General features: G+C 39.0%; 8 protein-coding genes and 1 non-coding gene across 22 annotated transcripts; 6 read left to right on the top strand and 3 right to left on the bottom strand.

Annotated features, from left to right (window-relative positions):
* The first annotated feature begins 5,375 nt into the window (after nt 1-5,375).
* Nucleotides 5,376-78,689, top strand: CKAP5 (cytoskeleton associated protein 5). The gene is made up of 45 exons (XM_058161783.1): nt 5,376-5,471; nt 9,408-9,673; nt 20,246-20,338; nt 23,353-23,546; nt 24,855-25,061; nt 26,323-26,494; nt 27,202-27,334; nt 27,557-27,660; nt 28,003-28,116; nt 28,672-28,776; nt 29,220-29,309; nt 29,399-29,563; nt 30,043-30,171; nt 31,412-31,594; nt 32,748-32,861; nt 34,087-34,197; nt 34,873-34,965; nt 36,882-37,067; nt 37,173-37,267; nt 37,961-38,018; nt 38,100-38,225; nt 39,071-39,207; nt 42,102-42,276; nt 44,299-44,412; nt 45,217-45,345; nt 46,127-46,321; nt 49,048-49,177; nt 50,461-50,549; nt 52,573-52,698; nt 54,157-54,306; nt 54,677-54,880; nt 56,087-56,222; nt 56,820-57,013; nt 59,126-59,298; nt 60,998-61,171; nt 61,780-61,900; nt 64,237-64,416; nt 65,269-65,456; nt 72,989-73,064; nt 73,411-73,599; nt 73,684-73,821; nt 75,441-75,524; nt 76,624-76,780; nt 77,265-77,419; nt 77,976-78,689. Exons 3-45 carry the CDS (start codon nt 20,282-20,284, stop codon nt 78,219-78,221), a joined length of 6,096 nt encoding a protein of 2,031 aa, XP_058017766.1. The 5' UTR covers nt 5,376-5,471; nt 9,408-9,673; nt 20,246-20,281; the 3' UTR covers nt 78,222-78,689.
* LOC131189400 (small nucleolar RNA SNORD67) lies at nt 61,983-62,095 on the top strand. Its single transcript, XR_009153014.1, has one exon. It is a non-coding gene; the product is annotated as a small nucleolar RNA SNORD67 (small nucleolar RNA).
* Nucleotides 78,690-81,617: 2,928 nt separating the features above from the next.
* Nucleotides 81,618-105,332, bottom strand: F2 (coagulation factor II, thrombin). Its single transcript, XM_058161782.1, has 14 exons — nt 105,200-105,332; nt 102,287-102,450; nt 101,585-101,609; nt 101,171-101,221; nt 99,797-99,902; nt 96,633-96,769; nt 93,375-93,683; nt 92,898-93,011; nt 91,794-91,920; nt 91,282-91,449; nt 88,137-88,310; nt 84,969-85,147; nt 83,303-83,373; nt 81,618-82,571 (listed from the first exon to the last, which is right to left on the bottom strand). The coding sequence occupies exons 1-14, from the start codon at nt 105,273-105,275 to the stop codon at nt 82,428-82,430; spliced, it is 1,845 nt and encodes a 614-aa protein (XP_058017765.1). The 5' UTR covers nt 105,276-105,332; the 3' UTR covers nt 81,618-82,427.
* An 11,602-nt stretch (nt 105,333-116,934) lies between these two features.
* Nucleotides 116,935-133,015, bottom strand: ZNF408 (zinc finger protein 408). Its single transcript, XM_058161774.1, has 5 exons — nt 132,750-133,015; nt 132,403-132,597; nt 126,176-126,237; nt 122,005-122,306; nt 116,935-118,719 (listed from the first exon to the last, which is right to left on the bottom strand). Exons 2-5 carry the CDS (start codon nt 132,580-132,582, stop codon nt 117,623-117,625), a joined length of 1,641 nt encoding a protein of 546 aa, XP_058017757.1. The 5' UTR covers nt 132,583-132,597; nt 132,750-133,015; the 3' UTR covers nt 116,935-117,622.
* On the top strand, nt 132,882-168,267 carry ARHGAP1 (Rho GTPase activating protein 1). Its single transcript, XM_058161775.1, has 13 exons — nt 132,882-133,021; nt 139,749-139,903; nt 141,213-141,305; nt 155,660-155,747; nt 156,430-156,561; nt 156,763-156,849; nt 159,889-159,987; nt 161,298-161,405; nt 161,696-161,772; nt 162,122-162,199; nt 162,345-162,473; nt 162,720-162,823; nt 164,956-168,267. The coding sequence occupies exons 2-13, from the start codon at nt 139,771-139,773 to the stop codon at nt 165,133-165,135; spliced, it is 1,308 nt and encodes a 435-aa protein (XP_058017758.1). The 5' UTR covers nt 132,882-133,021; nt 139,749-139,770; the 3' UTR covers nt 165,136-168,267.
* Nucleotides 168,268-168,960: 693 nt separating this feature from the next.
* On the bottom strand, nt 168,961-202,186 carry ATG13 (autophagy related 13). Of its 7 annotated transcripts, XM_058161766.1 has the most exons (18): nt 201,511-202,185; nt 197,746-197,827; nt 196,936-197,016; nt 196,384-196,503; nt 195,656-195,702; nt 189,682-189,822; nt 189,518-189,558; nt 188,711-188,807; nt 188,336-188,434; nt 187,146-187,236; nt 185,640-185,738; nt 182,124-182,234; nt 180,960-181,099; nt 180,074-180,191; nt 179,741-179,818; nt 179,455-179,571; nt 177,589-177,717; nt 168,961-175,513 (listed from the first exon to the last, which is right to left on the bottom strand). In XM_058161766.1, the coding sequence occupies exons 2-18, from the start codon at nt 197,812-197,814 to the stop codon at nt 175,436-175,438; spliced, it is 1,656 nt and encodes a 551-aa protein (XP_058017749.1). In that variant the 5' UTR covers nt 197,815-197,827; nt 201,511-202,185; the 3' UTR covers nt 168,961-175,435. The 7 variants fall into 7 exon arrangements, with proteins under 7 accessions (XP_058017749.1, XP_058017751.1, XP_058017753.1 ...); XM_058161768.1 differs by lacking the exon at nt 179,741-179,818 and having other exon boundaries at nt 201,511-202,186; XM_058161770.1 differs by lacking the exon at nt 188,336-188,434 and having other exon boundaries at nt 201,511-202,186.
* A 179-nt stretch (nt 202,187-202,365) lies between these two features.
* On the top strand, nt 202,366-207,790 carry HARBI1 (harbinger transposase derived 1). Of its 4 annotated transcripts, none has more exons than XM_058161777.1 (3): nt 202,366-202,800; nt 206,144-206,843; nt 207,087-207,788. In XM_058161777.1, the coding sequence occupies exons 2-3, from the start codon at nt 206,174-206,176 to the stop codon at nt 207,461-207,463; spliced, it is 1,047 nt and encodes a 348-aa protein (XP_058017760.1). In that variant the 5' UTR covers nt 202,366-202,800; nt 206,144-206,173; the 3' UTR covers nt 207,464-207,788. The 4 variants fall into 4 exon arrangements, with proteins under 4 accessions (XP_058017760.1, XP_058017761.1, XP_058017762.1 ...); XM_058161778.1 differs by having other exon boundaries at nt 202,366-202,815; XM_058161779.1 differs by having other exon boundaries at nt 202,375-202,521.
* A 3,191-nt stretch (nt 207,791-210,981) lies between these two features.
* Nucleotides 210,982-372,503, top strand: AMBRA1 (autophagy and beclin 1 regulator 1). 5 transcript variants are annotated; one of them, XM_058161762.1, is made up of 19 exons: nt 210,982-211,310; nt 212,177-212,271; nt 217,344-217,580; nt 218,388-218,446; nt 219,385-219,568; nt 220,098-220,270; nt 221,472-221,538; nt 224,820-226,315; nt 264,274-264,360; nt 276,153-276,335; nt 302,295-302,378; nt 302,484-302,584; nt 322,531-322,641; nt 331,116-331,304; nt 331,681-331,835; nt 348,818-348,957; nt 360,865-360,957; nt 361,761-361,954; nt 370,727-372,503. In XM_058161762.1, exons 3-19 carry the CDS (start codon nt 217,446-217,448, stop codon nt 371,209-371,211), a joined length of 3,936 nt encoding a protein of 1,311 aa, XP_058017745.1. In that variant the 5' UTR covers nt 210,982-211,310; nt 212,177-212,271; nt 217,344-217,445; the 3' UTR covers nt 371,212-372,503. The 5 variants fall into 5 exon arrangements, with proteins under 5 accessions (XP_058017745.1, XP_058017744.1, XP_058017747.1 ...); XM_058161764.1 differs by lacking the exon at nt 212,177-212,271 and having other exon boundaries at nt 210,983-211,310; nt 224,820-224,966; nt 225,237-226,315; XM_058161765.1 differs by lacking the exon at nt 212,177-212,271 and having other exon boundaries at nt 210,985-211,310; nt 224,820-224,966; nt 225,903-226,315.
* A 155,868-nt stretch (nt 372,504-528,371) lies between these two features.
* CHRM4 (cholinergic receptor muscarinic 4) lies at nt 528,372-532,488 on the top strand. Its single transcript, XM_058165310.1, has 2 exons — nt 528,372-528,470; nt 531,035-532,488. Exon 2 carries the CDS (start codon nt 531,076-531,078, stop codon nt 532,486-532,488), a length of 1,413 nt encoding a protein of 470 aa, XP_058021293.1. The 5' UTR covers nt 528,372-528,470; nt 531,035-531,075.
* The last annotated feature ends 8,683 nt before the right edge of the window (nt 532,489-541,171 follow it).

The following is a 541,171-nucleotide window of genomic DNA, read 5'->3' as shown; positions in this document are numbered from 1 at the left end:
ATTTTTGAGCACTCATTTACTATGTAAATAGCATTTTTTCTCCCATATGTTCTGAACTAATGATAGTTAACTTCCCTGCATCCACGTGTAATGGTTTTAATGTTACCTGCTGAAAAATGATGTCATTTTTAGTTACCGTATTGCTATGTTCAATACCTTAGGATACGGGTGTCAAACTAGATCACGTCATGGGCCGAATCATGATGTATCACAACTTTTTTGCCTTTGCAGAGCTGGGGTGGGTGTGGCCTGTGCATGGCTGCCAGTTTGACAGGCCTGTCTTAGGGAATTATGATAATTTAATACTTTAGCTTTCTAAAAATCAATTTGCTGTCCATTTAAACTATGAATTACACCTTAACCAAACCTGCCTCCTAAACAAATAGATTTCAGAAAGTCTCAACTTCTCTGAAGATATAGGCAACTTAGGAGTAATGTGAAGCCAGGGAAATGGGAATTCATTGGTGGAATTAATTTACACATTTGGGATTGAATGTTAAAAGCAGTGGTGGGATTCAGCCAGTTTGCACCACTTCGGGAGAACCGGTTGTTAACTTTCTGAGCAGTTTGGCAAACTGGTTGTTGGAAGAAATCATTAGGGCAGAGAACCGGTTGTTAAATGACTTGAATCCCACTGCTGATTAAAAGTTATGATTTTCTTAATTCAGTGAGGTTGATATTGTCTAGATTATTTTAAGACAAATGTAGCATAAAGATCTTTGCATCTGTCATGCTTATAATATGCTAATAATGCATTTTAAATAGAGTACACTTATCTGTTTTCTACTCCCTATTAACAAACTTGTGAGTTGTGAATGTTTTTACCTTAGATCAGCATGTCTTTATTCTCAATATACCATTTCCCAGAGCCATGTCATAAAATGGAACCAATTCAAAGTTTCCAAGTGTTTTACTGTACATATAAATAAGAAGACTGCTTAATCTAAAACTTGAACTGATTTGTTATAAAAGTCTAGCTGGTAATGAAAATAGGTACCTCATCATTGAACGTTCTCTTAAATTCCTTTTCAGGATTGTAAATTAATTTGTTTTCTTTCAATTTTAATTTTCCTCATAATACTACAGTAGCCCAAACTGAAACTTGCTAGCTTAAAAAAACGCTGATATACATGCTACATTCCTATTAAAACAAGATTGTTAACTTTAAAAGTATTAACTATTAATAAATAAAGAAAACATGTACTTTATATCATACAGGCAAAAGAATAGTGGATGGAACCTAGAGTAGACAAAATAATAGCATTGCTGTGGGATGCATCCTAGAGAACTTCATGGAAAGCACAATGTCTAAAATTAATTTGGTACGGTAGGGCCATAGCCATTTTTCTTGGTGACTTAAGCTTGGACTCCATGCCTTAGAATAATATAGATATTTTTCCTATGGTTTTGACAAGTAAACTTAAAGTATCCACAGGATTAAAAATTTGTATCAATCTTGCACACTGCCAACCTAGCTATTGTGAATTGGCAGGATTTCTTAAATGGTTGATTTGTCACTTCAAAATCCTCCACATGCAAATTTGCATATTGATATCATTAGAGCTCCATAATATAAAACTACTGCTATGTTATATGTTTTCAGCAAATACATGGAATAATAAACAAGCTATCATTCTAAAACCCCACATAAATCCTTTTGTTCTGTAAATATTATTTATTAAAATGTATCTATCCTACTTACGTAGAAAATCCTGACGCACTTTAAAAAATATTAAGTATTAGGAAACCGAATTTAAAAAATCAATTAAAATGAAAACACCAAGGGGGGTAATGACTGGGAAAGAAAGCATTTAAAAGATGTTAAAAGTTGCCTAAAATGTCAGGATTGGGATCCTGGCTACAGAATGGAGTATACTATATATTGTAGTAAGCAACAAAGTCTAGGTAATTTTGTCAGAGCTTAAAAGTAAACGTTTTAAATAAGTACATGCAATCAAATTTTTTTTTAAAAAAAGAATGAGCTACAGGAAACAAAAAAGAGTTACAGGAATCTGGCTGCATGGGATTTCATATTAATCTTTGATTAAAATGTGTTTATAGGTAGTCTTTGACTTACTACTGGTCGCTTAATGACCATTTGACGTTATGATGAACCTCCCCCGTTATTTATGACCTGTTTTCAAAGTTACAATGGCTGCACCTATACTGTCATATGATCGCATTTTGGGTATCTTGCAACCAGCTTATCTTTATGGCTGGTTGCAATGTCCCGCAGTCACATGAGCACAAATTGTGTTGGCTTTTTGCCAGTTTCTGGAGTTTATTTGTATTTCTGGCAAAAAAAGTTCATTGGGGAAAATGGATTCATTTAACAAACAGAGCATTTGGTTAATGAATGTTCACTTAGCAACTCTGGTGTTTACTTAACAACTGCTACAAAAAATATCAAAAGTTAGGTCTGGTCACATGATGCCTCTAGGTACCACCAGTGACTTACGATCTAACTCCAAGCTCAATTATGATTGTAAATTGAGGACTCTCTCTATCTAGTTTTGGCTCAGTCATGTAAAGATAAATCACGTATATCTCCTTAAGTGTCTTAACTGTTAATAATAGCTGAGGCAGAAATTCTATATTTTGTGTCCTGGAAATTAAGTCCCATTAAAAACAGTAGTATCTATGTTTCACTAAACACATGTAAGATTAGGCTACTGTGTCTTGAATTATCCATTAATTCTGGCATTAAGCCTAAATATCAATAAGATAGCTAGATAGATAAATAAAAAAAACTTTATCCCAGAACACAATATTATCTAGGAATTGATACTCTAAATTATAATTTCTTACTATAACATGTTATTTAGAAATTATCTGCATTTTTAAAGTAGGAAACACATACCCTAATGATTCCTAGCATTCCTACAGGATGTTTTGTTGCTGGTTACGAGTTTAGCAATTTCTACCCGGGCAATCTATCAAATTTAAATGGTACTTTATCCTTCTCTGGTTCTGTCGTCAAGTCAGACTTGACTCCTAGTGACCAAATGAAGAAATCAATCCAATTATCTGAGCAGCATTTTTAGAAGTTATTTGTGCTTCCTTTTTCCTAGAGCTGAGAGAAAGTGTTTGGCCCAGTGTGATCCAGCAGGCTTTTGAGCCTAAGGCAGAACTAAAGTGAAGTTTCCATGCTTCTAGTTCAGTACTTTAACTACTGGGCCAAACTGGCTCTCTGCTAGAATCGAAGTGGTTCACACCAGACTCATGTTATTATCATCATATTGCTTAATGTGTTTTGAAGCTTTTTTGCCAACTTCATTTGAACTATTTTCATGCTTGTTAAACTTGGAAACTTCCTATATTTATATTTTTAGAAACTGAAGTCAACATATGTAATAATCTAATGTGAAATCTAAATACTCTAAATGCAAAGGGATGATGTGCTTTATATGTAGCATGAACTTTTGATAGTAGAATGTATATGATCTACATATGCTGAATCTCATCCTTCCCATATCCCTTATCTATTCCCTTATCAATATTTATTATGCCATGAGCATTAACTTCAGAACAGCCTGTTTTTGTTTGTCTCTACCTCCAGATGCATGTAGGAACTGGTGCACTGACTGTTTCAATTTTCACCATGAAAATGCTTGTATAACTATGCCAGCTTTTGATTGTATATGTGTTTTGACTTCTTGATTTCTATAATCCATACCCAGTAGGATAGGGCAAGATACTTTATGGTTTAATTAGAGAAGACAAATAAAAGGAAGGCATAGAATCTGAAATTAAATTAAAATCAAATGTTTTGTTACCTGTTCTGGGCAGATTTTAAAAACCTCCTCTGAATGCCAACTTCTCTGCCAAAACCCAACTCACCAAGAGTAACTCATTAGAGCAGAGGTGTCAAACTTGCATTGTCACAGCATCGTCCCACGACATATCACGACTTTTCCCCCCTTCGCTAAACTGGGTGTGGGCGTGGCCAGCACGTGAGGCATCCGGCCCGTGGGCCGCAAGTTTGACACCCCTGCACTAGAATAAGTAACAGAAAATGGTTTCATGGAGATTTAGTTGTTACTGCATCAAGGCTCCCAAATACTGAATGGAAGGCAATTTTGAATGTACTTGGCAGTTAGTATCCAAAATATTAAAATATTGCAAGTATTAAAAATATAAACAGGTAGATGTCAACTCCTGTATATATTGTTCACCTGACAGCAATATTTTATGTATTACATTTATGCTCCACTACAATCAAGTTCTCTCTCAGTGGTTTACAAAGTAGAAAATATTTAAAATACCCACATAACACAAAGTTTTATAGTACTGAAATAATAAAACAAACAGAAAAGATGGTTGTCAACAAATGAAACCATTCTCTGGAATATCTTTTGTCTTCAACATTTTCTTGAATGTACCTAGGGATGGCCCCAGCTTGATTACACAGAAATTTCAGAATTTCCATTGAAAGCAATGCTTTTCCATAACTTTCCAGTGGTGGGTTAGGATTAATAGATTTTTTTCTTAATAAATTGGGCCAATTGAGATCATAAAGAGTCTTGTAAGCACTCAGGAACTAAACTGAAAAAGGCTTTAGTATGGGCATGGTTTGCTACAGTTTTCCTTCAAAATGTATTATTTCCCAATATGTCCTTATAGCCCTGGAATTTTCTGATAGTCTCCCATCTAAGTATTAAGCAGAGCCATCTCTTCTTAGCTTTTTCAAGGTAAGCCAAGGTCCTCTAGATGTGACCTTCCATAAATATTCAAAAGATTATGTCCTCAAATGAATTACATTTATAGGCCACCCACGTGTAGCAAGAGACTTTGGGCGATATTTGGGTTTCTGGCACTCAATTTATTATTTTAAAAAATATCCGCTCCATTTCAGTTTTTCCGCTGTCTCTAAGTAAACATTCACCACTAAGGAAACAAGCACATCATTCTTTTCACCACACGCCGTCTTTTCAACAACTATACAGGCAGACATTATTTTGCTACCTTAAGTCAAAGCATTATCCCTGTGGAAAGCCTAAGACACCTGTCAGGAACTGCGGAGCAAGAGGGAGGAGGGAGGCACAGCAATCCAGTTTGGGGCTGGCTCTTCTTTGAGCTCGCGTTTGAAGCCGAGAGCCGGCACCTCCTTGCGGCGCCCTCCTTGCTTTCTTTTCCGCCGGGTTGTGCAAATAGAGACCGAGGCTGTTGGCAAGGCCTTGGGCAGGCCGGCCACCACCACAAAGGTTGACGTTTCTGAAGAAGAAGGAAAAAAACCCGACCTGAAAGAGTAGCCGAAGAAAAGCACAAGACGCCGACGCGGCCTCCCACTTCTTGCTGGAAACCGGCCGCAACTGCCAGATTCAAACTAGCCAATACGGTTCCAAGTTGAGGAGGCGGGTATTCTCGGTGGAAACCAATGAGGGCCCGGGATATTGGGAGGTGTGGACATCCTTAGTGATTTCAAACGGTGGCGAGGAGAGGCCTGGAGTTTACCTTTCTCCTTGGCTTCGGTAAGTGTCCCTTTTCTCCGTCAATGACTGTCCGAGTAGCGGGGAAGGCTGGGGCTGCGGAGCAGAGTCACTGGCATGAGGAGGTCACGCTCCATCCTTCTTCTTCACTTGGCCACTTCTCTCGCTCGACAGCGAGGGCGTAAGGCCGCTCCCGTGCTATGGACGCCCCGGGGACCTAAAGGCAGAAGCCGATGTGACAAGCTCTGTGGTTTGCGCCATTTGAAGCCCCACTTCTCTTCTTTACATAGGGTCCCGTGTGACTGGTGAAGCTCTGGCAGGGCTGGCTGAGGGATCTAAGAGGCGTTCAGAGGGACTCTCTAGGCAGTGGGCGTCTCCTCTTTTAATAGGTACTAGAGCGATTTTTTTCATATGCAGAACCACCAACTAGCTCGCTTGATATCCTAGCAACTTATGAACTAGTCCAGGTGGTCCGTGTGGATGAATTGTATAAATGGTGGGCAGGCGTGGTGTGGAGTACAGCTGGTGGCACCGCCTTTTGTCTGGTGGAAGAAAGTGAGAATTTTAGCTTACTGGCTATGAAGCCAGTTACTAATATGACCCGATTATTATCAATGCAGTTTTAACAGATTAACAAAGGACCTTGTAAATCATCTAATCCAATACACACACAAGCAGGAGACCCTGCACCATATCTGACAGATGGCAGTCCAATCTCCAGTTCCCACTGCTTAAAGGAAGAAGCCAACTATGTTAAGTAGATGAAGCCATTACTATTCTTAACATTTTCTAGTAGTTTATTTTGCAGGATGGATGAGTGAATGGCCATCGTTATTCGAAAAAGCACCTGCCATCACTTGCTCATCCGCTCTTTTCCTTGGAAGTAGTAACTACGTTCTCTTATCTTTTGTGGAACAAAAGGCACTGCCTTGGGAACAGCACCACTAAAGGCACAAACATTGAGAATATTTCAGAAGGAATCTGATCCCACCACTGCTAGTCAGATGTTATAAGCTACAATTAATGCCCAGTGGGTATCCTCCCCAAAGATTTGGGGACTTAGCTGCTACCTAAAGTCTTAGGCAATGATTTCTTTCCTTTCTTCAGCTAAAGGAACGCAGCATAAAGCCATACTCCTGCTTGCTCACTTCCTTGTGTGAGTGAATGTCTTTTAGGAGTTGCCACTGTTAGCACTATGAAGAAATGAACAAACTGCTAAGTTTTACCTGAACTACATTTTCATAAGGAGAAAATAAGCACTCTAAACAACTTAGCTTTGTTTCCATACTGAAGAACCCGATATATATATATTGAAAATGTAAGAGTAGGCAATCCCAATTTTATATCATATGCACAATTATCTGCAGAAGAATCTTTTCTTCCTCCCAACCCAAAAAAAAGTTTGTTAATAACTACAGCCACTACCCAAAAGGAGACAGATGAGCATGCAGAAGTTTATTCTTGATCATGGTTACTTCTCATGTGTTGTGATGATGTAGTAATTGAGCAACAGTGGCAGCTGAAAGTAATTGCTACTGATTTTTCACAGCTTCTCAGCTGTCTTCATTTCTTGGCAGTTGTTGAACTTCCTTAGTAGATTCATTTTCTGAGAAGAGGGAGATGGAGATAAGAATGTAATAAAAACAGGGATCAATGGCCAGCAAACCTGGCTCTTTTGTTTGCATAATCCAGAGTTACTTGTAGTACTCGGCAATGTGCAAAAAGAACTTTCCGAGAGATTATCGAAGACTTTTACTATTAGTTTCTCCTTTTGGAATTATGACACCTGTATAGTTACACTACTTTTATCTTACATATATCAAGCCCCTTGTATTAAGTTTCTTTACATTTTGGAAACAATGTATTTTTAAGTATGTATTTTAAACAAATATGTGCTTTATTTCTAAGCAAGGGTTTCAAAAATATTAAAATCTGTTACATCCCAAATGAGTATGAAAAGATATCCTAGCAATCTGGTTTAAATGTTTGATAGTGATGTCTTTAAATCTGAATTATCTAAACACTTCATGAAATTGATATTAACATAACATAACATAATAACAGAGCTGGAAGGGACCTTGGAGATCTTCTAGTCCAACCCCCTGCCCAGGCAGGAAACTCTATACCATTTCAGACAAATGGCTATCCAACATTTTCTTAAAAATTTCCAGTGTTGGAGCATTCACAACTTCTGCAGGCAAGTTGTTGCACTTATTGTTCTAACTGTCAGGAAATTTCTCCTTAGTTCTAAGTTGCTTCTCTCTTTGATTAGTTCCACCCATTGCTTCTTGTTCTACCCTCAGGTGCTTTGGAGAATAGCTTGACTCCCTCTTCTATGTGGCAACCCCTGAGATATTGGAACACTGCTATCATGTCTCCCCTAGTCCTTCTTTTCATTAAACTAGACATACCGAGTTCCTGCAACCGTTCTTCATGTTTTAGCCTCCAGTCCCCTAATCATCTTTGTTGCTCTTCTCTGCACTCTTTCTAGAGTCTCCACATCTTTTTTACATCATGGCGACCAAAACTGAATGCAATATTCCAAGTGTGGCCTTACCAAGGCATTATAAAGTGGTATTAACACTTCACGTAATCTTGATTCTATTCCTCTGTCTATGCAGCCCAGAACTGTTGGCTTTTTTGGCAGCTGCTGCACACTGCTGGCTCATATCTAAATGGTTGTCCACTAGGACTCCAAGATCCCTCTCACAGGTACTACTATTGAGCAAGGTACCACATATTTGGTACCTGTGCATTTTGGGGTTTTTTGGACTAATGTAGAACCTTACTTTTTTCACTGTTGAATTTCATTTTGTTAGATAGCGCCCAATGTTCAAGTCTGTCAAGATCCTTCTTTATCTTGAGCCTATCTTCTGGAGTGTTGGCTATTCCTGCCAGCTTGGTGTCATCTGCAGATTTGATGAGTTCCCCATCTATCCCCTTGTCCAAGTCATTGATGAAGATATTGAAGAGTACTGGGCCTAAAACAGAGCCTTGGGGTACTCCACTGCATACTTCCCTCCATGTTGATATAGTTCCATTGAAGACTACATGTTGAGTGTGGTTGGTCAGCCAGTTACGAATGCATCTGGTGGTGGTGCTGTCTAACCCACATTTTTCTACTTTATCTAGTAGTAGATTATGGTCTACTTTATATATTGCCTCAAAGGACAAACTATTGAAATGTTAAGGCTGCTGAAGCCATTTTTCTTGGTACCTTTTGTCTCTCAATGTTTCCTTCATTATGGTTGCTAAGTGCCCTTTATTCCAGAACTTGGAAAGTCAATAGAACATAATGGATTGCTATTTCAGAACAAGGTGATTCTTAACACTCTGTGTAGAACATGCTATAATGTCAGAATATCTTGCCTCAATGTCTTAATCAAATATTGGTGTACTGAAATAGATTCAGGGACTGCATTATTTCTAATATCAATTTCTCTGTCATAGTAATAACATCTACAAGATTCTTACAGCTTGTTGGTAGGTTACATACCCACATTTAGGGATCACCGAGATCAGGGTTAGCTTTATTATCTGGATCTTGCACTTGATTATTAGATTTCTGAATGTAGATACTATGAGTAGACTTAAGTGCTTATGAATGGACTGCAAGTTAATCCCTAAGAATGTTTCATTTGAATGGGATCATATTTTAAGTGACAGGTTAACATTGCATAAAAGTGCTGAAATAATCCTATGCTTTCAGTGTTGTAAAGACTGGCTTCCTCAGTTTAGCTGTGCTTATGTGCTGAGAAAAATGCAAAAGAGCTTATTTTATACTATTTTAAAAGATGTTCTTTAATTTGATAGTAAATTGTTTATTTTCCTTTTTTTTAATCTTAGCTTTTGTTTTTATTTTTTAAAGTCATAGTTTTTTGATAAATAACAGTTATTAAAAATATAGGGATAAGAATGCTAAAAATGGCAACAGGATGCCAGCTAACACTTATATATATTATGATACATGTATTACAGACCCTGTACAAGAGGAATAAAGCTTGCAACATGATGCTGCTTTCAGCATCAAGATCTTATGGATGCTCATGGCTGTGACTATGTACACATTGCTGGACTAAAAGTGAGGAGACCTGAGTTCTAGTCTACCCTGATCCACAGAATCTTACTGGACAACTTAGGGGCCATTTTGTTGTTTCTCAGTTCAACCAATCTCGTAAGATTCTTGCTGTGTGGAAAAGAAGGAGAGAGCACTGTGTACATCTTATTGAGCTCCTGTATAAAAGGTGGGATATAAATCAAACTTTTGAATTTAATGGAACTTTATGCATAGAATTCTTAGAAGTGAAAATAATAGTCCAGAGAAGCTGTCAGAAGGAAACCAATTGTGTCAAAATTTGTGTTCTTGCTGATTGCACTTGTAGTGAATACTTTGCATTATTTATTTTTATTTTTTTGTCCTCTCTCTATACTGTTTCATAGAATGTTCTTGATGCTGATTTTTTCACCAAATGTGTCAATTTTCCAAATACCTGTAAAAAAGATAGGTATTAATTTGTACCTGTCTCACTCTTTTGCGATTCTTGCTAGAAATTTCTTACAAAAAGCTTTGAAATGTTAAAGAAATAGACTTTTAAGGATCTTGTATTTTCTGCAAATGAATGAATAACTCCTATCCAGATGCTGTATTTGTTACAATATTAATCTTTGGATTAATTTATCCTTAAAAGGATTTTAAAGGGGGAAAGGGTTTACATATGAAAAATTGATTCTTTAGTTCACAAAGCAATACTCTGTTCAATTAAGTGTTTTTTGTAAATATGAAGCAAGATGGCTCTAACTAATTATATGAAATTTGAACAGAGCATTTAGCACTGCATTGGCTTTTTCAGTTGAGCACACAGGTGTATTTTGTTAGAGTTTTAACAGGGCAGGACAATCATTAGAAAATTAGACATTTTTGGGAAATAATTGGTGGCCAAAGTTATATCTCCGTAGGTTTTCTAAGAACAGCCAAGTCCAAATTCAGAAAATCAGGCTCTCCAGACTGGCAGTGAATTTCCAGGCTTTTTTTCAGTATAGAAAAAGATACTATCCACTGAACTGGGTGGGTAGGTTGTTACCTGCCTAAGAAAGTTTCTCTGGGTGTGTCCCCTCCCCCCTCCTCCCGAGTAAGTATCTCTTACTCCGTGGGAGTAGTATCCATCGGGCGTCTTCCCCTTGCACGCTAGTTAAACAAGCCGCGAGACTTCAAACCGACGCGCGCTGCACTTGTTGCATCCCAAACTGGTTTTAGTCCGGCCGAACGGCGCATAGGAACGACTCCCGAGTGATGCAGCCCGAGACCCGGTTCCCTCTTGGGAGAGAGGTCGGCGTTAGCACCACGCGAGACGCTTGAACAATTCAAGACGACTCTTGAAGTCGTTACTTCGCATTTTCCTCTTGGAAGAGGAGCCCCAACAACTCTTGTTTCCCACCGGCCAGGCGAGCAGAGCCGAGGATGCGCCTTACTGTGCGCATGCTCCTTAACTGGGAGGCGGACACCCTTGTCTTTGTTTGTCACATGGGCCGGAGAAGGCCCCGCTCTCAGGTGCGGTGGGAGTCGGAGGCTGGTGTCGCCGGCTGCAATGTACTCCGCCCCGCCTCAGAGGAGGAGGTGCCTGCCTTTTTGCCGGTAGGAGATGCAGTTACCCGCCAGCTCCTTTTAAGCGGGGCTACCGTGGCTGGGTGTAAGGAGAACTGCGGCCTAGCTCAAACTGGGTAAGTCGTCGTTGCCCGGCAATCGGCTCCGGGGCAGGGCGGCGACCGATCGAACAGGGGCCTTAAAGCTCCAGAACCGAGGTTTGCTAGGCTGGGCTGTCGGCAGAAACAATGCCCGGGGAGCGGCCTGCTTGCTACTCGGTGGCGTTTGACTTCGGAGTAAATTAGAGGTGCCAGAGAGCGGGGGTTTTGTGTGTTTTTGTGTAGCAGTAAGGATCGGTGATGCTGAATTTGTCAATGTCGACCGACCGAGCTGCAGCTACTGGGAGATGTGTGGCCTCTTCTGTTGGGGGCGGGAAACGGGAATTACGATTATTCTCCTGGCAAGTCCTAGTCTGTCGCAGGAAAGGGCAGCTCCGGTGGTGTCGCCGACCCAGAGCTGTATATATCTTGTGGGCAAGGGGTGTGATTTTGGATAAGGGGAATTCATAGGCATATAAACAACTGAGAAGACCGGCTAGCTCCTGAGAACAATGAGATGCCTTCTAAGATCATCAGAAATAACAAGAGATGAGAGTTCTAATTGACATTCCTGGCTCAATTGATGTTAGCGCAGGAGTGCTATAAATAAAATGAGGACATGAATCATGAAAGAGAATGGCATTTATACAGGGTATAAATATATTGCTCTTTTGGTTTGTAAAATATTGGATGTGTGCCTTAAAATGTTCTACCGTATATTGTACTTTTGAGAGAAATATTTTGAAAGAGCCTCCGTGAAACAAGCTGTATTACTTGCATTATCAGGGAAATTAGGCAGAATAGAAATAACAGAGTGGCATGAATTTTCAAAGGGCTTGCTCCAAAGAGCATTTGTTTCAAGAATAGGGAAATCTTCACAGCATCTCAGATTTTTCTGAATTGAATTGAAAGACAATGACAGGGCTTACAAATTGTGCTAGGCCATAATATAGTTTGCTTGGTTTAATTTAGTGTATTCCATGAAGCCAATGATGCAATTTTTAGCACATTATAACTTGGGCAATATGCATAAATCCCATTATTAGATGGTGGAAGCAAGTAAGTGATATATAATTGAGTTTATTTTTAAAATTCTGTGTTGTAACTTACATTACACTGTACACCAAATTGTTTTTAAAATCATGGTTTAGTTCATAAGCAAGGTCTGTAGTTAGTTCTTTCATGCTAAGCCATATATTTGTGTTATACTCACAGGGGTTGGATTTGTCTGAGGCTATGTTGCAAGCAAGCAAATATGTAGCATAGTTAATACACACACACACACACACACACACACACACACACACACACACACACAGATATATAATAGCATTACAGATAGTCCTCAACTTAAAACCATTCGTTTAATGACGGTTTAAAGTTGCAACAGCACTAAAATGTGATATGTTTGTTTTTCACCCAAGTGTTGCGACCTTCTGACAAGAAAAGTCAATGGGGAAATTAGATTCATTTAACAACTGTGTTGCTAACTCAACAGTTACAGTGATTTGCTTAACTGTGGTTAGTAACAAATTTTGGGCTTCATTGTTGTCATCAGTCAAGGACTACTTATACATATAGGTATAATAATATAGCATAATATACTGTATCAACTTTAAGAGAATATACTTATTTTTAAGTATAATTTTTATTAAGAAAATATGTTCCATAATAAGTAAGGTCACAACATGAAGTGGTATGCAGAGTAACCCAATATCTGAAGGAGAGGGCTCCTGCACTTTATAAGGGGTATAAAAGAGTTATGGTCAGACGTTGTAACATGTGACCCTGCATCTCCTCAAAAGTATGGGAATTGTGACAAAAACAAGAGAGATTTTGGGCCTATATGACAAATATACCTGTCTTAAGTTATGGTTATATTATTTAGACAGGTAGAAAATTAGAACAAAAATTTATGAACTTCTTTCCTTAAAACTCACCATTATTAATCAAGCAACAAATGAAACACGATTTAATTATTTTTCTAAATTAAAATAGGCACTATTTACATTTTTAAGAAACATATTCGAAATGAAACTGTACAGGTAGTCTCTACTTACGACCATAATGGAGTCAAACATTCCTGTTGCTAAGTGAGACATTGTTAAGTGAGTTTTGCCACATTTTACAGCCTTTCTCGCCACACTTGTTAAATTAAACACTGCTATTGATAAGTTGGTAATATGGCTGTTAAGTGAATCTGGCTTCACCATTGATTTTGCTTGTCAAAAGATTGCACAAGGTAATCACATGATTTTAAGAAACAGCAACGGTCATAAGTATGAACCAACCAATGAACCAATTGCCAAGCATCTGAAGTTTAATCACATAATTATGGGGATGCTACAAAGGTTGTAAATGTGAAAAATGATCATGAGTCACTTTTTTCAGTGCCGTTATAACTCTGAACGGTCATTAAAGGAACTGTTGTAAGTTGAGGACTATCTGTACTTCAATTTATTTCAAATAACCCAATGGTTCTTTCCAAAATCCTGTTCTTGCTTTATGGGGAACAAATTTATTATGCGTGGAGGAACTTGTTTCTGACTATAAACAGTAATGTTGAATAAACCAGAGTACTTACATTATTTGTGAACAGTGTACAAGTCTCAGTTTGTGGCATTGAGCAAAACATTGAGAGGCTGCATCTCCCCAGTTAAAGTCTACTTATCCCATTGGTTTCAGCAGGAAAGAGCGGTCCCAATACTATTTATTAGGGAGTGCCACCTGATGGAGCCCATGAATAGAGCCTTTTTTATTGCAGCACCTGCTCTTTAAGAGCATAATTTTTCCCACTCCTCCAACATTAGATTGGCCCCAATCTTGCTGGCATTTTGTAAGTTCAAGTCATGGGTTTTTTTTTTACTTAGCTTAGGGATCCAGATGCATGGCAGTGCTTGTGCAATAATTGTATTGCGTAGGGTCAGATTATCTGTGGGACTCCCTTTTCTTAACTACAACTACTTGTCCAAATAGATAGGGTGGCAAACTCCTAGTCCCTTCCCTTAAAAATGGTCACCTTATTGGTGTTAGAAAGCGTGCCTTTTCTGTGGCAACTCCCTACCCTATGGAATACAAGTAGTCCTCAACTTACAACAGTTCATTTAGTGATTGTTTGATGTTACAATGGCACTGAAAAAAAATGACGTGATCATTTTTCACATGTACGACGGTTGCAGCATCCCTGTGGTCACATGATCAAAATTCATATACTTGGCAACTGACTCATATTTATGACAGTTGCAGTATCCCAGAGTCATGTGAACATCTTTTGCAATCTTCTGACGAATAAAGTCAATGGGGACGCCAAATTCATTTAACAACTCTGTTACTAATTTAACAACTGCAGTGATTAACTTAACAACTATGGCAAGAAATGTCATAAAATGGGACAAAACTTAGTTAACTTCTTGCTTAGCAACAGAAATTTTGGGCTCAATTGCGGTCATAAGTCGAGAACTTGCCAGTATTGTTCTGGCTGAGGACTCCTATCCTCCTAACCTTTTGAAAAGCACTGAAGACTTGTCTTTTCCCTCAAGCTCTGGGTTAGGATGAGGTGACTGCATGTCAGAAGCTTAATTTGGTACCAGGTTTTAGTTTTAATGTTTGTAGTATTAATAGTTTAATAAGTAATAGTTTAATCCATATTATTTTAATTTGTGATATATTCATTTTATTTTTTAACAAAGCATTTATATAGCTGCCCAGAATTTGGTACAAGATTGGCAGGTAGATAAATGTTTTAAAGAAATAGAATATTTGATTTGTTGGTGGGGATTTATTTTTTACCTTGGCTGACGATTATATATATATATTTTACAGTTATTTTAGTATCCCAAAGATACTTTTTCAAGCGGTAAGTGGACTTCCTTGTTTTTCTTTGAAGATGGTTCACTTCCAAGAAAAACAAGAAAGTCCAGTTGCCTCTTGAAAAAGCACTTTTGGGACAACCAAAAGTTGAGAATCTTCATAGACACTTATTTTAATAGGGTTTCTAATTGTTGTTAGATACCTAGAGTCATGAATTTGACAAGGGTGGGAATATAGATTGAAATAAATCCAAAATCAAGATAATGGGGTTTAATTAACCATAGCCAAGTGCACAAACCCAACTTGTTTGTTTAATGTGATGACACCTAAATGATTTGTACAATGAAGTGGTTAAGGAGCTGGACTTGAACCAATCACCTCTTGATTTAGGTCCCAGCTTGATCATTGGTTATTTAGCTGAGTTTGGGCTAGTCACCCTGTCTCATCCTAATCTAGTTCATATAATTGTTGCTGGATGTATAAAATTAGATGTGTGAGGGTATATCAGGATAATGTGGAACTGAGTATTAAAATATATATATATCAATCTTGTGAAAGTAGGAAGCATGAGAAAAACTTAAAACAATTCTGTGTTGATTTGGGTTAGGAATAAGTTGAGATAGAAACTTCAACAATTTTTTGTTCTAATAAATAACCTTAACCACATTAAAGTACTTTCTGAGATTCCTAGCTGTTCCTATTTCCTGACCCCTTGTCCATTTCAAAAGTTGACGGGGGAAGTCCTTCCATGTATTAGATTTGAACCATCAAATAAAAGTTAGCATATACTGTATATTCATGCTTTGGATCCTAATATAAAGTTTAATGAAAACTGTCCATGTTAATCAGTTCCAGAATTAATTTTAAATATAATTTTATTTAAAACCAATTTGTCTTTTTTAAACAAAGGCTAGAAAAATATCTGTTAGGTTGGATCCAGTCATCTAAATCGCTACCAGTTCTATGATTTATTATTTATATAGCTTTGTTCTACAGTAGTTTTGAGAAATTAAATCCTGCACTGGAGTTAGAGATAAGAAAATCAAGGTCAGTAGTAAGATGCACCATATATTCTAGAGAAAGAACTCTTAAGGAAACCTTAATGTCACTTCTTTTTAGTATATTTGCTGGTAGCCCAGAATGAACACTAAATATTTTTTCTGCATATATATCTGCCCACATAGCAACTGTGAAATAAAAAACGAGCCAAAAATCTGAATGAATGTGTTTAATCTGAGCTGCATTGCATTGAAAGTATTGAGTAAATGCTGGATAGTTGGGGAAACTTCTATTAACAATTATTTTTCTTTCCTGTCATGACAGTGAATATCTGTAAGCCCCACCCATCCATACAGCTTACTCAACCAGAGTAAATATTAATGGGTGAAAGAGATGCAGAGTAGTCACTGGCATAGTCCCAATGTTGCTTAGTCGTAACATAAACCACTTCTAGAGATGTGCAGAAAAATAGCCTGAATTTTGGCCTGAGCATTGAGTGAGAGAGAAAAGAAGCTTCCATTTTCCTAAAAAGCTCTTAGGAAAAACTTGGCCTGGAGAGAAGATAATTTTGTCTTTGTGAGTGTGGGAAAGCGGAGAGAGAGATTAGAGACATTGCCATGTAACTTGGACAGTGGGACATATCATACAGACAGGGAGGAGAGAAGTTATGGAGGTGGGATTCTGGAGATGGACAGTTCCCTCATGAATTGCATATCTGAGGAAATTCTGAAGGTGAACCCAAATTTCTCTGCAAAATGGGGAGGGGGGAAGTTTAAAAAATGCTTTTTTACATTCTTGAAAATATGAAAACCTCTCTCTCTCTCACACACACACACATACACACACACACACACACACACACACACACACCAACAACATCAACAACAGCTCAGGCTGGTAAGGCCTGTTATTAAGAACACAAAGCCTGCAATTACTGCAGGTTCGAGCCCGGCCCAAGGTTGACTCAGCCTTCCATCCTTTATAAGGTAGGTAAAATGAGGACCCAGATTGTTGGGGGGGCAATAAGTTGACTTTGTAAATATATACAAATAGAATGAGACTATTGCCCTATACATTGTAAGCCGCCCTGAGTCTTCGGAGAAGGGCGGGGTATAAATGTAAACAAAACAAAACAACAACAACAACATCAATCCTCAGCTACATAATAAAGTATGGGTATTCATTTCTTAGATTCTGTTCAATTTTATTTGGTGGCAAAAACCAAAAAGTATTAGCAGCATTGGGTCCAGCAGCATTGGGTCTAGCCAGGCTAGAAAGTTTTCGTCTTGCCTTAGAGGTGAGAGCTAGCTGGATGACTTTGGGTTAGTCACTCTTTCTCAGCCCAGTTCATCTCATAGAATTATTGTTGTGGGAAAAATAGAAGGAAGGAGGAAGAAATATTAGCCATGTTTGCTACTTTGAGTTATTTATAAAAATAATAAAGACAGGATAAAAAGAAATCACCCTTTCTGCAGAGAATGAAATATTACAGGTGGGACATGGCGAAGACTGCCTTGGTAAATCCATTTAGATGTGAGGTGTTCTTCCACTCCCTAATTTTTTCCAAAAATAGATTCTGTTTCATTATCAGTGGTTGGTTAATCAAAATATTTTGTTTTGTTGCTTTTCTAACAAATTGGAGAAGAAAGTGACTATTTTGACTTCTGGCAATAAAAGCAATATAGAAACAATTTTATATTGCCGCCTTTGGAATGCTCAGGTTTTTTTCCTTTATTTGTGTAGCCCAGTGTTTCCTACTGGTCTCCTTTCCAAGCAGTAATCAGCTGTCACTCTAATTTTTTGAGACCAGTGAAGTTTAACTGGGTGCTGTCATCTGCTGAGAGACATAATGTTGAATGTTATTAAAATGACAAATAATCCCTTGAGTTGATAGAAACATTTTTGTTGTACAATAATTAATTAGATTATTGGAGCCTGATTAATTTTGTGAATGTGTAAACATGGTGGCAGTGATACAGAATTGAGTATAATAATTGGGAATTTGTGTTTTTCTGTTACTGAATGAATTAGTCAAGGTTCGAATTGGCCAGAGAAAATAGAGGCAAAATGCAAGATGATAGAGGTTCTGGAATTATTGTAAGAGAGTAGTAATGTACTATTTCTTGATTTTTTTTCATTTAATAGTTTAAAATGACTTGGGAAATGTTAAGCTATATAAATTGAATATGTTACCAAGGAATAAAATTATTTGGATATATTTCAGAATATATTCATATATACACTTGTATAGTAAGTGTTGAAGATTTGATGATACCTAAAATAGTAGAAACCTTTAAATAAAGATGACTGCAAGTGGCAAAGTTTAAAATATTACATTTTTTAAACATTTTGTTAATTTGTTGCATTTTAACAGCTTTTATATATTTCACTAAGGCATATACAATGATGTATATTGTCTGTCTATCAAATTAATCATTATGTTGTAGATTACCTAATTAGCCTGAGGAGTGATGTATAGATACATATATCGTTAAATAAATATATTTTTAAAGTAAAGCACAACTATACTAAACCTTAAAATTTAATTTGCAATCCACAATGGTTTTTTTTTAACACAATATATCAAAAAATAAACTCACACGTTGACTTGGCATGATATGTGGATCCAGATAGTGTATATTATATGGTGATATTCCTTGTATGTTAATACAAATTAAAACTAGTTATAGTCATTGGTCAAGTTACGGCCTACAGAAGCAGAATCCATTAAAGTGTAAATAATGTTCAACTTTCTATACTAATTTTATCAATCTATTCCTTTTCCTTTCAATCACCATGCCCCTTCCCATCTGGCATGCCCTCAGGATGTGTATGAGCTTAAATACTTACTATTCCCAATGCTGAGAATTTTGAGAGGTGTTATCAGTGTTTCAGGAGGGTGACAAGATTGCAATGTTTGTTTATTAATTTAAAATATCTTTCAAATTAATTATATAGTAATCAGTAATAAAATTTAACTAATTAAAGATCCTTGGAAGAAATTTAGTTTTTGAGCATGTTCCCATCAAATTGTTTAAAACATTAGGAAGAACACCTTTCTTGAGAAGAGAGGGACATTCGCATGAGTAGTTTTGCTAGTTTAATGAACTGGTTTTTAGGGAAATGTATATATAAACTGCCATCTTGTCTTAGGAGTTGTGAGAACACTCTAGAATGAGCACACTACTTTGATACTGCTTCTTAGTAAATGTAGCAAATGATAGTAATACTTCGTCTCACGTGTAGCTAGATACTTCGGCACCAGAAATGAAAAGGAAGGCATTGCTAAGAGCTGAAACAAAAACTGTTGTCTCCTCAGTCCAGCCACAGCCCCACCTAGAATATATTGTCATGTAGCCTGGTGATTTGGCTTATTGACGTGCTTTTTATAGGCTGCTTCCATGCAGTGTGCAACATTATAATTTTGCTAGCTATATATTTTGAAACTAGGTTTTTCTGTTACACTTTTAGTACTCGTCTGTTTTTCTTCTGTTCTTACCATTACCAAAAATGGACTCTTAAGAAATTTTTTAAATAGAATATATTCAGATTTATATTTCCTGAGCATAGAATTTGGATTTGTATTATAGTCAAAATACCATATTTTTCGGACTATAAAATGCACTTTTTAGTCTCCCAAAAAGGGGTGAAAATATCTGCGTCTTATAGACCAAATTTTGCTGAAGCCCCACCCACCTGCCAGCCATTTTTTTGGCCTCTGCACGCCCTATTTTCAGGCCTTTTTTCAGCTTTTATCAGGCCTTTTTTTTTTTGGTGGGAGGGCATTTTTGAGGGGGTTTTTTGGGCTTGTTTTCAGGGCTTTTTTTCAGCCCATTTTTGAGGCTTTTTCAGCCCATTTTTTCGAAAAAAAAAAAGCCTTGAAAATGGCCCCAAAAAGCCCTCAAAAACATCCCCAAAAAAAGCCTCAAAACATTCCCAAAAAGCCTCAAGAATGGTCCAAAAAAAGCCCTGAAAACAGGCCAAAAAGCCTCAAAAACGGGTTGAAAATAGCCCCCAAAACGGGCCGAAAAAAGCCCTGGAAACAGGTCCAAAAAGTCTAGAAAAGATGCAAAAAAAGGTAGGCCAAAAACTTTTTGTTGTTGTTTTCCTCTTCTAAATTTAAGTGAATCTTATAGTCTGAAAAATATGGTATACAGAATATACGAAGTCATAGTTATAATCATTTGGTGCTGCTGTTAGGTAGCTTCTATTTTTTTAATGTTAAATTTCATTCAGATCCTGTTATCATGTATGTTCATTTCTATTGAGTTCATATGTTTCAGCGTGCCTTTTTAGTTCTCATTGTTGCTGTTTTTGGTATTTCCTAGGGATTACAGTGAAGAACTACAAGTAACTGAAGCATCATGGCAGATGATAGTGAATGGATGAAACTACCCATTGATCAAAAATGTGAACACAAGGTAAGATTATCTTGTTTAAGGAACTGGCATTTCCCTACTTACTGAGTTTTGAGTTTAAGGAAAGGACAAATGTTAGCATATTTTGAAAATACACTATTTTAAAACAAATGCATTTGATCAAATTTGAAAATGTCTCCACAGGAACTGCAGTTAGTCCTTGACTTACAACAGTTTGTTTAGTGACCATTCAAAGTTACAACGGCACTGAAAAAGTGACATATGACCATTTTTCACACGTACAAGCATTGTAGCATCCCCATGGTCACATGATTTACATTCAGGTGCTTGACAACTGGTTTATATTTATGATGGTTGCAGCATCCTGGGATCATGTGATCAGCTTTTGGAACCTTCTGACAAGCAAAGTCAACAGGGAAGTCAGATTCACTTAATTTCACTGTTACTAACTTATCAACTGCAGTGATTCACTTAACAAACGTGGCAATAAAGGACATAAAATGGGGCAAAACTCACTTAACATATTTCTCACTTAGCAAGATAAAAATTTGGGCTCAATTGTGCTTGTAAGTCGAGGACTACCTGCATTTATCTTGGCTACACTGTGACATTTTTTATTTCTAAGAATTTTATAAATTCTTGTTTTTTTGGTTGGGAACAGATCTTCTTATAAATATGCTTTCATCTGAGTTCAATCTAGGGTTTAAGAAAATTGCATTTCTGTCCTGTCACCCAGTAATAGTGAGTGATGATCAGAGCAAATGTTAAATGGTGGTCTGTTTATATTTTAATGTTTATACAAAATAAGACTCCACAGTTCAGCTCTTGCTTCAGAGCAGTTGTCCTTCTCTAAATTTTTCTGGATTCCTCTTTTTGTCCTGTAGCTGATATAATTTGTGTGTCTTCAAAATCATTAATTTATCCAGTTACGGTTCTTTCAGTTCATCTTTTTGCTGTCTGTGCAAGGGTTCCTAAACTTTTTGCCATCACATCTCTCTTTAGTGTGATCATAATGTACACGCTTCTGCTAAAATTCTAAACATGAAAAATTGACACAAATGATCAATTATATAGTGGTACTTTGGAAAAGGTAGATTTATTTTCACATTGTACAACTAAAAGTTTCTTCAGAAAACTTAGGAATTTGGAAAAAGAGAGTTAGAAACTTCTTCCCTTCCTCATGCATACCAGATTTGTTTGGAGTAACATTTGCCTGTTTTAGTTGCTGTAAGAAATAACTGGATTCACATATCATACTAAGCATTGATATAATTTAATTATCATGTTTTGCGAACTGAGTCATTTAATTTGTTACCCATGGCTCATGGGTTCGAAATGTCAGTTGTGAAAATAAACGGTTTTCTAAAAAGTGCTCTAATTTATATGTGAACCTGGATCTGGCTTACTTAATTAATCAGCATGTGGGGAAGAAAAGAAAACAGCAGACAGACCACATACTTGTTCATTGCTTAACAGGGTATGTTTTATAAAACTGAAGCCATTTTCTCAAAACTAATACTTTACTGGCATAATGATTAAAATGATAAATTTAACCAGTCCTAATTTTTTTCTCTAGGAAATTATATATTTTTTTGCAAGCTTCCACAAAGCCCCCAACTCTTTATTTCATTTTTTCACTCTGGTGGTATCTATGTTAGCCAGGCAATCACTGCTTCCTCCAATTCCACATATTCATTTTGGACCAACTTTCAAACCATTACTAAAATATTTTCTCTTTGTGTGAACTTTGCTTTCATTGTACATAATCTTTTTCAACAAATTACTTTACAATGAGGCCATAATGATAGTTTCCTCCATTTCTAAAATTAAAAGTTTATTGGGACTGGCTCCAGTGCTTTTCCCCTGTTTGGGGGATAAAAAAGAAAGGTTGGATATTGTTACATGGTCATGCTGATTGTAACAATAATCCAAGATTTATTCTGTGAGGGCAAAAGTTGCTTGATTTCAGTTTTATAGCGTGCCATTTTTATCTTGGACAATTAACAGAAAACAGATGGCACAAAAGTACAGGAAGGATATCAGTACGGACTCCTAGTTTAAGGGAATCCCATGACTGATTTACCCAATTTTGCAATAAGAGATGTATGAAATTATGTATGTAGATGCTTACTAAAATATATTTGTATCATTTTCTCTTTTTTCTGTGATTTCGTATTCCTTACATATATAATTCCTACAAAACATTTCTTCGTATCTTTACAGAAGTTTAATAATCTAAATTAAATTTTAAAAATTTAAAAGTAAAAATAGTAATTCAAAATAATAAAGAAAACACAAACAAGAAAAAACGTCAAAGGGCAGACTCGATGAACCACTAGATCTTTTTCTGCTATCAGTTTTCCATGTTTCTAAATTGTTGAAATAACTTAAATGGGGAAAAATAGCAACATTAGTAGCATAATGTTTTTATAAGTTTGCTGTAATGATATTTATTTAGGGCATGCCATGTGTTGTTTTTTAAAAAATATTCAAATAGTTTACAAATATCTGACAGTGTTTGTTGGAAAGGAGAACTAGTAAAAAAATTGAGATCCTCAATTTTCCCTCCTCCTCTTTTCTCCACTTTGCTGTATCTGCCCTTATCTCACAGCAATTTGCAACAGAAGTCAACATATGGTGGCAGCACTTTGGAGGCATGACAAGAATGATGTGGAGGTCTGAAGAGGGGGAATAAAACATTGCTAGATTTCTGAAGAAAATCTCAGTTTTCAAGATTGTTAACTTTGTATATGATAGTTCAGATGAGTTAGAAATTTCCTCACTGATTTGTATGACTGTATTGTACTGTAATCAGTCATGACTAAAGCCGTTTCAGAACTCCTCAAATGTGTTCTTGGGACAGCAGATAGTACATCTGATGAATGCTGCAGAATTTTAGTAGGTATTTGGATATCTATGATTTGAATACTTAAGAGGGAGAACTACAGTACCTCAGTATTGGTTGTAATAAAAATATACAGTTGGTCATATAAAAGAATAGGATATAATTCTCTTGGGTCACACAGCGATTTAATTTATTTCCATTTTCTTCCTAGATATGGAAAGCCAGATTAAATGGGTATGAAGAAGCACTGAAGCTGTTTGAGAAAATAGATGATGAAAAGAGCCCTGAATGGTCCAAATACCTTGGACTTATAAAGAAATTTGTGACAGACTCAAATGCAGTAGTTCAGCTAAAAGGATTAGAAGCTGCACTTGCTTATGTTGAAAATGCTCATGTAGCAGGAAAGTAAGTTATTTGTATTTGTACTTTAGAAGAACTCTTGCTCCTACTAATGAGCTTAAGATCCCAAATTATATTTATATTTCAGCTTTGAACAGTTTCAAACATTATAGGAGTTAGAACAATGCTTTGGACAATTTCTTCAGAGCCACGAGGCTAAAATTGTGCAATGAAATCTATACCATAAAACTTTTCGGAACATGCCTACACTACATCGGTCATTTAATCCTCAGTTTGGGTTTTTGAAATGATTTTCTTCAATCAAATAAAAACTGACACCGTCTCCACTGCATGGGTACCAAATGTTGGAGAAGATAATTTATTTTGATAATTAATTGTCTGACTCTTTCAATAATCATATTTCTTTCTAGAACAATTTTAGAATAATTACATAATTACTACACATTGTAATGGCCCTTCACATTATAAAAATATTTTTCACTTAAAACAGTGCATGCATTTGAGCTGCCTGTATAATGTAGCAGTGAAGTGCTCAATATGCATGCTTATGAATCAAGTTTTTGTTTACAATTTTTATTAAAACTTTTAAACTAGAAGATAAAAGTCTACAAACTATTAGAAAGTTAAAAAAAATCAAAGAAAAACAAAAGGTGCAAGAAAGGGGGAAAAGCTAAGAAAAATTGAAAAGGAAAAAAGTATAAAGTGACTTCCAGCATTTGCACAGCAGTTATAAGTACAAATATATTTTGACTGCTCTTTCTCTAAAATTATATCATATTTACTCTTTTTCCATAATCTATCCCATCTAATCATTGAAACCAGAAGTTACAAATTCATTTGTTTTCATTTTTACACAAAAAGTCCATAAGAGGCTTCTAATCAAAAATAAATGTACATAATGTCTTTCCCTTAATCAAAGAAGTTAATTTCTTCATGCCAGCAAAATCTCTCAACTTCAGCAACCATTCCTCCATTTTGGGTAGCATCAAATCTTTTCAATTCTGTGCATACAGTAATCTTGCTGCTGTGATCATATATTGAGATAATTTTCCATGGCTGTTTCTAACTGTTTTATCCATGTGTATGAATGAGGTTATTAATAAGTATCCTTGAATGCAAATAAAAAAAATCTTACATTTCAGGGAAATTTTTCAGATTTCCAGAACTTTTAGGAATATTTCATAAATGCATCAAAAGAAATCTTAACCTCAATAAATTGCAGTAAATATAACAGTATACTGAAGAACCCTTGTGTTTAATGGAATTGACATTATTGCTGTAAGGTGGATGAGAATCAAATTGTTCATTCTGTTTTCAACTAATTCTTATTATTACCTTTCTTCCTTTTTTAAGAACAACAGGTGAGGTGGTATCTGGAGTTGTAAATAAAGTGTTCAATCAGCCTAAAGCTAGAGCAAAGGAACTAGGCATAGATATATGCCTCATGTTTATTGAAATTGAGAAAGGGGAAGTGGTGCAAGAAGAACTGCTTAAAGGCTTGGACAACAAGAACCCCAAGATTATAGTGGCATGCATAGAAACATTAAGAAAAGCACTAAGGTAAGATTTAATGGAAATTTTATTCAGACTTTCTAAGAATAAGGGAATTTATGATTAATTAAATTCTCTTTTGCCGTTTTCCATTTAAATGGTCATTGGAAAAAAGCTACATTATGTAATACTTAGTATGCATACATTGCCCTTTAAGTTCATGTGTTGTTCATGTGTAGTACACAAGTGAATTCAACTGCTGTTGTTATTTGATGCAACTTAACAAAAGACTGAACTCTACAAAGCAAGAAATGAAGAAATGGGAAGGAATCCATTTAAATACTACAATTTAGTCCGTCTTCTGCTTGACCATGTGTTAGCACATAGGCAATCTTGATTTACATTAAAAAGTCAACCAGCATCAGAAATTAAGAGGGCTATAAAAAATTGGTGGAAAAAATCCCGCCAAAGCAGTGGAAAAATCACTTATATAGAAAGTTAAATGCTCAACCGTAGATGGCATAGAAGCCCTAGTTTTCTCTCTGTGTCCTAATACTTTTTATGGATAGAGTATTCCTCAAGCTATGACTATTAAAGGGTGGCACTGAAAGAATGGTATTTATGCTCAATCCCCAAAGATACTGCCATAGTCACGTCAAAATTCAGCTGTTTGGCAGATCACCTGCATTTACCCTCCTGCATTTACCCATACCCCCATCTCTGTCCTTTTGGTTCCTCTGCATAGTAGCACTCCTTGGTGGTGGTAATGCTAAGCTGAAATAGAGGCCTGAGGCCTTCAACAGTCTTAGCCAGCTATCCAGCCCAAAACCAAGGACTGTCATCTCAAGCCCCACGTTACAGACCACCACTCCAGTGGTGTGCCCAAGTGACCTTCACTGGCTTCTTCCAATGACTGACAAAGCATATCCAGCCTGGCTCTACACAAGGCAGTTGCTGGCTTCTAAAACCTCACAAGATTCCCAATGTTCTCAGAATTGTGGGTGATCTTCTCATGATGTTCTGGAAAGCCACAGAAGCTTTCTGAAGCATTATGAGAACAGTGGGCACAGCCTTTTCATGAGGTTTTAGAAGCCCTCAGAAACCTTTTGAAACATTGTAAAAACCGCATGTGATATTTGCAGAACAGTATCAGTGGTCTTTAGATAACGGCCTGGTCACAAAATGTCACCCTTTATGATTGCATTGCTTAGTGACTGAAGCAGTATATAAGTCTAATTGCTACTGCTATAATGTTTAGAACACCTAAATATTTGTCACCAACTGTACATTAAGATAACATAATGTAGCTAATTGCATGTATATATTTCAGTGAATTTGGTTCAAAAATAATCACCCTGAAGCCAATAATCAAAGTGTTGCCAAAACTTTTTGAATCTCGAGAGAAAGCGGTTCGAGATGAAGCCAAACTTCTTGCAATTGAGATTTATCGATGGATTAAGGATGCACTTAGGCCTCCATTACAGAACATAAATTCTCTTCAGGTAAGTTGGGCAAATGTTTGATAATCTTAACAGGAAGTTACCAGAAGAAAATAAATTTTTTTCTGAGATGTTTTAAATAATTGAAAGCTTTGTTTTGGAAGATATTCCTTTTAGATACAATTTTAGTGGAGGAAACTTTATAACATGGGCATGATATCCAAGACCAAAAATAACTGGAATTCTAACAAATCTCATATTGAGTTTTTCAAGAGGCTTGGAAAAAATGGTGATACTTGCACTAAGAGTTAACAGCTGATCATCTAATATCAAGCTTTAAAAGATGGGTTATCTCCTAGAACTTGTGCTAATTATTAAGCAGCAAATGCTTATGTCAGCAAAAAGATTTTGAAGTTACATAATATACTAACGTTCTTCGTAGGCCGCCTTTCAGGTTCATTTATCATTTATAATCAATTGTATTCATGTAATCAATTATTTCCTCCAGCTTGCATGTTACTCTAATCCTAACACTTAAGTGGCTAATAAGCCTATGTGGGGGGGGGGGTAGAAAAATAGTTTAAAAAGCCAATACAGTAACAGCAGTGCCCCTTAACCCATAGCAGTATATATTGGATCAGTGTAGTTTTTATCCTCAAAAACCTTCCTAAAGAGCTATGCTTTTATACCTCTTTGAAAGCAGGGAATAGTCCAAACATCAGGGGTCAAGATTGTGTTTATGCCTCTTTCGGCTATTTTAATTCTTGTAGTTAAAAGAACTGGAAGAAGAATGGGTCAAACTACCATCATCTACTCCTAAGCAGTCCAGATTTCTGCGATCCCAGCAAGAAATGAAAGCAAAGTTTGAGCAACAGCAGGCAGCTGGTGGAGATGCAGATGGAGGTAACATTTGATCCGGAACTTCAACCTTGAGGATGTTATTAAAAAAAGGAAAACTCACCAAAAAGCATAAACTGACAAAGATGTTAGATGCATATCAGTATCTAGACAGTATCATTAATTGCACAAAGTCCTTTTCTGGGAATTTTGATCATATGATTAGTAAAATGTAGTATTGTAGCATTACTGGCTGTTCTTGGCTGTGTCTAATAGCTGTTTCCATAGGAGGTGATGATGGTGATGAGGATGTTCCACAAGTTGATGCTTATGAACTTTTGGAAGCTGTTGAAATTCTCTCCAAACTTCCTAAGGATTTCTATGACAAAATAGTAAGTAGAGACAAAACAATATGTTAATCTTAATCTCTGTAACTTCCCTTTGCATCAATACTGTGTGCATTAAAATATCTACCAAATAATTTCTCTTTTTTGCTACTGAATTTATATGTTGTCATGTCTAAGAGGTATCACTTATTAGGGACAATTGCAGTAGATCAATGTGAAAACACAGTGGTAAATTAAAATACGGTACTTTGTTGTTTCTGAAAGCATGGAAACCATGAAAGCATGTGCGTGAATTTTTCCCTTATACAAATAGGAAATGACACGTGACTAGAATGTATCACTTCCAATAATGCATATATCACATATCTTTAATGGTTTGCCTTGCAGGAGGCCAAAAAATGGCAAGAAAGAAAAGAAGCTCTGGAAGCAGTAGAAGTGCTAGTTAAAAATCCCAGATTGGAAGCTGGAGATTATGCAGACTTGGTGAAAGCTCTTAAGAAGGCAAGATTCTCTGTATTACCCAAATGGACCTCTCAAATCTAAATACAAGGTCTCAGTATTAGTATAGTTATAAGGAGCCTTTAATCTTTTATTGGTAAATATAGAGTGTTTAATTATAATGTTTGCTCACAAATTTAAGTGGATGATGAGCGAGATCTTAATTGCATAGAAATAGAAATAAATATGATTTGAACTCTGTAAGCAGATAGCAAATCAGCTAGCACTAATAAATTGCCCAGAATCTGTGGTTTCAAGCACTTATTATGTAGAATAAAATCCAGAATTTGTGCTCATGAAACACAATTTTCTCCTCTATTTACACACCCTAGGTTTGCATACTCCACCAAATGGAGCCTATTTTGTGAGTGTATAGGAAAGTGGCAGGGGAGAACAACCTCTCTCCTATTTTTTATGTATGTGGGCTGTCAGATTGGAGAGTAACTGTTAGATAGTTTAATATTAATTTAGGTGAATGGCATAAGAAATTATTTTTAATTTGTTTAGAATTCATTTTGAAATTTTACACCATTAGATTGTGATGCTCTTTCTTTACAGGTTGTTGGAAAGGATACTAATGTGATGTTGGTTGCTTTGGCTGCCAAATGCCTTGCTGGACTAGCCACTGGTCTCAGGAAGAAATTTGGACAATACGCTGGTCATGTGAGTATAATGTGCTCAGCATTTGCTTTTGAATTCTCTGTGTGTAAAATTAATTGTGGAATGAGGAATAGACTAGAATTTGGCCACCAGCCTGATACTGATTTCTACTGAATGCGTGTTAAATCTTCCTTTTATCATAGCAAATTTTCTTGTGGATTTTGTTTTATTGAAACAAAAGAATATCCAGGAAGATAGAAAAAAATGTTTCCAGAGATAGTTGTTTGAAATAAGTAAGAGTTTTAAAAACAGCAAACATTTTTCTTTTTAAAAGCTGTTTTAGCTAGATTGTAGTATCAGAGTGTTTCTTGATGTAATGAACTTTTAGTGTGATTCGATTATTTTCTCTGTCCTTTGTATGGGACAGTGATGAAGATTTCTTTGTATTACAACTGACACTGGAGTGGAGGCACAATTTATAACAACAACTTAATAATATTCAATAGGTTGTCCCAACTATTCTGGAGAAGTTCAAAGAAAAAAAGCCTCAGGTCGTGCAAGCCTTGCAAGAAGCAATTGATGCGATCTTTCTTACTGTAAGTGAATTGATACCAATACTCTGAACAAGATTAATAGGCTCTTCTTCAATAGTCAAAAGTGAATCTCTCATGTTCAAATATTTTAGACCACATTACAAAATCTCAGTGAAGATATCTTGGCTGTAATGGATAACAAAAACCCAACTATAAAGCAGCAGACATCTCTCTTCATTGCACGAAGCTTTCGTCACTGCACTCCTTCTACCCTTCCCAAAAGTCTCCTGAAACCATTCTGTGCTGCTCTCCTCAAGGTAAAAAAAATAAATAAAATCATCTGCAGAATTTGCATTTGGAGATAGCTTCTATTGCTGGAAGGTATCCTTTACTAATATGTAAGGTGGGAAGTTCAAAAACATTGACACATATCATGGAAGAACTTTTATCTAGGCAGGACAGAAGTGTTATGAAGAACAAAAGAAAAAGAGTGTTAGCTGCCCAGAGTCACAATTCAGAGGAGAGAAATGGGTGAAAATATGTTTTTACCATATTTCACTTTATAGTAGCAGGGGTCCCCAATCCCTGGGCTGCAGCCCACTACCGGGCTGAAGCCTATTTGGAGCAAGGCTATGCGAGTAAGTTGAGCTGCACACATGTTTCCCTCCTCTACACCCGCCCCCTGCTTGCCCGCCCAGCCCGCCAAGCTACAAAGGTTGGGAACCACTGCTTTGTAGGATACTGTGAATCAAAGCTCCATCAAGCAGAAAACTCAGATTTTGTTTTTTCACCACAGCATATTAATGATTCAGCTCTGGAGGTTAGAGATGCTGCATTTGAAGCCTTGGGTACTGCCCTAAAAGTGGCAGGTGAGAAAGCTGTGAATCCTTTTCTAACGGATGTGGACAAACTCAAACTAGACCGGGTAAGTAACACTATAAATCATCAGTCTATAGTAGGGTTCAAATATGATGTTATTCAAGGAGCCCTGAGAATAAGTCAGAGGGTTAACTATTAATATTTTCAATAGATAATAGGTGAGGCTCTGATTTGCTATGTTTGAACATGGTATGAGTTTTAGGTTCTATAAAATAGTGAAGCCATTTCTATCAGTTAATTGTGAACCTTTCATTATTTAAAGCTTATGTTGTGTTGGGCATATGAAACAAATAGCAGAATTTCTGTCTTGGGAAGGGGCCATGGGCAAATTTGAAACTTGTTTTTTCAAATAAATTATTTTATTTGGAAAATTAAGGTAAAATACAGACACTCCCCCTCCAAAGAAAAAAGAAATTGTACAAAAGCCAAAGATAGATGGGCAAAAGGACAAATACACACCACACACACACACACACACACACACACACACACACACACACACACACAGAGAGAGAGAGAAACATATATTCATTATCCTCTGAATTGAATACTCATAAATATACTGGAAAAATATTAGCTCCCCCTGCCACTTGCGAAGCATGCCCAATATTTATAAACGTCTACCTTTAATTGCAACCAACTTGACCTGTCATCTTCTATATATAAAGGCAAAGAAGTAATATGTTGATTGCAGAATGGCCATTTGAAAAGTTGGCAGCATGCTCCTGTTCCTCTGTAAGGGAGGTCTTTCCATAAATGCAGATGCATTTTAATCACTTTGACTTTGTTCTTTCTCCTAAGCACTTACATCCCTCCCCAGATTGCTTGGTAATGAGCTCCTTCATCTCACAAGCTTACTCTTGCAGTTCTTTTTCTCTTTCCCAGTTGGCAAGCAGCTTAGGTTGCTCCCGTTGGTGCTCTTGTTTTTTTCCTTTCCTCTGAAGAATGCCCTGGGCTCTCCTGAGGCCCACATTCAGGCCACTGATAAGGAAAGAGAGCAGGCAGATGTTGCAGATTAAAACTGTTCTAATTGTCCAGCCTTCAGAATATAAACCGATTTAAATGTTGTGTAAATATAATAAAAGTCAGATCTGAAAAGAGCTTCTTTACATTGTAATTGTACTCCATCTGTACCAGAAATAGAAAAATCCAAATAATTCAGGGGCAATATAGTTCAAGAACTGTAATTTTTGTAGCAATAATTTATGACACTTGTCAAGGACCTAGAATGGTTTAGCAACTGCTAGATTTTAATGCTTTTATGTTAATCTAATTTTGCATTCTAGATTAAAGAGTGTGCTGAAAAAATAGAGTTGGTTGGTGGAGGTAAAGTCAGTGGAGGAGCTGATAGAAAAGAAAACAAAGCTGTTCCTGGCAAGACTCCAGTTCTTTCTGGTGCTGCAGGAGATAAAGATATGAAAGATAACTCAACTAAATCTGGGCCACCGAAAAAGGCTCCCACTACTAAGGTATAAAAACCACACACTCTGAAATATGACAGATCGAATTTGCATATATTTAAATGAGTGCAAACTAATTGCATTTTCAGAAGTGACAAAATAGGGCATTGCATTTGCTTATGAGCTAAATTTACGTGGATATTCTGGAAAAGTCCAATGTTTAAACAAACAGATGTAATGTCAGGATTGCTATGTTTAACTTTCGCATTCAGTATGTATATCTTGTTCCCATGAAACATTACAAAATGAACATTGGGATTAACAGGCTCCTGCACACACGTACACAAATAGCAAATTCAGTAAAGTAAAGTTTAATTAGATTGAAATGTTCCCAAAGAAAATGGCAAAATTCTGGAATAGTAGTTAATATTTAAAAAATAAAAAACAATAAATCAGAGGTGAGACAGACCATTTTTCCTAAAGTAAGTTTCCCATTTTGGGCACCACAACAGGTTCTTTTGCTTAGGTAACTAGTGGCATGGGTAGAAGGGTCTCTGTGTTAAAGTTGTATGAAGACTCCATTTTAGATACTCTTGTTTTAGTCATCCGTGGTTTCAGAAGTTTCTATTGAATGCTATTTGATGTTTTTTTTTCTTGCTGTTGCCATTGCCAGAATTCAAACTAATAAATGATCTTTTCACCATGTTTTTGATTTGGCTGAAATTTTCAAATACTTTTTGAAGACTGATTAAAAAACAATCCAGTTGAACAGTATGTTTTTTCCAACACTTTCTGTAATTAATATGTTTTTGGAAAGTTACAAGTCTATAAGATAGCAAATAGTAAAATCCAACATTGTTCATTAGTGCCAAAACTATAAAATGTGCTATTATCTACATTAAACCCATCTTTAGAAGACAGTATTGTGTAGAATACCTAGATTCTGTAATACGAACAGAAGGCTGTCATATAGTGACCTCCCACTTCCTGTCCCTTGAAAAGATTTTCCTAAAATTCAGGGTAAGTGGGCTATGACTTGAGAAGTCTGAGGAGGAAGGCAGACTTGTTGAACATATATAAGCAGAGCACCTCCCCCCCCCAATCTTTTCTCTGAATTCAGTTGGTGATATTTTATTCCCTTTCCATTTAATTATCCATTTCCAACATCTATTGAATATGTGCTCATTTCAAAAGTTTTTCCCTCTCTTTTTTGCATACATAGGCTGGTGGTCCAGTGAAGAAAGGGAAACCAACTTCAGCTGGAGGAGTAGGAACTACTGGAACAAAAGCCAAAAAAGGAACTGAAGTAAAAGAGATATTTGAGCCAGAACTCTCAGTAAGTGAATTCTGTGCAAATTGGGTATTTTAAAACACTTCAAAAAACAATAATGGTCTTACTCAAAATAGTTGTGATTCAGTTACATGTGCGTGAAATTCAGTGTTTCATTCGGAACAGTTTTATTTCTCTAGTATTTTATGTTACATTAGATTTTGTTCGCTCTTTTAATCTTGTGAGTGTGCTGATAAACTTAGGGGGCATGTTTTCTTTCAGGAATTCAAAATGATTTAAATTGACTTGATAGTAGGAATGTGAACAAACTGGAAAATATTATATTTCAAACTTTGAACAAAACACTGCACCCTGGGAGTTCTGCTACAGTGTTTCAGACTGACCATGGTTCAGCAGAAACAAAACGTAACATTTTGTTGTGAGTTTTGGATGAAACAAAACCCAAGATTCTAAATGATTTTATTGGGGCAAGTAAGGCTGGTAAGCACTGACTGCGCACTCCCTTCTGCCTATAGCTGTTTTCTAAACAGCATATCCCCACAACCTATCCAGACCCAGTTTTTGAGCACCTTTTCTGTCTCCTTCAGCCACTATGACTAAACTGTCCTTGGCTTTTTCAAGCTGTTTCCCATGTTCCAAATCCTTTCAGCCTGAGGCAACCACCTAACGTACCCGAAACACACATGCTTCAGTAACAGCACGGGCTGCAGTAAATTGGCTGATCAATGCACAATATATGGTTCATGCCTAGATCATTTTGCACATCTCTTGTTGGCAAAGAATGACCGGCACATTTGCCAGATGTGGTTCAACTTCTCAAATGTAGTATTTCTAAAACAACGTTCAGCATTTAGATACTTGTCTAATGTAAATGTTAAATTATTGGTCGTCTTTATATTCGTAATGGGAAAAGTGCTACATACTATATAGCAGTTCAGCAGAATCCTTGAAGGAAGTACAGTATCTCAGTTCTGAAGAACATGCCAAGAGTGCTGTAGAATGAAGCCCATTTTTAAATTAAGTGGTATGTGTACATGCCCACTTGGCACAGCTGTCCCATCATTCAAGAGGCTAGTCACATAAGCAGAAAAAGATACATTGGGTCTAATGCACATGTCTATGTGCTCTGAAGTAACATGTGTCTTTGAATCCAGGTTGCTGTGCTGTAGCGAACCTGATATAAGTCAAAATGCCTAATAGCCTGATGAAGTCGTGTTTGGAATGTCCCAGTAGGCTATTAACAGGCGTGCAATTTTTCCTTTGCTAATAGATAGAGATGTGCGAGGAGAAGGCTTCAGCTGTCCTTCCAGAAGTTTGCATACAGCAATTAGATAGTGGCAATTGGAAGGAAAGGCTGGCTTGCATGGAAGAATTTCAAAAGGTAATAATGACAAGTTCTTCTAAAAAGTGTCTCACCCCTAAAAATATTTGTTTATTCCATAGTATAGTAAATTATTTTGGCATTTCACAGAAGCCTTTATTGTCAGACTGTATTTTGTGACTTTTCAGATTATTCCGGGTACTGCAAGTTTGTTAGATCAGATCTGATCCTTTAAAAAAAAATTTAAATACTTTATTTCTATAAAATCTGCACTAGTCAGTTTCCTATAGTGAGGCATTCAACAATAATTGATTCTTACTGTTGAAAAATAAATGGTTCAAACATCCTATCACTTTTACATTTCTTTTCAGAAAATCAGAATAAAGTTTCTAAAAACAAAGTTTGATTGTAATATTTGTAAAATATATTCGTAAAAAAAGAATAATTCTTATATAGTGTGGATTACATTTATGTTTACAATACTTACAATCTTCAGACCCAAACCTAGATAATTTTAAATATACTTTTATCCAGCTTTGAGTTTGAAGACTGCAAAAACTAATGGCTTTTAAAAAAATTCTAATGAAGGGGGGGAAATAATCTTGTTAAGAACTATGGTTTTTACGCATGCTAATCATGAAATGTATCCGAATGAATATAGGTTGATAGAATGCAGTTTGGCAGTATTTATGTTCCTGCATTTCTTAGAGTTTAACACTGTTCTTAATCTTTAAGGCTGTTGAGCTGATGGATAAAAATGAAATGCCTTGCCAGGCTCTAGTAAGAATGTTGGCGAAGAAACCTGGATGGAAAGAGACCAACTTTCAGGTAGAACAATATTAATGTTTAGAGTTAGTTCTAATATCATTAAATTTGCAAAGTTATCTTTGTTTGCAAAGTTACCTTAGAATTGAACCTGGAATTCCTTATGTGTAGGTTTGACCATTTATGTTTGAAAACTTTATGCAAACACCTTAATATTTTTTATTTGCATTCAGCATAATAATAATGTTCATTATGTTATTGTATTTCTTCATTGATAAGTGATATTTCTAATAGCATTACACATCTCATTAAGGTTTAATTAAAATATGGGTACCGTGTTTCTTAGTAAATAAGACTGAGTCTTATTTTCTTTTAGACTTGAATATAAGCACTTGAGCTTATTTTTGAGGCGGTCTTATTTTTTTTGAGGTGCAGCAGGCCAGACTCGGTGAGATGGATGTGCTGTGGACGCACCTTCGCCTCCATTCCGAACCTTCCGCGTTCAAAATGGAGGCTTTTTGGCAAACGGGAGGAAAATGGAGAGGGGGATATTCCTGCCTGCCATCCTTCCCTCAGTTCTGTGCTGAGCTTGAGGAATGGATGACAGGCAGGAAAATCCCCCTCCCCATTTTCCTCCCATTCACCAAAAAGCCTCCCACGAGCCTCCCAAAAAGAGGGAAAAAGCAAAGCAGTTGGCCGCGGAGCTGCTGGCTTCAGGGAAGTGGCCCAACAAGCAGAAGTGCTGCGTCCAGAAAGAGAAGGGCAAAAGCGGTATTTGTAAGGGACCAAGGGACCAGCAGTCTGCAGCCGGACAGTTGCCCTGTGCTGCCACTTGGGCTGGTCATGCCCATTCCCCCTAGGCTTATTTTCGGGGTAGGGGTAATATTAGGCCCACCCCCAAAAAATTAGGGTTGGACTTATTATTGGGGTGGGTCGTGTTTTCGGAGAAACACGGTATTTGGAGCCTTGTTAAACAAGAAAATACAATTAAGATAAAGCATTCAAATATATACATTAAGAAAGATGCTGAGAGCTGTGTCAATATTTACAGTAACTGTATTTAGCCTGCATGTGAAAAACTTCTAAATTCTAATTCAACGGCATTAAGAGCTTTTTAGACCCTAGGCCTTTCGGGATCCTCATTTCAATAATATCTGGATACTAGCTTATTGTCAGGCACAAGCAACCAGAGCAACTCATGAGTGGCCCAAGTAGCTAATTTTATTGTTGATCATCTGTATTACAAGAATGTCACCAGGCTGTCTGCCTTCCCTTGGGAAATGGCAGATATAGGCCTACAGGTTTGATCTCAGATGTTTCCTCCCCCAAACCAACCCTAAACTGGACTGTCTCTTTACTCCATTGGTGGGTTTCAAATTTTTTTACTGCTGGTTCTATGGGTGTGGCTTGGTGGGTGTGGCATGGGAAGGATACTGTAAAATCTCCATTCCCACCCCACTCCAGGTGAAGGTTACTGCAAAAATCCTCATTTCCCCCAATCAGCTGGGACTTGGGAGGCAGAGAATAGATGGGGGTGGGGCCAGTCAGAATTTTTACTACCGATTCTCCGAACTACTCAAAATTTACTACCGGTTTTCCAGAACTGGTCAGAACCTGCTAAAACCCACCTCTGCTTTACTCCCCCTAAAAGGGCCTCCTTTCCTTCAGCCAGTGATTCCGCACAGTTATAAAGGTATTCTCTGAACTTGTATTTTTCAAGGGAAAAGTCATAATGTATGTATTTTGAATGTATGCATAATAAAGTAATAACAAATATATCTAATTTTAGGGCATGCAGCTTAAAAAAACATTTTTTGTCCCGGAAGTTTTGTCTGCCCTAGACATCGTGTCTGTTGTGCCTAGTAGATAATGCAGGCACGCACTAGCCGTATTTGATGAAATGTAGGTCTCAAATCTTACTGTGCAGCAGATAGATCATTGGCTTGAAAATAAAAAATGGCTCCTCTTCTTCTTTGCAGGTGATGCAGATAAAACTTCATATCGTTGCTTTGATTGCTCAAAAGGGAACCTTTTCCAAAACATCTGCACAAATTGTCCTGGATGGCCTTGTGGATAAAATTGGTGATGTGAAATGTGGAAGCAATGCCAAAGAAGCACTAACAGCAATAGCAGAAGCCTGTCAGCTGCCTTGGACTGCTGAGCAGGTGCATATATTGTTTTTCATAGATATAATATGTTCAAAGAAAATTTACTATCACAAGAACTATTGCTCGTTTATATCAGTTGGAAATAGTCTGTTTTCATTCTAGGTTATGTCCATGGCGTTTTCCCAGAAGAATCCAAAGAACCAATCAGAAACTTTAAACTGGCTCTCAAATGCCATTAAAGAGTTTGGGTTTACTGGGTAAGTCTCAAAATTAAGAGTAGCATGCTGCTTACATATATACAAGCTGTTTACTAAATAACTGTGACACACAGAGAATGTCAATAGCAACCATACTAATTCATATTATTTATATATTTTTAGATGAGTTGAATGTATCCATGTGTTTGTTAGAGCAGTTATATGCATGTGCTCTTTCTAACTATTGTACTAGTTTTATACAGTCTCCATTGCCTTGGCTTCTGGATTGCTGAAGTCTGATAACAAATTGCTAGATTCCAGTAGAGATTTTTTAAAAAGGAATATAATATGCTTTTATCATTTTGAATGCACTTCGCACACCTTAAAAATTCAAACCTGCTTTACAGAAATTCCCAACAGATTTTTTAAAAAGGAATAAAATATTATTGTGTCCACTTACACGATGTGAATCAAATTTCCTTCTTTCCCCATGGTCCCTGGAAATACTAAGAAAACACGCAGAGCTGGATGCAAAGTATTCAGATGTCATTTCTTTAAGAAATGCATTTTCTGAGATGTAAGATGCGTCCGATTCTTTTGAGAAGCAGTTCCATCATAGCCAGTACTATTATCTCACATTTAAATTTCATAACCTTTTGACAAAGTGGTTGAGAATAAGTAAGAAGTTGTCATATTTTTCACTGTTCGATAATGTTCTGCTATTTTTGGCTAAACTTTATTGTCTTGTCTTAGATTGAATGTGAAGGCATTTATCAGCAATGTTAAAACAGCTCTTGGAGCTACAAATCCTGTGAGTATTTTTTTCCCTCCAAATCAAATTCTTTCACTGTCTAAATATTAAGCTTAAATAATTCAATTTTCTATTTAATAGGCTGTGAGGACATCTGCCATAACCTTACTAGGCGTCATGCTTCTGTATGTTGGTCCCCCTTTACGAATGTTCTTTGAGGATGAGAAGCCTGCTCTTCTTTCCCAAATAGATGCAGAGTTTGAAAAAGTAAGTTTTCTTTGAAATGCTGAAACATTTACTGTTTGGATGATCAGTTCACCTGGCTTCAGTATCTTTCTTAGTATTGCTAATAACCCAGTGAAATAAATGAACAATCTGCTAAGATAATCTTAGGAGATCGTATTGGCTGATGACTGACTGAAGATGAGTTCTAGTGTTTCAGATGGAAATGTTTGTCAAACTTTTATTAATATGAGTATTAATTCTTCAAGACTACTGTACTGTACAATTCACTGTTTGATTGGTGATAGAAGCTAAGTATTTGGGTAATTACTAAATAAGCAGCAAGTTCAGTGGTGTATCTTATCACAGTGTGTCATGGCCTATACAGGTAGTCCTCGACTTATAACAATTCATTTAGTGACCAAAGTTATAACAGCACTGAAAAAAATGACAACCATTGCAGCATCCCCATAGTCACCTGATCAAAATTCAGATGCTTGGCAACTAGTTCATACTTATGACCATTGCAATATCCTCAGATAATGCGATCAGCTTTTTCAACCTTCTGACAAGCAAAGTAAATGGGGCATCCAGATTTACTTAACAACTCTCTTACTAATTTAAGAATTGTGGTGATTCACTTAACAAACGTGGCAAAAATGGGGCAAAACTCACTTAACAAATTTCTCACTTAGCAACATAAATTTTGGGCTCAATTGTGATCGTAAGTTGAGAAATACCTGTATCTTATCTGATCCTTCCATTTTGAGAATTACTTGCATGATTTTTAATTAGCACCACACAATATTGTACAGTCATACGAATTAAAATTCCAAATGTTCCCTATCAAAATAATGCTTAATGTAATTTGGTAAGTATATGCATTTCAGATGCAAGGACAAACACCACCTGCCGCAACTCGAGGCAGTACAAGGCACAATATTGGCAGTGATGATGGTGAGGAAGGAGAAGAACAGGAGGATTCAGGGAATGATGTCGTGGACCTCTTGCCTAGAGCCGATATCAGGTTTTTATACTTTGTTTCTATTTGGTTTGGTTTTGTGCTACTTTTTTTTGAAATCTGAAGCAGGAATTGATTTCTTTTTTTATTTGAATTTATATCCCGCCCTTCTCCAAAGACTCAGGGCGGCTAACACTGTGATTGATTGGTAGGTTGGTTGGTTGATTGATTGACTGATCGTGAGCTATCAAGTCACTATTGGCTCCTAGCAACTACCTGGGTAGACTTTCTCCATGATAATTTGTCCTTAAGCTGCTATTTTATAGATCTTCCAGTGGTGTGCTCATCACCAATGTAACTGAGCCCATCCATCTTGCTGCTTGGCTTCCTCTTTCCTTTCACCTTTCCTAGCCTTGAAGTCTTCTTCAGAGATCTAGGTCTTTTCTTTTACATACCTGAAGCAGGATAATTTGAGCCTTGGTGGTTCTTCGTGGTAATCGGCATGTTTCTTGACTGCTTGTTCTTTTACTACCATTGCCAATTCTAAAGCTGATTCTATCTAGCCATTTTGGTCTTCTTAAAAATTAAAGTCCCATTTTTCACTATGCTCTTTACTGTTACTACTAGAGCTTGCAGATCCTTTGCGTTTTCAGGTGTCAGGGTAGTGTCATCAACATAGCACATGTTATTGTTGTTTCTTCCATTTAAAACCATGCTCATTTTCTTCCATTCAAGCTTTTCCTAATATTGAAATGAATATTGAATGAATAAGTGGAGAAGACTCCTTTTCCAACTTGGAATCAAATCTGTTTCACCTTTACCTGTACAGTGGCTATCTGTCCTATATATAGGCTTCTCATAAGGATAATGATATGTTCTGGGAAACCCTTTTTTCTGAGACATTCCACAATCAGTGAAACACATGCTCACTTCCTTTCTTTTTGGACTTTCTTATGTATCCAGAGTGCATTAGAATAATGTCTCATGTTCCTCAGCCAGCTTAAACATCTGGTGCCTTTTTTTTTCATGTAGGGTTTATAATCTGTTTTGGGTGATCCTAAGCGTTATTTTGCATGTAAAATCAAGCATATTGTATGATAGTTTGCACATTAAATTAAATCTCCTTTTTTGGTCATTGGAATGTAGCTTGACTTCTTACAATCTGTTGGCCAATGTATCATTCTCCAGATTTGTTTGAATAGTTTGGAAAGAACCATTATTGATTCTTCTTCTGATGTTGCCATAGTTCTGTGGATATTGCATCAGTTCCTACAATCTTCCAACTTGGAATTGAGCAGCAAATTGGTCTAACTTCATCTTCTTGAAAGAGAGGCTCTTATATGTAGGGAATATTTTTGATGGGATCTTGGATTTGAATGCCTACTGCATAATATTTCCGTTTCCCCACTCCATCATCATTTGATTTCTTTTGAATCAGTCCATCTACAGGTAGTCCTCAGATTACAACAGTTCATTTAGTGACCGTTCAAAGTTACAGCGGCATTGAAAAAAGTGTTTTCCGACCATTTTTCACACTTATCACGATTGCAGCATCTGCATGGTCCTGTGATCAAAATTCAGACGCTTGGCAATTGACTCATATTTATGACAGTTGCCATATTCCAGGATCATATTATCCCCTTTTGCGACCTTCTAAGAAGCAGAGTCAATGGGGAAACCAGATTCACTTAACGGTAGTTTGATTAATTTAACAATTGCAGTGATTCCCTTAACAACTATGGTACGAAAGTTTGTAAAATGGAGCAAATTCACTTAACAAAAGAAATGTTGGGCTCAATTGTGGTTGTAAGTTGAGGACTACCTGTACTGGCATTGCTTAGCATATAAATTTTAAATTTCTTAAGCCATACAATCCAGTGAAGCAGCACAGGACTTGCGGGTGGGGACAAAGCAGGAATAAAGGTAAAAGTAAAGGTTCCCCTCGCACATATGTGCTAGTCATTGCTGACTCTAGGGGGCGGTGCTCATCTCCGTTTCAAAGCCGAAGAGCCAGCGCTGTCCGAAAACATCTCCGTGGTCATGTGGCCGGCATGACTCAACGCCAAAGGCGCACGGAACACTGTTACCTTCCCACCAAAGGTGGTCCCTATTTTTTCTACTTGCATTTTTACGTGCTTTCGAAACTGCTAGATTGGCAGAAGCTGGGACAAGTAACGGGAGCTCACCCCGTTACACGGCAGCACTAGGGATTTGAATTGCTGAGCTGCCGACCTTTCAATCGACAAGCTCAACGTCCTAGCCCCTGAGCCACCGCGTCCCTCGGTGGCTCAGGAACTCACTAGCAGGAATACTAGTTGGTAAAATAATGAAATATAATCTGAATATAAAATAATACAATATAAAATAATATTTAGTTTATTTAATAGATTTATATGCCTCCTCCATCGCCCTCCCCATCTTAAACACTAGTCTGGGCCTTTTACAATATATATAAAATAAATTTGCAATTAAAAGGACAATAAAAGCTAAATCCTCTGAAATATAGTATGTTTAAAATTATAGAACATCTTGAAATACCATAAGACGGTAACAAAGCAGAAGCGAAGGCAGAATAGCACAAATTTAGCCAATAAATATATGCTATCTGGTATTAAAAGCTTATCAGTGTCAACTATAAGGAAACGGGGAGAAACCTGTCAGCTGGAGGATTTGTATGAGGATTGCTCTTGCTGCCTAATAAATCACTGACAAACATAGAGCCATGAGAGAGCATCACCACAACATTTTAAAAGGCAGACAGCAACTGTGCTTTATAAATTAGGTATGTTAAGGACAATTTCTCCATGTATAGGTATGTAAATTCTTAATCGTTAATCTATAACATATTTTATAATTTGCATTTTCTGTCTTGACTGTTACCGCTTAAGATGCTTTATCGTTTTCTCCTCCTTGTTTAAAGAAAATGGATGATGAGCTCTTGGGTTTTCTTTTCTTTACAGTGATAAGATCACATCTGAGCTGATATCTAAGATTGGTGATAAAAACTGGAAAATCCGAAAGGAGGGTCTGGATGAGGTAACCAGCATCATCAATGAAGCCAAATTCATACAGCCAAATATAGGTGAACTTGCACCTACCTTGAAGAGTCGTCTCAATGATTCCAATAAAATCCTGGTATGCTTAAAACAAGTAACAAATTTGTTACAGTCAGTCATCTTCCATCCTTTATATTCCAGTTTAATCTGGAATATAAACAGAAACACAATTAAAATGTCACTAGGCATTTCTGCCATTTAATTTATTTTATGTAATAAAACATTTTTACAATTGCTAGCTTGTCTATTGATACATCTCGTTCTCTGGGGAAAATGGTACTGCTGTATTCAATGAACATCAGAGAGGGTACTGTAAAGGAAATGCATTCTCCCATAATATGCAGAAGAACACAGTTGAGCTTTGTTAATCTATTTGTAGCACATACACCAAAGCACAGCTGGGGAGATTGTGTAACTTCCTCTTAATGGTGCTTCTGTTTCTCATGAAAGCCTAGTATAGAGAATCAAAATCTTGTGATTTAAATCAAATCAGAATTTAATTTGAGGTTCTAGGTAAATATTCAAATATGGTTTATATCTTTCCACATCTAATGCAATATAAACTCCTATATGATAGACTTCCTGAGCTCCAGTGAGTATGGCCAGTAGATGTTCTTTGAAAGAAAAGTTAGCGAATTTACATAGCTAGTTGTTTTTAAAATGAGTTTGGAATGTTATTCCAATTTAGTCTTATGAAATTGGCGTCCCTATTTTTCTTGTATTGTCCTAAAATTCTTCTGTATGCATTTAGGCAGCAAAATAACAACTTTTTGGGCTAGAATTATTTCTTAATAATTAGTTTTTATTAGATTATAGCAAGCAGAGAGGCCACAAGAATACCACAGATTTTTTTAATAGGAAAGTTTATGTCCTTGATTGGGAATTTTGGAGGTATTTTAAAACAAATACATAACCTTATGTGAAGTACTGAATCAGTATTTTTTCCTGAATCAGTATTTTTTCCCATAAGCCAAGGTGGTCCTTGACTTACAATCATTTGTTCAAAATTATGACAGTGCTGAACAAAGGGACTTATGCCCTGTACTTGAAATTACAGTTGCTATAGCACTCTGGGGTCATAATTCAGGTGCTTGGCAAACCTCTCGCCCTTAAAACTGACCATGGGGACACTACAACTATCCCTACCTGCCTATCTTTTTCCATTCTGCCCTGCTGGGTCTACTTCCCACCAGACTGGGTTCACACAAGCTTTGGGCTTGCCTCCTGCCCTGATGGGTCCCATATACCCTTGAGCCTCCCCCACCCTGTCATGCCTTGCTCCATTCACCTCTTCCAAAGATTGCCTTTCAAAGAGTGCAGCAGCTGACATGATGCATGGCCTTCCTGCTGGGGCCACCTTGGGCCATTCTGGAGGCAGTCACCATTTGCAATGTCAAATAAAATCGACCCTTCTGAGAAATCATGAGAATGGCAGCCTGAATGGTGCAAGGCAATCTTGGCCAATTTTCTTTGGGAAAAGGATCTTCAGAAGAGATCGAGTGAGGTACAACAGGGAGAGGAGACCCAAGGGTGTGGGTCCCAACCTGGTGGGAAGCTGTGCAAGGGATGCCTCAGGATAGAGAGGCCCTGGGAGACCCACTCCCTGAGGCACCCCAGGCTCTGCTTAACAACCACATAGTCATTTAACAACTGCAAGAGGAAAAGTTGTAATTGTGGTCATTAAGCAAGACAATCATGTAGGTATCTTGTTTAATGAGTGAAATGATGTAGGACCATAGTTTTGAACTTTATTATGGTCATAAGATGAGGACTACCTATCTTCATATGCTAACAACACAGGAAGCCAGAAATTTCAAAAGTTTTGTTCACCTGTTTTGAGCAACTCTTGAATGTAGTGTCTATCGATGTGAATTTACCACATTTCCTCCAAGTTCTATAGTTCGAAGTGCTTGTGGCAGCTTATTATATTTGACTGGGTTAAGGTACAAAGTTGTCTCTGTATTTAAAATCTTGTTCTTCAAGCTACAAAAAAAACTTCAGATGCTGTGAAATGATACTGTTGTGTTGTTTTTTGTTTTTTTTTGAGAAATTGAAAGCTCTCAATCTAGGGACATTTCATGCTCTTTTGTCTTCCACTTAGGTGCAACAAACACTGTCCATCCTTCAGCAACTGGCCACTGCTATGGGCCCAAATATAAAGCAACATGTGAAAAATTTGGGAATTCCTATCATCACAATTCTTGGAGACAGTAAGGTAAGACTGGCATACTATTTTGATGGTACACTTCGAGATTATATTATCCATGATACACATGCAAAGCTCTACATATGTGATCAAAAGATGACAGCTTTAGTTTCTCATTCAGAAAGTTGAATTTGAAGAAAATCAGACACTGGATGGACATCTGGTAGAAATGTGGTGGCTATGTTCTCTTGGAAATCCTGAATTTAAGGACGACTTCAGAAGTCCCTCCCCAGTTCCTTTACTCTGAATGTTTCATCATCAAATATTAGTACACCTTCTGTTAAATTTACTTGTTGCTGTGTGATAAAATAGGCCAAATAAAACTGCTGAAGATGAAAATTGCCGATATGCAATGTTAATATCCTAGCTTCAAAAATTGATTATAAGGTGTAGTATTGTTACATCTTATTGGGGTCTAAGTAGAAAATTGAAGGAAAGCAAATGACTTTCCATTTGAAAATGACAAAATGCAGATAGAATAAATATGGATTCAGATAAGCCACTGAATTTGCATCTGCCCTTCTTATTTCTGTTGTGTAAAGGAAAGTGGTTCGAAAAATCTGTTTCCTGATAGTATGCACCTTCTTGAACTTAATACATGCATTTTTTATGTTGCGTTAAATTGGCAGTAGACGATTATCCTCTCTTTAAGGTGTTAAACTCTTAATTGTTTCACAGTAATGAATATAAATGGTACATAGACAAATACGAGAACCTTATCTGGTTGGCTTTTTCACTTTTCTGGAACATAGATAAGTTGGTGTATTTATGTACGTATATATTATATCTTATTTTCCCTCCTCCCCTTTCCAGAGCAATGTACGGGCAGCATCCTTAGCAACAGTAAATGCCTGGACCGAACAGACAGGCATGAAAGAGTGGTTGGAAGGGGAGGATTTGTCAGAAGAATTCAAGAAAGAGAATCCTTTTCTAAGGCAAGAGGTGAGGATTTTAGTCATGGTTTGCTTTTTCATATTATCTTGGAAGAAGTGTCAGTTCAGTAGAGATGTGCAAAACAATCCGTGCACAATACACTATGATTCAACTCATCTGTTCATAATCCAAAATGTGGCAGCTCTCCTCTGAGTAGAAGTGGTTCTGAGGAGAGCAGAAAAAAACAACGAAGACATTGGTAAGTGGGTGTTTGTGGCTAATTACACCCATTGTGGCAGGTGGTTTTGAATAGATTATTACATGCTAAAAGAGAATCCAAGACTTGAAAGGTGATTACAGTAATGTGTTTTGTTGTTGGAAGAAGTATATTGAATCAGTTTCTGCATCCATTTGCTTAGTTATTGCCCCAATACTATAAGAGAGATAGCATTAAACTTACCAAGAATGTATCAAATCTTCATCTGCAGGTTACTTTCTCCTCATTGTCTCTTTCAAATCTTTCATAAAATTCCTCCCCTAAAAAGTGTTTTATTCTACCAAAAAAAAAAAAAAGGAGGGGGGGAGAGAAGGGAAGCAACATGTTGTTTCTATGTGTTCTCCCTAGTGGCCTGCTATTTGTGATGCCTTGCTAGTCAGCTATTGCTCCCTTCCATTCATTTTCTTCTCCAAATCAATTTTAATAGATTAGTGGATATCTAATTTTTAATACGTCAGTTTAATTGTCTGTTGAACCAAAATGCTCACAGTTTTAATTATTCATATGTAAATTTGTATAATCTTTAACTTAGAATACAGTGTGTTCCTTTCTAATAATCTTTCCTAACTTTAGCTTTTAGGTTGGCTCGCTGACAAGTTGCCCACTCTCCGAGCTGTCCCATCAGACTTAGTTTTATGTGTACCTCACCTGTACGCCTGCCTGGAGGATCGAAATGGAGATGTCCGTAAAAAGGCACAGGATGCTCTTCCATTTTTTATGATGCATCTGGGTTTTGAGAAGATGGCCAAAGCCACTGGCAAATTGAAGGTACAGTAAACACTAATAAATTGACTGATTGTTGTCAGGTTCTTTATATGGGAATTTTATCCTTGTAAGCCACTCAGTCATTGAAATTGAATTGAATGGCCATATAAATTTTCTTAAATAAAAATCAGTTTAAAAATTTCTGAGGAAACAGGGTCAAACTGCTAAGGGGAGTATAAATAGTGGCAAGGACAAATGGTATATAGACATGAAGTAAAAACATGAGTTATTTTCTGGGAAGTTAAGGACTTCCAAATAACTTTAATTATTGGGGTTTTGAAATCTAATCTAGGAAATCTAAAATGTCTGCATATGGGTTTTTATCTATATAAACTTGGCAATTTGAGATGGCCAACTTTTGAGCACTTGGGCTGCAACTCTGGAAGTCTTTAGGACCATTTATTGATGTGGCAGAACTTTGGTAACATGACTTTGAATCATTTTTAAAAGTAGTTCAAATATATTTTTGAAGGTTGGAGAGGTAAAAATGGTATCAAAAATAGCCCTTTTGCCACATAATTCACTGCAGTGTGGTATCAGGATGGTGAGAAGCAACCCGTGGGCCACAGGTTGCCCATTCCTGCTGTAGGTTGCCACCATTCCTTTGCACTGTGCGCTCACAAGCCGGGAACTGTTTACAAAAATTAATTTCTGTTTAAAATGTTGTACAACAGGCCAGAAATGCACTAACAAGGGAAATCAGAGCAGCAAAAAGAAGCTACTCTGAAAAGCTAAAGAATCAGTTTTCAGCAAATGAACCAGCAAACACGTGGAAAACTCTTAAAAATATCACCAGCTATGGCAAACCTCCTTCCCAGGCTGAAGGTAATCAACTACTGGCAGATGACCTGAATGAGTTTTACTGCAGGTTTGAAAGGAAACTACAGCCACCTATCTCCATAACCCCCATCTCAGACACACCAACAACAGCCAAGCCTCCTACAACTGACCCCATTTCATTGGGTTCACAACCCCTAGTGATCACAGAAAAGGAAGTGCAGGACCTATTTCACAGACAAAAGCCAGGAAAAGCTCCAGGCCCAGACAAGATAACTCCTTCTTGCTTAAAAGTCTGTGCTGACCAATTGGCCCCTATCTTCACCCATATCTTCAATAAATCACTAGGGATGTGCTATGTTCCTTCTTGCTTCAAACGCTCTGCCATCATCCCAGTGCCGAAGAAGCCCACCATCAAGGAACTGAATGACTACAGACCAGTTGCTTTAACATCTGTAGTCATGAAAACCTTTGAAAGGCTAGTGCTTTCCTACTTGAAAACCATCACGGATCCGCTGTTAGACCCCTTGCAATTTGCATACCGAGCAAATAGATCAACAGATGATGCTGTTAATATGGCTCTGCACTACATCCTACAACATCTTGAGTCTCCAAAGACCTATGCAAGGGTCCTTTTTGTAGACTTTAGTTCAGCATTCAATACCATCATTCCAGACATTCTTCTAACTAAGCTAAACCAGCTACAGGTACCGGAACAGACTTGTAAGTGGATCACAAGCTTCCTAACAAACAGGAAGCAGCAGGTGAAGCTAAGCAAGATCACATCAAATACCTGTACAATTAGCACAGGGCCCCCCCCAAGGCTGTGTGCTCTCCCCACTTCTCTCTGTATACCAATGACTGCATCTCCAATGATCCATCTGTTAAGCTACTGAAGTTCGCAGATGACACAACAGTGATTGGTCTCATTCGAGACAATGACGAATCCGCATATAGACGAGAGGTCGAACGACTAGCCTTGTGGTGCAACCAAAACAATCTGGAACTGAACACACTCAAAACCGTAGAAATGGTGGTAGACTTTAGGAGAAACCCTTCCATACTTCCACCTCTCACAATACTTGACAACACAGTATCAACAGTAGAAACCTTCAAATTTCTAGGTTCTATCATATTGCAAGATCTCAAATGGACAGCTAACATCAAAAACATCATTAAAAAAGGACAACAAAGAATGTTCTTTCTGCGCCAACTCAGTAAGCTCAAACTGCCCAAGGAGCTGCTGATTCAGTTCTACAGAGGAATTATTGAGTCTGTCATTTGCACCTCTATAACTGTCTGATTTGGTTCTGCAACCCAACAAGAAAAACACAGACTTCAGAGGATAATTAGAACTGCAGAAAAAATAATTACTACCAACCTGCCTTTCATTGAGGACCTGTATACTGCACGAATCAAGAAGGGGGCTGTGAAAATATTTACAGACCCCTTGCATCCTGGACATAAACTGTTTCAACTCCTACCCTCAAAACGACGCTATAGAGCACTGCACACCAGAACAACTAGACACAAGAACAGTTTTTTCCCGAAGGCCATCACTCTGCTAAACAAATAATTCCCTCAACACTATCAGACTATTTACTGAATCTGCACTACCAGTAATCTTCTCATCGTTCCCATCACCAATCTCTTTCCACTTATGACTGTATGACTATAACTTTGTTGCTGGCAATCCTTATGATTTATATTGATATATTGACCATCATTTGTGTTGTAAATCTTGTACCTTGATGAACGTATCTTTTCTTTTATGTACACTGAGAGCATGTGCCCCAAGGCAAATTCGTTGTGTGTCCAATCACACTTGGCCAATAAAAAATTCTATTCTGTTCTAAAGACCTGGAAAGAAAACAAAGTTTGGCTTGTAGTCATTTGATCAAGTGGCTTAAACATAAATACCTAAGCACTCTTTTTTTTTTTTTTTTCTGTAGCCAGCTTCGAAAGATCAAGTCCTGGCCATGCTTGAAAAAGCAAAAGCCAATATGCCTGCCAAACCTGCTCCATCAAGTAAGACATCTAGAGCAGTGGGAGCAGCTCCAGCCAAATCTCAAGCTGCATCAGGTAATCTTTCTACAGTTGTCCTATTTGAGAGAACTACAGACTTCAGAGGATAATTAGAACTGCAGAAAAATAATTGCTACCAACCTGCCTTCCATTGAGGACCTGTATACTGCACGAATCAAGAAGGGGCTGTGAAAATATTTACAGACCCTCGCATCCTGGACATAAACTGTTTCAACTCCTACCCTCAAAACGACGCTATAGAGCACTGCACACCAGAACAACTAGACACAAGAACAGTTTTTCCAAGGCCATCACTCTGCTAAACAAATAATTCCCTCAACACTGTCAGACTGTTTACTGAATCTGCACTACTATTAATCTTCTCATCGTTCCCATCACCAACCTCTTTCCACTTATGACTGTATGACTATAACTTGTTGCTGGCAATCCTTATGATTTATATTGATATATTGACCATCATTTGTGTTGTAAATGTTGTACCTTGATGAACGTATCTTTTCTTTTATGTACACTGAGAGCATGTGCCCCAAGGCAAATTCGTTGTGTGTCCAATCACACTTGGCCAATAAAAAATTCTATTCTGTTCTAAAGACCTGGAAAGAAAACAAAGTTTGGCTTGTAGTCATTTGATCAAGTGGCTTAAACATAAATACCTAAGCACTCTTTTTTTTTTTTCTGTAGCCAGCTTCGAAAGATCAAGTCCTGGCCATGCTTGAAAAAGCAAAAGCCAATATGCCTGCCAAACCTGCTCCATCAAGTAAGACATCTAGAGCAGTGGGAGCAGCTCCAGCCAAATCTCAAGCTGCATCAGGTAATCTTTCTACAGTTGTCCTATTTGAGAGAACTACAGTTTTAAGAAAGATTAAAATCATGAGATACTGCAATCATCCTAAATATAAGTCAGTTGCCAAGCATCTGACTTGATCAGATGATCAAGTCATAAGTGTGAAAAATGGTCGTAAGTCATTTTTTCAATTCCATTGTAATTTCAGTCACTAAATAAACTTTTATTTTGAGTGGCAAGCATGCATGCACGCAGCTCCATTTGCACAAGCATTGGGTGCCTGCCACTCATGAAAATGGAGTTCACACGCTCACCCACTGTGCGTGCAAATGAGATTTGTGCACTCACCAGCCGTTACCATAGCTTGGTTGCAGTCCCCTCAGAGCCCCCTAGTGGGTTGTGGCCCACAGGTTGGAGACCCTTTTAGTTTAAAGTATATCTTGAGAATTATAACATGTTTTGTAAACTGGCAGAAAGTGGATTGGTAGTTTTGATCCCAAGCCTGTATTGTATAAATTATCAAATTATTCCTTAGGTTCCAATGATGATTATTTATCTAGCACAATGGAGACTAAGCCTGATGCCAAAAAAGCCAAAACAGGAGGAAGTGCCCCTAAAACCAAGGTAAATGACAACTGTGGGTCCTGGTTTACTTGGCTTTGCAGTCATTACTAGGTGATTTCTAACTTTGGGATAGCACTAGTCCCAAGAATTCCTGCCCCCATTCATATTCTGGCAGGCATTGCTTCTGAGGCAATGCCTAGCTAGACAGGACCAGTGATTAAATGAGACTTTCCCATAGAAAACAGGCTGGAAGGCTGCTTGAGGGAGAGAAGACATAGGATTACGTCACCTCTGTCAGGCAATGAGTGGCAAGGACCACAAACAGACAAGCAAACCTTCTTTACTTGGCAAAGAAGGATTTGCCAAGGACCTTCTAGGCAAGGATATGCTTGTTTTAAGTTTTGTTTTAATTTGTATATTGTATTGTTTTATAATTTGGCTGTACCAAATCCTTCGGGAGAAGGGCGGTATAAAAAAATAAAATAAAATAAAATAAAATAAGGAGGGAACAGAGAAAGGAAATTGTCTCTCTATCCAGCTGTCTTATCCATCCTGCCTACCTAACACATTTTTGAACTGCCCATCTCCTTCACATTTCTATCATCTAATGATAGAAAATGAAGAACAGGATTTGGACAGCAGTTCTTAGTGGGATGGCTTTCCTGGATAATATCAGCCAGATACAGTATTGCATATCAATCCAGAACTAAAATCAGATAGAACCCTGGTTATGAAAAGTACTACCAGCTATGTGGCAAAATGAAACGACTGCATCACAGCTCTATTTTGCAGCTCATTCTGTTTCATAGAAAAGCTTTATTTAAGAAATTTTTGTTTCATGGTACATTGTAATACATGGTACTATTCATTTTCTTTTTCATTTTTGACTCACTAGAGCAGAGGTGTCAAATTCAATTTCATTGAGGGCCACTTCAGGGTTGTGTTTGACCTTGAGACCGGGATGGGTGCAGCTGGTGTGGGCGTGGCCAGCTCAAAGTCACTCGTGTCAAGGGTGCCTGTGGTGGCTTGAGCGCCCTGCCAGCGAAAGTTGGCTCCAGAGCTCCGTTTTCAGATGCGATGGGCTCCTGCAACCCTCTGCCAGTGAAAATGGAGCTCTGTTTTCACTGGCAGAGGCACTGCAGGCCAGTCTTTCATTGTTTCCAGGGTGGGCCCAGAGGCCGAATCTTAAGCACCCCGGGGGCCGGATCCAGCCTCTGGGCCTTGAGTTTGACACCCCTGCATTAGAGATTTTTGTGTCAATGTATGAAAAAGCTTCATGTTGCAGACCTCGGGTTAATGAAATAATCCTTGTGAAATACTCATGGCAATTGGAGTCTGAGCCTCGTGGTCTTCACTGAGAAGAAATTTGATGGCCTGACTGGTCCGTTCTAACTCAGTCCTTCCTCAGTATAATTTACATGCCAGTGATCTTAGATATGTAATATTTCACATATGGTCAATAAAAAGGTACAGAGTGCTTGTGCTCTATATTCATATTTATGCTGAAGTAAAAAAAAACTTTTAAAAGGTGTTTATGTGGTCAATACTATTAACTATAGAGTGTTTTATGACTTGTTTCAGCATTCTGATGCAAATTCAGGCCTCACCAAAGGCAATAGTAATCTGACAAAGAACAAAGTTATCAAACAGGTAATAAACGGGTACCACATAGAGTGGTTGGTACACTGACCTTTATATACTTGCTGCACTAAACACTGTTATGGCCTTTGTCTTTACTCTGCTAAATAGGTACTTGAGGTCTTCAGTGCACATTCTAACACAAACTTCTGTATAGGTGAAATACTTGGCTTGCATGCTGATGGGATAGATTTGTTTTAAATAAAGGCATTCCTGATGAACGTACCTTGATGAACGTATCTTTTCTTTTATGTACACTGAGAGCATATGCACCAAGACAAATTCCTTGTGTGTCCAATCACACTTGGCCAATAAAAAATTCTATTCTATTCTATTCTGTTGACTTCAATGGGATTAGTCCAGAGGTGCAGTGGAACGCGGTTTAAAATTAGATTATAGGAGGTTGGTTACAGGGAAATGAACTTACTATTGTTTTGTTTCTTAGGGTATACAAGGGAAAAAGGTTCCAAGCAAATCCAACTTGAAAGATGATGATGACAGGTCTGGCCCAGTTTTTATTTTAGTCCCAAATGGAAAAGAACAAAGAATGAAAGATGAGAAAGGATTAAAGGTGAGAGAAATGCTCAATGTCTGATTTCTGGACTGTATTAGACATTAATTCCTATTATAAACCATATTTACTTTAATACTGGAAAGCTCCAGATAAAAATACATGTGGAGATTACTTAGTTACTTATTCACTTAATTGTAGAAATGCATATTCTGCTCTAATGTACTTATCAATGTTATTATCATTGTTATTATTAACAGTTAACAATATTAACAGTTCAGTGGACAAGTATACAGAATTAGAAGTCGTTCTGTCATTCTTTTTTGTTAAGCATGGTCTACAAAATCTGCCAAATTTGTTCTGAGTTACTGTGCTTAAGACAAATGAATTCTTTGGAAAAGTTCAGTGGGGAGGTTCTCATTCAGTAGTAGGGAATGTTTCTACAATAACAAAAAAACATTTTATTGTATTTTTTTAAATGGGAAGTTACTAAAATTTCACCAGCCAGCATGAGTAATTATGGGAGTTGAAATCAACATAAGTTAAAAGTCACTGAGTTTGAGAAATACTGCACAGATGAATAGGCAGAAACAAGCCTCAAGCCACTGACTGCATGTGTATGCACCAAAGCATCTGTGTTATAATATAGTTCTGAGATATTAAAATACAAAGACTCAAGATTAAGTCCACTTCAGCCATGAAAGCTCACCAGGTGAAGTTTGTGAGATAAACACATTTCCAACAAGAGATCTAGTTGATACAAGTTAACTAGAGGCCAAGGTGGAAGCATTAACCCATTTTTTTAAAATAATCTGGACTTGTTCCTATTCAGATACAAGAATAAATTATCCTTTCTTTAAAATAATCAATTGTTTCTGGTATCTACTCACTGGAGAAGAGCCTAATGCTGGGAAAAATTGAGGGCAAAAGAAGAAGGGGATAACAGAGAACGAGGTGGCTGGATGGAGTCACTGAAGCGGTCAGTGTGACCTTAAATGGATTCCAGAGGATGGTAGAGGACAGGAAGGCCTGGAGGAACATTGTCCACGGGGCTGCGATGGGTCAGACACAACTTCACAACTAACAGCAACAACAATCCTCTTCATGACTGTCTCCAAAGTGGGATGGGTAGAAAGTGCTTGCTTGAGGTTTAACCAAACTAGCCCTAGTGAAAGGAGAAAAGTGAAAGTTACAAAGACACAACGCTTTGGTGGTCAAGTAATAATCCATATAGGAAAAAATATTTCTTCTGTAAATATGAATTTCTTTTGTTATTGTAAGAGGACCGATGTTCCTTAAAAATTACCTGTGGCTCAATAAAGCAGTCTTAGCGAATAAGGAAAACAACTATACACATATTTAGTATCTATATAAATGCCACTTACAATTTACAGATTTATTTATTTATTTATTTATTTATTTATTTATTTACAGAATTATTTTAAGTAAAATTTAAGTTACAAGTAGTTTAAGTTACAGATTTAATTTTTAAGAAGACCGTGTTCCCTCTTCCCTCAGGTTTTGAAATGGAATTTTACTACTCCTCGTGATGAATACATTGAGCAATTGAAGACTCAGATGTCTAGCTGTGTTGCCAAGTGGTTACAAGATGAAATGTTTCATGCAGATTTTCAACACCACAATAGAGCACTTAGTGTAATGGTTGAGGTGAGGAGCATTGACTTTTGGCAGTTGATAAAACAATAAGAACACCAGTATAACTTTTCCTAGAGGATGTGACTTTTGGAAATACGCTATTCAATCTAGAGCCCTGAATAATATTCTCATAAGAACAGTGCAATTAGTATTGGCCTCCATCAAGGCACTGAATATGAGCATTTGAAAGAAACTTAAATAGCAGAGTAGCTAATGCAAATAGCAATTATGCATGTACAAAACAATTATCTTTGGTCCCTTTGCTACTAGAAAAGTCATGGCGTAATCATTTAATTGAAATACAATTTCTTGGTTTATTTTATTGAAAAAAAATATTATTTTTTTTGCAAAACTTCACCTTAATTTTTTCCCCCCTTTCAAGCACTTGGAGAGTGAAAAAGATGGAGTTATCAGCTGTTTAGATCTGATTTTGAAGTGGATCACTCTGAGGTTCTTTGACACCAACACAAGTGTTCTGATGAAAACGCTGGAGTATCTTAAGCTGCTGTTTATCATGTTGAACCAAGAAGAATACCACCTCACTGAAAATGAAGCCACTTCTTTCATTCCCTATCTTACCTTGAAGGTATCCGGAATTTAAAAAGCTGCATACTTGGTGTGTCTTGACCTCTTAGAGTAGGTAGAATGGGGGGGGGGGAACCTAGATATTGTTGCTCACAAAATATAACAAAAAGCAAATTGTGAAATTAGAGCTCCCTCTGTGACAGTATTGAGAATAATGATGACTTTAGCAAATAGAACTAGAGGATACTGTATTTGGAGAAGAAAAGAAAAACCCTACTTGGAAAAGAGAAGCAAGAAAACCAGGTTTGAAATATAGTTACTTTTTCAAATAATAGAAATGGAAAACATTGCTCAAAAGTTTTTACTGATGTAAAGGACCCAAAAAATTGCCATCAGTTCTTAGTTTGGCTTCCTCCCCCGGATCCTTCTCATTCTTGAATAAGCATAAGTGATAATATGCTTCAATTGTACAATGCTTGAACTAAGGTTTAGAATAATACTCAATATCATTAAAACTTCATTCAATACATTATACTAGGCAAAATCGGAAAAATAGGGTGCAAGAGAGAGAGATTAAACTTTCATATATTCTATGATTGAGCAGCTTGCAAAAATCAAAAATTACAATAAAATCAATAAAAAGTTTATGTTTTATGAGATCAGCCAATGTGAACTTGTTACCTGTAATTTTAATAAAAAATATGAGAGCAGTTTCAAATAAAATACTTGCGTTCATAATGGTAGTAGAATTTTGTCTATTAGCCAAAAAAAAAATCCATTAGAAATTCTGATCTTTAACAGCTAAATTAATTGTAATACGTGATACACTTGATACAGTGTGTGTGAGAGAGCAACGTTTTTTAACATCGCTGTAAAAATTCACCAAAGAAACGCTGAGCAAATATCTTACAGAATTTTTTCAATTCATTAGAGAACACGTATCTCTTATTCACCACAATGACCCATGAGATTTTGTATTTTTTCTGCTGCTGTACTTGCAAAAATTCTAATTTACAAAACTCTCAGAGCAACTGAGAACAGTAATCCACATCAGGGTAGCATCTTCTTATATGTGATTATGCTTAAGGTTAAATGCACTCACGTTTGCTCCAGTGTATTTGTCACTACCTAAAATTTCAGAGTAAAAATATACAATCTGAAAACTTAGGTGTGCCCGTGATTCCCTAAAAGCCTTGAATGAGAATACTAAGAATATTGATTATGCTTCCAGTTTCTCTAAATTTCCAAATGTTTTCTCTGGTTTTAGGTTGGGGAATCTAAAGATGTTATTCGAAGGGATGTGCGTGCCATTCTGAACAGGATGTGCCTTGTCTATCCAGCCAGCAAAATGTTCACATTTATCATGGATGGGACAAAATCAAAAAACTCAAAACAGCGGGCAGGTGGGACGTGTAGTATAGATCACAATATCTTATTACAGTCATGAAAATAATGGAATGGGCAAATCCCACTTAAAATACTGGTGTGTCAAGTTTTGGCATTGGATGCATGAAATACAGGCAGATGTATTGATATATGCAGGAGTAGATACTTGTTTTCAGCCTAGTAAGGGATTGGAGGTGCACATTCATATATGCCACCACTCTACAAAATTATTTCCAAAGGGAGCAGTATGAGCCTTTTACTTAATAGCCTAGTTGCCATACCCACGAAGACATATTTGTGTCCTTAATTCCCTAAAGTGAGGGTGGCATAGGAAACAATGAGATAGGAAGGAAATGATTTTGAAAAATAGAGTAATAATTATGTTCATGTTATAAAAAATATTTTTAATGCCTGTTCAGGCTACTGACAATAAATGTGAATGATTAAAGGGCAAATGTGGCTATTTCGTACATTGTTGTAGAGTGTGTCCCCAGTTTCATCTTGGGAGACTTTTAATAATAAGAATTTTTACCTTGTCTATAATAACAGTTCACTTTACTAAGAAGTGTGGTTGCCTTTGGGTTTTGTTTATATCTTCTTTTGTTATTCCTTAGAATGCTTGGAAGAGCTGGGATGTCTAATTGAATCATATGGCATGAATGTGTGTCAGCCAACTCCGGGCAAAGCCTTAAAGGAAATTGCAATTCACATTGGTGACAGGGACAACACAGTCAGAAATGCTGCACTTAATACCATTGTTACTGTTTACAATGTGCATGGGGATCAGGTGTTCAAGCTGATTGGAAATGTAAGTAAACAGGAATCAAGGGAAAAAATTTAATCCTTATGGTGTATTGGGCAATTCAGGTTAAGTGGTACAAAGTCACAACAGACCTGCATTATACAACTGACTGACTATATAGATTATCAAGAACAGATAAAAATTGTACTTCACACTATTTAGTTGATGGCTAATGAATCATTCTGATGTCATTCTGAATTGTAAGCTGGTAAATAAATAAGTATTTATTGTTAAATCTGCAATAGCAGTGGAAATTAGTTGAACTTTGTCTACCACAAAGTTTTGACAACTGTCAGTGAAGAATTAGAGGAAGTTGCATTGGTAAAAGAGGAAAAAACCCATTTGCACAGAACTATTATTTATTCATTTCAGTCCAGATTGTGAGAATCAGTGTTTAAAGCGTTAAAGCAACTCTAAACTAAAAGTCACATATTTTGTGCATATCCAGATAAAGTGGGAAGAAAAGCCTGAAGATGTCTGTCAGGGATCAATCATTAAATGCTTATTTAGACCAATAGGTCTCTTAATACAACTTATTTTATATCAACCTGATTCTAAATACAAATGTGACTAATGAACTTAAAACGTAGCTGTTGTCTCTTTACAACAATTTTAAAATATTTATTAGTTGTGTACCAAATTACAAAAATTTAGAGTTAAAAAAGATAAAAAATCTTTCTGAGAGTTTCACCATCCACATTCAAGTAGGAGATCAAGCTGTTTTGAAGTAAAGAAATCAGGTGGTATCAAGTACCACCTACTTCCAAATAGTACCTTACATGGAATTATTTTTCTTACATTTTAGAACCACTGCTTTTGTCAAAATTTCAATTTAATTTTACTTAAATTGTATTATTTAGAGCAGATTTCTGAATTTCTAATCGAAATAGTAAAAAAGGTCAGTCTTACATGATACTTTAGGCTGTAGAGACCCTGCAAAATGAAGAACAGCTGTATTAATGATGATTTTATCTTATTTTTTAAATCTTCAGTGCTTTGAGTTTAAAGATATATTGATAAATCCTACAACTACTTTCCTATTCTCATTTTGAAAATCTAAAATATCGAATTAATGTTATTCAATTTGGATAACATCTCTGCACTTGGATACGAAATCTCATATTCTTGCAAGACGTTAGTTTTGGCAGAAATTGTAAATTAAGTCAAGTGCTGCTTTAGGTCTTACTCTTTCTCAAGTCACTTTCCTAGGTTGGGAATAGGAAAATTATTATTATTATTATTTATTTGATTTTTATACCGCCCTTCTCCCGAAGGACTCAGGGCGGTGTACAGGCAAAAATAAAACAGATAATACAATATACAATTTAAAAAGCAGATTAAAAAACTTATTTTAAAAAAAATGATAGAAGCAACCAGAATTTACCTACATGGCAGTCCTGTGTCAACAAAATGAGTTAATATTTGTGAGAGCGATATTTGTGTGCTCCGTAGTTTCATTCAAACACTGACAAGAACTTGTATTCCACTGGCAAAACTTAATTGTAATCTGCTCTTGCTTAATACAGGCAATGGTAGTCCCCAGAAACTCTCCAAACATCTCTGCTGAAAAATGACAAAGGATTTCCCATTATTTTACAGTGAGAGACAGATAAAAACTGAGTATAAATCCTAAAATAGGCATAGTGTCAGTGTCATCACTTGTATGATTTGAGCCCTCTGATTTCAGCTGTCTCCAAATGTTAGCTCTTGGCCACAAAAGGCTTGCCCATTCCTGTTCTATAGAATTAGGTAATTGACAACTTAGGTAGTAAATTGTCTTGCCTAGTGGTCACAGTACACAGAATCGAGGATAGATGCCCAGCTGCAAAAATGTGGATGCTGGCTTACTGACATATAGTATTGCCTTTAGAGAGAATCTGTGTAACATCATACAGTTGCTGTATCTTCAATCTCTCTCAATTTATTTTTCATATGAGAGAGCTTACACTTTTTACACTATCAGGGAGAGAAATTGATGAATAATAAATAAATGAGAGACTCTGCCTTTGCTTATTTTCATGTTTAGGGCATATAAATTATTTTTTCAGAAATTATGACGCTTTGGAGCATTCCTAGAGGCAAATCTTAAATGACATTAAACTTTTTCTTCTGGTACAGCTTTCTGAGAAGGACATGAGTATGTTGGAGGAACGAATAAAACGGTCGGCTAAGAGACCAAATGCTGCTTCATCAAGGCAGGTTGATGAAAAACCCCAGCGCATTCAAAATGCCAATGCCAGCACAAACATGCTGCGGAAGGGAGCAGCTGAAGACATGTCTTCCAAACTCAAGTATGTTATGTGGAGAAAATGCCATCTGTGTGCAACATTTTCACAGTGTGTGCTAAAACATGCCTTGCTGTTGCCTTGTGTTTGTCTTTTGTTTTTATCATTGCTGCATGCATGAGACACAGATTGCAAAAAAACAAAACAAAACTGCAAAGCAAAATGTTTGAACCTTTCTTCATCTGTTTTGTCATGTCTTGAATGCTTTCTAAATGGTATTGTGCCTTTTTTCACTGCTTCTCCATGGACAGAATTATGTATCGCACTTATAGGATGTAAGTACTAATCACTAAATCCTTGGTAGCAGGGCTCATGCGATTTCTGTTCCCCCCCCCAATCATTAGTTATTAAATAAGCTTTGGAAGAAGTTCCACATATTATTATAAAGCTTCTTAAAACTTAGGGTTCTAGGAAAAACTGATGTAGGGTATGAGAAATAGGGTCAAGTCCCATCTGTTGGGTAAACAAGTTAAGGGAGGTACTTCTACACAAGCAGACATCCTTCAGGTGGCATTGGATACCATCCAATGTGAAATTAAGATCCCCATCTCTGTTTAATACGTAATTCTTGGACCCCTTCCAAGAATGCCTTTTGCTAATGCCGTTGTTCTAAAATCCTCTGCTTAGTAGGAAATCCCTAACAAAATAAGACAAATGGCAAGTCGTAATTGAAGAGTATAAAACTCAGCTGGGAATATTCTGGATTCAGAAACAGTGGTCACTAAGAAAGGCAACCTAACATAATGCCTTCTCCATATATGAATAAAAACTGGATTCATTTGGATAAAACCATACTTTCTTCTTCTCTCTTTAACATTTGTGATGGTACTTATATTTTGCTGCCAGACATAAAGGAAAAAGGGAAACCTAACAAGTTTTTAAAGAGAGTACAGATTTCAAATAGTTAGTGCCATGGCTGATGACCCCTGGCTTTGCTTGGTTAATGCAAAGGCTATAAAAACTACTACAGGAAGTCATTGACCTACAACCATTTGTTTAGTGTCTGTTCAAAGTTACAACAGTACCAAAAAAAGTGACTTACAACCAGTTCTTGCACTTACAACCAAATCTCCACACTCATGTGATCAAAATTTGGGCACTTGGAACCAGCATTGGAACGTTGCAGCATCCCTAGGTCATGTGATCACCATTTGCAGCTTCTGACAAGCAAAATTCAATGGAGGGAAGCTGAATTCACTTAACAACCACACAATTCATTTCATAACTGCTGTGATTTGCCTAACAACTGTGGAAAAATAGGTTGTAAAATTGGGTATGGCAACTGTCTTGCTTAACCAAAGGAGATTCTGGTATCAATTATGGTTGTAAATCAAGGACCACCTGCATGGGTTTTTTAGTTTTGGTGGGGTTTTTTTGTTCCTGTGTTTAAACGTAATCATTAGGGGATAACAAATTTTGTTACGTTGAAATAGCAAGCCATTATTTGTTGTTTTGCTTCATTAAGCCCTCCAAAAACTGAATGGTAATGGGAGTGCCTTCCCAATTTCTTTATGAACTGCAGAGCATGTTGGGAAACCAGGGAGATTCCTTTGACATAAAGTTGGACTCTCTTCAACAAAGTCCCAGATAATATAGAAAAGAATGTTTTCCCTCTAACTTATGAAGTTTTCAGAATGTCACTTCTGTCGGGAAGGCAGCATGCTTCCTGAAATATTAACGAAAATGTGTTGCTTGATTTTTATAGCCAAGCCCGTAACTTGAGTGGCCATTCAGAGGCAATGCATACAGTTCCTCGGGAATTTCAACTGGATTTGGAGGAAATAGAAAATGATAATGGCACAGTGCGATGTGAAATGCCAGCACTTGTTCAGCACAAACTGGATGACATCTTTGAGCCAGTCTTGATTCCTGAACCTAAGTAAGTGTGGGGGAATTTTGTTTGTTTTGACCCAGGATGTGCATATTGTGTTCTCACTAACACATGAAGGTTCTACCCGAGGCCATAAGAGAAAAGGTCAGAGCAAAAAGAAGTCAGTACTAATTGATGTAGCTATAGTTAAATTTAATAGAGCATTCCATTTATAAAATACATTGATTCTCTCATCTGCATATACCAGCCACTGTCTCATACAGGGATAGAGATATATACATACATGTTCCTCTCCTTTCTTCTAGCAGCAGTGCAAAACACACAAAAAATTATCCTACCCACAGAATAGAGATAGGAAAAGGTAGAAGAAAAAAGGAGAGGAACAAAATAGAGATGAGACAAGGAGAAGACTTGACAAGGAAAGAAAAGAATGAAAGAAACCCTATTCAGGTGTTACAGGAAAAATGTTAGAATTCCACAGGCCATCTACTTATTAGCTCTATTTGCAGCCATTTGTACTTCCTACCCATATGCTTGTTTTCAATAGCAGAGTCTGTTTTTCTCAATTACTGTAAATGAAGACTGCAAAATTTGCAAGTGTTATTTTGGAAATAGGGTGGAAAGGATTGTCTTCTAGTAATCTTTCCTCCACCCAGGGTCCGCGCTGTCTCCCCACACTTCGATGACATGCACAGCAATACTGCTTCTACTATCAACTTTGTTATCTCCCAGGTAGCCAGTGGGGATATCAATACTAGTATCCAAGCTCTTGCACAGGTAAGTGGTGTTCTTTGTAGAGGGCGGCAACATAGTGCTCCTAAGGACCATCAGTTACTGTTTAACAGATCAACAAATTATTTGCGAGAGTGATGAGTTGCACATTTGGTGGAGCTGTGTGTCAGGTGACACATGCACCACTCTGAAATATGTCTTGATGACATAACTAAGTGCACAGGGGCCATCTGACTCGCAGTTCTCAAAAGGAACATAAGTGGTTCCTTCCTGGAGTGGACCTCTGGTCTACCTAGTCCAGCATTCTGTTCTCACAGTGGTCAACAACTCCACAAGGAAGCCCTTCTCCCAGCAGATGGTCTATAGAGTTACCAACAAGACTAATAAGTTTTAAACCCCATGACTTCCAGGAATTGATCCAAAACGTTTTGAAGCCAGCCAAACTGGTAGCAAGCACCACAACTTGTAAAGAAAAAAGATCTTATGTTCAAGGGCAAGAACACAGAACATTGTCACCTTCTAGATGATTCCCTGACTTTCATTTTGATGCCAAAAGGCATGCAAGGATACTTTAACTCTTCATATTATCTAATAAGGCAACATTTATTTAACCTTACTGGGTTTTAAATCAAATTCCTGTTCCTCCACTATTTGGATTTCAGTCTACTTAACCTTGAAGCAGAGTTCTCATTTGCCAGCTGAGGCCCCTTTTCTTCCAGGAAGTATTTTTTGGGGGAGGGGGAGGGGGTGGCATGGACTTGGCTTCTGGCTGAATAGAGCAAGCCAGAGGAATGGAATGAGGAGGTTTTTGTGGTGCATTCAGTTTGTTTGTTAAGCATATTTCTATGCTGCCACATCAGAAAAGACTCCTTAAATAACTTTTCATGGATACAATTTTATTTCTCCTATTAAGAAAATTTATTCTAATTTTGAGAGCCAATTTGGCCTAGTAGTTAGGGGACCAGGCTAGAAACCAGGTGACTGTGGGTTACAGTCCCACTTTAGGTGCAAAATCTGACTGGGTGACTTAGGTCAGTTTCTCTCAGCCAAACTCACCTATAGGATTGGTGTGGGAAAAATGGAAGGTGGAAGAAGTATTAGCTATGTTCACTGCTTTGCATTCTTTATAAAAATAATAAAGGTAGGATAAAAAATAAATAATCTGACCGGTTGACTTTGGGTCAGTCTCTCTCATATATATGTATATTTGTAAGTTTTAGAATAAGATTTGATGAGCCTCAGTTTACCAATAGGTTCGAATGGAGGTTTACTGCAGAATAACAATCAATTTTACTTTTGCTGTTTCCAAAAGGAGGGATACTGTTTCTCAGCTATTCCAAACAGCATGGGAAAGTTTATGGAAACAACTTTTTTACTTTATGGAAAAGAAAGGAATACTCAGGGGTGAATTCACATTTTCATCTTGCATTCCCCTAGGGCTGTGATGGTGAACCTGTGCCACACGTGCCAGAGGTGGCACGCAGAGCCCTCTCTGTGGGCACACGCACCATCGCCAGCTGCTCTTCCGGGTTCCAGCACACGCATGCGCCCAGCCATCTGCTCTCTTCCGGGTTCCAGCACACGCATGCACCCGGCCATCTGCTCTCTTCCGGGTTCCAGCACACACATGCACCCAGCCATCTGCTCTCTTCCGGGTTCCAGCACACACATGCACCCGGCCATCTGCTCTCTTCCGGGTTCCAGCACACACATGCGCCCGGCCATCTGCTCTCTTCCGGGTTCCAGCACACGCATGCGCCCGGCCATCTGCTCTCTTCCGGGTTCCAGCACACGCATGCGCCCGGCCATCTGCTCTCTTCTGGGTTCCAGCACATGCATGCGCACTGGAACCTGGAAGAGAGCAGCTGACCGGTGCACATGCGGGGCGTGCTGGCCCAACGTGCATGCATGTGACAGAACCCGGAAGAGCAGCTGGCCACTGCACACATGTGCACCAGCCAGCTGCTCTCTCCCGTGTTCTGGTGCTCCGGCGTACATGCGCTCACTCCAGTTTCGGCACTCAGTGCCAAAAAGGTTAACCATCATTGCCCTAGGGCTAACAATTATTGCAATAGTGGGGGGAAATGAATTCTAAATTTTTGTAGTAATGTGCATATTTGAGACAGGTTCTTTGAAGTGGGAAGGCTGTAGAATTTGTTAAAATAGATAATGCAGGAATAACTAACCTTTGCTGGCACTGCACATCTGATGTTTGGTCTAATATTCTAAGATTGTGAACAAAGTGATGGATTCTTAGAGAATTGAAATAGAATAGTAGAATGGGAAAAGTAATAATTAAGAGGAGAGATTGGTGATAGTGCATGCCAACGTCTTGAATACTCTGCTGCGTGAAGAAACATTATTATTATGTCTGTATACAGATTGATGAGGTTCTAAGACAAGAGGATAAAGCTGAAGCAATGTCTGGCCATATTGACCAGTTCTTAGTAGCTACATTCATGCAGCTCCGACTCATTTATAATACTCATATGGCTGATGAGAAACTGGACAAGGATGAGATTGTCAAGTTGTACAGTTGCATCATCGGAAACATGATTTCAGTAAGAGTTCTTTATTTCCTTTGCCACTGTAAAATGAGGAAAAAAACAATCAAAATTCGGTCAGGTATAATTTATTTATTTATTTTAAATGTAAAATGTATTATTTTATTCTAGAACAGGTATACATTTATCTAAAAAGTAAAGTATACTACACATCAAGCAACCTTAATGCAGAATCTGGTTGCTTGGTACATAGTAGGTCAAGTTGCATGTTTTTACTCATCATCTTTCTGAATTTTGGTCGTTACCAAAAGAAATTCACAAACTTAGTTCCTAGAAGCCTAATTAAAATTTAAAAATGTAATGTTTGTCTACTGTTTGGAAAAAAAGATAGTTTTTATTTAACTAAGTGGGGGCCACGATGTAGTATTTTATTTTGTTCGATATGCTTGGGTTAAATGATCTAGATATTTTATACATTTTAATTTTTGAAGTGCTATTTTCAGGGATGAGTAAATGCAGCTCCCCAAAGATCTTAAGTGCATTTCTTGTAGCCCTGTTCTAATCTGGAGTTTTCAGCTGCAGTGTCAGTCATCTGACATCAACATTCTTTAAAATGTCTTTAAGAGGTGCGGCTTGTGTTTTATTGTTGTGTTGTGATTTGCCACTGAATTTCTTCAGGCTGGCATGTAAAGAATCCCCTTCCCTTCAGTCCTGCACCACAGGTTCTTTCCGCTCATCAACACTTCTAAATATATTTCTGAAAACAAGGCTTAATGAGAAGGCAAGCAAAATGCAACATGGTTTTCCCATAGTGACCAGTCTTAATATTGGGGCTCTGAAGGGGTTCTTAAGGCTCGTAAATTTATTCAGAAGAGAGTATTGTATCTAACACTTAAATTCCTTTGATAGTTATTCCAGATTGAAAGCTTGGCAAGGGAGGCTTCTGCAGGAGTGTTGAAGGATTTGATGCATGGCCTTATTACCTTAATGCTGGATTCAAGAGTTGAAGATCTAGAAGAAGGCCAGCAGGTTATCAGATCTGTCAACCTCTTGGTGGTAAAAGTTCTAGAAAAGTCTGACCAAACCAACATATTGAGGTAAATAACTTGATGATAAGATGAAAAAAGTCTTTTTTATGTATTTATTTATTTTATTTATTTATTATTTATTTATTAATTAGATTTCTAGACCGCCCTTCTCCCGAAGGACTCAGGGCGGTGTACAGCCTTATTAAAACACATAGGTACACAATAAATTTAAAATACATTTAAAATGAAATATTTAACCGGCCAATTTAAAACTAAAAACGGTCAAACGACCGATATAAAACCCTAAACTATAAAATCACCATTAAAAACCCATAACTTAAAAAACTAACCCAGTCCAGCGCAGATAAATAAGTAAGTTTTGAGCTCGCGGCGAAAGGTTCGGAGGTCCGGAAGTTGACGAAGTCCTGGGGGGAGCTCGTTCCAGAGGGCGGGAGCCCCCACAGAGAAGGCCCTTCCCCTGGGTGTCGCCAGACGACACTGTCGCGCCGACGGCACCCTGAGGAGTCCCTCTGTGAGAGCGCACAGGTCGGTGAGAGGTATTCGGTAGCAGCAGGCGGTCCCGTAAGTAACCCGGCCCTATGCCATGGAGCGCTTTAAAGACGTTCACCAACACCTTGAAGCGCACCCGGAAGGCCACAGGTAGCCAGTGCAGCCTGCGCAGGATAGGTGTCACTGGGAGCCACGAGGGCTCCTCTATCACCCGCAGCTGCATTCTGGACCAACTGCAGCCTCCGGATGCCCTTCAAGGGAGCCCCATGTAGAGAGCATTGCAGTAGTCCAGACGAGACGTCACAAGGGCGTGAGTGACTGTGCACAAGGCATCCCGGCCCAGAAAGGCGAACTGGCGCACCAGGCGGACCTGGTGGAAAGCTCTCCTGGAGACGGCCAAATGATCTTCAAAAGACAGCCGTGCATCCAGGAGAACGCCCAAATTACGCACCCTTTCCATCGGGGCCAATGACTCGCCCCGACAGTCAGCCGCGGACTCAGCTGACTGTACCGGGATGCCGGCATCCACAGCCACTCCGCCTTGGAGGGATTGAGCTTGAGCCTGTTTCTCCCCATCCAGACCCGCACGGCTTCCAGACACCGGGACAGCACTGATAGCTTCATTGGGGTGGCCCGTGTGGAAAAGTACAGCTGGGTGTCATCAGCGACAGCTGGTACCTCACACCGAAGCCACTGATGATCTCACCCAGCGGTTTCATAGATGTTGAACAGAAGGGCGAGAGAATCGACCCCGCGGCACCCCACAAGTGAGGCGCCGCGGTCGACCTCTGCCCCCGTCAACACCGTCATGCATCGGTCGGAGAGATAGGAGGAGAACCACCGATAAACGGTGCCTCCCACTCCCAACCCTCCAACCGGCGCAGCAGGATACCATGGTCGATGGTATCAAAAGCCGCTGAGAGGTCTAATAGGACCAGGGCAGAGGAATAACCCCTATCCCTGGCCCTCCAGAGATCATCCACCAACGCGACCAAAGCCGCCTCAGTGCTGTAACCGGTCGGAAGCCGGACTGGAACGGGTCCAGATAGACAGTTTCCTCCAGGTGCAGGGGAAACTGATATGCCACCATATTTCTACAACCTTCGCCGCGAAGGTTGGAGACCGGACGATAATTACCTAAAACAGCCGGGTCCAGGAAGGCTTCTTGAGGAGGGCCTCACCACCGCCTCTTTCAAGGCGGCCGGAAAGACTCCTCCAACAAGGAAGCACTGTAATCCCCTGAGCCAGCCTCGTGTCACCTCCTGAGTGGCCAGCACCAGCCAGGAGGGGCACGGGTCCAGTAAACACGTGGTGGCATTCAATCTACCCAGCAACCTGTCCATGTCCTCGGAGTCACAGGGTCAAACTCATCCCACACAACATCACCAAGACCGCCTCAGATACCCCGCCTGAATCGCCACAATTTTGGTCCAAACCGTCCCGAAGCTGAACGATTTTATCGTATAGATAACCGTTAAACTCCTCAGCACGTCCCTGCAACGGGTCATCCCGCTCCCCCTGGTGGAGGAGGGAACGAGTCACCCGAAACAGGGCGGCTGGGCGGTTATCTGCCGACGCAATGAGGGAGGAGGCGTAGCAACGCCTCGCTTCCCTCAGTGCCACTAGGTAAGTCCTGGTATAGGATCTAACTAGTGTCCGATCAGCCTCTGAACGGCTAGACCTCCATGAACTCTCTAGGCGTCTTCTCCGGTGCTTCATCCCCCTCAGCTCCTCGGAGAACCAATGAGCCGGTTGGGACCTGCGCCGGGTCATAGGCCGCAAAGGCACGACACGGTCTAAGGCCCCCGCCGCGGCCCGTTCCCAGGCTGCAGCTAGTTCCTCTGCCGTGCCGTGAGCCAGACCCTCAGGAAGTGGCCCAAGCTCCGTCCGAAACCTCTCTGGGTCCATCAGGCGCCTGGGACGGTACCACCGTAATGGTTCCGCCTCCCCTGCGGTGTTGGGTAGCGGTCAGAAAGTCCAGGCGAAGAAGAGAGTGATCTGACCATGACAAAGGTTCAGTGACTATTTCCTTTAAGTCCAGATCTCTCAACCACTGACCAGAGACAAAAATCAGGTCCAGTGTGCCTCCCCCGATGTGAGTGGGGCCATCCACTACTTGAGTCAGGTCCAAGGCCGTCATGGAGGCCAGGAACTCCCGAGCTACTGTCGACGACGAGCCGGCAGATGGCAAGTTAAAGTCCCCCATGACTAAAAGTCTGGGGGTCTCCACTGCCACCCCGGCAAGCACCTCCAGGAGCTCGGGCAGGGCAGCTGTCACGCAGCAAGGAGCCAGGTACGCGACCAGCAAGCCCATCTGACATCTATGACCCCACCTCACAAAGAGGGATTCACACCCGCAATCTGAGGTACAGTGGTCTCCTCGGCTCTAGACTCTCTTTAATAGCAACCGCCACCCTCCACCCCTACCCTGGGCCTCGGCTGATGGAATGCACGGAAACCCGTGGGCACATCTCGACCAGGCCCACACCCCCTTCAGTGCCCCACCAGGTCTCCGTAACACCTATAATATCCGTGGCACCCCCCTGTATCAGATCATGTATTAGGGGGGCCTTATTGGCCACGGACCGTCCGTTGCATAACATCAGACGAAGGCCCAGGCTCTGAGGGTCTTGACCATCCGGGAACGGGAGAAGTCAGGATCGGGCACGCGATCGCCTGCAGACATCGAACGCGTGACCCCTATGTCGATACGATCCCCTTCCGCCATATCTGCCCCTCCCACTTACCGTGCAAATAGACTCACCTCACACAAGCCACTGATGATCTCACCCAGCGGTTTCATAGATGTTGAACAGAAGGGCGAGAGAAGCGACCCCCGCGGCCCCCCACAAGTGGGGCCCCGCGGGGTCGCCCTCTGCCCCCCCGTCAACACCGTCTGCGACCGGTCGGAGAGATAGGAGGAGAACCACCGATAAACGGTGCCTCCCACTCCCAACCCTCCAACCGGCGCAGCAGGATACCATGGTCGATGGTATCAAAAGCCGCTGAGAGGTCTAATAGGACCAGGGCAGAGGAATAACCCCTATCCCTGGCCCTCCAGAGATCATCCACCAACGCGACCAAAGCCGCCTCAGTGCTGTAACCGGTCGGAAGCCGGACTGAACGGGTCCAGATAGACAGTTTCCTCCAGGTGCAGGGGAAACTGATATGCCACCATATTTCTACAACCTTCGCCAAGCGAAGGTTGAGACCGGACGATAATTACCTAAAACAGCCGGGTCCAGGAAGGCTTCTTGAGGAGGGCCTCACCACCGCCTCTTTCAAGGCGGCCGGAAAGACTCCTCCAACAAGGAAGCACTCGTAATCCCCTGAGCCAGCCTCGTGTCACCTCCTGAGTGGCCAGCACCAGCCAGGAGGGGCACGGGTCCAGTAAACACGTGGTGGCATTCAATCTACCCAGCAACCTGTCCATGTCCTCTCAGAGGGTCAAACTCATCCCACACAACATCACCAAGACCGCCTCAGATACCCCGCCTGAATCGCCACAATTTTGGTCCAGACCGTCCCTAAGCTGAACGATTTTATCGTATAGATAACCGTTAAACTCCTCAGCACGTCCCCGCAACGGGTCATCCCGCTCCCCCTGGTGAAGGAGGGAGCGGGTCACCCGAAACAGGGCAGCTGGGCGGTTATCTGCCGACGCAATGAGGGAGGAGGCGTAAGAACGCCTCGCTTCCCTCAGTGCCACTAGGTAGGTCCTGGTATAGGATCTAACTAGTGTCCGATCAGCCTCTGAACGGCTGGACCTCCAGGAACTCTCTAGGCGTCTTCTCCGGCGTTTCATCCCCCTCAGCTCCTCGGAGAACCAAGGAGCCGGTTGGGATCTGCGCCGGGTCAGAGGTCGCAAAGGCACGACACGGTCTAAAGCCCCAGCCGCAGCCCGCTCCCAGGCTGCAGCTAGTTCCTCTGCCGTGCCGTGAGCCAGACCTCAGGAAGTGGCCCAAGCTCCGTCCGAAACCTCTCTGGGTCCATCAGGCGCCTGGGACGGTACCACCGTAATGGTTCCGCCTCCCGCGGTGTTGGGTAGCGGTCAGAAAGTCCAGGCGAAGAAGAGAGTGATCTGACCATGACAAAGGTTCAGTGACTATTTCCTTTAAGTCCAGATCTCTCAACCACTGACCAGAGACAAAAATCAGGTCCAGTGTGCCTCCCCCGATGTGAGTGGGGCCATCCACTACTTGAGTCAGGTCCAAGGCCGTCATGGAGGCCAGGAACTCCCGAGCTACCGTCGACGACGAGCCGGCAGATGGCAAGTTAAAGTCCCCCATGACTAAAAGTCTGGGGGTCTCCACTGCCACCCCGGCAAGCACCTCCAGGAGCTCGGGCAGGGCAGCTGTCACGCAGCAAGGAGCCAGGTACGCGACCAGCAAGCCCATCTGACATCTATGACCCCACCTCACAAAGAGGGATTCACACCCGGCAATCTGAGGTACAGTGGTCTTCCTCGGCTCTAGACTCTCTTTAATAGCAACCGCCACCCCTCCACCCCTACCCTGGGCCTCGGCTGATGGAATGCACGGAAACCCGTGGGCACATCACGACCAGGGGCACACCCCCTTCAGTGCCCAACCAGGTCTCCGTAACGCCTATAATATCCGTGGCACCCCCCTGTATCAGATCATGTATTAGGGGGGCCTTATTGGCCACGGACCGTGCGTTGCATAACATCAGACGAAGGCCCAGGCTCTGAGGGTCTTGACCATCCGGGGAACGGGAGAAGTCAGGATCGGGCACGCGATCGCCTGCAGACATCGAACGCGTGACCCCTATGTCGATACGATCCCCCTTCCGCCATATCTGCCCCTCCCACTTACCGTGCAAATAGACTCACCTCACACAAAGGAACACACTCCCCCATAACCTCCGAACCCATTTGATAGTCGCCACGAGCATGCGCTGGAACTGGTTTCCTCCCGACGGGCTACCCCTCATCCGCCCTAACCTCCCACCCCACCCACCCTCCCCCCACCAACCCAAGCCCGTCGATTTCCACCCTCCCCGTAAAAGTCCCATTAAAACTCCCCTTAAAAAATCGGTTAAAACAATTAATTAAAAATCCCCTAAGTCTCCTATTCTTGGCATGCCATCTCTCGGGGTTCCAAAACCCGTCCTCAAGATAGGCCTCGATAACGTAGAGGGCCAGACCCACGAGAGAGGGGAATCTCGTAGGGCAAGAAGGTCCGCCGCTGAAAATGTCCGCATGATGAAAAACACGGCAAGCAGACCCATCCTGGTCGGTCAGGATATCTCCGGGTGGGAAAAGTCGATGGAAATCCATCTCAGTCTCAGTCTCAGTCTCGGGCAGTAGATGAATTAGTAACCGCTTTATACAATCACTCAGCACCGCAACGGCTCACCCCGCCCATCGAATTCGGAAATTGCAGCCCGATTTGGCTGCCGATGGTAACAAACTGAGGCTCGATGATGTTCTATGGACAGTCCAAGGGTGGTCGGGGAGGAAAGGCGAGTCCTCCACCTCACGGACTCCATGGGCTCCATCTCGGCTCCACCTGGGAAACTCCACTGCCAACGCCCGAGCGCCATCTTCATCCACGACCGATGTCAGGGCCGTCAACACCGTCAAGGCCAATGTCAGGGCCAACGCCGCCAACGCCGCGCCACCTAACCAAGCCAGGGCACCGCCGGAACAGAAACGCTCTAGTTGGCCCCCCGACGAGGCCGTCCAGAATCCTCCTTACTCTCCAGGCTGGGGGGCGTTCTCACCCAAAGTGGGGGGGGACCCAAGATCTCCACAGGGTCCCCACCCCCTGGCTCGAGCCGCCAACGCCGCCAACGCCGCCGCCGGCCACCGAACCAGGCCAGGCCACCGCCAGGCCCCCGCCAGGCCAGGCCAGGCCACCGCCAGGCCAGGCCGCCGCCGCCGTCGGAAAGAGGCACCACCGGAGAAAACGCCACCAGAGAACACTCTGGTCACGCTCCCCGAGGCCCCGGCGGGGGACCTAAGATCTCCAAGGGTCCCCCAAGCCGGCCTAAAAGGCCTGCTGCCTGCCGCCGCCGCCGCCAGCCACAACGCCGTCAACGCCGGCATCACTCCTCCGGCTGCCAAGCCGCCGGACCAGGCCGGGACCGGGCGAGGCCGGACCAGGCCGGACCAGGCCGGATCAGGGCGCCGGCGCCGGAAATGGAACGCCGCCGCCGCCGCCGCCGCGATGGGAGACCGCCCCGGGCCGCCCCAAACCCACCTCAACACCCCCGGGCTGAGGAGACACTCATCCACCCGGGCGGGGGGACCCAAGGTCTCAAAAGGGTCCCCCCTCATCCAGAAACGTCCAGGAGGCTCGCCGCCGCATCTCTCAGTCAGCGGCGCGACGCCATCTTGGACATGCGCAAACTAAAGTACAAACTATAGTAGATTGTACTATAAGAGCACTTAACACTAATATTCCAGCATGTGCTTGATGAAATACTTTTATTCCTCATTACAGTTGAATACAGTTGAGCAATGTTTCAAATTCAGTTCAGAAGAGATGGTTTAGAGCAGGGGTGTCAAACTCATGTTGTTATGACAACATCACATGACATGTTGGGACTTTTTTCCCCTTCGCTAAACCGGGCATGGGCGTGGCCAGCATGTGACACATCTGGCCCACGGGCTAGGCGTTTGATAGCCCTGGTTTAGAGCATAAACACTGGTTGTAGCTAATTAAAGCAGCCATATCTGTTCTAATTTTCTAATCTGCAATAACTGTGCAGTCTTAGAAAAAGTCACATATGCTTTTCTTGAGTTACAGATAAGTGTTGTGTTCATATTCTGATGTATTTTGAAAAATTTCCCAAGTAAAATCCCAAGTATTATACCCCTCTGCATGGTACTTGCTGATCCTCTGTGAAAATATGTATGACTCTTGTAGTGGTTATATTTAGATGAAATTTAGGAGATTGTTGCTTACTTTGTGGCAGACTTGCTTTTATGTCAATTGTTATTATATGTATTGTAATTTTACATAATTTGTATTTGAGTTTTAAATGCTAGCCACCCAGAATCACCACGGTGAGATGGGTGGCCATATAAATCAAACAAATAATGTTACTTCACTTAATTCTTCTAGTGCCCTGCTTGTTCTACTCCAGGACAGTCTATTAGCAACTGCTAGTTCTCCCAAGTTCTCAGAACTTGTAATGAAAGTGAGTACCTAGGTTTGTTTTAAAATTTGAAATGGCATAATGATATGTATTGCCAATTATAGACCTAATTTTTTTTCTATTGAAAAAAATTATAATATGAATACAACTTAGTGTGGCATACTGTTATTAATAGGTAATCCTGATAAAAACTAAAGGCTTAAAAATCTCTATTAAGTGTTGGTGTCTTATGTCCAATATAACTGAGCGGACAATCACCATATTTGTTCATGACTATTTATTTTAAACTTTTAAAACATCACGTTTGCTACTGATGACTCTACATTAGGATGTGCTGTTCCATAGGTAACTGATTTTGGTTTGTAAACATTTCTCTCCTGTCTCCAAGTGCTTATGGAGAATGGTAAGACTTCTCCCTGAAACCATCAACAGTATCAATCTGGACCGAATCATGTTGGACATTCACATCTTTATGAAGGTGTTTCCAAAAGAGAAATTAAAGCAGTGTAAAAGTGAATTCCCAATACGGACTCTGAAGACTCTAATTCATACATTATGCAAACTGAAGGGACCCAAGGTAAGACCAAATGGATTTGTTCCTGTGAATAGTTCTCAGGAAAATTTAAAAGATTCTCTCTAAAGTTATAATGTTCCTTTCCAGATTTTAGATCATCTAACAATGATAGACAACAAGAATGAGTCTGAATTGGAGGCTCATCTGTGCAGAATGATGAAACATTCCCTGGACCAAACAGGAAGCAAATCTGATAAAGGCACAGAAAAAGGCGCTTCCCGTATTGTAAGTATATTGTATTTTAAAATAGAAAGAAAACAGCTGTCACCTTAAACCTGGTTAATTTTCTGAGTGCACAGTTAGAATTTTTGTGAATTGTATCATTTTTACTGTATTGAACTTTTAACCTGGATTAGAATGGAATGGAATGGAATGGAATGGAATGGAATGGAATGGAATTCTTTAATGGCCAAGTGTGATTGGACACACAAGGAATTTGTCTTGGTACATACACTCTCGGTATACATAAAAGAAAAAATATATTTGTCAAGAGCATTAACCAGTGGTGGGTTCTAACTGGTGTTATCACCGGTTCGGTTCACGCACGCGCTTTGCATGTGATCGGCTATCTACATAATTGTTGTGACCCAGACTCGAGCAGGTAGCAACAAACACAGTCCTTAATGAAAATAAACTTTATTCAAGCAGCTGGGAATTGACCCATTCCCAGCATCGTGAAACTCAAAAGAAAGCAAAGGCTTCTCACACAAAACAGTCTGTCATTATTTCCAACCTGGTCCAATTTAGATAATTGCCAAAGTCCTTTGCAGATAAGCGTCTCGAGCAGAGAATGGAGTGCTGCCAAGGTCTTCTCAGAGAAACATCCAGAGCAGAGAATGGGACGAGCACAGCTCCAATGTTGTTTTCCGGCAAACTGAGACACCGATGCCGGTCTCCTTTTAAACCTTATGGGAGGGGCCAATTATCTCTTGGCCCTACCCCCAAGGTGACCTCTCTGCTTGAGGTGCTCCTGCCTCTTGGCAGCTCTTCTCATTCAGGCATTAGAGACAGGCTCTCCCAGTTCCTCCTCCTCCTCGCTACTCTCGGCCTCTGGAGGCTCTGGAGTCCGCACCTCACTCTCACTACTCTCAGGCTGTGGAGGCTCTGGAGTCCACACCCCATTTCTCGATGGCCCTGGCCTCGCCTCCGCCTCATCACTGTCCGATTCCGCCACCAGCACCGTAGGCTGCTGACGGACCACAACATTGTCCTTGCCAAGAAAAAAAGAAGCCTTACATGATAAGATGTTCAAGAGAAATGGCTTAAATGTGTTGTGTTTAGGATAGTCACAATTACAAGGTTTATTTCTGGTTCTGGTTGACACTCATAGTTCTCAAAGCAGTACAGATATCAAATTTGTCTCTTGGTGGCTATAATTTGTCTGTAAGTGGCAACATTTGAAGACACACACTTTCCTTTTTTCTCAACTTTGTGCCTTCAGGCCACTATATTTATACATGGCAATTTGAAGCTTGCTTGTACAGTAGTGTGTATAAGAGTATTGATAATATTAGTGAACTCTATCACAGTATTCAGAACTCTGCTACTAGTGAGCCTGAAATCACTGTTTGCTATTGTTAATAAGTTGAGATTAATGCTGTCTGATTTCTTTTCTAGAATAGTGATTTGTTTTCTTTAAATTGGAATATACTGTCTGTTTTTCTCCTCATTGATTTTTGTTAATCCGGCTTACCTGTCATAGTGTTCTCCCTTTGTTTCTAAAGATGTTTCAATTACTTACATTTTGATTCCTCTAGATTTTTTCATTTGTTTTTGTGCATTCTGTAGTTGTTATTTGGATTTTTAATTTGGTTTGTTAATTAATGTCTGAATTCGTTTTATAGGATGAAAAGTCACCAAAGGCCAAAGTAAATGATATTTTGGCAGAGATATTTAAAAAAATTGGTTCTAAAGAAAACACTAAAGAGGTAAGAAGTATGCCTAGAACAAAAAAAAAGTTGTCTTTTTTCTGCACATGAAAGAAAGACATTGTAGCTCAGGATTTGTCCCACTTGATTGATTGGGGTTTGGGCAAAGTTTTCATGTGGGACTTGTAGAATAATAGTCTCAACACTTTTCTCCCCTATCCCCACTGAATACTTCGCCAAGCCATACCCTTTCTCTTGTTGTTGTACCTTATGCCACTGCTGTGTTTGTATTTTAGCACAACATAACCCAGTGTCCATCCTTTTCCCCCCAACCATCCCAGCTCTTTCTTTCCCTTACCTTCTCTTCACTGCTACTGACTTCATTTTTCTTCTAATCTTTTTCAACATGGAATGCCTATACCCAGCCACAAACCACCTAAGTCCACTCTTTCATGCAGGCTATGGTCTGTGCACAGAGCATTTTGCATATCTCTATCAGTTTCACAGCGATTTTTTGTTGGGGTTTTTTTTGGGGGGGGGCAGCTTTGCAGCCTCACGTAAAGATCTGGGCTAGCCTTTAAGAAAGGTTTAGAGCTGAGGTGTCAAATTCAATTTCATTGAGGGCCGCATGTGTTTGACCTTGAGGGGCTGGGATGGGTGTGACCAGGGGGGACATAGCCAGCTCAACGTCACTTGTGTCAGGGGCACTTGTGGCACCCGAGCACTCTGCCAGCGAAAATGGGCTCCCGAGTTCCATTTTCATCTGTGACTGCCTCCTGCAACCCTCTGCCAGTGAAAAGAGAGCTCCGTTTTTACTGGCAGAGGCACTGCAGGCCGGTCCTTCGTTGTTTCCAGGGCGGCCCCATGGGTCACATCTAAGCGCCCCACGGGCCACATCCGGCCCCCTGGTCTTGAGTTTGACACCCCTGGTTTAGAGCCTAACTGTTGAATTTAAACAGAGAATACCTAAATCAACCTTTGACCTTTTAAAGTATCATAAAGTATGAAATCTTAATGACCAAATAATAGGGTGTTCAGCTTGGAGCCATGATATTGAACTGGTGTTAGTATACAACATTCAGAACCTAAATCTTCAGAGCTAATGCTTGTTTTTATATGTACAACTTTTAATAGCTGAGGCATTTTGTTTTTAAAACAGGGTCTGGCAGAGCTGTATGAATATAAAAAGAAATATTCTGATGCAGATATTGAGCCCTTCCTAAAAAACTCCTCACAGTTCTTCCAGAGCTATGTAGAACGAGGTCTCCGGCTGATTGAAATGGAAAGAGAAGGCAAAGGGCGGATTTCTTCCACAGGTAATTTGATATGAACTTGCAGCCATGAGCTCTTGTATGATGAAGCTATCAGATTTGTCCAGGGTCAGCAGAACAGGTAGAAAATTTCATAAGTAATATATCAGCTTTCTTAAAGTACAGGCCGGGTGTGGCATTAAGCAATTGTAGTGGCTATTCCATAATAGTCTCATTATGCAGGTAACATCTACAAATGGTGATGCCGCGAGTTTGACACCCATGGTTTACAAGCTTAAGCTCTCATAAGAATCTGAACTACTAACAGTCAAAGCAAATTGGTGGTAGATAAGAATCAATGGAATTCAAGGTGGGCTGGACTTAGATCTCTTGTGGGCACAAAGGGACTCAATAGTGATGATGCAGTTGATCCCACCTTCAGTGTTAGCCTGGTCATCCCCTATACAAACCTAGGTAACATCCCATTTCAATCTTTTGTTGAAGTTAGAGTTGACTCATTTGTGGCTTGTGATTTTTTTTTATTTTGTAGGAGTTTCTCCACAGATGGAGGTTTCATGTATTCCCACTCCCACCAATGTAGTTTCTTCTGCTATCGGAAATTCAAACGGGGAAGAGGTGGGGCCATCTGTCTATTTGGAAAGATTAAAAATCCTCAGGCAGCGATGTGGCCTTGACAATGCAAAGGTAGTTAAGTAGAACAAGTAGAAAGTTTTTGACTTATTTGTTTTAATTGTTTATCTAGTTTTTAACATTTCATCTAGTTTTAGGACTTGTATGGAGAATAGGTAAATATTTTAGGTCACAGTTATACAGAATTATTGAAAATTCAAAAGGGTTTACCCATCTTTAAGCACCATTGCAAAAAAAAAATCTGAGTTATGCCACAAATCCATATTTCACTCTTTTTGGTTACTGGTGGGTTTTTTTCACTGTATGTCATACGTTTAAAATTATATCAGCATAGATGAAGATAATGAGCAAGGCTACATACCCTATGCTTTAAAAAACATTGCAAGAAAATGTTAATTCTGTTTATGACCTTGGCCATAGTGAAGATAAAGAATAGGGTAAAAGTTTAGCATCCTTTCATTTTAAGTATATATTTTACATTTCTAAAACTTAAGTAAACCTCCTCTTAAGAAGATCAGTTATAGTGGTATTGTTAGAGCCAACCTTCTTGATTTGGTAAAAATATGATACGCACTTTTTGAATACGAGTTTTCAATATCTCTCCCCACAGCAAGAAGACAGAGCATCACTGGCCACCACACTGTCCAAACCATCAGTCCCCACTGTTGCTTCCTCTACAGATATGCTCCATAGTAAGCTTTCCCAGCTCCGCGAATCACGGGAACAATACCAGCACATTGATCTGGACTCCAATCAGACCCATACTGGCATTGGAAGTACCAATTCCTCTTCTGCAGCATCCAATATTGATGACTTGAAAAAAAGACTGGAGAGAATAAAAAGCAGTCGCAAATGAAATTGCGTGAGACGGTTTGGCTATTGCAGAGCTATCCATCTTTAGTTGACTAAATTAGAAGTCTTCATAGTTAAATGGCCTCATGCAGGCCTTATGTATACAAACTGGTTTCTGTGTATAATACAGCAGATCTTGGAGGAGGATCCAAGTCAATGTGGCACAAATCTTTGTATATATTTTGCTTCTTTGTGAGCATTTCTTGACCGTAGAAGAGAGTTCGTGTATTAGTTTTAGTGTACAGAGCTGTAAACAATTCTCCTGCTCAGTCCAATTTCTCAAAACTTGGGTTTTATTTGTTAAGTTGTCTTATCTTAGCTCTCTTAAATCTTAAAGAAACTTTTCGTTGCATTCATTTTTAATTTTGTGAATTACTTCTCCATATAATCCTTGAACTGTTTCTGTATGGATGCATGGCATGAAGCAAGTAATTTAAGTGTCTTTTTGTAAATAAAGTTTGCATTAACTCTCTGTGGGAGCAGCAGTGACTTGGTGGCAAATGTTCATCCATGTTCCTAATTGCTATTGTGACTCCGCATTTTGTTAAGTGAGTGTGTGTTTGAGTCACTATAGTAAATGAACTTTCATTGGGAAAAAAAAGGAGAAGCTGAGATACTAATGTATAAATGTGTTCCAGATGAAGGAAATTTTTAATATTAATAATATTGTGCTTGCAGAAAACTCTTAACCCAAAGCCAGAACATTTTACATCTCAGACAATATCTTCCAAATCTTTTCCTAGAATCTTAATTGAGGACTGGTTTTAAACCTTTTTAAATGTTAGATTTCCTCAAGATAGTGGAAGTATTCTGTACTTAAGATGGGCAAATAATTAGGTTTTTCTTAATGTTACTATAATTGTGGTGAATCCATTTTCTCTTCCTATCCCAGAAGCTGCTAGTAAGTTTGTGTTTAATGTATCACCAGAAATTGTAATAATGACTGAGATATTTGGGACTTTACTTCCAAAATAATTGTGTTTTGAAGTGAATGGATATTGTGACCATTGAAGGTCACGCTATTTGTCAAAATATCCATCCACTTCAGAGCACAATTGTTAGAGAGTTGTGAGAAATTATCTGGCTGACTTGCATCTCTTTTATTCATGATTGCTTCATAAGATCTCTTCCTACAGGTGTCATAACATAGAGTTTCTGTAGTCTCTTTAGCACCTTCCATGTTCCTGCTATGTGTCCCGTATCATACTTCCTAGAGTATCAGTTGCTTTTATGTCTGACATAGATTTCATTTACATCTTTATGCCTGTTAAGCTTTGGCTGATAGCGCTGATGCTATACAGTAGTTCTATATTGCAACCAATCAAGTTTGGTAATAATCTGTAAAATATAATTGGTCACTAGGTGCATATATGATATGTAATCTGGTGGAAAATTGGTGTAATAAGCGTACTTATCCGTAATATGTAGATTTTCCTACTTAGAAGATTATCTATTCTTGCCTTGAAACTTATTCTAATTTGCAATCTTTTCAGCTGAAACTACTTCATAAAGAATTACTTACCTTAGCTAAGAATATTAAAGAATAAATCGGCACCTACCTAGGTGGGTAAAATATGTTTTGTGTTTAAAAACCACAATGCTAGCTTGCTAGCACTATGACGGGCCTTGAAATGGTGCCAAAATATATGTATTTTGCTAACATATACTTTTCTTCTGGTACATTATTTGAAATAGTAACAAATCCTTAATTTTTCAAAAACACACAAGAGTTCACTTATAGAATCTGGAGATAAACATTGAATTATAATATTCAGCAAGAATTAGAAATAATATTTGGAACTGAAGCCTCTGAGTTTAAATCTATTAGCTATGTTGTCTAACAATATACTTTCCTTTTCTCCTTGCAATATGTGGCTTTTATCAGTTCGATAATATCATTTTAATACTGATTTCCAAAATGCCCTATAGCATTTAAACCATATTTAGCTTTAATTTAGAACTAAGGGAAATGTTTCTACAGTACATTTGAATAAATGTTACCTTTTACTATTAATTTCTCTGTACTTCCTGAATCTTGGTGATACAATTTCTCAGTGGAGTAACTATGAATTTTTTTCTAGAAAAGATAGAACTAAATTTTTTGTCAGTGGTTCAGAGGATGACATTTTCTCAGTTACTATATAGAGAACATATTTATTGGTATCAACTTTGTTACTTAATGGATGCTTCTGTAATATATTCAGTTTCCTCTTCTGTCTTTATAGAGCTTCACTTAGTAAGTGGAGAAATGTTTGCTGCTGTATTAAAAGTGACTGACAGCTCTAAAAATAGTGAGATCATTGCATTGTTGCTGCTGTAAGTTTCTCCAAAGAAAAGGAGTTTTGTTCTATTCTGCTCATCTATAATGTGTCCTATTCAATGCAAATTGGGCTATGTGCTTGACCTATTATTCTTGGCTTCCCTTTTTCCTTTTTGGGTTGAGTGAATAGTAGAACTGGCAATATAGAAACATACAAAGAAGCTAACTTTTGCAAAATCATCTATAACTCAACGTAGTGTACAAGTTGTGATGCAAATCTTATGGCTGGTGGCTGGTTCTCACAACTCATTGGCACCAGCATATGAAAGCATTGATAATTCAGCTAATTCCAATGTCCGCATCAAATTCCATCAGATCATTGGGAGAAGAAGTACTACTTGACTGGCTTTGCTTCATTTTACGGGGACCTACAATAAAATTATTTTTTCAGAAGAAATCATGTTATAAAGAATATGCAAAGGCTTTTGGTATGACCTGTTAGTGTTAAATAATGCTAGTTTGAGTTTCTCAGTGAGTTTGGACATATTTTTAATTAAAGAATTTTTGCGTGAACTAGAGAAATTAGAATGCTTTCAAATTAAATTAAACCAAATACCGGGTTGGTGTTTAGTGTATTGAAACAAATACTAAGTATTGTATCACTCTGAATGAAAAAGCATTTAATGATGTTAATTTTTCCTCCCCTGATTTCTTAGGACCTAATTTTTTTCATGATGTCTGTGAAACACATGTTTAGTTTCTATGCATCCAAAAGCATAGCATTAGAAGACTTTGATAGAAATTCTGCCTCTAAAATACTGTAGCTTTTATTAGTTAACTCACGGTTTTTTTCCCATGCGTTTCATTTTTAATATCTGTTGCACTAAACTAACAGAAAAAGAGTATGTGTACAACAGTAGTCCATTAATCAGTAATTAATCAGCATTAATCAGTATAATAATAGATGCAGGAAAATGGGCATGCAAATTGTCATAAATAGTTCCAAGAAAAATTGATGCTCAGATGTTTTCTTTAACCATTTGTTGGGTGAAAAAGCTAATCCAAATGTCTGTCCATTAAGGGTGTTAAGTTTATGTGTTTGCTTTTTTTTTAATACTCCCATTGCATCTATGTTTCATTTTTACCCTTTTCTTTAAACCATTGAGTGTTTGAAGTATCAGAATGTCTGTTAGAGGTTGAAGGGTATGAAGTTACAAATGAAACTGTAAATTAGCCTCTTCCAATGGATACTCCTTGATTGTTCAGGGGAAAATATTTAATTAAATAAATGCTGTTATTGCCAAACTTTAACAAACAAGCATATCTTCTTGTTTCTGGGCTTGTGGGCATGAACCTTGGACAACACTGGTCCAAAGATGCCTTTTCAGTAGCTTGCCCTTTAATGAGGTAGCAACCTCTCTAACAATGGAGTCAATTCTATGACATTTAGGATGAAAGCCGTTGTTGCCTTTCAAGCAGAAGGGATCTCTCAAACACAAAAAGGCTGGTTTTTAATCATTAAATAAAACATGTGGTTGGATGCAAAACCTTTGCCGGTTTGTAATCCCTGCCAGGTTAAAATTCTGCTACATATAATTTCTTTCCCGCAGAACACTTTACTCTCCAAAGAAACAGGAAAGCCAACTTCTTGCAACTTGTATTATTTGCCTTGCAGCTTCCTATATTAAAGGTATACATTTAGGGATGCAGAAATGTTCTGTCAGATTCTAAAGGTGTGCTTTGAGTAATCGTGCATGGATGTCCTTCCATTATCCGGATGATTTGGCTGATAATTCAACAGAAATTGCCTGCAGTTGATACCAGGAAAAAAACCAAGTGTTTTATCTAAAAATCTTTATTCAGGAATGACTCGGGAAGGCTTTTAGTATTGTACGGTTTAATTATTCTATGTCTGTAAACCAAGGTGCAAATGCAAATTTTGATTCCTATTTAACGGCCATGTTTCTCAGTAACCTTTTGCATCCATTTCTTCAGACGGAACATATGGGTATAGAATCCATATCTGCCATCTCGATCACAACCTTCTCCCCAGGAGACAATGCCTACTTGATACCACCGTTCTTCTGTTGGATGCTGGTAGGGAGGAAAGAAGGGTCACAGTATCAAAGAGGGGGATCAGCAAATTACAAATAGTCACTTAAAGAAACATGAACAGAACCAGTAGAAGGATTGTGTAATCTACAAGACTACAAACAAGAAAGAGGTAGTCCATGAATATTTCTGAGTCTAGTTTTTCACCTTATTTGAAAAGGGTTGGGATAGGGAAAATATTCAACAACAGAATAAATTAAGGTTTATGTCAAGACAGGAATTTCAGAATTTGTGTTAGTGAGAAGATTCTCTCTTTTTTTTCAGATTAAGAAGATCCTATAGCCCTGGCTGGTGATTGCTCTTACTAAGATTTCTAAACTGAGATTTGAGGTAGTTGCTTTTAAAAAAGTACTGACATGCTGAGCTTTGCCTTTGACTGTTCTGATCTTGAGCTCAAAGTTAGCACTGCTACAATTCAAGGGCTATATCTGCTGTGTATATATGCTTGATCCACACACTTGCATATGCACACCCAACAGTAATTTGGGGAGGGAGCCACCGTTTCCTCACTTGATTTGTGGCTATCTCTTTCTAAATTTCTGCTTTCCTGCTCTTATTGATATGTTTAATTGACTTGTAATGCTCTTAAAGTGAAGAATATGCAATCCTTTAGGAATATTGTAAAAAAGAAGAAATGAACGGTGGCACTAGCAAGGGAAAGTTGCACCAGCAGTTTGTCCATTTATGTTTTGTAATCACACATAGAAACTTACCTTCATGACAAAAGGGCCCCCACTGTCACCCTCACAAGCATCTCCTCTCTTGCTTTCTTCAGGACTATAACCTAAAAAAAAGCAATTAGTAAAAAGGCTGAACTTTTTTATATTTTTTCTGGGTCCCCTCCCCCATAACTTTTAACGTAGTTCCTGAGCTAATCAGTTTGATATTTATGAAATATTATGACCTGCTTCACTTGCTACAATGGCTTACTTAAAGGGTTCACTCTAGATTACACCCAATACTAATTACTGGTTGTTTTCTGGTTGTGAACACAGGCAATGCCTTTGGTTTGCTGGTTGGTATGCAGAAACTCCATGATTTTGTGAGGTGTTAAGCATGTTTGCTGTCATAAAATGTACAGGCAATCATGGTTTAAATGATCAAGTTATATAAAACAAGATGCTATATTTAATATCAGATCTTCTATTATTTTATTCTCAGGCAAAATTCTACATATTTAGCTAAAACCATTTGGCTAAGACTCTGAAAATGGTTTCTTTCAATTCACCATAATCTTTTGAAGGCTTTATAAAATGATGGGGTAGTGAATCAAAATCATAAAAAGCTCTTCTATAAGGGAGATGGACGGTCTCTAAATATGATAAAATAAAATGCAAATAATATGGCAGAAAATTGGTGATTTGTTTCATGTGAAATGCTCCAGAGATTTTTTTTCTATTATAAACTTCAGCTCATTATGATACAACTCGTTTAAATCAGGAGTGAGTTGTTAGAGAAGCTGCATTTCTGGTTGGATTTAGAAATAAAAAAGCGGATATTGTTTTACCAAAACATGGCTTAAAGCAGGGGTCACCAACCTTTTGGACTTTGGGGACCACCAAATTCATAATTTTAAATCCCACAGACCACTAATACGAATTTTTTAAAAAGATAAATAGTATTTAATGCAATATAAAAAATGCAAATAATTTTTCTGCGGACCACCAAAATTGTCTGGTGAACCACCAGTGGTCCACGGACCACCAGTTGGTGACCACTGGCTTAAAGTAATGGATAAACTTGGCCAATGTATGGCAAAAGGTGATGTGGTATAGTGTCCAAAGAGACTATCTCCTAAATTAGAAACAATTTTTTCACCCTCATTTAAGTTTTGCTTAGGATATATCCAAAGCAGCTTAAGATATGGTTCTATACCAAGGGTGTCAAATTCAATTGCCTTTATGGAGCTGGGCTTGGCGTGTCCTGTGCATGACGCATCTGGCCCATGGACTGCCGTTTGACACCCCTGTTCTACACTGATGTGTGCCATTTCTATAGGTAAGGAAGAAAGATGTGAGAGGTTCTATGTTGTCCAGTGTTGTAATTTGGGAGTCGTAACGGTAGGTGAATTAGATTCTTTTGCCTATCTATCCACTCGATGTCCATTACTGATGTATTTATATTTGGGAAAAGACACTCAAGTTATTCCGTTTGCTCACTGGAGAGCAGAGGAATGGAGGCAGGAGTAGTAACAGGATGAGCGTTTATAATCTTCCCTCATGCAATGAAAATAACTTTCCTTCATCCTATTGGCCGACTGCTATTCCTTGCATGGTGGGCTTTGAAAGCTGTTATTTGTTCAGTACCCAACTGCAAACACACAAAGAATCATGCCTACTGGTACTTCTGCCTCAGCATCAAATACCTAGGAAAACTCACCTGCACAGAACATATTGTCTGTGACTTTAATATTAGTGGATGCTTTACAGATGTCCCGGCTCACAATGGGGAGATTCACCTGCTGCAGCACGCTGGGCAGTTGTCGTGACCCTGCGCCCCAGGTGTCAAACAGATTACCCCAACCAGTAACACGGCCTTTATATCCTGTTAACAATAGGCTATGGAACAAAAGTGGAGTTGATTAAAATATTTTGGTGAACCTAGAGTGAGATAGATTAATATAAATAATGGAGATATAGTGCCTCATTAAAAGAAGGTCATTTATATTTGCCCAACCTGGGCAGTATATTATGATCTTCCTCTTGGTCTCCCCCACCATCTGAATTGTTTGGCAAAGATCAAGTTATGACAGGAAGGACAAAAGTCAACCATCTCACTAAGAACTGGGTGAAGAGATTGCCTGCAGAAATCACAAGAAGAAAAGGGAGGATTCAGTAAAAATAAAACAATTTTAGAGCACACTTAAGTAATTTGCTCATTGCAAATGCAGCTCAAATGTTGAACTCCCCCAGGCAAGTTCTCTTTTGCTCTGAAAATAGGAAAAAAAATTAAGAAAAATGTGAAAATGGAGTTTTTAAAAATTCTTATATTGCACTTCCATCTGCTGCCCTAAAGCCTAACTCCTTCCTCAATATTTCTGACACTATGAATTCCTTCCTCTCTATATTTCTTGGTTCTTTTCTACAGAACAAGTGAGAACTCTCCAGTTTGTTAAGTAGTCCCAGGGAGTTTTTCTCTTGCAAGCTTTTTGTAGCTAAAGACTTTCAGTTAAGATATTTGTGCTCCTTCATTGTGGTGCTTGGATATTCGGCCCTGTCAAAGCTAGATGGTGGGAACTCTGGCATAGCTCAGTCATCAAGCTTTTATATTGGTCAAAAAAGTCAAGATGGTGTCCATGACAATGTACCATTCAGTCTACCATGCTTTTTTATCTTGACCTGCAGATGCTTATGGCAGAGTTCAAATTCATACTGTACCAATGGATAAAGAAGATGGAATCTAGATATCAGAGAATGCTTCAATCCACAAAGTTGTGCAGAGTTAATTACCAAATATGTATGGCATGCTGTAAACATCCTATACAAAATGTCTCTTGGCTTTCCTCCAGTCAACATAATGAGCTAATACAAATCAGAATTAGAAGTCAGATAAAATCAACACAAATCAGATAATTAGAAGTATCACATTGTTTGCCAGTAGTCTAACACATCTAGTGCTGCTAGCAGAACCAATAATCCTTTATCATCTTACCAAGTTGTATTCCAAGGATGTATGAAACCATACTGAAGATTTTGCATTTGACAATGATGACCTTTTTCAGACAAAGGCCAACTAGTAACTCAAACAGATGCAAAAGCTCCTCATTGCTTCTTAAGAATGCTAATACTGATTAACATTTCTTAGCACCGTTCCCTTTCCTTGAAGAAGATCATGGTGCCAAAGGGTTAATACTTCCTACAGAGTTCTATCCTTCTGTCTGACAGAGCAGGGGTCTGCAACCTTGGCAACTTTACAACTTGTGGACTTCCAACTCCCAAAATCCCTCAGCCAATGCATGCTGGCTAAGGCATTCTGGGAATTGAAGTCCACAAGTTGTAAAGTTGCCAAGGTTTGAGACCCCTGCCACAGAGGACTGAAAACTTCTGGATGTTCTCTTAGATCTTGGTCCCAACAATTCTAATCTATGGATGCCTCTTGCTTCATCTTTGGCTTTATTTCTTCCAAGCTAGTGGATGTGAATACTGGGTTTTGGTGTTTATTTTTTCATTTTTGTTACCCTAAAGAAGCAACTCTACAGACTGCTAAAAGTCTCCTTGATGTTTTCTGAGGTTGGTTGTTTTCTTGCAGATCTTTCATTACCCAACTGGGCTAATCTAGATAGCAGTGAAGACATTACCTAGTACCAAGAATGCCACAGTTCAACCCTGAACTACAAAAACTCTCTTCTAGTGAGATGGTTAGGGCCTAGAAATTTTGATTAGTAGTTACGGAAGTGAATTTACTATTATTTACCTGAATATCACATAGTGCTAAGCCCACCCTTATTGCCAATCTTTAAAGAGAAAAAGATAATTGAGCTAGGTTTCTCACATCTTGCCATCAAATATTTTTTACCTTTAGCTTTTTACCATTCCAGAATGGGCTGGGAGCATTCATCTCGTGGACTGAGATTTGAATTTATTGAATGCACCAGATGGTCACTCTGACATCCACTGAATTCCTGTTTCACACTGTAAATTGGCTAGCTTCCCCTGAATTTAACATATTCTTACATAGCTATTACTGCTTCCTTTAATGCATATGATAATGAAGTCTTTACAATTGTGTATCCTCTTGCTTTTAAACACTTCCACACTTTGGCTCTTTATGGTGCACCCATATTTAGTTCAGCCTTTGTTGCATGCTTCCAATCTTTGCATTATCATGCCAGAATCAAAAATAGCTCATTCAGGATCTTACCATTTATGAGCACCACTATGAATATCTTGCAAAAATTAAATGTTCCTTCCCAATAACTGAAGAATAACGCAATCCTTCCTGATTGTGAGTGTGAAAAGATTAGGTGGATAGACTCTGTTGCCTGTACAAAGATCAAAGTGCTGGAAAGTTTGGCAGCAAGACACCAGGGAAAAAACCTCACAGACATTCCAGTATCGATAATTGAGATAAGGAGTAAGAAGGCATATAAATTACAAAAGGAAAGTGAGAGAAAGTGACTTGAGGGGAGAGGGAATTAAATAAATTAAAATTAAGATTTGATTTCTTATGTTTTTATCCTATTGTGTAAATACATAGAAAAACACTGATTTTGTAAATAATGCATATGAATCATAAATCATAGGGCTAGACTTGGGAGGTCTTCTAGTCCAATATATTTACTTGTATCTAATATTAGATCATACAACTGTATCTCATTATAGGTGTATACATCTATACTAATCCATCATTTGTTTAATTACTGGCTGTGTGTGTATCAATTTTCACACACACCCTTTTGCATTGTGCGATTGTGTCACTCATATTTGGCAGTGAAATAGTCGAATTATGCTGCTACAAGTTTTCTTTTCCTAACATTGGCTTGACCTTGCCTTACTTTAAAACTTTTTCAGGGTTTTTTAAAAAAACTACAGAATCTTGTCTCCTTACCTCTGAACAACCTGCTTGGTAGGCAAACATATTGGGTGTATATAATCACTGAAAGGTACAGGCTTCGCTAGACGTAATAGTGCAATGTCCCGATCCAGATTTTCCATCCAGTTATATTTGGGGTGGAAGATGATTTTATCCAGGAAGATAATTTTCTCCTTGCCCTGTTCATATCTGAATAGCCAGAGATGAGAAAATATGCAGTGCTAATGTCAGGACATTTTTAACCTTTCTGTACTCTTTATAGTATGAACATCAAAGAGTAGTTTAATTGAGTTCCTTTTCCCTTGTGTTAGTTCTGCAATATTATGATTACTATTAACTTTATTGAATATCTATCCAGATAGATCACTGTGAGCTTAACAACTAAGGTAAAGTTACAGTTTATTATCATTGAACATTAAATGATGGTAACAGATTCAACTGGTCTTAACAGCTACATCAAAATTGTCAAGCACATTTTTTTCACCAACACAAGGGTTAGAAACCGAGGACAGCCAAAGGGGTACTGTATACTTCCATCACAGTTAATTGTTAACTGATGGTTTCTTAATATAGGACCATTCTCAGTCATTCTCAATAAAAAACATATTGTAAGAAAGGCTCATTTCTTTCATTCTTGCAATATGTAGCATGTAGGGGTTACATATACAACTGTAGGGGTTGGCATCAAAGGAGACTAATAAACCCTGCATCCTGGAACTTCTAATTGCCTGCAGATGTGAACTAAATGGAACTATAAATAAGAAGAGCAGAGTTTAGGAGTCCCAGAATTTCTGGGTGTTGGGTAGCATATAAATTTAATCAATTATTATTATAGTTGATCATGTGGTCAACTAGATGTTTAGGCTGGATTTTTATCTACCAATTGAGTCCTTCCCAAGGACCTGGGTAGCCAGAGACAGATGTTGTTTGATTGTGTTAGTATTGTTGCAGGATGTAAGCTACTTCAAGTAAAGCTCTTTTGAAACAGACTGATGGTGGTTTTATCAATGCTGATGTTGTTCAAGTGGGGCTCTGGATATTTTGGGATTGCACCAGTGGTGGGTTGCTACTGGTTTACATCGGTTCAGGAGGACCGGTAATTTCTGCTAGTTCGGAGAACCGTTAGTAATTGCTGGCTGGCCACGCCCCTGAACCGATTCCGCTCGCTCACCCCCACCCCCTCCACCCAGTCACTCTTCACTTACACTGTGTGAGTCCTCCGCATGCCCAGCTGAACCGCGCATCATCAGAGGGTGTTTTTTTTTAACTTTTAAAAGCATTTTTTCTTCAGCCAAAAAATACTTTTAAAAGTAAAAAAAAAACCCTCTGATGATCGCACGGCTCAGCTGGGATCGTCTGAACTCTTTAAAAGCATTTTTTCTACAAGCTCTTCGGCCGAAGAGGTTGTAGAAAAAATGCTTTTAAAAGTAAAAAAGGAAAGGAAAAAAATTGGCCACACCCACAGAACTGGTAGTAACAAATTTTACATTTCACCCCTATTGGAGACCTCTAACCTAGACCACTTTAGAAGCAAAGTGGTGGGTTTTGCTGGCATTTCAGGAGGAAGGGGAGGGAGGGAGGGAGGGAGGGAGAAAGACAAATAGAAAAAGAGACAAAGAAAGAGAAAGAAGGAAAGAAGGAGGGAGAGAGAAAAGAGAGAAAGAGAAAGAAAGGAAAGAAAGAAAGAGAAAGAGGAAGGGAGAGAGAAAAGAGAGAAAGAAAAAGAAAGGAAGGGAGAGAGAAAGAGAAGGAAAGAGGAAGGAAGGGGGGGAGAGAGAGAGAGAGAAGAGAAAGGAAGGACCACATACCCAGGCACTAGACTTGGCTTCAAAAGACGCTTTGAAACAGGAAAGCAATCTAGGACGGAAGGGACCTTAGAGGCTATATAGTCCAATCCCCTGCTCCAGCAGGAAACCTTACATCGTCTGGATTATTTTGGTGCCTCTAACAGAAAGGAAAATTGCCAGAAAGGAGGAGTTTACTAGGACAAGGCTGCCATGCAGAGGAAGGCAGAGATAGTCCTTGACCTATGACCAGAATTGAGTCCAAAATTTTGGTTGCTAAGCAAGAGCGTTGTTAAGTGAGTTTCACCACATTTTACTCAATCCATGATCTCTCCTGGCTCTAACAGTCATGTGCAAGTTAGGGAAGAACATCTGAAGGTGTGTGTAATGTTCTAAATGTACAGAAGTTATAGTTAAATGTGTGGCGAAAGTGGATTCTGGGTGTGTTTACCAAATGTAGTAAGTGAGGTTGAATGTGTATAGTTTTAGAAGAGCTGTGTGTGTGTGTGTGTGTGTGTATACAGTATATATAGTAGATAATGTAACTTTTTATGTGCCTATACACACTATGCTATGTAATATGTATGTACACATATGGCATATATACATAGGATTAAATAGTATATTTTGGATGTTCAGTAATAGTAAATAAATAGACAGGGAAATTGTATCTCGCTGACACTTTTGAGGCAAGGAGAGGCCAGGCACCCTAATCCTAACTTTTGACGTGAGTGACATCAAGTTGGCCACACCCACCCAGTCACATGACCAAGCCACAACCACCCAGTCACATGACCACCAAGCCACGCCCACCAAATAAGCCCACAGAACCGGTATTAAAAAAAATTAGAACCCACCCCTGGATTGCATCCAAAAATACCTATTACAACTATCACAATTTTTGGTTTCGTTTTCCAGAGTAATTGGTCTTTTGTAATGCTATTATTAAGGTTGGTGGATTGAGGCGTTTCATTCTTGCTGACAAGCCTGCTGCTCTGTCCTTGTGATTTCCATTTCTGCCCCTGTCTCAATAGGACACCACCTCCCAGCTCGAAAAAGGGGATGATAGAAGGCTGTTATGTGGTGGAATGTAGCCTGCATTCCCAGGAGAGAGGGAGTGCATTCCAGAGGAGCAAACTACAGCGAAAATTTGGATAGTTGTGTGGGAGAAAGAGAGTTAAGGTAGCTCCTCCCTAGTAATTCTCATAGTATACAATGGTGCTTTAATTTGGCAAGATTTCTGCCTATGGGTAAAAAAAAATAGAGGAAATTGCTTAGAAGAATCTCAGTGTGACTTTCTTGATTTTTGGAGCCTGACAGCTATCACCTACACTCAGTGTAGAATTTGTTTGGCTCATAACTTTTTAAGCTCTTACCGTATCCTGTTATGTTTGCCAATCCGTACAAGGAGGTCATCGGTTGTGTAATTTTTATCCCAGGGTGGATAGAAAATGCAATGTGCAGCAGTGAGGACCCAGCGATTGCTGATGAGACTAGCACCACATACCAGCTCCTGTGGTTTCTTCTTGAATATCATGACTTGCCTAAGTACAATAAAATCAGAAATGCAGCGGGTGGGAAGGCAACTTTTTCAGGATTGATCATATCATTGAAACACTCTACAGTGTTACACTCTACACTCTACAGAATGGATAGACCACAGTTGACTTGCATGTTATCTTTTCTTTGTATTGCTAGGTAGTTCCTTTTACTGCCCATGGTTCCCAAAGAGGAAAGAGGCAGAAACTAACAAGGTTATATTTCTTTTAGAAGCTGCAGTGGCAACTCATACATCAACTGATACAGTCGGTGACAGTAATCAGGCACCCACAGGAAGGAAAATAAGCAAACTCCCCCCATTCCATCTCATTCCCACAGCCGGACTTACCAAGGAGCACTGCCCACTTCAGCATCTACCCCCTTCACAATTCGGCCTTGCAAATAGGACTCCAGTAGCTCATTCTCCGTGCTGTCAGAGATTTTCTTTTTCTCAAACAGGGGACGGATGCCACAATCTGGAAATATAGCCCCATCCACATGTGATTGACTAGATCACAAGCAGTCCTGTCTTTTATAAGCCAAATTTCTGCTAGGAAGAGATGACAGTGAGCTTCTGGCATAAGAACTTTTCCTGATCAACATGGATGTTGCCTTTATTATGCTCAGAGAAGGTGGAAAACTCCTGCCTTAGGGAAGATTGGTTCTCTCTTCTATCAGCCTCAAACACTATCATGGGTAACAACAAGGTGTTGAGTAATCTGTGGTATCCTGTGCAGTGTCAGTGGATCATTTTGGAAGACAGCACTGGCTGAGAGGACTCTCCTTCAATCAGGGCTACTTTCTATTTGCTGCACTTAATTTATCCCAAAAGTAGCTATTATGAGAGCATTAGCCTCCTTAATTATTATTAGCCCCCTTACTAACTCAGAGTCTACATAACTATGTTGAGAAAGGAAATTTATGCTGGTGCAACCTGAATGAAGCATGCAAAATGTTTGAATATGCCCAAAAGGCGGAGTTAAGGAGAGACAGACTTCAGTACTGACTTCCTATCATTCTTATTTTTCATAGCAAATCAAAGTTATTTCCCAGATTTCTACCCTGCCCACCTCCTATTGGACAATGGGCAGGTACCAATGATAAGACTTTTGAGGAAAAAAGAAAATGCCCATAAACTAGTCACCTGATTACAACTATAGGCTACCTTTTTTGTTTTATATATGTTTTTCTTTTGTATCAAATATTTTAACATTCTTATTTCCCATCGTCATTTAGGCTTGGGGCAGAATTGCAAATATTGTAACAAAGTCCAGTTGAATAATTATTTATAATTATCTCTAAACAAATCTAGACCTTAATATGCCATTCAAAAGTGTAGCCTCTAGGCTGAAAAATATTAAGTATCTCTGTGCTAACCCCATATTAAATGAGGAATTATATTATATTTTTTCTCTAATTTCTCTAATGTTCTTTAATTGATTCCTTTCCTCACCTGCTTCGCCTTCACCAAATGTCTTAGGATCAAAGAAAGTTTCATGTTGCTGGATAGTAGTTCGTCCTCCTATTTGGTCCTCGGCAACATCATCAGCATAATTTAAATTGTCTTCTGAAATGGAAGAGGGACAGGAAAATACAAAGAAGTAATTTATTTAAAAACATTGTGATTTCTCTATCAGTGAACTAGAGCATTCCTGATGACATATCAGGAAGCCCTATGGATTCTTTAGGAGTAGGGGGGAAACAGTCTGCTGCCATGGTAGTTGCTGGGATCCAATAGGTTCCTGGATTTGGTGGCGACTCATGTGAGGACTTTTTGTCTTCAGCAATGCATGTTATACTCAAAGAATTACAATTGGAAAACAATAATTTCACTGTAAAACTTCAAAATTGTCCTCTATTAAAATATCAACATGCCCTCCCGGATACTACATTCCTTCAGTGACCACGGAAATAGAAGTCTGTTCCTCACCACAGTAGTTCAAGTTGCAATAGTTGTAGGTCCTGTTTGGGTGGTCTACGTAGCACCAGACCCCTTCCTCATCATGATCAGGGTTGCGGCAGTAATTCTCCACCAGGGGCACTTCTTTCAGGAAGTTTTTTCTGTCGCTCAAGTGTCTTACTTTTTCTGAAGCCCATGGCAAGCACTGGTCTCCAGACTCTGTGACAGAAAGAGTCCCTGTATAGAGCAACCCTTCCTCAGGTACACATTCCTCCTCCTGTGTTTGCTCTTGCGAATGTGGACGTGTTGGAGAGAGGGGAACTGTTGTCCGGTTCTCACCTAAAAGGAAGAGCAAAATTACCATAAGCGTTGATGAAACAGCAATTCAGAGCTGACAGAAAAACAGTCACAGCATGTTTTCCCTGACATAGACATGCAGGACCTGAAAGTAGTGGTTTTGCTTCATATTACACATGTCGTTCAATTGTTACTTTACACCAAGTATTTATCCAAGTCTGAATTCTGAGGACAAGCTGAAAGAACTTGTGGTGTTCAGTTTGATGAACTTGGGGAAGACATGATAGCTGTGTTCAGGTCCATGGAGAGAAGTTAAAGGGAAGAAGGTCATGATTTGCTCAGGATGCCGGTCAAAAGGTGGTTCTGAATCTCAATGATAAGCCTAAAAATGGCCAACCTATGCTTGTACGATTGTGTGAATTATAGTCTAATTTCATGCAGATTTTTGTTTAATTCCAAAAGTAGTGTGAAAGGAATTAATGGAGACTTCTAGTAGAGTAATTCATCCTAACTGCTATGCAGGAAGGGGTGTATTAAGTTGGGAAAAAAGAATCAGAAAGAGGAAATTGAAGAAAATTGAAAATGTCAGGAAAAAAATGACTTCTGGGGAAGCAACTGTGGACTGAGGAGCTGACAACTGAAGTAATAAGACGAACATGTGAACAGATCAGCTCCTTGGAATTCCTCTCTGGCTCAAGGAAAGGATTCGGATCACCCACAGGTTTGTTCCATACAGTCTGCCAGTAAAGAGATTGTAAAATAACAGTCTCCAGTGGTTTTGAGAGCTCTAGGAGGGGAAATCACCTAAGCCATAGTTCAGCATCTTCAAAACAGACCTTGGCTTCCTCTCTTGACTACTTTAGGAAGTTGCTATTGATTTTCTGAATATTAAGAACCTTCTGAATGGCAAGTTTCAACATGCTGGAAGAGTTTCTTTCTACCCTGGATGAAAAAAGTGTAACTTTAAGGATTTAAAAGAAAAAGTTTAATTTTTGGGAAATAGCAAAATGGACTAGAATGTTGATTTTGGAAAGTTAAAGGCTCAGTTAAAGACTAAGTGGGCTTGAAAGAATATTTTTCTATAAGGTGTTTAAAATTTTTCAGTATAAAAGAATATATGAAAAATTTGACATTAACTGTAAGAAAACTTCCCGTGGCAAAGTTTTGCTGATTAATAAATACACATATGATATATATATCATAAGAGAGAACTTTGAAAGTTGACCAGCAGAAACCAGAAAGAACTAAGGATTTCAATTAAAGGAGAAGAGACCCATTAATTCAATGGAGCAATACTAGTTGACTACAGAAGAAATTATGGTTGTTTCAGGGGTGAAATGCTCCCGGTTCGGACCAGATCGCGCAATCCGGTAGTGATGGGGACGGGTAGTTTGGAGAACTGGTAGCAAGTTCCCCCTCCACCACCCACACCTCACTGTTCCTCTTCACTGTCCCTGAAGTTCTCGGTGGTGATATAGCTGCAAACGCCTTAAATGACTGCCGCGGCACTTCAAAGGGCCGCACTACAGCTGATCAGTGCTGTAGGTGGCTAGTAGACCGGTGCCTCTATTTTTAAAGAAGGTAGACCGGTGCGCGCCCAAGTTTTGTATACTTCATTATTTTTATTATTTATTATTATTGGCCATGCCCATTCAATCACCTGACCACCAAGCCACACCCACCAATTAAGCCACGCCCACAGAACCGGTAGGGAAAAAAATTAGATTTCACCCCTGGGTTGTTTGTACTCAGAAATTATTTACAAGACTGATACTGTAAAAATATATTCAAGAGAGGGTATAGAAGAAAAGATTTTACTGGTTAAAACAAAGACTGAATTGAATATGAATTTATAAATGGATTTTTAAAAAGTGAGATGGAAACAATGCTACAATGGATTTAAGTTTAAAACCAGCTAATATCTTAATAACTAAAGAGGACATACAAATAATAAATTGGAATAATTTCTTTTCAAGAATATTTATTTTTATTTAAATAAAAAAATCTTTTTTTATTTTGGACTTACAAAGATTGTTAAATTATTAAAATTGTTCCAGAAAGAGAAAAAAAAATGATAAGAAATCAGCCAGGGGTGACAGGATTAAGGATCAAGTTTTTAAAAAATAAACAGAAGAAATATAAAATGAACTTATATATATATGGAAATTATATATATGGTAATTTCCTATAGCAATTAACAGAATTTCTTTTTTACCAGAATGAATTGATGAGCCTTTGAAAATCTGTCTACAAACAGGGAGATATTTCTTTTGCTTTATTTCTTAAAGTGAGGTTGGAATAGAAAATGGATAAATATTTATGTTACTATTTCTGTAGCTCTTTATGGACTTTTTCTGATTTCAACCGAACAATTATCTTTTATAATTGATTATTAATAAAGTATGAGATATGAAAAAAGATTTTTTTTTAATTGAGGTATTAGAGAAGGTGTTAAGTTACTGAAATTGTTTTACATTTATCTGGAGGTAGGGGGAAAGTCATTTCTTCTTATTTTTTATTTTCTGTTTTCTATTTCTTTGCACTTCTCTTTCTTTACTTTTTCTGTTTTTCCTAGTTGTATTTATATATATATATTTCCATTTGTAAACTTGAATTTTTTAAAAAAATTGTTGTTGTTTTTTAAAGAAAGTGTCAGGGGAAAAAAGCAAAGGTTAGAAGTTCATCCACTTTTGATTCCAGCCACGTCTAACTTCTTGCTTAGCCTCAGACACTGTTGACATTTGTGTCTCCCTACAATTGACTCTTAAGGTATCATATACACCAACAAAACAAACCTCAACCCTTGTTCAATCCCCATATTATGTAAAGTAATACCTGAGCAGGTCAGCAGAATGTATCTCTGATCTCATGTAGGATGTCTTTTCCTCACCATAGGGAAACTGATTTTAGAGGCTATATTGTGCAAAACTCATATAAATTAAGGCAGAGACCTAATCAGACTTTACCTTTTGTACCAGCACTGAGACTCACCACACACAGGAATAGCACATTCTTCTATTGGTACTCCTGGATTACGGGTGTAGCACCAAGGCCCTTGGGAGTTGTCGTTGGGGTTCCTACAGTAGTTTTCAGTGAGATTGGCACCTGGATGAGTTGTTTCATTGAACCTGAAAACAACCACATTATACAATAAACCCTTCCCAGCGTTGAATTTACAAGAAGGGTGGTATAAACCAGCCAGTGCTTGCAAATCACAAGGATATCAGAGCAAGACTACCGCATATGTGGAAAATATATATCTTTTCCTATGCTCTAATTCAGTCATGGCAAAACATTTGGTCTCTCAGCGTGTCAAAAATTGAGAAAATGCCAAACTTGACTTTGTTGGTGTGTCACCCTCCACACACTCTTGAGTAAAAGAGAAGCAATATAGTCTTGTTTTATTAATTTTTGAATGGCTCTTATCTCCCCCACATCTAGGCTGCCCTGAACAGTGGCCCTCAGCGTCAGCACTGAGGCTGGGCCTGAAGTAGAGGCCCAGGCCTTGACTTCAGCCCTAGCGCCACTGCCGCCACTCAAAAAAGGCCACCTCATGATGTCCACCAAGGCAAAATTGCTCCACCAGAGTCTAGCGCTCCCCGGGATCCACCTCACATCGCTTACATTCAGGTGATGTTCTCTGTCTATTAAAGGCCTTGCGGCCTACCCAAGGCTGCTCCAGATCACAGAAGGCCTTCCTACTGAAGTGGCTTCAGAGAAAGCTCTTCTGTTGCCTCCAAAAGTCATGCAAAAGCACGGCCTGCTTTTTGCACATTCTTTGAAGGCTCCGGAGACCACAGCCCTCTCGCACAACTTCCAAACCATTCTTCTACAGACTCCAAAAATCATGGAAGAATGGTGGGTGGGTGGGTGGGTGCTTTCTTTCTTTTTTTTATAAAAAAGTTTTATTTTAACATTCATATCCAATAACATATTTAGTGTACCATCATATACAATTAATCGGACCTGCCCGGTCACCACCCCCTTCCTTTAACTCTCTTCCCTTCTCTACCTTCTTCAACTTTCCACGACCATCCTCCCCTTCTCTTATCTACATCCTCTCCTCCTTCCTCCCTACTCCTTTCTTCTCCCTCTTCTATCCCTCTTCCTTCCTTTCCTCTTCCTCCTCTTCTCTTTCCTACCTCCTTCTCTCTTCTCCTTCCTTCCTTCCCATCATTCTGAAATGGTAGCCAGGCAGCTCCGATCTTACATTAATTATACATCTTCAATCATCTCTGTACATTAACCATCAATCTACTTTCTACCCTCCTCCCCCCCCCCCCCCCCCCCCTCCACCCACCCCCCCGGGACTTCCCAGAACCGAATACAGGGTATAAAACTAACAGTCGAAAATTAAAATATAACACAAATCATAATCCATAGTCACTCCTTAAAACCTCAACTCCCCTTCCAGAAACAAAGAAAATACATTTCTTCCAATCCATTATATATCAGACCATTCCACTCCTAGAGTTCTCAGAAATTTCTGATTGAGTTGGTGTTTGTTCTTCAATAAAGTACATAGTTTTTAATATCCAACCTTCATCAATCAATACCAAAACAACGTTCCATCTTCCAATATTCACCAAGGATTCTTCTGAAATGTCTTTCTTCCTTAAGCAGTCTCTCAAGAATAGTTCATATTTCCAACTTAATTTCTTAAATTTTACTGTCCAACCTCCAAAGGTAAACAATAATCCATCTTTTCATATCTTTGATATCATTTACATACATCAAATAATATTACAAATATTATTGTTAATCCTATATTATCTCCACAATATATCAATTGTAATAATTAAAATCTTCACTTTACCTTGCTTATATCAAATAACATTATTAAAATTACACCTATAACTTATCCAAAATATATCAGTTATAACAATTAAATTCTAGTTAATCATATAACAACATTACATCCATCTCTCAAATATAATATTTAATCCAAATTCCTAAATTTTACTATCTATCCTCCAAAATTATATTCCATCTTCCTATTCCTTTATACCTCAAATACATCAAATAGTACCCCTAAAATTACACATTTATATCCAAAATAAATCATTTACAAAAATTAACCATAATCATATATAATAGAATTAAACATTCTCCCTCCCCCTATCTTCTGTCTTACACATTTTCCACCTTCTATTCACCATTCAACTTACATCTATCGATAAAGGATTCCCAATCTTTAATACATTAGTGTAGAAATCTCGTGCTTTAAAAACTGTATTGAGAACATACTTTCTTCCTTTATAATTCACTGTTAAGCCAGCTGGAACCTCCCATCTAAAATATATCTGATGTTTCTTCAGCTCATCCACTAAAAAGGCAAATTCTTTTCTCTTTCTTAACATTTTAGGAGGAAGACCACAGCCCTCTCGCACAACTTCCAAACCATTCTTCTACAGACTCCAAAAATCATGGAAGAATGGTGGGTGGGTGAGTGGGTGGGTGGGTGCTTTCAAGAATAGATATTGCTGGGTGTTAGTGAATGCTGGCTTGTCACTTAAAACGTCTGTATCCCTTTTGACACACATGTCATAGATTCATCGTCACTGACCTTAGCTGCACCCTCTCTTAACTGTGGTCTACCTGGTGATTTAAAATCAGTTTCTGCCTCCAACAGATAAATGATCAATCAGTCCTCCAAGTAACCCTGACATCCACCTCCAACACCCTAGATTTAGCAGGGGCAGAGAAGGAGTTGAGGAGTTGAGCAAAATTATCAGCTTTTGCTAGAAAACGGAGGTAAACTTTCTCAGCTTTTGAATGTGTTGAAGAGAGCTGTAGACCACACCTGTCAGCTTGCATCTCTGTGTACAGCCGTCTTTGCTGAAAGGTGTTCAATGTCAGTATGGAAGAAACAACCTCAGAAGCCACTCATTTTTTGCATTTAGAATTATTTTTTCAGGGAAGGAAGGCCGCTTGTTTGGTTTTAGTCACGCAACAAATATATATTTCTTCCAACTGGCTTTCAGTATATTTAAGCTGGGTAGCCATAGTCTTGTTTTATTAATTTTTGAATGGCTCTGAAAACCCTTATTCACCTGAGGTTTTATCATTGTAAGCTAACTTAGCTTCTTTTAGGAATTAAATTCCTTTAGGAATTAAAAGACAGTACAGAACTTTCTAAAGATAAATAAACTTACTGAGGTTTGTGAGGAAATTTGCTGGACCAGAACTGACATTCAGTTCCTGATTTGGTGACTGAAATCTTTCCCCTGTAATTCTGCCCTATTCCTAGGGCACAGGAACCTATCAAGAGTTCAAAGCACAGAATGAATGAAACAGAAATCATAGCATGGAGAATCAACCTGAAGATTTCACGGTATAGGCCTGGATTTGGGGTAACAGAACATACAGGATTGATTGTATTTGTCAAGGTTTATGATTCCTTTTGAGAAGAGGCCAATGAATGTTGTAAATGGCTCCACCAAAACTCATTAGTTTTTAAATAGCTCTTCCGTCAGAAGTTATATGAAAATTCAGTATAGTATTTCTAACAGACTACTGATATAAACAGCTATCAGGTGATGTGGCCATTGATTGAATAATTTATCTTTATAAAAATATATTTATAATATTTAAAATACTGTAATTTAAAGAGTCTTAAGCATTAAAATTACAGTAAAACCAAAGAAATAATCACAATCTTCAGTGATTTTACACCCAGATCTATTTTTTAATTTTTTAAATGCATCACAAAATATGTGCAGGATTCCAATCCCATCACCATCTAATAAAATAAAGGGACCCAGAAGAAGGGTCGTCTCCCTGGTGGCTCCTTCTCTTTGGAACATCATTCCCCCAGAGATTAGAATGGCCCCACTCTAATTCCCTTCTGGAAAGCACTGAAGACCTAGTTCTGCCAGTGGGCCTGGGGAACCCAGAGTGGGATGGAGCCCATTAAATGGCTCTTGTGGTTGGCTGTCGCTGGGGTGAGAGGTATGCGGTGGGAGGTGATTTTATTACATTAATTTATTTGATTTTTTATTAGTTTTACTGTTTTTGAATGTGGTTTTTATATTCTGTAAGCCACCTTGAGTCGCCATAGATGACTAGGCGGCAATATAAATTTAATAAATAAAGAAATAAGAGACAATACTGGATTATTTTTTCCCCTCTTGTTTCGATGCCTTGGGACAACATGAAGGCTTAAAGCCATGCTAGAACTAGTAGCTTAAATATACCATAAATATACAAGGTATTTATTGTAAAATGTCATATAACATATTGGAAATTATCAATATCTTTAATGTACGACTATGAATATGTACGACTAAATTCTTTCCCATGTGTACACAGTTGTATATACTATATATATAGTAAAATCCAACATTCAAAATGTCCCATTGAATTGAATAGGGGTTTCCCATTGAAAAGTCTTGGCTCTTTTTCTTACTGCTCTAACAGTTACTTTTGTCATCAGTTCAGAATTTGCCTCCATTCTCTTGAAGGAAAGGAACTTCCTTGTGTCCACTATCACCAAGAAAGGAATCATGGATCCTCCACAATGTTTTTACCTTTCAAACACTCATCCAGAATTGCTCTCTTTTTCAATACAGTGCTACAAACTGGCAAAAGAAGAAAAATATTTAGTCCAAGGAGACCAGCAGCTCATTTATAAAAGGTGGAATCTAATCAAATCTAATTATCATTGGAAATTATTACCATGCCTAAAAGTATGAATGCCTTTTCTCCACAAATTGCTCCCCCATAATCAAGCCATAGAACTATTTCCCTCAATCTTTCATTCGCCTGATATTTATAATTTTAATTCCCATCTAGCATAGACATGGAAATTGTGAGTTCTGATATATTTATATAGAATACATATATTTGATTGACTTAAGAATAATCAAGAACTTGGAATGAACATTCAACAATAAATTATCTGCAAAATTCTGGTTATCTGATGAGACTCACACAAGACATACCTGAATACTGTGCCCAGAATATATCCTGCAAAATTAAAGTATTGACTTAGAAGACCGACCAGTGATAAATTGATTTAGTAATGTATACTGACATGTTTATTGCAATTTTACAGTAAAAAGGAGATATGACTCAGTCAAAAAAGAAAATGAAACTGAACACAACATCTTGCTGTCAGTAATGCAGTCTATTGCTGTAATATAGTATCATGATCAAGAGAAGCCATTGCTCCTCTCTATAGTACATTGGGTCAATCATACCTGGAACATTGCACCCACTTCTGGCCACTGCATTTTTGGGAAGATTTAGACAAACTAGAATATGGTGAGCAGAGGAAAAAGCAACCCAAATGTTATGGGACCTTGAAAGAAAAACTTGTGAGGAAATGTTGAAAGCAACTGGGTTTAAATTAAAGAAAGTAGATTTTGACTGAATGTCAGGAAATCATTCCTTATGGTAAGAGCTATTCCACAATGAAACAGATCGGCTCAAGTGGTGATAGACTTTCACCCAGTGGATGATCTGTGAGATCCCTTCCAACTCTTACATAATGAATAGCAAATATTTCAGACATAACTCTCATAATTAAAAAGAATAATAATCTTGCTCTACTGTATATAGCAAAGAAAATAATTTAAACGGTAGATGGACTCTAAATATGTGACTAACTAGTTGTAGGAACTAGTACATCAAAAGATACATACTGTTTGGATGTTGGATTCAAAGGTTTCGCGGGCCTCCTCATAGACACAGGTTTCCTCTAGACACTCCCGCTCTAGATTACCTTTAAGTAGCTCTTCCATGAACCCCTTGTTAGCTCGTTGTGTGCGCCTCAGCAATGAAAGAGCTTTCTTTTGCTCAAGAAAAACTAGTAAAAACAAAACATCCAGTCAGCGGACCATAAAGACAAAGATTGATTCTTTTTACATCTGTCTCTTCTCTAGCTAGAATTTCCAGAAGTTAAAATTGATCAACATCTAAAGGGACACCGACTGATCGGCTCCAATTTTTCAAATTATAAAAAATGAAATGCCTGAAAAGCAACCTTCTTCTGGAAGTAGAACTCTCATTAATTAATGTATATCAACTTCTCATTCTGATGCTTTCCAAATGTATTGGAACTATAATTTCCAGAATTTCTGTAGCGCATATAAATTGGGAATTGCAGTAACTGTAGCAATAAAATATCTGGAGGACAGCAGTTGAACTACTATATGATCTGAGCCACAACAGGCAGAAGCAAAGTGCACTCTCCAGAATACTAATTCAGGTAAAATTCCAAATGTTTCAGCCAGGTGAGCTAGATCACACCTACTGGAAGAAAGCAATCTAAAAAATATGTCTTGGAAATAGTGCTGGATTTAGACTTGGTGTGGTCCTAAGATATATGAAGCTTGGAGATAAAGGTAAAGATAAAGGAGTCCCTGTGGATTATAGTCTAGTCATTGCTATATAAAATATAAATATAAAGCTTGGAGGCCCCTTGTTAAAAACTTACACTAGAAGGTCTCACAAAGGTGTGTACTTAAAAAGGATCATGGATCATCTCCCCAAAATTGAAAAACATAAATGCCTTTTAATTATTCAATAGCAAGGTGTTTGAAGTGAAAAATACAAATTATTTTCAAGTGAATGTGTTTACTAGTTACATGTTTATCATTTGGCTGGTTTGATCTGTTTTATAGATTATAATCTCTCTCACAGTTTATAGTGAATATAAAAAGACACATAAAATTCTAAGAGAGAGAAAGAGAGAGAGAGAGAGAAAGAAAGAAAGAAAGAAATTCTGAAACTTTTGAGGCCCTGTGGATTGTGAGGCTCTAAAGTGTAGTTTATGCATAAATCTGGCACTGCCTGGGATATCAAAAAGACCTCCAGCTTCACAACTCTGTGTCTTTTTCTCCCTAGAGCCCCTAAGCATTGATTTAAAATTAAATGCACAGCTTTTTACCAGTCTCACTATCCTTGATCAACATGCAGCACAGAAAATTATGTGAGATTACCTGATAGATTACCATTCTTTAATTCAGCAATTATTTTGCATCTCGCTGTTTTTCTTTTACTATGCTTTCCTATTCTCTTTCAGTTTTTTACTTTGTTGTTTGTTCTTTCCTATCAGTTTTCTTTTTCATTGACTAGTTACAAACAGTTTAGGAAATAGTTTGCAAAGAGGAAGATTTTGCTCATGCTGGAAGTGTTCAAAATTGCTCTCTAAAAGAAATCTCATGGTAGTGTTATTATTTTTAATAACCATAATAAAATATGACTGTATAAAGCAAATCTTTGTGAACTTATGATGGCAGAAACACATTTTCCTCATAATATAAAGTCAAAGTTTAGTCAAAATGTATGTGTTTCCTTTTCTTTTTCTTCTTTTCTTTCTTCCTATCTGTAGAGAAAAAACTTATTTACTTGCCCTCACATCATGACTGCCACCGTGATGGCAAAGTTGGCTGTCTATTTATCTAACCTTTGTAGTTCTCTCCTAATGCAACTTGCTGGGACATTTGTTTTCTCTTTTCCAAATCCAGATATCAAAACCTCCAAATCATCTTCAGGAACAGGCTCTGGAGAATGTTAAGACAAAAATGGCTATCTAAGTAATAAAAAAGGAGGAAAAGGGACAGCCTAGGTAGAAATACTAGAGACACAATGAAGAGGAATTTAAGAACTAAGGAATGTATTACAGCTGAAGCGTGGCAGGCTAAAATCTGTGCTGTTGTCACCTAAAAGCAGTTAGAAAAAGCTTGGACATGATTATCCTCCCTTATATTCAATGGCACATGTCCAGATTAGGCTTTTATTATGCAAAGAGCCACATTACTGCAAAGATTTATGCCAGGGATCTGGGATTTCTTCTTCTTTTGTGTTTTCCCCACCACCTTTCCTGACTTTTTAAGAAACTAAAATCCACTAAGAAAAGAAAGATGGCATATCTGCCTAGAAACACCAATCCACAAACTCCTCAAAGATCAGAGAATGTTTGAATCTTTGATAAAGTATAAAGAAGAGCTTTTCTATCAAGATAAGAAAGAACTGCAATCAGAAAGAACTGATTAAGGGAGCTCCTTTCCTGTCTATATCACAAAACAAACACAGAAAACTGCAAACAGCTTCATCTGATGCGACTCTTGAGTATTCTTAAAATATACACACCCAAATTAAAAAGTAAAAAAAGAACAACTTAGCTAAAAATCTCAAAAATAGCTGTTTTCCTCGCTTTCCTTCGTAAATTTTCCCCAATATTTTTCTGCCCTTCTCTTGGGAGTCGTAGGAAGCACTATGGATTTATTTCCACAGTTGCGGTATCTACTGCCTGCCATAGTCACTGTGCCTGGCATTCTTTAGAAAGGTGTTGCTGCTTCTTATATGATAAAGGATTCCTGGATGCTCGATCTTCTAGCTTTTCTGTCACATATAGGACAATCCCAGAATAAACCCTGAGATTTGCTGTCCTATCTGAGAAACATAGTTATAGCTTCCTCTGTGCTTCCTCTGAAATCTCACTAATGTCTAAACTGCTCATTCTCCAGATCACAGACTGTTTATTTCTAAAAGATTAACCTGGCAAATCTTTTTCAACTTCTCCCTCTTCCTCCCTGTTTTCAATCCCTTACCGCTGTTGCCCAGTGTGAGCTGAAAGAAGGTGGCAAGGAGAAGAGTCCTCAGCATTCTGGTTTTGTTCTGCCCCATCTTGGATGCTTCTAAACACAGAAGAACTGCAAATGAAGTGGATGAAGAAATGTTGCAGCCTAGCCTGGGTTAATGTTGAACCAGAATGAAGAAACAGGAAGCTAGGTCATAATGTGTCAGGGATGATAATGCCAAGGAAGGAATCCCCTCCTGGCTTCTTCTCTCCCTGTCTTCAATGAACTTTTACTTTCTCTAAACTTATTGACACATGCAATCGATAAATAAGAAAGACCCCAGGAACACATTTAGTGGACTCAGGACACCAGATATAAGTGGAGGACTGATCTTGTACTTCATGAAATTAACATGAAGGCTCTTTGAAGCAAAAGACATCTGACTCTCCTGGCTTAAAATAAGGGAATATGAAAAGGCAATGAAAGAACTGTACCATACCTTTAGTACCAACTGTATGAACATAAAAGCCAAAGCCATGTGAAATTTTGATTGATTGGCTGATGGGGGTTCAACCATGGGGGTGAATATGGCACAAATGGAGATTCACCAGATGAATGATATTGTTACACTATTGTCAGAAATTAATGAAAAGTTTTTGGATCAATAGAAAAACTCAGGCTCAGCTTTGCTATCCCTTGAACTTTGCAGACTAGGACTACAGAGCTTTCAGCAAAAAGATGTACTTGAATCCAGGTGGGAAAGTCCATCTCAGATCCTGACCACTGCCACCACCATTTAGCGTCAAGCTCTACCAGCATGGATTCATGCATCATATACTAAACTAGTTCCATTTCCATTGATAAATGCCCAACCCCAATAACAACACAGTTGCTTGAAAATTATCTCTGCAGGGTCCACCAAGCAGACTGGAATTCTAAAGTCACTTCCCGTGTGCATCTCAGAAATATATACACATGTTCCCAGAGGTTCGCTTTCTAGCAATGATTTTTCTTTCACAGCAAATCTGGTATATACATTTAGCACATAGGTGGGGGGAAAGGAGAAAGAGAGAATTTGCCTCAGTATGTGAAGAATCTAATGCTAACTGGGGAAGAAACACAGTTACTTACCTGTAAAATTAACTTTGCCCCCCTGGATTTAGTTCTCTCTCAATATACCTTCAGCTATCATATTTGCAATAACTACAATACCTCTATAGGATCCTTGGTGCTCTCTTGGTTTTGTTGTTTTCTTGCAGACATTTCATTATCAAACTAGATAATATAATCAGTGCCAGTATGGAATTGGATTTTCTCTCATTTTATATACTAGTGCATTGCCGTGTCAGTATTGGTGGAAATAGCCTTGGTGGTTCCTTGATTGGGTTATTGTCTGTTAGCTTATTTGTCTGAGTTGGTAGTTCCTTTATTGGGATATTGTTTGCTCCTTGATGGTCTAATATTAACCTTGGTGTTAATCTCTACTCACAGGGCTGTTGATTGCTAGTGGGGAGGTACTTTAGTCTTTTTGTTTCCTTATGGGCTTCTTGATTGTCTCCTTTGGTATGTACGTGTTTATCTCTATGTGCCTGTTGGTCTGGATAATGTTACATAGATGCCTTATTATCTACCATTTGTTATAGCACTGAAGCACTGCACCCTGTTGCCATACCATTTTAGGAGAACAATTGTCAAACCCAAAGATGGCCATTTTATTTCCCATTGTGTAGAGAAGCTGTTGCTGTAAAGGAACAGTTAGTCAGATACCTGAGGATGTGGCAAACAACTCCAAAACTTCATAGATTTGGTAGAAGGTAAAGGATGGGTTTCCACAGTAAATGGGTAAGAAAGTTTGTTCTTTTAGATACAAGATTTTTATTTTTCTTGTCGTTGGAACATGTATTTTTTATGCATGTGCATATGTATATAGTAATGATCTCTGTTTACTGAATATGAATTGAATATAGTTCTGAGAAGACTATGAAATTTATTCATGAATAAACTAGAACATAGACATTTTAGCATTAAAATGAAACCAAACTGTCCCACGAAGTCTTTTTATGAATTGTTGTATACGTTTAATAATCTGACTTTCAAGAATGTGGGATCTTGTTTATCAACTTCAAGGATTAACAGGAGGTAGAAATTGGTTCATGTATTGATAAGATGAACATTTTAATAAAGGCATATTTGAAGTTTGGCTGAATGTTGAATATACAAAAATCTTAGAAGGCATATCTAAAAAGAGGCAAAGGATGTCTTTTTGCTTGCAAGCTGAGATAAACATTTACTCTGTTACAAATTTGACTTAAGGGTTTATTTCTTTTCTGTTTTGCAGAAAACAGGGTACTTTCCAGGGTAGTCTGCAGTGCATCATATTTCCTGTGATTTCTGATCCAGACCCTGCTTAACTTTCAAGCTTAGATAAATTCAGCCAGGTACTACCAGGTGCAAGAGGTTCTAGATTCTTGTGGCCAAAGCAAAATCATTGAGTGGGACTAGACAGCAGACAGAAAACATGCCATGTCAGGTCATATGACTCCTACTGCCATTAGTGCACTAATAGCCAATGATAGGTAGATAACTCATTGGTTTTGTAATCAGTCAATCAAACAAACTGTTGTAAAAACATTTGCTATTGTGCTAGGATGCCTACTCTGTATGTAAGCATTCCCTTGTCTGCCAATTAGCATATTATCAAAGAGTGTAGAAGAGAACAGAGGTGGTCAGAAAGAAAATATATGGGAAAAAATAATTTAGTCTGGGAAAACAGAAGGTATGAAAAGGCTTAGGATTTTAGGTTTAGGAAGGAAGGAGAAACCCTCACAGGTTTTTCAAGATTCTATTATTACAACTTACAGCAATAAAGTAATCCTAGTATTTCTTGTGAAATTTATTTCCTGATTTTATCTCAAAAGGAATAAAAGGGATTGAGGAGGAATTATAGATTCTTTATACTGTTCTCTTCCATTGCAACCTGGGAAAACTGTTCTGTTAAATTGAAGTAAAATGTATGTATGAAGGAATCTTTGGGTTGACTAAGGGTTGAGATTTAGGCAAACACATTCATGGGTCTTGACTATATCAACTATGTACTGAAAATTATTCCAACAATCCATACAGCACTCCTACCAGACTTATTTTACACACACACACACACACACACACACACACATCCACTTTTCATTGTTAAAAACAATCCCAAAGAGGATGGGTAAAGTTGTTTCAACTCTATTTCTAATTTTGAATAATAATTTATTTTTATTTTATTTATTTATTTATTTGTCAAACACAACAGTATATATAAGTATAAGCATGAAATAATCATACAAACTGGATACAATCAAAGGGAAAATAAGAAAGGAACAGTAGGCACGCTGGAATGGGGTGAGGTCAATAGTAGATGGTCTTTGGTTAAAGCTTTGGGGATTTTGGGAAGAGACCACAGAGTCAGGTAGTACATTCCAGGCATTAACAACTCGTTACTGAAGTCATATTTTCTACAATCAAGATTGGAGCGGTTCATATTCATTATGAATATGAATCATGAATAATTGAATAATTGTATAAATTTATCCTTAAAGCTGCTCAGCAAAGTGACCCTAAAGTGACCCCATTGGTTGTCTGACAATTTAAAGCTCTTTTTTACATGACAAGATCTTATCAGTTTGAATATGTAGTCACCAGGAATTGAGCTTCACTTAGGAGAGTTTTTAATCTTCACTGTAGATGATGAAGTTATTTTTATCTCCCTCTCTGCTGCTTCTAATAGACAAGACTTCATAGCTTTACTAGGAAATAGTGCCGGCACTGCCATTATCTCAACAGATCCAGCCTACCTATTAAAATTAAAGCCTAACCATTGAATTATTTTGGATAAGGAAAAAACTAACAACATTTAATCCATCATTTTGGATAAAGAAATAAAACCTGGGGTCTTTTAGTTCTTTTGAGCTACAACTGCCACAACTTCTTAATATTCTCTGAGTTGGCTGGACTGATGCGATCGTAAGCTTAAAACATTTGGAAGGAACTAACTTTATTTAAAAATTCAGACTCTGAATATTCCAAAGTGATACAAAATATAATTTATTTAAGCTTTTCCTATTCTTATCTGAGACAAAAAATAAATGCTGGCGATGAATTACCAACCCCAGTAGCTTGCTTCTTTCTGTCTGTCTTTTTCACAAATGGGTTAATATCTGTTATCTCTACTGGAGGTTAGCAAATATTAGCATTAGGTCAGCTGGGAACAACTCTTTGGCCACTTGTACAAAGAGCAATTACACAGTCCCCTCCTCTGGTTGAGAACAGGATTTGAGGAGTAGAGAATCAACACTCATTACACAGGAGAGAGGATTGAGAAATTTCCAAGCTAGGACCTGGGTTATGGATTTTATATGACTGCACTGAAGACTGCAAGATTAGATGTATCACTTTAGCAATACTTGGGGGGGACGGGGGAAGCAATCAGACAGATCACATTTCTAACAATGGTAGATTCTTCTGTTGCCTAAATAGTCATGGCTACCTTTTAAGCCCATGATCCTCCTCACCAGGCACAATATATCTTGAACAAGATGGTGTAGATTCATAGGATAATTGGAGAGCACATGGGAGGCCCTTCTATACCTGCCAGCCAGGAAGGAAATTAGCAGCCTTTATACAAATTAACAACTATCAGTGTAGGGAACAAATGAACTTTGAATAGAGAGAGCTTGATTTATACATTGTCCTATACTATAGGAATCCCCTAATGATGGTTCACCCAATACAAGTTTAATAAATTGTTATATCAGGTAAAACATAATTCAGCATCACTCTTCTTACTTTAGGACCATAAATCAAAATAAGTTACAGTATGTAATGGGATAGGAAAAGGCTGACTTTTGGCTGCTGCTTTTAAATGTCAGGTCAGTTTGTAATAAGGCCTCCCTAATTTGAGATTTAAATGTTAATGAGAGGATGGACCTGCATGTATTACTGAGACCTGACTGGGCTTGGAAATGTGGTGGCTGCCCTTTCCGAGATATGCCCACCTGGGTTTGCGGTGTAGCATCAGCCAAGACACCAGAGCAAGAGTTGAGGTGTGGTGATTGTCATCCAGGAATCACTTTTCGTCTTCAGGAGTGCTGCACCACAGGTCACCAGTTGTGAGACTCTGTTCATTAAGTTGGGTTCTAAGGATCAGTTGGGTTTGTTACTGTTGCACCAATCTCCCTCTCTAAGCTTCTTGACTTATCTCTGGGTTGACAGTGGGGTTCCCAAGATTCATGGTCTTGGGGGATTTTAATCTACCTTCTCAGTGAGGTTTGAGGTGGCCCAGAGGTTTATGGCCACCATGATGGCCATGGGCTTATCTTAAATCATCCAGAGCCTGACAAAAGACAGTGGTCACACATCAGATGTGGTGTTACTCTCGCAAAGTGCTGTGATCTGAAATCAGCAATTTTTTTTGTGTTCCCCGTGTCATGGTCACATTATGCCCTGATACCATAGGATTCTGTAGTGCCACCGTCTTCTGCAGCTCCGTTAGATTGGTTAGCCCCCCCTCCCCCCATGACTGATGGAACCTGATGGGTTTCAGAGGGAGCTGGGAGTTGTTATTGCATCCATTTCAAGCCTTTGTTGCCACTTGGAATAAACTAAGGTGGCCAACTTTTTTACAATGAGAAGGAGGACAAAATTAATTGAAGAAAAAAGATAGTAAATAAAAGAAACATTTTATTCATTGCAACAATAATACAGAATACACTATAATATGATAAATGCATAATAAAAAGATTTGTAACAATAACATTTTATATTGTAATTATGCTTACATGCCTATTATTATTTAAATGAGTACTTTTCCATTGAATAAACAAACTTGTAAATAAAATTATACATATTTGGAAATTATTAAATAGATAATGAATTAATAAAACTTGAATTATTGTGCTCACCTGTGTATGATCGAATATTCACTGAGAAAGAAGTGAGTCTAATGAGTGCGTGTGTGCTGTGTTGTGTTTTGGTAAGAAGTAAACAAAGCCACTTGCGTGCAGGGCACTCTTGCATGTGGCACACTCTCTCAAAACAATTCTCCTGTGTGGAGCACATGCGTCTCACAATCGTGTCACTGACCGAGCCTTGGAAAATTGTCATACAAATGCGTCACATCACATGCAATGGATCGGATCGGCATCGATCGAATAGGGAGATTTGCAGATTAGTCTTCAAATATTGAAAAGGAAGACATGTAGGAGGACACTTTTTGAGAGAGGACAGAACTTACAAAAGAAGGACTATCCTCCCTAAAGGAGGAAGATTGGTCACCTTAAATAAATGGGCAGGTGAGGCTTTAAATCAGATTGCACCTATATGATCTCTCCTGTCTCGTGGGTGGATTTGGCATTTTCCATGGCTCATGGTAGATGAAATGACAGAAGAAACATTTCTAGAGAATTGCTGGCATTCTACAAGGGAAAAAGGGGCGTGCATAAGAGCACAAAATGCTTACCGTTCCTGTCCTATTATTCCCTTCATTATATCAAATTAACATAGCTGTTGCATACTTTTACTTATATATATATATATTTCATTCATGATGTGTTGTTTTTATCTATGACAATGTTTGTGTATACTGTTGTGACAAAATAAAATAATAATAAAAAAACTTGACTGGACACAGGTTAGAGCTGCTATTAAGGCCTACCTTGTGGTGGTAAGGATCAGTACTTCTCTTTATTGCTATCCTGTGGCTGTTTCAGGTGACAAGTTGCCTTCTTAGCTAGAGAGGGCTCAGAGGACCCCCTGCACAGGCATGTGAAGAATTTGTTCAACAATGGTTAGACATTTGCTCACATTTGCTGGCCTGGTTGCTAATCCAGAGATGTTTGGAATGGTTTGAACCTGTTGAGCCTGATGAAGTGGACAGAGTCTTTAGGTGAACTCAGGCGAACAAGTGAACTCAGCCACCTGTTCTTTAGATTTTGCCACCCCCACCCCACTCTGGCTTGTTAAAATAGCCCAGAGGTGTTGCATGAATGGATTCTGGCGGTGGTAAATTTTTCAAGTCAGGGAGTTATTTATCACTATCTCTTCATTCGCCTCCTCCTCAAAAAGCCATTGCTGAACCCCACTATGCCCAGTACCCCACTAGATGCCCAGTATCTAACCGGCTTTTTTAGAAAACTGGTTGAGAAGATGGTTTCATAATAGCGTCAGAGAACTCGGGATGAAACAGATTATCTGGATTCTAACTCATAAAAATATGAGATCCAAAGGTTTCTAGTTTATTTGCAGACAATTTCATTTTTTCAGAAACCTGAAGAAACAAGTTCAATTAACTGGACCAAATCTTGACCAAAAGAAAAAAGAAAACTAGAGCAACATGTGATGTTGAAGTTCAAAACTTTAAGAAAAGCAAATTATGTATAGTGTTTAATGAATTTAGGTCAAAACTGAGCAACAACCATAGCTGAAAATCCTTAAAAGTAAACAAGCTCAAGAGACATGGGAAATAAACAAATACCAGTAATCCCCATAAGGAAAATTGGGAAAAAAATCAGTCTGTCCAGATCAGGGCTGTCAAACTCCTGGCCCATGGGCCAGATATGTCACACACTAGCTACGCCCACACCCGGTTTAGTGAAGGGGAAAAAAGTCCTGATACATCATGTGATGCTGCCATGACAACGTGAGTTTAAAACCCCTGGTCTAGATGAACAGTAGGTTCACTGATAGGCTAAGAAAGAAGATGTAAAGAAAAAGTAAGTAGGGGTTAGCGAGGCGTACAAGTTATAGTCCAAGCTTTAGGATGGAGCTGGGATCTAAAACTCAAATAATAAAATGAGATTAGTGAGAATGCAAAATATAATAATGGGGAGTACATCAGAAATGAAAAAAGAATCAAGGCGGCTACTCATTTTTTGCATGGGAAAGTAATAAAAGGATATAGGGAGAGGATGGGATTATTTTACAACTTTGTCTCTCCACTTGATTGAAGAAATGGGAAAGGGGGATAAAATTCAGGACTGAGAAAGTTAGAGTAAGAATCTACTTGCTACCTTAAATGAATTTAAGATTCCAAGGTCAAGGTTAAATCCCACAGTGGTGAAGGAACTGGTTGAAGTAATCTAGAATCTACTATACCACTTAAAGACTCCTGGAGAACAGGAAGAGGTTTGAAGATAGAGAAAGATAAACAGAATTGTATTATTCAAAAAGAGAAAGGAAGACTCAGTAAATGACAAACTAGCTGATTTAACTTCTGTAATTTGGCAAAATACTTAACAGAATGTCTAAAGGCCCTCAGAATTTTTTTTTATTAGAAGCTGGTGTCAACAACATGTCATACAAGTTATACAATTATATCACCTAAAACAGCTCCTTCATACAGCTTGCATTCTTACCAACATTCTCTGTAAAAATTAGAAAGTCTGTAGTAAATCCTAGCAGACCCTTATGTGCAAAGCTGATCAATAACATTATCAATTAAAAAGCAATGATCAGAAATGCCCCCATATCTGTAAGCAAGCACCACTTAGTACTTCAGATCAGCAAATGAATGAGATACCTCAATGTGACTTGTTACTAAGCTCAAAGAGCAAGTTGGATACCAAAGCAAAGAAGGAAGACAGATGTTTTGACTCATGCAAGGAGTCGCTAAATTCACTAAGGTCACTTACAGCTGTGTCAATATTTGTCGCATGCAAAATGTTGGACCAGGTCCTGGAACAGCTAAAAATACAGACCAGCTACTCTACATTGGAGTTCTAAATCTTATTGCCTCAGAGATCCACAACAGTTTATAGCACAGACTTCATGTAATGCTTACAACAGTGGGAAGTCAGTAATTTTCAGAGACAATTTTTAAAAAGATAAAACGTCAGGTATGTGGAGGACGTTTTTGAAAGTGTTTAGTAACAAAGCACCTGCTTAATAGGAAGTAAGCTGATGCTATTGTCCTCTACTACTATTCTACTTTCCCAGAGTGCTTTAACTACATTAGATTACTTCTGTGTTGTTGTATGGTCAGATACACATACTCCTAAAGAACTAGAATACAACCCATGTAAGAATGTCTGCAGGATATACGTGGGCCCTTGAAGCATTATTGGAAATAAAGATTACAACTGACATTTGGACTTTGCTTCCCAGCATACATTTTTTAAATGAAAAGAATCATGTGGTAAGTATATGACAAAATGCCACAGTAACCTGCAACATCATCTGTAAACTGCAACACTGTGATAGCACAGCTAACTAGAAAACAGTTCACCAAATTAAAACAATTTACCATATTCCAGATACCGTATATCCATTAACAAATAAAAACAAATATATTCAACTAGTTTTTTATGAGGAAACCATTGTTAGAAATGGAGGGTTCAGCATCAAGTAAGATAACATGTCAAAGTATCTGCTCTGTGTCAGGTTACTAAGTAGCGCACTTTTGTTAGGCTTTGTTTTTCTTTATAAAATAGGCAACACTGAACTTTCTTATCTATACTTTATTAAAGGTAGAACTGTGGATTTGAAGAGTTGTAAGAAACTAGCTGAATACCCGTGCTCCGCTATGAAACTATGTGAATGGGCTTGATAAATCAACACTTACAGCTTGAAAATTAATGAGTAGTTATGATAGGCCTCTCTCCACCCCTTCTCTCCCTCAGCCTTGCCCCACAGAAGCCTATCCTATCCTATGCCCCCTTTCTCCCTCAGCCTTCCCCACAGAAACATCTCCTATCCTATCCCCTGCTTGCTGCTTTGAAAGTAAAACTGAAACTGAAACACCTCTCCTCTGCTTGTGTTTTGCATTTGGAACAGATTTCTTTTCAGGTGTGGAGGGGGAGTAGAACTTCTTAGCATCAGAGCGTGTTAATAATAATGTAGGAAATTCTAATGCCCTGATGGTCATTTGGAAAAATCCTTTCTTAGTGAGCACCTAGAAGCCAAGAGGAACATATGTGGCAAATTTCAAGTTTGTATGCTTTATGGTTCTGGAGATTTTGTGATGATGCATGAGTGGCATTTCGCTTTTATATATATAGATATGTTTTGTGCACACAATAGCTTTGTTTTGACATATCTATTGTTCAACTGTACCATTTTAGGTAATAACCAAGAGACCAAAATGCTACCTTGCAGAAAAGAATAACTACAAATATTATCCCTATATAAATATTGTAGGAAAATATTTTATATACTGTATAAAATACTGTAGCTTCTTAATATGAATCAAGATAAGTAACGAGCACAACCTGATTCTTAAAAGCAAGGATCATTTAAGAAAGTACAGGAAGAAACAGATCCGGCAACTAAATTGATTACTTTTAATTTTAACCTTGGAAACAAGATTTCTAAGTCATTGAATATGAGTGTTTTTCTAACTGATCTCTGTCTCATAAATATGCTGCAAAACCCAAGTGGAAAGAGATATTTTTTTTTATTTGCCTCTCTGGGCCCAAACAAATATGTTTACCTTATTATTAAATAGACCCTCTGTTTTGTAGTATATAAATTATGTTACAATGTCTATGGAGATTCTCAGTCACCCAGGTCATGGCTGTCCCAAAGGTGCTTTTTCAAGAGGCAATTGGACTTGTTGTCCCTTGTCTGGTTTTTCTTTGAAGATGTTTCGCTTCTCATCCAAAAAGCTTCTTCAGCTTCTGATTGGATGATGGGGAATGGAAGGATTTCATCTGTTACCTCTTGAAAAAGCACCTTTGGGATATAGACTGTAAGGCCTCTATTGCTTACTTGGATTTATTAAATAAAGAAAAAAAACCCCAAATTCTTCTTATGGGGGAGAACGAAGAAAGTTTAGAATATATTGAAATATCAATAGTTAGAGATATTAAGAGTTTCACCACACTGAATAATGAGACTTGGCAAAGACTGTTTTATTAATTTCAATATTTACTTGATCTCAAAAAGAAATATTTTGTCTACATCACAACTACCAGGATATATAATTCTCAGCAAGACTTCGATGATTTAATTTAGCCTGTCCAACATCATATATGACCCTGCAGAAGTTGTATGCCCTTATCAATCACATGATTTAGCTAGTCAATGGACTGATTGCTCTCAGAGCCACATTAAACATTTCATGTGGAGGGATATAACCAAGTTATTCAAACTATTTAACTGAACCACTTGATCAATGCTTGTCTGCATTACCACTGTATTTTTTTTAAGAACTGCAAATAGATACAAACAGTCCTCGCTCAATTTAAACCAATATTGACTGTGCGTAAAAGGTTAGTTAGTGAACATTTTTAATAAATAACTTCTGATCTATTCATTGAGCCTAGTATCCAACTCAATCATAAAGGCTCTTGGCCCTGATATTGATAATTCAGCAAAATTTGAAGTTATATGCAGATAGTCCTCCATTTATGGCTATGGACACAACTTCCAACTATAAAGGGCAGGCTTCATTCTTCTTCTTGTGCTATATCTGTCATTGGACATTGGCAATCATGTTGGCGATCCTATTTTTATCAACAGCCACATGAAAAAGTGCCTGTCAGCGTTCCAGAAAAAGCCATATTAGGCCGGAAGCTTCCGTGCTGCCAGTGCTGCTGAGAGTTGTCCAAACCAGTCCCTTGGATTTTGCAGCCATGATGCTTCATTACAATTGTAAATTGAGGACTAACTGTACCTGCACTTCTCTGGCATTCTGTGCTTTTAAGACATCATGTTGCCCTTTCACAATTATAGAAAAAGCAAATTGTTTGTTGCTTGTTTGTTGTTGCCAGGGTGGGGTGGGGTGGTGGATTATTGTTTTTACTTTTTGTATATTGGATTTTTAATTTTTAGAGTCACTGAAAGTGAACGGGCGGCTGTATCAATTCTCTAAATAAATAAAATACATAAATTCCAGATAATCCAAAATAAACACAATGCTCAGCTTCCCAATTCTACCTCAGTGACTTCTGCCACAGCACTAAAACCAACACCCTCTTGAAGAATAAACATGTTACTGGGAGAAGCCTGCTCCTGCACAATGATGCATCCTCCCTCAGCAATCTCAATGACATCTTTGTGCTGAGTAGAGCGCTCTTGTGCTGCATTGTACTTAGTGTTAGAGACGAGGACTTCTGCTTTCCTGCCAGGCTCTGCCCCATTCAGTGTGTGTACTACCAACACAGCAGACTGCTCTGAAATGGCAGTATCCTTAAGATGTTTAATGTCAGATTTGGATGAATCCTTGACTATATTGTCTTTGTGCTCAAGCTTATGGCACTGAAGTTTCTGAGGGAGGCTGTAGCCTATGCCACAAATGTTACTCTGATGGGGCTTGTCATCATGATGGGCTTTCTGATGACGTCGGAGTTTTGTTGCTAAAGGATAGGATTTGGGACAAAGATGGCAGCGGAAAGGCCTCTCGCCTGTATGTAGGCGTTCATGAGCTCGCAATGTGTGGGGATCACGCAGTGCTTTCCCACATACTGTACACAGTTAAGCCTCACCTGTGTGGGAAATCAGATGACGGAGCAGCTCAGGACACTGTGGGAAGGCATCTCCACAGAAATGGCAGTGGAAAGGACGCTCCCCTGTATGTAACCTAAGATGCCCATGTAGATTGCCTTGCTGACGGAATGATTTGGGACAGTAGGGACAAGTATAAGGGCGTTCCCCTGTGTGCAGGCGCATGTGGTTCCGCAGTGATCCTGGATTGGCCAGGTGCCGTCCACATATCACACACTGGTAGGCAGAAGAAGTAGAGCTTGGCTGTTTAACTTGATGTGTCTTGCAATGGATACGAAGGCAAGGTCGACGGGCAAATGATTTTCCACAATCTGGACAGACATAGGGACGCTGGCCTGTATGCAGTACCTGATGTTCTTGAAGATCACGCTTGGTGCCGTATGTTTTATGACACTGTGAGCAGGGAAAAGGCCGTATCCCACTGTGGCCCAACACATGCGCTCGGAAACTCTCTTCTGAACTATAGCTCTTGCCACATTCTGTGCACAAGAATGGTTTGTGATCAGTGTGCACAAAATGATGTTTTTTCAGGTGGCAAAGCTGAAGGAAGGCTTTCCCACACTCTTTACACCTGTGCCGTCTTTTAGTGCTTGGTTCTGTGCGAGCAGAATCATCAGGCTTGTATCTATGTGACTGTTCCTCTTGTCTAGGATTCTCTTTGGGTGTACTTGGAAGAGATCCATTCGGGATTCTTTCAGCACAAGATTCTTTCCTTAATGGCTCTACATTATCAGTCAAAACGGCACTGATACAAACTGCACTGCATGGTGTTGGGTTTGAACAGGTTTCAGCCAATGTTGCATCTGACTTTATCTCAGCCATCTGCTCTTCCTGAGAATCCTCTTTGCCGTCATCATCCTTGGAAACAGGATGTGTGTTTGAAAGTTTATTATTTCTACACTTTATATTGGTATTCCATTGTTTAGTTTGCAAGGAAGAAGTTCTACTGCTTTTCCTGAGATTGACATCTAATCCAAGAATCTGTTCCATCTGTAGCTTCTTATTCACCATAGAAACACAACGGGCTCTGTCCTTCAACTCTGCAAACTTGGAAATACCAGGAATACCTGAAGAATTGAATCAGGAACTGTTAGCTCTTTTAATAAAACATCAACTAGTTATAGTCACTTTATAGTAAAACTTATTAATTCCATACCTTATCATACTTTAAGCCTTTGGAAATATTTGACAAACTAAAGTAGTAGTCACAAATTGACAAAATAGTTATCAATTGATCAAATTGTAGTTTTGAGAACTACAACAACAAGGGCATTTTATTTGAAATATAAATATCCTATAGTCACTGTTTAGCAATGTCATTGGACATTGACTATTGATAGTTATGACGGTGATGAAGGAGTAACTTTGCAACCAACCTCACATTTACAACCTTTGCAAATCTGTAAAGCAAAGGAAAGCTGAAGTAAAATCATAAATGTAGTTGCAGTTTCACCTAGTGATCACTTCACTTAACACTTGAATTGCCTGTTCCAATTGGGGTAGCTAAAAGAGGATTCCCTGTATTTTAAGGCTTGTACATACTTTGAGTTTCTACATAAAGTATGTTGCAATACGTATACAGATTAGAGAGAGAATAACTCTTCTAAAAGGATTAAAATGATTTAATATTTTCATTTCATTTCATACTAAAACCTTTGGCAGTGATGGCTAACCTTTTTGCCATCGTGTGCCAGGAGCAGGAGAGGGTCGTGCGCACGTGTGCCCACACCCATAATTCTATGGGCCCTGCCACTGCACATATGACCCCCCCACTCTTGGCATGCGATGGCACGGTGGGCCCTGTAGGCCTGTTTTTCTCTCTTCCCCAGGCTCCAGAACCTTTCTAGAAGCTTGGGGAGGGCGAAAATGGCCTTCCCCATCCCCCCGGAGTCCAGAAACGGCCCGTTTGCCAACTTCCGGTGGGACTGGAACAGTGGTGGGATTCAGCCAGTTCGCACCACTTCGGGAGAACCGGTTGTTAACTTTCTGAGCAGTTTGGCAAACTGGTCATTGGAAGAAATCATTAGGGCAGAGAACCGGTTGTTGAATTACTTGAATCCCACCACTGGACTGGAAGGCCTATTTTTTGCTGTTCTCCAGGCTCTGGAGCCCTTCTAGGAGCCTGGGGAGGGTGAAAATGGCTTTCCCAACCTCCCCCAGAAACGGCCCATTTGCCGACTTTCGGTTTCACAGGAAGTTGGCAAACGGGCTGTTTCTGGCCTCCGGGGGAAGGGGAAGGCTGTTTTTGCTCTCCCCAAGCTCCTAGAAAGGCTCTGGAGCCTGATGAGAGAGAAAAATGGGCCTTCTCCACCAGCCCCCAAGGCCCTCCGGAGGCAGGGAACAGCCTGTTTCCCTATTTCCGGTGGGCCCAGAAGGCCCAAAAATCAGCTGGCCGGTGGGAGCATGTGTGCCGGAGATGAGCTCACGTACCACCTGTGGCACGCATGCCATAGGTTTGTCATCATGGACCTATGGGAAAATCTTTGATTAAGAAAATTTTCTAAATATTCATTGAACAATTGCTAGGTTTTGGAACAAAATGCAGCAGCTATAATAATATAAACCACAGGTTTGTAGATTTAAAAAAAAATGTCTTAGTGTTTTTTTGCAAGTGTAGGACCTGCTTTCTTCTGTTCAACCGAGTGTTGATCCATTTGGCTGTGATAAGAATTTACCAACCAGTCTGCCACCTGAGCTTGATATCATGGATTGAGACAGAGGGGCTGGACCAAAGTCACTCGGCCAGCTTTCATGACTAAAAGCAGGACTAGATTTCACATTCTGCTGGTTTCTAGCCTGGTGCCCTAACTACTGGACCAAAGTAGCTTTGCTTTGTAGTATAATTGTACAGTCAGATATTTTACATAATATATTCTACGTTATAGTAAAATACTTCATGAATTATAGCAGCATAATAAATTGCTGCTTATCCAACTGTGTTGGCCAGAATTACTGAATTAAATTCAGTAAGGAAGACTAGCATGACTTCTACTCAGCAGGTCTATCTGCTTAGCAGTCCTAGACAAAGTATAAATATTCTCAGACTCAGTTCCCAATCTCTGAAACTGAGATACTGAATGGAAAAACACTGTGCTTTGAAATTACTAGTGAAAATTAAAGAATAATAACTAGGAAAGCTTATTTGCAAATGATTCTTTTGTGGGCTTCACAAAAGAGTACCATTTGTAAAATAAATAAAAATATAGAAAATGGAGCATTCAGCTTGAAAGGTTTATCAGATTTTCATTTAAATATTTTCAATAATCTTAGTTTGTTCAAAAATATGGGACAACTCAAGAATCTACCTTATAAAATTATATTGAATAGAAAAACAGAGTTGGACGGGACCTTGGAGGTCTTCTAGTCCAATGTTAATATTGGTAACTTACCAACATTATTTACATAGATCAAGGCCATACAACAACTCAAAAGTGGCACTTTTTCAAAACTTCCTGTGAATAGAATGTGATAATGAATTCTTTACTTAAAGATCTCAGATCTTTACTTTAAGATCTTGTTATCAGAAATAAAGTCATTTTTACAGCCAGTTGTCGACTTACAACCAGTTGTTTAGACTCTTTGCAGTCATGACACCCTTGGGAGGACACTTCATGACCCATAAAGCACTTCTGGCTGTTTTAAAATATCATCCTGGCCTAGCCAGGTCACCTGATGCCACTTGAAAACCTGTTTAAGTGCTCTGCAACCATGTAATTGCCGTTTACAACCTCTTCTATAAACTTCTTCAGAAAGTTAATCAGGAAATGGGCAGGGGAATTGTGGAAGGGATGTTGGATTTGAAGTCCATTTCCTCAGCATGGCAAGGCATTTTCCTACCATCCCCACACCCCCCCTCCGTGCAGAACTGGGGTTCACTAGCATATCTGCTCCTTCCATGGGGAAGCCTGAATACTAGCACATTCCAGCATTCTGAACCTTTCAAAATTAAGATTTCCAGAGGTGATGTTCCTTGGTGCCCTTGAGGAACAGGCCAAATCTGGTAAAAATGCTAGCAAATGTAGTTGTTCTCGTAATTGTTCTCCTTCCTGGGGCAGAGAGAGCCTGGACCTCTCGGGTGTGGTAGATGGTCCATATCCTCTCCCTGTGCCATCACATCTGAGAGGCCCATGTCCCCTCCTTGGAGGTCTTTTTAACAACTACAATTGTGGCTGTTGAGCAAAGCAGTCACATGGCATCTCACATAATGATCGCTTTGCTCAATAACCAAGATTTTGGGCCCAACTGTTGTTGTAACAGGAGCATTAACTGTATATTTCATTTCCTATTTGATTTGCCAGAATGATGTATGATACTGCTTTCTAAATTCAAAATTTCTAAACCATGTACAGTACCTGCAGAGGAATCTTGGACAATATACTTTCGCAGCAAAGTTTCCTCTTCTAAATCTCTGGTCTTGGTTGTGGTTATTACTGGCATTTTTTGCAGTGTTTTCTTTTTTGTATCAAGTTCCCCATCTGTGGTATGTGCTAGGATATTATTTTTCAGACAAGTAGGACTGTCTTGTGATTCAGTTAACCAGCATAGCAGTTCTCTGCCCACATCAACTGGACAGCAAACTTTGATGTGCAGTTCCCCGTTGATCCATTCCAACATTACATTGGCTTCATCTTCAACACGGCTTTGCTTCACCAGGCTATAAAACACATAGTGTTAAATATTCATTTTGGTGTAAGATGCAATATCATTCCAGACCACCTCCACCCCCACCCAGAAAAAAAAAACACTTAAGAACACAGCACATTTATTAAATAATACAGTATTTGGAAATGGGCATCCACAGACTTTTTCTGAATTTATTTGAATAGGATTATAGAAAACTCATATGCACTAACTCCTATCCTTAGCACTTTAGCTCAACCCTCTAGGAAGTTTAGGACAGGAGTCTTTTCTTTTTTCTGGTAATATTGCAAAATGAATCTAATTGCGTGTTAATCTAATATATAATATTTTAACTCCCTTCCAGATATTGATGATCCTGTGGATCAATGAAGATCCACAACACTCACAGTTTAGTGAGAAAATCATACTCAAAAACAAATACACATACACATACACTGCACATACATTGACATTTCATTAATAAAAAAAAGTATGGGCTTTGATGTTATTTTGGGGGAGGATAAAGAATGCACTAAGTGAGACAGTGGCAACACGACACCATGCAAACAGAGAAAACTGGCATCTATGTTTTGAGAGTGGAGTAGTTTTCTTGATCGATTAAAGGAAGAATTAGAATAATGCTTTAATGCTGTATTATATTGAAAAGCAGCTTGTGTAGTTTACCAGTTTAAAATTTTAGGGGCAAAGTTGACAGATTTTGATGAAATTACGGTAACTTTTTTTGATTAAATACATTATCTATATTAATTGCTCACTGGAAGCCTCTTACGGACTTTCTGCATAAACGTGAACAAATATAAACGTGATTTATGGTTTTGATGATAGGATAGAATAATTATAGAAAGAAGAGCAATATGATATAGAGAGGGAGAGATTAAAATATATAATTACTGCTATGAAAAATATTATAAGTCAATTTTGATACCTTTTTTCCTATTTTTCAACTTTTTCTTTACTTGCACTTTTTGCTTCTTTTTTTCTTACTTTATAATAGTTTTGTCAAATTTTCTTGTTTAAAAATGTTAATAATTTATATACGTACAAAAAACACATCAGCTGATTTCTTTTGAATGTTCAGTGTAATATCTTTTTCCGTCATTCTTGTAGCCTGCCATTTTTAAATCCATTTTCAATTCAATCTCAATCATTTCAGATATAACTTGTTCCCTTTCTATAACATCTTTTACACACAGTCTATCTATAGAAGTGGATACTCTTAACTTCAGAGTCCACTATTCAAAAATATTCTTCAATATGTCCAATGTTAAAATATTTTGCTTCATTCTGTATTTACAAATCTATACTAAGGATATAGTTCTTCTTTTAATAGTTTTAGAATCTATATATGTTTGAATGCTTGTTATCTATTGTTATCAATATATTAATTGTAATGTTTAAATTTTTTTTAAAAAAGTCACTGGGTTGCTGATTGACCACTTTGCTCTTAATATATTTGGAAATTAAAACAATCAATTTAATACTCATACAAAATTATTAAAATTAAATATTAATATTCCATACAAACATTCACAAGGGAAACTTTTAGTGATAGTATGTGCTTCAAACTCAAGCTAAAGCCTTGGTGGCGCAGGGGTTAGAGTGCAGTACTGCAGGCTACTTCTGCTAACTGCTGGCTGCCTACAATTTGGCAGTTCAAATCTCACCGGCTCAAGGTTGACTCAGCCTTCCATCCTTCTGAGGTGGGTAAAACGAGGACCCAGATTGTTGGGGGCAATATGCTGACTCTGTAAACTTCTTAGAAAGGGCTGTAAAAGCACTATGAAGCAGTATATAAGTCTAAGTGTTATTGTTATTATAGTTGGAAGAAAAAAGGAATGAAATAATGTTTTATTGTGGGTGTAAATATGGAGAACCAGTTTTTAAAAGTTGAAGCTAAATCTCTACATTATTTACCATTATTTGGTTTCAAGTTGCCCATAAGGAGCTTTATTATATATTTACCATTTCTGTCCCAGAACTGGAAAAAGGAACTGAAAGATTACTAACTATATAGATATGGATGTGGAGCTGATGATGGCATACTGAAGTACGCCTAACCTAATCCTTTTCTCAGACATATAAATAGTATTTTAAAATTAGAAAGAATTAATGGCTAAGGAGAAATCTAGTGAATAAATGGAACATAGAAACTGCTCTCAGGAAGCTACAGAAACAATTACAGAAATCATAAAATGTGACCTCCTATACTTGTCTATGTCTTGCATGAAGATTAGAATTTCTCATCTGCCTTTATAGATACTTTTTTTGGTAGACATTGCTACTAAAAGCAAATTTAAGAACTCATTCCTTCCTTCACAACTCCCTACCTGTCTTCCTAATCACTTATGCCAGAGAAGATTCCATTTTTTCCTTTCATTACTGTATTTGCTTTTAAAATTTATCTAGCATGTATCTTAATACATTATTTTCATTTAATGGATTTATTTTCATTATTTCCACTGGATGGTAATCTCTTAAAAGTTTTATCAGCTCATATTTATGTCAACTATTAAAGAATTCTTAGCTGATTAAGAAGTTTTATCAGAATTGTGTATGATTAAAATAATAACTACAAATGTTGCTGCATCTTTACTTTTCATTTCCATGTGCAATTGCCACAGTTTACATTATCTGAAAAGTATTTCATCTTCTAAGTTGCTCGGATAACTTGTAAAATATCTGAGCAATTTATAGAAAAAATACATGGTACCTGACAGATACTTTATGGGAAAATGTTATTTTTAATAAATATATTGTCTACTTAAACATGAGCATACTTTCATCTATCAAATTACAAAGAGGAGCAGTGACTAGCTAAATACAGTTAATTTCTACTAAAACTGATTAATGGTTTAAAAATTATCCAGACTTTCTGATAAACATTATCTCATCAAGTAAACTGGGGATTTAAAGGCTCTAGTAACAAAAGTTGAAGCCATTTAGAATAAGAGGCTTAGTATTTAGCTTTTGCAACACAAGATAATCAGAGCATAGTCAGTCTACACAACCTTGCTGCATTTGTTATAAATCTATTGTAGTCAATTTTATTATCAGGAAAAAGTTCCAAGACAGCAAGACAAAAGAAGAGTTAATCAGCTAATCAGTAATAAAGATGCCAGAAATGAAGAAAATCTCTAGTTGCCATTAAAGCTGAATTTCTACAACATTAATACAATACCTATTTATAATCTTTCATTTATTTATTTATGGTTAAGCTTACCTAAACATATAATTTCTCTCACACTCTTGATTTTTTTTAACCTTTATTAAACATGCACAACAGCCACAGAGGTTCCCCAGCTATTCAAGTTGTAGAGCAATCTTTAGAAAATTCAAAGTTACGTGTAGATAAAGACATTTGACTGAAAGCTGATTCCAGGCACACATAAAGTGATTCTTTTATGTTTAGTTCCAGGCTTCAAATGTGTGAAGTCATCATATGATCATTAATTTGTGTATATCACCACATCAAAGAATTTGTAGTACAGTACTTGACATTAAGATCTGAATGAATCATTTTCAACTTGATTATAAATAAAATAAACATCAACTCCTCTTAAAAAATAAATTAAAAAACAAGTTACATGAATTAATCTTAAAATGTTCACTATTATATGAATTGTTAACAATCTATTACATTGCTATAGATGTGACCTGGGCATTTTATGTCCTGCAGGGCACATCCAGCCAATAGGCTGTTCCTGCCTGGCATTAGTGTTGGTATGGGAGAGACAGTGATAGGAGGAAGCAGAGTGGCAGCTGCCCTCCACAACAGTCCCAGTTTCTCACGTGGCCCCTTGTGAAAATTAATTGTCCACCCTTGCCATAGATGAAAATTTCTGAGAAAAAAAAATTAAATTATCCATATGCTTCTGTTCTCACCTCTTCCAGCTGGATATCCCATTGCAAGCAGATGCCTCTTTCCAACTAGGTAATGGACATGCCTGTAATTGAGAGCAAGGTGTGTGAGGATCTCAAATTTGCAGCCGTTTCTTTGACCCATAGATCAATTCATACAATTAAGCTAACAAACTAAACATATTAAAGTCACCTAGAGTAACCCCCTGACGAGAAAGGCAGCAAATAAATTTAACAAATAAATAAAATAAAATAAAATAAACTTGAGGAATGCAGATTTATGCAGACAGGCTTTTTATTTGCAGCCATGAACACAAATCAAAAGTACCACCTCTCTATCCCAAGCTAATATGTGAACTTTTTAGAAGAAAGGAAGAACCGTTAGCCCTTGACTTACCGTACATACTCGAGTATAAGCCGAGTTTTTCAGCACGTTTTTTGTGCTGAAAAACGTCCCCTCGGCTTATACTCGAGTATATACGGCTTATACTCGAGTATATACGGCTTATACTCGAGTTTTTTTTTTCTTTTTTTCACATTATACCGGACGGCGCAAACTTGGCGGGCTTTTGCATTAGCGCGGGGAAACCCTGCCGGTGCGGTGAGAGGGCGGGGCGGGGGAGCCGCCAGCCTTCTTGGCTGAGGGAGGGAGGGTTTCCCCGACCGGTAGCTGCCTCATTTCCCACCCTCGGCTTATACTCGAGTCCCCAGTTTACCCCCGTTTTTGGGGTAAAATTGGGGACCTCGGCTTATACTCGGATCGGCTTATATTCGAGTATATACGGTACAACAATTTCCACTGACAAGCAAGGCAGTTGTAAAGTGAGTTGCACCCAATTTTGCAGTCTTTTTGCAAAACTTTTTGCCAAAGTTTTTAAATAAATCATCGAAATTGTTAAGTGTATCTGGTTTTCCACATAGATTTTGCTTATCCTAAACCAGTGGGTCAGGTTGCAAATGGTGATCATATGACCCTGGGATGCTTCAACTATCACAAATGCATGCAAGTTGCCAAGAGCCCAAATTGTGACCACAAGTCTGTAGGGATGTTGTCACGGTTGCCAATGCAAGGAGTGGTTATAATTTTTTAAAGTACCATTGTAACTTCAAACAGTGGCTAAATGAATGGTTGTTAAGTCAAGGAATATTTGTACTCATATTGCATTCAAAGTCCTTGCTTCAAATGCAAAAATGGTGCAGTAGAAAATGGCTGCAGGTAATTACGACTCTAATGGAGCCTGCCTATCATGGTCATAAGTTGTGACAGTCATAAAATCATGATCAATCCAACTTTGTCTTACGGCAGTCATTTAGCAAACACCATGGTCATAAAGTGAATCAATCATTTGCTAAACAACTGGAAGTAAATGTCAGTTTTATGTAAAACTGGTTTTGCTGAAAAAACTGGAGGTAAATGTCTGTTTTATGCAAAAACGCAGTCATGTGACTATGGGACTCTGCAAATAGCCATAAATGTGACCTGGTTACTGAGCAGCACCTGACCAGCCAATTTTGAATCTGGGTTTTAAGTACCCTCAAATATCATCATAATTTTGAATAGACCCTAAGTGATCCATTGTAAGTTGAAGACTAACTGTAACTATCCTGCTACAACACAGTTTCATCCATCAATTTTTTCTATGGTTGCGTTTCAACTTTTAAAAGTCAATGATTCAATAATTGATCCTGCACATAGTTATGGTTTGTTAAACAAATCATAATGGTTAGGTTTACAATTAATCCTCATCCTTAAACTATGGTTTATAAATCACCATGGTTGTATTCAAATAACTAAGCTCTCACATTATAGTTTATAATTTGCCATAGTCTGGCCTTCATAACAATTACTGATTAGGGAATGAAACTATTGCAATTCAAATCACGTTTAGCAGAATTTTTCAGAATTGATGAAGTTATTGTTTTCTGTGCCATGGCTGTCTACTTATAAACCAAATCTAAAAAACATTATGGTTTCATGTATTCTGTATATTCACCAACAACTAATAGTTCATTTAACGATAGGAAACTAAACTAAACATTTAGTGAATATTTTTCAGCAATGCCAGCAACCTTTTAGATTAATGTATTTTGGGTACTCAGCTTTTATAACTAGTTTACAACTAAGAGCATTACTGCATTGTTAATCCAGGAAATCTGTTATTTCCATAAACTTTATTAAGTTATCCATAAAGTTATACAGTCCGTGCTGACCGACAATCTGGAATGCCAAGACTTTGTTTAGATGATAGCGCACAGCAAATTATTTAAGGTAATTCACTGTAACATATTTTAAATAATAGCTGGATAGATTAAAACAAAATATGAGTTGTCTTGAATAGTTCTAAAGTAGAACATGTATTAATAATTAATGCATATTCTGTGCTAGATGTAAATGTCATTTTAATATATAGTAGTATATATTGTATAATATATATATTAGGAATGAGGATATAAGAAAAGCATTGCATACATGGAGCAATATTCATAATTATTCCACTGACGTTTTCAATATATTAGATAACAAATGTTAACTTTACTTCAATTGGAAGTAAATAACATTATCTATGTATCTTGAACAGTGTTCAAGATTTCTATAAAAATAGACTATGAAGGAATTAAAGAAGAATGCAAAACCAGAACCAAGATTTCTCATGGGGAGGGAGAATATATGTATGGTATCTCAGTGTGTGATAGAGAAAAATACAGGTAAAATTTGGCCAGCATCTTGTTTCTTAGAATGCCCCCGCCAAGATACCTATAGGAAAATTGCTGATAGAACATGAGGTCATTGGCAATGTCTTGAGGTTCCACCCTAACTATAGCTCTTATCTCTGAATTGTAGACAGTATGTAGCTATTATGACTACTAGTTATTTAGGCTTTCTATTAATTTGTCTAACCTTCAAAAGTAATCTAAGCTACATGTTATTCCAAAGGTGCTTTTCAAAAGGCAACTGGACTTTCTTGGTTTTTCCCTTGAAAATGTTTCACTTTTCATTCAAGAAGCTTCTTCAGTTCTGTCTAAATGGTAGGAAAAGAAAGGATTTATATTCTTCTTGTTGCTAGTTGCGAAGTCGTGTCCGACCCATCGCAACCCCATGGAGAACATTCCTCCAGGCCTTCCTGTCCTCTATCATCCTCTGGAGTCCATTTAAACTCATGCCTACTGCTTCAGTGACTCCATCGAGCCACCTCGTTCTGTGTCGTCCCCTTCTTCTTTTGCCCTCAATCTTTCCCAGCATTAGGCTCTTCTCCAATGAGTCCTTCTTTCTCATTAGGTGGCCAAAGTATTTCAGTTTCATCTTCAGGATCTGGCCTTCTAAAGAGCAGTCAGGGTTGATCTCCTCTAGAACTGACTTGTTTGTTCGCCTTGCAGTCCAAGGGACTCGCAGGAGTCTTCTCCAGCACCAGAGTTCAAAGGCCTCAATTCTTTGGCGCTCAGCCTTTCTTATGGTCCAACCTTCACAGCCATACATTGCAACTGGGAAAACCATAGCTTTGACTATAAACACTTTTGTTGGCAGGGTGATGTCTCTGCTTTTTAGTACGCTGTCTAGATTTGCCATAGCTTTCCTCCCCAGGACCAAGCGTCTTTTTATATATATCTATATATATCTATCTATCTCTATATATATCTATATCTATATCTATATATAATTGTGTGTGTGTGTGTGTGTGTGTGTGTGTGTGTGTGTGTGTGTGTGTGTGTGTAGGTCTTTGGTTATTCAGGTTTTCTCCCGCGTAAAATTGGAAGTGTCTTGGCGACGTTTCGATGAAGTCTCATTCGTCATCTTCAGGCTTCAGCTTCGTGCTTCTGGGAGCAATGTGTGATTGCAGCTGTTTCTTCCTTTTTAACTGCTAGTGGGGGTTTGAACTGATTGGGAGGGAGCTTGGCTGTGCTCTGATTGGATGGGGGTTTTTTTGTGCTCTGATTGGCTGGGGGTGTGTCCCAAAAAGAACCCCCCACTAAAATCCAAGACAGAGAATAAGAAAACGGCACAGCCCTCCTCCCATATATAAAAGGCACCACAGACAGAATCAGCAAGATCCTCCACAAACATAACATCAAGACAGCATTCTGCACAAACCAAAAAATATCCACCATCCTAAGAAACCCCACAGACAAAATTGAGTTAGAAAATCAAGGTGTATATGAAATCCCATGCACCGCCTGCCCCACCACATACATCGGACAAACCAACAGAAGAATAAGTGCACGCATTGAAGAACACAAGAACTCAGTCAAAAAAAGAAACGTCGGCAAGACACTTCCAATTTTACGCGGGAGAAAACCCGAATAACCAAAGACCTACATACAAACACCCGCGAAAACCTCAGAACACACACACACACACATATACATATATATATATACATATATATATATATATATATATACATATATACATTTATATATACATATATATATACAGAGGTGGGTTTCAGCAGGTTCTAACCAGTTCTGGAGAACTGGTAGCAGAAATTTTTAGTAGTTTGGAGAACCGGTAGAAAAAATTCTGACTAGCCCCACCCCCATCTATTCTCTGCCTCCCAATTCTCAGCTGATCCGTAGGAAATGGGGACTTTGCAGTAACCTTCCCCTGGATTGGGAAGGGAATGGATATTTTACAGTATCCTTCCCTGCCACACCCACCAAGCCATGCCACGCCCATCAAGCCACACCCACAAAACCGGTAGTAAAATTTTTTGAAACCCACAACTTCTGCAGGCAAGTCATTCCACTTATTAATTGTTCTGTCAGGAAATTTCTCCTTAGTTCTAAGTTGCTTCTTTCCTTGATCAGTTTCCACCCATTGCTTCTTGTTCTACCCTCAGGTGCTTTGGAGAACAGCCCGACTCCCTCTTCTTTGTGGCAGCCCCTGAGATATTGGAACACAGCTATCACGTCTCCCCTAGTCCTTCTTTTCATTAAACTAGACATACCCAGTTCCTGCAATCGTTCTATATATATATAATCGTTATATGTGTGTGTGTGTGTGTGTGTATGCAGGTTTTGGTATGTTCGGGTCTTTTCCCGTGTAAGATTGGAAGTATTTAGGCAACTTTTTGATGAGATCTCACTCATCATCTTCAAGCTTTGGCTTTGTTCTTATGTGAGCAAAGTTTGGATTTTAACTGCTGCTTCTCTATAAATACTGGTGTGGGGGGGGTGTTTTTTGAATTGCAGGCCTAGCTGTTGCAAGCTGATTGGTTGGCTGTGTTGCTACATATTGATTGGTTAATGGAGTTTTTTGAATAGCTGGCCTAGCTGTTTCAAGCTGACTGGTTGGCTGTGTTGCTAATTGGTTAATGGTGTTGATGTTTATGTGATAAGTAGCATTTTGGGCCCTGGTCTGGTTCCGAGTTCGAGTTCCTATTATGTGTTGATAGTAGTATTTTGTCCTATTATGTGTGGGGAGTAGTATTTTGGGGCCTGGTCTGGTTCCGAATTCGAGGTCTTGTCATGTGTGGATGTTTGTGTGGGAAGTAGCATTTTGGGCTCTGGTCTGGTTCCGAGTTCGAGGTCCTGTCGTGTGTTGGTGTCAATTTTTATAGGTGGGATTCATTTCGTGACTAGTGCTAGTTTCCAGATGTTTAGTAAGCGGGAGGTATTGTCACATTATGGGGGTGTTTCTCTCTCTCTCTCTCTCTCTCTTATGAACATATATATATGTTCTGAAATATTCAAGCCAACATTTTCTCAAATAAAAATCACAACAGAATAGGCTTTCCATTCCTACAAATTTAAACCAGGAAAGAGGAAAGTTGGGAGAGCACACATCCACTGATATGACAAGCTGCATCATCTTTTGCCAAAAGGGATGTTGTTATTACTTACCATTTTATGTATTTATTATTTCCTATTTCTTAGCTACCTATCTCCCAGAGAGGGCTTCTGGGCATTATCATTATATTTTTATGCTGCTTTCTTATTATAAATCAAGGCAGCAAACATGCCTAATAGTCCTGCCCCTATTTTTTTCCCTACAGCAACAAACGTGTGAGGTGAGTTGGACTGAGAGAGTCACCCAGCTGGCTTTCATGCCTAATAGGCGCCCACAATTCCCAATATCTTGGTTTCTAGGCCAGCACTTTCCCCACTATACCAAACTGGGCCTCTAGATTCAGACATTTTTAGACCCAGATTTCCACCTGGTGGACCTATGGGGTCAGCAGGGACAGGGACGACAGCACCCCGACGGGCTTCAGCCTATTTCTACCTGTCGCTCTTGCCCGCTTTCTGAAGCTTACCGACAAGGAAGCGGCCGCCTTCTGTTCTTCGACCTGCGGCCCAAGAAGCAGCGACATTCCCGGCTCCAGAGCGTGCCCCACACACCATACTCCCAGGCCCTTCTCCGAGGACAGCGAAGGTCCCAGGGCCAGTCCACGAGGAAGGTGCCACGCCGGGCAGAACGGACACTTGCCCTGCATATTCAGAAGCTTGACCTGCAAGAAAAGGACGGTCAGCGCAGGAAACTACGGCCCTCACACAATCCCCCCCACATACACACATAAGAAAATCCCTCGCTTAAATCCGGGCCTTTCTCCACGATGACTCTCGCATCCTGTTAGGAAGCGGAACGTCCCACTCCACGAACCTCGGTTTGCCACCCGGGCAAATATTCCTTTCGCACGCCTGACGTTGAGCGCTGGAGGAAAGAAAGGAGTTTCCATGGAAACGGGTTCGTTTTCCGGTTCAGAGTCGGATGTTTGCGAAGGTAGTTTGACAGAGGGGAGCGGCTGTTGGGCAAGCGAGGCGAGCGCTCCGAACGCGCATGTTCAGAGTCGGAAGCGGAGAGCTTTTTTTTTTTTTTTTTTTCCTTCCTACATGAGATCGACCGCGGATTCGAGCGCGCGCCCCTGTTTCGAGGTAATCGGGCGGTGAGGGTGGAATTGCCGGGACGGAGGGAGGGGCTCCTTCTCCGGTGGGAATGTTCTCGCTTCGTCTGAGCGGTCGGATGGGCGCATGTTTTTTGGAGCTCCTTGGCCAAAGTCCAAGGCACGGAGCCTCTGCGTTGAACTTCAGTCTTTCTTTCCCCACCTTGTCACTTCGGCCAGGCATGGGCGTCCCCTCAACTCTTCTTTTGGGCATTTCCTTTCCATTTTAGTGTATGTTATTTTATTCCTCAGCCTTCTGTAAGGGTTTCGTTGAAAACATTTCTCACGTCAACTTCCTTCTCTTAACTTAACTTTACAGTACCGAGCATTGTTTCCCAGGGAACATCCTGCTTTTGTTATTGCAGAATTGTGGTCGTCTTAGCAAGCACAACCTATCATTGGCTTCACCATGTTTTGTTACATAAACCACAACTGGCTGAATTCGATATTGTTTTAACTAAGCCATAATCTGCGATTAATACAGCCACAGAACCTGGATTCACAGGTTATGTAGGCAAAACCAGACACAATGGCTTAGTGTCATGTAACATAATGGCTTAGTGTAATGTGTGATCTGAATGCTAGATTTGTGTTCCCGTGGACTGTTTAGAAAGAGAATTGTGTTAAGTAAGGTACTACTTAGGGAGGAAGAAGTTGCTAAAAGCAAACTAGAGGATTTGTATCATTCTGACTATAGGCAAAATGTTAGTTTGTACTAATCAGCTTGATGTGCTAATAGTGAAAATTGCAGGGCTTTCCCTGACCTGTGACAGAAAGTGGAAATTGTGTGATGCATAGATGGATGTCTTGAAGAAGTAGTCTATATATGGATGTGATTGGACAGAGAGGTTCAGTAAACAAACACAACTGCAGTGTAGTATAGTATAGCAGAATTTGTTTGGAAATTTTGAAGGAGGGTTTCTTTTAAGTGAGTATTCTACCTGACTTATGCTGTATATTCATTTGTATGGCATTGATTGCCTTGAATAACAGTCAAAATAAAGTTCAAGTGTACTGTAGCTGAAATTCTTTCAAGTGTATTGGCTTTGCAGTAAAAAAAAAAGGAAGGCCAGGAATGATTTAGGAATAGTGGTATGCATGCAAGTTACTAATGCAATTTTTTCCAGTTGTTGGATTTGCTGTAGCTTCACCAGAATCAAATCGGCTGAGCTAGTAGAATTGTTCAACACGAATAGAATAGAATGGAAATCCTATTCTATTCTATTAGTGTTGAACAATTCTACTGGCTCAGCTGATTTGATTCTGGTGATGCTACAGCAAATCCAACAACTGGAAAAAATTGCATTAGTAACTTGCATGCTCAGAGAAGTTATGTTCTGGCAGAAAGGTGTGGTATTTTTCAACTATAACCTGATTCAGCAGATTGTGTCATACAGTAAGAGGATCTTGTCTGATTTAAACTGAAAGCTGTGAAGCAGGGGGATCATCCTGGGTTAACTTGCCTTTTTTCCTGCTTGAACTGCACTGTATAGCTAAATGCCTATTTTTCTTTAGTACCTCAACTATTGCTGCAAAATTTCAGTGGATTTTATTATAATGGTAATGCTGGAGTTGCAAAAAATATGTATATAACTTTATTTTATTGCTTTGTTGGGCTTGAATACAGGAAATAAAAACAAATCTGCTTTCTTCATAAGCTAAAGACAGACATTCATGGGCACCAGCAATTCAAGTATAATTTCTTGAGCTTCCATTCCCACATATACATGATTAATGTATAAAAGTACATTAAAGCACATGTATGGGTATAGATTCTCTTAAAACATTGTTTCTCAATCTTAGCAACTTTAAAATAGGGCCTTCAACTCCAAGAATTTTGGGCATTGAAGTCCACTTACCTGAAACCTGCTAATGTTGAGAAACACAGCTTTAAAGTTTGTTAGAGTGCCTACATGAAATTGAAAAGGATTGAAAAGGAATTTAAAATGTTTTGCTAAATGATCAAGCCAATGGTTGCTTTTGATGTTTCATGTCTGCTTTCTTTTTTTAATTGTTCTAGTATTTTTCTTTGTTAAGCTTAGAACAAGTTATGTATTATTGTGTGGCTATTATTCTTTGCCTTAGTGTATAAACAGAATGATTTTGAAGTATAAAAATCGTAAGTTTTAGTGACTTTGTATAATCATTACTTTAGGAAACTTTTGGAAAAAATAGAGAAAGTTTGGGACAGCGAATATCTAAAATTACCTTTTCCTTTCAAAGTTAATTATAACTTCATTTTCTTATAGTCCTCTTTTAAATATGTCTGAAAAGAAAGGTAATGTTTGCTGGAATATATACAGGTGGTCCTCAGTTAACAATCACCCATTCAATTACCATTTGAAGCTATGACAGTGCTAAATGAATGGTGGTTACAACTGGTCTTTGAAGTCCCAACTGCCCAGCAGCCCCTTAGTCACATGATCGCGATCTCATCACTTGCCAATCAACTTGCATTTATCTGCAACATTCTGCAGCCGTGATTGTGATATGTAATTTTTTTTCCTGGCTTTTGAGAAGCAGTGTCAACAGGGAAGTCAGCAAGGAAAGTTGCAAGTTGCTTGTGTAAGTCTCTCCAGAGGATTGTACTAGAAGCCCTCCAAGGTCCCTGTTATTCTGTTATTCTCCCACATGTACTCTTGAACCTGGTTGCACTTGTGCTGTGCCTCCCCAACCACTTGTGCATCCTCATGCACCCTTCTTCATCCAGCAGCTGCCATTTATCTGCCCGCTGACCTGCTTGCAAGCTGCCTTGGGACTTGCAGCTTCCTGCTGGCTTTCCCATTGACTTTGGTTATTGGAAGCTGGCAGGAAGTTGCAAGGTGGTACTGACTTAATGACCCACGTTCCTCAATTATAGCAGGAGGGAATGCAGGGATTGCTGATGCTATGTGATGTGATTACCTGATGGTGCACTTTACAATCCCATTACTTAGCAATGGAAATTGTGGTCCCAACTGCCATTGTTAAGCAAGGATCCTGTATTGTAACCCAAAGACTGCCTATATAGAATAGATGTAGGTAATGTTAAGCTGCTTGGACCATCTCCTATCTTTCTGTGTCAACATTACAAGTGGCAAATATCTTTACTATAAGTATATGTTCCAGCTGATGTTTAAATGTTTAGTATTCTGCAAAGTGTTGTAGGTTGCTTCAGCAAAGCGTAAGTTAAATGATTAATTTCAGTAAAGAATTGAACAATTGATGTTTTACAGATGCTATTTAGGTAACACAGCCACCCATGATTTGATGCTATGAGAAAAAGGCAAATATTTGATTTGCATATTTAGAAACAGAAAACTAGTTTGGTAACTTCCAACTCCTGGTTTCCTCAGGTTTCCCCATGCTCCTCAGAGTTTGTTTTTTTAATGTCGACCAGTAGTTTGTCTTGTAATAATAAGAAATCTCCAGTGGTGTTTAATATTTGAAGAAAAAAATACACCAAATTAGATATGCCTCATCTTGTAAGAGATTAGATTATATTTCGGTCCAATGCTGAATATTGCAAATTGGAAGTGTTTTGTTTAAGCATGGATTAGAAGAGGTTATACTAAGAAGTAATAGGAGTGATATGGCCAGTAACCTCAAATATTTTAATGTATTTGTACTATGTTCATCTTCAAATGGAACAGAAATATAGTTAAAATTTACTAATATTGGGAAAAATCCTATATTTATGCATTAATCTGACTTTCTGCTCAAAGTATGAGCTATGTTCAGTGGAAGGTATTTTTATAATTTATATGAAAATAAATACTAGTTCCCCTCTAATATTTGTGTTGGTCATTTCTTCATTGATGATTTAACAACATATTGAAACACTATCATGGATCAAATACTACTTGCATATACTTATATCACATCTACCATATGCTGTCTATATTTCAGAGAAAACATAGAATATAAATACCACTTATAAACTAAATACCATAGTGGTATGATAATTAATAAATACTGTATTCTGATCACGTTGTATTACTAAGTGAGAAAATTGGACTCATTTACTATAAGCAAATTGGAGATTGTTTTTAAGTTGATACTAGGGATATTGCTTTAATTGGATAAATTTAGATAATTTTGAGAATATGCTGTTGAAGTTGTTTTGAAGAGAATGAGTCACCTCATATGGTGGTTAAGGTTTCCATAGAAACTGAGGATATTGCTAAAGACAGATGGTTGGTTGCAATTTAAGCATGTTTCTAGCATTAGCTATTCATTCAAAAGAGTAAAATGTCCTGCTCTTTGTCCCTTTGGCAGCTCTTCCCATCTTTGAGAGAGGAACAAACCATAGCTGAGGTTAACTTTGCAGATTTGCCAGTCTGCATTAATATTTCCTTCCAATATGTTGTGTTTTGTCAAGCTAGACTTCCTGCAAAATAATTTTATAGACAACTGAAGTGTAAGTGTAATGTAAATATACATTTTGATATGACTAATAATATAATATATAAATATTATATTAGCTATAAAATATGCAGCTAAATTCCCTTCAGTGCCCTCAAGGATTTATTGAAATTATAGCATAATGCTTTAATATGTGGAGATATTTTTTGCTGTTCCCTTTATAGAAGTTATATTAATTTCTAATGTAAGATATAGCCTTGCTTTGATCCATTTTTAAAAATATTTTATTGTGCAGTTGATTATTGCTTGAGTTGATTTTAAGGATTCCCTAACACTTTTAATGAGAGCCAATGTAGTGTAATGGTTAAGTCATCAATCTAGAAGCCAGGGATCGTGAGTTCTAGTTCCACCTTAGGCACAAAGCCAGGTGGGTGCCCTTTGGATAATCACTTTTTCTCAGCCCTAGGAAGGAGACAATGGCAAATCACTTCTAAAAAACTGGGATTACAATTGTAAGTCATGCCATTTATTAAGCAGGTCACCACTTAATTGCACCCATTTTTTTGACTTTTTTGTGATTGTTGTTAAGTGAATCACCAGTCATTAAGCAAATGTGATGGTCTTTAAGTAAATCCATTGCCTGTAATTGGGGTCATACATCATGGTCACATGAACATAGGCCCTTGCAAACAGTGGTAAATGTGTGCTGGTTGCCAAGTGTTCAAAAAGTGATAGGTGTAGGCGAGTGAAAAAAGTGAAAAGTGTAGGCGAGTACTACATGAGAGGTGACAAGTGCTTCCTTGTACAAGAAGGGGCACAAAAAAGGGCCTCTGGTGGCTCAACAGGCTAATACAGCCTGTTATTAACAGCAACTGCCTGCAATATTGCAGGTTCAAGTCCCACCAGGCCCAAGGTTGACTCAGCCTTCCATCCTTTATAAGGTAGGTAAAATGAGGACCCAGATTGTTGGGGGGCAATAAGTTGACTTTGTATATAGTATACAAATGGATGAAGACTATTGCCTGACATAGTGTAAGCTGCCCTGAGTCTTCGGAGAAGGGCGGGATATAAATGCAAATAAACAAAAAACAAAAAAAACCTGAAGCTGGCCATTCCTGGTTCCTATTTCATCAGAAGTTGATTCAGTCTTAGTCTTCTTTGGCACACCTGGTCCCTCACAGCCTAGTGACATCAGGTTTAGATTTCCACTTCTGCTTGGCCTGGACTAGATATTAAAGATGTTTGGATTAGATATTAGATATAAAGATATTTATATCTGCTGCAAATTGATGATACCTAATCCCAAATCAATTGAGAATCTCCACCAATAGTTTCACATAGATGTTAAACAGATGAGAGAGAGGACTTAGCTCTAGGGACCTCATTGCAAAATTGCCATTTTGACCTGCACACTGAAATATAAGTACTTCAGTAAATAATTTGGATCGGCCTATTGCCTTGCCTTTTCCTATCACCTTTGTTATGAGCCTCTGAAGGGAAAGCAAATATATTAGCATAAGAGGTATAACGAAACAAAACGCAATTGCAATCAAAACAGTCTTATCTGTGCTCTCCCCCTCAAGTTAGATATGAATGAAAGGTCTGTTTACTTATTTATTTATTTTATAATTACATTTCTATACCGCACCATCTCCTGAAGGACTCAGGGCGGTTTACAGCCATATTAAAATACACACACCAATACAAATATAAATATAATAAATAACAATATTTAAAAACAATTAAAAGCAAATATTTAATGGCCGAATCACTAAAACGGTCAAAGACCGATTAAAACCTGTTAAAATTTTGCTAAAATATTTGTTAGGCTAGTCCCGCTCGGTGAAATAATAAAGTCTTCGGTTCACGTTTGAAGGCCCGGAGGTTGGGGAGTTGGCGTAACCCCGGAGGTAGCTCGTTCCATAGGGCCAGTGCTGCCCCAGAGAAGGCCCTCCCCCTGGGGGCCGCCAACCTACATTGTTTGGTCGACGGCACCCTGAGGAGGCCCGCTCTGTGAGAGCGCACAGGTCGTTGGGAGGCAATCGGTGGCAGAAGGCGGTCTCGTAAATACCCCTGTCCTAAGCCATGGAGCGCTTTAAAGGTGGTAACCAACACCTTGAATTGTACCCGGAAGGCTACCGGCAGCCAGTGCAGGCCGCGCAGGATGGGTGTTATATGGGAGCAACGCGGTGCTCCCTCTATCACCCGCGCGGCTGCATCTAGTCACATCTAGAATGACATTTAAAGGAGGGCACTTTGCTTATATATACTGTTGTGACAAAATAAATAAATAAAATAAAAAATAAATAAAATGCCAGGGAAAAGTGTGAGATGTTTCTTCGCTGATTTGTGAATTTCTGCTACTTCTTTTTAAGTAATCTTTTGAGCACTTGAAGCATGGAGCAATACCCAGATTTACAAGAGGACCTGAGTCTGGAAGATACTAGTGAGTCTCTCAATCAGCTCAAATTGGCCTCTCTAGATGACAAAAATTGGCCATCAGATGAAGAGCCTGTTTTCCCAAAATCAGGTAAGTGTTTCTGTTAATAAAACAACGGCAGGAGGTGGCAGTCAAATTTTAAGGCAGCGGTCCCCAACCTTTGCAGCTTGGCAGCTGCGGGGGGGGGGGGGGGGAGGAGAACTGGGATGTGCAAGTGGCATGCATGCACATGCTAGTGCAGCTTGACTTGCACGCATGTGCACATGCGCTGGCCTGCTACTTGTACAAGTCAAGCTGTGCACGCCAGCTCGCCACTTCTGCGGCCTGGTTGCAAATAGGCCACAGCCCAGTAGTAGACCACGGCCTGGGGTTTGGGGACCCCTGTTTTAAGGAGTCCATAATCTGAAAATATTGCCTGTCTGTAGCTGGTTAAAGTAGCTCTGTCTTTCTCTTCAAGACCCTAACTTTCCTCTGCAGATTTAGTACAGTCTCAGGAAAAGATTGGCTGTTAGTGATGTCTGGATATTCAGAAGCACTTGTTTGCCTATGAATCCAAAATGTTGTAAAACTCTGTTCTTCAGCATTCAACTTAAATTTCTTTAGCATCTTTAGCTTAATATCCTGACTATAAATTGTAGTAAAGAACTAAGATAGTAATCAGCAAAGAAGAACTGGAATATTACAGGTTGTATATAGCGAAGAAATACCTGATATAGATATCAATGCAGTAGATTAGAGTTGTTCATTTTGGGATTTGTGGCAGAAGATTTTAGGTCTACTATTTTGTTTCATTAATGGTGTCTATATAGTTAAAGCAGATGCATTTATAAATATGTTTAAACAATTAATCTTAGTACATGCACCTGTCTATTTTGAAATACCAAATAAACAAATAAATGTACCCCATTTGCACCCCACCACACCTGAATAAAGGTGCAGGTATACTGGGGGTAAAATCCAGCAGGTTCTGACAAGTTCTGGAGAATCGGTAGTGGAAATTTTGAGCAGTTTGGAGAATTGGCAGCGGAAATTTTGAATAGTTCAGAGAACCAGCAAATACTATCTCTGGCTGGCCCCATAGTGGGGTGGGAATGGAGATTTTGCAATATCCTTCCCCCAGGAGTGTAGAGGGAATGGGGATTTTGCAGTGTCCTTCCCCTGGAGTGTGGTGGGAATAGAGATTTTGCAGTATCCTTTCCCTACCACACCCACCAAGCCACGCCCACAGAACCGGTAGTAAAAAAAATTGGATTTCACCACTGAGGTATACAGAGAAATTAATATAGCCATCCTACTTATAATGCACCTAGACATTTCTCTGTATTTCTGGACCCTTATTTAGTAAGTTTGACTTTATATGATATTTCTCTCTCTGTTTATTTACATATGTACTGTACAGATGATACCAAGAGCTCCCCGGATTCTGCCACACATCTGCGGTGGGATGATCCCTACTATGATATTGCTAGGCACCAGATTGTGGAAGTAGCAGGTACTGTTTTGTTATAGGAGTATAATGCTTTGAAATAAAATAAATAATCTATTTTTAACAGCTGTCAACAGTCAAAATAAAATTCTTTTCTCATAGAAATTTTTAAAGATACCTTCTCTAGGAAATAATTGAAACTTGCAAAGAATGCAAATAATTTTAAATTTTGAAGAACACAGGTTGTGATCCAAAGTCTTTGATAGTGCCTGTATGATTTGTCATAAAAAGCAATGCTCTCTCAGATTGAATTGCTGATTAAATGGCTACATCCATGTGGCTTTCTTGACAAAAATAGAGAATTGGTTTTGAGCCCATTTCCAGGATATTTCTTTAAATTCACATTAAGTTTACAGAGCTTGGATTTTCCAGTGGGCTCCTAGCCTTACAATTACTTTTTGACATTTCTGGATTATGTATCATAACTATATAATATAAATCATTTCCAGCAGAATAGTTATTTGAAAAACTAAAATGAGAAAACAGAACAAAAAAGTTATCAAAATTATTGCAAAAGATAGTTTCCAAATTACTTTGATATATTTTGAACCTTGTAACTTTTTGTAGGATTTTTCCTCCCCCCCCCTTTTTTTTTTTTTTTGAAGAAAGAGAAGTTTTGTCTCATTCATAGTGCAAAGGGATAATAACCTCTTTCTGGAAAAGGCTGCTAGAAAGTAACAGTAAGATGTTATTTGCTTTTAGATAACTTTTTAAAAGAAACACCAGAATATACTGGTGTTCTGAGATGTCAACTAATTTCATACATTTATATAACATTTGACAGACAATTGCCAGATAAAGTGATCTGTTCAGAACCTGCAAATACTCCTAATTTTTTCTGAGCTATAGCAAGCATTTTAATTCTTGGTCTAAATTATTGGGTACCTTGGTCATATGTTTAATTAGTCCATGGAACAACTGAAAGTGGAAAGTCAAACCACTGTTCAAAATCCTGAGTCCATAAACTTGCAAAGAAACAGTTAAGCCCTTTGCTATTTCATTGATAGCTAGGCTGCTGACATTTCTGTTTAGCTGAATTCTAAATTCAGCTATTATCTGAATTCAGCTATTATCTGAATTGGATGCAGACTTAATTGAGAAGGATATGGTATGTTAATGGTTACTGGGAATGATGTTCTGAGACTGGAAGAGTGGACAACTGTTTTTAACTTGTCTTTACGATTAATATTAATCATAGTGCCAAATAGGGTATACACCAGGGATGTCAAACTGGCGGCCCACAGACTGGATGCATTACACACAGATTACACCCACCCCAGCTCCACAAAGGCAAAAAAGACATAATGTGTTGCGATATGTCACATGACATGATAGAGTTTGACACCTGTGGTATACATGATAGCAGATTCTCCTAGTGACTAATTAATAGAAATGAAGAATGGGTGTTGTAGAAAGTAAATGATAAAAAAGGAGGAAATGTCAGCTATATGGATAAATGAAATTGCTGGATAGTTTATGGACACATCTGCTTAGATTTCTTTGACAGCAATAATTGTTTTGAATTTTCAAACTGCAGTTGTGTAGTCTTTTTGTCCATTAGGCACTTTGAATGTATAGGATAATTGAAGGCACATTCCAGTCCTCTACAGCAAAATGCATTTAAATAACTTTTATATATAGTTTTGTAGTGTTGGTTTCTGAGAGATTTTCAGCATGGGAGGCATCTTCTTCTTCTATGCAAATATGATAGAATGCCTTTCTGTTCTCAGGGACTGTAACTAGATATTGAACAATTCATGAAACAAGGTCTCCACTGTTAAATTAATAGATAGGGCTAAACAAAAGATAACTGTGGTATACATTTTGTTCAAATACATAAGAATAGCTCTATTGCTGACTTCCTCAGATTTCTACCATTTGACATACGTTCAGTGAAAACTTCATATGTTCCAGAAATATTATTTATTTTGTGGGAAGTAAATAATTTTAATATATTCTGTGCTGCTAATATGGTTTAATTATTTCTGTGTTCATGTTAATTTTATTTTTCTATGTTATCTGTTTTCCATTGTAAACAGCCTATTGTAGTTCAGAAGAAGGTTCCTTTATTACCTATCTATTTATCTATGGAACAGGTGCAAATCAAGAATAGCTTTAAATAAATACATGTTGTGCATGTAATTTCATTTCTTTGTTTTCTGGTAGTTTATTTATTAAATGTGTATGCGTTTAACCTCCTGTTCACAAGTAAAAAAATATTTCTATTATTACAAATGCCCATTGATTTTTAGCTCTGAATTATGAGAAAAAGAAAAACTGGACTGTATTTCAATTCATTTTTCTTCTGCATTTTCATTTATTGTATGCACAAAAAGCATTTTTCAGATATTTAGAATAGGGCCTTTTAAAAGTATTTTGTATGATATAGAGCTGCAATGTGTAAAAGTAATTTCGTCAAATCAGTTGAAGTGGTCTACTAAAATAAGGCCTAGTTTTTTTGAATCCACAATTTTCTGTCTATATTCATTTCACAAGAAAGCAAATTGTAAGTGCTAAAAAACAAATAACTTGTCCAGTATTATGGATGATAGAGCTGAAATGAAATAGGATTACAGTTATTTATTTGTTTCATTTATATAGCTGCCCATCTCATATATGTGATGCTGGGTGGCTCACAAAGTTGAAATACAAAACAAACAAACAAACAAAAATAAATAAATAAATAAATAAATAAATAACCAAAATAATATAACAAAGACCATTAAGAACAATAAAAATGTTAAAACCATTAAAATAAGTGGCAGTACCATTAAACTTCCTAACAATGTACAGTAGCCATTTAGCAGGCTCCACACCACTGTTACTTAATCTCCAGGTTGTCTATGCCAATCTAAGTTCTGGGGGAATGATCTCTGCTTGGAATAGTTGTGTGATAAGGATTTTGGATTGCTTCTATGTAGCTTCTCTCTGCCAATCTTATAGGGCTCCCGGTTTTCTAAGGAATTTTGAAAGATGATCCATTCCTTGGTGTGTGAATAGGTAACTGACTCAATTGCTGTGGAGATTACTCTAGGAATCTGGTGGGTAAAGTTGCTTGCATTTCTTCTGAATTAGACTCCAACTGGTGAGGCCTTGTTGAAATGACAGACTTGTCTGGAAAGTATTTCATGGTGTGATTTCTGGGAAAATGGACAGAATCTTCACAACGGTTAGTCTGGTCACTTGTTTATTAGATCCTCTTGTTTATTAGATCCTCTTGTTCATAACCTCCCAGCAGATAATGTGTGGATCCATGTGAAGATAAATTCTTCCATGAGATAGGGATGCTTCCATCTGCCTTCAATGTGGTAGTGCATACCTAATCAAGAGGCCACCTCTGGACCCAACAGTTCTCAATAATTTTCATCTAATTAAAGCAAGAATGGTTCTTATACATATGGTCATGCCCAAAAACAAAGAATGACACATGGTAATTCTTCTAAGCTGATTTCTTTATTATTTCCATACCTAAAGACAGAATCATGCTAGATTCTATCTGCTTCTACCATATACTCTGAGAACTATTAAGGAGGGCTTGTCTCTCACACAAAATATCTAAATTGGAATGCACCCAACCCTCCTCAGAATCCACTTGCTCCCTCCCTCCCTCCCTCCCTCCCTCCCTCTTCTATCTATCTATCTATCTATCTATCTATCTATCTATCTATCTATCTATCTATCTATCTATCTATCTATCTATCTATCTATCTTGTTCGTTGCCCATCTTGTGGTTCAAGGCAACTATTCCTACTACACTTCCATCACCCATAAAATATAATTACTTTTAGTCTGATTTTTAAGGGCGCCTAAATGTCTGCAAATATTATAAATTAGTAAATATATATAAAAGTGATGAAGGTCAGAATCCAATAGTACTTTTTATTATTTATTTTTTCTACTTTTTAGATATTTTATCTTTCATTAAGTGTGCTTCAGCTGCATTTTTTCTGTGTCTGTCTGTCTGTCTGTCTGTCTGTCTGTCTGTCTGTCTGTCTGTCTGTCTGTCTGTCTATCTATCTATCTATCTATCTATCTATCTATCTATCTATCTATCTACTGTAATAACAATAAAAATGGAGAGATTCTAATATTAATTAACTTAATAGTTAATATTAAGCCTTCCATCCTTTATAAGGTAGGTAAAATGAGGACCCAGATTGTTGGGGGGGCAATAAGTTGACTTTGTAAAAATATACAAATAGAATGAGACTATTGCCTTATACACTGTAAGCCGCCCTGAGTCTTCGGAGAAGGGCAGGGTATAAATGTAAACAAAAAAATATATATATTAAGTCTTCTAATAATATAATAATAATAACAACAGAGTTGGAAGGGACCTTGGAGGCCTTCTAGTCCAACCCCCTGCCCAGGCAGGAAACCCTACATCATCTCAGACAGATGGTTATCCAACGTTTTCTTAAAAATTTCCAGTGTTGGAGCATTTACAACTTCTGCAGGCAAGTCGTTCCACTTATTAATTGTTCTAACTGTCAGGAAATTTCTCCTTAGTTCTAAGTTGCTTCTCTCCTTGATTAGTTTCCACCCATTGCTTCTTGTTCTACCCTCAGGTGCTTTGGAGAATAGTTTGACTCCCTCTTCTTTGTGGCAACCCCTGAGATATTGGAACACTGCTATCATGTCTCCCCTAGTCCTTCTTTTTATTAAACTAGACATACCTAGTTCCTGCAACCATTCTTCATATGTTTTAGCCTCCAGTCCCCTAATCATCTTTGTTGCTCTTCTCTGCACTCTTTCTAGAGTCTCAGCATCTTTTTTACATTGTGGCGACCAAAACTGAATGCAATATTCCAAGTGTGGCCTTACCAAGGCATTATAAAGTGGCACTAACACTTCACGTGATCTTGATTCTATCCCTCTGTTTATGCAGCCCAGAATTGTGTTGGCTTTTTCAGCAGCCTTTTTTTAAAGTAATTACTTAAGACCAAAACCATTATTGTGTTACAAATATTTTGATATGAATTGTAGTGGTTCTTTTTTAATGTTATACTTAACTTCAGAAAAAACCCAAATAATTTTTATGTTTGTAATAGTGACATTCTATATTGTAATAAATATGGATTCTTTCTTTCTTTCTTTCTTTCTTTCTTTCTTTCTTTCTTTCTTTCTTTCTTTCTTTCTTTCTTTCTTTCTTTCTTTCTTTCTTTCTTTCTTTCTTTCTTTCTTTCTTTCTTTTTTTCTTTCTTTCTTTCTTTCTTTCTCTATTTTCAGTACTTTGAGCTATCTAAATAGTAGAATGCTAATAATATGTAATTATATCATGTAAACATTAGGGTATTAAAAGAATACAATGTATCAAAATTTATAACAATGTAATAAAAGTGGAAAACAATTTTCTTCCAGTCTCCAGTCTCCCCCTTTTGGTAATATTGTTCAGATTACAATTCCTTGAAGAAATAGATTATTGGGAGCATTTCAGTCAGGTTTTAGATTGGAGCATAATATAGAGACAGTATTGATTGTATTTGTTGATAACTTTTGGGGGAGCTGGGTTAGTGGTGCAACCATACTGGTTGTTTTTGATCCCTCAACAACTTTTGATGCAATACATTATGGTATTCCTCACTGGTTGTGGGGTTTGGGAGTGGAAAACCTAATATTGCAGTGGCTGTCTTTTCTCCATGGCCAAAAAGGACTACTTGGGTAGACAATAAGTAAGTAAGTTATATTTTAGTTTCCTGATTAAATTAAGACTGAGCTATATGAATATTTCCAATAGTGGAAAACAGATGGTAGAAGCAAGAGAGAAAGGTCATATTGCCTACAAAAGCTCACCATATCTTTGATAATGGAAATATAAGACAATGTAAACTACTGTGTTTTCCTGAAAAAATGACCTATCCCGAAAGTAAGTCCAGCTTGATTTTTACATGTGCACCCAATATAAGCCCTACCCCCAAATTAAGCCCTAATTAAGACCCTGCCCACCCTGGGGTGCAGGGGTGGGGCGAGGTGCACGGGTAAAAATTAAGCTAGGGTGGGAATGGGGGAGTGCAGCTGCCCTCACACACACCAACACCTGCCTCGCCTTGTAGGCCCACTTCTTCGGCTGTTTGTTGCCACTTGCACAAGTTGCCCCTGGCCTTCGTTTCGCCATCAAAGGCCTTCTGGAAAGCCCTCTGCAAACAAAAAATGAGGTCCGGATTGATGCACATGTCACCCCTGGCCTCTGTTTCGTTATCAGAGCCTTTTGGAAAGCCTTCTGCAGTTGATAACAGAGCTCTGGATCCATCTGGAGTCCCTTTATCGGCTACAGTTGCCTTCAGCAAAGCCCTCTGCAGCTGATAATGGAGATCCAGATTGATCTGGAGCTCGGTTATCGGCTGATGAGGACTTTCCGGAAGGCCTCTAATGGCAGAACAGAGGCTGGGGGTGACGTGCGCATAAATCTGGCCTCGTTTCTCAGGTGCTGAGGGCTTTGTGGAAGGTTCTGACAGTGAAATGGAGGATGAGGGCAACAGGTGCGAGTGGCGGCAAGTGGCCGCAGAAGAAGTGGTCTGGCAGAGAGTTCCTGCTGTTGGTGCCAGGGCAGCAAGGTAAGTCAGTAATTAGAGCCCCCTGAAAAGAAGCCTTAGCCATTTTGTGGGGGGTTGTCAACAGAAAATAAGACCGGGTCTTATTTTCAGGGAAAAAACGGTTCATGCACAGAAATGGCCGTGGTGGCTCAGGCTGTAAGATAGCCCGTTATTAAAACACAGCAGCCTGCAATTACTGCAGGCTCGAATCCCACCAGGCCCAAGGTTGACTCAGCCTTCCATCCTTTATAAGGTAGGTAAAATGAGGACCCAAATTGTTGGGGGGGCAATAAGTTGACTTTGTAAATATACAAATAGAATGAGTCTATTGCCTTACACACTGTAAGCTGCCCTGAGTCTTCGGAGAAGGGTGGGATATAAATGTAAATTAAAAAAAAATTGAACTGCAAACAAAATTTCAGAAGTAATTTGATTAAAGATAAAATGGAGCCCAAATCTAATTGATTATTTGAGTAAACGCAACGTTACTCTCAATGTGGTAAGCACAGTTAATGCTCACAATCACTAATCTTTTTGTATGGAAGAGAGCTCATAATTTGAAGTCTGGATTCTTCAAATGAGATTGGACAAATTTACAGGTACAGCTTAGTTTTAGTAATGCACAAAAGGGGCCTCCAAGATCAGAGGCTGTAAAGCAGGGGTGTCAAATGCATGTCATCATGGCAGTGTCACGTGACATATCGGGACTTTTCCCCCCTTTGCTAAACAGCGTGTGGCCAGTGCATAACATATCTGGCCAGGAGTTTGACAGCCCTGCTCTAAAGGCTGTTATAAAGGCAGTGGTGGGGAAAAAAGTGAATATAACCCAGGTGGTAGCAGAAAATGTGGTACAGAATTCTCTGCTTGGTGATTCTTGGAGAGGATTTCAATCTTTTAATGAGAATCTCTTTGAAGACATAGCTGGTGCTAGCCTTGTCAATTGTACCTAAAACTTAAAAATTTAGAAGCTAGGAATTTATAGATAGCAGAGAGTCACTGAGTGTAACCACCCACAATCTAATCTTGGCTCCAGTTCTCAGGAAGTTCTCAGGAAAAAGCATTCTAGTTTGATGAGCTCACATTCTGCATTTCCATAGAACAACATTACATTGTCTGCAAAGACCATCCTCTGAGATCAGGATTGAGTTGCCAGAGAACAACTAAATGGCAAGTTAGAGATAATTAAGGAGGCGGTCAAAACCAGGAGGTAAATATCAAATATCAGACTCCGATATGACTGAAGATAGTGAATAGTGAAAAAACAGGGAAACTGTAATTCAAATGACACATACTTTTTTCAGCATACACAACAGTATATTTCAGCAATATTTTGACTGCTACAAATCCCTGAATTTTATTGGGATTCGGTTCCCAGGCTCCCCAGCCAATCAGCTCACGCATATCTGGATGACTCTAGGTTGTAGAGCACTACTTTAGGACTTTTTTTTGGCGGTGGGGGTGGGGAGATGTTAGTTTCTTCTTCCAATAATAAGCATGTTTGTTTTTTGTAACTGGCAACTAGTTTCTGCTGTGCAGTGTGTACCAGCTTTCTTGGATATTAATGTGATACTATAATGGGAAATTTGCTCTTCTTGAATAAATGATGGTTATATGAAATTTAAGAAACTGAGACAGCTGCTTATACCTGTATGATGATGCTACCCTGAGTTTCAAAACGTGCAAGAAAAGTGAAAATAATGGTGGAGTCTTTGAGTTATATTGTATGTTTTATCCATAGTATCCCGATTCTTTACTGTTATAAAAGAAACTACCATACTATATAAAATAGACATAGGAATCTCTGGGTTTAAACTTTCGTTTTCAGTTCATGCTTTTTAAATGAATTTCAGTGATTGAAGGAAGTCAGACTTTGTGAGACATTCTGAGAGCATCTTTATGTTTAAATAAGTTTTGTAGTTGAAAAAGTCAGACTTTATTGTGTCTGCCAGAAATATAGTGCTTTTCTAAACATAGAAAGTGCTTTTCTATAGTGCTTTTCTAAACAAGTATAGAAAAAAGCAAAATGCAACAAAAAATATTTGTTTAGATTTTGGAGAGTTTGGAAAATGGTATTATGTCCTAGATTTATCAAGGAAGAACATTCTATTTTTTAAAAAAGAATAGCATCGAGAAACAAAAATACCCAGGAATGTTCTGATACTCTGTATGTCTTTGGGTTTGCATGTAAATTTTTATTCCAACCTTCGTCATCAGTCCAAGGAGTCAGTTTGACTTAAGGGACTTTTGGTATAATGTACCTTTGTTTCTATTCCTCCAGGGCAGGGTGTACTTGATGGGGTCCAGCCAGGTAGGTAAAATGCCTAGTCTTCTTGTCATTGGCATTTAAGATCATGGCACTTTTTAGCATGACTGTGACCTGCCGCTGGGTTATCTCAAGGGAGCCCAAATTCTGTGAAGCTGAGGGCTAAATCCCAGTCCTCAAAATTCACTTGTGTGCCTTATGCCAAGTAGATTGCAGCCATGCTTCTCTTCTAAACTGGGGATACAGCCATTTTGGTTATACTACCTATATATAATCAAGCTATTCAACTAAATGTGGGACTTTGAAATTTCCTAGCAGAGCTCTGCAGTGGACATCATGGTGGGCTTATTTGGGGTATTCTGGTCTCATCTGTTAACTTCTTTTTTCTTGGATGGTGATGGGTACTCTACCCATTAGGAAATAATTAATGTTAACTTTCCCATTCTCAATTTTTTGTGGGGACAGTTTCTTCTGTAATTAATATTTCTTTAATTTACCATTTCTCTTAATTTGAAATTCTGGAAGAAGAGATAGTGCCTCTTCCATGTTTTCTGTGACATCATTAAATGTATCAAAACTGATTCCTGAAATCTAGAAAATGGGCAGGCTTTTTTTAATCTTCTGTGCTTTGGTACTACTTTGAGCACTTTCTTTTAGAACCTCCAACATGAATGCTAATTTTTTCCAAATCTCCTTAAAATCTGTTTATTCCATGGCTTTTCCATTTTTATAATCTTTTCCTGTAAATAGTCATAAGCTTACATTTCTTGAAGATTGTATCTTAAATGTCTATGAATTAAATGTTTATCTTCACTTGTCTATACAGACAGGTTGATTAATATAATTTTGAAATATTGGCAATTACTATTTTAAAATACCTCTTAAAGCAAATTAATTTATGATTTTAAATGTGGAATGCAAGTCACTGTCATGAGGAAGGGCAGAAAAGAAAGCTCTCTGAGCTGTTAAATATTCTGCCTTTTAAAATCCTGTTTTTCCTTAGCCTAACAATTCTCTCATACCTGCATTACTGAGATATAGAAATATACTGGTTTCTCGTTTGCTATTGTTGAGTTTCCTAGTTGCCATTGCTTTACAGGTTTTGGTTTATTAGTTATAGCCAAGTTCATTTCAATATCCTATTTTTAGCATTATTATCTAAACAGTGCATTAAAAGGAGGAAGAGATTCTAGAGAAAGTAAATAATGCTTCTGTAATCATGTAGGTCTTTATTCATGGAAAAAACTAGGATGGCTGGCTTATTAACTAAAGAATTTTTGGAGGAAAAAAGCTCATAGTATACTTAAACAACATTTAAAGTGTTTCACATATTATAAAAAAATCTTTATTTCACATTGGATTCATTTTTAGAATTTCAAATATCCTGGACAATTTTGAAATAACTCATAGCCCTGGAAACATTTGAAGATAGTCTGGGAGGATACTGCAGCTGCATACTGTATATCAGTAACATATTTTCTGAGTGCACCAAAGAGAGTCTGATGTATAATATGACATTTTTATAATTCAGCATTCAAATTAAAATTCAACAATATAGATTCATGTAGAATTAACCAGCTGATTTCATATTTATTAAATATACATGCTTTGGAATAATGGGAATTCAATCATTGTTTATTATTTGTTACACCTTGAATTCAATTATCAATAGAAATATTTCTCCCTGAGTCATCTAAAACATTTATAAATATTAAGGCACATATGATATAATCAGTTGTCGTACTTCATAAATGATAGCTTTTTTAAACAAAACTAAAACCCAATTGTAATTAACCTTGTTGATATTAGACAAGTTGGAAATATTCAAGTTATTAGAAGGTTTTCTCCTTTGCTTTGAAAAGTGTTATATGATATTTTATTAGAGTAACCAGGAAGCTAAGTATAATCATGGTTTACTTTTGAACTGAAGTTGATTTTTCTAATAGTTGGGAATTGAGTTTGCTCTAAAAGTAAAGGTTGAAGATAGAGATCATTGTCTATGAACAGTTTTCAAAGCATCCAGCTATTTCTGTGTTTATTTGTTTCCACTTTAAATTCAAACTCAAAATGTTGAATTAAACTCTAATTATATACACCGCATCCTATTAACACAAATTAGGCAGTAGCCTGATTATCTGGTGCAAAAGTATTCTGTTACCATTCAAGAATGCTGCTATAATGCAGTAGAAGACTATATAATTTCATCTTGCATTTTTTTCATCTTGCAAGTTTTTGTTTTATGCTTCTTACTTGGCAGATTTTGTTAAATTAGTCAGCTAAGGGCTTGATGGTTATAGAATGTTGTACAGTATTTTCTCTTTGTGAGTGGGTACATCAGAAATATTAACCTGTCCATATTTAAAGCCTGTTATCAGTTCTTGTTTCACACTGAATTCACACTGAAACAACTACTTTGTCAAAGTAAAATAATATTGACGCTCTGTCTCTTAAAACAATTATGGTTTAAAACTTAAGAAACGCTGTCATACTAGTGTAGGACTAATCTTTTTTGCAACTTTTTAAAAGGGTTTTTTCTCTTTGACTGTAATATACAGAATACCATCCTGCAGAACAGAGAAGTATATCTGCCTTTGTTGAAATAGATGTAAAAAGAAGAAAAAAATAATAATAAGGGGTTCCACTGTACCATATTACCTGCAAAACAATGTTATCCCAGTAAACTCTTAAAAGCATCTGCAATCTACTCCAGTGCATACATTGGATATATGTACTGTGTCAGGGGTCTCCAACCTTGGCAACTTTTAAGACTTGTGGACTTCAATTCCCAGAATTCCTCAGCCAGCAAAGCAAAGCTGGCTGAGGAATTCTGGGAGTTGACGTCCACAAGTCTTAAAGTTGCCAAGGTTGGAGACCCCTGTATTGTGTCATAGTAATTCAATTTTTGGGGAACTATATGAATGTTTCTTACTGAGGTGCTTTATTTTTGGGCAACCGTGGGATAAGCTGTTGGATGTTGGTCTTGTGACTTGACTGGTAACTGTGTATAATTGTTTCAGATTAGCTCTGCATTGCCGTCCTGGTTTCATGTCTCTCTTAGGTGCCATTTTGTCACAAGTGCCTTCCACCATCATGTGCTTGAATGGCAAATCCTAATGTTTGCACAGTACAAAAGAAAAAGGAAAGAAAAGAAAATCTTAGGAGAGGGATTTCCAAGCTAATAAGGACAAATATACTTAATAGGCATGGAATGATGCCGAACTCTGGGTGGAAGGCATAAAAAAATGGGGAATGAGGAAAATGGCAAATGGAGTGTCTGGAAACATGAACAGTGAGTACTCCAACCTTGTTGCAGGTTCCATTTGTTTCTGCTATTTGCATCAGTCTTTTACATAAGCAGTGTTTTATTTCAAATGAGTCCATATGTAGCTCGTATCTCATTTGATACAATTTCCTTCCCCCCCATCACTTTTACATTTACATCAACTGTCCCTTGCTTGATCATTGATCCTAATATATTGTATATTTAATATGTCGAAAGATGTTCTTGTGAAGGAGTTTGCTTCATTTGAAGCTTTGCAGAATAATGCTGTTTAACCTTGTATTAATTATTTCGGTATTGGTAGAAATAAGATCTAAACACAATTAAGATGATTATAGGCCTTAGTAATATTTGGCATTGTATTTTGGCTTGTATCAGTCACGAGTAAGCTTCATTTGTCACAGGAATATATACAGTAGAAGTTGTAAATACATCTAATTAAAGAAAAAGACAAAATGGTCCTTCCTCATGAATTTGAACTAACAATAAACCGATCAATCAAAATAAAATCTGTATGACAGGAAATTTGTATTTTCTTTAACCATTTATATACTATTATGATGATAGTTAAAATATTAAACAGCAAGAAAATGCATATAATTTCAGCCTCCTATGCAGAAAGGCCCAGCTTTGCTCCCATAGAGGAGAATATAGAATTCCTTTTTCATATGCATATGTTTGTTCAAGAAAATGTGTTTTAGGTAGGGGCAACTTCAAACTTGTGCTTTAATCACATGAGAAGTCAGATTGTCAAATGTAGCTTTTTGGGAAAAAGGTAATTTACGCCAAAGCTCAATATATTTAATGTTCTACTTTTATTATATATTGCAATAGATGTATAATGGCAACTAAGTTCCTAAACAGCAAATTAAACCTTATATGTACAAAATCATATTCATCAGCCTTTCTGTTATTTTCATAAAAAACCCAACTCATCTTCTCATAACCTGGCAAGGTAGTGGAACCTCTGTTTCTGAAGTCTCCTCTTGATAACAGTATTATTTGTTTTCATTGTAGGCTGCTTAAAAGGCTTCTGTTGATGATATAACTTTCATATTAGATGTAATCTGATAGTATGGAAAAAAATGGGGAAAACTTATAATCAGGTACCTCTTGGTCTGTGGAATTCCTTGATTAGGGTATTGTTTTCTGCTTGAACTACCAAGGAGGAAGCCACATATCCCACCAACATGGCAAGTAAGCTACTGTACATAAACAGGGAGCAAACTCCATACTCACCAACACTGATGGTGTCACCTAGAACAGTGGCCCCCTAAACTTTTGGGCACCACCAGTTCCGTGGAGAAAGGTTTTTCCACGGACTGTGTGCTGCCTGCATCCTGGGGATGGAGTTGCGCTAGTTTGTGTTGCCTGATTGCTAGCATGCCACGACCCGGTGCCAGTCTACTGACCGGGGTTAGGAACCCCTGACTTAGATGGGTAATTAAACATCTGCAAGCAAATGACCAAACTTAAAGAGCACCAAGGACTCCACAGTTCAACCCTGAGTTACATAAATCCTCTTTTGGAAACTGTTGGTCTGTCATGTCTAAGACAAATGTTGCCACAGACTTGTTTAGTCATCTGCATGGTTCTGGGCTGTAAAAAAAATGATTATTTTGTATCATATGTGTTATAAGTCAGTAGCAGAAGTCCTTGTGACTCTGCCATCTGCTGGTTCGCTTGTCAGTTGATAGAGCTTGAGGGCAGATAATTATTGCTTATTTTTTGAGTTTGTTTGCTTTGCTTCTTTGTGGTGATTTTCCTTTTTCATACTGAGTACGCAGGAACAAGCAGGTGCTGAGAGATTGGATGCACTGGGGAAAACATACACAGTGAGAATACTCCCCTGTAAATTAATCAGTTACTTTTTTTTCAGACTGTGTTGAAAAGGGTTTTGTTTTTGGTTTATTTCCTTTGCTTTAGAATCACAAATATGTGTCATGATGATGTTGTGGATGTTTCTAAATTGAGTTAAAGAGAGCAAATCCACATTGACGTCTCGTGGCCCAGGGTTGCCATTATCTTTGTCGCTTTAAAAAGAACATCATTCCTCAACCTTTCATTGACAGGACATTTGGTTGGTCTCAAGCATTAGCCATGTCCAAACTGTGTCACTGGTCTTTTTCTGCAAGCAAATGTTATGTGGCAGTTTTTAGTTTGGTGTTGAGTTGAAAATGGCATTGGAATATTTAAGCATGTGACTAAGCTAGCTCCCTTGCTTTTCTATTTAGGGCTCCTTACTTTGTACTTTATGCTGTGACATGTAGCATTTCTGTCCTAGGTGATGATAAGTATGGGCGGAAAGTAATTTTGTTCAGTGCCTGTCGGATGCCTCCTAGCTATCAGCTTGATCATGTGAAGCTGTTAAGGTGAGTATTGCTCTAACCGACTTGCTTAATCTTTGAGTTTCTCCAAATGCTTCTCTCATCCTAGAAGCTTCTTCAGTTCTAACTGACTGGTAGGGAAATGGAAGGATTTATATTCTTTGCAGTCATCTGGTCGTTTTAGGACTCTGAGGGTTAGCCATTAGCTCTCAGAGAAGAATATAAATCCTTCCATTCCCTACCATTCAGTTAGGACTGAAGAAGCTTCTTGGATGAGAAGTGAAATGTTTTCAAAGAAAAACCAAAAAAGTCCAGTTGCCTTATGGAAAAAGCACCTTTGGAAGATTTTTTGAGCAACCGTTAAGGGAAAATTCTGTAAACACTCATAGTTCATTTGTTAGCTATTCCCAGTCACATTTTAGAATCCATATCTGTCTTTATATAAAAAAACTGGATTGTTATTCTGATTAAATACAATAGAACCTCTGGTCATGAACGTTTCTGACCACGACAAAATCTGGGTTTTTAACCAAAAAAATTCACAATCCCCCCCACTCCCGTCAGTTTTCCCTTCCGCGTCATTTTTTTTGTAAGCGCCAAATTTCCAAAATTTGGTTTGGGTCACGACCAAATCAGTTTGCGACCAAAGTTATGGAATAAATTGTGGTCGTGACCAGAGGTTCTACTGTACTGATATAATTACTGACCCTCATTTCTCTTTCTTCAGCTATTTGAAATATACACTGGACCAGTATGTGGAGAGTGACTACACCTTAATATATCTGCATCATGGTCTGACCAGTGAAAACAAACCATCTCTAGGTTGGCTGCGGGATGCCTACCGGGAATTTGATCGCAAGTGAGTGACTGTGGTTTTGGATTTTAAAAAGAGTTAAGATGGTCTGGATAAGGATAAAATAAATAAAAATGACAGTATAATATAGTTTTATAGCTTTCTTGGCTGAGAGATTTAGGTTGATTCTCTGTTTTTCTTAATAGCAAATCAAATTCATTTCAGTTAAAAAATGTTTCAGATAAATCATAATTCTTTGTTTTTCAGATACAAAAAGAACATCAAAGCATTGTTCATTGTGCATCCAACTATGTTTATCAAGACACTGCTGATTCTCTTTAAGCCCTTGATCAGGTATGAAAACATGAAGATGCTTTTTTGGTAATAGTATGGATGTAGTATAAAATGGTTAGGAAGTGAAGCGTAGTTTTTAAAGTGTTTTTTTTAAATTAGGCTTACAATTATAAGTTGAAATTTTAAAAATTATATTGTTTTTGTTTTCCTTCCAGGAAAGAGTTTGAGGATGCATTATTTCCCTAATTTTTTCCTTACAAAAATGGATGAATTGGGTTGAGAAAGCTGTTATATATGGTTTTTATATTTGGTTTAGCAAAGCATTCCATTCGGTTCTCATGATATTTTGATTAGCAATCTGTTAAGTTTAGGCTGGTGAAATAATAGTTGAATAGCCACATACCTGGCTCAAAAATCATACTCAAAAATGATATCAAGTGAAATGCTCCAAGGCTGAGTCTTGGGCTCTCTATTTTATATTATTTTTCGATTTGATCAAAAAGGTGGAGGTAATGCTTATCAGATTTGCAGATGATACAGTAATGGATATGATAGCTAATTCCATAAATAAAATTCAAAACCATCTTGATAGATGGAAAAATAGACTAAGTGTAATAGAATGAAGTTGAACAGAGGCAAATGTAAAGCTCTTCATTTAGGAAACCAAAATTAAATCTAAAGCCATAAGCTGGGAAACTATATGGCTTGGTAATAGTATTTGTAAGATATTCTTGGAACAGCAGGCAATTACAAACCAAACATGAGCCTGCAGTGTAGTTTAACTATAAAAAAACTAATTAAAAAACTCTTCAGTTCCGGGCAATACAACAGGATTCAGAGAAACTACAATAGGAGCAGAGAAGGGTAATAAGACTGATGAATTACATTTTACAAGAAGTGACTGAGAGAACATTTACTCTTGAAAAAATATTATGAGTATGCTAGTACTCTTCAAATAACTTTTTCATAGAAACAGCTCAAAGTCTCTGTGCTCTTGTGCAAAATACAGAAAAATGGGTGAAAATTATGGAAGGCAGATTGTAATTGAATATTGAAAGAAACAATAAAAACACTTAAACAATTATTCTGAGATAGATGTCTTCAAGGCATTTGTTGGGAATGATTTAAATTTGATTCCTGTGTTGAGCAGGAGTTGGATCAAACGGCCGAATAGGTTGTAAAAATGCTTTTAAAAGGTAAAAAAAAAAAATTGCATGCCACAGCTGATCGCCCCCCCAGTGCGCTGTTCTACTTACCGCATGCCTTTTTTTGGCATGCACTGTGCATGCGTACCTTGCATTTGGTGCGTGGTGCGCACTGGGCATATGCATGCGCAGTTAGTGAACTGGTAGTAAACCGGTTCAAATTTCATCTCTGGTTCCAATTCTTCCTTTTACCACCAGTAGGGGTTCCACTTACCTTCGCTACCTGTTTGGAACTGTGAGTGTGCACACGCACATGCTTGCTTCGCTCACACATGGCGCTTCTGTGCATGTGCAGAGCGTCCGTGATGATGTCTGGGCGGGTGACCGGAGCCTACTGCCACTACCGGTTCTCCTAAACCGGGATGACCCAGTAGAAACCACCACTGTTTACCGCAACCCAATAGTTGTGTATCAGAATTTTAAGTTCAATATTTTAACCACCATACTATCTCAGTACAGTGGGGCCAATTCATTCAAGTTATAAGACTTCCATTTCTAGTTGAACAACTGGCACATGATGAAACCCAGAAAAAAGAAGTTTATTTTATTGATTGATTGATTTGATTTGTATGCCATCTAACTTGTCTCAAAGTGACTCTCTTTTGCACGTGTTCAAAAGCCCATCCATTTTATATGTCCAAAAGAACAAAATATTTCAAAACTGGGGCTACATGAATCATTCAGTAGAAATAACTAGGATTGGATTGGATTGGATTTTCCAAGCAATGAAACTGCAGATGAGATGGCATATAACAAGGCTACCTCTCTATGTGTGCATCTCATATACCACAATGATGTAGTTTTACAATAATGTTCCATGTTTGTTCAAAATATTATTGCATTTTCCCCTCTAGAGGAGTATGTAATAAAACAAAAGGAAAAAGGATACCGTATTTCCTATTTTCTACTTATTTTCTTTATAGCATAGTGCAAATATTGCCTGCAGTCCAGTAGTTCAGCACTACGAAAAATAATACTAAAACTCATTGTTATTTAATGATAGTTTCCATAATGCAGCTACTTTATGATTATTGTTTTTGCATATCTTAAACAAATGCCTTTGCCTTATGGGGATCAAAAATGCCTAACTTGTGTTGAGCTGCTACTTGTATTGTTTAATGTTGGAAATCTTCCAGACAGCTGATTGCTGAGGATTTCTTCTCCTGTAATAAAATGATTTATTACAAAAGACTGAAGTTTCTTTTACAAGTAAAATTCTGTAGCACTGCATTTGAAAATTTATTTATTTATTTATTTTATTTATCGTATTTTTATACCGCCCTATCTCCCAAGGGACTCAGGGCGGTTTACAGCCAAGTAAAATATACACATAGATAAATACAAGTTAAAACCACAATTTAAAAAACTTATTAAATACGGCCGAATATTAAAACCCCAATAAAATAATAAAACCTGATTAAAACCAAATTTAAAATTTAAAAATTCTAGTCCAGTCCTGCGCAAATGAACAGATGTGTCTTAAGCTCGCGGCGAAAGGTTCGAAGGTCAGGAAGTTGGCGAAGTCCTGGGGGAAGTTCGTTCCAGAGGGTGGGAGCCCCCACAGAAAAGGCCCTTCCCCTGGGCGCCGCCAGCCGGCACTGCCTGGCTGACGGCACCTTGAGGAGTCCCTCCCTGTGAGAGTGTACGGGTCGGTGGGAGGCAATCGGTGGCAGTAGACGGTCCCGTAAGTATCCCGGCCCAATGATCCATTGAGAAATCTAAACAGGAAGAATTTTAGTAATCTATAAATTGCCAATGATGCAGGGACAACAGGACAATATATCATCCTAACTACCACACAAGAGCATCCTTCTCAATGCCATTTTTGTTCATCTCATCCTTGAGTGTACTGACACTTATTTTTTCATGAACTGGGCTATCAATTGTCTTGCAGCTTTAAGTTTGGACGGAAGATCTTCTATGCGAACTATCTGAGTGACCTTGAGGAGCATGTGAAGTTGGAACAGTTGGGAATCCCAAGCCAGGTGCTAAAGTGAGAACAGATTGCTTATTTCCAGCTTCTGTGGAGGATGCTGTATTAAGAAGGGGAGTCAAGGAAAGGGCCTGTGGTGTTTCATTTCTTTGCACATGATACAGGCAGTCTTTGACTTACAACTGTTTATTTAGTGACCATTTGAAATTACAACGGCACTGAAAAAAGGGACTTATGACTGTTTTTCACACTTACAACTGTTGCAGCATCCCCACGATCACATGATCAAAATTCAGATGCTGGAGAACTGGCATCTATTTATGACAGTTCCAGTGTCCCGGGATCATGGGATCACCTTTTACGACCTTCTGACAAGCAAAGTCATTGAGGAAGCCAGATTTATGTAACAACCGGGTTACAAACTTAACTGCAGTGATTCACTTAACAACTGTGGCAACAACTGTGGCCATAAAATGGGTCAAAACTCACTTAACAACTCTCTTGTTTAGCAGCAGAAATTTTGGGCTCAGTTGTGATCATAAGTCGAGGACTACCTGTACTTTGAACCATTTGGATGCCTACCAGTAAAAGATGGGGAGACGTTTTAATACAGTCTTTGTGTTGGATACTTTCTCCCAGTTATTCAGCTGTTTTATCATTCCTTTACCTTATACTTGAGAACTTACTCTTAACTTTCTTAAGCAGAGATTATTTTAGGTGCCATTTTTAGTATGCTATAGATCTAACCTCATTCCAAATTACCCGTATATACTCGAGTATAAGCCGACCCGAATATAAGCCGAGGTACCTAATTTTACCACAAAAAACTGGGAAAAACTATTGACTCGAGTATAAGCCTAGGGTGGGAAATGAGGCAGCTACTGGTCAATGTAAAAAATAAAGATAGAGCCAAGTAAAATAACATGAATATTTATTTGAACGAAAAACAATAAAAGTGCAAGTGCAAAATGTTCGGCGCTCATTTTTATTATGCAGCGCCCCCTGCTGGACATCTATCAAAAATACAGTATCTTTTAAAAGTACATCGAGACGTAGACTCGAGTATAAGCCGAGGGGGCCGCTTTTCAGCACAAAAAACGTGCTGAAAAACTCGGCTTATACTCGAGTATATACGGTACTTGTTTCTGCTCAGTTGCCTATGACCTTGATGTCCTAGCTTTTATTAGAGGGTTTCACAGTTTCACAGTTAGTTAGTTAATTAGTTAGTTAGTAAACAGATGGTGTAACTGTTATAGAAAGTATATAGTAGGGCATTCTTTCACAAAGTAGTGCATCAATGGATACTAGTTAAATAAGATTTTTTTAGTGTAGGAGAGATTTCATACATACCAATGTTTCTTTCATTGTAGGTATGACGAGTATTTGAGATCACTACAAAAACCTGTCCAGGTGCCTCAGAAAACAACACCACCCCGTCCACCTCTGCCAAATCAGCAGTTTGGTGTTTCTCTCCAACAGTGAGTATTTCCATCTCTTTATTTTAGTTGGTGTACTAGTGATGGCTGCGGTAGTAGTATTATTAATGTTTCCAATCCAATTACTGCTGTAATAGGTTTTCTTCTGCCAGGCTGAGCTACCAAGATCATGGCCAGAGAGATGCTGGATATTAGCTAGTTTCAGGGTCTTTTCTCCACCCCTACATAATATGTGTGTCGTGTGAGTGATTCTTTTAGAAAGGTTGTTGTAAAATTATTTCTAGGTTCTTGCAAATGGAAGATAAACAATTAAGGCTCTCCTCTACCAACAGGCTGAGGGAGAAGAGCTTAGACCGGAATCCTATCCCATTGGTGGTCAGAGAAACCACTGCTTATCTACAAGAGCATGGTAAGAGCAAGGAAGATCCATGTTCAAATTGATCTGCCCCCTCTAGTATTTCCTCCAGGGATGTTTTGCTTTGATGAGCTTAGCTATTTTCAAATGTCTTCGCATTTTTCTAATTTCACACTGAAAAAACAGTGCAATCCCATACATAGCAGTATTGTAGCTGTTTCCATGTAAATATCATGGAAAAAATTTCTCTAAATCCTTTGGAGAACGTGCAGTCTTCTTGCTTCATTGTCCAGTTCTATAATTGGCAGAATAGATGCATTGTTTTTAGGGCTACATAATTTGTATGGCTCATGTCTGTAGTAATACACTTACTCTGAGCTCTTTCCTTTCCTGCCTCTTTCAGCTCTTACCACACAGGGGATTTTCCGGCGATCTGCAAATACACAAACAGTAAGAGAGGTTCAACAGAAATACAACATGGGTAAATGTCTGCTCGAGGTAGTCCCTTCCATTTGTCTTTCTATTCTGTATGGGCTTTAAATTTGTCCTTGGCATGTGGAGCTTTTGCCATATTGCAGGTTATGCTTTGGCTATTGCTCTGAAACACTTTATTTTCTCTTACCCAGGATTGCCTGTGGATTTTGCAACATATGAGGATGTGCATCTTCCTGCTGTAATTCTCAAGACCTTCTTGAGGGATCTGCCTGAGCCTTTGCTCACCTTTGGTCTCTACAGTGATGTTGTCTACTTCTACAGTGAGTGCTTATCAAGATGGCCCTAATCCCATATCAATAATCTTTTCTCAGGATGCCTGACCCAGAGTTATGATTTTCTTTGACAGTAGGAGACAAATTATTTTTTCAAGTTAATATGATTACATTTCTATTGATTAAGAGACTGGTTCCTTTTCCAGTGTTTTTTCTCTGCAAGATAACGTCTCCCTATATCAGCTAGAATTGGGAATGTTGGTGCATATCACACTTGTTTTCTTTTACTTTAAGATATGGAAGAAGAAAAGAGTATAGATATTGTTCGCAAAACACTTCAGACTCTCCCAGAAGAAAACTATCAAGTTCTGTGTTTATTAATGAACTTTCTCGGGCAGGTGAGATTAGTGTATTACATACTTTTCAAATTCTCAGTCGTAAGGTGTGGTGATGATGGTTGGCTTATGTAGTTTTAAAACAAATTTGAAAAGTTAATGGAGGGTGCCTATCACTTATTATTAATCATAATATGATAGGCATCCTCCGTTAATTTTGTATAATTCTGGGTTTGGAAATAATCTAAATCTGAAAATGAGATACATTGTTTAGAAGACCTGCAAAGACTTTGATCTTCACCCTGTGAGGGAGCATAAAGGCCCTTCGTTTCCTCATGCTTCTCATTTTTAAACTTCCATGTTTGATTAAATTTATTGCAATTTTTAAATTTGGTTATGACAAGCTGCCCAGAGTTGTTGAAAGATGGGAAGCATACAAGTTTAATAAGTTGTTATTATTATTAGTTACTATTTGGAAACGAGATGCTACAATAGGGGAACTTAAATTTTTCCTGTGTATCCAATCTTTATCCCTTCTATAGTGCTTCATCTTGACCCCCTTTCCCCAGTCACTGACAAATATTCTAGTTGTGAAAAGTTAAGGCTCAGGTTCCCCCAAAAACTTCATTGTTGAGCAATGAATAGAAAATTTCTATATCCATGTTGAAATCAGATTACTAAATGGGTTCTTCCTAAGACACTGTGACCATTAAACAATTACGGGTGCCTAGTCATTGTAGAAGTGGATAGCTTTATACATACAGTAGAACTTCTGGTCACAAACGCTTTCCGACCAAAAAATTCACCATTTTTTTTCCGTCGATTTCTCCTTCTGCACCATTTTTTTGTAAGTGCCAAATTTCTAAAATTATGTTCGGGTCACGACCAAATTGGTTTGCGACAAAAGTTATGGAATGAATTATGGTTGTGTTCTGTCCTCCCTTCCACATCACAGAGAAACTCGAGTTTCACAGTCCTTTTATTGAGACAGACCTGATTCTTCTGTAGGAAGCACAAGACTTGGCAGCGACCGTGCAGAGGCCTGTCAAGTTCTGAAGTCTTAATCTCGGACAGAGATAAAAGCACTCGTGTCCCAGTCCCGTTGCCAAGCTTACAGGAAAGAAAGGCCTTTAACTCCTGATTGACCGAGCTGCAACACACACTGTTGTGTCTTGTCTGCTCTCACCGCTCTTATCTGCTCCCGAACACGGAGGAATGTATGCCTCCCGGCCCCAGTCCTGGCTCCATGCCCAGACAAGCTGAAGAGGAGGGGGCACCTCCCGGTCCCAGCCCTGGCTCCATGCCCAAGCAGGCTGCAGAGGAGGGAGCATCCCCCGGCCCCAGCCCTGGCTCCATGCCCAGGCAAACGGAGCAGCTAGACCCCTCCCCCTCCTCCACAGCATGTGAGCCTGAGGAAAGTTTATTTCCAATAGCTGCTGATTGGAGTGACCCTCGCATCAGAAGACTGGATAGGCGGAGGCAACAGAAGGAAGGAGGCAGGCCTTAATGAGTGCTGAGTCATGGAGCCACACCCCATGGCCTATATAAAGGATCTGCTTTCTGGCAGTCTCTGAGTCAGGCAAAGTCGAACTTATCTTGCTGAAGTCACTTTCTGGTCTCCTGCCTGCTCTGAGGACTTTGCTAGGACTTTGGGCAGAGCTGCAGAGGCAAGCCTGATTCGGATTTCCCTGACCCGGCCGTCAGCGGAGGAGTGGGACACGACACACACTGGGTAGTTTTTTGTCCGTCACAAAGCCCAATGGCAGCTCCACCCACTTTTATACCCTGTGGGGTGTGGCTCCATGACTCAGTACTCTCTGAGCCTGCCACACTTTTTCCTCTATTGTGCATGCTTATCTCTTCGTCGCTGCCTCGGGTTGATCCAGGATTGATCCTCAGCAGCTGGAGCTTGGGGCGTTGCCAGGGAGGAGGAGGAGGATGTGGGAGAGGGAGGCCTTGTCAGCTCCTCCTCCTGGCCTGCAGCAAATGATTTGTAATTAAAGGCTTGAAGTCTACTAAACAGCAGGTATTCTAAACTCCAAATATCACTATTTTGTACGGAAGACAATTTGGTCTTTATGTGTAACCTGAGAGTTGAACAGATGGTAAGGAGCCAAGAAGCATTGAATCAAATTCCCGTTTTCTTTCAAGTGATAAGAATAAATTTTCTTTCTCTCCCATTACTTCACATGTAGGTCTCTGCCAACAGTGATATCAACAAGATGACAAATGCCAATCTGGCAGTAGTTTTTGGCCCAAACCTGTTGTGGGCTAAAGATGCAGCTATAACCCTCAAAGCCATCAATCCTATCAACACCTTTACCAAGTTCCTCTTGGACAACCAGATGCAGCTTTTCCAGAACACAGAGGCTTGAGCCATAAGCTCTTTGTGCTAGCACACTCTGGGTCCACTGTGATCATTCCTTTCTCCTCCTCCTCCCCATCCTCCTCCTCCTTCTCCTCCTCCTTTTCTTTTCTATTTGCTTTGGAGATGTGGCTATTCTGAGAACGTTCCAGGTGGTGTGTAGTGTGAAAGGTGGATACAGTTCCTTGTTTGTATATATGGAGGGCTTTGCAAGAGGGGGCTTATCAGACGAGGAGGGAAAGCAGATCTTAAAAATCAAGTTCTACCTTGGCTATTCTGCCTTGAGTATTGGTATTAGGATTTAGGTTGTTCTTAAATGTTTTATCTCCTTTCCTTTCCCAAAGATGTCCTATCAGATAAGTCTCCTTAGCTGTCAGTGGAACTGCTTTCTCTTAGTACCAGGCCCCGGGGGAGTGGATTAGGGTAGAAATTACTTCAATTGGTTCTCTGGTCCAAATTGATTCTTCACAGGTGCCCAAGTCAGGCAATCCTCTTTAATACTCATAGTGACTTGCTGAATACACTTTATACCTTTGATGGACACGTGGACTTAGTCAAAACTGAATCATAATACAACTGGCTTAAGTGCCTAGAAATTTATCTATAGATTTCATGCAGCTCTGAAACTTGATCTGTTATCAGGTGTTCCTGTTATGTAAAGATATGTGCTCTTGGATACAAGAGAGCTCACTTTTCTGCCTTTACGATATCCTCCTGTAGACTTTGCCAGCAATTTATTTCAAATTGGCCTTGGCAGCAAGCCTTTCCCTTTTAATTGGCAGATAATGAATGCAAGCATGTGTATGTGTATTGATATGCATTCAACCAGGCCAGCTCCTCTCTGCCAATGTCCAGATCAAATGTTGGCCATACCTGTGACTGAAACAGGGGAAATGTGCTATTAGGTGGTTCAGGATGCAGCACTTTAGCCATTGGAATTAGATTTGTTTCCAAGCAAAAGCTTCGTAACAAGGCCAAACCTTATCCTATCTGCTGGGATCTACTGTGCCAAAACTATTAACAAATGAATTTGTTTCTACCATCTTTTCCTTATGGGACTCAAATGTAGCTTTTTGACTTAGTCAAAATGACACTGATGCACCTTTGGTTTACTTGGCACTTGAGAGATTTGATGCATTGCTTTCTCTTTTTCTAGGAACTGAGACAGCCCTGCAGTAGGTTTATCTGGCTTTTTTGAGTGTCTCTTTTTGACTGTCTCGTGAAATTAGTTTCGTAAGAGCTAGTCTTAATTTATATAACAATAGCGGTGTCCTACAATATCTTTTAGCAGTCATAAAGTTTTAAAATAAAATATTAACATTTCCATTATGTCCTGCTGACACCTCTGCTGGCAGCTGGAGATGGCCACATAGCTGTAAGTTGACCCTACAAGGTAGAGGGCCAAATCATACAATTATAAAGAGTAGCAATGTTTTTTACCCCATAGTTCAGTGAAATTACGTAATGAAATTATTTGTTATGCTTATAATTAACAAATGATCAATGAGAACTAAAAAGTGCACCTGGGTTATTGGTGCCAGTAGTTGAACCATGGCTGGTATAAGAGCTCTAGTAGTAATTGAAAAAAATCCCAAACTGTTAGTGATAATCCGGAATGGCAGATTAAGGTAGCTGAAGCTATTAAGATGGGCTGATGTGCTAAGATTGCTCATTCTCCTTTATTAAGGCATATACGATTAATCTGATACGTTGTACATAGTGGTTAGTCTAAAGAAACATGGGACCCTTTCAGCTAGAAATGGAAAGTTAAGATTATCAAAAGGTTTTTTTTCTTAATGTCTTTTATATAATACTATTTAGCATGACTAAACGAGGAGTGGCCTTGCGTAGAAACCATATCAATATTAGCTTCATTGTTTTATATTTCAAGCCATGAATAGCTTGTAGGCTATTTTTTTATAGCATGCCATTGTGAATTGAGACTAGATTTGGTCTGATTCTAAGCTGTAGAAGTATTGCTTTGTTTATTAAAAAGGCCCAGATGGAAAAGAAACTGATTGTACAGAAATTTAGAATAGTAAAGTCCCAGTGCTGCAAGTTCAGTCCCTTTATCCAAACTATAATTTCTATACTGAATTAGTTTCAGAATTATGTTAACATCAATTGGAGAGAAAATAGTTTCTTGGGGGTTCAGTATTGTCATACCTGGGCAATGACACATTTATCAACTACATATATTTCAAACTCCTGAATGTGACTTTGCGTTGCCAGGTTATAAAATATATCTTGTTAAGTGTAACATTTTATTAAAGCAAACTTGCAAAACTGTAGAAGTGAGCCAGTGTAAATAACCTTTAATTTTCTCACTTTGCTGAGAGCTACCAGAAAATCTAAAGCATGTGATTGCTTTGTTTCTTTATCTTTTATCATTTTGCCTTCTTGAAACCATAGCTAGCCATAGACCTTTGATTAGGCTAGACTGTTTAAAAGAATGAAATACATGGTCTGAACTAATGCTGCACTCCCAAGTTTTGATTTCCAAAATGCCTGCTGCCTGAATTGGGGTATCCAAGCAGTTAGAGTAATTAGAGGAGCAGCATCCATGTAGCTGTTTATGTCTTCCCACCTCCTTTTCTAATAGAACTTGATAGCTTCTTGTGGCTATGCTTCCTCTCCTCTTTTGTCCCTTCAGTGATACATCTACTTATTCCTGTTCATTGTTGCTTGGGTTTCATGTTAGATATTGACCTCAGTATCTGTTGATGGAGCACTATGTCTCCATTTTATTCCTCTTTTGCCTGTTATTAAATCCACCGATTCTTGGCATCCTTGGAAACCATTCTGTGCCCACTTTGCTAACAGCTTCTCCTCTGCTTGTACTGACACAACAATTTTGGGGTAATACTGCTGATGTTGAGTCCAATCTGGATGTCTTATGTGTGCTGCCTCAGCCAAATATTATATGGCAAAATGAGCCCTTATTGCACACTCTCCAGTGAGGTTTTCATGTGGTAATTTTTGTTGCTGTTCCTTCTTTTGATTGTTTATTGGGAGCAAGGCTGGGGGTTGTTACTGTGATTTTTATTTACATATCCTTGTTTATTTTCTTCCAATGGTACCAATCTTGTATTCACAGTTTGCACTTTTTGTACTTCAATAAACACTCAAAGCCAATAACAAATTTTGGTGTGCTGCTCAATTTGTTATTCTAAGACTAGTTATTAAGAGATGCTTTTTAATAATAGGCACTTCCTATTGACTCCTATATTTTCAAGTATTGACTGTTTAATACTTGAAAATATTGAAGCTATTTTTTTTTCATTCCTAAACCCATTGTATTGGTTGGATCCAGCACAATGTCCCTATTAAGTATAAATCAATGCTTATTAGATATTGTGCAGTCCATTTTATCTAGAGTTTCTCCAACTCTACTATGGCTGTTTTAATTAGTTGCTTTCAGATCTGGAGTAATGTTACTACACAACCAAATGTTTGTATGTATCTTCACTATAACTAAAGAGGAATAAATCTGAAATTAGAATCTCATTGATGGGTAACCTGTCTAGAACAGGCTCTTGCTATTTTTACCTTTTCTAGGTAATGATCTCACTAACTCTTGAAAAGAAAGCTAGAAAGCATCCCGCTTCTGAAGATAAAGTTTGCTCCTATGTGAAGTACATATATGTTCTTTTGAGGGAGGGCAGATTTGTCAGGATTGAAGACTATTATAAAAACTAGAATAATGTCAACTGTGAGAATCATAAACTTTTCTTCTGTCCTAGCCCTTATTTATATTTACAGCTAAATATACCAGATTTGAATATAATAATAATAATAATAATAATAATAATAATAATAATAATAATAATAATAATAATAATAATAATAATATTTTAATTTGTATACCGCCCTTCTCCCGAAGGACTCAGGGTGGTGAACAGGCAAATAAAATACAAACAAAAACATACACCTTAATTAAAACAACCCTTAAAAAACTGATTCAAAATTAACCAAAAAATTTAAAATAACCTTATACCCCATAAAAATTACAGAATTTAAAACCCACAATTAAAAATTAAAAATTAAAAATTTAAAATCAAGCCAGTCCAGCCAAACGGAATAAATAAGTTTTAAGTTCGCGGCGAAAGGTCCCGAGGTCAGGTAGTTGTCGAAGCCCGGGGGGAAGCTCGTTCCACAGGGTAGGAGCCCCCACAGAGAAGGCCCTCCCCCTGGGGGCCGCCAGTCGACATTGTTTGGCTGATGGCACCCTGAGGAGTCCCTCTCTGTGGGAACGCACCGGACGCTGGGAGATAGAGGCCGGCAGTAGACGGTCCCGTAAGTAGCCCAGTCCTAAGCCATGGAACGCTTTAAAGATGGTAACCAATACCTTGAATATAATCATATTGCTCTTTAGAATAAAAATTAAAATATTTATAGTGACTGGGAAATGAAAGGAACTATATTATGTAAACAGAAAAAGGAATTTTTTTAAAAAAATGTTAATTTTGCCTTTCACTCTAAGAAAATGATAGATTGTGAGATAATTGACTAATAACATGATGAGTCTCATTGAAATTAGTGAGGTAATGGGAATAATCACACTATTTTAGTGTGGTTTTTTTTTTTTTTTTTTTTTTTTTGTTTGTTTGTTTACATTTATATCCCGCCCTTCTCCGAAGACTCAGGGCGGCTTACAGTGTATAAGGCAATAGTCTCATTCTATTTGTATATTTTTACAAAGTCAACTTATTGCCCCCCCAACAATCTGGGTCCTCATTTTACCTACCTTATAAAGGATGGAAGGCTGAGTCAACCTTGGGCCGGGCTCGAACCTGCAGTAATTGCAGGCTACTGTGTTCTTAATAAGCCTTAATAACAGGCTTTACCAGCGTGAGCTAAACCGGCCCTTTTATATATATTTTAATATATTTTAATATATTTTAATATATTCTATCCATTGATGAACTCTTCTGTTGATATTAGTTAATTTTATATGGAATTCAAGATAACACTTCAAAAATTCAAAAGTAGGGGGCTGAATTCTGATTCTAGTACTGTATTAGCTTTTTAAAAATTAAACATCAAATAAAAAAATAGAAACTTGTAAAATTTTCATGAACTATCAAGTAGAAAGCTTTTGTCTTTTTAAAACTGAAACCTTCTTTTAGGATTTGGATATAGTCCTTCATAGCATAGAAATGTATCAGGCAAATGTTTATATGTGGCAAGAGTCAATTTATTTTTTCTAAGTATTTGCTCCCACAACCATTTTTCTTATTTTTTTTTATTTCCAGAGAATTGTTTTTTTAAATTTTCCATACAAAATGCTGAGAACATGTTCCAGCATAAATATGGTTACCATGTTTTCTCTTAGGGGAACTGGGAGATTTCAAAGGGTAGAAATTGCTATCCAAATATTGCATTTGGTTCCCATGTGACATGCTGAGACAGGATGATTTTTGTTTATGGAAATTACAGCTGCAAAAGCCTTTTCTTCCTTATAACTGAGTATATACTTAAACTGATATTAAGTCTTCTCTGGAAATGCACAGCCAAAGGTGGCCAACCCATCATCCTTAGATTACATGCAACTGCAATGTACTATATGGAAGGCCATGGGATGATTTCACTCTCTTATCTACCTAAGAGAGCTAAACATCTTAAGCTTTGCAGAAAGCTTCTTTGCCCCATAACATCTCCTCAGTTGAGCTGGGGAGTATAGCGGACGGGGAGGAGGATGTTCCATGGGGAAAAAAATTAAGGCAGTGCTTCCCAAACTTTCCTTCATTACCCCAAATCACTTATCAGAAATTGTTACCCCATGCAGGTTAAACACTTTTAGTCAAATAAATGTCCCTCTCTCTGTGAATGGGTAATGGGTTTGTGTGTGGTTATCTAAAGAAATATCACTTTTATCCAATTTTCAATAATTTACCAGGTTTGCGAAGCACTGGCTTAAGGCATCCATTAATACCCAAAGCAAAATTTCATCTTGGCTACAAATGTTGATACTAGCTCATAGTATCCAACACACCTGCATTTAAGTTGCATGACTACAGCCTAGTACATAACTTTTTTATGTGTTTGTGATAGCTTTGAGATAGATGTGCATTCTGTAAGCTATGTGTACAAGCTAATTTCTGAGCTTTAATGTGATCAAATTTATTGTACAAATACTGTTCATGCAGAGATTTCATTTACCCAGCTTTACCATGTTTCTGTACATAATATTGTATTTTCCTTAGAATTTAAATTGCACATATTTCTAGTATGGAAAAAATGAGACATTTTTATAGCATATATATTTATTAATGTAGTTATATAAATGATTAAAAAAATAAATCCACATCAAAAGATTTTTGCCAACCTAAAATGAAAATCTGATAGCATAATTAAATCAGCCTGTTTCCATTTTGTGGAAGTATAAAAGTTCTTGATGTAAATATTGACAAAGCTGGGCCTCTCTCACAGGTTTATTAGTTATATTTATGTATGTACTTACACGCAGATATGCTGCCTCCTATCACTTTAGATGGCTTCAGAGTATGTTTCTCTCCTGTTCTAAAGAAGTGTCCTTTAGATGGCTTCAGAATATGTTTCTCTCCTGTTCTAAAGGACACTTCTAATCTTTCATGTCTATCGATTGCTTTTGGAATATTTGAATTATTTTTTCTCAAGTACTAATACTCTAGTATTAATACACTAGAGTCAGCAGTGTAATTTATCAAATTTCTACTATTTCATTAAACTGCAAGAGAGACAAGGTGTATGTCATAGAAAACCTTACCAAATTACTTGTGTTTCATAGCTGATCTTCTGTGTGTGTGTGTCTGCTTCTCATACAATCGTGTGCATTCATATTTGAAAGTCTAATTGAATCTGGAGAGGCATATTTCTGAAAAAAATATTGGGAAAGGTGATATGAAAATGGCAATTCTAAAAAGAGTAGAAATTTGGGGGCTTTAACAGGAAGATAGCAGTTTCTTTTGCCTTGCTAAAATCTGAAGTTTTGGTAGAAAAGACAGTGGAACGGATGAATTTAAAGTAGCATAAAAGTTTTATTGGAAATTGTATGAATGTGTAATGGAATATTTTGAATAGTGTTTCCAAATAAAGGCAGGGAAGGAACCTTCTTCCTTCAATTGACACATTTGACTGTTGCCTGTAATGTATAAATTCTGATTCATAGCACTGTAATGCAAGTAGACAAAAATGTATCCTTTGAAGATCTATAACTGAATTCCTGATAAGAGGATTTATGTGGGATAGTAAATTGATGTTTGTTAGGCAGAGCCAATGTGATTTTTTTCAAAGAATAAACAAAGAACCCAGGCTCAGACAAAAGCATCTTATAATATTATGTAAGCATATTTCTTGCTCTTTCCTGCCCCTGCAAGGATCTCAAATCTGTGAAGTTCTCAAGGGTTATTCTGTTGGTAGAACATCAGAATCAAACCAAAGAATACAATCCAGTAGATATTTCAGTATAAGAAAAACCCTGAATGGGAAATGAATATCAACATGAATAACTTATAATTCTATTCAAAGATATTGAAGTTATATTATTTTATCTGTATAATTTTAAACTATGAGAATAGTTACGGGTAGTTCTCAACATACGACCATAATTGGGACTGGAATTTTGGTCACTAAGCGATGCGTTGTTAACTGAGTCATCAAGTGACTCAACTTTATGTCCATTTTTAACCATAGTTTTAAGCATATTACGTGGTAATTCAATAACTCTCCAAGATACTGCAACCAATGTAAAAGTGGGTCAGTTGTTAAACAACCAAATTGCGATCATGTGACTTTCAGTAGCAGTAATGCAGTGGTCCCAACTTACAGGATGGGCCTTAGCATCACTTTTTCATAGCTTTGAAATGTCAATAATGAATGGTTGTAAGTCGAGGACTACCTATATTTGACTAAATTCCTTTAATCGCCACAGCATTTTACTGTGAAAATGAAGGGAAAACAAAATAAGTCTCATGACGTGAATGTCAAAGTAAATGTGCAAAAAAATTCTCTGTTTTGGCAGAGAAGCGACTTTTAGGAACATTAGGAAAAATAGAAACACAAGCAATTTCCTTATCAGATATTATCATTTATAAGAATAGGCTCTCCTATTAGGCTGTAGTCTATGCTGGAAAAGCCAATCTTTTTTAAACAAGTAGCTCTACATCATCTGACATCTCATGAAGAATAATAAGGAATGCTTTTTTTTCTCTATTCATATAACATTTTGATTAGAAAGCTAAAAGGCTCAGGGAATCAAGCCCTATTTTATGCAGATATGACTATGGGGTGAAGCCTTTTTCTGGCAATCTATTTTAAAATAGCGTTGATGTTTCTATCATTCTGAGCCCCTAAACAAGCACGCACACCTTGCTTAGGAGCAATTTAGGTATGAACTTAGATGTGTGATCTTCAGTGGACCAATAATGAGTAACAACATCACAAGTACTTCGAAAATAAATTTAAAAGGTATTTTTCAGTTAATTTAAATACATTTCTTACAGTTTGAGCCATTAAGATAAACTACATGCTAGAAGACAAAAGATTTAGTTTTCTGCTCATTTTTGCAAAGTAGTAGGGAACAGAAAATTCCAGAGTCTATCTGAAAGATGTATACTGCCCTAATAATCTCCCCCACATCACCCCGTCTTAAGACCACAAGCAAGCAAAACCTATAGAAGAGCAGAGCGCTATACTTCAGGAAGTCAACATTCCATTATTTTAAACTGTAAATATCCTTCATATCTAAAGGCAACAATCATACAAAAGCATCTAAGATGAAAGACAGAAGGAAGGAGAGGATATGATCTTCTTTCTTCAGTACAGTATATGGCAGTTCAATTCTAAACAGGTTTACTCAAAAAAATATCTTCCTAAAGTTTAAAGATGCTTGCTCCCATTAAAATATGCATAGAGGTGAATTCTCAGCCTGTTCTTTGACAATGGAAAGGAAGAACTTGTGCCCAGAGCCTAACCCTGAACTCCTATGGAGGTTTTTTTCCTTCCTTCCCTAATAGTTGGCATGGAACATGGAGCAAACAGAACATATAGAAATGCCAATCAATTGCATTACTTAATGCCTAACTCGTCAGAAAAGAAAACTTTAAACAAAATGTTGCACGATAGAACAAGTACCGTAAATCTTGTAAAACATACTTCTATACCAAGTTACTTTCTAATTCATTGCAGATTACATGAATTTATTTTACAAATATGACAGAGCTCAGCCTTTTAGAACTCTGCAAATTCACTATACCAGAGAACATACCTTAACTGTGACATTTCTACACTCCCCAAGAGGGCAGAGTGAAATCAAGTCAATCTCTGGGAAAGATAAATTTCCCAGTACAACAGGTCTGCTTTTTTGGGGGGGAGGGGGAAAGGATGATGCCCTCATTCTTTTTAAGGTTGTTCACAGCACTTTTGCAGTGACAAAGGACACAGCGGCCTATGGCCACATAACAATGTGAAAACATAACATACAACTTTTCTTTAAATATAGTTTCCTTTAGAATAATAAATATTTCTTATGTCTCTTAACATAGAGCAGCAGCATCTGTAAAAACTTTGGACTAAAGATCCCTAATTAAGTAATCCTAAAGAATTAGGATCAGTAACATATTTACAATTAGCAATTGTAAGAAGACCCCATGAACTCTGAACCTTCTTCAAAAGCAACAAGACTTTTTGTCTAGCCTTAGGCAGGCATTGTTTTTTTTTCACTCTGTTGGTGGAAAAATATATGAAAAGCACTTTTTTTCTGCTCTTACGGATTAATTCCCAACTGTGCAGCAGGGGGAAAAAACGTGGTCTTCATTTCTTATTTCGGCATGCAGATGTGCAACACTTTGTTTCCATTATTTAGAGCATTAGAAGTGAATATTTATCATCTGTTGTAGTATATGAAACACACTCATTGAAAATAGACTAATTCTGGATTGTTCAGGATTCAATGAGCATAGATTATTCTGTTTGTTTTGATCCTTTCAAATGATGGTTCTATTGAATCAAGTGAAAAGAGACAACAGTTGATGGAAGCAGAAGCAACAGAAAATCATTACAGATGAGATAATAGAAGGCAAAAGTGATCATTTTGTTCTTCACTGTACTGCTTCAGATGCCAACTGTAACAAGAAGGAAAATGAATTAATTCGTCACAAGGTCAGTTCAAAGTGATTCACATTTGTTTCTGCATCGGACAAAGCCCAGAAACAAATGAAATTGTTGATGCAACATAACAGGATCCGGAAGGGAGGCAGATGCAAAATGTTTAGGCCTGCTTTTCCAAGTGCCGAAGAGGACATCCGAGGCTGTTCTAACTTGGTTCAATTTCACTGTAAGGTTTCTACAAAAGCATCAAATTCTTTGACGTTCCTCTCGTGCACAGCCAATTTCTCTGGCAGTGAGTCCTGTGGAGAGAGGAAATGTGTTAAGTGTCTAAACTGAAATATCTGTGGGCAAAAGATGCAGTGCTCAGCAGGAAAAAAATGCATGCCCATTCAAAAAGCTCTTTCATTAACCAGGAAACCTGCACATTTCCTCCAGACGATTGTGAAATGGCAGATAAAAAGAAATCAGACTTTCTGCTACAATATATTTAAATAAATAAAGATGAGAAAATTTGGCCAAAACCTTGAGTTTCAAAAGCAGAAATGGGACTTGAATCTCAGGTATTACATTACATATTTGCCAAGAATAAATACTTAGCTCACAGTTACTCTCAGTGGAACCCATCAATATATGTAATCATATGGTTCTTTTCTAAACTGTACGGACACATTACACAACAGAATATAAAGAGCAGATCCCAAAATGTAGGAAAAACAGATCTACCCACCTAAACAACGCACACAATAGGAAAGCATTCACATAGAATTTGAATCTACTAACCCTCCATATAGATCTTGAAGATACTTATTACTACTAAAATTATAGCTTGCTTTCCCACAAATAAGCTTCTAAGTGAAATGTTAAAGAGTGCAGCTGTCCAGATCTGTACTTCTAAAGATGCTTTTCAAAGCCATATAGGGCCCAATAATCAGTGGTTGAATCCTCCCCAGTTTGCCCCCGATTCGTTGCCCGCTCATGAGCGGTGCACACGAAACGCATGCTGTGCACGCGCAATGCACGCCAAATGCACACTGCATGTGGAAAAAGGAGGCTTGGGTAGGTAAGTAGAACAGCAAGGGGGGGAACAGCTGTGCCATGTGATTTAGATTCACTAGAATGCAGGATTTCCTGCTTTCTAGCGATTTTAAATTGCGAGGCACAGCTGATCGTTGGAAATACCGGTTTGGACCACTGGTAGCTTTTTTTTACTACCGGTTCACCCGAACCGGTAGGATTTCACCACTGCCAATAATACAAAGAGAGAATACAAAACAGCAACTAATTGAAAATCAAGAGCACCTCTGTACAAGTCAATATAAGACCATGCCAGTGAATCTATCATGGATTTTCTCCAGCTGTATTTTCTCAAGATACATTTGTTTTACAAATTTCCTGTAAGGTTCAAGGTTAACTAGCTCTCTCCTTCCAAACAGAGCATTATACAAGGAGTCAGACACTAGAATTGCAAGGAGGGGTGAAGTTAAAGCTATGCTGTTTCTCACCAAATAGATTTCATAATATCAATTATTTCCCAGCATTTAATGAAAGTCAGAGCATTGGAAAAAACTTTCCACAATCAGACAAAAATTGTTGAAACAAAGAAACTAACATGCAAGAAAGCAAAAAAGGACCACACCTTATTTGTTTATTGACCAAAGTCAATAAACAATTAGACATCAAGAGTGAAATTCAAACCATCAATGCCCTTTACAGTTTGTTAGAAAACACACTTAAACTTGTATAAAACTTCAAACCCCTGAGAAAAAGAAAATCTTGAAGCTATAAGGGTCCCTAGGGTGGCTATTACATATCATGAGCTTGGGATTAAACATGTTTTTGGCAGTTCCAGGCAGATTTCCAAGCAGTTCTTGCCTTATTTATCTGTCCAGTTTTTAGACATAGCTCAGCATGTTTAAACTGAGGATATTTCAGAAATTCCTGCAATAATTTTAAGGAAAGTCAAAACTATTACAAAATCAATTATTCTTAGCCAAACTATTTCATACAGTCATTATGGGGAAAAGGGGAGGAAAGGAGCCACCTATGTATGCCACCTTGATCTCAGAAGCAAAAGACAGTATATAAATTAAATTCATACATATAAATACACGCTTGTAAAAACTGACATTTGGACTTTGAACTTCCTGGTTGTCTATTTGTCCAACTTATTAATATAGAATAGAATAGAATAGAATTTTTATTGGCCAAGTGTGATTGGACACACAAGGAATTTGTCTTGGTGCATATGCTCTCAGTGTACATAAAAGAAAAGATACGTTCATCAAGGTACAACATTTACAACACAATTGATATGCTCTCCAAATTGAAAAGAGCTATAGAAATAAGTATCCCTCGCAGAAATCTTATTGCTTACCAGGTCTTCTGCCATGGATTGAGCTCCAATATCAATGGAGAGACTGCTGAGTTGAGGAGGATTCTGAAATTCACGATAGAAAGTCCCTAAGTCCATGGGGATAATGTCATCTTTAGAAAATGCTGGCTTCTAGAATTGAAGTGAAAGATTTAAGTCAACTATGCACAAGCAATAACATATAAAATAGATATCATTCTGAACTCTGGCCTGTTGAAAAGAAGACGAATAAGTAAGAATTGTTTAACATACTGTACATCGATGTTTCATCTTATGGTACCACTATGTATTAGATTATTAGATTTCATGGAACAGAGAAAAAGAGGAGAAAAAAAGCTCTAAAGGAACTAGATTGGGAGCAACAAGATCAGGTTAAACCCTAGCAAGATGGAGTTGCTGTTCATCCAGAAACATCTTAATCTCTTAAAAATAACAGTTCCAGCTTTAGCTCTGAATCAAGTCACCCTCCTGGATTTTCACATCCTGCTTGAAGAAGAGACAGAGCCTGTGGCAAGGAGAAATGTAGGCAGCTTCAGCTGGTATGTCTGTTATGAATTTATCTGGACCAGGAAGCACAGGCAAGAGTTATATGCCTTTATCATTGTATGATTAGACTACTACAATCTATTCCTTGTTAGGCTCCTTTGAAGATGATGTGGAGATATAGTTGATACAGAATACCATGGCAAGATATGCCAAAATAGAATTAATGTTTAGTCTACAATTGCTGCAATGATTGTCAGTACAGCAGCTTGAATGCACAATTTAAAGTATTGGTTATTAACTATATAGCTCTACCTGGCTTGGTACTGGGTTACCTTAGAGCCTGCCTTGTCCATGATTATTTTTTCTTTCTAAGAGGCCATCAACAGAAGATCTACTTTAGATCCTGCCACCATATGAAGTAACAGGTGCACAGGTTCAGAGATGGGCCTTGTCAGATACATCACCTACATTATGGGATGGGTTGGCCCCAGGGATTTGATTAGTGCTTTCATTCTTGGTCTTTTGGAAATTGCTAAAGTATACTCTTTGAACTGGCCTTCTAGCCATTTTAATGATTATTGAAGGTGAAGGGTCGTCATCTATTATACTGAATTTTTTAATTGTTTCGATTGAACTTGACCTTGAAAAGCTTATGAACTACCCAGAATCGTTTAACTGTGATAGTATGCATATTTTTTTACATAAATAAAGACATTGAATTCTCTGCTGCAATAAACCAGTAATTTTCTCTGTCTCTTTTCTTTCTTCTATTTTGGAATACACATAATTGTAGCCTATCATTGTTATTTCTAATTCACTTCTATTTGCACAGCTCTATTCACTGCTTCATGAGTCTTTTTAAAATGAAAATACAACTGTTGTATCGCTGTAGTTTTTGCTTCAAATAGTAATGTATCAACTATCAATAGATTTCTCTCCCATTCTTATTTTTCCATAGTATCTATTAATCTCTAGTTAAAATAGTTTTCCAATAATATTTTTAACTTTCTGAAATAACAAAATCTGATTACAGATTAAAATTATTTTTATTTTGCAATATGCTATGGTTGATTTCTGCATTGTCAGGTTTTTGTTACAAGTCATCATTGTAGATATTTTCTTTGCTCATACCAGTATAAAATCTGGCTAATGAAATAAGCTTTTGGCATTAATTTTTGGCTTGCAAAAATTAAGACAGACAACTTTTACCTAGTTTGGTAATGAGTCGTCTGCAAGTAAACCACCAAACTCAGAAAGCATCAAGGACCCCACAAATTCACCGAAGAGACTGGTGCTTCTTGGAAGAAAACTCTACCCCAAATACCAGAGCATGGAGTTTTAAATACTAGTTACTTGTGTAATGTAAAATTTATATGGACTTACAAAATCTATCATAACAAAATCATCATGGATATTCCCATTGCTGCTGCCACTGGAACCCACTGAGTGTAGGCTACCTTGTAAGGGAGACTCTGTGTCTGGAGAATCAGGAGGATTTACCTGTTAAAGGAATGCAAATGTTCAATTAACATAATAAAGTCCTGATGGGCAAAATTAAGCAGAGACAAGAAGTTATCTTTGCAGACAGAAATTATAGACATGCTTGGCATTCAGGAGGCACAATACTGACAACAATTTTATAGGACCGAGAAAGGTAGGCAGTTCTTACCATGGGATCGTTATCTTCTAGTTCAAAGCTCTTGGGAGCAAACATTTGAAAAGGAATATCCAAACTGGCCATTGTCACCTAAAGAGGTTCAAAAGATAGAATCTCAAATGTCTCCTGACAAATCCTGCTGTTTCTGCCAGAATGAAATATACTGCTGCAAATTTTCATGCCTACAGCCCCAAAATTGGTCAGGACAAGTTCAGAAATTAGAGAAAGCCAAATATAGCCAAGTTGTGCAGACCTGGAATGGCATTTCTCCTGTGTTATGGGAAAGGATATTCCTTGTGTTCCGCTTCTGAAGCCATATGCAAGCAATGAATTAAAGTGAATTACCTGGCTGATGGGCTTGTTGACAAAGGCTCCCACCTTTCGGACAAAAAAGGTTTCCAAGGCATCGCGTGGAGAACCGCTCTTTCCTTCACTGCTGTTAGATACGGTTTCTGGATCCTCACTGAAAGTTGAAAGAGGGTGTAATTATTATTATTATTATTACACTAGAGATATACAACCACTGATACAAAGCATTGGATATGAAGTACATATTTTTCCTAATAACTGTCGTAGCTTTTTACTAAAGTTATATATATAGTACTTCCCATAGAATTAAAACTTAGATTTTAAAGGTGTTCGGAGTATTCCACCTTTGATAAACATTGTTTTTATTTGAAAGTTATGCTTTATCTTCTAGCATCAGTCTACTCATCACACACACACATACACACAGCGAGAGAGGGAGAGAGGGAGAGAGGGAGAGGTTTCCTCAACATTCATTTGATTTATTCTTAGCAGCAGCAATACATTTTACGTACTAACAAAACATTTTAAAGATGGATTTAGGATTTCCCCCAAAGTATTTTTTTCAAAGAATGAAGAAATCTCCAAAGGGAAAGGAGACAGAATCTAAAGATTTTGTTCCTTTTTGGCCCTTAGTGGCACTGCCATAATCAAACAAAAACAAGTGTTAACAATATTGTTGAGAGTTTGAGAATTATGGTATCTTATGCTACTTACAGAAAATGCAGAAAAACAACTTTTTAAAAAAGAGAAACCACTAAGCTGAAAACTGCAAATACCTAGAAAAAAGAACTTCAAAGGATGATGTTAAGCTTTTCTTCCAAAGCTACTAATCTGCACAACAAATGCCATTAATCCTCGAGCAAATTAATTTTTGGTTTTTAAAAGCGATACATAAGACAGTTAAGGGAAGTTAAATACCTACCTACTAGATGGAGTAACTGCAGAATAATGGCCTCCATCCAGGGGAGTGCACGTCATTATTTTCTCATGATCTGCCTGGGTGCCATGCATCGGTTGGCTAGGAATCATAGGTACTCCTCCCTCCTTTCCTGGAACTACCAACTAGAAAGTACAAAGATCAAACTTGTTATTTTTGAACTCATTTGGGAAAAGAGAGAATGCTCAGTTCTCTTACTTCAAAGAGTGCAATTGTTTGTTTTTCAATTAAAAGTAATGGAATTGATGACATATTTTGGAAGAAGCAGTGCACTTTGTTTCTCAAGAACTTGAATGATTTCTACCAATAGGCAGAGGGAGGAAGAATTTCAGTCAAATGTGTAAGTACAGAGGGAGAAGAACTAAAGTAGAACTAAATGGAAGATAACAACTTGAAGAATTGAGAGCTGCCCTGGATCCCCTGTAGCAGTTTTCATTTGTTTATTTGGGCCTACTGTCAGAGGTAGTACTTCAAACTTCCTAGCAAGCAGGACTGAGCTGTTTCTCAAAGTATACCTTAAAAGTAAAATACTTTGCAGTGGAACAACATTTTAATAAATATACCTCATAATAATTATAAATTTTATTCAATGCATATGGATTTATACCACGGCGCAATTTTCATGGTCATATAAAACACCCAACTATACTCCACACTGCATTAAATATAACTACAGTAGATACGTCTTCCATTTTTCAAGCATTGTATAAAATAATCCACACTTCTAAACAGTTAAGCAAAGAAGATATGATCAAAGTTCCATACGGTGTTCAGGCTTTGCCAAGGATTCAAGAAGAAATGAAATTCTATCATTCTGGGATGCAAACCGAGAATGATAGGTCCAGATGTAAACAATATCAGAAAAAAAAAGACATTCTTACTTTAGTGCAATAACGTGTGTTTGTGTATGTAAATATGAACTCCATATTAATTCTCTAGGTCCTCACTTTAAAAGAATGCTCATTAAAGTCTTATTTCATATGAATTCAAAAAGCAATATTAGTGTTCTTTGTCCAATGCTAACTAGTATCATTTTTTTTTCAACTATTACTCTATTTTCTTTGCTGATGTGAGACGAATAGAGTAAGTTCAGAAAAATTGTTAGCTGTCAATGAGATACATTTTAGAGCAGCAAACCTCTGAGAATACCTGGTGAAGATGTGTAGCACTCAAGCCGCCAGCAAAGACTACTGGGTAGCCCAAGTCAGCTGATCCAACTCCCAAGGCTGCAGGCTGATAAGAAAGACGAGAGCTGGAGAGCTAAGAAATAGGGGTAGGGAAGAAAAAGAAGAGAAAGGGAAACCCCACAGAGTCTGAATAATGTTTAGATATATAGGAAAGGGAAGAAAATGAAATCAAGATGTGCAAAATAAAATTGCTAGTCTTGTTTCTAATACTTTCTCACACAAAAAAAGGTAAACTGATTTTAATGGAATTTATGACTGATACTAATTATTTTTAAGGACCAATTTCCAAGGATCTGAATTACAGAAATGACTTCATATATATATATTCGTATTTAACATTTTAAATAAGGAAACAATCTGTGCAAATGACAGTACAACCATTGCTCTGAGAGAAGCCTACCAAAAGAATTAATAACAATGTTAGATAATTATCATTCATATGCCCATTTTATCTCTCATCAAGAAGTAGAAAATCTAAGCAGAAGACATTTTGAATTTCAGCTATAAAATGCAAAGTTTTCAAAGCAGAACCTCTGATCATCAGAGAAGAAATCTAAACCTGGACCAAAATTAATATCTGAGACATCACATTTCACTGCAACTATTAAAATAAAAAGGAAAACCACAAAAGATGTGCCAGAGGACAGAACTGATGTTTATATTACATCTCTTACACTTGACTATCCAGAGTACATATATTGCAGAGTCTATGAAAAATAAACGCTGGAATTACAACTCTTACACACATACACATTTGCATAATATGTTACATTACATTACCTGTTGTAAGCATTGTAGGTGTGATTTCCTAGCGAAGGAAAATATGTTTGTAAGTTTATGCGTGTGTGTGTATATAAGTGTACTATTACCCCTATTAAAGCAAATGATAGAAAGCTGTACTCTTTTGGATACTGTTGGATGGTAAATTCTATACAGGTAGTCCTCAACTTACAACAATTCAGTTAGTGGCCATTCAGTTACAATGGCATTGAAAAAAAGTGACTTATGATCATTTTTCACACATATGACCATTGCAGCATCCCCATGGCCATGTGATTTATATTTGGATGCTTGAAAACTGACTCACATTTATGACACCTGCAGGGTCCTGGGATCATATGATCATTTTTTGCAACCTTCTGACAAGCATGGTCAATGGAGAAACCAGATTCACTTAACCACCGTGTAACTAATTTAACAGCTACATTGATTCAGTTAACAAATGTGCTCAGAAAAGTCGTAAAATGGGGCAAAACTCACTATCATCCCTATATTAATGAATCATGTTTATATTGTCAGAGATTGCTGTAGCGACTAATATAAAGGTGTTCTGCCGTTGCTTTTTTTTTGTTTTGTTTTTTTTACATCTGATCCTAACATACTGGTCTTATTTTGCAGCCTGATCTTCCATTTGGGTGGTATACTGTTTGGCTTTTTTTTTCTTGTTTGTTCATTTAGTATCCAAGTTATTCAGTTACAACTCCAGCTGTGCTGTACATTAGTTGGTTTGTTTCTTGCAGTGAGCTGGTGCTTATATTTGATATTGCCGTATTGGCATCTTTTAATATTAGTTTTAGCTGTTTCTTTGGAACAAGCTTCAATTGTTCAACAGGCAGCCTTATTCCATTGTTTTTGTGCTGTTTTTGGTGTTCAGTTATTTTTTCTTCTTCTTTCAATTCCTTTTGTTTTTTTAATTAAAGGGCTTTTTTTTCATTCTGTAAAGGTGGTGTCTTAGGTTTGGGAATAAAAATGATTTAATAGCTATGCAGGCTTCCTCTAGTTTCAACTTCAACTGGTTTGCCTCTACAGTCTGAGCTACTTCTGGTAGAGCTTCAATTTTTTGCCCTTGGTAGACCTTTGTAGTTCTTCTAATTCTGCTTCACTGAATCCTTTATTTCACATTACAAACCAACGTTCATCTTCTAGCTTCTGTAATGTTATTTCTGATTCTGGATGTTTTTCTTTTCAGAACTGGTACATTCTTTTCAGATATCCTCTTCTCATTGGATTTTATTTGTAATAACAGATCACTATTTCAGTCTTTGTATATTGGCGATGGGTAAATAATTTTTCTTCCAGTCACCCTGCAACTGCTGGTTGCTCAGCCAACAGTCTTGATTCCTCTAGCCCATTTTTCATCAAATGTCCATGAAGGTCAACATTTGGAATAGTCCTTGTTGACCAAGGTGACACCCAATCCAGTATGGGTTCCTGTAAATTACATCTCACCATATTGCTTATGGGTACTTGTTATTATGAGATTTTTTTAAAAATCCCACTTTAAAAACAAAAATTGGTGAACACAAGACGGCACTGAAAATGATGACCACCCCTCCAGCAGCATTCATTTTTTCAAGGAATATGATTAGCATGATCATCTGCACAACCATACTATTTCCTTATACTTTCACTATAGGTTTTGACTTATGACCATAATGGAGCCTGGTGCATGACTATCTCATTTAATGATCCCCATCCCTGGTCTTCCCATTGTGGTTGTTAAATAGAGAATGGAGTGCCACAAAGGGTGGGGAAGGCCTTGGGAGGCCCAGAAGTGGGTGCTATTTTTGGAACAGCTACAGTTCATGGGCTGAACCACAGGGTTTAGGAATGCCATGGGATGGAGTGGCCTGCTTTCCTTTTCCAACAATGATCTCCGGAACTTTGGAGATCTATAAAAGGTAAGTGAGTGGTCAGTGATGCGGTAGGGGTGGGGAAGAGGGGTTTGGGACCCCGTAGGGTGAGAAGCAGGTCCAAGGCCTGTAGAGTGCTAGGTTCACAGTCATTGAGCTAGGATTATGGTCACATGACATCTCACATAACCACTTCACTCAACAATCAAGATTCCCATCCCAATTATGGTCATAAGCCAATGATTATCTATATAAAACAGAAAATACCTTATCTTTTTATTATGACTGAAATTATAAATAAATAAATAAATTATAAATCCTCTTAGCAATGGCCTACTTTTTCCTCATCCTCTTGCTATGCTTTTTCCCACACCCAGCAACAAAATTTCAAATAAAGTCTCATATACCGTAACTCTCAATCCAGTCTTAGTGTCTTTTCCTTTTTTTGGAAGAGAAAAAAAATATAGTATGCATCGCTGTGACAAAAGTCGATACCATCAATAGACTGTTACAAGATATTTTTCACCGGTATCTCTAAAATTTTGTTATGAATCCATGAATTCAAGAACTTTACAAGCATCTTGCTCAGTAATAAAAAATATAAAAGTAATAACTTTCAATATGATTTTTTCCCCTTGAGTTTCCTTTCTTTTAGAAAATGTATTTGGAAACTGAATATATAATGCCAACTTTGTAAATAGGACATACCTAAAGGCCTGTTTCTTTTTAGGCCAGCTGGGCTCACCAAGATGAAGTCAAAGCAAAAGTATTTACTGTTTACTTTTGTTATGTATCTTTTAGTTTTTAAAATTTTTGACCCTATACATTTTCCACAATCAACTCACTTGAGGTGAAAAGGCCAGCCCCATCATAGGGCCCTTCAAGGTATCCATCACCACAGGAGGAGGAGTCTGAAAATGTGCTTTAGTGACAGTAAATACACACTATACAAAGACGCACGAAAGAAAACACACAAGGAAGAGAAAGAAAAGAACTTCAGAAAGAAAAATGGAAAAGAGTTTGATGAACTGAATGTTATGTCCAGACATATTGGAAATGTTCATATACAGAACTGGAGAGCACTTCATGATTTGCAAGAGGTTTAACATTTCAGGGTAACTGTTAATACAACAGTTTTCCAAATTAATCTCTTTTTAATTTGAGAATTCCATTTAGATCAGGAAAAAGAGTCAGAATTTGCTATAAATACACAGGCCTTCTAAGGATTAGGTCAAATGGTTATTGGTAACAACAGAGAGGAGAAAAGATCAATTCAATCAAAACTATCAAATATTCTAATGAGCACAACCACTTCTATCTTCACTAGCTTGAAGAATGAAATTCCAATGAAGACAGGAGACAGGCATATATGCAGAGGGGATGGAATGGGGAAAGCATGAAATGTGTCATGAAATCATGATACAAATCCATATATATTTGCATCCAAAAGAAACAGATAATGAGTAGAGTTTCTGGTTTTCCATTTAAAATGGATATATAGGATGACAAGCAAAGTTTTTGATCACAAATTTTATAACTGTGCTGTCTTGCCAGAAGACATGTCTTTTCATATTAAACATAATTAAGACAATGGCAACACTAGAGTCAGAACATTTTAAGAAGTAATTCTTGTCAAATGTTGATGGTCAATTAATTATCAAAGAAATAGCCTACAAGAATGCTCTATATCAGGTATGACTTGATATTTATAAGTTGGGGAAATGGGGATGAAGAAATCAGCTGTAAGTTCACTAAATAAGTTTATTATTTAATAAATAATAATAATAATAATAATACTCAGCAGAATATTCTTCCCCTAAAATTAAAATTAAGAAATGACTATATAAGTAATTACATACAACCTAATTCCCTGGCAGCAACCACCAATATTGCCATTAGAGAAGAACAGAAACTTATTTTCATGCCAGGATGTCTTATTGCACTGAGTTTTAAAACTAAGCCTTGTGTCTTGATTTTTAATACAAATGTTTTGCAGGAGTATCTGCCAATCTATGTTAAGTATAGAATTTTTTAACATCTGTAAATTAGCTGGATTAAAAAGTTAGACCATATATTATGATCAGTAGATGGTCATCAGGCTTGAACTAATTTTTCATACACCTATATTCTATTCTTATTAAATAAAAATACAACCTCTTGGCAATAGTGAAATATATGCATAAGGAAGTATATTCTGAGCAATGCCCATCACTGTATAGTTGTCACGCTCTTCGTTCTGTACCATATAATAATACAGGTTGCAAAAGTGTCAGTTGCTAAAATATGGCTGTAAAACTGTATAAATAAGGCACACTGGGAAACTTCTAAATTGATTTTGAAAAACAACTTACCTGGGATGGGGGAGAAGTAGAGAAAGAAGTTGTGCATACTTCTTGAGAATCTTCTACTGATGGATATGCCACTGCATTTTCTTCACCTGTTCTGTAACAATCACAAGATACTTTTTTAAAAAATGGAAATGTTTAATAATAGCTAAACAAAGGTTCTACTGATACAAACATTATACACAGGAATTAGAAGATTTGGGTGGAGTTGAAAGGAGAATTATGACAGAGCTCACTCTTTCCTTAAAAGAGCGGAACTGGAAGGGTGGGTTTATTATTTTTGCATTTTATGTGTTCATAAATTTTCCCCAGAAAGAATGATTTTTTTAGAAGTTTTGTTTTTTTCCCCAAAAGGAAGCTTTTACTGATATTCATTTCAAGACTATTAGTTGTAGAGATATACAAAATGTAGTTTCAGAGCTTCATAAAATACATTTCTGTTTTGGCCTATGAAGAAAATATTAACCTGGGAAAGGTTTTTAAAAATAGGTCATCTATTAAAATACTTTTGAATTATCATGCTTTACTTTTACTACCATACAATCATTAAATAGAAATAGAATAACAGAGTTGGAAGGGACCTTGGAGGTCCCTTCCAACCCCCTGCTTAGGCAGGAAACCCTATACACCACTTCAGACAAATGGTTATCCAATCTCTTCTTAAAAACTTCCAGTGTTGGAGCATTCACAACCTCTGGAGGCAAGTTATTCCATTGATTAATTGTTCTAACTGTCAGGAAATTTCTCCTTAGTTCTAGGTTGTTTATTTCCTTGATTAGTTTCCACCCATTGCTTCTTATCCTATCCTCAGGTGCTTTAGAGAATAGCTTGACTCCCTCTTCTTTGTGGCAGCCCCTGAAATATTGGAATTAAGGTAGGAATTTATAAAACAAGTGTCAAGATGTTTGAAAAAAAAGAAACTATTTTCATTCTGCACTTTACTCTGGAAAAATATTTACAATCCCAAGATTTCTCACTGACTTAGGTGTGACCTGAAATGAATGTATCTTAAAGTTTTCCCATTCTATTCATCCACTTCTAAATAGTGTGAGAAATTCAGGCTTTTTCTGCATACTACACTTCAAAATTGAAGCAGTGAGCAAGACTCACATGATTTCTCTACCCAGCAATGTAAGCTGTAAAGGTTTTATACCTGGGATAATTGCCTCCACTATTCATGATTCCTCTTTCCTCACCTGTAATTGCAGGGATGCATGGGTGAGGAGCTGGGGTAGGGACGGTCCACAAAGTGATCAATGATAATCCCCATGATAGGTGGGGTCCTCTCAAACTGCCTGCAAGGCAATAAGTAATAAGCAAATTGTGTTATTCATAGGACTGTGGTTTCTATTTTACAACTTGTTCTGACAGCCATCCTGCTCTCTTGGGTAAATTTATGGGGAGCAGAGCATCACCACAATTCAACCCTGCAACTCCACACATAAACAAGGAACTTGCTCAAAACTTAGAACTACCAATATCAATCTGCCAAATCCAAGTAACTAAGATTTTCTGGCTTAAAGAAGGATATCCTAAGAAGAGATTATTTAGTTTGACTAAGAAGTCCTCACCTGGTAGACATGAATGCTAGGTTGATTCTGTAGGCACATGACAAAGTGATTGTGCCTAGTGGAGTACCAACTGTCCCAACTCGGACTGTCTGAAATCCTACACAGGCAGAAGAGAAGTGATCATTGTCCCAACTATTCTTTATGTCAATAATGATCAACCACAAAAATAAAACGATTCACTATTGCTCTAGTCTTAGCTGAGCACACCAATAAAACTGAAGCCCTCAAGATGATGTCCATTGAGACCACCCTTTGTGTTCATCACCCTCTCCTGTTCCACCTCATTTTTAATTTTAATGCAATATTGTTTGTGGGAAATTAGTACAGTCACAAGAATATCTCTAGACCCTCTCTGAAATGGGATCTGGAACAGAAAACTTCAGGTCTGAAAGAACTATCAAGTTATTTGGAAATTACCACTACCTTGTACTTAGCTATAGACCTGCAGAAGTTGCTTTTCTTTTAACCTTACCAATTTACTTTTTGAGAGCTGATACTTTGTAACTAAACAGCTTACCATAAAAGTAACTTTATTATTATGCTTATAATACACTCAAAAGTGATTGATGCAAACTTCTATTAGTTCTCCTATTGACAAAAGTCAGATGTATATATTCTTTAGTTGAATCCCAGATATCAGTTTCAATTCTTCATCAATGTCTTATAAACCTCAAACATCCATCCATGTATACATGTTTCTTTTGTAAACATGTGAATCTGTTAGTCTATAATTGCTCATTTTTATTTTGTAGTCTGTTAATAGTAAAAAAAAAAGCCTAGGTCTAATTTTTTCGGATACCGTCATACCTTCTCCCAAGCCATTCAGTTGCACTTCTCCAAAGTATACCCTACAACAGATAAGTAGAGACAAATGGAAACACATGAAATATAAAACCTGATACAGACAATATAGAATGTATTAGAAGTTGTATTTATTTTTTGGTTCTGAGGATGATCAAAGTCAGTATTACCTGTACAATATGACATATTCATGACCTTGTTTCCTTGAGAGTCTATAGGCTGGTGTCACCCTTGTTATAGCAAGCAAAGATTTCAGCAGTAGAGACAGCCTATTATACACAGTGTAGGAAACTTTGGTTTCTTTATCACATCTAAAAGCATACATAAAAATAATTAGTCCGACATTCCAAGAATTGATAAATTCTGAAATAAATCAACTTTGAAATACAGGTAATCCTCAATTTATGACCACATTTTAATCCAAAATTTCCGTTGCTAAGCAAGACAAGTTAAAGTGATTTTTATCCCATTTTATGAGCTTTTGGCCACACTTATTAAATTATTATTATTATTATTATTATTTATTATATTTGTATACCGCCCTTCTCCCGAAGGACTCAGGGCGGTTCACAGACAAAAAACAACAACAACAGAAAACATATAATAGATTAAAAACAGCTAAAGAATAGATAGTTGAATTCAATTGATGCTCTGACTTTTGAATACAAATTTAAAACCTCATTTAAACCCCTTTTTTAAAAATCCCAATTTAAAAAACTACATTCAGGCTAGTCCTGCTCTTCGAAACAGCAACGTCTTCAGCTCGCGGCGGAAGGACTTGAGATCGGGGAGTTGACGAAGCCCCAGAGGGAGCTCGTTCCAGAGGTAGGGGCCCCCACAGAAGGCCCTCCCTAGAGGTCGCCAGCCGACATTGTTTAGCTGACGGTATCCGGAGGAGTCCCTCTCTGTGAGCGCAATGGTCGGTGAGAGGCTAATGGTGGCAGTAGGCGGTCCCGTAAATATCCCGGCCCTAGGCCATGGAGCGTTTTAAAGGTGATGACAAGTACCTTAAAGTGAACCCGGAAGACCACTGGGAGCCAGTGCAGGTTACGCAGGAGGGGTGTTACATGGGAGCCAAAAGGTGCTCCCTCTATCACCCGCAGCCGCATTCTGGACCAGTTGGAGTCTCCGGGCACACTTCAAGGGAGCCCCATGTAGAGAGCATTACAGTAGTCCAGGCGGGATGTAACAAGGGCATGAGCGACCGTGCATAAGGAAGCCCGATCCAGAAAGGGGCGTAACTGGCGTATCAGGCGAACCTGATGAAAGGCTCCCCTGGTGACGGCTATCATATGATCTTCTAAAGACAGCCGTGCATCCAGGACGCCCAGATTACGAGCCCTTTCCGTGGGGGCTAATAGTTCGCCCCCAATGGTCAGTGATGGAATTAGCTGACTGTACCGGGCCGCCGGCATCCACAGCCACTCGGTCTTGGTGGGATTGAGTCTGAGTCTGTTCCTCCCCATCCAGACCCGTACGGCCTCCAGGCACTGGGACATCACTTCAACAGCCTCGTTGGGGTGGTTAGGGGTGGAAATATAGAGCTGAGTATCATCAGCGTATAGATGACAACTCACCCCAAGACCACGGATGATCTCACCCAGCGGCTTCATATAGATGTTGAACAGAAGAGGCGAGAGAACCGACCCTTGCGGCACCCCACATAAGAGGCGCCTTGGGGTCGATCTCTGTCCCCCCGTCAACACCGTCTGCGACCGGTCGGAGAGGTAGGAGGAGAACCACCGATGAACAGTGCCACTCACTCCAAGTCCCTCGAGTCGGCGCAGCAGGATACCATGATCGATGGTATCAAAAGCCGCTGAGAGATCTAATAGGACCAAGACAGAGGAACAACCTCTGTCCCGAGCCCTCAAGAGATCATCAACCAGCGCGACCAAGGCTGTTTCCGTGCTGTGACCAGGCCGGAAACCGGACTGGAATGGATCAAGATAGACAGTTTCATCCAGGTACTGGGGCAACTGTCGTGCAACCACACTCGACAACCTTTGCCAAAAAGCGAAGGTTGGAGACCGGACGATAATTTGCTAAACTAGCTGGGTCAAGGGAAGGCTTCTTGAGGAGGGGCCTCACCACCGCCTCTTTCAAGGCGGCAGGGAAAACACCCTCCATCAAAGAAGCGTTCACGATTTTCTGGAGCCAGCCTCGTGTCACCTCCCCGGGGGCCAATACCAACCAGGAGGGACACGGGTCCAATAAACATGTGGTCGCATTCAATCTCCCCATTAACCTGTCCATGTCCTCAGGGATCACAGGATCAAACTCATCCCAGATAATAACATCAAGACCTGCCTCCCTCACCCCGTCCGGATCCACCCAGTCTGTGTCCAACCCTTCCCGAATCTGAGCGATTTTATCAAACAGATATTGTCCAAATTCCTCAGCTCGACCCTTTAAGGGATCTTCTACCGCTCCCTGATGGAGGAGCGAGCGGTCACCTAAACAGGGCGGCTGGGCGATTATCTGCTGATGCAATGAGGTTGGAAAAATACTCCCGTTTTGCCAGCCTCATCGCCACAAGATAGGTCTGAATTTGAGACCTAACTAGTGTCCGGTCAGATTCGGATCGGCTGGCCCTCCAGATACTCTCTAGGCGTCTTTTCCGGCGCTTCATCTCCCTCAGCCCCTCGGAGTACCAAGGGGCTAAACGAGATCGGCACCGGGTCAGAGGCCGCAAAGGCACAACTCGATCTAGAGCGCCAGCCGCCGCCCGATCCCAGGCGGCAACCAGAGCTCCAGCCGAGTTGTGGGCCAAATCCTCAGGGAATAGCCCAAGCTCCGTCTGGAACCTTTCAGGGTCCATCAGGCGCCTGGGACGGAACCAGCGAGTCGGTTCCGTCTCCCTGCGGCGGGGATCGGCGGTTCGAAAGTCTAGCTGAAGGAGCGAATGATCTGACCATGACAAGGGTCTAATAACTAACTCCCCTAATTCCAGATCATTCAACCACTGTCCAGAGACAAAAATCAAATCCAGAGTGTTTCCCCCGATGTGAGTGGGGTCGTTCACTAATTGGGTCAGGTTCAAGGCCGTCATGGAAGCCATGAACTCCCGAGCTGATGTGGATGCTATCCCCACCGACGGCAAATTGAAATCCCCCATGACCATAAGCCTGGGGATCTCCATTGCCGTCCCAGCGACCACATCCAACAGCTCAGGCAGGGAATCTGTCACGTAGCAAGGAGCTAGGTACGTGATCAGTACACCCACCTGCATCCCACGGCCCCACTTAACGAGGAGGGACTCACATCCGGTTATCTGTGGTACAGTGATCTCCCTCGGCTCAAGACTCCGTTGATAATAACCGCCACTCCCCCACCCCTACCCTGGGCCCTGGCCTGATGAAACAGACGGAAACCCGGTGGGCACATCTCTATCAGTGGAACCCCCCCTTCCGTGCCCAACCAGGTCTCCGAAATGCCAATCAGGTCCGCACCCCCCTCCTGTATAAGATCGGAGATGAGGGGGGCTTTATTTATAACGGACCTGGCATTGCATAACATCAGGCGAAGGTCCAGCTTCTGAGGATTTAAGCCACTCGGGGAACGGGAAACTATCGGGGGACCGGAGTGCGCGATCGCTCGTAAATAGCGAGGGCGCACTCCCCGAACTCGATATGGGCCCCCGCGTCCGCCATACCTGCCCCTCCCACTTACCGTGCAGATAGGGTTATCCCCAAGACCATGAGCTCCACCCTCCTCTTCCACCTCAGAATCGATGATATTTATGCCGCGAGCTGGCACAGGATCTAGCAAAGGCTCAGATAGGTATCCCCCTGAACCTAACTTCGCCGTCCCACCCTTCCCCTTGGATAACTTAAATAAGAATTTATTATAACACCTAATTAAAAAACCCCTAAGCCTTCTCTTAGAAGCATGCCATGAATCATTGCAGTTGTTAAATGAACCATGTGGTCATTAAGTGAATCTGACTTCTCCCATTGACTTTGCTTTTCAGAAGCCAGTTGAGAATGTTACAAATGGTGATCACATGACTCCAGGATAATGCAACTGTCATAAATACATGCCAGTTGCCAAGTGCCTGAATGTTGATCACGTGACTGTGACAATGCTGCCACAGTTGTAAGTGTGAAAACTTTTTTCAGTGCCATTGTAACTTCGAATGGTCATTAAACAAATGGTTGTAAGTCAAGGACTATCTGTACTGAATTATAACTGTAAAAAAATAAAACTATAAGATTATACTTTTACAGAGTTCAAAGCAAATTAATATATCTACAGATTTTGTGTAATACACCAATTATTTAATTCTAATTCAAATGAAGATGTTTGCTTCTCAAATATCAGAGAGGAATATCTTAAGTAATAATTAATGCATTAATCCACAAATACCATAGACTTATATAGAAATGGATGCATATTACAATATATCTTTGCTTGATATAGAATAGATAAAACAGTTTCTTCTACAATATTCATAAATTAGAATAGGATATATTTTGGGCATGTGGAAATACGGTCTATTTTTAATTCCAATGCACCAAAACCCAAAAAAGTTTGTTTTCCAATGCAGTGAAACCATGATTTATCAAACCCCAAGTCAATGGACTTCATTTGCAATAGGACCAAATTGTCACAGCAATTTGCATCATTTGCATTTGATGATACCTTCACACAAATGTCATTGATACAAATGAAGTAATTTACATTATTTGGTTAATAACATCATCATGCAAATAAGATAATTTCTGCAATGACATACTGGTAGTTTTCATGTAATGACAACTGGACTTGGCAACTTGGTCAATAAGCAAAGTGGTTATTATGTGAAATCGCAACTCTTATGACTTTATTGTGAGAGATACTTTGCCATCACTATCATAACTGCAAAAGGTTGCTAAATGAGGCAGCCGCTAAGCAAGGACTACCTGTACTTTTGTTAGAACAAAATTTCTCCTCATCCAAATTAAAATGAAGTTCCATTCTATATTCATTTCCTGAACTGGAATGCAATATTAACTAATTACTATACCTATAAAATACTATTGTGGAATGAAACGAAGCTCATTGATGATAACAGATTTATCTAAATCCCATAGCTTTTTGCAATACATAAGTGTATTTAACAAAAAGGGAACTGAAATGAACAAATTTCTATCTGGCTTCCTGACATATGAAAATATTTTTAATTCGATAATTTAGAATACACTGTGGGAGCTCTAGCAAAATGCCTGCACAAAATGCCTATCATGGAAGACTTAATGAGACTCAAAGCATCCCAATGCTTTATATATCACCATCTCCAGCCCCCACCTCTTGCATTTCCCCAATTTCTACCTTTGTCCATTTGCAGAGCTAGCAGGCTCTATTCTGCATGATTATTTTCAGCTTCTATGAAAGCTTACTAAGCTCATTTTAGCTCTTTAGACATTCTTGAGAATAAAGAATGCTTCTATAGATTGGCATTTTGACCTATTATAATATGCCAACTTGCCACTTTTTAACTGAAATTTAAATTGAAGTGTAAAGTCAAGGAGGGCACAAAGGGGAGTATCAGACCTAAAAGCACTACAACACCGAAGGCCTTAGTTTTAGGGTAATTATGCATGATACTATTATCAATTTACCAATGTTTGAAAAAGCGTAAATACCAGGAAACGTCTAAGCAGCTGATAACAGAAGTAAAACTGCATGGAAACATTTCATGCAAGTTGGAACAGCTTATTTTTACCTAAGATTGGGAAATACTTGCAAACTTTTATTTTGTAATGTGCGAATGTTAACTCATAAATTAATTATGATGGACATACTGGATGTATTCATTTTTATTACTATTTCTTTCTATGCACATTTTAAAATATAAAGAAAAAAATGGGAAGTAGTTTTTAGTTATTTACGCTTAACAAAAAGCCTCCTGTGCCCATCAGTTCTAGAGATTCACGAATATTAATTGTTCACATTCAAGCCTGTTACTCATAACAACATTGTAGCTTTAAAACTGGTCACTGAGTTTGTTATTTGCATTGTTTCTCTTCTTGCTTCCCTTTTCTTTTAGGCTTCCAAAGCATCCTAGGGACAGGTAGTGTCCTTGCTGTTATTGATGTGAGCCTTTCTGATAGGTTTTTTCCAGTAAAGACAGGAACGAAAATACTTTAAATAGTAACTTACTTTTCATTCATCTCTAAACACCAGATTTCCAGCTCCATGGAATCTCCCTGCAGTGGAAAAAAAATATTTCAAGCAAGCCTTTATAATGACAAAGCTTTTACTTGTAAAAAAATGTACCTAGTACAGATGAATCAGTGGGTGTTGTTATAAATGAGGCAAATCCAACTTTAGGTGGAGTTAACATTAGTATAGTTTCCAAATTATGAAAAGTGATACCTTCATATACCTGAAAAAATGTCACACAAAAGAAGCTCAAGTTTTGTCACTGCAGAATGCAGGACATAAAATAATGGATTGATAAAGTATTTTACAAAACTTGCCAAATTCCAGTTACATGGGAAATGGATCCTGGATTTTGGATGCATTCTGTAAGTTAGTCCATTTGAGGTACCCTAGTTCAAAAATTGTTGTCCCATAGTGTACCATTTCACCCACGTAAAGATTATTAGAACGAGAGTTTTAGAAGTAGACAAGATAGTTCTATCTACTATCTCATCATGTAAGGCAATTTCAGATAGAATTCTTGGAAAGAAGATCGTACGTGTAATAATATTTCAGTGCTAAAAAGAGTAGTTTCTGTTTTTTATATAAACATGAAAATTGTATTGCTGCCAGCAGTGGTTTACTGGAATCCTCTCTTGTTAATTTTCATATGATTTGAAGCCATGTAACAAAATTTGAGATGAAATTGAATAAGAAAAAAAAAGAATGGTTGGTTCAATTTATACCTCAGAGGTTTTAAGGGAGATTTCCACACACATTGACCGCCCAACAGCAGGCAGCTGTCCTGCCAAAGCTTTTTTTGCTTCATGAGTAACTTCTGGTATGTCTTTGATTGCCAAGTTAAACTGTAAAATTAAGAATGTAGATTTTAATTTTCAGGAACCTACTTTAGAACCCTACAAACCTTCCTACTGCAGGAGTATGTATAATAAAACACAGTTCACAATAGATTAATCTCACTGCTATAAAGCAAAACATCCTTTACTGTCCTACATCACAGATTAATAAATGTTGATTTCCTCATAATGTTGTAAAGCAGATAATATACAAACACAAAGATATACACGTCCTATTTGCTTTCACTATCTGTCTCTAGAGATCTTGTATGTCACAAATAATCAAATGATCTAATAAGAACTTGCAAAGGAGGAGTGAATTCCTCCCATACATTCTATATTTATATAACCACTTTACAACAGAAGCAAGGTAGAAGCCACGTGCTTTTAATATGTTATGAATGACGTAACAAAGGGATTGTTCTCAAAAATACTTTTTACCCAGTCAGAGCCTGTTGGTGAGGAGGATGAGCGAGTGCAAATTTTTTCTCCAAGTCGGGCCTGCACAATCACCTGTACAGTCTGAAAGACAAGACAGGCTTACTGCATTGAGAAAAGACAAATAGTCAAAAAGTCAAGTAGAGAACACCTACTGAATAGTACCAGATTGAAAAAAAATTAAAGGAGGTACAAAAGCCAAATTACTCAACTGTTTGATAGCAGAAGACAGAAATGTATGCATGCATTGTTAATTGCTCAGATCCTGGGCAGAACACTTTAGAAAATCAGATAACTTTTCCTATATCTCTTAACAATTTAATTTATAAATACTTTGAATTAGGGCTGTGCACACTTCAAAAAAGCTTTTTATTTAATTGATAAATTTATAGCTGCCCATGTCATATGCATGACTTTGGATGGCTAACTAAAACAGAGTAAAACAACAATAAAAAAGACAGAATTAAAAACAATTTGGAATAAGTTTTCAGACTCTGAGCAAGTACAAGAGCCCCTAATATAGAATTCATGTTTTTTATTACTTTACTACTGAAGAAGTAGTGAATAGAAAAAGAAGTAAGTCTCTTTAGGGTTGGGTTAACTTTAGTACTGAATTTCAGGATTCCTATTTTAAAGCCTAAAATCATAAAACTGAAAAGATATTTCTGAAATTCTTAATTTCTTCAGATTTCTTAATTTTAAAAAATGTTACAGAATTCAATTACACATTTTTGTGTTACTGCCACTGAGTTGTGCAAAACTTTAGCTTTTGTTATGCTGTAATCTAAACACAATGCACACACAAATAATTACCTTCAAAGCAAAAAATTTTATGAACTTGTCCAAGTCCTTCCTGTCCTGGGAGCTGAGGTCAGTATCCATTGCATATGAAAGTCTGAAACAGGACAAAAAAAATTGATTTCATATTTCCAGTCTTAGAAGTCCTTTTACCCAGTATTATTCAGCCAAACTAGTCTTCAACATCAACAAGTAGATTTTAAGTCAGCCACTATTTTTGAAATAAATTTGTTCATTTAAATAAACAGAAATTTAAAAGATTCAGTGAAGTTTACATTATCTGCTCTTTCAGAATCACCTGACAAAATCAAGTAACTTTTTATTTAACCCGATGAACTTGAAAGAGATACTTGGTGAATAAGATTAATCATTCATGAAATGAATTCTAGGTAATGTGATGTGAGACAATGAGTAAATGCTGACATATCATTGTTCATGATGTAAGTTTATTCAGAGTAGAACTGAAACAGAATTCAGCAGTAGTTGATGTCATGTCGTTATATATTGTGTGTGCTCAATACAATAGAATGCTGTTTTAATGAAGAAGAAGATTGTCATGCTGAAGGATGATAAACAAGCCTAAACCCATATATTTTGGGCAGATAATGTGATCAGATAACCCACTAGAAAAAACAATAACTATGCTTGATAAAAGTTGAGAGAATCAGAAGACAAATGGATAAAATGGGTGGATAGATCAAATATATTACTGGAAAGTCCTTGGAAGTGCTGTGGACAGAGATATACAGCAAACCAGGATTAAGGAAAGCAGAATATACTCTCTTCATGATATCTTTCAATGCACATTCCACAAAAAGAATAACTGTCCCCTTTTTAAAAGCACCTTAAGAGTCTACTAACGAACCATCCTAGCTCTTTGGAATAAATATGGCAGACATCCCAACATGTCCCAACCAAGAATAATGAGTGTAACCAAAGACCTAATACTAAAGGAAAACAATAGGGAGTCAACTACAAAATAAAATGCAAGGATTCTGAATTACATTATATAAAACAAACAACAGAAATCAGTGGAATGCATCCCCAAACATCAACTAACTCTCAAAAGGCATAATATGACTTCATTAACCTTCCTCTGCAAAGACAGTCTCAAGGATAACTTCAGATGGGAAACTGAAATCTTAGAACAAGCCAGATTAAAAAATACAAGAAAATTCTTGGAAGCAGAATTCTGAGCAAGCAGAAAGGAGTAGATATTTAACTTTATCTATTATATCAAAAGGTCTACACTTGAACCACTCCATCACATTATCACAGGTCATATAGGAAACCAACAGAGATATGAGACAGAACCACTCACCATCTTATCAACCAAATAATGTACAAAGCACAAGGCATCAATAACGTACAAGACACCATCTGCACACAGGGCCATTCCATCAAAGCATGAACATAGCAGGAAAGGCAAGATATACAGTCTAATTTCTACCAACCAATAAACCTAATTTCTCTAAAATTCCTGCACTGATAAAGAAGGGTGAGGAAAGCATATTTGGAGAAGTCTAACAATATAACAGAGATACTGTCAAGAAGATGGCATGTACATGATGTCATCATGATGCATGTGATTCTCTCATGCATTTGCCTCCTAATATCTGTTGCAAGTAATAGCATTTTGTATATCATAATTTATTATTTGCAGTCCACAAATATCCATGGCTATGGACTATGCTCAGAGACAAGTCAAGATAGCAATAGCAATAGCACTTAGACAGCCCTCTCTAAGCAGTTTACAGAATCAGTATATTGTCCCCAACAATCTGGGTCCTCATTTTACCAACCTCAGAAGGACAGAAGGCTGAGTCAACCTTGAGCCTGGTGAGATCTGAACTGCCAAACTGCAGTCAGCCGGCAGTCAGCAGAAGTAGCCTGCAGTACTGCATTCTAACCACTGCGCCACCACTGTTCTTGTGAGATGCCGTTTATCTATATAGCCACTAAGGTTGAGCCAGACTTGATAGCACTGGATACCTAAGTTAGAGCATGCTAGGTACAAAAATAATTTTCATGTTGCAAGGATAAAAAAAGCTCCTTTCCCTCAAATTTGAAAACATGAAAAACAAGTTGTTCAGATCTTTGTAACAGCTACTTTAAACAACTATAATGAATGATAATTTTAGCATTGTATGCTTATTTAGTGTTCATAGATCAAGAAAAATCCACTATCATAATTAAGATCAGGGCAGGGCCAAATTTCCAAACAGAACCTTGTTGGCATTTCAGATTACAATCTCTCAATCTTTTTGTTCAAAAAGGACAATTAATGGCATCAGAGATTAGCTAACTGGTTTTGAATTTTACATAAGGCAAGGATAGATGAAGCTTTTGACCTAATCAGCAAATATGAAATTGCTGAAGTACATTATCCTATAAAATGATCTCCATTAAGGAGAGCAGGATATAGTAGGCTCTGCCCTTCAATAAAGGTTGCTAGGAAGGTTTTGGACAGCCACATAGCACATTATACAAAGGAAAACTGTTGAAGCTACTCCTCTCACAAAGCCTCTTAAGATAGTTCCTGCAACGTCAGCTTTCATTTTTCCTAAGATAACAAAACACCTCAAATAAACCAGTGCTTTATAGTTCCCTAGAATGCCTGCAATGCCTTTATGAGGCCGAGTTCTATTATTGGAAATACAGATGCTACAAACCAGTGACTGCAGCATACAAGTTTCTGTCAAGAAAAGGAAGGCATATGTTACAATCAGTCATAGCATAATGAGGTGGTAAATGAAAGGAGAAAGAAACAAAAGGCATATTAGTATTTACCAGACTACTTTATTAATACAGTGGATGGAAAGATCCCAGAACCCCAAATTTAAGTACAAAGCATCTACACATAAAGTTGAAGTCATTCCTCAAACAGCTTTCTTCTATTTAAGGCTGTAAATATGGGTGAGAAACAAGAAGATAAAACAAGAAGTCCTTGACTTACAACAACAATTGAGGCCAAAATTTCTGTTGCTAAGTGAAACAGTTGTTAAGTGAATTTCCTCCCTTTTTACAATATATCTTTCTCACAGTTGTTAAGTGAATCACTGCAGTTGTTATGTTAGTAACATGATTGTTAAATGAATCTGGCTTCCCCATTGACTTTGCTTGGCAGAAGGTCACAAAAAGTTATCACATGACCCAGGGACATTGCATTTCATAAATATGAGTCAATTGCCAAGTGTCTGAATTTTGATCATGTGACCGGAGGTGCTGCAACAATCGTGTAAAAAACTATTATAAGTCACTTTTTTCAATGACTTATATGATTCAGCTGTGATTGAACACACATATCACAGTAAACCATGCTTTTCTTTGATCAAAATTAGTTTACGTTAATCTGCAATTTATTTAAAAGTCACAGTGGCTAAAAGTTCACTTGCACAAAAACAAAGATATTAGCTTGAATGACTGAATTAATGAACTGTGCAAACCCATCCCAAATACCAACTAGAAATATAAAGCCCAGGAAGATACATACTATGGTTGACAGTCTGCTAGGAGAATTAAGATATCAAATTGCCCTGCCATTTTCTGGTATGACTCATCCATTGAGATGGTCATCCACCAATCCTTCTCAAATCCAAAAGCTGGACTAGAGTGTGTAGACATCATAATTCTCTTTTTTCCCCCTTCTGCAGTTCAATATTCCACACATCATCTTCTGCCCCTTCCTTGTTTTCTTGTAATTCAGGGAGAGCAGTATATTTGTAAGATGTAACCTATGAAGATCTATGTATATTTTGAGATGCAGGAGGCGATTGTTACCTGCGCAAGAGAGGCTGAGGTGACAATTCGAGGTTTCATCCCGGGATTAACCCAAGAGGCTTCTCCTAGCCTCTTTGCTTGGCCATATTCATTTGGCTTCTCTTACTCCCGACCTCTCCGTCTTGATGGAAGATGCCTCTTTTTTTTCTTTTCTTCCCGTTGAGGATCTTCTCAGTTTCAAAGAGCAGAGGAAACCAGTGTCTTCTCTGTCCAACTAAAAAGGAAAAGCACTAAGGAACCTCCATATCCACTCGGTAGGCGACTGGCTGAACTGCCTAAATTTCCGCGTGGACACAGCCAGGAAAGGCGCAAGAGGCGAAGGAATCTAAATTTTCAGCTTGGCTCTTGAGGGAAGAGGGTGAAGAGCTAAAAACCAGAAGTGGCCCTGTGAGGCGGGGGTGTGTTGTGAGGCGGCAGCACCAACAGCTTCTCTTTCCAGGCTTGGTTCAGACAGAGGAGAAAATGCCTCCGGCTCGGCTATGAATAGACTTCGGTCCGAGTGGCGCTTTTTTCCGGGAAGAGCCGTCCGAGAGACGCTTGTGCCCAAAGAAAGCCGCGGGCTGGTCGCCCTCTTAACCTGGGGTCTTCACTGCGAGGGGCTGTGACGGCGCCTCACGACCGAGGCCTCCCCCGGGATCCCGTCACCGCCGCCATTGCTGCTGTTTGTTTTCATCGGTTTAAGGCAAATGAGGAAATCGGGGCGGCACTTTTCACACGGAGTCAAGATTATTTTCCCCCCCTCCCTTTTCCCGCATTCTTGATTTTTGCTTCCCTCCAGGAAAATTAGGCCGCAACGCTCATAAATTCATGAATAAGAAGGCCCGGATGAAAATGTTTTTTTTAATATATATATCCAAAAATCATACTTGTGAAGAATCTGCGTTTGGGAAACAGCAGCTTGAGCGCCGTGCGAGAGTGGAAAGCTCCGCCTGGCTTTCCCGGCGCTGGGAAGAAAACCCGGAATCGGCGTTTTTGGCTCCTTTGGACTAATCCTAGGATGGGGAAAAAGAGGTGAACGTAGAAGGCTGTTTCTTCTCCCCCACCACATAGGTTCCTTTCTTTAGGGATCACATATCCAAGCACATCCTTCCCAGCCTTAGACACTGTGGGGGAATGCAGGTCCCTTACACCGGCTTTCGGTCCCCCTAAAAAATGACTTCCAAGCAAACCCTTCCTTGACCCATGACAAGAGCTTCGAGTCTAGGGGCTAAGGGAGACTGATGAAATGCTTCGTGCTTTAAAGCATTCGGTTGTGCTTAGCTGATTGCTGCTTGGGCCGCTCATTTTAAAGTAAGTCTTTTCAAAGTAAGTCTTAGTTTGTATCATAAATACATTGATATGGAATATAAGGTGCCCATAGTCAGCTCTAGCTTGTTTTGAAATGGGCTAATTTCATGTTTCTCTGCCCTTCTCCAGCTCTTTTTAACCTCAGGGACCACTTTAATATATATATATATATATATATTATATATATATTTTTTCTGAGGTTTTCGTGGGTGTTTGTATGTAGGTCTTTGGTTATTCGGGTTTTCTCCCGCGTAAAATTGGAAGTGTCTTGGCGACGTTTCGACGAAGTCTCATTCGTCATCTTCAGGCTTCAGCTTCGTGCTTCTGGGAGCAATGTGTGATTGCAGCTGTTTCTTCCTTTTTAACTGCTAGTGGGGGTTTGAACTGATTGGGTGGGAGCTTGGCTGTGATCTGATTGGATGGGGGTTTTTTTGTACTTTGATTGGCTGGGGGTTAAAAAGGAAGAAACAGCTTCAATCACACATTGCTCCCAGAAGCACGAAGCTGAAGCCTGAAGATGACGAATGAGACTTCGTCGAAACGTTGCCAAGACACTTCCAATTTTACGCGGGAGAAAACCCAAATAATCAAAGACCTACATATATATATACACACACACACACACACACACCCTGTTTCCCCGAAAATAAGACATTCCGGGTAATAAGCCCATTTGGGCTTTTGAGCGCATGCACTAAAATAAGCCCCCCCCCCGAAAATAAGGCCTTCTCGTAAATATTTAAATGCAGAGCTGAAAATCAGGTAAGATGGCAAGAGGAGCCTCATCTTGCTCCACACGCCCCAAAATAATAAGTCCTCCCCAAAAATAAGGCCAAGCACTTATTTCGGGGTCCCAAAAAATATAAGACAGGGTCTTATTTTTGGGGAAACATGGTATAATGCTCACTTTCTCTCTTTCATGCATCTTTACCACCATCCATTTCCAGTGCTTCCCATTCTCTTTAATTAAAATTGGTTCTTGCTCTTGCTTAATCTAAGACAAAGTTCCTCCAAGTGATACGTATTGATCTTCAAGGTTGATGGGATTCTCTGTTGTTATTGTTTGTAGCATTATTAGTTCAAGTGTTATTTGTTTTCATATAATATTGGTGTGTGTGTGTCAATTAACAGTCTCAAATTTTATGACAGGGTCAATATGCTGAAGATTTGGGGATCCTTGGTCTAAGGACCACAGCGAGTAACCTGCAAGACATGCTAGGTCAAAATGTGGTTGCGTGGTTTGTGGCTGTGTTTGTCATACAAACAAGTTTTCTACCATAATAAAACAGGTGTTGCCAGCATCATTATTTAAGGTCCCTTTGCTCTCCAAACAATTTTTAGCTGGAGAAATGTGTTTGGCTGCACAAATAATCCCCTCTAAATGTGCAGATATCTAACAGTACAGGGATTCACAATAATGGATTATGCAATTTGTTTAAGCATATAAAGGTAAAGGAAAGTTTTCCCCTGTTCAGTCATGTCCGACTTGAGGGGCCAGTGCTCATCTCTGTTTCTTAGCCTAGAGAGCCAGCATTATCTGAAGACATTTCTGTGTTCATGTGGCCAGCATGACTAAATGTCGAGGTGCACAGAACGCTGTTACCTTCCCACTGAAATGGTATCTATTAGTCTACTCAGATTTGCATGCCTTTGAACTGCTAGGTGGGCAGGAATGGGAGCTCATCCTGTCACGCAGAGTTAGGGTCTTGAACCTGTGTGTGCTTTCCAGCTGACAAGCTCAGTGTTTTTAACCAATGAGCCATTGTGCCCCTAATTAAAGGAGATATATATGTAGGTCTTTGGTTATTCGGGTTTTCTCCCGCGTAAAATTGGAAGTGTCTTGGCGACATTTCGACGAAGTCTCATTCGTCATCTTCAGGCTTCAGCTTCGTGCTTCTGGGAGCTTCGTGCTTCTTGCTCCCAGAAGCACGAAGCTGAAGCCTGAAGATGACGAATGAGACTTCGTCGAAACGTCGCCAAGACACTTCCAATTTTACGCAGGAGAAAACCCGAATAACCAAAGACCTACACACATACACACACACACACACACACACACACACACACATATTCAATAATAACCATTTTCAAAAGTTTACTGAAATATGCTTTTAAATAAATAAAAAAATCTTTAGTACTTTATAAACTTTGCAACTATATTAATTATACTTTAGTAGGAACTCCAGAGGCTAGGAAAACAATGTAAGTTAGGATCCTGAGTGAGGTATGCTTCTAATGCCACGTTATGTCTGGAGGCAAGCTGCTGAGGGTTCAAATAAGGGCATGGTTAAGTATATTCAAATACTGGCTAAAGATTAATTTCCAATTGTAAGGCTTGACCTCTCTTATTTTGTTGCTGGAAGCAACAAATTGGAGATAAAGTTCAAAAATTGGGCTAACCACCAGAAATACTTCTACTAAGGTTAAAGATATATTTAGTTGGGGATATGAATATCCATATATTTTTGCCTGTAGATGATGACCTCTTAGATGAAGACACATATACTGGTAATTGGCATCAAATACTAGATTGTATAGATCTGGAAATTAATAAGATAGTTATATTTAATGAGGAAAATTGTGTAAATGATCACAAGTTATACGGTATATAAATGGCACAAAACTAGAGCAAACAGATTAATGTTTAGAAAACATTGTCCTAAACTTGTTTGTCTGATTTGGAGAATGTAAACATATTACCAATTTCTTATGGGATATATACGCTTCAAGTTTTATATGAGATATTAGGTCAATATTAACTGTATATTCTTTCATGCTAAAATATTCCCTGGCCCTGTAAACTTTTAACTTTAAAAAAATCATTACAATTTTGCCAGAGAGATTGCCATAATTCATCATTAACTGAAGGTCAATAGCAAAATCTCATGGATACCTCATTTCCTTCTTTTCCACTAAAACTTATTTGGTAGGCATTTGGCACATAATACTGTAGTAACTCTTTATTACATGCAGTATCTTTTGCTTGAATTCACAGAATGTTATACAGCAATAATATCAAATAAAATGAGAGTTCCTATATATAAATGAATTTCCTGTTCTATTCAAGTACAATTACAAGTACAATTTACAGTCTTAGACCAGAACAAATAAAAGTGCTCAGTATATATACACTTAAGAATTCTAGTATTCTAGCCTCAATTGTTATGTACATCGCTATGGTAGAGAAGACATGTATTTGTGATGAATCCCCAGTGCAATTCAAAAATTGTGCTATTTAAGTCAATGTGATTTATGTTGAAATAAAGTAGGAAGAAGGGAAGGAAAATTGTGTGATATGTTGTATTTTCTTTTTTGCTTTCTTTTGACTGCATTCTTTTCCATGAAGGTCAACACAGAGAAGAAAGATAAATCTATTATGGCTATTCCCATAGCAGTTATTGATTGTGATCTCTTGCTATATGGACGTGGACATAGGACACTGGATCGCTTCAAGCTGGAAGATGTTACTGATGAATATCTTGTATCTATGTATGGATTTCCACGTCAGTTCATTTATCATTTGGTGGATCTTCTAGGTGCCAATCTTTCTCGTCCTACTCAACGATCCAGGGCCATCAGCCCAGAGACACAGATTCTCGCTGCATTAGGTTTTTATACTTCTGGCTCATTTCAGACTCGCATGGGAGATGCCATTGGCATTAGCCAAGCATCTATGAGTCGCTGTGTTGCCAATGTTACTGATGCCTTGGTGGAAAGAGCCTCTCAGTTTATTCATTTCCCAGAGGATGAAATGTCAATACAACATATGAAAGATGATTTTTATGGGCTGGCAGGTATGCCAGGCGTACTAGGATTGGTTGATTGCAATCATGTAGCGATAAAGGCACCCAATGCTGAGGATTTATCATATGTTAATCGAAAGGGCCTTCATTCTTTAAATTGCCTGATGGTGTGTAATGCCAGGGGAAGGCTACTAAGTGCAGAAACACACTGGCCAGGAAGCCTGCAGGACTGCACTGTGCTTCAGCAATCGGCTCTAAGAAACCAGTTTGAAGCTGGTATACAGAAAGATGGCTGGCTACTTGGTAGGTTCATGCTGATCACTACTCCTCTAAATCTGTTTTGAATAAAGTTCTAATTGATTTATTGACATGTAAAGAAACCCAAATGTAGTTGCATCATAAATGCCTTTTATAAATATAAGTGTAGCTTAAGATGTATATTTTGTTCCCTTTGCTAAGATTTCAGATTCAAATATTGGTTGCTGAAAATAAAAGTAAAATCTTTTGCTGTTTACTAGGAATCACATTTTTTTCTTGATTTTACAGGTGATAGTTCTTTCTTTCTTCGCACCTGGCTAATGACTCCTCTGCATATTCCTGAAACACCTGCAGAGTACAGATATAATATGGCACATTCAGCAACTCATAATATTATTGAACGAACATTCAGAACACTCCAGGTTCGGTTCCGTTGTTTGGATGGATCAAAAGGGACATTACAATATTCTCCAGAAAAAGCAGGTAACATCATCCTTGCTTGCTGCGTCCTTCATAATATCTCTCTGGAGCATGGAATGGATATATGGTCTTCCTCATATTCAGAACAAGTGGAACATCCAGAGGAAGAATATGAGCACATGGAATCTCTTGACTCTGAAGCTGACAGAGTTCGCCAGGAATTATTGCTTACACATTTTAGTTAACCAAATTTGAGAATATCAAGTTGGTTTTAAGGAAAAAGATAGAAGGAAATATAGTTTGAGGTTTTTTTTATAGAATTTGCCAAGAGGATAATATTATTTATCAATCGTTTGCAAAAATAACATTGAATGTGTCCATTTCTTAAATATTTTGATTCTACTGTACATGTTGCATCTATGAAATTACATGGTTGTCTTTAATGTCCATCTTTATTAAAAATAATTAAAGATATACAGTAACATTATCTCTAATAAGTTTATTTTCCTGATAAAATGCTTTATTTTGAAGTTTTGCAAAATGTGAAATTTTGTTTTCTTTAAAATTAAATTCAAAATAATTAAGTTCAGAAGGCTATTTGCAATTTATTGCTCACTATGACAATTATATAATTTATGTAGCTTCATAATTTAAATTGCATTTTAGTTATCAACTATTTGTGTAAAATAACATTTGTGTTGAACTATGATAGAGTTCTCAAAAGATGTGTCACTTCAAAATTCGTATTCTCTTATACTAGCATCTTGGCATCACGCTCAAGAATGTAGGTCACAAGAATTATATCAAGAAATATTTCATAACTTGCTTCTCCGTCCATGTGACACCTATGAGCAAATCTGAATACACCTTGAACAACTGTGATAATTACCAAAAATCTGTGTGAATTATGTGGTTCCAAAAAAGACAAGTTCAGATCTAATCACCATCTAATAATAATAATTTTTTTTTAAGCACATAGGGAAATCTTAACTTATTTTGCATTGGCCAGATCTCACCTTGACTACCATATTCAGTTCTGGCAGTGCACTTTAATTGGAGAAATTGGAAAGGTTCAGAGAAGCGCAACAAGAATGATCAGAGGACTAGAAATTAAATCCAATCTCTTGAATTTAAATGCAATTTTAAGAGTGGGAAACGTTACCCAGAGACATGATTCAACCCTTAGACAGATATCTGTCACAGGTGCTTTAATTTAGATTCCTGACCTGCTTCCTGGACTATAAATGGTTCCTTTTAGTTCACTGATTCTGTAACTAACCTAGCAAATCCAGATCATGTAACCAACTATTAAACCCAAAGCCTGTGATTAATTGGGCTAAGAATGCAGATGGTCCTAATTTAATAATTACTCATTCAGTAACTGAACTTGCAATTAATAGTTACAACTGATCCTCAAAGTTGTGGCTATCAGTGTCCCTGTGCTGATTTGATAGTACTCCGAACATTGAACCACCAGCCTGGATTTCTGACCATCACAGCATCCCATGGTGATGCAATTGTAATTTGTGATCTTCCCTGCCAACTTCTCACAAGCAAAGTCAATACAGATGCTGACAGGAAGCTGGAAGTACCATAGCAATCATGTGAAGTCCTTGCTTCCAGATGGGTCTTGTTAAATGATGGTTAACTGAGGACTGCTGGAATTGCCATTGCTAAGTTGCCTGGATACATTATGCATTACGATTGCATCTCTTAGTTACAAAAATTCCAGTCCCAATTATCTTTTTTGGGTGAGGATTGGGGTGAAATGTAAAACTTGTTACTACCGGTTCTGTGGGCGTGGCTTGGTGGTGGTGGGGGTAAATGTAACTGGGTAGGCATGGCCAACTTTTTTCTTTTTACTTTTAAAAGCATTTTTCTACAACCTCTTTGGCCCAAGAGGTTGTAAAAAATGCTTTTAAAAGCTTCTAATGATCAGGCAACTCAGCTGGGATCGGCAGAGGAGCCTTTTAAAAGCATTTTTTTACAACCTTTTTGGCTGAAGTGGTTGTAGAAAAAAATGCTTTTAAAGGGTTCTGACGATCCCAGCTGAGCCGCGCGATCATAAGAGGCTTTTTTAAATACTTTTAAAAGCATTTTTTTGGCCAAAAAAAATGCTTTTAAAAGTAAAAAAAAACCCTGATGATCATGCGGCTCAGCTGGGCATGGGGGGGCGGCAGGGATTTTTGCTACCGGTTCTCCGAACCACCCGCCACCATCACTACGGATCGCACGATCTGGTCCGAATCAGGAGCATTTCACCCCTTGTGAGGACTACCTGTACTAAATCAAGTAACTTCTTTATTAAATCAATTTATATGGCTACCTACTTTGTGAATGTGATTCAGGGCAACTACAATAATTAAAATAATATTGGCAAAAAATAAACAATGGTCCCTGAGGATAAATCCAAATAAAGCAATTAACAGAGACGACTTAACAAGCCATCTAACCTCCTGATCCCCAGGCCCTGGAACACACCCAGATCTTCAATGCTTTACAAAACTTAGTAAAGTCAAGGCTAATCTGATTTAAAGCTGTATGGAATTCCAAAGAACAGGTGCTATAACAGAAAAGATATCCTTCCAAGGTCTCACATGATAACATCATTTAACTGAAGGAATCTGAAACATGCCCTTCCTGTCAGACCTAGTGAGATGAGTAGAGACAACTGGGGAGAAGTGGTCCCTCAAATAACCCAGTTCTATGCCATGGAGGACTTTATAGGTGACAACCAGCATCTTGAATTCTATATGGAGGCACACTGAGTTACTATACTTTGTGGAGCAGAGGTGAAATTGTATTTTGCAGCTTGTTGCTAGATAAAAAAAATGTTGCTAAGAAATAAAAAAAAACTTTGAAGATTACAACAGGACATTTGGATGGCACAGATATTTATGGTAGCATAAAGTTAATGTAGATTTTAAAAATCATTTTAGGATCATTGGTGGTCTCTGGGCTTCATGGTTTTCTTGCAGGCCTTTCATTACCAAAATAGATAACATTATTAATGCTGTCATAGTTCAATCCTGGACTACAAATATTCTCTTCTATTGAAAAATCATTTTATTAGATGTGCCATATTGAGAATATGAAATAGATACTAAGTTTGTGTTAAAACTTATGAGGATCTCAGTACAATGAGCACTCCATAGAAAAACAGCAGGCAACTACAAATGATATCAGGAATTATTGTAAACATTACCAAGGGGAATATAAGATTAAATCAAGACAGGAACCAATATCCCTGAAAATAAGTACGTGTACCTTTTTGTTATAAAAAGTAGCAAAAGAAAAGGCCTAAAAAAATTGAGATGCAAAGCACATAATCATTTTGTACATTAGGGAAATAGAATATGATGAATGTTAAATAAATGTGGGGTCCTTGATAAACTGAATTTTCTTGCGGACGTTTCAATACCAAACTGGATAACCTCACCCATAAGAATATTCTATAAGAAATAATTTTATTCTACATTCTATAAGATATTTTATTTACCAATTAAAATACATTTTAGTTTTATTAATTAGCTAAATCCCCACACAGAAATCTTTTAAAAGACAGGTGGACACAGCCCCAGAGCATAATATATTTTAAAATTACATGAATGACTTTTCTTTTTAATCAGAAACTCTGGACATGTCTTTTGAAAGATAGGGAGGAGGGAGAAAGCCGGAAACGCGAAAGGGGAAGAAGCATTGCTTATTGTTATCTTCAAGCTTTCCCCCGCCCCCCGCCCCGGTTTGGCGAGGATCAAATGACGTCAGAACTGAAAGATCTACATCTCGCAAATCCCGCTTTTCTCCTTCCTTTCGAAGCCCACAGAATCTGCCTCTCTGGAGTCCCGCCCGCCAACTCCGCTCTCTTTCTCCGACTCCTCCGCTCGATTGGCTCGGTGTTCGTTTCGCGACGGCTCCAGACTCGACTGCGAGGGTGCTCGGCTAGGCGCACTGGCCTTGATAGTAACCCGGAGAGGCAACGACGAGAGAAAAGCTGCATTGGGAAGGAGAAGGCGGGCGAGACCGTCGCCGGATTTGGGTTGTTTCCCTTCCCCCCCCAGCGCTCCCCGAAATCAGATCCCGGCCAATTCGGTAACCGTCGCTCCCCTCCCCAAGGGAAAAAAAACCCACGTCCGGCCGTTTTTTTGGGGGGGGGCGTTTGAGTGCGCCGCCGGGCCTTGGTCGCTGCCTGCCCCAGGTAGGCTCCAGGCCTAGAGATTCTGGGCCTGTTTCGCCTTCCTCCTGGGAGAGGCCACAGTGGCGATTTTCGAGGGGAGGGTGGAGAGGGCAAGTGGGCGCCGGAGGTTCGAGTCGCCTGGGCTACGAGGCGGTAAGGCCTAGCCTGGCGTCTTAAGCCCTCCAGCCCGCCCACCTTGAACACCCGTCCTTCGGTCGAGGAACCTACTACCCTCGCACCTCCCCCCCCGCCCAATGCCCTCTTTTCCTCGGGCAGACTTTCAGGAATATCGGTGCCACGAATTGGTGGGGGTGGGAGACTCCTTAAGGGACTCCGAGGGCCCAGCCGCGGATATTTGCGTGGCGGTCAGCCTCCCTCCGAGCGAGAGAGGCCTCTCTTGTTTTAAGAGGCTTTGTTTTTTGAGGCATTTTCTGGCATATTTTAATTTCCCCCCCCTCCTCCTCTGTTTTTTGGTTTGTTTTTAGCACACCTACGTAATCTTTTCCTGCTTCCTTCTGTTCTTTTCCTTTTCCTGCTTCTCTGTTCCTCTTTGGAGGCAGAGATGGATGGGGTGGTTGTTTTGCTCTGGTTCCCGAAGAGGAGAGGAGTTTGACCTGCTGCCTTGCTAGAAAAATTCTCACAGGCTTTTTTTCCCCTCTGCTTTCTTTTTACCAAGAGGTGTTTGTTTTTTTTTAAAGTGGAGAGCAAACAGGTAACCCTGTGTGTGTTGGTTTTAATGAGAAAGCACAGTGAGACATAACCTGTGTAATGACAATTGCAGGGTAGATCGACTGTTCGCCCTTTAAAGAAGGGTTGCTGCTCATTGTGAGACAATAAATGCAATCTCGCCCATCCCAATCTCCCCAACATCATATGGTAAGTTACAATTATGCCGATGCAGCTTCTTTTATATAAAAGGAAACAGCGTCCTTTTCTTTAATGTCTATATTCCTGCCGGAATGTATACAAAGGAAACTTTTTTTAAAAAAACATGATCTTTTTGGAACTGATCTAAAATAAATTCCCCCCCCCTGTCGTTTTAATGATGTAATAATATGAGTTGCAAGGATCCCAGCACTACACCTCAGTTGCAAAAAAAACCCCAAACCCTCAATGTGTTGCCAATAGAAAACTGTTATTTTCCTGTCAGTGTTTTTGCTTTTAATAACACCAGTAAATCTAATAAAACACCTTTAAAGCATAAGGGTATGCTAATACTAATCCTTAAGCAAGAAAGTTTTTAATTCTTCTGCTTCAAGGTATTTTGCCCATTATTTATAAAATTCATGAACTTTGAAAGATTGCTTAAATAAGCCCTGGGTTCGATCTAGTCCTGTCTTCTCCTGGATATTGTATAATGTAACATAATTTGGGAAACAATGTGATAAAAAGTACAGTTTTTAATATTTTAGATAGACCAATAAAGTACTTGCAAGTATATTTTTGAACACTCATTCCAGGTATCCACCTCTCATCTTTAATATACAAACAAAGCAGCTTAGGAGCCATGTGAGGAGCAGACCTTTTTCGTAGAACTCTTATTTAGTCTGGTATTTGGTACCAATATTAGAATATAATTCTAAATATTTCATGTTTTGCAAATTTGATTTTAAGGGGTGGTGCAGTGGCTCAGCGGTATTTAAGTTAGGTTACTTATATCAACTTGAGATTTCATTAAGATGTGGCCAGATGCTTAATCCCATTTTAAAAAAATATAATTTTGTATATGGTTTTCATTTTGTTTAAATATTGTTAGCTGCCTAGAGTAATGTATTTGATCTTTTAGTAGTAATTAAATGTTATTAAAAAGATAAAAATTAATACAAGCTAAAAAAAGAATAATAAAAAAATAAGTGCAGTAAATAAAAAAAATAGAAAATAGAAAACAAGGAAAAATAATATAGTAAAGGAAAAGGAAAAGAAAAATATAAAAAATGATTCTGCCCTTCATCACAACAAGTATAAATAATTTTAGTAAATTGTCACCTTTAAAGTACAATAAATGATCTCTTTCCATATCTTTAAACAAATCCTTAAACCCTTGTCATTCAGTCCCAGTCAGCAAAAGTCCATCAAAGGTTATGAGAGATAACATACCTATTTTAACTTTGATCAGTTATGTAAATTAATTTTATATTCTTTCATTTTTAACAATCTTGACTTTAATCCCTTCAAATAATGTCCTAAAACTTTATTTCTTTTCATTATTTCTCTTTTCCATTCTCACAAAATTATTTAAAATCTTAACCAGTCTCTTTTGTAAATCCAATATAGGAAAGTTATCCAGGTTACTCTTTGGATTTGTTATTTTTGTATACCTTTTAATTCTTAAGACTGTTAGCCAGCATCATTTGTGTATCCAGTGTAGCATCTTTTTCCATATCATTCTTGTAGCCTGTGATTTTTAACTCTACTTTCAGATCACTCAGTCATGTCTGGTAAAACTTTTTACTGTTATGTAACTTCTTTTAAACATTGTCTGTCTATAAAATTAAGTTCTGGATCTATTGTTCAAAAATATTTGTCAATACATTCAGTGTCAAAATATTTTGCTCTATTCTGTATTGTAAGTCTAATTTAAATGTTCTCATTTAATTGTAGTCTTTAGTGCCTTCTGGTTCCCTGTAGTTTGCAACCTTCAAAATCACCATCCTATCATTTTTTTAAGGAATTCAAAATAAAAATATTTTCTGATGGGAAGGATTCATTATAATTTATTCTAAAATCTTACTTCAAATTTATCCCAATACTTAATCCATTTATAACTTTCTAAAATCAAAAGTTTTAATCATCCTTTTGCTGTTTATTCCAGATTTTTTAAAAAAAGTTCTTAAATTTGTACTTAAAACTTCTTTCACTACCGATTGACAAAAACTCACCAGGTGCTAATGGTTCCAAAGGTTCCAAATAGCTGAAAAGCAATTAATAAGCAATTTCTGACAGTGATTAGAAAAGGAAGTATGTGAACCTAATGCCCATAAAGGTCTCGATTACAGTTTGAGCAAAAATGACTTTTCCTCATTTCAAGAGCTCTAAACCTACTGAGGACCATGGTCTTGCGGTCTTCTCATGACAAGCGATTTATGAAGAACTTGTGGGCGATCTCAAGACTTCACTTTGTAGAGGCATTACAAAGAGCCAATCGACTTCCCGGCTCTTCATTCCACTGCAGTTGTCGGTTCCACTTTTTAATATATTCCGTTTGCCATTTATTCCCCAGAAGCCAAAGTCAGGTCTTTGAGATGGATGGCCATATAAATTGAATGAATCGAATTGAAAGGTTTAAAAAAACGATAAAGCCAAGATTATATTAATGCTATAAATGATGGCATCATGCAGTACTGTAGTCAGAATCAGAAGATTAATATTTTAGAACTAAAACATACATAAATTATTGTTAAATGATGGAACTGAGAAGTTTAATTTGCAGAAATGTGTATAAAGGCTATTGATCAATGCATTATACCTATACCAGATCTATTGCAAGAGGAAGGAATAGGCAAATTAATAATGAATTGATTTTAATAAAATGATAAAACCTCTGTATATTCTAGAATATGAAATTTGGAGGATAACAATTTGAAAAAGTATGCTTTTTTTTAAGTTAGCAGCCCTTCTGAAGAAATTACACCTGATTTTAGTGGGATATACTTCTAAATAAACATAGATATAGGTGGTTCTCATCTTATGGCCACAATTGACCCAAAATTTCTGTTGCTAAGCAAGACAGTAGTTAAGTGAGTTTTGCCCCAATTTACAACCTTTTTTTCCACAGTTGTTAAGCCACAGTTTCACCACAGTTAGGTGAATCATGTGGTCATTAAGCAAGTATGACTTCCCCAATTGACTTTGCTTGTCAGAAGCTAGCTGGTAAAATTACAAATAGTGATCATGTGACTCTAGGACAGTGCAACTGTCATGAATATATTTCAGTTATTGATTTTTTTGATCATGTGACCATAGGATGTTGCAACGATTGAAAATGTGAAAAATGGTTATAAGTCACTTTTTTTAATGCCACTATAACTTTCAACAGTCACTAAACAAATAGGTTGTAAGTCAAGGATTATCTGTATGATTGAATGTTGTTCTATGAAACTCTAGATATATACTAAAAAGACTTTCTGTGAATGCAAAGTATCCACATGGAGTGGAAAAGCCTCTTAGACTGTATTTTTCAATATTTTAATCTTTGAAATATGTTCTATAGTATCTTGTAAGCGTAGTATCTTGTGTAATATATATTTTTCCTAGTATCAGTGTATTGGAATGTTCTTTCTGATTGGGAAAGCTTTATTTATTGTCTTCCTTCGTTTGTCCCAACAGAAGCTATTAATAAGAAACTTGTTTACGAAAATGCCTTATGACTGATTTCTCATTTGTCACATTTTACTGTTATGAAGTATAGTCAAAGAAAGCTTAATTTTTATGTGTCTGTTTTAGATTATTTTGTTTATCATTCAGAAATGCATTAATTTCTGCTTTACTAGGAGTAGGAAGAGACTATTAATTCCTAATGCCATTTTCTGTAACCAAAGGTTTTCTGTGAGCTTGATCTATGAAGAAAAAATTATATGTTGGACCAGAATGTTGATGTGTTTTTCAACAGTAGGAATATTTAGCCACAACTTGCAGTTTTTAGTCTAAGTAAAGATTTAACCATGTTTACATTCAGTTGATAAATTAAGAGAGGACTTAACCATACCCATATTTGACTAAGAACTGCTCCAAGACATGCCAAATATTTATTTCAAGTGCCTTTAAGATAAAGTTGTTTACTGATATAGAAATTAAATTAACAACCATATCTTTCAAAATATATATGATTTATACCACACCTCTATATTTGTATAGAGTGTAAATTCTGCAGAAGGTTCTTTTAAGAACTCTTATCAAGTTTGTTTAACAAAAGTTTTCTTGTGGCTAATTAAAAATATTGTCCTTCATAACCGGCTGATGTCTAGGTCAGCAGTTTGGAAGTTCTCAGTGAGATTAAGATGGTAATAGGAACTCTCCAGTTTCCTTTTGGTTGTTTATAGAAATTGATATGATTATTTTTTTCTGTAAGCTTTCATAATCTAAAGATTATATTTTACTTCCACTTGTTATGTGGCATCTGTTATATCACCTGTTTCTTTAGGCAAAACCTACAAGAAAATTCTGTGAATGAATAATTGACCTTTTATAGAAACAGGAAGCATTAGGACTACATTTTCTATGTGTTTGGCTATATTGCTTATTGAGTGAGGATAAACTCTAAATTTTTCTGATTTCAATCTAGATAATACAAAATTATCATGAAATAAATATTAGATAAAAATCAGGGATTTGATTTGTTATATATTTCCAAATAGGCTCTAGCACATCCAAATGTACTTACTTTATTTATATCTTGCCTTTATTATTTTTTCAAATAACTCAAGGCGGCCAACATATCCTACACGGCTTCCTCCTCCTATTTTCTCATAACAACCCAGTGAGTTGCTGTGGATTGGACAGAAAGAGTGCGACTAGCCCAAAGTCATGCTGGCTTTCATGGCTAAGGTGGAACTAGAACTCGCAGTCTCTTGGTTTTGGCTAAGGTGAAACTAGAACTCAGTCTCTTGGTTTCTAGCCTGGTGCTTTAACTGCTGGACCATACTTGGATGGAGTTCGTATATACTTGGCTGAAACAAAAATGCTTGGATTCTTCTGTACATTGTTATTTTCAGTCTCCAGTGTGGTGGGCTTAGAATGGAAATAAGAACCTGGGTTTCATCATTCTGCAATTTGAAATGTGCTTCTTTCAACAGGCAGTACAGTTAAATTGTCCTTTCGTATAAAAGTGATAAAGAAATCTTAAGGTGATGAGCAGTGTTAACTGTTAAATGAATGATGAACTGTATGCATTTGTACTGACCCTAGGAAACTTTTGTCTTAGGCCCTGTTTTGAAATATCTCTTATCTAGATTTCCATGAAGATAGCTTTGCGAGATGTGGATGGGCCTGCTGTAGATCCTTGGCACGTGAGATTGAGTGTCTGTCAGTGACTCATTTTCTGCACTAAAATCATGAAGGTTGTACCAGAAAAGAATGCTGTGCGAATCCTTTGGGGCCGAGAACGGGGAACACAAGCTTTGGGAGCACAGCGTCTTTTGCAGGAGTTAGTGGAAGACAAAACCCGTTGGATGAAATGGGAAGGCAAGGTAAGGCAAGCTATGTAGCACATATTGATTCATCTAGTGTAATATTGTCCACCATGATTGGCAGGAATTCTAAAGGGTTTTTAATGTTTTCCTGCTTTACATGGAGGCACACCAATGAAGATTCTCAGTCATCCAGATAGAGTTGTCTGGAAATTGTGTCATGGCAACTGGACTTCTTTTCTTCTTGGTTCGAAACGTTTTGTTGCTTATCCAAGTAACTTCTTCAGTTTGAGAAAATTGGTTAGGGGAACCCCTTATATAGGGACGTTTTGGATTGATACATCCTTAATTATATAAACTAACTAGTTTTCAGTGAGCTGTGGAGTATGAGTGTTTTGCCTGTAGATAGTTCAATGTACTAGACTTGCAGAATTAATAGATTTGGATTAATTGATTTCATATACGTGCTGGTTTTAAAGCCTTTATGAAATGATATAACACAGAGTTCCCCAACATTTCTGGCTTTGCGTACTGGTGGGGAGGGAGGAGTGGATGGTTCCACGCAAGCAGCTGACAAACAAACACATACACGCAGCTCCATTTGTATGAGTGGTGTGCACCATCGCCTAGCACTTACTTAAATGGAGCGTGCACATGCGCTTTTCTAGATGTTTCCTCAGCCCGGTTGCAAACCCCTCAAAGTCCACTAGTGGGCCATAGCCCACAGATTGGTAACTCCTGATATAACATATGGAAGTTTTAAGAACATGTCTCATTTTCCCAATGTTGATTTTCGTAAAGAAAAATGATAGTACATATAGAAAGTACTTTGAGCTTAGAAACTGTTCTGTACTTTTTAATTTTCAGAAAGTTGAGTTACCGGATAGTCCACGCTCCACTTTTCTGCTAGCGTTCAGTCCAGACAGGTAACATTTATTTGTTTTTTATTATGTTCAAAATATGTTCTGTTTTGGAAAAGATACATTTGGCAAAGTAATCAGGCTTTTCCAGACTTTGAAAATTTGAAGTGTACAATGCCTTACCACCAAAGAAATAACATTTAGAGTGACTAAAGTGAAGAATGAAATGCTAAAATACTATAACCCTAGTAACATTATATTCATAAAGTAAGGAGTTCAGTATCCAAATTGGTCATTACGCTTGCCTGAATTTTGAAAAGATGACTTACTATTAGAACTACAATTGAGCCCAGAATTTATGTTGCTAAGTGAGACATTTGTTAAGTGTGTTTTGCCCCTTTTTGCAACTTTTCTTGCCACAATTGCTAAGTGAATCACTGCAGAAGTTAAATTAGTAACATGATTGTTAAGTGAATCTGGCTTCCCCATTGCCTTTGCTTGACAGAGGTCACAAAAGGGGATCACATGACTCCCGGACATTGCAATTCTCATAAGTATGAACCAGTTTGCCAAGTATTTGAATTTTCATCACGTGACCACAGGAATGCTGCAATGGTTGTACGGATGAAAAATGGTCATAAGTCAGTTTTTTTCAGTGCTGTTGTAACTTTGAACAGTCACTAAATGAACTGTTGTAAGTCGAGGCCTACCTGTACTATCTTTGAAAAATTCTACAATTCCAATTTGTGGATAATCCTCCACATTTAAATTAAAAAGCAGGTTAATTTATTATTGCCTTTCTCAAGAAGCATTGGACCATAATCCCATCTTATATTTTCAAGTCAACATGACCATTATTGTGTACATTGAAGTGATGAGACCTCTGGTTTAAGGCTTTTGGAGGTGTCAAGTTGGGGAAGACTAGTTTGGTTGGAGTTATTGCTGTGGTGTTTCTCCTGTTCCCCTCCTCAGTTATCTGCTTACGATGTCTTTTTTTCCCCCAGGACTCTCATGGCATCAACTCATGTAAACCATAATATTTACATCACAGAGGTGAAAACGGGCAAGTGTGTTCACTCGCTAGTTGGACATCGACGCACACCGTGGTGTGTAACTTTTCATCCCACTATCCCAGGGCTTATTGCTTCAGGGTGCCTTGACGGAGAAGTTAGAATCTGGGATTTGCATGTAAGTTCTTTCTAGCGCACATTTATTTCTCCTTTTATGCATGGATGATTTGGTCATGGGGGAGGTTACCGCTTTAAGAGTACACCCTTTTTCATGCTAAATCTGTAAAGAAACATCAGGGGATTCTGGATTGGTTTTATATATTAAAAAAAGTCTTCCCATAAAACTCTGTGGCATGAACGGGTATTTTTCATGATTATTTTTTCTTAGTGCAGAAGAGCTGAAATGTTTGTGTCGACTCAAATGATCTTTTTCTCATTTCTCTGGAATGTGTGATAATTCCTAGGTAACTTCTACAGACAATATATTGCAATGTGCTTGTGGTAAATGAGGTAAAGAATCCTAGTTTCACTATGCAGGATGGGGGCCTGTGTGATAAAAAAAATATGAAGGGATATGTGCTGACCTTATTATTCAATTCTAGATCTAGCTAAAGGTGAGAATAGGAACCTGTTTTGGACAGGTTACTTTCTTTTTGCCTTTTCTTTGTTTCAAAACCATTGGTGACTCTACACTGACTTGCTCTCAGGGTGGAAGTGAGAGCTGGTTTACAGATAGCAACAATGCCATTGCATCCTTGGCTTTTCATCCAACGGCTCAACTTCTGCTAATTGCAACAGCCAATGAGATTCACTTCTGGGACTGGAGTCGCCGGGAGCCTTTTGCAGTTGTGAAAACAGCTAGTGAAATGGAGCGAGTCCGGTGAGTAATCCTGGGAGTGTATCTAGATAACAAGGAAGTAGAGGAGTAACTGTTGTTAGGAGAAATCCTCATCTAAAAGCACTTAGGTATATTTATAGATCAAAAATGAGAATGAGTAACTGACAAACTGGATGTACTATGGGAGATTGCTATATTGGCTTCAGTGTTAAATTTGTTATTAGCACATGTTGATGGTTCGTAGTTTGGAAATTATTAGGGAATGATACATAACTTATTCTGAGTTTTCCAAAGGAAGAGTGTATTCAAAAGTGGGGGTTAGTACTCCAATTTGAGATTAAGCAATAGTTCTATTCAAATTCATAGCTGCAACCGCCTACTGTTATATTTCTTTATCTGAAATAAAATGAGACTCTAAGACAGTATTGCTTATCTAGATCATAGATGTGTGCCATTTTTAATGAGTTTCAACTCACCTATCCTGTTATACTTCTTTAACAACTATGGCCTTTCACAGGTAGTACAGCAAAGTAGTTGGGCAATAGTATGTGATATGTTGAGTAACATAGCAGAAACTGAGGCATATAAAATTTGCAGGTGGGCATGAATATTCATTAAATGAAAATATTAAACTATAAAAAGGCAGTTACTTTAATGATTAATATTACTCTGGATATTTTGTTAGCCAGAGGCATCAAAAGCCCAACTATCTGGCTGATAGGATCAAATGGCAATGTAAGTCTTGGTGAACCTGAAAACTAAAGACTGCTTGAAACTGCTCTGCAAAGATTGTGCTTACCTAGGTGTTTGAAAGGAGACAAATAAATGAATGAAATGGATTGTTAAGCTAATAAAACCCGGAAAATAATAGGTAATCCCAATAACAATCCTACAATTACCCAATGCACAAAAGATATAAATGCATTGTGTTGAATTAAATTAACTAACATTAACTTTTGAAATCATAATTTACTTTAAACAACTTTAAAAAAATTGTAAATTAGAAGCATCGCTGAAATATAGCTTGTGTGTGTGTGTGTGTGTGTACAGCTGACTCTGAAACGATAACTGAAAATATTATTTTTTGTAGGAGTATTGCTGTTTAGAGAGTTAGATGCAATCTGATTTCCAAAATCAGGCACTTTTTTTCTTTCAAATACTAAAAATGTGGCAAGTTTATTAGAACTTGTAGATATTGGCTTGAACAGCTTGAGTTAAAATTAAATCTTCCTTTCTATTTCAGACTAGTACGATTTGATCCCCTTGGGCATTATTTACTCACAGCAATTGTTAACCCTTCCAACCAGCAGGTAATTATTTGGTGAATCGTTTGGAAGTTATTAGATATTCTCTCTGTGTGAAGCTTGAGGTTTTGGATGTAGTATGAACATGCTTCATAGTATAGTTCTGTGTTATTAATTTAGTGTATGTATTACTGTATGTATGTTATTTTTTAAACAGACTGGTCTGGAATAGCATGATCCAGAATCATTAAAGCTCTAGGTTGTAATCTGAAAGCATTTGAACGGGTGACTCCTGGATACCCGTATATACTCGAGTATAAGCCGACCCGAATATAAGCCGAGGTACCTAATTTTACCAAAAAAAAAACCTGGGAAAAACTATTGACTCGAGTATAAGCCTAGGGTGGGAAATGAGGCAGCTACTGGTCAATGTAAAAAATAAAGATAGAGCCAAGTAAAATAACATGAATATTTATTTGAACGAAAAACAATAAAAGTGCAAAAGTGCAAAATATTCGGCGCTCATTTTTATTATGCAGCGCCCCGTGCTGGACATCTATCAAAAATACAGTATCTTTTAAAAGTACATCGAGACGTAGACTCGAGTATAAGCCGAGGGGGCCGCTTTTCAGCACAAAAAATGTGCTGAAAAACTCGGCTTATACTCGAGTATATACGGTAATCCATTTTAGTCTTTGGTACAGAATGGGAGGACCCAATAAAAGACAGTCTTATACATAACTTTTTTTTTGTACAAGTTTTTATTGATTTTTTGTTTCCCCCCCTCCACACAAACACAATTCATAAACAATGTAGTGACCTTTTCTTATACAGTTCAAACTATTCAAATATATTTTTCTTAATTACAGTTTTTGCCAAAATATATTTTTCTTCCTAACTTTTTCTTCCTTTCCTATTTCTTTGCTTATTTTATCAAATTACATCTTTTTTTGCCCTTCATTTTCTAATTTCTCCATTTTTATTCATATTCATTCCTTTTCATTCCTTTTTTTTTTACTATTTCAATTTTTATTCTTCGAATATTTTTGGGGTTATCATTTCTCCATTTCTTTCACAGCAACCTTTTCTTAAGCGCCTTTCCTTCCCTCCTTTCTTCATTCCACCTTTCTTCTCCCCTCCTCTCCTATTCCTTCCCTACTTCCCTTTCCCTTTTCCTCCTCCACCCTACTTCCTCCCTCTAACCTTCTCTCCTACACTTCTCTCCCTCACTTTACCTTTCTTCTTTCTCTCTCCCTCTTTCTCCCTTCCACCTCCCTTCTACCTCTCTCCTTATCTCTATCTCTTGCTGTATCTATTTTCAATTTCTCTAATATCCAGACATCCCCAATTCTCTTAATTATTACACATATTTTTCCAACCTCCTCTCCTATATTTTAAACCTTAACATTACCGTCATCTTATTCCATTTCTATCATATAATCAGTTAATATGACTTTCCATTTCTTATTATCTTAACATTTCTATTCAAAATTCAATACTTATTATTTTCTTCCAACAATATACTTCATTTACTAACATTTCAATTTTATCCCATTTTGCATCTTAAAATTCAATTATCTTCATTAATAAACCATACCATTCCATATTTCCTCTGCTGGATTTTTGATCATTTCATTCATTAATCCACACACACACAGAAAAAAGAAAGATAAGGAAGCAAATCTATCACTACTTTAATTTCTTTTCTTTTGTTCATTTTTCTCCTACCTCTAACCATTTTCTTTCAGTCTCTCCCAGACCCCTTCTCTTTGTATTTTCCTCCCTTTCTTCCCTTCTTTCATTTTCCTCTTTCTCCCTTTCTTTTTCCTTCTTTCCCACTTTTCTCTAGTTGTCACTCTTTTGATGTTCCCCCTCAATTTTTCTCTATTTCTTCCTCTTCTGTTTCGTCTTTCACTGCTAAACCCAGTGTAATCATCTATTTTTCTCACTATCTTTTTCATTTTTTAAATTGTCCTTCTCAATCTTTTCTTTTTCATTTCCCCCCCCTCTTTTTTAAAATTTCTTTCCTTCTCTTCATTTTTACTTTTCCACTATCAATCCCAGTATTATCATCTGTATCTCCTCACTTATTTCTTTTCCAGCCATATGTCTCACAGACTTTCGGATCATCAAAAGCATTTCCCACAATTCCTCCCAATTTTCCATATTTCCAATACAAGGAGAAAGATTTTTTAAATCAATTTATAACCAAAATTTAAGTCCATATATTTCTTTTCTTCTTTTCTTCTTTATTTCTGGAAGAGTCCACCCAGTATGTCTTTAAAATATTCCAATAAGTATTTATCTGTTCTGCTCCCTCTCTTCTTTCTGCAAGTTCACAGCAGATGTCCAAACAATGCTTTTTCCCCACGCTGGTCTAGATGCTCTGATACTTTCTTTCCTCCAGCAGATAGTTCTTTCCCTTTCACAAATATTTCAGCTACAAAGTATCCATTATTAGTCCACCAAATTTATCATTTCCTGACTTAAGTTTTTGTTAGTTAACGATGTTTTCTTTCAGTTTTTTATTCCTTTTAATATTTAGTCTCTTCCACAGTCAAACTAAAATTCAGATGAAAAGTTTTTCTGGGGCTTTAATTTCCAAGTTCCATTTTTTTCCCTTCTATTTGTACTTCCGCGTGCCAATTTAGCCGCTGATTCAGAATAAAAACTTCTTTCAAGCCTTAGTGATTTTTCTTCTTACCTATATAATGGCAAATCACTTTTCTGGTAAGAATCCTCCGTTCGGTCACCTCTCCTGCTCCAATCTTTTAGCGTGGTTGCCCCTGCTAGTGACAGCTCAATGGCTGCCTTTCCATGCCGCCGGGTCAGAGGCTGGTGTCAGTGCTCCAGGGAATTTGCCACTTCCCTGTTCGCGCCTATCTGTGCCTCCTTTCTTCGCTGTCTCTACAGCTATGATCCCAAAAAAAGGAATCCCCAAACGGCAGGAATATTGGCAATCCTCAGGATCCTTGAGGAGCCCCGAGAATCACCATCCTGCAGCAATGCTGGCCCAGTCTTATACATAACTAATGCATGAAATGTATGGCTGAGCTAATAGGAATATTTCCATTACCATATTATAATGTTTGTTGGCTTTCTTTGCACTGACTGTTTTTTGAGCCATATTAATTGCATTGCTCTCTTCGAAAGAACTGTACTATATCTTTGTGGGAATTTACAGCATTATTACATGGAATTTTCTGAATCTAATCTGACCATTCTAATAAAAGATTGTTAGTAATTCTATCCAACTCAAGAAAATCATTTTCAGCTTTATCTTTCTAACTGTTTGAGGGGTTCCCACCCCATATGAGTTGATTGATTGTGTGCACTTTATTCTGCAGAATGATGAAGAGGTGGAAATACCTGTGGATAGTACAGAAATACCACATTATCGTCAACGTTCCATTCTCCAATCTCAACCAGTGAGACGCACACCACTCCTTCATAATTTCCTGCATATGCTGTCATCACGCTCTTCTGGTATCCAGGTGGGAGAGCAAAACGCCATGCAAGACTCTGCTACTCCCTCCCCTCCTCCCCCACCTCCTCCCCCACCCCCTCCTCCTCCTCCCCCACCTCCTCCTCCTCCTCCTCCACCACCACCTCCAGCTAGTGAAACCTCTAGAGCATCTGCCTATAATGGCCTCAGTGAGCCTGTCAATTACCCCTCAGTAAAATGTTGCCAGCATCTGGGGGTTTTGTGCCTTTGCAGGCGATGTTCTAGTGCAAGACTTCCATCTTCTCTCTTCCCATCCCAGGACAACGCCCCTTCCACATCCTCTGGGTCCACTGGCACTTCCTTTTCTTCTGTGCAAATGGAACCTTACCAACCCCAGGAGCAGGCATCTTCAGCACAGCAGGAGCAGGGACTCCTTAATCGACCATCTGCTTTCAGCACTGTTCAGAGCAGTACTGCTGGCAACACCCTGCGCAACTTTAGCCTGGGCCCCACTCGTAGATCCCTTACTGGGTCTTTGTCAGGCCATCCGTCCAGGATCCACCCAAGACAGATGGCCTCAGGGTTGGAGGGTTCTGAGTGGACTCGAACAGTGTTGAATATGGGCCCTCGCTCTGAGTTGGAAGGTATGCCTCCTCCTAGAACCAGTGCCTCTTCAGTGAGTTTGTTGTCGGTGCTGAGACAGCAGGAAGGAAGTTCCCAATCCTCTGTATATACTTCAGCTACAGAAGGGAGGGGTTTCCCAGCTCCTGAAGCTGAAGCAGACAGCACCAGTAGTACTGGCCCAAGCAATCCAGCCAGCCTTCGCAATGAGCTTCAGTGTGACTTGAGGCGATTCTTCTTGGAATATGATAGGCTTCAAGAACTAGATCAGGGGATAAGTGGTGAACCTAGTCAGTCACATCAGGCCCAAGAAATGCTTAATAACAACATTGAGCCTGATAGGCCTGGTCCTTCTCATCAACAGACCCCACATAGCAGTGAAAACAATTCCAATTTGTCACGGGGGCATCTGAACCGCTGTCGCGCCTGTCACAACCTGCTGACTTTTAACAATGACACACTTCGCTGGGAAAGAAGCACACCCAGCTATGCACCAGGGCAGTCCCAAAGCACATTTGAGGGGGTGCCATCCAGCAGTAGCCAGCTACCACCACCTGAGAGAATGGAAAGCCGAACTTCTCCCTCTAGCAGGCTGCCCCTGAGAAGATCTTCTAATCCTCAAGAGGAAAGGACTGTGAGAGGGGTCTTTAATCAAGAGACGGGGCACTGGGAAAGAATTTACAGCCAATCTGCTTCAAATAGACCTGAGAATGTATCACAGGACGCCTTAAACCAGGAAATGCCTGAGGAAATTTCAGAGGAGGATTCACTCAGGAGGTAAGACTGCTAGATTTTTCTAGCTAGATTCCATCTTGATTTGTCTTTGAAGCCCCACCAAGTCTGACCTATTCTAAGTGTTCTAATATAAAAGTGAAAATGCTCTTATCGAAAAAGCTAATTATAAAAATTAATTGGTATTTTTAAAAGGAGGATTTTTAAAGGCTTTGAAATGCAAGAAATTAAAATGGTGCAAGGAAAAAGAAAGATGAAACTTTCTAGGAGAAAGTGACTTCTATTCAAATCTTAAGTTGTTGAGAGACTGCTTGGATCAGCTATTTTTTTACAATAATTCCCATGTTCTTCTGTTACATGATAATTATTTTAATTGTAGATTTAGCAGTAGAGTTGAGAAAATAGTTGAACTACTACAAGTTTGATCATATTTAAAGGAGGAAAAATAGCTATCTTGGAATCTTCTGTACTAATGAAAAATATTGCTTTTGCTTTCCTTTTTCTGTGGAATTGGGCATTACATTTAATATTTTATACTTGCACTTTCAGTATTGATAATAAAATAACCAGTTACTCTAAAATTCACATCTCAGTAATTTTCTACTCTCCTTCTGTATTTTTTTTGGCTAAGAGAGAAATGAGATTTTTTTTTGCCTTAAATTTATCTAACGTTAATGTTGTTAGGTGTCTTGTTTTACATGAGTAACTAATCTTAACTCTAATGTAAATTGTACATTGGTTTTCTCTGCTACCTCATATTTGGCTTGCAATATTACATCAGTGCCAAACAATTGCTTAATAGATAAGAGCTGTTCTCCTCAGACAGAACTATTGATGTATTCTGAAATGGACTAGGTAAGGACAGTGATTGTATCATAGAACTGATCTGGAAGTGTTTGCTTTGTGTATCAAGGCTGAAAAATAATCACAGTTCTATTTTTTACATCTAAATCTACATGACCTACTGAGGGGTATAGGAAGAAAACCAGTAGAATTTAATCAGATTATTGAATAATCTTGTAGGATTTTATAATATTTATGATAAATAATTCATTATGTTCAGTTACATATCCCAAACTTGATAGCTTTAAGACTTGTGAACTTCAACTCCCAGAATTCTATGCTGGCTATGCTGGCTGGAGAATTCTGGGAGTTGAAGTCCACAAATCTTAAAGCTGCCAAGTTTGAAGACCTCTGGGTTCCATGGTCCACCTTATAGGAGGAAATGATCACAGTCTTAAATGGGGACTGAGACTTCATTTAATTCTTGATATTATTTAACAACAATAGAAAACTTCTAAACAAGCTCATTAAAATAACAGGCTTAAAAGTCTCTCAATCTGTTTATTTTACAAAGCTACTAAGGTGAGGCAGTGGAAACATTTAATTAGCCTGCTGGCCAGTTGTAAAAGTAGAACTATGGCTTTTGTCTACATAGAAGTTGCCAACCCCTGTGGTAGTGAGTTGTTAATCTTTCTTGGCTTGACCTTCTTTGCCAGATGCTGCATTCTCCCTAAATGATCAAATGCATGGTTAGTGAACCCTTTTTAAAGTTTCAGAAAGCCTTTTATGAAATGTTTCTTATGATGATATCTATCAAATTAGGCTCATATGTCTACAATAATATACTCTTCCCGGATAGAAATAGTCTGGCTGTAGGATCCTTGTTGTGGTAACTTCCAATTTACATATATAGAGGCAATAGGTTGTATGTTCTGTTGAAGTACATCTGAAATATTGAGATATACCATGGATAAAGTATCCTGGCATCTGTTATTATATACAAAGGCAACTCTGCATACTTTATAAGATATTAACTTGGTAATATTTATTGGGGAAATAAAACAGCTGGCAGGAAAGAGTATTCAACCTTTAAATTTATTTTATTTTATAATAGATCATTTTCCAGAATTACTGTAGTTTATAACATTCTGCCAAATATGAAAAAGATATCTGACCTTATTTCATTTCTAGCATTTTTTATTTATTTCAGCAATCGGCACTAGAGCAAAATATCAGCACTGAAGCATCTTATACTAGTGTTTTTTTAATGTGTAATGGTCACAATAAATTTAATATTTGTCTTCCATTGATGTTCCCATTGTTGCTATCATTTGTACTGCTTACATTTTACATTCATTTCATCATGCAATCTTTTAATGTGTGCGGTGTCTGAATCGTAACTAAGCCTCAACAGATGTTCTGTTTTTAAAAATCAATCAAATTTCTTAAGTACTCACTTGTTTTTGTAATTCATTTTGTATGATGCTTAGTTGGAAATATTAAAATCATTGAAGTAATTTTTAACTATTCCAGAGCGTCTTGAGAGCTTTCATTTTTGTTTTATTAAAAATTAAATCATGTAGGATATACAATTTCCACTGATCTTTTTTTTACTTCACCTTAATGAAAATAATTAACGTTAAAGCAAGAAGTAATACATCTGGACTTATTTTTTCTGTTTTTATCCCATACATTTAGTGTACTGTTTATAATTAATGATCTCTTACAGATAGTACATTTCTGTTTTATTCCAAGTTATTTATGCAAATCTTCTAGGAATCCTGCTCTTTCAGGAGAAGTAATGTAGCCATAAGTGATACAATCCGATGTTTAATCCAAGTTAGACAGCTATTTTGGTAGTATAGTTTAATGTGTTGCTAATACATTTTGTTCTTTATTAGTTGCAAATATCTTTAAGCCCTGGCCTTTTATTTGACCAGATAAAATAAATTAATTGTCTCTGCCACTCCCTTTATAGTTTGTTTTCAATTCTTATTGGGTTCATTTGAAATAAATTGATTCTCGATAAAATATTTATTATTGATATTCCTGCTATATTTTCCTTTACTATCTTTAAAGCCAATAAAAATAAAAAGTGACAGGACAATCTTGTCCTGCCCTTTTCATTATAATACATTATTGCAATAAATTCCATTTACCATTATCATCATCATCTTTAGAGATGCCCTTTATTTCTATAAAAAAATTCAAACTATGGTCTACCTTCCTCAAAGTCATATTTGTTAAGAGCCATTTCAATTTATCACAATCTTTTTGTGTCATGTTTTTCTGATTTATATTCTCAGTGGTGTTCACAATGTGTCATATATTTCTTTAGAGCAAATTTAGTTAGGATGTATTGGATCAGTTAAAAAGCCATTTAATTTCTCTGCAAGTATAGTCTATAGATCTATAATCTACATTCACTCAAGAAATAGGCCTATAAGCCTTTGGGTGGGTTGGAGCATTTCCTATTTTGAAAATTAAAAAAAGAGCCTCTTGCCACAAGGAAGGACATTGTTGTATCGCATTCATGACCTGGGTACAGATTTCATCAAGATTTCTTGGAAGATCCTATGATATATTGCAGGAATATAGTGGTGTATAGAGCAGGGGTCTCCAGCCTTGGCAACTTTAAACCTGGTAAACCAAGATTTCTGAGAGTTGAAGCCCGCCAGGCTTAAAGTTGCCTAGGTTGGAGACTCCTGGTATAGAGGATTTATTCAATTTCAGTTTCTATATTGCTTTTCATGTTCTTTGATTTATTTATTAAGTAATGCAGTTATTGGAATGGTGACAGCAAATTTATTTAGATAAACTAAATAATGAAAACAGGTTGTGTTTGGTATCTCTTTGGGTCTGGTTTCCTTGAGCTGGTTTGTCAGTTTAAGAATTTACATGTTTGGTAACCATAGGTCTTCACAGGTGAAGGGAATTAATGATGGCTAAATAAAGGCTATATGCTATATCATGTTTTACAAAGTAGCCATGTGTGAAAAAAATTCTGATCTTTGAGCAATCTTGTTTAATTATCTTAGGCTAATCACATAGTGTTTAATAAGCTTCTAATTGGTTTTCATAATTGACTTCTTGGTCTTATTTTTTTAACTGGAGTATAACTTAGAACCTTGTTAAAGAGAGCATATTTACCCATCCACAGAGTTTAATTTGAAAGCAGCTGGCCTCTATGCATATAACTTCTGATTTAGCCTTGGGATTTTGGCCCACAGGCACATGTATTATGCAAGATTTTGTGGATGCATACACATTAAGATGAAATAAGGCCATATGTTTGCCTTCATGCAATAAGGGTGTGAAATTTTAATTTATTCCAGTGATCTTCAAACTGATGGTGCTTGAAATATAGGACTATTTGCTTACAGATGTTTTTCACCATCTGCCTCTATATCTGTTGGACCCAAAGGTGATTGTGCTATGGAAATATTGCTCTATTACTGCATAGAGTATTTGAGGGTGATGATAATGGACCAGAGGAAAATAATTGAGTAGCATACATGAACAGCCTTAGTTCTCATTTACACATTTTTTACTTAGATGAATCTTCCATTGTGTTCTGTAAAATTTACTTCTATGCATGTATACCTATTACTAAGGTAATGTATACCTTAGAAATCCTACTAAGGATTGCAAACTTAGTAAAGAACAAAGCCTATAAATTATATTACTATATATTTGCAATATACTCTAATATAGTACAGAAATTCTAATGCTGAGTTATAGATACTTGCAGGTTTGACTGACAGCTAGCAGATTCTCTTTTAACTTAAAGTAGTAACGTCTAATTCACATTTCCAGATTATTTATAACTATATTTTATATGTGGGTCCAACCAACGGGACCCAAAGTGGATTAAAACAAAAAAAATTAAAAAATATATAATATTAAAATAAACTCTGTAATAAATAACAGCTAAATAATAGTTGCATCCTGAAGGACAGCCACAATATCTAAACACATAGCAGGAGGCCCCCTTTCCCCCACCATCAGTTTAGTCCCAAACCTTTCCCCAAAAGCAAGATTTTAATGGCTTTCTGAAAAACCAGTGGACTAGGGATGCTTTTCCAAGAATAGGAGTCTCTGTTGAGTGGGGTCTGAAGATGACATTCCCTAAGAGAAGGGATCTAGACAAGGCACATTTCCCCCTATCTTCCAGTTTTTTGGGAAAAGGTGTTCACATAGATATACAGGTCGTAAGTAATATTGGGCTTTAAAAATAAATGCTTTAAAGCCAGAACTTTGAATTGCACATAGTAAAAGATTCCGAAGAATGGGAGATTTTCCATTCATCTGAGATGATAATATTGCTGAACCTGTGGTCAGTTTTCTTGAATAAGTTAATATTAAAATACTAGGTTTCTACTGAAACAGAAAACAAGAATAGTGATCTGAGGAAAAGTTGGAGAAGAAAGGAACAATAAATGATAATACTTTAGACTTTTACTGTCCGAGTTTAGCCATAATTCTGAATAAGACATGCAGAAAAGGAAAATTAAAGGAATCTATATTTCTTGTTTCTTTACTCTCTCTCTTCTTGAATTTTATGTTGCTCATCTGGAAACAATATTTATTTGGAAAGGAAAACATGAACATCAATGCACTCAAAACTAAGAGGCACTGGCAAAGAGTCAATAAAGTGGTGATAAATGAAGGCATTAAACTCCTGTATCAAAGTGTGGACCAGAATCTTGTCCTAGTGGACCACCACTAAAGTTTGAGCCAGCAATGTACTGCAGCTACCAAAAAGCCAACATAGTTCTAGGCTGCATTAGCAGAGGGATAGCGTCAAGATTGAGAACTACTACTCTATAATGCACTAGTGTGGCTAATCTTGGAATACCATGTCCAGTTCTGGTTGTCATGATGCACAAAAGATGCTGTGAGACCCTAGAAAGTGTGCAGACAAGAGCAACAAAGATGATAAAGAGTCTAAAAGTTAAATTATGATGACCACTTAAGGAAATTAGGTATGTCTAACCTAATGAAGAGAAGGATTGAGGGGTGACATGGAAGCTGTCTTCCAGGACTTGAGTGGCATCACAGAGAAGAGGGAATCAATTTATTCCCTAAAGGATCTGAAGGCAGGAGAAGAAGCTATAGATGGAAACTCATTAAAAAGAAACCCAAGCTGGAACTTGTGGGTGCTCCATTGCTGGAGGTTTTCAAGAAAAAATTGTCCAGGATGCAATAAGGTCTCCTGCCTTGGGATGGGATTGGCCTGGCAGATCTCGGAGGTCTCTTCCAGCCCTATGATTCTAAATTCTGATGTGAATCACTTTCAAAACAATTATATCAGTATCCAATTTCAATTTTGTATTAAAATGCTACTGCAAGACTGGTCCTTTTTCTTCTTTCTTTTTCCCTAGGAACATTTCTCAGTCTGGAAAATCTGGAATATATTTCACAAATGTTATCAGTATCATTTTCCATATCTTCCTCATTCAGATTTAAAAATAATGCCGAAACATTAAGAAACCTGTCTTTAATATTTTTATCTGGAACCTCTAGAATAGGTCTAAATCTCAGGCAAATTCTTTTTCTTTCAATTCTAGTAGAGCCAGTTTATCCAATTCTCTTTCCAATTCTCTTCCTTGGACTCCTGACTTTCTTTCTAAATTTTCCACTTTGTCACTAATTTGTTTTACTTTTCCAGATATTTTATTAACATCACCTGTCCTAGTTTTACAAAGCTTTCATTTGTTTTTTAAAATGTCACTTTCCCTCCATCTGACCAAATTTATTTATCATTTATTGAAAAAATTCTGAAGTGTAACTTGTGTAATTGCAGGTTACTCTAGTGAGTCTCTTCTGTCCTGTTTTGTCATTTTTCTAATAGTCTAAAAGCAAAAATGTTCCAGGTAGACAAGATAGAAAAATACAAGCCAATTGCGACTGCAAAAGAAGGTGGAGGCCAATGACAAACCCCATATGCCTCGCACCCTCCTTGCCTAATGGTGACAGTCACAGCAGGCAATTCCGTCTATGAAACAGCTGCCTCATGGGTGCCACTCCGGCCGCTTTTGCCATTGATTGCGGCCACTTCTGCAGCAGGAAGCCAAGCGATGCGCCCGATGTGCCTCGTGCCAGTCTTCAGAAGGGTACTATAGTACCAAATATCCACAATTTTTTTACTTTTTTTTTGTCCCGACCGTACTGGGCCACGTGGGTCAGGACGAAATAAGTGTTAAAAAATTGTGGACAGCTGCTGCTACAGTATCCTTCGGAAGTCCGGCGTGAGGCATAAGTTTCCTACTGCAGAAGTGGCTGTGCCCAAGGAGCGCTTTTGGAAGAGAAGGCAAAGGGGAAGCGATTGCTTGCAAACTCCTGCCCCGCTCCCACCTCTCTGCTGGACAACCCCCGGCAGCCCCAGATGCCCAAAGCCCATGCCCGCCTGGCTCCCTTTTCCACAGTGCCCGGCTCTTTATCAAAGAGGCTGGCAGGTGAGAACTTGTGAGAAGTTTTTTTTTACCCTACAATGTGTTTGCCTGCAGACAACAGCGAGACACACAATGGAGCTGTAAGGCAGGTAAGAGTCCCTGGCCCCTGGCCCCACCTCTTCCCACCTGCCACCCCCAAATTGCATCCAATTTGGGCAGGGGCAGGAAGCCCTACCATGCCCAGCGAGGGGGAAGAGAAGAGATGGCAAGAGGAGCCCCATCACGCTCCATATGTCTCGCTTCTCCCCCGCCCCACCTGCCACCCCTGTCAACAAAGAGACGGTGGGGAAGGGAAGCAGCCAGGCTGCTGTTAAGGTACCATTGAGGTGCGTGGAGCTGTCTTACCTGCCTTTCAGCTCTGTCATGTGTCTCTCCATTGTCTGCAGGCAAACATGTTGTAGGGCAAAAAAAAACAAACAAAATTTCTCGTGAGTTTGAGAAGTTTGATTGAACTTGCGAGAAGTTTTTTTTTAACCCTACGTATTTGCCTGCAGACAACGGCGAGACATGCGATGGAGCTGCAAGGCAGGTAAGTTGCGTGTCTCCCGTCTCCCCGGTCCCCAGCAAGGTGGGGGGGGAAGAGACGGTAAGAGGAGCAAGCCCTGCATGTGGGGCAAGGGAGAAGCAACGCATCTTGCTTCTCCCTTGCCCCACATGCAGCCCGCTCAATAAAGAGCCGAGTGCTGTGGAAAATGGAGCCCGACAGGCACAGGCTTTGGGCATCTTGTGCTGCTGGGAGTCACCCGGCGGAGAGGCGGGAGCGGGGCGGGAGTTTGCAGGCGAGGGGGATGGATGGTTGGCTGGGAGGCGGGTGAGTGCCAAGAACGCTGGGGAGATTCCCACCTTTGGTTGCCCCAGTGAACAGCTGACAAGTGGCTGCACAGCAACAGCCATCAGATGGCCACGCTCGCCGCCTCCTGCCCCCCCCAAAATAATAAGACCCCCTGATAATAAGGCCAAGCCCTTATTTTGGGGTTCAAAAAATATAAGATAGGGTCTTATTTTCGGGGAAACACAGTAAGTGCGAGAACAGTTTGTAAATATTTTTTTTTGAGGCTGTCCTAACTTTAAACTATTATTAAATGAATGGTTGTAAGTTGAGAACAACCTGTGGTGAAAATAAAAACAACAGAATAAAAAAATAGACTATTTCCTTAGCCATTGAAAACTCTCAGATCCTCTCTTAATTGAGCTTTGTGCCAATAAGTCTTAAACCTTTAAACCAAAATCTATTTTATACTCAATGCAAGGAGTCTTTGCTGCAAAAGGAAATCTATCTCCAGCTATAATTGATTGGGCTTAAAGTGATTGGAATAGCAAGGCTGTAAAATCTGTAATGGCTTTGCTGCAGTTAGGAGTGTAGATAAAAGTCCAGGGTTTCCGATCTAGCTACGAAATCTTTGCCATTTCTGCAGTCATCAGAATGAACTGTGGAACTGCCTTCCGGAACCTTCGTGGTTAATCTCTCAATCTTTCTTTGATTCAGGGAGATAAAAGCCCACCATAATTCACCTTCCAGTTGGCTTTTAAAAATTGCATCAGCTCTCCACACTTTTAGAAAGGTTTGGAGAGCATCAGGCTGCCATTCCCCATTGGAAGCAACTCTGTTGTTCTAGGAACATATTCAGAGCAGACATTTTCATAATATTTTAGAATTGACCAAATAACTCAATCAATGGCTTGCTCTGTCAGGAGGGGTGGTCAGCTAATTGATTAATGACAATAGCACTTAGACTTGTATACTGCTTTATAGTGCTTTACAGCACTAGAAGCAGTTTGGAAATTTTTTAAAAAATCAACTAGGTCTACAGGCTCTACAATTGAATTTAGGCACAAGTAGTCCTTGATTTACGACCACAATTGAGCCCAAAATTTCTGTTGCTAAGCAAAGCAGCTGTTAAGTGGGTTTTGCCCTATTTTATGACTATTTTGCCACAGTTAAGTGAATTGGTGCATTTGTTAAGTGAATCATGTGGTCATTAAGCAAATCTGGCTCTCGTCCCCCCAATTGACTTTGCTTGTCAAAAGCTGACTGGGAAGGTTATAAATGGTGATGACACAACTCCCACCTCCAACAGTGCAACTGTCATAAATACATGCAGGTTGCCAAGCAACTGAATTTTGATCATGTGACCATGAAGATGCTGCAGTGGTCACAATGTGAAAATGGGTAATAAGTCACTTTTTCCAGTGCTTTTGTAACTTTGAAATCACTAAATACTGTACCTGTACCTGGTATTCTGTTCCTTTTTCTTGTAAAATCTCTCAGTAAAATGGGACTTGAAAATACAGCTAAATATTATGTGCTCATAATTTAACCTTGGGATCAAAGTAATTTCAGACTTCCACAGCTTCATTCATTTGAATCCACTTGAATTTGATTTCATCCATTTCCAAATTGCCTATTTAAGGCTTACTGAATTTCTTCATCCTTTTCACAAGGATATGATCATACAGTGCAAATATAAGGATTTAATTTGTTGAATTAACTGATCTTGAAATCCTCATAGTCATACCTGTCATGCCCATACTCCTAAACTATGGTTTACCCATCTTCTGCTGGCAGCAATCATTTGCCAAATTATTTTAAAATTTTGTTCAGTTACATTCAGGTGAAAGTTTTAGGAAAGATGTTAAGTTTTCCTAAATCTCCAAAGCATTCCTGTGAAATATTTACTGTATTTAAATAATTATACTCTTCTGGCTAAAAGAAAGCAGCTTACGTATCGTTTTCCCTCTTTCAGGGGATTATGGTGCTAACCTTTCATAGACTTAAGTTTTCCCCTGGTCTCTGCCTTCCAGATATTTTGCATTGCAGCTTTCACTATGGCCATTCTGGTTGAGGATTATTAGAATTATCATTCAGGATGGCTCTCTGTGGTGGCAGGCTGGCTCAGATTTCCTGGAACATTCAGATACAATAATTGTGTACATAATTTATTAGGGCAGCATGGTGAACTGCATTGGAAGGTTGAAATGTGATTAGGTGTGAACATAGTGTAAGAACTTCCTATATTCACAACATCTTTCCTTGAAAGAGACATATTTGATTTAAGTTCTTGACAGGTGCCACATGCATGCCCACATACACTTCAAATTACATTCTTTCATCCCCTGCATAGCCCTATTATTTTATGTATTAGAATGTTTTTCGGCTTTCAAATCAGCAGAGGGCGCATTTCTCAAACTTTAAACAGTAAGTCAGTAAATGTTTCCTCTAATTATGGTATCACAATACTGCTGTAAAACAGAATTTAAGGGCGAAAGCATTCTGCTATTTCTTCAGCAAATATACTTTGAGTATTTTTCTTCATTGTCTCTTTCATAGAAGGAGAAACTTAGTCTGACATGATTTCTTTTATCTGCATCTGTAATAGCAGCTTGTGCATTACATGAATTTACAAATTTCCTAGCCCTTCTTTTCTTTAGACTTCTGTCCTGGCATGTGAAAAAAATTCATTCTGATCAGAGGTAGTTAATATAAAAACACGATTGCAAAACAGGCAAGTAAGAAAGGATTTACGATTGGGAATTTTCACGACTGCAAAATATTCTACATGATTTTTAAAAAAGGAGTGAACAAGAACAGTAAAATGTGGGAAATGGCATTTTGTCTATTCCCAGTGACGCTATCGTACTGCTGGGGGAGAAAAGAGAAGCTTGAATTTTTCCAGTTATTTCATCTTTTTGGGAATTGTATTTGAGCATACTTTTTTCACCATTGTAGCTTCCTGACATATTTAAAAAATCTTATGGTTACTATTTCATTATTTCTTTATTTCAGTTCTTTTTATTGTTCAGATTTGGTGGGAATATGTATGGTTCACTTTCATAAAGGATAGTAGAGGGCATCATGTTACCATTTGCATCACTTGGGAGTGGCAGATTAAAATCTGAGCTACTCTTTTTCTAGATGTAGTCATTCTGTCATCAAACCCAAGGTAGAAACAGGAAGTGTTACACAATCACTCTAATCATAGCTTAAATGGCCTGTGTCATTCTAAACTAAGCTTCTGCAGATTCCAAAACATCCTAAAAGAAAACAAATGATTCTTTTATTTATTTAGTTCTATGTGAACCACCTTTCAGGATAAAAAGTAGCTTACAAGTAATGTCAACATTCGGTAAAATGATAAAAATACTTACAGCCATTGTTATAGGAGTCTCTTTAGAACAGTTTGTGTTAAGAGCCTATTTTGGGAAGGAGGATAATTTTTTAGAATTGTCAAGAACATTTTCCTTTGTTTTTTCATCATCAACAGATATTTTAATCAGTTTTATGTAATTTGGATAAGCAAGCAAGAAGTAGCTCCTGCGTGAACTTTCCTGGGTTATTACATGTTGTCCTTGACTTATGACCACAATTGAATCTCCAAATTCCATTGCTAAGCAAGATTGTTATTAAATGGGGTTTGCCCCGTGTTATGGTTTTTCTTGCCACATTTGTTAAGTGAATCATAGCAGTTGTTAAGTTAATAACCTGGTGGTTAAGTGAATCTGACTTTCCCATTGACTTTGCTTGTCCAAAGGTCATATGGCTCCGAGACATTCACTTGTCATAAATGTATGCCAGTTGCCAAGCATCTGATCACATAACGATGGTGATGCTGCATCAGGCATAAGTATGAAAAATAACTCCCTTTTTTCACCACTGTTGTAACTTTGAACAGTCACGGAATGGTTGTGAGTCAAAGTCTACCTGCATTGGTACCAGATGATGAAATGCATGGATGCATAAGTTCTACACAAATACACACACATACATATACATACACACACACACACACACACACACACACCACTATACTACAAAAGTTGCAGCATGAAATAAGTAGTTACATACTATGAATGTGTATGAATTTTATTTGGAATGTGTATGAATGAAATGGTGTAATACACCAGATAGACTTTCTGATTGTTCAGAAGAAAAGGTCCCTGAATATTATGGAAGCAGAAGAGTATTGTATGTTATCAGTAATTTTTGATGGTCTTTAAACAGAATCATCAGTTCAAAGGGAAAGTTTTAACTGGGATTGCACGACTAGTGAAGATAAATTTGTGCTGCATTCTCAGTCTAATAATAACCATACAACAGTAAAAGCATAGTAATAGTATACAAGGAGTCCTCAAGTTATCACTCTGTTTTCCTTTTGTGAAGGCTAATGGCAAGAGAGAGAAATCTTCTTTCCCTTCCTTACTGTTGCCTTCGATCCTTTGCTAATGGTGGCATTTACAATGGTTGCTGTATCTTTTGATTATGATTTGTGGCCTTTCTGGCTGGTTTCGGACAAACAAAGTGAGTTTGGGAAGATGGTAAAAATGGTCATATAATCATGTCCATCATGGATTGGATTGGAATGGAACGGGAAAGAATGGAACGGAACAGAATAGAATAGAATAGAATAACAGAGTTGGAAGGGACCTTGGAGGTCTTCTAGTCCATGCTCAGCCAGGAAACCCTATACCAGTGCTGAAACCTGAATATGCATGCATAAGTGCATGCATGTGCTGGAGTGCCGGAACCCGGAAGAGAGCACCTGGCTGGTGCGCATGCGTGCGGCAGCCAGCTGCTCTTCCATATTCCATTGCGGACATGTGCGCTGGACAGCTGGTTTGGCACGCATGCGCACCGGCCAGCTGCTCTCTTCTGGGATCCGGCGCGCATGCCATTACGGCCCTGTACCATTTCAGACAAACATTTATCCAATTTCTTTTTAAAAACTTTCAGTGTTGGAGCATTCACAACTTCTGGAGTCAAGTTGTTCCACTGATTAATTATTCTGTCAGGGAATTTCTTAATTCTAGGTTGCTTCTCTCCTTGATTAGTTTCCATCCATTGCTTCTTGTCCTGCCTTCAGGTGCTTTGGAAAATAGCTTGACTCCCTCTTCTTTGTGATAACCCCTGAGATATTGGAATACTATGTGATATTCCCTTAATGACGGCTTCACTTAACAGCTGAAATGTACGTCCTAATTGTGCTTGTAAATTTAGGACTATCTGTATTACTAAGAAAATATTGACTTTAATGAATTGGACTATTCCATTGCTGAATACCATGGGTTTAGTTTCTAATTATAGACACTATATTTTATTCTTGTTTGTGAAAGAGATTAGTGTTAGCTACACTTATTTTGCATGTAGCAATCTTAAAACTTTCATAGTCCTGAATGAGTTTGTATTATTGAGTCTGTATTATTAATTATGTATATTTTATTTAAAGGGATGCGGTGACTCAGTGGCTAAGACGCTGAGCTTGTTGATTTGAAAGGTTGGCAGTTCAGCGGTTCAAATCCCTAGTGCTGCGTAATGGGTGAGTTCCCGTTACTTGCCCCAGCTTCTGCCAACCTAGCAGTTCGAAAGCCTGTAAAAAATGCAAATAGAAAAATAGGGACCACCTTTAGTGGGAAGGTAACAGAGTTCCATGCACCTTTTGGCATTTAGTCATGCTGGCCAGATGACCACGGAGACGTCTTCGGACAGCGCTGGCTCTTCAGCTTTGAAACGGAGCTGAGCACCACCCCCTAGAGTCGGGAACAACTAGCACATATGTGCAAGGGGAACCTTTACCTTTATATTTTATTTAACCGGTATGTGTTTCCTGGAAAGCTTAGGAGATAAGTGTAATTAATATTTAAAAAAAACACTAAAACGTTAAAAAACTGTCATTAGAGAGGAGAATTAAATTAACTGAAAAATCCACATCTATTTTGTTTAAAATGTAAATGGTTTAAAAAGTACCTTCACATTGGAAAGGCTCTCCTTCTGGAGAGCCTTTTTCATAGCCAGTCATTTCAGTGCTGAAATACTGTGATTTTGAATGTCCATCGTCTTATTTTAGTACATGTGGTAGCAAAATAGTTCTCTTCTTCCTTTGAATTTGATGAAAGAGCTTTTTAATTAATCTACCACTTACTGTATTTTTCAGTGTATAAGACGCACTCCCCCGCCCCCAAAAAACCTCCCAAAAAACTGGGTGGAAATGTCACTGCCCATCGCCTCAGTCACTGCCCATTGCTACTGCTGCCTATCGCCTCAACGTGCCCCATTTTTGGCCTCCGTGTGTCCTGTTTTTGGCCTCCATGTGCCCTGTTTTTGCCCACCGTGTGCCCCATTTTTGCCCATCGTGCATCCCATTTTTGGCCTATTCCAGATGGTGGGGATAGGCGGCAGTGGCAGCAATCACTGCCACCTGGAACAGGCCAAAAACAGGACACGTGGAGGCCGAAAATGGGGCACACGGAGGCCAAAAATGGGGTGCATGGAGGTGGCAATAGATGGCAGCAGCAATGGGTGGCGATCCCTGCAGCCTGGAACAGTTGATCGTTGGTATTCTGGGAGGCCGATCCAACCGCCAATCAGCTGCTTGTGCTAAATTGGGCTGTGCTGAAGCTGACCAGGCTCTTTTCTGTTTGCTGCAAGGAGGTAAATTGCTGGGAGGCAGAGGCTAGAGGGTGGAGGCCGAAGGGTAGGTAGGGCAACATTCGCTGTATAAGACGCACGGACATTTCCACAGTTTTTTGGGGAGTGGGGGGCCTTTTATACACCGAAAAAAACTTTGCAGAGGCAGATTTTCCCCCCCTTGATTTCCTCCCTAAAAGTTAGGTGCATCTTATGCTTCGGGGCGTCTTATAGTCTGAAAAATACGGTACCTGTTGTGCTAATTTTGTATTTTGTAGAAAGACAAAGCTGTTTGCCTGTAAAATCTATATCAGGATTTGTTAGATTCTGTTATCAGCACCAAATTAAGTTAGCTATTTGCAGATCATAATAACAGTTTCAGAAGACAAAGTTATGATTCTGAGATCCATTACCTGGGGACCTCTGTACATCAGTAATTTAAATGGAAAAGTAATAATTTTTGCTTTGTCCAGTGTAGTCAGATTGTTCTGTTGAGTAACGTGCATTCTAATTATTATTTTTTGCATGTTCACTTAACTGACTATTCCAGTAACTCTGAATTGCTGCAAATTTAGTTATATGGCTGACTAAATTTAAAAAAAACCCGATAGCAAAGATTATCTTCAAAAGATGCACCAAAATTGTCCTCCTATTTCAAGATAATTGCTGCTTTTGGGTATAGAATACTAAGCTAGAATGAACAATTAACCAGGCTCAATAAAATATATGAAAAATGCCAACTGAAGCAAAAGTTCTGTTGTTCTAATAGAAACTACTTATGAGTAAGAAATATTTCAGTTTATTTTTTCTGAATTAAAATTTGGAGATATAGTTAGATAATTCTAAGGTATGAATTATCATTATCTGGACGATAAATCTCCTTCTACAATAATTGGTCTTTTAAGTGTGTCTCCCCTTTGAAAAGTCTGGAGCTGTGACTCAGAGTCATGATTGGGACATAGTCTCCTTTGAAAACTGGAAATAAACGTTGAAATCGCTGTCCGTGTAAAGATAAAATGGCTATCTGCTTCCAGTAGAGTTTGACTGGAACAGTATAAAGTTAGAATAGTGGGTAAGTGAGTGAATCCTCTGGGTTTGTAGAAGATTTTAAACTGTATATTGTAGTACCGTTAGATGTTAGGATAGAGATTTGGAATAGGTGACTTTTTAAAAGCATGAGCAAAACTGAGATTTCTGATGTAGAAATCTTATTTATAACAAAATAGCAACTTCTTGCTGTGACCTCGGTGTAGTTGTCATGATTTTGTGATAAACAAATTGAGCTACCATGTTTTTCGGACTATAAGATGCACCTGACTATAGGATGCACCTAAATTTAGAAGAGGAAAACAATAACAAAAAAGTTTTGGTTTACTTTTTTTCGGGCCTTTTTTGGCCCTTTCCCTGTCTTTTTTTGGCCTGTTTCTGGTGCTTTTTTCAGCCATTTTTGAGGCTTTTGGGGCCTGTTTTGGGGGCTTTTTTGGGCCCATTTTTGAGGCTTTTTTCAGCCCATTTTTGAGGCCTTTTTGGCCTGTTTTGGGGGCTTTTGTGGCCCGTTTTCAAGGCTTTTTTTGGCCTTTTCCCCCCCAAAAAACAGACTGAAGAAAGCCTCTAAAACAGACCAAAAAAAGCCTAAAAAATGGTCTGAAAAAAGCCTCAAAAACTGCCCCCCAAAGCCTCAAAAACAGGCTGAAAAAAGCATCAAAAACTGACCCAAAAAGCCTCAAAAGCAGGTCAAAAAAAGCTCCCAAAATGGACCAAAATAAGCTTCCAAAACAGCCCCCCCCCCAAAAAAAGCCTCAAAAAATGGACCAAAAAAGGCCCAAAAACAGGGCATGCAGAGGCCAAAAAATGGCTGGCAGGTGGGCAGGGCTTTGGCAATATTTGGTCTATAAGACGCATGGACATTTTTGCTCCCTTTTGGGAGACAGAAAGGTGCATCTTATAGTCCAAAAAATACAATAACTTTCTATTAAAAGGAAAAAGGTAAAGTCTCTACTTCTTAGGGGGTTGGACTAGAAGATCTCCAAGGTCCCTTCCAACTCTTGTTGTTGTTGTTGTTATTATTAAACAAGCATTCCTCATGAATATCGTGATTTAGTCTGTCTTTACAGTTGCAAAGGTTGGCATTGGGACTCCCTTGTTTTTAACTATCGCTTTCAGGTTGTTTATATTTAATAGAAGAATATATATGATGGTTATAGAAAACTTGAGTTTTTGAGATTTGAAGGCATTCAGCTCTATTCCCCCTTTTCATTTGATTGCTTGTGAATAATAGAACTATATGTGGATTGAAAAATGGGAAAACGTTGATAGACACATTAAACTCCTGTGCTTGAAACCTAAAGATGCAGTCATGAACATTGGCCCTTTTGATAGAGACACTGTTATGGGAGTTTCTGTAGGTTTTGTTCTGACCTAGGCTTCCTGAGACAATAAATAGCACACGATTAGTCCCAAAAACCCTCTTTTTATTTCAACGGCTGTGAATTCTGTTTATTCACAGCCCTTAATGAGTCACAAATAGTTTGTAAAGAGTCTGACAGAAGTCTGCCACAATTCTATGGGATAAGGCTGAGAAGCACCCGTCTTTATCTCCCTTGACATGCTGCCAAAGACCTAATTGGCAATTAGCTTTGCAAGGCCACACAGAGCAAAGAGTCAAAATGGAGTTTCAGAATTTAAACCAACCAGAACTAACAAAGTTGCTTCCTGCAAAGGCTCACATGCCTTTGCTCCTCCTTTATGTCTTATGGGAGGGGCCAATCATCTTCGAGCCCTAGTCCCAAGTTGTCCTTTTTGTCTTAACTGTTCTTGCGTTCTGGCAGCTCTGCGCATGCGCGCACTGGGGACAGGCTCCCCTTGTTTCTCTGCCTCGCTGATGTCTGACTCTGGAGGCTCCGGAGGCAGCACATAACTCCCAAATGGCCCTGGCCCCCTCTCTGCCTCCAACGCAGAGCCCTCATCTGAGCCTTCCCAGACTCTAGGACTGGCCCATGATTCTCCCCAACCTCTTCACTGTCTGACTCTGCTGTCAGCTCTGCAGGCCACTGGCGGACACAACAGGTTTTCAGGTACAACTTGCGAATGTCTCTTGCATTTTTAATCTTTTTAAAATTACCAAATAATTATAATAAAGCAAATCAAGCATTTAATTTCATTCTTAAGCTTCATACTTTATAGCTGCTCATTCCATTTTTCATGCCACCAATAATAGTGCCCTAATAATAATTATAATAATGTAAATTTTATTTGCCACCCAACTGCCTGAAACTTCACACAGGTATTTCTGACTGCTTTCTCTAAAGGCAAAGTAAAGCTTTTTGCATCTGGTAGACTCTTATCTTATTTTGCATGTAATCTATCACACTGACTAAATAAGTATATTGTCACTCCTATATTCTATTCATACTTTAAGATAAATAAAGGTAATTAAGCTAGCTTGCAGTCTTTGTCTCTTGCTGTTTGGCTGCTGAACATGGTCTCTCCTATCTCTGTCTTCAACTTCTGAGATGCCTTCTGGGGGGATAAAAATGTGGGATGTTTCGTCCTCTGTGGTTTTCAAGCTACTTTAAAATATCCAACTCTTGGAGATCTTCTCAGAAACTCGCCCTGGATCGCTTCAGGATACCTAAACTTTCTTGAACCTGTGCCGTTTCAGCAGTTCCAAATCCTAAGTCTTTCTTAGAATTCTCAGCCTGTTGTGACCGAGGCCCAAGTAGTGATTACCAAACACAATTAGACCTGAACAAACATATTTTATTAAAACAGCTGAGAATTAATTCATTCTCAGCTTAGTCCAAAACAAATTCTTCATAAACAGTCCTTCAGCCTTATCACCAATCTTTGCTGTCTTTTGCAATCTGCCAAAGGCTTTTCTTGGCAAACCCCCCACAAAGTTCAAGAGACGCTGACAAGAAGCAATGGAATCAACGTTGCTTTTCCACAAAAAACCCAAAGGCTCATTGCTGCTCTTTTAAGCCTTATGGGAGTGACTAATCATCTTTTGGCCTTACTCCAAGTCGTCCTTTTTGCTTCAGCTGCTCTTGCCTTCTGGCAGCTCTTCCCATGCGTGCATTAGGAACAGGCTCCTCCTGTTCCTCTGCCTCTCTGCTGTCCGCCTCTAGAGGCTTCGGAGTCTGCGCATCGCTCCCAGATGGCCCTGGCCCCATCTCTGCCTCTGATGCAGAGCCCTCGTCCGGGCCTTCTCCTGGCTCCAGGACTGGCCCATTGTCCTCCCCAGCCTCCTCACTGTCCGATTCCGCTGCCAGGTCCACAGGCTATTAACGGACCACAACACAGCCAATATTGCTTTCTTAAAACCAACCACAGCTTTCCACTGTCTAAATTTATCATAGGTTTCCAGCTCTAACTTCTCAGTTTCATTAATTTTCCATAGCTTGTCCCCAGAGCCTTTTTTAAGTCTGTACCTTATTTACCAATGCAGGAATAGTTACCCTTTCTCCTATGGAAAAAAAAATACTTCAATAGGAAGGTTTTGTTTTGTATTCCAACATTTTGAATTGTTTAGATGTTTGACTGTATACATGACAAGATGCTACAGAGCCATGGGTGATAACACATTGTTACAGACTGCCTAAAACATAACATGATCTGTCAAACAGAAATATAATATTATTGTAGTATTTGCCCGTTAGTCATTTTTTTATCTCTGTAATGGCTGTAAGCAGCCTCCAGATGTCACGAGTGAGGAAAAATGGTAGAGGCAACTTTGTTAGAAACAGGAGATAAAATGATGGAATTTGCTACATAAAGCCTGGATTTTTTACCCCTCATTGAGCCACACTCTTAAGGTCTCATGTTTGGGCTGAAATTTTTTAGTTGATACTATCTTGGTTCTTCCACCACCATCTTCTCCTTCTCCTCCACATAGTCAGTATTAATATTTTTTTTACTGTTAACAACTTCAATTTTTGATTTCTCAAAAACATTAAGTGACTTTCATTCAAAACTTTCATTCAATTAACTTTCATTCAAAATATAACTCTGTATTTGCGTTTACAGTTCTGTAGAGCAAGTGGCCCCAAAACTTTTGGGCACCAGAGACAAGTTCCGTGGAGAGATGTATTTCTCTGGACTGGAAGGGTTGTGGTTTCGCATACATAGGGCTACATAGGGCTTCACTTGTTTGCATGGTCTGGTTTCTGGCATGCCCAGTGCCAGTCCACAGTCCAGGGGTTGGCGACCTCTGCTGTAGAGTGATCAGAAAAGCAACAGGGCATCATCTTTCTCCAGAGTAATCAAGAGTGTCTTATAATTAGAATTATATTGTATGGATGCTTTCTCTCTTCTGGCATGTTGTCTTTACCTGTAGATTAATTTTCCACTTTCTGAGACTAAACAGAATCATAGAATCGGGAAGGTCTGTTTAAATAATCCAGACCCTGGTGGTGCAGGAATCTATGTTAAGGCGTTGGAGAATAATAGCTGGTTGGTATATGCTTGAACCTATGCAGTCAAGATGAGCCAGTGCTGTTTTCAGTAATTACTTTCAACTTAGGAAGGAAGGATATTTTTTAGTATTCTGTTGGAATTCTATTGGATTTAACTTAAATCATTATTTCGAGTCCTGCACTCAACTTCTGTTATGTGACATCCTATAATGTAATGCTATCATATTCTCCTAAGTTATTTTTCCTCAATATTAAGTTTACCCAGTTCTATTCCATCTGTTTTCTTAGGAATATTTTCTAATATCCTGATTATCCTTATTGCTGGTTTAGGATCGTTTATCTAGCCTCACTGAGCATGATAGTGAGCATGAGGCAGGGCCTTCGGGGTCCAGACAATCAAGGCATGGCAAAGCTCCTTCTCAAGCCTCTGAAAGCCCTAAGAAGGCCTCCAAGGTTTCAGAAAGGGTGGCTATTCAAAGGCACAAAGCCATTGAACAAACAATCCAGAAGGCACAAAAGGAGGGGGCAAAGAGGAAAGCAAGCCTCCAAAGCAAAGAGCCCTCTGGCTCACAGCTTATCTCGCAAGACAGCCTGAGCTGCCTGTTATTCCAGAGGAGTTTCCTCCAGCAGCATGGTCCCCTGAAGATGTCATGGAGCAGGGACCTGTTCTGTCCAGCAACAATGAGTTGCTTTTTGGTGCTATGCCAGTCCTTGAACTATCTGGTCCTTCTTGGGAACAACCTGTGGAACATAGGATGTCTTCAGTTGAGGCAACTTTCACACCCACGGACACGGCTTGAACAAGAGGATGAATTACAATTTCCATCAAATATGGTGGCATTAATATCTGAGCAGGTCATTGCAGCCAGATTGCAACCGAGGACAGCCTCTGTAGCGTCTGATCTGTCCAGGGCCCATGCCTATCACCAACTGCCACAATTGTTGGGGAAGGATTCCCCATTTATGGATCCGGGCGGCTCAGCTGCTTTCTACAGCCAGGCCTCTCTGTCAGGGGAGGAGATGCTATATGATACCGATTTGTCTGACGATGAAGGACTTATGCCTGACTAGCCGGCTTTTGTAGGGCTGTTTCGTTCTCACCTGTTTAAGTCCTTACTCCATAAGGCTAAAACAACTACTCAGCAAGGCACAGTCCAAACAACTTCTGAAGTGAATGTTCTGACCCAACGGATCCTTTATTTGCTGAGCCTACTATAGAGTCAGAGGAAGTCCTGGCACCTAGACTATTTCTGGACATTGTGTGAAGACAATGGTCTTCGCCCGGATTGGGGCCTAACCCTAGCAGCTTAGACAGACGCCTGTACAATATGGGAGCAGACCTTACCAAGGTCTTGCAGGTTCCCACTGTTGATGCCCCAGTGGTGGTTTATCATCACAATCTACTTTACCAGGACCACCGGAGGAAAATCTCCGTCCTGAGGATAAGAGATCAGAGCAGTCACTGGTTAAGGCCCATCAGGTTTCAGCCTGGGCCATCAAGGCAGCCACAGTGGCATCATTTTTTAACAGCTTCGCTGCTCTGGTTAAGGCAATTGCAGGATCATCTCCCAGTTGCTGATTCTAGGTCACAACAGGACCTTAAGAAAATAATAGCAGCATTAGAATTCTCTACAGATGCTATGCTAAATGCTTCCAGATTCGCAGTTAAGGCCATCGGTTCTTCTGTTACAACTTGACGCCTCTTGTGGCTAAGGCAATGGCAAGCTGATGCCAGAAACAAGTGGCATCATCTCCTTATGGAGGCGATAAGTTGTTTGGTGATTTGCTGGACTCCATCGTGGTGGAGTCTAGAGAAAAGTGCAAAATACTGCCCAACATATCCCATCGAGCGGATTCATGCCAGGCTCCTTACTTTCACCCAACTTCCTTTCGGGGGCCGGACAGCAGTTTTGGAGCACCATGGGCCCAACGGTCCTTTCCATTCAGACAAGGACCTGGTCAGGACAGGCAAGGCAGACAAGGACAACGGTATCCACCCAAACAGTCCTTTTGGGGTGGGAGGGGTCGTCCCTTTTGATGCTCTAAATGACTGCTCATCCAATCCTCCCATAGTAGGCTGGCTGGCGTTATTTGCTGACTGGTGGAGGATTTGACACACAACATCAATTGGTTGGAACTCTGGGCGATACATCTGGATCTCAGGAGTTTCGAGGACATAGTATTGGGGAAGGACATTTTGATTCTGACAGACAACGCGGTCGGCAAGGCCCACATAAATTGCCTTGGGGGGACCCAATCTCGGCCACTCATGCAGGAGGCTGAACAGCTGGGTCTTTGGGTGGAGTTTCATCTGTCCATCCGGGCAGCACATATCTCAGGGGTGGCAAACGTTTAGGCGGATTGACTCAGTCGAGCATCAGTCAACCAGATGGAGTGGTGTCTGGACCCATCCTTGTTTCCAGCATTGACGGTCCACTTCGGTCTTCTGATCATTGTCCTGTTTGCCACCTGGGACAACCGCCAGACCCAGAGATTTTTCTCCAGGTTCTCGTCTCCAGGAGCTGAGGCACTGGATGCTCTATGGAGCCCGTGACTGTCAGGGCTGCTTTATGCCTTTCCTCTGCTCCCATTGATTTCCAGGGTCAACCAGAAACATCTAGAGGAGGAAGCCGAGCTTCTACTTCTGGCTCCCCATTGGCCCAGGTGGCCTTGGTTCACGGACCTAGTGACCCTATTAGTGGATTGACCCTGGAGGATCCCTTGGGATAGGGTATCCCTCAGCCAGGGAGTTTGGTTCACCTGGAACCCCAGTGGTTCCAACTGACTGCCTGGCGCTTGAGCGGGGCCTACTGAGGGGGGACTCCAGGATCATTAAAACTATCCCAAGCTTCTTGCAGGGATTCCACCAACCGCATCTATAATGCCACTTGGATGGTATTTTGCAGTTGGTGCAAGAAACGGGGTCTGATATCCATTTCTGTAGCGCAAATTTTGGACTTCTTACAGGACGGTTAGATGACGGTCTTGCCCCTAATACTCTTTGATGACAGGTAGATGTCCTGTCCTCCATTCTGACTTGTGGTACCAGGAACTCCCTTTCTCGACATCCAATAGTCCGTCAGTTCCTTAGAGGAGCTTCTAATCTGAGACCTTCCATAGTACACCGGTTTCCCTTGTGGAGCCTAAACAAGGTCTTGACCGCCCTTACCCGGAGTCCCTTCAAACCCCTTTGGGAAGCCAACCTGAGCTTTCTGTCGTATAAGGTGGCATTACTGGTGGCTATTACTTCTCCTAGGAGAAAGCTGACGACCCTGTCAACCAGGGAGGACCTATGTGTCTTCCATGCTGATAGGGTTATTTTACGTCTAGACCCAACATTGATCCCCAAGGTCAACACATTGTTCCATAGGGCTCAGGAGCTTGTATTGCCCAATTTTTGTCCTGAGCCATCCCACCATTTGGAACGTACTTGGCATACATTGGATGTGCAGAGGGCTCTGCATTAAAAGGACCTCCTCTCTCAGGAGGACAAAAGCCCCCTTTGTCTCCTTTCAACCGGCAACACTCAGTTGCAAGGTTACATCATCAACTTTGGGGAGATGAATTTGGGCTTGTATAGCTATAGCTTATGAGTTCCAGGCCTTGCGGGTTCCTAAACGCATCATTGCCCACTCTACCAGGAGCGCAGCGACTTCGGTGGCTTAGGCTACCAAGCTTCACTGGAGGAAGTTTGCCAGGCCACTACTTGGTCGTCCCTGTCACCTTTTATCCGTCATTTTAAGCTGGATTCTTTCGCCTCGGCTGAGGCAGCTTTTGGCAGATGGGTGCTCCAGAGAATTCTTTCAGAGCAGGGGACACAGGCCCGGACTACACCCTCCCAATAGGACTGTCAGGTTTGGTATGTCCCATTCCTGACTGCTGTTCCCTCCTTTATGGAGAAGGGGCGTTGGTCTTACCTGACACGCCCTTTCTTAGGACGGAGGGAACAGCAGTCATCCCAGGGGTGAAATCTAAAAATTTCCCCTACTGGTTCTGTGGGCGTGTCTTAATTGGTAGGTGTGGCTTGGTGGTCAGGTGACTGAATGGGCATGGTCAATAATAATAAATAATAAAAAATAATAAAGTATACAAAACTTGGGAGGCACTGGTCTACCAAGTGCCTTTTTTTGGCAGGCACCGGTCTACCTTCTTTAAAAATAGAGGCACCGGTCTACTAACTGCTTACAGCGCTGATTAGCTGTAGTGCGGTCCTTTGAAGTGCCGCGGCAGTCATTTAAGGCCGTTTGCAGCTATATCACCACTGAGTGCTTCAGGGACAGAGAAGAGGAACAATGAGGCGTGGGCAGTGGGGGGGCCCCAGGGATTTTTGCTACCAGTTCTCTGAACTACCTGCCCCCATCGCTACCTGATCGCGCGATCTGGTCCAAACTGGGAGCATTTCACCCCTGAATCATCCCCACTCGGTTTTCCATCTGGCCCTGGGGTTTGGGAGGGGTTTGCAGTATTTTTGTTTTCACAGCTCAACACATCAGTCTGCATTATCGCCTTCATCAAAAAGCTGGGAAGCAACAGGAAGAGGCATGGCTTAACAGTTTTGCAGATTCAGTCCTAGCAGCTAACAGACAGAGTTAACCCATTCCTGATTGCTGTTCCCTCTGTCTGAGAAAGGGCGTGTCAGATAAGACCAATGCCCCTTTTCTTCCAGGCAGAGAGTGGGTGGGGGAGGATATTTTAGTCCAGATTCCTCCTCCCACCTGTATGGAACTACGATTATAGCTAAACCTCACTTAACTGTTTGCTTAATTTAGTGCGTGTTCAAAGTTACAAAGGTGCTGAAAAAATAACTTTGCAACTAACGCTTGCATATATGACCTTCACAGCATTCTTTGTCATGCGTTCACCATTACAGTAAGTATATGTTATCCTGTTACTGACCCATTTTTTTTCTCCCCCTTTGCAGAATGGAAAGATGGAAGGGGAATTGATTGTAAAAGAATAAGCAGGCACACAATGCTGGTATGCTAGCTGTTTGCTGAATCTCCTTGGGGCTCCCAGCAAGCTCCTTTCAGCACCAGCACATTCCTTTTGATGTGTGTTTCCTATTGTTTGCCTGCATAACTGCTTGTAATCCTTTCCTCTCCAATGAATGTAAATATAAAAATAAATGTTAATTCCCTTCTTGCGAATTATCCCAGTACCAGGATGAGTATTGATTAGTTGTGTCAGTTACAAGCAGCATCTGTGAGCCAGTTACCTCAGGGGTCCAGTGAGCATTCAAAAGAATGCGGGTGGGTGGAAAAAAGGTAAGCACAGTAGCGGTCATGTGATTTTGCAGTTAGCGATTGCTTCATTTAATGACTAAGCTGCCCATCCCAATTATTGTTGCTAGCATTTCATTTCATTTACCATTACCATTATCATTCAGTAAAACTGCTTGCAATAAAGATAGCATACCAGCAATGGAGACAAATTCTTGAACATGCAGTCCATCCCTTCTACAGGAGGTACAAACAGTATTTGAAAATCCTGCAAATATCCTACCTTGGCAGATCAAAAATTGACACAATTTTTCCCCTGTTACCACCTATATACCTGACACAGTAGCAGCTAATAGATACACTGTCATGTAAATCTGAATAAGACCTTCCATCTTACATCTCTCCCTGTGCAATATTGCAATCAAGATGCTTGTGCTTCCCCAAGAATGGTACTTCTGGAAAGTTTGGAGGCAGGGAGATCAACTACAGATCTGCGAGATCAGATTAAGTGCAACCATTGAAGGCTATGTATGCCTGGGCTTGAATAGAAAGTACACAGACTGATTTTTCACCTTTTACGCCAAATGATGTGCAGTTGATTTACAGTGGTCATTTATACATTCCCCTCCTTTTAAGGGAAAAAAAAGTATTGCAACTCTGCCATGAGAATAGAACTGTGGACATGAAGACGTTTAAAATTCTGTATCAGCTGTTCAGATTCTGGTGGCTGAATGTGAGAGCAGATAACAAAGATTATATTTCATTTTGTGTTTGACACTGGGTTTAAGTCTGTTCCTGGAAAGCTGGCTGGTTTCAGCCCTTCTCACTCTTGTGACTATTGGATCATGGAATTTATTACAGATTTTCTTGCTGTTGAGGATTATATGACTATTTTTGTGGTGGTGGCGGCTTGTGTGGAAAGATGGCATCTTACTCCTTGGAAATGCATTCCATCAGCTCAGGAAACAGTGCAACCTTTTCTAGACCTTGCTTCTAAGTACAAGAGCTTAGTCACTCATGTGATTTCATATTGCAAATCTCAGTTTACATCCAAGTTTTGGAAAGCTTTTTTTTAGCTATTAAGCATTAAGATTCATTTGTGATCCTTTACTCATCCAGGCTCTAATGGTAAGTAGCGAAAGTGAATCAATTATTGGAACATTACCTAAAGGGCTGTGTGTGTTACCAGCAGGACAATTGAACTGAGCCATTGCCTCTTGCAGAATTTTGTCTTCCGACGAACCCTCCCATAAGCTGGACTCAACATTCTTGGCCCCTTCCCAGTTATCCAACAAATTAATGCAGAGCCCTATCATCTACATTGCTTGTTTTAAAGATGATTCATCCTATTTTCCTTTGGTTGCTGCTTGTATTAGCTTTCCCTTATTGTTCTATCCTAAAACTGTTCCTCTCTCCCCTTTTTTTCTGGTGGATGGAGAAGAAGAAATGTATTCTAGAGTCTAGCCACAGGGAAAAATGATTGGAATATATAGTTCACTGGAAGTTATACTTTAAATCTGGGTAATTGTAGGAAAGCCCTACAGATGTTCACACCCCATGCCTCATACAGCAAACTAAGACCTGTTTAGTATGAGTGGCTTTCTGGTAGACTATACTACCACCAGCATGCTTCTCAACCTCATCAGAGCATTGCAAGTGTCTTCCTCATGACAAGGGGTCATCATGGAGTGGGTATATATTGTAATTATTGTGGTTGGTTGCACAGTGAGCAAATATTTAGACTGGATATTTAGACTAGACTATCAAGTCTCCTTCTCAAGGACCTAAGATAGGCAGATGTTGATATTCAGTGGTGTTAAAGGTATCATTGCAGGATGTAAGCTGTTCGAGCAAAGCTGCCTTTTGCTATTGACTGATGATTGTCATCACACAGTCAGCCAGATGTTCAAATTGGATTTAGCATTTTTATCCTCTAGTGAGTACTTCACAAGGACCTGGGGTAAGCAGATGTGGATGTTCGATGGTGTTACAGATATTGTTGTGGAATGTAAGCTGTTCCAAATGAAGCTACCTTTTGCAATAAATTTGTCAATGCGGATGGTGTTCAAGTTGTTTTGGGATTGCACCCAAGGTGACTATTACCACTGGTACTACCTGTGCTTTCTTACTATTATTACTATTATTAAAATTGATGTGCTGTCTAACTCACATCTCTACATAGTCACAAATAAAACAAATTTAAAATAAGAAAAAACAATGCCATGCTGTTTTGATAGCAGATTTGACTGATTGAATTCAGTCATTCTAAATAGTATTCTTATCAAGCTGTGGTTACTACAGAATTTTTACAGAATTGTACTAAAACAGAAATAATACGATACAGAATATTGTTCAGATCTTTGGTTGCAGACAACATGCTAGTCTAACAATATTGTAGCCTACTCAGCAAACCTCCATGGCATTTTAAATATAAAAAAGGTTGTGTAAAAAAATTTTTAATATTATATTGATACTTTTTCTGAATTGTCCTTTATATATTCTACTTTGTCAAATTAGAAAATCATTCTGTTCTACATAGTATTTTCTCTAGATATCTCTAGTGAGTTTCCTATTGTAAAGCTTCTTGGAATGGAAATACTGTAAACACTTTTTTGTTGGGACATTCTTAAGAATGAAGTATTTTTATTAAAGCAAACACTTCCTCCTTTGTTAAGTGGGCAGAGTTTCAGAATGGAATTCTATTTGGATTTACCGTTTAATATTTCTTTTTCTTTTTATACATAATGTAATTACAAAAATTTCTTGTTAAGTATTTTATGAAATTTAGTTAGTGACAGCAGAAGACTAAAAGGATAATTACAACACACATACACATATATACATACATAGAAGGGGTGTATGAATAGCTCTAAAAAAATCATTAAATCCTTTGCGATTTTCTTCCCTTTAATGTTCCTACGGAGAAATTATGCTGAAGTTCAAAATACTTTTCTGTGTAATTGCAGCCAGCCATGCTGTGCAATGATTCATCAAGCTTCCACATTCCCAACAGCAGTGATTCAAGTGAGAGGATTCAAGACGAGAGCTGATCTTGCTTTGATTATAGAATATTGTATACTTTTATTCATATTAATGGACATGTATTTTGAAACTTGTGTTTAAACAAGTAAAATGTCTTTTATTATATAATTTAATGGTATTTTGATTGTTTAATCTGTATATTTGATATGATGTTTTGAGTTTTTGTTTTAACTTAAGAATAAGGAATTCATCTATATATTTATATGGTGAAGAAAATCAGAAGGCAATTCCCTATTCCTTCTTATAACTTTTTAACTGTTTAACTTTTTTGATGCCGCCCTCCCATTTTTTTCCTTTTTGTTACCCTGTTTCCCGCAAAATAAGACATCCTCTGATAATAAGCCCAATCGGGCTTTTGAGCGCATGGCAATAAGGTCAAGCGCTTATTTCAGGGTTCAAAAAAATATATAAGACAGGGTCTTACTTTCAGGGAAACACAGTACTTTGTATTTTATACTATTTTGAAATTAATAAAGTTGATTAAAGAAAAACAAGATGAGACCTGATGGAAAAATGTCTAGGACAAAATGGGTTATTAACTCCATAGTTCAAGAATACACAGCATGGCCAAGAAAATTGGACTTCAGATTCAAGATTTCAGATAAAAGTTCTGCCTTTAAAATGAAGATAAGTATCTCCAGACCAGTATGGACAATAGATCTTCTGGAGGCTTCTTGTGTCAGGTGTGATTTTGAGCCATTATTGGTTTTTTCTGCAGTGAGATTTTGAGGAATGAAGATTACTTTAGAAAAATCTCTGCTGGAGTACCGTATTTTTCGGACTATAAGACGCACCAGAGTATAAGACGCACCTTAGTTTTTGGGGAGGAAAATAAGAAAAAACCTGATTGGTGGGTGGATCGGTCTCCCGGAATACCCCCAATCAGCTGATCCCAGAGATGAATTTTTTCAGAGGCTTTTTTTTCTGGCTCTGAAACCTCCGTTTCAGAGGCTGGGCGGGGCTACATTCAGAGTATAAGATGCACCCAGATTTTCATCCTCGTTTTTTGGGGGGGGAAAGGTATGTCTTATACTCCGAAAAATATTGTAATTAAATGCCTATTCCTTATGGAAGAGCAATAGTTCCCTGGGATTTGAGGAATTAGGTGCAAAATACAAGGAATATAGTTCTGATTCCTTTTAGGAGCAGGTGTCAGACAAGCTAGTTTGTGCAGGTTTTTGGTCATGACATGACAGCAGTTTTCAGAATATTTTAATCCATTCTCTGATTTTCTATTCTGGAAGTGCTAGAGGCTTAACAGATTTTCTGATTACATCTCAGTAGTCCATTCTGTTTGCTGTTTTTAACCCCAGCTTCTTATGTTATAATTTTGGAGATGCTAATTCTTAAGGAAAAAGACCAGATAACGTTTGCTTCTAAAATGTTATCAATACAAGTAGGGCCTTCCCATTCTTTCTTCAGCTCCCAACAGCAGCACATTTTTAAAATCCATGAATAATATTGAGCAGAACAGTTGCAGTTTTCTACAGGTGCTAATATCTGGAAGGCAGGCAATCTGTTGCAAGCATAACAGAGAGCACTGTTGAACAGATGGCAATTTTATACCTCAGATATTAAAAGAAAAAGAATAGAAGTAGACATGGGCTAATTTAGCAAGTGAGGTCTACAGCATCAGTCATTGTGCCAAGTTAATCTTAATCACCGAAGCATTGATTGACAATCTGGAGGATGTAAGGTGCTGTTCTCCTAGTGAGCAGAAAAACAGGATGGAAATTATAATTTCTCGGCTACTTGTGCTTATATGTCATTTGTGACCACGTTCATATTGTCTAGACAGCTTGTACAGCAACCTCTTCAAGTGCCTAGTGGTGCCTTAATGCAGATCTGGAGAGTATTTGCTAAAAATAAAATAGTGTCATTGGGGTGGGGACACCTGCGATGGTTCTTATACTTGAATATACCAAGATAACTGATTTTGGAAGAGAAAACACCAGTGAAGCCTGCTCCTTTGATTCTTCATTTTATTCCTTAAATTCTCCACATCCACCAAAAATCCCAGTTCATGTTTATAGACCGAACACAGACTCAATTCTCGTGTATAGTGTATGTATAGTACATACTGGTTGATTATAAGATGGGTAGCTATATAAATGTTATAAACAAACAAAGAAACACACAAACCTGATCTGCAGTTTTTGATTAGGCCCTGGTGTCAAGGTTCCAGAAAAACCTCTTCTACATAAAAAAAACTCAGAAGCCATTGTCTTTCAGAGTTCTTTACTAGCATGAGGAAACTGGCACACGATGAGTGAAATTCCAAAACTGAACTTCCGGATTCTTTTCCCAGTTATACAAACCCCAAGAGTCCCACCCCCCTAACCCCTTTGCTGGTCACATGGTCCCACGTTCTCCCAGTTCATTCGAATATCTTCTCGCCACTCCTGCAGATGTGAACACCATCCGACTTTGACCACTTGAAGAATGTTACCATACCCCTCAACCCCCCTTCTTCCCCTTAGGGGAAAAATGTGGCAGCGTCTGAAACCCTAAAGTCTAGTATGGTTTCCAGGCCTGACACCTGGACAGTTTGGAATCAACTCTAGCTTTAGATATGGAATTTATTAGGCGAGTAGCAAGTTTCTCTTTTTGATTTTCCCTACCTCAAAAGGTCATGGGTGGGATAAATTAAAGGGTAATCCTCATGTGAGCTGCCTTGAACCTCCTGGAAAGAAGGCGAAATAAATCCTAACAAGTAAAGAAAAATAAATCCACCTCCTGTTCTGCTGATCAGAGAGTTGCCTTTTCCTCTTGGATGCTAATGCTGCCAGTTGCAAATCCACATGTCTTGAAATGTGTATTACTAATTTAAATGGAAGAGGAAGGCATTGATGTTGAGCTAGGCAATAGCAGTGACTGACAGGCTAGGCCAGGTCTTCTAACCTTGAAGGTGGTTTATTAATTTGCATGAATATTGTAAGGTTGGCTGCTTATGAAGCCCCAGAGGATTTGACAGTAATGCTCTAGTGAGTTGAGTGGAATTTTTTTTGGGGGGGTGGAATATGTCAAAGTTGTATCAGCATATCTCTGCAAGTTTTCTGACTTTTGTGTATTCCAATAATTTTTGTGCATCAGCATTTTTATGGATTTTCGGCTTGTGATTGAAAGAGCATAAATTTTCATAAAGCAAAAGTTTGGAGTTCCTTGAAGACTTTTGATAACCTTATTAGCATTACAGGTCATAGCCTTTATACATGTAGTCCTTGACTTACAGCTATTCCTTCAATGACTGAAATTACAACAGTGCTGAACAAAGGAATTTACGACCTGCATCCAAAGTTATAACTGCTTCAATGCCCCTGCAGCCATGTGATCACAATTTGGGCACTTGGCAATGTGTCCACCCTTATGATCAACTGCAGCAACACTATATCGCTTCCCACCTCTTATCTCCCTCCCCCCATCCCTTCCTGCTGCGTTTCTTGAGCTTACTTCTCTATCTAGATGCCCACAGACCTTGGGCCTCCACTTTACCCTGTTTATCTTGTTCCATTTATCTCTTCTGAAGATCATCTATCCGAAAGATCGACAGGCCAATGTGACACATGGCTTTCCTGCAGAGGCCCTCTCATGCCATACAAGAAGATTGTGAAAAATCATGCTCTTCTGAGAGATTGTGTGAATGGTGCCCACCACCAGAATAGTGCAAGGCAGCCTCTGTATGGAGACTGCTTGTTGCATTGGCTGGGTGCTCTGTTGGAAAGGCAATCTTCAGAAGTGGTAAGGGAATAAATATAATGGGGCAGGAGGAGGTCCAAGACTGGGAGAACCAGAGGGGCAAAAGCTGTGCAAGGCCTGCCTTGGGATGGGGAAGGTCCTCTAGAGCCAGTGCAGGCCATGCTTCAGCTGGGAAGGTGTTACAGTGTAGGCCTGGTTCCATGCCAGGCCTCCCTAAGGTGTCCCCACCTCCTATAGCAACCTGTGCTTTGCCGACTAACTTGCAAAGTTACTTAACAACTGCAATGGGGAGAGCCAGTATTGTGATTAAAAGAAGCGATTGCATGGGAACCTTGATTAGCAACCATATCAACTTGCAACCATAATTCTGGGCTCAGTTGTGATTGTAAATCAAGGATTACCTATAGAAACATTTATAGTACCGGACCTTTGGATTGTGTGTTTAGGTTCTTTAATGTAGCTTGATTCTCAGTATTTTAGGCTAATATTTTTCAAAGTTAGCAGCTTTATGATCTATGGACTCCCAACTCCCAGAATTCCATAGCTACCATGCTAACTGGGCAATTCTGAGAGTTGAAATCCATACATCATAAAGTTGGCAAGTTTGAAAAATACTGCTTTAGACTAGAATCCTTAACATGCGGTGTAAGGCTTGTTGAACTTCAAAATTGCTCCTGATCTAATGCTGCCATTATTGTTGAAGCTGTTTTTCCTATCTAGTAGTAGGAAAGAATATAATTTTGCAAAATATTCAAAGGTGATCTTTAGAAAGTGTATTGTTTTCTCAGTACTGAACCAGGGACATTTTTTGAGATGGTGCCGCATGGTGAGCTTTTTTCGTGGTTTCCTGGTTATCTGTTCATGACAACCATAGACAACAATTCTGTCTGGACTACCAGAGAAACAAATAGCTGCATATGCACTTAAATGCAGGCAACTGGAGGAAACCTTTCAAACAACAGCACTGAGGTTTCTTCAGTGCTATGAGAAAAGGCATCTGAGTGCATTTTAAACAAATGCTGCTCTGATTCCTTTGCATAAGTCTTAATGTTTACATGCATCTTTATTATAATTTATAAATATCATCTCTCAGATATTTAGATTATAAATGTAAATAAATATTAGACTGCTTATTTAAAGCTATTGAGCAAATTAATTTTCAGTGAAATTGATCTGTTTGGAAATCCAAACTATATAATAGTGGGATGCAGAGTTGGTTGTTTGGTTGGTTGCTTTTGATTTGATGGTGCTCATCTCTAGACAGGGACTGTAAATGTATAGTGCACAAAGCATCTTATTCATTAACTAAGAAAAACATTTAACTCAGCTGATTTATACAGTCATCTCAAATAATTTTTTGTTTGACTGCTATACAACAAGAAGAGCTGGTTATTGAAAATTAAGTTGTTAAGCAGTTTTACAACTGAATGCCCCCTTGAGCAATGTTCTCTTAATTTGTTTGGTACTCCTTGCTCCTTCAATAATAACTGATAACATTTTATAGGTTTCTATTATGGGCTGGCAATTATTAGATAGTTTTGTATATATCCTTTCATATCCTTGATACATCAATGATTGTTGCATGTATCTGGGAGTTTTGTTCATGTCAGTTGAATAAAAACATTCTTATCTTCCAAGCAAAGGATAATGTGCTAGCCTAAATTCTAAAGAATTCTGAAGCCCGAGAAAGGTCACAATGAAGAGAATATCTACATGCCTATAAAATACTAACGTATTAAATAATATAAATGGGAAATCCATTTTGAGACAGAGATGGAAGGACATTTCTAGTTGTTTGTGTTGAGATAAAAAGCATTGCTAGAAGAGAATGAATGTGTTCTGTCCTCCTTCGCCTCCGTCCGAGTGATGGCTTAATTAGCCAGCACTATCAGCTCTGGCAGCAGAATAGCGAACGTCTGCCAAGTTCTATGATATCTCCCTCGATGCTGGTGAGTCAATTCAGCTCTTAGGTAATCAGTTGATTTGCCGGCTATGAAGAGACACAGCAGTGCTCACTGCCTTTATATCCTGTGGGGTGTGGCTCCATAACTCAGCACTTCTTAGACCTGCCCCAGCCCTGCTTCTGTTGTTCCCTCCCCTCCTGCCTACGAAACCTAAGATCCAACCAAGCCTGATTGCTATCAGCTGGGTCTGAAGGCGTGACCTGGGGGGGGGGAAGAGTCGGGACTGAGGCCTCGTTATCTCTTTCACCTGGCCTGCTTCTGGCTCCTGGAGTTGAGCCAGGGAAGCCGGTGCTCCCGAGGTAAGTCCTGATGGTCCTTCCCCCTCACTTTCCAAGTCACTTTCTGGCAGCAGGCCCGGCTCCAAGTCACTTTCTGGCAGCAGGCCCGGCTCCAAGTCACTTTCTGGCAGCAGGCCCGGCTCGGGGGGCGCAGACACAACAGAATGCTACGTGATCTTAAAACCATGGCTAACCTTTTTGCCATCGCGTGCCAGGATGGGGTGGGTGGGGGAAAGGTTCTCACACGCGCATGCCCACACCCATAATTCTATGCGCCCCACCCTGCGCATGTGCGCGCAATCCCCCCTCCCCCACTCCTGGCATGTGATGGCCCGGTAGACCCGTTTTTCTTTCTCACCTGGCTCCAGGTCCTCTCTGTGCATCTGGGGAGCCTTCCGCACTCCTACAGAGGCCCTCAGTAGGCCTGAAACGGCTTGTTTCCCAACTTCCGGTTGGACAGGAAGTGACGTTTTTTGCTGTACCCAGGCTCCAGAGCCTTTCTAGGAGTCTAGAGAGAAGCTCTGGAGGCGGGGGAACAGCAAAAAGTGTCACTTCTGCTCCAACCAAAAGTTGGGAAATGGGCCGTTTTGAGCCTCCAGAGGGCCTGGGGAAGGCTATTTTCGCCCTCCCTAGATGCATAGAGAGAATCTGGAGCCAGGTGAGAAAGAAAAACGGGCCTTCACCACCCCCGCAGGCCATCTAGAGGCAGGAAACAGCCTGTTTCCCTACTTCTGGTGGGCCCAGAAGGCCCAAAAATCAGCTGGCTGGCGTGCGCATGCATGTTGGAGCTGAGCCAGCGTGCCCACTCATATGGCTACGTGTGCCACCTGTGGCATGTATGCCATAGGCTTGCCATCACAGCCATAGGTGATAAGACCAAGAAACTGAAAACACATACGATGTTTTTAGAGAGAAAATGGGTGGTATAACAGGATTTGAAGCCCTAAAGATTTAAAAAGATCCAAGAGGGATAAGAAATATTTGAAAAAATCCTCATGGGAAGAAAAAAATGGAAATGTTTTAAAAGTCTTGTATGGATGATTAGTGAATTCATTGACAAGCTGAGATGCAGAAAGGAAATGTATAAGAAATGGAAACAGAGTCTTATAACTAAGAAGTGTAGATGGCTAAATGAAAGAGAATGATGCCAAGTGTGAATTTGTTAAAATAAGATACTACTGTTAGGATTAACCTGACACAATTTATGACAGAGTAACTAGGTTGGTAGAGCAAAGGAATGCTGTGAAGATGGTTCAGCTTTATTTATTTATTTATTTAGCACACGTTATCTGCTGTCCTAATCATAAGACTTTGGGTGGATAATATATGTAAAATGCTTAATATCTACAAAGTATTTAATGAAATCTCTCATGGTATCCTTGAGGTCAAGATGGATAAAATAGCTTGACTGCTGTGTTTATTTCATATAATGTATTTTATTTATTTTTATCCAGCATCCAGAGTTATGTGTGTGAAATTAAAGGCTATATAAATCAAATAAATTAGCAAGCAACCAGTTCAGCAGTCTGATGGATTCCATATTGGCTGAGCAATCTTATCCAAAGAATTCTTGTATCTAGTATTGTCTTGGTGGGAGATATGTAGTAGGGTCTCCTCGGCCAACGGCAAGGATCTAAAATATGAAACGGAAGGATTGCTTATTTTCTGCATCATGCTCTGCATGCCTCTGTTTGGGACCTGGGAGAGTGAATTTCAGAATCTAGGAGGTTGTCAGTGGGTCCAGACAAGGAGTCTTGGGGGCTTACTGGATCTGTCTCAGACTGGGGTTAACTGGCTTCCACACTGTTGGAATCATTCCCTCCAAGGTACTATTATTACTAGAAGTTTCTGAATCTACCTCCTCCTTAGAAGGCAAGCCAAGTAGAACTTATTAAATTTTCAGATGATACCGAACTCTAGAAACTAGCTTACAGAAGAAGACAACAGTTCAACATTACTACGACATCTATTCAGTGGGATGATGTTCTTGCTGTGACAAGTACAAATTCTACAATAAAAATAAATTGTAAAACTACAGGATTGATACCAGTGCAGTGAGAAGGATATAGGGGTACAAGTAGATCACTAAAATAACATGATCAAATCGAGCGTTATGTCAGTTAAGAAGACCAGTGCAGTCTTGGGCTGCGTTAACAGAAGCACTGAGTTCAGATGATATTTCCATTATTCTCTATGCCGATTAAATTGGGAACTGCAGAAAAGAGTGATAAGGCATCTGGAAATCGAATTCTACGAGGTAGAGCTAAGAGCTTGGCATGCTTAACTTGCAGAAGATAACCAAAGATGTAGTCTTCAATGTAGTCTTCAGATATTGAAAAGGTTCAAGAATGGGCCTGTCTTTGTTGTAACCAAAACAAGACACGGCCCAACATGTTGAAATTAAAACAATAGTGATTCTGGTTGAAAATTGGGATTTTCCTGATGGCAAGAGCTTTTAAGTAATGCAGTGCTCTGAACTAGGGCAGATTTTACATTCCTTTCAAACAGGTTTGTACATTTTAGTGGATTCCTGCACCGGGGAAGGATTGAACCAATTGATCAATATACTGGGTTTGGAAACCCAGTTCCATCAATCTCAACCTCAACATAAATGTCATACTACGGACATATAGTACATCCTCCTGTAAGCAGTCAGGCCACTGCATTTTGAATCAATTGCAGCTTCTGAAATGGCTTCAAGGGCAGTCATGTGCAAAGTATATTGCACTAATTAATTCTGAGATGATAAGGTCATAAGTTACTGTTGCAAAAAGATTGGGAATTGGCCTATGGGGTGTAGTAATTGTGACTTCCTGCACTCAGCTGGGGGGGGGGCACTTGCAGTGTATTTTAAAAAATTATTTATGTAAACATGGGGAGCTCAAATGTATTTAAAGACAGCACATACACTCCTGCTTTTAGAAATTAAACCTGCTCCTCACATGATTATATTCCAATCTTGAAAATACTGTTGTACAGAGAGGAAAAAAACTTGAAAACTATATGCTGAAAACTTTGCATAAGAACTTCAGAGGCACTTCTTTTGACATTCTACAGCAGGGGTCTCCAACCTTGATCCCTTTAAGACTTGTGGACTTCAACTCCCAGAGTCTGAAAGTTGAAGTCCACAAGTCTTAAAGGGACCAAGGTTAGAGACCCCTGTTCTACGGTATATGCTGTATATGTGATCGAAATATTTCTTATAGGATATCTAGGTTTTGTACTGGGAAAATGTTGATTGCCAAGAGCAACTGTATATGTATCATAATTTCTGTAATGCCCTGTTAATTCCATGATCTATTATATTTACATTTTTGTAATATTAAATAAAATTAAATTGTGTAAGAACTTAACAGTAGTTAAAACAGGAGGTCTATCTGGGAATTGCATATACTTTGCTATAGCTCGAGATTCCCAATCTGTAGGATTAGAGATGTTTTCCCGCTCTTGGTAGGTAATTAATATAACACACAAATGCTGATTTTTATTTTGGATCATACGGTGATTACATCATAAATGGTACCATTTTTAGCTAAACCCTTATAATAAACCTGTGGGGATGGAGAAAGCAGGCAATATTTTAATAGAATTGAAGTACTTGCTGTGCTTAGGGTGACTATTGGGCCAAATTAAGCAAAAAAATCAAAACAAAATGATGCTATTCAAGATATTCAGAATTTTCATTTTGGAGGAGACAAGAAACCAAAGAGGTGGAATAATGAATACTTAATATTTTTTTGCTTTGTTTTGTAGGAGGCTGTTGGAATCTTCACTCATTTCACTCTCACGTTATGATGGGGCAGGATCCCGTGAACATCCTATCTATCCTGATCCAGCTAGGTGAGGACATAATTGAGTTCTTTTAAAAGCAACGTTAAAGCGTGGTGTGTAATTGTCCTGATAGGGCAATAATTGTAGGATTAGACTTGTACCCATTTTTTTCTATAGGAAGTACAATGGTTAAGCCAATCTTTTGGAATCTAGAAATAATCATTTATGGCAGTGAAGAGAGGAAGTAGCATAAATGCTTACCTGATGGGATGGGAATTTAGGAATTACACTAAGACTATGTCTTTGCTTTGAGCTTTAATATTTTTCAAATGACAAATTAAGTTTTTGTAATTCTATATATTAGATAGAAAGGGGATTGTCTGATGGCAAAATAGAAGGATCTCCACCTACAGATATATTGACCTGGTTTTTAATGTTTTTAAATATAAACTATAATTGTTGAAATGTGGCAAATATTTCAAAAGTGTTACAAGCCATACTTATTCACCTTTTCATGTGTTTGACTTCAAAGAATTGTGCCATAGCCTCAGACTTCTTATTAAGACTGTATTGGTTGGAAATAATTGTCAGTAACAACAGAGACGGTTTGTAAAGGCTGGTTCTGCTTCACTAATTTAATAGTGAAGGATCCTATCAGGGGTTAGTGGCTGTTACACAGATGGAAAGTAATGTGGAAATACAGTGAAGGGCAAAGTAATTAGACATTAAACTATAATCTAATGTTGAGACTTCTCCTGTTAAGGCCTCTAAAAGGTTAGCTTGTCTCTGGGCATAGCTCTAATAAGGATCTTCAGATCAAATTTTTATGTCACAACCTCACCTTTTCTAATTAAACTCAGCATCTTTGGATTTTCGTGAATAAAAAGTGATAACTGAAGAGTATGGATATTATAATATGGAAATAACCTTGTCATCATAGCATTAAATTCACTGGCAAATATGACTAATTTGAAAATTTAATTGTTAAATCTAAGAATCAAAATTCAAATGATCCGAACTACTGTTAATTGAAGTAGTATTGGGAAGTAGTATTATGAAATGGAAAGTAAACATTTAAAAGAAGGAGTGATAGGGCCAATTTTTAGAGGGAGTGAAAGAGGTCATAAAAAAAACTCCCCAGACCTAACAGAGTGAGTGAGTGACCGTTAAATGTATGTATGTACATGTATGTATGTATGCATGTATGTATGTAATGTATATAGGCTCTATTTCCCAGGTTTCTTGAAACAGTAGAATTTTATATTGATGCATATAGACTATAAGAGCGTGTGTGTGTCCGTGTGTCTCTCTCTCTGTGTAGTTTATTAATGATATGGCAGAAGTCTTTATTAAACCAGAATTTCACTCATCATTTTTAGCCCATCACCCTGTTCCAATTCTGCTCTCAGCCAATGATTGGCTAATATTTCCATAAACTTGGTGGATCTGTGTAGATGCCTTGAAACAACTACTATAGGGAATGCCTTGTGATCAGTTGCTGTAAACAAAGCTCTTAATATTCTCCAAAAAAGTGTTTCAAGTCTTGAATTAGTTGGAAGATCAATAGTGAACCTACAGAGCAAGTTACAACCTTTTAGTGTGTAGACATTCAATTATTTACTCAGTGGATTAATTAAACAAAGGACTTCCTTCTGAGATCTCCAAAAGCATCCTTTGCAATTATTAAATATACATGACATATGCATGTAGCAGCAGCTGTCAAATTATTCGGAGTTAAAGTGCTGGACTCAGGTCTATATGGCACCTAATTATATTTTTATAAGGATGCTTCTAGGTAAGAAACTAACCCGTCCAGATTTTAAGAGATTATTACATACATTTTTTATTGTGTCCTTATGCAGTTGAAATTAAATTGCATCTCTTTAGGGACCCATTTGAAGCTTTGTTTCCTCAGATGCTGGCTGAAGTAAATTCTCACCTCATTATGTAGGTTTGAACCTTCCTTAAAAAGAAAAATCAATCTCAATCTGGTTTATGGTGGCTTTTCCCTCAGCATTAGCTGGTCTCATCCCCAATAAAAATATAGTCAGCCTTTAGTAGATGATTTGGGATCTAAAACTCCAAACTGATGGAACCAGAATTTCCCACCTCCACTCAGTAACCATCCTTCCTTGCTCCATTCCCAGATATTTTTATAGCATTCCCCATACTTCACATAGACTTTTCAACTTGGTCCAATTGGCAAATTATTTATAGGGGCAACAACTGGTAGATAGATCAATATTTCCTACGAAAATTGCATTTTTATATGTTCTGATGCAGAAGCAGGATCTGTTTCACATTTACTACCGGTACTTGAATGCCTTCTGAACAATAAATGAAAGATGGAACTCATAACAGCAATTGTAATCTTCTGCTCCTCTGAACAGAACGTTATTGTTTTTCTCCTAGGTAAACGTTACAAACAAGGTTGCTAAATTTTTAATAATAGCCATGGTTTGTTGAAATCATCTGGTGTCTCCATTACACTGTAAATTTCAGTCTTTTCTGCATAAATTTTATTTTATTGTTATTTTATAGGATTGCTTTTATATTTGATATATTATAATATTGTCTTCTTTTAAATACTGATCATGCTCCAAAAATAAAATAAAATAAAATAAATAAAAATAAGCTTCTCTTGAGAACTATAAAAGAATATACTAAATGGATTTCTGGTTGAGTTCCAACTGTAATAATAAACGTATAGAAAAGAGGAGATAACAATATAATAGAATTTCTTCTTGTCTTTATTCCTAGAAATTTCTCCTAGAAACCTGTTCTGTATATAATTTCTTTTGTCAACAAGCAGTGTTTCTCCCATAAAGCCTTTGCTTAAGACCTTTGTCCTCACAGCCTTCCAAAAAGAGAGATGAAACTGTATAATGGAGCTTACTCATTTCATTGTTACTATCACCTCTTCTTTCCTTTTTTTCCTCTTGTAGTACTTAAATAAATAAATTACACCATAAACTTGATTTGACAAAGGACTGTCCCTATTGTCACTCTGTAAATGATCTTGTATCTCAGTAAAAATAATAATTTGAAATAATTGGGTTTAAGTATTCCTTTATATATATGTTTAGAAATCTTGTGACCTGGGCAGTTCATTGTCTGTTTTAGATAGTGAAACATGGCGAACTTTACAGAACTTAAATAAGAGACTTCACAGACTCTATAAGTAACATGGAATATAAAGCTGTGATGAGAAAATTAGAATAGAACTTAGATGTGCTGCTACATTATTAATAGGGTTTCATAAAGTAATAATTAGGAAAATAGCTCGTTGTCTTTTTTGTTGTAGTCCACTTTTTATTTTTTTGTATATTGCTAAGAGTCATTGTTCAGATGGACAGCTATATATATATTTTAAAATAAATAAAATTGAAGATGGTAATAGAGGAAAATATTGATTAACTTATTTGGATTTGAGTAAAATTCAGATTAAAATAATAGTAAGTGATATTTATTGAAAATACTTTTGAAAAATTAGGAAATAATGCAATAATAGGAAATAATACAAAAATCTTTTAGATTAAGATTCTACTGTTGATAAGTGATAAGTTCTTTTTAAAAAACACGAATAAAACATAATTTGAAGGAATGTATCTGCACACTCAAATACTAGAATTCTAAAACATGTCTTCATCCAAGTAAGACAAATAATATGGAAAAAAGATATAGGTTGTCCTCAACCTGTAACCACAACTGGGATTGGAACTTCTGTTCCTAAGCAGTGCAGTCATTAAGTGAGTCATGCTCAATTTTATGACCTTTTCTTCCATGGTCATTAAGCAAATAATGCAATCATTAAGCAAATCTGGCTTCCCCCATTGACTTTGCTTGTTGAAAGCCAGCTGGGAACATTGCAAATCGTGATCATGTGGCACTGCAACCATCATAAATGTATATCAGTTGCCTAGCACCTAAATTTTGGCTACATGACTGTGCGGGGTGATGTGATGATCATAAGTGTGGATGGGCTGTAAATTACTGTGTTTTAATGCTGTTGTAATTTCAAACAGTTAATAAATGATTGTAGTCGCAGACTGCCTGTATGGCTGAAATGAATGAGGGTGATGCTAACTAATAGAAGAATGAGCAGTTAGAGAAAGATTGTTCTGTTAGTGCAGATTGATGAAGAAGGGAAACATTGTAGGAAAAGTAGGGTGATCAATACATTGTAGAGATTAAATCAATTACTTCTGTGATTCATATTCACTCTCTTTAAAGAAGCTAAAGCATCAGTGACCTTTTTGGAACTAATGAGATGTTTTGAAAAGATCTTATCTACTGAATCAAGGCAAGAGAGTATTGAAAAATGAGGTATATGAAAAGTTAGAAAATTCAAGGTGAGAGAGTTATTGGTAAACAAAATTGGTGACAATTTCTGAAATGTCACAGTTCACAGAGGTTTACATACAAATATTTGAGACCCGGTCTTACCAGGGTCTCAAGTCCAGGAATATTTTCTTAAAAGCTGTCATATCAGCTTGTTTTATAAATAAACCTTAGCTTTTGTGATAAATGGGCGTTTTGCGATCAAGGTTCAATCTCTTGCTTTTCTGTTTAATTTATGAAAAGAATTATTATTACAGAGGAAACACCATTAATGATGCCGTCAAACTTTTCATGAAAACCGTTTTATTACTTGGATTTTTGTATCAAGATGTTGGTGTTAATACATTTAAAGCTATCAGCCACCCAATTCACACGTACCTGTATTAAAATAGTTTTATATTATGCCTTTTTGCAGTCTCAGATGTGTTTTTACATACATTTTCCTGACCTCATCTATTATATACCACAGCTACTTGTTAGTCAGATTTTGTAATTTTTTTGTCAGAAAAGTAATTGTCCATTAAGTGAAAATGTAAAAGCTTCAATCCAAAGGGCTAATTAATTCAACATCCAATTTCTACAGCGGGCAACTACAATCTTTTGGAGCCTACAAAGAGCACTGAAGGAAATCCTTCCCCATTGTTTATTTACATCTGATACAGCCATAATTGCTATTGTATGTTATATGTGCCGAGTCAAATATTAAAATTATAGCAATAGTACTTAGACTTACATACCGCTTCACAGTTCTTAACAGCCCTCTCTAAGCGGTTTACAGAGTCAGCATATTTCCCTCAACAATCTGGGGCCTCATTTTACCAATCTCAGAAGGATGGAAGGCTGAGTCAATCTTGAGCTGGTGAGAATCGAACTGCCAATCTGCAGACAGACAGCAGTCAGCAGAAGTAGCCTGCAGTACTTCATTCTAACCACTGCACCACCCTGGCTCATTATCCTCTCAGGAAGGAAGAGTATACCAAAAATTAGAAAAAATAGCAGCAGATAATGGAAGTGTTCTATACTTTCTTCCAATACTAAGTTCTTTTTTTACACAGTTGAGGAATGTGTGCTTTAAATAAACGTGTTTCTATAGTAAGTACATTTTATGTCTGGTACCGTATTTTTCGTAGTAGTAGACGCTCAGGATTCTGCCTCTGCCTACCAGCATTCATCGCTATTCATCTGGCTAGTGTCCTAGCAGCAAATAGCAAACAGCCTGTCAGCTTCAGCACATTATCGCAGCCTGATTCAGCACAAGCAGCTGATTGGCGGATGAATCGGCCTCCTGGAATACCCCCAATCAGCTGTTCCAGGCTGCAGGGATTGCCACAGACCATTGCTGCCTCCATGCCTTGCGTTTTTGGCCAAAAATGCAACGCAGGGAGGCCAAAAACGCAAGGCACAGAGGCGGCGATGTGCTGTGGCAATCCCTACAGCCTAGAACAGGTCTAAAATAGAGTGCAGAGGCTGAAAATGCGACATGAGGCCAAAAATAGCCAAAGGGTGGGGGCCGGTGGGTGGGCGGGGCTACGTTTGGTGTATAAGACACAGCCAAATTTTCACTCTCTTTTGGCGGGGGAAAGTGTACCTTATATGGTATGGTAATTTGGTCATTTTTTTAAAAAAATCTCATTTAATAAATTAGAACAATTTGTATTGTAGCTTAACTCACTCTTACAACTCTGGGTAACAAATAATAGTAAAAAAGAAGTAACAACACCACAAAACAATTTGAAAAATTACAGTAATAATCAATATACAGTGAGCCAGAGGGCCAATAAATCCTTTCCCTCTTACTGTTTGACAGCAAACAGTTAACCTGCCAAGTTCACCTGATCTCACATATCTGGTGCTTCAGATAAAAACTAGGTCTGTAATGCCTTATAGAAACCTTATCAGGGCCATCTGATTCGGGAGGTGTGCAGTTCCATAGGGAAGATAGCACAATAAAGTTGATGTCTTATACATGCTCAGTGAAGGAACCTGGACCACATCCATTCTATCACATTTGGTGGGGTGAGCAGAAGCCATCAGAAATAGATGGTTCTGCAAATAACCTCACCCTCTGCCATGTAGGGCTTTACTAGTAACAGCTAGTACCTTGAATTTCGTCTGGAGCCTTACTGGGAGCAAGTGCAGCTTGCAGAGCAGTAACCTTATATAAACATATATTGACATCCCCCAAACTGCCAGTATTGCCGCATCCTAGATCAATTGCAACTTTTTTTTTTAATTCAAAAAGTTTTACAAAAAAATCCCCCCCTTCCCCCCAACCCCCCTCCCTTCACTAATCCCTCCCTCCCCTGACTTCCCGGAACAAGCACAAGGTATAGTTAAAATAAAACAAACGTATGCTAAGAAAATTTTTCCCCAAAACTATTATACCAATTTTCCCTCTCTAGCTCTGACTTCCTCCTAACATAACCAAAATCCTTCAAAAAAAATTAACAATTAACAGTAATAAAATATATAAATCAATAGAACAAATTAATCCTAAAGTATTTAAAACCAGCTAAAGCATAAAAATCCAATCCCATTCAGAGAATATCTCCTTATAGCTTCTATAACCATATAATTTTTCCCCAGGTCTTTCTTACATAAGATCTTTCGAGAATATTCTATTTAAAATTCAGTACAACACATTATAAAATTTCAATACAGAAAATTACAATATCTATTCACCTTTAGTCCTTCCTCGTCAAAATCCAGTATAAATCCAAATATCTAGTCTTTTATGATAGATATAAAACATATAATCAACCCATTTCTTCCAGATCTTCCTCACACATTGTCTTTCAGGGACACTAATATTTTTGTCTGTTAATATTTCAAAACAACCTTGTTTCAAGGATAATACTTTTGTCTCTTGCCATTTTTTTAATGCATTAATCTCTGTCTTTCCTTCATTACTCCTTTTGAAAAGTCAATCACAATATTTCCTAGTAGTTCCTTATGTCCAAGAATCCACAAATTACTGCCGTATATTTCATCAGTCCAAAAAGAGAACTCTTGGAAAGCATTAACCCTGTGAGTTTTTTCGTTCGAGACAGCCTCCTGTAGCACAAATTCAGGCATTTCATCCAAACTATTTAAAGAAAACTTCTTTACATCAACTTGTTTATTCACGATCATATCTTCATATTTATCCACTTTTGTTTGTATCTCCTCCATTCCATTTTCCAAGTCCTGATTACACTGGTTAATTTCCTCCAAGCTCTCATCCAAAACGTCCCCATTTTTTATCAATTCGTATTTTTGAATAATTAAATACATTCTTTCTGTGTAATCCTGTATAAAGTCACGAATCCATTCTTCTGAAAGAACCTTCATGGCAAAGTTCTTGCTGAGAATCCCCTTATGAAATACTTAAACAACGTAATATAATCCAACAATCCACAGTCCAACACAATAAGATAAAATCTCCATTCAGTTTCAATTTCGCAGCAAGGATCCTTTCCTTTCCTTTCCCTTCCCTTTATCGCTCTACTTTCAGTTGTTCTCAAACGCCATTTTAAACAATTAAAGGAAGGGGGGGGGAAATTTCTCTTTTTAAAGAAGGTGGAAGTCAGAAAGTCAAACATACTTGCAAACCAATAATTGTTCACTCATGCTTCTTCCGTCTGCTTATAGAAATCCACAAAAAAAATCAATTGTTAGCAGAAGTGGACACCTTCCTCTTTTCCTGCTTTTGCAGAAGCGCACTGAATACTGGAGATTAAAGGAGGATTCAATGGGATTCGACCTTTCGGGACTTTGCATAACAAAAACAAAGCCCCTAGGGGAATCTACCACTCTCCCCCCCTGCTCTTTCTTTCTCTTTCAACCAGAGAGGGAAATTGAAGCCGGGGACAGCTGTTCGTTGCTGTTTTCATTGGCTTTTACCATATCCAGTGCGGAGTGCCATAAATTAGCACCCAGCGAGAAAGGTGGCGCCAAGCGGAAGTGATCAATTGCAACTTTTGAATGCTTTTCATGGACAGAGAACAGCAGTTCAGGCTCAACCAATCTGCTCAAATTATGGAATATTGGAGTAAAGTATTGGCATTTAAATTTTATTGTATAAAATTTAAATGTTAATACTTTATATAAACATATATTGATATTCCCCAAACTGTCAAAATTGCCACTTCCTAGATCAATTGCAGTTTCTGAATGCTTTGCATGGGCAGCCCCACACAGAGAATGTTCCTGAGCTTTGCTGGCTCAGGAACTCTGGGAGTTGAAGTCCACAAGTCTTAAAAGAGCCAAGTTTGCAGACCCCTGGTTTAGGGTAACCCAGATCCAGTTTTCCCTAAGTCAGAGAAGCTCATTGTGTGATTTGGGCCAGGACTTAGAACAATGGAAAACTTCCCTGAAAAACAATCTACCTCATTTATTAACCTACCTCATTTCCAAGGACAATTATGTTTAGGTAATCTTGTGAATGCTACTCTTTATCTTGATTTCACAATATAAGTCTAATGCTAGAAGTGTGTAAATAATATTCAAACTCTATGAGTATGAATTTATTTCCTATAATAAACGTGCAGAAAGGCACACATATTCTGCTTTAACTTCTCATATTGGTTTGTCCTTCTCCCAGTCTACTATTTTGACTTGGCTTGAATCATATTTTAGAATATGCCCTTGTGTGCCACTCAGAGTTCAAGTGCAAGAAATGGATGAAAAAAAAAATGCTTTCTTTTGAGGTAGATATTTCATTTCAAATTAATGGGAAGAATGTAGTATAAGATACTTTTGAAAAAGTAAGTAACCTTAATAACTTGACATAGTAAAATGTTGTACCAGCTGTTCCCCCATCCTTTATTTTATAGCTTTCAAGGGAAAAGACGGGAAAAAAGAACAAACACTAAGACAAAAAAATAAAGACAAAATGATAAAAAAAAATACACATAGATATTTAGCTTGTTTTTTAAACCCTTCCTTAAACCTTGATATCATGGAGTAATGTATTTTATTTATTTATTTATTTTATTTATTGTTTATATTTATATACCGCCCTATCTCCCAAAGGACTCAGGGCGGTTTACAGGCATTTAAAAGCAAGAAATACAATAAATACAATTCTAAAAACAATTAAAAAACTTATTCAAAAGCCTTAATTAAAAATATAAAAATTAAAACCCAAGATAAAACCCATAAACTAAAATCTAACTCAGTCCTGCGCAATTAAATAGATATGTTTTAAGCTCACGGAAGGTCCAAGGTCCGGAAGCTGACGAAGTCCTGGGGCAGTTCATTCCAGAGGGTGGGAGCCCCACAGAGAAGGCCCTTCCTGGGCGCCGCCAGACGACATTGCCTCGCTGACGGCACCCTGAGGAGTCCCTCTGTGAGAGCGCACGGGTCGGTGAGAGGTATTCGTAGCAGCAGGCGGTCCCAGATAACCCGCCCTATGCCATGGAGCGCTTTAAAGGTGGTCACCAAAACCTTGAAGCGCACCCGGAAGGCCACAGGTAGCCAGTGCAGTCTGCGCAGGATGGGTGTTATACGGGAGCCACGAGGGGCTCCCTCTATCACCCGCGCAGCCGCATTCTGGACTAACTGCAGCCTCCGGATGCCCTTCAAGGGGAGCCCCATGTAGAGAGCATTGCAGTAATCCAGGCGAGACGTCACGAGTGCGTGGGTGACTGTGCACAGGGCATCCCGGTCTAGAAAGGGACGCAACTGGCGCACCAGGCGAACCTGGTAAAACGCTCTCCTGGAGACGGCCGTCAAATGATCTTCCAAAGACAGCCGTTCGTCCAGGAGGACGCCTAAGTTGCGCACCCCCTCCATCGGGGCCAATGACTCGCCACCGATGGTCAGCCGCGGATTTAGCTGACTGTACCGGGATGCCGGCATCCACAGCCACTCTGTCTTGGAGGGATTGAGCTTCAGCCTGTTTCTCCCCATCCAGACCCGTACAGCCTCCAGACACCGGGACAGCACTTCGATAGCTTCGTTGGGGTGGTCCGGCGTGGAAAGGTACAGCTGGGTGCCACCCGCATCCAGCTGATCCCCCACGCCGAAACCACTGATGATCTCACCCAGCGGCTTCATGTAGATGTTAAACAGAAGGGGCGAGAGGATCGACCCCTGCGGCACCCCACAAGTGAGGCGCCTCGGGCCCACCTCTGCCCCCTGTCAACACCGACTGCGACCGGTCGGAGAGATAGGAGGAGAACCACCGATAAACGGTGCCTCCACTCCCAATCCCTCCAGCCGGCGCAGCAGGATACCATGGTCGATGGTATCGAAAGCCGCTGAGAGGTCTAATAGGACCAGGGCAGAGGAACAACCCTATCCCTGGCCCTCCAGAGAACATCCACCAACGCGACCAAAGCCGTCCCTGTGCAGTAACCGGGCCGGAAACCGGACTGGAACGGGTCTAGATAGACGGTTTCATCCAGGTGCAGAAACTGATATGCCACCATACTCTCTACAACCTTCGCGCGGCGGGTTGGAGACTGGACGATAATTACCTAAAACAGCGGGTCAGGAAGGCTTCTTAAGGAGGGTCTCACCACCGCCTCTTTCAAGGCGGCCGGAAAGACACCTCCACCAAAGAAGCGATCGTAATCGCCTGGAGCCAGCCTCGTGTCACCTCCTGAGTGGCCAGCACCAGCCAGGAGGGGCACGGGTCCAGTAAACACGTGGTGGCATTCAGTCTACTCAACAACCTGTCCATGTCCTCGGGAGCCACAGGGTCAAACTCATCCCAGACAATGTCACCAAGACCACCCTCGGACGCCTCACCTGAGTCACTGCAATCTTGGTCCAACCCGTCCCGGAGCTGAACGATTTTATCGTATAGATAACCGTTAAACTCCTCAGCACGTCCCTGCAGCGGGTCATCCCGCTCCCCCTGGTGAAGAAGGGAACGAGTCACCCGGAACAGGGCGGCTGGGCGGTTATCTGCCGACGCAATGAGGGAGGAGGCGTAGCAACGCCTCGCTTCCCTCAATGCCACTAGGTAAGTCCTTGTATAGGACTTCACTAGTGTCCGATCAGCCTCTGAACGGCTAGACCTCCAGGAACTCTCTAGGCGTCTTCTCCGGCGCTTCATCCCCCTCAGCTCCTCGGAGAACCAGGGAGCCGGTTGGGACCTGCGCCGGGTCAGAGGCCGCAAAGGCACGACACGATCTAAGGCCCCCGCCGCGGCCCGTTCCCAGGCCGCAACAAGTTCCTCAGACGTGCCGTGAGCCAGACCCTCAGGGAATGGCCCAAGCTCCGTCCGGAACCTCTCCGGGTCCATCAGGCGCCTGGGACGGAACCAACGCATCGGCCTTCCTATTACTCTGATCATTTTTTAACCTCTGTTATATAGTGACTTTGAAGCCAGATTAACAAAACACAAAGGATTTTAGATAAAGATATTCAAGCAGAAATCTCCAGCTCATAATCCAATCCATATTGAAAAACTACAGCAAGTCTTCTATTTTTGATACAGATTTAGGTAATAATATCGCATTATAATCCTACAACATCAAGAAGCAAATGGGATTTGTTTTTGAGCTAATAGCAGTATTTTAATTTTTCAGGTTGTCACCTGCTGCTTATTATGCCCAGAGAATGATCCAGTATCTTTCACGCAGAGATAGCATTCGCCAGCGCTCCATGCGGTATCAGCAAAATCGCCTCCGCTCTTCCTCATCTTCTGCTTCCACTTCTGAGAATGCAGGTCCATCTGTAGAAGGAAATGACCTGGAATTTGAAGACTTTGAGTAAGTTCTTTATTCCAACACAAAGCATTAATTATTTTATACTTTGTCTGCTTTTTATTTTTAAAATGCTTTGTACGTGTTTAAAAAAAGTAGGTTGAATACACCTTTTCCTCAAAATTAGAGTTTACAATACCGATTAATTTGTCCTTTTTAAATGCATGGAAGACTAATTGTTCCCACTGCTGCCCTCTCTGACTTTTCAAGCTGTTTATCCTTTGAATGACAAATTACGTAAGCAGAATACTGGGAATCTGTTCAACTGTCAAAAACAAAGTATCAGTCCTAAGAGTCACATTTCTGTTGTTTCAATGAATATAAAAAATATGAGCATTTAAACATGTAATTTACACTGAATCAATATTTATTTATTTATTCCTTCCTACTTCCTTCAGTTTCTAAGGGTGCTCACTCCTCAAGTGATTCTGAGAGGTTTAAGAAAGGATTAAAAACATCAAAGTAGAAAGAAACAAAAGAACCACAAGAGTAAAAACATCTGTGCCAGGAGGAGACAGATGGCTGGTACACAAATATATTAGGTTCACATATCATTCTAGCACAATGCCTGTGGAGAGAGCCACACCTTGAAGGCCTGCCATATGCAGTGGTGGTGATGGGAGTTCTGTTGTAAAGGGTAGATGCAGCAACAGGAAATGCACACCTCCTGGATCCCATGTGATTATGATACCTTATTGATTGAGACCAAAGGATACCAACCAGGGGTGAAATCCAGCAGGTTCTGACAGGTTCTGGAGAACCTGTAGCGGAAATTTTGAGTAGTTTGGAGAACCAGCAAATACCACCTCTGGCTGGCCTCAGAGTGGGGTGGGAATGGAGATTTTGCAATATCCTTCCCCTGGAGTGGGGTGGGAATGGAGATTTTGCAATATCCTTCCCCTGGAGGGGGATGGAAATGGAAATTTTGCAATGTCCTTCCCCTGCTACGCCCACCAAGTCACGCCCACAGAACCGGTAGGGGGAAAAATTGGATTTCACCCCTGATACCAGCCTTATCTGATCTTTAAAAATGAACAAAAACAATCACAAGGAAATGATCATACAAATGTCTTAGCTCTGAAGCATGAAGCACTTTATAGAAGAATGCTAGCAACTTTATTTATTTTATTTATTATTTTAATTTATATACCGCCCTTCTCCCGAAGGACTCAGGGCGGTTTACAGCCAAGTAAGACAACAATCACAAAAATTAAAAACATTTTTAAACAACTAACTCAATTTGGCTAAAAGGATTAAAACTCTAATTAAAATACCCCATTAAAACTATTAGGCCAGCCCTGCGCGATGGAACAAAAATGTCTTCAGCTCGCGTTGGAAGGTCTGGAGGTCAGGGAGTTGACGTATCCCTGGAGGCAGCTCGTTCCAGAGGGAAGGAGCTAAATAGCACCTAGAAACTCACTGGTAATCAATACGCTAACAGAATAGATCCAATGGGCGTATTGAAGTCTACCCCAAATTAATAATACTGCTGTATTCTGGACCAGGTATAACTTTTGAATAGTTTTCAAGGCCAGCCCTGTGAGAGTACATTGCGACAAGCCAAATAAGAGGTGGATAGGACATGAATAGAAGAAAGCAAACCTTCCTGATCCAGGAGTGGATGCAGTTAGTGCTTAAGATCGTATTGTGCAAAGGCACTCCTCCTGTAGGTCAGCGCCAATTAACCAAGCAAATTGACAAAGCAATAAAGCAATCAACTTTCCTGTAATTCAGGTGACTCCAGGGGATTACATTGAGTCTTGTGAACAATATGGAAGTGCTTTCTCATTATCTTCTTCCAATATTTTTTAAAACTTCTGGTCGAACCCACTGAGCTGGATTTTATGCTGATCTCTCATCTAAGTATTAAACAGGTCTGACCCAGATTCTCTCTCTAAAAAAACAGAATACTCAGGATCATCTACGTGCTGCTATTGAGTGATAAACATAAAAGAGAAAAAATGAGATGGAAGAAGGAAAAAGTATATGGATCGAATTTTGTTTTATTCGCCTTTCATGATAGTATTTCTTACTGCAGATCTCAGAAGGTTTTATAATTTTTATCATATATTAGCCTCAAAATTACTAATTTAATATAGGTGTTGAGATTCTTAGCTCTTTCTTGCAGATATTATGTTTCTTACTGATTATGTTGGGCAGAAATTTGTCAAAACTGACTATATTTTCATGTCACAAGTAAATATCTATAGCTTGTTATTGTTTGATCGTTCAGTCTTTATGATACTTTGTGATACAGTAGATATAATTTTGCTATGTTTGTGTCAGTGAATTCTTCTTTAAATTTTATAAGCTCATTCTTGGATCATCTTTAACATACCCCTTTTTGTCTACTATCCATCTTTTTCAGTTGCTGTTGAACATATTTTAAGTTTAGGTTTTTAATCTATTGACCATTGTCTTCATTGTTTTCACATTATGTGTCCAGAATATTTCAGCTTTAGCTTTTTTATAAGAGTTTTCAGTGAGCAGCCTCATTTTATTACCCGTGTTTCCCCAAAAATAAGACCTTCTCTTATATTTTTTTGAACCATGAAATAAGCGCTTGGCCTTATTGTAATGCGTTCAAAAGCCCGATTGGGCCTATTATCAGGGATGTCTTATTTTTGGGGAAACAGGATACATTTAGTAATGAATTATCTTTTCATTTTCTAATCCAAGATCTTCACAGTTTTCTCCAGCACTACAATTCAAAGGAATTTTTTTGGGGGGGGAATTTTTTTTGGAAAAAAAAAAGTTTTTTTGTTCATCCTTTCTGATGTTCCAGTTTCACAGCTGCATAACTGGGAAAACCATAATCTTGATAACACGTGTCCCTTTCTTGTTAATATGTTTCTCTACTTTAATATTTTATCTAGATCAGTCATAGTGATTTCCCAGGTAGCATCTGTATTTATTTCATGACTATAATTGTCATCCCTATGAATTTTTAAGTCTAGGAAGGTGAATACATTTGTAGCTAGGTGTTTTCTTAATCTCCTCCCAGAGTAGTCAGGCGTTTGTCATGGTATTCTGTATTTCTGCAGATGCTGTATTCTCCTTCACCTCCTGATTAGAATACTACATTAGTTTATTTGATGTTTAAGCAAACAAGGATCAGTTGTTGGTGGTGTTCTTCTGAGCAATACTTTGTAGAGTTCTGAGTAAAGGCCAGTGTAGCAGAGCCTTCTCCAACCCTCATTTACATTTGCAGACACCACAATTTCACTGTTATTGTCTTTATTTTTTTACCTTATTAAATGGTCTGTGAGTTGGCCTAATAAAACTGTTTCCTGAATCTGTGAGAGCAAATGATTATGATTACTGTAGTTTTTGGAGTATGATGTAGTTTTTTTCCCTCCTAAAAGAGGCTGAAAATTTGGGTGCCGTCTTATACTCCGAATGTAACCCCGCCCGCCCACCGGCCCCCACCCTTCAGCCTCCGCACGTCCTCTTCCTGGCTCCAGAGATTGCCCCTGACAATGGCTTGTGTTTTGGGGCTCCACGTGTCGTGTTTTCAGCCTCCAAATGCTTCATTTGAGAGCCTTTCAAGGCTGTGGGGATTGCCAAAGAACATCGCCACTGATCGCCGCCCGAAAATGCAATGCGTTTGGAGGCTGAAAATGTGACGTGCAGTGCCCAAAGTGGCTCCCTGGAACAGCTGCTGCCTTCTTTTACCCCTTCTTCGCTTCACCTGCTTTAGTTACTGGAGCTCCCTCCGGTGATCAACTGTGCTTTTGAAGCTGTTTTTCAGCCCCAATGCGGTGCTTGCGAGCAAAGCGATCTTTTTGCTTTGCCTGCTTTTCTAATTGCTGCTCCCTCCAATGATCAGCTGTGCTTTAAAAACTGTTTTTTAGCCCCAAGCAGCCCCAACCTCAAAACCAGCGAGCGAATTAATGTGCTGAAGCTGACCAGGCTAAGGATGCTAGCCAGAATAGTAGGCAGAATTTTTATTTTCCTCCCCAAAAACTAAGATGTGTCTTATACTCTGGTGGGTCTTATACGCTGAAAAATATGGGGTATGTGTGTGTATTGTATTTTTCTCCTTATATGAGGACTCAGAGAGGCTCGCTATAATAAAATAAAACATATAAAACCTGTAGAATTAAAATTAGAAGTGAATTCAGACTAGTAAAGAATCCTTTTGACAGCTAAAAGTCTGATGAAAAATGTACTTCGCTATTTTCTGACTATCGGGAGCATAGGAACCAAATTACTTCCTTAGGGAAAGCATTCAATAATGTGGGTGCTACATCAGCAAAAACCCTCTGTTATATACCAGATAACTAAGCTTTTGGTAATAGAGGCATCTTCTATACTGCTGATCTAGAGTTCTGTAAAACAGCATTTGCCCCCTTTTGGTGTTTTTTTTTTAAATTGCCTGTTGTTTCAATAAACAAAGTCATTAACATGCAATGTATCGGTGTGAAAAAATAACCAATTCCCTTAGTTTAACTGAGCCAAGTAAAAAAGGCCCAGTTATCCAATTACTTCATTAAACTATCAAGCAATTAGAGCTGATTTAGACCCCCCACTTTCTATAATTCTGATAAACTTCATAGCGAAGTTCTCACTATTCATATTTTAGAGGCAAGTCAGGCCCCATTCAGATTTCAAAAGACCTGTGTAATAAAAGCAGTGATGGAAAAAGCAAATTACTAAAACTAAAGATCTGCCAGTCCATGGTCAGAATCTTAGGACTGAAAGAAGCTTTGGGACAGAGTTAATCCATAGTCATATGGTATTTACTCTGAGACCACAGCATAAAATCATCCAAGGTGTCACAAAGAAGTCCAAAATAACACTTTAAGTTTGCCAAAAAGTGCTTGGAGACTCTTCTGACAGCTGGAGGGAAACTGTGTGGACAGATAATCCAGGAGTGAAACTTTTTAGGCTATGTAGGTATTGTTATGAGCTACAGAAACCATAAAACTGCATTTTAAAATAGGAATCTCATATCGGCTGTCAAGTAAGGAGGCATAATGTCATGGTTTCAAAATGAAAGACATCTGGATGACTTTGAGCCAGTCACTCGTTCCCACTTCCACAGGATGGTGGTTGTATATAAATGACGAGAATATGATGTGTGCCTTCTTAAATTGTATACCGTATATACTCGAGTATAAGCCGAGTTTTTCAGCACGTTTTTTGTGCTGAAAAACGTCCCCTCGGCTTATACTCGAGTATATACGGCTTATACTCGAGTTTTTTTTTTTCTTCTTTTTTTCACATTATACCGGATGGCGCAAACTTGGCGGGCTTTTGCATTAGCGCGGGGAAGCCCTGCCGGTGCAGTGAGAGGGCGGGGCGGGGGAGCCGCCAGCCTTCTCGGCTGAGGGAGGGAGGGTTTCCCCGACCGGTAGCTGCCTCATTTCCCACCCTCGGCTTATACTCGAGTCCCCAGTTTACCCCAGTTTTTTGGGGTAAAATTGGGGACCTCGGCTTATACTCGGATCGGCTTATATTCGAGTATATACGGTAATTAACATCTCATTTAATTGACTTTACATGTAAAATAAGTAAAAGAAGCATCAAACTTTGTAAATCCCAGGCAAATATCATTTGATCAGCGACTGCTCAAAGTTATTATGACTGTTGCAGCATCCTTGTGGTTATGTGGTCAAAATTTGGGTGCTTGATGGCCCACCTAATACTTGACTACAGGGGCACTCCAACCCCCCCCAAACTATCTCACCTCATCTATGTCGCTTTGGCCCCCTGCTGCCCTGTGCTTCAGTGCCCCAGCTGACCTTCACCATCTGTTTGCTCCTGCTGCTGCTACTGAGGTTGCCTCATCTATGGCTGGGCTGGGCTGGACTAGGTCTGGCTTTTGTGCTGCCAAACAAACAAAACCCAAAGCAACCCAGAGCTGTGGAGCACCCAAAAGCCCCATTGCAAAAAGCTTCTGGGTGGGGCTGCGCTTCATGCCCCATTGCTTTAGCAAAAACAAATGGTTTTTTGGGAGGGCACATTGCTGCTCTGGGGTTGCTTTTAGCTGTTTCCCCCCTTCCCCCATAGTAGGAAGGCCAACCTGGTGCAGCACCTTTTTGCAAAGGAGTGTTTTGGTGCAATGTGGTTCTGGGGCTGTTTTTGACTCTGCCCCCCCCCCTTTCCCCAAGCTAAAGCCTGGCCCATCAGCCAAGGCCAGGCACACCGCAGGAGCAAGAAGACAGCAGGCCAGCTAGGATAGGGAGCACAGGGCCGCAAGAGGTTTGGAGTGCAGGGTAAGGGTGGCTGGGACTGGATAGGAGCAGTTGCAGCCTTTCATAGCATAGTAAATAGTCCCAGAGCCACATGATTCTGGGGCTGCTTGCCACTCTGGACATCAGAGTGCAGGATGGCTAAAAGGGCAAAGATGGAGAGGAGATAGCAAGTGGGGGAATTGGAGGCATACCCTTAACCTAGGAAGGCTTTGGTTCCATCCCAGGCGCCTGATGGACCCGGAGAGGTTCCTGACGGAGCTTGGGCCATTTCCCGAGCACCTGGCCCACGACTCGACTGAAGAACTAGTTGCGGCCTGGGAACAGGCCGCGGCTGGAGCTTTGGACCGTGTCGTGCCTTTGCGGCCTCTGACCCGGCGTCGGTCTCAGCCAGCTCCTTGGTTTTCCGAGGAGCTGAGGGAGATGAAGCGCCGGAGAAGACGCCTAGAGAGTGTCTGGAGATCCAGCCATTCTGAGGCTGACCGGACACTAGTTAGGTCCTATAGTAGGACCTACCTAGTGGCAATGAGGGTTGCGAAACGTTCCTACGTTTCCTCCCTCATTGCGTCGGCAGATAACCGCCCGGCCGCCCTGTTTCGGGTGACCCGCTCGCTCCTTCAACAGGAGGGGCGGGAGGACCCCCTACAAGGGCGTGCCGAGGAGTTTAACGGTTATCTATACGACAAAATCGTTCAGCTTCGGGACGGATTGGATCAAAATTGGGTAGATCCAGGCGAGGGTTCCGAGACCCGTCTTGTTGAGGTGGTTTGGGATGACTGATCCTGTGACTCCCGAGGACATGGACAGGTTGCTGGGTAGGCTGAACGCCACCACATGTTTACTGGATCCGTGCCCCTCCTGGTTAGTACTGGCTACTCAGGAGGTGACACGAGGCTGGCTCCAGGGGATTACAAATGCTTCTTTGCGGGAGGGGGTCTTTCCTGCGGCCTTGAAAGAGGCGGTGGTGAGACCCCTCCTCAAGAAGCCTTCCCTGGACCCAGCTGTTTTAGGGAACTACCGGCCAGTCTCCAATCTTCGCTTCACGGCGAAGGTTGTAGAGAGTGTGGTGGCATGTCAGCTACCCCAGTACCTGGATGAAGCTGTCTATCTAGACCCGTTCCAGTCCGGCTTCCGGCCCGGATACAGTACGGAGACAGCTTTGGTCGCACTGGTGGATGATCTCTGGAGGGCCAGGGATAGGGGTTACTCCTCTGCCCTGGTCCTATTAGACCTCTCAGCGGCTTTTGATACCATCGACCATGGTATCCTGCTGCGCCGGTTGGAGGGGTTGGGAGTGGGAGGCACCGTTTATCGGTGGTTCTCCTCCTACCTCTCTGACCGGATGCAGACGGTGTTGACAGGGGGGCAGAGATCGACTCCAAGGTGCCTCATGTGTGGGGTGCCGCAGGGGTCGATTCTCTCGCCCCTCCTGTTCAACATCTATATGAAGCCGCTGGGTGAGATCATCAGTGGCTTTGGGGTGAGATACCAACTGTACGCTGATGATACTCAGCTGTACTTTTCCATCCCGGGCCACCCCAGTGAAGCTGTTGAAGTGCTGTTCCGGTGTTTGGAAGCCGTACGGGTCTGGATGGGGAGGAACAGGCTCAAACTTAATCCCTCCAAGACGGAGTGGCTGTGGATGCCGGCACCTCGGTACAGTCAGCTGCAGATGTGGCTGTCTGTCGGGGGTGAGTCATTGGCCCCGATGGAGAAGGTACGCAACTTGGGCGTGCTCCTGGATGGTCGGTTGTCCTTTGAAGATCATTTGGTGACCATCTCCAGGAGAGCTTTTTATCAGGTTCGCCTGATCCGCCAATTGCGTCCCTTCCTGGACCGGGATGCCTTATGCACAGTCACTCATGCTCTCGTTACCTCTCGCCTGGACTACTGCAATGCTCTCTACATGGGGCTCCCCTTGAAGAGCACCCGGAGACTTCAGCTAGTTCAGAACGCGGCTGCGCGGGTTATTGAGGGAACGGTTCGGAGCTCCCACATAACACTTATCCTGCGCAGACTGCACTGGCTACCTGTTGTTTTCCGGGTGCGCTTCAAGGTATTGGTTACCACCTTTAAAGCGCTCCATGGCTTAGGACCGGGCTATCTACGGGACTGTCTACTGCCGGCCTCTATCTCCCATCGTCCGGTGCGCTCCCACAGAGAGGGACTCCTCAGGGTGCCGCCAGCCAAACAGTGTCGACTGGTGGCCCCCAGGGGAAGGGCCTTCTCTGTGGGGGCTCCGACCCTGTGGAACGAACTTCCCCTCGGACTTCAACAATTACCTGACCTTAGGACCTTTCGCCGCGAACTTAAAACTTATTTATTTCGTATGGCTGGACTAGCTTGATTTTTACCTTTGAATTTTAATTGAATTTGATGGGTTTTTAAAGTTTTGTAATTTTATGGGGGAGTGTGTCATTTTAACATTTGGGCAAATTTAAATTAGTTTTTTTAAGGGATTTTTTAACTATTGTGTGTATCTGTATTTTATCTGCCTGTTCACTGCCCTGAGTCCTTCGGGAGAAGGGCGGTATACAAATTAAAATATTCAATATTCAATATTCAAGGCTAGCGAAGGAGCTGGCTGGGACTAAGCCCAGAGTGGCTTCGATAGTGATAGCTACTCACTTATCAGTTAATGACAGCAACCAAGGATTGCTGCGATTATAGTTGCTAAGCAATGCAGTTATATTTATTTATTTTTATTTATTTATTTTATTAAATTTTTATACCGCCCTTCTCCCGAAGGACTCAGGGCGGTGTACAGCCAAGATAAAACACAGGAATATATACAAATTAAAACATTTAAAACCTAGCAAATTACAAAAAGGCTGATAATTAAAATTTAGTTTTAAAATTTTAGAAATATTAATAAAACCCCGAATTAAAATTTAACACTATTATGCCAGTCCCGCTTGAATAAATAGGTGTGTTTTTAGCTCACGACGGAAGGTCCGAAGATCTGGCACTTGACGTAAGCCAGGGGGAAGTTCATTCCAGAGCGTTGGTGCCCCCACAGAGAAGGCCCTACCCCTGGGGGCCGTCAGCCGACACTGTTTGGCGGACGGCACCCTAAGGAGACCCTCTCTGAGAGCGTACGGGTCGGTGGGAGGCATAAGGTAACAGCAGGCGGTCTCATAAGTACCCGGGTCCTAAGCCATGGAGCGCTTTAAAGGTGGTAACCAAAATCTTGAAGCGCACCCGGAAAACCACAGGAAGCCAGTGCAGGCTACGGAGTAGTGGTGTTACGTGGGAGCCACGAGCGGCTCCCGTTACCACTCGCGCAGCCGCATTCTGGACTAACTGTAGCCTCCGGGTGCACCTCAAGGGCAGTCCCATGTAGAGAGCATTGCAGTAATATGACATCTAGCTTCACAGCTGCATTGTTTACAATGGAAAATCCAATCCCAATGGTGGTCATAGGTGACAGGAATACCTGTACTTTTCCCCAGAACTATAACTGGGCATTTTTCTAGTAGGAGAAGAAATTCTTAGCTCTTTTGTTCATTATTCTTGCAACCATTCTGAATTTAAAATACAGAATTACAGAACTGTTTTAATTGCTTTCTGAATATGACCTGTAAAGGATGATCCTCAAAAAGACAGTCTCCAGCTGAGTCTTGGAAGATGGAGGCTCCTTTGCAATCTGTGCTCATTTTGTAATGCTACCAGTTGGGATAGAAATGCCAGTCCTTTGTTCCCTTCTATTGCTGTTAAATACCTCTTCAACTTGATCATCTGAGCTTGCACCTTCTCCTAAAACAGCAGGGAGCGATCTTCAGGAAAGAGAATTCATGGTAAAAGCAAACTCCTTGTTCTTTGGAGCTGTCATTTTCATGTGCCAGCAATTAACCACTCGGAAGCACAAGGGAATGAATGTATCTTTCCCTTTTCATTGTAGTTTTGTTTGTGTAAAATGTAAATGAGGGGACAGATGTAGAAGCATCAGCCTCCTAATAGCTTTCCCTAAACAACACCACAGGCTGCAAGTAGGAGTGAGGCAGTCTGCTGGAGCCTATTGTGATGGGGAGAGCTCAGCGAGAACAATCCTCAGTTATTTCCATTACTGCCTCTTATTTGTCTGCTAGGGAAAGAAATTTGACTGCTCAAAGGCATCATGCAATCTTAATTCACAGAGCTAGGTAGATACCTGTGGGGAAATGTGTTTCCCTGCAGATAATATTCACAGATGGAAGGATTCCATTCAGGAGAGTGATTCAGTCAGCCGCACTAAGGCTGCTTTTGCTTTCATGCTGAGTTGGGGGGAAAAGGTGCTTCTGTTGTATGCCTTAGCTTGGCTTTTTGGTAACACATTCTATTGTGATCTTGCCTCTCTCTGCATTTGTGGTATTCTATCCTTTCTATGCACTTTGCCTCTGTGGCTAATAGAGAATCTGGTAGAGTGTTTCTCCTCTGAGATTTCACAGAAATCTGTTGCTGACATCCTTGGCCTCTTTTCTTTCCATATATTTACATTTATAGTAACCCTTTCCTGAAGGGAAAAACAGTGTCGTCCTCCTCCTCCTATTCCTCCTCCTCCTCCTCCCTCCTCCCTTCTTTCTCCTCCTCCTCCTCCTCCTCCTCCTCCTCCTTTTTACATTTTCACGAGTAGAATGCCTTTTCTTTCTCTTTTTTACACGTTTTAATTTCTAAATATCCATTTTAGGCCTAGTACTCTTCAATATCTTCATAAATGACTTAGATGAGGAAATAGAAGGGAGGGGGGGGACATCAAATTTGCAGATGACACTAAGCTGGCAGGAATAGCCAACAGCCCAGAAGATAAGCTTGGGATCCAAAAAGTTCTTGATAGACTTGAACAATGTGCCCTATCCAACAACATGAAATTTAATGTGGAGAAAAGCAAGGTTACACCTAAGCAGGAAAAACCAAAGATACAAGTACAGATTTGGTAAAATCTGGCTCAAAAACAGTAACTGTGAAAGGGACCTTGGAGTCCTAGTGGATGATCACTTAAACATTAGCGAGCAGTATGCAGCAGCATCCAAAAAGCTAATATAATCCTTGATTATATAAACAGAGGTATAGAATCAAAATCATGTGAAGTATTAGTACCGCTTTATAAATCCTTAGTAAGACTACACTTGGAATACTACATCCGGTTTTGGTTACCACATTACAAAAAAGATGCTGAGACTTTGGAAAAAATACAAAGGAGCAATTAAGATGATTAAGGGCCTGGAGACAAAAATATATGAAGAAGGGTTGCAGGAATTGGGTATGACCAGTCTAGAGAAAAGAAGAACTAGGGGTGACATAATAGTGGTATACCAGTATTTGAGCAACTGCCATAAAGAAGAGGGAGGTCAACTTATTTTCCAAAGTACCAGAAGGTAAGACAAGAAATAAAGGATGGAAACAAACCAAGGAGAGAAGCAACCTGGAATTAAGGAGAAACTTCCTAACTGTAAGGACAATTAACCAGTAGAACAGCTTGCCTTCAGATGTGGGTGCTTCATCACTGGAGGTTCTTAAGAAGAAATTGAACAGCCAGCTGTTTGAAATGGTATAGGGTCTCCTGCTTGAGCAGACTAGAAGACATCCAAGGTCCCTTCCAGCTCTATTCTGTTGAAAATGATTAGAAGTAAGTCATACAGAGCACAAAATTTTCAATAGTTGTTTTGAAAGCCTAGACTGGGTTGCTTTTATGGTCCTGGAAAATGAGTTTAGTCATTTGGTATTTCTTTTGTGTGACATGCTTTAAAATTTTGAGTGCTTTATTCTATTGTTTCCTGCGTTATGTGGAAACATTATTTACTTTAATAATCCAACCAATTTATTGCTGATGAAGGAAAGTTAATTTCTCATATCTACCCAGCTGTCTAGATGGATATATAGCTTTGGGTCTCTCTCCACCCCAAAGGAGAGAATCTTTTTAACTGGAGCTAGTTTTGAGGAGGAAAACACATCACTCTATTTAAATTACAGTTTACTTTTTTTTGAATTGTCCTTACAAACAAATTACAGAGTTCATAAATTGTTTCAAAATTCTTTAGATGTAAAAAAATCCAGTGTTATATACATGGATGCAAAGTACTAGGTTTGATCTTTATGAAGCATCTCATGGTCTTTTGAAATGTTTCTACATACATAGGACATCTTGCTCAATTCTGTCATCTGTCTTCAGCAAGTAATAAAGAATATGTAGATTTTATTCTTTAGCACCAACTGATACACAATATATAAGACTATCATTTTACGGTCTGAAAATCTTCTCTGATATTGTTCATCACTTTTTCATTAACAGCCTGCCCACCTTCAAGAATTAGCTACTAAATTCCTTGTTTAAATTCCATCCTTTATTTCATTCTGCAGGCCCTCTTTTTATTTTAACTATTGCAGGATAACTTAGCTCATTAACAGGAACATGTTTTATATCTCATCTGAGTTAATATATGATTTTCCCCCTTACCCCTTGAAACACAATTGCAAGACTGAACTCTTTCTTTGTTCTATTTGTCTGAAGAATGTGATATAGGAGGCTTTTGTTATTACCACAGATCAGACAAATGAACTGTGTGTAATTATTATAGAATATTATTTACATCAGGAAAAATATTTGCCATAATTTCAGGGTCATAATGGACAGACAATTGTCTAGATAATCAGCTTGCCAGGCCTGGAAGCCACCTTTTATATTAGGCCTTCAGACCTGTCACTTTTACTACTGTGGGAAATTGGGAGGGGGATTGTATGGAGCATGGGTGATATATAGTGATGATAACATTCTTTTCTCAAGAAGTCAAGGACAACTTGTCCTGCACCTGGAAGGCTGGAACTGGAGGCTGGAGGCATCTCCAGTTGGGACGATGTTTGATTGGACCGTGTGATGGATTTGGGGGTATTGGGTTGGGACTTGAACTTTTCTTTGGGTGGGGAAAACTTGGAAACTTTCAGATTTGGGTTTTCCCAGATGTGCCAATATGACATCTCTAATCAAATGTAACTTTGAGGAAATTCAAGCTTCAGAGTTTTCTTTCGTTGGGAGTGTTACTTGGAACCCTGACACAAAATATATTTGATTATCAAACTACAGTTGTGCTCATAAGTTTACATACCATGACAGAATTTATGATTTCTGGCCATTTTTCAGAGAATATGAATGATAACATGAAAACCTTTCTGTCACTCACGGTTAGTGTTTGGCTGAAACCATTTATTATTAATCAACTGTGTTTACTCTTTTTCAATCATAATGACAACAGAAACTACCCAAATGACCCTGATCAAAAGTTTACATACCCTGGTTGATTATGGCCTGATAAAATGCACACAGGTTGACACAAAGGGGTGTAAATTGCTATTAAAGGTACCCATCCTCACCTGTGATCTGTTTGCATGTAATTTGTGTGTACAAAAGGTCAGTGAGTTTCTGGCCTCCTGACAGACCCTTGCATCCTTCATCCAGTGCTGCACTTATGTTTCTGGATTCTGAGTCATGGAGAAAGCAAAAGAATTGTCAAAGGATCTGCGGGAAAAGGTAGTTGAACTGTATAAAACGGGGGATATAAAAAGATAGCAAAGGAATTGAGAATGCCAGTCAGCAGTGTTCAAACTCTAATCAAGAAGTGGAAAATGAAGGGTTCTGTTGAAACCAAACCACGGTCAGGTAAACCATCTAAACTTTCAGCCACAACTGCCAGGAAAATTGTTCGGGGTGTTAAGTAAAACTCACAAATAACTTCAGGTGAAATACAGGACTCTCTGAAAACATGTGGTGTGGCTGTTGCAAGATGTACAATAAGGAGGCACTTGAAGAAAGATGGGCTGCATGGTCAGGTCGCCAGAAGAAAGCCATAACTACGCAAATGTCACAAAGTATCCCGTTTACAATACGCCAAACAACACAGAGACAAGCCTCAAACCTTCTGGCACAAAGTCATTTGGAGTGATGAGACCAAAATTGAGCCACAACCATAAATGCTACATTTGGAAAGGAGTCAACAAGGCCTATGATGAAACGTACACCAATCCTACTGTGAAACATGGAGGTGGATCGCTGATGTTTTGGGAATGTGCAAGCTACAAAGGCACAGGAAACGTGGTCAGAATTGATGGTACGATGAATGCAGTATGTTATCAAAAGATACTGGAGGACAATTTGCATTCATCAGCCCGGAAGCTGCGCATGGGACGTACTTGGACATTCCAACATGACAATGATCCTAAACACAAGGCAAAGTCATTGGCTACAGCAGAATAAAGTGAAGGTTCTGGAGAGGCCATCTCAGTCTCCTGACCTCAATATCATTGAGCCACTTGGAGGAGATCTCAAACGTGCAGTTCATGCAAGACAGCCCAAGAATTTACAGGACCTGGAGGCTTTTTGCCAGGAAGAACGGGCAACTTTACCATCTGAGAAGATAAAGAACCTCATCCAGACATACCACAAAAGTCTTCAAGCTGTCATTAATGTTAAAGGGGGCAATAGACTGTGTTAAGAACTGGGGTATGTAAACTTTTGATCAGGGTCATTGGGGTAGTTTCTGTTGTCATTATGATTGAAATGAGTAAATACAGTTGATTGATAATAAATGGCTTCAGCCAAACACTAACCATGAGTGAAAGAAAAGTTTTCATGTTATCATTCATATTCTCTGAAAAATGGCCAAGAAATCATAAATTCTGCCAGGGTATGTAAACTTATGAGCACAACTGTAAACGGTTTTATGAAAGAATGCTTAAAAACAATGTAACTCCATTGAGCAGAGCAAAAATATTCTCCTTTTGTATATGCATAAAATTCAGAAATAGCCCTTTTATGAACAAAAACAGTTTACTAAGGTGAAAATGCACCTTTCGCATTAAGTCCATTCTGATAAATATTGACAAAGAACTGATAGAAAATTATTTAATTTGTAAGTCTGAAATTGATGTTTTTTTCTGAAAAAACTTTAAATGCCAATTAGAAGCTTTGCCAATTCACGTTGCTGTTGTTGTTTACTTTTTTTAATGTAAGATGCCAGAGGAAGGGAAAGTATATCAGATGATAAGAATAGGCGACCTTTTGCGGATTGGAGGTTCTTAAGAATCTCTTCACTTACCATGGACAAAGGAGAGATAAAAGAGAGAATATTACTCTGTGTATTGAAATAGTAAAGAAATTAAAGAGAAATGGTGAAAATAGATATAAGCTGAAAGTGTTCTAGTTGGTATTGTGTGCTGGCTGGAGAAGCAACAAGCAGTGATTGTAGAAAATCATGAGCAGCCTGAGCAGCAATATTGAGGAAAAGCAAGAAATTGTTTTCCATAGAACCATAAAAACCTAAGCTGGCATAGAGTAATGAATGAATGAATTCAGTAGACCGGATTTCAGCAGCCACCACAAAAGCAGTAGAAGGTAAACCTGCAGACTTAAAGAAAAAACAGAAGCTCTGAATTGCTGTCATCAGACTCCAAAAAGTTGTTTAGGGAAAAGAAAAAGGATGACCAAACTCCCCCGCCCCCAAAATCCCAATGAAAAATTGGTGTCAGATATGTTTTAATGACAATATTGTATTTATATTGAATACATGTTGGCATTGGTATATTTAATAATTTTTGTAATGTTTCAATTGTAGTTTATTATATATGAGGGGATCAGAAATCATTTTTTTTTGTAAGGGTGAGATCCTGCTTATCCTCTGCCTTCACAGTTGATAGGTCTGTAGGCCAAGGAATGCAGCAAGCTGGACAATGCTGGCCTGCCAGCAAGGAGGTAACTTACAGGATGTCACTGCTGCCCGGGATGCCTGTCTCATACCCATCCCTTACTCTGGGAGTTTGACTGCCCCTGGCCCTTCTTAACATGCATGATCGAGTAAAACCAGGTGGGCCAGGCTTGGCTCATAGGTGATAGTTTGCTGATCTCTAGCATGTTCTGTTTGTTTTGCTTGGGATCACATAAAATAGTTTGTAATAAATAAGCAAGCAAACAAACAAAGTTAGATGATTATAGTGGAGCAGGGCAGGAAGAAAGAAAAGATTCAAGACGTAACATATGCAACACTTAAGGAACCATCTGGATTTAATAAGCTTTATTCTTTATAGAAAAGGTGCTTGGAGATTATTATTTATTTGAGATATATAAAACAATTTCATTTCTTATTGTCATGCAGGAGATTTAGACTACCATAGAGGGGATACATTTAGGACTGTTGGAATCAGATCCTTCATAATTCGATTCCTAGTTATTAAAAGCAATAGCTCTGCTTACCATCTGTCCTATTTAAAATATTTTTCTCTTAATCAACTTTTCTTTTGATTACATTTAACTATATGCAGTATGTTAGTCTAGGCTGCCCGTTTATTTTGTACAGCTCTGTCTTGGAATAAAATGAATATATCCACTGAAACAAAGTAATAAACGAAAGTTAAGAATATTTTTTTTAAAAAAATGAGCTGTTTGGGGAGAATTGATACAAGGCTATCCTACTCATCCCCATGAAATTTTAAATGTTAAATATAGTTAATTTTAAAACAGACAAATGCTAATACATATTAGCAGCTAAATTATGAAGAAATTGCTCAGTTCTTGCTTTGGTCATCTGGTATCTTGCTCTACTTCTTTTGTGAATGGATTGCCTGCTGTTAATGTGGGATCTTCCAACTTTAGCTCCCATAGCAGATTGAAGGTCTCCAGTTAAGAGAACTTAAGCCTCAGAAACACACCTGAGATAACTTGGCTGTTGCCTTCTAGTTCTAAATCTAAAGACTTAAAATGAGAAAAAAGGGGAGGAAAAGAAAGAGAGAGAGAGAGAGAGAGAGAGAGAGAGAGAGAGAGAGAGAGAGAGAGAGAGAGATGTAGGTCTTGGCATATTCGGGTCTTTTCCCGAATATGCCAAGACTTACATACCTATACCCGTGAAAACCTATGAAAACATATATACATACATACATACATATATACATACACCGTGAAAACCTATGAAAACATATATACATACACACACACACACACAAACACAAACACACATACATATAGTAGGTTTTCACGGGTATAGGTATGTAGGTTTTGGCATTTTCACACATATACATATACACACACATAGCATTCTACAATAAATGCATTTTTTTTTTACTGATTTAAAGTGTGTATAGCTTCTCATCTTAATATTGAACTCTGGGCAGCTCCCAATCAACAATTAAAACAATGTCAATAATAAAACAACACATTGCATACACCTATTAAAACCATAAACATTAAAATCTCTTTATTTAAGATAAATTTGACCTATGGGAAGCTGAATTCTTTTTAAAGCAACAGATGTTAGAATAAGCTGCTCCATCGCTGTTCTATTGTGGACATTATAACTAGGACACAGAACTATGGAGCATGGATAATCTGTCTATTCCGGATACCAGCTTTTCTTAGTTTCTGCCAGCATGGCCAAAGTTTTGGAACATGGAATTTATAATATAGCTATCTTAGATAACACCAACTTAATTTATCCCTCTGATTTAAAATAAATCTGTGAACAAGAAGGAGTAAGAGATGCAGATTGTTGTCACTTACTGACTACTCATTCAATTAAATTTACAACAATGGTGAAAAATGAGACTTACGATGGGTCCTCAAAGTTGCAGCCATTGCAGCATCCCTGCAGTGACATGATTGCAATTTGAGTCCTTGACAACTGGTGTACATTCACATGATAACAGATTAACAGAGTTGGAAGGGACCTTGTTGGTTATCTAGTCCAACCCCCCCCCCACTCAAGCAGGAGATCCTCATTTGTAACCTTCACTGCCAGCTTCTGACAAGCAAAGTCAATGAACAAGCTGCCAGGTCACAAGTTGTGGGTACATAATATTGCACATAACAACCCATGGTGAGTTGCTTAACAGCTGCAGATGAAACTTGCATAAGTCACAACAACTGCGCTGATGGAACTGCTGGTTCCAGTTGCGGTTGGTAAGTGAGAGTTCCATGTATAGCTAATAACCACATTCATACTAAGATGGTAGATTTTATATGGATGGCCTTAATAACATTTCACTCTTGTACTGGTACTGCTTTAACATATTAATCATCAATATCCCAATTTATTTAAATGTCTATCTGTCTAGTATTCCCCTGAAATTGTGAATGGTCATTCTTTTTAATGCCCGGTTGCAACTGTTAATATGCAATCATTAAATTGGCAGTTTTTTAACAATGTGTCATTGAAGACTTACTTAGTTTGTAGGACAGAATTATAGATTTGTGATGTAATTCTTTGGAATTGATTTTCAAATAGTAGTTCATCATTAGCATTTAGCTGGGTTCCACTGCAGTATGCAACAAATGGCTGGGCGATGAATTCTTTTATATTTCATACTTACAAGAGATTTTGATCTTATGAAGAGTATTCTGTGTAGTAGAATCCTTTTTGATGGTTGTGATGATGATGATATTATTCATTCAGGCGTGTCTGACTCTTGGCATTTCTATGGACTAGGTCTCTCCACATCTTCCAATCTTGAGAGAATTCTTGTTATTCTTCTTTAAATACAACTAGCCCTCGACATACATCCACAATTGGAACTGAATTTCCATCATACATTGTTGTAGTTGAAGGTAGAGTCAGACCTGATTTTATAAGGGTTTTTCTGGCAGCTAAGAAATCACATGGTTGCTAACAAAATCCGGCTTTCCCAATGGGTGGTTTTAATGGAAATTGGCAAAAAAGAGTTGCAAATTGACATAGAATTTATTGGCCAAGTGTGATTGGACACACAAGGAATTTGTCTTGGTGCATATGCTCTCAGTGTACATAAAAGAAAAGATACGTTCATCAAGGTACAACATTTACAACATAATTGATGATCAATATATCAATATAAATCATAAGGATTGCCAGCAACAAGTTATAGTCATACAGTCATAAGTGGAAAGAGATTGGTGATGGGAACTATGAAACGATTAATAGTAGTGCAGATTCAGTAAATAGTCTGACAGTGTTGAGGGAATTATTTGTTTAGCAGAGTGATGGCCTTCGGGAAAAAACTGTTCTTGTGTCTAGTTGTTCTGGTGTGCAGTGCTCTATAGCGTCGTTTTGAGGGTAGGAGTTGAAACAGTTTATGTCCAGGATGCGAGGGATCTGCAAATATTTTCACGGCCCTCTTCTTGATTCGTGCAGTATACAGGTCCTCAATGGAAGGCAGGTTGGTAGCAATTATTTTTTCTGCAGTTTTAATTATCCTCTGAAGTCTGTGTTTTTCTTGTTGGGTTGCAGAACCGAACCAGACAGTTATAGAGGTGCAAATGACAGACTCAATAATTCCTCTGTAGAATTGGATCAGCAGCTCCTTGGGCAGTTTGAGCTTACTGAGTTGGCGCAGAAAGAACATTCTTTGTTGTCCTTTTTAATGATGTTTTGATGTTAGCTGTCCATTTGAGATCTTGCGATATGATAGAACCCAGAAATTTGAAGGTTTCTACTGTTGATACTGTGTTGTCAAGTATTGTGAGAGGTGGAAGTATGGAAGGGTTTTTCCTAAAGTCTACCACCATTTCTACGGTTTTGAGTGTGTTCAGTTCCAGATTGTTTTGGTTGCACCACAAGGCTAGTCGTTCGACCTCTCGTCTATATGCGGATTCGTCATTGTCTCGAATGAGACCAATCACTGTTGTGTCATCTGCGAACTTCAGTAGCTTAACAGATGGATCATTGGAGATGCAGTCATTGGTATACAGAGAGAAGAGAAGTGGGGAGAGCACACAGCCTTGGGGGGCCCCTGTGCTAATTGTACAGGTATTTGATGTGATCTTGCTTAGCTTCACCTGCTGCTTCCTGTTTGTTAGGAAGCTTGTGATCCACTTACAAGTCTGTTCCGGTACCTGTAGCTGGTTTAGCTTAGTTAGAAGAATGTCTGGAATGATGGTATTGAATGCTGAACTAAAGTCTACAAAAAGGACCCTTGCATAGGTCTTTGGAGACTCAAGATGTTGTAGGATGTAGTGCAGAGCCATATTAACAGCATCATCTGTTGATCTATTTGCTCGGTATGCAAATTGCAAGGGGTCTAACAGCAGATCCGTGATGATTTTCAGGTAGGAAAGCACTAGCCTTTCAAAGGTTTTCATGACTACAGATGTTAAAGCAACTGGTCTGTAGTCATTCAGTTCCTTGATGGTGGGCTTCTTCGGCACTGGGATGATGGTAGAGCGTTTGAAGCAAGAAGGAACATAACACATCTCTAGTGATTTATTGAAAATATGGGTGAAGATGGGGGCCAATTGGTCAGCACAGACTTTTAAGCAAGAAGGAGTTATCTTGTCTGGGCCTGGAGCTTTTCCTGGCTTTTGTCTGTGAAATAGGTCCTGCACTTCCTTTTCTGTGATCACTAGGGATTGTGAACCCAATGAAATGGGGTCAGTTGTAGGAGGCTTGGCTGTTGTTGGTGTGTCTGAGATGGGGGTTGTGGAGATAGGTGGCTGTAGTTTCCTTTCAAACCTGCAGTAAAACTCATTCAGGTCATCTGCCAGTTGTTGATTACCTTCAGCCTGGGAAGGAGGTTTGCCATAGCCGGTGATATTTTTAAGAGTTTTCCACATGTTTGCTGGTTCATTTGCTGAAAACTGATTCTTTAGCTTTTCAGAGTAGCTTCTTTTTGCTGCTCTGATCTCCCTTGTTAGTGCATTTCTGGCCTGATTGTACAGCATTTTATCACCTTTTCTGTAGGCTTCCTCTTTGGAATGTCGTAGCTGCTTAAGTTTAGGTGTAAACCAAGGTTTGTTGTTACTGTGTATTCGCAAGTTCCTTGTAGGTACACATAGGTCTTCACAGAAGCTGACATATGATGTTACAGTATCTGTGAGTTCATCCAGGTCTGCAGAGGTATCTTTAAAAATATTCCAATCAGTGCAGTCAAAACATGCCTCTAGCTTTAATTCTGATTCCTCCGTCCAGGTCTTCACTGATTTAATTATTGGTTTTGTGGCTTTAAGTCTTTGCCTGTAAGCAGGTACAAGGTGAATCATGATCACATGACCACAGGGTGCTTCAGCTTGTCCTAAATATGAGCCAATTGTCAAGTGTCTGAATTGTGATCAGGTGACTGCCAGGATGGAGCGATAGTCATAAATGCAAGTACAGATAGTCCTCAACTTATGACCACAATTGAGCCCAAAATTTATGTTAAGTGAGAAATTTGTTAAATGAGTTTTGCCCCATTTTACGACCTTTCTTGGCCACATTTGTTAAGTGAATTACTGCAGTTATTAAATTCGTAACAGGGTTGTAAAGTGAATGAGGCTTGCCCATTGACTTTGCTTGTTAGAAGAGCTCAAAAGGAGATCACATGACTTTGGGACACTGCAGCCATAATAAATATGAGTCAGTTGTCAAGCATCCAAATGTAAAATCATGTGACCGTGAGGATGCTACAGTGGACCTATGTGTGAAAAATGGTTGTAAGTCATTTTTTTTTCAGTGCCATTGTAACTTCAAACGGTCACTAAATGAACTGTTGTAAGTTGAGGACTACCTGAACAGATTGTAAGTCACTTTTTCCAAAGTTGTCATAACTTTGAATCATTGTTAAATGGTTATAAGGTGAGGACTATGTATCCTGTGAGAGGTTATCAAAGCTGACTATTTTTATTATTGCTACATCCCTTGGGAGACTGTGTCTGTAATTTAATACATACAAAAGAATGCTTTTGTCTAGTTCGAATGCTTTTTAAAGTATTCAGCACATTCCTCCCTTTTTATGATAATCAAGTAAGAATACATTTCTTGGTGCTAATGGAGTTCTTCAAAATATTAAAATTGTTCCATTTTAATGCAAGATATTTTTTTTTGTTAGCTAATCTGAACCGCATTATTTTAAGATTTGATTTTAGGAAAAGCATTTGGTGTTCTTTTTTTTTCTTTAACTGTCTCTCCCTTATTCTTAATGCCATTTATTTTTTGTGATGATTTGATCCGTATGTACAGCAGTTATATTTATTGGGTTATGGTATAAATAGCATATTCATCCTTCTTTTGCTTACAGAAAGAACCTAATAAGAATTTCTTAGTATTTTATATGTCCATCAACTCATTTGTATTGAAGGTAATGACTCAATTATCTGTTCATATTTGCCCAGTCAGACTGTTAACTAGTAGTATGTAGTAAATATTGGAGGTTAGCTTCTCTTTAAAAAAAAAAATCCATTAATAGGATGATTAAAAATTAGGAAAGTTGTATTTGTACAACTCTACTACCCTTATCACTCTGTCAAGATGCATATTTTTGTATTTTCTATGAGAGTAGCTTTGAGCTATTAAACTTTTAGTAACTTGTCGTGTATCATTTTTCTTGTGTTAGTATTTAAGTTTTTTAAGTACTGAAACAAAAATGCTTAAATTCTAAATGAGCCTTTTTTCTTTTTCTGAAAAAAGGGGTTAATAGATAGATATATGCGGTATAGAATATTTTTATCCTATTGGATACTTACAAAGGCAATGTAAAATAAGCATAATTAGAATGTCTGTGACTATTTTTTTAATAGATTAACCTGCCAGTTGTGTTAAAAAAAATCTGCCAATTATCCTGGCTTTTGAAGGAACCAATACATTTCTTATGTTGGTTTTCAGAGTTGTAAGGCTTAGATTGGTTTAACAATTTCATCTGAGTATTTTAGTTTTCCACACAATATTACCAACTGCTCTGAAAGGAAGGATATCAGTGAAACAGATGCTGAGGAATTTTGCCTCATGAGTCGGCTCTAACTAGACTGTACTCAAACTATACAGCCCCTCTCCTTCGGTCTTCAGACCTGTCACTTGCCCCAGCAGCTTAGCTGAAGCTTGGGCCTGGCAATCGGCCATCTGTCCATCCATTTTTAGCTAGCAGACCATACAAAAGTTTGCTGACTTTGTCTAAGAAATAAAGTTTATCTAAGTTTATCTAAGAAATAAAAGGTACACAGTTCCTTAACTTTACACATATACAGTTCTCATCAATAGGTTAGAAGCTTGTGATACATTTACTTTGAAATAAGCTCCCTGGAATTCTGTAAGAATAAAAAAATATTATTTTAATCTTAATATCGAACGACTAGCCTTGTGGTGCAACCAAAACAATCTGGAACTGAACACACTCAAAACCGTAGAAATGGTGGTAGACTTTAGGAAAAACCCTTCCATACTTCCACCTCTCACAATACTTGACAACACAGTATCAACAGTAGAAACCTTCAAATTTCTGGGTTCTATCATATTGCAAGATCTCAAATGGACAGCTAACATCAAAAACATCATTAAAAAAGGACAACAAAGAATGTTCTTTCTGCGCCAACTCAGTAAGCTCAAACTGCCCAAGGAGCTGCTGATCCAATTCTACAGAGGAATTATTGAGTCTGTCATTTGCACCTCTATAACTGTCTGGTTCGGTTCTGCAACCCAACAAGAAAAACACAGACTTCAGAGGATAATTAGAACTGCAGAAAAAATAATTGCTACCAACTTGCCTTCCATTGAGGACCTGTATACTGCACGAATCAAGAAGAGGGCCGTGAAAATATTTGCAGATCCCTCGCATCCTGGACATAAACTGTTTCAACTCCTACCCTCAAAACGACGCTATAGAGCACTGCACACCAGAACAACTAGACACAAGAACAGTTTTTTCCCGAAGGCCATCACTCTGCTAAACAAATCATTCCCTCAACACTGTCAGACTATTTACTGAATCTGCACTACTATTAATCGTTTCATCGTTCCCATCACCAATCTCTTTCCACTTATGACTGTATGACTATAACTTGTTGCTGGCAATCCTTATGATTTATATTGATATATTGATCATCAATTGTGTTGTAAATGTTGTACCTTGATGAACGTATCTTTTCTTTTATGTACACTGAGAGCATATGCACCAAGACAAATTCCTTGTGTGTCCAATCACACTTGGCCAATAAAAATTCTATTCTATTCTATTCTATATAGTTGGTTGGTTTTGAAAACTTCAAACTTAGCAGAGTTATTTTTTTTAAAGTGTAGACATAACTTTCTTCACTGTCTTGCTATATCTGTTAAGGAAGGCGAAAACTATCCATCTATCTTTACGTACTAAGAAGAGTTCTGAGTTTTTTTTTCTGAACAGAGTGCAGTGACTTTGCTTTGTTAATATAGCCATACCAACTTCTTTGGGTGAGATTTTTCTCATATCTTAGAACAGCTATGCTAAGCATAAAGACTGCTGGATCAGACCTATCTACTCTCTACAGAAAATTCTCCTGAGAACAAAGGCAAGCTTCATTTTGCAGCTGTTGTAGAATTTGAAAAACAAGATGAGGCAATAAAGATAAGATTTCCATACTTGCATGTGAATCTTAACCATTAATCTTAATGCAGAATGTAAGATAATGTAAAGGGGAAAACTGTTTTGCCTTAAAACTGTTGTGTTTATGAATGTTTTTTTATTTCCAGTTGCCTTATTCTTACTTTAGATCTCTGCTTTAGATCTCTGAAATACAGAAACGTACAAGAATTGTTTATAGTTCTGCTCACTTGAAAATTAGCTTCTAACTTAACTAGGCATTGAAATATGTGTGACTAAGGGAAATCAGTTTAATGGAAGTTCTTTTTATTTTTGCAATAACCTTACTTTTTCTATTATTATTAGGGTCATGTTTTTTTATTAGCTCAAAGCATTAACAGTGACTTAAATAAGCATTTTATATTTTTTTAAAATCTAGTTTCCAATGTTAGAGAGAAATGTGAATCTTTGCTGCAAATATTAACTATAGAAGAATAAACAACTATTAATAAACATTGAAATAAAGTAGCGCTATTAAAATAATCTAATACTGAAGTTTTCACCTAGCTCTTTTGTGCTTTCAAGTGTGAATTTCGATGCATATAGATATCTACAATGCTATTACTTTTTGGGATAAACTGATATGTAAAGCAAAACAATTAAAAAGTGATATAAATAAATTAAAGGTAGAAAATCAAAGGAAAAAAATCATAACCAAATTTAGTTTATACAAACACTATTCTGTATACCTCTCCATATTTTTATATTCTTGCAAACCATCTTTACTTCTACCACACCCATTAATTCATATATTTCATATTGTTCTTAAATGCCTCTTCCTTTGTAAGATCTCATAAACTCCGCAAAGCTTATGAATAACTAAATAATTTCAGTTTTATTTTTTATTCTATATTGCAGTTTATTTTTAAATTGTATTTTTGAACTTTGTAATGTTTTGATCCTTTCTCCCTCTGAGCAAAGGAAGTGAAAAGTTGCAAAATGATAAGAAAGGATCATATAATTCATGTAAAACTACATGAGGCATGCTTCAGATGTCTTGCTTGCAGGAGGTCTTAAAGTGTATACTATTGATCCTGTACCTAATGATCTGAAGAAAAAAAAGAGTATGAAGAATGAAGAGCAGCCTGTTTTTCTCTGTTGATCTGTGTACTTTTCTGCCAATGTAGACTTGCTGGTTTTTACAAACTATTATCTCAGATTCTAGTGAATCTAATTCAGAGAGAATGTTTTGGTTCCTTCGGTAAATTCAGTAAATTCTGGCTACTATACAAAAATGATATGAAGCAAAGGAACATTTCACATAATGTTAAATATGATATTGTGTTAGTGTTTTTATTAAGTTGTGATCTAATCCTTTGAGGAAGGTGAAAGGTGAAAAGAAAACCCAATAGTTAATTAAGTTATAAGGAAGTTGTTTTACTTCAGTATTTACTGTGATTAGTTGGAGGAAAAATCCTGCATCTGACCTTGCTCTGAAGAATTAATAATTAAAATCTCCCCCTTTTTCCCCCCACTGAAGGGACAATGGAGACAGGTCAAGACACCGAGCCCCTCGGAATGCCCGTATGTCTGCACCATCCCTTGGACGTTTTGTCCCAAGGTAAGAGCTATATAACTAATAATGCCTGTAAGAAATTATCTATCTATTACTCAGGTCTTTATCAGGTTCACAGCAGTTTTAACAGTATTCTTCTCCCCTTTTCAGACGCTTCTTGTTGCCTGAGTATTTGCCTTATGCTGGGATTTTCCATGAACGTGGACAGCCTGGGTTAGCCACTCACTCCTCTGTCAATAGAGTTTTAGCAGGTAAGTATTATATCTTCCCTATTTTTAACTGTAATATTGAAATAATTGAATCAGGCATAATATGAAAACCAAACTCTGCGGTGGTTTCATTGTCTGTTCAAACTAGAATATGTTTCAACGTGAGTGACTAAATCCACAAGATACATTTTTTGTAGGTACTATGAAATAAGGTACAAGTGAAGGATTTCTAGAATGGAATCCAAAAAGAGGATGGGCAAATATGTTAAAGCCTCCATTTCTAAGTGGTCCTATTCCTTCCTTCCTTTTTAAAATTAACATTCTGACAAGCTAATGATTAGTTTGTTCCAGGTTCCTTTAATTCAATTATAGGGTGCCTTGTTCATGTTCTGGTTTGTAAAGTTTCATAAGAACAGTTCAGATTCAATTAGGATTCTAATAGATGCATATTCAAATTTTGGCAGCATCTGCTTATGGTGTTCAGGAAATTGTAGAGTTTAAGTGAGTGGGAAGGAGGCAAATAAAATAGGACCCTGCCTGGAAATTAAATTTTCTTATGACAGATTTTTTAAGAGGTGATTTGAGGAACATAAGTTGACCTTTGTTCAATACCAGATGTGAAGATGATTTAATAGTTTTTGTGCGCTTGGATTTTAAAAGCACTATGTTCAAGCGTGTACATATATTACACTCTCTGAATTGCATTAAAGTAAAAAGTTGAGAAAAATCTATTGTAAGTTGAACAATAGAAGAATATGTAGTTAATGTGAATTATGTAAATATTCATGTACCAAATTAGATCTGGAAAAGATTTAGAACAGTAATAATTGTCTCCAATGTAATTATTATATATGATCACAAAATATGATATTATTAAGTCTTCATCAACAGATATTGGCAATGGCTAGAAACTATTGACTTCACAATCTCTTTGGCTCTAAGACTTCATATTTTGTAAGTCTTGTGTTCTTGAACAAAGAAAAAATGTCTTATTTGGAAAAATCATGATAAAATCATGACCTCTGGATTGGCTGACAACTTTGATTTGACTTTCAGAATCTTGGACTGGATTTTGACTATTCTTCTATTCTTCTTCTGGATCTTGACTATTCCAAAAAGCAACTATTCATGGCAACTATTTTCAGAGGCTTTGTTTTGGTTTGCATTCCTTGTCTGTTGTTATCTTCCTGTAAACAGTAAACTACAAGTTATCTGCAACTGTGTCTGTGTGCATGTGCATTTAAAATCAGAAGTAGGGTAGCCATCATTTAGTAGGCAGGAGATAATCACTGATACATTGTCCTCCCCAACTCTCCAATACTTTTGTTCTACCTTAAGTTGTTTGCTAGAGATATCCCTCCCCTGTTATGTAACTTCCTGCATCATATTTAAAGAGGAAGGCACATTTATTAATCATCAGAAATAATGTCATTAGGCATGGCAATACGTCTCTGAGATTCTAAGCACCTCTAAGCCAGTGCTGTCTGAAGGAGAGGTCTGTAGCTTTTAGTGAGATGCATTCTTTCCTTTTCTGTGTTGGATTCGGAGTTACGTGGAAATAGCTCATTGGGAGGTGATAATTTGCTGCCAGGCAACACAGCAGATTCTTTTCCAGTTCTGCTTTCTTGGTTTACATCTGATTTTACTTCCCATTCTGAACATTATTGCTCCTTTTGTAGGTAGCCATTTTTGTTACTTCTTTTGAAATCAGCCTTTTATCTTTAGTAAGCATGCTCATAAAGGAGAACATTTTAAAAGTTTAATACAAGGACATTGTAGCACAAAGATACACATTTATTTACTGGGCAAATTATGATAGACATCCCCAAATATGAAAAGATTGCTATGAAATACAATAACAATAACATAGTATGATCATGTCTAAAGAACTTAGTTTCTTCACAGTTTTAATCTAAGCATAGAAGAATTGCTGTACGTGGCCTTGGGGCTCTGAATGTCTTAGGTACTCTTGGTTTTAGGTTGCAGCTATATTCTGTTCAGTAATTTGGAATTTTAGCTATTACTTTATATTTAATTCTGATTAACTTTATATCTTTCATTATATTTTGTTTAGTTTATTTTAATTTTTGAATTTCTGGAATATTTGAATTGCATTTTTGCTTTATTTTTAAGTACTGGTGTACATATATATTTTTTTATCTCTTGTTTTAGAAGAAATGGTCATCTGGGTTTAGTTCCAAGTGGGAAGAAAGACACTGAAAACATTGAGACTGCTTGAAAACCATGTGGTCCCAGTGGATAGGACCACATGGTTTGAGGTCCTGGGCAAAAAAAAGGACATGGGTGAGAGAGGGACAGAGATTTATACCCTCTCTTGGGTCCCTCCTTGGAGCTTCCTGTTCCTGTGTAAGAAATGTCACGTGTGTAAGAAATGTTGGTTGTCAGACTTCCACAGGGCCATGCAGGGGTAACTTTGTAGGTTGTCTTGAGTCCCAGACCTGGTTGAATCTTGCTGGGTGATGATGTAATAAAGGGGCTTTGGGCAATTCCTATTATAGTTTAATGGCTTTGTCCTGGTTTGGATCTTGACTGAGGGCTAATCCTATCATGTCCTGAGGGTCATGTCTTTTATTTTGTAGATAAGATGTCCTAGCCTTTGTTGGCACCAAAATATCTACTGGAGGGGCAGGGAGCTGAGGCTCTGAGTTTGTCTTTAGAAACATGTTTCTCCTTTATGGAAAATATAATATTTTCTTTTTAATATTTCTTATACTTGATCTCATCTTTTAAATTATTATGACAAACACAGGCATTAGCTTATGGTAGCAAAGTAGTGATAATGCCACTTTTAAAAAGTCCTATTATGTTTTGTGCTCATCTTGAGAAAAGTCATTTCGTGATTTCCTGGGTATTCTTTTACAAAGGTCATCATAATACATTAATGTTCATAGTGGAAACTCATTGTGGAAACCTCTTCAATCCAAATGTAATAGCAATCTGAAAATGTATAGATGTATAGCGATCTGAAAAATTATATTAATTTTGTTAATCTTAGAACATACCTCTCTCTAAATAATATATGAACTGCTTTAGCTGTCTAATCCAAACAGTGAATATATTCATATAGGTTCTGTATTTATTTATTTTATTTTGTCACAACATCATACAAAAAGATTATATAGTATATACACATATAAACATATATAGGAAGAAGAAAAGAAAAACAATAGGACAGGAACGGTAGGCACGTTTGTGCGCTTATGCACGCCCCTTATGGTCCTCTTAGGAATGGGGTGAGGTCAATAGTAGAAAGTTTTTGGTTAAAGCTATTAGGATTATGGGAAGAGACCACAGAGTCAGGTAAAGTATTCCAAGCACTGATGATTCTGTTGCAGAAGTCATATTTTCTGCAATCTAGATTAAAGCGGTTTACATTAAGTTTAAATCTATTGGTTGCCCTTGTATTATTGCAATTAAAGCTGAAGTAGTCTTTGACAGGAAGGACATTACAATAGATGATTCTGTGAGTTAAACTTAGGTCTTGTCGAAGGCGACGGAGTTCCAAGTTTTCTAAGCCTAGGATTTCAAGTCTGGTGGGATAAGGTATTTTGTTGTTTTTAGAGGAATGGAGAACTCTTCTTGTAAAATATTTCTGGACACGTTCAATTGTATTGATGTCAGAGATGTGGTGAGGGTTCCAAACAGGTGAGCTGTATTCTAGAATTGGTCTAGCAAATGTTTTATATGCTCTGGTTAGTAGTGTGGTGTTTTTGGAAAAGAAGCTACGCAAAATTAGGTTTACAACTCTTAGAGCTTTTTTTGCTATGTAGTTGCAGTGGGCTTTGGCACTTAGATCATTTGACATGAAAACTCCAAGGTCTTTAACGGGATGGGGGTCGTCTGTAAGGTAATGTCCATCTAGTATGTACTTAGTTTTAGAGTTCTTTTTTCCTATATGTAAGACTGAGCATTTGCTGGTTGAAATTTGGAGCTGCCAATTTTTAGACCAAGCGGTTAGATGGTCAAGGTCGTTTTGAATGATAGAAGTGTTGTCTGTGGTGTTAAATAGTTTGACATCGTCAGCAAAGAGAACACAATTACTTGAGATATGGTCACAAAGATCATTAATGTATAGAATAAATACATTAATTACACATTAATATTTGATTTGATTAGATGAATTATGTTTAACTGTTAACCATTATGGGAAAAAGTGACAGAATGGATTTTTTGACTGTACATATGTGGAATATATTGATCTTTTGAAACCATTGTTTGCATTAGCATTTGAAACCAGAAAATCTCACCTAGGATTTCTTTTGAATGTACAGTATGTATGGCCACTCATCTTAAGCATTTTATCAATGCAATGTAATGCAATGCAATGCAATTGCATATACACCATCGTTACCACAATCCTGGGCAATACACAAAACAGTAGATACATCACCACCCTGCCCAATAATCAGGAAAACTTTATAAAACTCTTATAGCACCCTGGGACATCAGTCTCTCATATATTCCGTGGTTGCCCAAATTTGCCTGTGTAGGGTTTTGCTAACAATCGTACCACTAACATTTGATGGCAAAGGCCAATAGAGTAGGGTTTTTGGTGGGAGGCTGTTACTGAAGGCAGGTACCACAACAGATAATATTGTTATCATTTTCTGTTAGGAATATTTATTAGAAATATTAGGTTTAAACATAACTTTTCTGAAAATGTAAAAAGACAATTGCTTGCCTTTTATGTAAGCTACTCATTTAGGCAAAAGGCTTATAAATCATTCTACCTTGATAGCAATTAGAACTGGTGTTTAAATACCTTAAGTAAATGGACAATTAGTGGCAGTACACTGGCTTTTGCTTCAGTAATTAACCCAATTACCTTTCACATTTTTCTTTAATGGTGAAAGTGAATATATTAACATGCTGGTTGAGTTGCCTTGGAAACCATATTCCAAGCTGTTCTTCAGACCTGAATCGAATAATGTTTTTCCTGCATACGGTTCCCTTTGAGACTTTTTTTATTTTATTTTATTTTTATTTATTTTTATTTATTTATTTATTTATTTTTGACTTGGAGAATACATAGTACATATGGCATTTAGAAGGTAATATCTTGTGCTGGGTATCCTAAAGGAAACTCATTCTAGTCAGGCACATCCCACTTTGGCAATATTTTTCTCCATTCTTTAAGGAGAATATTGACAATTGGAAAATATCCAAGAGAGTAACATGGCAGGGGACCTCAGAGTGACATTCTCAACATGTGGAGCTGGATTTGTTTGACCTGGATAATGAACTGCTGAGAAATGATACTTCACTCTTCGCAGATAGGATAGGATAGGATAGGATAGGATAGAATAGAATAGAATAGAATAGAATAGAATAGAATAGAATAGAATAGAATAGAATAGAATAGAATAGAATAGAATAGAATGTATTGGCCAAGTGTGATTGGACACACAAGGAATTTGTCTTGGTGCATATGCTCTCAGTGTACATAAAAGAAAAGATACCTTCATCAAGGTACAACATTTACAACACAAATGATGGTCATAGGATACAAGGCAGCCGTATTATAGATATAGATCAAATTATTGTTGTTCCAGAGGAATGGTCAAAGTACAGAAGGAAGTGTTTATGTAAACTTTAGGGGCAATTGTCAGATAGAATCAATTGTTTGACCTTGGACCAGATTGCTTCTCAGACTCTCTGAAAACTTTCTTAAATGTTATTAAGCGGAGGCTGGATGGCACTTATTAGGGATAGTGGATTTCTTGCTTTGCTACAGCCATTGGGCTGGATGAACCTCTTTCTAATTCTGATCTTGTGTAATTCTGCAAATAATATAAACTTTTATCTGCTGCACTGATCTAGATCAGGGATGTCAAACTCCCGGGCCATAGGCCGGATGCATCACGCGCCGGCCACGCCCATATCCAGTTTAGCAAAGGAAAGAAAGTCCTGATACATCACGTAATGCCGCCGTGATGATGAGAGTTTGACACCCCTGATCTAGATGGGTATTTTTTAAAATAATCTCTGGAAAACAAATGTCAAACTTTTTCTGACTGATATATTCACTGACATATCACTAACTTTATTTAGTACTAGTGTTCCTATGTTTTACAAATTTGATCCTACTGTTCCTTTTTAAAATGATTAACTTGGGTGATGAACCAGTTTTATATTTGTGAAGAGATAAGAGAAGCCATCTCGAATGGATTAGAAATATTTTTTAATAAATAAGTGCTATCAAGTCTATTGAATGACAGTTTAAGGATTGGAGTTTTGGGGGGGCAAATGAAATTATTACCTTAGATTATGGCTTCTCAGCTCTAAATATAAATTGAACTTCAGTAATTAATCATCACTAGATGACAAGGTGATGCTAGATAATGAGGCAGCTAGGGCAATTTGATCACATTCTTTTGGCTCAGGAAGCATACTAAAACTAAACCTTTAGCTCTGTGCAAATGAAATTGTGGCTTATGTTGAGGCTTATTAACTGGATATCAGTATAAATGTTGAGCTTTATTCATTAGAAGCTGATTACATTCTTTAATCTATAATAGAATGTTGGCAATTTTTATTCATATCAGTGTACGATTGCTTGGTATCTGGGAGTAATATATTACTTAAGAATGAACAATCAGCTTGTTTCCAAACCAGTTTTCCAACCTGTTGTACCTCCAATTTGCTAAGGTTTCTCCAAGTTTGTAATCTGAATTTCAGATTCAGTGCATGCTAGCAATGATCAACTGCCTGAGAAAACTATTATTTTAATATTCAGAAAGTTCATGTCAAAAGATATAAGAAAATGTATTATGTGACAGCATGTCTCTTTTATGTAGAGATAGAATACTAGGAAGGGATATATCTTCTGTCTGTTAATTAATTATCAAGAGCCAGTGTTGATACAATGATTAAGGCATCAGACTAGAAACTGAGAGACTATGAGAGCTAGTCCTGCCTTGGGCACAAAGGCAGCTGGATGATCTTGGGCAAATTATTGATTTTTGGCCCTAACAAGGAGGCAGTGGCAAGCCACTTCTGGAAAACCTTTTCAAGAAAACTGCAGGAACTTGTCTGGACAGTCTTCAAGAATTGGAAATGATTGAACAGAAAAGGTAAAAAATACTACACTTGTCTTAAAACCCTTAGTGGGGCCAGTTTGGTAGAAAATAAAGTCACCATAGTTCTTAGTCTGCATTCCTGCATGATATTTTTTTAACTGCAAGTTGCTTGTGGAAACAATTTCAGTTAGTCAGGATACAAAAAATCCCATCTGTTACAATTAATAATTTTTCTCTGTTGAGAAAATATGAAACAATCTTGGTGATATTTTTTAAAAAAAGGAATAGATGGAAACATGATCTCAAAGCAGAAAAGATATAAAATAGATACTTCGTATTTCACTGTTTCTCAGGCTTGACAACTGTAAACTGTTCAGATTTCAACTTCACTGGGGAATTCTGGGAATTGAAGTGTACTCATTTTAAAGTTGCCAAAGTTAAGAAACATAGAGGTACATAGTGTTTTTCTTCAGCTGAATCCTAATACTTAAAACATCCTTGTTGCTTTCTGTAAGGTCCTCCCAATTTAGGTAACTGTTCCATTCTAGAAAGCCTTACATAATCTGATTCTTATGTAACTCAAAATTGGATCAATGGTTTTTCAAATCAGTGCAATTAAGAGTAAAATAACATTGAAAAATGTGAGACACAACAGAAGTTTTCTGCATAATACTTATTGCAATATATGACTTAGAATGTCTTTGCCTTGTGACAGATGTGTCCAAATTTAAAGTTTCACTTCATAGTATTCAAGTTATCTTGCATTGTTTGCATAACAAGTTTGTTATTACCATGCACATTTAGATATGATTTAAAAAACATTTGGATAGTTCCTTATTTGAACACTTGTAATTTACTGTCATGATATCTACGGTAATTTGAACCTTCAGTTGTACTATTGTGGAAGGTTCTGTTGAGTAAGTTATTTCACCAAGTGTGTTTGATGAATAACCTCCCCTCTTAATCACACATAAACTTAGAAAATAGAATTAGAGTATAATATTTTGTTCAGTTAAAAGCACAATAAAGCTAAAAGCACAAACAACAGAATCATAATATTGTGATAAAATAGTTTTAAGAATTTCAAAAAAGGAAGCATTAGGGGATCATGAATAGCTGTATGTGTGTGTGTTCACAAGATACCAAAGAAGGTGCTAACAAAGTATTTAAAGGGAAAAAAACCTATAATTATAATTTGTGCATTGATTGGTTACGTGCTATCAAGTCATTATCGACAGTAACCACATTGATAGATCTTCTCCAAGACGGTCTACAAAGACTTGACCTTTCATGTCTCCCAGTGATGTAGTTATCACCAATGTAGTTAAGTATTTCTTCTATCTTTTTTCATACTACAGACTTCTCAAGGGCCTAGGTGTTCGCATAATGTATTTAAAATATAATAATTTGTGCCTGATCAATTATGTCTTAAATGAGAAATCTAGATTGATTTATTCTATAATCCCTTTGTTTCTTTTCTTGGGTGCCTATAGTTTACTCAGGAGTCTTCTTCAACATCAGAGTTCAAGCATATCAATAGTCTTTCTATCTTCGTTTCCAACTTTCGTTTCCATTGAAGAATGCATTTGCTGTTGGGAAAAATCTGTCTGGCGTTACAAAACAAAAAGAGCTGCAAATAGGCCTCTTAAAGCAAATCATAATTAAATAGGCAGAAGGACAAATAGAAGATAATTGCTTAGATCATCATTTAATCTAAAAGCCAAATGCTCTGTTGGGATTATCCATAGTTATAATATAAAAATGAAATTGCTAGAATCCTGGAACATGTGTTTTTCATTTAACTCTAAATGTAGTTGGAGTTTAAATTATTTTAAAAATACAATTTATTAGACATGAAAGATGTTATGTCAGAAAGTGAGTTTAATCACACTAACTGAAGAAAATAATTGGAGTTTCAGCCAAGACTATACTTTTATTTTGAAGAATGTATTTACAGTACCCAAATCAATATGAGACAATAATTAAACAAACTCTTGTAAAAGGGTCAGTAATAAAGAGTTTTTTTTCTTCAAGCCTGGATAATAAATCCATTGGAATATGGCTCAAATCTTTGCAGTAATGAATTTGCTATTGAACAGAGTTCTGAATGAAACTTAAATTAACTGACTTTAAAAGCCTCTGTGTTTAATATGTAGAACATATTGAATATATGTAGAACCCTATAAATATATGGAGGTTGATATACATATTTTATCCATAAAAATGTGGAGCAGGTGTCACAAATGTGTAATGTAACTCTGCCAGATCCCTTTTAAGGACCTTTACCCTTCTGCTTCCTCAGTCTTAAGTTCTGGGAGTACAAGATGGGGCTGAACAGCAAATCTGCCTTTCGCAGTACTAAACTTAAAAAAAAAATCTCAATTTTCTTTCATTTACAGGATAATGGTGGTGATGATGTTATCCATTCTTGGCGATTCTATGGTCTAAGTGTCTCCACATCTTCTGATCTTGCACTTCTTTTTGAGTTTTTCTATGCTCTGGCTATTATCAACTCTTGATGGTGTCTAGTTTACCAAGATAAGTAGACACAAGCAGTTTAGAATTACTTGGGACTAGTACAAAAAAACAACAGCAGAGTAACAATATGTAAAAGATTTTTATTTTAACATAATAATTGATTGGGGAGTGCGATAAGTGAACCAAATTATAGAAAGGCAAGTTCTGTATACCAGTCATTGAGCAGCAAACAGATACCTAAAGGGACAGAAAATGAACAAAGTTATTTATTTGTTTGTTTATTGTAAAATTATTGGCCACTCTTGTTACCACAGGGTAACTCTGGGTGGCTTAGAATATTAAAAAGATAAAACTGTTCAACACCTAGATTATATAAATAAAATACTATAAAGATCCAATTACTTTGATCCAGCACTTTTTCTCCCTTTTTCCTCTTCTACCCCAAATGTTCTCTCCTTTCCTTTTTTCCTTTCCCTAGTTTTCCATTATTTTTATTTTCCTTTGTATTTTATATTCTGATAAAAAATTGTAAACCAAAGATCCAATCACTGAGCCCTGACTAAAAGATGGGAGAGAGGAAGTAGGATGAGAAGAGGGAGAAGATGGGACCTATTATTAGTCGATCAATCGTCCCCCAGTGTGAAACTCTTCCATTGGAACCCCAAGCCTGCTGGCAAAGCCAGGTCTTTAAATCCTTGTGGAAAGTCAGGAGGATTGGAGCCAACCTTATTCCAGGAGACAAGATGCTCCAGAAGACAGGTGCTCCTTAAACCCACCAGCCAGAGTACCCTGGCCCACAACATGCCTCCTCTGCCAACACTGCTCGAGTGGACCAATCTCAGTGGGATGAGATGGTTCTCATATGGAGAATTGCCCATACGAGTAAACCATGCAGAAAAGGAGTAAAATGTTTCTATCTAAATTTTCCAGATAATCACTAAGACAAAGACAAATTTAATACCCATCTGGGTATGGAGGGATTTTGTTTGTTTGTTTCTGTTTTTGGCCTCACACAACCATTACATCGCCCTTGTCATGATCAAAATTTGAAGCAGCACAACAAGGCATAGGTTTCCCCCCTATTTTTACTTATTTCTGAACCAAAAATGCTTGGGCAGTAGCAGTTCATTTAAAAATAGTTTATGTACTTCTCCTTCATGTGAGAACTTGCTCTGTCCTATTTTGCTCAGCTGCTTGCTGGATTCTTTTCATGCAACCTCTTTTCCTGCCTGCTTGCTCATTAAGCTGCTTATCAGTGATAGCGCCAGAATTTTTTCAATTTGGAAATGTAGATAAATTATGTTTTTATATCAAATGTTGATACTTGTTGAATATTCAGATTTATTTTAGCATTGATTCATTCAAGATGTTTTCTGTTTCTTGCTAGTCATCAAATCTTTTGCTAGGCCTATATGTTATTGCATTTCCAGTGATTTTACTAGTGTACTGTTCCTAGGAAATTTAATTCATTTTTTTTTCATTGTTTCTTCTTCACCATGAGAACTTCTCACTAGGCTCTTTTCACAGCCTGGTGAGAGACCTGCCTAGGCTTCTTCATATCAGATTTAAGAAAGAATCATAAATTATTCCCTTAATCATTGTTCTTAAGTTTCATATGTTTCAGGAAGGGAAAATGATGCTACTCTTAGGCATAGTGGCTGGCTTGGAAGTAATTATCATTGGTGGTGACCCTTAATGAGTATGGTGTGCTCTCCATAGGCATGAATTCTAATCATTTTTTATATTGTGGCTGCCTTTACAGAAGGGGTTTTATTTAGGTTGTCAGGGATTTCATTTATATTAATAAAGTTCTAGTTCCCATAGGATTAGCTTTAATATCTGCTTGCATTAATATGAAGTCAGATCAGGTAAATAGTTGACCTGAGCCACTTAACTTTAGAAAATTGCAACTGTCAAAGGTAGTTCTTCTGTAGTTTATGGCTTCAGCAAAGAGAGTTTAAATTTGTCATGTTTTTATTGTCTGTGTTGAACTAAAAAGTTCTTTTTTTCCTATTGAGAAAAAGATTAAGTGGCCTTTTTGCTGAGGTGTCTTAATATAGTTAAGATAGAAAATAGTGAAATGAAACTGATAGCATTGAAGTAAATAGCTAGGAAGCTTTATGTGTTTCTGCAGAAAACGGTGACTTGCTGTCTGTCTGAAAGAGTACATCACCAAAGCAGCTCTAATATTTTTGTAACATCTTACAGCACAGTGTATACAAAGAGTTACAATTAATGGAACAAGGCAATTGTAAATAAATGCATCAGAGTGAATCATAAAGACTCAGTAGGTTTTTGCAATTGACTAACCTTGTCTGGGTTTAGAAGTTTGAGATCATTCTTATTAATTTCTATACAACAAGCTGTGTGTAAATCAAAGTAAAAAAATTACAGAAATGCACACTCTTTGATTATCCTCTTATTTTCCTAAGCAGCATGAAAGAGGAGGGGGAATAACTCATGTCAGAAATCTGAACTGATTCTTGTAAGAAGAGTAATCCATGCTTTCTGTACACAGATTATCAGTCTTTGCTATCAAATCTTCATCTCATATGTACATTGTGTTTTTCTTTGAGGCTAACCCGTAAGAAATGTAATTCAAGTACAGTTTATACAACAAAATCAAATTGCCAGTATAAAAGTTGCCATTTATATGATGTTTTGATATTAAATTAAGATAAATTAATTTAGCCACAGAAAACAAAACTAAAGCTTGTATTTCTTTTTTTAAAAAACTAACTATACTGCAGTGATTATTTTGGATATTTTACTACATATAGCAAATAATGAAGCCCACAGAATAGAAGGGTAGAGATCCCAGGTCTCCTGTTCAAGAAGCCTTCTCACTTTTCACACCCTTGTCTTCTTGTTTTGATATTGGTGATGTAGTTCCTCTTGCCATAATATGTTCTCTAGGAGTTATCCCATTAGCTTACTCTCATTTAGGACTGTTATATTTTGTGCTGCTTGTCTGATAGATAAAAATAGAACATGCAAGTAATGTTGATAGTGGCACCTTCTTGGTATGGGATAAAGAAACATAATGACTAAGATTCAGTTCTTCCTCCCCCACCCCATGGAGCTTAAATTAGTAACACCGAAATAAAATCAGACTTTTTTTTTTTTAAGATAAAATGTAAACATTATGTTGGACTTAAATATTAACATGTGAAGATTCACAATTGAAGAAAATTGCAGTGGCTTACATCATGGTAAACTAGCAACTTTAATCTGCTAGCAACTAGCAAATTAATTGTGCAAGAAATCCAAAAGAAACTATTGTATTCCATTCAAAAGTGTCACTGTTCTGCTACAGATGAAGATCCTTCTGCCCAGACTCTACAAGGGAATTGGTAATACTTAGAAGAATATGCCAAGGAAAAGATTATATCTTCATGAAAGGCATATGACAGCTGAGTTTGTACAAAGCAATAAAGAAATGAGACTTCACCTCTGCTAAAAAAACAACAACCTAGAAATTGATATAGACCAGGGGTCCCCAACCTTTTGAACCTCAGGGACCACCAAGTTCATAATTTTAAATCCCGTGGACCACTAATACAAATTCAGTGTGCTGCTTGCCTGGACTCCCAGTGACAGGATGGGGTCCTTCAGGCACTCTCCCTCCTCTCTCTCTCTCCCTCTCCCTCCCTCCCCCCCTCTCCCTCCCTCCCTCTCTCTCTCTCTCTCTCCCACTCATTCTCATTCTTCTCTCTCATCTCTTCTCTCTGTCCCCCCTCTCTCCCACTCATTCTCATTCTCTCTCTCCCCCCTCTCTCTCCCACTCATTCTCATTCTCTCATCTCATCTCTCTCTCCCCCCTTCTGATTCTCTCTCTCTGATTCTCTTTCATTCTGTCTCTGTCTCTCATTCTCTTTCATTCTCTGTTTCTCATTCTCCCTTATTCTGATTATCTCTCATTCTCTGATTTTCTTTCTCTCTCTCACTTTCTCTCTCTCTGTTTCATTCTGTCTCTCCCCCCCTTTCTCTTTCTCTTTCTGTCTCATATCATGGGCCAGTCTTGGTGCTGAGAGGAAGTCAAGCATTTCCGTGAGAGACTGAGTTTCGCGGAGCACCAACAATGGCTGGAAGAAGTGCGTGAGTGAAGCACTACTTGAATTTATGTGGCATCAGCATTCCATCTCGGTATATTTGTACAGCCAGTGGCGCAAAGCAGCTCTTGTCTCCTGTCACTTGGGATTCGGAGTGGTAAACAGCATCTAGTCTGGGGAGCAGCCGGATTTTGCTCTCCATTGTAGATGCCAGATCACCTCCCTGTAAGCTCTTGACTCTCAAGGAGTGCTCCCTGAAGCGGCACAGGAAGCTTTGGTTGCGGTCCTCAAGAGAAGAGAGCTTGCAGGGGGGCAATCTGGCATCCGCAATGGAAAGCAAAATCTGGCTGCTCCCCGGACCAGACGCCGTTTACTGCTCCTTCCCAAACGGCAGGAAATGAGGGCTGCTTTGCGCCACTGGCTGGTGCAAATATACAGAGGCAGAATGCTGTTGCCTCGCAAATGAAAGTAGTGCGTCGCTGCCACAGCTTCCAGCCATCTCAAGCACCACTTCGGCCTGCTTGCGCCGCCCCCTCCCCTGCCACTGCAACAGCACCATTATTTCATTCCGGATGGCAAGGGCTGTGCTCCTTTATGCGCATTGCATGTGCCACCCCAGGGCACAGATTTCCAGCCCCCCATGGCTGGTCCCATATTCCAGAGCTGTAGAAGTCTCACTCACAGGACTGACCCGTTGGTCATCCCAGAGTAGCTCCTCCACCAGGGTGCACTGGCCTGCCGGGGAGCAGCCAGCTCCCCTGCAGGCCGGTACACCCTGGTGGAGGAGCTGCTTCGGGATGACCAACCGGCCGGTCCTGTGACTACTACAGTCCCACCCAGAGGCCTTGCAGAAGGAAAGATGTAGGCCTGAAAAGCAGCTGAACCTCCCCACCCCACCCCGGCAGCCATTCAGGTGAGCGCGATAAGCTTTTGGTCTTACCTTCCAGTTCCAATTCGTGTGGCTCCCAATGCTCTACTCAAGGTGAGGTTTGCGCTCAGCCTTAAAGAGTGGGGACTGACATGTGGGTGGGCGATGTGGGCGGTGTAGCCACGTTTTCCCACGCAAGGGCCAGATTAATTGCTCTCAGGGGCCATATCCAGCCCAGGGGCCATAGCTTGAAAATGAGTGCAATACAAAAAATGCGAAAATTTCTCCACGGACCACCAAAATTTTCTTGCGGTCCACTGGTTGGTGACCACTGTTATAGACAATCCTCATTTAGTGACTAACTCAATTAGCAAACCATTCACATTTGGCAGTGATGAAAAAATAATTTTTACAACCAATCCTCACATTTATGACCTTCCCAGGCAAAGCAAAGCTGAAGTAAGATCACAACGAAGTTGCAGTTTCACTTAGCAACCCTTTGCTTAATAATCAAGCTGACAGTCTCAATTGTAGTGTTAGGAGGGCTACCTGTAGGCTACCCATATTTGCCTGCTTTTACAAAATAGTTTCCTGAAACGTTTTGCCTCAGGTTTCTGGACATCTTCGACTTCTTGGTGTTAATCAGAAGCATTAGGGTCTCAGGGTTTAAAGTGAATCAAAATAAAACAAAAGTGTTAACCAAAAATATGATTAAGAACCAGAAAGAAAAACTAGAGGAAATAACAGGATTTGAAATTGTAAAAAAGGTTAAATATTTAGGAGTCTTTCTTACTTCATCAAATAGAAAATTGTATAAGAATAATTATGATGTGTTATGGAAAAAAATTCAGAAGGAAATGAATACTTGGAAAAAATTACAATTATCTTTGTTAGGGAGAATAGCAGCTATAAAAATGAATGTTCTGCCTAAATTCTTGCTCTTGTTTCAGATGATACCAATAATTAAGAAAGATAAAAATTTGGATGAATGGCAGATTGGAATTAATAAATTTATATGGGAAGGGAAAAAAGCGAGAGTCAAAATGAAAATAATGCAAGATACACGGGAAAGAGGAGGATTAAAAATGCCTAATTTAAAACTGTATTATGAAGCAGTTGTTCTTTTGGTAATAAGTGATTGGTTTAATTTGACGGAGGAAAGGATTTTGAATATAGAAGGTTATGATTTATTATATGGTTGGCATGCATATTTATTGTATGATAAGAAAGTAGATAAAGCTTTTAAGAATCATGTGTTGAGAATTTCTCTTCTGTGTCTGGAAAAATATTATTATAAGTTAAATTATAAAATTCCTATATGGGTATGTCCTCGCCACGCAGTAGAGAATATAAATATAGAACAGGAACAAGAAATGATTACTTATAAAGATCTTTTATACAATGAGAGGGGAAATTTACAACTAAAATCTTTGGATACATTAAAAGAAGAAGGGAGGAATTATACTTGGTTTCAATATGGACAGTTAAAGGCTAGATGGAAAGAAGATCAGAAAATTGGTATCATTCAAAATGAAGAAAATCTGGTTAAACAAATTAGAAATCAAACTCAGGGGCATATAAAGAGATTGTATACTGTGTTGATAGAAATAGATTCTGAAAGAGATTTAATAAAGGATTGTATGATAAAATGGGCACAGAATATTCAAGAACCAATAATGTTGGAAACATGGGAAAAAATTTGGGTTAGAAATGTTAAATTTCATAGCGCAGAATTTAAGGAAAATTTTTATAAGATGTTTTATAGATGGCATTTAGATCCTAAGAAATTATCATGTATGTATCCAGATATGCAAGCGAAATGTTGGAGATGTAATTGTGATGATGCTACATATTTTCATGTATGGTGGACTTGTAAGAAAATTAAGTCTTTCTGGATAAGAATCTGGTGGATTATGCAGAATGTTCTGAAGAAGAAGATAAAGTTTCTACCGCAATTTTTCCTTTTGGGAATAACAACGGACTGTACAGTGATTGAGACTAAGTTGATTTTGAACTTAATAACAGCAGCACGACTGTTGATTGGACAATATTGGAAGAAAAAAGAATTACCCACAATAGAAGAATGGATATTGAAAGTTTCCAATTTGGCTGAGATGGCTAAAATCTCAGCCTTCTTGAAAGATAGTACTCAAGAAAAATATTTAAATGAATGGAAGAACTGGATTGATTATATTCAAAATAGATATCGGATTAAGAAATTTCGGATTGCTTTTGAATGAAGGATGTTATTTTTGATTTTAATGGAAGAAGTCAGGTTATGTGAGAGAGAAAAAGAAGCATTGATACATCAGTAAATTGTCATTAATCGGTATTAATGAGAGGCTGCTGAGGACTATGGAAGCCATCTACTTTACACAGCCTGTCTCTCTTGTCTTTCACTGCCTTTCCGATTTGTTTCTCTTACAAAGAGAAAAAACTTTTATATCCAGCAGAGAGAGGATCTCAGTTAATTTGTTTTGGTATCCATGTGCACAAGAGTGAGCTAATTTTCTTTCCTTGGGATGAGAATTTTGAGTCTGCAGGCAGGTTGCACAACACCATCTTTTATTCATATGAACCAGCTACATAAACACAGTTTGAAATGGGTTTGTTAAACCCTGTTTAAGATGAAGTACAATTTTATGACTTGCATATACTGTTAATTTCAGTCAATTGAAAAGGGACTTTATCTACTTTCCTATTTATCTACTTTATCTACTTTCCTATTCATCAGGTGCACTGGAAGAAACTGAAGCACATGTGCCCATGATGATTTTAGATTATCCTAGATTGCAGTTCAAATCTACACACCTAGTGATTCAAATGCTGTCCATCTCATATTCATATTTTAACTCTTACAGTTTCTATTGTTGCATAATACAGCAACTGTAAATTGTCATTGAAAATTGGAGGGCAAGTTAACAAAAGAAGTAATTCTCTTTTTGTCTGCTTCATTTTTCTATTGTGGCAGACTTGTAGCAGAGAACAAAAATGGATCTGATAGACTAACAGAATCCTGAACTGAAAATCAAAGTGTGGAAGGTTTGATTACACAAGAACTAGATCTCCCTGCATCATGATCACTTCACTCTTGTAGAGGCACATTCTAATATATGCCAGTGTGAACGTGACATAATTCATATGAATGTTTAATTATGTTTAGAGACATTTTTTGAATGATTAATATTTAGAGGCATTTAAATTATAGGAAAACATCCTGTAACTTCCAGTGGTGGGAGAATATCGCCCTATTTTTGGTTGAAAGATTGTTTTCACCCCTTCACTCTTCTGTCATATATTGATAGGGGGTGGTGGTTGGAGCAGGGTGGAGGGGGTGAGCTGTAAAAAGAAATTATCTTCATTTCTGTCATCACCCACTGTTCTATTATCCAGTGATAGACAGATGCAGGAAAGTTGCCAATCAAACCCACGTTTACTGCATTTCAATTGCCCTTCAGCATGTTGAAATCTAAAAACCTTTGAAGAGAGGTTGTGATGTCTCTCCTGCAGTGGTGGCAAGCACCAGGCTATTGAATAGCTGCCTTTCATCACCTTTCAGTCTTCCAGACAATAGAAGCTACAGAGGTCTCTCAAACAGTTTGTCAAACGATTGTTAAGACTGGTTCCTGAAAGAGCTGGATTTGCATGTCTAACCCTTTATTGATGTAGCCATTGCTTAGTAAGCTGCCACATATCAGTTTACTTTCTTGTCATTTTTCTTACACATAGGGAATAAAAATGATAATACAAGGTGCTATGCTGGTCTTCAATTTCTCAATTTATTTAAAATGGGATAAAATGTTAACTTCTAATCCATCTGCCACTAAATGTGTGCTTTACCATAGCATACTTCTAATTTGATGATGCATAATAAATCTTGACTTAGATGAATAATGTACTGTGGTGTGATATTTTGTTAAATGCAACCGGATGGAGCTTTATAACTACAATTAGAGCTAGTCCTCAACTTACAACCATTCATTTAGTAACTGTTTGAAGTTAACAACAGCATTGAAAAAAAATGACTCCTGACTGTTTTTCACACTTAGGTCATTGCAGCTTCCTCACGGTCACGTGGGGAAAAAATGCCCAATATTCCTACTCTTTCCTTTACTAGTTAGCAGTTTATAAAATGACAGATCTTATTCCATGACTGCTAAGTTTACATAAGAACCTTTGATGAAGACTTTTGTCAAATGTTTGCCAAAAATCCAAATATATACTGTACTATCAACAGGGTCAGCTCCATGCACATGCTTATTTGCACCTAAAAGAATCTAGCAGCTTAGTGAGACAGGACTACTTCATCATCTTGGTACTGATTTTTATTCAACTTTTGCTCTGTGTGCTTAGGTAATTTTTAAATGGAGATTAAGGCACTAGGACTATAATTTATCAGTTCTTCTTTGGATCCCTTTTTAAAATTCTTTTCACAATGTTTACTTTCCAGTCCCCTAGCAAGCAATCTGAGGGACAGGTTGCATATTTTTGCTAAGAGAGCAGTGATTTCACATTTGAGTTCTTTAAGAACTCTTGGACGGATGTCATGAGGACCTAGTGATTCAAACAAATATATAACTGAATGAGATAACTTTCATCTCCCTAACTTCAAAGTCATTGCAACATATCAATTAGTTGGAGTTTTTTTCCCCATTAGAATATTCATTCTTTTAATGCAAGCAGTACTAAATTATTAGAAAACATCAGGAATCATTGTAACTAAATTACCTTCAAAATTTATGGTATAATGGATTTGAAATAATATAAATTGTCTTCACCCAAAGGAACAAGTATTAGGGAGCTACGGTCCTATGATTCTGGATTCTGAACATTACCTCTGCTCAGAAGTGTTTGTTATGCAAGAATATGAGAGAAGAGGGGCCATTGCTGACTAGTTCCATCTTGCTATGGATCCTCTTTGTGGCTTTCATAACTGCAGTAGAAATTTTTCCACTGAAGCAATCTTCTTTCTTTGCAAAAATTGTAGATGATGTTGGCGGGGATGTGAGTTGTTTTGTTGCTTTGAGTTGAGGATGGTTCTAGATTGATTAATTCTTTTTTGACATCTAAATTTCTTCTCTTGCACCCATGGGGTTATTTTGAACAGGGTTAATGTGTGCTATTTGTTACCCTTTTTTATTATTGATATTCCTGTGCCATAATTCCTTGAATATCACTGATGATTCATTGTTTTAACATTTGTGTTGCTGCTTGTTACTATTCTTACTCTAATTAATATCCTAAATTGACATATTTACTGAAAGGTTTCATTTACAAAAAAAAATGGTCTATGATATTTTAAAATATAAAAAGTTCAGTATATTAAAATCATTTTGAATGAAGAACTTCTATTGATCTAACAATTTGATACCATTTATGCCTTTTTTCTTTCCTCCTAACTCCATGAGGGTTTTTTTTTTTTTGTAAAAACCAATAAAATTAGTTATTGGACCTTGATTTCTGAGTTTTGAAATTGTTAGTATGTTTTGGGTGTCATTCCTTTGAATTTGAAAGTTTCATTGACTGTTCTGTTCTTGTTTTTGTCCCTAGGGGCTGTAATTGGAGATGGACAGTCTGCTGTGGCCAGCAATATTGCGAACACCACATACCGGCTCCAGTGGTGGGATTTCACTAAATTCGATTTACCAGAAATAAGCAATGGTAAGTAGGAAGGCAGAACTACTACGGTAATCTCTGAAGAACCTCTGCAGTTAAAAACAGCTAGGGATGTTCACAGAAGGAGAAGCTTGTTGTTCCTCAAAAGATAACGGACATGTTGAAGCTGATTTTACACACACACACACAAATTTAATCCTTTACATTCTTAAAAATAGTTGAAGACCTGAAAGAATTTTGTTTTATGTGTAGGTTATATCTATTAATATTTACAGTACTTGAAATCACAACAGAGAGATGTTATAATATTTATTTGAGTTTGCAGATCTCCTGAAAATGGCCAATTTAATTATTTGTTCTGTAGGAGATCTTTGCAAAGACAAAAGCTGTGTGTGTGTGTGTGTGAGAGAGAGAGAGGGAGGGGGGGGGGGGGGGGAAGGAGGGAGATAGATAGATAGATAGATAGATAGATAGATAGATAGATAGATAGATAGATAGATAGATAGATAGATAGATAGATTGATTAGATGTCAGGTCAACACATGAAGATTCAATTAAACTGATTTATTGCTAAAAGCCGATAACCTTTTTGCTGTTGTGTGCCAAAAACAGGGAAAGCATGGGGGGGGGATCGTGCACGAGTGTGGCCACACCCATAATTCAATGCCCCCCCCAGCGCCCCCCTCCATGCACGTACGTGCGCCCCCCCGCATGTGCGCTCTCCCCCGCTTTTGGCATGCAACGGCAAAAAGGTTACCAGTGGGCTTGGTAGGCCCATTTTTCACCCTCCTCAGGCTCCAGAGGTTTTCTTGGAGCCTGGGGAGGAAGAAAAAAGCCTTCCCCATCCCCCCGGAGGCCCTCCGGAGGCCGGAAACAGCCCATTTCCCGACTTCTGGTGGGACCGCAAGACCTGAAAATCAGCTGGTCGGCACGCACATGCGCGCTGGAGCTGAGTTAGGGCAATGCTCACATGCTCCGTGTGCCACCTGTGGCACATGTGCCTTAGGTTCGCCATCATGGGTGTTCTGTTTCCCCCTCCCACCACTCCCAACAAAAAATCAGTCAAAGGCCTTCTCCCAGTTTAATTTGCACTTGGCTGGATTCCTTCTGGCACAGAGATGTTCTGGACACGTCTCCCCACACGCCTGCCAAAATCCCTGGAGATAACCAGAAAATTATAGATAAAGCACGATTCACTCACAAACAGATTCTTCTATCTGTGAAACAGTTTGCCCGCGCAAATTCATTGCTTTGTCCAAGACAAAAAGCCAGGAAGCTCTGCCACCTGCTTTATAGCCCCTGTGGGTGTCACTCTGTGACTCATTCTCTGACCCTGTCCCAACGCCTCCTCTGCTGCGCGCGCCGGTCACATCTGCGCAGTCTCGCATCAAGCCAAGATTGTTCTTGGGGCGTTGCCAAATCAGAAGAAGGCCCGGGGGAATCAGGCCTTGCCAGCCCCTCCTCCTCACTCTCTGAATCCTCCTCCTCCAGGAGTCCGAGTCCGGGAACCTGGGTCACAACAATGGGCCTATACACAGGAATCTTCTCAACTAACAGTTGGCACCTGAGATTTAAATTAGGGTTAGTGGCACTCAAGGGAATGTTGAACTTAGTTTTCTTGTGGCTATGTATGGACTCTAGGTTGATCCCCCTTTTTGCTCCACCTCCAGATTCTTTCTTCTGTTCTCCTGCAATTATTTTTATTAAAATTTCCACAAACTTATAAATTAGGAAAGCTTTGTCATGTACCACAAATATTACAAACTGAATTAGGAATTGTTTGTCATATCTATCCATGACAACAGTCTATTTACCCAAAACACTTGGGCAGTACATTAATCTTTGTATTTCACCTACCTGTGATACAGAACTAGGAGGAAGAATATACTGCAATGCAAATTAAAAGATCTAAGCTCAAATTTTGGTTCTGAGTATTTTGGACTGAGTTGCACACTAGAAATGATATTTTAAATGCACTAATGTTCAAATGAAGTGATAGTGAAGATAACAATATCATCCTTACTCAATTTCTCATTACCGCTTGCAGATATAACTAGTAAATGAACTGCTTGGAAATGTAGTTCCTTTTCTTTAGCCCAGCTTTCTTTCAGGAAGATAATACAAAATACTTTATATTAATTAAATAAGTAGTTAAGTAAAGTACTCCTGGTTATAAAATTTAACCGTGGATAATCCTCAACTTACAACCATTTGTTTAGTGACCATTAGAAGTTACAACGGCACTGAAAAAAATGATTTATGACCGTTTTTCACACTTAAGATTGTTAAAGCATCAACACAGTCATGCGATCAAAATTCAGGTGCTTGGCAACTGACATGTAGTTCTGACGATTGCAGTATTCCGGGGTTACGTGATTCCCTTTTGTCTGATAAATAAAGTCAACAGAGAAGCCAGATTCATTAAACGATGTTGCTAACTTTAACTTGCAGTGATTCACTTAACAGTTGTGGTAAGAAAAGTGGTAAAATGGGGCAAAACTCACTTAACAAGTGTGCTGCTTAGCAGTGGAAATGTTGGGTTCAATTGTGGTTGAGAACTATCTGTATTCCAACGTAAAACATTCCCTGACTTTAATCTATTTATTTCAGTAAAGTTTTATCTTCACCTCCATGACCCTTCGCAGCAGTACAAATTCTAACATTGCCCAACTATATTTGAACCAAGGGTAAAAAATATCCTTTAGGACCATTAAGTTGGTATATGAGGGCTACCTAGTTTGATTTAGCAGAGAGAAACTATCCATTTATCCTTATAGGAAAGCTTAATAAAATTGTATTCTATTGGTAACTGTGCAGGACTTAACTGCACAAATTTAACCTAACTGTTGCTTTGTTGCCAATTTGGGGGGGGGACATCACTAAAATATACTCTACTGGATTGAGCGATACCCTTGTACCCTTTTTCATTTAGAACTGAACATAGCAGTGTAATATTTGAGAAAATCAGTCACTTCTGGGAAGAAGATAACAAAGTCAGCTTCAATTTGAAGTTGCATAGAACATTTTTCAGCTCTTTCATACTGCTTTGATAATAGAAAGCTTGACAGCCAGAATTTAAAAAATTTTCACCTTGGAAAGCCATATTTGTTTCTCTCGTAATAACAGGGGAAAAAATTTCTTAGTTAAAAGGTTAATAAAGCCAGGTAATCTGGGATTGTGTTAAAAAGCTATTGACCAAGCGTTATTTAATTCAGAAATAAGGGACATTGATGTCTTCCATCTCAGTAAACTTACTAAAAGTGTAAACTGCAAATTCTTGTATCAGATGTTGCTGACTTTCATAGGAAAAAAGAATATATTTTCTGTTGTGCCTGGAAAATAAGTGAAATATGTGTTCAAAGGCATTTTATCTAGCTCATGATGAAACCTATAGTAATGAAGCTACTATAAGACTCCTAAAGGAAAAAGTATAAATAAAATGTTTAAGAATCTTCCTTAAAAAAATATATGACTTTTAGCCTTAAATATTGAATCTTCAATATATTCTACATGTTCCTGAAAGTTGTCAGTGTTATTCCTAGACAGGGCAACTCATTCATTCATTCATTCATTTTATATAGTCACCCATCTCACATACATGATTCCGAAAAACAACAGTAAAAACAATAAAATACAAATAAAACATAAGAGAAATTTTGACTAATGGGCAAATATGAAAGTTGGTAGTATTGTCTGACCGTCTTAGAATACAAGCAAAAAATACTGACATAATAGCTAAAGAAATGACTGAGAATTGACTTAAAATCTGTCTTGTTTGCAAGTATTCAGTGATGTCCTAGTTCAGATACTATTATAAGTTATTTAAGTGTTAATGAGAACTAAATCATGTGTATAATTTGAATTTAAATCAGGTTTGGGAGTTTAACATGCTGTTTCCTAAATATATACATTATTTGATAATTGTTTAAACATAATTACAAAATTCTTTTAAAAAGATAACCATTTGTTATTTGTGGATAATCTTATTTTTTATTACTAAGGCACACTTTTGTAAAAAAAATAATAATAATTTTGGAATCAAGTAGTAAACTAGGAGATGGGTAATACAAAACCTTCATCTTTGTCCTTTAACTTATCCTCAGAAATTATAGATCCTGTAAATTTCTGAAAGCTTAATTTATTCATGGAGGAAATTTCATAGATTTTCTATTTTCTTTGACCGCCTGTACATGGTTAGTTTCAGGAGTCAAGTACAATATAGCAATAGCACTTAGATTTATATACCACTTCACCATGCTTTACAGCACTCTGTAAGCAGTTTACAGAGTCAGCATATTGCCCTCAATAATCTGAGTCCTCATTTTACCAACCTCGGAAGGATAGAAGGCCAAGTCAACCTTGAGCCGCTCAGGCTCAAAGGAATCAAACTCCTGGCAATGTGAGCAGAGTTAGCCTGCAGTACTGCATTCTAACCACTGCACCGCCACCTCCTTCATTTAAAAGTCAATTAACCAAGCTTTCTTTTAAACAGCAGCAAAAAAGACTGCTTTCTAAACTCTTGAGATGTTTAGAATTCCTTAAACATCTGTATTTCCAGAATGGTTTCACAATATCTAGTATGGCAGTAGAGTGAAAAATAGAAGGCAGTTAGAGTGGCTTTTGTAGTGGACTTCATAAAGGTGATACCAACTGATATTCGTTCCAATGGTTAAATTAAATATTTTTGGAATTGAATATTTCTGAATAAAAATTTTAATAGACTTTTTTGACATATCTACTTGGTCATTTTGGGAAGTTAAAAAAAATGAACTAATTAAATCTTCTGTTTCATCTAATGATATGTTTATATAAGCATCCAACAGTCAATTTAGGCTAGGGAGTAGAAAAAAGGTAGGGTTTCCATATCAGCTAGCTAGATTCTGAAGAAACATCCATTGGCATTTCTTTCTCTTTAATTTAAATCAAAATAAATGTAAACAGATCCTCCAAGCTGATCAGTCTTAGCTTTAATCTTGTTCAGTCTGTTGTCCTTAGAAACAAATCCTGGAATATATATGCATAATATCTAAAAGCTAGTAGCAAACACATGTAACAGACAGAACTGCTTGAAAATGAATTGAGCAATAAACTCTATCCAGATAGTTAGTAATATTTAAACCATAGCACAAAGCTCTGGAAAGACCATTGATATGGTAAAGTGATAACTGTTCAACACAAGTATAGTTACGCTAAAATTTTGGTGGGGTAGCACATGAACCCCTCCAAAAAAGGTTTCTTTCTGGCTTAATTCAGAACAGATACTTGGATACTTTCTGCTTACTTGCAGGAGACAAATTAAATAAAAGAGATATTGGTTTTAGAAATATTTTCAGATAGTTCAAAAACTGTGCATGGTGAGAAGATCATTAATAGTTGTAGAATCTGGATTTGATTGTAATTGCATTTAAATTGCGTTTAAGCAAATATGCATAAATTTAACGTGGCTTGATCTAAAGTGTTATAATATTTTGCTGTCTGCATTGCCTGCTTCTCCAGATTATAGATCTGATGAGGATTATATTACATGTGGCTATAAATAAATTATATTGGATGTTTGAGGTAAAAATGTATCAATAGTAGTCCACAGCCATCATTTGACAGCTAGTCAGACATCTTGTCACCATATTAACATAGGTCAAATTTTAATAATAATAGTGATTTTGTAAATGCTCCTTTTGCATGCTGCTCAACAGGGAATGAGGTGCATAACTATAAACCACCAATTAAAAAAGTGAGTTGTTAAGAATAATTAGTATTGTTGCTATTGTTAATTTCTGTGTTAGCTAAGGAATGCAAGGTACTAAGTGTATTTTTCATTGACAGTTCTGGACCACCATCAATATTGTGCATAAGTGTTTGATAAAAGAGAATTAAAGCTGAATAGTGCTATTGCAGCACTTTTCCTGTTGTTGAAAACTCTTCATTCTCAGAAGTGCTCATGTTAGCAAATATTATACAAGTAATCCCCATTTAACATTCCCTTGTTCAGTGGCCATTTGAAGTTATGATAATGCTGAATGAGGGATACTTACAATGGGTCCAGATAGTTGTGGCCATTGCAGTGTCCTTGCAGTCATGTGATTATGATTTGGTGCTAGGCAACCAGCCCACAATTACAACATTGCAGCATCCCGGGATCATGTAATCACTATTGCAACCTTTACTGCCATTTTCCAACAAGCAAAGTTAATGGACACTAAACACATGACTCTGTAATCCTGTGACTGTGGGGTCCACCTTATGATGGCAACCAGGATTGCCAGAATTACTGACGTAGGTTGGTGTGGTTATATAGCATCATGCTTATGACTAGTTTACTTAGCGCTGGAGTTCCCGGTCCCAATTACTATTGGTAAGGGAGAACTGCTGATAATAATTCACAATTTTAATTTACCTAGTTGGAACAAGCACTTGAAGACTGCTGGTCATTGTAAATTTGAAGCTGAAGTCTATAATATAGCATTATGTAAGTAACAACAAAGATAGTGAATGTTAGGAAAAATTAAATCGGCAGAACAGAGTGCTTAAAGATAGATTGTGAGTACAGTGATAAACCAGTTTCATTGAGACAAAGTCATCTACTGATATAGGATTGGTTGGTGTAGTGAGCACATAGTAGGGAAACTGAACTGATACAGGTAGTGGTCCACTTAACAAACACAATGGAGATTCAACACAATTGAAAGTCGAGGCACTGCATGACTGGACTCAATTTTACAACTGTTTTTACAATAGTCATAAAGCGAGTCACTGGATTCTAATCACAACTGCCAAGGGGAGTTCTGCAGTCGTAACTTTGAGGACAGGTACTAAGTAGCTTTTTAAAGTCTGTCATAAGTTTGAATGGTCATTAAATGACCATTCTTATAAGTCAAGAACTACTGTATCTGTATAGGATTACTTTAGGAAGTAGAAATTAAGAGTCAAATAGGATAGATTGGGGACATGGTGGCTCAGTGGCTAAGACGCTGAGCTTGTCGATCAGAAGGTCGGCGGTTCAAATCCCTAGTGCCACGAAACGGGGTGAACTCCTGTTCCTTGTCACAGCTTCTGCCAACCTAGCAGTTCAAAAGCATGTAAAAAATGCAAGTAGAAAAATAGGGAACACCTTTGGTGGGAAGGTAACAGCGTTCCGTGCGCCTTTGCTGTTGAGTCATGCTGGCCATATGACCATGGAGATGTCTTCGGACAGTGCTGGCTCTTCGGCTTTGAAACGGAGATGAGCACCGCCCCCTAGAGTTGGGAACAACTAGCACATATGTGCAAGGGGAACCTTTACCTTTATTTTTTAGGGTAGATTGCTGACAAAGGGGATATCAACAGTAAATCTGATTACTGATCTATGAGGTAAAAAGTGTAGCTAAAGAAAAGATAGGGGAGAAAAAAAGCAGTATGGTACAGAAAAGGCAGTAGTGGAAACCAAACAACCATAGAAAAAGGTTCCTCTGTATAATTAGCATGAAAGAAGTGGGAAAAAGAAAAGTTTAGGATCAAAAGAATTCTGACTAGGAATTCAAGGAGCCAAATAAAGCAAGACTGTTAGAAGGAAAATTAAAAACTGGGTGCTAAGAAAACAGTGGGTAGGTGCACAGATATAAACTCCTGATTTGAGAACATTGACTTAGCACAATATTTAAATCCACCAACTATGATTCAGCTTTATTTATAAATTGGACTCAGTATGGTTTATTTGATAACCATGGTTAATTATCTTGACTCAACATGGCATATGAATTTATCAATGAATGGTGGAGCCATGTTATGAAAACTCAAAGTCCTGCAAGTTGGGTGGAGAGCTACCTTCAGACAGCACCTAAAACAGGGATATCTGGATTGTTAAGAGGAAATTGAATGTGTGAGATTGTTTTCAAACCAACTAGACTTTGTTCCAAATAACAAAAGGACAAATATTTAGTGCTGGGATTTTCTTACAGAAATGGTGTGTATTTAGAAAGCATATATGGAAACGGAAATTTCTCCAACTCTTCTCTTTAGTACTATGATGGGAGAAAAGCTATGAAAAATTAATATGTTCTATTACTAGCTATGATTTATTATATTAAAGTTCCAAGACTTCAAAATGAGGATTTGTTAACTTCTATAGCATTTGTTGCAGATATCTTCAGATGCTCATATTCTAGAATTTACAGTCAGCTGGTGGATATTCCCATTCATAAATACTGAGCATTGTTGTAGCAGTGAAAAGGTTGTTTTAATACTAGGCTACTCCTCCTTTTCTTGGAAATTTAAAGAATTAACAGTACAAATATTGAAGCTAAAATAATATATTAATAAAAAATAAAGGAAAAATAACAGAATATATAGAAATTCAGTTGCCATCTTAAGTGGAAAAGGATTTATTCATCTGAATTTTGCATTACTGGCTAACACATTTATATAGATAACAAATAATCTTTTAGAATTAATTTAGTGATACTAGAAAAATATATAAATGATTCAAGATTTTGCTGCTGTTCTGAATTAAATTCTAACTCTTCTCTTTTCCCCCCCTTGTGCAGCATCTGTGAATGTGCTTGTTCAAAACTGCAAGATATACAATGATGCCAGCTGTGATATTTCTGCAGATGGGCAGCTTTTAGCAGCTTTCATTCCTAGCAGTCAGCGGGGATTTCCTGATGAGGGGATACTCGCAGTCTATTCCCTTGCACCACACAACTTGGGTGAAATGCTGTACACGAAACGATTTGGTAAGAGACTGTGTCAAAGATTTGGGGAAGCTATCAAGACTTTTAACGGTATCTTAGAAAGTACATTTTTTCCCTGACATCAAACTGATATATGTAATAATTGCAAGCAAAAAGTAAATCCAATTGTAGATTGATTTGGTAGCAACAGAGTGGTGAAATAGGAATATATACCATGTGATTCCTATGATGCATTTGCTTAACTAAATTTGATCTTGAACTTTGGCTACTGCTATTAGTTGACTAAGAGGATATAAGCAAAGTATTTTTTAAAAAGATTAATAGTAGTCTACATAAGGGAAATGGAAAAGGAAGGAAGGCGGATCAGAGGCAAGGATTCATTAATGAAGATATTTATGATGTTTCGTTTCATACCTAGGTCCCAATGCCATTTCTGTGAGCTTGTCCCCAATGGGCAGGTATGTCATGGTAGGATTGGCATCTCGTCGCATCTTGTTGCACCCATCTACAGAACATATGGTGGCTCAGGTTTTCAGGCTTCAGCAACCACATGGAGGAGAAACTTCAATGCGGGTAAGTGGTATTACCTGTTTAACTACCTACGTATTTTTATTTGGAAACAGATTGGTATATTAATGAAAAAAGTTCTTGAAAAGATTGTGGAAGGTAACAGTCTTGCTTTTTCACTGTCACTGATTTTTGGGGTTGTTATTAGAATAAATAGACAAGTAGCAGGAATTACTATGGGAACATTACTATGGTAGAAATAGTATAAGAATGAAATATTACCACCAGATGAATGTTTAATGGAGTATATTGTTTAATAGAAATATGTGTCCTTATATTAGTGAGTCAGTAGGGTCTATGTTAAATAGGGGTAAATAAAGAGCAGGCATCCAGTCCAAACAGGATTAATTGGTTTGCCTTGAAAATAACATTTGTCAGTTATTCACTTAACATTGGTTGATATTAATGTTAGATGTTAGTGTTTCGAAATGAAGTGCTTTTTCAGAAAACAGTGTTCCTGTTAACAGTATTATTAGCCTTCAAATCCTAGATTTATTAAAAAAGTTTTTATTAGAGAATCTGTATGTGGATTTTGAACCCTTTAGACCATATTTTTGTATAATTGATCCTCTGTACTCTTAAAGGTAAAGGAAACTGTAAATATTATGATAAAGTTCTTGCTCAAGCAGGCAATTTATTTAATTGGAAATCACCCCAAATTTTATTTAATACTGTTCTGAATGAAGTTTCTTATTTTATTTGTGCACTTATAATACCATACTTTTTTGGACCCTGAGAATTTTATCAAATAGCTTCTGAAAGAATAATGGTGTAATAAATGGGCAGGAAAATTAATTGTTAAATTGTTAACAAAATAAATTATAATTTATATGTTATTACTCCTCAGTTCTAAATAATTCTCAGTATTTAAAAAAATGAACTTGTTTAAGAATGGTTGATTTCTTTTGGAATTGTGAAAAGCCTATAAGGCAGTTCATCGCAGAGAGTTAGGATATACTACTTTTATTCATGGCAACATTACATTTTGCATGCTCCCTCAAATACTACTTTGAAAGTATGCAGGGATGTGGCAACTTTTCAAAATTATTGTTTTAATTTTGTTACTTATTACACTGTGATGTGTTTTATATTGCTACTTTGTTTTGTTTTATAAGTTCTATGGTATTTTTGTAATAACAGCACTAAAGCAAAGCCTTACAGCTTTATTTTTTGTCAGTTGAGAGTGATAAGACACTGAAATTCAACAGCCATAGCTCCATCTACTGATAAAACAACACTATTTAGTTTTCAAAATGAGCTGCAGTTGGCAGCAAACGTGGGAAAATAAACTTGAGAAAAACAAAGAGGGTTAGAGAGAAAGCAAATAAAGAAACAGTCAAGCAAAAACTGTAAAAGATACAGAAGGAGGAAGGGCATTATGGAGAGTTAGGAGAACATTTGAATAAATTGGGGTTGAATTGGAGGCAGCTTTGATGAAAAACAGTGGGGATGATGGGATCTCATCCAGGCTTCCTCTGTCCTAATGGAATTCCCTTTATATAGAAAAATACTTTTATCCCTTCAGTAAAAGTACTCCACTAAATTTTCATCCAAAAACAGGGGAAAGTGCTCGGGTTTTTCTTTGTGGATTTAATCACCTACAATAATATTGATTTCAAATGTTGTAATCTGTAGCTCAAGAAATTGTTATCCAGGTTGTTCATTCAAAATATAATAATGCTACTTCAAACTTGTTTGCATTGAATTTTCATTGATCGGCCTTTTCCTAGCAACAGATAAGATTATATAGAAATATGGGAATGTAGAACTTAAAAGAAAATGGCACAGAATAAAAAAAATAAATTACAATTACTGTTTGAATTGAAATAAAGGCAGACCTCTCAGGGAAGGAGCTCAATATTTGGACTTTAGGGCTTAAACTTGAAATGGTGATAGGAATGAAATATTTCTGGGGGAAAAATACTTTTCTTCTGAGAAATCATGTTAATTGTACAAAAATAATGTCAGAATGATACATATTAACCTGATTTTAGTATCTGTTGATGTTATTGAAAGCAAACAGAGGTATTTGAAAGCAAGAGCAGTGTTTCTTGGTCTGATCCTAACCCAATAATGGTGAACGTTGCGGGCTCAGCATGTTAACATTTCGGGAAATGCCTAACTTGACTCTGATGGCAGATCACCCCTCCACAAAAGAGAAACAATTCTTTGTATGTTTGTTTCTTTAAAAAAATATATAGTCCAAATGTGGGGTGCTGTGTGTTATATGAAGAAACATCACATAATTACAAAAGCAGTTTACACAAATAAAACAAGCTTAGACAATGTCAAATAATAATAACTGCTGTGTTTCTCCGAAAACATGACCCACCCCAATAATAAGCCCAACCCTAATTTTTGTGGGGGGGGTAGGCCTAATATTATCCCTACCCCAAAAATAAGTCTGGGGGGGATGGGAGTGGCCAGCACGAGTGGCGGCACCGGGGGTGGGCAAATATCCGGCTGCAGCCCGTTGGCCCTTCGGGGCAGCGCAAATACTGCTTTTGCCCTTCTCTTTCTGGGTGCAGTGCTTCAGCTTGTTGGGCCACTTCCTCGAAACCGGAATCTTTGCTTTTTTCCTCTTTTTGGGAGGCTCGCAGGAGGCTTTTCGGCAAAAGGGAGGAAAATGGGGAGTGGGGTTTTCCTGCCTGTAATCCTTCCCTCAGTCTGTGCTGAGCTTGAGGAATGGATGATAGGCAGGAAAATCCCCCTCCCCATTTTCCTCCTGTTCACCAAAAAGCCTCCATTCTGAACGCTGAAGGTTTAGAATGGAGGCGACGGTACGTCCACAGTGCATCCAGCTCACCGAGTCTGGCCTGCTGCACCTCAAAAAAAAGTAAGACCATCTCAAAAATAAGAAAAGACTCGGGTCTTATTTTCTGAGAAACACAGTAATAATTGCATAACATCAAATGAATATTTGATTATTATTAGTCCATTTCTAGGACAGGTTGAACTGAAACCAAGACAGGGAGTTCTTGCATAATGACCAATCAGTGGCCATTCAAAATTGTGATGGCACTAAATTAACTCCTGCCTGAAAGTACAATTGTTACAGCACTCCTACTGTCATCTAAATTTATGAATATGAGGACACTTCAGTCCCCTGCCCCAATCTATCTACCTCCATTTAGACTATCAGCGCCAAGGCTGGGCCTCGATTTCAGCCCTACCCCCACTTCTGCCACTCAAAAATGCTTGCACCATTCCCCAAGGCACAATTGCCACTGTAACCCAGCACCCCCACCCAAAGAACTGCTGTGCACTATTTACTTTCAGGCAGTGTCTTTCTGTTGACAGCCTGGACCATTTTTCCATTGACTTTCTTCCTGCAGGCTTCCCAAAAACGAAGACTTTGCTAGTGGAAAGTTGGCTAGGAGCATTGGCAATCATATCTGGGTTCCCCATTGACTTGTGGGAAGCTGTCAGGGAACGTTGAAAATAAGGATCACATAAGTATGGCACTGGTGCTGAACAGCAGTAGACCAGCAGTGCTGAAGTAGCAATAAAATCCCTAAATTTCATTCCCTCGGTGCTGAATCCTGACAGCATGCCCTAGGATGGTTACAAAGTACCTGGCACAAGAGTTTAGTGGTGTCTAGGTGAAGGGGGCAAAGAGGAGTCTGACTAGTGGCTGGACACTTTGGAAAACATTCTAGAATTATAATTACAAGACCAATAAAATAGGAAAACATGCCCTTTCTACTTAACATAATTTCCTGAAGTTTCCATTTACTTTGACAGCAATTGTTCCCACCATAAATTTAGTACTGCTGAGAACATACCAACATCTTCTGTTCTGGTAAACTCTCCTAGATTTCATTCTTTGTTCTATTATTAGACTGTAAACTGTTGGGAATGAAAAGAAATTAGTACCTTAGAGCTGTTTGCTTCATGATTTAACATTTGGAGCAGGAACTCCAGGCAAGGAACTCCTGTTGGTGATTATTTTTTAATGCTAGATGTAATATTCCAGCATCCAATTAATTATATTTCATTAGAAATGAAATCTAGATAACAATTTGGTAAATATGATTGTTCCTTATTTGATGTATTTTATAATAAAATGATATGTATGTTATAATTTTAGGGATCTACAGGAATATTTTATCATTATAGTTTAAAACCTTCTGAAATAAAAATTGTTCTAGAAAATCTGTCACAAATAAAGGTGAATATACGTGTCCCAGGATAATATTGCAGGATCCAATCTGGGTAGGTCACCAGGACCAGAGGTTTTGTCTTCCGAGCTTTTGGACGGATGCTGGGAGGTCATTTTCAGGAAACTTCTCTCTCACAGACTGTGTGCTTTGGGCTGTTCTGTTTGTGGCAGCTATAAAGATTGTTGGATGAGCAGGTACAAAAGCAATCAGTGAAGTGATTAAAGCGTGGAAAAAGGGGCCCCACATCAGTCAACATGAGTGCTGATTTACCACCAGCTTATCAAGTACTTAGGAGGCAAGGGTTTGGCTGGCCAAGCAAACAGCAGCCAACACTTAATAGCCAGCATCAACATTCCAATCAACATCTAAAAAGTCACAACTGGAACCATATAAATACCACACACAGAACAGCCCAAAGCACACACACTGCTAAAAAGAAGTTTCTGGAAGAGGGTCATTAAGAGTCCAAAGCTTGGAAGACAAAACCTCTGGTCCCAGTGACTGACCCACATTGGATCCAGAAAATCTGTCTACACATAGTATAACACAGTTGTAGATGATTTGTGGAAAGATTTTCTAAGCTGTAGATTAATTACGTATTTACCTTAAACTTCCTTCTTAGCCCTTTCATGATCAGCTTGTTTCATGATGAATGCAGCTTCTGATCATTTTGCACATGTAAACAGTAATTAATTTATTTCCTAGATTCCAAGCCTATATCAGTTGACAAGTATTTATGAGAGTTACATTGCTCTTGTCATTCTCTTAAAGAGTTACTGAACAATATAACAGAGTGGAACGTTATTCATTTAATAGTGTATGCACTTTGATGTCAAATCTTACGTAGCTTTGATGATACTACATATCTTTCATATCAAACTAAGTCTGAAACATCCATTTTACTTATTTGTTTGTTTGTTCATTGCATTTATATTCTTGCCTTCCTTTTAAAAACTCAGCATAGTTCACAGAGGGATACCTTTATTATTTTCTCATAGTTGCAGTCTTGTGAAATAGCTGCCAGAGAAAAAGTATCTGATCCAGAGTTACCCACTGAACATTATGATCCAGTGGCTTGAACCTAGGTCTCTCTTATCTTCAGTCTCTAACTGTTCTAGTTTCCCTATTATACAGTGCATTCGGAAAGTATTCAGACCCCTTTCACTTTTGTCAATTTTGGTGTGCTGCAGCCTGATTCTGCAGTTGTTGAAATTCATTTTTTTTTCATTAATCTACACTCAGTACCCCATAATGACAAAGTGAACACAAAATTTTAGAAATGTCTGTAAATTTATTAAAAAGAAAAAAACTGAAATAACACATTGGCATCAGTCCCATCACTCAGTACTTTGTTGAAGCACCTTTGGCCGCAATTACAGCCTCGAGTTTTTGGGTATGATGTGACATACCTGGATTGGGGGATTTTCTGCCATTCTTCCTTGCAAATTCCTCTCAAACTCAGACAGTTTGAATGGTGATCATCGCTGGATAGCCATTTTCAGGTCCCTCCAGAGATGGTCAATAGGGTTCAAGTCAGGGCTCTGGCTGGGCCACTCTAGGACATTCACAGAGTTGTCCTGTGTCATCTTGGCTGTTTGCTTAGGATCATTATCATGTTGGAAAATGAACGTTTGGCCCAATCTGAGGTCCTGAGCGCTGTGCAACAGGTTTTCATTCAGGATACCCCAGTACTTCATTCCATTCAGCTTTCCTTCAACCCTGACCAGTCTCCCAGTCCCTGTTGCTGAAAAACACCCCCACAGCATGATGCTGCCACCACCATGCTTCACTGTTGGGATGGTATTGGGCAGGTAATGAGTGGTGCCTGATTTCTATATATATATATATATATATATATATATATATATATATATATATATATATATATATATATATATATATATATATATATATATATATATATATATATATATATATATATATATATATTTGTTTTCTGAGGTTTTCGCTGGTGTTTGTATGTAGATCTTTGGTTATTGGGTTTCTCCGCGTAAAATTGGAAGTGTCTTGGCGGCGTTTCGGCGAAGTCGCCAAGACACTTGGCTAAACGTCGAAACGCCGCCAAGACACTTCCAATTTTACGCGGGAGAAAACCCGAATAACTAAAGATATAGATATATATATATATATATATATATATATATATATATATATATATATATATATATATATATATATATATATACATATACATACATATATATATATGTATGTATATGTATATATACAATATATATTCCTCCAGACATAATCCTTAGAATTGAGGTCAAACAGTTTAATCTTGGATTCATCAGACTAGAGAATCTTGTTCCTCACAGTCTGAGAGATCTTCAGGTGCTTTTTTACAAACTCCAAGCGGGCTTTCATATGTTTTGCACTAAGGAGAGAGTTCTGTCTAGCCACTCTGTCATAAAGCCCAGATCCGTGGAGGGCTGCAGTGATGGTTGTCTTTTCCTATCACCACACAGGATCTCTGGATCAATCAGCGTGACCATCGGGTTCTTGGTCACCTCTCTAAGGCCCTTCTCCCCTGATTGCTTAGTTTGACCGGGCCACCCGCTCTTGGAAGAGTCCTAGTTGTGCCAAACTTTCTTCCATTTGAAGTTTGAAGTCCACAGGGGCCACTGTGTTCTTAGGAACCTTCAGTGCAGCAGAAATGTTATTGTAGATAACTCCAGATCTGTGCCTTGCAATAATCCTGTCTTTGAGCTCTGCTGACAGTTCCTTTGACCTCATGGCTTTTGCTCTGCTACAGTATGCATTGCCAGCCATGACGCCTTCTATAGAGAGATGTGTGCTTTTCCAAATCATGTCCAATCAATTTAATTTACCACAGGTCGACTCCAATTAAGGTGTTGAAACATGTCAGCAAGAATCAAGAGAAATAGGGAGCACCTGAGCAAAACTTCAAATGTTGTTGCAAAGGGTCTGAATATGTGATATTTTAGTCTTTTCGTTTTAATAAATTTACAGACATTTCTAAAATTCCATTTTTACTTAGTCATTATGGGGTACTGAGCGTAGATTAGTGAGAAAAAATGAATTTCAACAACTATAGAATCAGGCTGCAGCACACCAAAATAGACAAAAGTGAAGGGGGTCTGAATACTTTCTGAATGTACTGTAAATGCTATGGGGTAGATTTCTGAGTTCATCTGAAGTTTTTCATTTAGTATTTCAGCAATTTGAAGACCTATGTCTAGATGATAGTTGGTTTTCACCTATTCTTACTTCTCTGTCTTAAGGTGGCCATGATACGAAACTATAGGATTTTGCTGAAGTTCAAAAAAACTTAAGTCACATGATTCTCTGTATTTTGAGTCAGATGAGATTATACCCTTCCTTTAAATATCTTCATCCCAAAAACCAGAAACCTATTCACAATAAGTGGCAAAGCTGTTTTAAGACTGTTATTGTCCAGTATTTAAAAGTTTGAAAAGTCTGTTTTCTTTCATTCATATCTGTTCTCCTTCCCTTCTCCCTTCTAAATGATTAAACAATGTGTTATGTAAAAGTGGTATGAAATGCAAGGTCTCTGCTTGATTAGACTGTAAAAATGTCAATCCCAGACTAGCTAAGTGGCTTCTTTAGATTTCATGCATTATATTTTCAAGTGTTCTTCCAAACTTTTATTCTGCTTCATTAACCTTTCATCTGTTCATTGCCATTGCTAATCAGAAGTTTGACAAACGAGAACACAATAACATTTCATTTTAGTTTTAATGATGCTCTTTCAGCTCAAAATTAAAAATCATGCATAACTTCTTAATTGACAAATTTCAGTGTAACCCTTACAAGTATTTATTTTATTATGGATACCAACCAGAACAGCAGATGAAATAAAATAAACAGTGTAAAAACAGTGTAATTTCCATTATATAGTGTAAATACTTCCTGGCCTTTAAAAAAAAAGGGAGGGGCTGTTGCTCAGAAAGTCATTCCTGGGTAGGGCAGGTTGATCCAGTTGAGCTTCCAAATCTCGGGTACATTTTTTAAGTGTGATGATTGTTCAGTCATAGCCCGTCATTAAAAAGGCCTCCCTGGAGAAGCCCAATATTGTAGGTTTTGCAAAAAAAATTCGCCTATTCCATATTGATTCATAACAGTTTACAATAGGAAAAAAACCCTCAGATATTCAGAAAAGACTGTAACTTTAAAAAGTATACAATAATGCAAATCCTTGTGTCAGTTTCATGTTCAATCAGTCCTGCCTGCCTCTTAATACTGTGTTAAGAACGTATGAAGCCACTTTACACTTAAAAATTTGGACTGAACCTTTTTTAATGGGGCAGAAGAATTCTTCTTTTCTCTTGACTCCCAAGAGATTATTCCCACATACTGTTACAATTAATATATTTGTAAACTCAGCATATTTCTACTGCAGGGATGCTGCCCAAATGAAAGTTTGTAGAGAATATAGGGTTTGGAGTAAGGATGGGTACTGATATTGGATTTCATTTAGGACTGATTCAACTAAAAAAACAATCCAATAAACAGCAAGGAGATGACCTACTTAAGAAATTTGTACAACTTCAAAGAAAATAAGAGTGATTCTTGGGTGGTGGTGGGGGACATTCAAGTTTCATTTTTGTTATGGTTCGATATATAAATTCAAATGAAAATAGAATTTATCATGAAAAATCAGCAACATTTGCAAAAAATGAGAAGAATGTGTAAGGGAGGATAGGAAATAAAAGTGTAAGCAAAAATGATTCAAGAATGTTTGATTCAAGAAAGTTGCAGAAAGTGCAGTAGAAGACAGATGAGTAGTAGATATGAAGCAATCAGTGATAAAGACAGAAGAAGTTGAACATCCAGCCAATGCTACAGACTTTCAGGTCTCATAAACAACATGAAAAAAAACCCATCCCTATCAACTCTTTTAAAAATATAGAATAATTTTTCAATATATTACTTCTGTACCCTTCCTTTCAGAAAAGTGCAATTAGAATAGAATAGAATAGAATTCTTTATTGGCCAAGATAATAAAAACATACATGGAATTTGGACACACAAGGAATTTATCTTGGTGCATACGCTCTCAGAGTACATAAAAGAAAAGATATATTCATCAAGAATCATAAGGTACAACACTTAATGATAGTCATAGGGAAACATTAATATAAATCTTAAGGATACCAGCAACAAGGTTATAGTCATACAGTCATAAGTGGGAGGAGATGGGTGATAGGAACGATGAGAAGATTAATAGTAATGCAGACTTAGTAGCTAGTTTGACAGTATTGAGGGAATTATTTGTTTAGCAGAGTGATGGCGTTCGGGAAAAAACTGTTCTTGTGTCTAGTTGTGTCTAGCATTGTTTTGAGGGTAGGAGTTGAAACAGTTTATGTCCAGGATGTGAGGGGTCTGTAAATATTTTCACAGCCCACTTTTTGACTCGTGCAGTATACAAGTCCTCAGTGGAAGGCAGGTAGAAATTGTTTTTTTCTGCAGTTCTAATTATCCTCTGAAGTCTGTGTCTCTCTTGTTGGGTTGCAGAACCAAACCAGACAGTTATAGAGGTGCAGATGACAGACTCAGTAATTCCTCTGTAGAACTGTATCAGTAGTTCTTTGAGCTTTCTGAGTTGGTGCAGAAAGAACATTCTTTGTTGTGCTTTTTTTGATAACATTTTAGATGTTGGGTGTCCATTTTAGGTTATGAGATATGGTAGAACCTAGAAATTTGAAGGTCTCTACTGTTGATACTGTGTTGTCTAGTATTGTAAGAGGTGGTAGTATGGGAGGGTTTCTCCTAAAGTCCACCACCATTTCTACGGTTTTGTTTTATTAGAGGGTCTGATAAAATTATCCAGTTTGAATAGATACCTATCTACCTCAGTGTGAGCTTTGGGAGAAATTACAGATTTTTGGAAGCACACTGCCTTCAACCCTATACAGTTTTTACCACTAATGAGGCATCAGATGGCAGACATTAATTATCCTAACATCATTTGAAACATGATCCTTTTGGAATTTCTTGTCTTCCTTGAGAAAAAGAGGAAAGAAGTTGATCAGCTATACAACAGAGAAGGACTTAATTGAAGAAGTAGAAAAAGTATGAATAATAGCAACCATGATAGACTGTATTTTTTATTGCAAGGGAAACTAACACTGAGTTAACATTTATCCTCAACTAAAAAAGCAGATTCTAAATAATTCAGCATATGTTTAAGTAGGATTCTATATTTGGCAAGGGAAATGCCAAACATATCTCAAAGATTGGATAGCTACCATAAAATGCATAATGGAGTCAGCAAGAAAACAATAAAGAGAGTAACTTTTGCTTTATTGAATGGAGCAGGCCCTTCATTATGTAGACCATGTCAGAATGTAGTATATTAAGATCCATGTTTGTCAAATCATCTGAGGATTTTTGAGCATCTTCTTCTTTAAGAACTGAATTTGGAAAATTATTGCTTATGATAGTGTGAGATAATATAATATTGTTCCCACTTCAAATAGAAAATGACTGTTGCATTATTTGGCCCAAACTATGGATTGAAACAATATCTCCATGACAATGTTAATAACTGCTTAAGTACATTCTAAAGGTAGGCTTAGGAAGCAGCTGAAGCATTGTCATTTCTGAGTGGTTGATTTATAAATTGTCACTCATTGCTTATCTGCCAACTATTGAATCTCACATTAAGTAATCTTGCAAAGTGTTCTAGTAAAACGATCTTATATCCCTTCTCAGGAACAGACCAGATAATTATGTAGAAAATGCTTTTAAGTGACTGTCAACTATTGGCTAGGTAGAAAAAAATTAGTAACCGCTTTTTGAGAGTTACACAATGTAACTCTCACTGGAATTCATGCTTATTTTGAAAAACCTAGAATCTCAGTTCATTAGCCTTCCTGTTTAGGTTGGTGACACACTACAACAATTTTCTCTAAATTTCAGATTATTGGACAGTAATGTTATTGGTTCCAGAGAGTAGAACCATTATTTATATTGGTTAGAGATTATGGAAGTTATAGGTCAACAGATCTGAAGGGTGCTTTGCAGCTGAAGAACTGGCAAATTGTGAAATCAAAATGATGTATAGCTCTGGGAAAAATCAAGAAACAGTTACTCCATTTATCTTCAACTAATTTAAAATGTTCTGTACATCGGAACTGGATGAGAAAGCTTTTTGAATGGCCAGCACCCATCTTCTTACAAAATATGTTTTGTTCATATCCAGTTTCAATTTCTTACAATAAAAAGGACAGCCAATGTAATATTCCATATTGTTGATAATTTTAATCCTATTAACAGTTTTTTAAAAAAAGATCTCATCATATCAAACCTGTGGATAAAACTCTAATTTTAGCATCATATAGCACATATAAGAATCATTGTAGTTATTCCATTCCCAACTTCTTTCCCTTTGTATCCACTTCTTTTTGTTACATTACTATCCCTATAGCAGTGATGGCTAACCTTTTTCCTGCTGCGTGCCAAAAGTGTGGGGAGGGCAGGGGGGTCATGCGCGCACATGCCCATACCCATAATGCAATGCCCCTACATGACCTGCCCCCCGCATATGTGCACGTGACCCCCCACTTCTCCATGCATGCGCATGTATTCCTCCCACCGCACATGCGCCCACCACCACCCCGCGCATGCGTGCCACACCCCACCCCACTTGTTTTGGGCCTGGCAAGCCTCCCTGAAGCCTTCTGGGACCAAAAATGGGCTGCAGGGGGCGCCTCTGGAACCTGGAAGATGTCAGTGAAGTGCCTCCCCCAGGCCGCCACCAAGAACAAGCCAGCTGATGGGCCCTCGGCCCCTTTTGCCAAGGGAGCGCACTTCCTAATCTCTTACCCTGGCGCCGGACAGACATTCCTTTGATAGCGCTGCTTTTTTCCCTGGTGGCTCGAGAGAGGGTGGCGGCGATTCTCCTCCAGAATCCCAGTCACAAGCAGCAGGGTGAGAACGGCTGCCCCACCCTCCTCGCCGGCCGCCAAGAACAAGCAGCGATGCCCCAGCTACTTTACTGGGGCTGCGGGGCTGCACAGCGGTTCTCAACCTGCCGCTTGTGGCTGGGATTCTGGAAGAGAATCCCCGCCACTCCCCTCCAGCCACCGGGAAAAAAGCAGCATTCCCCGTGCTACTTTCCTGGCGCTGCGCAGCGGTTCTCAACCTGCCACTTGTGGCTGGGATTCTGGAGGAGAATCACCGCCACACCCTCTCCAGCCACCAGGAAAAAAGCAGCATTCCCTTTGATACTTTCACAAGAAGCCCACTCGGGGAGGGAGGGAAGCCCTGGCCCGCCCCTCCTAGCCAACAGCTCTCTCCCCTAGGAAGCAACCCCCGGATTCCCATTTCCGCATCTTTGGGCATGCAAGCTGTTCTTTGCATGTGCATGCAGGGGGCTTCGCGTGCACCAGAAACCAGAAGACTAGGTGGCCAGTGCGCATGTGCACTCCGGAACCCAGAGATCATCTTCCCAGCACACTGGACAAATGCTCTTTCGGTTTATGGTGCTCCCGTGTGTGTGACGACCAGCTGGCTGGCGTGCCAGAACCAGGAACAGCAACGGGTGAAAGCTCCGTGTGTCCGGAGAGATGGCTCTGTGTGCCATTTCCAGCATGCGTGCCATTTCTGGCAGGCATGCTATTTCCGGCATACATGCCATAGGTTCGCCATCACAGCCCTATAGCCACCCTCCAATTGCTAGGTTTTGTTTTGCTGTTCCTGTTGCTTTATCATCTATAATTCTCCTTCAACTCTATAGGATCTGATGTGGAATTCTTTCAGGTTTCTGACAATGGCTTTATCTTGTTCTTATTAATACCAAGATCGAGAAGAGTCTGTTTTAAAAAGACATTGGGGAGATATTTTGTGAGGGGGGGAAATTAAAGGAGGAAGGCTGTTATCCCTAGCTTCAAAGGCCCCCAAGAACTGTGCCTTTTATATTGTTAGAGTGTTTTAGAATAAGTTGGAAGTAGGAAATTGTAACGTCAATCAAGTATTGGAAAGAAGTTAACTATTCCTGTAATTTCTGGTTACTGATATATTTGGACAGTGCAAAAATTAAAATTAGAACTTTTTCAGATATTTCTTTAAATAGGAGGTTTTTGGCTACTTCAATATATAGGCAGGTGAAATGTGCTTTTATTCCAAACATGTAGAGATCCAAGCAGCAATGAATCCATAAGTGATGGGAAAAATTTGAATGATTGGAGCCTGAAGTATTTGACTGAGGAAACATCAATGGCCAATTATTCTGCTATAGCTAACTTGTCTTTATCAATGAAAAGGCAAGAAGGATTTTTCAAATGCAGTATAAAATGACAATTTTTGTGGATACTGTTAGAATTGTATATGGCAGGAAATAAAATCTTTGTGCACTAATGTTATGTCTTAATTGTCTTTCCCTGTAACATCATAAAAGCCCTGCAATGTAACAAAGATTAACACCAACATTTAGAAATTAGAAAATACAAGGTCATGTATTTCACTTTGAATCATAGGATACCATCTCTTGTGCCAGATGGAACAACCAGGTTTTGACTGATTTACTGAAGAGTAGATCAGGGAAAGGAATTCCATAGTAAATGTGGCAATTTCATAAAGACAAGATCTGAAAGGAGTTGACAATATTTGATCTGATCAGATGGGCAGATGAATATAGGTCTCTCAATAACTTGATGCAGAGGCAACCAGCACCACGGATTATCTGTAAACCAATCAGTAACCAGTGCAATCCCAAAGCAACAGAGTAATCCAGTATATTGGGATATTGCTATAGCCATCATTGCTCAGGCTGTTGCATTTTGTAGTAGTAGTTTCTGAAGGCTCTTCAAGAACAGTCCCATGTAGAGTGCATTACAGTAATCTAAGTGTGAAGTGACTAAGATATGAAAAATTGCAAACAGGGGCTCCTGTTATCCAGGAATGGCCATAATTAACACATTAGATATAGCTATGCACTATAAACACTTCTAGCCACAGCTGCTACCTAGTCAAGCAGTAGCTATAAGTCTTCGATGATTCCAAAGTTGCAACCCATCTCTGAATGGGAAAGCATGACTCTGTTAAAGTTAAAAAATAATAATATTGGTCTGGAATCATTAGATCAAGATACCCACAGCCATTCTTTCTTGCAAGGAGCCTGTTCTTCCCCATCCAGATCCTTTGTTTCCAATTACTGGATCAACACTTCTGCTGCAGTGAGCGTTGCATCCCAGTATGAGATGTATAACTGGGTATTATCAGTATATTGGGATGATCTCTCCTAGCAATTTTATGTAGGTGTTAAAAGAAATGAAGAGAATAGAGAGCCCTGAAGTATACCAGGGAAAAGGCAACAATCTGATTTTTCCTATCTTTCTCCTTCCCCCTCAGGACCAACAGACTGTTTGTTCCTCTGTTCTAATAAACTTTTCAGAACCGTATGGAAATGTTAAGACTATTATTTGTCTCCCACAGGCCAATGGTATCTTAGGTGGCTTAAAGGCTAAAGAAAAGGTTCAAGTTAATAGGCAGTTAAGCAACACAAGTCCCAAGGTGTGCACTTACCACCTAAAAAGATTGAATTTAGAAAGCAGTATTTGAGGGTTTAGACTTTTAACAACAAATTCATAGATTTGGAAGAAAAATAAACAAAGGCGTAAGAGAAAATCCTGGAAACCAAGGAGTGAAAGTCGTTTTTAGTTTTAGAAAGTCAATAGGAAAGCATTGGGGTTTTCTTGATGGGCTCAACTCATCATAGCAAGATAGGCAAAATACTGAAGGCTTCACTCGGGAGCACTCTGCACAAGAGTAATCTCTGTGTCCTACAGCAGTTTTCTTGTGAGGAACAAGTCAGCTCTACCAAGAAGACAGCTTATGTTGCAATTACTGTTGATCTGACAAGGTAAATTTGCAAGGAGATGAAATTAGGATATCATTGAGTGATGTGACATTTGATAGAAAATTTGCTATAGAATAAGAGAGGAAATGTTGTAAGTATGGATTGATGCATCCTAAATCAGCCCTTTTTCCTTACTCCTACTTGGAATATTTTTATAATGGGAATTAAACAAATACACCTGATCATTGAACAGTTGTTCTCTATTTTATTCCAATAAAGCTGCTTTTTAAAAATCTGTTTAAAATGTACTTGTGCCATCTTTATTCTCACATCAAGTATATTAAAAAAAGAGAAGTTATAGTTTTGTTTCTATTTATCTGATAATGATAGATATATCAAGGGAAATTAATTTTGGATTTGTTTTTGTTTTTTCTGGAAAGATTAGGAATAGGAGGATATATTCTCTCCTCAAAACAGTGTAGTAGAGTTGAGATTTTCCCCTAATCCTGTAGGGAGGTTTGGTCACCGTGGTGGTAGGAACCATCCTCCTTCTATAATTCACAATATTAAGCATCTCTGGATGATATAGGCTATATGGAGCTATGCTCTCATAGACAATTAATTGATGTTTGTGAAGAAGTTGAGTTCTTCTGATAGATGGAGACAGATTACAATTTCCCAATGGAAATGAACTCTAAGTGTGGTGTAGCAATTGCTAGATCCAAGGAGTCATTTCCAGCCACATTTCTTAGCAAGAAGCAGTTGCCTGAGAGGAATTGTTTATTCATAAAGCAAGTTTGCATTATGATCCCCTAGTGTATTTTTTTTCCCCTCTTACATCTCAAAACAATGCTTATTTTTCTGAATAAACGTTACTTTGCTCTTATAAAAGGCTTCTTGTTATCATAGCCCCATTAAAACGAGTGCATACCATAATCTCCATGGCAACAGATACAATCAGTGTATATTGGATTCTTTGTTACACAGTCAAGAGAATAGGACAGGTATGCTGAAATCATGTAGGTATTAACAATAACACCAAAGAGTTGACAGTCTCAAATTACACTGAAGTTCTCCAAATGCCACTTACTTTTGAGGAAAATAAAATGCCCCAAAACAGTTATTTGTATGTTTTTTAAAAATGGGCAAAGTCATTATGTATTCCACTAACATTCCTTTTATTGATATGAAAGTTTATTGATATATCAATTAACTTCTCAGAAGCTATTATTAACTACTGTTTTTTTTTAATATACACACCTATACACAAACACACTAGAGCCATTTTGATGTAGTGGGTAAGTTGTTGGACCAGTAGTAAGAAGAGCTAGGTTCTAGGTATAGAGGCTAGTTGAGTAACTTGGGCCAATCATCTCAGCCCTAGATTGGAAAGACCTTATCTACCAACCTGCTCTGTAGATTACAGTTAAAGTTCATAACCATGAAGGAAGAGATTTTCCCCTTGCCATGGACTGATTGGTCTGATGTGCACACATACATACATGCATCAAGAATATCCTTAAATGATGATCAGAGGAGAAAGAAGGAAGACTCAATAAATTAAGAAATCACATGACTTAAACATAAATATTTAGCAAGCTTGATTCCTTCTCCCCACTCCTTCTCCCTTTTTAAATTCTGGTTTACAACATTCTCTGATGTTTCAACTTTGATACATACCAGTTTTGTGTTTTTCTGCAATAGAGAACTGAAGTACCTATATTTTATTAATGTATGAATCTTTGTGTCTGTGATATTTGCCAATGTTTGTAGAGAGGCTTAATAAAATTCTGATGTCCAGCCCAGTAGTAGATTACACAGTCCCAAGACTTGTTAATACTTGGAGCTGTTTTGCTGAAAAGAATGCTGTCCAGTTTTTTAATGTTGAGGATGACTGATACTAAATTTTTCACTTTGTTTTATATTACTTATTTTATTTGCAGGACGTGATCTTCTTCCAAACTTAGTTTTGCATGTTTAAAGCATTGTTAATTCTATTTTGTTTTTTCTTGTTTTAGAGAGTGTTCAATGTCTTGTACCCAATGCCTGCCGATCAAAGGAGACACGTCAGCATAAATTCTGCTCGCTGGTTACCTGAGCCGGGTTTAGGATTAGCTTATGGCACTAATAAAGGGGATCTGGTGATTTGCCGACCAGAGTAAGTGGCATGATTTAAAACTTGAAGATTAAAATAAACTTTGATTTTATTAGAAACTTTTTAATCATTTGTTCATTTTCAGTAATTTATTTGGAATTAAATTTAAATCTTTTTTATGATGAAATTTTATTGGGTTTTTTTTAAAACCTAAATTATTACTACAGTTAAATGGGCTTGAGGTATCTTTTGAGATTGTGAAAAGAGAGGAAAATATGAGTAACTTTGCTTGCAAATCTGTGTCATTGTTGCAAGGAAAGGGAAGAGCCTCATTTCAGAGATTGACCTGAATTCTAGAGATAATAAAAAACTTTTAAGATGTTTCTTCTGGGTATAACTGAAGTTCAGGATAGAATCAGAGACCCTATATTTCATTTTACTTTTCTTGTATAGCACAAAAATGAGGCACATCATTTTCCATTGCTTTGTGGTAGAAATATATATTGAATAAGAATAATTAAAATCAAAGATACAAATCTGACTCATAATACTGTGTAGCCAGCCAATTTCCTCTCTTCTCCTCTCCCGGGTTTTTAATGGGGTTTCAGTTGACATTTTCACTTGAATGTGCCATGATTCAAGTGTTCAGTTACTTCAGTCCTTTATACTGGTTTTCTCTTAAGTTCTGGTAAAAATTAGAAATTTTTTTGGAAATAGGAAAGCTGTGGCTTTCCGTATATTGCTGAATCACAACTATGCTGAAAGAGCTAAGCGTAACTCAATTAGTAAAGACTTCCCTAACAGTACAATACCAGAAAGATAGCTTTCCCTCTTATGTCTTATAATTTTTTATTTTATTTATTAAGTATTTCAATGTTGAGGCCATCCAACTCCATAGCAGATCTAAGCCACTCACAATTAATAACATTTCTAAAAAGCAACATGTATCAATAAAAAAGAATGGAGCTGACCAGTAGACAAAATCAATACTTTTAAAAATTCGTAAAACAAAAACAGTTCCAGAAAAGAGCATATACTCTAGAGCAGTGGACAAGGAATAGGTGAGATTAAAACAATATTATCAACACATCCTAGGCAAAACATAAGACTGCATCAGACTTAAATTTAGGCTTTGGTTGTTGATTAGATTTTTAAATTATTTTATGCTACATAACAGGTTGGTATCTTCAAAAAATAAGGATGCCCACTACTGAAATCCCATCACTTGGTTCCACTTCCTTGCTCTATTTACAGATTTACTTTCCATTTCAGCTGAAATATGCTTTGCAATAAAAGTCTAAACTGATTTTCCAGTTGTACATAGATGTGCATAAAGTTTATGGTTGAATAAACCCATTGGGAGGAATAGCAATTATTAATCTGAAAGTAACACATTTTTGTCAGTGCCAGATTTTCTAATATGTAATAACTTCAACAAAGAACAATCCTAATATGCAGACTTAAAGCTTTATAGTTTGGTGTAATCATTAATAATCTATTAAAATACATTATAAAGTATTTGTAGTTTCTGTGAAGCACTTTCACCTTCTGTGAGGCACTTTTAAACCAAATCTTTAGTCCTACTAACTACATCGCTTCAGCCTTATCATGCATTTCTGGAGGCTGACCCAATTTCTTTGCCAGACCATTCAATCGGTAGAAGAGATGCCTCCCAGCAATAGAGTCCCTAGTGCATCATTTTCCTTTTATGAATAATAAGCCTTGGCTCAGGACGCTTTGTGACGAGAAGATGAACAGGATTGTATTGATCTCTACTCTTGGATTCGTTCTCTGACTTAAAGTTCATATAGATAACATCTGTGAACTAATGCCATAACAGATTAGACAGTTTTGCAGAAAACACAGGGTTTTTTCTTTTTTCTTTTTTGGCTATAGGAGACCTAAATCTGATACTATTCTGGAATTTATTTGTAACTAGCTGATGACCCTGCGCTGCCCAGATACTTTTTCATCCTAATCTCCCACCTCCCGCGCATGTGCGCATGACCTCCCCTTGGGGTATTTTTTTCCAGAGAGTAAGTCATCTGTGTACCAAGTTTGGTTGAAATTGCTCAAGGTGTTCCAGAGTTATGCTCGAATGCACGCACGCACGCACACACACAAACACACACACACACAGAGAGAGAGAGAGAGAGAGAGAGAGAGAGAGATGGAGAGGTATTAGGGGTGTCTTACCCCACAGTGTTTGTCTCCAGAGGGTAACTCATCTGTGTATCAAGTTTGGTTGAAATTGCTCAAGCCATTCCAGAGTTATGCGACGTTTCGACAAAGTCTCATTCGTCATGTTCAGGCTTCAGCTTCATGCTTCTGGGAGCAAAAAAAATTGCTCCCAGAAGCACGAAGCTGAAGCCTGAAGATGACAAATGAGACTTTGTCGAAACGTCGCCAAGACAGTTCCAATTTTACGCGGGAGAAAACCCGAATAACCAAAGACCTACATACAAACACCCACAAAAACCTCAGAAAACACACACACACACACACACACACACACACACACACACACACAGAGAGATCCTTTTTTATACATATAGATTCTTGGAGCAATAAGCCCCCCCCCCCCGCCCCAAATTATAATGTTGTCATCCAAAATAAAGATTTTATTGAGATCTTTACAACATACTTTTCTGAAGATGGAGTCAGGCATATTATTTTTAAAAGTTTTGCTTTTACATTTTTGCAATTTAGTATGTTTTTATCAAATTAAGCAGATTTTTGTTTAATGACTGTTCCTTCTGGTATGCTAAGTATAGGACTTACTTTATATGCTTCTTCCTCTGCCTTTGAGATATGTTAAAGCATTGATTGATATAATGCAGCTTGCTTGTAGCTAGAAAATTCAGGCATTAACGGTAGAATACCTTGACTTGTGTGAGATATGTTGTGTACAAAACTCTTATGCCTACATACATTTAAATAATTTTAGTAAATTGAAGAGATTGCTTTAGTTTATATACTAAGCAACCTGGTATCTTAAGCAGCTGTGTATATTTGGTACTTAATCACCACACATAGAAGCGGCTCATGATTTATTTTTATTTTAATGTTAAAATGGGGAAGGGCAATTTTCACCGATTCCCAATCAGCTGGAGATAAATACTGGAAAATTCCAATCCCTTACAATGTTTTTTTTTTCTCCTTGAAGGCTTATGCTGGAAGGGTGATTGAGGTGTTTGGTTTTGAGGGATAAAAGGTGGAAATGGGAATGATTTGCTTCTCAATTGCCTTGTGTTTCTATTTTTCCCTTATATTCCAATAGATTTCAAATTAATTTCATTTATTTAGTTTATAGTTATCTCAGGGAACTGAATATGCTTTGAAAGTAAAACCATGAAGTGTGACTAACTACTCGTTTTGGGCTAGTCTGGATAATCTCATGTTGGTTGTGGTGGCTATGAAGTTTTAAACTGCTCTAACCATGGATGGTTTTAGTATGGATGCTTAAATAACTCAGAACAATTGTTCAGTGAATCCTCAGCCCCAAATGTGGATCCATATTTATCAGTTCAGACAAAAAGACAACTGGGTGTTGAAGTGGAAAGGACATCAAAAAAAAAAAAAAAATTCTCTACGTCTGTCATAAACATTCACTCCAGATTGGCTTTTAGTTTCATAGAAACAAATTATAGCAACGTCCCAAAAGTGCTTTTGAAAAAAACACCTTTGGGACAACCATGACCTGAATGACTGAGAATCCCCATAGACATGTAGCAACTTCCCTCTCTTATCTGATCTGGTGCAGAGTCAAGTACTAGGAGGACATTTCCATCTCCTAGTTTCCCAGTGCACATTTTAATTTTAAACACATTAGGTTGGCATTGTATTACTCATTGACCTGGCATTTAACAACAGTACCAGAAGATGAGAGAGTAACCTGCAATTACTCTGAGTGAGGTGTATAGCAGCAGGAAGGATAGGCACAAACTAACTATGTAACTAACCTCCATTATTCTTATCTGACAAGTTAATTAATACCCAATTGTCATACTTCCTTCCTGCCATAATCCTACTTAGATTTCCCTCATCTAGCCCAGATTACATTTTTTAAAAAAATTCCAAGTTCTTAACTTTGTTTCATTACTGAAATGAGTTTCCCACAAAGAGGTTCTCCTCCCTTCAGGAACAATTAATTTGGGGGTAACCTTTCACCTGCATTAGGCCTTGGAAAAACGTCTTTGGCTGATGCAGCATAAGTTACATGTTTTTCTACATATTTCTCAATTAAACAATTTGTTTCCATTGGTAAGATTTACTTCTTGATTCTTTAAATTCTTCTAGGAATTCTGTTTGTTGTTTACCCACATTCTGTGCCATGCTTTGTAACTTTGAACTTGGAATACTGATTTAAACATTTTGAAACACCAATACTATAATAGAATAACATAGAGTCATCTGTTGGGATCGTTATGAACCACATGTCTTAGAGGAAAGTAAATAAATATTTAACATACATTAGTAAGAGTACAAGTAGTCCTCAACTTACGACCACAATTGATCCCAGAATTTATGTCGTTAAGTGAGAAATTTGTTAAGTGAATTTTATCCCATTTAACGACTTTATTTGCCGCATTTGTTAAGTGAATCAGTGCAGTTGTTAAATTAGTCACACAATTGTTAACTGAATCTGGCTTTCCCGTTGACTTTGCATGTCAGACAGTTGCAAAAGATGATCCCATGACCCTGGGATGCTGCAACTGTCATAAATATTAATCAGTTGTCAAATATTCTAATGTAAATCATGTGACCATGGGGATGCTGCAGTGGTCATAATTTTTTTCAGTGCTGTTGAAAATTTAAACAGTCACTAACTGAACTGTTGGAAATCAGGACTACCTATACAAAATTAAAAATGTGGTTCCCTTGTAACCATGAATCAAAGATTTTGTGTTTTGGAAGTTCAGCCAGAACCATTTAGAGATCTCAGTCTGGCTGAACTGAAACTGGGAAGGTTTTGCTTGTTCTGGATTTTAACTGGAGGGATCTTAGAAATCAAGTAGGGCGAGGTCATTTTTATTTTATTGTATTTTAATTTATTTTAATTTATTATTTATTTATTTAATAAACTAATATGCTGCCCATCTCATCAAAGATGACTCTAGATGACTTACACCCAATTAATAAATGTGCCTATAAAACATTAAAACAATAGAGATCTTATATTTAAAATTCAGTTAAAATTAAATGTTATCCTATCCCTCTCCTACCAACTCCTAGATTTTCCCAGCAGCTTACTGTCCTTTATTTCCACTAAGCTGCCACCAGTGGTGGGATTCAGCCAGTTCGCACCTATTCAGGAGAACCGGTTCAGTTCGGAGAACCAGTTGTTGGAAGAAATCTTATTTTGTTTTTTTCCACTTTACAGGGCTAATCCTGTAAGGAAGGCAGGAAGGAAACGTTCTGGTGTTTTTTCTAGCCTAATCTTTATTGCCTTGCTTACAGAAACTGCCTCTGGTTAACCCTTATGACATTGTAACAGCTACGGCGAAGCACCCATCGACGTGAGTGAGGTTGAGTAGGCCACACCCACATAGTCACATGACCACCGAGCCACACCTTCCAGCTGGTCATTAGGGCAGAGAACCGGTTGTTAAATTATTTGAATCCCACCACTGGCTGCCACCTTTAAGACCGTGGCCCTTTTCTATTCTCCCCACATTCAAACAACTCTGCCAGAAGATGTGTATTTTGGTCCAGAGATGGACCAGCCAGAACTGGAACTTTGGATTTGGAAGGATCTTCTTTTCCAAACTTTGAAAATATATCCTTGTACTATATTACAAAAATAAAGATGATTGAGGAAATCAAAGTGTATTTTTAATACAACTGTAAACACTCTGAATTGAATATATTTTAAAACATTAATTTCATTGGTATGTTATGTAAATTATAAATGAATTTACTATTTTTTGTGAGAAAACTTTCATTCCACTCACTTTTAAATCAAGTGTTAACCACACTTGAAATTTTACATAAAAGAATTTTATGAGCAAACCTATTAATGCATTTTACATTCCTACAATAACGTGTTACCCTTAAATGTTTTAATAGTGCTAATTTTCCTCCCAAATGTTTGTGTGGGTTTTGAATAAATGGGGAGGCTCCTCCTCCTCCATTCCATTCTTCCAAATTTTTACATCTCTAGGCTACAGCAATTAATACTCTTAAAATTCATCTTTAACTTGATTTAATTTTCTAATTTGAGCCTTTTTATTCAAGCTATTACACTTTGCAAAGAATGCCTGTTTTGCAGCAGAAGCAATATTTTGTTCTTAAGGCAGTTATAAAATGTCACAGGTCACATATGCTTGTGCAAACCTATCGCTCTCATCTTCTTAAACAGCATACGTTTAAACAGAGTCCACTCAGCTATATTTTTGATTTGCTTTAGGAATATTTATGCAGTGAGTTGCTACTGTGTCAGTTATCACAACCGTATTGATATCATCACTAAAAAAAAAAAGAAATTATCAGAGCTGCAGAATTTTCTTTCTCCTTGTGCTTCAGCTCATATATTTGAAATAAAACAATGTCTTCCTGGGATGAGGAATAGATGACCCTATTTTTATTAACCTGTTTTCTCTTTCTTTATTCTGATAGTTTCTTCCTACTTCAATAGAGATCAAACGTTTGGTACCTAAGAAGCAGAACTTTATTTCCTATTGGTTTTATGCATAATTCTGATTGGAATCTCCACTTGTACCTGAAACAAAATATATTATCTGATATTATTAACATGAGGCTTTTACCTGCAGTGTGAAAGAGTTGCACATATGGAATACAGCTAAAAATAAATGGATAGTGTGTATGCTAGTGCACAGCAGCAACAGCTTCAGCTTTCTTGAAGGAAGCATCTTGAACAATCTCTGGAGTCATAACTCTTAACTTGCTATTCAATGTATTCAAGAATGACCAGAAAAATATAGATGACCAATAATGGATTTATTCTGGACATTTATTTAGAATTTTTGGGTTTTGGAAAAAATAGTTTTTTGCTCTAGGATGATTAAACCACCCATTAATATAAGAGTTCTGGATTTCCTTATGACAATTTATACTTCCAAGTAAATAAAGTTCCTGCTTAATCCTACTCTAGCTGTTAGAAGTAAATAGCTGTCTGACTCTGTACTCTACAAGCACGCAATTAATTTGAGTGAGGGTGAAAGAAAAAATGCTTTCTTTGGCATCTGAAATTGCTGGAAAAATACGAAAGCTTTGACAGTAAACAAAGGAAGTGTAGGAAAAAAGACAGAATTGATAGCACTACCCATATTCATTGTATAGAACTATCTGACTATAGATCATGCCATAAATTGTCACACTATGAACAACTATAATCCTGTGTTCCTGGCCGGTATTTAGTAAGAATATGGGTAGATTATCAAATGCCACAAAGGTCTTATTTCATGTTGTGGAAAGACTGTCGTTTCTGGTAGAAGAACATCAGTAACAAAGACACCCTCTCCCACATTACTTTATTCAGCACTTACCAGTTTTCCGTTGCAGTGTGTGAGAATGATTTTAAAGTGTTAATAATCACTCACAGTACTTACTGAGACTCCATGCCTTGGACAACACGTAGAGCGAATTTAGTGTGCAGCTAAATAGAGTGAGTGTACCTAGAGTTTCAGCGGGAGTGCTAACCATATCAGACAGAAAATCCCTAGGAATCCATTAGCCCTTCAATCACTTTACCAATAACTTTACCAATAGCCACTGAGAGGCAAAATCACAGAAAGTGGCCTGGCTAGGAAATTCTGTTTTGTTTTTGTTTTTAATTTTAAAAATCAACACGTTGCTCTTTAAAACTGATTTTTCTGAGCTCACTTGCAAAACGTTAAGATCACACTATTAAAGTGTTTCAAATCTTTTTTAAAAAAAACACCCCTCAAATAACAATAAGTAAAATGCAATTCTTTAACAAGGCAAACATAACAGAAAAATTAAATGGCTTCATTTAGCAAATTTCAAGTCTTAATATATTAAAAGACACAGGAAACGAAAAATATATTTGCCTGATACTTGAAATAAAACCAAGTAGGTGCCAAGAATTCCCCAAGTAGGAAATTAGTGGAATGTCCTCACTCTGGAGGGGCATTCTGCTGTTAGTGGTCGAAGGGTATCACTGAAAAGGCCTGTTCCCAAGTAGCTTTCTTGTCCTACCATAGCATGAAAGAGCACCCAGAGGAGGATTCTGAGGATAACCTGAAGTACAGAATGAGGTTCTATATGCAGGATGAACAGTCCTTCAAATGCTTTGGACTCATGACTTAAAATGTTATATAGTTTGATGCTAGCAACCTTCTTCTTCTTCTAACCACCTGAGATAAAAATCCTGGGAGTAAATATTATAGGAATCCTTCAATTTGGTTTTCATTACCCCTTGCTTCAGACTGTTAACGGATATTAAAGTTTAAATTTTCATGCCGTGAACTGAAAGCCAACTAAAATAAGAATGTTTTGGCTCTTGTTCCATGCACAGCTGTTAGTTTTACTTTAGTTACTGGCAATTTCTCTCTTGTTCTTGCTGGAAAATGTAAATTCAATTAAAAGCATGGAAACTATCAACTCAGATACTGTGGGTAGCTTTTTATTAAAGATAAAAATACCCCTCATCTCATTCTTGGGGTGACTCTCACCATGTAGATTTTTAATATATTATGGTTTGTTTCACAATTATCCAGATACTTATTTGATAATTTTATCCACCTATCAAGTCCTTCTCAAAGACCTGGGATAGACAGATGGTCTTGTTTGATGGTGTTAAAGGTATCGTTGCAGGATATAAGCTGTTCCAAATAAAGCTGTCTTTTGCAATTGACTGGTGGTGATTTTGACAATATATGGTTTAGGATTCATTCAGGTATTTTAATTTGCAACTTCTTTAGACGTTCCTGAGAGCTGGCAAAGCTGTTCATAAAATCCTGCCTCAGTTTTCAAATGGTTGTATTATGGCTGTGAATATGCCAGCTATTTTACAAGACAGGCGTTCCAAATTATATTTAAGATGGAAGGCTTAGAGTCATCATTAAACATGGACTCATTTAAAGGGTATTTTAAAACACTTTCAATCTTCTAAGTATTATGTTGTAAGATAATTTTAAATGTCATATCACAGACACTCACACAGTTGCTAAACTGCTTTATGGCTAAACTGCTCTTTGTTCTTTGTTTAGAACAGAATTAATGCTTGGATGAAATCACGTGATAGTCTGCATACCATTTGCATACTTTATTCTGTAGTATTACATGCTTGTAATATCATAACATGATATGTATTGCGTAGTTAGAAACAAATTTAAATATACTATACTTTTGAAATATTTTGTAAGCTGTGAAAGGCAGCCGGGTAACTTTGGGCCAATCACTCTGTCTCAGCCCAACTCACCTCACAGAATTGTTGTTGTGGGGAAAGTAGAAGAAAGAAAGGTATATTAGATATGTTCACCACCTTGAGTTGTCTATAAAAATAAAGGTGGGAAATAAATAAATAATAATAATGTATCTTAAATTGTGATGTATCTGTGGGAGCTTTGAAAGCCCCTTGATAGTTTAACTGAATTCAGGAAATGTGCTACTGAGTTTAAACTTGGAACCATGCATAGAAGTACTGTGGGCCAACTATCTGATGCATACCCTTGGGAAAGGCTAAGAAAAAAAATGATTTTAGCTCCACTTGTCTGGGAGCTTTCTCAAGTCAACTAGGTTTCATAAACACATAACTTTCCTTTTCAACTGTCAAGTGTTCTCTTAGGACTCTCTTAAAGATAGTAGTCACTTGGAGCTTTGAAAAACATTCCCAAGCTTATCATTCATTCCCTCTCCTTTTGCTAGGAAATATCACCTAGATATAAAGCTTTTTAAATATGGAAGACTTATATAAAAACATAGGGCAAGTGGAATAAGAATTTATAACTAAAATTAAAGTAAAATATGTAAAATGAAATATAATGTATTGATCATCAGACACTTCCAGTGCAGCCTTAACACCTGTTTTTAAAAAAATGACATTTGCTTTTGCTAATGCTATTTGAATGATATCATTGTTCATAAGAAAAATCACACTATTTTTAACAAGATGTCTCTTCTGGAATGACTAACAAGATTATAAAAGATGCAAATAACATATACAATAAACTGCCACCAGTTTGCAGCTTCAGTGATACATGCATTGTTAAGTATTAGCTGATCCTTTAAGAAATTACCTATCTTTTAAGTTACTCTACCATTGAATGTTTTCACTGAGCTAGTATATGTGTTATGGATGTCAAATGGCAGCTATATTAATTTTATAGCAGCTGTTCGTTCAGATCACATGTTTATCTTCTAACTTCTAAGTATTAGGGGTGGTGTAATGAAAATTATTAAATTGGGCATTGTTTCAGAATGCTTCAGAATGCTTCAGGCAGAGGATAGGATAGAGTAGGATACCTTTATTGTCATCTGCTGCATGTGCAACAACGTTCTGATGCTTGCTCTCAAAAGAAGGAATACCCCCCACTGAACAATATGTCCATGGCAAGGATAACAAAAATGACACCAAAAACCTATATTAGTCTTCTTTTCAGCATCTTGAGAGTCTTGAGAGTTAACAAGGTTGGTGCTATATGGAACAAAGCTGTTATTAAATCTGGTTGTTCTGCTACGGACACTACGAAGGCTGTTCCCGGAAGGCAATAGCCAGTCATGGATAGGATGTGTAAAGTCCCTGACAATATTACGGACCCTGGTCAAGCAGCACTTATATGCCATTTCCTGGCTAGAAGGATAGAAAGAAGAATATGAATATGATATGAATATAAGAATATGATCGTAGCACCGCTCTGCAAGTCTTGAAAGCAACTGCTTTTGAGACCTAGAAAATAACCATTTCCAGATGGAAACTCAATATGTCAGCCATTATCTGTATATTGACTTTCATCTTTTGGGGCCATTTGAAATGATTCACATTATTACATCCCTATAAAAATAGTAGTTATTTGGGGAAAGGTCAACTTGGATGCTTTCAGTTTGAGACCAGGACATAGCTAATTTAGGCTTAGGTATGAAATGCCATGATTTTTGAAGTTCTGATATTCTGTGTTATGTATGTTTTGTCCTGTATTTGAGACAATGTCAAATAAGTGTTCAGAGTTATAAGAGTAGAATAGAATAGAATAGAATTTTTATTGGCCAAGTGTGATTGGACACACAAGGAATTTGTCTTGGAGTAGGTTTCTATGTTGCAGTAACATAGATAGGCTAGGCCAACAGTCCCCAACCTTTCTAGCTTTGCGGCCCAGCGGACGAGGGAGAAGGGATAGTTCTTTTGTGAGTGGTAGGTGCGCACACAAATGAAGCTTCATATGCGAGTGCAAGCAGGAGTTCATGTGGCCCAGTTCCGAATGGATTGAGGTACGGTAATGGGCCACGACCCGGAGGTTGGGGATCCCTGGGCTAAGTCAGTGGCTCTCAGCCTTTTCTTCATTATGGATCCCCTTTAAATATATTTTATGACCATATATCATCACCATGGACCACCAAGACTAGCCTATGTTTATATTAGCTACTGTCAATAATATACATTCAGTACTACATTTGTGAAATCAAGTTCATGCATCTTCTTAAGTTTAGTGTATGCTAGAAATATTTTAAATTGAAAGTAAAAAAAAGTCACATCTTTGTATATCAAGATTTAATAGAGTGCAAAGCTCTTGTAACAATTTTAGAATTAAATTTACATTTCAGATTGGATTCTTTAAGGATTTCAGGCTTTTTAGTTTACAGTATATCTTAAGACTGGGCAGAAAATGAAATACTTGTAATGTTTCCACAGCAACAATTGTTATTATCTGCTGCTGATTTTGAACATTATTTTGAAAAGGGAGATTTGGTGCATTGGGAATGATAATCTTATTAATATGGACAAGGCTGGTTTCATTTATCTCTTGACTTATTGCTTTTGGATGGCAGGGCGTTAAACTCTGGTGTAGAATACTACTGGGACCAGCTGAATGAAACTGTCTTCACTGTGCATTCCAGCAGCAGAAGCACTGAACGCCCAGGGTGAGTTTGGAGAATGAGTGTGGAGGCAACCAGTCATACATAGAAATATGAATATTGCTTTTGTCAAGGTCTGGATGTAATTGTATTGCTTACCCTTGCGTGTTATTATGATGGCAGCTCTAAAATTTTAAAACTAATTTTTCCCCTTGGCACTTGGATTACTCCAGATGGCATAATATCACTGCTTATACTTGGTTATCTCACTAATGCAAAGTGAAACATTCAGATAAATCTGTCAACCACTATCCTTCCAGCTGTCAATACCACACCTTCCTAAGTCAGTTGGAAGCCATTAAGCTTATGGGAATTGAAAACTTAGAAAAAATACTACAAAAGTAATGACTAGTTGATATTGATCGTTCCTGATTGCTTATTTGTAGCCTATGACTATCATTAAGTGTTGTATCATTACGTGTTAAATTTGTACCCTGTGGCTATCATTAAGTATTGTAAGTGTTGTACCTTGATGAAGGTATCTTTTCTTTTATGTACACTGAGAGCATCTGCACCAAGACAAATTCCTTGTGTGTCCAATCACACTTGGCCAATAAAAAAAAAATCTATAATTCCAACTTTAAAATAATTATGAGATCCAACACTGTTTCTAACGGGAGGACTAGGATGATCATTTTAGTCAAAATCAGATGTGAAAACATAATTTTGCCTACCTTCTAGATTATTTTTTCAGTAAAATTCTTAATGGATGCCTGTTGAAACCATAAGGAATGGCTGGGTATTTCAGGGGCATACATGCATTTCTGTATTTGCTCTATCCTACCTAAATATGTTCTATATCTCTTCAGAACCAGCAGAACCACCTGGAGGACGGACCGGGATTTGGGCTTAATGAATGCCATTGGCCTGCAGCCACGGAACCCAACCACCTCTGTGACTTCGCAGGGCACACAGACTTTGGCGCCTCAGCTACAGAATGCAGAAACACAAACTGAGAGAGAAGTTCAGGAACCAGGAAGTCTTACATCAGGGGTTACTGAAGGTAAATATTGGGGAATTATTGCCGGGGCCAAATATGTATTATCCTGGACATTACTTAAGAAAAACCAGAGACATGATATTTTTACAAACAGAATGGGACTATACATAGTCAGCTAGTAGCTTTAGCTACACATGAGCTCATTCGTTTCTGCCATTTTTAGAAAACGAAAGAACATTGTTTGTTTTGCTATTGCCCTTTATCTCTCTTGTGCATCCTAAGATGTAAGTTCGCTTCTAAAATATTTTTTTTCTAACATCAGATTGCCACTTCTCAAGTGTGAAAACAAATTAAAAACAAAATAATCTAGCAAAGAAAAAAAGAACAATCCACTTCTATGTGAAGTATGCTCTTCCAGTACTTAAATAAACCTACAAAAAAGTGATCTTAAATACTATAGACTGGATAAATTAACCAATATTGGGGGTTTGATGTGGTAGAAATTGAAGACAAATATTGATCAACACCTGTGTATCTTTATGTATGGCTTCATTCAACTTTTTCCATGCTGCTGGTGGGTTTTTTTTAGCAGATGTTCTGACTTATGCCCAGGTCAGTCAGTCATCTGTTTCCAAAATAACAGTATAACCTGAATTTAAAGAATGAGATTTAGTTATGCCATTGAATTCAAAGGTAAATAGCAATTTAACATTATCTCTGCTGTAATTATAATTAATTTAACAGTCGCTTAGGAAAACAATTGAGCCTTGTATAGTATATAATAAGCCAAGAAACTGGCTTGAATTACTTGTATTAAGCTTAATTTTGCTGGAGTTGGGCATGATGATAAAATGTGGTTATTTATGAAAACAAAACATTGATGATTTATATATGAAAATGGTTCTAAATTCCAGGAACCAGCCACAACAATGATGAGTTGAATGTACTGATTCTTACTCATAACTAAAATAACTTTAAAAAAAAAAAGAAATCTGACCATTAGACAGGGAGGATGATATATTTCTTCAAAGCTACTATACAAAAGCATCTTTACTTAAAGGAAGTTTCTTTAGGAAACTAGGTTTTGCTACCTGTTCTTAAAGAGAGTCATGCCGAGCATATGAAAAAAAAAATCAAGATTATTAACAATTATACTTAGTTTGCAATATTGTATATCCATTGGATTACAGTGACCTACTGTAACTTATTAGCACAATATACGTTGGTATTTATATATTTAGGATGTATAAAAGTAAACAATGAATACAGCAAATATTTGCAAATGAGCATACACTGAGAAACTGCATAAAAATACATAATTAAGAAGGGTGTCAAAATGTAGAAGTGGTGATTTGGAAAACAATCTGCATTTTAGTTGGCCCCAATACTGAGGAATTAGCACCAGGCCTTTCTTGTCTCTAATCTACCTTTCCAACATTTGCTTCTAAATAAGATAGGGTTAAAACTGACAAAGCTACTTATAGAGGTTTTATAGCAATTAAAATCTTAAAACCTGAATGTTGGTAATTCTTTTAAACATGCTCAACATACAGTTAGGAAATGAGCTTTATTTTTCACCTCAATCTATTAACCTAAAAGAAATTTAAGAATTCGGCTTCCGGAATTCTTAGCAATCTCAACCAGCATCTAGGCTTTACAGAAAAGTGTGGAAAATGGCTCACATTAGGGTTTTTTTTCCTGTTAGTGTGACTCTATCTAGGATAGAAAAACAAGAAGTGAGTTCCAATTGAGTTGGATTTTTTTCTACCTTAAAAAAAAAAAAACCTAGAAAAAAGCACATTTTTTTTCAGTGAGTTTTCCACCAGAAATTCAGCAAATCAGATCAGTTATAAGGCAAGACAGGTTGTAAAGTTAGACTTAATCATGACTATTATAGAGAAACAGCCTTGTTTGTAAATTGAATAATACAGTTGAGGTTAAGTTGATATCCCAATTCTTCTACAAATACTGTAAGAAGATTTTGAAACACTTCTATGTTGAATATAAGCTGAAACAAGTCTTTTCAGTATTTCCCCAGCAAGGTTGTGAATTAATTAGTATTTCTTGATACAAATAATTATGAAACTGAGTAGTATCAATAGCACTAAGTAAGCTCTTTATTGAAAAAAGGTGCGTTCTTCTTTGCTACAATGGACAGAAGAATGTTGCCATATGGAAAAATCTGAAAATAATCCTCAATAAATCTCCCCAGACTTTTGTCTGTTAGTAAATACAGATTATCCTTCATCTTTGCAGGCTCTGTAAAAATTACCTTTCTGAAAATCATTGAATTTTGGGAAAGATATGTTAGTAAGCTTATTATCAGTGAATCCTTCCAGTTCCTTTTTGTCTCATAATTGCTGCTTTTTGTATATTATTGTTTGTGAAGACTGCATCAGTCAAGGAAAGCAAGTTTCAGTCTAAAAAATATCTGAAAAATCACAGAAGTAAATGTTAGGCTCAGAAATGTCTTTGAAAAAAATGAATAATGTAAGTGCTTAATCAAGCTGAACTTTACCTTTTATTGAAAGGAGATACAAGCACTTATTTCTTTGGTCCGTTTAAATAAATGTAATGCAAAATACTCAAATTGGTTGGAAACACATCCATTAATTTTTATCGGTCCTAGCTAAACACTCAGGTCACTAACACAGAAATATCAGTTCATTCGCAAAATAGTGAAGCCTACTTAGAATAACCCTACTTACTTTTGAACAACGCTCCTAAATATGTCAGTATTGAAAAGAATTATTATTTTTTTAAAAATGTCTACAGTTTCTGCTGTGGGTATCTGGGGCCAAGTCATTTATCTGATTGTGAAAAAAAAATCTATGTTCCATCATTATTGGTTAGTATGTCATCTCAAAGTATAATCATGCAGATTCCAATTGCATGTCTGGGCTCTGCTATTCCAAAATAATTTCATCAAAATACTTCCCAAAGTTGTCATCAGGCTAGAAAGCAGGAGAGTGTGAGTTCTAGCCCCACTTTTAAGGCATAGAAAATCTGCTGGGTGACTGTGAGCCAGTTGCTCACCCTCAGCCCAAATTACTTCATGGGGTTGTTGTGGGGAAAATAAGGGGAGGAAAGATTAGTAGGCATGCTTGCTGCCTTGAGTTATCTATAAAAAGATAATAAAGGTGGAATAACACAGGGGTCTCCAACCTTGGCAACTTGAAGACTTGTGGACTCCAACTCCAAAGCTGGCTGAGGAATTCTGGAAGTTGAAGTCCACAAGTCTTCAAGTTACCAAGGTTGGAGACCCCTGGAATAATGAACTGTATTCAAGTCAGGGGTGAAATCCAGCAGGTTCTGACAGATTCTGGAGAACCGGTAGTGGAAATTTTGAGTAGTTCAGAGAACCAGCAAATGCCACCTCTGGCTAGCCCCAGAGTAGGGTGGGAATGGGGATTTTGTAGTATCCTTCCCCTGCCACGTCCACCGAGCCACGCCCACAGAACTGTTAGTAAAAAAAATTGGATTTCACCACTGATTCAAGTCTCTGTATATAGTGCAAATGTAGCCAAACTAGAAGAAAACCTGAATATCCAGTAACTTGTTTATTATATATTTGGGTTTAGATTCAATTCATCATTGTTGTAAAAGACATGGGAGTTGCTTCCTCATTGATACTGCTTCAATAAATAGGTGCCAATTCGTGGTTTCCTCTGAAACTATAATTTCATTATAATTTCCTTTCTCAACATCTATTGCATCTCCAATTTTTTTTTTTTAAAAAAAGTGTAGTTCATCTTGCCCATGATCAAATGCTTAACAAAAATGCCTTTGGAAAGTTGCCCTTCCTGTGCTGATGGTAATAAGTGTAAACTGAGCTTGTTGCGATAATACACCAATAAATAGTTGTGAATGATATTCTTTTATTTTTTTGCAGCCAGCCCAGAATATGTTTCCATCAAATCTGGCCTATGGTTGAAAAAGGAGAGAAAGCAGTACAAGCCCATAATGTGCAAAGCAGAACTTATAAGTCTCACCTTCTCTTAATTTTTAACAAGTCTAATATTTAATTAACATTATGAGGATGGTGGAACTTAACTAAGGATTTCAGAATTTAGGATCTGCCCAAAATATTTTACCAACCCTGGTAGTTGTGATATGCAATGAGAAAAGTGCATATTTGCTCCAGGATCCTTGACTGCAGAGATGCCAGATGTAAATCTAACACTGGAATCCATAGCATAGGACTTCAATTAAATAGCTAGTATCCCCTGATGTTATGCCCTTTGGATTATTCACAACATCCTTTTTTTCATTGACACAAAGAAATAAGACTATTTTTTATTACAATTATAATTATTATTTTTTTTAGTATCTGGGAGGTCATTGATATGTTTACTGAAATACGCTTATGATATAAAACCTATACTCACTTTCAAGCTCACCGAATTCTTTATTCGACGTACTATGCCCAAACTGCTTGCTTTCTTTTTCTATAGACGTGTATCTGCTTTAGAGATATATCTCTGAAGCCCTGAGAAGTTGACGGAGAAATGAAAGCAATAGGGTGAGAAGCAACGTCTGTGGGTCTAGCAGTGACGCTGAAGATCAGCCCCTTGATAGAAATACTAACTTTGGCTCCTTTGCATTTTCTAGTCTTTATTAATCAGATCTCTCCTGACATGATAAATTACTGAGCAGTCAGCCCTGCTGCTGTGGAAACAGCACCTGCTGCTTCTGTGACTAGGCAACAACCCCAGCCTTGGAGTTCTGCCCTTGCCACAGAAGGAAAGCAGATGTTTGGTATGAAAGAAGAACTTGGTGGGGGAGAGGAGTAGAGTGTCAGCATCTTCTGCTCAAGGACTGCCTAAGTGGAGGCTTCAGGCTCAGCACATGCTCGTTTAGAAGTGATGTCAATAAAGCATCAGTTAGCAATTATGAGCGGGTAGCATCTTAAAATGGACCTTCTGCAGTTTGCAGGACATAAATTTCATTATATTCTGCTTAGTGACTTCCCATAGTGCGCCAAACTAGATCGGGCCGTAGCTGATCTTAGATAGGGCTTTAAGCCACTAAGCCAGTATTTAATTCTGAAGTCTGGCTGCTTAGGTTTTATGCTACCCTTAACCTTAATTTTTATTGTTGAAAGTGGGCTTTCAAAACCCTCAGCAATTGAAGATCTTTAACATCATAAAGGCTTACAGATTTATTCTCATCTTTCAGAATTAGCGTTGTTGTTTTTTCAAATCTTTATGTCACGGCAAAATTGTGATATAAAAAGGTGTTAAAAGTTCTTTTTTTTTAAAGAGCATTTTCATGTAGCTTTTTTAGAATTCTGAGTGGTTGAGGAATCACTAGGCAGGATTTAAAGGTGCAAAGTAAGTTTTCCTATACAGACATAACAAAGAAAAACAACCTGCTTCAGTATTCTGCATTGTAGATGAGCCAATGCCACTTCCTCCTCTTTTGTAATGAGACCTGATGCTTCAACAGAGTCTGGAGGAAGATTTATATTTTTAATAAGGATCAGGTGGCCTGTGGCTGTTACATCCTCTGTGGAACAATTCAGCACGTTCCATTGAATAAAGATATTTTCTTCCACAGCTTACAATTGAGAGGCCACTAATTGCTCATTCTTCATGAAGCAGCTTGAATGAGCCGTTCTTTTCCTAGCTTTGCTTTGCCCTTGGAGAGCTGGACTTTCTATACCGCATGATTGTTTGAGAGCCTAGAGATAACATGGGAGAAAAAGGAACAGCGATAGGTAACAATATGTTAATAGCAATAGCATTTAGACTTAAATACCACTTCACCGTGCTCTACAGCTCTCTCTAAGCAGTTTTCAGAGTCAGCGTATTATCTCCAACAATCTTGGTCCTCATTTTACTGACCTGGGAAGGATAGAAGACGGAGTCAACCTTGGGCCGGTCAGGATCGAACTGCTGGCTATCAGCCAAATTAGCCTGCAATACTGCATTTAACCACTGAGCCCCCATGGCTGTTTAGACTAAATAGACTAAACAAGTAAAAATCCAAAATTAAATGAGTAAATATAAGTCATGTGTCCACTTGAAGAGAAGGGAAGCAACAACAGTTCATTTACGGGCTGCATCTGACCTTCCTTACTAGATGGCAGTTCTAGTTGTGTGACACTTGACTTACTTTCCAAATGAGCTGGCATTCAATAGCTGTTTCTTTTTTTAAAAAAACATGGACAAGGAAAACAAAAGTTCACACATCTTAAAGTGTCCCCATTTGAGAAATACAAGTAGTCCTCGACTTACAACAGTTCATTTAGTGACCGTTCAAAGTTACAACGGCACTAAAAAAAAGTGACTTAAGATCATTTTTCACACTTAAGACCTTTGTAGCATCCCCGTGATCATGCTTGGCAACTGGCTCATACTTATGACCGTTGCTGTGTCTCAAGATCATGTGATCCCCTTTTGCAACCTTCTGACAAGCCAAAACAATGGGAAACCAGATTCACTTAACAACCATGTTATTAACTTATGAACTGCAGTGATTCACTTAATAACTATGGCAAGAAATGTTGTAAAATGGGGCAAAACTCACTTAACAGATGTCTCATTCACAACAGAAATTTTGTGGTTGTAAGTCAAGGACTACCTGTGCTATGTTTTTCCATTTTGTTCTCTTGCAAGTAGTAGTTCTTCAGGGTGATAAATTCTCCTCTCCAGGTTCATCTGCTTCTTGTTCTGTTCTTGAAGACTCAGAGAGTACAAGAACATGGAAACTAGGATGAGTTCCAACAGTGCAGAATGTGTTGTGTGCAAATTTTGGGTGTATATAAAATATTTTTATGAAGACAAACTCTTAGTCCTTAATCACAGTATGTAATGTTACAGTCTGTCAGCAATTTTTGTCTTTAAGATTTTAATTACTTTAACTCCAACATATTTTATGTAATTATTTGTTTCATTAAATTTATTACAAGCAGTCTTCAATTTACGACCACAATTGGGGCTGGAATTTCTGTTACTAAGCAGTGTGGTCATTAAGGGAATTGTATCTGATTTTATTATCTTTTTTTGTTGCTGTCATTAAGCAGATTATCTTAGTCATAAGTGAAAATGGCTTTTGCCCCATCGACTTTGCTTGTCAAAAGCTCCTTGGAAGGTTGCAAGTGATGACCCTGTGACTCCAGGACACTGCAACCATCATAAGCATATACCAGTTGCCAAACACCTGAGTTTTGACCGTGTGATTGTGGGATGCTGCAACAGTCGTAGCAATAGCTCTTAGACTTATATACAGCTTCACAGTGCTTTATAGCCCTCTTTAAGCAGTTTACAGAGACAGCATATTGTCCCCAACAGTCTGGGTCATTTTACCAATTTCGGAAGGATGGATGGCTGAGTCAAACTTGAGCTGGTTAGGATTGAGGGAATCGAACTCCTGGCAATGTGAGCAGAGTTAGCCTACAATACTGCATTCTAACCACCGTGCCACCTCGGCTCTCGTAGGTGTGAGAACTGGTCATAAGTCACTTTTTTCAGCACTGTATATGCGTTGGGTCCTCTATTACTTGGGACAGGACCATGGAGGCAATGAATTGTTGAACTGTCCCAGATTCAACATCACTAGGGAGCAGGTTAAAGGACCATTAAGCCTCAGGGATTCCAAGGATCATCATCCTCAAGAACTCCATCACCAAAGTAGCTATGGAATCCAGCAGCTCAAGCAGAGACGGTGATGGGGCAGATTTGTTACATTCCAGCAACCTGATGTTCAACATCAGCAGCCAGAACCCAAAGCCCTGCTGACCTGGTTTTGTGGTGAATATTGGGAGCAAGACGTCAGGGTTATTCTCAGTGTCCTGGCATCCCTATGTGCAGCAACCTTTATGTGTCTACCATATCTATCTCTGCCCATCATGGTACCAATAGTGGCCTGTACCGTCATATACCAGTCCACCCCCTCTTTGGGTTTTTTTATCCTAGCTTATTAAACAGTCCCGTAACACCCAAGGACAGTTACCCACACAAGCACTAAGCACACAGAAGAACTACCCATCCTTCATCCATTCACCCCTGCATTTGCTAGATCATGTGGTCCCTCTGCCCACAGCACTCTGCATCTGGTGCACCTGGACTTGCCAGAGAGTTCACATAGCCTTAGTGAGCCACCCATCCACCCACCCACCTCAACTGAAGTGAATGATCACCTAAACATCATCTGCAGTCCAGGAAGCATACACACAGTAGAGGAGATATTAGGCCTTGCTGAGCCTCTGATGATCCTTCTCTGCCTTCCTCTCATTCTGCAGCACTGCTATTTTAAGCTGACTTCAGGAGTGTATTGCTTCTGGTCAGCCTCATGATGTTCTCCATCTCTTATCACCCTCTGCAGCTGCATTCTAGCCTAGCCTAGAATAAATTTCAATAGAAGAATGTAGAAACTTTCCTGATTTTTTTTTATTTCTTAGAAGTTGAAAACCCTACAAAATAACATCATCCTAAAGGCAGATGTAAATGAGTGTAGAAAAATGATGTAGCCAGTGTACATTAAGTAAAAAATGTAAGCTTGTGTTATTTGGAATGGTAAACAGATTCTCAACAGTGTGTGTGTGTGTGTGTGTGTGTATCAGAGGTGCTACTATCATGTTTTCTTGACTTGTCTGCATCTGTATTTTCATTCCTTTAACTACCATAACTTTTTTGTTCCACACATTTCTATTTTTCAGACATGAAATAAAAATATAGCTTTGTTCTTAGCTTACAATAGGATTTATTCCTCTTGTTCTTAGCGTAAAAGTTTGGTTTAAATAATGTCAAAAGCTTCTTTGGAGAGCGATTTTTGGACAAATATAAAACTTCAAAAGTTTTTTTTTAAAAAAGGAACTTTTCTTTCTTCCAGGTGGTTCAGATTATGGAGCAACTGGAGAGGATGCCCTAATTAGGATCCAACGGCTGATGGCTGAAGGTGGTATGACTGCTGTCGTCCAACGAGAGCAAAGCACTACCATGGCATCCATGGGTGGTTTTGGCAACAACATAATTGTGAGTCACCGGATCCACCGCAGCTCTCAGACTGGCACTGAATCCACTGGGATAGAAGGAAGCTCAACTCAACCATCAACTTCACAGGAGCTGATAACGGAGCTAGAGGGACGGACCCTTTCTGAGTCCATGCAGGTGACAGAACGTGGCCTGAGCCCACCGACATCGTCTAGTGAAGTTGAGGGAGAAGCTAATGGGCAAAGCCTATCAGAGCAAGCTCACTCCTCAATGGACACTGAGGGACCAGTCGAGTATAGTGATCTAACTAACAATAACCATCTTCCTGACAATACCAATTTCTATAGTAATGAGAGCACCAGTGGAGAGTCTCGGAACAGGTAGAGATGAATTGGTGCTACCCTCGTACTGCTAAGCAGAGACTTGTACCTCACAGCTGACCAGGAACTGAAGGAGTAGGAGAATTTTGGCTCTGACCAGATGCTGATAATTCAGTGGGCATTGTTATGCAGGGGTGGGATATTAGAGGGAAACCATAACTTGTATGGGAGAATTCTCGAAGAGGTTTTATTCTGTGTCTTAGCTTCCCACATCTGTTTTGCTGCACATTTTCTACAATAGTTGTAATAAACCTTGATATTCAGCTGAGCCTTATGTAAATTTCTCAGCTCACTGGCTACAGGAATTCATTAAGCTTTGTCCTAACCCCGCAGTGCTTTTAATGCTACACTTTTTTTTAATTTTATTTTATTTTTTTAAAAAGTGCTTTCCCTTCTTGACCTACCAACTAATTGGATTAGGGAGACTTGAGTCTCTTCCTTTGGAGACCTTCAATTTTATGGAATTGTGTATATATATATCTTTAAATGCTACTGTGGAGGAAATTTGCACCTAGATTCTACAGCTATAGTGGCTCCATTTTCCAGTCCAGAGCTTTATCCCATGCCACACTGCTTGCAAGCACTAGAAAACTCTTCAGAAGTTCAGAATTTGGATGGCTTGAACGAATGTAGGCTGGATAAGGCACAGCAGTGTTTACCCGGACTCTGTTCCACTCTTCTTTCCAGCTCAGAACTGGAGCTAGGAGAGCAGTGCTTGGGCGTCTCAATTTTTTTCATGCTCAGGAACCTCTCAGGAGTGTGGGCCTTTTGTTTTCAGAATATCTAATTTGTATGCAAGCAGAACTTTTACAAGGGCTGCTGTGGGTGGGGCAACCTATAGTTGTAAAGCATGTGGGTAGGGTGGGAACCGTTCCCCCAAAAAGATGGCACTTATTACAGATATTGCCCAAGGCTTAGCAACTCTTGCTGTGCCAATCGTAGCATATTGTAATTCAATCTGGTGAAATTTGGCAGGATCATGGTGCCATGGCCAGGTTGCACTTCCCTGCTAGGGGTAGGATGTGGGGTGGGAGAGAGGGGTTAGCTCCATGTCAGGGCGTGAGTTATGTGTCTGTGATGTAAGGTGTTGCATGTGAAACCTTGACCTTGTACATGTAGTTTCTAGTGGAGAAATCAAGGCTCTGATACTTTTTTTTTGTTTCTAGTCAACAATGTGATTTTCCTTTTCATTTGTAACTCTCCATCCCAGTGAGCTTGTAGCAGGAAGGTGGGGGAGAGTGTGTGCTAATGAGGGAAACACCAAAGATCAACGTCATTAAAATATGACAGACCCTTCTTTGGTCTCCTGTCGTCTTTTCTCGATCAAGTACAATGCCTGCTTGGGGAGTGGGAGTCTTTCTGTTTGACTGGTTTATTCCACAAAAGTCCCTTACCCTGAAATCTTGTCAGTTCCAGGAGATATCAGAAAAGCATGAAAAGGTTTTTATCTATTTAGCTGCATAATTCTTGACTCTTCTGATATTATTATTTCTACAACAATGATAGCTCTTGGCTGCTGGAAGAAAAGGAAAAGAAAAAAGGAAACCAGCTGGTTAAACTGTTAGTTCAATGAAACATTTTTTTTCCTGATGCATCTAACAAATTGTTATGCAGCACCTGCCAGAGGTTTTTCTCCCAATATGCATGTCTCTGTATTGTCAGTACCACAAGCAAGTGACAATAAATAAGCCCATTGTTAAGCAGCTCTTATGCTCACAGTCAGAGAAATCTGTTAGAGAACATTAAGCAAATGTTGCCTTAAATCACAGCATGGAGATAAACTTTACATCAGATCAGCTGGCTGCCAGTCCTCATCAAAGTGTTAATGAAGCACTAAAAAGTGCCCTGTGATGGTTTGTACTTCAGAGCTACAGGAGTTTGATTATGGAATTCCTCTCTTTAGTTTTAGAACATGTTTTTACATCAGAAGAGACTAAACCCAGAATCCATAACTGGCTCACTAGGGTGGAGGAGTAACTATCTGTACGAGAGAAGATGAGACGGTTACAGATTTTGCAACATGATGCTTAAAAAAACAGTTTTTCTCCAAGCATTCCATCCAGAAATCTTGCAGAAAATCACTGCGAGTTATGAATTACATTATGTTGACTGAGAAGGCCAAGCATTTCAGGTTTATATCATACATCTTTTCCATATTTTTCTGGTATAATTATTTGTTCTGTTTATACAAAAGACTCAGGATGGCTTTCAAGAAAGAAAAGTAATGGAACAAACTTAAAAACACTCTCTGGTCCAATCCCTTGAACTTCACATCTACAATATTAAAACAATATATGCCCCAAAAGGCAGTGACCACATTGCTTCTTAGAATAAAACTTACTGCAAAAATAAAAACCTCCAAAAATGAAACAAGGTATATTTAGCCTTGGCTGTTCCAGAGTATCATTATCATTATCAAATTGATTACAATTCCTTACCATCTTAATCTCTTGTATAATGGGGTTCCTAAACATCTCCTCTTGGGAAGCAGTCATCGAATGGATTGAATCTAGTTGGGAGAGATAGTCCTGAAGGTAAGTGAAAACTAAACTATTTAGGACTTCATAAGGAAGCAACTAGCACTCACAATTAGATTCATAAGCGCAACACTGTTGAAATGGTCTGTTGTGGGCCGGGCCTCCATATTGTGGACTATGCAGTCTCCAAATCAGCTTCCAGGGGACACCCATGTAGAAGGCCTATACATCACTCTCTGTGATGAACGCTTCCCAGTCCAAATAGAGCAATGAATGGTGCACCAGACCAAATTGGGATCAGGCTTTCTTCGTCTTGGTTTTTATCTGCTGCTGTGAGTCCAGGAAAATTCCCAAATCGTGGACCTTTGCTTTCATCATAGCAACAGAAGCAATGAATGAATATGAGAATTGTATTTTTGACTTGTTTTGTGGTGCTCGTACAGGCCATACTGGATGCATCAATTACATGTTTACTGCTGGGGATATAAAACGAGGTGATTGTGGAATAAAATCATTAAAAAGTTACACTTTTCTAATTTTGGGAAACATACCACATGGAAAGGGTGGTACATTCATGCAAATGAAATATTCTATGGTCTGATGCCTTCAATGTCTGGCAGTGCTTGATTTACATGGATGACAAAATCCTCCTTAGCTATTTAAGCAGTTTATAATAGAACCATAATTTGACTACAACTGGAGTCAGGGTAGTACCGTAACTTCTTAAGCCTTTCTATCTATACTCAATCAGGCCAAAACAAGCATTCATGTTTGAGTTAAGCATTTTGTCTTGTAGTTACACCTATAGTATATTACTCTATCCTATATTAATACACTTGTTTCTGGGAACCATTGAAAACTAGTCTTAAGTTTCCTGAGTAGCCCACATCATCATCTCCATAATTCATCCTTGGATTGATACCACAGAAGTTGCATTAGTACCACACAGGGATGGAGAATGTTGCATGAAAAGTTAGAAGTAATTTTGGATTATTTATTTACTCATCTACTGTATATAGCTGCCCTTTTAACCAAAAGCAACTGGGCAATATACAATTACCTGAAGTCTTGACAGCTGCATATTTTTTTGAAATGCACAATTTTTGAGACAGTATTTGTTGACATATTTGAAACTGCCCTGGTAAACCGGATCATGCACAAACCTGTGAATATTGCTAGTCTCTCCAGGTGGCAATGAAATGAGGTAACCTCCTTTTAAATGCAGAAAACAAAACTAGTACCTGAGGGCTCTTGTATACTCGGCCATCTGTTAGTTATCTTTTTAAAAGCCATGGATCAAGAGAAAAGGGTACTGCAAAAGATGCCAATGAACTATTAAAAAAAACACCTTGGTAAAGTATCTCATAAAAGACAGATTTTAAGAAAACACAGCCGCAAGTAGGTTAAAGGAAAGGCTCTTTTGTGGATTTTAAAACTGGTTGTGATAGAAATAGAGTCAATTCTCACCGAGAAAGGTTAATCAATCTGAACCCTATGTTGTTTAAATTAGGGGCAAGAAATCTCTTAACTGGTGCAGAATGCGGCCACATGGATGATAAAATGATGCTAGATACACAGCATGTGTATAACACCACTTTTGTGTGAGCTGCATTGGTTACCGGTGTGTTTCTTGGTGCAAGTCAAGGTGCTGGACCTTTAAAACTCTACATGACTTGGGACTGGATTACCTGAAGGATCACCTTTTTCCAAGAGTCTCTAGCTGTCCAATCAAGTCAAGCAGAATTGGGGTGCATGCTGAAGATTCCATCAGCCAAAGAGTTGTCAGTTGGCAGGGACCAGAAAACAAACCTTTTCCACAGTGGCTCCTGCTGTGTGGAACACCCTCCCTTTGGAATCAAAATGGCCCCAACCCTGTTAGTGTTTTGTAAGACCCTAAAAACCTGACTATGTTCCCATCCCGGGGGGATCTGAATGTGTTAAGGACCTGCTGTATTGCTAAATGGCCAAGTGTATTGCTCCTATGTATATTTAATGTGGATGTTCTTATTTTTATTGTTTTAAAATGTTTTTAATATTTGAACTCTTTAATATATTTTTACAATATGAATTGTAAGCAGCTCAGAATCATTGATTGAGATGGGTGTCTATAGAAATTTGAGTTAACGAATAAACAAATTTGCTAATCCCTTGAAATAATCTAAGATATTCAAAACAAAGAGCGAACTGAAAAATGGAAGCTAGAGCAAGAACATGGCTGACAGTTGGAAAAGATTGAAAAGTATGTTGCAAGTTAAAAATTATATTAGAGCAGTCATAGCATAAGTCTGGTAGAACCTCAGAGGGAACTGCTGGATGGTCAAAGAACAGCCTTAGGACCCATATTTTCAATACTGCATTCTTCTGGGGGAGGAGAGAAAAAAGGAGAAAATAAAGACTGAAAAAACACTTCCGCTTATTTTTGCAGCTCTCACATCACCCTTGAAATTTTAACAGAGGGAAGTTTGTTTTATTTATTTTCTAGTTAATACTAATCTAGAATAAAGGGAAATCACATACCCTGTGTTGGAATGCTGATGATGGACAGAATATTGCTGAGCCAAAGAAAGAAGTAGATGTTCAACTGCTGAACAAAAAAGCTAAATAAATCATGTACAACATGTTTTTGTACATGTTGTACATGATAAGGGAACTATAAGGGAAGTCCTCTACAGCAGCAATGGCAGATTGCTAGGAAGCACCCCATGGAGTGAGCTAAATCACGATGTAATCCCAAGGCCTGTTTCACTTTCTGTATTGAATTTTTCCTGAGTCTGCCAATGGAATCACTTCCATGTAGGAGCCCATTTAGTGCAGGGGTTAAGGTGCTGAACTAGAAACCAGGAGGGTGAATTCTAGTCCTCTCTGGGCATGAAAGCCAGCTGGCGGACTTTAGGTCAGTCACCCTCAGCCCAACCCACCTCACAGATGGCAGTTGTGAGGAAAACAGGATGTGAGAACATTCTGTATCTCTCGAGTTGTACCAAAAGACAGAAATAAATCTAATAAGTTGAGGGTGTAAGAATAATGCATTCTTCTGTATTTCAACCTTTTCCTGTGGAAAAAAATGGAGGGAAAAGTCTATTCTGACTCAGTTCAGCTTCCTTTACATCTGAGAACTATTTAGGCAATGCAGTACCTTTGGCTTCTCTTAGTTTTAAGACTGCAAACCCTTCCTTCTTTCATTCCCTACTGAAGTATTTGCCATTTCTTTTATCTGCTTTTTGAGCTATTGCAATGCTTCTGCAGGGGAAAACAGAAATGGATCTCAAAGAAAAGCATGCAGAGGAATGAATCTAGCTCTAATGGGCGAAGGAGGTTTTTTTGGTGGGGAAACTGGAGCACTTCTAGAAATCAGTTGTTTGTCTTTTGCATGGAATTGGGAGTCCCTTCCTTCAAGGGATCATCTGCAGTCCATGGAAGGAGAAAGTGGCCACTCTGGAGAAGGGTAAAGGCCAGACCTGCCAGGTTGCCCTGGGGTGAGGCTGATGGAAGCAGCAGCCAGCTTTGGAGCAGCTGCTCTCTTCACTTAGTCACAATCTGTCAGCGCAGTGTTCTGCAACAGGAAAAGGCAGATTAATTAAAGCTTGCCATGTGGTGAGCTGTCCTAGCTTTAATTGGGATCTCAGTGCACAGCATGTAAATGTCATTCTCATCCCAAATCTGAAAGGGAGTACGGTGCAGAGAGGGAGCGCACGGGTACGAAGGAGACTTGGCCTTTGATTTCCAGCCAGTGCCCTATGAGATGCACACTCCCAATTACTGTCTCGTGGTCCTTGTTTTTTTTCTCCATCCTCATTCCTCCCCCCACCCCCATCCCAAACTGGCAGAGAACTCTCCCCATCTCCCCCGCCCTGCTGTCACTGCCAGGCATCCCTGGCTTGGTAATTGGGAGGGAGACTCATTAAAACATGTTCACTGCGTTCCAACAAATATACATAAATGTTTCCCCACAGCGTCCCTAGTTGGAAGCTCATCTCATCTGTTCTCTGCTACTTTCCCTTCATGACTGTTTGTTTTTCCTTTCAAGTGATTGGCGCTAGCATACAGCACATTCTGGAAGGAACAGCACCCAATCTGGATTGCCTGGCACACCAGTGGTCTGTGATTTCCATACACTGGTGCCCTACCTGGGATGTCAATAAATAAATAAGAGCTATCAAAGTCCAAGCTCCCCAAAACATGGACAGAAGCATATATTACATTCATACCAAAATAATATACAGATCCCCAACAGATTAAAAAAAACTAAGACCAATATCATTATTAAATGTAGACTATAAAATATATTGCCTCTATAATTTCAGAGAGATTAAAAAGATTCTTAAACGAATTCATACATTCTGACCAGAATGGTTTCCTACCTAAAAGACAACTAAAAAATAATATGAGGATTATCTTGAATGTATTGGAATATTACAAAGTCCATTCCGAAAAGCAGCTAGCTTTGATTTTCTTGGATGTGCAAAAAGCCTTTGATAATATGAGCTGGGAGTTTATGACACTACAACTGAAAGGTATGGACTTTGGCGAAAACTTCGTAAAATTCAGTCCAAGCTATATATTCCAAACAAATGGTGAAAGTGTTAGTAAATGGAGAGATAACAGAAAATTTTAGCATAAGTAAAGGCGCAAGGCAAGGATGTCCACTATCTCCTCTATTATTTATACTAACCCTGGAAGTCTTGCTTAGAAAGATTAGACAAGATCCAGAAATAAAAGGTTTGGAAAGAAAAAAAGTACATTACAAAAAAGTACAAGCATTCGCAGACGACTTAATATTCATTTTGGAGGAACCCCTAGAAACAGGACCCATAAATAAATTAATAAAAAGAATAGAGTTTGGTGAGGTGGCAAGACTAAAAATAAACAAGGAAGTCAAGATTTTGAGAAAGAATCTTACAAACTAACAGAAAAATGAACTGATAGAAAAGATGGACACGCAGATAACTAAAAAAGTTAAATACTCGGGAATCTGGTTAACAGCAAGATGCATAACCATCAAAGAAGACAACTACATTAAATTATTACAACAAATAAAGACATATTTGGAAAAATTGAGAAATTTACGGTTGTCGTTAGTCGGAAGGATAGCAACAACAAATATGAATATCCTACCAAAATTGTAATTTTTATTTCAAGAAACCCTGATAAAACTAGGGAAAAAGTTCTTTGAGGGCTTAAATTGATTCTAAAGTTCACCTGGCAAGGCAAAAAACCAAGAATCAAACTGAAAATGCTACAAGACACCAAAAATAAGGGGGGATTGGGCTACCAGACTGGGAGCTGTACTACCAGGCCTCTGTGCTCATATGAGTGAAGGAATGGATAAATCTGAGGAACAAAAGAATATTGGCATTAGAAGGACACAACTTACAATTGGGGTGGCACACATTTGTATGATATGGAAAAAGTAAAATACACAGATATTTCCAAAGGCATTATATCAGGAATGCTCTGATTTCAGTATGGGGGGAAAAATCAAACAGAATCATTATATGAAAATACCGGTCTGGTTATTCTTGATGGAAGTGCTAATATATCTTAATGTTCTAGAACTGAAAAAAATTGTAAGGTACAAAGACATCTTAAATGAACAAGGGGACTTAAAATCAAAACAGGAACTAAAAAATCAAGGAATTGATCTGGTGGCCACATATTCAAACACAAACAAACAAGAAAGATGCAGAAATATATGGATTTTACAAGGAACCCCTAGAATTAGATCAGATATTTCTAGGAACAGATGCTAAATTAATAAAGAATATTTATAATTACTTCTTGAACTTTAAAATGGAAGAAGAACATGTAAAAGAAACTATGATAGTATGGGCAAAAAACTTTGGATATAATATAGAATTAGACAATTGGCAAAAACTTTGGGAAAGAAATTACAAACTAACAATGTCAACAGCATGCTAAGAAAACCTTTACAAAATGTTCTACAGATGGCATTTGCCACCAGCAAGAATAGCAAAGGTGTCCCAAAACATATCACCAGAGTGCTGGAAATGTAAATAGATACTGGGATCCTATTACCACATGTGGTGGACTTGTCCAATGGCAAAAAAATATTGGTTAAAGATAAAAAGGTGGTTAGAAGAAATGATAGCACAACAAATAGATTTAAAACCAGAATTGTTCTTACTAGGTATATTACCATGGAAATATATTTAATATTACATGTAATAACAGCAGTGAGAATTATGTATGCACAAAACTAGAAAAGCGAAAGTATACCTATAGATGAAAATGTAATAAAGAAAATACTAGACTGTGCCGAAATGGACAGGTTAACAATGCAAATTAAGGATAAAGGGGAAACAGAGTATTATTTAACAGGGGTCTTATTTTATAAATGGTTAGAAAACAGAAGCAGAAGTTAGTTAATTTATAATTAAGGATGATTAATAAAATAGAGCTAAATGTATATATAGATATATATAAGCATAACATCATAAGCATTATTATTATTATTATTATTATTATTACTACTACTACTACTACTACTGCTATTTTTATTGGATTACATTTGATTACAGATTGAATTGTATAGAACGACCAGAAGTGAAGTTCATATTGTATATACAATGAGAATAATGGCTATAATTAAGATGTATAATATTACATGTATGCAAAAGAGATTTGATACGGACAGTACACTGTCGTTGCAGAAATGGAAATGTGTATAATAAAAGAAATATATATAATGTGTATAATAAAAGAAAATGTATAATAAAAAATAATATTAATTAATTAATTAATTAAAAACAGACAGGAAAGGCAGACATCTTAATCTTCAATCAGGACCACCCACAGAAATATTCCTTGCAATTATTAGCACCCCTCTACTTTTCAATATATATGTATACCGATATATTTTTATGGAGGGATTCTACAACACCTTCTGTAGTTTGTGGGCCTCTAAATATTTTGTAATTGTAAAATCAAGATTTCTCAGCCATCCTGGCTAGGAATTAATGGGCATGGTAGTCCCAACATACTTGGGTGTTATTACCCTGGGAAACCAGCTGTTCCACAATCATAATGATTAATTCCCTAAAGTGTGGACCCATTTTTCATACGAAAAGAAGAAAAAACCAACTTCAGGAACCAGATTATTCTTGCTGTGTTATCATAACAATGCAGAAGGATGAATTAAAGAAAAATCTTGCTAGCTTCAATTAATAGAAGTATCTTCTTATCTTTCCCTTTCCCTCACTCAAGAATCTCTTAAGTACAGAATTGAAAAACAGAGAAAGATAAAAAGGACAACCAAGGCTATTTTCCATAATTCCTATTGTCCACAAATGGCATCTTAGGATACCATTACCTGCTTTAATTACAGGTTAGGATAGTGAGCAAAGTTACTGGCCTGATTCTGATTCTGGACCACTGTTTGACCAACTTTTTTTCTGAAAGATTGACCAATAGTTACTGTGATGGCAGATCAGATGAGGGGAATATGTTCTTCAAGTCTTCAAATAGTGATACAATTGTTAACACACTTGTGTTCTGGGAATTGGTTGGCAAGGTATGAAGGGCCTCTCACTCCCTACTTCTTTTTTAGCTGTTTGATTTGCCCTTATCCCACTAGGTCACCGTGAGTGAATTCACTAATTTATTTAGCCCTCATATCTTAATTCTAAAAGATGGGCCAGCTTTTAGTGGTTTGGAGTACAAGTAGACAAACCATCAAAATTTATTTTTTCAAATGGCTTTTGCTGTCAATATTTTTCTCTAGCAGTGCGATGATTGGAATGGTACCTTACTAAAATTGATGTTCCTTTTTGCGTGATGGAGCTAAAGCTGTCAGAGAAGCAGCAGAGGCTGCTAATGAAGGGGTAGTTTTATGCTAGATTCTGCCCATTTGGGTCCTTTTCAGCCCCATGAAATGTTTTTAACTATATGCAGAAAGGGATATTTATTATCCTCCTCAGCTCTCAGCTCTGAGTGTTTCCCAATTCCATGTAAAAGAACATCAGAGATTCAAAAACTAGTTCTTTGATTTTCCACTGTCAAAAGCCATTTTTTAAATCATTTGAGAATATAAATTTCATATAACAATCCAATATCTCTTTGTCTGTAACATGTTATATAACAAAACAGGTATGGCTAGACATTTTATTACAGCACTGTGGAATAGATGAAGGTAGCTTTAGTACTCTGAGGAGAGAAATTTGTTTAGCATTCAATATAAACAAAAATATCATTTATTATACTGGCTATAAAAGAACTTTCTGTGAAGATTTCAAAAAAAGGGCAAGCCACATCCTTCAACAATATATGGATTCTGTGGACAATCATTTAAATATGAGCCAGCGGTGTTCTGCAGCTGCCAAATAAAGCAACATAGTTTTAGGCTGCATTAACAGGGATACAATCAAGATCACGTGAAGTGTTAATATCACTTTATAATGCCTTGGTTATAATGTCTTTTAATAGTATTTTAATTGTATTTATAGTTTACTATGTATTTTTACCTGGCTGTGAACCGCCCTGAGTCCTTCGGGAGAAGGGCGGTATACAAATTTAAATAAATAAATAATAAATAAATTGGTAAGACCACACTTGGAATATTGCATCCAGTTTTGGTCGCCACGATGTAAAAAGTTGTTGAGACTCTAGAAAGAGTGCAGAGAAGAGCAACAAAGATGATTGGGGGACTGGAGGCTAAAACATATGAAGAACAGTTGCAGGAATTGGATGTGTCTAGTGTTTGATTCGGGCAATAACGAGACAGGAGACCAGATGAGTGGCAACAGCTCTTTAGTTTATAGTGAACCCAGCAAAGAACGTCCGGCAAAACCCCTCTTTATATACAGTTTTCTCCGGTGCATTAACCAATCAGGAACGTGCAAGTTCCCGCCTAAATTTCCCTCCAAAACTCTTAAAGATACATTACACTCCTCCCCTCCCAGAACGCATTGTAACCATATTTACATAACATTAACATATTATTTCTCTACGTAGTCACGCAGGTAGGCTGGGCGTTTCCTAACTCGCTCAGACCTGCGCACTTCATTCTTGGGGAGTGAGTCGAGCTGTCCGGAGGGACTGTGAGTTCCTCCAAGCTCCTCATCTGGGCTATCCAGCCCTGGATTATTTGCAGAGTTATCCCTGCAGTCCTCCTGAGGGCCTGGTTGGCGTCGCTGGACTTCGTCGAACTCAGATAAGTCCCTCGTTTGCCCCGGGTTTGAGTCAGCTGTGAATTCAAACATTGGATAGTCAGGGCCTGGCTGATTTTTGTCTCTGTTACTTGCTAGTCTTTTGCGTATTTGATCTATGTGGCGTCTCCATACCCGGCCATCCTCCATATCCACAATATATGATTTTGGACCGGTTACCCCTATAATCGTTCCTTTTAACCAGGTTGGGCCTTCGCTATAGTTGTGTGCCCACACCTGGTCCCTGACTGTCATTTCCCTCATTTTTCCTTGTGTTCCCTTGTACCCGTCTGGGGTGTATGTGGGGTTTAGTCGGTCTAGTTGGCACCTGAGTTTCCGTCCCATTAATAGTTCCGCCGGGCTATGGCCAGTTGCTACACAGGGGGTTCTGTGTTGGACTGCAAGGAAAGTGTCTATCTTTAATTGCCAGTCGCCCGGCCTTATTCTAGAGAGCGCCTCTTTGGCGCTCCGAATGAAACGTTCTGCAAGTCCGTTCGTCGCCGGGTGGAAAGGCGCCGAGAGGACATGTCTGATGCCCTCCTCCGCTAGGTACCCCTCAAACTGTGTTGCCGTGAATTGCGGGCCGTTATCGGATACCAGGGTGTCGGGCAACCCATGGGTGACGAATAGGTGTCTCAGGACTGAGATAACGGCTTCTGCCGTTGTGGATTTCATTAGGATAATCTCTAACCATTTCGAAAAGGCATCGACTACGATTAAAAAGGTTTGCCCATGAAATGGCCCAGCAAAATCTATGTGAATCCTAGACCATGGCCCCTGTGGTTTCTCCCATTCCCTGATAGGGGCCGTGGGGGGTAGTGGCCTCGACTCTTGACAGGGTTGACATCTCCCTATCTCGTCACTAATTTCATTGTCCATCCTGGGCCACCACACATAGCTCCTTGCTAGACTCTTCATCCGAACTATACCCGGGTGGCCCACATGCAACAGTTCTAGTACCTTTTTCCGTAATTTTTCCGGAATAACCACCCTATCCCCCCATAACAGACACCCCCCTTGAACAGATAATTCTTCCCGTTTCTTCGCAAAGTCCCTGAAACGCTCGCCCGGCGCAGCGGGCCATCCCCTCAACACCCATCCAATCACAGTCCTTATGGTAATGTCCTTGTAAGACGCCCTTGCCACTTCCTTGGAAGTGACAGGGCCAGCATCCCAAGAGTCAATCAGTAGGACGGGTATCCCTGGGGCTGGATCTTCAATAGTCTCTGGTAACGGGCATCTGCTCAAAGCGTCCGCATGCCCCATCTCCTTTCCCGGGCGGTAGATCAGCTTGTACGAGTATGCCGCCAGGAAAATAGTCCATCGAGTTAGTCTGGGTGACAGTGCCACGGGCGTGGGGCAGTCGCCCGCTAACAGGCCCAACAGGGGTCTGTGGTCCGTTACAATTTCAAAGTCTCGGCCGAATACATATTCGTGAAATTTTTTCACCCCTGAGACTATAGCCAAAGCCTCCCTATCCAGCTGGCTGTAGTTCCTTTCAGCCAAGACATTGTTCGGGAGTAATATGCTATAGGGGCTTCTGTTCCATTCGGTAACCTATGGCTGAGCACAGCCCCCACCCGTAGGGGATGCATCGCAGACCAGGACTAATGGCAACGTGCCGTTGTATTGGATGAGGAGGCTATCACTAGACAATAGGTTCTTTACCCCTTCAAATGCCCTATTTTCCACTTTCCCCCATGACCACACGGCATTCTTAGCCAGTAGCTTATGCAGCGGTTCGGCTATTGTCGCCTTGTTCTTGAGAAACACCGCATAGAAGTTGACCAGACCCAAAAACGCCTGCAACTCCGTTTTATTTTTAGGGGCTGGGGCCTTCCTGATGGCCCTCACCTTGCTCTCCGTGGGGTGAATCCCTTCCCTATCTATTCTGTAGCCCAGGAATTCTACGGATCCGACCCCGATTTGGCATTTGTTTAGCTTAACTTTAAGCCCGGCAGACCGGAAAATGCCCAAAACTTTCCTCAGTCGTACCCTTAGTTCCACTAGATTTTCGGCTGATACCAAAACATCGTCAAAATACGGTACCACCCCGGGTAGACCCTGCAATAGTCGCTCCATTAGATTCTGGAACAGCCCTGGGGCTACACTCACCCCGAATTGGAGCCGGGTGCATTTGAATGCGCCGCGGTGTGTGACAATGGTTTGCGCTTCGGCTGTGCTGCTATCTACTGGTAATTGCTGATAGGCTTGAGCCAAGTCTAGTTTGGCGAAAACTTGCCCTTGTCCCAACGAGTGCAGTAAGTGTTGCACTACTGGGACGGGGTATGCACTCTTCTGCAATGCTTTGTTTAATGTTGCCTTGTAGTCAGCACAAATCCGGACTGACCCGTCCGGTTTGACTGGGGTGACTATAGATGTTTCCCATTTTGCGTGATCAACGGGCACTAGTATTTCCTGGTTTACTAGTTTGTCCAGTTCCCGGTCAATCTTGGGCTTTAGGGCGAATGGAACCCTCCTAGCCTTCAACCTGATGGGGGCAACCTGGGGGTCTAAATTGAAGGAAAAAGGGGTCCCCTCGTACTTGCCCAAGCCATCTTCAAAACGCCTGCAACTCCGTTTTATTTTTAGGGGCTGGGGCCTTCCTGATGGCCCTCACCTTGCTCTCCGTGGGGTGAATCCCTTCCCTATCTATTCTGTAGCCCAGGAATTCTACGGATCCGACCCCGATTTGGCATTTGTTTAGCTTAACTTTAAGCCCGGCAGACCGGAAAATGCCCAAAACTTTCCTCAGTCGTACCCTTAGTTCCACTAGATTTTCGGCTGATACCAAAACATCGTCAAAATACGGTACCACCCCGGGTAGACCCTGCAATAGTCGCTCCATTAGATTCTGGAACAGCCCTGGGGCTACACTCACCCCGAATTGGAGCCGGGTGCATTTGAATGCGCCGCGGTGTGTGACAATGGTTTGCGCTTCGGCTGTGCTGCTATCTACTGGTAATTGCTGATAGGCTTGAGCCAAGTCTAGTTTGGCGAAAACTTGCCCTTGTCCCAACGAGTGCAGTAAGTGTTGCACTACTGGGACGGGGTATGCACTCTTCTGCAATGCTTTGTTTAATGTTGCCTTGTAGTCAGCACAAATCCGGACTGACCCGTCCGGTTTGACTGGGGTGACTATAGGTGTTTCCCATTTTGCGTGATCAACGGGCACTAGTATTCCCTGGTTTACTAGTTTGTCCAGTTCCCGGTCAATCTTGGGCTTTAGGGCGAATGGAACCCTCCTAGCCTTCAACCTGATGGGGGCAACCTGGGGGTCTAAATTGAAGGAAATAGGGGTCCCCTCGTACTTGCCCAAGCCATCTTCAAAAACGTCCTCGAACTCCTTCAGCAGTTCACTCTTGAGGTCGATTTCGCTACGGAACACCCCGGTCACTCCCATGCCCAAAGCCCGGAACCAGTCAAGTCCAAGCAAACTTGGTAAGGTTCCGTCGACTATGGTGATTGGCAGGGTTTTCTTGAACTGTCCATACTTGACTTGGACTGACGTTCCCCCTCGCACAGGAATTCGGTTTCCTTGGTAGTCTTGAACTCGTATATGCTGGGACTGTAACCTGCGCTTCGCGATGGCTGGCAAGTCCCTCTTGAGGGTGTCCCATGACATCATTGTGATAGATGAGCCGGTGTCCACCTCCATCTTGCAAGGTACCCCTTCGACGTGTACCTTTGTAAAAATCTTTTTCTCTAGCCGCGTCGATGCTAGGGCTACTCTTGCTGAAGTCTGGTTTAACTTCGCGCCCTTTTTGAATGGACCAATCCCGGGCCGCTCTGCGGGTCCAGCTCTGATTGGTCGGTTTGAATTTTTGGCGGGAAGGTTGGGGGGCTCGACAGGCCTGCGCTATGTGACCCTTCTTTTTGCACCGCCGACACGTTGCGTCCTTGAATTTGCATTGTTGTCGTTGGTGTTGGCCCCCGCAGCTCATACATTCACTCCGGTCCTCTTTCCCCGGCTTCTGGGTGTGGAAAGCCTCTTCCTCTTCCTCACCTTCCGACTCGGCCTGGACTTCCTCGTTGTGGACCGGAGTTGCTTTTGCTCCGGCTCCTGGCGCCGTCGGCTTTTGCAAAGTTTCTGCTGCCTTGGTCGACATCTCATGAGCCCTAGCCTCGTCCAGCGCTAGGGCCAGGGTTAGGTTGCTCTTGGACAGCAGCCGGCGTTGTAATCGAATGTCTCTTACCCCGCAAATGAGTTGTTCGAGTAAGGAGTCCTCCAAATCTCGGTACTCACAGTGATTTGCGGCTTTTCTTAGCGCTGCCATGTACACGCTTATCGACTCGCCTTCTCGCTGTACCCTCTGCCTCAACTCGAACCGTTGCACGAACTTTGAGGGTACTGGGGCGTAATGCGCTCGAAGTGCCGTTTGCAGCGTCTGCCACGGTACCGACTGTACCGGCGTTGGCTCTGATAGCGACTCTGCGGTGTCGAAGACCTCTGGACCGCAATGGCTCAGGAAGTATGCCCGCTTCCTGTTGTCCGAAACTCCTTGTAGTTCGTTTGCTTCGAGGAAACACTCGAAACGAGCCATGTATGACCCCCATTTTTCCTTTGCTGGGTTGAATGGCGGTGGCGGCGTGTAGCTGGACATCGCTACTCTCCGTCCTTGAAACTGGCTGGGTTCGCACCTTTTTCCCCGATCTCACTGCCTACATCCCACCTTCGTCGCCAGTGTTTGATTCGGGCAATAACGAGACAGGAGACCAGATGAGTGGCAACAGCTCTTTAGTTTATAGTGAACCCAGCAAAGAACGTCTGGCAAAACCCCTCTTTATATACAGTTTTCTCCGGTGCATTAACCAATCAGGAACGTGCAAGTTCCCGCCTAAATTTCCCTCCAAAACTCTTAAAGATACATTACATCTAGTTTAATGAAAAGAAGGACTAGGGGAGACATGATAGCAGTATTCCAATATCTCAGGGGTTGCCACAAAGAAGAGGGAATCAAACTATTCTCCAAAGCACCTGAAGGCAGGACAAGAAGCAATGGATAGGAACTAATCAAGGAGAGAAACAACCTAGAACTAAGCAGAAATTTCCTGACAGTTAAACAATTAATCAATGAAACAACTTGCATCCAGAAATTGTAAATGCTCCAACACTGGAAGTTTTTAAGAAGACATTGGACAACCATTTGTCTGAATGGTGTAGGCTCTCCTGCTTGAGCAGGGGGGTGGACTAGAAGTCTTCCAGGGTCCCTTCCAACTCTGTTATTCCGTTATTCTATTAAAATACAAAAATGCATTTTTCATAGGTTATTTCTGAGAGGTCTGTGGCAGTGTCTACAATATTTATCTGGAAATAAGAAAATTTATCCCATCATAGCAAATTCTTTCCCCAAAGGCTCCAAAATGTGTCTAAATCATTTTAATAACAAAAAAACATGCCAGTGTTGGGCAAAAGGGATCCCTATTGGCAGGAAACATGCCAATGATTGTCAAGGGAAAAGGCAAGGAGCAAAGGGGCATGAAAAGACAATGAGGGATGGTTATGCTAATAACACTCCATTCTTCATGCTAATAAGTGTTGAATAGCTAGTTTCTGCCTAGCAACAAAATCTATTAGCATTTATAACAAGAACATCTGCAACAAAAACGTACTGTACAAAACCACTTCCTGGAACAGCTTAGTCAGGAAAAAGAGTGGGACAAGTCCTCTTCTGTGTGGCAAATTAGAGAAAACCAGATCTAATGTACCTTGTATCCAATCAGGAGCATTGTTAGTTACTTAGAGTTTTGTGGTTTGTTTTTTTTAAAAATCAAATCAAGCAAGCAAACCTCAATTTGATGGTTTATCCAGTTATACCATGGCTGGTGTAACAAAGTTCCATATCAAGGAACCAAAAAAGAAGGAAAAGAAAACAATGGAAAAGTCTTGTGCACTATATAGCAGGCCATCATACATGCAACCTCTTCTTCTGACATTCTAAGTTCAATCTAAGGTATACATTGGCAATGAAGAAGACCACTGGACTGGATCTTGAATCTCAGTGACAGGGAGGATGGAATAGCCCAGGGGTGAGCTTCAAAAATTTTAGCAAGGGGTTCTCTGCCTGGTTGCTGGGTCGGCATGGCCATGGTTGACATGGCCTAGTTGGCCTCCTGCACCACAGTGGGAGAGAGGGATTTTTGCTCTCCCTGGGATTTAGAGCAGGGGTCCCCAACTTTGGTCCCTTTAAGACTTGTGGACTTCAACTTCGCTTCGCGGCGAAGGTTGTAGAGAGTATGGTGGCATATCAGTTTCCCCTGCACCTGGATGAAACCGTCTATCTAGACCCGTTCCAGTCCGGTTTCCGGCCCGGTTACAGCACAGAGACGGCTTTGGTCGCGTTGGTGGATGATCTCTGGAGGGCCAGGGATAGGGGTTGTTCCTCTGCCCTGGTCCTATTAGACCTCTCAGCGGCTTTCGATACCATCGACCATGGTATCCTGCTGCGCCGGCTGGAGGGATTGGGAGTGGGAGGCACCGTTTACCGGTGGTTCTCCTCCTATCTCTCCGACCGGCCGCAGTCGGTGTTGACAGGGGGGCAGAGGTCGACCCCGAGGCGCCTCACTTGTGGGGTGCCGCAGGGTCGATCCTCTCGCCTTCTGTTCTTTATCTACATGAAGCCGCTGGGTGAGATCATCAGTGGTTTCGGCGTGAGGTATCAGCTGTATGCGGATGACACCCAGCTGTACCTTTCACGCGGACCACCCCAACGAAGCTATCAGTGCTGTCCCGGTGTCTGGAGGCTGTACGGGTCTGGATGGGGAGAAACAGGCTCAAGCTCAATCCCTCCAAGACAGAGTGGCTGTGGATGCGGCATCCCGGTACAGTCAGCTAAATCCGGCTGACCATCGGTGGCGAGTCATTGGCCCCGATGGAGGGTGCGCAACAGCGTCCTCCTGGATGAGCGGCTGTCTTTGGAAGATCATTTGACGGCCGTCTCCAGGAGAGCGTTTTACCAGGTTCGCCTGGTGCGCCAGTTGCGCCCCTTTCTGGACCGGGATGCCCTGTGCACAGTCACCCACGCACTCGTGACGTCTCGCCTGGATTACTGCAATGCTCTCTACATGGGGCTCCCCTTGAAGGGCATCCGGAGGCTGCAGTTAGTCCAGAATGCGGCTGCGCGGGTGATAGAGGGAGCCCCTCGTGGCTCCCGAATAACACCCATCCTGCGCAGACTGCACTGGCTGCCTGTGGCCTTCCGGGTGCGCTTCAAGGTTTTGGTGACCACCTTTAAAGCGCTCCATGGCATAGGGCCGGGTTATCTGGGACCGCCTGCTGCTACGAATACCTCTCACCGACCCGTGCGCTCTCACAGAGGGACTCCTCAGGGTGCCGTCAGCGAGGCAATGTCGTCTGGCGGCGCCCAGGAAGGGCCTTCTCTGTGGGGCTCCCACCCTCTGGAATGAACTGCCCCAGGACTTCGTCAGCTTCGGACCTTGGACCTTCCGCGAGCTTAAAACATATCTATTTAATTGCAGGACTGAGTTAGTTTTAGTTTATGGGTTTTATCTTGGGTTTTAATTTTTATATTTTTTAATTAAGGCTTTTGAATAAGTTTTTTAATTGTTTTTAGAATTGTATTTATTGTATTTCTTGTTTTTTAAATGCCTGTAAACCGCCCTGAGTCCTTTGGGAGATAGGGCGGTATATAAATATAAACAATAAATAATAAATAATAAATAAATAAATAAACTCCCAGAGTTCCTCAGCCAGCAAAGCTGGCTGAGGAACTCTGGGAGTTGAGGTCCACAAGTCTTAAAGGGACTAAGATTGGAGACCCCTGCTTTAGAGGCTTTCCTCCAGCCTCCAGGAAAGCAAAAACAGCCTCCCCAGGCTCCAGAGGCCCTCTGGAGGCCTTCCCGAACTTCCGGTAGGCCCATTTTTCATCCTCCCAAAGTCTCCGTGAGCGCCCTGCACTTACCTGCATTGAAAACAGGCTGCGTGGGGACTCCTGGGGTGGGCAGGGTCAGCCAGGAGTGGAATTTGGGGGTTCTCCAAACTGCACAGAATCTTAGCTAGAGGTTCTCCCAAACCCCTGCGAACCCCCAGCACCCCACCTCTGGAACAGCCTTTTCAATTGCATTAGAGGTCAGGAAGCTAAGTTAGAGACACAGTGCAGGGTGCTTGAAATCTAGGCTCTTCTATGCCACAAGCATCTGTGGGATGAGGTGATCATCATATGCTGCCTTTGGGTGGTCTACTAAGACTAGTAGCTGCAGCCAATCCTGAATTGTCTAATTCTGTCTAAACCAGGGGTCTCCAACCTTGGCAACTTTAAGACTTGTGGACTTCAACTCCCAGAATTCAGCAAAGCTGGCTGAGGACTTCTGGGAGTTGAAGTCCACAAGTCTTAAAGTTGCCAAGGTTGTAGACCCCTGGTCTAAACTATATTTACAGCTTTTCAGTTTCAATCCCATTAATCCTAGTCTTACCCCCTGGAGCATTTATTATATCACATGCCAGGGATCCAGAGAGATCATTCCATTTTGCCATCAGTAAGAAACAATAACCAACAGGATTCACCTAATTCTCTAGCCCAAATGTCTGAAAAAAATTACCAGGACTTTAGCATCATGCAAAAGGCTAACAGGCGTGGGGCCATCTGGATCCCCAGGGGGGATGCTACTCTAAAAGAGAGACACTGTGACAGAGAAAGCATCTAAGGAAACATACCAGCACATTCTTTGACTGCTGATCAGACATTTCAGCAACTTTTTTCTCCTTCGGAGCGGTTTAATCAGCTGCAAAATGCTTTGCTATATTGTTTCCAAAGGCAACCTCAGTCCCTTCACCGACTCCAGCAAGATCTGTCATCTATTTCCCGCCCCCCACATTGCTTATAGAACTCCACTTATCAAGAATTATTACACAGTTCCGTACAGGGGGAAAAACCTGCACTGAATCCGTTTGAAGGCAGCCTGGAGCCCAAAGAAGCCTAATTCAATTATTTGATATTTTTTTAAAATAGCATACAACCAAGAGGGAAAGAAAGAAAGAAATGACCACGTTTGCAAAATTTGAGAAATTGGTATCTGCACAAACTAATTTCAATCTTGGTTTGTAGGCAGAACTGAAAGAGTAGTTTTTATACCTGATCGTGCATTAAAGCTCAAAGGAGCTAGAAAAGGATGTCACCATTTCAGGCTATTAAAGAAAAACGGCTTAAAATGGGTCTTAAGCGGTAACCAGTTTTGAATGAATGAAGGCAGCCCTACAAATAATCTGCTCCCAAGCCTCTTGGAAATGTAAATCTTGGGAGCCTTTGAATTGGGCCTGGAAATTTAGTGCTTACTTTGGTTGCTCTATTGCCAAAATGTGCCAGCAATGGAAAAATGTTGTTTCCTACTCATCTGCTCCAATTGCAAACAGGATGTCTGGATATGTTTTCCTGCTGCACTTTTAAAGTGCTTATTCCCCTAAATTGCTTGAGTGTTCCTCTCTGGTTTGGATAATCCATGATTGGCTAAAGCAGTGCTGAAATCTAAATTTCTTTCCTACCGGTTCTGTGGGCGTGGCTTGGTGGGGTCATGTGACTAGGTGGGCATGTGACTGGGTGGGCATGTGAGTGGGGGATCAAAAGATGAAAACTCACTAACAATGTCCTGCTGGAGCAGAGTTGGACTAGATGATCTCCAGGTCCCTTCCAGCCCTGGGTTATCCTCTGAAGCTGCGTCTAGTGCCAGGTTTGTAGTCCTTCCTTCCTCTTCTTTTTCCTTCCTTCCTTCCTTCCTTCCTTCCTTCCTTCCTTCCTTCCTTCCTTCCTTCCTTCCTTCCTTCCTTCCTTCCCTCCCTCCCTCCCTCCCTCCCTCCCTCTTTCTTTCTTTCTCTCTTTCTCTCTCTCTCTCTCTTTTTCTCTCTCTCAAAAATGAACCCCCCACCCCCCTATTTTTTGCCTAGCAGGCTTCAGCTTTTTTACCTTTTAAAAAATGCTTTTAAAAGTTAAAAAAAGGCTCTGATGATTGTGTGGCTCACCTGTGATCGTCAGAGCCTTTTCTTTACCTTTTATAAGCATTTTTTTACAACCTCGGCCGAATAGGTTGTAAAAAAAGGCTTTTAAAAGTAAAAAAAAAAACCTCTGATGATCGTGCGGCTCAGCTGGGCATGGGCAGGGGCAGGGATTTTTGCTACTGGTTCTCCAAACCACCCGCCACCATTGCTACTGGATTGGTTGATCCAGTCCAAACCGGGAGCCTTTCACCCCTGGGCTAAAGCCAGAGCTCACTCTCCAGAGGCAGGAATGCTTCTTTTACTGAGTAAGTAAATGGTTATCAGGGGCTGTAATATTTTCTACAGCTACTTTTGACAGGAATGCTATAAATAACATAATAGTAATAACACATGCCTTGTAATAGAAAGCTGATGATTTGAAACCTGGCAGAATAATTTTTTTTTGAACCAACTATTTTTCATCTGAGCTTTTTTTTTTTTAATAATCTATCTGTCCGTTACTTATTTTTCAAGTCTCTGGAAGTAATTCTGGTGTGCAAAGTAATTTGGAAGTAATTTGTCGTTGTGCCCTTAAGATGTAGCTATTGCATCTAAAGCATAACCTGAATTAAAATGTTCACATCCCCAGCCCTCCTAGTATGTGACTTCATTCAGTTTGTATCAGTTGTAGTTTCCAGACATTTTCAAATTAAGCATAAAATAACTTGCAGCAATCCATGTGAGGCAACTAGGGCATGTGTAACTCAGCCCAAGCATAAATGAATTGCGATAGTGCAATTTCTGTGCATTTAATTTAATATAAACCCCACCAGAGATCGTGTGATTTAGATATCAGAGTCATCCATTATTATTATTAGTACGGTTTAAGGCAATCATAGCTAAATCATTCTATGAGTTTGCAAAGAATTTTATTTTCAGTCAACCAGATTTGGGTCCCATGATTTTTTTTCCTACATACGACTGGACCTTGTTTCCTCAAGCATTTATTTGCTTTCCTGTTCTTTTAATATAGGAAGCAGATGAGTAAAGCATACAGATAACAAACCACATGAAGCAACATTCAAATAACACTCAATGCGCTGATCTGAAATAAAGATTGAGTCAATTGATTGGTGACCATGTTTTAAGTCTTTCCAACCATTTCAAAGGAGGAGCTTAACTTCCCCTCAGGAGGAGTAAAACACAGTTGTCTGGGCATCGCAGGATTGTTCCCATAACTACTTGTTTCTGTTCCTGCTTCATTTTCCTAAGAGCCATGAATATCAAAGAGGACATCTAATTATCAGGCAAGCAGTTTGCATGATAGGATAGTTACTTGATGTGGATTGGGGAAGTTGGTTTAGATGGAAACAAGACACGATCAGTTTGGAGCTAAATCTAACCCTGAATTAATCAGACAAGTCAATTAAGCAGATTTTGGCGTTTTCATGACATGATTACTTACTGCTGTGACCCAGGCCCCAGTAGGTAGTAGGAAACTCAGTCAGTGTAAATCAAACAAACTTTATTCAAACAACTGAGAATTACTTCATTCTCAGAGTAGTTCAACTAAATTAAAGCAAATTCCTTCCAACACAAATTCCTCAGTCCTATCACCAATTTTGGTCCAATTAGGCAAACTGCCAAAGGCCTTTCTTGGCAAACGTTCAGAAGACACCGATACAAAAATAAATGCAAGAAGACGAAGCTACCAACGTTGTTTTCCGGCAAAGCCCAAATGCTGTTGCTGGTCTGTTTTAAGCCTTATGGGAGGGGCCAATCATCTCTTGGCCCTACTCCCAAGTTGTCCTCTTTGCTTGAGCTGCTCTTGCCTTCTGGCAGCTCTTCTCATGTATGCATTAGGAACAGGCTCTTCCTGTTCCTCTGCCTCACTACTGTCAGTCTCTGGAGGCTCTGGAGTCCGCACCTCACTCCCCGATGACCCTGGCCCCTGATGCAGAGCCCTTATCCAGGCCTTCCCCAGCCTCCAGGACTGGCCCACACTCTTCCTCAGCCTCATCGCTGTCCAACTCAGTTGACAGCTCTGTAGGCTGCTGGCAGACTACAATACTTATCCCCATGATTCATGTGAATAGGTTATCTGAATAGAACCAATATGTATTCAAGTATATGAGTGATACCTATTAAAATGATAAGGCAACAGCCAAGGGTAACTGATAATGGATATTATGAAAAGTCAATAATTTTATTTGCAGTTAAATTATGATTATCTTTTTATTCCCAATGGAACATGTTTCTGAAATGCTCCTTCAAATGTAAAATAACCTGGCTACATACCTTCACTTTAAAAAGTTAAGAAATGTGCTGTTTCTGGTTCATTGTGGACTGGCCATCTTATTTATCAAATAGAATTAACAACGACAAGTCAAAAGGAGGGAGCAGCTGTCCCTGGTGCTGAAATAAAGACACTAAATCTCTCTGAGAAATAAAGATACTTTCTTGTTTTTATTCTATCAAGGACAATAACAGGTCATTAATCATTGAAGAAATGATGTCTGTAAATAAAATTGGCTTAATTTAGACATCAGAAAGTGCTATAGGAATCTATATACTGCAAAGAATAGTATCTGATACTCAAATTGTACTGTCTAACGCTTCTTAATGATACTAGTTAACTAATGTAAGGAACACATCATATGTTGTGATGGTTTATGTTTCTTTTGTTTTGCATCATTCTGAAGTTCATTGAATAGGGGAGAAAGGCTCATGTTACAAAGCAGTCCTTTGGTATCCAGGAATTGTATTTAACATTTGGGGAGGGAAGGGACACAGCAAGCATTAATGAAGATGAGTCACACACATTTTAAAAGCTCCATAGAGAGTTGACATTTTTACTTTGCTTCCTGCAAAGATGTTTTTCCTTACAATACAGTTTCATACAATTTCTTCTCAAAATGGCATAAAAGTGTTGAACTGTTTTTTTTATTATACAGATAAATTATAAGTGTGTGATTGCCTGCGCGCACGCACGCATATATGTGTATATATGTGTGTGTATGTGTGTGTGTGTGTGTGTATATGTATATGTATATGTATGTATGTATGTATGTGTTGTGTCTCGCTCGCTTGCCCCGCAGCCGGGCCCCTCTTATCTCCTTCCGAACGCTGAGGAATGTCCTGGCATGCCTCCAGACCCCAGCCCTGGCTCCATGCCCAGGCAAACGGAGCAACTAGATCCCTCCCCCTCCCCCACAGCATGTGAGCCTGAGGAAAGTCAATTACCAACAGCTGGAGCCTGGAGAGATCCTCGCTTTAGGAGAAGTGATAGGCGGCGTCAGCAGAAGGAAGGGAGGGGCAGGCCTGGATAAGTGCTGAGTCATGGAGCCACAGCCCATGGCCTATATAAAGGATCTGCTTTCTGGCATTCTCTGAGTCAGGCAAAGTCTACCTTGAATTGCTGAAGTCACTTCCTGGTCTCCTGCCTGCCTTGAGAACTTTGCTAGGACTTTGGCAGAGCTGCAGAGGCACGCCTGATACGGACTTCCCCGACCCGGCCGTCAGCGGAGGAGTGGGACACGACAGTATGTGCAAGTGTGTATACTGACAAATATAAATTTAACACAAAATAGTTTGTCATGAAAGCGACTGCCTGTGAAGGTTCATGGATTGGGACTGAAAGGCGAAAGGGAAGCAGTATATTCCCTCCCATATTTCGGTAGACCAGGTTGCTTTGATAGAAAAAAACAACTTGCACATCCCCAAACAAAATAATATATTACTTTGGACTTATTAAGACTACAATTCTAGGTATATGCCAGCCTTACCCAATTTAGTGCTCTAGAGATATATTGGATTTCTGACTGGAAATTATGAAAATTAAATATATCTGTAGAGCACCAAGTTCAAGAAGGATGTTATATCCATAAAACTAGAAAATGTGATCTATTTCTTAGCATGTGCTGAATTGCATATTACCACTGTAAATGTGGTAAGCTTTTAATAATGCAAAAATAGTTCTTTTTTTTCTTCTGCTACACTACTGTACCACATCTGTTTTTATATGAAATATTTGCTTTGCCTACATTACTGAATCTTTTTATTCTGAGAAGTCCCTGAAAATGAAACCCAGAATCCAGTAAATGGCAGTGAACAGTCATTACTGGTTGATAGAATTAATGCTAGAAAAGCTTCTGCTTTATATTCTACTTCATCCTTCCTCTGGATAATAGTGAAGGCACAGTTCATCTTCAATTATCCTTAGTAATTAGTCAGTGAAGATAATTAATACAAAGATAGCAGGGTTCTTCTGTCAAGTAAATATCATGGTAATGTCCTGAAACTTGATCTTGCTGAAATGTTTAAGGCTATTCTGAAGTTTCCTCAATTACAAGTGCAGTGGGTTCAGCCACAGACCTAATTACAAAGGCTTCAATAACTTAATGAAGATTGACTGGTAGCTATTAAGAGGGTGACATTAACTTATTTACATATTATGGAAGTGCAACAGGCCACCTATCAATCTGCCCACTGAACAAGTGCTCAAGAAACAGAGCTAGCAGTCCTGTCTTAATCATTTACATCGAAGAACACGTGAATCAATTAAGGAAGATATTGTATATATTTAAGTATTTCCAAAGCAGTCCTAATCAGCCCCTAAGTTCTTTTATTTTGGGCTCTATTTCAAAAAAATGACAAGTGGAATATCAAACACTCTTATAATTTATACACCGTGAGCTACTCCAGTTGCAGGCATGACATTCTGCAAAACAGATTTGAACTGACACTTGCTCTTGCGAAGACCTGTAGTAATTCAGTTTTCCTCTTCATTACTGTGTATTTTTGTCCTGCTCCTTAACTTGCTTAATAGAAATCTAGATGGAAACTCATGTATTCCCTTTCCATTTTAGTACTTCACTTATTTGTGAGCTGCAGATTAAAAACTCTTGCTTCCAGCTAGTAATAAACCATAATTTGTTTCATATTAACATACATGGTGAGCTCTACTTTGATATTGGGTCACATAAAATAAATATTGACAATGTGATATGGCATCTTGATATGTGGACAGACTTCTCTTGCCTCAATTATCACTTGGTTACAGTCAGTAAATTGCTTAAGTAGATTTATTAAAGTTACTTTTACAGCCGTTCCAGAAGCATCTGATTGGCCTCTGTTGAAACTGAGATACTGAGGTAAAATTCAGTAGGAAAAGGGAAAGGTGAGGGGGGTTTAAGTGAAGAAGGATGAATGCAGGAGTAAAAAATAATTGCACAATGCATGAAAAAAATCCCTGAATTGCATTGCGGGCTTTCCTTGCTCCCTTAATAATGGGTTTCATTCCATTTTCCAAAGGTGCTTTTTCAAGAGGCAACTGAACTTTCTGGTTTTTCTTTGAAGATGTTTCACTTCTAATCACATTTGAGCCATCTGAGAATTAATTAAACAATGGTCTCTTCCAGGAAATATGAATAGTTCTGCTTATTGCTTTCAGTTTGAGAAAAAACGATCCCTTGTTTTGGTTGGGATTGAGTGATATGAATTTATAATAGCCATTTTTGCCTTGTTGTTTGGGATCATTCAGCTTTGAAACCTACTCAGTACACTTTTATCTTGGTTTTGGCACAACTGGGTCCAACAAAAACACAACCCCCCCCCAAAAAAACCCCTTAAATGAGGCCCAATGTTAATTCATTAAGAATCAATGAAAGTACTGAGTAGAACATCCAGCAACAGTTGTAGGCTCAAATAATCTTGTATAAACCACCCGAAATAGGATTTCTTGATCTAAGATTTAATAGTTAATGTTCATTTCACCTGATTGTATGTGAGAAATGAAGGCAGTCCCTGGTTTCCTCTCAGTTAGGTGTTCAATCTCTTGATGTATCAAAGAAAGATATATTTGGAGGCTTGCCGTTGGCTCTATTGCAAAGGAAATAATATCAGAATCTGGCAATGAATCATGCTGCTAATCAGTAAAGGAATAAGATCTTCTCTTGAAACTTCTGTGTGTAAACTAAGCTCTCACCATCACCGAAGGTCATTTTCTTCAGAGGATGAATTTCTTGCCTCTTATAACCGTGCTTCTGAAATCAGGAGAACCATCTGTTCACTTATTCTTGATGCACATTCAGTATTTATCAAGTAAAAGAGGTATAAGCCCAGAAGGTTTTGCTTTAACTTTCTCTTGTGTGCAAAAGGTTTGTTATATTTATTACACTTGCAACTTCAAGTGTAACTAGCTATTAACACACCTTCTTTGTGGTTTTGTTGTTATGACAAATCTGTAATTCCCAAGACTGTTTTAAACATTATGACATCTACACACACACAAAAAAAGAACTCCAACAGGGTGAAATTCAGCAGGTTCTGACAGGTTCTGAAGAACCGGTAGTGGAAATTTTGAGTAGTTTGGAGAACCAGCAAATACCACCTCTGGCTGGCCCCAGAGTGGGGTGGGAATGGAGATTTTGCAATATCCTTCCCCAGGAGTGGGGAGGGAATGGGGATTTTGCAGTATCCTTCCCTGGCCATGCCCACCAAGCCACGCCCACCAAGCTACACCACACCCACCATGCCACGCCCACAGAATAGGTAGTAAAAAATTTGAATTTCACCACTGAGCTCCATGTAAGACTTACTCCTTAGCACTGCAACAATAAACATATGGCCCCTACTACTCAGTGGTCTGCAGAGCTGATGTTATTAGCAACACAGGAACATACAAACAAATCACTTACCAACATAAATTAGGGATGGATGATTATAATGAAATATATCGCTATTTACTGAAAAGCTTATGAAGAATTTTATATAAGTATATGTATTTGTGAATATTCAATTTGTATACTTTTGTTTGTAGTTTTCTTTTTCCTTCATAATTTCCTTCCTTCCTTCCTTCCTTCCTTCCATCCTTCCTTCCTTCCTTCCTTCCTTCCTTCCTTCCTTCCTTCCTTCCTTCCTTCCTTCCTTCCTTCTCTTTCTTTCTCTGCTAGTACCAGTATATGATGTTACACATTGCTATGACTGTCTGAAATTCACAATGCAAATACTAAATGCTATAGACATCAATATGGTTTTAATCTCCATGATTCCCCTTTCTGTTGCTTTCTCTTTCATTATGTCCTCCTGTCTCATTTTTAATTATATTAAATGCCAGTTGTATATCTGAGTTGTCTTCTAACATTATATAAATGCCCAGGTAGAAGATGCCTAAAGAAAATAGAGTGTTGCCAGGCTTATAGTATTCCAGACTGTATTTAGATTCCTCTAATGGGTTGATTTGATTATTAATTTGGTCTGTCTGCCAGTTTGTTTGATTGAATATGTCTTCTGTGACTGCATCTTGACTTAGAACTGTGATAGTCACAACACAAGGCACCATGAAATCAGATTCTAAAACTATGGTTCATGAGCAAATTTAAGGAAAATCATAATTTTTTGAGTTTTTGACACACAAAAGGCAAAATCCTATCACATCATGCCCTCCAACTTTTCCTGAATAAGCCAGATGAAAATAATTATCAAAGCAGAGACAGAAAGGAGCTGATAAATATTTCTGCTCTGACTTCTTCCCATATGACTAATTATGTGCTACAGATTAGCAGCCTAACTGTAGCCTACTGAGGCACATAGGTATTTTACAATACACACAGCCTTGATTAGTAGCAAAATGTGGGTCTCCCATGGGCCTTTTTCAATCAAAACATAACTCAAGGGGTAGGCTAATGCTCATTCACCCATTCACTTGCAATCTGCCAGGGTTCAGGTGTCTTACTGAACCCCGCCCCCCTTGCATTTCAGAATCCTCCAATCATTGCCTGAATGGAGTAGCAGAAGTTCTGAGGGCAGCTAAGACCAATTTGGTACACAGTGTAGTGAGAAGTGAGGAAGAAAGCACAAAGATCTTTCATTCACATTTCAGCCTGAACCTCACCATAACTTATGGGTTACTTGTCATTATATCAACCTCACACATGTCTGTGCTGGCGCATGTTTTTCACACCTGTGAAACAGCCTTATGCTCAGGATGGAATTCAAATCCATCCATTTACAGGAATGGTCTTATAAATGAATGCTATTACACTGAACAGAACCTAGACTTTAACGCTACCTGAAGTAGGGGCTTCATCACTGGAGTTTTTAAGAAAAGACTGGACAGCTATCTTACTGAAGTGGTAAAGGCCCAAGATGGCGAACCTATGGCATGCAGACTCCTCTCTGTGGGCACGCCCACCTTGCCAGCTGCCCTTCTGGTTTCTGGCACTGGCCAGTTGGTCTTCACAGGTGCCGGAGTGCCAGAAAATGGCCTGAAAACAGCCAAAAACCAGGCTGTTTTTCAGGCTGTTTTCCAGGCTGTTTTCAGGCCGTTTTTTGGGTCGTTTTCAGGGGGTCAATTTAGGGACCCAATTTTGGGGTCATTTTGGGGGGCCAAAAACAGCCCAAAAAATGACCTGAAAACAACCTAAAAAACAGGCATGTGCGTGCTGGCCAGCTGGTCTTCACATTTCCGGTGCTCTAGTGCATGCATGTGCACACACATGCACATGCGTTCTAGTTTGGGCACTCAGTGCTGAAAAGGTTCACCATCACTGGTATAGGCTCTCCTGCTTGAGCAGGGGTTTGGACTAGAAGACCTCCATGGTCCCTTCCAGCTCTATTCTGATTGAGGTGGGGAGTTGAATCAATAGTCTCCAACCCCTGGAGCTGAAACCAATCTGTGGGATTTTAACCCACAATTCTTAACCCAACAGAGGCAGTATTTATTTTGCAGAATCCAGACATGCACCCTTGGTTACTCAAGAATAATCTTCACTATTGGGCATCACACCTTTTGCCCCGACCCACTCAAACATGCATACATCACAGTTGGGTTAAAAGTCTTATTTGAGGCTTTCCAAGCCCTGAATAGTCTTCTCCAGAAATCCCCATGCCAAAACACATTCAACTCCTCCCAAGGAATTCATACTTCAGGTCAGGAACAACCCCAACATGGCAAGACAAGCCCACAAGGCAGAGGAAAGGCTAAGGAAAGCATGCGAAGCAAAAGCAAGTCTGTGAGTCACAGGCGAAATCCGTGAAGCAACTCCAGAGGTCAAGGCATCAGCCATGGTCCAAGGTACACAGTCTGAGTCAGGAAACAAGGTTCAAGGCAAGAGGCACAGAGGTTTGACAAATGCAAGCAAGGAAATGGACATGTTGTTCCTAGCATCATTTCACTCCACTTGCTGACCTAAATAGCTGGTCTCCAGTGCAGCCCATCAAGAGGAGCGAGGCTGCCAACTTGCAAGTCATCTAGTTAACCTTCATTTTGCCTGCCTCCTCTCAGCCCTACATGCCTACTTGCTTCCTTCTCTGGATCGGGAGAAGGAAGTACTTCTTCCTCATCTCCTCTGGCCATCTCCTCCTGAAGCCTCTGGACTTCCTAGCTGCAGCTGTGTCTCTCCTGTCCCTAGCTCCCTAGCTCCTGTCCCCAGTCATTCATCTGGTTGCTCCTCCTGCAATTGCTTCACTGTGCTTGGCCTCACCATTCCTGACTCAGTCTCTGGCACACTCCAGACATTCCTTCACATCCCCTCCAAAGTGCCTGGAACTGGCTCTTCCTCATCTAAAATCGCATCTGGAGAGGAGTCTGGGAAAATAGGGCCGTGGTAGCTCAGGCTGTAAGAAGCCTGTTATTAAAACACAGCAGCCTGCAATTACTGCAGGTTCAAGCCCGGCCCGAGGTTGACTCAGCCTTCCATCCTTTATAAGGTAGGTAAAATGAGGACCCAGATTGTTGGGGGGGCAATAAGTTGACTTTGTAAATATACAAATAGAATGAGACTATTGCCTTATACACTGTAAGCCGCCCTGAGTCTTCGGAAAAGGGCGGGATATAAATGTAAATAAATTTTAAAAAATGTCCGGGGAAGCTGTCATAATTTTGAGTCTTCGGGCAATCCCTTCCCACTGTCCAAACGATTTGACTCTGGTGAATACGTCAGTGCATGCTAGTCTTTTCTGACATAAAACTACAATAGCAATAGCACTTAAACTTATATACCGCTTCACAGTGCTTTACAGCCCTCTCTAAGCAGTTTACAGAGTCAGCTTATTGCCCCCAACAATCTGGGTCCTCATTTTACCGATCTTGGAAGGCTGAGTCAAACATGTGCCGGTGGGATTCGAACTGCCAAATTGTAGGCAGCTGGACGTCAGCAGAAGTAGTCTGCAGTACTGCATTGTAATCACTTGCGCCACTATGGCTCAATATGGCAGAGATGGGCAGAGGTTGCCTGGCCAGCCCCATCTGGCTTGCCAAAAATTGCTGCCCAGCCTAACACCTGGTCCGGTGCCCAGTGTGTCCATACCCAAAGAAGAAATTGCAAACAAAAACTTGATTCCACAAAAAAAGGGGACACAGTGAGGTCTCAGTCAAATCCCACATACTCCATCAATGTCCCTTGGTGGGTTCTTTACAATACTTTCCATCAAAGATACATCACAAGTTCACAAGGTGTCCCTTTACAATTATTCCTGCCTCATTTACAGTAACCTTCACCATATTAAGTACACATACAGTAAACATGTTCCTAAGCTTTAATCCCAAAACTTTGATAATCAACACATCTGCAGTACTGTAGCATAAACTTTGCCTAATATACTTCCCATTGTTCTAACGCCACACTTCCTTTTTTAACAGTATATGTGGGCATTTTTTTTTCCTGTTTGTGCCTTTTGCTTTGTCCCATGATATAGTAGTGGTTACAGTTTAGTGAGATGAAGCAATTTTGCTTTTATTTGAAGCTTATAACTTTTTAATTAACTTCACTTTAATCCCTTCATTCAGTTTCTGGTCTTCCAGTTGTCTGAATTTATGCTGTGCATACGTTCCCTTAGTTCCCTGGGAAACTTGATCCTTCTCCCAGGAATCTCAGGCTTCTTTCACCAGAGCAGCAATATCTCTGTTGGCAGATTAGCCAATAAATGCTCTACAAATGTCAGTTTCTTCCTGATTTTCTGCCCTTGTTGTTGGCAGGTCATTTGCAAAGACCTTTTAAGACTTCACAGCTTCAGGCTTTTTTTTTTTTTTAAGTATTCAAATAGCAAACTGGGAGAGTTTAGGAAGAGCTTGTATCTATGTTTTCCATAAAATAAATAATGTTCTTTCCAGCGAGACAAGCTTTCCCTGCATCCACTTCCATTAAAAGTTGTCAAGTAAATCTGGAATCCATGTAGGTTTTGGGTTTTTTTTTTCAGTTCATGTATTTGCCTTTTAAGTTGCTTCAATATTTTACTTAATTGTTGGCTAAAAGTACACAACATTTTTGTTGGCACTTTTGTTCGCCAACAAAAGTGCGTAGAGTCAAGGCTATGGTTTTCCCAGTTGCAATGTATGGCTGTGAAAGTTGGACCATAAGAAAGGCTGAGCGCCAAAGAACTCTGATGCTGGAGAAGAGTCCTGCAAGACCCTTGGACTGCAAAGCGATCAAACCAGTCAGTCCTAGAGGAGATCAACCCTGACTGCTCTTTAGAAGGCCAGATCCTGAAGATGAAACTCAAATACTTTGGCCACCTAATGAGAAGGAAGGACTCACTGGAGAAGAGCCTAATGCTGGGCCCGATTGAGGGGAAAAGAAGAAAGGGACGACAGAGAATGAGGTGGCTGGATGGAGTCACTGAAGCAGTAGGCATGAGTTTAAATGGACTCCAGAGGATGGTAGAGGACAGGAAGGCCTGAAGGAACACTGTCCATGGGGTCACAATGGGTCAGACATGACTTCGCAACTGACAACACACAATGTTGGACAGAAAAACAAACATCAAAGCTGATGTGACCGATAATCCCATACAGAATAGACATTTTATCAATTCTATAGATTTACTTTATAGCATTATATTGTTTGCAAAATGTCCCACAATCCTTATCAATCTACATATGTTTATCTTTTCCTTACCTCCAACTCTCATTCTGCCATACATCCTTGGAAGGTAAAAAAATATCCTAAACACCATCTCGGCTTTTGCTTACTGTGGTTTGTATCTGATAGATGGTGTTTTTCTATATATGTACCTTTGGTATTAATTTTGACTCGTGGCAACTGATTGGACAAATCCTTGCATGATTTCAGAAGTGGTTTGTCTTCACTTCCTTCCTAGGGGTCTCAAGGTTACCTGCTGGCTTTGTGTCTAAAACAGGACTAAAACTCATGGTGTCCTGGTTTCTAGCCCAGTACCTTAACCAATACACTAAACTAATGTATCTTTGAAGGATGGTCTACATCAGGTTAATTATTTCAGAAGGATTCATCCATTTCTACGAACTATCTCTTCTGTTATAGCATCATTAGTCTAATGTGTGACATATGCTATGTTACATGAAGAAAGTCAACTCTCATTTTACTGGGGAAGGTAGAAAGTGTAGCTTCTTGTGTGTGTGGGAGAACTTGTCAATGCTGAGGATGATTCAGCTAACAAAACTTCAAGAAGAAAATAATATCTTACAATCACAAAACTCTTTACTGGCTCACAGCAGTGGATCGACATGAATAATCTCACATTGCTCTCCTTGGGATCCTTACATTTCCACTCTTCAAGGCCTGCATTTGCTGTTAGATTGCAATAACAGAAGGTTTGGAACTGGCCATTAGCTTATCTGTTAAAACCATTCATAACTGTTCTCATTTTGAAGTCAAGTCTGAGATTTAGACAAAAAGTTCACTGGACAGATTGGCTTTCTAATTGGGGCATGGATTATGAAATCATGGATTTGTAAAGACTTGCCTCTCCTCTCTGCCCAAGAAAGTAGAACTCTTGAAACACAGCATTTCAAAAGGAAACTTTTATTGAAAGGAAAATGATAGCAAGACAAAGAAAGCAGGATCTGATGATTCCTGCGCAATTCCGTTAGATTAAACAGTTAGAAATCCGTCCCCTCAGTCCGGTGTTGAATAAGCCAATCCGCAGGTGCAAAGATGTTTTGAGACTCAGAGGCTGAGAAGGTGATAAGAAGTTGTTCTCAGGCATCGCTTACTGGAGGCTCTGGAGCTGAGACAGAACAGATGGCCCTCCCCCCTTTTGTTCTCAGGAAAGTAAATCAAAGCACAGGATAGATAGATGTTAAGTTTGGGCATTGAAGAGGCAGGAGACCATGTACGACCCCCATTTCTCCTTGGCAGGGTCAAATGGCACTGGCGGTGTATAGCTGGACATTGCTATGTAACCGCTTCCGATACTGGCTGGGTTTTGCGAATCCGTTACTCCTTCAGCTCTTTTCCTGGTCTCGCTGCCTCAATATCCCACCTTCGTCGCCAATGTTAAGTTTGGGCAATGAAGAGGCAAAAGACCATACAAGTGACAACAGCTCTTTAGTTTATTGTGACCCAGCAAAAGACCAACAGGCAAAACCCCTCTTTAAATACTATTTTGGCTGAGGCATCAGCCAATCAGCAATGTGCTTGTTCCTGCCCAAACTTCCCTCCTAAAGTTTAAATACATAACAATAGGCACCAGGAAGAAGGTCATAAACTGAGGAATGCATCCAGGCCCCTTCCCGGCCAGAATGGCAGCATCTATGGGATGTATGGGACCTGACACCTCCTCCCTTCTAGAACACTTTACATTATTGGTAGCGGAAATTTACTCAATGAGAATTCTTATAACTTCCTCAAATCCTGTGTAGGAAGTTAGCACCCACCTCCCTCCTAGAAGAATTACATATTTTAGGAAATATTAAAAAGGCAGAATATTATATTTCCCTGGATGAGAAATGGAGAAACATGTTTTAAAGACAAAGCAGCTCCCTGCAGCTTCCTGCCTCCCCCCACCTTCGTCAATGGGCCAGAGGCAGAAACTCATTTCCCCCACCTTCCTCAATGGGCCATCATCTGCAACACAATGGGGCCCATCTAGCGACAGAAACTCATCATATGGCAAGACTCAAGCAAGCTTGAGAGACAACCTACAAAGTTAGCTAAGACCCCTAGACCACCTGGGAGTTTGACAACCAATCAGGATACATTTCTTATAGGAACAGGAAACACTAAGGTGGGGCCCCACAGAGGGTATAAACTCAGGCACTCAGCATCTTGGTCTTTTCTCCTTTCCTCTTTGGTTCTTCACTCAACACCTTGAAGCATGTGATCACCTTTTCTACTCAGGAATTCAAGCCAGGTGATTCCTGTCCACCATTAAACCATCTTTCCAAACAGTCTCCAGTGTCTTTTTCCCCACTTGACATTGAACCCAGAAGGATATCTCTTCCAACACTTGCTAAGAAGAATAACAGTAGATTCAGAGACCCTCACTTTTCCTGCTCAGGTTCTCTGTTATTAAGAGGCAGAGATGATATTATCAGTAGACTTCCTTTAATACAGTGTTTCTCAATTTTGACAACTTGAAGAGGTATGGACTTCAATTCCCAGAATTCTCCAGCCAGCACAGCTGGCTGGGGAATTCTGGGAGTTGAAGTCCACACCTCTTCAAGTTGTCAAAATTGAGAAACTCTGCTTTAATATGACCGATGAGTACATTTAGAGAAACATACATCTGGACATATTCCCAAATCATGCTAGGCCTCTTTCCCCGAAACTGAAATGATTTGTGCAAAGAAATAAAACCCATTCTTGATTCTTCAATAATGGAAATAACTAGCGCAATTCAACATTCATCATTCCTCAATTTTTCAGTATGATTGCCTAACAATGTAAGTCCTAAAGTGCTGGGAAATTTACCTTTGCAGCAATTCCGTTCTTGAATAAAGATTGTAATGTTGTTCGATGGATCCACAGCTTAACCTCATGAAAAAAAACGAAAAACTTCATAGCTGAAGAACTGTGCCTATTTGGTCTGCCAGCATTTTAATATCTTTAGAGAAACTAGAAGTGAAAATTGGTAGCTTAGGATCAAGGAATGAATGCAAAATGCATGAAGCCTTTATTTATCCGCTGAGATTTTCTTTTATATTAAAAGTTGCAGAAGAGGCGAGCCCCAGTCAGGTGTGGTTTGTTCCTGCGTTCCCACTTCCCAGATGGCGAAATGTCATAGCCCATTTCTCCCCCTCTTTCCAGTTACTTAATATGAATGGTTGAGTTGAGGGCAGTGATAAATGAGCTGGTGCTACAAAGATTCCTTTTGCTTTCAGCAGCTCTTGCTCCATCTCAATTAATTTTTTAAAAATCCATTTAAAAGCTTCGTAAAAGTATAATCCGCGCCACAGTTCAGGGCTGCTTAAAGAATTCCAGCTCATTTATGCCAGTTGCACCTATAACCCATCCATCTCTGTTGATCAAAGTGATGAATAACAGAGCAACTCCCTGACCTGGAAGCCATACAGCAGATGAAAAACCTACTTCTCAGAACTCTGATCGTGGGCCAAATTGTTCACATCTTTTTTTAGGGCATGGCTCTTCTTTTTCTTTGGTTATTGTCCATGAAGCAATACTTTTATCCAATAGAGCTTTGAGAAGCAGCAGGGAAGCAGCCTCCAACTCTTATTGAATTCCCCACCCCTTTCCCTGAGCCACAACCAAGTTAAGGGCATCTGTTTCTATGCTTCTTCTTCTTCTTTTTTTAAAAGAATGTTAAAAAAAGAATTGCCAGACTGAGGCAGGGTCAGAAAAGGAGGTGATATTTAAATACTAATGAACTGTTTAACAATATCTGCTTTGTTCTCCACTAGTTTAACCTCCATCTGTGTCTCCATCCCACACTAAGGAAATGTCTAAAATGCATTAGGAAATGAGGAAAGGCGAGAGAGCAAAGGTGTTTCATATTATTAGAACTCAGGCCCAACTTCCTAATTAATTAGGAAGAAATTATAGGAGATTCAAAGAGGAAAAAAAAGATGTAAGATGCAAAAAGAATAAAATAAAACTGGGACATGCCTTGTTGTCTAATTGTCTGCCACTGTCAGAGGAGGTAGACATTCTGGAAAATCATTTTCCTGCATTTTATGGATTCAGTAGATCAAGGGTGTCAAACTCGATTACATCGAGGGCTGCATCAGGGTTGTGTTTAACCTCGGGGGCTGGGATGTGCATGGCCAGGGTGGGTGTAGCCAGCTCGACATCACTCATGTCGGGGGCGCCTGTGGTGGCCCGAGCACTGTGCCAACAAAAATGGCTCCTGAGCTCTGTTTTTGGCTGCCATGGCCTCCTGCAACCCTCTGCCAGTGAAAACGAAACTCAGGAGCCAGTTTCTGCTGGCAGAAGCACCACGGGCCAATCCTTCGTTGTTTCCAGGGCGGTCCCATAGGCCAGATGTAAATATACCGTGGGCTGGATCCGGCCTCTGGGACTTAAGTTTGACACCCCTGCTGTAGATCATGCTGGCTGGGGGATTCTGACAGCTGAAGTTCACCCAACTTAAAGTTGCCAAGGTTAAGAAATGCTGCTGTAGATTATTACATTTCCAGTCCAATGGGCAACAGTTCATCAGACAAAGAGAAACGTGATACCACCTGATAGAATGGGAAAGGTTCTGTCCTAATCCATTTTCTAGGAATCTTTTTCTAGTGAACATTTTCAGAGAGATCTCAGGCCGCAGAAAGAGAAAGCACCAAGCTTCCCTCTTGCTGAACAGTGTGTCTATGTGAGAAGAATTTGGCCACCATACCTGGGTAGCAAGATAACGGTAGCGGATAACCGCTAGATAGCAGGAAAAAGATACAGAAAGTTCTAGCTACTTGTTGCCATCTAGAGGTGGTTTGGATTTTTTGCAATAGTTGTATGACAGTAGAGAGAATATTGTAGGGGCACCATATCTGGGCTAGAAAAATCTATTTAGCATTTTCTGTAATGTTTATGCCATTTGATGGCAGATTTTTGCAGCTCAGATTATACTCAGAAATCCCAGATTTTTAATAGGAAGGAAGAGTTGGAATTCACTTCAAAGCATGGTAAGGATGCTAGGCTGTCTGGTCTGTCCTTGCTTAACTTATGTTGTTTTTAAAACTCTGTTTTTAAAGCCAAATAGATTACCAGTAAAAAACTACTCTATAATTTGAATGAATGAGGGCCATATAAACACAGTAAATAATATTCGTTTTTAGACACATTTTCATTCTGTTCTGAACTTTCATTGATTCCTAAAGTTTTGTGCTGAGCTAGTCTTAACCGGTGATATGTTTGGCATCTAGGCTGGACATGGTCTAAAATGTTTTGGCACCTAAGGCAGAAAATTCAAGGAATATCCTTCAGTTGCTGCTATTACAATAAAAAAGCTAATAGTTAAGGAATTGTTGCTAATGTTAGCTTGACCCTTATTTGTTTTCTTTCTCTGCTCGCTTTAAAAAAGTTATAGGTTGACTTTTAACTAAAACGAATCCAAAGAGATGGAGAATAAAATGGAAAAAATAGAGAATAAAAGTAACCACAAATATAGTATTATGCTAGACTTTTTATTTCTATGATGATGGGGAATGCCTTAGTGATACGGCACTGCTTTGTCTACAGAAATTTCCAGATTTTGTCCTTGGTGTCTCCTGATAAAGTCTCCTGATTATTTTCCTATTAATATTATTAAATAAATTTAATAAATAAATAATATTCTTATTATTTCTTTATTAAATTTATTTAATAATATTAATAGGAAAATAATATGGATATTTACAGCTAAGATGTCCTGGATATCTCTCACCTGAGTCCCAACCACATTCAATCCCACTGAGTTTTTTCACAGACTCAGTGAACAACAACTGAGATGGAAACTACTTCATTATTTTTATTTTTAATGTTAGTCACTTATACTTTCCCCTTTATAACTTTATCTGTGCAGCAGATGGAGATTGGATGATTCTCCGATAAGGCTCCAGAAATGCAACAGATACCATTTTAACCAGTCAGCTGTTTCTCTGCAAAAGTGTAGGCAATGGTTTTCTCCTTAAAACATTAAAATAGATGAAACAGATGCCCTTCCAATTATATTACAAACAGCTGCCTAGTATACCTTTATGAATATTTTTATTAGTAACATGCTTTCTTGTCCGGAAAAACACAGCATGATATACGAGAGTGATAGTGAGATCGTATATAAATGTGTCTACTCAGGAGGAAATATAATGAAGTTCAATATGACCTCTTCTCAGGACCTTGGCCAGAGAATTTCACTTAGTAAAATACTAAAAAAGAAATGATTGTTATAGAAAAGTGTAGAAGAACAGACACGTTGAAATGAAATACTTGAAGTGTCAATCAAGTATTGGAGAGCATGTTACTGTTCTGTGCCCTCTGGGTAGCTTCCTGCTGTCAAGGATGGCACCAATTGGCATCATTTATCAGATGTCAAAAGCAAACCTTAACTGAAAAAGAATTAATTGCCAGTCCAACTTTGGTATATAAAATGGAGGCAGCATCTCATTATCTATTTAGGCATCACAATGTCTTCAATTGGTGCTAAGGCTATCAAGTAAACCACCATCTGACTATAAATTATTTAAAGCAAGGGTGTCAAACTCAAGTCCCGGAGGGCCGGATGCGGCCTGTGGGGTACTTAGATCTGGCCCACGAGGCCACCCTGGAAACAGTGAAGGACCGGCCTGCAGTGCTTCTGCCAGGGAAAATGGGCTCCCAAACTCCATTTTTGGCTGCCACGGCCTCCTGCAACCCTTTGCCAGTGAAAATGGAGCTCGGGAGGGCCACATGTGGCAGCCAAAAACAGAGCTTGCTGGCTGAGCTCTTGGGCCACCACAGGCAACCCTGACAGGAGTGACACCATCACCCCCGGTAACCCCCTCCCCCCGAGGTCAAACACAACCCTGATGCGGCCCTCAATGCAATCGAATTTGACACCCCTGGTTTAAAGTTTTAAAAGTTCATGTCAGTTTTTCAAACTGAACCCGGAGACAAATAAGCAGCCTATTCAAATTTTGTACAACTGGGAATAATACACCTTGGTCAAAGTAAAGTCGAAAGAATGATGGCTGTGGACTCACTAAAAGCAGGTTCTCAAGGCAATTGTTCTGTTTCAAACCTTCTGCACTGAATCAGAATTCTCCTGAACGAGCATGACAATTGTGTTCATTCTGCCATAACATATAATACCACTAGTAAAAAGCAACGATCAATAGCTTTACTCCTGAAATGCTAAACACTGGAGAGGAAAAGAGAGAACAACATCAGGGAGTGAAACTAATATTCACAATTATAATTTTAATAGTAGGCATATTAATTATGCCTTTTAATTAGTAGCAAAGGGATTGATTTGTGATATTTGATAATCTATGATGTAGTGATTACTATTAACTTGAAAAGGTTTAAAAGAGGATTGGATAAATTCGAACAGTGCTAGACTATTAATCCAGAGACTCATTTTTTTAAAAAAATACATCCTTTATTTTAGAAAGTGATAAAGTATAGGCAAAATATAATAAGAGATGCTGCAATAACAAAGTTAAACAGCCCTTAAACTTAAAAATAATTTAAAAATAAAAAAGAGAGGAAGACCCACCTTATTTATCAAAAGTATAAATAGTGACTGGTTTACTAAAAATATTATATGATACTGTAGTAGCATCAGATACGATAGTTTATTAAAAATCAGAAACCTGTGACAAATAAGAACATATTACTTCATCCTTTGATTAATGGAAAATATTGCCTTGTCCGTGGTGGATAAGTTATATATTTCCAAAAGCCATTCCTTAACATTTGGAATAATATATTTTTTCCAATTTCTCAATTGTACCGTGCACAGTACAACCACAATTCTTCATAGGCAATCAGATCCATTGCATTCTTTGACAAAATGACAAAATTAGTGGACCAGAGGAATGCTCTCAATATAATTTATTTGACTTCAGTAAGGCATTTGATAAAGTAGACTATAAGCTACTACTTGATAAGTTCTGATATACAATGCAGCATCATGTTAACATGGACATTCAACCTTACACTGAAATTGGAGGGCAAATATGCTTCCAAATACTGTACATTATACTGTACATTAGCAACCTTCTGCCTACCAGCATCCCAGAGATATGTGGTTGGCCATTGTGAGATCACAATCAAATCTATCTTGATTGTTAGATCAAGATAGATTTGGGTGGTGGTATGTAATATTCCTAAGTATTATACCTCAACTCCATATTTATGCATTATCTTTTCTCCTTACAAATACCTGGAAATTTTCCTAGATGCTCTAAACACATTTCTATTATATTTTAAAATAAAGTTTTTGTCTATATTTATACATGGAAGACGAAGTTCATACTGAAATCAAGTTGGAATTTCAGCATAACGTTCTGTTATAAACTTATTTTCCTGATTGGTAATAAAAATTATCCCAGCTATCATTTTTCAAATGATAGTCAAATGAAAAGTCAGAAATTACTAATAAAACAATGGTCAATATAATCTTACATATCATATAAATATTTGTGTAATGATTTCCTAAAATCTATTTTGAAACTCCACTGATTTGCCACCTTCAAGTCAATCTTGACACTTGGCAACTGCATGAAAGGTCTATTAAGGTGATCTTGGCAATATTGCAGAAGTGGTTTGCCATTGCCTTATTCTGGAATAATTTTTGACTTCCCAGCCTAGGGTTGACAGAAAACTGTTGGTCACACAGCCACAGACTCACAGTAGCTTCTGTTCCTAAGGGAGAACCAGAATCTAGGTCTCTCTGCTCCTAAACCAAAACCTTTACTGGTGGCAGGCTATCAGAAATAACAATAACTGGAGAAAATAAGCTTGGAAAATGCTAATGTTTTTGTTTGGCTTGGAATCCACCCTTTACTACTTAAAGCAGGGGTCTCCAACCTTGGTCCCTTTAAGAGTTGTAGACCAAGGTTGGAGACCCCTGACTTAAAGTGGGGTCTCCCCTTGAAGAGCACCCTGAGGCTCCAATTGGTCCAGAATGCGGCTGCGCGGGTAATAGAGGGAGCTACTCGTGGCTCCCATAAAACACCTCTCCTGCGCAGACTGCACTGGTTGCCGGTGGTCTTCCGGGTGCACTTCAAGGTGTTGGTTACCACCTTTAAAGTGCTCTATGGCACAGGACCGGGTTATTTACAGGACCGCCTGCTGCCACCGACAGCCTCCCATCGACCTGTGTGCTTGCACAGGGAGGGTCTCCTCAGGGTGCAGTCAGCCAAACAATGTCAGCTGGCAACCCCCAGGGGGAGAGCCTTCTTTGTGCAAGCACCTACCCTCTGGAATGAGCTTCCTCTGGGGTTACGATCCTCCGGACCTTCCGCCGCGAACTCAAGACTTTTCTGTTTCATCTTGCAGGGCTGGCCTGATACATTACGGTTTTAAATTGGGGTTTTTATTACTTTTATTATAGTTTTTAAAGGCTTTGCCAATTTGAATAAGATTTTTAAAATGTTTTTAATTCTATTTATGATTGTGTTTTATGTTGGCTGTGAACCGCCCTGAGTCCTTCGGGAGAAGGGCGGTATAAAAATCAAATAAATAAATAAATAAATAAAAGTAATACATATGCCTGGCCATTTTGAATTGTTTAACACAGGGGTCTCCAACCTTGGTCCCTTTAAGACTTGTGGACTTCAACTCCCAGAGTCCCTCAGCCAGCAAAGCTGGCTGAGGAACTCTGGGAGTTGAAGTCCACAAGTCTTAAAGGGACCAAGATTGGAGACCCCTGGTTTAACAAGCCAAGAAATCTTTGACTTAACACCATGTGTGAATGAATCAATATAATCAATGCAATCCATGACTCATTTAAAGCTTTTATTTTCAGGAGGGCATATCACTGGTTTTCATACTGTTTGTAAAACAAATGGTTTTGCTGATCTTCCATATCGGTGCCTGAAGTTTCTCCATTTTCCTAGCAGCTGGTTGGCATTTTTGTGGCAATCAAGCTTAATGGGGGCTTTTGTATAGCTCTGAGTGGGCATTGAGTTTGTGTAGCTATTAACAAAATAAGCAAAGCTGCTTAGAAAATATTTATAGGCTGAGGTGTACAATTACTGGCAGATGTGGGTGGAGGAAGATTGCTCCACTATCTTTGGTATATGTGAAACTTACGTTTCCATCTATATTGATTAAGAGTACTGTGGTAATTTGTTTCAGGTCCCCACAAAATAAGAATCATCCTGTTTCAGCTTCTCTGCTACCACTGTTTTCTTCCCCAGCTCCATCATGTTGGTTCTAGTGATCAACATGGTGGAGCAGGGGAAGAAAACACTAGAACTTCATGTATACCAGGACTGAATGAAAAATATTGGTTTAAATGGTGAATTTTAATAAATGAAAGAGAAAAATATCGTAATTATGAATTGCGTCTTTTGCTACCTGTATTTGCTTCTCCACATAATCTTCACCATCTTCTACCAATGATTGGTAGAAGATTCTTAAAGACAAAAAAACCCCCAAACCCTCCATATTTCACATCTTCATCCAGTTTCTTACAATTCTTTCCATCTCTTCACTTGAATCAAACAGATGCCCAAAGGTATTCCTTCTTATGTGAAATGTGTTTATTTATTTATTTTATTTATTTGTCAAGTTCATATTAGATAATATATATGAGTATAAGCATGAACTGAATACATAAAATGAATACAAATAAAGGACAAGGATGGTAGGCACGCTGGTGCGCTTATGCATGCCCCTTACAGATCTCTTAGGAATGAGACGGTAGACAGTCTTAGGTTAAAATTTTGGGGGGTTTGGGATGAAACCACAGAGTCAGGTAGTGCATTCCAGGCATTGACCACTCTGTTGCTGAAGTCATATTTTCTGCAATCGAGTTTGGAGCAGTTTACCTTAATTTTGTATCTATTGTGTGCTCGTGTATTGTTGTGGATTTTTGCCACTGGTTCTGTGGGCATGGCCTGGTGGGCTTGGTCTGGCAGTCATGTGACGGGGTGGACACGGCTAACATGACATCACTCACGTCACTCTTTCTTCCTTCCTTCCTTCCTTCCTCCTTCCTTCCTTCCTTCCTTCCTTCCTTCCTTCCTTCTTTCTCTTTCTCTTTCTCTTTCTCTTTCTTTCTTCTCTCTCTCTCTCTCTCTCACACACACACACACACATACACACACACACACACATACACACACACACACACATACCTAGTCTGAGCAGGTTAGGGTTAGCTGGACACCGACCTCAGAAGGCAAGTTGGTGTGGTGGACCACCGGGAAGGCAGTGTGGAAGGCAGGCATGCATGACAAGGCTGCGGGGAAGGGAGTAGGCTGCTAGCTCCCTTCCCCGCAGCCCTCCCATGCTTGCCTGCCTTCCACATGACCTTCTGCTTTCCTGCCTTTGCAAGCTGGTCACAGGGATGCTGGGAAGGCTGCATGAAAAGCATGGCAGGACTGTAGGCTGCAGACCGGTTCGGGGGTGTGGGCAGCCAGCGGTTGCTACCAGTTCAGCGAACCAGCTCCAATCTCGTCTACCGGTTCACTCGAACCAGTCCAACCAGTAGCATTTTACCCCTGGCGCTCCCTATTTTGACCACTTGTTATCTTTTTGACAGGAACGCAGCTATCCAATTATGTAGGGATCCGGAGATGCCATAGGATTATAGTTTTAGAAGTAGTTTGTCATGTACCACTGAATCAAAGGCTTTACAGAATTCTATGCAAATTGTGTCTATTGCATTGCCCTGATCAAGATTTGTAGTCTATATGTTTTTGCAGTGTAGAAGTTGTAGATTACAGGATATTTTTTTTCTGAAACCAAATTATTTATTAGAGAGTAGGTTGTTTGTTTTTAGGTGGAAGGTAATGGATTGGTTGCTGATTGATTTCGTGACTTTGCAGGTGATGCAGCATAAAGAGATTGGTCTGTAATTTTCAACTAGGCTGGGGACTCCCTTTTTGAAGATAGGGATGACCTTGGCTAGTGACCATAGGTTGGGTAGGGAGCTAGTCCTGAAAGACTTTTCAAAGCTTATGCTTAGGGGTTCTGCTATAGCAGTGGAAAGCTTTTTTAAGAAGTATTCACATAGTCCATAGGTCTGATAGATAGAGATGGTTTTTGTCTGCATAGTGCCTTTTCAATGTTATCTTCTGTGAAATCTATTTGTATTAGATTGTTGTAGTTATTAGTAGTATGACTAGGGTATGTTGGGCATGAGCCATTGCTGTTTACAAAGATTGAGCCGAAGAATGTGTTAAAGAGGTTTGCTTTAACTGCTTCATCACTGCATTCCTTACCGTTAGGTCCTTTTAGGGGTGGGATGGATCTCGAGTCTTTAAGTGTTGCTGTCTCAAACTGCCCATTTTGTTCTTAATCATACAAATCAGCTTGTTCTGTTTCACCTTTTACATTGGGGGGGGGGGGCTAGCGATGCACAGTAGTCACATCAATACGATTTTTGCCATAAACAACTTTTATGCAGTTATGAATTTCAATTGGGAATTCTCCAGCAGGAAAAAAAAAATCAAATCACTGTATATTGCTTAAACTGCATTGACAACTATTTGCCAGAGGCTTCCATTTCATAAACAATAGTAATAGACCCAGTCCTCACTTACCAACTGCAAGGAAGACCAGCAACCCCATCACTAAGTGAGGAGGGTTAAGTGACACATCATGTGACTGTGCCAACTTACAACTTCCAATCTAGTTGCCGTAGTTAAGCAAGTCACACATCATTGTTAAATGCAAAGTCACATGACCTCAGTTTATGACTTCCTGCTGGCGATGCTCATCAAAAGCTGGTTCTGAAGGTTGCTAATGTTGATCATGTGACTGCAGGATGTTGCAATCATCATAAATATGCACCAATTGTCAAGCACCCAGATTGTGACTGTCAGATTACAGGGATGCTGCAATGGCCACAACTTTGAGGACCAGTTGTAAAAATTCTTTTCTAGTGCCATCGTAACTTTATTTATTTATTTATTTATTTAATTTATTTTGTCACAACATCATATAAAAAGATTATATAGTATATAAACATATATATGAGTAAAAATTAGGAGGTATAAGCATATATATATATATATATATATATATATAGGTCTTTGGTTGTTCGGGTTTTCTCCCGTGTAAAATTGGAAGTGTCTTGGCGACGTTTCGATGAAGTCTCATTCGTCATCTTCAGGCTTCAGCTTCGTGCTTCTGGGAGCAATGTGTGATCGCAGCTGTTTCTTCCTTTTAACTGCTAGTGGGGATTTGAACTGATTGGGTGGGGGCTTGGCTGTGCTCTGATTGGATGGGGTTTTCTGTGCTCTGATTGGCTGGGGTGTGTCCTGTGTTGGTGGGGGCTTGGTTGTGCTCAGTCTAGTCTGTGCTGCAGGGGATTTGAGCTGGTGAGCTGCATAGCTGTTGTTTGGCTTTGTGGTGCTACATCTTCATAGTGGGTGTCAGTCTGCTGCATGTATGGATTGGAGGGGTTTGAAATGGCTAATGTTGCAGCTGCGGTCTGGCTTCTGGTCCTTGGTCGTGCTTCATGATCAGTGTGGGTTTGGGTCTGCTTTCTGGGTGGATGTGTGGTGGTGACATCCTGTGTGGACCTCGTGAGTGTGGGTCTGGTGTCATTCCTCGTGTTAGGGACTCGTTTGTCAATAAGGCGGGTTTCCAAATGGCTGGTAGGCGGAGGTGTCATCTCGTTTGTTCATGCTGTGTGGGCGTTTTTCTATCTCGATGGCTTCTCTGATTAGAGATAGAAAAACGCCCACACAGCATGAACAAAAGAGATGATACCTCCCGCCTACCAGCCATTTGGAAACCTGCCCTTATTGACAAACGTGTCCCTAACACGAGGAATGACACCAGACCCACACTCACGAGGTCCACACAGGATGTCACCACCACACATCCACCCAGAAAGCAGACCCAAACCCACACTGATCATGAAGCACGATTAAGGACCAGAAGCCAGACCGCAGCTGCAACATTGGCCATTTCAAACCCCTCCAATCCATACATGCAGCAGACTGACACCCACTGTGAAGATGTGGCACGACCGCAAACACGAAGCCGGACAACAGCTGTGCAGCTCACCAGCTCAAATCCCCCTGCAGCTCAGACTAATCTGAGCACAACCAAGCCCTCACCAACACAGGACACACCCCATCCAATCAGAGCACCAAAAACCCCATCCAATCAGAGCACAGCCAAGCTCCCACCCAATCAGTTCAAACCCCACTAGCAGTTAAAAGGAAGAAACAGCTGCAGTCACACATTGCTCCCAGAAGCACGGCTGAAGCCTGAAGATGACGAATGAGACTTCGAAACGTCGCCAAGACACTTCCAATTTTACACGGAGAAAACCCAAATAACCAAAGACCTATATATATATATATATATATATATATATATATATATATATATATATATATATATATATATATATATATATATATATAGGTCTTTGTTGTTTGGGTTTTCTCCGTATATGAAGTAGACGTCAACTCGTCATCACTTCAACTTCGTGCTTCTGGGAGCAAATTGCAAATTGGTCCCAGAAGCACGAAGCTGAAGCCTGAAGATGACGAATGAGACTTCGTCTAAACGTCGCCAAGACACTTCCAATTTTACGCGGGAGAAAACCCAAATAACCAAAGACCTACATATAAACACCCGCAAAAACCTCAGAAAACATATATATATACATGAAGAAGAAAAGAAAAACAATAGGACAGGAACGGTAGGCACGTTTGTGCGCTTATACACGCCCCTTATGCTCCTCTTAGGAATGGGGTGAGGTCAATAGTAGAAAGTTTTTGGTTAAAGCTTTTAGGATTACTTCAAACAGTCACTGAACAACCTGTCAGTAAGTGAGAACTATCTTCTTGTACCATGTCAGAATTTCTAGTATATCAGTTCTGCCAAGTGTTGGAAACTTAATATTGGGATACTACTTTTGAGATCCTATTGGACCAGAGTTCCTGTTAGTTCAAGCCCTTTTAGTCAATAGCGAGGAATCTGCAGCTGCTGTCTAACAACATAGCAGGACATATCATAACATAACATAACATGTCTCCTTTCCCTTTATGGCATTGAATGTTGTATGAATCCAGGCATTTCTGATTTATTCAGAAATGCGTGCTCCCATTTGCGAAATAGTAGTGAAGGTAAATGAATACCATCCCTGCTTGCACTGCATAATGGGGTGAGCTCCCATTACTTGTCCCAGCTTCTGCCAACCTAGCAGTTTGAAAGCAAGTAAAAAATGCAAGTACAAAAATAGGGACCATTTTGGTGGGAACATAACAGCATTCAGTGCGCCTTTGGCATTAAGTCATGCCAGCCACATGATCATGGAGACATCTTCGGACAGTGCTGGCTCTTCAGTTTAGAAACGGAGATGAGCACTGTCCCCTAGAACCAGAAATGACTAGCATGCATGTGCGGGAAAACCTTTTACCTTTTTAAACACAACTTTTTGAAATTGTGTTGAATTGTTCCTATTGCATAGGAAAGCAAGGATAATTTACATCAGGGGTGAAATCCAGCAGGTTCTGACAGGATCTGGAGAACCGGTAGCAGAAATTCTGAGCAGTTTGGAGAACTGGCAAATACCATTTTGAGCAATTTGGAGAACTGGCCCCAGAGTGTGGTGGGAATGGAGATTTTGCAGTATCCTTCCCCTGGATTGGGGTGGGAATAGAGATTTTGCAATATCCTTCCCCCAGGAGTGGGGAGGGAATGGAGATTTTGGAGTATCCTTCCCCTGCCACGCCCACCAAGCCACGCCCACAGAACCGGTAGTAAAAATTTTTGGATTTCAACACTGATTTTCATGCTTGGCTTTGGGGCAGGAGATGGTATCTGAGATTCAATGAAGGATTGCGTGCTAGAGAGCAGCGTTTACATATTCAAAAGGAAGATGAACATCTGCATTACAACAGAGGCAAGGATGATGTGAGGCAGTCAGTTTCAGACCATTTATCAACTTACTTGAAGCTCTGATTTTAAAATAAAGCAAAATCAATAGCCAACAGATTCCTCTGGACTGGAGGGAATTCAGAGAAAAACAATATCAGTGATGAACCAGCAGAGTAATTGATTGATGAGGAGAACGTTAAAAGTTGCACAGTCTGGTTTTGCAATAACAATGGTTTCCAGTCATTCTCCAGGCGCAGTTCAAACTGCAGGTTTGGACCAAAAAACTTTCCTCATAGCTTGAGGCCGGGTTACCTGAAGGAACCCATTGTTTCCACTTGAATCAGCACCAGTCCTTAAGATCAGCTTCTGAGGTTCTGTGTCATTCATGCCAGCTTCTGAGGTACAGCCAATGATGATGCTTAACAATCCTTTTCCACTCAGGCAATCAATGTCTGGAATTCCCAGAAAAGTAGACCTGCACTAGTTGTACAGTATTCTTTGTTTTCTGGTAGAAAAGGGACTGTTGCAAGAATGGGTGCTCTATGTGGCAATCAGGCTTTAAACCTATTTGCTCTTTGTGGTGAATGCCTGTGTATATATTATTCTTAATACAGTGGTACCTTGGCACTCATTATTAATTGATTCCAGGAGACATGATGAGTACCAAACACATTTTTCCCATAAGGAATAATGTAGTGAGTTACAAGGCAATGACACTGACAAATTTTAGCATGTGTGTTGCGTACCAAACAATTGATAAGTCCTGGGACAAAAATTTTGGGTCAAAATATGTTGAGTATTAAATTTGATGCATTTCACAGTAGTTGAGTACCAAGGTACCACTGTATATTCTTTCATAGCCTTTTATATGCAAATATCTCAGTTATACACTCAAGTTTAGATATACCTTTTCCAGTAATACGCTTTTCTGTGTGCAGTTTTGGTGGAGAAAGATTGATTCTAGCAGACTAATTAATTACCGCCTATCTGGATTTGTGGTTTGTACCAATTCATTCTCCCTGAAATCTCTGGCAGATAGCTTTTTGATCTCCTATTTGGTTGCATGCTACACTCGTACGTTTTCAGGAGCCCATCTTCAGTCTCTCAGTTGCTCTTTTCCCAGCAATTATCTAACTGACATGGTGATCAGTTATTTTTAGCAACTTGCTCTGGCCTTTGTTTCAGCCACAGACCCTGTTCTCCTGTCTATAGCAGGCGATATCATCTACATAAAAGGCTCTCATCATTCTCATTGATGGTCCTTGACCCACAATTAATAAAATGCTTCATACGTGCTTTAGTTCTGTGACTGAAAGTGTTGAGTTTTTGGGGTTGCTGTCATTTTTTACATAAAGTACATGAATTCATCAATAGTAGTACAAGCCTGATGCAAACTCTCCTTTTCCTTCCCTTTCCCCTTCTCCTCTTTTTCCTTCTCCTTCATTATCTATTTACTGCTGGTAAATCTCTTCCCCTGAAAGAGAATGCTATGTCCTGCCTGTTGTGTAATTGGGGGGAAAAGTGAAAATCCTGGCAAAGCCCCCACAGAAAAGCAAAGAAGCAAAGCAGTTATATGTTCTTTATGTTCTGGTAAACAAGCACAGCAGTATCAAATTATTTCATATTTCTGGACTTAAGAACAATCCAGTTGTTAAACACCAAAGAGCAACAGCAATGCCTGTTAGCTCATCTACTTAGCAGCAAGGAGCTGCCTGCCAGTTGCAGATGGTACATGGATGGGGTAATGCAAAACATCATCTCTGTGACGTCTCTTTAAAGGATGCTATTTAAAAAGTGAAGGGGGGGCGGGACAGACACAGAATAGTCTGCCTAGAAGAGCAAGGCTAGCTTGATATCTTCATTTTGCTACATTTGCTGCTCTGAGCGTTATTTAAATAAATTATGCAATTACTGGGAAATAAATAGAGAGAAGGGATTCCTGCCAAAATAGAGGATTCCAGTTGGTAGCTTTGTTGGTGCTTTGGGGATTTGCTTTGTGGTAAAAAGAGGCAGACAACATTGTTTTAGAAAAAATCTAATGAGTAAGAGTAGCGTTCCCACATCTGCCAAATTCTCTCAACATGGAGACCTTCACATAGCCTACTCATGGGCTCTTTTATCTTCTCACTTCTTTTTTTCCTCTTCTTCCCAAGATTCTCTGTTTTCCCTTCCTCTCTTTTCATAGACACATGGACCAAATTCACAGTTCTTACACACATCATCTGACTTGCTGGAACTCACAAACTCCATTTTATCTTTGACTAAAGCATTGCACAATCCAGTCACCGGGTCTAACTTTAGAATAGTTGCTGTCTGCTCTAATTAATATCTAATCCAGTTGTACCAGGATAAAACAATAAAATGGTCTCTTTTAATAAACTCGGTTTCTTATTTCCACATGGCCACCTTTTCTTCCTTAGCATCTGAATTACAGAGATGTATGGCCATTAATCATGTAGATTCTTTGACTTCAATTGCACTTTTTTTTTGGTCCATCAGACTATCATGGCTAATATGAAGAGTTGTGCATACGTACTTACCTGTGGGAAGCCAATGATGGTTCCTGTAATACTTTTAACATTGGCAAAGCATTTATATGACTTTTCCCAACTGTTCTGAGAAATTCGGGGGCTTCCAACAGTGAATAGAAAAAAAACCTTTCTTCTGGAATGGAGATTTTACAGTATCTTTTCCCTGCCATGCCCACCAAGCCACGCCCAAGCCATAGCACGCCCACCAAGCCACACCCACAGAACTGGTAGTAAAAAATTTGGAAACCCACCACTGGTTTAGTCCTAACTCCAACTTTCTTTTCAGGGCTGAATTGGTGTTTTCCTATTAATTTTTTTCTATCTACACCTCTACCCAAAGCCATCATCTCCACTCTATCAAATTATAATCTGTCGTGTATTTCTTGAATGCTGACTCTATTACTCTTTTTATTTGACCCTAAAACATAGAACTGAGTGTTTTAATATCTTTATTGTAAATGAGGACCCAGATTGTTGGGGGGCAATAAGTTGACTTTGTATATAGTATACAAATGGATGAAGACTATTGCCTGACATAGTGTAAGCCGCCCTGAGTCTTCGGAGAAGGGCGGGATATAAATGCAAATTAAAAAAAAAATTGTAAGGCTGGCTGTTGTATTTGTTTTCTTTAATTTGTTCTTTTTTATGTTTAATCTTAGTCCCATATTTTTACTGAGTTTCTTAATTTTCATGACTAGAGCTTCCAGATCATTTGTGTTTTTATTCATCAGAGTAGGCTATTAATGCTTTTTTCTTCCAATTTAAAATAATAATTATTTTATTTCAGGTTACCCTCAATACATATTTATAGCATATAGGTTGACTAAATAAGGAGTGGTATTCAGCCATTTCTTTGCCAATCTGGAGTTAGTATACTTCACCATATTCCTTCCAGACTGTAGTTTTCCGTCCTTTCATAGATTTTTCATGGAGACATTGAGATATTCTAGGATTCCTATTTTCTCAAAGACATTCTACAGCTTGACATGATTCATAAAACCGAATACCTTTCAATAATCAATGAAGCATATATTGACTTCATTTTGGTGTTTGGCTTTTTCAATTATTCACAATGCATTAGGAATGTTTAGCTTTTTCTAAAATCAATTTGAACACCTGGCATTTCCCTTTCCTTTTAGGGATCTAATCTGTATTGGATGACACTAAGCATTCTCTTGCTAGTGTGTGAAATTAAGGATATCGTGCAAGCATTTGCACACTGGAAGTTTCCTTCTTTGATATTGGTAATGAAGACTGATCTCTTACAATCTGTTACTCATTGTTGTTCTCCAGATTTGCTGGCATTGTTTGGCTAGATTCCAAATTTTTCTTCTGTTGCTTGCCATCTTTCTACTGATATTCCATTTCTGTTGTCTTCCCACTTGGGGATAACCAGAGTATGGATCTAACTTCATTCTCCAAGACTAGTGGTTTTTATAAATGGAGAATATCTTCTTAGGTATTTTGGATGCTGACATCTCTGCTATACAGGATTTCAGAATTTCTGTCATTGTTTGATATTTTTTGAATCAGTTATTATATCTCCATTTATATCCACTGGCATACTAATTTGAGGTTGGAGCCTCCTTCTGAATTTGAAGGGCTTATGGAAACTTCCTTTGTTTTTACATGTCTGTTTCTGCTTTAATGTCTTTGGAGAAATCATTGTAATACTGTTTCTTGTCTCTTCTAACAATTGTTGATATATATATATATATATGTAGGTCTTTGGTTATTCGGCTTTTCTCCTGCATAAAATTGGAAGTGTCTTGGCAACGTTTCGACGAAGTCTCATTCATCATCTTCAGGCTGGTGTTATCAGCTTCGTGCTTCTAGGAGCAGTGCTATATATATATGGTTAAAATCATTTCTGAGACCTTTATCTCGTTTCATTTTGACTCTTCTTCTTCTCTTGGCACCTTCCACTATCTGTTCTAATACCCAAGTGATTTCTTCTGTTTCTTTATCGCTGGCAGTCTCATTTCATGTTCATTTTTAACAATCTCTTTGATTTCATTCCCACTTCCGCAGTTTCTTCTCAGTGAGGTTCAGGACCTCAAAAAAATCCCTGTTCTTTTGCTTGAAATTCATGAGTGTTTGATCATATAATTAAAATTAGCTGGTCTTGCTCTTCCACTTTAGCATGGCTTGGACTTGAACATGAGGAGTTCATGATCTATTTCACAGTCAGCAACTGATCACATCTTTACTGTTATAATTGAGCCATCCCATCTGCTTCTACCAATAATAGAGTCAGTTTGATTTCCATGCTCAGTATGGTGAATATCCATGTATGTGGCTGTTCTTTGTGGCTGTCTGAAGAATGTGTTAGCAAGAAAGAGATCATTGGATTGTCAGAAATCAATACCTCATTCGTCTGATTTCTTTCTCATTCAAGGTCATACAATCCAACTATGTTTTCAGTTTTTGGCATTTTCCAACCACAAGCCAGGTATCTTCCTTCCATGACCTGTCAATTTCACATTTCAGATATAAAACTCATGAATCTTCTCTTTTTCTTGGAGCATGGTTCTTGGAGATGGTTCTTGGGTAACCATCATATTAAAGGGTTGTCTGTAAAATTCAATTGATATTGACGCGTTGTACTCAAGTATTGTCCTTGCCAAATTCTTACTGACTATGAAAGCAGGTGCAGAGGGACAAAGAAAGATTTGCCATGCCATAACCTAACCTGCTGTCTTTAAGTAAAGATGCTTTCTCTTCCTTAATATTCGAGTAAGATTCAATTGCCTTATCGGTTTTTCTGTATAAAATAGCATAAGGTGCCATTCCATCTGTTTCAAGTAGCAAAAATGTTGGACTGCTGCTAAGAAAATTCTCAGTGCACATTTTTAATGTCATCTTTTTAGTTAGTTGGTATCTTCTTGTTCCCGAAAATATGTGTGGCTGAGAGAGAGTATACATGAAAGGAAGCAGATATTCATTAATTATTCTATCAGCTTAATACAAAGGCAGTCATATTAATCCTGGGTCATGCTGTATCTGAAAGCTTTCTGTACAATCTCAAATGTTGCAAATTGGTTACATGTGCATCATAAATTATTCTATCTGGCAGAGAGGAGGCAATTTCGGTACTTGCATGTTAACATATTAGATTGAAGAAAGCCAAATCTAATGTGAGACTGATTTCTCCCTAACAATTTGAGAGTCAGAAGCATCATTCTTTCCATCTAACTCCCCTGGGGGGAGTCAAAGGCAGTTTCTGAAAAGAATGAGTTTTCAATGAGACTGGTAAGTTTCAGTGAAATCATTTTATGGGGTTAATTATTTTTGAGAACTACAAGATATTACCTAAATCATAATTTATTTTGCACAATTAAGGTATATAGCAGGGTTTAATGTAGCGTGCACATTGACAAGTCAGAGAAACCAGCCCAATTTATCTAAGATCAGTTCAGAGCCATTCCCTAATTAAACTTAGAGTTTCAATCTGTTTCTTTGTAGAGTTTTAGCACTGGTTTCATGATCTCTGCTAATCAGCAAACGTTTATACATCTGGTTGTATAGAATTGGATCAAATCTGCAGCATTGATAGATCTATATAAGAGATGAAACCTACTAAAATTTTGGCAAACAGATTGTATTAACTTAAATTTTAATAAATTATTAAATTTTAATAAATTTCCGTATTATTTTTGTATTAACTTAAATTTTGATTTAAAAGAACACAAGATCATCAAATAACTTGGTTAGTTTCTTGCTGATTATATTAAATGTGAAGGCTTTGCTATTTTGAAGAGAATGAGGCATGTCAATTTTTGTATAAATATGTTTAAAACTGTATATGTAGCTGAAGTCCTTACTGTTTCAAAATGTTTTTTAAAAAGTCTGCTTATTTCCCTGTATTTTGATACTGGACATAGAGCTAGCCATAAAAACTTGCAACACTTCAGAAGAATTAGGGAATCTGGGTACAAGATTTGTACATTTAAGGCTCTGCATAAAACAAAGGGAATCAAAGCAAGGTAAGCCCGTAATCATGCTCATTTTTTTTAAACAGTGGGTCCAAATAGTCCTTCTCTAATCAATTTAATGGGGATCATCTGTAATTATCACCACTTATTTGTGATAATCAGAGAGTGAAACTATGCATTAAAAAGTGAAAAACATGTCAATTATTTTTTAACATCAATAAATCCAAAGCCATTTCATCAATTAAAAATCCCACTGAATGTTTTCTTTTTCAGTTGACATCATTATCACTGAAAAGTCAGTAAGAAAGAAATTAAACAATAAGAGATAGAATTTGCACTGGAAGAACGGCCTGAATCTTCATGTTCTCAAGCCAGCATCTAATGCAAACTTCCCCAAATATCTATCATCAAAAAATCTTTTAACATTCCTGCTCCTTAAAGAGACAACTAGTAGAGAGTATGCTGGAAACTGAAATGGTTCTACACTTCACTAGAACTCCTCCTTAAAATAATAATATTGTAGAGTGCCGATAAAATCTTTAACTATAACCAGACTAGAGTCATCAGTCATACAATTTCAGTGGCTTCCCTTTCTTCTTGCTCTGGGTTTTTATTTGCCAAGAAACTTTGCAGGGATTTTGCAGAATCACCAAATGGTGTTTCTTGGAATGTCCATTACATTTCCAGTTGGTTTCACAAATGTCTGACTACCAGAGACATTTTCCAAATGTGTTTTAATCAACCAGTTGTAGCTCTGGACAGAATCCATTCAATGTGATGCATCCCCACTAACAAATATCTCGCTTCCCCTGAAAATTCCTTTTTATGCTGTAAGGTTGTCCGAATTGCTGAGAATGTAAAAGAAGAAAAACAAAACAAAAACAAAGCAATGTGCTTTTTTTCCCAAACTTTTAGCGGCAAAGCATGAGTTGATACTATGCTATTTTATGCTTCTTATCTAGATGAATGAGTGTATTTTACAACTTTCAAATGTTGGGGGCAATATGCTGACTCTGTAAACCTCTCAGAGAGTTCTGTAAAGCACTTTGCAGAAGTATATAAGTGCTATTGCTAAGGACCAAAGACAGCTGGGTGTCTTTGGGCCAGTCATTCTCTCTCACCCCTCAGAAGAATGAGGCAAAGTCAAATCAGTTGCAAAAATATTGCCAAGAAAATTGCATGCAATGACTAGGAGTCAGAGGCAGAATCAATGATCTACACAGAGAACCTTTGGAAAAAATTAAGGTTTTGCTTCTTTAAAAAAAAAAAAAAATTCACCACAGCAACAAAAGGAAAGATGCAACTATTTTCAACTCCTCTCATTCCAGAAAGGATCTAATGGATATTTTTAACAGGCTCTGGTACCCATTAATGCAGTTTGTGACTTGCCTACATCAGGGGTGGGCTTCAAAATTTTTAGCAAGGGGTTCTCTGCCCGGTTCCTGGGTGGGCATGGCCATGATGGGCATGGCCTAGTCAGCCTCCTGCATTACAGTGGAGGGGGAGCATTTTTGCCCTCCCTGGGCTCCAGAGGCTTTATTTGAGCCTCCAGGAGAGTGAAAACAGCCTCCTCAAGCTCTGGAGGCCCTCTGGAGGCTGTTTCTGGCCTTCCGAAACTTCCAGCAAGCCTATTTTTCACCCTCCCTGAGCCTCTGCGCACGCTCTGCACTTACCTGCATGCAAAACAGGCTGCATGGGAATTCCTGGGAGGGGCGGAGTGGGGTGGGCAGGACCAGCCAGGAGTGGGATTTGGGGGGTTCTCCGAACTGGGCAGAATCTTAGCTAGAGGTTCTCCCAAACCCCTGCAAGCCCCCAGCAGCCCATCCCTGGCCTACACCCAATTGATGCCATAGTGGTTTTCCTTCTCTCCCTCCCTTCATGGATGAATCCAAATTGTTGTCATTGAGAATCACTTCTTACAAATATATTTACATTTTCTCTCTTTTTTCGTATGGGTCTATGGTGACTCATCATGTACGTGGTCCAGGTTCAGCAGTTCCATACTTTGGATAATAAGACATTTTTATTTTAAAATAAAGTCCTATATAATCTGTTTTATCCTAGCAAGTAATTCCAAGGGCTATGTACATTTTAAACACAATCTTGAAGAAGTGCTTTAGGTCTTTCTGTACACAAGCAAGGTACTTTTCTCATCGACATTAAAAAAGTCACATGAGCCTGAAAAGCTGCTTTAAAGAGTCAGTTTATTAAGTACCTCTCAAACTCTCACAAAGAAGCCTGGAAAAAAATGTCTGCTTTCTGTCTGCTTTCATATATAGCAAATACACACACACACACACACACACACACACACACACACACACACACACAGTCTCATCTTCCAAACTGAAGACTATATAGTCCTCTTAATGTCTCTTTATACCATATGGAAGGACAAGCTGAAATTAAAACAAGAGTTAAGCCACAATTAATAAAGCATTAATTCTGCATCCTGACATTAGTTCTCATGCTGTCCTCATCTGCCATGTGGCATCATTAAACATTTTTCTGTCATTTAATTGTACATTCAGTAAATATCCAAGAAGCTGAAACTGACCATATTGCTATGCTTCCCACATCTCCCTGCCTTCCTTTGTAGGTTTCCACCCACAGCATTCACTTTCCTCATTACGCTCTGATAAAGTAGGAAGATTGTTATTATGATCCCTGACAAGGCAGCATCAAGAATTATGCTGTGAAATCTAAAGAGACAGTTAATATAGAACTCACAGTCATAATTTAATCAAGGACTATTAACTTCACTGGCAAAACACGGCCTCTTTCTCCTCTGGTCCGTCTCTCAGCAATGAGCTTCTGACTCAAGTCTTGCAGGATAGTTCAGTACCAGCAAACCACCCATCAAAATGGGTTGCTAGAAGAGAAACTGCAAAGATCTCAACCAGCCTAGCCAATAAAGGTTCTCCTACACATTTGTTCATCATGCAGATTCTACAATAGGATCAGGGGTGAAATCCAGCAGGTTCTGACAGGTTCTGGAGAACCGGTAGCAGAAATTTTGAGCAGTTCGGAGAACCAGTAGTGGAAATTTTGAGTAGTTCTGCGAACCGGCAAATACTACCTCTGGCTGGGCCCAGAGTGTGGTGGGAATGGGGATTTTGCAGTATCCTTCCCCTGCCATGCCCACCAAGCTACATCACACCCACCAAGCCATGCCCACAGAACCTGTAGTTAAAAAATTTGGATTTCACCACTGAATAGGATGATTGCACAGGTCTGTGACATCTGAATCTAATTCCATATACAGCTTTTGATGATAAAATGTGGATTCAGTAGATCAGATTGTTCCTGAGTTGCAATCTTTGGGACTGGGGGCAAAAATGGCAGGTGATGAGGAAAAAAAGAGATACACATTTGCTTTCACCTATAATCACATCTTATTATTGCCAAGTTCTTAAGCCTGAATGGTACTGGTACACAATTCATTCTTCATCATTCATTCATTTTTCATCATATCATAAAACACTGGAAGACCACATTCCTCCAGAGAATCTCTTTGGGTGGCAATATCCAGTTACGAAAATAAATTAGACCTAGAGTTGTGCCCGTTTGATCAAAATAATGAAAGTGATCAATTAACCTCACATAGGCTGGATATATTTATGCTCAGACCATAATAAAGAAACTGAAAGTCTAGATACCATAAAGATTTCCAACTTAGTCTGAGAAGCAACCAAATTGGGAAATCTTAGGCTTATGTTTAAATAATAACCACTATATGGTGCAAAATATTTTTTTATATTTTGCCATTAGTGAAATAACCATGATTAGTGCAAAAAATATCTTGTGGAATAGAAAACAGTTATCATGCTGTTACACTTAGCAAACTTAGCAAACATGCAACTAGGAAGTTGACAATGTCATCACTTTTTGCTTCCAAAGGGGAATCATCTAAAAAAAATTAAGGAACTGATGAAAATAAGAATGATGGGAAAAGAACGATGGCCAAATATCTTCATACTGCCTGAAATTTATTTAAAACCACCGATATCAGAAAGGTCAGTCACATCCAGGAAGGTGCAAAGTTGTTTTTTCTCAGAAAATGGAAATCCAGTTCCTTCTGAGCAGAACAAAAAGGAACAGCAGCTCTGACAGAATTACAAGGCATTTTAGGAATGCAAGGCCAAAAGCATAAAAAGGAATAATAGGGATCTTTAAAGATATACAAAGCATAAAACCAGCCAGAGAAGTAGTATTCTTAGATGATTCCTTGATTCATTGGGTGGCATTAAATCCGTTTCAGCTCTGAGTGACCACATCCATTTTCTCCAGGACTTCTTAGATGACAAAGGAATAAAAGTGGTGCTCAAGGAGGATTTAGAGACTGCAGAGAAATTAAATGGGTTCCTTGCATCTGTTTTTATTACAGAAGATATAGGGCAGATACTTGAGCCTCTATCGATTTTCTTATGGTTGGAATTGGATCAGCTAAAGCCAATGAAAGAAATAAGACAATTTAGGACATTTTGAACAATTACACTTGGTTCTGATGCTATTCATCTGAGAATTCCTAAAGACCTCAGGCATGTTCTTTAACAACACAAATATGTACCTTCTACTCAGATCAGGGCAGTGGTGGGTTGCCCCCGGTTCGCACTGGTTCTATAGAACCAGTAGTAAAACTGGCGGGAGGCTCCGTCCACTGACCCAAATGTCATCAAAAGTGATCTGCGCGCGTGGGCACAATGTGAACTGGTAGTAAAGCTAAGTAGAACCCACCCCTGGATTAGGGCCATTGGAGCTAGGAGGTAGCCATTGTGACACTACTTTAAAAAAAAAAAAAAAGGACACTGAGCAGATCCCGGAAAGTATAAGTCACTTTAATGTCTGTTCCAAATTGGTAGCAATAGTAATCAAAGTAAAAGTAATACAGGACAGAGAAGTCTTACAGAAAGAAAATGAGCAAGGATTCTACCACTGTGAATCCGGATAGCCAATCTTCTACGTTTCTGAGAAGGTCAACAGGCATATAACTGGAGCTGACATGGTCAACACTGTATTCTTAGATTTTCAAAGTGCCTTCAACAAAATTCTGCATCAAAGGTTATTGATTTAGAGGAGAGCACATTGAAGATGTTCACTCAGTGTGTGGCAGCTGCAAAAAAAGGCATATTCCAAACTAGGGAATTTAGATTAGGAAAGGAACTGCAAATAAAATGCCAATGTTGTTAATCTTTATACAAATGTATGCATTGATCTTTATATGAATATATGCATCTGGAATACTTTGAGGTCTCCATATCTGCAAAAAGAAGGAGGGGGGAAAAAGGGGGGGAAATGTCTTTGTTTTTTTAAAAACTCTTTCAATAAAAAAAAAAAGAGAGAGATGGGGGCAAGAGGTTTACTGGACAAAAAGCAATGCATGAATCAGTGGAACCATGATGGAAGCAAGGAGAAAAAGTATAAGTATCGTGTTGGTCTAAAATAGGTATTTCCTTTACTTTTTTGTCATGTTTTTAATTTCTTCAGTATATTTTGCATGATATTTTTTGCATATGCATGACGATAAATATCCCCAAAATACATATACGTGGGCAAAAAATTGAAAATAATATATTTGAAACACAGCTGCTTTGTTTTTTTCCCTTTGTAAATCGAACTCCATCCTTGTTACATTTTATCTCTGTTCATAGTATCTCTGAGGAGGAACGTATTGACTGTGACATGTTATTTGAAACACTTTATTCCTTCATAATAGTCAACTTTTTCTCTGGTTGCATTCTAATTCTTAAAAACTCTAAAACACAGTAGACATTATTACATGTTTTCTTATGGTAGAGAATGGGAAATTGGAAATTTTATTTATTTCCTTATCTGTCACATTTATGGCTGCCCATCAGTGGTGGGTTTCAACAATTTTTTACTACCGGTTCTGTGGGCGTGGCTTGGTGGGAGTGGCTTGGTGGGTGTGGCAGGGGAAGGATACTGTATAATCTCCATTCCCACCCCATTCCAGGGGTTACTGCAAAATCCGCATTTCCTCCTGATCAGCTGGGACTTGGGAGGCAGAGAATAGATGTGGGTGTGGCCAGTCAGAATTTTTACTACCAGTTCTCCGAACTACTCAAAATTTCTGCTACCTGTTCTCCAGAACTGGTCGGAACCTACTGAAACCCAGCTCTGTTGCCCATCTCACAAGAAGGGCATCTCTGGGCCTACAATAACAAGAATGTAACATGTCCACAAATCATATTCCATAACCAGGAAGGAGTTGCAATGGGCTTCTTTAGGGCCAATAAGAAATGGAATGAATTAATCCTGGAACTCCTGTTCTGATCTTGAAATAAATTGAGCAATCTTTGATTGGACCTAATTAAAACCATTATCTTAAGTGCTTCACTATTGTAGCTTCGTAACATTACAAGATTGAAACTGTTCTACATTTGGGGCAGATATATTTGGATTGTCAGTTAAAATGTCAAGAAACTGCCAGGAAGATTTCAGAAAACTTGCTGATCTATCAGGATCAATCCTTTGCCTCTATAGAGCTTATAGCTAGCTTGAATTCATCTTAATTGGGCTTATCCTTCTTAGCTAGCAAGGATTTTTGTGCCAATGAATCATCAACTCCCTTAATAGAAAACCACATCCTACTACATGCATTGGACCCAATATTGGTTGAATAGGCCCGTAGTTGTTATGACAGCAATGAATTCCCAAGCAACTCCAGGGAAGATGAGCTTCATGCAGATATTGAAATCTGCCAAGACTGTGAATATGAGGAACTTGACAGCTGAGGCCAATGACTCACTAACTTTCTAGATTTAAGCTTTTCCATTATAGACTCCTGCTAAACTTTGAAAAGACTTCTGGGTGGAAAATCCAAATTTGCAACAAGCTTGAGTATTCATCGGCCATAGAGCTAGCTTGTTTCTTGCAGTCATCGGTCTATGGGAGTAGAGAGAGACAGTTGCTGCTTTGATAGTTGGCTTATTTCAAACTTACCTATTATCCAATCAATGTGACAGGTTCTTATTGTAAGGAAGCCAGTGAGAGAGAGGCATGAATGGAAGAGAATTTCATAAATGTGGCTGTACTTAAGAGAAATTACCGGCTCGCACAATTACTCCTTCAGTCTTTGGGAGCTTGCCTTGTTTCTTGGAAGATGAAATTACATGCCTGTTTTAAGCTCTCTGTTGACACAGCAATTGCTGACTGTTTTTTAACAACTGTTGCTCTGCACACTCATTTAAAAGGTCAAGATGATGCTTCGCAGGCTTTGAGCCATGGCATTTCTCTTGGTTTGATTGCCTTTAAATGGGTTGTGGCTGGCATTAATATTAATGAGATTCTGACTTAGGCAAATATGTGTGTGGGTGGTTCAGTTCTGTCCAAAACTCCCCTGATAAGAGTGGGGGGCTGCCTGGGATGAGACACACACTGCTCATTGTGCCTGAGCACGCTAGTGATTACATCTATCAGAGGGGAACTTTCCCCGTCCTTGTTAATAGAAACCTTGAACAATGTGTGCATCAAAGCAAATCTTTATTAAGCGACTTGGTTATTGCAGGTCAGGTCTTATCAAGCTGCTTCACTAAGAAATTAACTCAAAGAGAGAGGCATAACAAAGGGGGCTGCTACTGCTGATTTGTGGGTTGTGGTGCTTGCATACCGAGAGGCCTGCTGCACTTTGTCTCTCAGAATAAGAATGGTGATAAAACGCTGAGAGGATATTAAGCACATCAACCCTCATTGTTCTTTGCTAAAGCATCTCCAATAGTTCTCTTGACAAGATTAGTCTTATTATGAACAGACTGCAGCCCCACTCTGGTGATATGGGGATTGAGGACAGGGCAATTCTGGGTAAGTCAGGGACTAGACACACTTCTGAGAGTCATGAGATAGGCTCCTAAAGGGGACAGGAAATATTAAAAAGCATATATAAACAATGTATGTAATAAATAACACAGAAACATTTATACATCTAAAAGCTACGCACAGATATACCTGGGGGTGTCTGCAGGGTATGAATCAAGAAGTCAGGATAGAATGATGGAGGTTCCAGACGTTTTTTTTTTTTATGTGCACATGTGATGCACATAAAAACAAACGGAACTTTCAATCGCACTGTAGTGGCCACCTCTTCACTTTTTTCCGACACCCATACTCTCAAACAGAAAGGTATAAAGGGATAATCTATTCATATAAGAATTGAGAGGAAACAACTAATAAGACTTCTCAGTTTTCTTTTTTAAAAAAACAAACAAACCCTGAGATATGGAAATGGTTAAAAAAAAACCATCTTTGTTAATATAAATAGTAAGAGGTTCCCTCTCTTTCATTTTATGCCTTGTCCTGTCCACTCCTATTATCTGAGAACCACTGAATAACAGAACAGAATAACAGAAGAGTTGGAAGAGACCTTGGAGATCTTCTAGTCCAACCCTCTGCTCAAGCAGGAGATCCTATACCAGTGATGGCTAATCTTTTTGCTGTCGCGTGCCAAAAGTGAGGGGAGCGGGGGGGTGTGTGTCATGTGCGCAAATGCTCACACCCATAATTCAATGCTCCCCGTCCCCCCGTGCATGCGCATGTGACCCCCTGTGCTCCCCCTGCTTTTGGCACGCAATGGCCCAGTGGGCCCAGTGGGTCCTATTTTTCGCCCTCCCCAGGCTCCAGAGGCTTTCTTGGAGCCTGGGGAGGGCGAAAACAGCCTTCCCCACCCCCCTGGAGGCCCTCCAGAGGTCAGAAACAGCCCGTTTCCTGACTTCCGGTGGGCCTGGAAGGCCTGAAAATCAGCTGGCCAGCGTGCACATGCACGCTGGACTGAGGTAGGACAATGCTCGTGTGCTCACAGATATGGCTCCGCGTGCCACCTGTGGCATGCGTGCCATAGGTTCGCCATTACAGTCCTATACCATTTCAGACAAATGGCTTTCCAATATCTCAAAAGCCTCCAGTGATGTGGTACCCAAATCCTCTGAAAGCAAGCCTATTCACTGGTTTATGGTTCTCACTGTCGGGAAATTTCTAGTTCTAGGTTGCTCTCTCTTTGATTAGTTTCCAACCATTGCTTGCCTTCTGGGGCTTTGTAAAATAGGTTGATCCCCTTTTCTTTGTGGCAGCCCAACGGTGAAATTCGGGCGGTTCTATCATGATCGCGTGAACTGGTAGCGGCGGTGGCGGGAGGCTCCACCCACCTGCCGGGACATCATTATGTCTTCTTTTTTACCTTCTGCGCATGTGCAGAAGAGGTGTGCATGTGGGTGGCACGCGCATGCTCCCACACAATCCCGTTCCCAAATTGGTAGCGAAGGTGTGGCAGCCCCTCAAATACTGGAACACTGCTATCATGCTATCGCTGCTGACACTGCCACATCCCCATTACTGGAAATATTTTGGACAGTTATGGACCTCATGAGCCCCACAACATGTAATATGCTTGTCATTTGCTTCACTTGGGTTATTTTTTTGTGGAAAACCAGCCATTGTACTAGAGATTATAATTTAGGAATTATTTTAGATTATGATTGTTAGTTTTGATACCCTGCATTTTGTTCTGGGAAGTCGGGGTGGGGGGTGGGGGTAAGGGGAGGGAATTGGGGGTTTGGCAGAGATGGAGTGATGGTTAATGTACAGGGTTAATTGAAGATGTATAAATATAATTAATGCAGGGTCGGGTCTGCCCAATTACCATTTTAGAACGGTGGGGAGGGAGAAAAGAGAGAGTAAGAGGTAGGAAAGAGGAGAAGAGGAAGGAAGAGGGTAGAAGAGGAGAAGGAAGGTGTAGGGTGGAGGAGGAGAGGATGTAGATAAGAGAAGGAGAGGAAGGTTGGAAAGTAGAAGAAGGTAGAAGAGGGAAGAGTGTTAAAAAGGGGGGTGGTGACTGGGCAAGCCCGACTAATTGTATATAACTGTACATTGGATGAACTATTTGATATGATTGTAAAAATAAAACTTTTGGGGAAAAAAAAAAAAAAAAGAAAACCAGCCATTGTGATTTCCAAAACTATTGCTTTTTCAACCAGCTGTACCGTACTTAACTCATGGCTTAGTATGATGGACCTAGCCAATATTGGTGGTAATATCTGTGCTTCCTTTCTGGGCACCCTCCATAGAATGGCATTCATGTGGGACCACAATTGAACAGCATTTGTCTGGGAAGCCTGGAAAGCAGACACCTCGAGCTTGCTCCTTGTGCATTATTTACTGGTGCCTTCATTGTTAAGAGAGACAAAATGCCATGGAAATTGAGCACCCTCCCCATTTGACTCTAAGGCATAAACATCTTTTCCCCATTCATTTGTCTAAAATACTCAGGTTCCCGACTGTGGCACAACTGGTTGCTTGCTTATTCATTAGATTCCTAAGTTACTTTCCCCTAAGTAACTAAAATTGTCTTTGCTAGCACTGCATGTACAGGGTAATTATGCTCTCAGTGCCTGAAATCAGCCCGGCTCAAGCTCTTCTGGCTCTGACACTAAAAGCAAATACCCTGCCAGTACAGCTTGCAGTTTGCATGATTGTGATTGCAAAGGAGTTTTGTACCACTGCATTTGAAACGGTTTTGAGCACTTGTTAGCCCACAGCCTCTGACGTGCCACTGCAGGTTATGTCTGCATAATTTTATCCCAACAAAAAGCCCATGAAATGGTTATTGAGGGAAATTATTCTGGGGGGCACCCACACCCACAAATACACCCCCACACCCCCACCCACACACACAGAGTGTTTTGCAACTGAACATTATGGAAGAGTCTTGCTATTGGATCGCTTCCCCAAGACGATGAAGACAATTGGAATGCATTACAAAATTTCTAAATCTTGCACCCTTTATGTATCTCCTGTACAGCTCTCAGAGCCAGCATGTTCAATGATCTAAGGCAAATATATTTATAGAGGTTGAAGGCACCAGACCAAAAGCAAGAAGGCAGGTTTAACGAGATTCTCCCCTCTATGAGAACTTTTGAGAACTTGACTAACGTTCAGTCTCTGTTAATGTATTAGGTCTTAAAGCACAGCCTCAGTTGGGGATGTGCAAACTAGGACTTTGAGCTCGGTGTGTGTGTGTGTTGCACTTGCTCTCCTTAAACAGCAATAAAGTGCTTCATTCCAGTAGAGGCAGTCATATCAGCCTGAGTTGGAATATTTTACAGCATACAGCATGGGTGTTATGGAATCTGTGGTTCCTATAGAGCAGGGTTCTTCAACCTTGGCAACTTGAAGCCTGGCAGACTTCAACTCCTAGAATTCCCCAACCAGCTTTTTCACGTTGCCATCATGTGGCATATTGCAACGTTTTCCCCCTCTACAGAGCTGGGGTGGGCATGGCCTGCGTGTGGTGCCAGTTTGACACCCCTGCTATAGAGTCATTGTCATGTTAAACAACTGCAGTCTGAGTTACAACCCAACCGTACTTAGAATTGGCATCAGGCAGATGCAAACAAAATTGCAATCCAAGATGGTTGTTCCCAAATGTCTTGACTCTTGGATGTTTTTCTTTCTCCTCAAAGAACTGCAGTTTGGTGGGGTTTAAATATTTTCCCCTAGTTTTAACCTTTCTGGGAATGCTCAGAGGGATGCAAGGGAAAGGCCTGAAGGAACACAAGCAGGCCCAAGGCCCTTTTATGAATCAATAGCAAAGATGTCTAATAAATACAGCTCCTTCAAACTCCCTGAGCTTCATGAGGTCAAAAAGTATTATTAACACTCAGCACTTGCTTAACAGGTGTAACTATGTTAAAATGTTTATTCTGGGCTGGTCTTAAATAGGGTCTTGCACCTATAGAATGAAAACCTCAATCCATTTACATCAATGTTTTCATATTGGCAGCAATTTTCCAGGATTAGAAATGCCTAGTCCAGGGACTGGCAACCTTAAACACTCAAAGAGCCACAAAGGTCCTAACCAGAGCCCCCATTCAATTCTGGAGCCAACCAGAAGTCCAGTTCCCCCACCATAGTCTCCTCCTAGCACGGCGTCCTTTTTCCTCTGCCGACTGGAAGTTGGTTCCCCCACCACAGAGTCTCCTCCTAACATGGCATCTTTTTTCCTCTACCTGTCCTAAACGAAGGCCCTATCTATTGTGGAGCCGACCAGCAACAGGGAGCCGCAGCAGAGGGATGAAAGAGTCACATGCGGCTCGAGAGCTGCAGGCTGCTGATCCCTGGCCTAGCCCTTCAACTTACTTGATAACCTTACTTACTGAATCTAGGGCCTTTTGGATTCAAAGCCTGCCTCTGCCATTGAGCTGAACCCTTTCTACACGCACAGCATGGAAGGATGAAGTCCTATCTCAGTGCCGAAGGCTTTCTGCTCTTTGAACTGTGGTATTGCTGCATCTTTTTTGTAGCATTTCATATGTAGTTAGATTCCTTTCTGTAGCTACAAGGCCCCACCAGCTTTTTTATTTTATTTTATTTTATTTTATTTATTTTATTTTGTCACAACAGTATACGTAAACATTGATATAAAACAACAACACATCGTAAACAGAAAAATATATATATAAGCAAAAGTACGCAACAACTATATTAATTTGATATAATGAAAGGGAACAATAGGACAGGAACGGTAGGCTCTTTTGTGCTCTTATGCACGTCCCTTATAGTCGTCTTAGGAATGGGGTGAGGTCAATAGTAGACAGTTTTTGGTTGAAGTTTTTGGGATTTTCAGTAGAGACTATAGAGTCAAGTAGTGAGTTCCAAGCGTTAACAACTCTGTTACAGAAGTCATATTTTCTGCAATCAAGGTTGAAGTGGTTGACATTAAGTTTGAATCTATTGTTTGCTCTTGTATTATTGCGATTGAAGCTGAAGTAGTCTTTTACAGGAAGGATATTGCAATAGATGATTCTGTGTGTTAAACACAGGTCTTGTCAGAGTCGGCGGAGTTCTAAGTTTTCTAATCCCAGGATTTCAAGTCTGGTGGTATAAGGTATTTTGTTGTTTTCAGAGGAGCAGAGAACTCTTCTTGTAAAATATTTCTGGACGCGTTCAATTGTATTAATGTCAGAGATGTGGTATGGGTTCCAGACAGGTGAGAATAGGTCTAGCAAATGTTTTGTATGCTCTAGTTAGTAATGTAGAGTTTTTGGAAAAGAAGCTGCGTAAAATTAGGTTTACAACTCTTAGAGCCTTTTTTGCTATGTAGTTGCAGTGGACTTTGGCACTTAGGTCATTTGATATGAAAACTCCAAGGTCTTTGACAGGGTGGGGGTCATCTATAAGGTAATGTCTTATTATTATTTTAGCTTCTTAAAAGAAATACTGGGTAATAAGATAGAAATATGATCATCGGATAGAAACGACATCTACTTAAAATGTTCTTTATACAGCTTGCCAACAGCGTTCTTTCTGAGCGAGTTTTTAATAGACTCGGTATTTAAGCAATTGATTCTTATTCATCAGCACGGAAAACCATACAGGAATAGAGTAGCAATGCAATCCAGTAGAGGATTTGCTTTCTGAACACCATAAAAGGAGCGATTTTAAAATGAAATACTTTCTAACCCCCCCTTTTTTTTGCCTATCAAAAATTAGAGTTAGACTAGCTGAGTATGCAACAAAACAATTGAAATACTTCATGCCGTGCCTCTGTGACAAATGTGACAAAATTGAGTGCATCCTTAAAATAGCAGCAGCTGTCTTTTTAAAACACAAAAGTGGATGATTATTGAGGGAAACGAGAACATAGCGCACAAGAATGAAGAAAAGAATAGTGCACTTAACTCCGAGAGGAATGATCAGGCCTCTTTCCCAGAACATGTGCTGGTGTTTTGTCAGGTTTGTTTGTAGTCATGCTTCTTTTCCAGCCGCGTCTGGGTCCTGCAATACGGGTGGGGATTGGCAGATTCTGTCTGAAATGGCTTATAACCCGGGGAAACAAGTGACGGAGTGTAATGAAATGCAAGATGACACATGAAGCATTGGCTTACAAGGTTCATTAGCCATGGATTGGTGGCAATCAATGGTGTTCAGCAAAGGTCTCTGGGATTCTGTTATTGCTGCTTCTCAAATTTCCATAAAAGGTGAATCCAAAATTGGAATTCAGTGTGGTGTTTGGGGGCCGCTAAGAATGAAAGAGAAAATGCAACTAATCAGAACTGCCTGGGGAAAGACGTGGCCTACGCATCCAGCAAGAAGAAGATTGCGTTCATGTTTAGTTTAGTTTTAGTTTTATTAGATTTTTATACCGCCCTTCTCCCGAAGGACTCAGGGCGGTGTACAGCCGAATGTGATTATTGCCCCGAGTGTTTTATCCAATGTAATTACCAGTTGTCCCCATTTTATGCTTAAAATGAAATCACAACTGCCTCTCTGTTTCTCGTTTTGACTTTTGGTTTGGCTGCTCTGTGTGAAAAGAAACCAGCCAATCTATGCAGATTAACTAAATTCAACGCATTTAAATGTACAAATTAAGCAACTTTATATACTGGTACATTCTTTTGTTTTGCATAATTTACACCGTAGTCCTTATTTTACTTAAGATTTTTAAAATTGTTTCTAATCAGAAGGAGAAGGAAATATCATATATATCTATATCTATCTATATCTATATCTGTCTGTCTGTCTGTCTGTCTATCTATCTATCTATCTATCTATCTATCTATCTATCTATCTATCTATCTATCTATCTATCTATATTTTAGGAATTTTATTTATTTATTTATATTTCCTATGTCTCAACCACCCATGTCTCTCAAAGAGGGAGCATCTCTTTCAACCTACCTTGTTGTTTTCATTTGGTCAACTTTCAATCTCTATAAATATATTTGTCTTAGATCATTGAACATGCTGGCTCTGAGAACTGTGCAAGAGACACATAAAGGGTGCAAGATTTAGAAAGACTCTAACAGACATTTTGTAATGCATTCCAATTGTCTCCATCGTCTTGGGGAAGCGATCCAATAGCAAGATTCCTCCATAATGTTCAGTTGCAAAACAGTGTGTGTGTGTGTGTGTGTGTGTGTGTGTGTGTGTGTGTGTGTGTGTGTGTGTGTGTGTGAACAATTTCCTTCAATAACCATTCTATGGGGGGTTTGTTGGGATAAAATTATGGGCAATGTCTGAGATCTAAAGGTATTAGGGAAGAGTTGGAAGAAAATTTAAGTATTAATGTAAGTACCATATTTTTCAGAGAATAATGCGCACCTTTTCCCCCCCAAAAAGAGGGTGAAAATCTGCATGCGTCTTATACTCCGAATGTAGCCCTGCCCAGCTTCTCAAACGGTGGTTTCAGAGACTGAAAAAAGCATCAGAAACAAAGCTTCAGAAACAAAGCCCCCAAATAGAGCTTCAGAGGCTTTTTTCCCCTGAAGCTCTGTTTCGGAGGCTTTCAGAGGCAGAAAAAAAAGCAAAAAAAAGCAAAGCACAGAGCTCACAACCAAGGAACCTGTTGCTAAAATTCACCCCTGGGTGAATTGGGGGTATTCCGGGAGGCCAATCCACCTGCCAATCAGCTTTTTTCTTATTTTCCTCCCCCAAAACTAAGGTACGTCTTATATCCAGTGCATCTTATACTCTGAAAAATACGGTAAGTATTAATGCTGGACTTTCTGTTCAATCAATTTATTAGATTAGATTTATTTATTTATTAGGTTGTACACATGTAGGATTTATATTTAAATAATTCAACTATTTGCAGAAAATGTTAGAAAAGTGCTCTTCACATCCATATGAACAAGATATTTCTTTTTTTTTTTTAAGGAAAGCATTACAGACAAATGCTGAGCTTAAATCGAATTACTTTCTTTGGCAAATGAATAATCTAAACTTTACAGTTCCAATTCTGGTTGGAACAGAAGAGAACTTACGGTAAACAGTTTGTAGCTGAAAATGGCTACAAGTTAAGTATTTTTTAGCATAAGACACAGATGATCATTTGTGGTGCTCTCATTCCTTTTTCCTTTTTATTGGCTTAAGAAATATATAGCATTAAAGCATCACAATCTGGGATAACAGATGTTATTTGTTACATGATGTCTTTATGTAGCACTTGGCCTTTAGGTATGCACTAGCAATATAAAAACATCGGAAAATACTGAAATTAGTTTTAGGTGCAGAATACAATCTGAGCATTTTAGCTTTCTTGGGGTTCTACCCATCCACTCAGTTGTTCCCACCAGAAACAATGCTATGAAATTCAGATAGCCTATCTGCCTACGAAGTAGTGTGGGAAGTCCCACCCCCACCCTACAAAAGAATGAAATATTTTGGGAAATATTAAAAAGGCAGGATAAAATATCTCCCCTAAAGGAGAAATAAAAAAATCTTAAGGGAGGCAGAAACCAGCCAGGTTTCCCTGCCCCAAGCAGAAACTGAGGAGGCCACCTTTTAAAAATACAGATGTGGTAATCCATTCAGAAAGACTGGGTCAAGGCAGAAACTCAGATAAGCAACAAACAAAAGGTTGACAAAATTAGCTCAGACAAACATCTATTTGCATTTCCTCTTTTGCCTATAGAGCCAGCTATGACCCCTGCATGACCCCCATAGGAATCCAGAAGGTATAAAAACCCACCCACTCTAAACTCCATTTTGTCCGCTGTCTCTGTGGCTGGTGGTTTTGCTTCATCAGTAAAGAGAACCTTTCCAATCAGCCTCCAGTCTTCATTTTATTTCCAGTGCCTTTCTCCCGGCTTGGAATTGAACCAGCTGGATTTTCCTTCCAACAGTAGGGAAGTTGATGAAGAGGATGATGTTTGCCCATCATTTTTGAAGAGGACCTTGACATCTAACAAGTTGTGGGCTGTCCACAGTGTGTCGGCAAGTGGCTGCTAAGGCCTATACGGGCACGGAATGTTCTGCTACATGTTACCACTATTGCAGCATGTACAGTTCTGGCTCTGCAGAGTGGTTGTCTTTCTGTCTTCAAATGTCTGGCAGCCTTGGTGGATCAACGTGCACCATGTTGATCAGTCTTGTGCCAGGGTTTCCCAGGAGGTGGTATCGATATCCAGGGACTTGAGAGAAGCTTTCAGCATGTCTTTGTATCACTTCCTTTGTCCCTCGTGTGATCACTTTCCTTGAGACAGTTCACCATAGAGGAACTGTTTGGGGATGTGGTGGTCTGGTATCCTTGCAACATGTCCTGCCCAATGTGTCTGAGCTTTGATAAGCAGGGTGTGAACGGATGGCAGGCCTGCTCTGTTAGAGGATTTCTGGGTCTGGCACCTTGTGCTGCCACTGGATCAGGGGTGAAATGCTCCCGGTTCGGATCAGATCAGCCGATCCGGTAGCGATGGCAGCGGGTGGTTCAGAAAACAGGTAGCAAAAATCCCTGCCCCTCCCCCATGTCCCCCCAATGCCCGGTTGCCCGCTTCCCCACTTGCCGCTTCTTTTAAAAAATGCTTTTAAAAGGTAAAAAAAGAGGCTCTGATGATCGCAGCTGAGTCATGCGATTGTCAGAGTCTTTTTTTTTACTTTTAAAAGTATTTTTTTACAACCTATTTTGCCTGAATAGGTTGTAAAAAAATGCTTTCAAAAGGGTTAAAAAGAGGCTCTGACGATACCAGCTGAGCTGTCTGAGCCTTTTTTTTTACTTTTAAAAGCATTTTTTAAACAACCTATTCAGCCTAATAGGTTAGTATCAGGGAAGTTTATCTATGTGGTTATTAAGAGTTAACAAAAACTTGATGGTATATAATCACCATTGTCATCCTGAAGTGGAAATTTCACTTTCTAATCTTTATTGTTCCTGGGATCTAGTGAGTGAATGTGGAAGGACTTCTACTATGAGACACTAAGCATGTGACAATGGAATAATTCCGTATTTCAGCAGAATAGAGAATTGGTATATTTTAGGGCTGGATTTTGATTACATCCAACAGTAAAAAGTTCAATGGAATGAAATTGTTTCATCCAAGGATATTCATTTTGAATTAGAATGATGGGATATAAGAAGGGCAATAAGACAGACAGACAAAATACTTTCTTGTCCTTCTTTCTGTTATCATATTGGCTAGGTTCACACACTGTAATCCATGGCTAGATTCACACAATATGCTAAACAGCTAATTTCAAACTTCCCTGTATTTTTAATGCAATTCAAGCCTTTAGGCTGTTCTTAATTATGAGGACACTTTTCACACTAACCTTGATCAGGTTAGTTCTGAATTTCCTGGAGTTGATTTCTCTCAACACAGAGAGTTGTTCATTATTTATACGTTGTCTTAATCTATATTTACCAAATTGGAAGAGGTATCACAGATTGTAGCAAGAATTTTGCCAGTTCTTGGCAAAATTATTGATATAACCACATGAGAAATAATGGGAACTGCCTGTTGTGATCAAACAAGTAAAGGTATAATTTTTGTTTTCTTGGTTGACTGCAATCACTAGAAATGATATCTCTAATATATTTGTCAAATTTGGGTGCAAACATCCATACTGTGTAGATGCAAACAGCCTCTAGATCCAGGGAAGAGAAACAGAAAACTTCCATATAGTTATCTGGGTTTTTGTCTCCTGGATCTGTTAACCTTAATCTCTAGAGAATACAGAAAGGGGAGGGGAGCATTTTCAGTGTTTGATGCTCTACAATTTTCATTTGCCTCTTAGAGCTGTTATCTATATAATTCTCCAAAGGATGCTCTATAAATGTTTAAGTGATTTCTCCTCTCAAGCATCTGAGTGATTAAAAATGAGCATCTAATTGCTTATTATTAACAACAAATATAACAACATGCTAGTAGCCTGTTTACATACTCTGATACTTGATGAGATGATAGGAATTAAAATAGTGGAATGAGACGCCTCCAGAATCTGGGTCTGGATGCACAGCCTGCAAAATGTGTCTTTTATAAGCAAAGAACACCGATGCCTCAAATATTATTCTTACAAAACTAATCATCTTCGAACTAAAATTGTTGTTTTTCTTAATAATCAAGCAGCTATAATTCCATTATTAGGTCCTTCGTGGGAGGTTCTTCTTCTTTTCTTAAAACTGGGGTAGGCAAGCCTCCAGTTATGTGCCATCCCCCACCCCCGAGACATTTGTACTTCTTAGAACCACTTGAATAGTGAGTAGACCGGGAAGTTCTCTTGAGGAGGATTTGAGAATTTAAATGCACCTAATGGCACATACTGCAGCTTCTACTGGCTTGAAGGATACTCCATAAATTGAGAGTGACTGAAATCAGAATCGAAAGGAATCTCAGATTCAGATGGAAGTGATAATTTTTTTAAAAGATAGGATTGGGGCTATAAGTCTTAACAAACTTATTTTACCCTTGAAAATATTCACCAATCTCTAACCCCCCCAAAAAAAAAACCCTCAAAGAAGGGTAACATTATTTGACTTCTCCCAGCATGAGAATCTTTAAAACAATTGCTGGTACATTTGACCTGCTTACTTTTGATGAATACCCACTGCACTTCTTAAAATCAATAATCTGAACAAATTGGGCAGAACTTTGCTGTACTTATGGCAAGATAAAAAGTCCAATCTCCCCAAATATACCATGGTCCCCTCCAAAAAACTCTTGCCCATTCTGTTGATATCGCAGTATCATTTGCAGCATGGCTTCAACTTCTAGTCTGAAAAATATTGACCACTCCTATATTAGAACCCGTTTTTTATTCTTTTTATTAACTTTATATCACAGGGTCACTAGTTAATTCAGACGACAAAGTGATAATTAAAACTCATATGCTATATAAATGCCCATAAATCACAATCAACTAAAAGTAGGGGTTTTTTTTTGCCTCTGTAAGATAAATATACATAGCAAGTGCCTCTGAGTATTTCCAGTAGGAGGCAACAATAATCACTCTTATATATTTCAGGTAACAGGTAACAGTAACAGAGTTGGAAGGGACCTTGGAGGTCATCTAATCCAACCCCCTACTCACGCAGGAAACGTGTACTAGGGATTCGAACCGCCAAACTGCCAACTTTTCTCATCGACAAGCTCAGTGTCTTAGCCACTGAGCCACCTATTGTTGCTATCATAAGAGGCTATGGATTAAAAAAAAAACCTTTTATTTCATCACCTCAGATCTCCACCTCTTGTGTATCACTCTTCCTAGGTACAGTGATACTTGAAAGCCAATAGGTTTTCTGAAAGGAATGAAATACTTCAAGCCGGGGTGAAATGCTCCTGGTTCAGACCAGATCACCCAATCTGGTAGCGATGGCGGCAGGTGGTTCGTAGAACCGGTAGCAAAAATCCCTCCCCCACCCCCATGGCCAGCTGAGCCGCCTGATCATCAGAGGGTTTTTTTTTATTTTTAAAAGCATTTTTTCTTTGGCCGAAAAAATGCTTTTAAAAGTTAAAAAGAAGGCTTTTTTTTCTTTTAAAGGCAAAAAAATGCATTTAAAAGAAAAGAAAAGCCTCTGACGATCAGGCAACTCAGCTGAGATCGTCAGAGGAACCTTTTAAAAGCATTTTTTCTACAGCCTCTTTAGCTGAAGAGGTTGTAAAAAAAATGCTTTTTAAAGTAAAAAAAAGAGTTGGCCACGCCCACCCAGTCACATTACCACCACCACCACCAAGCCACACCCACAGAACCAGTAGTAACAAATTTTACATTTCACCCCTGCTTCAAGCTAATTCCTGTCTGTATCTCAGACAGCAGTCTTTGTGTGGCTTTGATTGTCCAACACAGATGTTGTCTTGCCTTGAGCCACTTTTGTTTCTCTATCCTGTTTCTAAATGGATCTACCAGGCAGTGATCATGTTTTCTGTTTATCAAGAGAAAATCCTCCTTTCCATTGGAGGTGTCTTTGACAAGAGGAACAGCATCAACTGGAATGAAGGCCTCCATTGTGCTTACAATCTGACCTCTTCCAAAAGTGTCAAAAAATGACTTGCTTCATCCACTATCAACTTTATATCAGATAATTGGGGTGATAGGAATTGTAGGTCTGAAGGCGTACATTAGGAAAGATTATGCTAGATTATGTCTAATGTGGCAGGAGAGTACTTTTTTAGAAAATAACTTGAGCCACGGAAAGCTCCAATCTTCCACCCAGAAATTTGACACTGTAGAAAACACGCTTTCAGCTACATATTTATACAACTCTTAATTCTGATATATTTTCTGTTGTCTCACATAACACTATACTACCATTGGGTATGTGTTGTGTGTGTGTGTATATATATATACACACAGCTGCGATCACAGCTGCGATCACAGCTGCGATCACACATTGCTCCCAGAAGCACGAAGCTGAAGCCTGAAGATGACGAATGAGACTTCGTCGAAACGTCGCCAAGACACTTCCAATTTTACACGGGAGAAAACCCGAAAAACCAAAGACATATATATATATATATATATATATATATGTATGTATGTATGTATGTATGTATGTATGTATGTATGTAGGTAGGTCTTGGCATATTCGGGTCTTTTCCCATATAAGGTTGAGAATATCTTGGCGACGTTTCGATGAGGTCTCACTCATCATCTTCAGGCTGGCGCTTTCGGCTTCATACTTCTGTGAGCAGCTTTGCGTAGAAACATCGCCAAGATACTCTCAACCTTACATGGGAAAAGACCCGAATATGCCAAGACCTACATACCTACACCCGTGAAAACCTATGAAAACATACACACACACACACACACACACACACACACAAACACACATACATATATATATATACTATTGTCAGTTGACAGGGGACAGAATAATATGAATGATGAACAGATCAGTGGCAAACCTACCTTAAATATCGTCTTTAAGGAAAAGAGCTTGCTAATATTTATCTACCTTTTCTGATACACCATGACTGGGGAAACTAGGAATGATGAGATCACAAGGGTCACTCTGACCAAGATGTCTAATAGTGATCTGATTGTTAGAGTTATGATGAAGAAGACTTTTTGATCACAGAACCCAATTCTCTACTTTCTTTAGCATGACATCTTTCAGCCTTTTTTTTCTTTAACTCCTAGTTGTTGGGAGTGGGACACTATTTGAATATTAGCGACATGGTATTTGTGTGTAGCTGAAAGCATGTTCTCTACTGTGTCAAATTTTAGATTGGGAGATTGGGGCTTTCTATGTCTCAAAGTTATTTTCTAAAAAAGTACTTGTTTTGCCACATTATACACCATGTATAGTGTGCCCCCTCAGACCTACAACTCCTGTCACCCCAATTATCTGGTACAGTATTGATGGTAGATGAAGCAAGCTATTATCCAACACTATTGAAGGACATTAAATTGCAAAGGGTCAAGCAAGTTCACAGGAGTAAGACTTGGCAAAGTTACATGTAATTTGCAATATGCTTCTTCTTCCTTAATTCACTAACAATTCACTTTCATATCCCTGGGTTCATATCTAATGAATTTGGTGTTGTCCAGATATGTTGGACTTTATTTCCTACAAGTCTCTGGAAATTTTACCAGTTAGACGTCTAATACATTTAGAGAGCTCTGGGTTGGAAAAGGTTAATATATGCTAACACATTCATGCAAAGATCTTCCCTCTGCGGTAGTCACATATACACTCTGATTTGCATATTAACACTTTTTGTACTTAGCTTTTTCCCCATTAAGTTTTTTTTTTCTAATTGGCTCCTTTTCTCTGATAACATTTTTGCACACATGGTTTCAGTTTAGAGGAATAAAGAAACAGGTGGCACTGACAACATTTCTATAATCTCCCTTTAGATTCTAAACTAGAAAGGAATTGAAGTCTCCAGTTTCTTTTTCCCTCTCTCTCTCTCATTCTGTTGATAAAAGGACTAGAATATGTCACAAGATTAACTAGAGAAAGATTATTAAAAGTGATTTGCAATGTAAATGCTTGCAGCAGCAGCCACATGTTTTCTTTAGATTGAAGTTGACTTTTATGAATATTAAAAGCATAGGAATCGGGTAGGAGGTCTGTCAAAGTATATGGAAGAAGTGAAGAACTGAAGGAGGATGTGAGATATGGAAATTTAAAAATTCTCTAAAGGGCATCTTTGGAAAGAACTCTATTAGGAGACGTCTACCTGAAGTTGCTTACACTTCTACCATAAGAAGGCCAGGGGAAAATAGTTCTTTAGTTCTCATATATGAAAAAAAATGTTTCTTCTCTTTGGGATGATTTATATACATTTTTCTGTGGGCAAATGAACCTATTTGTGCCAAACAGGGGTAATAAAGACTTCATAGGCAAAATCACCTCAGAAAAATGATATAGAAGGAGTGGCAGAAGCTGGGGGTGGAGTTAAAATGGGAATCAGCCCAGAATTCCTACATAGCTGCAAGCAGACTAAGTCCACCCCCACCCCCTTGATTCCATTGGCCGTGATCTGCCTCCAAGCAGGTTCTAATCTTAGTTGACTTTTATGTGTGGACCTGGCCTTTTGTGCCTGACATATATTAAGAATTGGAACTCAATATTCCCACAAAGAGGTGGTAAAAAGGTTTTTTTCCTTGTCTAAGTTTGTATCTGGTAGAAGAAGTCTAAGTGAGGCATTTGCCAGACTTCAGAAGTTGAGAAATATAGAGACTCTTTCAGCAATTGGTTCCCAAAGAATGAGAATAGGATACTATCTACCTGTTCAGGAAAGAAGAGGATTTCTGCCTTGGCTGTTGAATCTATGCCTATAATGTCTTTCAACAGCGGCTTCATTGCTTCTCTAAGAAACATCTTTTCTTGCTAAGTGATAAGTAAAACCATCTGGAATTAAAAAGGAATTTTGAAAAGAATTATGCCAAGTCATCACCATGAAGTTTCCATATCATAACAAACTTCAGTATTTTGGTTCAGTGTCTTACATCAGAAATTGCCAACTTCTTTGATTGACATCCGCTAATACATCTGATGAGTTGCTCTGTACCTGAGCTATTAGCTACATGGGCAAGCAGGTTACCTGAAGATTCAGATTCAGCAAATGTTCTTTCTTTGGATTCTAAAACCCACAGCCTATACTTAATTTTAAAAAATTTGGTTCTCTGAATTCCTTTTGCCTCCTCTGGGTATCTTTCCAGGAAATGATGATGTTTGTGGGAGGATTCTTTGTCAAGAATTTCTGACCATGGAGTTATTGAGCGCTATTGCCTGTCATAGTTTGTCCTTGTCATCACCTCTCTGTGAAGTTTACTAAGCTACATGGCAGTGGGCAGAAGTGAGAATGGGGGCAATGGTTTACTTTGCCCAGCACTGAAACATGCTGGGTGAAATGTTATAGCAATAGCTGTCAAAATGTTAACTATCTAAGGCAGTGGTAGTCAACCTGGTCCCTACCACCCACTAGTGGGCTTTCCAGCTTTCATGGAGGGCGGGAGGGGTTTTGTCCGATACTGAAGCACTTTCCTTTTTTTAATTTAATTGACTTTTTAAAAAATTTTCATAGCATTATTTAAAAACATTTTTATTAGGTTTTCATAAAATTCCCTGTGACAATTTAAATTTCTGAAAATATACTATAGTTCATGTTATGTAAGTGAAACTAAATGGCGCTATAGTACAACCGCAAACAAAAGAGCCTCATCCCAGAATAGCTCGCGCATCTTCCCCCACACCACCCAGCTGTAACAGACAAGCAGAGCTGGTAGCCAGCGCCTCCCCCAAACCCAATCCACGAGGCACGAGAGGCAAGCGCAGACGATGATACACGGCGCATTACTGTGGGTGGTTAGAAAATTTTACTACTAACAGAGATACAGAAGTGGGCGGTAGGTATAAAAAGGTTGACTACCCTGATCTAAGGTATCTCTGAGCCCTGTCACTTGTTTTGCTATAGTTATTTGAGGGCTTCTCTTGATGCTTTTCTTCAGAATGCTAACATGTTAAAAACTAGAAAGTAAAACAAAGGAAACCTTGAGGCCATAAGCCTAGGTGAGCCTTTCAAGTATTTTATGACCCAAGTATCTTTCTCACTGTGGTGGTCCTAGGCCTTTTCAATTGTGGTTCACTTTTTCCTGGAGCTTCACACTATGGGACTGCACCAACTTCAAGAAACAAAAACACTTGGAATACTTGTCTTAGCTTATTATTGAATGCTCAAGAAGCAAACATAATTAGACAATGATGACAAAGATTTTTTTTCTTCCATTCAATCGTCCATTCAGAGACTGCCTAGACAGATTCCTGCAGCACAACATTTCAGAAATGATTTTCCTCTGCCTCCCCACTAGGGCTGAGAAAGGGACTGGCCAATGTCACCCAGTTGGCTTTGCGCCTAAAGCAGGATTAGTCTCCCTGTTACTAGCCTGATGGCTTAACCACTGCACCAAATTGGCTCTCAATCACAAGTATAGTATATGTTTAAATGCATTTCATTTAAAGTCGGCTTATACCGCCAAATGCAGATAGACACATGCTCAAATGCTTTTGAATGGAGAAAATCCTGAATAACAACTAGCGTATCGAGGAAATGACTAGAATAAAACATTTCTTGATATCTAGTTTTCTACCTGCAGAGGTTTTGTTTATTGGTTAGAAAGCTTTAAAAAAAACTATCCTGTTTCATTCCATGTTCAGGAACATTTGATAATTCAATCAATAGTCTTTATTATCCCTGGTAATTATATCAAAGGTCATAAAGAGCCAACCGCAATAAATGAAAAAAAGGATGCAAGAATAGTTACAAGAATAGAAAAATACGGAGAGATGTATGAAATGATATGGGCACAGGTTACTCTTTTTCTGAACTCTGCACAATTTTGCTTACTCTAAAAGAAAATAACATTCTCTCTTTCTTTCATCACCATCCTAAAAGAACTACCTGTCCAGTCCAGCTCTGATCTAAAACTAAGGGCACATAAGAAGGGAAAACAAAAGCTTTTACAGATTTCACATGACAATTGCTCATAGTTTATCCGTGTACTGTTTTTTTATTCTGGTCATAATCTGTGTGTATGCATGTTGTGTAAGGAAAAAGGAAACGAGTTAGACAGGCAAGGAGAGCTTTTGAAGCATCAAATGCTACTTTGAATAAGTTAGCTCTGAGTTTGAAATGGATACAATTAATCACTAAAATAGTGATTGTAATATTTAAGTAATTGTAATTGTAATTGTAATATTTAAGCGAACAGATTTGCTTCACTGTATATACATGTGCGCATGCACACATGCATACACATTGGCAAATGCTTCACATATCTGTATCCTCTCTTTTAAGGCTAAATTAATTTCTGCCTGTCACTGTGTTAGTGTTCATTTTAATCCTGTTTCTTGTGGAAGACACAACCGGAACTTTAGTGACAAATCTGAATTGATCAGCTTCCAAGATTAAAGTGCAGAAGCAGTTCATATGCAGCTAAACAACATCTCATCGATCAAATGAGCCGCTCATAAAATAACCTTCTCATGTTTAACAACATCTCTGAGTTTCCTACTGATGGAGTGGCCATTATCCTCCAGAGAAATATATAATAAATCTATCTAAACATAGAAAACTAAAACATTTAGTGAGGACTCTAGTTTAGAGATCTAATTTTCCAAATCCAACAAATGCAGGCAAGCTGCATGTTATACACACAGAGACAGAGATGGGTTTCAGCAGGTTCTGATCAGTTCTGAAGAACCGGTAGCGGAAATTCTGAGTAGTTCGGAGAATTGGTAGTAAAAATCTTGACTGGCCCCGCCCCCATCTATTCTCTGCCTCCCAAGTCCCAGCTGATCGGGAGGAAATGGAGATTTTACAGTATCCTTCCCCTGCCATGCCTACCAAGCTACACCCACCAAGCCACATCCACAGAACCAGTAGTAAAAAATTTGGAAACCCACCACTGCACAGAACTTATTTGATTCTCCACTTGTATAGAAATACCATGGTACTTTAGTTCCATGTTTCTTATTCCTGGAAGTCAGCAAAAAGTCTTCTGTCTCAAGGGAGTGGGGAATACCTGCAATATTTATGGACTGTTTTTGTTATTTGGTTCAGAATGCAGCTGCGCGGGTGATAGAGGGAGCAACTTGAGGCTCCCATGTAACATCTCTCCTGCGCAAGCTGCACTGGCTTCCGGTTGTCTTCCGGGTGCAATTCAAGGTGCCGGTTACCACCTTTAAACCGCTCCATGGCATAGGACCGGGTTATTTACGGGACCACCTGCTGCTACCAGTGGCCTCCCATCAACCAGTGCGCTCCCATAGGGAGGGTCTCCTCAGGGTGCTGTCGGTCAGACAATGTCGGCTGGCGACCCCAAGGGAGAAGGCCTTCTCCGTGAGGGCCCCTGCCCTCTGGAACGAGCTGCCTCCAGGGATACATCAACTCCCTGACCTCTGGACCTTCCGACATGAGCTGAAGACATTTTTGTTCCATCGCGCAGGGCTGGCCTAATAGTTTTAATGGGGGGGGGGTTGTTAAAGTTTTAATTCTTCTTAGCCAAATTGAATTAGTTTTTTAAAATGTTTTTAATTTTTGTGTTTGTTGTTTTATTTGGCTGTAAACCGCCCTGAGTCCTTTGGGAGAAGGGCGGTATATAAATTAAAATAATAAATAAATAAATAAATAAATAAATAAATAAATAAATAAATAAATAAATAAATAAATAAATAAATAAATAAATAAATTTGTGTTGGTCTTTACACCTCTTGGGTTCCTACTGTAATAAGAGGGTACAGTTTCGTTACAGAGGTTAGGATTTCATGTGAGTAGGTCTTCCTCCCATTATTTCAAATCTCCACCTCTCATTTTATTTGCTTAGCAACCACGATAGATGATGTTCTCTCAGAGTTTATATAATGGGAACAGAGTTTTGAGTTTGCACCATAAAAAGGAAATGACAATGGATATAAATGCCGTGTCAGAAACTACAGCGTGATACAGGTCATTACTGTTTCGCCAGAATCCCATATTTTTCAGATGGAGAAAGGGTTTGCATCAACAATTAACCTGATGCAGTATGGGACAAGTTTATTTAATCTTTCATTTCCTCAATCTGAGGGACTGCCCTTGGAACAATTTTTTCATTTGCCTTGTGATGATTAATAAAATATTGCTACTCATTCATTGAAATCAATGTCCTTTCAAGGCCAAAACAACATTGTTTATACTGAGGGTCCATTGTACTTCATTTTCTGCTCTTTTGGAAGTATAGAGCTATGGGTTCTCAGCAGTGGTGAAATCCAAATTTTTTTACTACCGGTTCTGTGGACGTGGCAGGGAAAGGATACTGCAAAATTGCCATTCCCTCCCCACTCCTGGGGAAAGGATATTGCAAAATCTCCATTCCCACCCCACTCTGGGGTCAGCTAGAAGTGGTATTTGCCGGTTCTCCAGAACCTGCTGGATTTCACCCCTGGTTCTCAGGCTTGTAGACAGCATGAGATAGCATGGAAAGATCAAGCAAAAGCTTGATAGATCTTGGTGGATCTATGCCAGTTGATAATGGCAATAGGGTAGCAGGATAGTTAAAGCAGATGCAAGTCTCAGATACTGTTATGAGGCAAGCTATAAAAGAGACACCATCTATTGTTTCCCAGGATTATTAATTGAAAATAGGAACAGGGAAAATTTCACATAAAAGGAAGTTGGTGGATCTTTGCCAATGGGTAATGGAGACAAAATAATTGTTAAAAGCAGACAGGAGGCATAGATAATTTTATGGGAAAGGCAATAAAAAAGGAGCCATTTGAAAACCGATAATAAAGTATGGTAATAGCGAGATCCTCCTCTGGAAGGTAGGTGACCTCATTTTTCTCCCTTTTATGACTCATTTTTTGCTATCATGCTGAAAGTTCTTATAACAACTGCCATTTTGGAGCTGAAATCAAGACTTGTAGAGCCTGAGAGGATCAATGTGCCTTGTTATCGAACAAGTATCTCAGGCTCCCATCTCCCATTTTGGAAATCAAGGCTGAAGTCAGATTTGGTCTTAATGAATGGCTGCAGTTTTGATAGATATCAGTGAATATAAGCCCAGAAAGAAAGCAGCACAAAACTAGACTCCGGAGACTGACTAAGAAGACAAGCATCAGAGCAGTAAAGATGATGAATAATTAGTTTTTATTGGATTCTTTAGAGCCAAAGACAATTTAATAACAAACCAAAGAAAACTGCTTCAGAGAATGTATGATATTTATTTACTATTTCAATTTTTATTCTTTGAATATTTACTATTTCAACTTTTATTCTTTGAATATTTTTGGGGTTGTAATTTCTCCATTTCTTTCACAACAACCTTTTCTTAGCAAATTCCACTACAATTTGCTATTGAAATTTCTCTTGCAGCTGTTTGTATACCTACTTGAAGCCCAAAGTCAGGTTCGGCCCTGGATTTATTTACTCTACCTCACCTTTTGAGAAATAAACTGCCAATACTATTCAGAAAATAAAAGCAGTACAATACAATAAAGCAAACATTTGTGAAATGGGAGGAAAAAACATCAGATGGGGAAAGCCGGTGAAAATGAAAGAACTTCTACTTCTGCAGAAAAACTAAAGGGAAGTTACTTTGAGGAAGCAAATCTATAGTTAGAAAACATCAGCTGAAGAAAAAAAAAGCTCAGTTTCATTAGAAGGCATTTTTCTCTAGAAGAAACAAATCTACACCCACTTTGACTATAAAAGTTTCTCTCCTATTGCTCTTCACCTCATTTAAAACAATACCCACAGAAGGTTCCAGATAGATGTTCTGAACATATATTAGATATATAATGATGTTTCCTAAATCAACATAAGTATGTTTCCGCCATATATTACACCAGGCAAAATTTCTCAGCCAGAATTTGAATACAGCTCATCTGTCTGGAACCTGCACTGCATATCGCACATAAATACAATCGAGAGAATCCAGAGATATTTCACAAGAAGATTCCTCCACTCCTCTGCTCATAATAAAATACCTTACGCCACCAGACTCCAAATTTTGGGGTGTGTTTTTTTTGTCTTTTATTGATTTTTTGTTTCCCCCCCCTTCCACACAAGCACAATTCATAAACAATGTAGTGACCTTATCTTATACAGTTCAAACTATTCAAATATATTTTTCTTAATTACAATTTTTGCCAAAATATATTTTTCCCCTTTTTATTCCTTTCCTAATATTCCTTTCCTTATTTTATCAAATTACATCTTTTGTCGCCCTTCATTTTCTAACTTCTCCATTTTTATTCATATTCATTCCCTTTCATTCCTTTCTTTTTATTTACTATTTCAATTTTTATTCTTTGAATATTTTTGGGGTTGTAATTTCTCCATTTCTTTCACAACAACCTTTTCTTACGCGCCTTTCCTTCCCTCCTTTCTTCATTCCTCCTTTCTTCTCCCCTCCTCTCCTATTCCTTCACTTTCCCTTCTCCTCCTCCACCCTACTTCCTCCCTCTAACCTTCTCTCCTACACTTATCTCCCTCACCTTTTGGGGCTTAGGCAACTTAGAACTATGCAGACTTCAATCTGACCTAAGAATAGTACATAAAATTATCTACCACAATGTCCTACCTGTCAATAACTACTTCAGCTTCAACTACAACAATACACGAGCAAATAATAGATACAAACTCAAAGTAAACTGCTCCAAACTTGATTGCACAAAATATGACTTCGGTAACAAAGTGGTCAATGCCTGGAATGCACTACCTGACTCTGTAGTTTCTTCCCCCAAACCCCCAAAACTTTAAGCTTAAACTGTCTACTATTGACCTCACCCCATTCCTAAGAGGTCTGTAAGGGGTGTGCATAAGTGCACCTGCATGTCTACTGTCCCTGTCCTAATATTCCTTTTTACTTACTCTTTTCATGTATCCAAATTAAGTTTATACTTTTACCTGTTATCTTATACATGATTGACAAATAAATAAATAAATAAATAAATAAAAAATAAAATAAATTTCACGATTAGCAAGGGCCATATCTGAATAGGAATAGGTTGAATAAGCCTGATTAGAAACAATTGCTTTTTCATGCTCCTAAGTTATATGCTGTAAAGACCTTGAAAATAATAATAATGTGTTTAGTTATGCTGGGAAAAAAAGGCTTAGCAATCCATATAAGCTGCATCCAATAATTGGTCTCAGTTAGTCATATAGCAGATATATTGCGGATGGTGTATTCTGAGCCATATGCAGTGCATTATAATAATGTACTGTTATTTCACCAAGTCCTGCCTTTATCTTCCTGTTGATAAAACAGGGCAAGTAATATTAGTATGTCACTGTCACAGTATGATGGGATTCTTCTTTTGAACTGGAGCTTAATGTGCTTTTGCAAGAGTGGCAATTGACACAGAAAACTACGACAATGGAGGCTTTTATGTTTTTTATTATTTACAGTCATGCTACTTACAAGAAGGATTTACAACACAATCCTAATGTTCACCCAATGTTAGGTTTCTTCCTAAGTCTCCTTCCCAGAATCTATCTTCCTCTATTTCTCCTGCTTCCTCTCAGTCTCTCTCCCCTGTTCTGTGGGCAATGGGCTAGAATTTACTGTAGTCTGCTCAGTCTGGCTTGACTTTCCCCTGAATCTGCTCAGCTACTGCTTCTCCATTGGAGGAAGAATCTTTCTCAGGGTCATTTGTCCAGAAACCAGGCCTTTTTCATCAACAGCTGATCCCCTCCTCCCCTTGGTCTTGGGTGAAGTTGCTGCCTGCAGCCAGTTCAGTCCTCTCTTCTGTTCTTCCGTTTTGGGTAGAGTTGTTCTCCTTCTGGGCCTTCATTTCCCTTCTTCCAGAAAAGCCACCCCGGGACCTGATCAGGAACTGACAACTGTGCCAGATATTAAACTTCTCTCTCCAACGTTTTTCTCCAGCCATCCTTTGTGCACAGACTTTCTTTTTCTTTCTTTGTCTTCTCCTTCCCCTCCTCCTTTTTCTTCTTTCTCTCCAGTTTTTAGATAAACATGTCCATCAGCAACTGAGGAGGTGGATGTCCTGGCAAAACACTAGTCCCCAACATCTACATGGCAGTCTGGAGCAATGGGACTGCAGTCTTGACCAGGGGTGAAATCCAGCAGGTTCTGACAGGTTCTGGAGAACCGGTAGCGGAAATTTTGAGCAGTTCAGAGAACCAGAAAATACCACCTCTCACTGGCCCCAGAGTGGGGTGGGAATGGAGATTTTGCAGTATCCTTCCTTCCCCCAGGAGTTGGGAGGGAATGGGGATTTTGCAGTATCCTTTCCCTGCCACGTCCACCAAGCAACACCACACCCACCAAGTCATGCCCACGGAACCGGTAGTAAAAAAATTTGGATTTGACTACTGGTCTTGACACCTCACCAACAACTCACCACATTAGCCCTGGCTAGCAGCCAGGTCAGCTCATTAGGTCTCATGACAACACAGCTGCCCTTCAAAACCAGATTCGAGCTACTTTTCCTCTTTTACTCACTCTGTTGGCCGGCTCATGCCAGCAGAATAGCAGCTATACGAGGCCATATTTAAAACCCATATGCCACAATCACAACACTTCATCCATTTGTCTTCAGTTGTAGCTTTTGCTATTGCCATGAAGGAAAGCTGCCATGAAACTTTCCTTTCAGGAGGCAGTTGTTATTTCAAACAGTTAAGTATAAATGGGTTGTAGCCTTTTGCCTCATGAATTATAGCATTGCACCAGGCTTTTTTTTTTGTTCTTTCCAGGCATGATTTTTTTTCAGTACTTCAAACACTACTAAAAGCAAGACTGAACACTTTATCTGGCTTTTTTTTTAGCAGTCTACAAAGCATCTTTAACTCTAAGGGAAAATTAATAAAGGTATTATTCTTGCTACCAAAGTTACACATTTCAGAATTATAATGTACGATGAAGAAGTAATACTTTTGGGCAGCCCATGAGTATCAATGGGCTTTTTTGCATAACAGTTTTCCAGTGAATTGTACTCAAAAGCATAAGAGCATTGGGGGGGCAATGATTTAAATTTCTTTTCTATTGCAAACTTGCAAAGTTCAACTCATATTTCTGTGAGATGTTGATATTTCCACAATGATTTATTCAATCACGCAAAGCTAACAAAAGAATCATTTTGTGAAGCCTTGTAAACATACATGCTTGAAAGGAATCGTGTCTCTGAATCCATTGGCATCTTTTGCCAATGTGGCTATGCCACAGGCTCCAGCTTCTCTGCCCCCAAATATGCATACATGCAAAAAATATTACAGCAACAGAAAAGTTATTATATGTTATATGATTTCCATGGGTAAGTTCTGAATTGGAATATAGGAGACCATGAAGAATGTGGGTCTTTCTGCAGATCTACTTGGAAACCATCAGAAACTTTAGATTTACCAAGTCCTCTATTAAATGGCAAATATTAAAGTGTAAAATATTTTTAATGGGGGCTTTTAATAGAGTTTTAGTTTTATAGAGTTTTAGTTTCTTAGCCTAATTGAATTAGTCTTTTAAAAATGCTTTTAATTTTTGTATCTCTGTTTTATTTGGCTGTAAACCGCCCTGAGTCCTTCAGGAGAAAGGCGGTATATAAATCAAAATAATAAAATAAATAAATAAATAAATAAAATAATTAAGCCTGTTTAGTCAATATTGGGAGACATTTACATCACAATTCCTGTCTGCAATATATCAATGCTATATAAACATCTATAAATGGCCAGTAGATTAATAAACTAAAAGAAATTGCAAGCCATCTGAAACAAACCAGCTGCAGTGCATACAAGAGTAGATGGATCACTCTATAACACCGGTCTCCAACCTTGGTCACTTTAAGCCTGGCGGATTTCAACTCCCAGAATTCCCCAGCCAGCAAAGCAAAACTGGCTGGGGAATTCTGGGAGTTGAAGTCCACCAGGCTTAAAGTGGCCAAGGTTGGAGACCCCTGCTCTAAAAGACCACTCAGTGGGCCATCCCACTTCCTCTTGCTCAACGGTTGACAATTGCAGGGTGGGTGAAAGAGGCAATTTTGTATTCTGGATATGTATGAGAGAGAAAACTCTCTGCAATGACATTTTCTAAAACGATTGGAACCAAGGATAAACATGTTAAAATGCAGGTATATATGTGTTTCTATACATGCCTATAAACTTATCGGCATGTATTAATGCATGGGGAACTAGCTGTTTATTCCTGCTTCCATTAACGGAGACATTTGCTCCTGCAGAACAGACTTACATTCCTCTGGTAATGAGGCTGGATGGAACTAGAATGACAATTAACCATGTAAAAATTGATGTTCTTCCATCCAGTTTGATTGCATGTTTTTATCTTAGTCTCTGATCATCTCTAGAGGAAAAAAATCCATGCTGTTCATTATAGTCTTATGTCCATCTGTAGGGAGCCAAAACTTGAAACAGGAATCCAATCAATCTAACACAATTCCAATAAAATTAATCTGTCTTTGAAGCTGAATAAGCTGAGTAGTAGGGCTCATTTCTCCAACTGTCTTGGTACAAAACTTCTCATAATTCCTATTTAGCTTTCATGTCAGAAACAGAAAGAATGGGCAGGAAAGAAATCAACTGATTAGCAAATAATAAATCATGATAGAAAAAAGTTTGGTAATAAAAATAAATAGTTCACTACATAATTTATTTTATTTTTAAGGGTAAGGCATTCTTTGCACAGAAGTACCTAGATTCAATCTCTGGTATCTCTAATAAAAAATAATTTCGGTTAGCAAATAATATTATATTAAGATATTTAGATACCGACTCAAGGTAAGCACTTCAAACTCGATTGCAGAAAACTCAACTTTAGCAACAGAACGGTCAACGCCTGGAATGCTCTACCCTACTCCATTGTTACAGCCTCAAACCCTCACAGCTTCAATCTCAAACTGTCTACCATGGACCTCATCTCATTCTTAAGAGGTCTGTAAAGGGGGCATGCATAAGTGCACCAGCTGTCTTACTGTCCCCATTTAACTGTATTTACTTCCTTTATGTTCATACCTATACTTGTTATCTTGTACATGTTTGACAAACAAATAAAATAAATAAGATGTTAGTAGAGCCACTGATATTGCAATTCTAGACAAACTAACACTCTCCTCCCCACACCCAATGGAATACAAAATTCCTAGAGGGCACCGAATTGGAGAAGGATGGAACAGACCAATGTGTGACTCAGTACAGCATAAAACAGCTTCAGGTATCCCTAGGAATATGCTTGTTGTGTCTATAATTTGGGCTAACTCCTCAGTGGCTTATCAATTAAGTATCAAAGCAATTAGGTCTTAGATACTGAGGAACATGGTTTTGATTGTCCTCATTTTTGCTGCCAGATGAGCTGACATCATCTACCGGAGACACTGTAATCACTCATGGGAGAATTATAATTTATGTACAGTTTTTCCTCAACCTGAGGCAGTTCATATATCTTAGACAACTCCTATTGTTCCATCCAACATAAGATTTGGGGATAGTAGGAGATGTGTGGTGCAATTTATCTTAGAAATATCGAGATGGGATGAATACATTTCAATAATTTAAGCTTCTAGCCCAGCATTAAGCAGTACATTACAATAAAGCTCGAAGGCCCACTCTTCCTCCATAGAGACAAAGTGGTTCTTCTGATAGTTCTTTTCTTCCCAAAGACTTTTATTGTGAGATGACTCACTAAAATGCTGAAAGATATTATGTGAATTGGTACCATATTATTGCATGCAAATCAGTGGTAGAATTCAATTTTTTTTACTACTGGTTCTGTGGGCGTGGCTTGGTGGGCCTGGTGGGCGTGGCTTGGTGGGCATGGCAGGGGAAGGATACTGCAAAATCTCCATTCCCACCCCACTCTGGGGCCAGACAGAGGTGGTATTTGCCGATTCGCCTAACTACTCAAAATTTCTGCTACCAGTTCTCCAGAACATGTCAGAACTTGCTGAATAGCACTTGATACAAACTCAACTTTATTATTTATTTATTTGATACTACTGTTGATTTGTAGTATCAAAGGATGTGAACAAAAGAGGAATTAAATGTTTCTTAAGGAGACCTGTCACTAGAAGTTGAATCGAAAGACCCTTCAATTCATGTTGGTTGCTTCTTCCAGCAAGTTATCAAATTATGTCTTACAAGGTATCTATCACATGGACAGACAGACAGGATGTTAATAAAAATAATAGCGGCAAGTGGTGTTCTTAGGTTTGGGAGTCCCCTTGAATAATAAGAGCTATAAAAATACCCTATTTGAAATATCTAAATCGCAAGATGCACTGATACACTTTAATTTTGACATAACTGTCAGCTCCTGATCCCTGGATTAGCTCCTGATCCTGATCCCCCATTTCTAAGTTACCTATGACAATTTCCAATACTCTTAATCAGTAGTGGGTTCCACTTACCTTCGCTACCATTTTGAAACTCTGTGTGTGTGTGTGCTCGCTTCACTTGTGCCCGGCGCTTCTGTGCATGCGCAGAGCATCTGTAATGATGTCTGGGCAGGTGGGCGGAGCCTCCCGCTGCTGCTACTACCCGTTCTCCCGAACTGGGGCAAACCGGTAGAAACCCACTGCTGCTCTTAATCTTCCCCATTTTCTGTTTTGCAGGGAATAATGGCTGTAATATTGCCACAATGGAGGATATGAAAGGAAGATAAAGCAGGGGGATAATTTAGATCCCTTCACTTATACAATCATTGGGGGTAAAAACTATTTAATTTATTAGAAGTATTTCTTTACCATGGTATCATCATGGGCCGCAGTGTGGCTCAGGCTGTAAGAAGCCTGTTATTAAAACACAGCTGCCTGCAATTACTGCAGGTTCTAGTCCCACCAGGTCCAAGATTGACTCAGCCTTCCATCCTATATAAGGTAGGTAAAATGAGGACCCAGATTGTTGTGGGGGCAATAAGTTGACTTTGTAAATATACAAATAGAATGAGACTATTGCCTTACACAGTGTAAGCCGCCCTGAGTCTTCGGAGAAGGGCGGGATATAAATGTAAACAAAACAAAACAAAACAATAACATCTTACAGTAGTATACAGTAAATACACTACTGGAATTATACACTACTGTATAATTCCAAACTAAAACACGATAAAACCAGTAAAAACAGCATGCAAACACAAAGCAAAGTAACAACAGGTGTAGAAAAACAGGATAGAAAAAAATTACTGATTAAAATTAAAATATCAGGGGGAATTGGTAGCTCAGGAAGGCTGCCATTAGGTGATAGATTGGATGAAATATATAATACAATAGTACACATTCTAGACCCGAGACGTTCACATTTCATTTGATCCCTGCACTACCCCTGTTTTCTGTATTGTTGTCTTGTAGAGGAGACACTGTCTGTCTCCCTCCTTGAGGCTGAGCAGTACGTGTGACTTGCTGGTGGTGAGAACAACAAAGATGTTTCCGTGGTCTGCCCAGCATCCAAAGAAGATAGATGATTGTCCCAAGTCACTAGAGAGCAACACACAAGGAGCTGTAGCAAGCAGATTCTATGCCTGACCTTTTCCAGAGACGGAATGATGCATTTGAAGCTTCCAGTGCTGACAAAGTGACAGGAGTAAAAATGGCCTCAATTACAATATGGTATTATCTTGGCAGTGACTCAGAAATATCTTCTTCTTTCAGGGCAAGAAAGTCCAAAGAAGAGAACAGCTGAGACAGCAAGCATAGTCCTCACTGATCTTTACACTCTGGGATCTTGAAAGACTGACAACTCAGTTTAATAGGATTCCACAAAATCTGCTCAGTTTCTCACAAGAGAGGTTCTGGGGTTGAGGCTTGCTTGTTGTTTGGAAAGTCCTGGAATGAAACATGGAACAGCAGCTACCTCTGATGACTTATTTTGAAAGCCATAAAGGATAGGCAAGTGGAAGAAAGACCACAGGCAACCATCAACCAAGATATTAGCCTATGTACATTTCACCGAACAGAACTGGAGTTGGTTAGGGACTGTTCCTTTTTTTTTTTTTTGCACCTTTCTTGTTTAAGAGAACTTTTGCTCATTTGTGTTTCTCTGCTACTTGAATTGCATTAAATGGAGAAAATTATACTTTTAGATTTTCTGACACCGATGTTTGGGATATCTGTAAAAGATGTTATGAAGGAGGACTCTATATTTTTATTTATTTTGATCCATCAGTTTATTTTAAAAAAAATTAACCAAAAGAATATACTCTAGCTAAGAGGCTAATAAATGGTTGAAAAATAGCATTTTGTTGCAGCATGCCCTATTTCGTTTTTTAAATGGGGAGACTGTATTTCTCCTTGAAAACTGTGTTAACCACATGCCATAATTGGTGCTGGCTACATGGCACATGCAACACCATCACTCTGCGAGCTGCACTCTCTGCCAGTGTCTTTCTGGGTGCAATTCAATGTGCTTTAAAGCCTTTATGCTTGGAACCAGGTTGTCTGAGGGAATCATATTTTTCCAAGAGTTTCTACCCATCCAATCTGATCCAACAGATTGGCCATGCTGCAGATCACATCAGCCAAAGCGTGTTGATTGGTGGGAACTAGAAGACAGGTTTTTTCCTTGCTGTAGCCCCTTCCTTATGGAATATTCCCCCCCCCACCAGGAGATTAGAATGACTCCAACCCTGTCATCTTTTCACAAAGCTTTGAAAACTGGCAATGTGCCCATGCCTGGGGCTCAAAATGTGTTAAGGGCCCCATTACTTGGCATTACTAATGACTGATTAATCATTATGGCTGCCGTTTGTACTTATTTATTTTTGTGGATGTTTTTGTTGCTTTAATGTTTTTGAAATTGTTTTGTTTTATAATTTCAGGATTGTTGGCCACTCAGAGTCACTTGGTTCAGTTGGGCAGTTATAAAAATTGAATGAATAAATGAATCAAAAATTCTAATTTATTTCACTGGCAATAAAATTTCTTCTTCCATACTACTATTATGATACGGAGTCCAGATTTCACAGGAAAAAGGAAAAGTAACACATCCTGACTTGTGGCACTCAGCCCTCACTTCAAATGAAGGAAGTTCAGAAAAGTGGGGGGGAAAATCATGAACAATTTTCAGAACATGCGAAGCAAAAGAAAAGACGGTGCCCCTTCATAGTCTTTACGAATGTACCAATGGACTATCTCGTGTAGCATGGTTGTGAAGGGTTATTTTTCCAGACTGCTAAAAGGAAATGACAGTTTTAACCTGGCTCTTCAAAATAAATAGATACCCCTAGAGCACAAAAAAAGGTTTTTTTAAAAAAAAGTCTCTTCTTCTGTTATGGGGAACTTCCAAATGTTAGCACTTTCACTACCTACTTTCATGGCTTAGACCTGCTTTGACATTAAATTGAATTGTTATTCTGCTTGCTTTATATACTATCTTTTCACCCAAGTAGGGCAGCCAATAAAGTAAACTGCACAAGAACCTGGAAAAAAGGGGAAATGCATTAAAAGAAAATGCATACATATGAGCCAAATATCACAAAGGGCTCAAGACACTCTGTATGTTTTCCTCTATTGTGAGTCAGCTCACTCTGACCAGGGTGCTAATCTGTGGCTAGTTTTTCCATGGAGCTACTTGATATTGAATTCTTAAGCTACATCCTCTGCACAGAAGCTTCCATGAAAGCCAGCTACAAATTGTTTCGATATTCCTCTCTCTTTTGTAAGAAAAATTCCAGTGGCATTTTCCCCCAAATTGAAAGAACATTGGGGAAGCTGAAAAGAAGAATAAAATTCCTCATCAATATTTAAGATGAATGTCAGGTAAAATTGCCAGGTTTCAGATCAATGTGTCATGTTCTGAAATGTGAGCAGCCGCCGCTTTTGTGGATTATGACTGTTTTTTTTATGATAGCATCAGTGATCTCCCTGATCTGTTGCACTGGAAGAAGTATTTGAATAATCAGAGCAGAAAACACACATCCCCCACCCCCATGTGTGTGAGTGTGTGTGAATGTGCATGAGAGAAACACACAGAGGGGAAAAATATGATAAAATTTGGAAGGAAACACTAGTCCCGGAGCAAAAGGATTTATATCAACAATGACGAATCCGCATATAGACGAGAGGTCGAACGACTAGCCTTGTGGTGCAACCAAAACAATCTGGAACTGAATACACTCAAAACCATAGAAATGGTGGTAGACTTTAGGAAAAACCCTTCCATACTTCCACCTCTCACAATACTTGACAACACAGTATCAACAGTAGAAACCTTCAAATTTCTGGGTTCTATCATATCGCAAGATCTCAAATGGACAGCTAACATCAAAAACATCATTAAAAAAGGACAACAAAGAATGTTCTTTCTGCGCCAACTCAGTAAGCTCAAACTGCCCAAGGAGCTGCTGATCCAATTCTACAGAGGAATTATTGAGTCTGTCATTTGCACCTCTATAACTGTCTGGTTCGGTTCTGCAACCCAACAAGAAAAACACAGACTTCAGAGGATAATTAGAACTGCAGAAAAAATAATTGCTACCAACCTGCCTTCCATTGAGGACCTGTATACTGCACGAATCAAGAAGAGGGCCGTGAAAATATTTGCAGATCCCTCGCATCCTGGACATAAACTGTTTCAACTCCTACCCTCAAAACGACGCTATAGAGCACTGCACACCAGAACAACTAGACACAAGAACAGTTTTTTCCGAAGGCCATCACTCTGCTAAACAAATAATTCCCTCAACACTGTCAGACTATTTACTGAATCTGCACTACTATTAATCGTTTCATAGTTCCCATCACCAATCTCTTTCCACTTATGACTGTATGACTATAACTTGTTGCTGGCAATCCTTATGATTTATATTGATATATTGATCATCAATTGTGTTGTAAATGTTGTACCTTGATGAACGTATCTTTTCTTTTATGTACACTGAGAGCATATGCACCAAGACAAATTCCTTGTGTGTCCAATCACACTTGGCCAATAAAATTCTATTCTATTCTATTCTATTCTATTCTATTCTATTCTATTCTATTCTATTCTATTCTATTCTATTCTATTGTCATGGTGAGGTTCTGCGGTTTCAGCCAAATAGATCCTTAGGAAGGATTTTCTCTTAACTCAGGCATTTACTAAGGATTATATTTTATTCTAGGAGAATTTCCTAGGTGTCATGATTTTGATACCTAGTTATTGTGTGTGTGTGTGTGTGTGTGTGTGTGTGTGTGTGTGTGTGTGTGTGTGTCTTTGTGTGAGTATGTGTGTAATATTTTCTATTCCAGCAATACAGATCAGGTCTCATGCTCATAGCCAGAAATTTTATGGAGGAACGGTGTCACAGCCCAGCCTGTAAGAGCACAGTTTTAAATCAGGAGTAGGCTGCATGAGACTCTGCAGGCATTCTTGGCCTGCAATACCCATCATCTATCATTTTTAGTCATGCTAGCTAGGGCTGACACAAACTCAAATAAGACTTGTATATATGTAACATATAGTTCTCGATTGTTTTAGGGCCATCGCAAGTGGGAGGATTTTTTTTTCTTCCATACAATATAATTGCTCTATATATTTCTCTCCCTCCCTCCTTCCCTCCCCCTCCCTCCCTCCCTCCCTCCCCCTTTCTCTCTCTCTCCCCCTCTCCATTGCATTCCTATGTCACATTAAAAATAAAACAGAACAAAACCCAGTGGCTTCCTATCTAAAGGTGCTTTGTTCACAATGGTTTGCCATCTTATTGTGAAAATCTTACATAAATATTTTGTAAGTTTCAGCAGTTTCAGGCTATGTTATCAGGCTGTATCACGGTTCCCAACTCTGTAGGTGTTATGATTTCCTAAAACAATAAATGAATTTGTATGATCCCTGTATGAATGCAACCAATTACTTCATTAAGGTTAGGGCTGGGCAGAAATAATCGTGCCACTTACTTTTAATAATTAAAATTTATGTATCAAATAAAACAATGATCAAACTTAGCAATTTCATAAAATAAACTTTTTCCTTGGAAATAAGCAATAAAATTACATGTATGTTTAAGGGGAAGGATACTTGGCTTTTTTGTATATATAATTCCACATTGTTTTGGGTCAATATTTGTTCTTTTGGGGCCGCGGTGTGGCTCAGGCTGTAACAAGCCTGTTATTAAACACAGCTGCTTGCAATTACTGCAGGCTCGAGTCCCACCAGGCTCAAGGTTGACTCAGCCTTCCATCCTTTATAAGGTAGGTAAAATGAGGACCCAGATTGCTGGGGGGGCCAATAAGTTGACTTTGTATATAAATATACAAATAGAATGAGACTATTGCCTTACACAATGTAAGCCGCCCTGAGTCTTCGGAGAAGGGCGGGATATAAATGTAAATAAAAAAAAAATATATTTGTTCTTTTATAACTGCTACTATAGCAGACGCTGGCTTTGTTGTTCGCTTGTCTAGGCAAATCAGGAACAAGTCCTGCCAAAGATCCAGAGTTCGCTGTGCAACCTATCAGGCCATGTTCTTGGCACTCTACTTTGTTTGAAGGCATCAGCTGTTAGACTGCCCAGGTAGAAGAGTGAATTTTGAAGGCAATCCAGCTTTAGGTGGACAAGCTAAAGCTGTGGCAGAACAAGCAAGCTGCTTGGTTGTCTAAACAGAAGGGGGAAGTTCTGACAGTAATCCAATTATGGGTACAAACCTTTAGGCTGGCACAAGCAAAGCTGGAGCCAGACCATATTCTAGGTTTTCTGTTTGGGTTTGATTGGACAAGTTGGCTCATCCAGAATTGACTGAATGTGCCTTCTGACTTATGACCTTTAATAATAATAATAATAATAATAATAATAATAATAATAATAATAATAATAATAATAATAATAATAATAATAATAATAATAATAATTTAATTTTTATACCGCCCTTCTCCCGAAGGACTCAGGGCGGTGAACAGCCAAGTAAAAACAATACAATATATTACAATAAAAACTATTTAAAAAACTTATTCAATGTGGCCTAAATTTAAATATAAAATACATAATCTAAAATAACCCCATTTAAAAACAAATTAAAAACCCCTATCAAGCCAGTCCTGCTCGGAAGAATAGGTACGTCTTCAGCTCGCGGCGAAAAGTCCGGAGGTCAGGAAGTTGTCGAAGTCCTGGGGGAAGCTCGTTCCAGAGGGTAGGTGCCCCCACAGAGAAGGCTCTCCCCCTGGGGGTCGCCAGCCGACACTGTTTGGCTGACGGCACCCTGAGGAGACTCTCTCTATGGGAGCGTACCGGTCGGTGGGAGGTATGTGGTAGCAGAAGGCGGTCCCGAAGATATCCCGATCCTATGCCATGGAGCGCTTTAAAGGTGATAACCAACACCTTGAAGTGCACCCGGAAGACCACAGGTAGCCAGTGCAGCCTGCGCAGGATTGGTGTTATATGGGAGCCACGAGTGGCTCCCTCTATCACCCGCGCAGCTGCGTTCTGGACCAACTGAAGCCTCCGGGCGCTCCTCAAGGGAAGCCCATGTAGAGAGCATTGCAGTAGTCCAGGCGAGAAGTGACGAGGGCGTGAGTGACGGTGCATAAGGCATCCCGGTCTAGAAAGGTCTACCTTTCTTGTGTGCACAAACTGTCTCCAAATTTGCAAGCCTCCCCCCCCGCCCCGTTTGCCTGCAATGTTGGAAGGGGTTTGGAACCCAAAGTTTAATCTCCCTTGTCTTATATAAAATGAAATGAATATAAAATTACTTTTAAATATCTTGAAAAAATATTGCTCCTATATTTATTGTTTTGTAACTGTAAAAAAAATATTGACTAGAGCCGATTATTCAAATATATTATTATCATGCTCAAATGGGCTTAAAAACAAACAACAGCCTCCACCCTAAGGAGGAAAAGCTTTTATTTCATCTATGTATATGACAGTGCATCAAATGTTGTTGAATTTGTGTCACTGTAAAGAACAACTAAAACTCTGTCAACTAAAACTCTGCATGTGCTGGATAGCAACAATATCTCTACTGACTAGAAATTATGGGAATTGTACGTCAGTGCATTAGGTTGGGAAAAGCTTAGGATAATTTATAATAAAGTTATAGCCAGTCTTTTGCAAGCTATCAGTTTTCATCTTCTTCCATTCTAATTTTGTTTGGCCTTACCACACTTCACTTAGGAGCAACATCAGATATGTCTAACTCCCTTTCCCCATTCTCATTTTCAACAACCACGAGTTGATGTAGCTAGTTGCTATCAAGACAGCAATATTGTACATCATAACATATTATTTAAAGAACTAACTGTGTGCCATTGGAAGAAACTTACTCTTACACTTCCTTCCAAGACAGCTGGCACTTTTCTTTACTAAAAGGCAAGGCACACTGGAAGGTTTTCATTTAGCATTTGGAGATCTTGGAGAGGATAACCTTCAGGGGTGAAATCCAGCAGGTTCTGACAGGTTCTGGAGAACCGGTAGTGGAAATTTTGAGTAGTTCGGAGAACCAGCAAATACCACCTCTAGCTGGCCCCAGAGTGGGGAGGGAATGTGGATTTTGCAATATCCTTCCCCCAGAAGTGGGGAAGGAATGGGGATTTTGCAGTATCCTTCCCCTGCCATGCCCACCAAGCCACACCACGGCCACCAAGCCACACCCACAGAACCGGTAGTAAAAAAATTTGGATTTTACCACTGATGACCTCTCTAGACACTGCAATTATTTTCCAAGTAATAATAGGTTTTTCTTCCTGGATCGCTTAAACACCCTAAAGACAAATTTAAAAACTGCAGGCTTATTAAAGAAAAGGCAGAAATGATCATTTTCTAAAAATAAGGATTCACTTTTTGCAAGGAATTTTGGCCAGTGGGGTCCAGAAGAGGAACCTTTTCTGGAGCATCATGCTCCCTGAGATGAATCCTCACCTTCCTTATGGTCTTCTTAAAGGCCTTGAAGATATGGCTGTGCCAACTAGGCTGGGCCCCAATTTGGAGGTGGCTAATGGAATAAATTACACCCCACTTCCTCCATGTGTGCACTTTGCTCCCTCCCTCCCTCTCCATTCTGCTTTTATTTTAACTGAATTTTAAACAATCAATACCTTATTTATTGTTTTATGTTTTATAGTGTATTTTAGTTAAATGCCTGTAAGCAGCCTAGTGTCACTTCCATTGAGATGAGCAGCATACAAGTTTAATAAATAAATAATAATAATAATTAATAAAAAGGAAACAAGTCATGTTTTTTTTTTTGTTTACATTTATACCCCGCCCTTCTCCGAAGACTCAGGGCGGCTTACAGTGTATAAGGCAATAGTCTCATTCTATTTGTATATTTTTTTTTACAAAGTCAACTTATTGCCCCCCCAACAATCTGGGTCCTCATTTTACCTACCTTATAAAGGATGGAAGGCTGAGTCAACCTTGGGCCGGGCTCGAACCTGCAATAATTGCAGGCTTCGGTGTTCTTAATAACAGGCTATTACCAGCTTGAGCTATCCGGCCACATGTTACCATGTGAAAAAAGCTTGCACATTTTTTGCTAATTATGAGAGGTTCTCTTCTGATCATGATTTCTCTGTGGATCAACGCAGCTAGTGTAGAGGTGGTATTCAGCAGGTTCTGACCAGTTCTGGAGAACCGGTAGCAGAAATTTTGAGTAGTTCAGAGAACAGGAAAATACCACCCCTGCCTCCATCTATTCTCTGCCTCCCGAGTCCCAGCTGATCAGGAGGAAATGGGGATTTTGCAGTAACCTTCCCCTGCCACGCCCACCAAGCCACGCCCACAGAACTGGTAATAAGAAAAATTTGAATCCCACCACTGAGCTAGTATTATTACTCAAGTAGAATGCTAGAAAATATATCTAGCTCAGAGTTCTTGGTGCACCCCAAGCTTTCTTTTTTCCTTGCAGATGGTTCATTACTATGTTAACATAATTTTTTAATCATTTAGAAACCTGTCCTTTCTTTTCTTTCTTAAACAGACTTTTGAAGTAATTAAAACCCATTCCTCAGGTAGAGAAATATAAGTCAATTGAAATGTCTTTGAATACTAGTAGCTCGGGTTGATACTTATGTTATTGGTTGAGCTTGGTGATTTGCTGGCAAATGTTTCATCCCCATTCGAAGAGATATCTTCAGTGTGCTTTGGATCATGCTTGTCTGGGGGAGCACTGGCGTTTAAATACCTTTCTGATTTCGTCTGGTCTGATTTAGGTTTGTGTGATTGGCTGGCTGAAGTTGTTGAGTCATAGTCTTTGATTTTAAGTACCATCCGTGTGATGTAAATTAGTCCTGGGGTTGCTGTTTGGATGTCTTCTGATGATGTTATGCTCTGGTTTCAGGTAGATTTGATTGGCTACGTGTGATGTGGTTCGATTTCTTGTGATCTGTCGAGTTATAACTTTATTTGCAGTGTGGCTGTTCGTTGCTTTTCCACCAATAACTCAATAAACAGACACATCGACATCAACCCAATCTACCAACCCGCTTAGAATGAAAGAACAACATAAATCACAATCCCGAAGGCAGCATTTAAAGATCAACGATCAGGACTCAGAAACGTATATAAAGGCCAGTGTTCCCCCAGACAAACACCATCCAAAGCACACTGAAGATGTCTCCTCGAATGGGGATGAAACATTTGGAATCAAATCACCAAGCTCAGAGCTCAAATCAACAACTGCCCAACCCTGAAAAAGTTAGATAACACCGGATAAATAATGTTTCCTTTTTCAAATCCTTGGGGAGTGAATAAACAACTAGTCAATGCTTGGTACCTAAATATTACTCGGGTTGCTCTAGAACAGGGGTCCCCAAACTTGGCAGCTTTAAGACTTGTGGAATTCAGCTCCCAGAATTCTCCAGCCAGAGAAATGGGAGTTGAAGTCCACAAGTCTTGAAACTGCCAAGTTTGAAGACCTCTGCTCTAGAACAGGGGTCTCCAACCTTGGTCCCTTTAAGACTTGTGGACTTCAACTCCCAGAGTTCCTCAGCCAGCTTTGCTGGCTGAGGGACTCTGGGAGTTGAAGTCCACAAGTCTTAAAGGGACCAGGGTTGGAGACCCCTGCTCTAGAATGATTAACCCTCATTTATCTTGCCATATTGCTGCTAAAGACTGAGGTATCCCACAAGTTCATTTGTTTTAGTAGTGAATCCACAGCTTTGCCAGCCATGGGTATTGAGATTGTTCTCAAAGAGATCTAGTCACTTTATAGTATAGAGTGCTTTACCTAGATTCTTCCGACACTTCCCATCCTTCGCCCGTTACAATCATCTTTAGAAAGCTTAAAATACAATGGCCCCCATATTACAGACCAGAGGAGATGGAGCTCCGGTATCCGGTCTCAGGTTCCCTTCTCAACCCTGGCCAAGGCGAGATCTGACCCCAGGGGTTGCCCGTGCCCCGTTTTTTCCACTGCTTCCCAAAGGTCTCCCGCTCTGAGCCGAAAAACAACAGCCGCGCCCGTTTTTCAGCCCAGTTCAAGAAGACCTCTGGGCAGCTTCGCGTCTTCAGAGCCGGGGAGCGCTTGCGCATTCCGCCCCACTTCGCGAGCAACCGTCCAGTGCTAAAAACTCCCGCCGGGCTCTTCAGCCTTAAGCGGGGCTGCAAAGCGCTTAGATGCCTCGCGTGAGGCTCCTGGAACGGCTTTCCCTCCCTCCCTTTATCAGAGGAGCGCAAAGCCGTCGGCGGGTCAACATCCCTTCTCATCCACGACGCGTGTCCCTCCTCCACCTCGCTTAGCGAGGGTGTCCGGGTTCAAGAGAGCTCCCAGTCTGCCCAGTTAAGAGTGGCTTAGCCGGCTTGCTTTATTCTCTACCGGCGCACGGGACACCCGGGCTTTTCGCCTCCCTGAACCCAGGCTCTGCTTAAACAAGGTTAAGCAGCGTCCTCGGTTCTTCCCTCTCAGGGCCAGCATAGCAGCGCTTCCCTCACCTGCTAGGGGCAAGGGGGCAGGCGCGGGGGGGGGGAAAGAGGGGGTGTCGCGAGTCTTGGCTGGCCCGCTCGTTGTTAGTTGGAGACGTTTTTGCTGCGGGTGGCCAAGGGGAGCCTTCCGGACCCTTGTTGTCGCCTTCCCCCCCCCCCATTTTCTTCCCGGCTTGCCCCCGGGAGCCCCTGTCTCCCTTTTTTGGGCTACTCAAGGAGCCAAAAAGTAACCCTCGCGGCGCCCTAATGATTGGGTGAGGTGCCATTACATCATGTTGCCTGGGCTGCCTCCCTGGTTTTCTCGCGCTGAAGAGAAAAGGACGCGCGCGCGCTTCTTAGTGGGAGCGGGAAGCACATCTGGGAAACCGCAGGCGGCGGCGACGGCGCGAGGCAGGGAGAGAGCTGCGCGCGGGAGCTTCCCTTCTTCTTGACCAGCCGGGGGCTCCTAACTCCTGGAGAGTGGGGTGGGGGTGGGGGTGGGGGGGCTCCGAGAAGACGAGCGTGGAAGGCGGCGAGATGCTCCGAGGCAAGTCCCAGGAAGCAGAGCCCGGAGGGCGAGGGGACCTCTTTCGCCGCTGACCGCCGCTCGCTTATCCAAGCGCAGGAAAATGGGCTTTGAGAACGCCACGGAGAAGCGCTGGGGGATGGCTGGTAAGTTTTAGCCCGGGAAAGCGAACGCCTGGCCTGGCCTGAGGGGACCCGACGGCCGGGCCAGTCTTCTTTCCTAAGGGCCACGCAGGGGTGACCGCTCACTCAACCCCGCCCGCGGACATCGAGGTAACCCTGGGCGGGCAGGAAGGGAGGAAGTCGGGCGAGTCCAACGTCTGCTGCCCTCCTGCTTCTTTGAGCTGTAGGAACCTCGGGAACCTCGAAGGGGATCCATGAGTGACTTCTGCCTCCAAACGGAGGACCAAAGCTATTCGGGGCCATGACTTAAAAGAACCCGAAGATCAAGGGGGCCAGCAGGTGTCAGGTAGAGGCAATGACCTCCAAACGGCAAACAATTGAGAGGTTTTTTGGGGGTAGGGGGGCAATCAGAGGAAAATGTGTGCGGGGGTGTTTAAGAGGGAAGAGAAAGCTGTACTCCTTTCTTGTAACTTTCCTAGGTTCCCTTGCCTCTGCTGCCTTCTTTCCTTTCCTTTTTCGCTTTGTTCTTTTCTTTCTGATCTTCAAGTGCCCCTGTGTTGAGAGGCAAACAGAAAGGTTTTGTTTTTTTTTTAATTTGAATTTATATCCCGCCCTTCTCCGAAGACTCAGGGCGGCTTACATTGTCTAAGGCAATGTAGTGGCATGTTTCCCCACATCTGGTGACCTCCAGAAGTGCTGAATGACAACTCTTATGCCTCCCCTGTTGGCGTGGCTGTGGGCACCAGTCAGAGAGGGCTGGGATGCAAATCTAAATAAAACGGATGAAGGCTGATAACTCTCACAATAGCAGCAACAGATCTTGGAATGAGCGGAATAGGGGAACAAGGGTAATTGCGAGTTGGCACCAGATTTCCCTTTGCTCAACTGAAATGTGGGGTGGGGGGGAGTAACCTGTAAGAGCAGGAGAGGGGTAGGATAACCTGGCTCTTTGCTTTGATTTTTGGGTTGGCTCAGCAGTAGATTCTGCAATCCGAAACAAGGGGACAGACACCTGACAGCTTAGTTTGAATAAGAATCATTTGCATTCTTGATGGTCAGAACTTAATCCTGTAAAGTAATAGAATGGTTTGATCTGCAATGAGAGATACTATCTCTGTATTTTTTTATGTTTGAACAATGACAACTTATCCTCCCCTCCACCTCCATCCCATCCCATATTTGAAGGAAACTACGGTGCCCCTGGTTGGCTTGAGCTTGAAATAATTATAAGGAACAACTCTGCCTCCCGGCAATCATGGGCCCCTTGTACTTATCTCCCTCCTCCTTGATTCTCCCTCCCCTTATTTCCCCAAATCCATGGAAAAGACAGAAAATAATTTGCAAAAATCTCTTATTAGAGAATAAATTTTTGACAACCTATCTACCCCCAAATTAGAGAGTTTAATGCTGGTTCCCTTGACTAGATTGCCATTTTCAGATCCAGGATTATGTAAATATGGATTATCCTTTTAAATAAACCAGTGCCGTAAGTAAAAAGAATTTGACAAGTGTGGTGGATCTCAAAGGGCTAAGCAAGATCAGACTTATAGTAGTCAGCGCTTTAATGAGAGACCACTAGGAAATACCACTAGGCTAACATTTAAATTAGGAATTTTTTAAAAAATCCCCCAAATATTTGCCAAGAAAATTGCTTGAATGTGTCTATGAAATATAAAGGAATCGATTTTGACTCAATGGAATAATTAATTACCTTATTTAAGTTGCTTTTTTCATTTCTATTCCACTGTGAACATTTAAGGGTAGGGAGAGTTGCTTCCTATGACCAATTTAAAAAAAGCAGATAAGAGTATCTGATTAGTATATTAGCATTTAATGAGTAATACATATATGAAATTATCTACTGTATAGATCACATGGAAGTCTGTATACTTACAGTCATTGATCTTACTCAGTACTTAATCACTTTTAAATATTAACAATGTGACTTTATCTTAAAATGAACTTCTATCTTATATTAGTAAATGTGACTACAAACACATATAGGAATTAGGTTTACTTGTTTTTATCATTTTAAGAACACTCTTTCACACTTTCTGCTCCATGGTATTTCAGATATAATTTTCGGCAATAGAAAAGCATCATAACATTAGCCTTGTGGATTTAACTACATGAGGAGAAAGATGAGAGAGGCAAAGGTTTCAGAATATGGATATTTGCAAAGCTATTTCAGACTAAGGGCAAATAATGAGCTGCAACATGACATATTGTATTTTACTGCAAGCATCATAGTTTTGATGGCAAGAAGGGGAGCATGTGGGTGTGCTTGTACCCACAAGCATATTTGTATGCATAGTTGTACCTATTGAAGTATTTATGATACATATGGTGGGAAAGGTTGGCTGAGGAGAAACTCAGGATCTATAGCACAATGCACTAATTTAAAAATCAGAGGCAAAGTAATTGATAAGTTATTAAAAAGCACTTTTGATGCATGGAGGGGGGGAAGCTAATAGTATCCACTAACATATTGCATTTCAAAACTAAAAAGCTGGCTCCACAAATTCACCAGAATAGGATATAAATTGTAATATTTTAAAATATATTTTGGTGTATATTTCTTTCAATAAAACTAAGGGCTGTTGCCTTCCATGAAGCTTACTCACAAGTAAATAGACACAAGACTGTAGTCTGGAAATTGCAAAATGTGAATGATTTCCTCTCTTCACAGATGCATTCTTTTATCTTTGCCAGTCTTTACTTCCAGGGTATCTTGATACAAATGTCTTTTCTCTGATGACCCATACTTGAACTATATCCATTTATTTGTATATGTATTTTAATAACTATGGCATTGTCCAGAAGCCATTACTCCCTTCTTACTGAAAGATGTAAAATGACTCAAAATAGCCCTGGATAGCATAGATAACATAAGGTCCTAAAATCACAGTCTTCCCATTGCTATGAACATATTTGAACCATGGTTTCTTTTGGGTTCTACTAAATACTTTTGTATGACTTCCCATTATAAAGGTGACATGACAATAAATGCCTCTTGATATCTTGGCATCTTAGTAGCCACTTTGTTTCCACTTTGCCAAATAAATGTTGATTTATTAGAATAGTGTTCCTATCATCTATCCACAGAAGTCTGTTGCTGATGGTTGGTTACTCTCCAGTCATCTATCCACAGAAGTCTGTTGATGCTAGTAATGGCGCATCAGTTTTACTCAATTTTGTGCCCTCAGATGTGTTGGATTACATCATTCACAGCTGGTATGTCCAATGAATAGACAAGAAAGCCAAGGGAGTTATATATTGTTAGCTGCTTTGAAGACCACTTTTCTTGTTGAAATTGTGTGATAGGAAGCCTATTATTATAATTGGCCAAGAATAGTGGCCATACATTTTTTTAAACAAAATAGCTACAGGGCATCTAGTTGGGGAAAGGTGATTTTTATAAAGTGGGCTGGCAGAAATAGAAGTCCTGATTAAGTTAGACCTGAAAAAGTTAGTTAGATCATTGTATAAAAAGGCATAAAGTAAAAACAACTGGTGTCACTTCCCATCCCACACATATTTGTGCTAAAATCACACACACACACAAATATATATACGTTCTTATTACACAAATGCCATGTGCAAAAATAATTGTCCATGTGATGTTGATTTAGAAGATATTTATTTTAGTTGGGCTAATTAAAGATATATGGAACCTTAATTTGCCAAAAATAACCTGGGTTTGGAGATGTGTCAAATAACTTTTATTTTTTAGGTTGCTACATTTGAAATTCAATTGCATAAGCTTTCATTAATTGATTCATAAGGTTAAAATTGAAATCTTTTGAAACTCATGGCATGTTCATGACACAAGTGATTATTGAGTCAGAATGCTCAAACACACTTGCATATATATACTTGATTTATCAATGCAAACCTGATAAAAATTAACATGTTGGTTTTCAGTATATGCTACAACCAAAAATGTTATGTTACTCAATTCTGTTTGATTACTTGTAAAGTAATCCTAGTTAATGGATATGGCACAAAGAGACCAAATCTATTGTATATCTCATGTTGGTTATACACTAATTTAATTGTCATGATGTTCCTGAATATATCTGGGACTTGTAACTAGGGACAAAGAAGAAAAGCTATTGAGAAGCTCATATTCCCAGTGCTACACTTAAAGCTACAGTCCTATGTTTCATAATCTACATCTACTAATCTGGTCTAAATTATTCGAATATTACATAGCCCCCTCTTTAAACAAGTGGTAAATACAAATTCTCAGTTTAGTTGAAAGCTCCTAATAACAAGTCCTAGTGATAAAGAAAGCAATGTTAGTTTCAGTTTGGCAAAGCGGCCCATATTCTATAAAGGGCTCCATGTGCTAGACAACAAATTACAAGGTACAGATCTTTTGACAAATGTTGTGCCTTAATTCTAGGTAGAATCAAATAGAATAAAAGAGGCGGCACACCTCATGCCACTAATAGAATGGGATCCACTATTTTCATAAGAAAAGGCAAAGAAAAACAAAGATTGGGTAAAGCTCATGTTCAGCTGCTCCTTCAAGAGATAATTACTCGTGTCTGAATTTAAACATATCTATTCTCAGGGCCCACCAGGCATACCATTGTGCTCCTACCAAATTGATTCTGGCCTACATGATCACATGTCATTGGCTGCTCTTGGTTAACTAAGCAAATTAAGTTGTGTGTTGTAGAAAGAATAATTCTAATCCCACCACACATTTTGTCCAGTCAGTCACAAATGCAGTCCCTTCTCCTATTGGTGCTTCTGCCAATACATAGTCAGAGTGACAGGGTCAGAAATAAAAATTCTGGGAACAGTCCCCACCTGTTCTCTGCAGGAAGTTTATCTATCTATCTATCTATCTATCTATCTATCTATCTATCTATCTATCTATCTATCTATCTATCTATCTATCTAATCTCCACCTTTATTATTTTTATAACTAACTCAAGGTGGCAAATGTACATAATATTCCTTCCTTTTCTTATTTTTACCACAACAATAATCCTGTGAGATGGGTTGGGCTGAGAAAGAGTAGCTGGCCCAAAGTGACCCATCTGCATTTCATGGCTGAGACGGGACTAGAATTTATAGTCTCCTGGTTTCTAGCCTGATGCCTTAAAAACACACACACACACACACACACACACACACACACACACACACACACACACACACACACACACACACGGTTGATTATATGGGATGTAGTTATTACACTGGAGACAGACTCTAGGATAATGATATTAATACAATACACTTAAATAGGTTTTCTTAGTTTAATCATATACTGACTCCACTGAATGAATATGATTTTCTTTTCGTAGTTTTTTTATCTAAATAAAGAGATTAATCATTAATATACTTTCTTACAGTATCATTACACTTTTTTCAAATAAAATCAAGCTGCCTGCTAGAGTCTATTCATCTATTTAGTTAAGATATTGTATCTGAACATCTTCATTTGTGAGATTTTATTGACAAGAAAGGGAAAGCTGGAACTTGCTAGTAATTTGTTTCTTTGAAATGCAAAGTTAAAAACTGAGGTGTGTGTGTGTTGTGTGTGTGTGTGTGTGTGTGTGTGAGAGAGAGAGAGAGAGAGAGAGAGATTGTAAAATTCAAACATGCACTCTCACTTTTCAAACCAAGTAAGATGTTCATAGAAATGCTAGTTTATGAAAAGCTGGCTAATATGTATAAGAACCAGTTGATATTTTACAGGCTGCTGAAAAAATAGATATCTGAGATCAAAGTCTAAGAAATAAGAAGTATTCTCAGCCCTTTCAGTTACCCAGCTCTGTGTATTTAGCTGGATAATGAGTTTTCAATCATTGCTTGAATTGCACAAACTCCCCTTGGGAGACACAGCAAAGTGAGACTGTCAGTTGCTTGCAAGGTAAGCAATGAGAACTTGACAGTTGCAACTTGAGGCAGGGTTGGTATAATGCATTAGTTATGAATATTCAGTATAACTTTGGAAAATCTAAATTCCCAGTCTCAGTTCAGCTACAAACACACTAAATAGCATTAACAGAGGGCTTCTCATTTCATTTGCTGAGTGTTGCCTCCAAACTGTAGACACCTGCTGCAATTTATGCACAATATTGCAAAGCTTATAAGCTACCTATAAAGATTATTAGCCATAAGAAACAATATTGGATTATAATACCGAGTAACAAAAAAAGCAAGATGATAAGGCCGGGCAAGGTAGTTTATCTTAGCTGAATGAAGGAGCTCTTCTAATTAGTTGCTCCACAACATAAACCTTTGATGGAAAAAAACCAAGGAACAGTTTTTCCCCTTGGCATGCATATATCTAGTTTAATTGTTTCAAAGCTGTTCAAATTGCAAATAGCAATCTTGAATCTCACAGTGTTCCATTATATGGTATTTAAATAGGAGATCTTAATGGTTAGGATGTTTATATGGGGCTGAAGGAATAGAAAAACAACCATATATCATTGGCTAGTTGCTTCCTATCATCTGAGGCAAAATCACTGTATCAATATTCAGGCTAGGGTGAGCCCTATAATTAGATAAAACAGATGCTTCAAGCAGTAAATTCTGAGATTGAGGAATACAACGCAGATGCAGGAGGATGTAGTTGAGTGTTTTAAGATTGCTGGTCTCAGGTACAGTGCAGAATCTAATTGCTACTGTCGTTTCTAGAAATGGTGAGGGCATAATGTTGATTGAGCTTTTTGCCTTTTGCCCCAGACAACAACAAATTTTGAGGTGACCATATTAAGGAGCAACATTGTTTATGCCAGGATATTGCTGCAACCTGGTAGGATTGTTCCAATAATAGGGAATTGTAGGATTGTACTTATGGTGTGTGGAAAAGGCCTTGGGAGACTAGCAAAGAGATGCTGCCCAGCAAATGGTCAAATAAGAGACAGCTTAGCCTACAGCTCTATAGTGGACAGGGTGAGAGGCTGAGAAGGGATCCTCCCAAGTTTCCATGACTGTAAAGAAGATGGTAGGAGAATTGTACTCTCAGACTTGCAAGATTCTATTAATGTAGGTTTACAAGAAAGTAGAATTAGCTGGTCATATGTCCTGTCTCATCTACATGGTGAGAATTTAGCCAGTTTCCTAAATCACTGTATGATGTTGTTGGGCTACAGTTGGTGGAATCTACTTGAGATTGCAAAAACAGATGTAAGGGATGTGTCAAGTATTTAGTAAGTTATAGCAGTTGGTAGTGAGTTATATTCAGATGAATTATTATTCTGCAGAATTATTTTATATCTTCTAATAATACCGGTATTAAGCAATCAATTGCACAGCCTTCCATCTTGCAGAATAATATATAACTTAAAATCAAAATCAATTTTTTTTGGTTAAAATCTGTAGATTTCTTGGTTATTTTTGCTTTCTTGCGATTTTCCTCCAGGAGACTTCTAAAATCAATACCAATATTTCTAGACACAACGCACTTTGTCTTCTGCATAAGTGGCATTTTGAAACACTGACTGAAATACTACAATGTTATGCTCTTCAATTAGCCCATGCATTAATTAGTTGTGAGTCCAGCCATAGTAATTTATTAGCCTTCTCCTGTAGTGAATGTTGCTTGGCTCTAATGATCTCTTTGGTTAGGTGGCTTCTGAACCTTTAATTTACTAGATTAATTCCTTTCCATATTGCTTCACTAGAACATGTTTTGGTATTTGTTCCTCTACATATGTTTAGAGAGACTAAAATTCATAATCTCCTAGTTTCCAGTCTAGTGGCTTTAATCACAATACTAAAGTGGGTCTCACACAGAACTTTATAAGGATATTGTTGTTGTTATTTTCTTCTCAGATGAGCTTTCCACAGAGGTTAAGGGTGAATAATACCATAGACTGCCATAGCATTAGGACTGATTTTCCAATGCTTGGATTTTACTGCTGCTCTCAGGTCTATATTCTCCTATGGTCTACTTATACTATGGAATTCTGCTGTTGAAATGTTGCTGAATGGCATGCAAAGTGATCATTGGGTGCTGCATACAGAAAAGTGGAGCATGTTCTTCTGAACAGTCCTGAAATCTATTTGAGAAGCAAAGGTGATTGAAATACTTTTAAAGTTTTATGAAAAAGACATGTGACCCATCCAGCTAATCACAATCAACAATGAGTGAATGGTAGAACAAAGGTCTAGGAATCCAAGACTTTTCTTACCCTTCCATTAACAAAGCATCTCTTATCTGGATATATTAGAAATTGGTTCACAAATCTGTCAGGCTTCTCTCTTCCACCTCTCATGAATAATATCTATATCGCCAACTTCCATGTCTATGGGCCTACAGTCCACGAATCAAGTATATGCTTTGCAGGCAAGAGCCCCTGAGTTCAATCCTTAGTACTTCAATTCAAAAAGACTTGGGAACAAGCAACGTGTAAGACTTCTGCCTGAGATGCAAACTGCATAATATGTTAATATGTGGCATGCAGCTGTCTGTCGTCTCTTATTTTTTCCCGCAGTAGCCTGCTTTGGACCAATCAGATTGTGTGTGTGGAGAAATCTAATTCTTCCCAAATGTTCTTTGATTACAAAATTGTTTGAATTCTTACTGTGTTGCACTTTTGCTATTGTTTAAAACTTAATTGCCCCCAAATATGCGTATGTGACTGATCCTGTCTATGAAGATCCCTTTTATTTAGGGATCTTCATAGACAATACTAAGTTGTCTCCTTCACAGTGATTACGCTGTAGATTCCAATTGCCCAGATAACATTTGTAAGTGAAAACCCCCAAAGCAGGTTATATTTATTTATTGTTTCAACATATATAGCTACCCATGTCAAATATATGAGTCTGGTGGCTCACAAACAATTAAAACACAATACAAAATACCAAAACATTATATGATTAACAATAAAAGCAACATAAAAACCATACAACAAAATCCCTAGCCAAGGAATTCTAACATCCATTAATAATAATAATAATAATAATAATAATAATAATAATAATAATAATAATAATAATAATAATAAATACAGCCACTGCATTGGCTCTCCCTATGCCCTATGGCAAAATCATGTTCACAGGATCTTATGGAATGCGAGTAGGATTGAGGACAGTGTGATCTCTGGGAGGAGGATGTTCCAAAGTGTGAGAGCCATAACAGAAAATGGTCTTTTCCTGAATCCCATCAGATAACAGTCCCCAACCAATGGGACCCAGAGCGGGCCTGTCCTGCTAGATTTGATGTGATTGGAGAAAGGAAGTCCATCAAATAGCTGATTCAATGCTATGAAGGCTTTATAGGTCATCACCAGCACCTTGAACTAACTGGCAACTACTGCAGCCTGAACAATAAAGGTGTAATGTGTGCCAATGAGGTATGTACTTAACTGCTTGTTATGCAGCTGCATTTTGCACCTGACAAAGCTTCCAAATATTCTTCAAGAACATCCTGACATAGAGTGCTTTGCAGTAATCAACATAGGAAGTGACTGATGCATGAGTGACCATGAGCATGATCTCTTAGTCCAGGAACAGTCAAAACTGTCACATAACATGTAGTTGTGATAATTGACTCCTTTATATTCTCAACTATGTCTACTTCCTCCGCTACTTGGATTGAACTCTTCCAGTATGCCAGCAGTTTCAGCTTTGCCTGCTATAAATCTTTTAATTTAGGATTAAAATCTTATGTTAAGACAAATTCTTTTGATGTCCTGAATCTATTTGCACAGTAAACCTGGGACAACATTAATTACTGTAAAGTTAATGGGCTTCTGTTTAAAGTTATCTTGTACTTACTTGAATTAGTGAGTGTTGGGTATGAATAAAAATCTTATGAGAATTTATTCCTGTTTTTTTTTCTTTTTTCCTCTTTTAAATTTTTGAACTGTTGTTTGATCATTTGAACTACCATTCCTTTGAGCTAAAACTGTTTTGATGTAGTTATATATTTCTATCTAGTTTTGTGGCACTCTTACTAATAGATGCTGAACAAAGAGAAGCATAGGGAATCTTAATTTACAAACATCTGTTTTTTGGGTGGTCAAGGGATCATGGCAAAAATGGTCATTCTGCTGACTACCCCTTTGGCATTGGATCCCAAGTAGGAAGGCCAGTCACACATCCCCAAAGAAAAAGAGGAAAATTGCATATGCTAATTCATAGCAATTAAAGCACATTAGAAATAATTATGATTTAATTATGATACAGGAAAGGGATATACTTCTCTGTCTTATTCAAATACAATAATCCTCTGGCATGGATTTGTCCTCTTGACACCCTGCAAATATTGAGTAGGGTACATGTTCACTCTGTCTACAACTCTTTGAAAGAAACTCAGTTCTGTTCTCCATAAATTAACACTTTCTAGTAAGAGAGAATTGTGCTAGAAACTTAATACTGAATCCGATGACCTTTGTCTATCTAACTAAATTAAGCCCTTCTGGGGTAGAAAAGAAGAAGAAAGCTTGCCTTTCATTTCTTCCTGATCACCTGTAGCATACATATCAACAGGATCAGTTTCCCATTTTTTTGTATGTTGTTATTATTATTTTTGTTCAGTCCCTCGGCTGCATTTGACTCTTTGCATCTATCAATAACTACTTCTTGGAATTTGTCTAAGTTTATGTTCGTATCATTATGATAGTATCTAGTTGTTTTGTGCATCTGTTTCCTTATCGGTTACTTTTGATTTTTCCAAGCATTAGGAACTTTTCCAATGATCTTGCCTTTCCAATTCCAATTAGGTATCCAAAATATCTAAGATTTAGCCATAGCAATAGCATTTAGACTTACATACTGCTTTACATTGCTTTACAGCCCTCTCTAAGCAGTTTTACAAAGTCAGCATATTGCCCCCAACAATCCGGGTGCTCATTTTACCCACCTCGGATGGATGGAAGGCTGAGTCAATCTTGAGCCTGGTGAGATTTGAACCGCCAAATTGCAAGCAGTCAGCAGAAGTAGCCTGCAGTACTGCACTCTAACCACTGCTCCACCATGGCTCATTTAGTTTATATTTAGGATTAGGATTAACCTAGTTTTACTCTGTTTAGGACTTAAAGGACTTAAAAACCTGCTTTTCTTAAATCTAAGGCTTTCTCAACGATTTTCTCCAGCACCACAATTCAAAGGCACTGAGTTTTCTTGGTATAGCTATGTGATGGTCCAACTTTCAAAGCCCTATTTTACAACAGAGAAAGCCCTGGTCTTCACCATACACCTTTGTTGGTGGTATGATCTGGTAATATTTTTACCAGGTCATGGTCCCAAGCAATAGATGTCTCTTTAATTCATGGCTGTAGTTACTATCTCTTTGAATTTTTGAACATAGGAAGAATTTTTAAAAAATCTGTTACTACTTTGACTTCTTCTCCAGCTACTTGCATTTGGTTGGCATTATCTGTGACATAACCTTAAGATTTTTTGTTTTACCATTGGGCAGTAGAACACATTTTTCCATCCTCAGTGAGTGATTCCTTAAGTCATCCTTATTTCCAGTTATCAAAGTGATCTCATTGAAATTGTTGATGTTTTTCTTCATTCATTCTCATTTTATTTCTTCTGACCCAACATTTCTCACAATATATTCTGCAAACAAGATGCATTATAAAGGACAGTATATAACTGTGATATACTCTTTCTTGCATTTCACCTAGTTGCTTCACATTTCATTCATGCTGCTACTTCATCATACAAATTCCTCAACTGAGGTAGCCCAGTGCATCTATCTTTTTTAAGGGCTACATATAATTTGTTGCAATCTGCACAAGGTCTGCTTCTGACATCTTTGCAGCTGGCCCCTAGTAAAATGGTTCTCTTTTTGCACCCTACGTTCTGCTTACTGGTCCAATCCTTGCTTTGACCTACCAGCAGCATAGCTGCAATCAACATAATCAGGAAGCAATTGTAGCTTTAATATTTTGGAATAAGGATTAACTGCCTACAAAGCATATCATTAAACAGCCTAGCTTGATTTTCATCACGCATACAAAAAATTGCTGAAACTTAGAAAAGAGTTCATATACAGCAGAGCAAAAAAGAGAAAACAGTCTCCTTTCAACTAGCATACCAGAGAATCCAATTGATACAATTTTAATTGGCATAGGTTTCTTTCTATTCACAGGACTATTTCGATCACAGTTACCATAATGGTATTCTCTTTTGATGATTTAGCTGACATCCAAATCTCTGTAAATCCATAAGGGTTCTGTTATATGTTGGAAAGATACAGCTTAGACATAAACTGCTGTGCATTGAAGTTAATATATACCTGTTGTTTAACACAGGACTGTTATATTTCCAGGCAAGCAAAGAGCTGGACTCCCATGTTAAAAAGAAAAATGCTAGTATTGCATATGCTAAAATAAAGACTAAGACAGAACTAATTATTGAATAGAATAGAATAGAAATTTATTGACCAGGTGTGATTGGACACACAAGGAATTTGTCTTGGTGCATATGTTCTCAGTGTACATAAAAGAAAAGATACCTTCATCAAGGTACAACACTTCAGCAATCAGGAAACAATATCAGTATAAATTGTAAGGATACAAGCAACAAAGTTACAGTCATAAGTGGAAGGAAATGGGTGATGGGAACTATGAGAAGATTAATAGTAGTGCAGATTTAGTAACTAGTTTGACAGTGTTGAGGGAATTATTTGTTTAGCAGAGTGATGGCATTCGGGAAAAAACTGTTCTTGTGTCTAGTTGTTCTGGTGTGCAGTGCTCTATAGCGTCGTTTTGAGGATAGGAGTTGAAAAAGTTTATGTGAGCGATGTGAGGGATCTGTAAATATTTTCACAGTCCTCTTTTTGATTCCTGCAGTGAAACAGAAAAGAGCTACACCATGATTCACTATCTCTCCCAAATTTACAGGAATCTTACAATATAATCTGCATTAGCCAACTCCTTATTTTTTTTGCAGTTGCAAATAAATTCATCATTATTGCTTTTTTATATAAAAAGAAACAATATTACAATTTGGTCATTAGCTCTTTTGTCTATCAGCTGAGGGTAAACATGGGATAAGACATATTTTTAACTTTTACCGGCTCTGGGACTAGATCAGCCTTTCCCAAACTAGTTCTTACAGTGTGGTTTACTACAACTCCCATCATTCTAGCCAGGGTGAGCACAGTGGTGAAATAATTTTTGTGCTTTTCTAAGAATTAGGTTTAATGTTCTTATAGCATCCATCTTTTTTTAAAAAAGGCTACGCAATTAATTAACCGGAAGCACTTTGTATCCCAACACTTAACTGGATTCTGTCATGATACATTTTTTATATCTCTACAAAAAGCTAGAAGAAATTCTCCCTTTAGAAGAACTGCTGGTCTGTTCCAGTGGGCAAAAAACATATCAAACATTTCATGTTTATGCCTCGATGAAAGCCATTGATTAAACTGTCATGCCTTCAAGCATCTCTTAGAAGCAGACATAGCTGGTGCAGAATGCAGTAGCTCACCAGGCGATGGAAGCTATACCCATTTGCTCAAACAATAGCTTTTAGTTATTCATTTAGATCTTGAAAAGCCTGGATAGTTTTAGATTATGATGCAATTCACTCAACACAGTAAACCATAGCATGGCCAATGGTGATATCCAAATTCTGAACGGAATTTCCATAAATATCCAAGAAAGAGCATCTTAATTGCAATATCTGCTTGTAAGCTTAATTACCAAAATCATGGTGATCTCCTTTCAGTCTCCCAAGGAAAAAAAAAGGGAGAAAGGAGCATCTTTAAAATAAGGATACTTCACCTGTTAACTTTTCTCTTCCCTCAGCTGTCCAAAACTTAAACAAGCACAGAGGTTAATGTTAGTTACTTGATACTAGCCAATGGAAATTGTAGGTTGTCATGTTATCTAATGTAAGTTGCAAAGCTGAGTCTAGTGTGTCATGTATATGCAAACTTCTTTTCATTGAAATTTCAAGCCTAAGGAAATTATTTTCTAAGTGTAAGATCCACTGCTACCCATAGGATTTATTTCTGAATAAATATGCACAGAGTGTATTTGCTTACATATCTAACTAAATCTTTCCATATGGCTAGGTTTCTGAGGAATAATATGCATAGTTAGAGTTATAAACTATATAGACATACTTAACATTTATTTTCTTTGGACTGGCTTTAGATTGTTATGGAGTTTTTAGTGGTTGTGTTTTATGCTACCCAGAATTATGTGTTTGTGAGATGGGGTGGCTATATAAATATGCTAAATAGTAGGATATTGGCAATAATTGAATTTTCAGTTTCCATCAGATGCAAAAAGGAAGATAGATGATGAAAAAGAGTCTTGGTTCTTCCATAAATCTGGCAACCTGCTGAGGTCCAAGAAAATTGTGATATTTATTTATTTATTTATTTGATTTTTATACCGCCCTTCTCCCGAAGGACTCAGGGCGGTGTACAGACAAAAATAAAACAGATAATACAATGTACAATTTAAAATGTAATTAAAAAACTTATTTTAAAATTAGCCTGAGAAGTAAAAATATACAATAAACTAAAAACCCCATTTAAAATTAATTAATAAAAATTTAAAATTAATAAAATTCAATTAAAGCCAGCCCCGCGCGAATGAAAAGATGTGTCTTCAGTTCGCGACGGAATGTCCGAAGGTCAGATATTTGGCGTAAACCCGGGGGAAGCTCGTTCCAGAGTGTGGGAGCCCCCACAGAGAAGGACCTTCCCCTGGGGGCCGCCAGCCGATATAATTGATAACTTAATAGACTTTAGGAAAAACCCTTCCATACTTCCACCTCTCACAATACTTGACAACACAGTATCAACAGTAGAAACCTTCAAATTTCTGGGTTCTATCATATCGCAAGATCTCAAATGGACAGCTAAAATCAAAAACATCATTAAAAAAGGACAACAAAGAATGTTCTTTCTGCACCAACTCAGTAAGCTCAAACTGCCCAAGGAGCTGCTGATCCAATTCTACAGAGGAATTATTGAGTCTGTCATTTGCACCTCTATAACTGTCTGGTTCGGTTCTGCAACCCAACAAGAAAAACACAGACTTCAGAGGATAATTAGAACTGCAGAAAAAATAATTGCTACCAACTTGCCTTCCATTGAGGACCTGTATACTGCACGAATCAAGAAGAGGGCCGTGAAAATATTTGCAGATCCCTCGCATCCTGGACATAAACTGTTTCAACTCCTACCCTCAAAACGACGCTATAGAGCACTGCACACCAGAACAACTAGACACAAGAACAGTTTTTCCCCCAAGGCCATCACTCTGCTAAACAAATAATTCCCTCAACACTGTCAGACTATTTACTGAATCTGCACTACTATTAATCGTTTCATAGCTCCCATCACCAATCTCTTTCCACTTATGACTGTATGACTATAACTTGTTGCTGGCAATCCTTATGATTTATATTGATATATTGATCATCAATTGTGTTGTAAATGTTGTACCTTGATGAACGTATCTTTTCTTTTATGTACACTGAGAGCATATGCACCAAGACAAATTCCTTGTGTGTCCATTCACACTTGGCCAATAAAATTCTATTCTATTCTATTAAAAACACAAGAAATGGCTGTGGGTGTGGTAAATTGGGCATGGGAAGTTTTGCCCTTATCTGCTCCACAGACTTAACCAAATTATATTGGGAGCCCCCAGAGATCAAAACTGAGAAAATGGCTGCTATGATCATTTAAAAACCCTGCCCTTTTAAAAGGGCATTACATAGAAAGAGACAAGGCTTCTGTCACATGATCATAGCCACTATTTTAAATTTTTTGATCCCCTCTTGAAAAAATGTAATTCTCTGGCAGTGGATTTGCACATAACCATGCTTATTATTACCGATCTATTGGCTGGATTTATGATTTATATCCCATTTTTTCTTCAGGAAGTTAAGGTGGTGTATTCAGCAATCGCCTTCTCCAGTTTTTCCCTATAGAAAAGCTCCAGGAAGGCTTATATAAAAGACAATCTGGCCCAAAGTTGCCCCATGAGCTTCTATAGCTGAGGGTGGACTTGAATTTGGGTCTCCACAGTTCCAGTCTACTGTCTGAGCCATTACACAACATTTTACATACAAATAATTGAATGAGTTTTGTATCAAATCAAGCCATTGATCTATATTGACCAGGAATTTTTAATATCTCATTTAGTGACGTTTCCCAGCCCTGCTCCTTGAGATTCCATTTAATTGGAGATGCTAAAAGCTGAACTCTAGAACCTTCTTAATGCAAAGCATGGGTCGTCCTATGAAACAATAGCAGATTTCCATTGCAAATGCTCACAGGTTGACTCTTCAATGAAGTATAAAATCCATATGTTGCATATGTAAGTCATATACATTGCCTGTTTGACTATGGATTCTGTAGATTAGCTTCTCAGATACTCTTCCTACAGTTTTCATTACCTGAATGTGCTAACTAAAGGACAACAGTACTTTTTGAAGACAATCTGACAGTTCCTATAGGTATTAACTAAACGCTGTCCTGTTACTTGGAAACAAGAGGACAATCTTCTATCTTTAAGCAGAATAAAACAAGAGCTTTGGATGATGATGAAGAGGCAACAATAGCTCCCTAGCCAAAGTTTTGTAGAGACCATTGTTGGAGAATGGCGAATATATACTGCACAGCTTGTTCTGGATCTCCTGTAAAGATCGGATGCTACAGTCAGTAATCCTGTCATTTTCCAAGATTGAGAACAAAATTTCCAAGTTTGCTTCAGGATGTCGAATGGGAAGTCTGAGAATATGTGACCTATCCAGACACATGCAACTATTGCAAGATAGTATAACATTAATACTGTTTTGGATGAACCCTTTAAAGCAGGGTGTCAAACTCAAGGCCTCGCTAAATCTGGTCTGTGGGGCTGGCCTGGAACTATCAAAGGACGGGCCTGCAGTGCCTCTGCTGGCCAAAACAGGCCACAGGGAGTGCCACATATGGCCCTCCACAGCCTGTTGTGTCTGCGTCCCCCGAGCCGGGCCCCCTGCCAGAAAGTGACTTGGAAAGTGAGGGGGAAGGGCCATCAGGACTTACCTCGGGAGCACCGGCTTCCCTGGCTCAGCTCCAGGAGCCAGAGGCAGGCCAGGTGGAGGAGATTACGAGGCCTCCGTCCCCTGACTCTTTCCCCCCCAGGCAACGCCTCCAGACCTGGCTGATGGCAATCAGGCCTGGCTGGACCCTAGGTTTCATAGGCAGGAGAGGCAGGAACAACAGAAGCAGGGGTGGGGCAGGCCTAGGAAGTGCTGAGTCATGGAGCCACACCCCACAGGATATAAAAGCAGCAAGGGCTGCTATGCCTCTTCATAGCAGGCAAATCAACCGCTTAACTAGAGCTGAAGTACTGTTTGTTCCTGGGTGACTCATCGGCATCAAGGGAAATAAGAGAGACACTTGGCAGACGCTCGCTAGTTTGCTGCCAGAGCTGATAGTGCCGGCTAATTAAGCCATCGCTCGGACTGAGGTGAGGGGGACAGAACACAGCCATTTTTGCCTCCCTGGCCTCCAGCAACACTCTCACAGGGCCTCCGCACAGACTGCTTTTGGCTGACACGGTGCTGCAGGAGGCCATGGAGGCTGAAAATGAGGTGCGTGGCCGGCAGGGTGCTGCAGGAGGCACCAGTCCTGTCTGTCCCTCCTGCATCTGTCCTGCCGGCCCGCAGAGTTTGTGCCGCCCATCCCATCAGCCCACAGAGTCCATCCCGTCTGTCCCTCCTGTAGTACCCTGCTGTTTTGGCTGGCAGGGTGCTGCAGGAGGCGTCTGTCCTGTCTCCTCCCAACTTCCCGCCCCCCCCACCGGCCCACAGAGGGGATGCTGATCTGGCCCTAGAAGAAATCCAGTTTGACACCTCTACTTTAAAGGGATGTTCCTTTTAAAATAATGGAAGCAAGAGTTCAATCCTTCTCATTACTTATGTGTATTTTATCAGGACTGTATTTGAAACGTGTACATTAGCTTCATGTGCATTTTATGCATATGTTTGTTATGATGCTTGTTGCAAGATTTGAAGAGAAGTAGGCCTCAAATCCCTTCTTTTAGGAAATTGTATTCTTTTTTACTCTGAATTTCCTTTCCTTCCTTGTTGCATATAATATAATCTTGCTTATATGATAACCATGCTCTCTAATTAACCCTCAGAAAGTTCTTGCCAGGGGTCAGGTGTTTAACTAGTGAGACATGCACATATCTTCTTATTCTTGTTCGTGAACTGACCTTTAAGTATCTCTATAGAAATAGGGCAGTCAGAAGAAAGTTTCGTGGCTTTGCACTAAGAGGAATACTCAGAAAGATTCAAAATTAGCGCTTTTTCCTGCTTTGTCACAGAAACCTTCCAATATCTATTCTGAAGAAAAATCGATGTTTAGCTGCTGTAAAGAACCAAGCAGTTAAAGGAAGATCAAGCAGCACTGACTAAGTTGAGAGCTGCAAAACTCATGAGTCTAATTCAAGAATGTTCTTCAAAGAAGGGTTTATTTAGAGAAAGCAAAGAAATAAAAATGATGGATTTGAAAGAAACGTATCATTAAGTTAATGAGTAATTATTCTTGTTTAGATGTTAAAGGTTATTTAGCAAGCTAGTTAATTTGCAAAAAAAACCCTCCACTAAATATACTTCAAACATATGAAAACATTTCCTTTATTCAAGAAACGACAGGTTTCTATGTCACAGTATAAATACACCGTGCATATCCAATATATATGATCACAGAAAAACCTAAGAGATATTCTTTGGTTATCAGGGGCTCACCTTTCTTACATAAAAGTCTGGGTAAATCTTGGCAGATTCCTGTTTCACAAAAATATTTCTTGTTGTTTGAAGAAAACCTGGATGTGAATCACTAAAAAGTTGTGCCATTTAGTGGATAAAATCATTCTCATTCAATCTGAGTTGGAAGCTGGATGGACAGAAAATATTCAGGAGACAGTGATGACATCTTCAGTTGTTATGTGTGAGGTTTTAAGCCTATGGATCCCAAGAAAGTAGACAGATTCCTCCGTGATCTTACATCTACCAAATGTGGATTGAATTCCCACTCTACTCAGGTAATAAAAGTGGCCAGAGGGAGGACTGGAGGTTGGATCCCAGTCCCTTAAGGTAGAGAGAGGTGGCAAATACTATTAAATAGGCATGATCTAGCTGCTCCATAAGAAAAAAACAGGACACTTACCATCCTATTTCTGATGTTCCCTTCGTGAGGAAGGTTACTGTGGATGAGCTGCGGTTTCAGAGGGTTCTGGAGGATCAGATTATCTAGACCAATGGCAGTCTAGGTTCATTGTTCATTCTCTTGGATGATCTGTAATGGGACTCGAGATGAAGGTTTATGACCTTGGTTTTCCTTCTAGATCTTTCATGGGTTTCATACTGTTGATCACAGTATTTGTCTGGACCACCAATGAATATAGAGAGTTGAAGGCATGGTATTTATTTATTTCTTCAATTTATATAGCTGCCCATCTTTCCTACCTGAGTGGACATATCCAGATAGTGTTTGTGGAGGTGGGGTGAGAAAAAGGTTGAACTTGTGGATACTTCATTGCAGAGTACTTCAGAATTCCTTTCCCCATCCTGTTCTGCATCTACATGAAACCATTGGAAGAAATCATCCAACGATTCTGGATGTTACCAATATGCAGATGATATTATGTTTCTCCACCCCATGTCTGATGAGAGGTATGGTGAAAGTCATAATGAGGTTCTGGGTGGGGAAAAACAGGCTTAGATTCAATCCAAATGATGGAGTAGCTGTTGATTCAAAGGCCAATTGAATCCAAAACAATACAGGTAGTTTTCGTTGAGCAACTGCCTCATTTAGCAATCATTTGTAGTATAAACGAGATAAAGAAAGATCAGACCTTGCATTTACAACCTGTTTAGGCTTGTAAAGCAAAGAAAAGCTGAGCTGGGATCATAAGCAGTCACAATTAGCTATCTCTTCACATAATAACTATGTTGCCAGTCCAAATTGTAGTCAGTAAATGAGGACTACCAGTATCATCTCTGACTGCTGATAGACCTGTATCATCTTTGACTCCCCTCCCAGGAGGAATAAATTGACAATGTGGTGTCCTCCTGGCTTGAAAGAACAAATGGAGATTGTGACTGGGAGGGCTTTTACACAGCTTCGGTTGGTTTGCTAGTTGTAGTTTTACCCGGAATAGATTGCACTGAAGGTGTTCACCTATGCCCATTTCACTGCTCAATCAGAATACTGTTCTTAGCTCTAAATGAAGCTGCCGTGGAAATTTCAGCTGCTCCTGAATGTAGTAGCATGAGTAGTTAGTGGTGAATCCAGATTAGTAAATCCTGGTCAGAATATGGGCTTTGACTGGAACTATATTTTATTGATACATGCTATAACAGTGTTTTTTCAATCTTGGCAACTTTAAGATGGGTTAACTTCTTTTCCCAGAATTTCCCAGTCAAGGTTAAAAAATGTTGGGCTACAGTAATAGAAATAGACCCCTTAAAAAGTGTGTTTACAATACCCAGGCAATAAGAACTTTGAAACATAAAGCTTTCAATTAGTTGCAAAGCTTAACGTTTATTCTTCACTGGAGTCTTCAATTTCAAAATATGTCATTCTCCAAAGAGAAACTTGGCAGATTATACATTACACATATTTATGAGAAATAAACATCCCGCCCCACCCCCCTAATCCGCATAATGTAATTTGGATCATGACAAGTAATTTTTATCTTTGATGTGAATTGCATGTGTGGCTAATCAAAAAATTATTTGAAGATTAACTTCATCTTCCTAATAATTTCACATTTGGGTTATAAAAGAGGTAGACAGTACAGATCCATCAGTTAACAGACACACAGAAAATCCACCTAAACTAGAAAGTAGATTATAGTTATCCAAACAATGATATGTCTGGAGGGTTCTCAGCAAGGATTAACCTCAAGTGCTTCAGATGGCAACACATCACACATGTTACAATGATTAACAATTTTATATTATAGTTTGTTCATGAATTTATAGTCACATATTTGACTATAAATCCATACAAATCCATATCTGACAGCATTACAGCATTTTTGGTTCATTTAGCAAGGCAGAGGAAAAGTTATGACTAGAAGTCTATGTTTATAATTTATATTTTTGCCCTACTTCAGGCAATGTCTGATCCTTAAAGACAAATGGAGCATGGGCTGTGTATTGAGCATCTAAACAAAGTAGTGCATCATTCAGTTTAAGGGTTCAAGAAGCTAACAATGACTTAGTACTTTTCCAGGTCAAAATGACTTTAGGTTACAAAAAGAATATGTTCCTGCAGATCTATCTAAATACAGCTTAGAACAGCTTGAAATATATAATACCATATAATTCTATATCAATGCAACTGCTATAGACATAATGTCTCCAATGTAGGTTTCCTAAGAACATTTTGTTAGACACTCTGAGATACGGATGCTAAGGTAGATGGAATATTGGTTACTTTAATTTAGTAGGTATCCTCTTACAACATTATCTTTTCTGTGGCCTGACACTATTTAATATGTGTAAATACTCAATTCTTAAAAGTGCTCTTATTAAAATTGAGAACTATATAATAAAGAGTACTTGGACACATACATTATGTGGTGTAACTGCTTAATATTAGCATTTATGAATATTAAACTGATCACATTCTGATGGTTTGGAAAAGATGGGAGGAAGTGTTTCATTTCTAGCAAAGCAATGCTAGGTGCTCTAACTAATTGAAAACTAAGTCTGTACTTTCAAACCCTTTTCCCTACTCCAGGGGTCTGCAACCTAAATACTCAAAGAGCCATTTGGACCCATTTCCCACAGAAAAGAAAACACTGGGAGCAACAAAAACCTGGTGGGCATGGCCAACTCGATGTCACTCACTTCCACTAGTCACATGACCCCCCTAGCCACGCCTACCCAGCTGGTCATTAGGGCAGAGAACCAGTTGTTAAAAAACACTGGGAACCACAAAATCCTTTTGACATCTCTCTCTCTCCCCCTCCCTCCCTCCCTCTTCCCTCCCCCCCGCTCCTCTCTCTCTGTATTTCTCTATGTCTCTCTCTCTCTCCCCCCTCTCTGTATCTCTCTGCCTCTTCTTGGGCCAGGGGAGGAATAACTGGGAGGGGAGGGGAGGGGAGGGGCCAGCCAGTGGTGGGATCACCTGACAGGGAACCACAGCAGAGGGCCCAAAGAGCTGCATGCGGCTCCAGAGCCACAGGTTGCTGACTTCTGCCCTAGTCTAATATGTATAGAGCTGGCTTTATGGGGAGGAAAGGGCACTTCACACATTCATCAGAACTCTTGAGATTTTATTATCACTTCATGAACATTAGAGGATGAAACTTATTATGAAAACTGGCTCCTGCATTGTGCTCCAGCCCATTATCAAAATCCTTGTAACAACAAGCTCAAAGTGGCAGCTTAATTTTAAAAAACGTAATGTGAAGTATCAATTAAGTATAAAATATTCCACCCATGAGACACCCAAGATGTCATTACCGAATAAGCAGCATTGTCTTTAAAAATTGCCAGATACTGATAATGTTTCTTCAGCTGCTAATGGGAGTGATTAGTATTGTTAATCCAGTTTTAGATAATCTAACCTGTTCCAAATTTATGTAAATAGGTACATAAAATTCCAGCAATATTGTTGAATTGGTCTGTGGTTTCCATCTCCTTGGAGAAAATAACTTTTGAATATAAGTGCCTCCAAAGTGCAAAATTATGAATTGGATTAAATGCAGGATCATATTGTATCAGAGAGAGACAGCCCGACCGAAAAAAAAGGGAGGGGGGTTAACATTAGGATTGTAGCATGTGAGAAAGGATTCTAACCATTACTTTCCCTGTTGCCCAACTATGGAGCCTTGCACAAATTATTCTTCTGAAGTTGTTTTTTACCTGCATGAAAGATATCCTTAAAACAACAGCATTTTTTATTCTGAAGCAGTAGTAACATCATTGTTATTATTATTACTGGATTGTAACAGAAAGAGCAAACATTTAGCATAAAGCTACAAATGCATTTAACTTAATATATTGGTTGGCTTTGGACACTTGAAATCGGCAAAATGTGCTTCTCAGTCAAGATGTTTTAAAGTGAAATGGAACTATGACAGTGATGTATGTCTTCCATATATTCCTGGGACATTTCTCTGCTAAAGTTTTCTGAGAGTTCTAGAATAGACCTATGTGAAGATATATGAAATAATTTGGTATAATTTAAGTACGGTAATTGTTTCTTTGAATACAGACCTCTTGCATGTAAATCTTGATTCCACTGGATTACAATATTACTTCAAGGGAACTACATTGCATTGCTATAATTTATGGGATGATATTAAAAGTTTGTGTGAAATAGATCCATAAATCATTTTCTATAATCTACAGGCCATATTGGGTTATTACTACGGTAGATAGATTAAGTTGTTCCTTGATTCTAATGTGTGCTTGTATTTTATTAGCTTCAACATATAGAAAGATTTCCTTTGTTCGTAAATGTCTTCAAAAGGGAATTGTATCTAATAACTTCCTTATTTGACATCATTTGCAATCTGTTCTTAAGAATACCAAGAATGAGTGGTCCCCCCCCCCATTTTGCCTTCACACTTGATTTATGAAATAGACTAGACTGTGTATTAACGAACTCTTCTAAACTAATCGATGGATTACCATATTTTCAATCTTGGTTTCTCCTCCCACTTTAATGAGATTCTAGGAATTGCTAGGATTTTTTTGTTAGAGAGTTCCCTTACAGACAGCCAGAAGAGAGAAATCAGGAGCCTTAGTTGCCTGAAAGTAGGCACGCTGCTCATCCATTCTCCAACTTCTGCAACAGGTTTGCATTTAATTTTAAACTATGATATTTATTTCTAATGTTGCCAGTCCTTATCAAAATCTGCATATTTACCATATTTTTCGGACTATAAGAAACACTTCCACCCCAAAAAAGTGGGTGGAAATGTCTGTGAGTCTTATAGAGTTAATGTTACTGAAGCCCTGACCACCCACCGGCCCCCACTCTTCAGCCTCTGCCTCCCAGAAATTTACCTCCTTGCAGCAAACAGAAAACAGCCTGGACAGCTTCAGCAAAGTCTGAAGCAGCTGATTGACAGTTGGATTGACTTCCTGGAATATTGACAATCAGCTGTTCCAGGCTGAGCAGCTGATTGACAGTTGGATTGACTTCCTGGAATATTGACAATCAGCTGTTCCAGGCTGTGGGGATCACCGTTTCCACCTATCACCACCTCCAGGCACCCATTTTCGGCCTCCACATACCCTATTTTTGGCCTCCGCGCATCCCATTTTCAGCCCATTCCAAAAGGCGAGGATCGCTGCCACCTATGGCCACTGATTGCCGCCAGTGTCAGTGGCAATAGGCACTGCAAGCAATCCCCACCACTTTGAATGGGCTGAAAACAGGCTGCACAGAGGCCTAAAATGGGGTATACAGAGGTCAAAAATGGAGCGTGCGGAGGCAGCGAGAGGCGGCGGCGGTGAGAGGTGGCGGCGGCGATGATAGGCAGCAGCGGCGATAGGTGGTCGTGATGAGTGGCGGCAGTGATGGGTGGCAGTGGCGATGGGTGGTAGTGATCCCCCAGCCTGGAACAGCTGGCCATTGGTATTCTGGGAGGCCGATCCAACCTCCAATCAGCTGCTCATGCTAAATCAGGCTACGCTGAAGCTGACCAGGCTGTTTGCTGCAAGGAGGCAAATTGCTGAGAGGTAGATTTTTTTTTCTTGTTTTCCTCCCCAAAAGCTAGGTGCATCTTATAATCCAGAGCGTCTTATAGTCCGAAAAATAAGGTACTTTTTATGCAAATCTGTCTTGTTGTTTTCTCTTGTTTGGAGGTGGTTGATGCATATTTTCATTTTGTGGAAAGTATAATGGAAGTGAATACAACTGTGATTAGAGGCATTGTTTTCCATATTGATCAATACTAGTTTAGCATGCAAATACCCCCTCTGCCCAATAGAAAGAGTTGCCCATGGAAAGTTTTGAGTTTTCTTTGTCTAAATAATCCTGGATTGTGATCTTGAGTAATACATACATACATACATACATACATACATACATACATACATACATACATACATATCAAGTCTGAGATCTCATAAAGCTGTTTTTCTTCCTGGACTGGAAGGGCAGAGAAATGATGCTAATTAACTGGGTTTATGTAACCACTATACCCTTAAAGCTCAAAGGCATTTTTAGAAGACTCTTGCAATAGTTTACCCTACCACTGCTAAATACAGGATGTTCAGTGGAGATTGCAAGATCTCTGAAATATATACTGTATCCAGGGTGCGAGAACCCACCATTTCTTTATGCATTCTGTTCCAGTACTGAATAACTGATTGTCTGGAAATTTATTTTAGTGTTTCACCAAAATCTGTTGCCTTGACTTTTCTATCCATGTTAGTCCTGCCTACCTTTGGGAACAATAGAGAATAAGCCCAGGAGAAAATTGCACATTAATTATATGTATTTATTTATGGTTGTATACACTGCTTTTCTGTTTTAAGGTAATAATGCTTAAAATGTTTGCACTAAAATAGACGTGTGTGTGTGTAAATATTTACACTGTACAATTAGCTTCTCTGCTTGTATTTCCTATAAGGTCTGACCTGCAAGGTTGGCAACGATCTTGCAAGTCTGAAAGTTCAATTCCCCCACCATCTTCTTTACACCCAAAGAAACTAGGAAGGGTCTCTTATAAGCCACTTGTCCCACCCACTACCCAGCAGCAGGTTATGCTGTCTCTTATTTGACCATTCCCTTGACATCATTCCCTCTTTGCTCTACCTCCCGATATCATTCCCACATACCATTACACCCCTCCCTGTCTTCCCTTTTAACATAACTTAATAACAGAGTTGGAAGGGACCTTGGAGGTCTTCTAGTCCAACCCCCTGCCCAGGCAGGAAATCCCACACCATTTCAGACAAATGGCTATCCAACATTTTCTTTAAAATTTCCAGTGTTGGAGCATTCACAACTTCTGCAGGCAAGTTGTTCCACTTATTGATTGTTCTAACTGTCAGGAAATTTCTCCTTAGTTCTAAGTTGCTTCTCTCCCTGATCAGTTTCCACCCATTGCTTCTTGTTCTACCCTCAGGTGCTTTGGAGAACAGCCCGACTCCCTCTTCTTTGTGGCAACCCCTGAGATATTGGAACACTGCTATCATGTCTCCCCTAGTCCTTCTTTTCATTAAACTAGACATAGCCAGTTCCTGCAATCATTCTTCATATGTTTTAACCTCCAGTCCCCTAATCATCTTTGTTGCTCTTCTCTGCACTTCTTTTTCCCTTCTCTTTCTCCTCCTCATCCCAATTTAAATTCAGCATGATTCTAGTCACTCAAAAAGGCATGTTTATGCCTTTTAATAAAACACATTTGTTTGAAAAGGTTCAAACAGATAAGCAGAGGTTCCTTCTGATTTTTGTCAGCATACACAAACCTGACTCCTATAGTTCTCCTATAGTGACGCACCAGTCCTAGGGACACAATAAGCTTATTTTAATAAGTATTTATGTAGCCTTTGTGTAAATTCCAAGACTAAATGCAGTTTTTACCAACCTTCTAGCTTTGTACCCTCACATAAACCCCAAATATCTTTTTGGATTATTTAAGTGCACACTGATTTCCCCTTTTGGAGGCAGTATGAGCTGAAGGCCAGTCTTGGCCAGCCTGGGAACCTAAGCTTGCTTCCTTGTTTTAAAGTTTCCAACACCCTTCCTTGGTAAAAATTATATTTTCATACTTTAAGGCTTCCTGGACCACCTAGGTATGACAGAAACCGGGCATTCAAAGCTGCACACGCACATTTCTGATGACTAACAAACCTATTGGCATTTCAATCAGGGAATTCCAGAAAGAACAGACGTTCTGACAGCTCTCCAGAGAGTGGTGATCAGTTGCTTTCTGTGGTTGCAAAAGTGACAGCCGTAAGAGCAAGTAAGGCAAATGGCCACTGCTTATGCCCAAAATGCTGTGATAGGTACCATCCTGAAACACAGCCTCATAACGTTTAATAGATAAAATAACAAAAATGAAATGCAGAATCATGCTTACACATCAAAAATAAGCAGAGGTGGTACCTTCCAATTTTGCAGGTAGAAAATTGAGGTGAAATAAGACTGGGGCTTGATATTTACTCAGAAGCGAATAAATAGGGAACCATATCCCTTCCTTTAAGAGAATAGTTAGGTATTTGAAGGATTATTCAGTTTATATCTGGGCAAAGAATTAGAAACAGATAACAGAAGCAAAAACAGTGAAATTATCTGTCATCCATTAACACTTGGATAGCAGCCTGAACCCAATTTTCATTTTAGCTACATAAACAAGAGGCACTGTTTACACTGCTGGAAACTGTTGTCTGCCTATATCTGTTCATCTATCTATTCATCTTATCTATCAGATCCAGCATATCCCAAGGGTGCTATTATTGGCAAGTAAAAATCCCAAATTCATACTCTAAACTGTCAGCTGGAACAGTTGCTCCCCAGTGCAGTGACTCAGTAGCTAATTAACCACTATTAGATAAAGCTATTATCTCTACATCTTTGACTGCGTAACCTCTCTCTCTCTCTTTGTTAGGCACATGCTTAATAACAATAAATATATGTTTATCATTCTTTTTCCTCACCTTCCTTCTTCATCTTGCCCTGGCTCTGATTCTGCTTTTTCTCCCCCACTCCTCGCTTCTATTTCTTTCATCCTTTCCAAATACTGAAATCCGGATTGTGTGAGAGGATTAATCTGTTCAGATTCTTCATTCTCATAGAATTTGTCAGCAAACAATGATAGCTACTCTGGGGCCGATGTTGGGATGATGCTCTCTCTGGCCTTTTTAAAGCGTTAGCTGACTATTTCTGGCAAAATGATGCCAGCTGATTTTTCCTAGTCTCTTGGCCCCTGCCATTTCCTTTAGATAAGAGTTTAGCTGTCTTGCTCAAGGCTCGCTTTGGCTGGAATCTAATGTGCTTAGCCTGGGATCTTTCTTTTTAGTGTCAAGGCCTATGTAGAAGCGTTGCTTATGAAAGGGTACTTCTAATTTTACAGAAAGTACATTTCCCCTCCTATGGGACAGCATCAATCTTCCATACGGAATTAGAATTTCTTATCCCTTTGGAGAGGGAGGTTACTATTGAAATAATATGAGTTTGGGGTCATCAATCTCTTACACTGTTTTTAACAGTGGATATTTCTTTGGAAAATGACTACTGGTCAACGAAAATGGAAGTTTCCTGGGAAGTTAAAAGGGAGAGAGGAGTTGACTATTAATATTAAAAGAGAACTTAAATATGTGGGGTATGTTAAATATGTGTAGTATCAGGTTTTTGATAACCCACAAATTTAACTTACAGCATATATCTAAATTGAAGGAATGAAAAGCCCAGGCCCGTGATGGCGAACCTATGGCACGCGTGCCAGAGGTGGCACACAGAGCCTCTCTGTGGGCACGCGCACCGTCACCAGCTGCTTTTCTGGTTTCTGGCACGCACATGTGCACTGGCCAGCTGGTCTTTGCGGGCGCCGGAAAATGGCCTGAAGACAGCAAAAAAAAAAAACAACGGCCAAAAATGGCCTGAAAATGGCCCAGAAAATGCCCCCATAACAGGCCATTTTTAGGGCCAAAAACGGGCCAAAAAAACAGCCTGAAACCTGCCCCAAAAATGGTCTGAAAATGGCCCCCAAAACACCCAAAGCACATGCCGGCTAGCAGGTCTTCCGGTTTCTGGTGCTCCAGCATGTGCAACGACTATGACCCGGTGTCCATGCATGTGCTGGCGCACCAGCCATCTGGTCTTTATGTTTCTGGCGCTCTGGCATGCGCACTACACACACTTTCTGGTTTGGGCACTCGGTGCCAAAAAGGTTCGCCATCACTGGCCTAGGCTGTGGCAATGATGTCCACCAAGCAATGGAAAACATTCACAGTAGATGCAGCCTCTTTTTCCCCAGGCCTCCACTTCCCTGATTCGTCCCATTAGAGATGTGTGCAGAGATATCTGTTGCTTTAGTACAGGGGTGTCAAAATGGCGGCCCACGGGCCAGCTGCATCACCACACAGGCCACGCCCACCAAAGCTCAGTGAAGGGAAAAGACTCGGCAACGTGATGTGGCGAGTTTGACACCTGTGGTTTAGTACAATGTTTCTCAACCTCAGCCTTAAAGTTGCATGGATTCAAACTCCCAGAATTCCCCACCCACTCTGGTAAGGGAATTCTGGGAGTTGAAATCCACACACAGTGCTGGCTGGGGGATTGTGGGAGTTGAAGTCCACACAGTTGCTGTTATTGAGAAACATCTGCTTATAGATGATATAAATTCATTATGGATAGCTTTGTCAGGGGCCAAAAACCAAGGAAGATACATTGTAATGTTTCAGAGCGTATTTCTTCATTGTTACCTAAAGACAGAATCTAAAGCATCCTACCACCCCCATAAAGCATATACTCCGGGAACTATTAGGGAGAAGCCGTCTTCACCCTTTTTTTCTCACACAAACTATCTGAACTGAGTTGTCTCTTGCTCCTCTCCCCCTCCATTCTGAGAATCCAGACCAAGTCAGTGGTTATGCCCCGTGGGCTAGGGCAGGGGTCAGCAACCCTCTGGAGCCACATTTGGCTCTTTCATCTCTCTGCTGTGGCTCCCTGTCACTCAAAATATGTGTTACAACCGCCAATATGTGATACCCACTGGCATGCGATTTATTGAGCTTTTTGACCCCTAGTAGGCCAGCCACGGATAAATCCAAGAAAAGAAAAGTTTCAAAAGAAAACAGAAAGGCACGGGACTATTTTTGTGGCTCCCGGTGTTTTCTTTTCTGTGGGAAATGGGTCCAAATGGCTCTCTGAGTGTTTAAGGTTGCCGACCCGTGGGCTAGGGAATGGGGAATGAGGAGGATAAATTCCTTCCATGGAAAACTAGAAGCTAAAAGTGTTGCAAAGCAGCGCTGAAAAGCTGCCATCAGGGTTCTTTCTTTCTCAGGCACAGACAAGGGGAGTTGCACAGCTGAATAGGTTAACTCATCATTTAAACATATGCAAATTTCAAATTGCTCACCACTTAGCACTGATGCAGAGCTAAAAAGAAATAAGCTGAATGCTAAAAGAGCACCCAGTCAAGCTGCATTAAAAGTGCTAAGTGGCAGCTTGGCGTCTTCTCCCGAATTTCCAGGTGATGCATTCAACTTTAATGATTGCTGCCTCTGCGCAATCCTCGGGGGCAGTTTGTACAATCAGTGGTTCTACATAATGGAGCAACTGCTTAGGTATGGGAGCTAACCTGCCTAACAGGTTAAAACAGTTCACCTTAGATAGCAAAACATTAAAATACTATAGCTGTTGTTAAGACAACTGAGGGCACTGACAGATTATCAAATAGACAGAGACATTAGCAATACTGGAAAAGATCCACTGGTTCATATGTATGAATTGCACTGTGAACTGGTATATATGCTCCCACACACAGAGGTGGATATTATACCTGTTTCCAAGTTTTCATGGGAATAATTTATGGGTTTTATGTCAGAACTTTTAATTTTGTAATTATCTTATTTTGCTGAAAAATTACAGTTTCCTGGATAGTTACTGCAGCCATCTCCGTTGCCTGGGAATATAGTTCATCCCTTTAGGGGAACATAAGGAGTTAAAACAGGCTACCGTGTAACTACAGAGCTTAAAATGCTTCCACTCTTGTTCCCAAAGATTCTTATTTTCATATCTGATTCCCCTGCTTGCCATCCAATGTGGCCAATGTAAATGGCAGAAGGCCATTGCTGGCATATGACAGCATAGATCTTGTTAGCTGTTGCTCTGTTTTCCCAGAGCATAAAGACAGACAATAAAGTTTATTATCTCATTACACACTGCATTGGTTCATATACAGAAGTATCTGCTCAGCTCTATTTATTATGTTTGCATGGATTAGAAATGTTGATTTCTTTCTCCAGCTGTGCACTGGGGCTTGTGTAGAAGAACATTTCTTTCAGAGCAAAGATTTGGTGCTAAGAGACAAGTCATCCATATCCTGCAGCATTAAAAGAAATGTGATTTCCAGTGTGGAAGATCTAGAGCTGCCAGAACTATTCCTGGGCTGTATGCATTAAAGCACTTCTAAAGTTTTTGTGCACATGCACACATGTGCAATTATGGCTATTCAATAACCACATAGAACTTGGAGAGATCACTTTTGTGGTCTTAAAAATAACCATGCAGAAGGAAGGAGGGGAAATAAGGGGTTATAAGAAGAATGCCATCTGATGCTACCAGCAAAAGCTTACCGTGGCATGCTTGTGTGGGTATAATTTTATTTTATTTATTATTAAATTTAGTCCCAGCCTTTTTATTTCTTCCAGCTTATAACAATAAAAATACAGAATATAAAACTGAACAAAATTGCTGCAGTTAACATAAAAACCAAAATTAAAATCATTAATTAAAACAATTAACAATTAAAAATGTGCTGCACTTTTATCACTTGCTAAATACTGGGAGCATTGGAGGAAATGCATTCTGGGAGCCTCGCAAGAGAGGAATCTTTCCCACATTCAAGATTGGTAGCACCTTCACAAGACCTGTCCTGTCGATCTAAGTCAATTGGCCACATTCAAAAGTGGCAAGATGATCCACAGATAACCAGTTGCTAAATTTTTGAAAATCCTACACATCAGCACCTTACCTTTTCAGTAGGGGCATTATACGATCCTTGCTCCATGCATCAAAGCTTGACTGTCATCACATTTTGCACCAATGGACCAATTTCAGATGTTTTTCAACATAATTCTAATGTAGTTGCACAAAACACACTGAAATATTAGAGACATATTGGTAGCTGTTGCTAAATTCAGCTGGCTCCAGAAAGGTTGAAATTGGCACCCTGGATATTTGGGCAAATACTTTCCAAGCCCACATAGAACAATAGAGTCAAATGTCAGCTCTTTATTTGCTCATACCATATAGACAGAATCTTGCCAGATTAAATCTATACTACTATAACCCTAACAAAGTATATCCAAGCAATAGCTACCCTAAATACCTTCTTCTTTCTCCAATCTAGCTCCAGGCTATGTTGTCTTTTGTCTCATCCTCTCCCTGGAGTGTGCTCTCTCTCCTTCCTGCCTCTTCACTGTAGTCCATCACACCACCTTCAGTGTGTTTAATTTGTGATTTTTAAAAATTTTTTGCTTTTACTATTAATCTCTGCCAATTATCACTATTTGAAAAAGCTTAATACACAAATACTAATCAATAATATAACACTGATATTGGCAATTATGATAGATTAATATAGAACACATGCAGTAAATAACAGATTATAATTGCGACGTTGCTTTCCTAACATTAATCAGCATCTGCAGGAAACCTTGGCAACTTTAAGCCTGGAGGACTTCAAGCTTTGCTGGCTGGGGGATTCTGGGAGTTGAAGTCCTCCAGGCTTAAAGTTGCCAAGGTTGAAGACCCCTGCTCTGGACCCAGACTACCACTATTAATTCCATATATTAATATGTTAATATATGGAATTATATATTAATATTATTAATTATTAATATTATTAATTATTAATATTTAATAATATTTAATATTATTATTAATATATTAATATATGGAATATATATGTTAATATATATAATATAATATATAATATTCCCGAAGGCCATCACTCTGCTAAACAAATAATTCCCTCAACACTGTCAAACTATTTACTAAATCTACACTACTATTAATCTTCTCATCATTTTCATCACCCATCTCCTTCCACTTATGACTGTATGACTGTAACTTTTTGTTGCTATCATTAAGGGTTAAATTGCAACCTATGACCATAATTTGTGTTGTAAATGTTGTACCTTTGATGTATTTTTTTTCTTTTCTTTTTCTTTTATGTACACTGAGAGCATATGCACCAAAACAAATTCCTTGTGTATCCAATCACACTTGGCCAATAAAAAATTCTGTTCTATTCTATTCTATTCTATTCTATTCTATTCTATTCTATTCTATTCTATTCGACGTTCACATAGACTCAGGAATTTCTCTGCAGAAAGAAAGTGCCTTTTTCTAAACCATCACATATCAATAATTATTTAGATTCAGCTGAAGAGGTTCCCTGCTTGATAACAAGATCAAAGTTATTTCAATAGGATACCATTGCCTTGGTGGTGTATTCCTGTTCAATTAGATGTAATATTATTGACCTATCAACACCATTTACTAACTGTTATCACAGTTAGAGAAGCTCTTTTTCCCATATTACTTTCCAGAATCAAGTGTGCCACTTAGTGGCTGTTGATATGTACAGCCAAAGAAGTATTTCTTCTCTTCGCAAGAAAAAACGTGACATAACCAGAAGTAGTTCCTATAGAAACAGGCTGGTTTAGAATTTGTGGCTGGTACTTTCTATGTGTAAAGCTTGAATTTACTCAGCACAGTGAAATCCACAGACATCTGCTCTTTACAACACAGGGACCTCCAGAAATGTGGCAATTCATGGTGGACTTGTCAGAAAACTAAAAAAAATATGGACATGAATATGGCAATGCAGAGAGTTTTAAAAATTAATATATGGATGAAACTAGATAGTCAACTAAAAAAAGCTAAAAAAAATTGGTTTATGGAAGAATACAACAATTCCCAGAATGGAGGAATGGGCAGTGAAGATGATGGTAGTGCTTGTAGAAATGGCTAAATTGATTTGTTTAAGGAGGGAATACCCTGATAATAAGCCCAATCGGGCTTTTGAGTACATGGCAATAAGGCCAAGTGCTTATTTCAGGGTTGAAAAAATATATGGCAGGGTCTTATTTTTAGGGAAACACGGTAGTTATAAAAAAAACTGGAAACCTTTTGCTTTGAACTTCTTGCTGAAAATGAATTAAAAATGAACCGGTGATTTCAGGATTCACTGTTTTAAAATTGTTTATGGAAAGAAGAGAACCAAGATAATGTAATTTGGGAGGATGGAGAAAATATTATCACGTCTATTACCACTCAAAGATTGGCTTTTTTAGATACTTTTTCTTTCTTGTTTGTCTTTTGCTGCTTTTTCTTTTATTCTTCCATTTTTTTTCTATTTTTCTATTTAAGTTGTGGCTTTTTAAAATCCTATGTAAAATTTTCTTTCACTAAAGATTACACACACACACACACACATATACATAAGAGTCATTCCTTAAGCTCATTTCCCAAGGGTGTATGAACCTTTGCCATGCAACCTTAACCCCTGGTTTTCAGGAGCTTAATTATGGGGTGCTAGTTGTTTTGATGCCCAAGTTTCTGGTGAAGGGGGAATAAAAGCTGACAATCTGCAAATGCTCTCCAACTGGCTATCTCTCTGTTTGGGGAAAACCTTGCCTAATTCAATTTCTGTTAAGTCACAATTGGACCAAATGCCCCCAAATGAGCAATGAAAACTCACGTGTGATGGAAGACTGCTACTGTCCTTTGTAATTCTTTATAACTGCCATTTCCTGCTCCAGAAAATGAAGAAAGCATCTGCCTTGTGCAAGCTGTTTCCTGGCTTAAGGTCTTACCCTGCAATATTATTCTGTGGTTTTATTTGATTATTACTATTTTGTTTTACATGTATAATCAATATTGAGAACAATCATGAACACTTAGATGTGATCTATGGTAATATTTGATTAAGGTGAAATTTAAGTTAATCAGGTCCCATGACTTGAGCACAGCTGTATGTCAATATGGCCAGCTGGTAATCAGTGGGAGGTTAAAGAACATTAGGTTATAACTGGTTACATTCCTGGCCAGAAATACACATACATGCACATACATACAGTGAACATATAGACATAAAGAGAGAGAGAGAACCAGGGGTGAAATTCAACCGGATAGCACTGGCATGGGCAAATCGGTAAGGATGATTTGAATCAGTTCGCCGAACTGTTAAAAATCACCCGTGGTTGGCCACGCTCATGGTTGGCCACGCCCGCTCACCCAGTTGCCATTCACCTCTTCCGGCTGTTCGCTTGGTCCTTCCAGTCGCCCGATATTCCACAGAATTCAATGTTAAATGCAGCAGAGAGAATCTGTACTTTTCTCCCTCCATTCACAGCGGAGCTGCTGCAGCCTGTCCCTTTAAGGTACTTCAACCCCCCAGGAGGGAGGGGCCTGGGTGGGGTACTATAAAGGGTGCTGTTAAGTTCGGGAAGTAACGAGGCTGGAGACCGGGGTAGTGACAACAGCTCTTTAATATAGGGTGAACCCAGCAACCAGGCTGGGGAAAAACTTCTCCTTATATACAGTTCTACCGGCGGTGTTAACCAATCAGCAACGTGCTTGTTTCCCGCCAAAACCATTTAAAGATACATTACACTCCTTCCCCCCAGAAAACACTTTACCCATATTTACATACTATTTACATATTATTTTTCAACGTAATCACGCAAATAGACTGGGCGTCTCCTGACTCTTTCGGACCTGCGCAGTACAGTCCCTGGGAGTGGGTCGAGCTGACCAGAGGGGCTGTTTGCTCCTCCCAGCTCCTTCTCTAGGCCGTCCGGCCCTGGATTATTAGCAGAGTCGTCCCTGCTGTTTTCTACTGGAACCTGTGGGCGTCGCTGGACCTCCGGAATTTCAGCTAAGTCCTGCGACTTTTCCGGGTTTGAGTCAGCTGTGGAATCAAACATTGAATAGTCAGGGCCCGTTTCGATCAATTCCGATTGTTCGGCTATGCGTTTTCGTATTTGGTCTATGTGGCGCCTCCATACTCGGCCGTCCTTTAACTCCACCAAGTATGATTTTGGCCCTGTTCTGTTCAGGATTTGTCCTGCTATCCATGTTGGGCCCTCACCATAGTTGTGTGCCCACACTCGGTCGCCTATGTCCATTTCTCTTGTTTTTCCTAAGTCCCCCTTGTAACCCTCCGGCGTGTAGTTTGGATTTAGACGGTCTAGGGGGCACCTGAGCTTTCGGCCCATTAATAATTCGGCTGGGCTTCTGCCGGTTGTGACACATGGGGTTCTGTGTTGAACGGCCAGGAAAACATCGATTTTTGTTTGCCAGTCGCCTGGTCTAAGTCTGGACAATGCCTCTTTTGCGCTCCGGACGGAACGCTCTGCAAGGCCATTCGACGCAGGGTGGAAAGGCGTCGAGAGGGCATGTCGGATGCCCTCTTCTGCCAAGTACTCCTCAAATTGGGTTGCCGTGAATTGCGGGCCGTTATCGGAAACTAGCGTGTCGGGCAACCCATGGGTTACAAATAGATGCCGTAGGACTGAGATCACGGCCTCGGCTGTCATGGATCTCATGTGAATGATTTCCAGCCATTTAGAGTAGGCATCTACTACGACCAGGAAGGTTTGGCCGTGGAAGGGGCCGGCAAAATCAATGTGTATTCTAGACCAGGGGCCCTGGGGTTTCTCCCATTCCCGAACCGGGGCCGTTGGGGGTAGCGGTCTGGACTCCTGGCAGGCCTGGCATTTCCCTACCCTCTCAGCAATTTCTGAGTCCATTAAGGGCCACCACACATAGCTTCTCGCTAGACCCTTCATCCTAACGATCCCTGGGTGACCCTCGTGGAGGAGGTCCAGCACCCTTTTCCTCAATTTTTCTGGGATCACCACTCTATCCCCCCATAGTAGGCACCCCCCTTGAGCCGAAAGTTCCCCACGTTTTTTGACAAATTCTTTAAAATGCTCGCCCGGCGCAGCGGGCCACCCTCTTTGTACCCAACCAAGTACAGTTCTCAAAGTAATGTCCCGGTATGACGCCCGAGCCACCTCCTTAGATGTGACTGGGCCAGAGTCCAGAGAGTCAATTAACAGTATGGGCGTCCCCGGGGTGGGGTCTTCGATCGCCCCAGGTAGTGGGCATCTGCTTAATGCGTCTGCATGCCCCAACTCTTTTCCGGGCCGATGCTGCAGTCTGTAGGAATAGGCGGCTAAGAAGATAGTCCATCGGGTCAATCGTGGCGAAAGTGCCACAGGCGTCAGGCGGTCGCCAGCCAGTATCCCTAACAGTGGTCTATGGTCAGTCACAATTTCAAAGTCTCGCCCAAAAACGTATTCGTGAAACTTTTTTACCCCTGACACAATAGCTAACGCTTCCTTATCCAACTGGCTATAGTTCCTCTCTGTCGAGGACATTGTTCTTGAGTAGAAGGCTATTGGGGCTTCTGTGCCATTTGGAAGCCTGTGGCTGAGCACAGCCCCCACCCCGTAAGGGGAAGCATCGCAGGTTAATACCAATGGCAATGAGCTATGATACTGAATCAGTAAGCTATCGCTCGAGAGTAGGTTTTTTACTGCTTCGAAAGCCTTAGCTTCCGACTTTCCCCAAGACCAAACAGTATTCTTTCCCAGTAATTTATGTAGCGGCTCGGCAACGGTTGCCTTATTTTTTAAAAAGACCACGTAAAAATTCACTAGACCCAGGAATGCCTGTAGCTCTGGTTTGTTTTTGGGCTCTGGAGCCTTTCGGATTGCCTTGACCTTGCTTTCAGTGGGGTGAATTCCCTCCTTGTCTATTCTGTAGCCCAAGAACTCTACGGATTCTACCCCTATCTGGCATTTGTTCACTTTAACTTTTAGACCGGCTGACCGGAAAATGCCCAGAACCTTTCTCAACCGCTCCCCCAATTCTTCTAAATTTTCGGCTGATACCAATACATCATCGAAATAGGGGACTACCCCCGGGAGCCCTTGCAGAAGTCGCTCCATTAAATTTTGGAATAGACCAGGAGCCACACTCACCCCAAACTGTAACCGGGTACACTTGAAAGCACCTCTGTGAGTCACAATTGTCTGGGCTTCGGCTGTGTCGGCGTCTACGGGTAGTTGTTGATAGGCTTGGGCCAAATCTAATTTGGCAAATACCTGCCCTTGCCCCAGCGAGTGCAGCAAATGTTGTACCACGGGGACCGGGTAGGCGCTTTTTTGCAAGGCTTTGTTTAACGTTGCCTTGTAGTCAGCGCAGATTCTGACTGACCCATCTGATTTTATTGGGGTGACGATTGGCGTCTCCCATTTTGCATGATCGACTGGCACTAGTATCCCCTGACTGATGAGCTTGTCTATCTCCTTATCAATCTTGGGTTTAAGGGCAAAAGGGACTCTCCTTGCTTTTAACCGTATGGGGGCTACCTGGGGGTCTAAATTGAAGGAAATAGGGGTCCCCTTGTACTTGCCCAGGCAGTCCTTGAAGACATCTTCGAACTCGTTCAGGAGTATGTCTTTTAAATTAAAGTCACTTCTGTAGATGCCAGTCACTCCCATGCCCAATGCACGGAACCAGTCTAGCCCCAACAGGCTTGGCAGGGTCCCTTCGACTATCGTGATTGGCAGGGTCTTCTTGTGTGGTCCGTACTCGACGCGGACGGAGGTGGTCCCTCGAACAGGGATGCGATTCCCTTGGTAGTCGTGAACTCGTAGCCGCTGTGTTTGCAGTTCTCGTTTGGCGATTTTCGGCAAAGCTTTCGCAAAAGTGTCCCAGGACATGATTGTGATTGCTGACCCGGTGTCTACTTCTAATCGGCACGGCACTCCTTCGATTTTTGGTTTAGTGAAGATTTTCTTCTCGACGCGGGTTGCTGCACGGCCTATGATCACGGTCGTGCGATTTGAGTTCGCGCCCTTTTTGTTTTGACCAATCGCGGGTCGCCTTGCTGATCCTGCGCTCTGATTGGTCGGTTTGAATTTTCGGCGGGAAGGTTGGGGTGCTCGACAGACTTGAGCCAGGTGCCCCTTCTTCTCGCACCGCCGACATGTAGCGTCCTTGAACTTGCATCGTTGACGCTGGTGTTGCCCTCCGCAACTTCCGCATTCCTCCCGGTCTTCTTGGCCCCTTCTCTCGGTGAGGCAAACTCCTTCCTCATCCTCGCCGTCTGATTCGGTCTGGATTTCTTCCTTGTGGACCGGTGTTGATTTCGCGCTCGCGCTCGCCGTTGGCGTGATTGTCTTTTGTAGGGTTTCCGCCGCTTGGGTCGACATCTCATGAGCTCTGGCTTCGTCCAGAGCGTTTGCCAGCGTTAGATTGCTTTTTGCTAGCAGCCGCCTCCGCAAACGAATGTCTCTGACCCCACGGATGAGTTGCTCTAACAGCTCCTCATCCAAGTCTCGGTACCCACAGTCCTTGGAAGCTTTTCGCAGGGCGGCCATGTAATCGCTGATGGATTCGCCCTCTTGCTGCCTGCGCTCCCCAAATTCGAAACGCCGTACGTATTTGGACGGTGTTGGCGCGAAATGGTTCTTCAATAGATTTTGCAGAGTTTGCCACGATACCGATTGTACCGGCGTTGGCTCTGCCAGGGCTTCCGCGATGTCGATGACCTCGGGACCGCAGTGGCTCAAGAAATATGCCCTTTTGCGGTTGTCTGGAACTCCTTGCAGCTCGTTTGCTTCTAGGAAGCTCTCGAAACGGGTCATGTACGTTCCCCATTTCTCCCTAGCTGGGTCAAACGGCGCGGGCGGAGTGTAGCTGGCCATCTCCGCGTTTCTGCCCTGAGTTTGCTGGGTTCGGTTTGTTCGTGCTTCAGCTCGCTCCTGGTGCTCTTTAGCCTCGATATCCCACCTTCGTCGCCAGTGTTAAGTTCGGGAAGTAACGAGGCTGGAGACCGGGGTAGTGACAACAGCTCTTTAATATAGGGTGAACCCAGCAACCAGGCTGGGGAAAAACCTCTCCTTATATACAGTTCTACCGGCGGTGTTAACCAATCAGCAACGTGCTTGTTTCCCGCCAAAACCATTTAAAGATACATTACAGGTGCAGCAGCTCTGCTGTGAATGGAGGGAGAAAAATCGGCTTCTCTCTGCCACAGCATTCACTATGAGCCCTTCTCATGCTCATACACACATTTTTTCCTACTGGGTTCTGTGGGCATGGCTTGGTGGTGGGGTCATGTGACTGAGTGGGCATGGCCATGAGTGACATCAAGTTGGCCACACCCAGTCAGTCACAGGAAACCTCCCCCCCTCCCCCAAGCCATGCCCACAGAACCGGTAGGGGAAAAAATTGAATGTCACCACTGGAGAGAACCATCTCATCAAGAAATAATGGATCCTTTTGATAATTCGATTGATTTACATTTAGCTTCTAGCTACTAAAATAAATACATATTTAGACAGTTTTTAGGAACGCATCACTAAATCTACCCTACTGAGGTATCTAGCCAACCTGCAAATCTACTCAGCTCATATCCATTTTCTGCTCAGAGAGGTAGCCTGATTCCAAAGAAACAGGATGTACAGAACCTAATGTTCACTAGTTCCCTTGATTGTAATATATTTTATTCCTTGATAACAGCAGGGTATTCTATTCAGTAAGCAGCTTAAACAAGCTTGTAGTTTGGGTCAAAAAATAAAATAAAAACAACACTATTAATTTTTTTTCTTCCTTTCTGATTTTCAGAGACTGCCTGGACAAGTTCAAGCACTTTTTTGGCAAGGTTTTTCAGAAGTGATTTTGCCATTGCCTCCTTCCTAGGGCTAAGACTGAGTGACTGGCCCAAGGTCACACAGTTGACTTTGTGTCTAAAGTGGGACTAGAACTCACTGTCTTTTCTAGCCTGATGCCTTAACCACTACACCAAATTGGCTCTTACTATTGCTTAGTAAGAGCTCTTTAATCATTAAATTCCTGACCTTCACAATGTAGCATATTAATACAGTGGTTTAGAAACCTATTTCATTTCTATACATAGGATTCTGTGCATCTCTTCATTGGCTGACAGCTGAATGTGAAAGTTCTGAATACTTCATTTCTGGTAACACTTTCACTAGTGCAGATTATTACTGTATTCGACATGGTGGAAAATAACATCAAAGAGGAAGGTGGGAATGAGAGTATTTTGGGTACTCAGTGATGTAAAATGAATACAATTAGATAAGCTCTAGAAAGATAAATATTATTTTTGTTCATTCATTTAGTCACTTCCAATTTTGTGATGAAATATATATATAATTTTTACCTGGATTGGCTGTCAGTAATTGCATCCTGAATTTTTATAAGCTTGTATATGACTGGGAATATCCAGTCAGCTTGTCTCCTATCAGCTTCTTGTTCAGTCCGGGTGTTCTCCAAAGAGTCTTGCCTTTCCATTATGTCTCAAAATTTATGTTTTAGCTTCATTATTAGTATTTCCAGTGAGCTGCCTGGTTTCACTTCATCTAGTATTGAATGATTCATTCTTCTTGTATTCCAAAATATTTACAACCGTTTTCTCCAGCTTTGAGAGCCATATCTTACAAATGAAGAAACATGAAAAGATGTATCTTTGTTGGAAGTATAACATCTCTGCACTTTAATATTTTGCCCAACTCTGTTGTTTTCTTTATCCCAAATTGCTTACACCTCTTTATTTCATAGCTACAGTCACCACTCCTGTGAATATTCCCAGTAGTGTGTTTAGTGTCATCCATCACCTGGCACTAGAGTATCAGTCGTTTTATATTTTCTATCCATGTGTATTTTCGTGGTAAAAATACAGGAGTGATTTATCATTGTTTTCTGTGTGGCATGAATGGATTTCTTTGCCGTTGTCATTAAAGTGATAATCCTCTACAGCCGTGATGGCAAACTTATGTCATGCGTGCCACAGCTGGCACACGGAGCCCTTTCTGTGGGCACGTGAGCCGTCACCCAGCTCAGCTCCACTGCACATGCACGTGTGCCTCCCGCCGGCCAGCTGATTTTCGGAATGCATGTTGGGGTGGGGCACATGCGGGAGACACGCACACATGCGTGGGAGGTGTGGGGGAGCACCCCCCTGCGGTCCATTTTTGGCCCAGGAGGCTGCAGGGAGGCTTATTAGGCCCAAAACAAGGGAGCGGGGGATCAAGTGCATATGTGTAGGGGACCGTGAGGGGATCATGCATGCATGTGCAGGGGGGGCGCATTGCATTATGGGCGCTGGCACACGTGCACGCTTTCAGCACACAACAAGAAAAATGTTAGCCATCACTGCTGTATAGCATCTCCCTATATCAGTGCTACCCAATACAGATGTCTGTTTACTTTAGCTCAACAGCTGGGATGGCCCTCAGACTTTGCGGGACTCTGCTGGGAATATATGTTCCTAGCACACACTCTGGCATTTTTCATTCACCCCTCACAGGAACTCTCCCACACCATGACTATGATGGGGCAGGACAGCAGGACTTGTCTTCTGCCTCCCTCAAAGACAAAGCTCATATGCAAGTTACCTTTAGTCTTCACTAAGAAGAATATTCCTGATCTGAATAATGTTCCATATTATTTCGGTCCCAAAAGAAACACTAGTATATGTTATTCTTGTCTCAGATGGTTGCTTTAGAAACCCACCATGCAGTTTTCTAGCTCAGGTTAGGGCTATTGGTGTGCATTCTGTCAGGTTTGTCTACAGCAACACAATTTCTTTCTTTCTTTCTTTCTTTCTTTCTTTCTTTCTTTCTTTCTTTCTTTCTTTCTTTCTTTCTAAATTTTTATTCATAAACGTTTTTGAAAAACAGTGCATTGTCAGAGTATCATTTACAAATGTTGTATATAATATACAAATGGATGAAGACTATTGCTTAACACAGTGTAAGCCGCCCTGAGTCTTCGGAGAAGGGCGGGATATAAATTCAAATAAATAAATAAAAATAGAACAAAGCCAAAGAAAGTTGGTAGTAAACATTAGCACATAAACTCATAATGATAGTAATAATATAATAGCCGTAATAATAACATAACCAAAAACGTTTAAACTAGGTTTCTTCTTACATTAGCTTATTTACATTTTTATCAGTTACTAAATTTATAGTTATATATCTGTTTATTTTCAAAATTAACGATATTAACATTCATAATCTTACTTTCTCTAATTTCTACCTCTTTTCTCTATCCATTCATAAAATTTATTCCATGTCCGATAGTATTCTGAATCTCCTTTATCTTTCATTTTTAAAGTTAGTCTGTCCAATTCAGCACAGTTCCAAATTTTTCTAATTATAACCTCGTCCGATGGGGTGTTCATATTTTTTCAGTATTTAGCATATGTGATCCTTGCTGCTGTCAGTAGATGTAACACTAAATACATGGTCACTTTATCATCACCCTCTGATAGCATACCTATATTTGTGTTGTTGATTTTCCTGCAAACCGTTTCTTTCATGACATCAGTCCGCCTCATCTCTCTCAGTAAGAAACGTGGTAGATGTGATCTGAGGTTAGGAGGAGGAGGTGTTTGTAGGTTGAAAGACGTAATGAGCCAGCTCCTTTGGATGAATACCAGAGGTTCTGTTCTATGCATGAAAAGGAAATAAAGAATCACATCAACCTCTCTTACTGTCTGGGAAGGAGACAGTCCCAGCAACCCAGGCTCTGTTCTTCTCCCAAAGTCCTGATTTAATAAGCCCAGATCAAAAGCTGATCTCCTCTGGGAAGGCATAACATTCATATGGCTCAGAGAAATTATGGGTTTATCTAATTCATGTCATTCTCGTATCTGCATGTTCTGTCTATCGTCATTCCTGCTCATTCTTTTTCTCCCCCTCCTTTTAAGATAATTCTTATTGGGCAGATGCTTCTACTTAGCCTTTGGTTTTAGATGCTGCTGTTACTTTGCTACTCAGGGAATATGCTTAAGCCTCTCCTTGTTTCAAGACCTGGTTTCTTTAGACAATTTACACTCCACTTTGGAATTCAGAAAACATCCGGGTTTAGCTTAGAGGGATTTGGAGTGTTTGCTTCTCCACACCTTCCTGTTCAAAATCCAGATCTTTGGTCTTTGCAGTGGCTATCATTTGAAATCAGACCATGGCTATTCAATATTTTAAAGAATCAGATGAAACATACAGAACTTCCATCTCTTTTACTCACAGAATTCAGACTGCCAAGTATTAGGGAATCTCTCTTTCTCTCTCTACCTCTCTCTCTCTCTCTCTCTCTCTCTCTCCTTCCCTCCCTCCCTCCCTCTCCTTTTATATCCTTACAATATTAGCTATTCCCAAAACATGCCAAAAAAGTTTCAGCTACTAATGGGGTTATTAGACTTGCCCAGTACAGTCCATGAAGTTCAAAGTGAACTTTTGGAAAAGTACATCTTACTGGTAAACAGTAGATCCCCTGCTGCCTAAACTAATAGATTTGTATAAGGGAGGGGAGGGGGAGAAGGGGAATATATAGGAATGGTGAAGCACAGATGTTCCTCCTGAGGTCCAAGAGATGTTGTGGTCAGCCAGCAGCCTGCGGACCTGACAGCGGAGTCAGACAGTGAGGAGGCTGCGGAAGACAATGGGCCAGTCCTGGAATCAGGGGAAGGCTCGGACGAGGGCTCTGCATCAGAGGCAGAGATGGGGCCAAGGCCATCTGGGAGCAATGCACAGACTCTGGAGCCTCCAAAGGCGGACAGCAGAGAGGCAGAGGAAAAGGAGGAGCCTGTTCCTAGTGCACACATGCAAAGAACTGCCAGAAGGCAAGAGCAGCTGAAGCAAAAAGGATAACTCGGCAGTAAGGCCAGAAGATGATTGGCCATTCCCATAAGGCTTAAAAGAGTAGCAACGAGCCGTTGGGTTCTTTGTAGAAAAGCAACGTTGATTCCATTGCTTCTTGTCAGCGTCTCTTGAACTTTGTGGAGGGTTTTGCCAAGAAAAGCCTTTGGCAGGTTACTAAAGACAACAAAGGTTGGTGATAAGGCCGAAGGACTGTTTATGAAGAATTTGTTTTGGACTAAGCTGAGAATGAATTATTCTCAGCTGTTTTAATAAAATAAGTTTGTTCAGGACTGAATTGTGTTTGGTAATCACTATTTAGGCCTCAGTCACAACAGGAGGATCTGTTGCCATCTTTCCCTTTTGGGCAGGTATTAGATGGCTGAGAGTGAGATGGGACACCAGCAACATGACTGACGGGTAGAGTGTAAACAAAACCGTGGCTGGGAGGCCTGCAAGCATTGTTCTCCCTGGGAATGATAGGAAGAACAGGGTTAAAAGAAGAGAATCCTTGGATCCCTTTCTTTTTAGAATACCTTAACTCAATTCCTCTTTTGGGAATGTTGATCTATTGAGTTTGTTTTGGTTGTACTACAAACACTTGGTGGACAGAAAGGGCCTCAAGTGAAAGGGAGAGAAAAATAGCTGGCTCTTATCTTCCAGAAATATCAAGGTTGGTATTATTATGATGAGGCTTAGAGCAAAATATCTCTCTAGATTAACAGGCAGCGATAAGAGAAGTGGGTGGACAAAGACATTACACTTGTTCCAGCATGCTAATCAAAATGTGTCTGTAAGAGCATTTGCAGACAGATTTTTGGCAGAGAGGGCAGGAGCAATTCCAAATGCCATTTTTGTTTATTATTGCTCCCATTGGTTGCCATGCCCATGACCCCCTGTCCAGACATCATGGCATTGGATCTGCAGTTTCTCTTCAGTCCTTGAGGTAAAGACAAGGAAATTGGATTGCAGTAAATGGGGAGGGGGGGTTGCAATCAAAGGGTTGCTTGTTTGTTTTCAATTAAAGCAAATAAATGGTTAACTGACCACTTCCTTACAAGAAAGTAAAAAAAATATATATAGGAGAAATTGAAGAGAAATAAGACCATTAACCATTTGCAGACACTGAAATAAAGAAGAGGAAGATGAAGGGAGAGGGGAGGGGAGGGGAAAGGGGAAATGCTGGTAATATTTGTCACAATCATTCCATAATTAGCCACTTAGTATGTAAACAGAAACTCTGTGTGTGTGTGTATGCTGCTTTTGTTTAAACAAGTAATCATTTTTCCAATCAACTGGTCCGGTAGACACAAAGTATAACAATATATTGATTAATTGAAAAATACATTTGACAAATAAATAGATGCATAAATGCTCCCTGCCAATTGCACATACTTGTTTCTTAAGAAAAGAATTGAGGAGAAAGTATAATTCAGGGTTTTGGGAGAGTGAAGAGCAATATTTTAAAATTTATGTATTCCCCCAAATAAACTTTAAAGAAATTTATGCTACTGCTGTCCAAATAAACCTGGTTTTGCCACCGGATTATTACAGAGGTGAATGACATTGCTAGGCAAAAGAAATCATCTTCACCATCTGAGTAAAGAAAGTATCAGTGAAAGAAATACAGATTAAATAGGAGTGGAGAGAATGGAAATTACTTGCTTAACTTGCTCATTAGAATTCTTATTTGTACAGTACAAATCTAGTAATATTTACTTTATAGAAGTTATATTGGATTCAGTAGGATTTCCTCTTTCACAAATCTATTCAGGTCTGAAGCCTTAGTGCCCTTATCTGTGATTTTCTCTCAGTTGCAACAAGCATACTATTTGGTGTTTGGGGTAGGGGCTACACATTTAATTCTTTGTTTTTACTTCAGTATAGCTTGCAATAGGGAGCATTAACAGCAAACATGACGATGCCAAGAAAAATGCATGGATATGTTGATGAAGTCATCAAGATTTGAAATCTACTCAAAAGATGTGAAAGGTACTAAATCAAAAGGACCAACTTACTTTCAACTCTTCGCTCAAGAGTTGATTAATGTTTATTTTTTGATGGAGGTGATGATACAAATCGTAGATACTTCATTACAAACAGAACTTCTGAATCAAAATGTTATTCATTCAATTATAAGAAATGTTGAGTAAATGCCTTCTTCTTCATGAGCCTTTTATTTATGAGGGACAAAAGTTCCTCTGAAATGCTCTACTTAAGCAGCCCCCAATCTTATGGACCAGGGACCATTTCGGTGGAGAAAGGTTTTTTTGCGGATTGGAGGGGGTGTGGTTTTGTGTGCTGCCTGCATCCTGCGGATGGGGCTTCTCTCGTTTGCATGGCCCAGTTGCTGGCAAGCCGTGGCCCTGTCCCATCCATGAACCACAGCTTGGAGACCCCTGCTCTAATTCATAGAAACTTGGAATGATTATGGAACATCATGGGAAAAAGATTATTTTGTATTTTGTATTTTGAAACTTTTTTTTCTCTTGACATATTATTATACAAAGTTATGTCATTGAATGGCATCATAACAGGAATCCAATGTACACTAGAGCATTTTATATGAGCCAGCAGCATTTTATATGAGCCAGCAGTGTGCAGCAGCTGCTAAAAAAGCCAACACAGTTCTGGGCTGCATAAACAGAGGGATAAAATCAAGATCACGTGAAGTGTTAGTGCCACTTTATAATGCCTTGGTAAGGCCACACTTGGAATATTGCATCCAGTTTTGGTCGCCACGATGTAAAAAAGATGTTGAGACTCTAGAAAGAGTGCAGAGAAGAGCAACAAAGATGATTAGAGGACTGGAGGCTAAAACATATGAAGAACGGTTGCAGGAACTGGGTATGTCTAGTTTAATAAAAAGAAGGACTAGGGGAGACATGATAGCTGTGTTCCAATATCTCAGGGGTTGCCACAAAGAAGAGGGAGTCGGGCTGTTCTCCAAAGCACCTGAGGGTAGAACAAGAAGCAATGGGTGGAAACTGATCAAAGAAAGAAGCAACTTAGAACTAAGGAGAAATTTCCTGACAGTTAGAACAATTAATAAGTGGAACGACTTGCCTGCAGAAGTTGTGAATGCTCCAACACTGGAAATTTTTAAGAAAATGTTGGATAACCATCTGACTGAGATGGTGTAGGGTTTCCTGCCTGGGCAGGGGGTTGGACTAGAAGGCCTCCAAGGTCCCTTCCAACTCTGTTGTTATGTTATGTTATTTTTATATGATAAAAACAAGGAAAAAGAGAAAGTTTCTATTTTAATCGACTGAATAAAAAATTTTGTGTCTAATTTTTCTTGATTTATTTTATCCTAATACTTTCATTTATCCCATGCCCTTTGAAGAAAAGAAATTGCTTCCATGTGAAGTCAATTTAAATCTAAAGCTAAGTAATGAACCAAGTAAGTCATACTTACATTTTGCTTTTTTGTCCAAGTTCCGTACACTGTTCTCTCCTTTTATTGTCGCATAGGACTAAACCCATGGTCCTTGGAATTATTGGATGCGTTGGATTCCTTTTTGCAAAGCAGCAGGGAGAGATATTAATTTGGAGAAAGGAATGTAACATCTGATTGTCTCTTCATTGGCCTTCAAAGCTATTTTTTTTAAAGGGGCTGAGCAATCTGCTGGACTCTATGTCCCCTCTCCACCCCTGAAGCTCAGAGGACATTTCAAGAATGTTAGGATGATGAAAATTATGTGCTTTCTGACAGACCTAGCACTAGCAATTTAATATACTTTTTAATAGAATAGAATAGAATAGAATAGAATAGAATAGAATAGAATAGAATAGAATAGAATAGAATAGAATAGAATTTTATTGGCCAAGTGTGATTGGACACACAAGGAATTTGTCTTGGTGCATATGCTCTCAGTGTACATAAAAGAAAAGATACGTTCATCAAGGTACAACATTTACAACACAATTGATGATCAATATATCAATATAAATCATAAGGATTGCCAGCAACAAGTTATAGTCATACAGTCATAAGTGGAAAGAGATTGGTGATGGGAACTATGAAACGATTAATAGTAGTGCAGATTCAGTAAATAGTCTGACAGTGTTGAGGGAATTATTTGTTTAGCAGAGTGATGGCCTTCGGGAAAAAACTGTTCTTGTGTCTAGTTGTTCTGGTGTGCAGTGCTCTATAGCGTCGTTTTGAGGGTAGGAGTTGAAACAGTTTATGTCCAGGATGCGAGGGATCTGCAAATATTTTCACGGCTCTCTTCTTGATTCGTGCAGTATACAGGTCCTCAATGGAAGGCAGGTTGGTAGCAATTATTTTTTCTGCAGTTCTAATTATCCTCTGAAGTCTGTGTTTTTCTTGTTGGGTTGCAGAACCGAACCAGACAGTTATAGAGGTGCAAATGACAGACTCAATAATTCCTCTGTAGAACTATATATAATATATATATATATATATCTTTATATAATATCTTTATATATATATATATATCTTTATATATAATATATATATATATATCTTTAGTACATCTTCTTTGGAAGGAAACACAATGGAAGCAAGTGGGGAAAAACAATAGGATTATAAACATTATTATCCGAGCTTCTCTTGAAGTTATGGGCATGAGGCAAGATGATTGCGCCATAAAATCTCCTCTGGAAATATCCTGGCTATTATGAAAATGAAGCATTGATTCTTTAGCAGGCAAGGAATTTATCATCCTGTTAAAAACTGCAGAACTTGGCTGGGGGTAGATAAGATAATTGGGGGTCTCAGTCTGCTAAGATGACCTAGAAATAGCAGCTATTTTTAGGCATGGAACCAGGCAGTTGCCTCAGACCAATTATAGGTGTTGGTGTCTGTATATGCACACACACTCACAAGCAGATAAGCCATCCATGGTTTAAAGAGAGCCTTACGCTGTAAAGCAAATTACACTGATGGAAATATTCAAATCTGCAGTAACTTTGTATCTATCTGTTCTACATCTCCATCTTGTTCCATAGTTTAATACATTTGTACATTTTCAGTTGTCTGCAAAAAAACTGTTTAACAGTTAAAATGGCCCAAGAGAAAGCTCAAGCTCATCTTAAACTGAGCAATAGATCATTGACAAATAGTGAATAACTTGGGGAATATATTGTTGTTGTTAATTGCGAAGTCGTGTCCAACCCATTGTGACCCCATGGACCTTCCTGTCCTCTACCATCTACTGGAGTCCATTTAAGCTCACGTCTACTGCTTCAGTGACTCCATCCAGCCACCTCGTTCTCTGTCGTCTCCTTCTTTTTCCCTCAATCTTTCCCAGCATTAGGCTCTTCTCCAGTGAGTCCTTCCTTCTCATTAGGTGGCCAAAAGTATTCGAGTTTCATCTTCAGGATCTAGCCTTTTAAAGAGCAGTCAGGGTTGATCTCCTCTAGAACTGACTGGTTTGATCACCTTTTTCTTTCTTTAGACTTAAAAAAACAAATAAAGCTCAACTGAAGAAAATAAAATCTTGGTAGAGATCCGTATTATCTAACTATAGTACCAGAATGAACCAGCAGAGGGCAGGCTTCCACAAGAAATTTTCCCAAAGCCTAATTAGCTGAAAAGAATGTATGAGCCCAAAGCCTAATTAGCTGAAAAGAATCTCTCTTACTTTTTCTGAAGTTGAAAGAAAATGAGGAGCTACTTTAAGAGGCCATTGTTCTAAGTACTTTCTGTGGAGGAGGCTGATAGGATTTGGTGGCAACTAGGAACAGCAGAGCAAGATTTTACAAATATTAGTTAAAAATAACATGGCCTGGGAAAATGCCCCGATTTAAAATATCTCCTTCCTGGCTGCATTATAATCCAGGAAGGAATTATAAGGATTTTTGTTTTGCCAGTTTGCTTAGCAGCCTCACACAACATGTAGCTGTTGCTAAATAAGACAACAAATCAAAATGTTTTCAAAACTATAAAGGGATGGAAATGCACCAGTATGTACCCAGCCATCATATCTGAATGTCACATCTCCTCAGAAGCTTTGATTAACCAGGAGGAGCATGAATTTGAAAATAGGTATCCATTACAGTCCAAGGACCTCTCCACTTCCTACCAAGGAATGACTTGATCATCTTAAATAATACCCATGGCTAGAGATCTGTTGCAACTAACGACAACAAAGAGATCTGTGGACTCTTTGAGAGTAGTGAAGTACTCACATTTGCCACAAGGAAATCCTTAAAAAGACTCTTCTTAACTGTGCTTGGTTGTGTGTATTTTATTTATTTTTATTTATTTTTTCATCAAGCATGTATTTTATGACTGATATAAATGTAAGCATAATTATAAATGCATGAAAAGGATATGAATAAAAGAAAACATTAGGACAGGGATGGTAGGTACGCTGGTGCGCTTATGCATGCCCCTTACAGGCCTCTTAGGAATGTGATGAGGTCTACAGTAGACAGTCAGTTTTGGGGATTTGGGGAAGAAACCACAGAGTCAGGTAGTGTATTCCAGGCGTTGGCAACTCTGTTACTAAAGTTATATTTTCTGCAGTCTAGTTTGGATCGGTTTACCATGAGTTTGTATCTATTGTGTGCTCTTGTACTGTTTTGGTTGAAGCTGAAGTATTCATTGGCTGGTAGGACATTGTAGCAGATGATTTTATATACTATGCTTAGGTCAGACCGAAGACAGCAAAGTTCTAAGTTGTCCAAGCCCATAATTTCAAGTCTGGTGGCATAAGGTATTTTGTTGCGAGCAGAGGAGTGGAGGACTCTTCTTGTGAAATATCTCTGGACTTGTTCGATCGTATTAATCGAACAAGTGCCGAATCCAGACAGATGAGTTGTATTCAAGAATTGGTCTGGCAAAAGTTTTGTATGCCCTAGTTTGCAGTGCAATATTACCGGAAAAGAAGCTACGCAAGATTAGGTTAACAACTCTTAATGCTTTTGTAGCAATGCTGTTACAGTGAGCTCTGGCACTTAAATCGTTTGAGATGAGTACTCCAAGGTCTTTGACAGAGTGAGGGTCGTCTATTAGGTCGTATCCGTCCGGCTTGTATTTTGTGTTCTGAATTTTTTTTGCCAATGTGTACGACAGCATTTGTTGGTTGAGATTTGGAGTTGCCAATTGTTTGACTATTCTGACACATAGGCAAGGTCTTTCTGTAGAGTAGCAGTATTGTCAGTGGTGTTGAATAGTTTTACATCATCCGCAAAGAGAACGCAGTTGCTTATAATATTGCAAAGGTCATTTATATAAAGTATAAAGAGTGTGGGTCCTAAAACACTGCCTTTGGAGACACCGCTGTTAACAGATGCAGGGCTTGATAAGGCGTTCCCTATTTTGACTACTTGCTGCCTGTTTGATAGGAACACAGCTACCCACTTATGCAGGAATCCAGAAATGCCATAAGATTTTAGTTTTAGAAGTGTCTTGTCATATACCACTGAATTGAAGGCTTTACAGAAGTTTATATAAATTGCATCTATTGATTTACCCTGGTCAAGTTTTGAAGTCCATATGTTTTTGCAGTGTAATAGTTGCAGATTGCAGGACAATTTTTTTCTAAAGCCAAATTGCTTGTTAGTATTTAAGTAGGGAGTAATGGATTGGTTGATGATTGATGCCATGACTTTGCAGGTGACACAACATAATGAGATTGGTCTATAATTATCAACTAGGCTGGGGTCACCCTTTTTGAAGATAGGGATGACCATGGCTAGTGACCATAAGTTAGGTAAGGAGCTGGTTCTGAAAGATATTTCGTAGATTATGCTAAGTGGTTCTGCAATGGTGGTTGAGAGCTTCTTTAGGAAGTAGGCACATAATCCATCAGGACTAATTGCTTTTTTTTTTTTTTTGGTTAAGCTGCCATGTTTTTGCTGGCATTTCTTCTCCAGAACTTTTTCATAAATCTGAGGGTTTTCCATGATCCACGAATAATAAGAGTCAACACAGGTGCAACTCAGTCCAAAGTCTTCACTATTACTCAGGAGCGTCTCAGCTGAATTATACACCAGAACTTCAAGGAAACCCTAAGCTTTCTCTGAAACCCTGCTTGGTCTATAAGGCACCTGGGCTGGACTGATCAAGCAGGTCTGGTGATGACACCAAGCTGGCAGGAATAGCCAACACTCCAGAAGATAGGCTCAAGTTACAGAAAGATCTTGACAGACTTGAACATTGGGCGCTATCTAACAAAATGAAATTCAACAGTGAAAAAAGTAAGGTTCTACATTTAGGCCAAAAAAACAAAATGCACCAGTACCGTATATGTGGTACCTTGCTCAATAGTAGTACCTGTGAGAGGGATCTTGGAGTCCTAGTGGATAACCATTTAGATATGAGCCAGCAGTGTGCAGCAACTGTTAAAAAAGCCAACACAGTTCTGGGCTGCATAAACAGAGGGATAGAATCAAGATCACGTGAAGTGTTAGTACCACTTTATAATGCCTTGGTAAGGCCACACTTGGAATATTGCATCCAGTTTTGGTCGCCACGATGTAAAAAAGATGTTGAGACTCTAGAAAGAGTGCAGAGAAGAGCAACAAAGATGATTAGGGCACTGGAGGATAAAACATATGAAGAACGGTTGCAGGAACTGGGTATATCTAGTTTAACAAAAAGAAGGACTAGGGGAGACATGATAGCTGTGTTCCAATATCTCAGGGGCTGCCACAAAGAAGAGGGAGTCGGGCTGTTCTCCAAAGCACCTGAGGGTAGAACAAGAAGCAATGGGTGGAAACTGATCAAAGAAAGAAGCAACTTAGAACTAAGGAGAAATTTCCTGACAGTTAGAACAATTAATAAGTGGAACGACTTGCCTTCAGAAGTTGTGAATGCTCCAACACTGGAAATTTTTAAGAAAATGTTGGATAACCATCTGACTGAGATGGTGTAGGGTTTCCTGCCTGGGCAGGGGGTTGGACTAGAAGGCCTCCAAGGTCCCTTATAACTCTGATGTTATGTTATGTTATGTTATGTTATGTCTTTTCTCCTTTTAGCAGAAGTTAGCAACAGAGAACTCCAAAGCTAACAGGAAGTGATCTGTCCAAGGCTAATAGTAACACTACCCAATTCCAGGACGCTTTGGTACTACCAGAGGTGGGTTTAAGCAGGTTCTGACCAGTTCTGGAGAACCGGTAGCAGAAATTTTGAGTAGTTCAGAGAACCGGTAGTAAAAATTCTGACTGGCCCCGCCCCCATCTATTCTCTGCCTCCCGAGTCCCAGCTGATTGGGAGGAAATGGGGATTTTGCAGTATCCTTCCCCTGGATTGGGGAGGGAATGGAGATTTACAGTATCCTTCCCCTGTCATGCCCACCAAGCCATGCCCACAGAACCGGTAGTAAAAAAATTTGAAACCCGCCACTGGGTACTACCTGAGATAAAAACCAGAAGTCGTGTGTGGCAGAAGCATGCATGCACACACACACACTCGCCTTATTCTTTACAGTTGGTACTTCAGATGTGAGAAGGTCCCCCTCCCTGCAGTGAGAGAAGGGTTTTTCCTGTCCCTTGTGATTCACTTGGGTAAATCAGGTAGAGAATTGGGAAGGGAAGTAAATGAAGGTAATGGGGAGAAGGAATTGTTTCTATTCATGTTGTAGTGAGAAAGTTGAAATAACTGAGGGAAATTGAGGAGGTCTGCCAGATGGATGTGTATTGTAATTGCAAGCCAGGTCTTACTAGTGTTACCTGACACTAGTGGAGTGGAGTGGAAGGGGGAGCTAGGCAGTTCAGGGGAGTGAAGATAATAGGGAGGAAAATAGTTATGGCAGGAAGAGGGACATACAATGTGAGATGGAAGAAAAAGAAATTGAGTATCTGGTACCAATCTAATTTCAGGCCCCTGTCTCAGCTCATGAACAAGGGATTCAGATCACTTGGGTATCCTTGTTTCTGCTTAATGGTTCTGAATGCTAAGTATATCTGTAATAAATTTAATCTTATATACAATTTAATTGTGGATAAGAGATCAGATCTTGTGTGCACTATTGAGACCTGGCTGAATAAGATGTGAGGAGTCTCCATTATGGACATCTATCCAGTCAGATTTCATATAATTATCAGTCCTGATTTCAGAATAAGGGAGATAGCCTGAAAATTGTTTATCATGAGACTCTGGTCTTTGCAAGATCATTTTTCTTCAGGAGGCCAGATACAGTGGTGGGATTCAAATAATTTAACAACCGGTTCTCTGCCCTAATTATTTCTTCCAACAACCAGTTCTCCAAACTGCTCAGAAAGTTAACAACCGGCTCTCCAGAAGTGATGCGAACTGGCTGAATCCCACCACTGGCCAGATATGAGTGGTTTGATCACATTGCAGTAGATTTATCCAGGGTGTTAGTTTTGGGCAGTTTTAGTCTCCCTTCTCTGACATCTGAGATGGCTTCAGAATTCATGTCCATAATAATAACAACCATGGTTTTGCTTAGGTTGTCACTGGTACAACCCATGTAGCTGACCATCTACCTGGCTTTTATTTTAGAGCAGTTGAGGTAAGATCTAGTATTGGGAGACCTTTTCCTTACTCACTTGTTATGGACACTTCATCCTGTCTGTAAGGTTAACTGGAGAGACTCATCCTTGCAGATAGGAACTGCCAATTACAATATTGGGCCTGCCCCAGATTTTGATGGACCTGGAGAAATTCCAGACAGCATTTGGGTAATTTCTTAGAGATCCACCAGAGGGCCTCTGGTGGCTCAGACTGCTAAGACAGTCTGTTATTAACACAGCTGCTTGCAATTACTGCAGGTTCAAGTCCCACCAGGCCCAAGGTTGACTCAGCCTTCCATCCTTTATAAGGTAGGTAAAATGAGGACCCAGATTGTTGGGGGCAATTAAGTTGACTTTGTATATAATATACAAATGGATGAAGACTATTGCTAACATAGTGTAAGCCGCCCTGAGTCTTCGGAGAAGGGCGGGATATAAATGCAAATAAAAAAAAAAAAGATCAGGAGAGTAGGTCTTTTAAATGGCTTGTCTGGAATGTGAGAATGATTAGGGTACTGGACAGATTGAGCAGCTTTTCACTGCTTGTCAATCTTAGATTGTTCTTTGATTCTTTGAGGTGCTTTGGGAGATGAAATGAGTGAATAGGTACATGAGAAATGATTCTAACTGGACTTGTATAGAGCTTAAATTAGAGCTTTTTTATTTATGGTGGTAAAGGTGGGTCTGTGGGAATATTTTTCAGTCCTCATTGTATTTGCAGATAGTTAGCTTGATGTACTCATTGGTATGTTTCAAACCCTTCTTGGCTGGCAAACTCTATTGAGATAAGTTCTAATTGTCTGACCAAACGCTGTATGGTTAAAATAACTCATATTAATTCTGAATAAAAAGTTGAGTGCCTAGAAGCCAAAGAAGTGACAGAATGATGTTTGCAGTGTTATTTGAAAATTTTAGAGCCTGTAGATCTCAAAAGGTAAAAAAACATATGGGCTAAACTTCATCCCATCTAGCTAACTAAATTTTGAAATAGCTGACATAAAGGAACTAAACTTGGTACCCCGTGAGCATCACAGTTTAGTGGAGATTTGAATACTAGTCTTCCCAGTCCCAACTGAGTTGTCAATGCTTGCTCTATTGTTTGAGTATTGCAGATGTATAATATATCTCCAATGTCTTTTTCCTTCCTTCCCTCCTTTTCTGCAGACTTCACATATAATTTGTCTTCTCAGCCTGAACTGTTAAGGATGGCCAACTTCACCAATGGCAACTTCACCAAGGAAAACACCGCTAAGTATAAAATTGTGGAAATGATTTTCATAGTTACCGTAACTGGGTCACTTAGTCTTGTCACTGTGGTTGGAAATATCTTGGTCATGCTGTCCATCAAAGTGAACCGCCAACTTCAGACTGTCAACAACTATTTCCTCTTTAGCTTGGCCTGTGCTGACTTGATAATTGGCATCTTCTCAATGAATCTCTACACCGTGTATATAGTCAAGGGCTATTGGCCGCTTGGGGCTGTAGTATGTGACCTCTGGCTGGCGCTGGACTATGTAGTGAGTAATGCCTCTGTCATGAACTTACTCATCATCAGTTTTGACCGCTATTTCTGTGTTACCAAACCACTGACCTACCCAGCTAGGCGGACAACCAAAATGGCAGGACTGATGATTGCAGTTGCTTGGATATTATCCTTTATCCTCTGGGCACCTGCCATATTGTTTTGGCAGTTCATTGTCGGAGAGAGGACAGTACCAGAAGGACAGTGTTACATTCAGTTCCTTTCCAATCCGGCTGTAACCTTCGGCACAGCCATTGCTGCTTTCTACCTCCCAGTGGTTATCATGACTGTGCTATACATCCACATCTCATTGGCCAGCCGGAGCCGTGTGAGAAGGCACAAACCAGAGAGCAAGAAAGAGAAGCGGACTAAACCACTCAGCTTTCTGAAAAGTCCTCTGGTCAAGCAGAATAACAACAATTCTCCCAAGAAAGTGGTGGAGGTGAAGGAGGAAGCAAAAAATGGGAAAGTAGAACAGCAGCCCTTGCAACCATCTGAAACTACTGGCCACCAAGAGGAGAAAGAAACCTCTAATGAATCCAGCACGGTAAGCATCACCCAGACGAATAAAGAGAAACAGGGGCTGGAGATTGTACCAGTTGATACAGGCGAGAGCCCTGCCCATCCTCGGATCAACCCTGCCTCTAAGTGGTCCAAAATTAAGATAGTCACTAAACAAACTGGGACTGAATGTGTCACTGCCATTGAGATTGTCGCAGAGAAAGAAGCCCGTTCCACCCCAATTACCTTATCAAACAGCCGTCCAGCTAACGTTGCCAGGAAATTTGCCAGCATTGCCAGGAGTCAGGTTAGGAAGAAGCGACAAATGGCAGCTCGAGAGAAGAAAGTGACCAGAACCATTTTTGCCATCTTGTTGGCTTTCATTTTGACATGGACACCTTACAACGTGATGGTCCTCATTAATACTTTCTGTGATTATTGTGTTCCTGAAACAGTCTGGTCCATTGGGTACTGGTTGTGCTATGTCAACAGCACCATCAACCCAGCTTGTTATGCCCTTTGCAATGCTACCTTCAAGAAAACCTTTAAGCATCTTCTTATGTGTCAGTACAGGAACATTGGTACCGCGAGATAATCTGGATTTGGGGGAAGACTCAGCAATGGGGTCTTGTGTGGAGATTTATTATTCTCCAACCAGAATAACTCTATTATTCTTACTCATACCATTCATTACTAGATGGAGCCTTTCACCAAATGCAGAATCAGATCTAGTGAAAACATATGATTTCAATATACTTGGCTCTTGAATATTCACCAAGAAATAGACAGATCTTCCACCCAGATGATTCTCTTGACTGTGCTTCTTCAGAAAACAAAGAAGAAGGAAGTTAGGGATTAGATGTGGTGAAGCCTCACAGTATCACCAGACAGACGTAACAGGCCATGCTCTTTTGCCCTGCTGCTCTTGAAATACCATAAACTGTCAGGATCTTCTAATTTCTGTCTGACTAAACTAGGATGCCTCTGTTGGTGGCTAGGTGGTACATGAAATGCAACAAAAAAGATCCTTCTTTCCTTGGATGCATGGCTGGCTTTAAACGTGTGTGTACAGAATGAGACAGAAAGAGTAGCAAGGGACAACAGGGTTAATTAATTAAACAGTGAAAATGAAAACAAAAATATATTGTTTCAGCGCCAGTCATCAAGCTGTATCGATTTCTATTTGTAGGCTCTAGGATTTTGTCTAGTTGAATTTCCAGTGTCCCAGATGCAAGGGACTTGTTCCTCTCAGGGAATATATCAGCTGCTGGATAGACCTGTCCGCTTCATAGGCTTCTCAAGGACCTTACCAAATCTGCCTCAACTTCATTTCTCCATGGCAGGCTGTTGGGCCAAACAGACTTCTTTCAGGATGGGTTGAATGCCGCCTCAAATTGTTTTGAAAAAACAAAAAAACATGGATATCACATGGATACTCAAAGTCAGTTCTACAACATTTTGGGTCATGTCAGTGGTGAAATCCATTTCTTTTACTACTGGTTCTGTGGGCGTGGCTTGGTGGGTGTGGTGTGGCTTGGTGGGCGTGGCTTGGTGGGCGTGGCAGGGGAAGGATATTGCAAACTCTCCATTCCCACCCCACTTTGGAGCCAGCCAGAGGTGGTATTTGCCAGTTCTCCAAACTGCTCAAAATTTCTGCTACCGGTTTTCTAGAACCTGTCAGAACCTGCTGGATTTCACCCCTGGGTCATGTGCCAAAGTTGTCTAAAGTTATTAATCTCAAAGGTAAGCATGGTGTCCTTGGAGCAGTGGAAGCTCAACTGCAAACAAAGCAACCATAATGGTGGAAGAAGATCTCTACGCTGGCATGTCTTTCTAAGAGAGTCTTTAAAGCCCTTCATTTTTGTTCCTTTTAAAATTATGTCACCATGCATACCAAGTCCCCCTTGACATATTCATTTAAGTATCATTTCTTTTTATGTACTTAATTTTTTTTTAAATTGATACTAGGTTCTGAAGCAGGCTGTGGCGGAGAAAAACGACGAGTGGCTGTCCCACTTGTTTCTGCATTATGAATTTGAGGGCACACTAAGAAGATACTCACGAGCTTTGTAAATGAGCATTGCCTTCCTTCTAGTCAGTGTTGTCATAGATCCCTCAGCATGTGGGTTCCAGTGTACATATGCAGCCTAAATCCCAGAATACTCATGTTCCGTGTAGACCCATTAAATTGCTCAGTATCTCTGGCACCCTCAGGAACATATTAGAGCAGAGTATAATCAGTGATCCAATGTTTCCTGGGTTGGTTGGAGTGACCATGGCTATAGACCTCTCTATTTCGTGGCTAAGGGCTCTCAGTTTAAGAGATGCCCTTACATTTGGCCAAAGGCTCCTGCTTCATGTGGCTGTAGAGGCAGCTAGGCTGCCACTGCCTTTCACATAATTTGCATAATGTTGCCCAAAATGCCTTGCCGCGTTTTTTTAAAGATTAATTTATTAATTTATTTGTTACAACTACAGAACCACTTAAACAAATAAAATAATTGAACTACATATAGCATACCTTTGGGTCAATCTTTTTTCAGCAAGTTGCAAATATTCTTCTCCTCCACAGAGAATCATTTAAGATATTAGGGATTAAACTTGAAACTCTCTCAAGATTTTGTGAATTAAGAGGTCTCGTGAAAAAACTCAAAATGAACTAGGGGGTGTTCCCCAATCTAGTGGCCTCTGGATCTGTTGACCAGAATTCCTAGCCAATTCAATGTATTCCAAGGGAATCAAATTGGAAAACTTCCAATTAAGAATATTTTAAATAACTGTTAGGATGATATAATAGATCTTTTGTAAATTTAATCAAGTTGTAAAGCTATATAACATGTAAAATAAAGTTACAGTAATCTAGAATAAGAAATAGTTATTAAGATGTTTAAAGATTACTTGCTCAGAATTAACTTATCCTAAAATACCATTTTGGAACTAGAATGACTTAATAGGAAATTAAGAGTGCACTGTCACATAGCTGTATTCCCACAATAAACTAAGATAATTTTGACAGGCCTAGCACCTCATTGGAATCTGGACTATAGGTTAAATTGTGGTTAAGGAGTACGTTAACCACAATGTTTTGTTAACCTTCTTTCCTTGTGTTTTCTGGACCTATACATCAAGATTAACTGTTGTAAACTTTGGTTCTGGACTCCGCACTAAGAGGTGACTAGGATGGTTGCAAAATGGGACTATACAAGTTGCATTCGCATATTTTAACAAAATAGTTAAAGCAAACATTTCAATTGGTTAGACACTGTCCAGGTAGTTGTGATATCTTTTATAGCAATAGCACTTAGGCTTATATATTTCTTCAAAGTTCTTTGTAGCACTCTCTAAGTGGTTTACAAATGTCAGCATATTGTCCCCAACAATCTGGGTCTTCATTTTACTCACCTTGGAGGGATGAAGGATGAGTCAATCGTGAGCTGGTCAGAATTGAATCCTGGCAGTGGGCAAATATCCTATCTATTAATACTGTTTTAATGCCTCCAAAATGCCTGCTAACTAGCAAAGCAAGAGTGGTCCATATTGACCCCTAAGCAATGCTTATCATGTTGTGTGAAAACATTTGCATCTCTGCTGTAGTTAAGTATGAAAAATTCCTCCATTAACTCACCATCAATCCTTTCATACCAACTTCTTCCCACTTATTTGTTCTAGAGACCAAAGATAGTTCTTTAATGAGACAAAATGAGGTGGCCATTTGGAATGGCAGATAGAGGGTACAGCAGCAGCAGAACCAGGCATGCCAATGAAATGAGGATGTCATTTTAGCCTTGCCCCAGGGTACATTTCTTCAGCCAAGCTTTAAGAATATAGAATCCTAGGACTAGAAGGAGCCTTGGTGGCCTTGTCTACTCTCTGGCCAAGGCAGTAGCCTTATACCAGGTTAGACAAATGGTAGTCCAATATTTTGTTGAAAATTAGTATTTTCACTAAAATACAATTTAACAAGGTTTTTTTTTTTTACAAGGATTGGGTTTTTGTTTGATTTAAAAACTTTTAAAACTGGCTCAGATATAATTTTCCTTTAAAGGAAAAGAAGGTTATCATTCAGATAATTAACGATCAGTCAAATGGGGTAAATCCTAAATGCTGAACAAGATCATAATAAGGTATAATCACATGATTAATTGCAAATTTCCATCTGGAACAAACGTTTCCCTTCTTGACCCCCATGTGGCTGCCTTAATAAGAAGCAATGGGCTTAAACAGATGCATGCCTCGAGGTTCTTTTTCTGTTATTTAAAAGTAAGGCAAATCTATAGCCCTGCAGACTTTTATTATTCTGATACCAGGTCAGGGAGGTCAAATTGTTGCATCCTGGAAAGTCCCTGGAGGACTCAATTGAAAGGTAGCTTTAATCAAGAAGGGCGACGAGCATTGCCAAGCAGTGATAACTACATAGCCAATGAATGAGTTTTCTTTCCTGGGCCAACAGGGACTCCTGATGGATGAAGCAATAAAGAACAGAGCAGCAGTGAGCTTTTGCAGTGCCCTGTAATCAAGCTCTGAATTCCTAGGGCTGAATGCTAAGCATAGAGGTAAAAAAACATAGAGCCTTGAAACAAGAAAGCTAGTTGCAGGCAAGGAGACCTCAGTATATAACTTGGTTTAACGTGGGGATAGGTTGGAGATGCCAGGTAAGTTAAGAAAGGTGTGTGACTCCATGGCATTCAAAATAGTTGTTTTCTTTTATTCAGGCTGGAATTATTACAAAACTAAAACTTGATGCCAGCAATATGTTTTCATTGGCATTAATTAACCTAATTAACATCAAGCATTCAAAGATTCATTAAAATGTTTCCTGCAAGTTTAAATGCAAAATGCCAGGCCTTGCACCAACAGAACTTACCATAATTGAAAGCCACCTTCCTCTTTCTCATGTTAGTCATCCAAGACAGGGGTCTCCAACCTTGGCAACTTTAAGCCTGGTGGACTTCAACTCCCAGAACCCCCCAGCCAGCAAAACTTTGCTGGCTAGGGGGTTCTGGGAGTTGAAGTCTGCCAGGCTTAAAGTTACCAAGTTGGAGACCCCTGATCTAAGAGGTGTTTCCCCCCCCCCCCCAACATTCATATGCTATATAACAAAGTTCTCAAGTTGATTTACAATTAAAAAGGGCTTTTGTTTATTGGAAATTGGAATGGGACTCCTCAAGACTCTAATATTCTGAGAAAGACACATGGAAGAAAATGATCTTTCTAGTAACCTGGTTCAAAGCTATTTGTAGCTTTAAGGAACTTCAGACCAACTTATTAAACAAGACCCAGAAGCAGATCGGGACCAAAGCAGCTGGGGAAGCACCAACATAATTAGGTTGAAATGTCCAGTTGTCAGTGTCATTGTGACCCCTGTTTTGGATTAACAGAACTGAATACAAAGGGAATTGTATCCACAATTCATTGTCACAGGGCATGTTACTACAGCATGCAAACATAGTAAAGCTATTTTTATTTGGATAAGAGCAAATCAGCCAAAGCTGTTAAAAGATTTATTTATTTCCCACCTTGTTATTTTTATAAATAACTCATGGCAGCGAACACACACAATACTCCTATTTTCCTGACAACCACCACTCTGTGAGTTAAGTAGGACCAACCCCTAACCTTCTAAGGAAATTGTTGGCTCAATAACTAAAACCCATATGTCAACGGTATTGTACTGCAACCAAAACAAAATGGAAACATTTTCTTTGCTAGAGAAGCTGCCAATTAACAATATTTCCATCTTGTGTGGACTAACACAGGATCCTCAGCAGTAATATATATTCCAAATATTGCTGTTTTGAAATAAGAGTACGGAGGATATAATATACATCACCTTAATGATGACTGGGTAATTCTAGATGTTTTAAATCACAGATGGGATCTTGCATAAGTTTTAGGGTATATCTGTGTAAAAGATCTGTGCCATTTCTCATCCACCTTGGAATTAATCTGATTGCATGATGTTGAGCGGTTTTTATTGCGAAGTTAATTTGTTCTCCTGATTCTTATGGTTGATTTGAAACCAAAGCACAGCAGGTTTTTTTTTCAGACACGCTGCAGTTCTGTGGAGCTAATGTGTGGGTCACTTTTTCACTAGTGGGATCTGTTGACTCATTCCAAGATTCTCTTCTGCACTGTCTGCACCTCAAAGCTATACAAGTTCAATATCCTGGAGATTGCTCATATTATTTAGGACTTAGTCATTCTTTCCTGAACATGATTGCTGAACATTAAATATACTTTTAAATTGCCTTTTGAGACTTTTAAGTGAAGCAGATGCTAGGTATGTCTAGCCTATAGAAGAGCAGGATTAGTATTTGAGGGGCTGTCACAAAGAAGAGGGAATTGACTTATTTTTCAGAACATTAGAGGGCAGGTCAAGAAGTAATGGGTGGAAGCTTGTCAAATTTAGAATCCAACTTCAAAGGAGAAATTTTCTAACAGTGAGCACACTTAATCAGTGGAATAGTTTGCCTCCTGTGGTTGTGGGTGCTTGGAAGTTTTCAAGAATAGACTGGACAACCATTTGACTAGGATGGTATAAGATTCCTGCCATGAACAGGTTGGATTAGAAGACATCTGTGGTCCCTTTTCAGCCCTATGATTCTGTGATTCTCTCGTACAACATTCCATTATTATAACTATTTGGGAGGAAAAATGCTGATCATTTTTAATTTCCTTTTTGCACAGAGCAGAAGTGAGAGGATTTTTTGTTGTTAAACTGGGATCCAAGGGATCACAAAAAGTGGGGCATTTACTGACCAATATTCTGGGTGCTCTTCTGTTAATGAGTAGAAACATTGTCTAGCTTGTGGTGACTGTTGCAAATTTTCAGTATTTCAGGTGTGCAGATGGGAGGCTAACATCAAATTGTTTCATAAAATAAACACGGAAGGACTTTTGTATCTGCCATGTTTCTCACACACTGGTTCTTATTTTTGATAATGGATATTAAGATGAATCCAATCATTTATGTTACTAAGATAAATGAAATGAAACAAATGCAAAAAAATAATAATTTCAGTGGACAAAAAATTGGGAATTCTAGAACCTTATTTAGTACAAAATGTAGCTTGAATGGATATCTAGCATATTTAATAAAGAAGTTCATGGCATTTCAAGACTATGATGCAGAGAGGCCCACAGCACCTCAGAGGAAATTACCTCTTATTTTTGTTCTTCTTGTATTAAATGTTCAACATAACCTGGAGGTTATTCTCATTGTTGGGCTGAAGAAGAGATTTCATTTTTAAGAGATATAAAAGAGTTATAAAAGGTCTCTGAATGCACAGTACAAAGAAAATATCAATTTTCTATGTTTACATCCTGAGCAGGCAGGTCATCTTTTACAATCTATCAACAAAATGGATGACGCTTTAGGCTTTTGAAACAGACTTGCTATCACAAGCAGTTTTATCTTAATGGATTTAAGTTCCCCATAATGAAGAGAGAACCCCTGTTGAAGCAACATGAAGGAATTTGTCTTCCTCTCCTCTCTTCCATGTAGAACAAGGCAGAAGTGGAGTCAAATATTTTCCCTAAATCAAGTTTTATTTCTGGCTTCCATGCAAAAAGGAACAGAATACTATAAAGGCTACCAATGAATCTATCTGTGCATGCATGTGCAGAAACCCACATATGAAAGTATTTTTAGAAGAAAGGCAGCAAAAGCCTCATTAAGTGTTTGCCAACTTTCTCCTCTCCTTCTGATTGACAGTACAAACAAGAAAATGTCCTTGATCAGGAATGGGCTGAAGGAATCCAAGGAGCAGCTGGTAAAATATTAGTGGCATTTTCACCATGGTTTTTCTAAAATGGTTGTGGTCCAGTGGTAGAGATTAAGCTATGCAATGCCAATTGTGGGCATAATTGGCCCCAAATCCATCAGTACCAATCAACAGCAATGAATCTTATTGGAATGGGGAGAGGAGCTGGGTTTGCCCAATGATGCCCCCAATGTGGCAAATGGGCAAGGGTATTGGAAGATGCATTTCAACCTCTCAATCCCTGCAGAATCATTAAAATAGGAACCTTGTTCTCCCAGGAACAAGGCAAGGAAGACGTGAAACAGAAAAAGTTTATGGAAAGAGTGGAAATAAATAGGCAGGATAATAGAAGGGGTGACGAGAGACTGTTGAAAAAGTGAAATGCTTTAACATCTTCATCTTTTGATCCCACTTCCTCCCACCCACAGGATGCCCCTGTAAATGGGCCACAAAATTCATAACAAACACAATGGCAGAGATTAAAATGCCGGTCTGGGGAATTGTTACCTATTTACTAGTTAGCTAGTAAACCTAGTGTTACCTACTAGAGGAAGCACTGTACTTTTCTTATCCCAAGTTAAACAGAATTTAACATCCTGGATAATTCACACATAGTTGATTTGTTGAAAGGTGATTCTGCCATGAGATGTGAGGCACGCTAGAGAAATCCTATGCGCACAAGCTTCCAGTCTCTAAAAGTCCAAAAAAGTCATAATCACTGACCTGTCTAAAGATCCCTACTTTTCTGTAGTGGATCATCAGGATGTGAAGCAATCAGATATCATCACCAGTTGCCTAGAACATCTATTTTTCAGCCCAATTTTTTATAAATGAATTAGGGTTAAAACTCCCAGAACTGTGAGGCATATTTAGAACTATGGCTAAGCTATACATTTTCACTTCATTGTATTCTTCAAGGAGTTTAATTTAATTTAATTAAGAAATAACTGAACTGGCCAGGTAGATAATAAACTATTAACAAATGAAGGTGAGTCTAGATGAGCAAAGCTCCAGACATGGCTATCCACAATGGCAGTAAAGGGAGATATAGTGTGCATCCTATTGTACAAATGTGAAATATTTTTCCAAATTGCCATTTTTTTGTTCTCAGACTAGATCGGTTTCCAAACAGAGGAATATAGAGGAAGCAAAACCATGGCACACCTCCAGCCCTGTTTAGGGCCAGGATCCTCTTCTCTCAATTCTTTGTTATGCTTTGTCCCTACTCCAAGGACAAGTCTTTGAGGAGTTGTAAAGAGGTGTGAGACCTCTGCGGTCACCTGTTCCCTGACAGACTAGTGGCTCTGGAAAAGTGGCAGCTATGTGGAGCTCAACATCATCTTACTCTAGATACTCATGATATACAAGCCTTAAATTTATCCTTAACTTACCTAAAATGAAATATTTTTGATACAAATAGTCCTTGGGTATGACCCAAGCATTCAGCAACTGCACCCATTAGTCCTTAGATCAGTCTTTGAAGTTGCCCCCATTAAATATCCATGGGGTCATGTG

The sequence above is a fragment of the Ahaetulla prasina genome, chromosome 1 (genome assembly GCF_028640845.1).
Source record: "Ahaetulla prasina isolate Xishuangbanna chromosome 1, ASM2864084v1, whole genome shotgun sequence".
NCBI classification, from domain to species: Eukaryota; Metazoa; Chordata; class Lepidosauria; order Squamata; family Colubridae; genus Ahaetulla; species Ahaetulla prasina.
The sequence above is the reverse complement of the archived record's forward strand: the minus strand, read 5'-3'. Positions and strand labels throughout refer to the sequence as shown.

Coding starts and splice junctions, on each gene's coding strand:
- CKAP5 (XM_058161783.1), top strand. CDS start 20,282: ATGGCAGATGATAGTGAATGGATGAAACTACCCATTGATCAAAAATGT. Junction 37,268..37,960: donor AAAGAGTTTGGGTTTACTGG/GTAAGTCTCAAA, acceptor GTCTTGTCTTAG/ATTGAATGTGAAGGCATTTA. Junction 65,457..72,988: donor GACCAAACCAACATATTGAG/GTAAATAACTTG, acceptor TAATTCTTCTAG/TGCCCTGCTTGTTCTACTCC.
- F2 (XM_058161782.1), bottom strand. CDS start 105,275: ATGGGGCAGAACAAAACCAGAATGCTGAGGACTCTTCTCCTTGCCACC. Junction 91,450..91,793: donor GAAGTGGGCAGTGCTCCTTG/GTAAGTCCGGCT, acceptor TATTGTACTTAG/GCAAGTCATGATATTCAAGA. Junction 85,148..88,136: donor ACCAAGCAGGTTGTTCAGAG/GTAAGGAGACAA, acceptor TTTGTTCCATAG/CCTATTGTTAACAGGATATA.
- ZNF408 (XM_058161774.1), bottom strand. CDS start 132,582: ATGCAGGGCAAGTGTCCGTTCTGCCCGGCGTGGCACCTTCCTCGTGGA. Junction 126,238..132,402: donor AGGCGGCCGCTTCCTTGTCG/GTAAGCTTCAGA, acceptor TCTCAATTACAG/GCATGTCCATTACCTAGTTG. Junction 118,720..122,004: donor TGTCCAAGATTCCTCTGCAG/GTACTGTACATG, acceptor TCAATTCTTCAG/GTATTCCTGGTATTTCCAAG.
- ARHGAP1 (XM_058161775.1), top strand. CDS start 139,771: ATGGAGCAATACCCAGATTTACAAGAGGACCTGAGTCTGGAAGATACT. Junction 155,748..156,429: donor GATCATGTGAAGCTGTTAAG/GTGAGTATTGCT, acceptor CTCTTTCTTCAG/CTATTTGAAATATACACTGG. Junction 156,850..159,888: donor CTCTTTAAGCCCTTGATCAG/GTATGAAAACAT, acceptor ATTGTCTTGCAG/CTTTAAGTTTGGACGGAAGA.
- ATG13 (XM_058161766.1), bottom strand. CDS start 197,814: ATGGATACTGACCTCAGCTCCCAGGACAGGAAGGACTTGGACAAGTTC. Junction 196,504..196,935: donor CACCAACAGGCTCTGACTGG/GTAAAAAGTATT, acceptor TTAATTTTACAG/TTTAACTTGGCAATCAAAGA. Junction 188,435..188,710: donor CTAGCATTCATGTCTACCAG/GTGAGGACTTCT, acceptor ATTGCCTTGCAG/GCAGTTTGAGAGGACCCCAC.
- HARBI1 (XM_058161776.1), top strand. CDS start 204,374: ATGTCGAGGTGCACAGAACGCTGTTACCTTCCCACTGAAATG. Junction 204,416..206,143: donor GTTACCTTCCCACTGAAATG/GTATCTATTAGT, acceptor TTTTCCATGAAG/GTCAACACAGAGAAGAAAGA. Junction 206,844..207,086: donor GAAAGATGGCTGGCTACTTG/GTAGGTTCATGC, acceptor TTGATTTTACAG/GTGATAGTTCTTTCTTTCTT.
- AMBRA1 (XM_058161761.1), top strand. CDS start 217,446: ATGAAGGTTGTACCAGAAAAGAATGCTGTGCGAATCCTTTGGGGCCGA. Junction 217,581..218,387: donor GGATGAAATGGGAAGGCAAG/GTAAGGCAAGCT, acceptor TTTAATTTTCAG/AAAGTTGAGTTACCGGATAG. Junction 302,379..302,483: donor CTTGGACGTTTTGTCCCAAG/GTAAGAGCTATA, acceptor TCCCCTTTTCAG/ACGCTTCTTGTTGCCTGAGT.
- CHRM4 (XM_058165310.1), top strand. CDS start 531,076: ATGGCCAACTTCACCAATGGCAACTTCACCAAGGAAAACACCGCTAAG.